The sequence below is a fragment of the Panthera leo genome, chromosome B3 (assembly GCF_018350215.1).
Source record: "Panthera leo isolate Ple1 chromosome B3, P.leo_Ple1_pat1.1, whole genome shotgun sequence".
NCBI lineage: Eukaryota > Metazoa > Chordata > Mammalia > Carnivora > Felidae > Panthera > Panthera leo.
The window spans coordinates 80,694,735-81,169,388 of record NC_056684.1 but is presented as its reverse complement, the minus strand read 5'-3'; the positions used below and the strand labels follow the sequence as shown (position 1 = coordinate 81,169,388).

General features: G+C 36.8%; 4 protein-coding genes, 3 long non-coding RNA genes, 1 other non-coding gene and 2 pseudogenes across 14 annotated transcripts; 8 read left to right on the top strand and 2 right to left on the bottom strand.

The window, feature by feature from the left end:
• Positions 1 to 1,940: 1,940 nt before the first annotated feature.
• Positions 1,941 to 239,219, bottom strand: NUBPL (nucleotide binding protein like). Of its 2 annotated transcripts, XM_042942933.1 has the most exons (11): positions 239,077 to 239,219; positions 238,376 to 238,523; positions 234,350 to 234,384; positions 191,971 to 192,061; positions 145,623 to 145,662; positions 145,442 to 145,532; positions 47,474 to 47,567; positions 30,893 to 30,978; positions 14,626 to 14,746; positions 11,337 to 11,419; positions 3,935 to 4,092 (listed from the first exon to the last, which is right to left on the bottom strand). In XM_042942933.1, exons 1-11 carry the CDS (start codon positions 239,182 to 239,184, stop codon positions 4,030 to 4,032), a joined length of 960 nt encoding a protein of 319 aa, XP_042798867.1. In that variant the 5' UTR covers positions 239,185 to 239,219; the 3' UTR covers positions 3,935 to 4,029. The 2 variants fall into 2 exon arrangements, with proteins under 2 accessions (XP_042798865.1, XP_042798867.1); XM_042942931.1 differs by lacking the exon at positions 11,337 to 11,419 and having other exon boundaries at positions 1,941 to 4,092.
• On the top strand, positions 52,533 to 65,664 carry LOC122221345 (annotated as a pseudogene).
• Positions 66,168 to 99,387, top strand: LOC122221344 (annotated as a pseudogene).
• Positions 239,220 to 239,272: 53 nt separating the features above from the next.
• Positions 239,273 to 246,443, top strand: LOC122222437. Its single transcript, XR_006203756.1, has 2 exons — positions 239,273 to 239,506; positions 246,116 to 246,443. It is a non-coding gene; the product is annotated as an uncharacterized LOC122222437 (long non-coding RNA).
• Positions 246,444 to 300,558: 54,115 nt separating this feature from the next.
• GPR33 (G protein-coupled receptor 33) lies at positions 300,559 to 301,578 on the top strand. The gene has a single exon (XM_042940616.1). The coding sequence runs from the start codon at positions 300,559 to 300,561 to the stop codon at positions 301,576 to 301,578; it is 1,020 nt and encodes a 339-aa protein (XP_042796550.1).
• Positions 301,579 to 315,621: 14,043 nt separating this feature from the next.
• DTD2 (D-aminoacyl-tRNA deacylase 2) lies at positions 315,622 to 323,899 on the top strand. Its single transcript, XM_042942930.1, has 3 exons — positions 315,622 to 315,861; positions 318,859 to 318,928; positions 323,231 to 323,899. The coding sequence occupies exons 1-3, from the start codon at positions 315,751 to 315,753 to the stop codon at positions 323,554 to 323,556; spliced, it is 507 nt and encodes a 168-aa protein (XP_042798864.1). The 5' UTR covers positions 315,622 to 315,750; the 3' UTR covers positions 323,557 to 323,899.
• A 16,912-nt stretch (positions 323,900 to 340,811) lies between these two features.
• LOC122221295 lies at positions 340,812 to 348,134 on the top strand. The gene is made up of 2 exons (XR_006203143.1): positions 340,812 to 341,227; positions 348,011 to 348,134. It is a non-coding gene; the product is annotated as an uncharacterized LOC122221295 (long non-coding RNA).
• Positions 348,135 to 349,072: 938 nt separating this feature from the next.
• On the top strand, positions 349,073 to 470,756 carry HEATR5A (HEAT repeat containing 5A). 4 transcript variants are annotated; one of them, XM_042942912.1, is made up of 37 exons: positions 349,073 to 349,196; positions 365,375 to 365,574; positions 366,801 to 367,012; positions 368,201 to 368,309; positions 371,006 to 371,155; positions 371,982 to 372,156; positions 377,905 to 378,065; positions 379,220 to 379,475; positions 380,091 to 380,246; positions 381,840 to 382,090; positions 384,244 to 384,355; positions 388,236 to 388,388; positions 389,378 to 389,477; positions 392,756 to 392,865; positions 397,432 to 397,595; positions 397,683 to 397,858; positions 406,435 to 406,540; positions 407,388 to 407,578; positions 419,164 to 419,323; positions 422,462 to 422,651; positions 423,732 to 423,901; positions 426,545 to 426,571; positions 428,827 to 428,965; positions 431,886 to 432,065; positions 436,164 to 436,403; positions 437,905 to 438,086; positions 439,497 to 439,565; positions 441,018 to 441,197; positions 443,572 to 443,794; positions 445,736 to 445,984; positions 448,195 to 448,322; positions 449,632 to 449,779; positions 450,958 to 451,230; positions 452,751 to 452,975; positions 457,514 to 457,665; positions 468,754 to 468,967; positions 469,288 to 470,756. In XM_042942912.1, the coding sequence occupies exons 2-37, from the start codon at positions 365,449 to 365,451 to the stop codon at positions 469,593 to 469,595; spliced, it is 6,165 nt and encodes a 2,054-aa protein (XP_042798846.1). In that variant the 5' UTR covers positions 349,073 to 349,196; positions 365,375 to 365,448; the 3' UTR covers positions 469,596 to 470,756. The 4 variants fall into 4 exon arrangements, with proteins under 4 accessions (XP_042798846.1, XP_042798845.1, XP_042798848.1 ...); XM_042942911.1 differs by having other exon boundaries at positions 457,511 to 457,665; XM_042942914.1 differs by lacking the exon at positions 426,545 to 426,571.
• Positions 438,745 to 438,817, top strand: TRNAE-CUC. The gene has a single exon. It is a non-coding gene; the product is annotated as a tRNA-Glu (tRNA).
• Positions 463,021 to 467,585, bottom strand: LOC122222434. Of its 3 annotated transcripts, none has more exons than XR_006203755.1 (3): positions 467,525 to 467,585; positions 465,930 to 465,967; positions 463,021 to 463,335 (listed from the first exon to the last, which is right to left on the bottom strand). It is a non-coding gene; the product is annotated as an uncharacterized LOC122222434 (long non-coding RNA). The 3 variants fall into 3 exon arrangements; XR_006203754.1 differs by having other exon boundaries at positions 467,300 to 467,556; XR_006203753.1 differs by lacking the exon at positions 467,525 to 467,585 and having other exon boundaries at positions 465,930 to 466,015.
• Positions 470,757 to 474,654: the final 3,898 nt, after the last annotated feature.

Genomic DNA, 474,654 nt, shown 5'->3' with positions numbered 1-474,654 from the left:
ATCTTCATGACCTTGAGGCATTGCACAAAAATCAATAATCATACAGGAAAATAATGAATTTGAATATGCTAAAATTAAGATCATTTGGTTAATCAAAACACACCATTAAAAGACTGAAAGACCAATCAGAGTGGGAAAGCTATCTGCAACACAGAACTGACAGAAATTCATAAAACACTCTAATACAATAGAAAAATAGGCAAGAGATTTGACTGGGCAGTATACAAAACAGGAAATCTAATCAGCCAATGGGTAAAGGTGCTCAATTTCATTTGTAATCAAGGAAATGCAAGTTAAAACCATAATGAGATACCACTAAACAACTACAATCCCACTTCCAGAAATAATACAACAGAAATTTAAGTACAGAACACCAAGAAAATATGTACACGAATGCTCATAACGGTACAATCTGTCAAACAGTGGGATCAACCCAAATATCCATCTACAGTGGAATGGGAGAGATGTGTATATTCAATGTAATATTCTACAGCAAATAATATGAATAGCAGCTATATGCAATAGCAGATATGGAACTCAGAAACAATACACAGCAAAAGCATTTAATATAGAGCAAAAAACTGTATAATCCCATTTAATATACATTTCAAAAACAGGTAAAACTATAATATTTAAGGGTATAAGCTTAGGTATATCAGTAGATGGTTAACTTTGTAAGGGACAGAGAGGGTAGTAATTGTGAGAGAAAATACTGAGGTTTCTGTGATGCTAGTGGTGATTTACCTCTTCATTTGGTTGGTAGTCACATAGGTGTCCATTTTGTAGACAATTAGCCTATATACTTTGTCTTCCATGCTTTACTATATATTTAGTATACTTCATTATAACCTCCCCATATATCTTCCAGAAAGTTTTTGGCCATTAGTGAACTTGTTGGGTTTTTTTTTTTTTTTTAAATTAGAGGTGTTTCATTTTTTTTTAAATCAGATTACTATTTTTTAAATTATTTTATTACTTTTTAAATTTTTTAAATGTTTACATATTTTTGAGAGACAGAGAGACAAAGCATGAGTGGGGAAGGGGCAGAGAGAGGGAGACATAGAATCCAAAGCAGGCTCCAGGCTCTGAGCTGTCAGCACAGAGCCTGACGTGGGACTCGAACTCACGAGCCGTGAGATCATGACCTGAGCCACAGTTAGACGCTTAAATGACTGAGCCATGTAGGTGCCCCATTTACTAGAGGTGTTTCAAATGCAGTGATGCAACTTTCTGATCCCTAGTATGCTCTTTGGTTCTATTTTCTAGGATTCAAGAAAATTTGTATGTTTTTTGGAGCATGGTGGGGGGGATTCTTCCCCTGTTTGGAACTGAGAGACACAAAATGCAGGTAAAAATAAAAATATATATATATTAGCTATACTAATGACAAAAAGCTGTACTAGTGGATATGTGACCATAGTGGGCTACCAAATACCCAACACCTAAATTAAATGGATCCAAGTCCAAGGCAGAGATGGACAGGTCTCCCTGCAGCCTGCCTCACAAAGCTCAGGATTTTGTTGAAATCAAAGAAATGCAGACAGGAAGAAATTTACCCATAAGATGTGTCACTCCTCCTTCCCTGGCATGGACTGAGTGGGGCACCCTGCCTTCGCCTCCTGGAGAGTGGAATGGAAATTCTCTCTGCTCTATGGAAATGTGAAGAACAGGAATAAGTATCACCCCTAACAACAGGCAGACTAGCTTCGCTTGACAGTCTATCTTTAAAGTCAGCTCTGAAGCTTAGCAGAGGCTGCCATAGGCTAAATTTTAGAACAAGCTTCATTCTTGCTCTTACAGCTCCTTTCTCTTCTTCCACTTATGAACCTGCATATATACTCCAACCACCATCTTTTTAGTGGCTTGCCTGGAAATATCTGCAGAGACTTGTAAGCAAGGGTAAAGGAGAAGAGAGCAGGTGATTATATGTGTAGCTCTTTTCTAAGTAATGTATTTATGAATAAAATGATCTTTCCCATTTCCCTGTGAGATGTATTAAATTGGCATACAACTTTAAGTGCCTCTGGAGCTTATTTAGATCATTCTTTCTCTAGGTAAAGTTAAGCCTGGTTCAGGTCTGCTTTTTGGTATTTAGAAGTATCCAATGATTATTTGTATCAGCCTTCTCTTAAAAGTCAATAAAAACACAAATATATATCTACAGCTTAAAGTCATTACCTCCTTTTCACAGTGATGAAGAATGATTACTGTGTGTTCATAAATACTTTTATTCATGATTTTAATTAGCATGGATAATTTGGCCCAAGATATTTCAGTTCAGACACAGCAACACGTGTTTATTTAATTAAAATTTTATTTTTACTTTGAGGTAATTGTAGATTCACGTGCAGAGATTCCATTGTGTCCTGTTACCCAATTTCCTCTAACAGTAACATCTTGCAAAACTATAGTACAATATCCCCCAAGATATTGGTATTGACACAGTCATAACAAAGAACATTTCCATCCTCATGATGATTCCTTATGTTGCCCATTGAGAGGCACACATAATTTTCTCCCTTGCAACCCTTTCCCCTTAAATTCCAGAAACCACTAATTTGTTCTCCCTTTCTATCATTTTGTCATTTCAAGAATGCTCCATAAATGGAACCATATGGTATAAAACCTTTTGGGATTGGCTCTCTCATTCAGCATAATGGTCTAGAATTCATCCAGGTTGTTGCAGGTATCCATAGTTTGTTCTTTTTCATTGGCGAGTAGTATTCCGTGGTTGGATAGATCACATTTTGTTTAACCATCTGCCCACTGAAAAGCTCTGTGTTGTTTTTGGCGACTACAAATAAAATTGCCATGAACAGTTTTTTATGTGAATACAAGTGTGTGAAAACATGTTTATAACAACATGTGACTCTCTAATTTTCTACCTGTTTAACTACAAAGCAGAAGATGTCAAGGTATTTGCCAAAAGTCATAGACCACTTCTTTGTAACTGAGGGTCAACTAATGATTCTTATCAGTACTTGCAGCTTTATAACTATTTTGCTTCCTGACCTTGGAAAGCTCCCCCAAATATCTTTGAGCCTCAACTAGATAAGATATATGCTTTTCAAAGTGTATCATTTGAAACACAAACTCCATGAAATGCTCCTAAAAGGGATAGGATAAGGCCTTCATGGTCAAGTAAGTTGGAGGAAATGCTGAATACCATATTTCTCTTTTGAAATAAACAAATGTTCTTTGGTATAAAAAAGGGAGGATCCAGTATCCCACTGTCCAAGTTCAAATTCCAGCTCTATCACTTGCTAGAACAGAAACCTTCGGCAAAACACTTAACACTCCCATATCTCAGTTTTCTCATCTATAGAATGAAGGTAACAACAGTACCCCACTCATACAAATGCAAGATTAACTCTATGGACACAAGGAAACACCTGATAGATGTTACCTATTATTATAACTATTGCCATCATAACCAGAATCATCAAAATCATTGTGATCTTGTTAAAAATATACATGTCCAGGCCCCACCCCTGCAGATTATATTCAGTAAGTTTAGGGTAGAGCCTGGTCCAGATGAAGCAGAAGTTATTTTACATTAAGAACGTGTCCAAGACTGTCCAAGACAAGATTGAAACTCAGACCAAACTGACTGATGGAGTTATCACACTTAGTACGCAGTTAATAAATCCTTTAAATGACTAACTCCATAGTCCCACAAAAAGAATACAGTTTTAACTCTCCTGAATTGAAGGTTGAGCTTATAATATAAACTCATGATTCCCCAAGGGGTAGTTCATTTAAAAAAATGCAGTTCTGTGCAGTTGGTACACACAGCACTCAAAAAAAAAAAAAAATTCCTAAATGTAGCAGTTACCATTGATATATAAAAATTTTACTTGTGAGTCATTGCTTAGCAAATCAAATCTGAAAATAAGACATTATTTCCTTAGAAATAAAAGAAAATAACCATGATTCTATTATTCCTGTAGGTTGCATCTCCACACTGCTGATTTCCAAAGGTCTTCTTATTGTTAAACACCAGGCAAATTTCCAGAACACTTGGGGAATTCACTTTAGAGGTGGTGGCAATCTTTTTACCACTTCTGCGGCAATCCTCAGGTAAGCTTTGGCCTGGAAAAGAACAGACTCATTTGTTCTACATTTCTCCCCAGCAGACATCAAATGACTCATGAACTGTTGGCCATAGCTGCCTGCTGAATTTAATAGTCAAAAGGCTGAGTGAGCTGAGGAAGTTCAGCAGTGAGAAGATGGTGTCATGTACACTGCAGGTGGGGGCAGGGAAGAGAGGGTTTTAGCATTTTTAGGGGGCAGCTACTTAGAAGGTGACTTTCTGAAAACAATACTTAATACCAGCAGTTACTGTTTTCAAACTCTAATTCCCATGTCATCAAACTAGCAACCCAGTCCAGTTGTAGAAAAATTGTATCTTCTTCTTGTGACAAATTGATATCGTGAGTTAGATGCTGCCCAAACTTCTTTGGAATAAGAGCTGTTAGTCATTTCAAATAGGACTGTTTATTACCACCCTATGGAGCATTTTCTATTCTCTCTGAGAATGGCATCCAATACCAGCAATGAGCACCTTAGGCTCCTTCACCTGGTGAAATTTGGGTACCAGGCAAGAATTCCTGGGTTAGGTTGTTACACTCTTCATCTTTGGGATCCCCAGAGCAGCCAAATACTAAGAGCAACTCCTAAGCCACTGTGGGTCACTGTGTTAGTCACAAACTATCCCAATGCCTACATGGTCCCGTCAGAACAATGGTCATGACATGTGCATTTTAAAAGTTTTGAATAATTAGGGGTACCTGGGTGGATCAGGTCATGATCTCGCCTAGAGTTTGAGCCCCACATCCAGCTCTGTGCTGACAGTTCAGAGTCTGGAGCCTGTTTCAGATTCTGTGTGTGTGTGTCTCTCTCTGCCCCTCCCCGGCTCGTGCTCTGTCTCTCTCAAAAATAAACCTTACAAAAATGTTTTTAAGCTCCGAATAATTGCAACGCAAATGTTATTTATTTCTCCTATCTTATCTATAAAAAGTAACTGTAAGACACAATAGTAAGGTCTTCTAAAACCATTAATTTATATGTTTATATACTTAGATTTATGAATATACCACCACTACAATACTATGGTTGATAATAGCTAAAATTTACTTGAGTACTTAGTATTTACCAAGTAATGTTTCATTTAAGCTGGCAGCTACTTTAAGGGATAAATTCTGTCACTAACCCTACTTTATAGATAAGGAAACCTAGACCCAGAAAGGTGAACAGTCTTTCTCGCCTGAAGCATTATAGCTAATACCAGATGAGCTGGTCTTTGAACCTAACCTGACTGCTCTCTGACTCTGCATGGTAAAAGAACTGTTTGAGGTCTGTTTACCCTGACTTACAGAAGTGTTTTAAGTGTGACACATTTTCATTTTTGAAAACTATGCTTGAGCCCTAACAGCTGACTTATGCTTTATTTTATCAGAAAAGTATTAAAATCTCACTTAAGAGTCCATTTTTTTAAAAAGAGAAGTTCTTGGGGCACCTGAGTGGCTGAGTCAGTTAAGCATGCAACTTCAAATAAGGTCATGGTCTTATAGTTCATGAGTTCAAGCCTTGCATTGGGCTGTGCTGTCAGCCCAGGGCCTGCTTTGGATTCTTTGTCTCCATCTCTCTCTGCCCCTTCCCTGCTCGCTCTTTCTCTCTCTCTCTCAAAAATAATATACATTAAATTAAAAAAAAAAAAAAAAAAAAAGAGGGACACCTGGGTGGCTCACTTAGGCGTCTGACTTCAGCTCAGGTTATGATCTCACAGTTCCTGAGTTTGAGCCCCGCGTCAGGCTCTCTGCTATCAGCATGGACCATGTTTTGGATCCTCTGTCCCCCTCTCTCTCAGCCCCACCTCTCTCTCTATCAAAAATAAATGTTAAAAAAAAATAGTTCTCAAAATATGAATAAAGGCTTAAATTTTTTTATTGAGTACCTACTACACCAAGTACTTTGCATAAGTAATCACACTTATGTAAAATAAGCATCATCAACTCAACTTGGATAAAGAAACAGTCACAAAGTCACTAAGCTGGAAAGTGTCAAACCTGGGTCCACCTAACTCCAAAGCCTAGATCCTTCTACTACATTACATATTAAATATTTCTTTTTTTTAACGTTTATTCACTTTTTGAGAGACAGAGACAGAGTGTGAACAGGGCAGGGGCAGAGAGAGAGGGAGACACAGAATCAGAAGCAGGCTGTCAGCACAGAGCCCAACACGGGGCTCAAACCCATGAACTGTGAGATCATGACCTGAGCTGAAGTCGGATGCTCAACCGACTGAGCCACCCAGGCTCCCCTACTACATTACATATTAAACAGTAAATCCAAAGTACAAGTAATTTTAGTCATAATGCTTTATCTAAAAATGGTTTCACTCTCTGCTATAGTTAAGAGAAACAAAAGTTTTGCTTAAAAATGGAAATGCCAGGGGGGCTCCTTGGTGGCTCAGTTGGTTAAGCGGCCGACTTCAGCTCAGGTCATGATCTCACAGTCTGTGAGTTTAAGCCCTGCATCGGGATCTGTGCTGACAGCTCAGAGCCTGGAGCTGCTTCCAATTCTGTGTCTCCCTCTCTCTCTGCCCCTCCCCTGCTTGCTCTCTCTCTCTCTCTCTCTCAAAACTAATAAACATTAAAAAAAAAAAAGTTAAAAAAAATAAAAATGGAAATGCCATGTACTTTGTAAAGAAATATTTTTCTTAAATCTAGTATGCTGATTTTCACCCATGCATCTCTGTAAATACCTTTTATCTCCTAGTAGCTTTTCCAAATATTTAGGCCTAATATTTCTGTGACGACAATTTAGAGTTCACTAAGGCAAGCTGAGAGAAAGCCATCATTCTATCATCTTTAAACTCTTACTTATGTTAAATTAGAGACATAAACCTATCAGACTACACAAAACACTGAACAATTCCAGAATAATCAAATTTGCTACATTTAACCTTTGCTTTTTAATGGACTATCTCCAAGCTTAAACTTTCAATATATCACACTCAAAGTAATGGTTAGGTTGTCATTTGCTGAGAAATCTCTAAAAGTGCTTAGTTTAACAGTTTCAATTTCTACAAAACTGTTGAATTTGAATTTTTTCAGCCAGTGCTGTATCATTTCAACAAATAATTTCTGGTTCTTATCATGTGCGAGTCACTGTTTTGGGAAATCTGTGGGATGTAATGATACAAAAGGAAGGCAGAATAGCTCACTTGTGAAGACCTGGAGCCTCTGCAGTTAGACAGGCCTGAGTTAAAATCTTAGCTCCATCACTTATTAGCTATGAGGCCTTGGGCAAGTTACTTAACTCTTCTAAGGCTCAGTTTCCACATCTCCAAAATATCTAAAACAACAGCAACTAGGGCGCCTGGGTGGCTCAGTGAGTTAAGCATCCGATTTCGGCTCAGGTCATGATCTCACCGTTTGTGGGTCTGAGCCCCGCATCGGGCTCTGTGCTGTCAGCTCAGAGCCTGCTTTGGATCCTCGGTCCCCCTCTCTCTGTGCCCCTCCCCCACTTGTACTCAGCTCTCTTTCTCTCTCTCTCAAAAATAAATAAACATTTTAAAAAATTAAAAAAAAATAACAACAGCAGCTATCTCAAAGGGTTTGGGGAATATTAAGTAAGAATAAGGTATGTGAAGTGCTGGCACAAAAGAATGAAATAAATATTAGTGGCTGCAATTATTACTATTATGTCCTCAAGTAATTTACAATCTCATTGAAGACCTCATATGAACATGTACTTGTGGGTACTTTTCCTGACTGAGGAACAAGCAAACTAAATCCCTGCCTTTTGTTTAACCATAACTAGCAAAAAGGCAATATACACATATCATATATTAAAAAATATGATTCTGATTTCTCAAACTATTAATATTCTCTTTTCTTATCACCTCAGTTATACATAAAATAACACTTCTATTCGAGATCTTTTATTGAGGCATCTACAAACACAGATAATATAGCTAGATGCTGTTTGTCTGCTCTATCATTAACAAGTTAAAGGAAATGGATGGCAAACAAAGTGCAATAAGTTTTACAGGGAACTTTTTTCCTTTGTTTTTGTTTTTAAGGATCTGAAGTCCTAATTTATCATACATAATCCTATTAAAATTATAAGGTTATAGTAAATTAGAAATTATAAGATAATAGTTTCCAGTTTGAAAGACTTTATCAGGAATACCTTACAGCACACCTTTCTGTATGTCAATATTAAGATTTTTACTTGATAAAAAGGATGAAAGCACAAAATATCAGTCCTTTATGCGTCCATTACTTGTTTCCTGGACGCAAGGAAAGGCAAAAAGTAGATAGAGTTGAATTAATCAATATAATCACACAAACAAGAGGCAATGCTATTGAACGTAAGAGTTCTGAATCCTAAGTGTCCACTTCCTCTCCATTCCTCTATGGCTTTCTCTGGCTATTTTATGCTACTTATATTTGGAGAGTCAACTATTCTCCTTTCCTCAGTAGTGCTCATTTCAGAAGGTTTTGCCTAATGACTGAGGAGGTAGCAGCTTGTTGGTACTTTTTAGTTGGTACTCTAACTCCTGCCAGCTGTCTGATAGTGCCTTAAATTCAGTACAAATCATATTTTAAGTTGATCAGTATCACTTAGGTATTCACTTCCTGTGAATGTTAGATGTTACTGGGAGAGTGAAGTAGCAAATAAGATAATGTATTTAATGCACATAAGTACTGTACTCTCTTAAAACAAATTAAAGAAATAATAGCTATTAGTATAGGACCCGAAAGGTATATGATAAAATGGAACTATTGAGTTGCAGGGAAAAGACTTGTCTGTTAATCATGTTTTATCACTTATTAGTTCTGAAACCTTGGGAAAACTATTTAAATTCCTTAAATCTCAGTTTCCTTATCTGCAAAATGGGGACTATTTATATATTGTATTAAGTTGTAAGCATAGAAATTATGTAACCAAAATGTCTGACAATGTTTGGTACACTGTAAGGCTACTATTAGGAGGATGCTTCATAATAATGAGTGTAATAATTTCCATGGAAACAGAATAAATACAAGGCACTAATTTCTTTTTTTCCTTTTCATGGCCATGTCTAAATCCTAAAATTGCTCAGAAATCTTCAATATTTAAGGTTGAAAGCCTGGTATGTGAAATTCTCACTGCTTTTGCCAAGACCTCACCAAATCAAATCTAGCACAAACCACAAAGGCTTAGGCTGTTCTCATTCTCATAAATGTCAGGCAGTAACAGTAAAACAATAGGTCTAACGTTTATGACAATGTAAATGAGATTTAAAAAAAAAACAACTCCAGAAAACTACATAAACACTGCTGTTTAGAGTTTTAAATCATATTATCTTTTGATGGCTGCTTTATGTTTTCTTTTGCATTACATTCCTTTAACTTGCTTGAAAGGTTCCTCGCTTTTGAGCAATCTCAAAGAAAACAGCAATAATGGATAGGTGGAGAAAATATTAAAAAGTTTAAACTTGTGGGATGCCTGGGTGGCTCAGTCAGTCATGATCTGACTTCGGCTCAGGCCATGATCTCGCAGTTCGTGAGTTTGAGCCCCGTGTCGGGCTCTGTGCTGACAGCATGGAGCCTGTAGCCTGCTTCAGATTCTGTGTCTCTGTCTCTCTCTGCTCCCCCTCCCACCCCCCCACCCCCCACTGCTTGTGCTCTCTCTCAAAAATAAACATTAAGAAAAATTTTTTTAAATCTAAATTTGTAATTGATATAATGTAGTAAGTAATTATTCTTAGTCATAAGAAATCACCTTAGAATGTCTTTAGTTTGTTCTTGGGAGGCATTTAAAAGTGTATAATTAAACTCAATTTTCATACAACTTTCATTCTGCGTAAAGTACACCTATGATAGTTGGGTTGGCAGACTTTAATTATGAGAGTAATAAAAGGTTATGGTTTTTGCTTATCTGAAAGATTTTTAAGAAAAGACTGAAAAAGAAATTTTACATTTACCACCTAAAAGGCAGGAAAATAGAAAAACAATGATAAGTGCAATACACTACACTCTATTTCCTCAGAGATCTTATCCCCAGCAACTCAATCACCTATACCATAGATACTGACTCTTAAGAAATGGAAAGGACCTTGGGCCGCTGAGAGAAAGAACTCAAAATCAATGTACTTTACATATCCAACATTCCTGACTGTCGAATTATTTACAGTTCTTACTTCATTCACGGTTCTAACCAAGCTCATCTCTTTTATTTTCTAGTTCGCATAAGATTGGAGAAAGCCAGGAATGAAAGGAGTAGTAGTTATAGATAGTCAAAAGAACAGTACTATAAAGCTATACCCGTTAGCTAAGGGAAAAACAAAAAAAGAATAGCTATTAGAAGACTGACTGGGGCTTTTCAGCAAAGGAATACAAAAACTACATCAAAACTGATGCACCAGGTGATAGGTCAGCTTCTAGCTTACACAACAAGTGCTACTTAGGACAGAAGAGATACATATGATTGATTGTATTTCCATCTAACAAAGAGAATAAAATAAAACATTTTATTCTTAAAGTCATAAAGCTTCAGCAATCTTGAAAACCTATCAACTGTATCTCCAATGATGCTGGCTAATGAAACATAACTAGTTTTCCATCTCATCTCCCCAATCATATTTATTAAAAATAAAGGCAATGAAAATCCCATCTCTAATGCAGTATAACAATTTCCCTATGTCCAACTTAGTATTTCCTTACATTATGTTCCCTTCTCAAAACAATGAGCTGAACTTATACAACTTAATACAAATACAATAATCTTGGGCAGTTAGATACTGCTAGGCAGCAGGATAAGAATTTTACAAATGCTCATTGTTAGTGTTCTTCATAAGAAAACTAGTAGGGTAATGTCTCTTTTTTTTTATTTAATTAAAAAACTTTTTTTTAATGTTTTATTTATTTTTGAGAGAGAGAGAAAGAGAGAGAGAGAGAGAGAGAGAGAGAGAGAGAGAGAGAGAGAGGACAGAGAATGTCAAGCAGGCTCCGTACTGACAGGAGAGAGTCTGATGCAGGGCTCAAACTCAGGAAGCATGAGATCATGACCTGAGCCACAGTCAGATGCTTAACCAACTGAGCCATGCAGGCACCCCAGGTGATGGCTTTGTAAGTGAACCTGTTCAGCTAATAATTCAGAGCCAGCAATGGTATGCTTACCATATAATATAGTTATTTAAAGATGCTTTGAATAAGTTAACTAATATTTAATATATGGACTGCAAATAGATAAACTTGATCTTCCCAACTTTCTTCCTAAATATCAAAAAGTATATATCCTGTAAAAAGATACTAAAATACATATTTAAGAACATCACTTACCTCATCACTTTCAGGCTGTGAAAACACAATCGGCTGGCCTGTATCTGAAGTTTCCCTTATATTAAGATGTAAGGGAATGTCCCCTAAAAGAGCCCACCAGACATCCATTAGCACTATAAAAGTTTATACAGGCATTTGGAATTTCACTATGTGAACTTCAGAAAAAAAACAAAATTTTTATTCAAGTCAACTTGAATTATGACTATCCTCATATTGCTAAATCTCTAAAAAAGGAATTTCAAATGAAAATTAGGGGCAACATATTCCATTTGAGGGTAGTTCAGACATTGTATATGAGTATATGAAAGCTATATGGTAGCCAATCAAGGGATAAGGACTCTGATTTATTCTTTGCTGTGGGTCTTCCAGCAAGAAATGGCTTAGAAGACATTTGTAAAATTATTTCTCCCTGTAATTTCTGATATAGACACATCGTACTAAATAACAAGAGGAAAATGAAGAGGGAAAGATGGGGAGACAAAGCCCCAAAAAAGAATAAATTATCTTCCTGAGGTTGGCAGATGAGTGAGCTAAGAGAACTGCCTGAAAGTAAGCCAGATCTGTTATCTCCGTGACCTGCCTCTTTATCATATCAAACTACTTTTCTTTATGTATTAATCTATATAGCGTTATATATAACTTGTGAGCTTGATGAGATCTCAGCAAGTATATAAGACCTCTACTACAGAGACTTGTCAGAAAGATTGTGTGTCTCTCCTGAGGATATGTTACTATTAGGTGGTAGAATTTAGGGCGAAAATGCTCTGATCCATAGTCCAGTTGACTCCACCATACCTTCACAAATGAAGCCTTTCAAAAGGCTGAGACTTAAAATGCTGTAAATGGAGTCTTAAGTAGAAGAGTTGACTCATCATGGTACTGAGCATTCTTAGAACAATTCCAAATCCATGCAAAGGTTACTGAAACCTGTGTGTATGTGAGCATGTTTATGCAAAATAAGGCATTCAGCACTATGCCAGGCTACTTAAATAAAGCAGAAGTATATGTTACAAAATTACAAACCTATTATAATTTATATTATGAAGTGCATAGAGGAACGGGTAATTCATGCTCCTCTTGTCAGCAAATTTGGGGATTTTAATCAACTCTTTAAATCTTTCCTAAATGTTCAATAGCCAAATGACAAAATACATGAATATTTCAGTAGTCATTTAAATTTGATGTCTATTCTATAGATCAACTTAAGCCTGTAAGAAACTGTCACAGGGGTAGGGGAAAATATGTTATATAAAATTCTTAGAAACCCATAAAGTTTTTTCTCTTGATTTATGCCATTATAGTAAGGAAACCTGAATGTTTTCATTTCTACTGCAATAATGGAAGAAAAAAGGCACAACCTTCTCCTTTATATAGGCACCTATCAATATAGTTTCTGACTTTCAGGGACTCATAATCCTATCTATAAGCACAGAAGAGTTGATCAAGAAAGAGGAAAACCTTTTAAGAAAATAGGTGGCACACCATAGTGAGAGTGGTAATGGGCTAACAGTTGCATAACAAAGGAGGAGAAAAAGGAGTAATGGTATGGAGAGTGGGTAAAATGCAGTCTGGCCTTGAAACGCACCTTTAAGGGGCTAGGTCTGAAAGAAGCAAGGGCATATTTCAGAGACACAACTGTTACAGAGAAAGTTCTGAGAGCCATTTTCCCAAATAATTATTTAGTGCAGCCCAATGGATGAAAATAAATTAAGAGGCAGCCCGGGAGTCAGTAAAGGAGATATTAGGGCCCCCGGGAAGTTCAACCAGCCAGGAGGCCATAGCTGGGAGAGGTCTTTCCCTGACTTCAGTTCCTTTTTCCTGACTACAACCTCTTTGTTATTGAAGCCCCTGCTCCAGATCATGGAAGTCTCACTGGGCCCCATGACTGCATTAAAAGGAAGAGATGTGTCCTGAGTTGGGATTCCAAATTAGTTTTCCCATAACACTGTTAGATACAGCCATCTATAAACACTATCCATTTTTCGTGATCAGTAATCAGTATTTCTGACACATTCTCAGGGTAACTACACATTTGTGAGCTCTTGGTTAAAATGTAACTTAGTGTGATTGCTTCTCTAAGAGATATATTTCAAATTCTAAATAAATGATTTACAATATCGTATATCATACCACCCATTTATAAATCAGGGAATTATAATGTTGTCAGCATAATTCAATAGCGCCATTATAATTACACATTTACTTTATTACATAAGTGTATGTCAATCTGTTGTTATTATGCAGATTTGGGAAATTGAACTTTCTAGGTTAGTCAAATAAAAAACAGTTGCAGAGTATAATTAGTGGCTATAATTAAAGCAACGTATCATAATATAACATTAGTATTCACCTGGTACTGTGGTGGCTGCTACAGTACAAATGCATAATAACAATAACACATTTAACATCAACTTTTAGAAGTTTAATTATAATAAACAATGTTGTGAAATTCCTTGATCTCTAAGGGATCTTAATTGTTAACTTCCTAAAACTAATAATTCACTCTATTCCTTCCTTATTCAGCATCTAACATCTGCCTTTGCCCAGAACAGAAACTCATTCATAACGAAAATTATCAACACATGTTTCATAAAATGTCCATTAAGTTGCTTGTAGATTTTCCAAAAATCATGTTTTATCTAAAATCTGTGTTTTGCTCACTTAACACATGAGTTCACTTCTCATAACACTAATTAATCCTTCAATTCAGTAATGTGAATGGTATGTACAATGTAAATTTCAGGTACTATATTTCACAGACATGGCAAACACATTATAAAAAGATTACAGAAAACAGAAAATATTATCTTTCTAGAGCAAAAGGACTGATAAATTCAGAACTTATCAGAAAGGCATTTTTTCATATGCACCAAGAACTGACACTTTCAAAGGTTGCTACAACACACTGACCAGGTATTTTCATATGCCTATCTGTTTATACTGAGAGATATGTTCTCAGCTTAGCAAACAAAGTGATGACCATTATTTAAAATAAGGACTTCAAATTATAAAACTCAGACCACAAAACTCTTCTCAAACTCAATTATAGGCAGTTCTTGCTTATGGTAAAAGTGATAATTGGCAGAACAAACCTCCTCTTCAAAAAGCCTCCCACTAACGAAATATATAAAGCCAAAGAAAGGTTAACAAACACATACGACTCCTTATACTTAATTTAAAACACAAAACTGAAGACAATTCATCATTTTCTGAGACACTCTTCATCATCATCTTATCCACACCTCCCCTTCTGCCATTTCCTCTGCAAAAGAATATCCTATGGTCTTACCTAGAACATCAAGATCAAGGGTCCGTGCTAGTCTTCTGGCACCATCAGCACCAAAAATATGAGTTTTATGTTTACATTTTGGACACTGGAAAACACTCATATTTTGGACAAGGCCCAGAACCTAGAATAACAAAAACCACTGAAATCAAAACAAAGTTAAACCAAACCTCAATCCATTATTTCAACAAGTTTTTACTGAGTGCCCACTGGGTTCTAGTGATACAATGATGAATAAGTTATTGTTTCTGCTCTAAAGGGAACTCACACGCTAGTGAGAGAGCAAGACACATGTAATTAACTTTAATAATGTGATAAATGTTAAAGAGATAAAAATAACAGGGATCAAAAAATTCTGTCTGGGAAGAATAAGAGGTATCTCTGAGCTGCCCACATTGCTTGGAATTGTTTCTTCAGGTTAAGGATGAGAATAAGGGTTGAGGCCTACAGCAGGAATTCTATGTGGAAAGAAGAACACAAGCCAAGTCAGGGGAATGTAGCCACAAATGGCCTATTTGGGCTACAAGCTAAGGGGGGGCAAAGGCAGAAGCTGGCTTGGTAAAGGGAGGTGAAGGTCAGATGGTTAACATGCTAGATGCCATTCACGTGTTTCAGACTTTCTTCTTGAGACAACAGAAAACCACAAAAGGTTTTTCAAGTTGGAAAGATGGCCCAACAAAGGGTTTTTCAAGTTGAAAGATGATCGAGGTAATGTTACAAAATCAGACCCATTTTTTAGAAATTTAGCCCTGATAGCAATACAGAAAAACTAAGCAGAAACACAGGAAAATAAATAATTAAGAGGTTATTGTGAACAAAGCGTCATAGTAAATAACACCTAACAAGTACTGAGTGCTTATTATATACCAGGCACTGGGGGTAAATGGTTTAGATGAACTATCTTATTTACTCATCTCAAAAACTTTATGAGATGAGTATTTTATCATCCTCATTCCATAACTGAAAAAAAGGACACTTCTAGCAAAAAACTCTTGGCTCTTATCAGAATGTTATTATTTGAAATAAAAATTTAAAGTCTTACAGAAAGTGTCCATCTCTTTCTGAATTTCCTAACTTCTGGCATAAAAGAGATACTTTATAAACATTTGTTAAATAGACAGGTTCTGCAAATATAATCCTTATTCATATTTCTTTTAATCCCACTCTTTTTAAAAAATATTTGTTTATTTATTGAGAGAGAGACAGAGATGGGGAGAGACAGAGAAATCCCAAGCAGGCTCCACATTTAGTATTTATTTATTTATTTATTTATTTATTTATTTATTTATTTAGGGGGAGAGACGGAAGGGGGAGAGGGAGGGAGAGAAAGAGATAAATCCCAAGCAGGCTCCCCACTTAGCATGGAGCCCGATGCAGGGCTTGATCCCATGACCACGAGATCATGACCTGAGCCAAAATCAAGAGTTGAATGCTTAAGTGACTGAGCCACCCAGGTGCCCCAATCCCATTTTCTCATTAATGGAAATTAAAGCAGTGCATCGCTTCTAAAATAAAAATAAGGAAACACAATTATCAGAGGCTTAGAGATAACATGTCTATATCATCCTATCAATTCCACCAAAAAGATCATCATTACAGGAGGTATCTCTATTAGAACATGTGCATTTTAAATGAAGGATAGCAGTGATAGTCTACAATGAAACATACAGATAAGGTGATCAAATTTATTCTTCTCTCTGAAAAGAGAAACAGAAAAGACTAAAGTTTTTCAGAACACATGCAAATGAAGACAAATTGTGAGGGACATACATTCGTAGCTAAGCATTTTCTAAGCATCGAATAGATGCCATTTTGCTGATGCAAAGTATTATAAAAAATAAATCACACTGTACTTCGGTAATTCAATACCATCTCCAAAAAGCCAGAAGAAAACACCGCTAATATCACACACCTTATTTCTTTATTCACTATGTCTATATAATATACCCATTGCTTGGGCAGTTTTACTGCCATTTATATTAAATGTGATATAGTCCCCTCACTGTAGAGCTTTCAACTTGAACATAAATATATCACTCAAGAAATGGGAGGGCAGTGCCTGGGTGGCTCAGTTGGTTAAGCATCTGACTCTTGATTTCGGCTCACGTCATGACCTCAGAGTTTGTGACTTGGAGTCCCACAGTGGGCTCCATGCTGACACTGCAGAGCTGGGTCAGGATTCTCTGTCGCCCTCTATGCCCCTTCTCTGCTGTCTCTCAATCTCTCTCAAAATAAATACATAAACGTAAAAAAAAAAAAAAAAAAAAAAAAAAAGAAAGAAAGAAAAGAAAAGAAATGGGAAAGGAAAAACAAATAATGTGAACACCTAGGTGAGGGTATACTGTAATTCAGAGAGAATGGAAAAAGCATCCCTACTCCACAATCTCTTAGACTCCCCAAAACAGAAAGGGATGGAGCAAGTATTTTCAATGTATATGATTAACGTATAAGTATCTTGTTACTGTTCTCTATGCCTCAGACATGTTCTCTATAAAGACCACAAAATGTCACAAACATAAAACTATAAGCAAACTCAATATTTAATGGGCTCCTATTATATGCCAGTTACCGGGCTAAGCGAAAGGGGTAGCATTCAGTGGTGAGCAAAACAGACTTGATCCTCACACTCCTGGATAGAGAAACAGACTAAACAAATATTGCAAAAATCCACTTAAAAACTGGAAGAGATTCTCTGGAAGCAAGTACAGTGTATTATGAGAGTGTAGAACACAGAGGACAACATACCCTGGGAGTCACAGAGGAGTTTCTTGAGGAAATATGTGACGCAGAAGTTAAAGAATAAAAAGGAGGAAAAACTCTCAAGATACAAGTAGGGAGAAGTCTCCTTCAAGGAATTGAAAAGCCAGCATGGTTGAGGAATGGTGTGAGTAGTGTGAGATTTTTCTAGCAGGACACAAAGCACTAAACATAAATAAAAAGTCATTTTGTTAAAGTGGTCATTAAAATTAATAACTAAATTGGAAGACACAAGAGAGAGTGCAAAGGCAAAGTATAAAGCAGGAGGTGGTATTTATAATACACATCCATGACACAGGGCTTTTATCTGGAATATATAAAGAACTCCACAAATCAATAAGAAAAAGTCAGAAATTAAAAAATGGGCAAGGCTTAACCAGCACTCCATAAAAGAGGATATGCAAAGACCAACAAATGTGAGAAAAAAGGGTTCAACTTCACTAATCATCAGAGAAATGCAAATTAGGACCACAATGAGATATCATGCATATAAGCTTTAAGACCTGATTAGAATAGATGAATGTCTATATGACTGTAACAACCACCAACACCAAATCTCCATGAGGACGGAGAGCAAGTAAAACTCATAGTTTCACCTGAGTGTAAACGGGTACGACCATTTTGGAAAACTGGCAGTTAATCTAAATAATTGATATATGTTTAGTTTCCACTATGGCATAGTAATTCTGCTCTCAGTTATACATTAACAGGAATGTGAACTTAACATTCAACAAAACACATGTACAAAAGTATTCACAAATAACACTAATTATTCCCAGATAGAAAATGACCAAATGGCCATCAACAGTAAAATGGACAAATAAATTGTGGCACAGTCACACAATGGAATGCAACATGGTAATGAAGTTTAAGCGAAATAAGCAACATGAAAGTATATACTTATTATTCCATTTACATAAAGTTTGCAAACAGGCAAAACTAATTTATGGTGTTATAATTTGGGTTCCACTTTGGGGAAACTATTATAAATAATGCTTCCATGAATGTTTTTATACATGTCTCCCCCTTTTTTTCTTTTTTTTGCTAAGTATTTAGGTTACGCATGTTTAACTTCAGCAAAAAATGCCAGGTTTTCCAATAAAGTTCTACCAATTTACACTCCTCCCAGTAATGTATGAGAATTCCAGGTGTGACACAGCTTCACCAACATATGGTATCATCAGTCTTCTTTATTTTAGCAAGTATGGTGAGTCCATTGTGCTGGACTGTTCAAACTGTCAATGTGTTTATAATAGGAACTATATTTCCTAGAATCTTCCTTCATATATATGGCTCCTGGTTAAAGTTCCCTGAAAGTGGAATGAAAACCCGGAGGTGGCAGTGAAGCCTTAGGCATCACACTCTACTTTCCTTTGGTTAGAGCTGGTGAAAGAAAGATGCAGGAGTGTACGTGTATTCCAGTTTGCTCTCTTTCTTCCTGATGCTGTGCCCAGCTCTCCTTTGCACTGTGGCTTTAATTTGTGTTGCCATAATTATTAATGAAGTTGAGCATATTTTTTAAGAATTTTCTAATGTTTATTTATTTTTGAGAGAGAGAGAGAGAGAGAGAGAGAGAGAGAGACAGAGCATGAACAGGGGAAGGCAGAGAAAGAGGGAGACACAGAATCCAAAGCAGGCTCCAGGCTCTGAGCTGTCAGCGCAGAGCCTGACACAGGGCACGAACTGCGAGATCATGAACCAAGCCAAAGTCGAACACTTAACCGACTGAGCCATCTAGGCACCCCGAGCACATTTTTACATGTTTAATGGTCATTGTATATTCTCCTCTGTGAAATGTCTGTTCAGGATTCTTGTCTTTTTTTTTTTTCTATTGATCATGTGTTGTTGTTGTTTTTCATTGAATTGTAAGTATTCCTAGTATTTTAAAATATAATTCCTTTGTTTTTTTTTTAATTTTTTTTAAACATTTATTATTGAGAGACAGAGAGAGACAGTGTGAGCATGGGAGGGGCCGAGAGACAGGGAGATACAGAATCTGAAGCAGGTTCCAGGCTCTGAGCTGTCAGCACGGAGCCTGTCGCGGGGCTTGAACTCACAAACCGAGAGATCATGACCTGAACCGAAGTCAGACGCTCAACCGACTGAGCCACACAGGCGCCCCGAAAATATAATTCCTTTGTTGATTGATTCTCAACTTTGATACTGATTTCATGCAGAAATTATAATATTTTTAATATACTGAGTTAAGTATGTTATTAAAATTAAGGTCAGCTGTTTTGTTTTGGTTTGTTTTCCTAATTTTAAAATATGGCTACTAAAGGGGCATCTGGGTGGCTTAGGCGGTAAAGCATCCAACTTTGGCTCGGATCAAAAATCTCATGGTTCGTGGTTTGAGCCCTGTGCTGGGATCTATGCTGGCAGCTTGGAGCCTGCTTCAGATTCTCTGTCTCCCTTTCTCTTTCTGCCCCTCCTCTGCTCCTGCTTTCTCTCACTCTCAAAAATAAATAAACATTAAAAATATATATACGGCAACTAACCATTTTTAAATCACATTTGTGGCTTGCATTACATTTCTGCTGGAAAGTACTGTTGTAGACAATTGAAGCATGACTACAGAATTTATTTTGGTAGTTCTCCTATTTAATGTTGCTTTAAGGTCCTAAAGATGCACAAAAACATTTATGAGGGCCAGTGATTTATGAATATTTTTAAAAATTGAAGAAAAATGAAACAGTTGCCTCCAAGACTATATAAGAAAGATAAACTGTCAAGTTTCTTTGCTTTTAGTTGAAATTATATCAACTGATTGTGATAACACACACATACATTTATTTGATTAATTAGAAAGAAAACATATTAAGATATGCAAAGTATGTAACAGACAACTTTTTCAAACCATGGGGTTAGTTGGAAGAAAACTTAAAAGAAAGCCTGGAGTGTTAAAAAGATTAGAAAACACTATGCTAGGTTTTAAAAAAGCAGTCCTCTATAATCAAAGAGTTTTGAACAGGGGCAGCTAATATAATAAGAAAGGACATCAGAACATCCAAATTACAATTTTGTTCATAAAAATTTTTCTTAAAAAGGAAAGATTTCATGTCCATGTGACAACTCTGTACTGTCTGCTCCCCCCCAAAAATGCCTTATATTGTGTGAATATTTCATGTATTGTTAGGCTGTTTGTTTATTATAGAGCTATTTTGTATAGCAGAAACATTAGAAAACAGATGCTTTGCCATAGCTTAATTTACATAATACCATTAAAATGCAGCTGCAAGCATGCTCAATCATTTTTTAATGTCTCATCAAAATATAACATGACTTTTTGTGTCAACTATACTCAAATAAAAAAATTTTAAAGAGAAAAAATGTATAAGATCCCGATCTCTTTTTACCTCAGCTAGTTTTACTGAAAGAAAGTAAATGCCACATGTCTGCTTAACATCAGCCACCACAAACCTTTTACACGTTACTTTTACGTTATTCCAATCCATCATTGGCTCAGAAGGGTACTTCTTTTATCAACTTAAAAAAAATTGACTCTCTTGAAATATCAACATTGCTTTGAAATATTGGATTTTTGTGTCCAACTGAATTGAATTAAGCAAGCTCAAAAGGCCTCAATTTTAATTTCTTCTTGGCATTTTAAATTCAGATTCAGGTAAGTAACAAGCAAGATTTTCAGGCTACTATGTAATCCAATTTCTCAAGGTTACAATCAGGTTAAATTCTTGCTGGTTGGAATTTGTCACAAGGATTACAAAATATGATTTAAGAAAAAAATGAGGAAGAGAAACTGTTAAATAGAAAATAAATAAAAATAACTGAAATAGATTAGATTCAGTTCTCCATTAGCCTTGAACCAGGTTTTAGTATATTCCTTGAAACAAGTGTACAAATATTATAATTTTTAAAAATGACATGGATGTTTTTGTTTTCTTTTTCAGAAGTAGTCTGGCATGGAAAGAACAATGAATGGGGAAATTCATGTTCTTCTCAGGACCAACTAAATAGCTGTGTGCCCATGAGGTGCAAACTCAACTTCTCTACATCTTGAATTCCAAAATGAGGGTTTATATTAAATGATGGTCTCTATAATAATGATCCCTAAAATCTACTACTAAAACAATAACATTCAGAGCCTCCCTTTATAGTGCCATGTATTAAGGTCTATGCTAAGTACTACATATATAATCTCATTTAACTGCCATTATAACCTATAAGATGGGTCACAAAACACTGAAGCTAAATTACTTGCTCAAGGTCAAACAGTTAGTAAATAACACAGCCAAAATTCAAACCAGCTGGGTCACTGCTTTGTATATGGAAGTCAATAAACAAGATGACAAGTAAATGGACTTGAGGATTTTGTTCATGGAACTAGGCGGTCTGAAACAATACTGAGCCAATATGGCCTGGGATAGTAATGAAGAGCACAGTTATAATGGAAGGCCTAATTTGAACCATTTTCACACTCACTGCTGCAATCCAACCTTAGATTTCATTTTCTTCTCCTGGTCATGGAATTCCCTTTCCCAAAAAACACCCTCATTATACCTCTCTTGACTCCTCCCCATTATTCAATCCACCCATTTCCTGCCCTTACTTGCCCACCTAGACAGTCAGAAACCCAATGGTAAGCAAATTTAATGGAGACCTCTCTTGCTCCCTGAAATTTCTAAGCTTGTGGTATTCTCCCATGTCCATATTACTACAGTTTGGATTACTCAATTTTGGATAATCCACAGAAAAAGCAGTTAAAAATGTGGGCTCTGGAAAGCATACTGTTTGGGATAGGAGCCCAGATGCCCACTAAACTGACAGGTAACCTTATGTGAGTTATTTAATCTTCTTACCACAGTTTCCACATCTGCAAAATGAGAGAAAAAAATGTTATCTGTATCACAGGGTTGTGAGAGTTATTATTACTTTAATTCATGTAAATCACATAGAACAGCATTCTCAATAAAAACATTCAGGGACTTGTGAGAGATCCTAAGGGAAGACACAAATGAGCATACAACTTTGGTCTCTGAGATGTAATAATGATCAAGATGCAGACTGCTACCCAGTTTTATAAAGGTTACCAAAAAAGAAAAGTCACTCTTCTAAAAGTGGAAAAATTAACCAATTGTGAAGAAGGAAGCCACATGTGATACATCATGTGCAAACTAGTTAGTGTGATCCTAGAAAGAATTCAAACGACACTTTGTAAAGCCTCTACAGCCAATAATGAAAGATTCTTCAAATACATCAAAGGTATGAAACTTCCCAGAGAACCAAATGAGACTATTTGATAATCACAGAGGAAAACATATTCAAGGAAGAAAGGAGAGAATAAATGTGTCACTTGCCTCTATTTTCACATAAGACTGCCTATTTCTAAATTGTTTTTTTATGGCAGGTCAGCTCGAGGTATTAAATATAATTGGACTTTTGGGGTCTAACAGACAAACAAGATAGATGCTAAAAAAAGCTCTAAGATGTGTTTCATGAATACATGAGTTTTGAAGACATTCATAGGTGAAGGTGTGGAACCCCAGGTCCAAACAATTAACCTACTACCATAACTGGCCACTCTGCCAGAAAAAATAATAAACCACAACTTTGATCCTCATTGTTGAGAACATTGTGTAGGGTCTGTGGTAATGAAAATGGAAAACAGTGGAAAATGGAAAGAAAACATTAATGGGAATCATCTAATTGAGGTTCTAAGATCACCTCATTTTTCTTAGAAGAAAATATAATCATTAACCCTTTCAAATAAATATTTAAAAGTTCCACACCACACTAGTATTTTTGGTTTCTCTGAATTTCTTGTTTTTAATCAGCAAGAAAAGTAAACCACAGGAAAAGCAAAATTCCTATCTCCCTTTTTAAAAATAAATAAATATTCTCAAGGCTGAAATAGTTATAGAATTTTCAGGACTACTTACAAGGGAAAAAAAGGTAAGTTCAGTGACCAGCATTAGGCTATAATCTGTATTTTATTTCCAGGTCATCTGTAGCAGAGACAGGTAGCTTTGACCAAACTCCATGGCCTCATCTTCATTGGCACATAACTAATCTAATTTTCTTGGGCTCCTTGAGAAATGTGACATATGATCACATGACTTTTAGTGAAGTGTGAGTAGAAATGTATGTATGTCTGGTCCATAAAAATCTCCATGTACACACTTCTGTTCCATTTCCCCCCCTGGCTGGCTCAAAAGAGGATGGCCCCAAAGGTGGGTTTAGAACTCACATGTGAAAATGGCAGAGGCTATAGCAGCTTAAATGACTTCCTGGAAGAAGACCACCCTGCTCACCTATTCATCTATGAGTACTGTTACATGAGCAAGAAATAAACTTCTATTGTATTTGCATCATTATATATTTTGAAGTTTATCTGTGACAGCAATTAACATGTATTAAATGATGCAAATTTAAATTAACACAGAATTTTAGACTCTATATAACTTTAGCAACTAATCTATATGAAAAGAATGGTTTAGGCTCAACTAAAGTACTCAAGGAATAAGGAAATCTCAAAGACACTATGCATCTAAGGTGTAAAAAATTTCTTGTTAAAATTCTTATTAGAAAATAAAGGACTAGTCAAAACACATAGGTCAAATACATAAATATCTATGAAATGTATCTGTTTCATGATAACATTCTGAAAGTAATTATAATAAGCAACATTAATCGACATTTTATATTTACATTATTGGTTGTTTCAGCTTGTGCTGAACACTGTACTAAGCTTTTTACACGCATTATCTCATTTATTTCTCTTCTCAATCCTCTGAGGGAAATGGTACTATAATTCTCATATTCTGAATTAAGTAACTTGCAGAGGTCATACAGCAACAAAGTGACAGACCTAGGATTTGAACTCTAGCATTCAGATTCCTGAGCTTACTCTCTTTACCACTATGCAAAAATGCCACTGTAAGTAGCACCCTATTGCCTAAAAAAATTATAATAAAATTTCTAAAGGAATTTAATTTGTAACCATAAAAGAAGTTATATACTTATTAAAGAATATAGCTCTCTCAGGGCTAAAAAATATCAATCTATGTATAAGAGGCTACAAATATACAGATTAATATATCTGTTTCTGTGAGGAGAAGGGATGGTCACATACATCATGTGATGTGAACAGTACTAAAAAGGCCAACACCAAATCATTTGCTCCACCAGTCTCTTCCTTGCCAAACAGTTTTAAATCACAACCCTCATAGAGAATAAGGGCAGGGATTTGTGACTGAGAATCTAATGTCTTATTTCTACCTCACTGTCATCTTGAGCAAAAAACTAGCTCCTGGTAGATTTATTAATATGGCAGCCTAACTCTCAAAATCCCTTAGATTTCTGCCATTTTTTTTTTCTAACCACCCTACCTCATGTAATCAATTGCCAAGCCTGGCAATTCTTCCTTCAAAACGTCCACCACATTTATTCCCCTTTCCATTTTCAATGCTGTTATACTACATCAGACCCTTACTTCCTATCACCTACAGTGGTATTTTTCCAAATTATTAAAACTATCTTACCATAAGAGAAATATTTTAAGTGTTAATCAATACAAATGTACACTTCTATGTATTGACAACTGAGACCAAATCTTTATGAAATAATACTTTCTCTTTTTAAGAGCAATTAACCCGGATATTGAAACCTTGGTTTCATCCCTCACAGTACTGGTTTCATGACTCATTGGTGGGTTACAACCTGCAGTTTGAGTAACTCTGACCATTGCAAATGCTTCCTTCATGCCTCCACACTCTCCTGGCTCCTGTCCTTTCTATTCATTTCCACCAAATTAAGTATTTTTAAAGTTCCTTTCAAATCAATTATTTCCTTTCCCACATTCTTTATGGACTCCTCTAAAAATCTCAAGAACAAAGTCTAAATCCTTAGCTCAGCTGTTAAAGCTCTACCAAACCTGGGCCTAGTATAACTGCCAAACATTACCTCAACTATAGAGAAACTGAACAACCCTGAACACAACTTGTGATTTCCTGATTCTTTTCAGACTCACTTCTGTCCCTCCAGTCCCCTGCGATAGCTATGAAAATCCTATTCCATTCATTTAATCTGTATATGTTTAGTAAGCAACAATATGTTCTTGGCACAGAGGGAGGTAAGGAGTCCCTTCACTCAGAGCTTATAGTCTGGCACTACAAATGTGAAAGTACTGACAAATATGAAAACAGTTAAAAAGGAGAAATAGAGTGTTACTAGATCATGCACTAGAAAGAATTCACCTAGTTAACAGGGACAGGGCAGTCTCCCAGAAAAAGAACCATTTAATCTAAGTACCGAAGGATAAAAAGGAGCTACTAAGTTAAAAAAAAAAATGAGTGTAAGTTAAAAAAAAAAAAAAATAATGGTTCTCACGTGGAGAAACAGCATGCTCAAGGCCATGAAGAAAGAAACTTTGTGGCAATCTAAAATACATGGAAGATGACCAGTTTCACTGTAGCAGAGAGAATGCAAGGCAGAGTGACCTGTGACTGGGGAATAAAGACAACAGCAGATTGTGGCTGGCGTTATATCCAAGGTCAAATGTCCATATAAGTATTTACCTTAGGCCTATCATACACTTGGTAATTGAATATTTAAGAATATTTAAGGCATGTTTTCTTGCCCTCCAGGAACTCACATTCTTCTGTGGAGACTGACAGGTAAACTGTAGTGGGATAAGAGTCAAACTAGGTATATGATACAGTAGTTCAGAGAAAGATTAACCTTTTCTGGGAATTTGGGAAAAGCTTTCCAGAGAAAGTAAATTTCCTGAGCAAGAATTTGAAACATGCATATGAGTTCCCAAGCTAACAATGGCTTATCAGGCAAGGGACTAGGATATGCAAAATAACAGGGGCATAGAAAAAATCATGACTTTTCCATGAAAGCCCTACTTAATAGCCAAGAGAAGAAAGTGTTCTCATGCTCCTCAGAATTCAGGGCACCTTCACCATAATGGAGCTAGTCCACAGGACCATAAGGAACTTAACAGAAAAGGCTTCATCCTTTTTTTTTTTTTTTTTTTTTTTAGTCACCAAGGGAACTTATCACAGTACTTTGCTTATGGAAAGCATTCAATATGAGTAAATACATATTTGTAGAATAAGCTATCTACTGAATTAAAATTAAGGGTTCATTACCTATAGAAAGAGTAAGAGAAGAAACATACTTTAATATAATTTTCAGGAGCTGGTAAAGAGACTGCCCAAGAAGGAAGGGCTGGAGAGTGAAATCCCTGTAACTCTAAAAGTTCAAATGGTAAGGGAAGGACTCTAAACTGAGGTGCCTGGACCTCCCTTGTACAAGAAGCAACAAAAATGTGTTAGAATGTCACAAGGCAAAAAGTACTCACTGTTAAAAATGTGTAAAGTTAAAAAATATTTTTTTAATTTATTTGTTTTGTGTGTGTATGCATGTGTGTGTGTGAGAGAGGGAGAGGGAGGGGTGGGGAGTGCTCATGCTCAGGGGAAAGGCAGAGAGAGAGGGAGAGAGGGAGCGAGAGAATCCCAAGCAGGCTCCACGCTGTTAGTGCAGAGCTGAACCCATGAGATCATGACCTGAGTCGAAATTAAGAGTCAGACAGATGCTTAACCAACTGAGCCACAGAGATGCCCCTGAAAAAAATTTATTGTTTAAAAAAAAACAGTCTACCTACAAACACTGAAATAATCAAGGATTTGGCAGAGTTGATATGATTTCAGGCAGAGAACGGAGAATTTAATAGTTCATTTCTTCTTCTCCTTCCCTTATCCAAGCCTTGAGTTTTAAGAAAGCATTTAAATTAACTTCAAAATGTTCTTGTAGACATTACTAAACTCTGTCCATACCAATGAATTCCAATGACATCATTGTTTCCATGGTAACTAATGCACTTCAAAAAGGAAAAAAAAAACAGAAAGCAAGACTAAAGACCAGGCAACAATGAAATAAAGTGGTATAAACAAAGCATAACAGTTCTTCTTTGCATTTATGGAACACGTTCTAATTTCAGATGCTTTATGATTACTTAGACGCCAAGGCTCTTAAATGCCAGAAGTATCTCAGAGGTCATCAAATCTACATCCCACACATAACCAGGATCCCCTTTACAATGTAGCTGCACCATGGTTGTCCCAGTGTTTACAGAGCTCATTGCTGCAAAGTTTTCACTCATTCACTTGCAAAGATTACTGAGCACCTTGTTCTGAGATGATTAACATATTTTACCTCCTTTAAAAATTTTTCTTGTTTAGGGGTGCCTGGGTGGCTCAATCAGTTAAGCATCTGACTCCTGATTTTGGCGCAGGTCATTATCTCACAGTTCATGAGTTTCAGTCCCACATTGGGCTCCACACCGCCAATGCAGAACCTGCTTGGGATTCTCTCTCTCCCACTCTCTCTGCCCCCACCCTGCGCGCTCTCTCTCTCTCTCTCTCTCTCTCTTTCTCTCTCTCCAAAAATAAATAAATTAACATTAAAAATTTTTCCCTCTTGTTTAGAGGGCAAATAATTGAAACATAGGGGTGAAAAAAAGAGGGCTATTATAAAGATACAGGATGATGTCAAAAAAGCTAACTTGGGATTATGCAGTTCCGATGACTTTTACATCTATTCCACTTCAGCCCCACACACCCATGACCAACCACATCTGGGACCTTGTCATTACCCAGAAGTGTTCCAACTCTGCACACATAAACTGCAACATTTACTTTCTGATCACAAACAGCTCTTTCACTCCCTAGCTAATCCTGCACTAGTCCTATGAGCTTTTTGCAGCCCAAGATCCTGCATGTGAAATATTTCCTCACTGTATTTCCTTGCTTCTATTCTTCAGTGGCACCCACCTAGAAATAGCCTAACCTGGACTTAGTGACCATCCCTCTTTCCCGCTGTTATGTTCCATAGGACTCTGCCTCACCCTTTCTTCCAGAGTCTAGAGAAAAATCTGTTGGAACAATTGAGATTGTTTGCCTCTTTACTTATAGGGCAATATATATCAAGTGCTGCAGGTAAGTGAAAATAACATAAAAGACTAAAAGATACATACACTGAATCTGTCATTAGATCCCATCAATTTGGTCATTAGACATCCAACTAGCAAAGTGCATGTAAAACCTGACCCATAGCCGAAGTCCCATCAAGTAACAGCATCAGCTGAAATAGGTGTATGCAATGATAATTTACAGGGTGGGAAATAAAAAGTGCTGGTTTCAGCTTTTTAAAAGACTTTTCCCTCAAGAACTGCATGATGCTTTTGAGTAGACTGTACATAGGTCTCTACCCTTATCTTACAGAATGAGAAGTTAAGCATTCCCTTACATGCTGATAGGATGACTATTATCCTAGTTGAAGTGGCAGTAACAGACCACTGGCCCTGTTACCTAATTTCTGCTAGAAAGATTACGGATAACTCGTTTTCAGTTTTCGGTAGATAGCCCTCTGTCTAACTTTTTGCTGATTTATATTTTTAAAATCCCATATAAGTATTCTTATTTAGTGGGGAGCCTGGGTGGCTCAGTCAGTTAAGCATCTGATTTCGGCTCAGGTCATGATCTCTCAGTTTCGTGGGTTCCAGCCCAGCATCGGGCTCTGTTCTGGCAGCGTGGAAGCTGCTTGGGATTGTCTCTCTCTCTCTCTCTCTCTCTCTCTCTCTCTTTCTCTCTCTGCGCCCCCCCCCCTCCCCGCTCTTGCTCTCTCTCTCTCTTAAAAGTAAATAATAAACATATTTTTTAAAGTATTCATATTTAGTTATCTGGGTGGGTGTTACTTATACCTAGTTTATCTTAGAGGGCATAATAGGAAGTCACATTGCTCAAACTATATGCTTTATTGAGACATTTTTCTGAGGTGTGCTGTTGGTTACCATTGCTTTAAAAATATTTCCAAGCTAAAATTCACAATGTAGGACATCATGGGGTGTTTAACACTCATTTATCCACATATAAAGGTGGCCTTAAAACACCTTACGATCACAATTTTATGCCTACTATGGAATACCCTCAGACCTCTTGGAAAGTAAGTATATAAGCATAATCCTTATCAGGCTCCTCAATTTTCATCAAACAATGTGAATCCAGTCCAGAGCTCCATGGCTTATTAATGCATACAGCTCTGTACTGACAAGGGGGAAGAGGTACTTGTCCAAGATGGTCATCTCAACTCCACTACTCTGCCATTTTATACATTTCAGAAGCTCCCCTGAGAAAAAAAAAACATTTATGAGAGTCCACTCATGCTACTACACCACTGGATCTTATACCATGTCACTGTTTCACTGAAGAATTCAATGAAAGTTATGAATTCTCTCCATACCAAAACAAACTCAAAGTGAACATACAATTTGGGGATGGGGAGGAGGGAAAGGAGAAAGAATCATGAGATCCATGAAGCTAACCCATGGGCTGAAGTCTAAAAAACTCTGTCCTGTAAGATTTATAATCTACTCCTGAATTAATCAAGGCCATCTGATAGCCAAGATGGAGGCATCATGTTGGCTTTGTACACAAATGCTTGCTCTAAACTGTATTCTGGCACAAGTCCACTTGCTTACGCCGATGCACACTTGGAGAAAAAACCTATTTATGTTTTTTGTTTGGTTAAATTTATTTATTTTGAGAGAAAGAGAGCACAAGCAACGGAGGAGTAGAGAGAGAATCCCAAGCAGGCTTCAAGGTGTCAGCGCAGAGCCCAGTTCGGGTCTCGAATTCATGAACTGTGAGATCATGACCTGAACCGACATCAAGAGCTGGATGCTTAACTGAGTGAGCCTCCCAGATGCCCCTATTTATGGTTTTTAAGAAAAGTAATGAGAGTGTGTTCATTATATAAAGGATTTCTTTTTTCTGAGAACCTGGGAGAGACTTATGCCTCTCTGGTCTCAGCTCTCTTTCCCTTGAACATCAAGCTCTTTCTAACCTCATGGAAATGGACAGTTTTATAAAAACTCTATGTGGCTGCTAGAAAATTCACGGCATACTTCTCATATGAATTTAAGTCCCTCAATGGCATGCAGTTTGTTTACAAATTCACTTCTAACCCTGATTTCAATAGTTCTTTGTCTTAATATTATATTAATTTGTTTTGTCATATTATATAGAAAATCTTCAGATACATTTTAGAAGACAGTGAGCTATGTATGAGTTAAACTGGAAACAAGGAAAAAAAGTCACTTTTTTCAACTGTCTCCCCACCAGAGCTCTATTCAAGTGTATCTACCTAAACACTCAGGTGGGGTTTTTTTGTTGTTGTTGTTGTTGTTGTTGTTGTTTTGTCAATAATAGCTTTCGGTATTTGGAAAGGTAGTATTTATTCACAAAACTCATACATGAAGGATGTTTTAGACTTCTTAAAAATATTTTAGTGCAATTAGAATCTCTCTTGACTAATATAATGTGCATACACATTTGCACCTATATGTGTGTTGTTAAAGTAACCATAAAGATAAAGTAGGGTTTTCGTATAGATTTCTGTAAAGAACTAAATTAAAATTTGGGCTGTATTTCTCAATGACTTGCTTCTTCAGTTAAGGGTGTCTCGTAACAGTGAAGCTATACATGCTTACAGGCACATGGACTTTTCGAAACATCTCAGCACCCTTGTGTGCGTCCATCAGTGCAATGTCCTGGGGCGTGGAGACAATCACAGCACCTAACCATTGAAAAAGCAAAGAGAAAGCAAGATGATGCCATCATTTAATGCTTTATGAAAAGACTGCTTCTAAAATTACGTTGCTTACAGGCTAACGGAGTCTACTACATTAAATAGGTAACCCTGTATAAATTTTACATACTTGAACAGGAAAGATGAAGAAATATCTTCTTCGCTCTTGCCTATTTTTCACTACTCACTTTTAAAATAACAACTGACTGGGGGGTGCCTGGGTGGCTCAGTTGATTGAGCATTCGACACTTGATTTTGGCTCAGGTCATGATCCCAGGATCATGGGATCAAGTCCCACGCTGGGCTCTGTGCTAAGTGTAAAGCCTGCTTAAGATTCTCTCTCTCTCTCTCTCTCTCTCTGTCTCTGTCTCTCTCTCTCTCTCTCTCTCCCTCTGCCCCTCTCCCATGCTCACACTTCCTCTAAAATAAACAAAAAACAAACAAACAAAAAACCCCAAATGACCAGTGATTCAAGATCACAGCTATACCATCAGAACTTTCTTTCCATTCAGACAATGTGCTAGTTAGAAGATGCACAAGGTAGGATGTACTTTAAAGAAGCTAATAGTCTACTTGGGAAACCAAAAAATTAAGGATTATAACACAATGTACTAAGCACTGTAATAGAGATATGTTTCCTCGATATTAAGGAATTATAAAGGAGAAATAAAGGAAAGATAACCAATTCAATCTAGGGGTCAGGATAGCGAAAAAGCAGAAGGTAAGGAGAAGCAGTAGGGAAAGGTTTCAGAAAGAGGTGACTCCCAAGCTGAGTCCTAAAAGTTTGTATTATAGAAAACTCACTAGTATGGAATGCACTGTGAAGAATAGTTTGGTAGGGGTAAAACTAGGGGCTGTGGTAGAAATTGAGATGCAAAATAGTGGTGGCCTAAATGAAGGTAGCACTGAAAGTAGGTGCAGATAGAGGCTTTCCTGGGTCTCTATTATTACCCTGAAGAAACCGGATAGTTCTATAGTATAGTGTTCTTAGAGAAAGTGCAATGTAATTTTGTCTTTAAGTGGAAACACCAGAGGCCTGGTTATGATTTGCAGTTTGTAATTTCTTAAATTTTATAGGTTCTTCTAGATGATAACCTGAAAAATAATTAACATAAACATATTCTACATTACCTGGATGACCATCATGTTATAACTAAATACATAGTGACATGACCTTTCAGAACCCCAAACCACCAAGTTGGCACCAAGGGGTTAGTAGTTCATCTCAACTAATGAAAACAGAGGTAGAATCAACAATAAATAATGGACTATACCAAATGAAGATCAAATGGTACAACAAAGTATTGTCTGAAGGGACATTTTGAAGAAGTCAAAATAAAGGCAAGTGGCAGGGAACCAAGTTATCACAAAGCACATGGCAATACAGGCATATCAAAGTCAAAAGAACTATGCTAGAGGAGTTAGCTACAAATTCATCTTGCAATCAATATTTTCATTCCAGCAAGAAAGAAAAAAGAAAAACACTTCCTCTTTTAAATTAATGTCTTTAATTTGAATTTTATTGATCTTTAAAGTTTTGCTTATATTTAACCTATAATATTTTTTAGTTTTGCTTATATTTAACCTATAATATTTTTTATTTAAAAAATTATATAAGCACTACAAGCTTAAGTAATTTATATTTATACTATATTTATACTTTGTTAAGTAGTCATATAATAAAAATAAGTCAATATGGGGTATGGGGCAGATTATTTTACCTTTAGAAGGAGGGCTTATTCATTATTCAAGTTTGAAAAACACTAGCTTTGGAATTCAAACAAAATTAGAATTCAAATTTTTATTCAATAGCCAACTTCCTGTGTAACTAGGGTAGTAACAATCTGAGATTTAGTTTCCTCATCTACAAAATGGCACAGTAATACTAGGTCACAGGATGAAATAATTAAACAAACTCATGTACCTAAGATGCCTGACATGATGTCTGGACAGAGGGTAAACATTCAGTAAAAGGAAGCTGCCGTTGTTGTTGCTTATAGTATCACCATTCTTATCTATATTACTGCTGTTAATAAAATGTCTTAGATGTTGCTGGGAAGGTCATTTTTATATGTGCCATAAGGCAGCTCATCCTGCTTTTCAAATTGCTCCATGGATTACTACATCCTTCTATTTTTATTTGCTCTACCCAAGGAACCAAAAACTAGTCGACCATTCTGTTTCTTGTCTTTCACAGATTGACGGAAATCACACCTCCGTAGAAATTATATTCTAACTCAATAGACCCAATATACGTCCACAATTTGCCACCTGCTAGGTCCTGTTATAAATCTATTTCATTGCTTTTTCATATCCAGGCATTTAGAAGAAATCTGATTCTAGTACTGTCCCTATCTATTGTGTGACTGACCTTTGGCAAGTAACTCAGCATCACTCTAGGTCTCAGTTTCCTTAGCTGTAAAATTAATGCAAGGACTAGATAGTCTCCAAGGTCTCAGCTACCTCTGATTAAATGTTTTAGCATTTCCTCTTAACTAAAGTTTCCAAAACCACTCCTGTTCAATCTGACTGCTCAATAAACCTATTTAAGTAAATGTGAAATGCTATCCTCCTCAAAGAATAATGGCCCCTCAATCTCAGAGCCATTCTCTTCACATGTAAATAAAAACTCCTTGGCTATTTCCTACAAATTCTCTCTTAATTATATACCAGTATATAGGGGGTTTTCTATTGCATTAGCCCTAAAAAGTACTTTTAACTTTCACATAATATAATCATTTTATTATTTTAAATAGCCTTTGTCTACTATTTGTATTACGACTATACAATATAATTTCATGGGTAGCTACGATTTTTTTTCATTTTCTATCAAACAAAACTGGTACAATACCTTGCACAAAACAGTCACTTAATGAAAAATAGGTCATTTAAACAATTTTCCTGTATTTTCAAATCATCTATCCTAGACTAATGCTGCATGAACTCTTAGTTGGTAACTCCTTGAACCAGGAGTCAAGAGCTCTGGATTCCAGTGGTGTTTACTATGTTTTTGTAACTATATATCCTTGGATAGCTCACTAAATCTCAATACATCTCAATAAACTCTTCTGTAAAATACACCTATTTCCATTGTTCTTATTTAACTTAAAGTTATGTTCCACTAAAAAAAAAAAAAGAATGTAAAAGTGTTATAAAAATGTTTGGTGGCATTATTTTGACAGCTATAAGATCCTACAGAGAAGGATTAAAGTGCCTTGGTTTTCTCTGTACTTGACCCTAACACAGTATCACAAATAAGCACCCACACCATCTGAGTTCCTTTGTAATCTAAATAGTACCATTCATACATCAATTAATAACTTTTTGACAAGGATAATGATCATCTTCTATGTCCCATAAAATGCTTACAAAACATAAACATTCCATTGGAACTACCAGCCACATTTATAAAAGAGGGTTTGGTGTAAGAGTTTTTTTGATGATGTACTTGTTCTTAAATAACTAAGTCCTTAATCACAATGCAATCAGTCTTTAGGACACTGCTGACAGAAAAATTTTCTAGCCTTCTTCAAAGAATACAAAAAATAACTGGCTCACACATAAATAGATGTGTGCCATTCTTGGGGTGCCTGGCTGGCTCAGTCGGAGGAGCACGTGACTCTTGATTTCAGGGTTGTGAGTTCCAGCCTTACGCTGGGTGTAGAGATTGCTTACTTACTCACATGCATACATAAAGATCACTATTTCTTTTGCTATACAAAATTTTAATATAGTAAAATTAAACTTAATCATTATTAATCAATCTGTGCATCACAACCCAGATTTTTAAATTTTAAAGGAATTATATTAATTTTTTTCATGTTGTCTCTTTTTTTAAACATGGTCTTCAAACCTGATATTACATTTTATCTTTATGATTCTTGAATGCCTAGCTAATAAATTTTCACTTTTCTCAGGGCTCTTGGAACATGAATCAATATGAACTAGCCCAAATTTTTTTCCCTTTAATACCTTCACTGATGATGTCATTTCACTCTTCTTTTTTTTTTTTTTTTTTTAAATTTTTTTTTTTTTTTTTTAACGTTTATTTATTTTTGGGACGGAGAGAGACAGAGCACGAACGGGGGAGGGGCAGAGAGAGAGGGAGACACAGAATTGGAAGCAGGCTCCAGGCTCTGAGCCATCAGCCCAGAGCCTGACGCGGGGCTCGAACTCACAGACCGCGAGATCGTGACCTGAGCTGAAGTCGGATGCTTAACCGACTGAGCCACCCAGGCGCCCCTGTCATTTCACTCTTCTGATGGAGGGTTTGTGCTCCCTGTACTGACCACGAGCAAGGTCAGCAGCAACAAAGAGAATGTTCAGTTTGCAATAAATGGAATTACTGGCCAGGAGGAAAATATAGTATAATAAAACCTCTTTCTCAAGAATTCCATGAAGAATTTTCTATCCATTTCCTAGAGTAAATATCCAAGTCCAAACAATTAAATAATATTTTTAAATGCTATTTTCCAAGTTACAATCTTTTTTTTTCTTTAACGTTTATTTTTGAGAGGCAGAGAGCAAGCAGGGGAGGGACACAGAGAGAGGGAGACACAGAATCGGAAGCAGACTCCAAGCTCTGAGCTGTCAGCACAGAGCCCAACATGGGGCTTGAACTCATGAACCGTGAGATCATGACCTGAGCCGAAGTCAGATGCTTAACCAACTGACCCACCCAGGCACCCGTGAGTTACAATCTTTTTAAAAGACTTTTTAACAGAGGAGATTTACTATAAAAGATGGTTTGACAGATTCTGGCAAATATGTAAACATCCTAAACAATAATTATTTAGAGTATTGTTTTAATTGCTAATTCTCTTGACTATCAAGAGGAAAATCTAGAACTGCCTATCTGAATTTGGATCAGAGTTCAGAGTAGTTAAACATTTAAAACGGATTATTCTAGATGTTAGGCTGATCATAATTACACCAGTGTGGAACTAGTCAACTATGCCATTATACGTCTCAGGGCATAAATTATATCTAATTCCCAAGCTTTTTTGAGAACTTCAGTGTTGAAATCTAACATGTACAACAAAAAACTGCTCATAATTATATTTAGATAATTCCATACCTTACAACTCTGTTGAATACATCAATATAAAGTCAACTAAGACTTAAAAGAACAAATTAACTGCTATTATTTTTTTCTTAATTTTTTTAATTAAGTTTATTTTGAGAGAGAGATAGAGTATGTGCATGTGCAAGGGGAACGGGCAGAGAGAGAGAGAGAGAGGCAGAGGGACAGAATTCCAAGCAGGCTCTATACTGTCAGCACAGAGTCCCATGTGGGGCTCCAACTCACAAACTGCAAGATCATGACCTGAGCCGAAATCAAGAGTCAGACGCTTAACTGACTGAGCCACCTAGGCACCCCCTAACTGCTACTCTTAATGTTCACAGTAATCTAATATTTACTGCTCTGATTCTCCTAGATTTATTTAAAGACACTTGTAGTAAAAGAAAATAATCATTCAAGTTCTGCTAGCTTAACATAAATAATACCAAATATATCACTATTTATTAACTATAACATAGATTCACTTTGGCATTTTTAACCACCCCCCCCCGTTTCTTCTCTGCAACCCCCAAATTTTCTTAATTATAAAAATTATTTGGGGGGTGCCTGGGTGGCTCAGTTCCTTGAAGCTTTGACTCTTGATTTCTGCTCAGGTCATGATCCCAGGGTCATGGGATCAAGCTCTGTGTTGAGCTCTGTGCTGAGCGTGGAGCCTGCTTGGGATTCTCTCTTTCTCCTCCTCTCTCCTCCTCCACTCACACATGCTCGCTCTCTCTGTACAAATATATATATATATATATATTGCTGTAAGATCAACGAATGTCCACTAATATTAGTATCTGATTAAGCAAAACATGATTAAAAGGCAAATCTACCTCAAATGTACCCTCAGACTGTGTTTCAACAGGAAATAGAAATAATTCTTTCATTAGTCACTGTTTTGGACCCTCTGCTCCATTCCAATAGAGTTGACTACAGTCACAAAGGGATATGTTTTATTAATTTTAAGATCAATCATGATTTTGCTCACTTTAGAAACAAGTTCTGAGAGATGCTTGGGTGGCTCAGTTAAGCGTCCGACATCAGCTCAGTCATGATCTTGCGGTTCATGGGTTTGAGCCCCACACCAGGCTCTGTGCTGAAAGCTCACAGGCTGGAGCCTGCTTCAGATTCTGTGTCTCCTTCTCTCTCTCTATCCACCCCCCTGTCACTCTCTCTCTCTCTCTCAAAAATAATCATTAAAAAGAAAAGAAATGGATTTTGATACAGGAAATTATGTTAATAGCTGCCAAAAAGAATTATAAAAACACAATAATTAGTGGAAACCACAGTAGTTCAAAATCACTGGTGAGAAAGAGAGTGTGCACTTTGGAACTTTAATAAGAATTCAAGTTCATCAAAGGAATCTGCATGTATGTCTGCTTTTAGGGACAAAGATTGGCTCTTCAATAATGGAATCAACAGGGAATGGGCTTCCAATCACCACATCTTAATGATGTTAATAAAGAATTCACCAGGGCAATCCAGACGGCTGGTCACTAAGGAACCACTCGGGACAAGTGAGATTTTCAGATTTTAAAGAGCTCAAGCTGGAAACAAACAACTCACACTCTTCACTCATGCTCGCTTGCTCTCTTACTCTCTTCTTCCCCTCACTTCTGATGTTTCCAGTAAAATTAAGATAAAATCGTTGCTTTTTTCCAGTCTTGACTCTATCTTTAATGCTTGTCAGTAAACACCTTGGGGAGCCTACTTGTACATACACATCTCTACAACTCAGAAAAAAAGCTCTTTTCCTCTTCTGTGAGTCTGTTCATGTTGCACTCTTAGATTTAATATTTTGCATTGCAAATTCTGTTAGATACATGTATAGCTTGGCATGTCCATGCCCACAGTGCACCACCACCTCAGGCTTTTTGTTTAATCATGAAGCATATCCCTTTTTATACATATTCTTTCTCTAATACAAATCTACAGAGAAGAATTATTACTCCCCAATTACCCTAACTTTATTTAACCAGGTATATTCGGGAAATAGAGACTAAGACTGCATATGGAAAAGCTTTGTTCCATCTCCAAATACTATTATATTTAAGATGTGAAGATATTCTTTAGACCTAAACTTCAGATTCTGATCAAATTTCTAAAATCTATGATCACGTGCAAAAATTTTTAAATGATAGACTATGGGGCTTGTAATTTTTCTTACATATAAATGCTTAATGAATTTAAAAGTAGTTTTTAATGTGAATCTGACTACCCATTGGTCATTATACTATTCATTGACCTTTAAGACATTAAGGAATTTTAGCTGTTAGGCATATATCATGAAGGAAGTGCCCAGAAATTTCCTTTTGAGGGAGAAACAGCATAAGCAGGGTGAGTGGCAGAGAGAGAACTAGACAGAATCCCAAGCAGGCTCCACACTGCCAACGCAGAGCCTGACGCGGGACTTGAACTCACAAACCATGAGATCCTGACCTAAGCCAAAACCAAGAGTCAGTTACTTAACCAACTGAACCACCAGGCGCCTGACAAGTGCCCAGGAATTCTTAAACAATGAAACTGAATGAACTGCCTCAGAAGCTTCTCTTCCAAACACAAGCTAAATGATCAAGGAATTCCAGCATTAGATAGGTTGGCCGACACAAAGTGATTCTGAAAGTTAATTACATAAGAATCATTTGAGGAAGGTTTTCTGGGTCTTTCCATGCCATAATTCAGAATTTCTTAATTCTCAAGCTATTTCTTTGAACTGTTAAGTGATACACTGTAACTTCAACTTATATGTTAATGTAAACACAAGAGCCTAAAAAACTGATTTTTTTGAAAATTAGATTGGAAACAGTGTAGTTCATAACCAATGATATTATATTTAATTTTATAATTTGATTCCCAATGTAATAGGACTGAGGTTTTGGACTGAGTACTAGGAATGCCCTAAATAATAAAACCCTGGAACACAGTCAAAACACTTGGCTATAATTTGTATAAAAACAAATATATTTTGAAAACAATTTTTATAATTTGATAAATAAAACAATAATTCTCTTCTACATCATGCAAGTCTTGACAAATATACATTAATTATAACTCTGCCCAATATTTGCATGGACACAGTACACATGGAAGAAGTCCAAAATTGATGGTCTCCTTCAAACTTCCATTCTGCAAATTGAAAACATAAATGAAGGTATAATATCTCTGACTACTAGAAACAGCCATGATCTCAGTCTTCCACCTTTAAAGTATAAGCATGTTTCTAGCTTTTTGGTTTGAGGTCATCATAAACTGTCAAACTACAGGGGAAGCAAAGCACTAAAATCCAAAATAGCCAAATGTTTTTCCTTGAATTTTCAAGGGTTTTCCAAAGGATTAGTACTGGATATTTAAAGAAGAATTATTTTAAATTTGAAAACAATTAACAAGGGAAAAAACAGTTATTTAAAAAAAATTAAAGATTTTATTTAGGTTACCTATTCCTTTCAGATAGTAAATACCAGATAAACAAGGAAACTATTTCAAGAGATGGCCTAAGGTAAGTCATTTATGTAACAATAGCAACAATAAGTTTCTGATCCTCCAAACCCCAGTAGGTTTTCATATTATCAAAACTACTGTCCAAATTAGCAACCAAAGAGTGTTATCATAAAAGACATCATTGATTAGACCAAATAAACTGCTGGTAGAGGGCAAAACACTAGTGTGGACTTGTCCAGCTTTTTCTCATGTGTCTTTGATAAGTGAATAGGAGTTCAGTTAGTGTAGCAATTGCCCAATGCCTTTCACAAGCAATAAATGACTTTCACTTTAAACAGTGAGTGAAATATTAAAGTGACTTAATTTAAAATTCCGACCTCATCTCATTTAAATGAGTGAGAGGCAGAAAAGCCTCTGGTCTTCCTTCTATCCATACGGTCCAGACAGAAAGGGCCCTAGACAGGAAGAAAGGGCATCACCTTATTTTTGTCATTTTTAGTCTGCCAGTGTAGCTTCTCTTGAGCTCAAACATAGTTAGCATATTATCTAGCTGACTACTCTGCCATATACAGTAACTCCCTCTCTAGGAGGGACCCATACCAGGACTATTTGGCTGCTTTCTGTGCCACTTCTGCCCTTCCCTGAAAGAAAAAGAAAGGGAACAAAGAAAGGACCATGATGGCTCCCCTCTCAACTGCTCAATCTTTGTCCCTTCTATTATAAAAACTGTTTCCAAAAGTTTCACTCCTACATCAATTTTTAATTAATAAAGTGAAGGGCAACTTTTGTTCATAGCTCTATCCTATCAAAATAAATTCTTCCATCTATTATTCCCCACTATACAAAATGTACTTCTATCATTGCTTATCTACAAATAAATATTCTGTTCATACACTTGATAACAGTAAAATTTTACCTTGTGATAGTATGGATTTTTACTACTTTGTACTACTAGTATTTGTACTGGCCTGCAGACTTTTAGAGGGCACAAATATTTGCTCTGCATTTCATCTCCTGCAAGCCACTAATGCACAATTATAAGGAGAATGACCAAGAGGAGATGGTGTTCTAGTTATTTTGCACTTGCTGCACTTCACTTCCTTCTCCTCACTAAGCTCTGCTTCATTCCCCACCCCTCTCTATCCTGATCAGTGCCTGGATAGCTGGTCTCTGTGGACTGTACCACCTGAGTTCCCTTACCCTCTGGCTTCCAATAGGGATCTGCCAGTAGGAGGTACCAGCAGGATATAAGACTCTGAGAGGAAAAAGAGATTGCAATATTTTTATCTACCTCATGCACTCTCTGCCTTGCAGTAGTTCTGGCCTTGGCTAAGTCCCTCTGTGGCCACAGCAGCCAACAGGCAGCCCCTCTTCCATGGCTCCAGCAGTCCCAAGGTTCTACCGACACAGTTCATTCCCAGGCCCCATTAGGCAGAGGAACAGCAATAACTTCCTACTGTCACTAGGCCCTGGGTACTTCACCTTCTCTTGCTGGTTTCCTTAATGCTGCCCACACCTCATTACCAGTCCCTTCATTAACTTCATTCTGTTAATTCCTTTTGAGGTATGTCATCTGTTTCCTGTCAGGACCCTGACTAATACAGCTATCATAATAGAAACAACTTACTAAAACTCTCCAGTCTCTTAGAAAATGTGCTTCACATACTTGATGTGAAGCATCCACTCTTCACTTAATTCTAAGAGCTCAAATCAAATTAAGATAGTCTTCATATAGTCATGCAAAGGACTTCAGTTAAAGCAAAGGAGGGGGAGAAAAAGCAAAGGAAAAAAGAAAAAATTAGGTAATATCCATCAGAATTCAAATACTAGCACAGTGCACGTATTTTCAAAATGTTCAAGGCACTTATAATGTTCCTCAAAGAAATATTAATCCTCTTCTATTATGGAAGAGCAGATAAGTGTTCAAAAATTCCTAAGAGCGCATGTCTTAAAAAACCCAGAAGTCAACCCTGGAATGCACCCAACTCAGTGTATGGCAACAACTAATTTACAAGCTAAACAAACAACAAGCAAAACCCCAGCAAACTGTATCACTTAAAAAAGAAAAATAAAAGGAGTAAGAAAAATAAAACCAGCACTGACAACTCTGCCTTTTTCCCATGGCAAGTTCAACAAGAGCAAATCCAAAGACTATAATTGGTTATTTCCCATCCTTTATTCTGTCTCTTTTCCCTCTAGCAGTTACTATAACTACTAGGTATTTGTAATGATTCAATAGCTCATGTAAGCTCAAATTTAAATCATTAGCCACTAATACTGCTGTCAACATATTTATTACTGTGTTGGTACACAATACTTTTAACACAAATAAGAGGAGGGCTTTTTTTTCCTTCAAGTTTCTTCTTATAGTGAGCTTGTCATCTATTTGATAGAACAAACAAAAAAGGGAACTCATACAAAGAATTGCTAATTAGCATTCAGAAAAAGGATCTTTTTGTTTATATAGGTCTGCCTCCATAAATTTTCCAAAAGGATGTCTCTTTCCAAATATAAAACATATCATTTCATTTCATTCTCAAGAATGGCTTAGACATATGCAAAGTTGATACAAAGGTTCTTTCTAATTCACAACATCTCACCACCACCATCCCACCAAAAAACTCTTTTAAAGCCTTCAAGTAGTTTCTAAAAATATATACATTTAGATAGAACTTCTACATTCTCTAATTTGACCCTTTTAAGTCTGTTGTGTAGGCAGATATTCCATAGGTAAGGATAAAGAGAGAGGCAGTTAGCACCTTACTAAGCATCCCTGGAAGTAAATGAGAGAATTTATTATTGTCTTAGAATGGAGCAATGCTAGTATTTCTCACTACTAATTTAATACAGAGCCTGCATGTAACCAAACAGCAAGTGTCCACATGAACACTATTTCCCAGATGCCAAAACAAATACTAAAAGGTATCATCTGACCACAAAGCTATTATATATAAAGAGGAAAAAGGACAGCAGAAATAAATCCTTAAAATGAAAGTATGTTTCTCCCAAAAGGAGAGTAAAATAAAATGCATGTTTTTAATAAATACTTTTTAAAACTTATACAAGAAAACACCTGGATAAGAGCAGTTGGGGTGGAGGAGATCACCGGAGTGAGTCAGCAGGATGGTAAGAACGATAAGGAGGTACAAATCTGTTTACATAAACAGTGATAGCTAGTCAAATAGCTTTGTTATTTATTCAATCACTATTAATTGCATAAGCTACTGCTCAAGGTACTGTAAGTCCTATGATGAATAGGAAGAAGTTCTTGCATTCAGGCAGCTTACATCCTATTTGAGAAGATAATACAGATACACAGATAAAACACTCATTTCCCAATTCAACATTTCCTGAGTGGTTACAGGAAGGAACAGAGTTTGGCACTGTGAAAAATACAAAGAAGAATGAAACAAATCCTTAGCCCCCCAGGGAGTAAATGGTCTGTTACAGAAGATAACACAGTTATGCGGGTTATGAATGGAGAACATGAGAAGTGCTACAGAAGTGGTCTAAATGAAATGCTATGTAAATTCCAAAGAGAGAGAAATGATTCCCAACTATGGATAGGACAAAGATGACAGGGAGTAGACATGTGAAATAAAGGGTATGCAGGATATGGATACCCACTGATTAGAAAGATAGTCTAAATGAGGGTCAAATGTATATAAAGACAGAGCCTTTGTAAGGGAGGAAAGAGGGGGCAGTAACTACATAAGGGTTTTGGGAAGGGATTCCAGATTATGTGAAGGAGTTTGGCAGGAGGAGAGGGAAGTCAAATCACAGAGGGGCTCAAATGGGAGTCTAAAAGGCTTATATGTTTTATAGGATATGGGACATAAGAAATGGTAGAACACAGTATCTTAAAAGAGTTCTAAAGTCAAAGATAAGAGAAAAGGAAAATTTGGTTCATAATTAGAGAAGAGATAATTCAGTTAGGCCTAGAAAGGCAGATATGAATCTGACAGGCTGTTCCAGATAATATAAACTGATGAAAGCCATGATTCAAGCCAGGCCAGCAACTCTCTGGTTGGTACACTTCCTGGGAGACGGCTCAGATTTGTTACCTATGAAATGATGCTGGCCTGAATTAAACCAAACCTCAGGAACTCATAAGCATTTAACACACACAAGTGTGCATGCACACACACACAGACACATACACACAATCACAATCACAATCACATGTATCCTCCCGCCTCCTACCCCAACCCCATTACATCCTTTTGGTAGGATACTTTTACTGCTGGATTTTTTTCGAAGTATAAAATTAAGATACAGTCAGTATAGAAAATCCAGCCTTTTCATTTTTGTTAACTTTAATATTGACATAATAATCCACAGTATCACAGCATAAATGTACTAACAACTGACCGCTACAACTCTGATAGCCAGCATGCCTGGAAACTAGCCAAATGATCTGCCCAAAGATGACAGTGGTCTTTCCAAGAATCATTTGGAGCTCTACTCCTACAGGCCAAAGGAAACTGCTTCTAGACTGTCTCCAGACCTTCCCTGGAATAGACAAGTTAAAGAGGCTCAAAGCAATCTCTCAGGAATTGAAACAGAAACAAAAGTGAACCTAGTAAACACTCATACAAACCGTTGGCTGTATATTTATCATATAGGATTGCACAGGTTTAGGCATATTCATGAACAAATTTATTTTTATCAGAGATCAATGAGAATAGAGTAATTTCTACTTAAGTGGGTTTGAATAGACTAGAACTAAACTCAGAAAATCAGTGAGTCAAACAGTGTTGGACTTTGTATTAGAACAGTTTTATGTAGAGGTTGAGAGCCTGGGCTTTACACTTTATCAGAACTGGCATGAGCCTCAGGTAGGATCCATTAACTGTATGATCTTCGGAAAGCTGCCTAACTCTTCAAATATTTAAGCAAATGAGAAAATATAATACCTAGGATAATTAAATATAAAACTTAATATATCAAAGACTGTCCTTAAATGGTAGTTTATTAATAACAGGCAATAATCATGGCACCAATTTATACAGAAATCTGTTCTTAAAGAATTACTGCTTTCTATTTACTTTTTAAAAATTTAGGGGCGCCTGGGTGGCTCAGTCGGTTAAGCGGCCGACTTTGGCTCAGGTCATGATCTCACGGTCCGTGAGTTCAAGCCCTGCGTCGGGCTCCGTGCTGACAGCTCAGAGCCTGGAGCCTGTTTCAGATTCTGTGTCTCCCTCTCTCTGACCCTCCCCCGTTCATGCTTTGTCTCTCTCTGTCTCAAAAATAAATAAACGTTAAAAAAAAAAATTTAAAAAAAAAATTTAAATATATACATGCTCATTAAAGAAAATTTAGAAAACACTGATAAACAATAATTTTACTTCCAATGTTCAGAAATAACTAAATTTATGAATTTTCAAAAGCAGCGTTAATACCTGGCCCTATTTATTTTTAATGGATCAGACTTGGGAAGTAAAAGGTATGTTACGTTTCTATAATAGAATTATAAACACCCGAAGTTTCATTTTCTGACTTCTTCCCTTTAGGCCAAGAAAAAGCAAAGCAAATAAGGTACGGTGCTATCTTGAATGCTCTACAATGTATTGTATTTATTCTTTAATGCTTATCTCCAGGGATGCCTGGGTGGCTCAGTCCATTAAGCATCCAACTCTTGAATTCTGCTCAGGTCATGATCTCACAGTTTTGAGTTTGTGCCCTGTGTGAGGTTCCACAGTGAGTGTGGAGCGTGCTTGGGATTCTCTCTCTCTCCCTCTTTCTCTGCCCCATCCCTGCACTCTCTCTCTCTCTCATAAAATAAATAAATAAACATTTAAAAAAATCTCATCTCCATTAAGTTTTACAATTCCCCTCAAATCCATGATCTCTTTGTCTTTTGATCCCCCATAGCACAGAGTTCAGATTTTTCATATAGCACTTTTTACACTCTGCATTGTAGTTCTTTTCAGAGTAGACACTTGTTCCCCCTGCCCTTCCCCTTGCTCTGTCTCCTAGAGCTGGGGCTTCTAACCTGAGAACTGTAAGCCTCCTAAAATGACACATTAAAATAGTGTTTCTGTAGGTACAAATACATCTTCCTGCAGAAAACCCACATATTAATCAAATCTCAAAGGTCTGAGTATCAAAAAAGGTACAGAACTATGCTCTAGGGAAAATGCTTGTGATTTAATAGTCTGTGGATCCTCCACAGGGCTTAGAATCTACCTTTATATGGATAAATATTTGTTGATTTAAAATTTTATTAACAAAGTATAAAGCCAATATTAGATATATCAATATTTATCTATCTTTAAAAATATATTTTCCTCATTCCCTCATCTTAACATAAAGAATACTGTTTCTGAAAGAATGGTGGCTACTAGGGTCTAGGGAGAGGAGGGAATTAATAGCTATTATTTAACAGATACAGAATTTCAGTTTGGGAAGATGAGAAAGTTCAGTAGTTGGATGGTGGTGATGGTTGCACAACAATATGAATATACTCAATACTACTGAACTATTATGTTTTACCACCACCACAACAAAAAAATACTACTTTTTATTATCATATGATATTAATGACCTACTTATTATAGGGCAGACTCTTCATCAAAGGAAGTGAATAAAGAAATATTACTGGTTAAATTTTAGCATATAAGAAAGAAATCTTCAAAGAAGGGAATCTTAACCTTAATCTACACACTGTTGGTTTTAGAATATAAGCATAAATTCTAGGAGTGATATTATCATAAATCCTGTCCAAAGAGAGAGGCTGTTATCTGAGTAAACAAAAGTAAATTTCTTAGGGCTATCAGTTTATCTGTGTGAAGTAAATTAAACTTTTTCAAGGTACCAAGTCCCAGTTCAGGGAACACATGATAATTTCGCCCAAGTGTATCAATATATTATCCACGTGAATGATGTAAGCATTTTGGGAGTCTGCAACAGGAATTTCAAGGTGCCAGGAAGCACATTTTATTCAATAAATATTTAGCGAGCATTCTTAAGATTTAGAAATATAAAATTCCCAAAACTACTTAAAAAAAGAAAAAGCAGACTATCTAGTATGCTGATTCTGAAAAAGGCACACTCAACTACTTTCCTCTATGACCTCACTTTACTCCCATCTCTTACTTTCTAGCTTGCCTCACTAAAGAAGAAATCTCAGACTCCAATAAAGTTACATATAAATTTAAATATCAAAAATATTCATTTTATTGTCCTTTGGGGCAGCCTTAAAAAAATTCATCTTAATGATGCTATATTGATATTTCTGACTAATGTGTATATCTTATAAAAAAATCTAGCTTCTAAAACTTTTGATGATTAAGCATCAGTAGTATTTCTTGGTTATTTATTGCCAATAGATAGCTGATTTGTAATGACATTTTAAAATTCCATTACTTTCCCAAAGTGCTTATAAATAAGAGAAATTTACAATTATTTCTCCACTGGAATTTAGGAAAATCCTTAGAAACAGATTCCACATAAAAGCTTACAACTGATATTTAAATTCCATATCATAGAAAAGACATCTATTACCAGAATGAAATATTGTGTAGTTGATGTAAGCAAGTATGTTTATTGCTCTCTTGACTTTAACATCAAATAATTAACTGAATATAAAACTTTCCCATACTCGTATTTACCAAAAAGCCAAATTTTCCTAATGTTCACTTGTATTCAGTATTTATTCAATGAATATTTACTGAGTGTCCACTACGTATCAGGCACTATGCTGTCACTGCATGACAGCTGTGAAGCAAACAGCAATGTTCTACCTAAACAATATTTGTTATTGTTTCTATAACACAGATTTATAACACCACCATGTTTTTGTAAATACATTCATTCTGCTAATATTTTGAAAAACTGAATTTATGAATCTGATCTGTAAAGACAAATTTATAAATGATTGTTTTTGAGACATAAAAATGTTTGCCTGTCATGGAGTCTGTTTCTCTGTATGGCAATAGCAAAATATCAAAGACAGCACAAATTAAAGTTTAAGATTACCTGAAATGGGAATATTCTGTGAGACTGATAACTGCACATCTCCAGTTCCGGGTGGCATGTCAACAACTAAATAGTCCAGATGACCCCAATCTACCTAAAAACCAAGATGACACAAATAACATCATTATATAACAACTGCAGTGAATTAGTGATGTAAACAAAAATAAACATATTAACAACAAATCTAAAACAACAGTTTTCACTTAAGCCATTACTAAGTGTAAGGGACTATGCTGAAGGCTAAGGATAAATGAATAAGTAAGGGGTGGCTCATTCCATTAGGTGGACTTTGGCTCAGGTCATGATCTCACAGTTCGTGAGTTAGAGCCCTGCATCCAGCTCTGCACTGACAGCTCAGAGCCTGGAGCCTGCTAAGGATTCTGTGTCTCCCTCTCTCTCTCTGCCCCTCCCCTTCTTATGTGCTCTCTCTCTCTTTCTCTCTCTCTCTCTCGTTCTCAAAAATAAATAAACATTTTTAAACAATGAATAAATAAGAGATGAGTTCCTGGGTCTAGCAGGCCCTCTACTAATGATACAGTAAAATTTCCAAATGACCCCTTCTCTCTTGCCCCCCGCCCCCAACACATACACACATACACTAAAGATGAACCCATTCCACAGTAGACTTCTATTCAGGACCAATAATTTATTTTCATTGGGAAAAGCCAATATTTTACCTAGGAAGGCCTTAGTTTTGTAACCTTGGGTTTTTAGGTACAGCATTTCCTATGACAGATCCTAATATAATTTTTTAAAGTTTACTATTCCTTCATAAAACACACTAATAATGATAACCAAAACTTAATCAAAAGAAAAATTTAGAAACAGAACTAGACTTCCAATACTATTAACATTTTGATTATTTCTTTCCAGGCATCTTTCTAAGTATCTATACCTAGAAAATTCAGCTATATTACCAAGTCCTTAAGGCTCAGCCTCAATTTATATAGGCCTTAAGGATTCCATAGGCTCTTTTCACCTTAGATGGCTTCTCCCTCTAAGTCCACAGTAGGATCTTCCCATTTGCCTAAGGTGGAAGCATGGAATCATACTTAACTTTTCCCTTTCCCTCACTGGCACTAGTCACTTATTCTGCCTTTTAAAAACCTCTCAAGTGTATTTACTTTTCTCTTAACCCCTTTCCGAGAACCCAATGGAGACAACAATCATCTTTCACTAAACCGTACCAACCAGTGTCTCTGCTTTGACATTGTCCATCAAGTCTGTTCCTACACCACTGAAAAATGGTCCATATAAAATGCAAATCGGTTAGTGCCACTTTTTGTTTAAAATTCTTCTATTTCAGGGTGTGTGGGTGGCTCAGTTGGTTAAGCATCTTGAGATCGGCTCAGGTCATGATCTTGTGGTCATGAGATCGAGCCCCGCATTGGTTCCTGGACTGAGTGTGGAGCCTGCTTGGAATTCTTTCTTTCTCTCTGCCCCTCCCCACTCGCATGTGTACACATGCGCACATGTGCTCTCTCTCTCTCTCTCTCTCTCAAAATAAATAAGTAAATGTTTTGGGTTTTTTTAAATAAAATCCTTCTACTACTTTGAGGATGAAGTCTGAGCTTAAGCTCCAGAACACTCTACCTAGCCTTCTTCACTTGCTAATTCATCCTCATTCTTCAGACCCCAACTTGAAATTCACTTCCCTTAACTTTCATTAGACATGGTGTTCCTACTATGTATGTCTCCTAAACATCCATTCATTCATTCATTCACTCCTTCAGCCATAGAAGGTTTCAGTCCCTACTACATATTAGGCATTGAGCTAGGTGTTGACGATTAAATGGTACCATGGTTTCTAGGCTGAAAGAATTTATAATATACGAGACAGATATTAAGCACATAATGAAATAACCTGTGCAAAGGAAAGAGGTTATAGGTTAGTGTGAGCAAGTGAAAGAAGATCAACATAGCTAGAAAGAATGAGTAAGGGGAAGGGTAACATTCATTTACTAGTGTTTCATGATTGGTATCATGAAACTGTAGCTGAGTTAGAATACCTAACACACAGACTAGACACTCAGCAGATGATTAGTGAGTTTTCTTTCAAGGAATGAATGAATGAACGCATGAAAAGACTTGAGATTTTTAAAACCTAAATGGCAATCATACTGTGTATATAATCCCGTACCTTGCTTCTTAAAACTTAATAATATGAGGGGCGCCTGGGTGGCGCAGTCGGTTAAGCGTCCGACTTCAGCCAGGTCACGATCTCACGGTCCGTGAGTTCGAGCCCCGCGTCAGGCTCTGGGCTGATGGCTCAGAGCCTGGAGCCTGTTTCCGATTCTGTGTCTCCCTCTCTCTCTGTCCCTCCCCCGTTCATGCTCTGTCTCTCTCTGTCCCAAAAATAAATAAACGTTGAAAAAAAAAATTTAAAAAAAAAAAAAAAAAAAAAAAAAAAAAAAAAAAACTTAATAATATGAAATAAGCCTTTTTCAAATATAAGCCTATATTTTTTAAAATTAAGATTTAGGGGCGCCTGGGTAGCTTGGTCGGTTAAACATCCGACTTCGGCTCAGGTCATGATCTCACGGTCCGTGAGTTCGAGCCCCGCGTCGGGCTCTGTGCTGACAGCTCAGAGCCCGGAGCCTGTTTCAGATTCTGTGTCTCCCTCTCTCTCTGCCCCTCCCCTGTTCATGCTCTGTCTCTCTCTGTCTCTAAAATAAATAAACGTTAAATAAAAATTTTAAATTAAGATTTAGATGACACAGGGTCAAATAGATTCATTCATGTATCAACACATATATTCAACACATATTTATTGAGAATTGATTAGGTGCCAGGCACTGTTCCAGGTGATAGGGATGCAGTAGTGGACAAAATAAAGTCCCAGCCATTCCCAGTCACTGTGGAACTAACAGTTTAGTGAGGAAGTCAGGCAGACAAACGCATATAAAGACAAATCAGTGGGTAAAAGTGCTATAAAGAAAATAAGTATCTCTTACTATACGAAATTATTTGGTTCCTAATTAAGATATCTAGATCAAACAAGAGATTGTTTTAAAAAAATCTCTTCAAGGGGTGCCTGGGTGGCTCAGTTGGTTAAGTATCTGACTCTCAATCTAATGGTTGTGAGTTCAAGCCCCACAATGGGCTCTGTGCTGGGCATGAAGCCTACTTAAAAAAAAATTTTTTTTAATAAAATAAAATAAAAATCTCTTCAATTCCTGAGTTTCAGAAAGCAAAGAGTAAGAGTTCAGATAGCCAAGGATTTATCAAAGAATTTATTTTAATCTCTTTGGTTCCCAAGCAAATGGTAAAGTATACTTGTAGAGCAGGGAAAAAGAACAGAATGGTGAATGGCACTACTTTAAACTGAGTGAAGTCAGGGGCGCCTGGGTGGCTTGGTCGGTTAAGCGTCCGACTTCGGCTCAGGTCATGATCTCACGGTCCGTGAGTTTGAGCCCCGCGTCAGGCTCTGTGCTGACCGCTCAGAGCCTGGAGCCTGTTTCAGATTCTGTGTCTCCCTCTCTCTCTGCCTGTCCCCTGTTCATGCTCTGTCTCTGTCTCAAAAATAAATAAACGTTAAAAAAAAAATTTTTTTTTAAATAATAAAAAAAATAAACTGAGTGAGGTCAGAAAATAACTGAAGCGGTCATCTGAAGAAAACAAAACATTCCAGGCAGAAGCAACAGCAAGTGCAGAAAAGGTTCTAATCAATGGGGATATGCTTGGCAAATTCAAGCAATAGCTAGAAGTCAGTACAGCATTTCTAAAACAGCACCCCCACCCCTAACCATCAATCTCCTTCTCTGACTTTGTCTTCAAAACATTTATCAGTACCTGATATTATATATTATCTTGTCTCTCAGGAATTTTATGATACTTCTCAAACACAAAGTATTTGATACTGATCAAATGACCCATTTTAAAAAGAATGATGAAATGATGAGCATAACAATTCATTTTCAATTTAAGGTTCCTTGGTTTGAAAAATAGTTACCCCAAACTTACCTATGGGCTTCATCTATGAAACTATCTACAGAAAAGATAAAGGATACTTTCCACTGTATATCCTCTTCACTGAAACCCCTAGCACTGGCAGAATGACAAGTCTCTTTGTTTCAGAAAACATCAAATGATTGGTGCCAACAATTTATCATTATTGTTTCCTGGCATTTAAGCATATTTATCACATCGGCTCCAATTTCTTATTTCTTTAAAGAGAACTACCACGAGGGTTCCAAGGAACTAAAAATACTTCACTGCTAAGACAATTTCAAATGAATCTTAAATTGCATTTAAACTAAAAAATGATTCTGGTCCAGTACCTTGATCACACACAGCAGGCATCCCACAATGGCTGGCTGACTTGAACTGAACTGAACTCAGTTGTCTGAGTTCCATTTTTACAGCATTCACTAATACAAACACTGAAATATACTGGCTACCAACAAGTTCCAGTTCTCTTGTAAAAGAGTCACCAAAGCACTGATTTTAGAGTGATGTGGGGATTCTCTAGATTCTAATTAGTGTTTGTTTACTCTTATAAATTGCATGTTACTAAATGTAGGTGGTTAAGTACTAGCAAAACATCCAGGTACCTCATTTAGTAAAAATCAGTGGCAGATCCTAATGGGATTTTGTGTGGCCTGCAGCATATACAATTTGGGTGATCCTTTCTAAGAATAAGAATACAAAATTATAAAGGCAAATTTAGGTACAAAAAGTAAAAATTTATTTAGAATGTGAAAAGAAATCACCCTAAAATGCTGGAGCTTTAGATATTCAACTTCCTTTCTCTAAGATCTCTTGAATAACATAAATGCTTACACAGAAATGCTTCCCAAATGCAACCTGCTTCCTCTCTCCACCTGGAACATTCTACAGCTCTCAGCATCTCAAGCATGGAATCCAGAGTTTAAACTTCATTAACCTCATGGTAACCTCACCTTTGGCAAAACCCTCTCAGACTCCAAAATAAAGGGATCTCATCAGGAAAGACTAAATCAGTCTAGAAGTAGAATTACCAAGGTAGTTCAGAGATGCCCTGTGGATAAAGAGGCAACACTACAACAGAGAATTCAGCAAGGTAGTTTGAGAGTCAAACATGTGCATTAATTTCGAAGGAGGACATAAACAGCATAATGGGAGGACCAAAAACAATGCCAGTAGCCGGAAGGATGGGATGAGATGCAGATCAGAGGTAAGACTTCAGACCTGAGTCTGCCAAGAGAGGCTCTGTGAAAGATGTTTCATATAACTTTTATTTCCCTCTAAAGTGTTTGAGATACAGAATTTTGGTATCCAAATATAATGTAGTCACTGAGCTTTTGTTCAAAGCCATTTAAATAACATTAGAACATTGCTTTCTCATCTGTCCTATAAATATATATGTATTTGTAATCGCTATAACGTCACCACTTAAGTTATTGCCTTTCTCGTATTGTTCTTTCACTTTGTTTGTTAAGATATCCAACACTTGAAAGTTATGCCACCAGGAATAATTACTAAATCTGTGTTACTTTTATTTCTTTTTTTATGGGCAACCTTAGGAAAGGAAACTATCCCCAACTAACACCGATTGGGGTGATTTTAAGTTGATATGGCTTCTCCAAACAATAGTTTCTATTTTATGTTCAAAATTATGCCCAATAATCTGAAAGTAATTCAAAACTGAAATAAGGGCAATCCCCTCTTTTCTGAGGAGATAAAAGTGTATCTTCTGTATGGGCAGATAAAGTAATTTATCTTTTTCAGGGCATTAGTTATGAAGAGGGTGGTGCTATGAACAGGAAAAGAACATGGCCCACTTTCCTCCAGAAGCCAACCAAAGCAGTAGCAATCAGGCCTACTGATTCCCAGGCCCTAGGGAACACTGGGACCACAAGTGCAGACAGGCTGAGCTATAAGTCTGAAAAGAAAGGGCCCATAGTTGCATTCCATTTTGGACTTCTCAGATAGCTCAAGCAGTTTACCACAGTCAGTCTCAAGGGTGGCAGTTTCCCTCACCATCACTAGACAGGCCACATGTAAGCATTATAGGGTCAACATATGCTGCTCCAAAGCAAAGGGAAAGTGTCCCTGAAATCTTAGGTCTTCTAGCAAGGCCAATATGATCCTGATAAAAAAACAGCAGCAGGGGTAGACCTTGGGCCTTGTGGGAACAGGGAGGAAAATCACTGCCAAGAAAGGGAGGCAAAGCTATAAGCCTGCTGGAGGCAAAGTGGAACCCAAGAAGAATTAAACTTCTAAGGGCAAGAAAAAGGTGTAACTAAAGAACGAACAGAGAAATCATAAAACAGGGAAATGGAACAAAATCTAGACTGAATAATTTAAAAGTGGGCTGTGTCCAGGCAGCCCATTTATATGGTGCTTGTTCCGTAAGCAGTAAGGCCAATCCTTAGAGGAACTTGAGCTGGGCCGGACACTACCTCTTTCCTTCTAGTCTGCGCTTGGTTACTGACTGAAGAGTTGTTTTTGACTCTTATGCCTACTTGACTCATAAATACTAGATCTCAAGGTAGTGTCCCTGTGTCTAATTCTGGCCTTCTATCTGTTGCAACTTCTTTCCTATGGCTAAGTTCTGCCATCTGTCCCTGATTTCCTGGTTCTCCAACTCTAGTTAGGCATAGTCCTAATGTAGCAAACAGAAAAGTACTTGTGCTTTGCTTGGAAGCCGACATGAAACCATGCCACTACTAGGATACAAGATGCAGCTAACCATGTCTCAGGCCCAGAGACAAATTTGTTAGGCCCAAGCTCTTAGGATTTTCGATTCAACTAACTTTCAGGTTTTTAATGGGTCTTCAAGTTCTAAAAATCCTAGAGTATGAATTTTTTTGTACGTAACTATCCCCCCCAACTTCAGTATAAGTTCCTTAAAAAAGAGACCCTTCTTTATTCATCTCTGATGAATAAATAGAAATAAATGATACAACAAAATATAATATAAATAAAATATAATAAGCTTATTCTTGAAGATTGTTTTGATGAGAGTTCACCCAGTTATAAAATGAGAACAAATTATTCAAGCTACAATGATATATTTTCCCTAATATTTTCATTTCTGTCAGATGATTAAGTTCTCTAATTCATTTTCAAACATGTTTCTTTCTATTGTAAGAGGTGTGGGGGGAGTATACTTGAATAAATCCCTCCAAAAGCACTACCAACCCAAGTGATAGCAGTAATGTTTGAGAGCGAAAAGAAGACAAACTTTACTCATTTGCTTTCCCTTTATCATCACCTCCCATTTCCTCAGTTGTTCCAGCAGAGCTATAGGGCAGACTGGCCATGCCAACCTGGAGACAGCATCAATTCACAGAAGACTTCTTCTCTAAAAGTTGATATATGGGTCAACTTTTGGTAACTCTATATCTAGCTTCTGAAATAATACTTAAAAGGTTATCCAATTCCTAGGCCAGCCCTCAGATGATCCCATGTAAACGCATGTGACAGCTGAAACAGTAAAACCTCACAACATGAAAATAATGACACAACCACCAAAGTAACAGCATTTTAGTGAGTTATGGGAACATCTCTCTAAATTCTCTAGAGTACTGCTAAAGCTGGCCTAAAGGCCAACTGCTTATATATACAGAACATCTCTCTAAATTCTCTAGAGTACTGCTAAAGCTGGCCTAAAGGCCAAATGCTTATATATACAGATGTTCATAATCTAGGAGCATATGTTAGTAAAGGACAGGACTGCTACCAAAAACCCTGAAATATTATAAACCTGACTGAGAATCAAGATATCTTCATTTTTAAAAAATTACTAAAAACATTTACAACTCTTTTTATATACTCAAAGGCTGAAGTTTCAGAATTTCTTTTTTTTTTTAAGTAGGAATAACAAATCCTTTTATTAACCTAATTTGGGACAGTTTATAAAATATATTTAGACAGGTAGTACTGTGTTTAATATGGAAAACTATAAAACTATAAATATTATTTAAAAGAATATCCCTAGAAAAAAATACTGTACTGGGGAGAAGTCAAAGTCCAAGCTGCCACAGAAGCTACACTGAGCCTCACTGAGAGAATCCATACACATTGTCCACGGGTTCTGATGTTCTTAAGGACATTATAGAACTTGAGAAGCACTTGCTCCAGGAGACCAGTCTACCCAGTGCTCTAGCCAGGAATGGTGTAAAGACCTGTCTCAGTCATGTTTATTTAGTTCTAGTTACCTGCCATCTGAAGTCCTACTTTTGAGACTTAGGTCCATTAGGTAGAATTGAACTGTGAAGGAAGAGACAGAGAGTGGGTCTGCAGGTAACAGGTAAAGGAGAGCAGAAGGAAAAGAATTGTTAGGGAGAGCCTATTATAAGTTAGGCACTAAATACTTTTAACATATCTGAATACCTAACATTGTAAAACAGGCATTATGACCTCTATTTTACAGATAAGAATACTGAGGACTGGAGAAGTTAAGCAAATTGTCCAAGGTCAGACTGCTGGTGAGTGGTGAGGCAGTGATATAAATCCTGGTCTGTGGGACTCAAGTCATGTTCCCAGTCTCCCACAGAATGCAGCACAGCATCACTATTCTTCAAGCCCCTGAAGTGTTTTGCTAGCAAACATATGAGCTTTACTGTATTACATTTTCATTGTAAAATAAAATAGACACATAAAAGAGTTTATAGACCCAGAGAAAATTATTTACTCAGATAATATAAGAAATAGAAGAATTCATTCGCTTTATTTTTTTTTTTCATTTTCTGGTTAATTATAATGTTTCTTCTACTTTTGAGAATTTTTTTATGGTATGTATAGTTAGTATTCCTTCCTTATATGATCCTTTAAGAGTCTTTTATATCATAGAGCAAGGGTTCTAATAACCATGGAAATGTTAACTGCAAATTTCCTGACTTTGTGCTGTTAAAGAATGTTTTAGCTTTCAATAATTTACCATTTAATTCTGGTTTTGTTTTAAATGAATAATCATAATTCTACCATTTATACAAAAGAATTATGTGAAATAATTGTTTAAATCAAAGTAAATAACCTTTTATAAAGATTAAGAACAGAAAATGAATACTTTAAAGATTTTTTAAAATACCTACAGCTTTTGAACATAATATTTTTGAAACTGGCTCAGATTTTATTCTAAAAATTTAAAGATCTAAATCATATCAAGTAGGAAACCAACTGTGAGAAACTGTAGCTCCATATGCCATTATATTTTAAGTGTGAGCTATTATAATGCAGCTTTTGGATTTTAAATTCTAAATCAAAAATTAATTACTCTCTCTCTCTCTCTCTCTCTATATATATATATATAGAGAGAGAGAGACAGAGACAGAGAGAGACAGAGACAGAGACAGAGATGGGGGGGGAGAGGAGAGAGACAGCACTGGAAAGGGGGAGTTTGGCAAAAAACTAGACAATGAATCTAACAGAATACAGACAAAAATCCAGATACCTACTCATCAAATAGAAGGGTTTTAGTTTGGGAAACTGGCATATCTAACTTCCAATCACTTTTGTCACTAATTGGCTAAATAACCATGGGTCAGAGAATTAATCTCACTGGACCTCAGTTTTCTCAACTGTAAAATGAAGTGTTTGGGATACAATCATCACTTCCAACTATGGAAGTGAAAACTGATATTTTATGGGAAAAAGTGAGTAAAAGCTATTTTATTAAAAAGCACCAAAATAACAAAATAAGCTCTTTTTTTCCCCAAAAAGGGAGTATTCTACACAAAAACAAAAAAATCTAAAAGCTGCCTGGTATACTGAACAAATTTTATAGAGTGATCATATTTCCTTTGGAAAAGTTAGCTGAATTATTCAAAGAACTCATACTCATATTTAAATTTATATTGAAGTACAATCTACTCTACCATCCTAAAATACTTCATCCTAGCTCAACTAGAAATTAATGTGTTATATCTATACAAAATGTCATAATTTATAAAATAAATGCAATCCTGAAAAGTTGTTGAAGGGATTGCCACTGAGGTAAGAAATGGGAGGGGATTCAATCACAAACCTTTAAAGGTTGTGAGGTCTAATCTAACTTTCCAACTAATAAAAAATGTCTCTCTGTAAACACTCATGCCAAGGATATATATACTCTGCCAACAACAACAAAAAAAGCTCAAATCATGGGGTGCCTGGGTGGCTCCGTCGGTTAAGCGTCTGAGTCTTGATTTCAGCTTGCGTCACCATCTCACCGTTCATGAGTTTGAGCTCCACGTTGGGTTCTGTGCTTAAAGCATAGAGACTGCTTGGGATTTGTCTCTCTCTCTGCCATTCCCCTGCTTGCCCTTGTGTGGGTGCTCTCTCTACTTCTCAAAAATAAATAAACATTCAAAAATAAAAACATAAAAAACAAACTTAAAAAAGAAAAGCTCAAATCATTCTGATGCTTACCACACACTCAAATACAAATTTTGGATCAATAAAAGAATGGAAGAAAATTGTCACTTAAGAATCTTTCCTGTTGCGGTGCCTGGACGGTTCAATCAGTGAAGTGTCAGACTTGGGCTCAGGTCATGATCTCAGGGTTCATGGGTTTGAGTCCTGCATCGGGCTCCGTGCTGACACCTCAGAGCCTGGAGGCTGCTTCAGATTGTGTGTCTCCCTCTCTCTGCCCCTGCCCCACGCACACTCTGTCTCTCCCTCTCAAAAATAAATAATTATTTATTTCTTAGACAGAGAAAGAGCATGAGTGGGGGAGGGGCAGAAAGAGAGGAAGACACAGAATCAGAAGCAGGCTCCAGGCTTTTGAGCTGTCAGCAAAGAGCCCGATGCAGGGCTCAAACTCACAAACCGTGAGATCATGACCTGAGCCGAAGTCGGTCGCTCAACCCACTGAGCCAGCCAGGCACCCCAAAAATATTTTTTAAAAAAAGAATCTTTCCTGTCCACTGATAGACAAACAGATAAAGAAGATGTGGTATGGGATGCAGTATTATGCAGCCAGGAAAAAAAATGATATCGTGCCATTTGAGAAAACATGGATGGACCTAGAAAGTATTATGCTAAGTGAAAAAAGTCAGACTAGGGGCGCCTGGGTGGCTCAGTCGGTTAAGTGGCCGACTTCGGCTCAGGTCATGATCTCACGGTCCGTGAGTTCAGCCCCGCGTCAGGCTCTGTGCTGACAGCTCGGAGCCTGGAGCCTGTTTCAGATTCTGTGTCTCCCTCTCTCTGATCCTCCCCTGTTCATGCTCTGTCTCTCCCTGTCTCAAAAATAAATAAAACGTTAAAAAAAAAAATAAAAAAAAAAAAAAAAAAGAAAAAAGTCAGACTAAGCATTACTAATACCAAATGGTTTCACTCAGATGTGGAATCCAATAATTAATTAATTAATTAATAATCAAACAAAAAACAGAAACAGACCTATAAACACAAAGAATAAATGGTTGCCAGAGGGGAGGAAGATGGACTGTTGTGCAAAAGAGGTGGAGCGGAGTGGGAGATACAGGCTTCCAATTACTTATTTCACTGAAATAAGTCGTGAAAATAAAAGGCACAGCACAAAGAATATAGTCAATGATACATAATAGTGATGCATTGGGGACAGATGGTAGCTACATTTGTGGTGAACACAGAATAACATATAAACTTGTTGAATCACTATGTTGTACACCTGAAAGTAATGTAACATCGCATGTCAACTATACTAAAAATTTTTTTAAAAGAACCTTTCCTATTTTTTTCTTTTGCTACAGGTGAGATTGGTTTACTTTGGACTTACTGTATTGCTCATACTACATAACTTCAGATATGCTTTCTTTTCTGGTATGTCTTTAGTTGCTATGGGAATTGATATTTATAAGACCTCCCCCTTTTAAAAATATGAATGATTTTTTACATTGGCATGTAAAAATGGTATAAACATTTTTTATGTTTTACATTTTACAATGTATAATTTTTTTATATTTGTATTTTACAATGGTATAAACAGAGAATTTTAGAGCTTGAAGGGACCTCAGAGATTATCTTGACCAATGTTCTTATTTTACAGATAAAGAAAGTGAATGAAACTCAGAAATCAAATGACTTGCCCAAAACTTAATCTGCAAAATAGGGATAATAAAAACCTTTGTCTGCTTTACAGAGGTTTTTATCCAAAGAGGAAATGAAATCATGGATTTAAAAAAAAAAAAAAAAAGCCACTAGATAATTAAGCAATTGTATTAACACTGGAAAAAAATCACTTTAAACAGAAGCTTGTCATATCATGTAAGTCAAAATTTAAATTTCTCTCAATGAGCATACAATGTTTATTCTTCTAACCAAATGCTAAGAAAATATTTGCCCATTTGTGAGGTCACCACATTCCAAAATGATCGAAACAAGTAACTTAAAAATATCTTCTCCATATGCCTAGATGACATAAGCAGATTTAAATGGCTTTTTGCAAATTAAAGGGAAATTTCTCACGAGTAAAACTAAGCATGAAAATATTCAGTCAAAATACAATTTAAAAATACTTAAATCACTAAAAATAAGGGCTGAGGAGTGAAGAAGCCATATCTGTTGTTTGAATATATTAATTAAATTTCTACATTTTAGTGACCTGTACCTTGTTCCGCTTAAGTAGACCTGATATCTACAAAGCTAAAAAGAAAATAATATAAGTGACTTCCTAAGGGGAACTAAATAATGCAGCAGGTTTTAGTTATAACTACTTTTAACACAAAGGATATTGAAAAAGATTAAGGAATACATCTATGAGAATACAAATGGATATGATACAGATAATAGATGGGAAGCAGGATTGAGGATGGGGGGAAAATAAACACATAAAACAATCTAATTCCCACCTCATCAACTTCAGCAATTTCCAACTTCCTAAACTACATAATTACTTCAGAAGTACCCAAAAGACATCTAAGAAACCTGAGATCACTAAATTGTAATGAAATAGGAAAATGGAATGAATTTTATGCATCTCATTAAAAGACCATTAAGTGAGCAGCTGTTCCTTCATTCTCACTTAAGCACACTGGTCATTATATCTAGGCTTGTTCACAATAATCTTATACCCTTATGAGCAAGTGAACGTGGCAATGTATCTAGAAGTTGTTCTTGCCTGAATATATAGGTATCTGGTGTGCTCATATTTATCTTAATATTATAGATTATACATTAATATACATTCTTAAAGTCAGAATACACCTAAGTAGGTACAGAGAATAATCAGTACAAAGTTTAACCCTGAGAAATTAAGAGCAACATTTACATGTGCCGACCACTGTTCTAGACACTGAGAATACAGCAGTGAGCAAGATATCTCAAGTTCCTGCCCTCATGAAACTGAGTACATCACCTATGATCTGGATGAAAGTTACCTTTCTAGACCTCACTTTGCTATCTATACAATGAAAAAACTAATATTACTTAGGTAAGTATCATCATAACCTTCTCAAACAAAAATTATGCCAAAAATTTATAAATCAATAGGACTTGTAATCTAATTTTCCCTGACATATCCCTGCCACCAGTGGCACATACAGAACAAAATACAGGCCAGAGTAGAAAGTATAAGCCATGTCATGAAAGAGAAGAAAAATAATTGGCTCATGGTAAGACTCAACACAAACTTGTATTCTGTATAGAAACCAGCTACTTAGTAAGCTATGTTTTCTCAAATAAAATAATATTGATATACACAGACCATTTGGAACATATTTTCGCAGCCTTAGTTTCAGTACCAATGTCCAGATAAGTTATTTTTATTCCATATTTCATGGCTATCAGTTTAAAAAATTTTTTTTTGCATTTTTTAATGTTTATTTATTTTTGAGACAGAGAGAGAAAGAGCATGAGTGGAAGAGGGGCAGAGAGAAATGGAGACACAGAATCCTTAGCAGGCTCTAGGCTCTCAGCTGTCAGCACAGAGCCTGACACGGGGCTCGAATCCATGAACCATGAGATCATGACTTGAGCTGAAGTTGGACGTGGAACTGACTGAGTCACCCAAGTGCCCCTAAAAATTTTTGGTACCGATCAGATTAATGTTAATCAGATTATGATTTTTAAGTCACATTTTAATTTGATAATCCTCCTCTCTTCCAGTTGAAGAAATAATTTTGATATGATGAATGTGTACTTTTGCAGAATTACATCAAAACAGGCATAGTCTGATGTTTGATTCTTGCATTTAAAATAGCAAATTAGGTATATATGAACAAACAAAACTAAAGGCTAAAGTTCTGACCAAGCTACTTTGGTATAGCAAGCAAGACCATCCGAATGTAAGGAATTAACTCTGTGAATCAAGTACACTCTCAGTAATTCTGAAATTCTCTCAGCATAAACTAAATTAGAGTAAAGAAATACATACACAATCCCAACATAAGATCTTTGGCCTAAATCAATCAATCAATCAATCAATCAATCAATCACTATCTCCCCCCTTTTTCTCAGTTCCCCAATCAACACATGAAAAAACAGACAGGGATTGGGGGATCACAAAAAAAATTTTACAATAGAAAAACTAAGGCTAAAACTTGGACACAAACAAAACAAAACTGAAAGAAATCATTTCTTAGCAATAAGGTCATACTAATATTTTACTATTAAATAGTGAATCTCTCTTTTAAGGGCAGAAGACAAGTCTTACTTTTGTACCTTAAGGCCAACCACAGTGCCAGGTATATATGGACTGAATAAGTGTCTTATTTTGTTGGAAAACACAGAGACAATCAAAAGAGACCCTTCACATCCTTCCACCACCAGAATTACTAACCTCTGGCACCACAGCCCATAGTCCGTCCATACAATATACTGCCTTTCAATGACAGTAACCTTCATCCTCACTGTCCCATTCCTCTTCCATCAACCTTCAAAAGAAGTAGAGATGTAGATGTTTCTTACACAGACTCTTCTGGATGAAAGTTCAGAGTATAAATTTCACAGTTTAGTGAAGGAGAGCTACACAACTGATTCATGAAGAAAACTCAAGAATAACCGGTTAAACATTACTCAGCTAGCTAGACTCTTTCAATCAGCCATCATCTTAGGCTTGTGACAGATATTTGGACAAGCATTATATATAAACTAAGCTCAGCAGCATTTATCTATAAATCAAAAAAACCATACGCTCTAAAATCAGATGCTCAAATGCAAAAATGTTTTGTGATAAAAATAAAATCCCAACTTACATTCTTGCCTTGGTGGAGGGCTATCCACACCCATTAGCAGTGTGAACCACAGAGGTTCCTATACACAGGATCAACATGTCTGTAAAAACTGGGTCTGGTTGCATTTAAATTACCAAATAATTGTGGCATCAAAGTTCTGCCCACAAAACTTCCATCAATACCCCAAATTTGTCCTCTTCTTTTCAAAACAACTGAAATCATTAAATTCTGTCATCTGACATATCACTCACATAAATATGAAGTGCCCAAAATCAATACTGACAGTTCTGGATGGTTTGCAGGCCCTGGGTTCCACATGAGGAAGTGCTATAGACATGACTGCCACAGGAAAAGACTTGTTTACTTCTGGCCATCAAACTGAAGGAAAGACCAATTACTCATGAAGCTAGAAGTAAAGTGTCTAGCTCTTTCAAGAACTAATTATTCTAAGTTATTTATACCCAATTTCGTAGGTCTTGTCACATTTTTTTAAAACATTTATTCATTTTTTGAGAGAGAGAGAGAGAGAGACAGAGCACAAGTGCGGGAGGGGCAGAAAGAGAGGGAAACAGAATCAGAAGCAGACTCCAGGCTCTGAGCTGTCAGCACAGAGCCCAACGTGGGGCTTGAACCCACGAGCTGTGAGATCATGACCTGAGCTGAAGTCAGACGCTCCACTGACTGAACCACCCAGGCGCCCCAGTCCTGCAACATCTTAAAGAATAGGAACCCCAGAATTGGACCCACAAATATATGGCCAACTAATCTTTGACAAAGCAGGAAACAGTATCCAATAGAAAAAAGACAGTCTCTTTAACAAATGGTGCTGGGAAAACTGGACGGCAACATGCAGAAGAATGAAACTAGACCACTTTCTTACACCATTCACAAAAATAAACTCAAAATGGATGAAGGACCTAAATGTGAGACAGGAAACCATCAAAACCCTAGAGGAGAAAGCAGGAGACAACCTCTCTAACCTCAGCCGCAGCAATTTCTTACTCGACACATCTCCAAAAGCAAGGGAATTAGAAGCTAAAATGAACTATTGGGACCTCATCAAGATAAAAAGCTTCTGCACTGCAAAGGAAACAATCAACAAAACTAAGTCAGCCGACGGAATGGGAAAAGATATTTGCAAATGACATATCGGATAAAGGGCTAGTATCCAAAACCTATAAAGAACTCACCAAACTCCATCCCGAAAAACAAAGAATCCAGCGAAGAAATGGGCAGAAGACATGAATAGACACTTTTCTAAAGAAGACATCCAGATGGCCAACAGAAACATGAAAAGATACTCAATGTCACTCATCATCAGGTAACTACAAGTCAAAACCACACTGAGATACCACCTCACTCTGGTCAGAGTGGCTAAAATGAACAAATCAGGAGACTATAGATGCTGGCAAGGATGTGGAGAAATGGGAACCTTCTTACACTGTTGGTGGGAATGCAAACTGGTGCAGCCACTCTGGAAAACAGTGTGGAGGTTCCTCAAGAAATTAAAAATAGATCTACCCTATAACCCAGCAATAGCACTGCTAGGAATTTATCCAAAGATACAGGAGTGCTGATTCATAGGGGCACATGTACCCCAGTGTTTATAGCAGCACTTTCAACAATAGCCAAATTACAGAAAGAGCCTAAATGTCCACCAACTGATGAATGGATAAAGAAGATGTGGCTTATATATACAATGGAATACTACTTGGCAATGAGAAAGAATGAAATCTGGCCATTTGTAGCAATGTGGGTGGAACTGGAAGGTATTATGCTAAGTGAAATAAGTCAGGCAGAGAAAGACAGATATCTTATGTTTTCACTCATGCGTGGATCTTGAGAAACTTAACAGAAGACCATGGAAGAAGGGATCAGGGGAAAAAAAAAGTTACAAACAGAGAGGGAGGGAGGCAAACCATAAGAGACTCTTAAATACAGAGAACAAACTGAGGGTTGACGGAGGGGTTGGGGAGAGTGGAAAATGGGTAGGGCACTGAGGAGGGCACTTGTTAGGATGTGCACTGGGTGTTGTATATAAGCGATGAACCACAGGAATCTACCCCAAAAACCAAGAGCACACTTTACACACTGTATGTTAGCCATTTTGACAGTAAATTGTATTTTTCAAAAAGAAAAATAAAATCAAATTTAAAAAAATAAATAAATTAAAATTAAATTAAATTTTAAAAAATGTCTCAAACAGCAATATCCTTTAATAAGTGAATGGTTAAATAAATTATCAACCAACAAATTGGAGTCGTTGGGCACACAAAGATAGAATCGGAGCCCAGCATCCTCTCCTCACTCAGGCTGGGCCCTGCCCCACTCCATTCCTGATTGAGATCGGCTCAGCCAGGAGCATCCCAGCCACTTCAGTGCAGCCTACACTGCACAAGCATCTGGCTAGAATGGCAGATCCTCAATCACTTAGTGCAGGCATCCTGTGCACTCCCATCCAGGTGCAAACCTCAGAGTTCAACCTACCCACAGAGGAGCAGCTGGAAGGTCCTATTCAGGCCCAGGACTCCGATCCCCACTCTCCTACCCATGGCATTGCATGGATACCTGTGAAGACGAGCAGTGGAGACCCCATAAGCCCAATGGTAAAAGAGTTGAGTGAAATATGTGAGATGAAAGCCCACAAATCAAATCTTCCCCCAGAGCCTGTTATGACCCCAGAGGCACTTTCATCTGAGTTGGATGTGCCTCTGAGACAACTCACCCACTTATCTCAGATGACACTTTGAAGCCAGACTGAGCTCCCTTTCAAGCAGGTGTTTTCCAAGGAGGAAACAGGACAGTTCACAGAAAACTCTAGGGCCTGCCAGGAGTTAAACATACTCTTGAGGGGTATCTGAGGCTCTCCAGTCTTCAGGTTCTAAGCACAACAGATAGAAACCAAATGCTAAGATACTAGAGAGATCTCACCTCACCATCCTGCAAGATGACAACTCCCTCAGGATCCTGATACAAGATGGTAAGCAGCCTTCTCCCCTAAGTGAAAATGTTACAGAACTAAAGGAAGGGGGCATTGTGGGAATTGGACAACTTCTAAAAACTGGAGACTGAGCAGGTGAGCAAGGCCAGGACCATGACAAGGAAAATACGCATCTTCCCTTGGTAGGGAACTAGGTCCTGTGAGACTCTATCACTGGGTTCATCAGGGGCCTAGTGACATTCTGTGTTTCTCACCCTTTCTTTCCCTGGGAGACTGAGGAAAGGCTCAGTTTCTCTGACCCTTCCTAAACTAAGACAAATATGTAGGCATGTGTGTAACAAAAATTCATTTTAAAGGCAATTCTAAAAGAGAAGTTCCAAAAGTAAAGCTACCAAAAGCAACATCCCTGGAATATTTTATGCTTTGTTCATCTCTATATAATTCCTTACAATCTCAAAGCTAGTGTTTTCCACATGACAAGCCACAATAAACCTGTATTGAATACAGAAATAAATGAAGAAATGAGAAAAAGAACAAACAGGCAAATCCGCTTAGAACAAAATATGTTTTGGCAAAGAGCCAAATCTGAAGAAGGTCCCAGATTTGTACCATTTAATAGGAGATGGTGAAGAAGAGAAACAGATGATGGCATGTTTCTGGTGGAAAGGCCATGATCTGAGACTCCCATATACCACACATGGAGGATGACGAGAGGAACCATCTCAGCCATGGCCCAAATGAGCCCAATTCTGCAGTCAATATCGTGCTGTGGACGGAAAGCTTCCTAAGGACACAAGAAGGGAATCCACCAGTCTGCACCATATATGTAACTCTAACAAATATTAGGGTAAAAATTATTTTGTCAGTGAAACATATCACTGTATTCAATAACTATTATGAACAACTTTCTTAGCAGTTATTCTGAATGACAATACTTACTTGGAAATATATAGATATAGATATGTAGATATAGATATATTGTTTATATATGTATGTATATATATTATATATTTGTTTTTAACAAATAGATTGTTTTCTATTCTAATAAAGAGAATATCTCATAATTTTACAGTCTCATTTCCTCTACTGCATTTATCTATAAAAGTATTTCCAAGTTTCCTTCTTGATGGAAGATATAGTTGTAAGTATTTCATTATTATTCACAAGATGAGAAATGTCTGCCAAATTTCCATATCACATATAAACACATAGCACAAAATTTAACCTCTACTTATGTAGATATGAAAAACAGCTCTTAGAAAAAATGTGACATTAATTATCCAAAATACAAATATTTTTAAATATATGCTAAGGAAAAATTGGACATTTTGTGAAATTTTTAAAATCTTTCTGAAGGTTTGCTACAAAGCTAATTCTGTTGCATATGAGCCTTTGAAAACATTAATAATGAAAATGCCAACTGAATTTTAAATACTTTCACTAGGCAATAAATGTATGTAATGTTGATATTCTAAAAGTAAAAGATTAATAATGTTCTTAGTGTTCAACAGCTTCATAAACATTTAATTGGTTCACTCAAAAAACATTTATTGAATGCCAATCATATTTGCCTTAGCAAAAATATTTGTCAGAAAAGTGCTGGAAATTTAAAAGTGAACAAGATAGTCAAGATCTTCCCACCATCCACATGTACTTTATACTCTAGTGGGTAGAATCAATAAACAAATAAATATAAAAGAAAATATGAATTCAGGATAAGTGCTCTGAGGAAAATAAAACTAGATGAGATGATTGTTACAGCTAGATGTTCTGGAGTGACATTAAAATGAGACCTGATCTCAGGGTCATGAGATCGAGCCCTACATTGGGCTCCATGCTGGGTGTGGAGCCTGCTTAGGAATTCACTCTCTCCCTCTCCCTCACCTTCTCCCCTCTGCTTGCTCTCTTCCTCAAATAAACAAACAAACCTAGAACTGAAAAATAATAAAAATGAAATGAGACCTGAATGCCAACAGAGGACAGACACTGTAGATCTAGGGGAAGAAGGTTCCTGATAGAACAACAAGTTCAAGGACCCCAAGGCAGGAATGAATTTGGGGTAACTGAGGAAAAGGAAAAAAACAAGTGTAATGTGAGAAAGGGTGAACACGCTTGATATGGGTTAAGTACAGTCAGATTGAGTAGACTCTGCTAAGATAAAAAGTTTGGACTATAGTCTAAGTGCAAAGGCTTTTGTTTGGATTTACATTTAATTATAGGAAGTTTCAATGTGTATGAATGACGAGAACGGAGCAAAATGGATCCACATATATTTATCCACCAGTATCAATAATTATCATTTCATGACCAGTCTTGCTTAATTTGTATCTTTACTCATTCCACATCTACCCCTCAGAAATCTATCATTTCATTTATACACATATTAATATATGTCACTAAAAGATAAGGATTCTTCTTACAAATATAACTTCTATCAATATTACTATAATTACATCATTATTTTCTTTTTTAATTGATTTTTATTATTTTTTTTAATGTTTTATTTGTTTTTGAGAGAGAGAGAGAGACAGAGCATGAGCAGAGAAGGGGCAGAGAGAGCAGGAGACACAGAATCTGAATTAGGCTCCAGGCTCTGAGCTGTCAACACATAGCTGGACACAGGGATCCAACTCGTGAACTGCAAGATCATGACCTGAGCTGAAGTCAAATGTTTAACTGACTGAGCCACCCAGGTGCCCCTACATCATTATTTTCAATAATAACTTATTAAAATTACTAACTATCTAGGCAGTGTCCAAATTTCCCTGTGTATCAATTTTTTCTAAAGCTCACTGGTTCAAATCAAATCCAAATAAGGTCCAGATATTGCTTTAACAAGTTTCTTGGTCTTTTAATCTATAGATGATGATTCTTTCACTTTTTTTTCCTTACAATTTACTTGATGGGAAAAAAAACTGGGTTACTTATTCTACAGGGTTTTCTACACTCTGGATTTCTGATGGCATCCTCATAGTGTCACTTAACATGTTCCTCTGTCTCCTGTATTTTCTATTAACTGGTAGTTAGATCTGAATGTTTAACCATATTCAGTTTCAATTTTCTAGCAAAACTACTCTATAGTTTACGTTATTTACTCCAATCAGGAGGCATATAATATGTTCTCTCTACATGCATATATTAACAGTAATAATTATTGCCTTAGATCTATTATATTACTTAATTAGGGCTTATAAAATATTGACACTACAATTGTATCATTCCTTCTTTATTTGTCAACTGAAATTCCTTAGTAAAGGAAAACTTCCTTCATCAACTATGTGCTTAATAGTGTAAGAAAAATTGGGGCGCCTGGGTGGCGCAGTCGGTTAAGCGTCCGACTTCAGCCAGGTCATGATCTCGCGGTCCGTGAGTTCGAGCCCCGCGTCAGGCTCTGGGCTGATGGCTCGGAGCCTGGAGCCTGTTTCCGATTCTGTGTCTCCCTCTCTCTCTGCCCCTCCCCCGTTCATGCTCTGTCTCTCTCTGTCCCAAAAATAAATAAAAAAAAAATGTTGGAAAAAAAAAAAATTAAAAAAAAAAAAAATAGTGTAAGAAAAATAGGACAAGTACTTGATTCTCTTTATTTTCAAGTTTTTTAAATAATAAACTGGCTGCTTAGCATTCTGGTTATTTGTAAGCAAAGATGTTAAAGATCATTTTGAGTACTATCAGGAGAGTAGAGTGGTATATAAGAAAGCAAGAGTGAAAGTAGAAACACAACTTAAGAGTATTCTAAATAAATGATGACAGGTTATACTAGGATGGTAGAGAAGATGAAGAGAAATAGACAAATTAAAGATATATTTGGAATATAAACTCCAGAGGACTTGCTGATAGGTTACATATACCTGGTAAAGGAAAGAAAAAAAATCAAGAATAAGTCCCAGAGTTTTGGCCTAAGCACCTTGGTTTATGAGAAACACTAAATAAAGAGTAGATTTAGGGGGAAAAACTCATCAGGTAATGACAGAGAAAATTAAATAAATATTAACAAAATCCTTATTACTGTTTTTTTTTTTTCTTTCTCCTGACTGAAGATAATTAAAAATTTCAGGAAACAGAAATAAAATACTCGTTACGGTATTTTTCAATAATAATGCTTTTTTTTCCTAGAATAAAAATAACACCAGATAAGATAAATTTCTACTTCTTTTCTTAGACAATTCATTTTCTCACCTTTCCTCCCATATATATTAACAAAGGATATGCTGGGTTAAAATTTTTAAGAAATATTGGGGCGCCTGGGTGGCTCAGTTGGTTAAGCATTTGACTTCGGCTCAGGTCATGGTCTCAAAGTTAGTGAGTTCGAGCCCTGCGTCGAGCTCTGTGCTGACAGCTTGGAGCCTGGAGCCTGCTTTGGATTCTGCATCTCTCTCTCTCTCTCTCTCTCTCTCTCTCTCTCTCTGCACCTCCCCTGCTCGTGCTCTGTTTCTCTCTCAAAAATAAATAAACATTAAAAAAATTTTAAGAGATATTAATAAATATTATTTTAACCCAGACTGACTAGCAATCTCTCCTATCAGCTAACAGACCACCAGAAATACAAGGGATACACAAACAGCCAGGATATAGAAATATAGAGAAACAGACCTCAAAAACATTAACCAATTAATTAGTATTAACCAATTAATCTTGGGGGAAGATGGGAACTCCAATTCATCTTTTAAAAGCTAATTTTCCATTCTCCCATTTCTAAGTGAGCATCAATAATTCAAATTGTCTGGTTGCGTCCCTTGGGAAAATATGGAAGGCTTAAGACAGAAGGAAGAGCCTAACCACAACATAATATTAATGGTAAAAATGGTTAATATTACTTTCTGAATGACAGGATTTCTAAAGATACATTACCTAAATTTTCATGCACAAAATGAATATCTGACTTGCCACAAATCATTTCTGCATATAAAAACTTTACAGGTACCTATTTTGATATTATACTTACAGAATGTCTGATTAACTGGTAAGATAAATATGACAAATTAATTGCTCCCACATAATGAATCATTCATGTATGTACTATACTTATGGGTAACAGCTAAACAAATGCTACTGATCTTCATTAGGTCTCATAACTATACTTATGTATAAATATAGCTACTTTAATAGTAACTGAGTTCCAGGATAGAATATACTTCTTTTAATATCAAATGATAGCTCTGGGTTACATTTCCCTACATCAACACTGCCCTTGTTAACTGGACTCTACTCAACTATTCAGAGTAAAAGAAACAGTTTTGTCAGGTAAAAAACAAACTACAAAGTAAGAAAATGAGATAAACACAAATATAATTCTAAAAATTACAAACACCTATCAAATACTTCAAAAATTAAATAGAGAGCTATCCTAAACCTACAGGAAACTGTTGAAAAGCAGTCTGAGTTCATTTGCAAATACTCTTATGTCTGAAGAATTAAAAAAAAAAAAGATTCCATAAGATCCCTAACATAATATATACATTAAAATATATAAAATTCTATTATCCTGTGTAGTTATAAAATATTTTGAATTTTGATAGAATTTTCTTTAAATACTACATTTTATCTTATTTTTTAAATGCTTTTCTTGACATTTATTTTAAAAGAAAGACAATTAACTGTTTTGTGCTTCTGTGTATTTTTACTGAGAATCATCATGAATGTTTTAATGCAAATCAGCTCCACCAAACATCTTCATAGATGACAAATTGTATTCTGAATATCAATTATTCAAAAATGCATAGTCAGAAGATTTCCAAACTGCTTGTTTAAACACAGAACGTACAAATATCAAATAAGATATTTATTAACATTCTCTGTAACACAAAATAGGCCCTTTATATTCATGTATATGACATAAGGCGGGCTGACTCTTACTTAGCCTTAAATTCTTCTGCTAATCTACATTTTCTATCTAAAAGAGCACATTTTTTCCCTCATTTCACTTTATTCTCACTGCCTTCCTCTACCCCTCAGTAAAATTTTCTTCCTTCTCGTTCTCCCTATCTAGATGCTACGCAATCCCCAAAATAAAGGACAGTAGTTTGTCTCTCCATCAATCTTCTAATATATTATCCTTAACCTGAATAAGGTGAGAAACAAGGTAATGGCCGAGCCTGACAATAGTAAAGCACATATTTTCATTCCCTTAACCTTTCTCATTGCTCTTTCTTTGACCTCCTCCCAAAAATGCTCTGTCTTAAACTCAACTGTAAAATTTAGTGTAATATAGTTTCTAAGGAGTTGGTTAAAACATCACCCTCAATACTTCAAATGAGTTAGAGATATGGAGACCCAGAATTTCAAGGATTATCTGCTTCTGGGGAAAATTGTTCTCACTGTTTTCGGTTGATTAGTACCATGACAACAATGTATTACCAAGAGGTATATACTTTCCAAGCAAATCAGACATTTCCATCAACAAATTAGTATATTCACTCATCAGAAGTCCTTCAGAATCTTAAATTGCATAGTAAATTCAAAATTGAAACAAAAGAGCTGATAGAGGATATCACCATAACCTATATTTAGAGTCACATGCTTATAAGAGCCACATAAAACATCTAACATTAGTTAAAAATTAATACATTTTTTCCCCACTTTATTCAGTATATTTTCACAATAGCTTACAATTTCCAAACACAGACCTTGAATTATGTCAATTATACTTTAAAGTAACACACTCTGGGGTGCCTGGGTGGCTCAGTCTGTTAAGGTCTTACTTTGGCTCAGGTCATGACTTCACAATTCTTGAGTTGGAGCCCCATGTCAAGCTCTGTGCTGACAGCGTGGAACCTGGACCCTGCTTCGGATTCTGTGTCTCCCTCTCTCTCTGCCCCTCCCCCCGTCATGCTCTGTCTCTTTCTCAAAAATAAACATAAAAATTTTTTTTAAATAATAAAGTAACAAATTCTATGGGGCACCTGGGTGGCTCCATCAGTTGACTGGCCAGCTTTGGCTCAGGTCACGATCTCGTGGTTGGTGAATTCGAGCCCCACATCAGGCTTGCTTCTGTCAGCCTGTGAGCACAGAGCCCACTTCAGATCCTCTGTCCCCCTCTTTCTACCCCTCCCCAACTTGTACTCTTCCAAAAATAAAAAAATAAAGTCACAAATTCTATATGACCCTTATAAAGACATTACCATATCAGTAAAATATGTGCAAATTAGATTTTAAGATAAGAAGGCATTCTATTCTGTATGCAGAAATTCTCAAGAATGTAGTCTTATTAAACTTAAGCTAATGGGGGGTGCCTGGGTGGCTCAGTTGATTAAGGTCCGACTCTTGATTTCGGCTCAGATCATGATCTCACAGTTCATGAATAGAGCCCTACATCAGGCTCCATACTGACAGTGCAGAGCCTGCTTGGGATTCTCTCTCTTTCTCTCTCTGTCCCTCCCCCACTTGCACACACACACACACACACTTTCTCTCTAAATAAATAAACTTTTAAGAAGTTGAGATAATGACTTTTCTTACTTTTCTTTCTCATACCTTTTCCCCCTTTTAAATGTCAAAGCAATGAAAGGAGGTTATCAAACACTGGAAGGTACTGGAGAAATCATGAAAATATGAAATTATGAAAATAAAAATTGAGCTTTGAATAAGATTAGGAACAAGGAATTGAGAACTGGTGCAGATATGTAGGCAAGTGTTGAAGGGGTAGGGGAAACTAGGAATTTTCGGGCATTCTCACTCTTGATACTCTGGACACCCTAAGGAATAGTATCACAGAGGCACTTGAGGAGTCTGGGTTCTTGCATTTGTTAACTACTGTGACACACCAAACAAGAGTTTCTACGTTCAGGAAATCTTATCCTTATTTCTATATGGACTCACAAAAAAATTCTTTCCAAGTTCCTTGAGGTGTTTTCTCTCTAAAATTTATAGGCCCAAGCAAAACAAAGCCTTTGGATTAGAAAAGATTAGAAAAGAGCAGCACTGTGGGTGCCTGGCTGGCTCAGTCAGTGGAGCATGTGACTCTTGATCTCAGGAATGTGGGTGGGCTCGAACCCCACATTGGGCATAGAGATTACTTAAAATCTTAAAAAAAGTAAAAAAAAAAAAAAAAAAAGAGCAGCATTAAGAGCCCAGATGAGAATGAGTACCATAGATACAAAATGGCAGCAATCTGGACAACATGTTTTTTCCTTCAGGTATATTCAGCAACCTGACCATGGAAGTGGAGAAAGTGAACTGCAATTCTGATGCAGGGATGGACAACTGAAAGACAAGGAGAAAATCATCTAAAGGGTGACAACAAACTTCAGGTCAGCAAAGAAGGAACTGATGAACTCAGAGAAAGTAAAGATGTCAAAATTTAAAGGTCTTCATGAGATTCAACAGAGAGCAAGGTCCATTAAGTAAGTAAGGGAGTAAGAAAGCTGGAAGGGTAAACTCAAAGTAAAGCACTGAAATATAATATTTAAAGGTAGGAAAGTTCTAATTGTAACAAAAGACTATAGGGAAGGACTGCTGAAAGAGAATGGAGTCAAAATAAAATTTATAGAAGTTGAAATGAAAGAATTAAAAGAGATGACCCAGGATGATGGCATAAGTCAATGTGGAAAGATTATAAGCCAAATTCCAAAGCTCTTGATCAGTATGAGGACTCTGGTCTAAATCTTTGGTGGTAGTTACCATGTGGTCCAATGATATCATCTCGGAACTTGTTAAGAATGCAGAATATAAGGTAACATCCAAGACCTACTGAATCAGTTTTAATAAAAACTCCAGGTGATTTATAGACAGTCAAGTTTGAGATCTTTATAGATCTTAATAAATATATAGCTAACAGATAATAGGAAAGACACAGGTAGGAAGTGGATGATACCATGGCATGATCTTTGAAAGAGAAGTGGGATTTCTTTATTCAATGGTTAAAGAACATTGGTTTCATAATGCCAATAGAGAATTAGGCAAATCCTAACAATATTTCTGGAGTTTGAGAATTCAGAGTAAATAAGGATCCCACGTCTATTCTTTTAATATTTTGATATGGTTTTCTCATCCCCTTTCTCTACATTTCTCCAGACTTATCTTTTGTCTTGTGCTTGGTGTTTGTTGTTTGTTTTCATGATTTTATTTTGGTTGCCTCCAATTTCTTTTGTATAAATATGGCATATTTTAGAAACCAATTCAAAAAAGTATTCACATACACATATACACACACTCTTGTGCATCCCTTTCCCTAAACTAATTTACTAACTTATTATTTTCAAAAACTATGTATGTCTATCCAATCTTGTTAACTTATCAGCTCCATAGAAATATTCTTTGCCTAACCTCCAAATTTTTGAAAATGAACATAAATGACCACATATTATATAAGAGAATAGTCCTCTACTTTCTTCCTGAAATTTTACTTTATGAGACCAAGAATGGATATCTACACAACAAAACACAATTCTGAAGAATATCTATTCATAAATCACTACAAAAAAATCCAAAGAGAGAAACTGGAAAGCTCAATTCAATTTGAGACATTTCTTCACACAGGAAATAAAATACCTTACTCCTAACCAACTAATCAACTAACAAATGGTTTAAGTAGTACCAAAAATATTAAAATTTGAAGGTAATTTCTCTCCTCAGACATTAGGTAACACACTCTTGCCTTTGACTGTCCAGATTATCATTACCTTCTTGGCAGAAAGAAAATACATAGAGAGATATTTAAATCTATTCCTCAAAGTACCTGGGAGCATACCAAATAACATAATATAAAGTAAAAAACAGGACGGGGAATACAAGGAACTGCTGAGGGCCCATCCTAATCATCTGAATCTGAGAATCAAACTCACAAAATTTAGTCTATAAGAAAGCAAAGGTCACATGACAAAATCATTTATCACACCTCTATAAGGTTGTAGCATCTGATGAAAAAAACTGTAACTGGTCATCTTTTAGCTCTCTAAATAATTTGATTTTCAATTTAATTTTTTCCTGAGTAACAGCTCCCAACGCTTTTGTGATATACACAGCCTGCAGGTAAAACAAATCACAGTAATGTATGTGAAACTAACCATATCAAATACCTTGTTCAGAATATGTGAGTTATGACATAAGTAGTGACAGTTACTTTTAAAGTTGGTACTGAAAACATAAAAGCACTCAAAATCTCAAGTGCTGTATTTAAATATAAAGGTAATCATGCAAAATGATAGGCCAGCAGTGAACCCTAACTGTTATTTAAGTAAAAAGTGAGAAAAATGAAAATGAAAAATGAAAAATCAAGACCAATTTCAAAGAAAAAATAAATAAATGAAACAAAAAAGTCAGAAATGGAAGGTTATGGGTTAAAACTGCACATACTCTTTTCTAGAAAGAAAAAAGAAGTAATTTAACTATTAAGTTCAACTAGCATGACCAGAAAATTTTAATTATTATAGTCCTCAACATATCCTAATAAAAAGATATAAAAGTAGGATGCTCATGGAGATTACTGTCAAATATTAGGGTAGTGATAACACATATGGTCACTTGATTTACAACTGAGGTGCCACTATAATTAAGTATTGGAACAACTAGATATTCATATGAAAATATAATTAACCTTTACCCTTATTTCACACCATTTTAAACATTAATTTGAGAGGAATCATAGGCTTAAATGTGAAAGCTGAAATCAAGCTTCTACAAGAAAATACAGGGGAATATTTTTGTGAGTAGGCTAGGAAAGATTTCTTAAATAATGCACATAAATCTACATGAAAAAAAAATTGATAAACTAAACTTTATCAAAACATTTTATATCAAAAGTCACCACTAAAAAAGTAAAGATACAAGCCACAGATTGAGAAGATAATTGCAATACATCTGAAAAGGGATCATGCAAAACATATAATGAATTCCTATAAATAAGAAAAAAAAATTTTTAAAGACAGAAAACACGAATAGACACTTCATAAAAAAAGAGATCCAAAGAGCCAATAAGCATTATTCAATGGGAAAATGAGTATTAAAACCACAGTGAGATACCACAACATACCCAGCAGAAGTGCAAAGACAGAGTAGTATTAATACAGCTCCCCTATATTAATGGTTGGAGATTAAGTTGGAACAACCACTCTATAAAACTCCTTGGCAGAAAAAAACTAAAATTTAACATACATTCACTCCAGAATCCAGCAATCTCACTTCTAGAAATATACCAAAACTGAAATAATGCATCTGTATGCCATAAAGCATGCACAAGAATGTTTAAAGCAGCATTACTCAAAATAGCCCCAAAGTATAAACATCCCAAACAGCAAAGAGAAAGGACATGTATGGAATACTATATAGCAACAAAAAAGAACAAAGAAACCAAGGGACAGAAATGGCAACAATGGAGGTCCTGGACTTCCCACCTCCCATAGACACACCAAGTGTATAGCAACACACAAAGCAATCTTAAGTGAAATCCAGAAAGCAGCTGGGCGATTCCTGTACATCAGGTAAATGAGAAATACCTACACAGCAAAAGGTAGAAAAGGCTGAGATACACTCTCACCATAAACTCTACCTACACCCCCCACCCAACAACACAGTGCCATGCAACTAAGAAAGAACTCCCAACTCCCAACTTCTCCCTGAAGAGCTAAGTGGACTTCACATCTAGCACCCAAGCTTTTGCAGTTGCTACTTAAGAATTGGGCCCCTAGACTGCTTGACTCTGATAACCAGTGGAACTTGAATTCACGTGTCACACAGGGCCATAACAAAGAACCAGTCCAGTTCTTACGGGCAGGCACATGAGCACTTGCAGCAGCTTTCCCCCACTCCTGCCCCCAGGAGCGGTGTGGAGGGAAGAGGCAAAAACACCCATCTCCCGATCTTTCACTGGAAAGGGTCTGGCTGCATACTTTATAAGTTGCTGCCTCGGGTCCAGCTACTAATTAGCACAGATCTAGGGGCTGGCTAAGATCTTACTCAGAAAGAGAGAGAGCCAATGCGTACTTACCCTGACTTTTCCCTCTGCCTCAATTAACGGTAAAATCAAGTTGCTTCCTCTCTGGAAGGAGCTTCTAAAGATGCCCCAGCTTTTATGGCTGCCACGTAAGGGAGAGGATCTCAAACTACCTACTTCTGATAGCTAACAAGGCTTGCATTTCACAACTCTCACAGGGGTGCTCCTTATAGTGAATAAACAATCTCAACAGGTTCAGAATTACCCCCACCATACTGTACAGCTATATGCACAGATGCAGCAAGGAGGGATGAAGCAGAAATGCCCAACTCTCAGCTTCTCCTTGGAAGGGGTTTAACTACATGCTTTCCCAGCTATTGCCTGAAGGTCTTGCTTCTAATCAGCCTCCATTCAGTACTGAGTGTGATCCTCTCCCCTGGGGGAGGGTCTTGGCACAACCTAAACAATTGGGAACCACTAAAAACAAAAATGGCAGTTTGGACAGTCACAAACATTTTAAATGAAACCAGGAGTTTAGGCCAGGGCTTACTGACAAGGTTCATCACCTACACAAGACCAATCTGTCAAAACTGGGAGATGTGGCCATTTTATCTAATGTGCAGAAACCAACAAAAAGAGTCAAAGAAAATGAAAAATGGGAATAACTTCCAAAAAAAAAAAAAAAAACAAGACAAATCTCCAGAAAATGATCATAAAAAAACAAAGAAGTGATTCACCCAAAGATAATTAAAAAGAATGATCATAAAGATGCTCACAATGGTCAGGAGAGCAATGCATGAAAATACAAAGAATTTTATTTATTTATTTAACATAATTTGTTGTCAAATTGGCTTCCATACAACATGCAGTGCTAATCCCAACAAGTGCCCTCCTCAATGCCCATCACCCATCACCCACTTTCCCCTCTCCCCCACCCACATCAACCCTCAGTTTGTTCTCTGTATTTAAGAGTCTCTTATGCTTTGCCTCCTTCCCTCTCTGTTTGTAACTTTTTCCACCTTCCCCTCCCCCATGGTATTCTGTTAACATTCTCAAGATCCACATATCAGTGAAAACATAAGATATATGTCTTTCTCTGACTGACTTATTTCACTTAGCATAATACCCTCCAGTTCCATGCACGTTGCTGCAAATGGCATGATTTCACTGTTTCTCATTGCCAAGTAGAATTCTATTGTATATATAAACCACATCTTCTTTATCCATTCATCAGTTGATGGATATTTAGGCTCTTTCCATAATTTGGCTATTGTTGAAAGTGCTGCTATAAACACTGGGGTACATGTGCCCCTATGAATCAGCACTCCTGTATCTTTGGATAAATTCCTAGCAGTGCTATTGCTGGGTCATAGGGTAGATCTATTTTTAATTTTTTGAGGAACCTCCACACTGTTTTCCAGAGTGGCTGCACCAGTTTGCATTCCCACCAACAGAGCAAGAGGGTTCCCATTTCTCCACATCCTTGCCAGCATATATAATCTCCTGATTTGTTCATTTTAGCCACTCTGACCAGAGTGAGGTGGTATCTCAGTGTGGTTTTGATTTGTATTTCCCTGATGATGAGTGACATTGAGTATCTTTTCATGTTTCTGTTGGCCATCTGGATGTCGTCTTTGGAAAAGTGTCTATTCATGTCTTCTGCCCATTTCTTCACTGGATTCTTTGTTTTTCGGGTGTGGAGTTTGGTGAGTTCTTCATAGATTTTGGATACTAGCCCTTTATCCAGTATGTCATTTGCAAATATCTTTTCCCATTCCGTCGGCTGCCTTTTAGTTTTGTTAATTGTTTCCTTTGCAGTGCAGAAGCTTTTTATCTTGATGAGGTCCCAATAGTTCATTTTTGCTTCTAATTCCCTTGCCTTTGGAGATGTGTCGAGTAAGAAATTGCTGCGGCTGAGGTCAGAGAGGTTGTTTCCTGTTTCTCCCCTAGGGTTTTGATGGTTTCCTGTCTCACATTAAGGTCCTTCATCCATTTTGAGTTTATTTTTGTGAATGGTGTAAGAAAGTGGTCTAATTTCATTCTTCTGCATGTTGCTGTCCAGTTTTCCCAGCACCATTTGTTAAAGAGACTGTCTTTTTTCCATTGGATACTGTTTCCTGCTTTGTCAAAGATTAGTTGGCCCTACATTTGTGGGTCCAATTCTGGAATCTCTATTCTATTCCATTGGTCTCTATGTCTGTTTTTGTGCCAATACCATACCGTTTTGATGATTACAGCTTTGTAGTAGAGGCTAAAGTCTGGGATTGTGATGCCTCCCACTTTGGTTTTCTTCCTCAGTATCTCTTTGGCTATTCGGGGTCTTTCGTGGTTCCATACAAATTTTAGGATTGTTTGTTCTAGCTTTGCAAAGAAAGCAATTTTGACTGGGATTGCATTGAACGTGTAGATTGCTTTGGGTAGTACTGACATTTTAACAATATTTATTCTTCCAATCCATGAGCATGGAATGTTTTTCCATTTCTTTGTGTCTTCTTCAATTTCCTTCATAGCTTTCTATAGTTTTCAGCATACAGATCTTTTACATCTTTGGTTAGGTTTATTCCTAGGTATTTTATGGTTCTTGATTTATTCCTTGGCATTTTATGGGATCAATTTCTTGACTTCTCTTTCTGTTGATTCATTATTGGTGTATAGAAATGCAACTGATATCTATACATTAATTTTGTACCCTATGACTTGTTGAATTCATGTATCAGTTCTAGCAGACCTTTGGTGGAGTCTTTTGGGGTTTTCCATGTAGAATATCATGTCATTTGAGAAAAGTGAAAGTTTGACTTCTTCTTTGCCAATTTTGATGCCTTTGATTTCATTTTGTTGTCTGATTGCCAATGCTAGAATTTCCAACACTATGTTAAACAAGAGCAGTGAGAGTGGACATCCCTGTTGTGTTCCTCATATTAGGCGGAAAGCTCTCAGTTTTTCCCCATTGAGGATGGTATCAACTGTGGGCTTTTCAGAAATGGCTTTTATGATGTTTAAGTATGTTTCTTCTCTCCCAACATTCTTGAGGGTTTTTATTAAGAAAGGATGCTGTATTTTATCAAATGCTTTTACTGCACCAATTGACAGGATCATATGGTTCTTTTCTTTTATTAATGTGATGTATCACATTGATTGATTTGCAAATATTGAGCCAGCCCTGCAGCCAGGAATGAATCCCACTAGATCATGGTGAATAATTCTAGGAATTCGATTTGCTAGGATCTTGTTGAGAACTTTTGCATCCATATTCATCAGGTATATTGGCCTGCAGTTCCCTTTTTTGTTGGATCTCTGGTTTGGGAATCAAAGTAATACTGGCTTCATAGAATGACCTGGGTTTTCCTTCCATTTCTATTTTTTGGAACAGCTTGAGAAGGATAGATATTAACTCTGCTTTAATAGTCTGGTAGAATTCCCCAGGAAAGCCATCTGGTCCTGGACTCTTCTTTGTTGGGAGATTTTTGATAACCAATTCAATTTCTTCACTAGTTATGGGTCTGTTCAAATTTTCTATTTCTTCCCTTTTGAGTTTTAGTAGTGTGTCGGTGTTTAGGAATTTGTCCATTCTCCAAGTTGTCCAGTGTTGGCATATAATTTTTCACAGTATTCCCTGATAATTGCTTGTATTTCTGAGGGGTTGGTTGTAATAAATCCATTTTCATTCATGATTTTATCTATTTGGGTCCTCTCTCTTTTCTTTTTGAGAAGTCTGGCTAGAGGTTTATCAATTTTGTTTATTTTTTTCAAAAAACCAACTCAGTTTCATTGATCTGTTCTACTGTTTTGTTTTTTTTTTTTTGTTTTGTTGGGGTTTTTTGTTTTTTGTTTTGTCTTTGGATCCTATATTGTTTATTTCTTCTCTGATCTTTATTATTTCTCTTCTTCTGCTGGGCTTGGGGTGTCTTTGCCGTTCTGCTTCTAGTTCCTTTAGGTGTGCTGTTAAATTTTGTATTTGGGATTTTTCTTATTTCTTGAGATAGACCTGGACTGCAATGTATTTTCCTCTTAGGACTGCCTTTGCTGCATCCCAAAGGGTTTGGATTGTTGTGTTTTCATTTTCATTTGTTTCCATATATTTTTTAATTTCTTCTCTAATTGCCTGGTTGACCCATTCATTCTTTAGTAGGATATTCTTTAACCTCCATGTTTTTATAGGTTTTCCAGACTTTTTACTGTGGTTGACTTCAATTTTCAGAGCATTGTGATCTGAAAGTGTGCATGGGATGATCTCAATTCTTTTATATTTATTGAGGGTTGTTTTGTGACCCAGCATGTGGTCTATCTTGGAGAATGTTCCATGTGCACTTGAGAAGAAAGTATATTCTGCTGCTTTAGGAGGTAGAGTTCTAAATATATCTGTCAAGTCCATCTGGTCCAGTGTCATTCAGGGCCACTGTTTCTTTATTGATTTTCTGTCTAGATGATCTATCCACTGTTGTAAGTGGAGTATTCAAGTCCCCTGCATTTACCACATTCTTACCAATAAGATTGCTTATGTATGTGATTGTTTTATATATTTGGGGGCTCCCGAATTCGGTGCATAGAAATTTATAATTGTTAGCTCTTCCTGATGGATAGACCCTATAATTATTATATAATGCCCTTCTTCATCTCTTGTTACAGCCTTTAATTTAAAGTCTACGTTGTCTGATAGAAGCATGGCTACTCTAGCTTTCTTTTGACTTCAAACAGCATGATAGATAGTTCTCTATCCCCTCACTTTCAATCTGAAGATGTCCTCAGATCTAAACTGAGTCTCTTGTAGACAGCAAATAGATGGGTCTTGTTTTTTTTTTTTTTTTTTTTTTATCCATTCTGATACCCTATGTCTTTTGGTTGGAACACTTAGTCCATTTACATTCAGTGTTATTGAAAGATATGGGTTTAGAGTCACTGTGATGTCTGTAGGTTTCATGCTTGTAGTGATGTTTCTGGTACTTTGTGGTCCTTGCAACATTTCACTCACAAAGTCCCCCTTAGCATCTCTTGCAGGGCTGATTTAGTGGTGATTAATTCCCTCAGTTTTTGTTTGTTTGGGAAAACCTTAATCTCTCCTTCTATTCTGAATGACAGAGTTGTTGGATAAAGGAATCTGGGCTGCATATTTTTTTTCTGTTCAGCACATTGAAGATTTCCTGCCATTCCTTTCTGGCCTGCCAAGTTTCAGTAGATGGGTCTGCAACTACCACCATGTGTCTATCTTTGTAAGTTAGGGCCTGTTTATCCCTAGGTGCTTTCAGAACTCTCTCTTTATCCATGTATTTTGCCAGTTTCACTATAATATGTCATGCAGAAGATCGATTCTGATTACATCTGAAGGGAGTTCTCTGTGTCTCTTGGATTTCAATGTCTGTTTCCTTCCCCAGATCGGGGAAGTTCTCAGCTATGATTGGTTCAAGTACATCTTCAGCCCTTTTCTCTCTCTTCTTCTTCTGGAACTCCTATGATATGGATATTGTTCTGTTTCATTGAGTCACTTAGTTCTCTAATTCTCCCCTTGTGATCCTGGATTTTTTTTAATCTTTTTCTCAGCTTCCTCTTTTTCCATAAATTTATCTTCTAATTCACCTATTCTCCCCTCTGCCTCTTCAATCCACACTGTGGCCGCCTCCATTTTATTTTGCATCTCATTTTTAGCATTTTTTAATTCATCATGACTATTTTTTAGTTCCCTCATCTCTACAGCAGTAGATTCTCTGCTGTCTTCTACGCTCTTTTCAAGCCCAGCAATTAATCTTATGACTATTATTCTAAATTCTTGTTCAGTTATATTGCCTATATCTGTTTTGATCAATTCTTTTCTGTCACTTCTTCCTGGAATTTCTTTTGAGGAGAATTCTTTCATTTCATCATTTTGGCTAGTTTTCTGTCCCTTATGAGTCTTAAAAGCTCATTATGTGCCCCGCACCTGCAAGCACTGCTATATTAAAGGGGGGTCATACACTGTCTAGGGCCTGGACCTTTAGGAGGTGTTTTTTGGAGAATGTTACTTGCTCTGTTGTTGTGACTCGGGTTATTTTATTTCCTTACTCGTAGGGATGTTTTGGACCCCCCATCAGGTGTGCTTTGACTTGTTCCTTGAAGTATCCCTGGAAAGGAAAACAAACAAACAAACAGGAAACAAAAGCATGCAAATACACAAACAAAAATCAAACAAATATACAAAAAAACCCAAAAACAATCCAAAAACAAAACCCCAGAAACACCAGCTACAAGTAAAGAATAACGTGGAGGCGGTGCTGATGGAAGAGCTCATACAAAGAGAGAAATGACAGGGGCAGGGAAAAAGAAAAAATAAACATTGACCAGGCAGAGAGATAAATGGCTTAGTCCAAAGAGAGAGAAAGGAAAATAAAGGAGGAGGCAGGGAAAAAGAAACAAAGATAAAGTTACCCAGACAGAGAAGCTATATGCTTTGATTAATCCAGAGAGAGAGAGAAAGGAAAGTAAAGAAGGAGGTGTAGAACATGTATCAAAAGAATGGATTAAATATGTCTGCTTAAACAAACCAACAACCAGAGTAACCAGCCTAGAGGAGGGAAGAGATAAGAAGGATAAAAGGAAGGAAGAATATATCTAAATAATAAGAATTGTCCGAGAATTAATCCAGGCAATGTGGCAGCAATGATCTGGAGGAGGGGGCCGTCTGTTCCTCAGCGTCTATCCTGCTCCAGTACACTGTTACCCAGTTTGGTGTAGGCGGTCCCACCTCCTCTGTGGACCCCATGGACCAATCCCTGAGGCCCCGCCTTGGTGGTGGTGGGGAGAAAAATGGCAAGCCCCAGTCTCTTCTCCATGACCTGGTGTCCCAAATAACTCCATTCATGCTGTCCTCACTGTGCCACAGGCACAGACAAGGCAGTCTGTCTCGCTCCAATGACTCCCCAGCCCCTGCGCTTGGCTGGGATTCAAACTCCCACTCAGTGCGGAACTGGGGAAGCACCTCTCCATGCCGCCTGATGTGTGGTCCCAGCGGGTTTTGTCCTATCCCGTAGCACTTCAGGGAGAGGACTGCTTTCTCCTACTGCGGACTGCACCCCTGACCTAGCCACCCAGCTGGAGGGTGGCTAACTACCCCCCCAGCCTAGGTGCACGAACCAGGAAGCCAGCCCCAGTCCGGAGAAAGCCCCACAGTTAGAGATGGGATCCCTCTCTGTCCTGTTCCGAGGTTTTTCTCTTGTCCAGATTCAGTCCTATGCTTCCCCAGCCTCTCTTTCCCTTCCCTTTGTCTCTATGCAGAAGGGGATCCCTCCACTCAGTGCCTATGTGGCCCACTTTATCTCCCTCAGTTCGCAATCACCCACATATGGCCCATCAGGTTGTCCGGGTGTCTCTCTGGTAGACTCAGTATTTTTTCTCCCAGACTCTTGCGTGCAAAGTCCTTTGGCTTCAACCCTTCTTTATTTGAGAGACGCAGGAAGTATGGATCCCCCTACTTCTCCACCAGGTTGGGCCCTCCTCAAGAATTTTAAAAAAGAGATAGAAAGTATCAAAAAGTACTAAACACAAGTCACAGACCTGTACAATACAATAACTGAACTAAAAAACTTAATACATGGTTTCAACAGAAGACTAAATCAAATTTGAAGAAAGGACAGTAGAATTCATTCAATCAGAGGGGCAAAAAGAAAAAAGAATGAAAAAATAAAGACAGGTTAAGTGACTTATAAGATACCATAAAATGGCCGATATATGCATTATAGGGATTCCAGGAAAAGAGAGGGAATGAGGCAGAAAGCTTATTCAAAGAAATAATGGCTGAAACTTCCCTAACCTGGAAAAATAGACATTCAGATCCAGGAACCTCAAAGAGTACCAAATAAGAATCCAAAGAGACCCAGACCAAAGTATTATGATTAATTTGTCAAAAGTTAAAGAAAGAAGCTTAAAGGCATCTAAAGAAAAGTAACTTATTACATACAAGGGAACCCCCAGGAGACTACTAAATATTTCAGACAAAACTTTATTGCCCAGAAAGGAGAGGGATGATATATTCAAAGTAGTAAAGAAATAAAATGCTGACCAAGAATACGCTATCTGGCAAAGTTGTCCTTCAGATATGAAATAGTTTTTCAGACGAACAAAAGCTGAAGGAGTTTATCACTACTAGATCAGCCTTATAATATATTATAAGGGAGCTCTTCAAGCTGAAACAAAAAGATGATTAATAACATGAAAAAATATAAAAGTATAAATTTCACTCATAAAAGTAAATATATAGTTAAATACAGACTACTCTAACATCATGATAGTGGTGGGTAAATCACTTATAGCTCTAGTATAAAAGTTAAGCCATGAAAGAATTGAAAAGTAACTATAACAACAACAACCTGCTAATGGATACACAATAAAAAATGTAAATTGTGACATCAAAAACATAAAAAGTGGGGGAGGATGTAAGAACATACAGCTTTTGGACATATTCAAAGTTAAGTTGTTATCTGCTTAAAATAAAATTATAACATACAGGCACCTGGGTCGCACAGTCAGTTAAGTGCTCAACTCTTGATTTTGGCTCTGTCCATGATCTCATGATTCATAAGTTTGAGCCCCTCATCAGGCTCTGAGCTGACAGTGTGGAGCCTGCTTGCGCTCTCTCTCTCTCTCTCTCTCTCTCTCTCTCTCTCTCTGCCCTTCTCCACTCATGCACATGCACATGCACACGCATTCTCTCTTTCAAGGTAAATAAAAATTAAAATAAAATTATAACATTTTTTTATGTAAACCTCATGGTAGCCACAAAGCAAAACCTAAATACACAAAAGGTAAGAAAGGAATCTAAGAATAACATTATAATCATCGAATCACAAAGGAAGAGAGCAAGAGAAGAGATAAAGGAATTACAAAACAGTCAGCAAACAATTAACAAAATGACAATATGTACACATCTATCAATAATTAGTTAAATGTAAATGGGCTAAATTCTCCAATCAAAAGACAAAGAATAATTGAATAGATTAAAAAACAAGACCCAACTATATGTTGCTGACAAGAGACTCACTTTAGCTTTCAGGACATGCAAAGACAGAGACAAGCAATGAGGAAGTGCAAACAGAAACCAGAAGAAAGCAGTGGTAGGTATATTTACATCAGACAAGAGAAACTTTAACCCAAAAAACCATAACATATACAATGATAAAGGGGTCAATTCATCAAGGTTGTAACAACTGTAAATATTCACACATCCAACAATGAAACAGCTAAATATATAAATCAAATATTAACAGATCTAAGGAGAGAAATAGCAATACAATACTAAAAAAAAATCAATATCTCACTTTCAACAATGGATAGACAGAAGATGTTAAGGAAACACTGGACTTAACCTACACATTAAACCCAATAAACCCGATACATACAAAATATACTACCTAAGAGCAGTAGAATACACTTTTTACTCTAGACTACATGGAACATTCTCCAGAACAAATCCTATGTTAGAGCACCAAACAAGTCTTCATAAACTTACAAAGACTGACATCATATCAAGTATCTTTTCCAACCCCTATGGAATGAAATTACAAATCAGTTATAAAAGGAAAACTGGAAAATTCACAAATACATGGAAAATAAACAATGTGATACTGAACCAATAGGTCAAAGAAATTAAAAGGGAACATAAAAATGTTTTGAAAAAAAAAATGAAAATGGAAACAAACATACCAAAACTGATGGGGTCAGGAAAAGCAGTTCTAAGAGGGAAATTTATAGTAATAAAAGATTAAATTAAGAAAAAAGAAAGTTTTCAAACAACCTAACTTTACATCTCAAGAAATTATAAAAAGAAGGAAAATCAAAGCCCGAAGATACTAGAAAGAAATAACAAGTATCAGAGCAGAAATAAATGAAATAGAGACTATAAAGACAAGAGAAAAGATTAATGAAACTAGGAGCTAGTTGTTTGAACAGATAAATAGAACTGGCTAAGAAAAAAAGAAAGGACTCAAACAAAATCAGAAATGAAGGAGACATTACAACTGATAACACAAATATAATAAGGATTGTAAGAAACTACCATGAATAATTATATACCAATTAGATAAACCAGAAGAAATGAATAAATTCTTAGAAACATACCAAGATTGAATCATGAAGAAAATAAAAATCTGAGCAGACCAATTATTATAAGAAGATTGAATCAGTAATCAAACTTCTCCCAACAAAGAAAAGTCCAGGACTAGATGGTTTCACTGGTGATGTCTACCAACATTTAACAAAGTTATTACCAATACTTCTCAAACTCCTCCAAAAAATAAAAGATGAGGAAATAATTCCAAAATTATCTAAACTTATCATGATACCAAAACCAGACAAAGACATGACAAAAAAAGAAAATTAAAAGCAAATATCCCTAATGAATGTAGATGCAAAACAAAATATTAGCAAACTAAATTCAACAGTATATTAAAAGTATCATGCACAATGATCAAGTGAGATTTACTCTTAGGATGCAAGGATGATTCAAGATGCAAACCAATCAATTTGATACACCACATTAATAAAATGAAGGATAAAAATCATGATCATCTTAAGAGATGCAAAAAAAAAAAAAAAAAGGATTTAACAAATGTCAACATCAATTCATGGTAAAAATTTTCAATGAACAAGATATAGAAGAAACATACCAGAACATAATATAGACCACAGCATATAAGCCCACAGGTAACATTATACTCAACAGCAAAAAGTTGAAACTTTTCCACTAAGATAAGGAATGAGGCAAAAATGCCCATTCCTGTCACTTTTATTTAATATAGTACTGGAAGACCTAGAAAGAGCAATTAGAAAAGAAAAAAAAAAAAAAGGCATCCAATTTGGTAAGGAAGAAGTAAAACTGTCTTTTTGCAGATGACATGATGTCACATATAGAAAACCCTGAAGATTCCACCAAAAACTGTAAGAACCAATATATGAATTAAATAAAGTTACAGAATACAAAATCAATATACAAAAAAATCAGTTGTGTATCTACACATGAACAACAAACTATTAGAAAGAAACATTAAGAAAACAGTTCCCTTTACAACAGCACCAAAAACTAAGAACAATAAAATACTTAGGAATAAATTTAACCAAGTAGGTAAAGAACTGCATAATAAAAACTTTAAAATTTTTTTCATGTTTTTAATTTTTTTATTATCGAAGTATAATTCACATACAATGTTATATTCGTTTTAGGTGTACAACATATTGATTCAATAATTCTATACCTTACTCAATGCTCACTGCAATTATTTATAGTCACCGTACATTATTACAATACTATTGACTATATTCCCTATGCTATACATTTCATCCTCAAGACTTTTAAATTTATTTTATAACTGGAAGTTTGTACCTATTAATCCCCTTTATTTATTTTGCCTATCCTCCTACCCATCTCTCCTCTGACAGCCACCAGTTTGTTCTCTGTATTTATGAGTGTTTGGTTGTTTGTGTGTTGTTTTTTAGATTTTAGATTTAAGTCAAATTATATGGTATCTGTCATTCTCTGCCTGACTTATTTCACTTAAAATAATACCCTCTAAGTCCATCCATGTTTGTCATAATTAGCAAGATTTCATGCCATACTGCTCATATTTGCTCAAGATATTGCTTTCATATCCTGGCTATTGTAAATAATGCTACACTAAACATGAATATGCATGTATCTTTCAAATTAATGTTTTACTTTCTTTGGATAAATACCCCATAGTGGAATTACTGAATACTATGGCATTTCTATTTTTCATTTTTGAGGAAATTCATACTGTTTTCTACAGTGGATCACCAATTTATATTCCCACCAACAGTGAAAAAGCATTCCCTTTTCTCCACATCGTTGCCAACACTTGTTATTTCTCATTTGTTTTTTGTTTCTGTGTGTGTGTGGTTTGTTTTGTTTTGTTTTGTTTTTTCTAAGAGAGAAAACACAAGTAGGGGAGAAAGAGAGAGAAGGGGAAGAGAATCTCAAGCAGGTTCCACACCAAGCATGGAGCCCATCTCAGGACTCCCATCTCACAAGCCTGAGATCATGACCTGAGCTGAAATCAAGAGGTGGACACTTAACCAACTGAGCCACCCAGACACCCCTGTACACTTTAAATATATACAATTCTATTTGTCATTTAATGAAAAATGAACATACATGTATGTATGTAGAAATAAATATCAATCAGTCAATCATATACTAGTTACCTCTGAAGTAAGCACTGACTGGGAAGGCACAAGAGGGAATGCCCTGGATATTAAAAGTGTTCTAGATCTTGATTTGGGTAGCAGTTATGCAGGTGTGTATAATACATAAAGACCAGTGCACCTTACACACTTCACTATTAAATAGTTTTAAAATGATAATTTTAAAGTTAGGTTGGTGGAAAAGGGCAAAAACAAGTGTTAAAAAAATCCGAAGGGAAGCACCTGGGTGCTCAGTTCAGCATCTGACCTCGGCTCAGGTCATGATCTCATAGTTCATGGGTTCGAGCCCCATGTTGGGCTCTGTGCCGAGAGCTTAGAGTCTGGAGCCTGCCAAGGATTCTGTATCTCCCTCTCTCTCTGCTCCTCCCCTACTCACACTCTGCCTCTCTCTCTCTCAAAAGTAAAATAAATATTAAAAAAAATTTTTTTAATCTGAAGGGAAAAGCAACATCACAAACAGCTGCCACTTTTCAGAAGGAATATAGCTTTGTACATGCATATATATATTTAAAAACCTTCCTGCAATACACAGAAAATATTTTTCATATAAATACTTATAAATGGGGAAGGTAAACAAAAACAATGAATTTCTAACAATGGGGAAAAACTGGGAAGATTTGAGTTATATATACTCACTCTGAAATATACAGCTATTGTAATGGTGTTACCATTTATTATTGAGAGGAGGTTTTATGTGCCACTACAGTGGTTTGTAGAGCAGGCTTCAGATATTCATCACACAAATGAAATATAAATAAGTGATGTTCTTTGTCTGACTGTCCAAGATTATGAATGTATATCTACCCTGATTTTTAAAATCAGAAAAGCAGTTATGCTTCTCAGTTAAAAGAATTAGTAAGAGACATCTAAATGACAGTCACAGAATAGAGAGGTACTGTTCTCCCAGAGTCTTCTGCTATTTGAACCATATATTCAAATGTTTTTAGTCCCTGGGTCAGATACCAGTTGTGAAAACAAACAAAGTAGAAGTGACAGTACATAATCCATAATATCCCTATGGCTTGAAATAGCGGCCTTTGCCTAATATATATTCATTTGCATGGAAAGCTACTAGCTCTACAAAAATAACAAAATGACACGAAGAAATTGACCTGAGTAGTAGTTCTAAACCAGGTACAATTTTGACCTCATCCCCGCTGCAAGACATTGGTAATGTCTAGAGAAAATTTTAATTATCACAAATGGGGCTGCTATGGACATTTAATGGATGTTAAGTCAGATATTCTACTAAATATCTTACAGTGCCCAAGATGGCACCCTTCTCCTCCCAACAAAAAATTATCCAGTCTAAAATGTCAATAGTGAAGTTGAGAAACTTGAACCAAGTGTTGGCTGGCAGAGACCATAAAATTTTATGTCATCAGATCATCCCTGACTTGTCTTCTTGACTATAATCTGGAAGTCAATGGCCAGATCTAGAAAGACAAGACAGCATTCACAGAAGATGGGAAGCTACCAGAAACCCTGAGTATGTAGAAAACCATTATCTGGAACCTTATCTGTGACTGAGGTACACAATATTTCCTGCTGCAACATTTCATATCCCTTATTATAAAAAATATGCAATATCTATTTAAAATGTGGTAGCCAAGGCAATAGCCAAAGGAATATTATAGTATATTTATGATTCATAATGAGATTCAACAAAAACTCAACTAAAAATTTAGAAAATAACAATAACCCTTGAGAAAATAGAAGAGGAAAGTAATTTAAAACAAGAAATTTATGGTATACAAAACCAAACACCTGAAGATTTATCCTTCACAATAAATCATTATAAAAATATATTTTAACAGAAAATTATGGACCAATATCCTTTATGAATACTGATAGAAAACCCTTAAAACATTAGAAAAAGAAATCCAGCAAAATATAAAAATGAAAAATATCATGACAAAGAAGGATTTAATCTTAGGAATACAAGGTTGGTTTAATTTATGAAAACCAACATGGTTTATCATATTAGCAGAATAAAGAAGAAAAACTATTTGATCATTTCAACAGATGCAGAAAAAGCATTAGACAAATTTCATATTCATTACTAATAACAACTGTCAGCAAAGTATGAGCAGACCTATCTGAAGCAGATGGATAGTACCTATAAAAAAGTACAGCTAACATTATACTTAATGGTGACATATGAAATGCTTTTTCCCAAAGAACAGGAACAAGTTGAAGAAATCCATTCTCACTACTTTTATTCTACATTGTACTGAAAATCTCATAGCAATATGACAAAAAAAAGGGGGGGGACACAAATATTGAATTTCTAACAATGGGGAAGTTTGTAGCAGTTTGTGAAGCATGCTTTCAGGTATGTATCACACAAATGAAAGATAAAGAAGTAATATGCTTTTCTGATCAAGATTCTTTATTTCTAGATGACATGATTACACATGCAGAAAACTCAATGAAATCTATAAAAATTACTAGATTAAATAATTTTAGTAATGTAGCAAGATACATGATCAATATATAAAATTCAATAGTTTCTATAAACTAATAATACACAAAATGAAATTTAAAACAAAGCAAAATAATAATTAAAAATAAGCCTAACAAAAGAAATGCAAGTTTACTAAACTCCAAATTACTAGCGAGAGAAATTTTTTAAAACCCCAAATATTTTAAAAACCTAAATAAATGGCAAGATACATAATGTTCACAGGTCAGAAGGCTCAATGTTGTTACTAGAGCAATTATCTCCAAATTGAGGTACAGATTCACACAATCCCTAGAAAAATTCTGGCAAACATTTTGAACAAATTGACAAGCTAATCCTAAAATTTCTATGGAAATGCACCTGATCTAAAATTCCCAAAACAATCTTTAAAAGGAAAACAAATCCAGGGGCACCTGGGGGGCTCAGTCAGTTGAGCATCCCACTCTTGATTTCAGCTAAGGTCATGATCTCACAGATCATGAGTTCGAGCCCCACATTGGGTTCTGTGCTGAGAGTGAAGAACTTGCTTGAGATTCTCTCTCTCTTCGCTATTTCTGTCCCTCTCTCTCACAATAAATAAACTTCTTATTTGCAAATCAATCAATGTGATACATCACATTAATAAAAGAAAAGATAAGAACCATATGATCCTGTCAATCAATGCAGAAAAAGCATTTGACAAAATTCAGCATCCTTTCTTAATAAAAACCCTCAAGAAAGTCAGAATAGAAGGAACATACTTAAACATCATAAAAGCCATTTATGAAAAGCCCGCAGATAATATCATCCTCAATGGGGAAAAACTGAGAGCTTTCCCCCTGAGATCAGGAACACGACAGGGATGTCCACTCTCACCGCTGTTGTTTAACATAGTGTTGGGAAGTTCTAGCATCAGCAATCAGACAAAAGGAAATCAAAGGCCTCATATGTGGCAAAGAAGAAGTCAACCTTTCATTTTTTGCAGATGACATGGTACAATACATGGAAAACCCGATATTCTCCACCAAAAGTCTGCTAGAACTGATATATGAATTCAGCAAAGTCGCAGGATACAAAATTAACGTACAGAAATCACTTGTATTCTTATAAACTAATAATGAAGCAACAGAAAGACAAATAAACTGATCCCATTCACAACTGTACCAAGAATCATGAAATACCTAGGAATAAACCTAACCAAAGATATAAAAGATCTGTATGCTGAAAACTATAGGAAGCTTATGAAGGAAACTGAAGAAGATACAAAGAAATGGAAAAACATTCCATGCTCATGGATTGGAAGAATAAATATTGTTAAAATGTCAATACTACCCAAAGCTACCTACACATTCAATGCAATCCCAATCAAAATTGCACCAGCATTCTTCCCGAAGCTAGAACAAGCAATCCTAAAATTTGTATGGAACCAAAAAAGGCACCGAATGGCCAAAGTAATTTTGAAGAAGACCAAAGTGGGAGGCATCACAATCCCAGACTTTAGCCTCTACTACAAAGCTGTAATCATCAAGACAGCATGGTATTGGCACAAAAACAGACATATAGACCAATGGGATAGAATAGAAACCCCAGAATTAGACCCACAAATGTATGGCCAACTAATCTTTGACAAAGCAGGAAACAGTATCCAATGGAAAAAAGACAGTCTCTTTAACAAATGGTGCTGGGAGAACTGGACAGCAACATGCAGAAGGATGAAACTAGACCACTTTCTTACACCATTCACAAAAACAAACTCAAAATGGATAAAGGATCTGACTGTAAGACAGGAAACCATCAAAACCCTAGAGGAGAAGCAGGAAAAAAATCTCTCTGACCTCAGCCGCAGCAAATTCTTACTTGACACATCCCCAAAGGCAAGGGAATTAGAAGCAAAAATGAACTACTGGGACCTCATCAAGATAAAAAGCTTCTGCACTGCAAAGGAAACAATCAACAAAACTAAAAGGCAGCCGACGGAATGGGAAAAGATATTTGCAAATGACATACTGGATAAAGGGCTAGTATCCAAAATCTATGAAGAACTCACCAAACTCCACACCCGAAAAACAAAGAATCCAGTGAAGAAATGGGCAGAAGACATGAATAGACACTCTTCCAAAGAAGACATCCAGATGGCCAACAGAAACATGAAAAGATGCTCAATGTCACTCCTCATCAGGGAAATACAAATCAAAACCACACTGAGATACCACCTCACTCTGGTCAGAGTGGCTAAAATGAACAAATCAGGAGACTATATATGCTGGCAAGGATGTGGAGAAATGGGAACCCTCTTGCACTGTTGTTGGGAATGCAAACTGGTACAGCCACTCTGGAAAACAGTGTGGAGGTTCCTCAAAATATTAAAAATAGATCTTCCCTATAACCCAGCAATAGCACTGCTAGGAATTTACTCAAAGGATACAGGAGTGCTGATTCACATGTACCCCAATGTTTATAGCAGCACTTTCAACAATAGCAAAATTATGGAAAGAGCCTAAATATCCATCAACTGACAAATGGATAAAGAAGATGTGGTTTATATATACAATGGAATGCCATTTGGCAATGAGAAAGAATGAAATCTGGCCATTTGTAGCAACGTGGATGGAACCAGAGAGTGTTATGTTAAGTGAAATAAGTCATACAGAGAAAGAAAGATACCATATGTTTTCACTCTTATGTGGATCCTGAGATATTCAACCGAAGTCCAGTGAGGAGGAGAAGGGGGAAAAAAAAAGTTACAGAGAGGGAAGGAGGCAAACCATAAGAGACTCTTAAATACTGAGAATAAACTGAGGGTTGATGGGGGATGGCGGGGAGGGGAAAGTGGGTGATGGGCATTGAGGAGAGCACCTGTTGGGATGAGCACTGGGTGTTGTACAGAAACCAATTTGACAATAAATTTCATAAGAAAGAAAGAAAGAAAGAAAGAAAGGGAAAAAGAAAAAAAATTAAGAAGAAAAAGAAAATAAATCCAGAAGCTTTACACCACAGTAGTCAAGAACACATACTATTGGTGTGAGGCAGATAAAAAATGAAGAATTCAGGGGCACCTGGGTGGCTCAGTCGGTTAAGCGTCCGACTTCAGCTCAGGTCCCGATCTCGCGGTAAGTGAGTTCGATCCCCGCGTCGGGCTCTGGGCTGATGGCTCAGAGCCTGGAGCCTGCTTCTGATTCTGTGTCTCCCTCTCCCTCTGCCCCTCCCCCGTTCATGCTCTGTCTCTCTCTGTCTCAAAAATAAATAAACTTTAAAAAAAAAAAAATGAAGAATTCAAAAACAGATCCTAGGGGCGCCTGGGTGGCTCAGTCGGTTGAGTGTCCGACTTCAGCTCAGGTCATGATCTCACAGTCCGTGAGTTCGAGCCTTGCGTCAGGCTCTGTGCTGACAGCTCAGAGCCTGGAGCCTGCTTTGGATTCTGTGTCTCCCTCTCTCTCTGCCCCTCCCCTGCTCGTGCTCTGTCTCTCTGTCTCTCAAAAATAAAGATTAAAAAATTTAAAAACAAAACAAAATAAAAACAGATCCTACCTACCACACATTCATACAGATATCTATCTATCTATCTATCTATCTATCTATCTATCTATCTATCTACCCATCCTTCCATCCATCCATCCATCCACACACATACACACAGTTGACCCTTGGACAATGTGGAGGTTAAGGGCAATGATCTGTTCTCCTGCACAGTCAAATTCCACATATAATTTGTGACTCCCCCCAGATTTAACTAATAGCTTACTATGTTCAGAAGCCTTACCAATAACATAATATATTGTATTATGTATGTATTGTATAATGTATTATATACTGATATACTATGTTCTTATAGTAAAGCTAAAGAAAAATTTTATTAAGAAAATCTTAAGGGAGAGAAAATAAATTCAATACTGTACTGTATTTGCCAAAAAAAATCCACATATAAGTGGACCCACACCATTCAAATCTATGTGGTTCAAGGGCCATTTGTAAATATATTAAATAAAAACTTTTAAATATATCCTATGGGTCTACTTCTCTGGCTGAAACCTGATACAGATTTTAAAAGATCTAAGAGACATACGAGCCAGGTGCACTGCATTTATTTGGGTACAGGCTTGAACAAAATGTTAAAAATCTTCATAAAACTACTGAGGAAATGTAAATACAGACTGGTTGCTTGACAATAGTAAGGAGCTTTTGCTAATTATTTTCAATGTAATAATGGTATTTTGGACATATTTTAAAAGTCTATTAAATGGAAATTTAAAATAAGACACTACTACACTCTTTACAGAATGACTAAAATAAAAAAGAATGACAGCACCAAATATTGACAAGAATGTAAAGCAAATGGAATTCTCACATACTGCTAATGGGGGTATAAAATGATATAACCACTTTGGAGAACTCTTAGGTCATTTTTATGATGTTAAATGTGTACCTATCCTACAATTGAGTCATCCTATCCCTAGGCATTAACCCAAAAGAAATGAAAAAGACTTGTACAGGAATGTTTATAAATAACAGCTTCATTCATAATAACCACATACAAAAAAAGAGGAAGACACAATTCAGCTTTCCATCAACAAGACAGTAAATAAATAAGTTGAGGAACATTCATATGATGAAATATTATTCAGCAATAAAAAAAGCAGATTGCTAATACTTGATAAATCTCACAACTTTTATACTGAGCAAAGACAAAACTAATCTATGATTTTAAAAATTCAGAAAATGATGGTCTCTAAGGATGGGGAGGGGAAAATTACTGAAAAGGAGCACAAGGGAAGTTCCCATTGTAACGGATTTTAAAAATTCAGAAAATGATGGTCTCTAAGGATGGGGAGGGAAAAATGACTGCAAAGGAGCACAAGGGAAGTTCCCATTGTAATGGAAATAAATGCTCTTTATCTAATTTTGGATGTTGAATACTTGGATATACTCAATATCCAAAACTCACCAAAATTTCACTTATCCTTACATCTTATTATGTATAAATTATACTTCAATAAAATAAACACAAATAACCTGTAAATTCAATCAATAAAACCAGAAGTTTTTTTCCCCAAAAAAGACCAGTAAAACAAAATAACACTTTGACAAGTCTCATTAAGAAAAACATTAGAAATAAGAAAAGGGATTTAACAACAGCTATGAAGGAATGTTTTAACATTATAAAAGAATAATAAGTACAACATCATACCAATAAAATTTTCAAACTACACAAAATGGATCATTTCCTAAGAAACTAAAAATTAATAAAATTGACACAAGAAGAAGTAGAAAACCTGAATAAATAAATAACAGAAGAAAATGGAAAACAAAGATGAACTCATAATCCTATAAAAGAAATAAAGAAAACCTTATTTAAAATAGAGCTGGGGGCACCTGGGTAGTTCAGTCAGTTAAACATCTGACTCTTGGTTTCAGCTCAGGTCATGATCTCATGGTTTGTGGGATTGAGCTCCATGTCAGGCTGTGCGCTGACAGAGCAGAGTCTGCTTGGGATTCTCTCCCTCTTTCTCTGCCTTTTCCCTGCTCATGCTCTCTCTCTCTCTCAAAATAAATAAACACGTAAAATACAAATAATAAAATAAAACAAAATAAAAGGAGTCGGGAAGCTCTGAAGGAAGAGCTCCTGTGCATGTACCACTACATAACCAGCAGGAAGAAGGAAGTTAGAATTATTTGAACAAGGAAGTATAGTTTTTGAACAACAATTTTATCTCCTGCCTTTAAGGAAGGAGGACCCCTCCCTGCCACAGCAACAACACACTAACCACTGATTGCAGCCAATGAAAAACTGTCACTACCTCAAACTCTTGTTTTCACCAATAAAGCTTTGGTCAAACAACTATCTCCAATTTTCTCTTAAAACCTAATAAAAGCTGACCTTTCCATTGCCTCTTTGGACGTGGCTATGGCTCACTATAATTTGCTTGTCCTGGATTGTAATTCCTCTGCTAATCTTGAATAAACTCATTTTTTACTTAAATAAAATTATTCTTTGCTCTGTTTAAAGTTAACTCCCCAAAAAAGGCATTTGTCCAGGGAATTTTGAGAGAGTTCTTCCAATAAGGAAATTAATACACTAAAAAGAAAAATTAGTATAATCCTACATTTAAAAACTGGTACACTTAATCCATCACTGCATTAAAGGAATATGATCCTATAAATGGAAAATTTGTTAACACCAAAAATCTATTAATTAAGTTCATTAAATTAAGCAATTAAAAAAATGTTTAAAAATCCTTACCATTAGTCCCCAAAAAATGAAGTGCTAAAATTCAACTCTCGTTCCTATTTTTTTAGATTTTGGTATATATACTTCACCCTTGAACAATGGGGGAACTAGGGACACCAATCCCCCACACAAAAACCCACAAATAACTTTTGACTTCTTAAAAATTTAACTACAAATAGCCTACTGCTGACTGGAAGTTTTACTGATAATATGAACAGTTGATTAACACATATTTTGTATACTGTATATATTATAGACTGCATGTTTACAATAAAGTAAGCTAGAGAAAAGAAAATGCTAAGAAAATCATTTGGAATCCTAGATTGGTGGAGCCTGAGCCAGCACGGTAGTTAGTGCCTGTGTAACCCAGTTGGTACCACAGAAGGGACAGTGGCCACGGCACAGGCTCCACAGGGTCAGGAGTCACCATGCTGAAGGCAGTGTGGCGGGGTTGAGGTGGCTTCAGACCCAGACAGTGGCCCAGGCTGCAATCCTTGAGCTGTGAGAGGGGTTAAGAAGATGTTCATGTCTCCCTCTGACCAGTGGTGTCTTCACCTCTAGAGGGGTCATCCTCCTGACCCTTTGCAGACATGCTATCCAGCAACCAGTCTAGCCTAGTCAAGATGATGATTCACCCCCTTCCACACTATTCAAAGACTACCAGAACATTCCTGGAAATGAGAAGGCTAATGATGTCATACAAAGACTTTTGTCTTTGGAAATGGCCTACCAGAAAAAGAAGCTAAAAATCAAGCAAGAGCAGTTGATGAACAAGATCATGGCAAACCATGAGGACACCAGTACCCTGGACACTCTAATGGTTGCCTTGACTGTCAAGATCTGCAGTTATAAAGAATATATGCATAAATATTGAAAGGACAAAGCCCACAAGTGCTATCTGCTGATAAGCAGCAATCAGAGGAAAAAGATGCTCAAAAACTTCCGTAAGACCAACTATAATGTCTTTGAAAAGATATGCAAGGAGTTGGGGACTGAGCATACCTTTCTCCTCTGTACTACTGAAAAGCTCACCACTGTGGTGACCAAGAAGGTTCTGTATATTCACGTTTTCCAGGAGGCACAAAAGCAATCAATCAATCAATAAGCAAGCCCTAAAAGCTGCAACAGCAACCTGGAAACTAAGTCAGAAGAATCCACAGAGTCCTTCCAAAGCTGGGGCAGAGGCAATCAAAGGAAACCACTAAATTTTATTAGATTTTCAAAATTTTTAAGGAAACGAAAATACATTTACAGTACTGCCTTTATCGAAAAACAATCCATGTATAATCAGACCCAGGCTGTTCAAACCATGTTGTTCAAGGGTCAAATGTCCTTTAATTCGTTTTTAAACACAGTGAAGCTTTGAGAGTATATAAAGAACGTGCTATCTCTGGTTTTGATAACAGGAATCTGAAACACAGAATAATTAAATGAGTTGTCCAGAACCTAATCCAACCAACTACTTCTGAAACAAAGTGAGTTCAATAAGGAATGAAGTAAAATCAGCTTAAGTAGTAACATAAATACAACTGTGTTCAGCTTCCTTTCAATACAAAGAACTAGAAATCTGGAGTTAGCCTGAATTCCAAGTCCCATCCTTAGGTTATACTATAAATCTGACTGAGCTGTAGATAAGATTCAGATTATCCATCAGTGATGCTCTTTTCTAAGAAAGGCTCAAAAAGGAGGTAGTGATATTCCTGAATGCCATTCACAACAGTGGATAGTTGCCACAGTGCTGAGTATTTGACTCTGAGTTTTCTGAGCACAGGGCATTTCCAGGAATCAGTTTTTCAGCTGTCCAGTTACAAAATGAGACTTGACAGTAGTCTTTGAGCTTCTCATAAGCAAAGTGTTCTTGTATCCGCTCCTAGCACCTACCTTAGGATTTGGCAGTTATTACTTAGTAAATGTTTCTATTAAACGATTGAATGCTAGAAAGGAGAATTACAACAACAACAACAAAAATTGAGCACTCTATGGACTAAGCTAGAGAAGTAAATATTGCATTAACATAATAGTACCCATTTTAGAAATGATGATAAAACCCAGAGTCACAAAAAAAGTAATGTGTCTAAGTCAGATTTATTTTACACACCTAAATAGGGAATTTGGAATTCAAGCTGAGTCTCAATTTCTAGTTCTTTCCTCTGAATGTCTATGTCTCTTACTCTTTTTTTCAGATTTTCTACTTTTTCACATTCTACATTTCACTGTGGACTGTTTCTTCTAACCAATCTTCTGGTTCACTAATTCTCTTTTCAGTTGTAACTAAGTCGATGTTAAACTTAATGAACAAATTTTAAATAGTATTGTTTAAGTTTTAGAATTATCTAGTTCCTTTTCAAACCTGCTAGATTTAATTTTTTCTAGTTTCCAGGTCCTTGTTAAATCTTCATTCTTGGATTTATTTCTTTGAACACAGCAAACTTAGTTGTTTATAGTCTATCTCTAATAATTCCAATACCTCATCTACACTGAGTCTATTTCTATTTTCTGTTATATCTGCTAGTTCTTATTCATAGTGCCTTTTGTCCTTTTACACATGATTATTTTTGGCTGCATGTTGGACAATGCAATTGAAAAAAAAATTATTTCAAAAAATAAACTGATGCATTGGATAATAGCATCCTCCCCAACAATAACTTTCATTTACTTCTTTTCTCTACAAATCCAAGACTACTGTAACCCAAGTTCTAGACTTAAAATTCCCTGATCTAGCAGATGTTGGCTAAATTAGCATCAGTTCTCTTTGACTCTGAGGGCCCAGTATTCTGTGGTTCCAGCTCAGAGTAAGGGCAGACTACTCCTGGCAGACTCCAGGTTTTATTTATACCCCAGAGTCTTGTGAAGCATCTGAAAGCAAAAATCAGTTTCATAGCTGCTAGGTAGGCTACAATCAACAAATATCCTTAGAACAAAGTAATTTTGAGGAAATTGGGTTATTTCTATCACTTTTATCCTCTCCCAGATTCTTCTAAGAATTTGTGATTCATATTTTACCCAGCTTCTTTAGTTGTCTTTAGCAGGAGAGTTAGTCCAAATTACCTAAATTGCCATTATATAATCAGAATCTTTTACTAAGTCAATTAAATCTATATAAGCTGAGAATAAAAGGAAATGTCTTTGTTAAAAGGAACATACAGCAAACATCACACCTAATAGTGAAAGAGGAGAAATACTGCCATCAATATCATATGTGAGACAAGGTAACTTCTGCCACTATTACTATTTAAAATTCAACTGGTGGGGCACCTGGGTGGCTCAGTTGGTTAAGCGTCCGACTTCAGCTCATGTCCTGATCTCACGGTTAGTGAGTTCGAGCCTGGCATCGTGCTCTGAGATGACAGGTCAGAGACTGGAGCTTGCTTCGGATTCTGTGTCTCCCCCTCTCTTTCTGTCCCTCCCCTGCTTGTGCTCTCCCTCTCTCTCTCAAAAACAAACAAATAAAAAAATTTTTTAAATAAAATTCAACTGGTGATTCTAGACAATGCAATAAGAAACAATTAAGAAATATAAGCATTATAGGGGCGCCTGGGTGGCACAGTCGGTTAAGCGTCCGACTTCAGCCAGGTCACGATCTCGCGGTCCGTGAGTTCGAGCCCCGCATCAGGCTCTGGGCTGATGGCTCGGAGCCTGGAGCCTGCTTCCGATTCTGTGTCTCCCTCTCTCTCTGCCCCTCCCCCGTTCATGCTCTGTCTCTCTCTGTCCCAAAAATAAATTAAAAACGTTGAGGGGGTTCCGGAAGATGGCGGCGTAGGAGGACGCGGGGCTCACAGCGTGTCCTGCCGATCACTTAGATTCCACCTACACCTGCCTAAAGAACCCAGAAAACCGCCAGAGGATTAGCAGAAGGGAGTCTCCGGAGTCAAGCGCAGACCAGAGGCCCACGGAAGAGGGTAGGAAGGGCGGCGAGGCGGTGCGCGCTCCACGGACTGGCGGGAGGGAGCCGGGGCGGAGGGGCGGCTCGCCGGCCAAGCAGAGCCCCCGAGTCTGGCTGGCAAAAGCGGAGGGGCCGGACGGACTGTGTTCCGACAGCAAGCGCGACTTAGCGTCTGGGAGGTCAGAAGTTAACAGCTCTGCTCGGAAAGCGGGAAGGCTGGAGGACAAAGGGAGGGAGAGCTGCTGAGCCCCCGGACGGCAGAGCTCAGCTTGGCGGGGAACAAAGGCGCTCACCAGCGCCATCTCCCCCGCCCATCCCCCAGCCAAAATCCCAAAGGGAACCAGTTCCTGCCAGGGAACTTGCTCACTCCGCGCAAACACCCAACTCTGTGCTTCTGCGGAGCCAAACCTCCGGCAGCGGATCTGACTCCCTCCCGCTGCCACAGGGCTCCTCCTGAAGTGGATCACCTAAGGAGAAGCGAGCTAAGCCTGCCCCTCCAGCCCCCGTGCACCTTGCCTACCCACCCCAGCTAATACGCCAGATCCCCAGCAACACAAGCCTGGCAGTGTGCAAGTAGCCCAGACGGGACACGCCACCCCACAGTGAATCCCGCCCCTAGGAGAGGGGAAGAGAAGGCACACACCAGTCTGACTGTGGCCCCAGCAGTGGGCTGGGGGCAGACATCGGGTCGGACTGCGGCCCCGCCCACTAAATCCAGTTATACACCACAGCACAGGGGAAGTGCCCTGCAGGTCCTCACCACGCCAGGGACTCTCCAAAATGACCAAACGGAAGAATTCCCCTCATAAGAATCTCCAGGAAATAACAACAGCTAATGAACTGATCAAAAAGGATTTAAATAATATAACAGAAAGTGAATTTAGAATAATAGTCATAAAATTAATCGCTGGGCTTGAAAACAGTATACAGGACAGCAGAGAATCTCTTGCCACAAAGATCGAGGGACTAAGGAACAGTCACGAGGAGTTGAAAAACGCTTTAAACGAATTGCAAAACAAAATGGAATCCGCGATGGCTCGGCTTGAAGAGGCAGAGGAGAGAATAGGTGAACTAGAAGATAAAGTTATGGAGAAAGAGGAAGCTGAAAGAAAGAGAGATAAAAAAATCCAGGAGCATGAGGGGAAAATTAGAGAACTAAGTGATACACTAAAAAAAAATAATATACGCATAATTGGTATCCCAGAGGAGGAAGAGAGAGGGAAGGGTGCTGAAGGGGTACTTGAACAAATTATAGCTGAGAACTTCCCTGAACTGGGGAAGGAAAAAGGCATTGAAATCCAAGAGGCACAGAGAACTCCCTTCAGACGTAACTTGAATCGATCTTCTGCACGACATATCATAGTGAAACTGGCAAAATACAAGGATAAAGAGAAAATTCTGAAAGCAGCAAGGGATAAACGTGCCCTCACATATAAAGGGAGACCTATAAGACTCGTGACTGATCTCTCCTTTGAAACTTGGCAGGCCAGAAAGGCTTGGCACGATATCTACAGTGTGCTAAACAGAAAAAATATGCAGCCGAGAATCCTTTATCCAGCAAGTCTGTCATTTAGAATAGAAGGAGAGATAAAGGTCTTCCCAAACAAACAAAAACTGAAGGAATTTGTCACCACAAAACCAGCCCTACAAGAGATCCTAAGGGGGATCCTGTGAGACAAAGTACCAGAGACATCACTACAAGCATAAAACATACAGACATCACAATGACTCTAAACCCATATCTTTCTATAATAACACTGAATGTAAATGGATTAAATGCGCCAACTAAAAGACATAGGGTATCAGAATGGATAAAAAAACAAGACCCATCTATTTGCTGTCTACAAGAGACTCATTTTAGATCTGAGGACACCTTTAGATTGAGAGTGAGGGGATGGAGAACTATTTATCATGCTCCTGGAAGCCAAAAGAAAGCTGGAGTAGCCATACTTATATCAGACAAACTAGACTTTAAATTAAAGGCTGTAACAAGAGATGAAGAAGGGCATTATATAATAATCACAGGGTCTATCCACCAGGAAGAGCTAACTATTATAAATGTCTATGCGCCAAATACCCGAGCCCCCAGATATATAAAACAATTACTCATAAACATAAGCAACCTTATTGATAAGAATGTGGTCATTGCAGGGGACTTTAACACCCCACTTACAGAAATGGATAGATCATCTAGACACACAGTCAATAAAGAAACAAGGGCCCTGAATGATACATTGGATCAGATGGACTTGACAGATATATTTAGAACTCTGCATCCCAAAGCAACAGAATATACTTTCTTCTCGAGTGCACATGGAACATTCTCCAAGATAGATCATATACTGGGTCACAAAACAGCCCTTCATAAGTTTACAAGAATTGAAATTATACCATGCATACTTTCAGACCACAATGCTATGAAGCTTGAAATCAACCACAGGAAAAAGTCTGGAAAACCTCCAAAAGCATGGAGGTTAAAGAACACCCTACTAACGAATGAGTGGGTCAACCAGGCAATTAGAGAAGAAATTAAAACATATATGGAAACAAACGAAAATGAAAATACAACAATCCAAACGCTTTGGGATGCAGCGAAGGCAGTCCTGAGAGGAAAATACATTGCAATCCAGGCCTATCTCAAGAAACAAGAAAAATCCCAAATACAAAATCTAACAGCACACCTAAAGGAAATAGAAGCAGAACAGCAAAGGCAGCCTAAACCCAGCAGAAGAAGAGAAATCATAAAGATCAGAGCAGAAATAAACAATATAGAATCTAAAAAAACTGTAGAGCAGATCACCGAAACCAAGAGTTGGTTTTTTGAAAAAATAAACAAAATTGACAAACCTCTAGCCAGGCTTCTCAAAAAGAAAAGGGAGATGACCCAAATAGATAAAATCATGAATGAAAATGGAATGATTACAACCAATCCCTCAGAGATACAAACAATTATCAGGGAATACTATGAAAAATTATATGCCAGCAAATTGGACAACCTGGAAGAAATGGACAAATTTCTAAACACCCACACTCTTCCAACACTCAATCAGGAGGAAATAGAAAGCTTGAACAGACCCATAACCAGCGAAGAAATTGAATCGGTTATCAAAAATCTCCCAACAAATAAGAGTCCAGGACCAGATGGCTTCCCAGGGGAGTTCTACCAGACATTTAAAGCAGAGATAATACCCATCCTTCTCAAGCTATTCCAAGAAATAGAAAGGGAAGGAAAACTTCCAGACTCATTCTATGAAGCCAGTATTACTTTGATTCCTAAACCAGACAGAGACCCAGTAAAAAAAGAGAACTACAGGCCAATATCCCTGATGAATATGGATGCAAAAATTCTTAATAAGATACTAGCAAATCGAATTCAACAGCATATAAAAAGAATTATTCACCATGATCAAGTGGGATTCATTCCTGGGATGCAGGGCTGGTTCAACATTCGCAAATCGATCAACGTGATACATCACATTAACAAAAAAAAAGAGAAGAACCATATGATCCTGTCAATCGATGCAGAAAAGGCCTTTGACAAAATCCAGCACCCTTTCTTAATAAAAACCCTTGAGAAAGTCGGGATAGAAGGAACATACTTAAAGATCATAAAGGCCATTTATGAAAAGCCCACAGCTAACATCATCCTCAACGGGGAAAAACTGAGAGCTTTTTCCCTGAGATCAGGAACACGACAGGGATGCCCACTGTCACCGCTGCTGTTTAATATAGTGCTGGAAGTTCTAGCATCAGCAATCAGACAACAAAAGGAAATCAAAGGCATCAAAATTGGCAAAGATGAAGTCAAGCTTTCGCTTTTTGCAGATGACATGATATTATACATGGAAAATCCGATAGACTCCACCAAAAGTCTGCTAGAACTGATACATGAATTCAGCAAAGTTGCAGGATACAAAATCAATGTGCAGAAATCAGTTGCATTCTTATACACTAACAATGAAGCAACAGAAAGACAAATGAAGAAACTGATCCCATTCACAATTGCACCAAGAAGCATAAAATACCTAGGAATAAATCTAACCAAAGATGTAAAAGATCTGTATGCTGAAAACTATAGAAAGCTTATGCAGGTAATTGAAGAAGATATAAAGAAATGGAAAGACATTCCCTGCTCATGGATTGGAAGAATAAATATTGTCAAAATGTCAATACTACCCAAAGCTATCTACACATTCAATGCAATCCCAATCAAAATTGCACCAGCATTCTTCTCGAAACTAGAACAAGCAATCCTAAAATTCATATGGAACCACAAAAGGCCCCGAATAGCCAAAGTAATTTTGAAGAAGAAGACCAAAGCAGGAGGCATCACAATCCCAGACTTTAGCCTCTACTACAAAGCTGTCATCATCAAGTCAGCATGGTATTGGCATAAAAACAGACACATAGACCAATGGAATAGAATAGAAACCCCAGAACTAGACCCACAAACGTATGGCCAACTTATCTTTGACAAAGCAGGAAAGAACATCCAATGGAAAAAAGACAGTCTCTTTAACACATGGTGCTGGGAGAACTGGACAGCAACATGCAGAAGGTTGAAACTAGACCACTTTCTCACACCATTCACAAAAATAAACTCAAAATGGATAAAGGACCTGAATGTGAGACAGGAAACCATCAAAACCTTAGAGGACAAAGCAGGAAAAGACCTCTCTGACCTCAGCCGTAGCAATCTCTTACTCGGCACATCCCCAAAGGCAAGGGAATTAAAAGCAAAAGTGAATTACTGGGACCTTATGAAGATAAAAAGCTTCTGCACAGCAAAGGAAACAACCAACAAAACTAAAAGGCAACCAACGGAATGGGAAAAGATATTTGCAAATGACACATCGGACAAAGGGCTAGTATCCAAAATCTATAAAGAGCTCATCAAACTCCACACCCGAAAAACAAATAACCCAGTGAAGAAATGGGCAGAAAACATGAATAGACACTTCTCTAAAGAAGACATCCGGATGGCCAACAGGCACATGAAAAGATGTTCAGCGTCGCTCCTTATCAGGGAAATACAAATCAAAACCACACTCAGATACCACCTCACGCCAGTCAGAGTGGCCAAAATGAAGAAATCAGGAGACTATAGATGCTGGAGAGGATGTGGAGAAACAGGAACCCTCTTGCACTGTTGGTGGGAATGCAGATTGGTGCAGCCGCTCTGGAAAGCAGTGTGGAGGTTCCTCAGAAAATTAAAAATAGACCTACCCTATGACCCAGCAATAGCACTGCTAGGAATTTATCCAAGGGATACAGGAGTACCGATGCATAGGGGCACCTGTACCCCAATGTTTATAGCGGCACTCTCAACAATAGCCAAATTATGGAAAGAGCCTAAATGTCCATCAACTGATGAATGGATAAAGAAATTGTGGTTTATATACACAATGGAATACTACGTGGCAATGAGAAAGAATGAAATATGGCCTTTTGTAGCAACATGGATGGAACTGGAGAGTGTGATGCTAAGTGAAATAAGCCATACAGAGAAAGACAGATACCATATGGTTTCACTCTTATGTGGATCCTGAGAAACATAACAGAAACCCATGGGGGAGGGGAAGGAAAAAAAAAAAAAAAAAAAGAGGTTAGAGTGGGAGAGAGCCAAAGCATAAGAGACTGTTAAAAACTGAGAACAAACTGAGGGTTGATGGGGGGTAGGAGGGAGGGCAGGGTGGGAGGGAGGGCAGGGTGGGTGATGGGTATTGAGGAGGGCACCTTTTGGGATGAGCACTGGGTGTTGTATGGAAACCAATTTGACAGTAAATTTCATATATTAAAAAATAAAAAAATAAAAAAAAAAAAAAAAAAAAAGTTGAAAAAAAAATTTATAAAAAAAAAAAAAAAAAAAAAAGAAATATAAGCATTACAAAAGAAAGGAGCACCTACCTAGAAATTCTACTGAAAAGCTATTAGAATAAATAATACTGTTTACATGGTCAAATACTAGAAAAACAAAAATCCATTTCCTAGACCATAGCAGTTACTAAAATATATAAGCAAAAAGATTTCATTAGTGTAGAAATAATAAGAGTTTAGGAATAACTTCAGTAATATGATGTTTTAATCTTTATGTTCCAGTGAACATAAAAAACTTGTATATTTAAATATAGGTGTCTCTATTATAGGATCATTTATAAAAAGGTAAGACTTTGGAATATAAAATGTGACTGAAATAAATTGGTGCTCTTTTACTTTTATTTCTTTACTTGCTTATTATCTAACTCCCTTACCAGATTATGTAAAAGGGCATGGATTGTGCCCGTTTTGCTCATTATTATATATTCTGCATATACTGTCTAGTACATAGGAGGTAAGATATACATATTTGTTGAAAAATTGTAAGTGAATAAACTCATCCAATTTTTGAGAAGCTTTTTAATGTTTTTTATTTTGTATGAAGTTTACATTAACTAAAGTTCACCTTTTATATAGGTGATCAGTTTAAGAGGATACTAAAATCTCAAGTTCAAAATCAGATAACAAATAAGTCATAACTTTGGCTTTCAAGTATTTAAAAGCAATTTGAAAGAATGATATCATAGAAACATATACTCATAGCATGTGACACCTCATTAAAAAAGATGGAGGGGCAGAAATCAACCAGGTTAGTGACTACAAAATAATACCACTTGAGGAGGGACAAGGAGAATAAGAATCCTACCTCTTGATCATTAAAAAGGTATTCACTTTTGGGGCACCTGGTGGCTCAGTCAGTTAAGCATCTGATTCTTAATTTTGGCTCAGGTCACGATCTCACAGTTCATGAGATCAAGCCCCACATAGGGATCTGTGTCGATAGTCCAGAGCCCACTCAGGATTCTCTTTTTCACTCTCTGCTCCTCCCCTACTCATGCTCACTTGTGTGTTCTCTCTCTCTCACTCAAAATAAATAAATAAACATAAAATTTTTTCAAAAAAGTTATTCACTTTTACAATCATAGAGCTATCTCAGAATCTCATTATAGTTGATGCTTTTGCAAGTTTCTCTGTTCCCAGTAAACCTAGATTTGATTTCTTATGCGCTTTACAAAGATACTTTCATGTTGTAAGGTGGTTCTAACAAAAAAACTTAATGTATCTACTCAAGTAAATACTTTTCAAATAAATCTTTCTAATATTTTATAGCACAACACAAGAAAAGAAACAACCCATTTAACTAAGATGTCAGTTTCCATTTCCTCACTTAGGTTAATGAGAAATAAATATCAAGTAAAAACCACCTGAATCCACTAAAAATATGAGTGTTTTAAATGCTGTGATGCAAAATAGTTGAAAACACTACCTTCAATTTTTCCCTTTGTAACAAAACTTGGATTTCAGCTGACAACTTCTATACTAGGTTTTAATCCAAAGCAATTTAGAAACAGACAAGTCAGAAACTCCTTAAAAATAAATTAGGGCTTATAATGAAAATGCTGACAGATGCTTTCTTTATAATAATGTCTAGTGAGACTACTGTATTTTAGCAATGACTACATCACAATATGTATGCAAGTGCTGAACATTAAAATGCAACAATGTCTAGCTTATAATTAAATCAAGACCATGAATAGTTCAGTAAAACATGTTGTAAAGAAAGTGTGATGTGACAAGAAAATACACTAAGTTAAAATATAATGCAACTAAGGATTTATTAGAACTTGCCTTTCAGAAGATTTAAATAAGAAGAAATATAAACATAAATACTAGCAAGAGAAGTAAAAAAGTAAAAATTCAGTAAAGGCTAAAAATAATTTATTTCCAATGTGAATGGTATGTACCATAATTACTTATGAAACTATATCCATCATGAGATGATCATACTTCTAGACTAAGGTCAAAACATAGATTTTTAAATATATATATATAGAACTTTAAAAAATGTTAGTATTCCTGCTTCTAGGATCTTTCATCAGCTGCTCAGCTTTCTGCTGCTGCTACCTTTTCTACTCACTCTTCATGCTGTCCTTGTCTTTGATTGTTACAAGCCACCATTTCCATCAACCACTACTTCTGAACTCTCCACACCTGTAATGCAACATATAATGGTTGTCAAAGCAATCTGGGGATAAAAACACAGCATAAACAATTCTACCACATTCAAATAAATACAGTAAGCCTTTTTTTACTGAGAGGCTATAACTAAAGAACCAACTTCATGTTTCAAAGCAAAGTAGAAACTCAGGAGCATTACACAAACAGCTTCTTTATTATAAAGCTATATATAGGCCTCAACATAAATATGATACCAGTGCATCGCTGATCTTAAAACAATTTGCAATGAGCTTTCTTAAATGACAAACACTATTTTCTCTAATTTCCTATAATAAAAATATTGGATTTGTCCTTTTTAACTTTGAAGATCTAACTGGCTTTATTAAACAAACAGGTAGCATCTCATCTAGACATAGAGGGGAGCTCCTTGGATTTCTCTTTTGCACAGGTATGTTCTAGTGGGTTATTCACTAACTCAGTGGTTCTCAACAAGGGACAATCTGCTCCCCAAGGGACATTTGGCAATGTCTGGAGACATTTTTCATTGTCACGAATGAGAGGAAGGGTGCTACTTGCATCTGATGAGTATTGAGAAGTCAGAGATGCTACTAAAAATCTTACAATATAAACGACAGACCTCCCACCAAATCACCTGACCCAATATATCAATAAAGCCACTGTCACTGTTGAGCAATCTTCTCCTAACTCCTTTGTTTTCTTACCAAGCAGCAATTTCCCATAGTTTCCCTCATCTTTAACCAAAAAAATATTCAAACCATCAACCAAAATCAGAACCAAACTTAAGAAAAATACAAGTGAAGTACATAAATGACTTCCACGAATAACTGACTCATTCATTCATTCAACAAACACATGAGGCACAGTACTAGGCATTGAAGATACTACGGTGGCCAAGAAAGACAAGATCTCTACTTGCATGCAGCTTATGTTCTAGTAATTCTCAAGTTGAAAAAAATCTTCAAACTAAGTAAAAAACCTTCAGTGCCTGACACATTCTGGCAAACTGATGCAGCTACGTGGAAACAGTTCCCACTGATAGAGCATTCTATTTTTGAAACTGTCCTTATTACAATAAGCCAAAATAATTTTCACCCTCTGATGACAGTTCTGTTCTCCCGAGTCATAAAAAACAAATCCTTGTTCCATAGGACGACCCTTTACAGATTTAAAGACAGCTATCCTGCATCTCTGAATTTTGTCTCCTAAAAGCTAAAATAATTCCATTAGAACCTCTAGCAGCCCTTATGTAGGGCTTAATACCCTTAAGACATGAGCCTTAAAATCAGAAGGAAATGAGCAAAAACACTAAAGTTTTATAAGAATTTAGGCTATTAGGAATTGCTAACTTTTTTTAACAATCTTGCCTGAACCCACAAAACTGATTTTAATAAGAATATAAATGTACTAACTCTTATGTACAAAGCAATATAGCTGACACGGCAGATATATTATCACATTTAATTATCACAATACTATCTTCACTTTAGATGGAGAAATAGGCTTAGAAAGATTAAAGAAATTTTTCCAAGATTATATCCTTGCCCTAAACCCATGCTCTTTTTGCTACAGCATATTACCCAAAAATTGTGTTGGTTTTTGTATTTTAATTCAATTACTGAGTTTTCATTATTTCCATCAATCAGTTTTACACTGATGCTAAATCTTGGAGTAGTTTATGCTTAAATAAAGAAGAAACTTGTTCTAATAAAAAAGCATTCTAACCTTGAGTGCCTTTTATTAAGAATATACACATTCTTTAAATTTTTTTTTTTTGATGTTTTTATTTATTTTTGAGACAGAGAGAGACAGAGCATGAACGGGGGAGGGTCACAGAGAGAAGGAGACACAGAATCTGAAACAGGCTCCAGGCTCTGAGCTGTCAGCACAGAGCCTGACGCGGGGCTTGAACCCATGAACCGTGAGATCATGACCTGAGCCGAAGCCGGACGCTTAACCGACTGAGCCACCCAGGCGCCCCAAGAATATACACATTCTTATACACTTACCATGATGATCACCAAATACTGTATACAGAATTGTTGACTCACTGTATTGTATACCTGAAACTAATATAATACTGTATGTTACCTATACTGGAATTAAAATAAAAACAAAAAATATACATATTCCTGTACTACCTACACAACTATCCATACAGACACACACAGGTAAGAGAGAGCTCTCAGCACTGACAGACAAATGATGGCTATCTGTTCTTCATTCATTCTGCTATGAGTAACAATTAAAGAATGTAATAGATTAGCGAATTCTATGCAACATATGCTTTCACAACTTGTTATATTAAGAAAACAATCTCATTAAGAAAGACAATATTCACTGGAAATCTACATACATATTAGCTATATTGGACTGACATACAATGACAAAAATGCTTAAAACTCATTCAGAGAAGTCAAGCAGTATAATATAATGGCAGAGATTACATAAAACAGACTAGAATTGTAGCACTGAACAGCCTCAAAATCTCTGGACCTCAATGTTCTAAACTAAAACTGCAGGAAATAATGGAACCTATCTCAGAGGGTTGTTAGAGTACTATAACTACTTCCATTCTTATCGCCCTTTTCTTCCCACTCCCCCTACTTCTATTCTCTACACACGCTGCCAAAGGTATCCTTTCAAAACCAAAACTAGATCATATCACTCCATTACCCAAAAATGTCCAAGGGTTTCCATCATATTTGGAATAAAATTCAAAATCCTCACTACAGCCTATAAGATCCTAGATGATCCTAGTCCCTGGCTTCCTTGCTCACTTTTACACTTGTTCTCTCCACTTTGAATGTTCCCCCAAATACTTTGGATGGCTCACTGTTTCCTTCCATTATGAGTCTGCTTTAAATATCACCTTCTCAGATAAGCTTTCCCTAATCAGTATCTATTTTTTTTCAATAGCATTGATCACTAACCAATACTATATTAAGTTTTTTGCTTATGTGCTTATTCCTGTCTCTCCCACCAAAAAGAATGATCCATGGGAGCAAGATCTTTGTTTTAACACTCTATCTCCAGCACCAAGCATGGTACCTAGCACACTGTAGATGTTCAACAGTCAATGAGTGAAGTGAAATAATGCAAGTGAAGAGCTTAGCACAATGCTTGGCAAACAGAAAACATCCAACAATGTTAGGTGCTATTACTACCAATTACTAGTATTTCTGTTATTTGTCACACATTCATTAAATAAACCATCACTGAACACTAACTTTGTATTGTGTAATTTTTTAAATGTTGATGTTGGGCTTTGCGAAGTGTTTTGAAAACTAGCTAGAGAGCCAGTGGCATAAGATGATAATTGCAATTCATAAAGTAATTAAATGCTTCCAAGAGGCTTCTGGAATTCTACTCCTGACAGAATTTATGGTTATTCCTTTAACCTCATCTGGTTAGATCCAATTAGCTCAAGCACAATATTAGGCCACAGAGTCATTCACAAAATGTTAACAGTAGGGCACTATAATTTCCTTTAGTACTGTTTTCAAGCTGTTGGTTTTTCTTAAAACTAGAAACCAAGAGACATACTCTGACCATGAACAATCAGAAAATATATAAATCATCAAAGTCACCCAGAGGCAGTGAATGTATTAACAGTTCAAATGAGAGGCAGCTGAGGTGTAATAAAAAGTCCCTTCACAGCTATATGTGACCTTATGCGAGCACGCAGTTTTTCTCTATGCTTGCTTCCTTATCTGCAAAACAGGAAAAAAAAAAAGAGTGCCTCATAAAAATATTACAAAAATGGAATAACATTAAGGAGGCGAGAATTCCAGACAGAAACTAAATGTCTGCTCTCTCAGCTCATGGAATATAAACCCAAGTAATAGTGCAGAATCTACTGGAAATACTTTACACTTTTATGTAAAGTCCAAAATATCTGGCATAGATTCAGTATATGTTGGCCTCATATTAAACTGCACAGGGGAAAATACCTAATTCCCCAGTGTTTTGATGGCAAAAGAATCAGAGAAACTGAGCATCTGTCTCAGGTTTTGTGAGGCACTAATGAAGTGAAAATGATAACAACGCATTTTACAAAAGGGAATCAGCATTTCTCTAGCTTGAAAGATCCCTAACATTCTCATTATTCATATGACTTCTGAAAATTCATGTCATTTTTTTTTTTTATTATTCATTTGTTCATACAGTCAACACATCTTGAAATTCAATTACAGGCCATGTACTATTCTAGATGCTAGAGATGAAAAGAACGAGGCTTGGTCCCTTCCTACCCATAGAGGAATTTAAGGGCTTTTTAAAATAGTTAATCTTAAAGGTTATAGAAGCTCTGAAGAGAAAATCAATTATTTTAGAAAAGGCTTTATAGCAGTGCTGTCCAATAGAAGTTTCTGCAATGAGGAAAATGTTCTTTAATATGTGCTGCCCAATACAATACCACTAGCTACATGTACCTATTGAACACTTGAAATGCAGCTAGTATGACTGAGTCTGTATATTTATTTTGGGAGAGACAGAGAGAGAGAGAGACAGAGACAGAGAGAGAGACAGAGAGAATCCCAAGCAGGCTCTGCACTGTCAGCACAGAACCCGATGCAGGGCTCGAACTCACCAAACGGTGAGATCATGACTTAACCCAAAACCAAGAGTCAGATGTTAACCGACTGAGACACCCAGGCACCCAAATTTTTAACTAATTTTAATAGCCACGTGTAGCTAGTAGTTACTGTATTGGACAGCAGAGCTTTACAGAATAGGTAATGTTTGAGCTTCAGTCTTAAAAGAAGGGAGTTAGGAATTACCAGGGGTGAGGGAAAGTCCACAGGAAATGGAAAGAGCACAAACTACATGAAGGCCTGTGAGAACCTTAATGTGTTCAGCTAAGGCTGCCTGCGATATGCAGACTGTGGAAAGGAGAAGAGAGAAATGAGGTTAAAGGGTTAGACAGGGTCAAAATATGAACGCTTTTTAATATCACACGAAGGAATTAAACTTTATTCAGCAGACAGTGGGGAAAACATCAAAGACTTTAAAGCCAGGTAATGTATGACCATACCTATGCTCTAGAAACACAATTTTGATCCTAAGATAGGTGATACATTGAAAGAAGAGACCAGAGGTAGAAAAGATCATATATGCGGCTACTACAATAGTCCAGGTTAGAGGCTTAAGACTCAACAACTGCAATCACAGTGAGAATGGAGATGAAAGAATGAATTCAAGAGACATTTTGAAGATAAAATTAGTAAGACTTAAAGAAGTCTGAGATATGGTGGGCAAGAATAAAACAAAGTTAAAACTTCTGAGGTACTAGCCAGGAAAAACAGATAATTTAGGCACTTTCTACATTGAATGAAGGGATACAAAAAGTTTACAGGCTCCTGCTCAGAGTTGTTTATAGGAGAACAATCTAAATATCCATTAATAGTTTAAAAGCTAAATAAATTATAGAATTACTTAAGATAGCATATATTTCTAAGAGTCATTTTTAAAGATTATAAAGATTATACGATACCAGGGTAAAATGTTCACGATGCGGTTAATGAAGTCAGTACACTACAAAGCAGCACATAAAGCATTGTCCCAATTTTGTTTTATATATTGGTAGAATTTTTTTTAAGTGAAAGAATGTGCCAAAAAGTCAGTAGAAGCTAACTTTGATAGCAGGGTAGTGGGCCATTATAATTTCTTTCTTGAACATTTTTTTTTATTATCTACAACAATTATAGAATATTTTTACTTAAAAATAAACTTTGGTTCTAAAGCACTGTACCTTAAACACTGGAGCCTGTGGTAAATTTACTAAATTTTGTAGCCATTTCACAAACAGAGGGAATCTGACATGACCAGATCCCAATTCTATGCAAGTTCATTATGGGAGACTAAATTCACAGCAAACTGAATAAAAGAGGTGTTTTTTTCCCTTTTGAAAAATTTACCACAATTACAGAGTATAAAATGGATTACTTTCCATCTAATTAATTAATAATGTCTTTTCACGTATGGTTTATGTCTGTACACATACAACTACAAGTGGGAATTTGGTATAAACCTGTATTTTATTCTGTGTAGTCATGCAAAAAAAAAAAAAAAAGACTTACCCTGCTCATAGTCAATATCAATTATTCAAGTTCATTTGACATAAAGCAGACACTATATGCTGAAGAAGTGGCTCAGCAATACTAATCTTTTTTATACGTAGATGGCAGTCCCTTTTTGCACTTAACAAAACCTGGCTTTCCAAGTTCTAAATTTAGATTTACAAGGAAATCCTGACCTGGCACAGATAAGCCTACTATAGAGGCATATGGCTGTGGCAAATCCTCCTACATCCTGGATGTGAATAAAATACAAATTAGATAAGCAATGTAATAACTTTCTTCATTAAATAGGAAATGAATAGATTTTTTTCAACTATAAACTTAATCACTTTACTTTGCCATAAGATAGGTTATATGTGTCGTGAGAAATGACATGTGCATTAAAAAGAGAATCTCAAACTAGTATTTCTAGCCGTGTGACAAGCCTTATTCTAACCATTTTACAGAAGTTGAAAATAGAGCTGGAATTAAAAGATTTTTCCATTTTATATGTCTAGAAACCTGGTTTTATTTCCTTAACTAAAATTAGTTGCATATCTTATTTGTATGTTTTCTATTAAAACACACTGGTAGAGAGGCAGTCTTTTCTCTAGGACATTTGTAAATAAGCCCCAGAGCTACATAGTAGAAACGGGCTCATTTAACAAATATAACAAAATTGACCAAGGTCAAACAGTGAGACAACAGCAGATCTAGGACCACAGCCAGATCTCCTGGCTTGAAATCTAGTGCTCTACTCTGACAAGATTACAGTTCTTAAATTAAAATATATTTTCTCTGAAAGCTGAAATAAGGAATACATTTGAGGATACTAGTTAGTGACACTTGGGAAACATCATCTGGCTCTCAAATCCAGAAACTGCCTTAGATGTTTTGGCTAACTACCACATACTGCATAGTGGGCAAGAGTCACTGAAATAATCACTTCACAAACAAAGAGAATTCAGAAATCTGCAACAGCAATTAGCCACCAGTATCTTACTATGTTTCTGTGATCTAATGTCCATTTCCATGGAAACAGAAAAAGAAGTAAGAGGCAGCCAAGAGAAGAGATGTCAGAACTTGTCAGGTTCAGTGGCTAGAGCTGAAAGCTGCAAATGCCATTTTTTTTTTTTTTCCAAACAGCATCAGCTGACTTCTGGCACATAATCGATTCTCAAGTTAGGCAATGTCAGCTTGTGTGGAGAAGCATAAAGCTAAAGAACAGACTTAGGTTTCTGTTTTGCTTTTAAGGGCTTAGATTAAGGGGGAAGGAGATACAAATTAAAAGAAAACTATTCAAATTTTTAAATTCCTAGGAATGTAATAGAATTGTTTCAGATTTCCCAAAACCAACAAAAGGATTTCTTAGCTGATGGGGAAAAATACAGGACTACCACAGAGCATTATCTGGAATGAACAACAACAGGGTGGAGACAGGGAAGAGACAGAGGCAGAGGAAGCCAAACTTACAAAGGCCCTGAGACAAGAGAGTGGGTGGCCCTTTCACAACGCACACAGATAAGAGCTCTTGGGGTGGGGGAAGGGTCATCATAGAAGGCTTTCTCAAAGGAGATGACATTTAAGCTAAGACCTGAAGGACAAGATGGAGTTATACAAAAGAGTATTCCAGCAAGAAAGAAGAGCATGAGGGAAGTCCTACAGGCAAGAAAGAACAAAATGAATCCAGGAATAGCAAATAATTAAGGACAGCTGGAGCAGAGAGTGGGCGTAGGGGAGTAAGCTATGATCAGATCAAGAAGGGCCTTATTTCCCAAATTAGATTTTGAACTTTTGTCCAGAAAACAACAAGTTGTCACCAGAGTCTAAATCAGGAAAGTTACATGAAGAGATCTGCATTTAAAAAGATTAGTCAGAATATCTCAGATTACACAGGGATATAGACTTTCAGTCTGTTACAGCTCGCCTTGTGGGGAGAGATAAAGTTGACTGCCCTAGAGGTGGAAGAACAGGACACAATGAATAAGAGCAGTGGGAGAAAAAGAAGAATGGGTCAAGATGATACCCAGGATTTGGGCCTTAAGAGCTACATGGATGACAGTGCTCATCACTGAGTCTCTGTCACATTAAGGAAGGAGTTTCACATATCTGTGGGACAGTGAAGAATTCTAATGTGGACTTGTAGACTTTGAAGTATCCATAAGACTGTCAAGCAGAGTTAACCAACAGGCAGTTGCACATGTATCTACAACTCAGGAGAAATTTGGGGGATGAACATATGTATTTGGGCTTCAGGAATGGATGACATTACTCAAGCAAAGCACAAAATCAGAAGAGATTCCAAGAGATTTTCAAATGTTGGCTGCACCATTTACTAATTATATGACCTAAGGTCAATCAGTCTCTAAGCCTGCAAAATTCAGACAGTTATACCTGTGCTGAGGGCTAATATTTTGAAAATGAATAGAGGATGAAGAAACTATAAAGTAGATTGAGAAAGAGAAGATAAAAAAGTACACAGCACAGAAGAATGCAGTATGATGGCAACTAATGGAGAAGAGTAATTCAAGATTAAGGTTAACTGATCAAATACTGCAGAGAGATCAATTAAAAGTACAGAACAGAAAAATACACAAAGCATCAAAAACAAAAACAAGAAAACAAAAAAACAAAAAAAACCTCTGGTGACCCTGGCAGTGACCAGTAAATGTGGCTGATGCGCAGTAAAGATGAATATAGACAGAAGTAGATGGTAGAAAAGAGAATAAGAGAGAGATTTAGAAAATTCTTTCAAGAAGCTTGGCTACAAGGGAGAAGGAAAATTAGACTATAGTGACTAATGGAGTCAAAATAGAGTTTTTTAGGGGTTTTTTTTAGGAAGAAACTTATGCATTGTAAGTTAAGATGCTTTCAGCTGCAAGTAACAGAAAATATAATAACAATGCCTAAACCAATGGACGTTTATTGTTTACTTAACAAAATGTCTGAAAGTAGATACCTCTAGGGTTTTGTCTGAATCTCAGTGATGTCATAAGATCAGGCTCTGCCACAAAATGGCTACCACTACCAGGCATCATGTCCATATAACATATTTCCAACAAAAAGAAAGGGGAATTACAAACCTTGGCCTTGTTAGAAAGTAGAATACCAATGGTAATTCTGAATGAAAAAAAAAGAGAGAGAGAGAAAGTAAAATACCTTACCCAGAGTCTCATGCCCCAATTAGACTATCCCTCAAATCTCATTGGTTAGAATTAAGTCACATGGCTGGCTACTCTTACCTATAAGAGAAGCTGAGAAACTATCTGACTTTCTAGACTCTATTTCAAGGCAGTAAGGAAGAGGAGGATAAAAATGACTTTTCATAGCCAGCCAATACTATCTACCGCACGCATGTTTAAATACTGATGTGAAAGAGTTAATAAAGTGAAAGAAGCCAAAGACACAAAATGAAAGAAGGCAAGAATGAGTTTAGATACAGATAAGTTTGTATGAGGGTGGGATGGGACTTGAAAAAGTTTGTAACACACAATTTAATTTTCTTTGTGAAGCAGAAAATCACATCATCCAATAAAAGTGAAGGGGGAGGTATAAGGAAGGACAGAGGTCTTCAGAAAAACAAAGCAGATTTTTAGATAGTTTCCATGAGGATAACAGGTTTCTAGGCAAGGCAAAGAAAAAAAGAATAAAAGAAAAAACTTCCTAGGGATTACGGTACAACAGAGAATTCAGTATCAGAAGTCATTAATTCAGAGTACGATTTATAAGGACTTCTTTAGCAGCACCCAGCAGCATGAGAGGAAGAAGAGGGAAAGGAGAATGCTGAATCACTCTAGACTGGAATTGAGGTAGGTGGTACAAGTAAAAGGCAGGGGTACAAAGGAGTTGAAGTTATCACCAAAGCAGTGAAATAATGGGTCATATATATCAATATTAGGAAAGAAAAGACAGGCAGAGTGGTACAGCCAAGGAACCTGAGGTGTAGTAGCCATTATAAGAGAGAAGAAAGGATAACAAGTTATGGTAAAATGAGGACAATAAATACTACCAGGGGACAAGGTTGAAGGTATACAATGAGAACAGATGGCTGAAGTACAACAAAGGCTGGTGGCACCCACACTAAGAAAATGAAGAAACTGAAAGGCTAGGATATTAAGTGGATTGTCTACACACACTCTGAAGTCCGATCCAAGATGGTGACTAGAACTGGAGTAAAAAGGAAGTGTCAATGTCTTTTTTTTTTTCAAGTTTTTAAATTTATTTTGAGAAAAAGAGAGAATGAACACATTCACGAGTCGGGGAGAGGCAGAGAGAGAGAATCCCAAGCAGGCTCTGTGCTGTCAGAGGTGATGTGGGGCTCAGCCTTGCAAACTGTGAGATCATAACCTGAGCTGAAATCAAGTCGGACGCTTAACCAACTGAGCCACTCAAGCTCAAAAGTGTCAAGGTCTTTAAGAAGTAAAAAACAGTGGCCAAAGAAGAGAAGAAGGTGATTATACTTTTAATAACCAAGATTATCAAAAAGAATATAATTGAGGAGTGTTAGAGCAGAAGCTTCCCTCAGAAACAAGGAACATGCCAAACCTCATCCCAAGCCCGTGGGTAAGTAAAAGAATGAGCTGCATCCACTTAAAAAGACTTCATGAAAAGCAGTGTCTACAAAGAACAGTAGTTTTCACTTAAAGCAAGAGAGGAGTTTTCAGTAAAGGTTGTTAAGGAGAATTCATTTAATACAAATTGGAGCTCAAAAAACACAAAACAAAAAATTTGGGAAGAAGAGGAAGGAAAGTTTAGGTTTAGGAGAAAGAAAGTCATCAATAGCATAAAAAAGAGAATTTTTCTTTTAATGACCAGAGAGGCATATATTTGGGTAATTAACAAGAGTGACAGGAATACAGGGTGTAAGAGAATTAGGAAGCCTTAAGTATCCAGAACAACTAGTCCCAGCAATCTCTCTGGCTAGAAAACTCCTCTGCCAAGACCAATGATACTTTCCAGTAATTCCCATTCTGAGTTACAATACTTAGAAATTCTCAGTACTATTTCCAAAATGCTAGATTAATATTCAAATTTAGCTTCAGGTGTAGATTCATTCTGGAAACCAGTGTTATTCACATTATATCTGTATGGGAATTTAACCTTGCCTAAAAAGGTACCCCAAAAAACTAGTCTATGACTTCAGCTTCTGGGAAGTAATCTCTAAGGTCTTTGTTTGCCTGGGGCCTTGGGCTAGCTGGATATTAATAATGTGATTTAGGGTGGGGGCTTGGGTCCTGCTCAGAGCGACTAGAGACTGAGATCAGCCACATCAGCCACGTAACCATGTCACTGAGTCCCAAGAAAAATTCTGAATACCAAGGCTCAAAGTGAGCCTCCTTAGCTAGCAATACTCCATGCACAGCATCTCACACCAATGCCAGGAGAGTAATGTGTCCTCCCACCACAGAAAGAAGACAACTGATGCTCTGCATTTGGTAATTACCCAGATGCTGCCCACTGTGCTTCTTCCCTTGACTAATTTTAATGTTTCCTTTCCCTGTAATAACCATACCTATGAGTGTAGAACTTTCAGTGAGTTCTGTGAATCCTTCTAGCAAATTAGTGAATCTAAGGGTGGTCTTGGGAACCCCTAAATTTGTAACTGGTATCAGAAGTGAGGGCAGTCTTGTGGGAACTATCCCCTCTAGCTTCATACTTGGTCTAAACTCTCTGCAGTATCTTTTCTCTCTAAATGAATTTGTTTGCAAGAGGAAAATATGATTTGAAAAGAACTTAATGCCTGAGTTTTCAATAGCTGAAAATGTCTAACTGAAATTACCAGCATAGTAATTAGTCTACTGAACTACTAATGACCATGTGTTTCCATAAATTCCTCTAAGCAGTGAAGAAGTCTCAATAATTAAACATTGAGAAAAGTATTGGTGACTTTAATTTGGATATAATAGATACATGCTATGTCACTGACAGAGAGAGTCATTTCCCTTTACTGAGTTACACCTTGTTCTAGATAACTCCTTAGGAAATGCCATTAGACCTCAGTGACATACAATCAAGTCCAAATAATGAATACCTGTAAAACAATTTTAATTCAATTTTTTAATTAAAAAAAAGCATTTTATAAATACTATAGTTTATAAATAAATTGTTATTATTGCAGTTAATGACATCATAACATAAAAGCATTTGTCAAACTTTTCACTGCCAAACACTACTAAAAAGACTTTATAACTCACCCCCACACACACATAAAACTGCAGCAGAAGAACATATTACCTAAATTTACAAAAATGCAATGAGGTAGAACGAAAAAGTGGCATTTAAATAATGAGTGTTGGAGTTAAGAGATTTACAAAGACATTCTCTCAGATATGCCCTATAGTGTTCAAAGTAAATAAAAAATCTGCAGCCAACAGCAAAAGGAAAACTCTTAATATATTAATATCAATTAACATTTCAATAATATTAAAGATAATATTAAAATGAAAACTTGAACCTTTTAAAACTTCAATTGTACAGTTTAAAACTTCAGCCTATGGAATCAGAGAAATTACTTGTGGGACCCTACCCAAGTTATTTGATCTCTTTATGCCTCAGTTTCTTCATGTGCAAAGTAACAATAGTGCTTATTATACCAGAATTGTATGGATTAAATGAGATAATACTGGTCAATAGTGCTTATACATAGTAAACACCCAATAATAGGTAGCTTTTTTTAAAAGTATGGAATTATCTAAGGATAATAACATTAATTATATGTTTTCTACATTCAAGTAATTAATACACCCGACTTAAGACTCTATCAAGACGGGGCTCCTGGGTGGCTCAGTCAGTTAAGTGTCCGACTTCTGCTCAAGTCATGATCTCACCATTTGTGAGTTTGTGAGTCCCATGTTGGGCTCTGGGGTGACAGCTCAGACAGCCTAGAGCCTGCTACGGTTTCTGTGTCTCCCTCTTTCTGCCCCTCCCCCACTCATGCTCTCTCTCTCTCTCTCTCTCTCTCTGTCTCTCTCAAGAATAAACATTAAAAATTTTTTGAAAAAAAAAAAAAAGACTATCAAGATAAACTAATCCAGCCTAACATATTTGTGTCTATAAATATTTTATAGGCTTGGCATAAACACAAAAAAGTTTTAAAAATGTTTTAATTCATCACAAGTTGTTTCTTTTTGTCAACATAAAATTAACTGATATTATGTACAACAAGTATCACACACAACCATCTATGAATGTAAATTAGTACAGCATTATTTTCAAACTATGATCATACAGCATCAGCAAATTAAAAAAAATCAGTAAGTGAAGGTTTACAGGAACAAAAAGAATCTATGATAACAGGTCTCATGACTTTCTTAATTACAATTTAAAATCTAACCATTGAAAGAATGAATTAAGTTAGAAGTTAAGTGGCTTTAATAAGTAAATAGAGGGGCGCCTGGGTGGGTCAGTCGGTTAAGCGTCCGACTTCGGCTCAGGTCATGATCTCGCAGTCTGTGAGTGCGAGCCCCGCGTCGGGTTCTGTGCTGACAGCTCAGAGCCTGGAGCCTGTTTCAGATTCTGTGTCTCCCTCTCTCTGACCCTCCCCTGTTCATGCTCTGTCTCTCTCTGTCTCAAAAATAAATAAACGTTAAAAAAAAAAATTAAAAATAAATAAATAAATAAGTAAATAGACACTGATAGTCTTTGAAATGATGGACATCCTGAGAGTTACATGTTAGGAAGAATAATCTGGCAGTCTCTGAGCAAGTAATGAGAGGGAGAATTAAGTTAGTGAAAGAGGAATCAAAGACAGTGAACAAGATTGCCAAAACTCTCACCAGAAGCTTAAAACTGTCTTAGGACAATAAAAGAAACCTGACCAAAATGAATGACATGAAATCACTTTGCAGTGATTGCAGAAAAGGAAAGAATACAATTCAATCAGCACTAAAGCAATCATAACAAAAATAATTACTGCATCTCATCAAATAGAAAATACCACAGATTATAAAATACACCATTATTTTATATACCACCAAAGAGAAAAAATTAATAATTAAACTGATAGGATACCAAGATATTACTGATTATAAAACATAGTCCAATTTCAGAGATATTAAAATTTGAAATATATGTATCATAAAATCAAGTAAATATAGTATCTGCCTAAATAACAAGGAGGGGTCACAATCCTATGAAATCCTCAATGGGTTCCATAATTCTCCCTCATAACCTGCTTGGGATCCGTTCAAACCTTCCTGGAACTTGAACAGTTCTGGCAGGCTTCTAACATCTAACTCTAACCCATGATTCCCCATCTGCCTCTGAGGAGATAGGGTAACCCTTGTCCAACTGTCAGGGGCCAAGAGCTCTAAGAATCTCTCCTAAAGGTCCAGTAAGCAACCTTATGTGACCTTTATTAAGGCCCTTTAATTATGACTATGGAAAACAAGGCCCTCCCTTTAGAATTACCCTTATCCTAGACTCTTCAAATCATTGTAGGTTATTCTTTAAAGTCTGTATCAATTAGACAAAACAGTGAAAAAGTTAGGAGTTCTGAAGTGTTCAAGGTAGAAATGGGATAGGGTTTGTCAAGTGACCTTTTAATTTATTCATTTTCTAAGGCATATTATTCTACTTTACTAGTTTTTGCTAATGAATTCTATCTGACATCATTCTGTTCCTCCTTGATCAATACATTTCACTTGCTTGGCACATTTCTCTATTAGTGCTTCCTTTTGCACTAATTTTGACTGCTGACTTGAATTAAATGAGGCACTCCATTTTATCAGTTCTCTTATAAACAAGTCAGCATTCTGCATGCTTCCCACTTGTGTCAGAGCTACAGTTAGAGCCCACTCTTACATGAAAGGACTATCCCCAGACCTCCATTACTTCCCTCTGGTAGATACTTCTCTCTGGTAGATACACAAAGAAGGAAATGAGAAAAGTTTTTCTGTGTTGTCACACACAAAAGAACACTCAAGTACTTTTGCTTTATCAATAAAGCATTGGCCTAGTTTAAATCACTATAATGACTTCAATTTCCTGGTACCTGTTTATCCTTTCTCTTTCTTGCTGCTTCCTTTTCTGCTCTCTTTTCAGATTCAGGCCTAGAACTAAACCCGATACTCTAGTTTTCTAATTGCCCTTACTTCTTTATTTAGATCCAGAACAATCATAAATGAAATCTGTTGTTATACTCCATTTAAAATCGAAGTCAAGTTGTGCCCCTCCCCCCACTTTATGTGCTGAAAGTAAGAAAGTAAGACTCCTGAATCTCTACTACTTTCAATGCTGAGAATGAAAATTAATACGAAGGGAGAAAATCAGGGCGAAGTTCCACCTCTTTCCTTAGGAAGCACTTGAGCCAGTGCCAGGTAAATAAAACTGGTAATCTGAGCCCATGGCTTCATTCTTAGAGGGAGGGTTAGCCTACAAATGAGCTGAGAACTTGTTTTTCATTCTATAAAAAGATCCATCCAAAGTAAACCAAGGCTTTGAGCAGGGGAGAAAGGAAAAGATCAGAGATGAGAAACCCAATACTATATTGAAAAGTTTTGGGTAAGAAGGAGATGTAACTAGATAGGTAAAGAAGCCTAACTTTGCCAAAGTGAGGGCTAGTGTGAAGAAATAGTTAATGATATACCAAATGGGAAAAGAGGAAGTGACATACTAGTTCTTGCACCATTCAGGAAAGAGCAAGATGTAACAGAAAGCCCAAAAACCTAAGGAAAAAATTCAAGGAATTTGTGGCCAAGAACAGTAAAGTACCTTCATCTTCCAAAGACACCAGGACAAGGGCTGATCGAAGGAGACCAATCACTGATGTAAAGCAAAAGATAGTCTGACTCAGCTATATATAATAAAAGGCAGGAGGCTTTCCCTGGGTGTCAGGTTAAAAAAGAAGCTCCAAGAGTCAGGGCCCTCCCAGCCTCACAAATTGCTCCAATCCAAAACTACACAGAGTAAGAGAGAAGAATATCAGTTATTTTTTTTTTGAATGTTTATTTATTTTTGAGAGAGACAGAAAGACAGAGTGCGAGCGGGGGAGGGGCTGAGAGAGAGGGAGACACAGAATCCCAAGCAGGCTCCAGGCTCTGAGCTGTCAGCACAGAGCCTGACGTGGGGCTCGAATTCATGAACTGCGAGACCATGACCTGAGCTGAAGTCAGATGCTCAACAGATTGAGCCACCCAGGCGCCCCAAGAATATCAGTAATTAACAATGGAGAACAACAACTCTTTTTATTTTTTAACACTTTCATTGCTTTGTTTTATTTCTACCATTTTCTTGGTAAAATTACCGATTTAAACGAAACCTTCAGGTCACTAAGTAGTTTTATCAGGTGAAAACTATCTCTGTACCTGTAGTAACAGGGACCAGAACAGAAGACTAAATTAGTAATGACACTGACCAGATCCACACTACCTCCTGAGAACTGTGCCACAAATGACATGGGGTCGGGGACTGGGGACAATTGGTGGCAGTCTAAAAAAACTATAATAGCTTTCTGTCTTAGATATGTACAACAGCAAGATGTAAAAAAAGAACACTGCAATATCAAAAGCTGTATGTCTAACAGTCTCTTTAACAAATGGTGCTGGGAGAACTGGACAGCAACATGCAGAAGGTTGAAACTAGACCACTTTCTCACACCATTCACAAAAATAAACTCAAAATGGATAAAGGACCTGAATGTGAGACAGGAAACCATCAAAACCTTAGAGGAGAAAGCAGGAAAAGACCTCTCTGACCTCAGCCGTAGCAGTCTCTTACTCGGCACATCCCCAAAGGCAAGGGAATTAAAAGCAAAAGTGAATTACTGGGACCTTATGAAGATAAAAAGCTTCTGCACAGCAAAGGAAACAACCAACAAAACTAAAAGGCAACCAACGGAATGGGAAAAGATATTTGCAAATGACACATCGGACAAAGGGCTAGTATCCAAAATCTATAAAGAGCTCATCAAACTCCACACCCGAAAAACAAATAACCCAGTGAAGAAATGGGCAGAAAACATGAATAGACACTTCTCTAAAGAAGACATCCGGATGGCCAACAGGCACATGAAAAGATGTTCAGCGTCGCTCCTTATCAGGGAAATACAAATCAAAACCACACTCAGATATCACCTCACGCCAGTCAGAGTGGCCAAAATGAAGAAATCAGGAGACTATAGATGCTGGAGAGGATGTGGAGAAACAGGAACCCTCTTGCACTGTTGGTGGGAATGCAGATTGGTGCAGCCGCTCTGGAAAGCAGTGTGGAGGTTCCTCAGAAAATTAAAAATAGACCTACCCTATGACGCAGCAATAGCACTGCTAGGAATTTATCCAAGGGATACAGGAGTACTGATGCATAGGGGCACCTGTACCCCAATGTTTATAGCGGCACTCTCAACAATAGCCAAATTATGGAAAGAGCCTAGATGTCCATCAACTGATGAATGGATAAAGAAATTGTGGTTTATATACACAATGGAGTACTACGTGGCAATGAGAAAAAATGAAATATGGCCTTTTGTAGCAACATGGATGGAACTGGAGAGTGTGATGCTAAGTGAAATAAGCCATACAGAGAAAGACAGATACCATATGGTTTCACTCTTATGTGGATCCTGAGAAACATAACAGAAACCCATGGGGGAGGGGAAGGAAAAAAAAAAAAAAAAGAGGTTAGAGTGAGAGAGAGCCAAAGCATAAAAGACTGTTAAAGACTGAGAACAAATTGAGGGTTGATGGGGGGTGGGAGGGAGGGCAGGGTGGGTGATGGGTATTGAGGAGGGCACCTTTTGGGATGAGCACTGGGTGTTGTATGGAAACCAATTTGACAGTAAATTTCATATATTAAAAAATAAAAAAAATAAAAAAATAAAAAAAAAGCTGTATGTCTAAGTACTCACTCATAAGAGTGATTTAGAGGTATTTATGTAAGTCATCTTTGATTACTGGAAAGAGAAGAGCATTTTAATAAGAGGAAATAACCAGCAATTAATATTCATAAGCTGTTTCTATTCCTCAGAACTTGTTCTCTTTCAATGCTAACCACATGATTCCTTTGATGGCATGGAACCTAAATGAATTTGAGTTTTGGATCCTCTAACAATACCACCAACTTGAATGGTCAACACTTTATAATACTGAGCCTTAATCTCGAAGTTCCAACTTTGCCTGAAATAAAACACTTTAAAACAGTATCTAAGAATCATCAAAATTTCTAACATATCTAAACATCTTGCATGTGACTACAAGTCAACAGTAGGTCTGTAACTAAAAGCTTTATTCTACAATTTTGAACTATGTCTTATACATCCTTATGTCTTCAGCATCTAACCAATGCTCCAAACGTAAGTAACTGTTAAATGTCTGCTGCTGAAGATGACAAAAAGTCCAATGACATCTGCAAAGTATAGCAATAATTATCTAATGCCAGCTCAATACATTGTTAAATGAATGAATGAATGAATGAATGGTGATCAAACAAAACTCCTGCTAGATTAATCAAACTGAACTATTTACTAGATAATATGGCCTCAGAAAAATATTTCAAAGAATTGGGCTTTAGTTATATTTCTATTTCCTTCTTCACTTCAATCTACAGTTCAAAGGGTAAAGGAAGAGAGGCTTAACGTACTAGACTCTTGGGGTGCCTGGGTGACTCAGCTGGTTAAGCATACAACTGTAGCTGAGGTCATAATCTCGTGGTCCATGGGTTCAAGCCCCATGTTGGGCTCTGTGCTGATAGCTCAGATCCTGGAGCCTGCTTCAGATTCTGTGTCTCCATCTTTCTCTGCCCCTCCCCCACTCATGGTCTGTCTATCTCTCTTAAAAATGGATAAATGTTAAAAAAAATTTTTTTTAACATACTTGACTCTTCAGCCTCAGATGAAAGTTCCAAAGAAATGTAAGAGTAATAACTGACTTATATAGAATTTTTACTTCAAGTTTAAAAGGGTTTTAAGAAAAAAAATTTAAGTCTGAGATGCCTAGAAAACTACTGTCCTGTCCAACTGAACTAATTAGTGGTCTTTATTTCTTAATGCTTCATGGAGGCCTAGTACAGTATTTTTATTTTTTTAGGTATTTTAAATATGAGACCTGCTAAGTATCTGATGATACAAAAATCATAGAGAGGAATGAATAAGAAGGTCAGATGCCCCAAACTGACAATGAAGACATTCATTAACTTCATCTATATAGTTCATAGTCTATGAACTTTCCATGCAAGGCAATAAATTTCTTTGGTATATTTAGATATGGTTAATTTAATTATCTTAAGAACATCATTTAATATTTTATCTCTTTGCCTAAGTGTCTGGGAACCTCTGAAACTTAATATATTATATTATATAATTCTGGATAAGAAAGCTACTTTATATTAGTTATGTAATGTCACAGGAAGAAAAATGGATAATTTCTTTAGAAATTGTTTAAACTATGAATGACTAAAAGAAAGTCACTTGAAGTAATTTTCTCATGCTTCCATTTATCTTAAGAGTCAGAAGATCTTGGGGAACCTGGGTGGCTCAGTCGGTTGAGCATCCGACTTCGGCTCAGGTCATGATCTCACAGTTCTTGGGTTCAAGCCCCATATGGGGCTCTGTGCTGACAGCTCAGAGCCTGGAGCCTGCTTCGGATTCTGTGTCTCCTTCTCTCTCTGCCCCTCCCCCACTTGTGCTCTGTCTCTCAAAGATGAATAAAAACTTAAAAAAAAAAAAGTCAGAAGATCTCTGGATCTAGTACCACTGCCAAGTAAGGATTTAAATGGGATTCAGTTAAGTATAGATGCCTTACAGCTACTAATATTTAAACACTGAACTGTTCAACAGCTTACTTTAAAATGAACTATAATGATAACAATTTTTTTATATAGAATACTGTTTGAAGTCAAGTGGGCAACAGATTAGAAAATATGATTTTGTTATAATGACTTTATATTGAAATGGTACTGGTAATAAAATTTCATAAGTACTTTTTCTAGAACACATCGGCCAATACTTAATAAGCCTTTGTTGCTTCAAACATCAAATATAGAAAAAAAAAATTGGTTGTTGATTACCCAGTTAAACACTGGGAAAAATACACCTATTATAGCTTCTTGTATAATCACTTGCCATTGAAAAATGATGTATCAAACTCCTTTGGCTCTTCCCATGAGAGGTGCTTAGAGGGCTCAAAAAAAAATTTTTTTTTTTCATTTTATACAGGATTAAGCAGAGCTTAGCCTACACTCAAAAGCAAAATTCTTTAGGAAACCAAAGGCTGAGAACATTCCTTGTTCAGAAGTGAAATTCCATTGTCAGGGAAATCACTAATGCCAACTATCAAGGGAAAATGTCTCATTCCTACTGCAGGATCAGCTAAAGTGAAACTGCTTCTTTAGTTGCTAGGAAACAACCAACTCATTATATGCCATTATCAGAACCCTAGAGAAGAAAACTGGCATCTGCATCACATTTGGGGTTAGTGGAGATTGAACTAAAAGCACTGAAACTGCCGCCAAAATCCCTGGTCTCTGGGGTTTACACTGTGACCACAGCAGGAGCTGACACCAGACTAGCCTTTGAAGTTCTCTTCCTAATAAGTAAAATTATTTTTCCCAATATCTCACATTATCAAACTCGAAGATTCTAAAGCAAGACTTCCTCATTCGAGTTAAACTAATGCTGTATTTATTGAGCACAACTTAGGAGAAAAATATTACTCAGTAACGTGAACATGTAACAAAAAAATTTTAAACGTTATTCACTGAATGAAATGTACTAGATGTCTATGCCTTTAATTATTTAAAGTCAAAATGGAAAATAAGAGGAAATTGTTTCAAAACTCAGAAGAATAAAAAGGAAGACATATTGATAAGTCCAGTACTCAAAATGACATTCTAATGTTTATCAGCCTAGTTATCCTAATTGATCATAAAGTTTAACTTCTATTTTTATAAACTGATATGCATTTTCACAGTGCAATCCAAAAAGCATTCATGCACATATACCGTATTTAATCATCAATCTCTTCACTTCCTTTTAGCAAATGAGGTTGAAAGGAGGTGGGGTAAAATTATGCAGATAAATTGGCATAAGACAATGGCAAGTTGAAGCCATGAGACTCTCTACATTACTGATTCTGTATGCAGGGGGGAAAAAAAGTTGTCTTTCAGAAGAAGCTCCAGATGTTGGTAAAAGAAGTTGACAAATCATCTTTCTTCATCAAATTACAAAGAATGAATCCAGTAGGGTTGCTCCAACCTAATTCTTTGCTCCACCTCCTATTCTAATGTGTACCTCTTTGAGTTACTCACACCTGCCACTCTCCACTAACTAATGTTCTCTTGACATCACTTCATACTTTGATTCTCAAACAACTAAGCTCCACTCCACCACCATGCCTACCTTCTCCCAACCTGACCCTTACACACCTTCCCCTGTGTTTTATGAAGCATCACTTCCACTTAGGGTTTCCAGATTTAGCAAATAAAAGTAGAGGACCCTCACTCAGTTAAGTTTGAATATCAGATACACAATGAATAACTTTTTAGTGTGAGTATGTCCCAACCAATATTTGGGACATAAACAATACCAAAAAAAGTATTCATTGTGTATCTGATATCCAAATTAATTGGGTATATCCTGCATTTTTATCTAGTAACACCATGAGATAACTTGATCCTTGGACATTTTTCTCACTTTAAAAGAAACCTGCCTTTCCTCAATAATACCTCGTTTCCCAATTCCATCTGAACAATAACAACAACAAAAAAAGCTTAACTTTTCTAATGTCCCTTTTCTGAACAAAATCAATTTATCTGTCACTTTTTACACCTGTTCTTTTCACAGTTACTGAATAACTTCTTCCCATCACAGGTGATTTTTTATTATTTAATTTCCTCCAATTTCACCCGGCCTCCTGATTCCTTCTTACTACTTGTCTGCCTGGAAATCACGCCTTGACTTCAATGTTTCCCTCATTAATGCCCTAGATAATTTTCCCCTTTGGACTTTCTGCCATGTCAATCCAGAATCCAACAAGTTTGCCCATGTCAGCTTTCAGTCTTCAGAGAGTTGGTGAAGTTACAAAAACTTAGCAAAACTAAAAAAATCATGGTATTTAGCATTCAGTGGGCCTTTACTGCTACCTAGGAATCCTATCACTCTTCTTTTCATCTCTCTCTCTCTCTCTCTCTCTTTTAAATTCTGAAACCAGTTAAAAAGCACTACACCTCTGGACTATTGCATGCCTAATCCCAATTTTAGAACCACCAGCATTAGTAAGTCACCTGGGATCATCTATTAAAAATGCAAACTCCTTGGCCCTTCCCTGGACTTACTGAAGGAAAATCTTCAAGTGGGGGAGTGGAACAGGGAAGCTATAAATCTGAATTTTCAACTAGCTCCCTAGATGATTTTTATGAATACTGAAACTTGTGGATCAAATCTGCTCTGTTAAGTAAACTATCTTTGTCCTTCCACTGATAAGATCAAGGAAATACAACTTTTGTCTTTTAGTGCCAGGTTTGACAGGGTTCCCTCATCTACTCTTTTTTCCATTTTACTCACCAAACTTGGAACTAGCCTTACTTTCCAAAAATAACTCATTTATATAAACTATTAATCCCATTCCCTTTGCCTCTTTCATAATATTCCTCTTCCAGTGATCTTATCATGTTCTAAAATCTTCAGTCTCTCTTCACTGTATCCTCTGCCTTGGAAAAGGTATATCTGCCCCTTTCTAAAACAATGAAAAGGGCTTTCATTTGATACCTTTTATTCCTCCTTAAGCTTTCATCCTATTTTCCTTTCCCCACGCCCCCATAATCCCCTGCATGGCCAATTCTATCTAACAAGCAGAATATACCTCTGCCATTGTATTGTTTATATATCCATACTTATGGTTAGTCCTATGACTTGCTTCATTTACTGTTCTACTAAAGGATTATAAATAACCATCTAACACCTATTATCTCCCTGAATGACAGTGAAATCACAACATTGGAGAATTTGCAGAATTCTAAGCAATGACTAAGGATAAATTTACAGCCAGAGCACCTGGGTGGCTCAGTCAGTTGAGTATCCAACTTCAGCTCAGGTCACGATCTCTCAGTTCATGAGTTCAAGCCCCACATCAGGCTTGTTGCTGTCTACACAGAGCCCACTTCAGATCCTCTGTCCCTCTCTCTCTGCACCTCCCCTGCTTCTCAAAAATAAATAACATATTTTAAATTTATACACACACACACACACACACACGTATGTTTACATTATATACATGTATGTTTATATATACGTATATATATATATCTCCATTATAAATTTCACAATACAGTGTTATCAGTTTATTTAATAGTTATCTTTTAAAGAAACTAAGAAAATAGTCTATCATAATTACCCATATTTGCTATATCTGTGCTTTTCATTTCTTTAGATCTGAGTTTCATCTGTCACTTTTCTTTATCCTGAAGAACTTTGTTTATTCTTTTTTGTTGTGTGGTCTACTGGTGAAAAATATTCTCAACCTTCATTTATTGCAAATGTGTTTTATTTTCTCTTCCTCCTTTCACTGCATAGAGAATTCTGTATTGGCATTTTTTTCTTCAGCTCTTTAAGGTGCTGTTCCATTGTCTTCTGCCTTTCATTATTTCCAGTGAGAAATCTGACATCACTTAAAAAAATTTTCCCTGTGATTATTGTCTTTTTTTCTTTCAGCTTGCATAATTTTCTTTATATCTTTGCAGTCTTTTTCTCTGTATACCACTTAAATATTGATGTTCTCCAGAAATATGCCCATAGCTCAGTAGCTAAGGGCATGGACTCCGGATCCACATCTGCCTGGATCCAATCTCAGTGACACATCTAATTAGCTATATGTCCTTGGGCAAAAACCTCTGTGAGCCATAGTTTCCTTATCTATAAAATGGGGCTTATGGTAGTTACATTGTTGTGAAGATTAAATGTGTTTAGTATGTATAAAATGCTTAGAAATCATATCAAGTAACTATAAGTGTGCCCTTTTTCTGTCGTATTTTATCATTCCAAATACAAATTAGTTTTTTTCCCCTATAATTTAACATTTCTCTAATCAGGATGCATCTTATAAGTGATGGCTTCTTAGAATTGCTTTATGCCTGGCTTTGTCAGATTCTTTCCCAGAGGTTTCGTATTGTTTCTCTAATAACTTGAGGCATTTTCAACCTGAAGAACTTTAAATTGACTTCTCTTTTAGAGGTTTTTGGGACCACTGGTGGTATGAATTCAGGTTGGAAAGCTACATGGGTAACAACTTGTGATTCATCTTCTTACAGAGGTATTTTTCTGCTTTATGTCAGTGCCCAAATTGATAGATGCACATTTCCTTGCAATTTATTTCTAAATTGCATTTCATTTCTAAATTTATTTCATTTGTCTTTCTCCTAAGAGAGAGTAGTCCTTTGGGGTCCCAGCTGTATATAGGATTCTTATATTAGATTCGTCCTCATCTTAGTTGTTTTTCTCCTCTTTTAGTGCTACATAAAATGATATATGGTATAGTTGGTGTGGTATTAGATTTGCTGATATTAGGTATCATCACTATTATTACCATTACTATAATCCTTTCTGAGACATCTCTTCTACTTTCATGGCTTTAGTTATGTTAATTATAGCTAGAGAAAAGTAATAGGTTGAAGACTTCTCTTTGATTGACATTCCTAGTTTGGGGTGGGTGATTTTGTGGGAGGAAAAGGAATTAGTAAAGAGGAAAAATTATCATGATACAAACCCTTAAAACAAAGTAGGTTTAGAGGGAACATACCTCAACAGTATAAACGCCATATATGAAAAACCCATAGCTAAAATCATACTCAATAGGGAAAACTGAGGGGCGCCTGGGTGGCTCAGTCGGTTGAGCGTCCAACTTCAGCTCAGGTCACGATCTCGCGGTCCGTGAGTTTGAGCTCCGCGTCGGGCTCTGGGCTGATGGCTCAGAGCCTGGAGCCTGCTTCCGATTCTGTGTCTCCCTCTCTCTCTGCCCCTCCCCCGTTCATGCTCTGTCTCTCTCTGTCTCAAAAATAAATAAATGTTAAAAAAAAAATTTAAAAAAAAATAGGGAAAACTGAGAGCTTTTCTCCTAATGACCTTAGGAACAAGATAAAAATGTCCATTCTCACAACTTTCATTCAGCACAGTACTGAAAGTCCTAGCCATAACAATCAGACACACAAAAAAATTCAAAGACATCCAGAATGGTAAGGAAGAAATAAAACTTTCACTACTGGCAGATGACCTGATACTCTATACAGAAAACCCCAAATACTCCACCAAAAAACTAGTAGAATTGATAAATGAATTCATTGAAGTTGCAGAATACAAAATCGATGTATAGAAATCTGTTGCATTTCCATACACTAATAATGAAGCAGGAGAAACAGAAATTAAGAAAGCAATCCCATTTACAACTGCACCAAAAATAATAAAATACCTAGGAATAAACTTAACCAAGGAGATAAGAGAGAGTATCCGACTCTGAAAACTACAAACATTGAAAACTCTGAAACTCTGAAACTCTGAACTCTGAAAACTACAAAACACTGATGAAAGAAATTGAAGACTACACAAATAAATGAAAAGATATTCCATGCTCACGGACTGGAAGAACAAGTATTGTTACAATGTTCATACTACTCAAAGCAATCTACAGATTTAATGTAATCTCTATCAAAATACCAACAGCATTTTTCACACAACTAGAACAAATAATCCTAAAATTTGTATGGAATCACAAAAGACCCGAATAGCCAAAGCAATCTTGAAAAACAAAGCTGGAGGTATCACAATTCCAAATTTCAAGTTATACTACAAAGCTGTAGTAATCAAAACAGTATGCCTCTGCCACAAAAACAGTCACATAGATCAACAGAACAGGATAGAAAGCCTAGAAATAAACCCACAATTTTATGGTCAATCTTCAACGAAGGAGGTAAGAATATGCAATGGGAAAAAGACAGTCTCTTCAAAGGGTGTTGGGAAAACTGGACAGCTACATGCAGAAGAATGAAACTGGACCACTTCCTTACACCATACACAAAAATAAATTCAAAATAGATTAAGGAACTAAACATGAGACCTGAAACCATAAAAATCTTAGAAGAAAGCACAGGCAGTAATTTCTCTGACATCGGCCATACCATTTTTTTTCTAGATAGGTCCCCTGAGGCAAGGGAAACAAAAGCAAAAACAAACTATTGAGATTACATCAATGTAGAAAGCCTCTACATGGCAATGGAAACAATCAAAAAAACCAAACAACATACTGAATGGGAGAAGATATTTGCAAATGACATATCTGATGAAGGGCCAGCATCCAAAATATATAAAGAAATTATACAACTCAACACCAATCATCATCACCATCATCATCATCATCATCATCATCATCACCATCATCCAGTGAAAAAACAGGCACAAACACAGACATTTCTCCAAAGGAGACATGCATTTGGCCAACAGACACATGAAAAGATGATTAACATCACTCATCATCAAGGAAATGCAAATCAGAACCACAATGAGATATCACCTCACAAATGTCGGAATGTCCACAATAAAAAACACAAAAACAACAAGTGCTGGCAAGGGTATGAGAATAAAAAAGCCTCATGCACTATTGATGTGAATGCAAACTGGTATAGCTACTGTGGAAAACATTATGGAGGCTCCTCAAAAAATTAAAAATAGAATTACCATTTGATTAGGTAATTGTGCTACTGGATATTTACCCAAAGAATATGAAAACACTGGTGGTTCAGTGGTGGTTCAGTTCGGCTCAGGTCATGATCTCCTAGTTTGTGACTTCAAGCCCCACATTGGTCTCAGAGCCTGCGTCAGATCCTCTGTCCTCCTCTCTCTGCCCTTCCCCCACATATGCTCTCTCTCTCTCTCTCTCAAAAATAAAAATTTAAAAATTTAAAAAAAAGAATATGAAAACACTAATTTCAAAAGGATACATGTACTCCTATTTTTATTGCAGCATTCTTTACAATAGCCAAATTGTGGAAGCAGTCAAATGTCCATCAATAGATGAATGGATAAAGAAATGTGGTGTGTGTGTATATATATATATATATATATATATATATACACACACACAAATAGAATGGAATATTAATCATAAAAAAGAATGAAATTTTGTCATTTGCAATAACATGGATGGAACTAGAGAGTAAAATGCTAAGCAAAATAAGTCAGAGACAGACAAATACTAGGATTTCACTCATATGTGGAATTTAAGAAACAAAACAAATGAACAAAGGGGAAACAGAGAAAAACCAAGAAACAGACTCTTAACTATAGAGAGAGAAAGGTGAGGGTTACCAGAGGGGAGGTGGGTGGGAGGATGGGTGAAATGGGTGAAGGAGATTAAGAGTACACTATCCTGATGAGCAATGAGTAGAGAGTTATTGAATCATTATATTTTATATCTGAAGTTAATATAATGTTGTATGTTAACCACACTGGAATCAAAATAAAAATTAAAATTAACAAAATACCTTCAAAAAATTTTACATGAAGTAGTACAATATAAACCTTAAGAAGAATGTGAAAAGTTAAGAAAGCTTATTATAATCCCTAAAGTAGCCACAAAATAATAATATATGAAGACATATGGATAAAAAGTCAAGAGAAGAATTCAAATAGAATTTTTTGAGTATTTCATTTATCCAAAAGATAATAGAAAAAAAAAAGGAAGAAAAAATAGATGAAAACTGAGAAAAAAGTTAAAACTGTATACTTAAAACCAACCATATCATTAATTACAGTAAGTAATCTTCTCTCAGTAGGTGACAAAGTTACTAGATAAGAAGTCAATAAAGATATTAAAGAGTTGACAATACTATCAACTTACCTCAATGCTATTTACAGAATATTATCACAACAGCTGAAAAATACAATTTCTTTCTAAAAGCATATGGAACAATCAGAAAGATGGACCATATGTTAGTCCATAAAGTCTCAAAAATTTTAAAAGATTGAAATTTTACAGAGTAAATTCTCTAACCCAAACAAAATTACACTAGAAATAAATACCATTAAGTTATTTAAAAGATCCCCAAATGTTAGGAAAATTAAACACATACAAAAATTTTAAAAGGAAATTAAAAATTATTTACTTTAAACTGAATGACAATGAAATCACAACACTGGAGAATTTGCAGAATTCTAAGCAATGACTAAAGATAAATTTACAGCCAGAGCACCTGGGTGGCTCAGTCAGTTGATCCGACTTCAGCTTAGGTCATGATCTCTCAGTTCATGAGTTCAAGCCCCACATCAGGCTTGTTGCCCTCTACACAGAGCCCACTTCAGATCCTCTGTCCCTCTCTCTCTGCCCCTCCCCTGCTTCTCAAAAATAAATAACATATTAAAAAAATATTTTTTAAGATAAATTTATAGTCATAACTACTTATACTAAAAAATGAGAGGGGCTCCTGGGTGGCTCAGTCAGTTAAGTATCTGACTTTGGTTCAAGTCATGATCTCACGGCTCATGAGTTCGAAGCCCACGTCAGGCTCTGTGCTGACAGCTCAGAGCCTGGAGGCTGCTTCAGATTCTGTGTCCTTCTCTCTGACCCTCTCCCACTCATGCTCTGTCTCTCTCTCTCTCAAGAATAAATAAATATTAAAAATTTTTAAAAATTAAATAAAATAGAAAGCGAGAAATGTTTAAAATCAATTATCTAACTTTCTAACTTAAGAAGGTTGAAAAAAAAAACAAATTAAGCCTGTAATTTAAAAAAGGAAGAGTATAATAACAGCGGAAAACAACAAAATAGGAAATAAACATAAAATAGAGAACATTTAAAAGGCCAAAATTTGATTCTTGGAAAAAATTAACAAAATTGATAAACCCAAGCAAAAAAAATCAAGAATAAAAGAGAGAAAAAACAAATTACCAATATTAGGAATAAAGAGCAAACACCACATCTCATATTCAATTTTAAAAGGTAGTAAGCAATATTATGAACAACCATATATATATATATATATATATATATATATATATATATATAACTCAGGTGAAATAATAAACTCTTATGAAACACAACAAAACTGAAAGAAGATGAACTTAAAAGGTGTGAACAGAATTAATCCTCAGAAACTTTCTCCCAACCAAGTAGGAAAAACAAAACAAAACAAAACATCCCAGCCCCATATTTCCTTGATAAATCCCATAAAATACAAACATTACACCAAAACTAATAATTTTACACCAACACGTTCACAAAATAGAAGAAGAGGAAAGTACTTCCAAACTCCTATTACAAAGCCAAGACAGCTCCCATACAATACCAGAAAAAGACATTACAGGAAAAACAAATTAGGAAATAATATTCGTCGCAAATACTGATCTAAAACTCCTTAATAAAATGTTAACAAATTTAATCCTGCAATATATTAGAAGTATTTATAATATTACTTTTTTTTTTTTAAGTAGGCTTCACACCCAGCACGAGCCAAATGCAGGGCTTGAACTCATGACCCTGAGATCAAGACCTGAGCTGAGATCAAAAGTCGGATGCTCAACCGACTGAGCCACCCAGGCACCCCCAATATTACTTATTATAATTAAAATATATCCCAAGAATTTATCCCAGGAATGCAAGGCTGGTCTAATACAGAAAATCAATGTAAATCACTACATTAATAAAATAAAAAACACATGATCATTTCCATAAATGGGGAGGAAAAAACATTTGAAAAAATTCAATGCCCTTTCACAATAAAACCTCTTAGCAAACAAAGAAATGGGAAGGACACAGGGCATCAGTGAAAATCTACCACTATCATTCTTAAAGATGAAATACTTATTGTTACCCTATCCTGCAAATCCAGATGAAGACAAGGATGTCTGCTCTCATCTTTTCTGTTTAATATTATACTTGTGGTCCTAGGCAGTGCAATAAGAAAATGAGAAAATAAGATGAAAGAACTAGATTGGAAAGGAAGCATTGAAGCTGTTTTACTTACAGACAACATAATCATGTGCATATAAAATACCAAGAAATCTACATAATGCCTACTTAAAAATAGAAATACAGTAAAATCACAGAACACAAGGTTGGTTAATATACAAAGCTAAATAGTGTATATTTTATGCCCTAATAGCAAACAATTTGAAATTAAATACAAAAGACAATTCCAATTCCAACGTCATCTAAGAACATAAAATATTTGGAATAAATCTTGTACTAAGAAGTACAAGACCCATACACTAAAAACTATATATCACTCCAAGAAATTAAAGAAAATCTAAATAAATGTAGGAATATACCATGCTCATGGATTAGAAGACTCAATATTGTCAGGATCTTGATTCACACAAAAAAATGATCTGTACATTCAACACCATCCTAATAAAATACTAACATGCTTTTCTGTACAAATTGACAAGGTGATTCTAAAATTTATAAACAAATGGAAAAGAACATACAGTAAGCAAAGCAATCTTGGAAAAAAACAAAGCTGGAAGACTCATACTTTGTGACTTTAAGCTTTCTACACAGCCACAATTATCAAGATAGTATGCTTTTACTGTAAGGATTAAACTAGACAGATGGAACATGAAACAGAGTGCCTAAAGATAAACCCATACACATACACTCAATTGATTTTCATTTACTGTTGTATCAAGTCACTTCAATAGGGAAAGGGAAATCTTTTAAACAAATGGTGCTAGAACAACTAGATAATCGATTATGTGTTTTCTAACTTTACCAAGCAATTAATTTGATTCTGACCCTATCTACACCAGGTACTGTACCTGGTGTAGACAGTGTCACAGCATCAGATCTCACAGGTTAAGGACTCAATCCTACCAGACTACTCCCACTTCAGACACCAATCACAGGTCTAGGTTGTTACCTGTGCTTCTGGACTGATGGGCTATAAATCAGAGGTTTTCATAACCCCTTCCCTTCAGGTGTGATTAATTTATAAGAGTGGCTCACAGAACTCAGAGAAACATTTACTTATGTTTACTAGTTTATTATAAAGGGTTTCAGAAAGAATATAAACAGCCCGATGAAGAGATACAAAGAGCAAGGTCCAAAAAGGCCCTCAGCATACGAGCTTCTGTCCCCACAGAACTAGGTATGCAGAACCCACGAGGATGTAAATACATTCACCAACGCAGAAGCTCATTGAAAGTTTTCATAGCTTACTTAATCTAAACCACACCATACTTCCCCTTCCCTTTCCCCTTCCCAGAGGTCAGTGGATGGGGCTGATAAAGTCCCAACCCTCTAAACACTTGGGTCTTTCTGGAGACCAGCCTCATCATGAGTCTATCCAGGGTCCCCACTGTAAGTCATCTTACTAGCATGAACTCAGGTGTGCTCAAAAAGGGATTCCTCATAAATGACAAAAGATACTCCTATTGATAACTCAGGAAATTCCAAGGGTTTTAGAAGATTTGTGCCAGGACCCAAGAGCAAAAACAAATATATTTACTATTATACCACAACTATGAAAAAATATAAACCTTTATCTCACTTCCCACACAAAATTTAAGATGTGCAAACCAGAACTATAAAGCTCTGAGACAATAATATATGAGAATATGTTTGTAACCTTGGATTGACAGGCAAAGATTTCTTAGAGAGGACACAAAAAGCATTCAGCATTAAAAAAAATTTTTTTGATAAAATGGATTTCATGAAAATTTAAAACATCAGTTAATCAAAAGGCAAGCCACATACTGGGAGAAATATTCCCAATACATATATCTGACAATGGACTCACAGCCAGAATATATTAAAACTCTTACAACTCAATTATAAGAAGAAAAATGAGCCAATAAAAAAATGAGTAGAAGACTTCACAGACACTTCATAAAGGAAGACACAGTGATATCTAATACACACATGAAAAGGGGCTAAACATCACTGAACATCAGGGAAGCACAAACTAAAATGATAAGAAGATACCATTTTACATCCACTAGTGAAGAGACTGACAACACCAAATGCTGACAAGATGCGAAGCAACTGAAACTCTTATGAACTCTGGTACAAGTATTTATAGCAGCATTATTCATAATAGCCAAAAACTGGAGTCTACCCAAAAGTCCATCAATAGAAGAACAAACAGTATTTGATTATATTCATGCAATGAATACTACTGAGCAATAAAAAGGGACTCATTTACTGATACAGGCAACAAAAGGATGATGTTCAAATGCATTAGGCTAAGAGAAAGAAACCAAATACAACTACATTCTGTAGGTTTCCATTTATATGAAGTGTGAGAACAAGCAGAACTCATTTATGATACTGGAAATCACAACTGTGATGGCCTATGAATGGGAGGGAGATTGAATAAAAGAATGTCCAATGAAACACTATGGGGGATGGAAATGTTCTCTGTCTTGATTGGGGTATGGTTACACAGATATACACACATGTATCAAAAATAACTAAACCATACTTATAAGATCTCTGCATCCCATAGTATGCATAAGTTTAACTCAATAAAATCTCACAAGGGAGAGGGAAAAAACTTTAAACCAGGCTTTCAGTTCAAGATGGTAGACTGACCATAAGTATTTATCTTCTTCCTCAAAAGAGTAACTATGAAGAGACATGAAAGGAACTTCTATATTCTATTTATCATGTCCTGAATAATTATATAGGTATTTTCACTTGGGGATAATCCATCTAACTGTGCACTTATGACTTGTACACTCTTCTGTATATATGTTATATGCAATTTTTTTTCTATTAGCCAATGAATCAGGTAGCCTCCACAGTTCACTGCTGTACAGAGCAGCTATCGAGCCACTAAATTTTCACAAAAGATGTTAAACTTACCAAGTGTTGGTGTGCTTTCCTAAAGCAAAACAAAAAACAAAAATAAAACACTCCCTAATTAGCAACTCAGATGATAAACACTGGTCACAGTATAGTCCAAAAATATCAACTTTTCACCCCCAATTAAAATGTGCAAATGATAAAAGTAACTTTTAAAAAGACTGTAAGGTGAATATACAGTGTAATGTCCTAATATCTTACAGAGTATCCCAATAAAATAAGCTATAGATCCATTTTCTCACCTCATCTTTCATCCTGATATTTTGCAGCACGTTTTGCTAAAAACGGACCTTCAGCATTTATGTGAGTAAACAGTAAATTTTTTTCTTAATTTTTTTAACACTTATTTTTGAGAGACAAAGACAGAGCACAAGCAGGGGAGGGGCAGAGAGAGAGGGAGACACAGAACCTGAAGCAGGCTCCAGGCTCTGGGCTGTCAGCACAGAGACAGATGCAGGGCTTGAACCCATGAACCGTGAGATCATGACCTGAGCCAAAGTCAGACGCTTAACTGACTGAGCCACCCAGGCTCCCCTAAACTGTGACTTTTATATGACTTATGTGTCAGGGAGCCAAATCTCCAAATCTCCAATAGGGCCTCTACCAGACTACCAAATTCCATAAATATTTCTTAAGCTTAGTATTTGATAACTGTTGAGAAGAACATGAATAATGTCAGATGACTGACATGATGGGAGTGTGGCTTGAATTCAGAAATCAAAAATGTATAATGCCAGCAATTAACATAATTATTCTATAACTCCAACAGTATTCAGCAGTAGATAAAAGAGGCTGGGTTATGGAAGGACATTGACTGATAATGTGGAATCAGGATCCTGCCCCTCCTCTCTTCCCTAACACCTCAGAATAAAAAAATAATAAATCTGGTTTCTTCTTTGATCTTTTACCTCTGGTTTCATAAGGTTTTCTTCATTTATAAAAGCAGGCACAAATTTTTTGCAGCCTAATTAATGTGTACTGTCAGGTTTACTTTCACTCCTCCATGGGAAACTCCCTTTGCCCCTCTCCTGAGGGTACGTGCATACTGGGTCTCTCTCATCTACCCTCAGGGGCTCTTTTGCCAGAGATGTTTTCATCACCTGTTGCAGTCTGAGGTTTAAATGGGTCTTAGTACTTAAAAAGGACACTTGGAGGCAGGATCCTGCTTCCCTTAGAGGACAGCACCAACACTTGGCTATATCTCTGTGTCTCTTATCACTGACTTGGATCTCCAAGACTCTGATCACTTTGAAAAATACAAGTATTTCCATTTTCTTGTGACCATCCATAAGGCTTAGGAAAAAATTTGATTCATTTCCTGTTGAGAATTATAACAGTAACATAGGAAGGGAAAATTAATATTTAGAATATTCTGATGACAAAATCAGAATTTTCCTCTTGGTGTTTCCAAATTCCCACTGACTCTAACTTTAATTATAACCTGAATAAAGACTGTTGTAGAATTTCCTTAAAAAAAAAAAGAGGCTGAGTTAATCCACACAAATAAAGGTTAAAGATCAAGGTCACAAAGGAATTGGTAAAGAAGGGGTGTTGTTGGGAATACAACTGAAATAGCCAACTATGGGATCTGAGTATAAAAGGGGAAGAAATGCAGCCACGAGACTTGAACGCACTAGGAAAGTAGCAGGACTCTGGGACCAGAGATCAAAAAGCACATTTATCAGAACTTAAGCAGCAGAAGGAAGACAAGATGTAACATTAAAAAAAAGAAGAGTTTCAGAGTTCAAGACATATTTCATTTACCAACTATTTCAACTAGAAATGAATATAGGAATATCTATGATTAGAATTGTCAACTTATCACGTAATTCCTGACCCAAAGTAAAATCTGAATAAATAAGGGATAATTGCTGTAAATGGATGGAGAAAATCCAAATTACTTATAATATTTATCTAGAACATAATTAACTACAAATTCACAGCTACTAGAAAAAAATTAAAATTATTTCTATAAATAACATATATCCCATCTGATATTTTTAGATTATCCAATCAACTGTTCTCTTTCTTAAGGATAAATTAAAGTTGATTGGGCAGATATTATATACATAAATAAAGAGCCAGATGTACTCAGTGTAAAAAAAAATTTTATTTTGTTCTAAAGCAATTTTAAAACGTGAGCATGATTTATATAACTTTTTTCTACATGCAAGAATGTCTACACTGCCCTTATAACTCAATATTGGCCACAATGAGATTAAACATAAATCTAAAGAAGGTAGATTACTTATAGATTTCATCATCTGACTGCAGACTCTGAACAAAGCAAAAGAACAATATAAAATAAGGCATTAAGATTTTCGGTAATCGTAAGCAATTGGTAAGATTAAATCACAGACCAGTGAAACTGGTCTTGGTGCCACATAATTCATTATACATCCAGTCGATTAGTTGGATTCCTTTGCAAAACATCTCAAGCCTGACTGCAAATATTAACCACTCTCCAATCAGCAAATGCATTAACAATAATGTGCCAATAATAAAATGACACTTAATTCAATTTTCTTACCTGCCTCAATAGTTTCTCAATAGCTGACATTACCATAAGGCCTCTCCAAACAACTGGTGCAGTCTCTTCAACCAGGAAGCCCATAGACATACTGCAAGAGTAAACCAAAAATATAGCTAATTTACATATATTAATCAATATTATTCTGAAAAGTAACATAAAGTAAAAAAGATAGACTTACCAAGCAATACCATAATTCAAAAGAGGCCTCATTAGGTTGTCTGAAGTTAAAAAATAAAAAATAAAAAACTCTCTTTTAGAATATACAAACATACTGACTTATTTTCTTATCAAAAAGTGTCAAATTAAAAATACAAATGGGCTATTCAAACTGCTGCTCTTTAACTTCCAACTTATTCACCTCAATAAACAACAGTTTAAACATTATACCAAGCACACAACCAATACTTACAATAGATACAACATCTAAAAATAGTTGGGATAAAGTTTTAAGAAACATATATAATTTTCAAGTGTTTCTAAAAAATAGCCTCTGTAAGTAATTGTATCCATCAATTTTATTCATATATATAAATATATAAATTACATACGTGTTTAGTATGTGTATACATGACAAGTACACATACAAGTACACATGCATGCATCTAATAAGTTCTCTATTTTGTATCGCAACATTAATAAAAATCATATATTAAAAACCACAGCAAACATCACAGTCAATGGTAAAAGACTGAAAGTTTTCCCCTAAGATCAGGAACAAGACAGGGATACTCTCACTTCTGTCATTTTTATTCAACATAATACTGAGAGAGCCAGAGCAATGAGGCAAGAAAGAGAAACAAACAGCACCCAAATTAGAAAGGAAAAAGTTTTCTCTGTTCGCAGATGATATGATTTTATTTATAGAAAATCCTTAAGATTCCACAAAAAGACTATTAAAGCTATTAATGAATTCAACTAAGTAGCAGGATACAAGTCAACACACAAATATCCACTGCATTTCTATAAACTAACAACAATCTGAAAAGAAAATTATGAAAACACTTCCATTTGTAACAACATCAAAAACAATCAAAAGAATTAACCTAACCAAGGAGATGAAAGATTTGTACAATGAAAACCTCAAACCATTGCTGAAAAAAATCAAAGACAACATAAATAAAAGGAAACACCTATCATGTTCATTGACTGGAAGACTTAATATTGCGAATACTGCCTAAAGCAATCTACAAATTCAACGGAACCCTATGTCAAATCCCAATGACATTTTTTGCAGAAACAGACAAAAAAACCCATCCTAAAATTCATATGGAATCTCAAGGGATCCCAAATAGACAAATCAATCTAGAAAAGAAGAACAAAGCTGAAGGATTCATAGCTCCTGGTTTCAAAACTTAACTGCAAAGCTGAAGTAAGCAAATCAGTGAGGTACCGGCATAAAGACAGATATAAAGACCAGTGGAATAGAATAGACAGCCTAGAAATAAACCATCACATATATAATCAAATCGTTTTTGACAGGAGGCCAAGATCATTCAATGGGGAAAGGACAGTCTTTTCCACAAATGGTGCTGAGAAAACTGGATATCCACAGGCAGAAGAATGAAGTCAGACCCTTACCTAACACCATATGCAAAAATTAACTCAAAATGGATCAAAGACCTAAATGTAAGAGCTAAAATTATAAAACTCTTAGAAACAAACATAGAGCAAAAGCTTCATGTCATTGGATTAGGCAATGATTTCTTGGATATGACAACAAAGGTACAGGCAACAAAAGAAATAATAAACATGGACTTAATGAGAATTTTTAAATGTTGTGCATCAAAGATAGTATCAACAAGTAAAATAGTAAGCCACAGAATGAGAGAAAACATTTATAAATCATGTATCTTATAAGGGATTCATATCCAGAGTATATTAAATCTTTTTGTTTCATTTTTTTAAATTTACATCTAAGTTAGTTAACAATACAATAATGACTTCAGGAATAGAATCCAGTGATTCATCACCTACATATAACACCCAATGCTCATCCCAACAAGTGTCCTCCTTAACACCCCTTGTCCAATTAGCCCATCCCCCCACCCATTATCTCTCCAGCAACCCTTTCCTGTATTTAAGAGTCTCTTATGGTTTGTCCCCATCCCTATTTTTATGTTATTTTTGCTCGCCTTCCCTCATGTTCATCTGTTTTGTATCTTAAATTCAACATGAGTGAAGTCATATGATATTTGTCTTTCTCTAATTTCACTTAGCACAATACTGTCTAGTTCCATCCATGTTATTGCAAATGGCAAGACTTCATTCTTTTTGATTGCCGAGTAACACAGAATATGTTAAATCTTAAAACTCAACAACAGCAGCAAAAAATGAAACATAATTCAAAAATGGGCAAAGGAAGTGAAGAAACATTTCCTCAAGGAAGATATACAAATAGCCAAAAAGCACATGGAAAAATATTCAACATCACTGATCATTAGGGAAATGTGAATCAAAATTACCATAAGATACCATCTCATACCTATTAGAATGGCTACCATTAAAAAAAAAAAGAACTGACAAACACAGAAAATAAGAAGTACTGGTAAGAATATGCAGAAGTTTGAAGAATACTTGTACACTACTGGTAGAAATATAAAAAGGTATAGCTGCTATGGAAAATAATACGGTGGCTCCTCAAAAACCTAAAAATAAATTACCATATGAACCAGGAACTCCACTTCTTAGTACATACAGAAAGGGAATGAAATGAGGGTCTCAGGGTCTTGAAGATATAGGTGTACACTCATGTTCATAGGGGAATTATTCACAATAACTACAATGTGTAAGTAACCCAAGTGTCCACTGACAGATGAATGGATAAGCCAAATGTGGTGTGTGTCTATGTGTGTATATATATGTATATATCCATATATATAGATACAGATATAGATATAGGTACATAATAGAATACTTTAAATTATTAAAGTCTTAAAGAGGAAGGAAATTCTGACATGCTATAACATGGATGAACCCTGAGGACATTATGCTAAGTGAAATAAGCCAGTCACAAAAGAGAAATACTGTATGATTCCCCTTACGTGAAATACGTAAAGTAGTAAAAATCATACAGACAAAAAGGAGAATGGCAGTTGCCAGCAGCATGGGAGGTGGCAGTGAGAGTTACTGTTTGAAAGGTATAAAGTTTCAGTTTTACAAGACAAGAAGAACTATGGAGATGGATAATGGTGATGGCTGCAAAACATTATGAATGTATTTAAAAGGCCAGTGAACGGTATACTTAAAAATGGTTAAGATGGTGGGGTGCCCAGGTGGATCAGTTGGTTAAGTGACTGACTCTTGAATTCAGCTCAGGTCATGATCTCACGTGATCTGACAATGCAGAGTCTGCTTGGGATTCTCTCTCTCCCCTTCTCTCTCTGCCCCTCCCCCCACGTGCATGCACTCTCTCTCTAAAATAAACAAATAAACTTTATTTTAAAAAAAGGTTAAGATGGGAGGTTCCGGAAGATGGCGGCGTAGGAGGACGCGGGGCTCACAGCGCGTCCTGCCGATCACTTAGATTCCACCTACACCTGCCTAAAGAACCCAGAAAACCGCCAGAGGATTAGCAGAAGGGAGTCTCCGGAGTCAAGCGCAGACTAGAGGCCCACGGAAGAGGGTAGGAAGGGCGGCGAGGCGGTGCGCGCTCCACGGACTGGCGGGAGGGAGCCGGGGCGGAGGGGCGGCTCGCCGGCCAAGCAGAGCCCCCGAGTCTGGCTGGCAAAAGCGGAGGGGCCGGACAGACGGTGTTCCGACAGCAAGCGCGACTTAGCGTCTGGGAGGTCATAAGTTAACAGCTCTGCTTGGAAAGCGGGAAGGCTGGAGGACAAAGGGAGGGAGAGCTGCTGAGCCCCCGGACGGCAGAGCTCAGCTTGGCGGGGAACAAAGGCGCCAGCGCCATCTCCCCCACCCATCCCCCAGCCAAAATCCCAAAGGGAACCAGTTCCTGCCAGGGAACTTGCTCGCGCAGCGCAAACACCCAACTCTGTGCTTCTGCGGAGCCAAACCTCCGGCAGCGGATCTGACTCCCTCCCGCTGCCACAGGGCTCCTCCTGAAGTGGATCACCTAAGGAGAAGCGAGCTAAGCCTGCCCCTCCAGCCCCCGTGCACCTTGCCTACCCACCCCAGCTAATACGCCAGATCCCCAGCAACATAAGCCTGGCAGTGTGCAAGTAGCCCAGACGGGACACGCCACCCCACAGTGAATCCCGCCCCTAGGAGAGGGGAAGAGAAGGCACACACCAGTCTGACTGTGGCCCCAGCAGTGGGCTGGGGGCAGACATCGGGTCGGACTGCAGCCCCGCCCACTAACTCCAGTTATACACCACAGCACAGGGGAAGTGCACTGCAGGTCCTCACCACGCCAGGGACTCTCCAAAATGACCAAACGGAAGAATTCCCCTCATAAGAATCTCCAGGAAATAACAACAGCTAATGAACTGATCAAAAAGGATTTAAATAATATAACAGAAAGTGAATTTAGAATAATAGTCATAAAATTAATCGCTGGGCTTGAAAACAGTATACAGGACAGCAGAGAATCTCTTGCCACAAAGATCGAGGGACTAAGGAACAGTCACGAGGAGTTGAAAAACGCTTTAAACGAATTGCAAAACAAAATGGAATCCACGATGGCTCGGCTTGAAGAGGCAGAGGAGAGAATAGGTGAACTAGAAGATAAAGTTATGGAGAAAGAGGAAGCTGAAAGAAAGAGAGATAAAAAAATCCAGGAGTATGAGGGGAAAATTAGAGAACTAAGTGATACACTAAAAAAAAATAATATACGCATAATTGGTATCCCAGAGGAGGAAGAGAGAGGGAAGGGTGCTGAAGGGGTACTTGAACAAATTATAGCTGAGAACTTCCCTGAACTGGGGAAGGAAAAAGGCATTGAAATCCAAGAGGCACAGAGAACTCCCTTCAGACGTAACTTGAATCGATCTTCTGCACGACATATCATAGTGAAACTGGCAAAATACAAGGATAAAGAGAAAATTCTGAAAGCAGCAAGGGATAAACGTGCCCTCACATATAAAGGGAGACCTATAAGACTCGTGACTGATCTCTCCTTTGAAACTTGGCAGGCCAGAAAGGCTTGGCACGATATCTACAGTGTGCTAAACAGAAAAAATATGCAGCCGAGAATCCTTTATCCAGCAAGTCTGTCATTTAGAATAGAAGGAGAGATAAAGGTCTTCCCAAACAAACAAAAACTGAAGGAATTTGTCACCACAAAACCAGCCCTACAAGAGATCCTAAGGGGGATCCTGTGAGACAAAGTACCAGAGACATCACTACAAGCATAAAACATACAGACATCACAATGACTCTAAACCCATATCTTTCTATAATAACACTGAATGTAAATGGATTAAATGCGCCAACTAAAAGACATAGGGTATCAGAATGGATAAAAAAACAAGACCCATCTATTTGCTGTCTACAAGAGACTCATTTTAGATCTGAGGACACCTTTAGATTGAGAGTGAGGGGATGGAGAACTATTTATCATGCTCCTGGAAGCCAAAAGAAAGCTGGAGTAGCCATACTTATATCAGACAAACTAGACTTTAAATTAAAGGCTGTAACAAGAGATGAAGAAGGGCATTATATAATAATCACAGGGTCTATCCACCAGGAAGAGCTAACTATTATAAATGTCTATGCGCCAAATACCCGAGCCCCCAGATATATAAAACAATTACTCATAAACATAAGCAACCTTATTGATAAGAATGTGGTCATTGCAGGGGACTTTAACACCCCACTTACAGAAATGGATAGATCATCTAGACACACAGTCAATAAAGAAACAAGGGCCCTGAATGATACATTGGATCAGATGGACTTGACAGATATATTTAGAACTCTGCATCCCAAAGCAACAGAATATACTTTCTTCTCGAGTGCACATGGAACATTCTCCAAGATAGATCATATACTGGGTCACAAAACAGCCCTTCATAAGTTTACAAGAATTGAAATTATACCATGCATACTTTCAGACCACAATGCTATGAAGCTTGAAATCAACCACAGGAAAAAGTCTGGAAAACCTCCAAAAGCATGGAGGTTAAAGAACACCCTACTAACGAATGAGTGGGTCAACCAGGCAATTAGAGAAGAAATTAAAACATATATGGAAACAAACGAAAATGAAAATACAACAATCCAAACGCTTTGGGACGCAGCGAAGGCAGTCCTGAGAGGAAAATACATTGCAATCCAGGCCTATCTCAAGAAACAAGAAAAATCCCATATACAAAATCTAACAGCACACCTAAAGGAAATAGAAGCAGAACAGCAAAGGCAGCCTAAACCCAGCAGAAGAAGAGAAATCATAAAGATCAGAGCAGAAATAAACAATATAGAATCTAAAAAAACTGTAGAGCAGATCAACGAAACCAAGAGTTGGTTTTTTGAAAAAATAAACAAAATTGACAAACCTCTAGCCAGGCTTCTCAAAAAGAAAAGGGAGATGACCCAAATAGATAAAATCATGAATGAAAATGGAATGATTACAACCAATCCCTCAGAGATACAAACAGTTATCAGGGAATACTATGAAAAATTATATGCCAGCAAATTGGACAACCTGGAAGAAATGGACAAATTTCTAAACACCCACACTCTTCCAAAACTCAATCAGGAGGAAATAGAAAGCTTGAACAGACCCATAACCAGCGAAGAAATTGAATCGGTTATCAAAAATCTCCCAACAAATAAGAGTCCAGGACCAGATGGCTTCCCAGGGGAGTTCTACCAGACATTTAAAGCAGAGATAATACCTATCCTTCTCAAGCTATTCCAAGAAATAGAAAGGGAAGGAAAACTTCCAGACTCATTCTATGAAGCCAGTATTACTTTGATTCCTAAACCAGACAGAGACCCAGTAAAAAAAGAGAACTACAGGCCAATATCCCTGATGAATATGGATGCAAAAATTCTTAATAAGATACTAGCAAATCGAATTCAACAGCATATAAAAAGAATTATTCACCATGATCAAGTGGGATTCATTCCTGGGATGCAGGGCTGGTTCAACATTCGCAAATCGATCAACGTGATACATCACATTAACAAAAAAAAAGAGAAGAACCATATGATCCTGTCAATCGATGCAGAAAAGGCCTTTGACAAAATCCAGCACCCTTTCTTAATAAAAACCCTTGAGAAAGTCGGGATAGAAGGAACATACTTAAAGATCATAAAGGCCATTTATGAAAAGCCCACAGCTAACATCATCCTCAACGGGGAAAAACTGAGAGCTTTTTCCCTGAGATCAGGAACACGACAGGGATGCCCACTGTCACCGCTGCTGTTCAATATAGTGCTGGAAGTTCTAGCATCAGCAATCAGACAACAAAAGGAAATCAAAGGCATCAAAATTGGCAAAGATGAAGTCAAGCTTTCGCTTTTTGCAGATGACATGATATTATACATGGAAAATCCGATAGACTCCACCAAAAGTCTGCTAGAACTGATACATGAATTCAGCAAAGTTGCAGGATACAAAATCAATGTGCAGAAATCAGTTGCATTCTTATACACTAACAATGAAGCAACAGAAAGACAAATGAAGAAACTGATCCCATTCACAATTGCACCAAGAAGCATAAAATACCTAGGAATAAATCTAACCAAAGATGTAAAAGATCTGTATGCTGAAAACTATAGAAAGCTTATGCAGGTAATTGAAGAAGATATAAAGAAATGGAAAGACATTCCCTGCTCATGGATTGGAAGAATAAATATTGTCAAAATGTCAATACTACCCAAAGCTATCTACACATTCAATGCAATCCCAATCAAAATTGCACCAGCATTCTTCTCGAAACTAGAACAAGCAATCCTAAAATTCATATGGAACCACAAAAGGCCCCGAATAGCCAAAGTAATTTTGAAGAAGAAGACCAAAGCAGGAGGCATCACAATCCCAGACTTTAGCCTCTACTACAAAGCTGTCATCATCAAGACAGCATGGTATTGGCATAAAAACAGACACATAGACCAATGGAATAGAATAGAAACCCCAGAACTAGACCCACAAACGTATGGCCAACTCATCTTTGACAAAGCAGGAAAGAACATCCAATGGAAAAAAGACAGTCTCTTTAACAAATGGTGCTGGGAGAACTGGACAGCAACATGCAGAAGGTTGAAACTAGACCACTTTCTCACACCATTCACAAAAATAAACTCAAAATGGATAAAGGACCTGAATGTGAGACAGGAAACCATCAAAACCTTAGAGGAGAAAGCAGGAAAAGACCTCTCTGACCTCAGCCGTAGCAATCTCTTACTCGGCACATCCCCAAAGGCAAGGGAATTAAAAGCAAAAGTGAATTACTGGGACCTTATGAAGATAAAAAGCTTCTGCACAGCAAAGGAAACAACCAACAAAACTAAAAGGCAACCAACGGAATGGGAAAAGATATTTGCAAATGACACATCGGACAAAGGGCTAGTATCCAAAATCTATAAAGAGCTCATCAAACTCCACACCCGAAAAACAAATAACCCAGTGAAGAAATGGGCAGAAAACATGAATAGACACTTCTCTAAAGAAGACATCCGGATGGCCAACAGGCACATGAAAAGATGTTCAACGTCGCTCCTTATCAGGGAAATACAAATCAAAACCACACTCAGATACCACCTCACGCCAGTCAGAGTGGCCAAAATGAAGAAATCAGGAGACTATAGATGCTGGAGAGGATGTGGAGAAACAGGAACCCTCTTGCACTGTTGGTGGGAATGCAAATTGGTGCAGCCGCTCTGGAAAGCAGTGTGGAGGTTCCTCAGAAAATTAAAAATAGACCTACCCTATGACGCAGCAATAGCACTGCTAGGAATTTATCCAAGGGATACAGGAGTACTGATGCATAGGGGCACCTGTACCCCAATGTTTATAGCGGCACTCTCAACAATAGCCAAATTATGGAAAGAGCCTAGATGTCCATCAACTGATGAATGGATAAAGAAATTGTGGTTTATATACACAATGGAATACTACGTGGCAATGAGAAAAAATGAAATATGGCCTTTTGTAGCAACATGGATGGAACTGGAGAGTGTGATGCTAAGTGAAATAAGCCATACAGAGAAAGACAGATACCATATGGTTTCACTCTTATGTGGATCCTGAGAAACATAACAGAAACCCATGGGGGAGGGGAAGGAAAAAAAAAAAAAAAGAGGTTAGAGTGGGAGAGAGCCAAAGCATTAGAGACTGTTAAAAACTGAGAACAAACTGAGGGTTGATGGGGGGTGGGAGGGAGGGCAGGGTGGGTGATGGGTATTGAGGAGGGCACCTTTTGGGATGAGCACTGGGTGTTGTATGGAAACCAATTTGACAGTAAATTTCATATATTAAAAAATAAAATAAAAAAAAAAAAAAAAAAGGTTAAGATGGTAAGCTTTATGTTATGTGTATTTTACCACAATAAAAAAATATATTTTAAACTCTCCTTTGTCATTGGAGACAAGAAGTTGCATTAATCTCGAGGGAAAAACAATCTACTGTTTATGACCAAGTACCTACAAAAAACAAAAAAAAAAAAAAACAAAACAAAAAAACAAAACAGGAAAAGAAATTACAGTTTACAGTCAACTAAAAAGTATATAAACTATAAAATAATTTATATTACTATAAAATATGGTTTCTTTTATCAAATGATCTGTGTAGCCACATTCTCATTCATTCTTGCTACTATAGTCTATTTCACCATAATAAGGTATAGAAAAAGCCCTCTAGATACTTTACGCAACTTGGACTAGTGTTGAGCTAAAAGTCTAGGACAGATCATAAAAACTAGTAGAATTCTGCAGTCAGATTTCATCAGTGTCTTTTGGCCTGTTTCTCCTTCTTAAAGAGACTGAAATTGAGAACTGTAGATAAAACATATAGGCATGGTTTATATGTCAGTTTTTCCCCAAAGCATCCAACAGTTTTTTTAAACTTTCAGAGTAACTTTTCACCATTGTGCTCTGTATTTTTTATACTTTGATTTTCTCCAGTTACATATGGATACAGATTAAAGAGTCAAGTTGTACTATAAAACTGTTACTGAAAGTCAATAATCTTACAACCCTCTTCCATTTCTTACTCCCCAGAGCCAACAACTCTCAACCCAAATGATTTTTTTAACTTCTCATTTTGAATTAATCTGAGGCTTATAGAAAGTTGCAAAAATAATACAGTCTTCATATGCCCTTTACCTAGCTTTCCTTAATGTTAACATCTTACATAACCATAGTACAATTATCACAACCAGGAAACTAACACTGATACAATATGATTAACTAATCTGTGAACCTTATTCAAATTTTCACAACTTTTAGTTGTCTCATAAAATTTTATAGGATTTAGTAATTTTTTCGTGAACACAGGCACACTTTTCAGGCACTCATCCTCTCTATGTAATTATATCACCATTTTAATTAGATAATCATGTAAATGCTATGAATAGCTGAGCAAGATGACATAAAATATGATTATTTTTCCTTTGTTCCCATGAATTGATGATAGGCAGATCTTGTGGTGCATGTGTTTCCTTCATTTTCTATGTATTTCCTAGTAATTTGCTCCTAAACTACCTTCCAGTTTTGTAAATATCAAATATGTTAATCAAATGCACTAGGCATTCATGTCCATTATCCTGAACAAGACTCTGCTTAACTGTTTATAGTGTCTTCTGAATAAAAGGTCTTTTTTATATAGATTTTTTCTTTTTAAGTAATCTTTACACCCATTGTGGGGCTCGAACTTACAACCCCAAAATCAAGAGGCACATGCTCTACCAAATGAGCCAGGCAGGCACCCCCAGAAGTTCTTACTTTTTATATAATCAAATACATTAATTTTTCCCTTTATGGTTTATCCTTTTCCTTTATGGTTTATCCTTTATGGTTTAAGAAATCCTTCCTTAAAATATTGTCAATGAGATATTCTCTTTTTTTAATTTTTTAAAATATTTATTCATTTTTGAGAGAGAGACAGAGTGAGAGCAGGGAGGGGAAGAGAGAGAGGAAGACATAGAATGTGAAGCAGGCTCCAGGCTCTGAGCTGTCAGCAGAGTCCTACAGACTGTGAGATCATGACCCGAGCTGAAATTGGATGCTTAACCAACCAGGCGCCCCGAGATATTCTCTTATAACCCTTTATAGTTCTGCATTTCACATTTAAGTACTTAAACTTATTATTTGGAATTAATTTCTGTGTGTGGTGTGAGAATCCATTTTATTTCCATGTGGATAATAACTTGTCCCACCATGAGTAATCTGCAATGACAGCTCTGTCATAAATCAGGTTTCCATATATGTATGAGTCTGTTTCTGGGCTCTCTATTCAGTTGTACTAGTTTGTCCAGCCTTGAGCCAATACTGAACAAGGTATAACTTTACATTAAGTTCTCCTACCTGCTAGAGTAAATCCCCTACCTGGTTCTCTCTTCAGGAGTGTCTTACCTATTCATGGCTCTTTGCTCATCTTTATAAATTGTATATTCAACTTGGTCATTTTCCACAAATAGAATTTTGATTGAATTTGTGAGACTATCAGAAACAACTGATATCTTTATAAAATTCTGTACTCCTATCCATGAACATCTGTTTCTCCATGTATCTACATCTGTAAAATCTTTCAATAAGGATTTAGAATTTTTTTCCCCACATAAGATTCATACGTTTGTTGTTAGATTTGTTCCCAGGTACCCTGTATTTTTTTAAGACATTTGTATCTTTTTTGAAATTGCATTTTCTAACTTATTATTGATATATAAAAATGTAATTTTCTTGTATTATTATATCTAGCCAACCTACTAAATTCCCTTCTTCATTTTAATAATTTGTCGAAAGTTTTTTGTTTTGTTTTGTTTTTTGAGAGAAAAGAGAGTGAGCATGCACATGAGTGGGTTAGGCGCAAAGGGAGAAAGAGAATCTTAAGCAGGCTCCATGCTCAGTGCAGAGCCCAACATAGGGATCAATTTCACAACCATTAGATCATGACCTGAGATGAAATAAAGTCAGATGCTTAACTGACTGACCCACCCAGGCATCCCGAAAGTTTTTTTAAATTTTCTATGTAAATAGTGATACTTTCTACAGATAATGACAGTTTGCTTCTTTTATTCAATTCCTAATTCATGAGGGTTAGTATGTGTCTGGGTTTATTTGCAGATTAGGAGTGCCTGTTCAATGTTAAATAAAAGGTGTGATACCAGGACTGCTTGTCTCATTCCGAATAGTAAATGAAATGCTTTTGGGGTGCCTAATTGGCTCAGTCAGCTAAGTGTCTGACTCTTGGATCTTGACTCAGGTCATGATTTCAGAGTTTGTGGGTCGAGTCCCACATCGGGCTCTGTGCTGATGGTGTAGAGCCTGCTTGGGATTCTATCTCTCCTTTTCTCTGCCCCTCCCCAACATGTGCTCATATGTGCATGTGCCCATGGTCTCTCACTCTCTCAGTGGGGGAGGACTTAAATGAAATGCTTTTAACAATTCACCAGTAAGTATAATGCTTGCTTTGTATTTTTATAAAAATACAAATACATTATTTAACATTATATCAGGATATCAGGTTAAATAAAATTCTCTTTTAGTTCTAGTTCAAGAAGAGTATTGATAAAAATGGTTTTTTTGGTTTTATAGAATGCCTGTTCAGCATCTTTCTGAATAACATACTTTTTCTCCTTTAACTTACAAAACTGTTAAGTTACGTTAAATTTTTTTCTAATGTCAAACCAACTTGCTCCCCTGGATTAAACGCCATTTAATCACAATATAGCTATTTTATACAATGCTAACAAGTTGCTAATATTTGCTTAAGACTTTTTATATATGTTAATTAGGGAGACTGGCCTATAATTCTCCCATTTCATTCTATCCCACTAAGGCTTTACTAGCCTCATAAACTAAATTGGGAAAATATTATATATTTTTCTACCCTATGAATGAGTTTATATAAGAATGGAATACTGGTTTGCTATTTTCATGGTAAGATTTTTAACTACTGATTCCATTTCTTTAGTAGGTATGGAATAAACTAGATGTTCTATTCCTTCCTCAATTTGGTTTAGTGATATACATTTTTCTAGAGATTGCCCATTTCAACAAAATTTTCAAATGTATCAGCATAAAACTGTCCAAATATCTCAGATTTTAAACCCATGGCTATATCTGTCAAGTCCCTTTTATTATTTCCAATATATTTACAGGTCTTTTTTTTTTTTAATTCTACGTTGCCAGGCATTTGTCTAATTTATTAGTCTTCAAAAAATAAATTTTTGGTTCTCTTGGTTCTCTACTATATCTCCATTTTCAAGTTCATTAATTTCTGCTCTTAATCACTTCTTTCCTTCCACCTTCTTTGGGTTTATTGCATTGCTCTCATTTCTTAAGTTAAACAGCTAATTTATTTTCAGCCTTTCTTCTTTCGTAAAGAGAAATACTTATGACTATCTCTGGATATATTTTAGCTTTATCTCGCAAGTTTCCATTTTCATTGTTTCTCCTTTCAACCATGCATTATTTAGAAATTGTTTTTAATTTCCAAATGTGTAGGTGTTTTTAGTTATCATTTTGTTATAAGCTTCTAAATTAACTGTGTGGTAGTTAGAAAAATGTAGTCCGAATAATACCAATCTTTGAAATTCACTGCAACTATCTTCATGGCCTATTCCATAACCAATTTTTATAAATGTTCCAGGTGTGCTTGAAAAGAATATTCTATTTATGGCCATTAGATCAAGCTTGTTTGAAGGTAGTAATTCTTCACATTCAGTAACACTTTTGCTTTAAAGTCTATCTTGTCTGACATTAACATAACTATACCCAGTTTCATTTCGCTCTATTTATGGTTTTTAATCCTTTAGCTTTTGCCCTATATATTTTTTTTTATTTAAAAAAAAAATTTTTTTTAACGTTTATTTATTTTTGAGACAGAAAAAGAGACAGAGCATGAACGGGGGAGGGGCAGAGAGAGGGGGAGACACAGAATCGGAAGCAGGCTCCAGGCTCTGAGCCATCAGCCCAGAGCTGACACAGGGCTCGAACTCACGGACCTGAGATCGTGACCTGAGCCGAAGTCGGATGCTTAACCGACTGAGCCCAGGCGCCCCTGCCCTATATATTTTTATGTTTTAGATAATATCTCTTATAAATAGATTTAACCTATCTGGATTTGGTTTTGTTTTATTTTTTGTTTTCTCCTGTCTTACAGTATTATTGTTTTAACTAGAAAGTTGTGTGATATTTAGATTTAATATTGCTGATATATTGGGGCACTGGGGTGGCTCAGTCAGTTGAACATCTGACTCCTGATTTTGACCCAGGTCATGATCACAGAGTTGCGGGATTGAGCCCCATGTCCAGCTCTGCGCTGTGTGTGGAGCCTTCTTGAGATTCTCTTTCTCTTTTTCTCTTTCTCTCTCTTTCTCTCTCTCTCTCTCTCTCTCTCTCCCACTTGCAATCTCTCTCTCTAAAATAAATAAATATATGTATTGCTGAAATATTTGTATTCATACTTACTATTAAATTTTGTACTTTTTCCTGGCCTCCCCCCCTTTTTTTAGTATTTTTACATTTTTGAGATTCTTCCCCCTCATTACATTTTTCCCTTTTTTACAATGGAAATCATACAGTTCATTTCTAGTCTTATAATGACTATCTAGTATTTTTTTAAAACATACTTAAAGTGTGAAGTTAAACAACACTTCTACCTCTCTTTTGAGAGAGAGCAAGAGAGCACACACACATAAATGCAAGGCAGGGGCAGAGAGAGAGGGAGAGGAAGAAAGAGAATCTTAACCAGGCTCCATACTCAGCACAGAGCCCAATGTGGGGCTTGATCTCACAACCATGAGATCATCACCTGAGCCAAAATCAAGAGTTGGACACTTAACCAATTGAGGCACCCCTACCTTCTTCCTCTTTGAATGTTTCAAATGAATCACTGTCCCTCCTAAGTCAATTTATATGCCATTGCTGTCCTGAATTTTAGTTTTATCTTGGAGAATTCTCAGCCATTATCTCCTTGAATATTGCCTCTGTTACAGTTTCTCCATTATCTCCTTCTAGAACAATGGTTAGTCCCATGTTGGATCTTCTCATGCTGCTTACCATGGCCCTCAAACTTGCATTTGTTTTCCAATTTTCCTCTATGTACTACATTCTGAGTATTTTCTTTTCACCTATATTCATTAATTAATTTTCTCTTTGGTTGTGCCTAATCTTTAATCTTCCCAGATTTTCCCACTCTACCCAGAGCCAAGAACAAATCCAGCACTTATTCCCAGTAATCACTAACGTATGGAAGGATTTATTTTATGATCACTTATTAAGGATATCACAATTAGTGTGTCCAGCTCTTATAAGGTGCATTGAACCTCCCTCCCTCCTTAGATGCCATATTTTGCCCCTATTCCTTCATAAATAATCCTGTAAAATACAGGCCCTAAGCCACCAAGATCAGCAGGTAATACCTGAGTAAATATCAATTCCAGTGCACAACTACACCAGTTGACTCACACTTTCCTGTTATTTCTGAGTTCTGAGAAATTCCCTTCCTTTCCCACTATCTCAGACGTACTGAAAAGTAGTTTTTGTTAATATTCCATGTAATATTTTAAGGTATGCTGTTATAGGAAGAGTTTTTCTGGACATCTAGTTTGCCACATCTAGAAGTAGAAAGCTGCTGATTTTTAGTGATCTTAGATTCCTTATGATATCTTACAGAACTCTATTTTTCAAATAATTTTCTGATTATTTCTTGTGAATTTCTAGATAAACAAACATACCACATGGAATTAATAACAATTCTGCCTTTTCCTTTCCACTATTAATAACCCTTACTTCTTTTTCTTGTTTTAGTGGATCAGTTAAAACCTGCAGTAGCAATGGCACTGCACTTGAAAAGATCATACCAAAAATTAAATAGGACAATATGGGTGTCATCTATTTACTTAATCCTCCAATTGAAATAGATGATCTAAGTAGTTTGAGCCTGTTCAAAACAGAACTTTAAGTTCAAACTGGAACTGGAAATGTAAACTAGATGTTATGGACTGAATGTTGTGTTCCCACCAAAATTCATATGCTGAAATCCTAACCCCCAATGTGATGGTATTAGGAGGGGGATTAGCTCATGAGGTAGAGCTCTCATGACTGGGCCTAGTACCCTTATAAAAGATACTCCAGAGGGCTCTCATGCCCTGTCTGCCATGAGAGGAAACAAATGACAAGACAGCTATCTATCAACTAGTAAGCAGGTCTTCACCAAATGTCAAAGCTGCTGGCACCTTGATTTTGGACTTCCCAGCCTCCAAAACTGTGAGAAATAAATGTTTGTGGTTTAAGCCACCCAGTCTATGGTATTTTTGTCACAGCAACCTGAACAAACTAAGACACTGGGACGGTCCAAAGCCTTTTCACAAAATTGGAAACCAAAATCTCTAACACTATATAAGAATAATCTTTAATCTTAATCTACTTCATCAATATGCTAAATCTCCATCCAGAGAAAATGTGTAGTTTAAATACTTCTTGTAGTTTGGTGAATAATAAATTGTAAACTGAAAGCAGCAATGTAAGCAGATTCATCATCATGTTAAATGCATTTGTTCAGAATTTAACAGGGAAAAATGTACACTGAGAGTCCTAAATATTACAACATATACATTAAAAAGAAAGTTAGAAGCACAGTCTTCTTTATCTTCTCCTGTATATTAGTAAACAAAATTAATACCACTTAGTAAACAAAATTAACACCACCTAAAAGCATTTTACTTTAATTAATAAAATCCTCAGATTTGAATGATGGCATAGGCTGAAACCATACTTTTAAATTAGTGGAGAAAGACTCTGAACAACAACTCATGATTATAGGTACAAATTAGTATATGTGCTAATTTTTAAATGTGCTTTTTATTTTTAAAAATGTGTACAGCAATTCCTACACATAAACTTAACAGAAAACCTAACAAAATACTATTGGTTGAAAGTTTATAGAGAAATTTTGGAATCTACTGTCCTGTAACAGCTTTTTGAAGAGACCACCATTAGCTGAAGCTATCATGACAGAGATCATTATTTCATACTTCCTCATATCTTCATGAAAGCTCATACATTGAAGCATAAAAGATTCTTACTCTAAGTCAAACCATTTCAATTGCCATAATGCCATTCATGACACTAAGCCACATCCTCCTTGCTCAATTACAACAAAGTTCTATCATTTCTAACAGGTATGAATTTAATTAATGGACTGTATGTTACCAGTGGATTTCGAACAGAGTTGGGAACTACTTTTATATTATAAATTAATTGTCAAGCTAGAAAAGACACTGTGACCAGGTCAAACTGAAGAGCTAGGTATAAAGGAAATAGGCATAAGAAAGACTGCTTTAAATCTTTCTATTATAGTTGAAATTGTTAAATGTTCCAAGGATAACACTCATCTAGAATCAGATTTTCTTTTTGTAGGGATCCCACCGTTCTTGAATCAGCTAAGTGGTAGACATTCCCATTTACTTGGTATTAGCAATAAAGCTGAAAAATCTCTGTAACTTCTACTCCCTGGCTCCAAAAATTAAGAGTTTTAAATGCATCTGAACACCAAGGTTCAGGAATGTATGCCTAAAAAAATTATAACTTAAAGTCATATAATAGAGACATTAAATCCATTTTTTAAAATGAGGACAGAGAATAACCTTAAAGAATATTTAAACATGCAGTAAATAAACAAAACCGTTTTATAAAAACAAGCTTTTATCCACATATTCATGACAAGACATTCAAAGACAAGAACCTTCAGAAAGGAAAAGAAAACCCAGGACAAAGTTTACAAAGTCACTTTCTCATCACCCACTTTCCTAATCCTTCTTTTGTGTCTAAAACCAAGATTCTTTTTTATGAGAAATCAGATGCAACAAAGAGGTTGCATCCACTGCTATTCTTTCAAGGAGAACTTCAAGTGGCTACATAAGACAAAGTAGTTCCACCAAGTTAGTACCCAGGAAAAGTTTATAATATCCTACTTGTTTACCTGGAAGAAAGAAGGATTTAGAGAGAAGGTGAGTAAAGATAGGAGAATGGAACCTATCAAAACCCAAATGCCAACTTGGACAACCTAAGGCAATATAATAATACTGTTATCTAGAAGTGAAAAGGAAAGGGATGTAGAACACAAGAAGGGAGCAGAAAGAATATTAAAAAATTCTTCTTTGCTTTTATAATTTTACATTTATCACTCTTTAATATTTAAATTTCAGTTATCTTTAGCATATTTTCCCTTTTTGTACCACCTTGGAAACTCACTCTCTCATCCCAGGTATCCACCCATCTCAAAGTTGAAAGCCATTCAAGTATCTTTCTTAAAAATCCAACCTCTTTCCCAAGTAAAGAAACTGCCCCTTTCTTTTCCAACTCATTCCTCCTTCCTTAATCAAAACTCTCATTTTCTCATGTGGGTGGTTTCCATTAGGAAAGGAACCTGAAACAAGTAAACCACACTGACAGCTTAAGCTGTGTAGAAGATACAAGTGTTTTTAAATGGAATCTGCTCAGTAGGATATAAATTGGAGACTATATATAAGGGATATTTCAGAGCAGGGGTGATACCTCAGATTCTTGTCTACTGTGGGGCTAAAATTTTCTTCACTTAGTTAATCACTCAGCAAATACTTACTAAGCGACTAGAAGTATAGAGATACACTTGGCATCCTCCCTCTGAAACCTTGATAACTTATATTGTAGAATTTAACAGGAAAAAATGAAAGGAAGGCTAGAGGAAAAAATAGGTGATAATGAAACTTTGGGTAAGGATAATAAATACTTGATTTATTTACTGTTACTCCCACAACCCATATACCACCATTCCTGGCCTCCAATCACTTGAGAGCTGCCTTGGCATAATTAAGTGATCATTAACTCATAAATGATCACATTCTTTCTTGCTGAAACTACGTACAGACTCAGAATTTCTTCCACATTATGTTCCAGATAACTAGTTGATATTTAAAATGAAAACTATGCATGATCTCTGAGTTAAAGGAGAAGGAAAACTTTAAAAGATGACAGAATGAACCACTTACATTCACTTGAGAATAGTAACACAAGATGAGTTACATTTTATGTCATGCAGTACTGCATAAGATACTTTACAGATACTGTACTTCATTGAATCCTTACAACAATCCTAGGAGGCAAGTACTATCTCCATTTTAGTTGAGAAAAGTAGAAGTCTATCCCCAGACTCCCCTCAGCTTATCTAAATCCCTTTCTTCTATGGCAGTCTCCAAACCAACTCTCCTTCTTCTGGTCTTCTCTAGGATCTAACACTTAATAAATGTTATCTTGTATGATTATTTACCTTTTTATTGCCTCTAACCTATCTTCCCAACTAAACACCATATTCCCCTTACTTAGTATGACTGATGCTCAAAACGTATGTTTATATAATAGCCAAAACAATTTCCTAAATAGCTAAACAGTCAAAAGTAAATATACCGAAGGAAAACTGCACACCCTGTATTTGGTCATCCAGGCTTTTGTAGTGCAGTAAAACATTATTTATTATAAGAAATTAGCCATTTATTAGCTGTGTCCTTGAATAAGTTGTTTTTATATGACATATACACTCTTCAAATGTCATACTTCATATGAAGTAGTTTAAGACCAGAAAACTAAAGTAATGTGCCCAAGGTTAAATAGCTAGCAGCAACCAAGCAGTAAGGATTTGAGACTGAACTTATTTCATTTTAAGTTCCATATTATTTTCACACACATATTCAAGAAGCAGGAGGCTTAAGATCATAGAAATACATATGAGATCAGAAGATAACACATAGCTGGAACATTAGCAAGTATAGATTTTCCTTCTACTGCTTGATGACAACCAGACAAGTTCCATGAAATGGTTGAACAATGCTCCAATAAATCAAGTTATTCTGTACCTAATGTAAATTGTCCTTTAAGTCAATTACAAGTTCATAGGATTATTAACAAAGTATTACAGTTGACTATTTTTAGTTATCTTGATATAACTTTTAACTACATCTCTATAATCCCTAATCTTTCTGTTTATTAGGTAATGTTTCCAGCTTTCTTATCTAATTTATTTGTCATATAAGACTGGTTTTCTTCTATTAACCCACCTAGCCTCTTAAAATCCCAAATTCATTTTTAAGCAGCAATAGTTCACTGCAAGCACAAAGGGTTTAAGAGCTGGGATTTGAAACATACAAACAATAAATGCCCACAGTGACATAAAAGACAGTGACAAAAGAAGCGGCAAGTTAGCAAAATAGAAGTGACACACTGGGAGTAGAAAATGGTATCTTAGTCATATGACGGGGCTTAACACAAAACTATACTTCTTATAGTAACTAAAATGCCTGTTGATATGTATGTTGTGAAGCAAAAACAGAAGTCTAAACACACACATACACACACACACAAAAAAAAGAAGACAAAATTCTGACTGCCATTATAAAAAGGCCCAGTTAAAAGATAAACAGAATATAACAGAGAAAATAAATAGATATACAACCAAAGGCAAAACACTGGCTTCAGTGTGGACTTTATACCAGTGTAGTTAAAAGAATTGTATAAACTTAATTTGTTGTAAGAGGAAAGGAAAAGTTACAAAGCACAGAAGTGAAAAACTATTTTAAGAAGACTACTGAAAAAACTGATCTACTATAACAAAAAAAAAAAAAAAATCATGTAATAAAAAGATACAACTGTGGAATATAAATAAACAAGTTACAATAAAAACATAAAAACTATAAAAGATAATACTTTTACAAATATGCAGGGAGTAACTCCCATAAATATTTTGTATATACAATAAAAGCCTTACTGCATTACCCATTTAGTTATACTAGAAGTTTGGGGGCTCATATGAATGGCCCATATACCAGAGTGTGTGTGTGTGTATATGAATGTGTGTGTATGTGTGTGTGTATATATATACATATATATATGAATGTATATATATAAGAATGTATATATATAAGAATGTACATATATATAAGAATGTATATATATAAGAAATCAGAAGAAGGAAGTAATAGCAAGTAGAATCACTGATGTCTGTGACCCCCACAGTAAATTGGACACTATCCAGAAAAGTAATGAAACAACTGAAGTGTCAGACAGTTTTGTGATTTGGATTATAAGGCACCATTAAATTATTTCTAGAATAGTAAGTGCTTTAAAAATTCCATTCTGGGGAGTAGTAAAAGGATCTTGGGCTGGGTTTGTCCCTCAAACACAGCTAGATCAATATCAAACCATTCTGAACACCTAGGAAATTGATTTGAGGATTAACAGAACAATCTGCATAATTTGAGGGAGAGAAGAGGGCAGGTAGGTGGTGTGGAGAGGTGAAGTGCAGAGGGGAGGCAGCCTTTTAAGGACAAAAAGCACTCACCCTGAAAGCAGCTAGAGAGAAAGGGTGAAAACACACACAGCGGACTGCACAAGAAAAATGTTCCCCAAAATCATTGATGTGAAAAAAGGAAAGCATTTCAAAATGGCCAGTTTTTTTATGAACGGTGAAGTAGAGAGTCTGAAGTTTCAGAGGTTAGCGCTTGGTGGTGCTCCAACAAGGAAGCAGGGTGGAGCCCCCCAGAATAGGCAGCTCTGTCTGAGGATCCCCTGGATCAAACAGGGCGAAGCAGTTCTCCTGCTTGGAGTGCACTTCATAGAAGTGATTCGGCCTCTCCACCCTCTGGCAAAAGATCCACCCAGTGGGAGCCATCAAGAGGCCAATTCACCGGTATAGGAACAAAGACCGCTGCTGAGGGCAGCAAACACTGACACCAGCTATGTGTTGCAATTTACCATTAACTCTAAGCTGCTGCAGCGGTGCAATCATGCAACCATTTCCTGGGACACGCCAGCACCAGCCACAGCACAGGGAGACCCTCCGCCAGGGGATCACTGAGGGTCCTAACTGCAGGGGTCTCTGAAGTGTAGGGATTTGAAACACAGCGGCACCTGAGATAAAACTCAGGAGACACGCGCTGCCCTAGTAGATGGACAGCGTGGACACAGACGGGGGGAAGGAGTTGACAGAAGCGAGAGACACAAAAGGGGTGACTGATCACACTTCTGTGAGGACAGATGAACTTCCTGGTCCAGGAGACCAGGAAGTGCAGCGAAGACATTTTCACAAGTAGCCTCAAACTGATCAACCCCAGTGAGCTAAAAGGGCTCCACCAAGTAGAGAGGAGAGCCCTTACGCCAAGACATTCTCCCTGAGTCTTCCCAGCACACCTCCACTAGGGCTAGTTGACCTGAAAATGAGAGTAACAGGCCCTTCACCCAGAAGACCACAAATCCCTTCCATGAGCTTAGTTTACTGACCATAAACTGCTGCAAAGTTTCAGCTACAGGGGAAAGTCCATCTAGCTTCATTTGGATTTTCTGTTTGTTCATTTTTTGTTGTTGCTTCTGTTTCTGTTGTTGTTCATTTTCTTTTCTTTTGTTTCTTGGATACAGATAAAGCAAAAATTTGTTTTTAATTTTTAATTTTGTTTCTCTTCTCTCTTTTCTATCAAGCTTCTCTTAACAAGCAGACCAAAACATACTTAGGATCTAGCTTCCTTTATGTGATTTCTTTTAATTTTTTAATTTTTATTTCATTCTATTATAGTTGTTGTTGTTCTTTTTTCCTCCAAAATGACAAGATGGAGGAAGTCACCCCAAAAGAAAGAAGAGGAAAAATGATGGCTAGGGATTTAATCAATGCAGATACAAGTAAGATGTCTGAACTAGAATTTAAAATGATTATAAGGATACTAGTTGGGCTTGGAAAAGGCATAATAGAAATCATCAGAGAATCCCTTTGTACAGACATAATAGAACTCAAATCTAGTCAGGCCAAAATTAAAAATGCTATATCTGAGATGCAAACCCAAAAGGAGGCCATAAAAATGAGGATGGACAGGGCAGAGGAGTGCATTAGCAATACAGAAGACAAAATTATGGAAAATAATGAAGCTGAAGAGAAAAACAAAAGTCAGGGACCACAAAAGCAGACTTAAGAAACTCAGCCATTTGTTAAAACATAGTAACATTCATATCATAGGAGTCCCCGAAGATGAATAGAGAGGAAAAGGGGCAGAAGGTTTATGTGAGCAAATTATACCTGAAAACTTTCCTAATCTGGGGAAGGACACAGACATCAAAATCCAAGAAGCACAGAGAACTCCCACTAGATTCAACAAAAACCAACCAATAGCAAGGCATATCATACTCAAATTCACAAAATCCGCAGAAAAGGAAAGAATCCTGAAAGGAGCAAGGGAAGACAGACCAGTTCACAGCAAATCTGTCCACAGAAACTTGGCAGGCAAGAAAGGAATGGCAAGATAAATTCAATGTGCTGAATGGGAAAAATATGCAGCCAAGAATACTCTATCCAGTAAGGCTGTCATTCAAAATAGAAGAAGAGACAGAGTTTCCCAAACAAAAACTAAGAAGGGAGTTCATGACCACTAAACCAGCCCTGCAAGAAATTTTAAGGGGGACTCTTTGAATGTAGGAACGAAAAAAAAAAAAAAAGCAACGAAGACTAGAAAGAACCAGAGAACATCACCAGAAACACCAACTCTAAAGGTAACACAAGGGCACTAAATTCATACCTTTCAATAATCATTCTTAATGTAAATGGACTAAATGCTCCAATCAAAACACACAGGAAGTCAGAATGGATAAAAAAACAAAATCCATCTATATGACACCTGCAGATTTAAAGTGAGGGGATGGAGAACCATCTGCCATAATGGAAGTCAAAAGAAAGCCAGAACAGCCATACTTATTATCAGACAAACTAGATTTTGAAACAAAGACTGTAACAAAAGATGAAGAAGGGCATTATATCTTAATTAAGGGGGCCTATCCACCAAGAAGATCTAACAATGGTAAATATTTATGCCCCCAAATTGGAAGCGAGCACCCAAATATAAATCAATTAATCACAAACATAGAGAAACTCACTGATACTAATATAATAATAGTAGGGGACTTTACCACCCCACTTACTGCAATGGACAAACCATCTAAGCAGAAAATCAACAAGGAAACAATGGCTTCAAATGACTCACTGGACCAGATGGACTTAACAGATATATTCAAAACATTTCATCCCAAAGCAGCAGAATACATATTCTTTTCAAGTGTACATAGAACATTCTCCAGAAGAGATCACATACTGGGTCACAAATCAGCCCTCAACAAGTAGGAAAAGGTCGAGATCATACCATGCATATTTTCAGGTCACAATGCTATGAAACTTGAAGTCAACAAAGAGAAAAAATTTGGAAATCCCTCAAATAGGTGGAGGTTAAAGAACATCCTGCTAAAGAATGAATGGGTTAACCAGGAAATTAAAGAAGAAATTTTTAAAAATAAATGAAAGCAAATGAAAACAAAAACCCAACAGTCCAAAACCCTTGGGATGCAGCAAAGTCATCCTAAGAGGGAAGTATATTGCAATTCGGGCCTATCTCAAGAAGCAAGAAAGGTCCCAAATATGCAGCCTAACCTTATACCTAAAGGAGTTAGAAAAGGAACAGCAAATAAAGCCTAAATCCAGCAGAAGAGAAAAAATAAAGATTAGAGCAGAAATAAATAATATAGAAACAAAAAAACAGTAGAACAGATTAATAAAACTAAGAGCTGGTACTTTGAAAGAATTAATAAAATTGATAACCCCCTAAAAAAATTGATAACCCCCTAGCAAGACTTATCAAAAAGAAAAGGTAGGGGTGCCTGGGTGGCTTAGTCAGTTAAGTGTCTGAATTTGGCTCAGGTCATGATCTCATGGTCTATGGGTTTGGGCTCTGCGTCAAGCTCTGTGCTGACAGCTTAGAGCCTGGAGCCTGCTTTGGATTCTGTGTCTCCCTCTCTATCTGCCTCTCCCCAGCTTGTGTTCTCTCTTTCTCTCAATAATAAATAAATAAAATTTTAAAAATTATTTTAAAAAAAGAGAAAGGACCCACACAGATAAAAATCATGAATGAAAGAGGAGAGCTCACAACCAACACTATAAAAATACAATTATAAGAGAATACTATGAAAAATTATATGCCAACAAACTGGGCAACTTGGAAGAAATGGACAAATTCCTAGAAACTCACAAACGACCAAAACTAAAACAGGAAGAAATAGAACATTTGCACAGACTCATAACCAGCAAAGAAATTAAATCAGCAATCAAAATTCTCCCAAAAAGACCCCTGGGCCAGATGGTTTCCCAAGGGAATTCTACCAGCCGTTTAAAGAAGTGTTAATACCTAGTCTTCTCAAACTATTCCAAAAAATACAAATGGCAGAAAAACTTCCAAACTCATTCTATGAAGCCAGCAGTAGCTTGATTCTAAAACCAGACAAAGACCCCACTAAAAATGAGAATTACAGACCAATATCCCTGATGAATAAGGACACAAAAATTCTGAACAAGACACTAGCAAACTGAATTCAACTATACATTAAAAGAATTATTCACCATGATCAAGTGGGATTTATTCCTGGGCTGCAGTGCTGGTTCAATATTTGTAAATCAATCAACGTGATACACCACATTAATAAAAGAAAGGATAAGAACCATATGATCCTGTCAACAGATGCAGAAACAGCATTTGACAAAATACAGTATCCACTCTTGATAAAAACCCTCAACAAAGTAGGGATAGATGGAACAAACCTCAACATCATAAAGGTCATATACAAAAGACCCACAGCTAATATCATCCGCAGTGGGGAAAAACTGAGAGCATTTCCCCTATGGTCAAGAATAAGACAAGGATGTCTACCCTCACCATTACTATTTAACATAGTACTGGAAGTCTTAGCCTCAGCAGTCAGACAACAAAAGAAAAAAAAGGCATCCAAACTAGCAAAGAAGTCAAACTTTTACTATTTTTAGATGACATGCTACTCTGAAGAAAACCCAAAAGATTCCACCAAAAAAATGCTACAATAAAGGAATTCAGCAAAGTTGCAGGATATAAAATCAAAGTGCAAAAATCTGTTGCATTTCTATACAACAATAATGAAGAAGCAGAAAAAGAAATCAAGGATTCAATCTCATTTGAAATTGCACCAAAAATAGTAAGATACCTAGTAATAAACATAACTAAAGAGGTAAAAGATCTGTACTCTGAAAACTACAGAACACTTATGAAAGAAACTTTAGAGGACACAAAGAAATGTTAAAGCATTCCATGCTCATGGATTGGAAGAGTAAACACTGTGAAAATATCTATACTACTCAAAGCAATCTACACACTTAATGCAATCCCTATCAAAATACCACCAACATTTTTTGCAGAGCTGGAAAAAATAATCCTAAAATTTGTATGGGACCACAAAAAGAAAAACCTGGATATCCAAAGCAATCCTGAAAAAGAAAAACAAAACTGGAGACATCACGATTCAGAATTTCAAGCTAAATTACAAAGCTGTAGGCATCAAGACTGTATGATCCTGGCATAAAAAATAGACACATAGATCGATGAAACAATGGAAAATCCAGAAATGGACCCCCCCCACACACACACACACAATCTTTGACAAAGCAAAAAAAGAATATCCAATGGAAAAAAGACAGTCTCTTTAACAAATAGTATTGGGGAAACTGGACAGCTACATGCAGAAGAATGAAACTGGACCACCTTCTTACACCATACACAAAAAGAAATTCAAAATGGATGAAAGGCCATAGCAATTTCTTAGTAGACACATCACCAAAGGTAAGGGAATCAAAAACAAACATGAACTATTGGGACTTCAGCAAGACAAAGAGCTTCAGCAGAGTAAAGGAGACAATCAACAAAACTAAGAGTCAGCCTACAGAGTGGGAGAAGATATTTGTGATGACATATCTGATAAAGGGTTACTATCCAAAATCTATGAAGAACTTATTAAACTCAATACCCAAAAAACAAAACCCAGTTAAGAAACAGGCAGAAGACATGAACAGACATTTTTCCAAAGAAGACATCCAGATAGTTAAGAGACATATCACATCACATCATCAGGGGAATACAAATCAAAGCCACAAAGAGATACTACCTCACACCTGTCAGAATAGCTAAAATTAACAACACAAGAAACAATAGATGTTGGTGAGGATGCAGAGAAAAGGAAAAGTTCTTGCACTGTTGGTGGGAATGCAAACTTGTGCAGCCACTCTGGAGAACAGTATAGAGGTTCCTCAAGAAACTAAAAATAGAATCCACCAATTGCACCATTAGGTATTTATCCAAAGGATACAAAAATACAGATTCAGAGGGGTACACACACCCCAGTGTTTATAGCAGCATTATCAATAAGAGCCAGACTGCGGAGAGAACCCAAATGCCCATTGACTGATGAATAGATAAAGATGTGGTATACATATATATGTGCATACACACACACACACACACACACACACACACACACACACACACACACAATGGAATATTACTCAGAGACCAAAAAGAATGAAATCTTGCCATTTGCAATGACGTGGATGGAGCCAGAATGTATTATGCTAAGCAAAATAAGTCAATCAGAGAAAGACAAATATCATATGATATCACTCATATGTCGAATTTAAGAAATAGAATAGATGAACTATGGGAAGTGGGGGAGAGAAGAGAGGGAAACAAACTACAAGAGACTCTTAATGATAGAGAACAAACTGTTGGTTAATAGAGGGAGCTAGGGGGGAGATGGACTAGATGAGTGATGGATATTAAAGAGGGCACTTGTGATGAGCACTGGGTATTATATGTAAGTGATGAATCACTGAATTCTACTCCTGAAACCAATATTGCACTGTATGTTAACTAAAATTTAAATTAAAAAAATAAATTAAACATATAAATAGTATTTTAATTTCATTCTGTGTCATTTAGGATTAAAGGTAACTTATATAATAGCTGGAACTATAAGAAATTATAATTCTATAAAGATGAATTTTATTTTCAATGATCAACAAACACTAATCACTTATGAGAAATCTAACCATTCATGCACAAATTCAACTATTTACTGAGCACCTACTATATACTTAATATACAGTATCCAACATTTCAAATTAAAATTGCAAAGCTAACGTGTCAGATTCTCTAGTATATTTGATTCTCTTAAAAATTTCAAGCACCTTTAAAAACAAATACACACATATATTATTACAATGATTATAAAACTTTTTCCTAAACAATATAAAAATGTTAATAGAACTGTATCATAAGTAAAGGTAGCATGTTTCCCAAGATACGGTTTAGGGATACTGATTTTCAGAGAGTCAAGAAAGGATCACAGGACTTAGGGGCGCCTTCCAGGAGAGTTGTATGTAAATTTCTTCTTGTATTACTAGAAATTTTCAAGCTCATAACTCTTCTTACACCCCAATATATCATACATTCCTTCCATTTTTTAAGCAACCTCCTAATACAACATTTAACTGTTTGTTTTATAAAAATAAACTCAAAATGGATAAGGGACCCAAATGTAAGACAGGAAACCATCGAAATCCTAGGGGAGAAAACAGGCAGCAATCTCTTTGATCTCAGCCACAGCAACTTCTTACTCAACGTATCTCCAGAGGCAAGGGAAACAAAAGCAAAAATGAACTATTGGGACTTCATCAAGATAAAAAGCTGCTGCACAGCAAAGGAAACAATCAACAAAACTAAAACGCAACTGACAGAATGGGAGAAGATATTTACAAATGGCATATCCAATAACAGGTTAGTATCCAAAATCTATAAAGAACTTAGCAAACTGGGTGGGGGAGAGGGGAAAATGGGTGATGGGCATTGAGGAGGGCACTTGTTGGGATGAACGCTGGGTGTTGGACGTAAGCAAGGAACCATGGGAATCTACTCCAAAAACCAAGAACACATTTTACACACTGTATGTTAGCCAATTTGACAATAAATTATATTTAAAAAATAAATTTAAAAAATATATATAGCTGGAAAAAGAAAGAAATACCAAATAAAAGCTGTGCTGTCTAGTTAACAACAGATTTACAACCTATTGGAAATATATACAACCCCCTTCCCCCCCACCACACACACACACACACACACACACACACACACACACACACACACAATGGAGTCCCAAACCCTTAGACCCTTCACTTCCTGGTTATTCTTGCCCTCTCCATTTTGCACACTCATAATTCACAAATTTTGCAATGACCATGCACCAAAGAAGTGAAGTCTCTGCATGAGCGCAAGGAAGGTACATTTTTTCCAATCAGACTTTTTCCTTACATAGGCATAGGCGACCTCTGGGTAAGGCTATAACCTCTGTAGTGCTCAGCCAATGAGAAATCAGGGGAGGGGCTTGCATGCTAGGAGATAAATTGTCTGCTGTAACCACCCCGAGTGTGCCTGACACCCACTCTTGCAAGAACGTTGATTAAAGCCTCATTTCACCGTGGGGGAAAAAAAAAAGAACTTAGCAAACTCAACACCCAAAAAACAAATAATTCAGTAAAGAAAAGGACAAAAGACATGAATAGACACTTTTTCAAAGAAGACATCCAGATGGCTAACAGACACATGAACAAATGGTCATCATTAGGGAAATACAAATCAAAACCACAATGAGATACCACCTCACACCTGTCAGAATGGCTAACATTAACAACTCAGAAAACAACAGACATTGGTGAGGATGCGGAGAAAGGGGAACACTTTTGTACTGCTGGTGGGAATGCAAACTGGTGCAGCCACTCTGGGAAACAGTATGGAGGTTCCTCAAAAAATAAAAAATAGAACTACCCTATAACCCAGAAATTGCACTACTAGGTATTTATCCAAAGGATACAAAAATACTGATTCAAAGGGTCACATGCACCCCAATGTTTATAACAGCAGTATCAACAATAGCCAAAATATGGAAAGAGGCCAAATGCCCATCAACTGATGCATGGATAAAGAAGATGTGGTGTATATACTCAATGGAATTACTACTCAGCGATGAAAAAGAATGAAATCTTGCCATTTGCAACGTGGATGGAACTGGAGTGTATTATGCTAAGCAGAGTAAATCAATCTGAGAAAGAGAAATATATGATTTCACTCATATGTGGAATTTAAGAAACAAAACAGATGACCATAGGGGAAAGGAAGGAAAAATAAGATAAAAACAGACAGGGAGGCAAACCACAAGAGACTCTTAAATACATGAACAAACTGAGGGTTGTTGGAGGGGTGGTGGGTGGGGGAATGGGCTAAATTAGTGATAGGCATTAAGGAGGGCACTTGTTGGAATGAACATTGGGTGTTATATGTAAGTAATGAATCATTAAATTCTACTTGTGAAACCATTACTACACTATATGTTAATTGGCTAGGATTTAGATAAAAAATTTTTAAATATAAATAAATAAATAAATAATTTCCTTGTGTTTGAGCCATAAAAAATAAAAAATTTGAAAATGAAAAATAGTAATTGGCTGCTTTAAGCTGGTCATATTCTGTACATTATACTCAAATGCAACTAATCTCTTTATTGACTGAATGGATTCTGCTTTTTCCTCTTATCTTTCTCATCTGACTCAATGCCACAATGCTGCATTCTTTTTATTGACAGGAAAAGATGCAACAAGAAATTAGTTTGTAATTTACTGCTTTACTTTTACAAAATGATAACCAACCATTAGGTATGATATAAATCATGGCTATAAAACAAAACCTGACATGCCCACCATTATTTATTACTTGACATTCATGGCTAACTACTAATACAGTCTTATTAACCATAAAACCCTAATCTTTTCAAAGGGTGATCAGATATCTTACTAAGGCCAAGAAATAGTCCATCTTTTCTATGGGTAGCAATAAACTAGATAGCAAAAAGGGAACATAAACATCACAATAGTCCAAGTATCAAAACTGTGAGGGCTTTTGAAAATGAGTAAGCCTAAATAAAGTTTCAGTGTGTAAATTCAAGTATCTCACATTGACTGTGGTTTGTCTATTCCATAGAGCTAAGGAACTTAGATGTTTTGGGGGGGGGGGGGGGGAATCACAGACAAGTAAAAGGGAAATAAGAGATTAAAAGAATCTGATGAACCCAGCTGTTTCCTTACTTACTTCCATAACCATGGGGGTTAAGTAAGCATAACCGCAAAGAAGTAGTATAAAGAACTAATTCTATCCCTTTTACTCTTTCATTGCATCGCTCACCATTTTGTATTTGGTAATTAAAAATGCATTCAGTACATCACTTCAGAATAGGCCAAGAAATAATATTCAAACTTGGGCAATTTTATATAGCAGCACACTGACAAAGTGAGCCATGGCCAGAAAAATAGCTAGAATGGTCAGCATACTCAAAACTGCATTAATATGAGCAAATGCTGAAGGCTAGAAACTGTATAGCTGAGAAAACACTTAAGGCTGCGATTATGGTGTACAAACATTTCACAGGTAATCAGAAGAAAATAGACTAGGTGGTTCTCATGAGGGCAGAACTAGTAAAAGGATGTCAAAGTTATAAAGAGGCAATTTTTTGTTCAAAATAACAACATCAAATTGACCCATCATGAAACAGCAAAATCTCCCTCACTGGAGGTGTTTGGGCAGAAGCCAGATCACCACTTATCACACATTTGTGGACTCTATAATTTTATAATACTACAAACTGAGATTTACACACACAGCTAAAGATAAAGAGCAGCAGCCATTTTAACTCATGTTTTAAATTTGTTGATAATTAAATTTTCTCAGTCTGTTTATAACAAGAAATGCCTCTTCTCCACCAAGGTTCTTCTTAATGACTTATAGAAAGACTGACTTAAACCTAAATTTACCTATCTATGTCTATAAATAAGTTAAAAATAGAAGAGGCATGTAACATACAACTGACATATAAACACATTTTACATATAAATAATTGCACTATTATGTTTCAGAGTTGAATAAACCACTTTGACAAAGATCAAGATTTTCTTCTCTTTTCCTCTGATAATTTTCTTATGCACAAATACATTGTGGGTTATGGAGTACCCAGATACTAGCCTATTACTCTGGGCAAACTATATTTTTATATTACCCTCCTTATCTATAACACAAATTTGCTGATGAATTTAATGGAATCTAGATAATGTAACATTATTTCTTCCTCACTGCTTTCATCAATTCTTCAGTGCATATCAGTGCATACACTATATACATACAGAAAGGCAAGCAGATGACAATCTGTAAGATGGATTTTTCTCTCATTTCAAATCCTAGGTTTGTGTCTTGAAATACCTCTGTTGCTGGAGAAAAAAAGGCGTGCGGGGGCAGGCAGCTACAATAACCCAGGTCCCACTCTTTGCTAATTATCTGTCATTTGCCCTTCCAGTGTGCCCTGTCCTCTCACCTGGGGATTCCTGTATGGACTGCATCAAAAGCAGATCAGAAAGAGGAAGGATAGGGAGGCCAGGGGTGTATTTCATTTCCTGGTTTTCTCTCTGTGCGGTGATCTTGGGCTGGCTGGGTCCCTCCACTGAGTGTCACTGCTCCTCCCAAGGCAGACTGTCTCCTTCTAGATCTGGATATGCTTCATCTGCTCACTTCTGTAGGCCTAGGGGTAGTAATTGCTCCACTGGTATTCAACAGTTATTCTATCTCATGTGCTTTCCTCATACTTCTTACACATCTTTATCAATAGTCCATCTCAAATAATCTTGATCATGCTATATCTTTTGTTGGAAAATGACCCAGGAAACAGATCCTCAGAATGAGACTGAGGTTATTCTACAAACAAAGGGATAATCTCTATACTGGAAAGAAATGGGACCACTGGAAATGCATTTCACATTATCAAGGTTCATGAATATACAAATTAGATGAAGAGCATGGCTGTGAGGTCCAGTAATGTGGTAGTTAATTTTGTCAATTTGACTGGGCCATGAGGTACCTAGATAACTGATTTAACATTATTCTGGGTATTCTTGTGAGGGTCTTTCTGGATGAGATTAACATTTGAAGCAAGACTTCATAAAGCAGACTATCCTCCCTGAAGTGGGTAGGCCCCATCCAATCCACTGAAGGCCAGAATAGAACAAAAAGGCAGAATAAGGCACAATTTGTTCACTCTGCCAGTCTTCAAGCTGAGACATCAGTCCTCCACTGCCTTCAAACTCAGAATGTAATTTATACCATTGGCTCTCCTGGTTTTCAAAGCCTTTGGATTCAGAGTAGAGCTATACAGATAGCTCTCCTGAGTCTCCAGCTTGCTGAGTGCAGGTCTTGGGACTTCTCAGTCTCCTTAACCATGTAAGCTAATTCCTTACATCTATCTATACCTCCTATTGGTTCTGGTTTTCCGAAGAACCCAGATTAATACAGCTGGCTATGGCTACTTAATTGCTATGAAAACAAAAGTGGTTGTAAAGATGGTAGACCCATCTGAATTTTTAACTACTTTATTTGTAAAGCAATCACTTCTACATCATTTTTTTAAAGGAAAGGGGAAAAAATGAGGCCAATAATTTCATGAAATCCATAATAAGAATTACTAAACCAGAAAACTAAGACTTCTAACTTCTGGTTGAAGACCTTCCATTAAATCAGCAGTTCTCCAAGTATGGTCACTGGACCTCTGGGGATCCCCAAGAAAGAACCCTTCAGATGATCCAAGAAGGTAAAACTATTTTCATAATAATACTAAGATATTATTGCCTTTTAACTGAGTTGACTTTTGCACTGGTGGTCCAAAAACAATAGTAGGTAAACTGCCAGCACCTTGGTACAAATCAAGGCAATGACACCAAACTGTATTTTAAAGTCATCATTTTTACCACCAAGCACAGAAATAAAAATAAACGCAAATTTCACTGAAGAATGTCCTGGATGAAGTAACGGCAATTATTTAATGTATTAAATCCTGACCCTAGAGTTCATGGCATTTTTAGAATTCTGTAGGATGAAACAAGAGGTACACAAAACACACCTCTGCTGTACGCTGCATTAGGAAGGCTGTTACAATGGCTGCCTCAAGGGAGTGCACCTGTGCAACTGAGCTGTAAGCTAAACAACATGTATGTTTTCATAGAACACCATTTTTACCTGAAAGACAAACAGACAAATGATGGCGCTTCAGATTTAGATGTTTAGCATACAAAATAAAGTGAGTCTGTCACTTCAAATCACACAACTGACAATATTTTTCTCTATGACTAACTGAAAGCTTTCAAGTAAAATTAGAATTTTTGAAAAACCTGTATATGGTCACCATGAGTTTTACAACTTCCTGATACCTAAAGAACTGTCTATTAAGACCATAATAATACATTATTAGTAAATGGATTTTTTTTATATTATATAATGAAATGTGTAAACATTTAGAAGACCAGCATAAATCAATGAACTAACATCTCTAAATGACAACACATGTTATAAAATCCAACTCAAAGCCTAAGATAGACCAAAGATTTAAATATAACAGACTATGAAAAGTTCACTGATAGCCTCAGATTCCATAGTGTAACTAATCTCTAAGAAGAAAACACTTGTCAAAATTGTGGTGTAGTATCAAAGAAGCAAATCCATTACTTTTTGAAATAACTATTAAAATATCCTTCCTTTCTCCACTACATGTCCATATGAGGCTGGATTTTCCTCATTTACTTCAGCCAAAACAACATATCACAACAGAGTGAATGCTAAAGTAGATATGAAAATCTAGCAGTCTTCTATCAGGTCAGACGTTAAAATAATTTACAAAAATGTAAAACAATACCACCAATCTCACTAATTTTTTACTTCAGGAAATAGTTATTTCTGTTAAAATGTTATTTATATTAACAAGTTTACAAGTTTGTAATTTTTAATGAATTAACAAATGTTTTTTTAATTTCTCAGCTTTAATTTCTATCTTGCTAAATATTGATAAATATAACCTACATTTGTGATCCTCAATATTTTTTAAGAGCATAAGAGGCTCCAGAGACCGAAAAAGTTTTGAGCACTACTACACTATATTAAGCTATAATGGAACACTCAGAAGTTGAAGATGAGTAGAATAAGAAAATTTACAATCTAAACTAGGAACCCTGAAAACATACAGATTTGTGAGAAAAAGTCCCACTCCCTACCTCAGGTCAAACATGGAATTAGATGGTAGACAGCTGTGGTTTGTTTTGGAGGAAGGAGATAAATAAGAGTATAATCCAACTCCAGGATAAACCTACAGATTCTCCAGAGAACTTTCAAATGTCCACAGTCCCCAGTTACTGCTACCATTTCTAGTCTCTGTTTGAGATTAAAAAGAAACAGAAGTCAGTAGAGAGGAAGTCGGAAGGTTACAGAGGAGACAAGACAAGCCTCAGGCAGTAAAGGTAAAGGACTATTTTGGGGTGCAAGTAGTAGAAGGTGGTAGATTATACCGTGATTTATAAATAAAACATCACACATACATATTTTGTTCATGACAGATGGAATATATCACCCATAGTTTGAATGTTCATTTTTTGTTTAATATCAAAATCTAAAAGATAAACATCTCTCTTTAAAAACAAATGACCAAGTCTCTTGCTCTTTTTTGTGACCTATGGTTGAAAGCTTTATCAGGGTCCAGGGTTGGCTGGACTGTATCACAGCAAGATCAGAAGTTTTTTTCTGTTTCTACAATCCTCTGTTACTTAGCGTGAGAACATTTTTCATCTCCCGAACTAGACTGTGAGCTCCTCAAGAGGAACAGAGTTTATATCGTATTCATCTTTATTCCCTAGAGCAAACAGAGTTTATATCGTATTCATCTTTATTCCCTTTATAGACTTGTTCAATAGCTGATTCCCAAATGATTGATTTGCCAAGGGTCAGAAATACTTACAAAATATGTTTCTTCAAGAAGCACAACACAAGTGTACTGAGATGTCTTCAAAACAGTAGTTGGAACATACTGTTAAATTTAAAATACAACTTTCAGGGTGCCTGGGTGGCTCAGTCTGTTAAGCATCTAGCTCTCGATTTCGGCTCAAGTCATTCGCTTCATGAATTTGAACCTGCATTAGGCTCTGAGCTTGACAGCACAGAACCTGCTTGGGATTCTCTCTCTCCCCTTCTCTCTGCACCAGCAACCCCCCCCCCCCCCACGTGTATGCTCTCTTTCTCTCAAAATAAATAAATACACTTTAAAAATACATATATAATTTTCAATTCTTACCTTATTTAGCTGCTCTGAAAATGTTTACCATTTTCTCCTAAAACTCCCTCTTGGCTTCTAAGGGGCAGTACTTTCCTTGTCTTCTGAGTCTCTAGTCAGCACTTCTCAGTCTTTCTCTGGCCCCTTTATGTTACTTCCCCCAATTCTATCCTCAGTCCTATACTTGACTCCCTCTAAAATTCTTCAGGGTTATCATATCTCAACCATGGCAGAACTGACATATTTTGGACCAGGTAATAATTTGTTGTAAAGGGATGCCTTGTGCATTGCAGGATATTTAGTAGCATCCCTGGCTTCTACCCACCAGATCCATCAATTGTGACAATTGAAAACCTGAAAATCTCTATTTACTGCCAAATGTCTCCTGAGAGAAAAATCACTCCTGGATGAAAATCAGTGATCTAAACTAACAACTTCAAGTATCATACATACACACACACACACATAACACACACACACACACACACACACACACACACACACACATAACACACACAGAGAAGGAGGAAGAGAGGCAGGGAGGGAGAGAGACAGAGAGCGTGAGCGAGCTAACTCCCAAATCTGTATCTTTAGTCCAAACCCTTCTCCTAAACTCAATACATTCCAAACACATGTTGATGAATTCTCTTTGGACATCAAATTCAATAAACCTTAACTCATTACTCTTCTCCTTAAATGTATTCCTTTCTCTTTGCTCTATCTTGATGAATGACCTAACTATCTACACAATCACTCAACCCAGAAATCCAGGAGCCATCCTAGAGACCTTTTTCTCATTCATATTCAATGAATTACCAAACCCTATTCATTCAATTTCTTTAATGTCTTTCAATTATTCTCTTCCTCTCCATTTCTACTGCTACAGACTTAAATCGGGCCTTATCACGTCTGACCTGCATCAGTATCATAGCAACCTAACTGCCCCAACCCCCCAAACTGGTCTTATTATCTTTCCTCCATGATGCTGCCAAAATGATCTTCCTAGATCACAGAACTGACAGTGTCACTCCCCTCCTTAAAATCCATGACAATTTTTCATAGCCTGTGAGTTACACTTCATTTCCTCAAATAAACACGAGAAGCCATTTATGATAAGACTGTCAGCTACCTTTCTGGACCCAGTCTTACTCTTGCAACTCACCCACAGAGATTCTTCACTTCTGGCATACCAAACAACTTGCACTCTGTAGGCTTTTAACACAGGACACTCTCTGCCTAGAATGTCCTCCTCACTTTCAATCCACAACCCCTTCTACTGTTTGTTTGTTTTGTTTTATTTTTATTTGAGAGACAGAACATAAGTAAGGGAGGGACAGGGGCGGGGGCGGGTAGGGAGAGAATCCCAAACAGGCTCCACACTGCCAGTGCAGAGCCCAATGTGGGGCTCGAACTCATGAACCATGAGATCATGACCTAGGCCAAAGTCAGACACTTAATTGACTGAGCCAACCAGGTGCCGCAATCCCCAACCCCTTCTCACAAGAAACTCCTGGCACATCCGTTTTTCAAAATTTAACTCAAAATTCACTCCTCCAAGACTTCTCTAAATTCCTGGTATGATTTAGAGTCCCCATCTCAGTTTGCAAAGAAGCATGCTTACACTTCTATTAAAGCATTTACTTAAGCTTAATATGCTTATGATCGTTGACTAGTGTATCTAGTATAAGCTCCAACAGAATGGGCATCAAACCTTATTTGATCTGACAGCCAAGGAACCAAATACTTCTTATGCCTACTAATTTCTAACTATAGAATATACCCAATAAATATTTGCTAAACAAATGGAAATAATGTCTTCAACACTTCACTTTTAATACAAAAGCAAATTTTAAAACTAGGTATAAAATAAGCCTAATTTATTTTAAAAAGCAACCACTTTCAAGTCAGTGCTAGTAAGGGTGCAAGTAACAGAATTTTAGAAGATGCTTTACTTAAATATATGTGTGTATGTACGTGTGTGTGTTTTCCCAGCCGCAGAATTTGGGATAAATTTATAAGTAAATTATAAGGGCATTTATAAGTAAGAAGCCCTAAACTGTTTCTCCACTGATTATGGCGACTACTAATATATCCAAACACAGCCATCTAAACTCATATTATCAAGACTGGTGTCTCAATTTTAGTTGCTATTCTTGCCCAAATCTCACAGTCAGAACAATTCTTGCTAACTGTGAGGCTTTGACCAAGTGTGCAACATGCAATACCAAATTGTGCAATCATTTGTTTGAAATAAGAAAGTGACTAATGAGATACCACCTCACACCTGTCAGAATGGCTAAAATCAACACAAGAAAAAACAGGTGTTGGTGAGGATGCGAAGAAAGGGAAACTCTCTTACACTGTTGGCGGGAATGCAAACTGGTGCAGCTACTCTAAAAGACAGTATAGAGGTTCCTCAAAAAGTTAAAAATAGAACTACCCTAGCACCCGGCAAGCGAAGGAAAAATAAAATATGATAAAAACAGAGAGAGAAGAAAATCATGAGTCTCTTAACTATAGAGCACAAACTGAGGGTTGTTGGAGGGGTGGTCGGTGGGGGAATGGGGGATGGGTATTAAGGAGAAAGGGCACTTGTAGGAATGAGCACGGGGTGTTACATGTTAAGTGATGAATCACTAAATTCTACTCCTGAAACCAATACAACACTATATGTTAACTAACTTGAATCTAAATAAAATCTTGGAAGGAAAAAAAAAAAAAGAAAAAAGAAAGTGGCTTACTGATGGACTCGTCTTTATCTCAACTTGGCCGGTACACTAGAGTACGAATCCCCACAATATTATTGTACTTAAAACTGATTAGCATTACATGTCCCCCCAAAACCTCAATCATAAAGAAGCCAATTATTTTTAATTTTTTTTAATGTTTTTATTTATTTTTGAGACAGAGAGAGACAGAGCATGAGCAGCGGAGGGGCAGAGAGAGAGGAAGACACAGAATCCAAAGCAGGCTCCAGGCTCCGAGCTGTCAGCACAGAGCCCGATGCGGGGCCTGAACTCATGGACTGTGAGATCATGACCTGAGCCGAAGTCGGAAGCCAAGTTTTCAGATTTGAAGTTTGATACTACCAAATTTTATATTTTAAAAATTAAAAATGTACGTGTCATGTACACATAATATACGACATAGTATGACTATAGAAAAAATACTGCACTGCATTTTTAAAAATCAAATATTACCAAGCTGAAAAAATAAATGAGTAAAAAATTATATATTTTATTTCCATATAAATCTTACAGAGGACAACTATGAAACTGAATTTCTATTACTCAAATATTCCTTTGAGGAGTGCACTCCCTTGGGAAATAAAACTCTGAAATGTATTAGTTTATTAGATTAGAGGGATCAATTCACATTCTCTTAAGAATTCAGGATATCAAAATTTGGAAAGAATCCTACACTTTCTTGGTTCCCTGTCATTATGTCCTAGCATCAGTCAATAAGGGATTCACTGAAATAGTTGTCTGGGTATAGAAGAGATCAGCTCCCCGCCTCCATCTGCATGCATCGAAGTCCCATGTGACTTCCCCACACTCTTTTAGCCTCATTCATCTCTCATTCCAGCCACAGCTCTGCATAGGCTCTGACCAGTGTCACACACACGGGCTATTTGAAAGTACCTCACTTCAAGCCTTCAAAGGCCTTTCACTTCCCACCCCAAAAATGTCCTACTTGATGCCAAAGCACAGGACGCCACAGGACTCCACTGGGACTCACTCACAGATCTTGGAAATATAGGTGAGTTCCCATCTACAGAGGTAAGTCTTTGGACAATGGGAAAAGGACCATTAAATAAATTCTTCCCCTTTCCAAGGTGCCTGGGTGGCTCAGTTGGTTAAGCATCTGACTCTTGATTTCAGCTCGGGTTATGATCTCACAGTTGTAGGACTGAGCCCTCTGTCAGGCTCTGAGTTCACAGCACAGAGCCTGCTTTGGATTCTCTCTTTCTCTCTCTTTCTCTCTCTCTCTCTCATTGTCAAAATAATAAACATTTTAAAAAAATTCTTCCCCTGGGGGTGCCTGGGTGGCTCAGTCGGTTAAGAGTCCGACTTCGGCTCAGGTCATGATCTCACGGTCTGTGGGTGTGAGCCCTGCATCGGGCTCTGTGCTGACAGCTCAGAGACTGGAGCCTCTGAGCCTTCAGATTCTGTGGCTCCCTCTCTCTCTCTGCCCCTCCATCACTCGCACTCTCTCTCTCACACACAAAATTAAATAAACATTAAAAAAAATTTTTTTTAATTCTTCCCCTTGCCTCCCATATACATAACCCCATGCAGTCAAGCAATCTGTCACATAAGTGACAGACAGCTTGACAGAAGTTGCACATTAGCTCTCCATCCTTGCCTCCTTCCTCAGTCTGGATTTCCACTTCCTAATAAATTAGCAGTGCATAGGGCTTTGCTTTCTGGGGAACCCAGTCCAAAAGAAAGTTTGTGGTTTATATCCTACAAAGGAAATCTCAAAGTCCATTAAAATGCAATCTGCTATTTCTGCTTTCTTTTCCTTAATTGGAAGACCACAGAGACAGCAGAATAAAATCAAAACCTTACCGTCACTGCTTCCTCACTCACCACTTCTCCTAACCCGTTACAATACCAATATCCAGAAAAAAAAAAAATCTCAAGTAAGATATTTGTTTTAGTGTTTATGAACTCTTTTAGCTTGGCAACGAGGAAGACAGTCAGAGGAAAGAGTGATGGTGTATACTTACTAGTTCCTTCTCTTTTTCCAGGTTGTTCATATTCCCAACACTGGGATTCTGAACACTGCCCTTTCCATCAGAGCTCAAATTCAGGCCTTACAAGACTCTACTGCTTATGAGTAAACACAGCAATATTCAACATTTCAAAGCTACCATATGAGGCAAGACTGGCACTGTCCTTTCATATTGAAACAACTGGAACAATCAACTTACTCCACATAATTCTCCAAAGCCAAGCCATACAGATCCTTTCTTTTCTCCTTTTTCTAAGAATGGGGGAAAATGTAGCATAAGACAACCATTCAGATATATCACAAAGATTAACAAAGATAATGTCTTCAAACTGCTTTTATTATTCATAAAAATGTATGTGTTTGCAAATTAAGTTGCTCATATACCCAAAACAGAAAATAGAGTATACAACTAACGTACAAGAAACCTGGCAGGAGTGATTATGTTCTTTATTCAACTAAGATTAATTGCATATCTACTATATACCAAGCATCAGAGAAACAAACCAGGCAAGAAAGCCTCTGCTCTGTGCACATAGTATCATAGTAGGGGAGATTTAAAAAATTAGATAACACAAAAACTCTATTCTGCAACTGAAATAAGGAGTCTGAGGAGTCAAAGAAGGAAAGCTTCCTGCAAGAAAACACATTAAAACTAAGACCTGAGGAGTAGAAACTGGAGGGGGACGGGGAGGGGGGAGAAGACAGTAAAGGTGGAAGGCATTTCAGGCAGAGAGAATGAAAATGGAGATACCTGAGCACAGAGGTTGGCATGTTAGAAATAGAGGTCAATGTGACTGGTGTTCACTGAATAACAAAGCAAGTTTGTTGGAATTGGGACTGTAGAGGTAGACAGAAGGTGGGGATCAGATCATACAGGGCTTTACAATACTGGTAATGTTACAAATGTTAATACTGGGGCACCTGGGTGGCTCAGCTGATTAAGCCTCCGACATCGGCTCAGGTCATTCTCTCAGGGTTCCATGAATTCGAGCCCCACATTGGGCTTTCTGCCATCAGCATGGAGCCTGCTTCAGATCCTTTTTCTCCCTCTCTCTGCCCTTCCCCTGCTCACATGTGTGCGCACTCTCTCAAAAATAAACATAAAAAAAAATTTTTAATGGTAATATTGGTAATGATAACATTAAAGATTTTAAATGTATTAAGTTCTCTGCCTTTCCGTGAGATGAAAATAAAATTTTAGATTACAATTTCTAAATTGTAGAGCAGTGAGCAGCTGAAACGTACAGAAGGCTTAGAACTAAATTACTAAATCTCCCAATGAAACTTCACTATTCTGTTTTCCTCCAGTAATGATAGCTCTTTTAGCAAATAGAATTACTGGGTCGATATTATAGACACTATTCAAGAAACTATGTATTCAAGACACTATTCAAGAAATAGAGCAAGTCTATTTAATATATTTTTCTAATTTTTTTCATTGTAGTAAAATATACATAACAAAATTTACATCTTAACCATTTTTAAGCCTACAGTTCAGTGGTATTAAATAGATTCCAAATGCTGTCCAACCATCACAACTATCCACCTTCAAAACTTTTTTCATCTCGTAAATACCGAAACTATTAAACAGTATCTATCCATTCTCCCCTCCTCACCAGATCGTGTCAATCATTATTCTACTTCTTATAATTCTGACTATTCCAAGTGCCTCATATAAGGGGAATCATACAGCATTTGTCTTTTTTGTGACTGGCTTACTTAGCAAGTCTTCATGATGCATCCATGTTGCAAAATATGTCAGACTTTCCTCGTTTTTTTATGTTTTTTTAACCATAATGAGATAGCATTTTATGCCCTATTTAAAGAGGATGTGGATCCATAATGTCTCTTATATACAATGAACAGAGCATAAGTTGATCCAAACATTTTGGAAAGTAATGCAAACATCACAAACCCATGGCCTGGATATTACAGTCCCAGGTTCATATCGAAAGGAAATTTCTCCTGATGTGCAACAGAAGACAATGCCTAGAATGTTCATAGCAGTCTTGTTCACAGTGGCAAGAACCTTGAGTAGAGGGAGATGGGGGGACAGAAGGGTGGTATGGTATGAAGAATGATGGTCTTCCAAAGATGTCCAAATTCTAGTCCCTGGAACTGTTATTACCAGCTTATTATAAAAGAATATCACTCAGATGATTGGTTGGTTCTCAGTGTTGTGGGCAGAGAAAAGAAGAGATGTGGGCAGTGTAAAATTAAATTAAATTAAAAGGATATAACTCAGAAATAGCGAGATGGATGAGACACATAGGACAAGATATGAGGAAGAGCAGAGAGCTTCCATGACCTCTCCAAGGACATATGCTCCCCAAATCATGTGTTCACCAACCGGGAAGCTCCTTCCTACCTTTTTAAGACTGAATAACGTCCATTGCACATACATACCACATTTTGCTTATCTATTCATGAACCGATAGAAATTGGGTAGCTTCCACATAATGAAATAATGAACAGTCAATTCCTAATAATAGTAGTAGTAGTAGTAATAGTGTATAATGCTGCTATGAACATGGGTGTACAAAATCTATCTAATTTTGACAAACAAAATCTCATTTCAATCCATTGCCCTGTATGGGTACATACATACCATATACACAAAATCTAGAGTTGAGGTCCAGAAGGTAAGTGAAAAAGATGACTTAATTCATTATTTTTTTCCTGTAGCATATCTAATTTCTTCTCTAAGTTAGCCTCACCAAATCTAGACTGTCAAAACTTTTCACGCCTTTTAGTATAGTGTTATTATTTATGGCTTTTTGCCTTTTCCTATAGAGTCTCCAACCCACATATGAATATTTCCTACATCTTCTACCTTCAAAACTCATTTTTCATCCTGCTTTCACCAAACTACTTTCCTAAATACTTTATTTTGTGTTAACATCAAAAGAGAAAGAAAGAGAAACAAAGAGAGAAAGAAATGGTGACATTTATGATATGTGAATTATATCTTAATCAAAAATAAAAATAAAGCGTCATTCTCATGTAAAAAAAGAAAAATAAAAAATAAATAAAAGTAATGTTTTGTTAAAGTCCCCCTCAAAGGTTTCTAAAGTACCCAGTAAATTATTAAAATAACTATGAATCAGCAATAATGAAGTCTATTTTAAAAAGCAAAAATTTGGGGCGCCTGGGTGGCTCAGTCGGCCGACTTCAGCTCAGGTCATGATCTTGCAGTCCGTGGGTTCGAGCTCCGTGTCGGGCTCTGTGCTGACAGCTTGGAGCCTAGAGCCTGCTTCAGATTCTGTGTCTCCCTCTCTCTGACCCTCCCCTGTTCATGCTCTGTGTCTCTCTGTCTCAAAAATAAATCAAACGTTAAAAAAGAAAGAAAGAAAGAAAGAAAGAAAGAAAGAAAGAAAGAAAGAAAGAAAGAAATATAAAAAGCAAAAATTTTACAAGGCCCATAAATAAACAGTATTAAAAATAAAATTGCAAGTTAATCCTTCCACTACCAACAATAGCAAGTTCTTTTAATTTTTTCTCATCTGAGAGAAGATACTGAAAACATGAAAATAATTTTGAGAAACACTGGGAATGATCAGAAGATTAGGAAATAAGAAAAAAAGTTATGTTTGTTTTTTTTTTTTTTTTTTAACTTGGAATTAGACTAGTACAGACCAATGTGAAGTACAAACAGCCCTAAAAAGATATGGCCACATTACAAATGTTCCACCCTACTAGTCTACATGTAATCATAAGGACAGCTCTCTGATCTAACTCAAAAAGTGAGAGGCATAGAACACCTATTTGTCTTGTGGCAGGTGCTAATCATAAACACAAAGATTTATGGCCTGTTGAAACAATTTCTTTGCTATTAATGAGATAATTTCTTATTGTATTGTGTTTTCTGCAGTAGAGAGTATAAGAGGATAAATTAACATGATAAAATATAGAAATGTCAAAATGATGCCAATTAGTATAATAGTGGCAGGTTTATCTAAGATTCAAAACATAATTTATAAGCTGGGGTTTAAGAATCCACATTCTTTTAAGTGAATGATGCCTTAATCGCTCAATTTATTTTTGGGGTGCCTTAAGATCAGCTTGTCAACACAAAAGAAGTGTTCTTTTAAGGCTTTCCAAGATTTCTAGTATCTCATCTTTACCAGAAAGCCTATTTAATGGCAGCCAATTTGCAAACATCAAATTTAAGATTACAGCTTCAGTAAAACAAGAAGAAAGAAATTAAAGTTCACTTCAAGTATTTATGTTGGCATAGACTGGACAGACTACTTAAGAAAAAACTGACACCAAGGGCTCCATTTCACCATTATTCATGTGCTGCACGCACCAGTTTTCACATTACTTTAATCAAGAGACAGACGTAATAAGTCTATCATTTAAAGTACACAAATTCATTACTCCCTCTTTGTGAAAGAAATTTGACATCTTGGCATATGTCACATATCTGCAAACCAAGTATGCATTCCACTAAAAGGACAAAGAACAAAGAAACTAGAATAACTTAGCTTTGTAAGTTATATAAAATAAAGCATTTTCATGAAACAAGAAAATAACTAAGTGGGTGCTTACAAAATAAGACTGCTGGGGTCAATTTTATCATCACTAGATATTCAAGTTTCCTACAATTCAGAATTTAACATTGTAATTGACTCCAGCAACTAAAGCACAAACAAACACATTCAACAATAGTAGACGATGTCTAATTAACATTTAATAATGAAATACAAAATACTTGTATTATTTACATAGATAATCCAATAAATACCTATGGTAAATATAATCATTGTGTCCTAGATCTATGGAAAATAAAAAAGCCCAATAAGAAATGAAAAGAAATTAGTCAATTATATACTTATTATAATTATAATTATATAATTATATACTTATTATAATTAGAAATAAATTTTAATAAACCAGTTTCCAATACTTTTTTTTTAAGTAGGCTCCATACCCAACGTGGGGCTTGATGCTCTACAAAATGAGCCAGACAGGCGCCCCTTTCCAAGACTTCATTTTCTCATCACAGCATTTCTTGTTCTTCATGCTTTATATTTGACAGCTTTGGAAGAAAGTGTAATACCAAGCACAGTAAATATTAAAGATTTACTCAAAAAAATTACTCTGTCCTATCGACAGCAGTGAAGGCTGGGAAAAGAAACTAATGTTTTCAGGGGTTTTTTAACTACTTTAAGACAAACATGACAAAAAACTGATTATAAAAAATAATTTTCATGTCTTCCAACACAAATACATACCTTCTATTCAAATACTCCCATACATCCACACATTTAACATAAAGAGATAATGATGATGACTGACCATGTGCCAGGCACTGTTTCAAATGCATTACACTGAACAGCAATTTCTGATTGAGTGATTTCTCACAGCAACTCTGGTAATTGCTCACCTGACTTTACATATGGGGCAGAGGTGAGGTACAAAGAGGTTAAACAATTCACCCAAAGCCACACAGTCAGTCAGTGACAGCTAGGATTCAAAGCTGGACAGTCAGGCTTCATGTCTGATTTCAGAATTACTATACTGCACTGTGTATAAGGTGCACATGGTTCATGGCACAATGCTTGACACTCAGGAGGTAATTTAAAAAGTCTAACTATTACCATACTATCTATCTCTTCTTCACTTACCCTGTGATAATTCTGGATTTCCTTTCAGATTCATCATCTTTGGAATTGAAGGGCCATACACATCCACATCTAGTAAACCAATGGCCTTTGACTGTAAGGAAACAGAATCTACTGTAAGATTATTTCCACTCTTCATCAAAGATAACATACATAGCAATAGTAAATCTGACTATAAAAAAAGAAAATTTACAAAAAAATTCCAAAATCCTAACCTAAATTTTCAAAGCAGCAGTAAGGTAAAAGCTTATCAACTACTTAGACAAATACTTTTTGTTGGTTTACTAATTTCTTCTAGAAAACTGACAAGAGAAACCCCCTACATACACTTTACACATTGTGGTTCAGATCTCCCATATAGTCTCAAGTAGACTAAAACCTTTTTGATCTGAAGACTAACAAATTACACACAATGTTAAAATAAGGACTTACAATGGCAAACAAAACCACAGGAAGATGGAGCATTAACCCTTAGAAAGCCCATCTAACACATCAAAGAATAACAAATGGAAAAAAAAAAATCATGAGAACAAGACTATAATAGTGCAAGTGAGAAATTCTGATGCAGATCCAGCATGGAAATGCTAACGAGGGTAGTGGCAGACGTAACGCGGAGACAACTCCTTACACACAAGTCACAGTTAAACATCCAAGCTCTTCTGGAGAATTCATAAACAACTAAAACTGTTTTTCTTTGATGACCCATCTAGCTACCCGAGGGCAGAATATTCTGACTGGTCTCTAGGTGCCAGTTCATCAGCAACACAGCCAAGTAAAGGTAAACAAAATTCACTATTCCCAAGTAGGTCTTTTTTTTTTCTCCCTCCACCTATTTCTCTTTTGATACATTAAATCAATCTGTTACTGGTTTTTCCATATATAAGCAAACAGAATGCTAATGCTAACTATACGTCCTTAAGTTAAGTTTCACCAAGACTCAGAACTCTCCTCCCTCTTTCCCTGTATCCTGGCAAGATAAAATTCTTAACTTCTCAAAAAAAAAAAAAAAAAAAAAAAAACCCTCATTTTTAATTAAATAATCCCCCATCTTCCATGTTATCTACCTATTTCCAGACACAAAATTACTTTTTAAACCTCGCTGTCTGGTTCCTATTAATACATAAAATAAGGTACATTCAACATTTATGTCCCTAACTTTATACTGACTCAAACTGCAGTTCTAAGAAAATCATTTAATGTCCCTGTATGACTCACAGAGCCTAGAGGACTAAGGATTAAAACCTGCCTCTACCAAAATCTCAGCTTACTGTAAAATAAATGAGAAAAGTATTAGCTTTAAAAAGGTAGGAACAGTCAATGAGAAATTCTGACCTGTTTTCAACTCCTTTTTAAACCACAAACAAATTAATTTAAACAAAACAGAATTAAATTTACTATAGATAAAAAGATTTTCAAACGAGAGAGACTAAAACCTTAAGAAATGTAGCTAATTGTCAATACTATTATTCAAGGGTCTGCTAATGCTATAACCATTGAGGTGAGGAAGCTGAAGGGATTCCATTTTAGAAAGACTCCATTTTTTGGCAAAAAAAAAAAACAAAAACAAAAACCAGACACTTAGAAAGACTCCATTTTTCTGATAGGCCCCATTTACTCATGATCCTTATTTGTCTCTGAATAAGCCAAAGAAGCTATGTCGCCACTTTAAGGGAGAAGCAAAAAAGTTAATCATTCTCTGAGTTTTGTCCTAGGCCCCAAACCGGATAACATTCAGAAGAGCTGGATCCCAAATATATTCCAGGACATTAGCTTTGAACAAACCTCAGCTGAAACTGGCATCAGTATTGCTACCTTCAGTAATTTATGAAATAACACCTATTGCTCACCTGACACTTGTCTTTGATTGGACCCTAAGCAGGATCCCCAAAGGAACACGTACCCTAGATCCCCTTCCCATATATAAACCCCTAACCCCAAGCAACAATGAGACTCATTCTCCTTTCCTTTCCTAATCTCCCAGACCGTCTGTTACTCTCTGTCACTCATGCCATTCAATAAACTCTGCTTTCACTTTCTCCAGCTCACATTTGATTTCTATCCTGTGCAAAGCCAAGGACCCTCTTAGCTGGTCTTATAGGGAAGTCCCCACTCTGGTCCTTGGACCCAGCCAGGCACCGCCTACATCAGTATCATCCTAGAATTTTACCTCTTTTCCATGTCTTTTCTCATGGTACGTACAAAACTAAAAACTACTACAAAATAATAAATGTCAATAAAAACAAAAAATAATCTAAGTGGTATTTTTTCCTCTCTTATTTAATGTTTAATGTTATTTATAAGTTTTATAAAAACTTGAAAAGGTTAGGTCCCAGGTTTCAAACTGATCTCCTAAAAGTAAAGTCAAGTAAAATAACTTAGTTTTTAAGTTTGGTTTCATTAGCTTGCAAACTAAGACTGCTGGGGTCAATTTTTTCATCACTAGATTTTCAAGTTTCCTTCAAAATGTTAAGGAGAATCAAATATTTGTCCTGTCTCCCAGAAGAAAACCATGCCTGTCTAAAAGTGAATCCTTGGTATCAAGGTTCAAGACAAAACTGAGGATCTGCCGTAATATTTACTATGGTAGAAACAGATTTCACGCATACCTAGATGGCTGTTAATATGGATAATCACATATGAATAAAGTGAGCAGGGGCACCTGGGTGGCTCAGTCAGTTGAGTTTTGGGCTCTGGATTTCAGCTCATGATCTCATGGTTCATGAGTTCAAGAACTACGTCAGACTCTAAGCATGGAGCCTGCCTAGGATTCTCTCCCTTTCTCTCTGCCCCTCCCTCTCCCCCCACCTCACTCTCTCAAAATAAATAAATAAACTTAAAAAAATAATAATAAGGGGCTGGTAGGGAGGGAGATTACAAGATTTTAGAGTTCCTCTGTTTCCGAGAAAATGGAATTAAGGATAACAGAGAATCTTCTAGGGGTGCCTGGGTGGCTCAGTCAGTTAAGCATCTGACTCTTGATTTCAGCCAGGTCATGATCTCCTTCATAGGACTGAACCCCACATCAGACTCTGAGCTGACAGCCTGCTTGGGATTCTCCCTCTCGCTCTCTCCCTGCCCCGCCCCCACTCGCACTCTCTCTCAAAATAAACATAAAAAAAAAAATCTATGTGTTAGGTTTTCTGCATACTCTCCCTAGGAATAGTTACTCACTGACCTAAATTTAGTACCAAAGTTGACATACATCAAAAAGGAAACAGAGGAGATGAAGGTATGAAGGTCAGAGAAAGAGAGGAAAGAGGAAGGATGAGAGGGACAGAGGCAGAGAAGGAGGGAGGGAGAAGAAGATTGAGGGAAATTAATCAGCAATTTTTATTAAGAACCTGGATAAACTAGGCCTCTACAGGCTAGTGGCTGTAGAATTAGAATTTAGAGTTCTATGGACAAATCAGAATTTAGAAATTTTAGAAAAATTTTAGAAGTCAAAAAAATAACAAAAAAAAAAGAAAATTTTTAGAAAGTATGCCATCCTAAATTACCCAAATAAACACCTAAACTTCCCCTAATTATACCTCCCCAATGCTTGAATTCCTTCTTGAAGCGAGGCATGCTAAACATTTTATTTACATTTCTCACTGACTCCTCACAGCAATCGTGCAAGGTGGTATTTTGCTCACTTAAAGATGAGAAACTATAACCAGAACTTTAACATTATCTGACTACAAAAGACTTAGCAGGGGACAACATACTTTTCCCTAAAGGGCCAAACAGTACTATTTTAGGCATTGTGAATCATATGATCCACAACTACTCAACACTACCACTGTAGCATCAAAGCACAGACAATATGTAATGAATGAGCATGGCTGTGTTCCAATAAAACTTTATTTACAAAAACAGAGAGAATTTAGTCCACAGGTCAGTTTGCCAAAATTGATTTAGAAAATAAGCTTTTTCATGACCAAGTTATTCAATCACCCAACAATCTAATTTGGGTTTTGCCAAGAGCAGGTAGGACATAGTCATCTCTTTTAGTGTCAGAGGAACTATCTCAGTAAAGATTTAGTTCCATATCCTTAATTGGGTAGTTTCTAAAAACAATAAAGAGCACACTTTTCACGCAGTCTCACTGGAACTAAGCATGTCTTGCTTAGACTTTATATATCATGAATGAAATTAGTGTCCATTAAACAAAAATGTCAAGGCTATACTAAGTAAAACATATCATTCTTAGAACTGGCATAGCTTCTGGACCAGTAAAATTACCACAGCTACAGAAATTAGCTTAAATTTTCAACTCTAGAATTCAATAATGTTCAACAGGTGCCAAATAAACTTTATTTGTTTTTCATAATTTACTCCATTATTTTTAAATAGGTTCCTATTATAGATGCATAGTCTTTCAATTTAAATTTTCAAAGACAGTTCTATATTGTAGAAACATAAATGAGCAAGATAGAAGGCTATAAATAGATATATGCTGCTGGGTGTCTAACTAGCTAAGTTTTATGAATCCTTTCCACCTCATTCCTCCTAAAATAATTACATTTAGTCAAGAAAGCTCCAATTAGGACTTCTCTTACATTTAATTTCACCAAGGCTTGAAAGAATAATCACTACAAAAGCCTCAGCACATACACAACACATAAAATGATCATTAACAAAAATAACTATAAAGTTACTACTGTAAAACATGATTACCCAATCTTTAATGTCACCATAAATGTATGCTGGTACCTAATATTATATTCTTTTTCTGATTATCCTGCAGTTCACAAACTCTTAGCAGATGCCGTAAAACAAGACAGATAGATTTTGGGATTTGTTTCTTTATAATTCATAATACCCTGTGAAAGCTAAAAGGTAGCAGACTTGCTAAGTGACTACACTGTTTCATTACTACTGCATGAAAGCCGCAATTTGAGAGCCTACAAGTCCCATTTTCCTTTTTTTTTTTTAATTTTTTTTTAACGTTTATTTATTTTTGAGACAGAGACAGGGCATGAACGGGGGAGGGTCAGAGAGAGGGAGACACAGAATCCGAAACAGGCTCCAGGCTCCGAGCTGTCAGCACAGAGCCCAACGCGGGGCTCGAACTCACGGACCGTGAGATCGTGACCTGAGCCGAAGTCGGCCGCTCAACCGACTGAGCCACCCAGGCGCCCCAACAAGTCCTATTTTCTTGTGTTGGGTTTCAAAGGCACCTGAACAACTGTTTTGATACTGCTTTGTTCTTTCAGTGGAGTTTATATTAAAGATCCTAAAACTTCATGACATGTTTCTTCTATCCATGTCATCTGCTAAGAGAACCCACCAAAACAACATTTTAGAAGGATCTCACCCAATTATTTCTAAGTAAACACTCATTTAAGACTACAACTTACCTAAAGTTTATCCTTCCCATTGAAGTATCCAGTTAAGAATCCTATGGTTCCCTGCACATTACATTCTACATAATCTTGGACTGGCATTTGGGATTTAGAGTTGAGTCAAGGTTCTTTCCTCTCTTTCTGCCTTGCTTTAAGTCAAACTGCCATTCATAAAAATTTCAATCTCTTGGTAGAGAAAAATATGTTTCTTAATTCTATTAGCTAAGATTAAATAAGAATTTGATTAACAGGCCAGAAAGGAGTGACAGGATATATTCAATATGCAGAATCAGAAAAATATGCAGCCAAGAATTCTTTTTCCAGGAAGGCTGTCCTTCAAAATAGAAGAAGAGATAGTTTCCCAGAAAAACAAAAATTAAAGGAGTTCATGACCACTAACCCAGCCCTGTACAAAATGTTAAGGGGGACTCTCTGAGGGGAGAAAAGATGAAAAAAAAAAACAAAAACAAAAAACAGACCAAAAGCAACAAAGACTAGAAAGGACCAGAGAGCACTACCAGAAACTCCCAACTCTACAGGCAACATAATGGCAATAAATTCATATCTTTCATTATTCACTCTAAATGTCAATGGACTAAACACTACAATCAAAAGGCAAAGGGTGACAGAATGAATAAGAAAACAAGACCCATCTATATGCTGTTTACAAAAGACCCATTTGAGACCTAAAGACACCTTCAGATTGGAAGTAAGGGGATGGAGAACCATCTATCACGCTAATGGTCACCAAAAGAAAGCCGGAGTAGCCATACTTATATGTGACAATCTAGATTTTAAAATAAAGACCGTAACAAGAGATGAAGAAGGGCATAATATCATAATTAAGAAGTCTATCCACCAAGAAGACCTAACAATTGTAAACATTTATGCTCCAAATGTGAAAGCACCCAAATATATAAATCAGTTAATCACAAACATACAGAAAGTCATTGATAATAATCCCATAATAGTAGGGGACTTCAACACTCCACTTACAACAATCGACAGATCATCTGAACAGAAAATCAACAAGGAAACAATGGCTATGAATTACACACTGGACCGGATGGACCTAACAGATATATTCAGAACATTTCATCCTAAAGTAGAATACACATTCTTCTCAAGCGCACATGGAACATTCTCCAGAATAGATCACATACTGGGACACAAATCAGCCCTCAACAAGTACAAAAAGATAGAGATCAGACCATGCATATTTTCAGACCACAATGCTATGAAACTCAAAATCAAAAAGAAAAAATTTAAAAAGACAACAAATACTTGGAGACTAAAGAACATCCTACTAAAGAATGAATGGGCTAACCAAGAAGTCAAAAAGGAAATTAAAAAGTACACAGAAGCCAAAGAAAATGATAACACCACAGCCCCAAACCTCTGGGATGCAGTAAAGGCAATCATAAGAGGGAAGTATATAGCAATCCAGGCCTTCCTAAAGAAGGAAGAAAGGTCTGATACACAACCTAACCTTACATCTTAAATAAAACTCAAAAACAGCAAAAGATGAGAAATAACAAAGATTAGAGCAGAAATAAATGCTATCAAAACAAAAACAAAAACAAAACAAACAAACAAACAAAAAACAGATCAATGAAACCAGGAGCTGGCTCTTTGAAAGAATTAACAAAATTGATGAGCCTCTAGCCAGTTTGATCAAAACAAAAAAGGAAAGGACCCAAATAAATAAAATCAAGAATGAAAGAGGAGAGATCACAACCAACACAGCAGAAATACAAACAATAATAAGAAAATATTATGAGCAATTATACATCAATAAATTGGGCAATCTGTAAGAAATAGACAAATTCCTAGAAACATACAAACTACCAAAACCGAAACAGGAAGAAATAGAAATTTTGAACAGACCATAACCAGTAAAGAAATCAAAATAGTAATCAAAAAGCTCCAAACAAACATGAGTACAGGGCCAAATGGCTTTCCAGTGGAATTCTATCAAACATTTAAAGAAGAGTAAACACCTACTCTTTTGAAGCTGTTCCAAAAAATAGAAATGGAAAGAAAACTTCCAAATTCATTCTATGAAGCCAGCATTACCTTGATTCCAAAACCAAACAAAGATCCCACTAAAAAGGGGAACTAAAGACCAATTTCCCTGAGGGACACAGATGCAAAATCCTCAACAAGATACTAGACAACTAGATCCAACAATACGTTAAAAAAAATTATCACCACGACCAAGTGGGATTGATACCTTGGATGCAGGGCTGGTTCAATATCTGCAAAACAATCAATGTGATTCATCACATCAGTAAAAGAAAGGACAAGAAACACACGATCCTCTCAATATGCAGAGAAAGCATTTGACAAAATATAGCTTTCTGTCTTGATAAAAACCCTCAAGAAAGTAGAGAGAGAAGGATCATACCTCAAGATCTTAAAAGACACACGTGACGGACCCACCACTAATATCCTCAATGGGGAAAAGATGCAGACAATGTACTGAGTATGGAAAGAGCCCAAATATCCACTGACTGATGAATGGATAAAGAGGAGGTGGTATATCTATACAATGGAGCATTACTCAGTGATAAAAAAGAATGAAATCTTGCCATTTGCAACTACATAGATGGAACTAGACAGTATACTACTAAGCAAAATTAGAGAAAGACAAATATTGTATGACTTCACTCATAAGTGGAATTTAAGATACAAAACAGATGAATATAAGGGAAGGGAAGCAAAAATAATATAAAAACAAGGAGGGGGACAAAACTTAAGAGACCCTTAAACAGAGAACTGAGGGTTTCTGGTGGGGGTGTGGGTGGGGAGATGGGTAAGGGACATTAAGGAAGACACTTGTTGGGATGAGTCCTGGGTATTATAGATAGGGGATGAATCACTGGAATCTACTCCTGAAATCATTTTTGCACTATATGCTAACTTGGATATAAATTTAAAAATAAATAAATAAAATTTTTTAAAACAATTAAAAAAAGAATTTGATTATAAGATCTAATAAGGTTAGATAAGAAAACAATTGCCTACTATTTACCAAAGGACGATCTAAATCTTCAAGTTCAGTTAAGAAAGAGGAACAAGGACAACATAAAGAAAAAAGTTCATCTGGCTGGATGGAGCATAAAAAGAGATAGGCTCGTGAAAAATACAAAAGAATCTCAAATTATTAACTACTTGCTTGCAAAAGAATTGGGAAAAAAAATTAGAGAAATAATAGATTTCAAATTAAAGAATTTTAAGGCAGCAAGAAACCTAAGAGATCATCTTAGTCTTATTCTTCTGTCCACTTTTTAGTGATGAAGAAACACACTGAGGGATAATGCCACAGCTGGGCCTAGGATCCAAATCTCTCTCCAACCACCATAAGCCTAAATGCTAACAATCACCAGCCATTCCCCTTTATCTCTCCCATCTCCTCTTCTACTCCTCCCCCTTTTCACTCCACTCCACATACTTCCCCTTTGCAGTGTCTTAACCACACCAGGTACGCACCTGCCTTTTGCAGCTGTTCCTTCAGCCTAGAATTCTGTTCACCCAAGTACCTCCCTGGTTCTCTCCATCACTTCCTTCAAACCTTAAATCAAACATCACCACACAGTGAGGTGTTCACTGACCACCCTATCTAAAAATGCAACTCCCTCATCATTATATTGGATACTTCCCATTCCCTTCCTGCTTTTTCTTTCTTCTCAACAGCTATACCAATATTTAATATACTGTATATTTACTTGTCTTGTTTATTATGTCTCCCCAGCAGAATGTTAGTTCCATTAGGGTAAGAATTTTTGTATGTTTTGTTCCTGTACCTAGTACCTAGAACAGTACACAGTCATGCAGATACCATGCTCCACCCCAAGAAATTCTGATTCAGAAGGTCTAGATTGGGGTCCAACAAACTGCATTTGTAACACTAAGGTATACGATGACTACAAAGTGAAAAACAGTAATATTGATAATACAGGAAAGACCAAGACAAAATTTTGTTGTAAGGGCCCAAGCCTTGGGACCAACAGGATTATGGTAATGGTAATTTACAGTAATCAACAGTAACATTGAAGAGTTTAAAAAAAAATACACACACACACACACACACACACACACACACATATACATACATACATACATACATACATACATACATACATACATATAAAACAGTGTTTAACATTCTGCCATATGGGTGAATAGTCACATATTGCATGGGACATATGTATATAAAAATCATTCGTTATTTATCTGAAATTCAAATTTAACTGAGTGGGTGTCCTATATTTTTATTTTCTAAATCTAGCAACCCTACCTTGGCATCTCTCCTCAACAGTGCAGTTGTAATGATTCAGATGAAACATACATACATTCATGCAGGCTCAAAACCCTCATTACGCCCCCAATCTCCCCTCATTTCACTCATGTAAAAACCAAAGTCCTTATAACAATTCACCAGACTCCATATAATCTAGCTGGTTCCCCACCCCCTATCTCCCAACCCTGCTAATTTTCATCACACTTTACTCCACTCCACTTCTTACTCCAAGAGCCAAGTATCTTTTTACTATTCTTTGAATAGAAAGCTAGACATGCTCCTACTCCCTAGCCCTTAAACTCGCTGTTCCTTTTGCCCAACATTCTCTTTCCTCATATAGTCATAAGTCCATTCTCTCATCTCCTTCAACTCTCTGCTGAAATATCATATCATCAGGGCTGCCGATCCTATTTTAAATTGAAATCCACCTTCACCCTCAAGCACCACTCCAACCCATATCACATTTATCAATTTCTAACTCTTTAGGTTACTTATGATGCTTATTATCTATTTACAGTAAACTCCATAAGGGTAGGGAAATCCCCAAGCATCTAAACCAGTAGACATTAAATAAATATTTGTTCAGTGAATGGATAGATGGATCAAGGAACTAATAAATGAATAAACAAACCTCCATTTGTTCCTCTGTAGGATATCAGGATGGTTACTATATGATCCCTAAGGTCCCTCTCAAGCTTTAATATTCTATGATTTCATGAAAGTCCCTCTTCTAATACTTCTATACAGACATTTTAAGTTACAAGATTTAAAATTAGATAACATACACGATGTTAAAAGTATTCTGGTGTTGGGGCGCCTGGGTGGCTCAGTCGGTTAAGCGGCCGACTTCGGCTCAGGTCATGATCTCATGGTCCGTGAGTTTGAGCCCCGCGTCGGGCTCTGTGCTGACAGCTGAGAGCCTGGAGCCTGTTTCAGATTCTGTGTCTCCCTCTCTCTCTGACCCTCCCCCGTTCATGCTCTCTCTCTGTCTCAAAAATAAGTAAACGTTAAAAAAAAAAAAAGTATTCTGGTGTTAAAGAAAGTGTCATAAATTTCCTTGCAACCTATTCCTAACCACCACTTTTCCTCATGAAAATCCATGTCATCTCCATTTTTCTATTGATCTCAACTCCAGAAAAACAGGACTTCCAGAAAGAAAATCTAATGCAAAAAATGGCTATGGCAGGCTACTATAAAAAAATATATGATAAAAGTACACCATGTAAATCTTTGAAAACGAAAGCCACACATGGTATGAAAGGGCTCGTTAAAAAGAGGGCAACTTTTAAACCTACAGACTAGCACGATTAGGTTCAGTAGGGTTTCAAATATAAAAGGGCTGCACTAGAATTTTGTTGTGCTTTTTTTCCTTTCCAGAGCAAGGTAAGTAACATATTCTTTAACAAGAAGCAATTCTCTTAAGTTCCACATTTTCATCTAGTAACAGAGGAAGTAAATCAGGGGTAAAACTAAGAATAAGAAAAGAAAAACCTTAAATCCTTGGCCTGTATGATTCAAGGGGGAAAAAAGTACTGGGGAACCTGGGTGGCTCAGTTCATTAAGCATCCAATTCGTAATTTTGGCTTAGGTCATGATCTCACAATTGTGAGATCAAGCCCCATTTTGGGCTCCACACTGGGCATGGAATCTGCTTAAGATTCATTCATTCATATTCTCTCCCTCTCTCTCTCTCTCTCTCTCTCTCTCTCCCTCCCTCCCTCTGTCCTCCCCCATGCTTGCAAGTTCTCTCTCTCTCTCTCTCTCTCTCTCTCAAAAATAAAGTACTGATACCCTTAGTAAAGGCTTCAAATACAGAAAAAAATTAGAAAGCCTTCTATCACCATGGTAATATATAAAATGCAGAAAAAGTTACTTCTAGACACTAACCCCCAAAAATAAGTCCTCTTATTTATGACATCAACCTGTTTTTTTGCCAAAATCCAAGCCTACAAACCTAGAAAACTAACCAAACAAGAACCTTCCCCAAACCAGATAAAGTACTGCAGCAAAAGCACTGAAAATCAACATCAATTCCTTTACAATGTTCTTAGCTAAACTGCAATGCAGGGAAAAGCATTTACAATTCTGAGGGCAACTCTTCCAAAGCAAAGCACAACAGCAATCACAAGAATTGGATGTGAACAGTGCACGTGACCCACTTTCCAGACTCAAAATTATAGGAGCCAAGTAGCTGGTTTTGAAACTCATTTCTTCATATATACTCTGCTTGCTTCCTCTTAGTGGCTCTTCCAATACTGCCCTGCTGAGGGTTAAGGGCCTTCTTATTCCTCAAGTAGATTGGATGGGGAAAATAATTTACTGAGAAAAAAAAATGAGAGAAGTAAAATGAATCGGTGAAAGCCAAGTTAGGGAGGAGGCAGGAGGATAATTAAGAAAAAAAGATTTTTCTGTGAGCAAAATCTGGATGACTTCTTATCGGACAGAATCAGATCCTGAAATTCAAAGGATGTGCAACAGTTTTGCCACCAATATGTTATACATGAAATCAAACTAAGGAAGAATATACCAAATGTAAAATTAGGGTAAGTGTTCTCTTTCTAACTCATAACCAAATTGAGTAAATTCCATGAACAAAGTGAGAGAATGAATTACTGGCAGCAAGCTGCATTTCCCAAAAGAAATTTAAAAGGTAGGCCAAAGGGTACTGAGGGGGAAACATCCAGCCAATAGCTTCTTTAGAGCTATTCAAAACAAAACTGCTACTGCTTCTAATTGGAAATCTCAAAGCATGGTGTGCATAAAGCTTCCTAAAACCATGCAGAAAATAGAGGAGAAAAGCAGTTTGAGGCTTTTTACCTATCTGAAGATTATTGTATAAAACAGCATTTTTATTTTATCGTTTTGGGTAAGGGTAGTGTGCTATGTCTGTTTGCTTATGGAAGAGGGGGAAGAGCAAGTAAGGAAAATTCCTGTTAGAGGAATGGCTTTAGGATCCAGTTTAACACTTCCACCCCTCTGTTACATAATTAATTTTTTAAAATTACCCTTTCATTTTAATACTTGATGCTAAGTTCCTCACTCAGTACTCTGAATTATTTTTTTTTTTTAATTTAAATCCAAGTTAGTTAACATATAGTGCAATAATGATTTCAGGAGAATTTAGTGATTCATCACCGACATGTAACACCCAGTGCCCATTCCAACAGCATCCTCCTTAATGCCCCTCACTCATTTAGCCCATCCCCCACCCAACACACCTTCAACAACCCTCAGTTTGTTCTCTGTATTTAAGAGTCTCTTATGGTTTACCTCTCTGTTTTTATATTATTTTTGTTTGCCTTCCCTTATGTTCATTTGTTTTATATCTTAAATTCCACATATGAGTGAAGCCATAGGATATTTGTCTTTCTCTGACTTATTTCATTTAGCATAATATACTCTAGTTCCACCCACGCTGTTCCATATGGCAAGATTTCATTCTGTGTTATCACCAAGTAATATTCCATTGCACATATATACCACCTCTTCTTTATCTATTCATCAGTCGATGGATATTTGGGCTCTTTCCATACTTTGGCTATCAGCAACAGTGTTGCTATAAACAGTGGGGTGCACATGCTCCTTCGAAACAACACTCCTGTATCCTTTGCATAAATACCTAGTAGTGCAATTGCTGGGTTGTAGGATAGTTCTATTTTTAATTTTTTGAGGAACCTCCATACTGTTATTCAGAAGTACTCTGAATTATTCTTATAAAAGATGCCACAGAGGTAGATGCACATGTCTCAATTCAATTAACACTATTAATATTCATTAGTGGTTATCCATCAGCAAACATAACTATTTATATTTTCTATAAGATGTATGAACCTTGAGGATTTAGATATTCAACTTAATCAAAGATAGCATCCAGATCATGAGTGAAAATGACAATTATGAAAAACCCCCAAGGTACCATTATGATCATCACCTATAAGATAATGTTATAAACTATACAGATATGTTATATACTTAAACATATAATATTATATATTTTAATTATATTTATATAGTATATAATATGTAAAACTTAAAAATTAATTTGAATTAAATAGCTATTGCAACATACAGTATATTTTTAAATATCTCAGTTACCCCTCGATACACTATTTAAAAAAATTTTTTTAATGTTTATTTATTTTTGAGAGTGAAAGACAGAGTGTGAGAGGAGGAGGGGCAGAGAGAGACACACACACACACAGAATCCAAAGCAGGCTCCAGGCTCTGAGCTATCAGCACAGAGCGCAACACGGGGCTCGAACTCACAGACCGTGAGATTACCACCTGAGCCGAAGTCGGACGCTTAACTGACTCAGCCACCCAGGTGCCCTTGATACACTATTTTAAAGATCGGTAACAGATTTTTTTCAAAATATTACCCTACTCAAAGTTTAAAAATAGTTAATTTGTTAATTCTATTGCCAAGTAGCAAAAATGTTTTTCTGATAAATGAAAATTAACAATACTTAATACCATATGAATCACATAAGTGATTACTATTCTTAGGATTTTTTTAAATAACTAATATATTAAAGTCACAGTAGAATGCATGAAGAAGTAATCTAGGATTTCAATCACTAAATAGATGGGTGATTACAGATAAGTTGCTAACCTCATCAAACTTCAGTTTATTACCTATAAAATAAAGATTAAAAAGATACCAACCTTACAGGAGTTTTATGAGATTATAGAACAATATGAACTCATGAAATTTAAAGAACAGCTAACAGTTATACAGTACTACAGGTCAAGCACTTTCTAGAAACTTAATGTATGTTAGCTTATTTAATCCTCACAACAACCTTTGAAGTAGGTGCATAATAATCCTCAATGAAGAAACCGAGGGAGAGAAAGGTTAGTAGTTTGCCGAAAGTCAGGTAGCATTAAGTGCAGAACTGGGACACAAACTCAGGCAGCATGCTTTCAGAGTGGACAGGTAGCACTACAACCTGCTGTTCTGTCCAATGAGACAAAGTAAGTTGTCAATGTTAGTGCCCTTCCTCCCTTCCACCAAGACCCCTTTATGCAATGAAACAGGAAAAATAAGCATTCATTCTCAGCAAGTAGTCATTTCCCACTCAAGACAACCATCCAAAATAGCATTCTAATTATTAACCCAGACAACTACACAAGCTTTGAGAATAACAAAATGATCCTTAATGTGTACTTATTACTTTCATCTGAACTGATACTGTTTTTTGTTTTGTAAGAGCAAGAACTATATTTAGTTTAAGGTTTTATATGAGATCACTGTGAAAAATAGCCTCTAATAATTATTGAGTAACATATTTCACAGAAATTGGACTTAGGTTTTGGGTATATGAACCGAATTTTAAGTTATACAGTTATATAGATTGTACAGAACAGACATAGCCAAAAATGCAGTTAAGAAAATAAACAAAGACTCATATGCTCAACCCTGGAAGATACCCGGCTGGGCCAAAAGGAAATCAGCTATTGGTAACAATGGATACTAAGCAACAAGAGAAGCAATTTATTATATTTTGCTTCTTAATTGCTTTTTGTTGTAGCTGTACAGAAATCTGTTTCTTTGCTAATTCAAATGTGCAGTACTTATCACAGGCTAAGACACACAAAAAATTGTGAGTTACTGAATCCTTACTATGTGCATTATTACACTAGACACATTACATGCATATCCCTTATTTTACAACAACTCTGTAAAGAAGCTATTAATGTTAGCAAGCCCTGTTGCTCAACTACCGACCCCAACAGTTAAAACCAGAAATAGACAAGACTGCTTTATTCATGCTCTAACTAAAAACCATTGTGCTCACTTCTTTTTTTTTTTTTTTTTTTTTTAATTTTTTTTTCAACGTTTTTTATTTATTTTTGGGACAGAGAGAGACAGAGCATGAACGGGGGAGGGTCAGAGAGAGAGGGAGACACAGAATCGGAAACAGGCTCCAGGCTCCGAGCCATCAGCCCAGAGCCTGACGCGGGGCTCGAACTCACGGACCGCGAGATCGTGACCTGGCTGAAGTCGGACGCTTAACCGACTGCGCCACCCAGGCGCCCCCATTGTGCTCACTTCTAATTGCACTTTCTCGTGGCATTGACAAGACATTTTGCAATGACTAGAACATTCCAACCATGAGACCAGAAGAGCCCTGATAGCAATGGGATGCCTAGACTACATCCCACACATGTTCTTCCCTGCCCATAATTGTGGACTGAACACATAAGGATGCCCACCCATAACCTTGTACTCCCTGCCTGCTCTCCTGCCATATGCCCCTGAATCTCTCCTATAAAACGCTAGATGTCCATCTTGAAGAAGTCAGTTGTTAAGACTGAGCCTGCCACAGCTTCTGGCTGCCAACATCTGAAATAAATTTCTCCAGTCATCTCTTGAATGACTGCCTTCTCTTATGACAAGTTTATCCAAGTTTCTTCAGCAACAGTGTTGGCAAATCTAGCGAGGAGCTATGCTTTCAACTTGTCTAGCCCCCTCGAAATTACCCAGGATGGAGCAGGTGGCCACAGCAGCACCAGGGCTCACCCATTCATTCCCGGAGTTGGTGACTGTGATACATCATTCAGTAACATTAATATTATTAATATTATCATTATTAATACATATTTCACAGATGAGGGGCCTGAACTCTTAGAAGTCAAGTGCCTTGTCCAAGTTCACACAGTTAACAAGTGTAGAGCTGGGACTCAAATTCAGGTTTGCCTGAAACCGAAGTCCATGCTTTTCCTATCAAATATATCCAAACCCAGCTGTGCATCAGAATTACCTAGGGATCTTGTTAACAAAATTGATGGTCAAATCCCCAAACTAAAAATATCAATTCCCAGAGATTCTGATTTAACAAGCTCCCCAGGTGATTCTTAAGCAGCAAGCTGGCACTGGTCCTAGGAGTAGGACCTAAAAACCCCCATGCTATTTCTACTGCCTCCTCCATGTTCCATTCCATTAGTGATTAGAAAGCAAGATTATAGGGTCCTAGGCATCAAGTTATGATCAATAAATGTTATTAATAGAGTAAGGATTCAATTCCATTTTAAATTGGGAAATACATTTTGGTAAATGACATCATCATCTTTTCATTCACCACCAAATCTAGAGTTGTCTTTAATCCCTCCTTCTTTTCTAATCTGTCTCCTAAATCTGTTTCTTCCTTTGCCTTTTTACTACTAACTAGAGGATATCAGCATCTGTGAACACTACTGGTTGCTACTCCCTGAAAACCCCTGCCCCGACTGTTTCTTGTCAGAGGCAGAGCTTACCTCCCACTATTAAGGTAGAAAATGTCAGATTACCCACTTTCCCTTGGAACTAAATCACAGTCATGAAATACAGTCCTGGTTAATAAAATTTCAGTGCCTGGTGAAAGTTTTCTTCCCTAACAACAACAAACCAGTAAAACAGCACACTCTTGTTCTTCCTCTTTGTGACTGAATGAGACAACCACCTTGAGACCATATGGATTAAGCCGGAAGAAATGCAGAAATGCTGCCTGATATAGTTGGGCTGCCTTTTAATCAACTCTAACTTCCACATTTCCTGTTATGTGAAATAATAAACCCCTATTTTTAAGTCAATTTTAGTTTATAAGTCAATTCTCACTCTGGCTATTGTGACAGCATCCTTTGCTTCCAACCTGTCTCTGTTCAGCATCACCATAAATCTTACCTCTGAAAAGCACAGATTTTATCATGTACTGTATACTAACAGCAAACTTCTTCATGTTTCCCACTGCTTATAGGATAAAATCCAAACTCTTTCACATATCATAAGCATCAGTCTATTTTCCAATGGATTCCCCACACGCCCTCTTGTCCAAATATACCATACACTATGGCTATACAGATTACTTCTCACTCCAAACACTTTATAATTACCTCTTACCATGACTTTGCTCACATAATTCCTTCAACCTAGAATTTTCTTCTTTTCTGCTATTTTTCTACCTGCCAACATTCTACTTAATTTTCAAAGTACTGTCTCTGCTTAAAAATGAAATTAAGTTCTCTCCACTTTGGTATTAACATACTCTGTTTATACCTACCAACTGCTGTGCTTGCCACATTCTTCCACATATGTAAATAAATATGTGTATATGTCTTCCCCACAAGGCTGGAAGCTTTGTAAAGGTACTACCCATGAATAAACACAGTGTCTGATACAAGATGGTCCTTGGATTGTTCAACTGAACTGGTCCATAATGACTTAGGCATTCTCAAATATGTTGTTTAGGAGACAAAAGGGATGGAGACTGTATTTTAAAGGGAAAGAAACACTGTAACAAAAATATTTGGGGTATTTAAAAAATTATCTTTGTGGAATCTCAAAACCATTTTGAACTTAGGTACAAAATAAAATGATTTAACTGTTAATTGCTAAATAACCAGAAAAAGAAAGTAAAGCCTTGGAAAATGCTTAAAATACTTACTCGTATATGCCAAGTCATCTCTACCCTCTTATGATTAAAATGACTTCTTAAATTCTGTTAGCCAGTAAACTGCCCGGCTTCAATATCATTACTATTTTGTGTTATCATTTAGTTTTAGAAAAACTACTAGGAAACACAATTCAAAGCCGAAATGGGAAAGCACTTCACACCCACAAGAATAACTATAATCAAAAAGAAAGAAAGTGGGGCACTTGGGTGGCTCAGTTGGTTAAGTGTCTGACTTCCACTCAGGTCATGATCTCACGGTTCATGAGTTTGAGCCCTGCATTGCGCTCTGTGCTAACAACTCAGAGCCTGAAGCTTGGAACCTGCTTCGGTTCTGTGTCTCCCTCTCTCTCTTCCCCTCCCCTGCTGCTCTCTCTCTCTCTCTCTCTCTCTCTCTCTCTCTCTCTCTCAAAAACAAACAAAAAAGACAGAAAGTAAGTATTGGCAAGGATGTTGAAAATTTGGACTCTTCATATACTGCTGGAAGGACTGTAAAGTGGTGAAAACACTTTGGAAACTGGCAATTCTTCAAATGGTTAAACATAGAGTTGTAATATGACCCAGAACTCCTCCATCAGGTGTTTACCCAAGAGAACAGAAAGTGTATGTCCATACAAAAACTTATATACAAATATTCACAGCAGCATTTTTCTTAATAGTCAAAAAGTAGAAAAAACCCAAATGAGTATCAACTGATGAAATGGATAAATAAAAAGTGGTATATCCATATAATGGACTATTACTCAGCAATACAAAGAAATGAAGGCCTAAAATATGCTACAACATGGATGAATCTTGAAAACATTATGCTAAGTGAAAGAATCCAGTCACAAAAGACCATTTATTGTGTTATTCCATTTATATGAAATGTCCAAATAGGTAAATCTACAAAGACAGAAAATAAATTATACGTTACCTAGAACTGAAGTACATAAGGAAACAGGGGCTACAGATACAAGGTTTCTTTTTGGGGTAATGAAACTGTTCTAAAATTGATGGTAATAGATGTACAATTCTATGAATATATTAAGATCCACTAAAGTGTACATTTATAACAGATGGATTATATGGTATATGAATTTTATCTCAATAAAACCGTTTAAAAAAACTTGTAGAAATGAAAACACAACTTCCCTTTTAAGAGGGAAGATAGCGAACATCAAAAAGCAAGAAAAATCTCAAACAATCTAACTTTATATCTAAAGGAGCTAGAAAAAGAAGAACAAACAAAACCCCAAACCAACAGAAGGAAGAAAGTAATAAAGATTAGAGCTGATATAATTGAAAAAGAAACTAAGAAAAAAAACAGGAAGAGAATAGATCCATGAAACCAGAACTTGGTTCTTTAAAAAGATCAACAAAATTGATAAATCTTTAGCCAGACTCATCAAAATATAAAATAAAATAGGACAGAGGACTCAAATAAACAAAATCAGAAATGCAAGAGAAGAAATAACAATGACACCACAGAAATACAATCATAAAAGAATATTATAAAAAAGTATATGCCAACAAACTAAACAACCCAGAAGAAATGAACAAATTCCTAGAAACATATAATCTTCCAAAACCAAATCAAGAAAAAATAGAAAATTTGAACAATTACCAGCAATGAAATTGAATCAGTAATCAAAAAACTCCCAACAAACAAAAGTCCAGGACCAGGTGGCTTCACAGGTGAATTTTATCAAACATCTAAAGAAGAGTTAATACTTATTCTTCTCAAACTATTCCAAAAACCAGAAGAGAAAGGAAAATTTCCAAATTCATTCTGAGGCCAGCATTACCCTAATACCAAAACCAGATAAAAGACACTACAAAAAAAGAGAACTACAACACAATATCTCTGAAGTTACATACAAAAATCTTCAACAAAATATTAGCAAACCAAGTCCAACAATACATTAGAAGAATCATTCACCACGGGGCGCCCGAGTGGCTCAGTATCTTAAGCGTCAGACTCTTGATTTTGGCTCAGGTCATGATCTCATGGACTGTGCTGTCAGCACAGAGCCTGTTCGGGATTCTCTGTCTCCCTCTCTGTCTGCTCCTCCCCTGCTCACACACACTCTCTCTCTCCCTCTCTCAAAATAAATAAACATTAAGAAAAAAAATTGTTCACCACATTCAAGTGGGATTTATTTCTGGAATGAAAGGTGGCTCAATATTGGTTAATCTATCAATGCGATGCATCATATCAATAAAAGAAAGGATAAAAGCTATATGATCATTTCAACAGATGCAGAAAAAGCATTTGACAAAGTACAATATCCATGCATGATAAAAACCCTCAAAAAAGTAGTAAAGGGAACATATATAAAAAACCATATATAAAAAACCCATAGTTAACATTATAGTCAAAGGTGAAAAACTGAGAGCTTTTCTCCTAAGATCAGGAACAAGATAAGGATGTCCACTTTCACCACTTTTATTCAGCATAGTACTGGAAGTCCTAGCCTCAGCAATCAGATAAACAAAAAAAAAAAAAAAGGCATCCAAATTTGTAAGAAACAAGAACTTTCACTATCTGCAAATTACATGATACTCTATATAAAAACCCCAAAAGACTCCACCAAAAAACTACTAGAAATTATAAATGAGTTGAGTAAGATTACAAGATACAAAATTTACTGCATTTCTAAACACTAATAATGACACAATAGAATGAGAAATTATGAAAGCAATCCCACTTACAATTGCACCAAAAATAGTAAAATACCTAGGAAAAAACTTAACCAAGGAGGTAAAAGACTTGTACTCTGAAAAGTATAGAACACTGATGAAAGAAATTGAATACAACACAAAGGGGAAGATACTCCATGCTCATGGATTGGAAGAACTAATATTGTTAAAATGTCCATACTACTGAAAGCAATCTAGAGATTTAATGCAATTTCTATCAAAATACCAACAGCATTTTTCACAGAACTAGAAAAAATAATTCTAAAATTTGTATGGAATCACATAAGACCTTGAATAGCCAAAATAATCTTGAAAAAGAAAAACAAAGCTGGAGGTATCACAATTCCAGATTTCAAGTTATACTACAAAGCTGTAGTAATCAAAACTGTATGATACTGGCACAAAAACAGACACATAGATCAACAGAACAGAAGAGAAAGCCCAGAAACAAACTCATGAATATATGGCCAATTAATCTTTGACAAAAGAGGCAAGAATATGCAATGGGAAAAATACAGTCTCTTCAACAAATGGTGCTGGGAAAACAGGACGGCTACATGCAAAAGAATGAAACTGGACAACTTTCTTATACCATACACAAAAATAAACTCAAAACAGGGTAAGGATCTAAATGTGAGACCTGAAACCATAAAAATCCTAGAAGAAAGCACAGACAGTAATTTGTCTGACATGCACCAAAGCAACTTTTTTCTAGATATGTCTCCTATGGCAAGGGAAATGAAAGCAAAAATAAACTACTAGAACTACATCAAAATAAAAAACTTCTGAATGGCAAAGGAAACAATCAACAAAACTAAAAGACAGCCTACTGAAGGGGAGAAGATAATTATAAATGACATATCCAATAAAAGGTTAGTATCCAAAATATATAAAGAACTTATGAAACTCAAGACCAAAAAATAAATAAGTAAATAAATAACCCAGTGAAAAAATGGGCAGAAGACACAGACATTACTCCAAAGAATTCATGCAGATGGCCAACAGACACATGAAAAGATGCTCAACATCACTCATCATCAGGAAAATCAGATACCATGTCACACCTGTCAGAATGGGTAAAATCAAAAACACAGGAAACAGTAAGTGTTGGTAGGACGTGGAGAATAAGGAACTTTCATGCAGTGTTGGTTCCAGGAATGTGAACTGGTATGGCCACTGTGGAAAACAGTGTGGAGGTTCCTCAAAAAATTAAAAACAGAACTACCCTACAAACCAGTAATCACATTACTGGGTATTTACTCAAAGAATACAAAAACACTAATTTGAAAGACTATATGCAGCCCTATGTTTATCGCAGCATTTATTTACAATAGCCAAATCATGGAAGCAGCTGAAGTTTCCATCAAGAAATAAATCAATAAAGAAAATGTGGCATATGTATGTGTGCATAGATATACATATATGTCTATGTACACACACATACATAAATACACACAATGGAATATTATTCAGCTATAAAAAAGAATGAAACCTTTTGCAACAACCATTTGAAATGAAACCATTTGCAAAAACATGGATGGAGCTAGAGTAAAATGCTAAGCAAAGTCAGTCAGAAAAAGACAAATACTGCATGATTTCACTCATATATGGAATTTAAGAAACAAAACAAAGGGAAAAAAAGAGACACAAAACAAGAAACAGACTCTTAACTATTTAAGAGAACACACTGATGGTTACCAAAGGGGAAAGGAGTAGGGAATGGGTGAAATAGGTAAAGGGGATTTGATGAGCACTGAGTAATGTATAGACTTACACATCACTATATTGTAGGCCTAAAATTAATATAACACTGTATTTTAACTACACTGGAATTAAAATTAAAAACTTACAAATTTAAAAAAAACTTAATAAGTGGTAGGACTCCATCCAATTATAACAATTAACAAACCTTAAGCAAGGATATAGATTACTTATTAATAGGTGAAATACTATAGACTAAAAATATTGTGCCCTCTATCTTGAACAAAAGTTGACTAGAAAAGTTCAACACATTTCCTGAGATTTCACAATCAGGGGCAATTCTACTGTATACCAAATCTCAAAGTATGTGTATTTTTCAAATGCATGGGAAAATGTACCTGATATCAATTCAGTTGTACGATCAAGAAACCTGGAGTGTACATCATCCCTGACTCCTTCCTGTCCTCTCCCGCATGCAGTCTTTCATCAAGACCTGATGGGATGCCTGGGTGGCTCAGTTGGCTAAGCATCTGACTTCAGCTCAGGTCATGATCTCAATCTCACAGTTCGTGAGTTCGAGCCCCACGATGGGTTCTCTGCTGTCAGCACGGAGCCCACTTTGGATCCTGTGTGTGTCTCTCTCTCTGCCCCTCCCCTCCTCTCAAAAATAAACAAACATCAGAAAAAGACCTACCAATTTTACCTCCTCTTCCATTTCTACCATCAACACCCTAATCTAAGACATCACAATGCTCTCCTGCTTAGGTTAGCATAATAGCCTAAACTGGTCTCCTGGACCCAGTCTAACATCCCCTCCATTTCTCCATGTGACAGTACTTTTAGACAAATCTGATCATGTCTATCCCCTGTTTAAAATTGTTTCCCATTATCATTAAAATAAATCTAAAATTCTTGACATGGTCGCTAAGGCTACTACTCTCCCTCTTACACTGATTCACAGTGACTACCTCATTGGCCTTCTTTCAGTTCCTCCACACCACTACCACCTCATGCTTCTTTCCACTCAGAGTTTCCTGGCACAAAGGTCCTTGCTCTCCAGGACTTTCATTCTAAGTGGGTGGAAAGGGAGGAGGAGGAGACATGGGAGGAGAAGATGAATAAAAATTACTTTGAAAAAAGTAAAACAGAATAATGTGACAGAGAGTAATGGTAGCTGCAGGAAGGCAGATATGATTAATATTATTCTCTCTGGGAAGTCTTCCCTCAACCCTCAAGTAAGGATCAGTATCCTGTTAAATGCTCCCGACAACAGGACTTCTCCTTTGCGGGACTTACCACAAATGTATATAAACAATTTGGACTGCTTTATTCACCACTCTATCCAAAATTCCTACCACAGTGTCAAACATACAGCAGATAGTTCATAAACATACTGTAAAGGAATGCCCTGTGTTCCCAGTTTCACAAACTGAGTCATATAACCACAGGCCATGAGATGTAATTAGCTAACCTACCCAACTTTGCCAGAGCCAAAACTAAGAGTCACCAGGATAGGTTCTCTCTCCCACTCCTTCTCCGTGAGCCTCAGCAATACCCTCTCTGCCACCTCTGATCTACTACTGCCTATGTCATGTTCCCTGCAATGTTTCATAAGACAACTTAAACAACAGCTGGCTTCCATCTTCCATACCTATCACGGATAAAAATAAAACATCATTTATATTATCACAATCATTTCCATGGCAAATATGAAAATATCAGAGCCCTAACTCAAAGACTACAAGGAGAAGTAGCAGCTTTACAGGGGATTTTGTCAAAGGCAGATGTTAGCTCAAGTTCCATTTATAGGGCTTGTTTCCAAGCAAATTTGTTCTTTCCTGACTCCAATTTTCTCCTATAAAAATGACATTTGATAGACTCTAGATTCTCAAATTTCCCTTTTTCTTTTGATTACTTATAACATCCTTTAGTAGCATGAAATCAAATCCCTTTTTTCTCCATTATAAAAACAATTTCTACTACCAGACTATTTTTGCAAAGATTTGATGCTCAAAACATGTATTATTGATAATGAGGAAAATTCTTTTAGAAGAATTGATATTCACAAGCTCTGTTGTGTGACCACTGTTGGAACAAAACTGAAAGCTAATTAAGCAGAGCAATTCTCATTAAATGAAGAAAACAAGTAATATTAAGATTTGGCTCTTAAGTACTTGGTCAAATGCCTATGAACCACGGTGCCTAGGGAAAGTTCTACCCCGGTATGTTGCAAACATCCTTCTTATTCCAAATATGTTCTCCACCCTGCCTCACCCCACCAAAGTGGTGTGATCCTTCTTTTGAAACCTAATCCTTTGGAAAAGAAAAGAGACAAGCAGTCTAACTAAAAAGCCTCTTTGCTGTTTAAAAAAAAAAAAACAAAAAAAACAAAAAAAAACAAGCACACAAATTTTCCCCAAAACGTCCTTCCCCTGGATGAGTGCCACCCTTAGTCGTGCACAGCTGGTGTTTGTTTACAAAAATGCTCCATTCATAAACAAGCCCCTCTATCCTATTATCACTGGCATCTATTAATTTTCAACTATTCCTACCATGATAAAATTTCTATGCTATATAGTTCTTGAAAATAACCATTCTCATCAGTACCCAAATCATCATGACACAATTTTATTGTTATTCCTCAGAGAACTCCTAAAAAATCAAAGCTTACCACTATTTTAAGACAAAGAAAGGGAAATGGCTAATAAAATAACAAGCAGACAACCCCTTAAAACCAATGTGCTATAGCAATTAGAACATTTTTTAAATGTCAACTTTTTAAACTCTCTTATAGTTGCTTAAACCAAAATCAAGAAACTAAAAGGAAATGAAATTGTGATACATGCTACAACATGGATGCATCTTGATAACAATGCTAAGTAAAACAAGCACACACAAAAGGACAAATACCATATGATTCCGCTTAGATGAGGTACGTAGAGCAGCCAAGTTCATAGAGTACAAAAGTAGAATGGTGGTTGCCATGGGCTGGGAATGGGAAATTGGGACTTTAATGGATACAGAACTGCAGTTTGGGATGATGAAATCGTTCTGGGGTTGGATAGTGGTGACAATTGTACAATAGCGTGAATGCATTTAATGCCACTGAACCATACATTTAAAAGCAGTCAAAACAGTAAATTATGTAAATTATTTTACTATACAAAAAAAAAAAAAAAATCATTTCCTTAACGATCCACATCCAGTTCATCAGCAAGTCCTCCTGTCTCTATATTCAAAATATTTTTATAAATGTTTTTATTTATTTTTGAGAGAAAGAGAGAACGTGCAAGCAGGGGAGGGGAAGAGAGAGAGAGAGAGAGAGAGAGAGAGAGAGAGAGAGAGAGGGAGGGAGACAGAGAATTCGAAGCAGGATGAGCTGTCAGCATAAAGCCCGACACGGGACTGGAACCCACAAATGGTGAGATCATGACTTAAATCGAAGTCAGACACTTAACCTACTGAGCCACCCAGGTGCCCCCAAAATATTTTTAGAAGCTAAATACTTATCACTACACCTCTGCCACCAAGGTAAATACAGTCCAAGCTATCGTCCTTAGCTTAAACTCCTGCATTAGGTACTAGGCAAGCCTCCCTGGTTCTATTCTTATTCCCTTGCATCTATGTCTATAATGCAGCCACATCCTTAATATCAAGGAGTAAGTTAAATCACGTCAGTGCCCTGGTCAAAAATCCCCCAGATCATGCTCAGAAAAAAAAGTCAGAAACGTCCACCATAGCTCATAAGGCTTTAACATGTCCCCTGCCTACCTCTCCAGGGGTCCACTCTAGTCACATCTGCTGTTCTTTAAAATAGGCCAAGTTGAGTCAACCTCAGGGCTTTTGCTTTTCCCTTGGCCCAATTTCTTAATTCATTTAGACCTCTGTTCAAACGTCTTCAGAGAGCAACTTCCTACAACCCTATCTGAAAGAGCATCTTCTGGGGTACCTGGGTCGCTCAGTTGGTTAAGTATCCAACTCTTGATTTCAGCTCAGGTCATGATCTCACAGTCATGAGAATGAGCTCCATATCAGGGTCCACACCCAGTGTGGAGATTCTATCTCTCCCTCTACCCCTTTCCTCTCTCTCTCCCTCTGTACCTGCTCATTTTCTCAACATCTCTCTCTCTGTCGCAAAAACAAATAAAAAAATAAAAAAAATAAAATAGCACCTTCCATCACTATCTCCTCACACTGTTTTATGATTTTTCATAAATTATTAATACCTCAGAGCATATGTTTATTATATCTCTTGCACTAGACTATAAACTCCTTAAAAACAGAAACTTAGACATTTTGACCACTCTTTCTCCAGGACCCAGGAAAGTGCCTAGCAAATGGTAAATACTCAGTAAATACTTAAACGAATGAATGAAAATATCTCTATCTGTAGAAGCACCAAGTATTATATCCTTCATTTTCATTTCATACAGAGAAATGTTATTCCACATTAAAGGAAATCATGTTATTTAAAATAACCAAGAGGGGGCGCCTGGGTGGCTCAGTCGGTTGAGCGTCTGACTTCAGCTCAGGTCACGATCACACGGTCTGCGAGTTCGAGCCCCGCGTCGGGCTCTGGGCTGATGGCTCAGAGCCTGGAGCCTGCTTCCGATTCTGTGTCTCCCTCTCTCTCTGCCCCTCCCCCGTTCATGCTGTGTCTCTGTCTCAAAAATAAATAAAACGTTAGAAAAAAAAAAATTTTAAATAACCAAGAGGAACCCACAATCACCCAATTTCCCATTTTGCCTTTTTAATCAGTCAGCCCTTGAACATGGAACAAACCCTTAAAAATGAAACAATGCTCTCAAACTCTTAGTCAATGTGAATTTTACCTCAATTTTTAAAATTAACTAATTAAAGGGATGCCTGGGTGGCTCAGTCAGTTAAGTGACCAACTCTTGATTTCAGCTCAGGTCATGATCTCATGGTTCGTGAGATCGAACCCATGTCTATAATATCTGAACACTTAGTTACTTTAATTGTTCACAGATGCCTTTAACTTTTATGTCTCTGAAGTCATCACTTAAATCACATTTCATTTGGTAATGGTATGATAAAATAATACACCATGCCTTAATTTCTATGACCAGTTCCTCTCCATCACTAAGGAGGTAATGGAAATTTAGCATTTGTTATTCTGTTGCATATATATAAGCACAAAGGCCAACAGACAAAATCACAAACCAAAGGAATTATGCCCATCCAAAATGAAAATTTTCAGTCATGTTTCTTGGCCAGAATACTATTCAACTGCATAGAATGTTTTAAATAGCCTAACAGAAATATGATACAGATATCCTCTTCTCCCTTAAGTAAGCTGTGTGTTTAATCATTTTTAAAGCAAATACATAAGAACAGGATTAGATAATGTTAGGTCATCTTTTATTTAAGGCAGCTCAAATAGCCCAAAGGATAGCTAGCACTATCTATCAAGATAGAGCCTTGATCAGTTTCCATGGTGACTGGCAAAGAGAACCATCACACTCCAGATAACATTCCAGCACAGATCTCAGAGCAAAGCCTATTCCAGAGTTTGTAGAAAACTTGTGTGTCTTATTCTATTCAGGAAAAATCTAAAGAAAGAGCAACCATATCTCCATGCAGGGGATCCAGAATGCCTTTAAAGACTACCTGAATACTTTTCCTACCTTAATGTAAGAATGTTACATTAAGAGCCACAGGTATAAACCAACTTGTCATTTATTGCCCTTAGAAAACCCTAGCTTGTTATCTGTCCTGACAGTAATAAAATCATCTTTTAAAGCAACAGTAAGCTAGAGTTCTTCCAACTCAGGAAAAAAAGGCAGTTGTACTTTATTGGTCACTGAAGTAGAACACGCTGCCTAATTTCTTTAAGTGACCATTTAAGATTTTTACGAAAGTACAAAGGAGACTTATGTTCTTTTGGAAGACAAGAGAGGAGAAAGGGCTTCTGAAGAAGCTTAAGAATAATAGCTAAAGAACAATTTAAAACAGTAATCCATTTTCTGCAAAATTGGTTGATGTGGTTAATTTGGCAAAGCATTTGAGACACAAAGGAGGAAGCAAGAAAATGGTGAGAGGTTCAAGTTTATAATTATTTTGCCTTATTACACCAACAATAAATAAAGACTCTCTAAAAGTCTTCCCCTTTCATCTGAACACTCAGTGACCCATTTCTGCCCAGCAGTGCTGACCCTAGCCCTTTCACACAGTGCAACTGCCAAAAACGAGCTATCACATGTTCCTGGCTAAAAGGAAATAGGCTGGAATGAAATCTGTAACATGAAATATTTCAAGGCCAAAATTAAAGCTTTAAAATGCCACAACTGAAAACAATACTGTTCTGATTTCAACTTCGTTCTCATGGCCTTCAATCTTATCAAAGCTTGTTTTAAATCTAATATTTGCCCATTTCCCTAAATGTTCTGGCACACAAGAATAATATTTCAAATAGAAGTATTTTGGGGTTTGTTGTCTATGTTTTAAATGAAATAAAATTGTTCAACCACAGAATGTAAACTCCTTTATTGAAAAACTTGAATAGGCATTTAATAAAGCCCAGGAACTCAAACCTTTGGAGAATTCCACCAAAGTGTTACCTGTTTTCAATTACCTAGCAAGCATTTACCAAGTATGTAATGATGGGCCAGGCAATAGTGGCAGATGATTTTAAGACGCAGTCCCTCACATCATGGAAGTTATGATCACTCTAATGGCAGGAGATAAACATATGAACCAATAGAGGAAGAAGTGACATTATTGAAGCCACTAGTAAGAGTTCACGTAGGAAGTGACAGCCAACATGAGACCTGAAGGGTGAAAGCAGCTGGGCAAGGAAGGCAAAGAGGACAGTCAATGCAAAGGCACAGTTAATGCAAAGTCAAGGGCAGAGAGGAAATTTAAGTAGAACAAACCTTTAAGAACTAAGCTAAGCAATCTGGACAAAGACCTATATGTAGGAAGAACTATCCTACAATCAATATGAGGAATTATTTAATTCAAGGTGGGAGAGATTATGTAGATCAAATAAGAGTTTATAAAAAACTCTTCAGTGAAAGGTGAAAGAATTCTTACCAAGGCTAATGATAATGGAGAAAAGGCCAGCACTTAGTGACTGATATACAAAAGCAGAGTGGGATCAGAGAAATGAAAGACAAGGATGATACCAAGGTTTCAAAGTAGGATACCAGGAGACCTGGTATAGGTAGTTTTAAAACATGGACACATATTTTTTGATACCCCTCCCATCATGAAGTTAAGTTTATGTCTCCTCCTCTTGAATCTGGGAAGACACATGAGTACTTCAACCCAGAATCTAGGCTGATTCCTCTCTTTCTTCTCTTAGCCAAAGAGAAGATTGAGGCCTTTCTCTTTAGTCAAAGAAGGCCAGAGAGCTTCCTTCTTATTCATTGGGTCACTAACTCTTAGAGCCCTGAGCCACTATGTAAGAAGTCAACCTACTACACTAAGGTCACCATGCAGTAAAGAAGTTCACATAACATTTGGAAAAGCCATGGAAATGCTTTTGAGATCAATGATCTCAACTGAGATCAGCCCTCAAATAATCGTCATCCAAGTACTAAGCATATGAGTGAAGAGCCTCCAGATAATTCCAGTCCCTAGCCAGGTCTTCCCTGGTGAAGTTTCAGTAGAACAGAGGCAAGCCATCCCTGCTATATTCTGTCTGAACTCCTGTCTCACAGAATCTGTGAACATAATGGCTATCGCTTTATGTCACAAACTTTAGGGTAGTTTGTTACACATCAATAGATAACTGAAATGGGTGATGGTAACATATACGTAAATTATTAAGGAACACAGGAACAGAAGTTTGTAGAGAAAGATAATCATGGCAGTTCCATATCACTTATTTAAATCTGACATATCTGTAGAACACCAAATGGAGATGTCGAGTAAACTAATGAAAATAAGGATTTTAAAAAAGAGACACTGACAAAGCAGTATATGAAAATAAAGGGAGGACATGTATGCATGAGGGAGAAAATAAGAAGGTATAGAAATGGAATGACATGAAAAGTCAGAGAGGAAACTGAAAAGGTCAGAGAAAGAAGAATCAAGACAGAATGATGCTGTAAAAGCCAAACAAATATTCTCTAAGGTGTCAGCACCTGTGGTCAGTAGAACCCAATGGAGTAGAAAATCAAGTAGAATTGAGAGAAAGGGAACAAATATTCATGGAAGATAGCTGGTGACTAGGAGAGGAAATTCAATAGTATGATAATAAGAAGTCAAATTATAGAAGTTGAGAAACAAATGAGAATTGGGTAAACTGACACAGCCAGTGTAGACTACGCTCTCCAGTATGAGTATGGCTGTAATGGGAATGTAACAGAGGGCAGAAGCTTGGGGAAAACAGGTAAAGAAGATATGCTGTTTTATTCACTCACCCAACAAATATACACATTTATATTTTTCAGTGTGTATGAGTAACATGAGTAGATCTATAGACCAAGAGGAAGGAATTAGCAAACAGAAACTAAAGATAACCAAAAGGAATTTATGAATCAAACTGCTAGAAAAGGCAGGAAATGAAGGACAAAGAGTCCAGATAGAGGTATGAGGTCTGATATCTCTTTCTCTGAGGCAGGAAGAGACAAGAGGTCATATGACTGTATAAAGATACACTCGACAGAGGAAGAAAATAGTAAGTACGTTACCAATGGAAAGTCCATGATTCATGTGGATTAGGAGGCAAGACCACATGCTAGGAGTAAAGTAAATAAAATGGGATAGAAGGCTTGAGAGTGGGAAAAGCCATCTGTGGTAAGTGAGAAAGGAAGAAGACTGGAGACAAGAATCAGCAAGTCATACAGTGATCCCTGCTCGGAATGGAAATGACACTCTCCCAGTCACTTGGGCAGCAAATTTACTAAGATGAGGACAGAGGCAGGGCTTTTTCAATTCTGCATCCCCCTGCTAAGCACAGCCCCTAGGAAACGACAGGCCTTCAATAAATGGTTGATAAATGAATAAACAAACCTATATATGAAGGAATAAGAAAAATTCATCAGAAATCTATTCATTCAATGATTATAAAGTTATAATCCCCACTCATGTATGTATGAATATGTGTAGCTATAATTATCAAATATTTGCAAGAAAAGTCATCAATTATTATGAATATTTCCATTTCCCATCCTGAAAGAAATTCTTAGTAAAGATTTTTGCTCTAATTGCAAATATATTTTCTGAGTCTCTTCCTTTTTGGTAAATGTCAAAATTCATGAATTTAAATGCACTTGTAAAACACATCTATCCACAAGAATTACCATTGAATTGAAGAACAAAAACAAGCAAAAAATAATCATTTTGCAATTGTTCCTTCTGGATCTCTTGCCCCAGTTTCCCTCTACCTTTAAAATAATTATACTTTAAACACTAATAGTGTACCCTTCCTCCAAAATAGCTAACCATAATATTGAGACAAAATATTTTTATAAGAAACTTATCTGTTGCATATACAACAAAATTACCATTTAAAAAAAAGACATTAATAACAAGTCAACTTAATATAGTGCAACACTAGCATTAAAAAAAAGATGAGCCATGGGGCGCCTGGGTGTCTCAGTCAGTTGAGCGTCTGACTTTGGCTCAGGTCATGATCTCACAGCTCCTGAGTTCAAGCCCTGCATCAGGCTCTGTACTGACAGCTCGGAGCCTGGAGCCTGCTTCAGATTCTGTGCCTCCCTCCCTCTGTGCCACAACCCACTTGCATTCTGTCTCTCTCTCTCAAAAATAAGTAAACATTTAAAAAAATTAAAAAAAAAAAAAGATGAGCCACAACCTTATGAACTTGAACTAAGCAGTATACATCAGGATTCCACATATGTAATTATGAGAAACACAGTCTCAACCATATTTAATCCAAATTCACATCATAACTAATATTCCAGATTATAATAACATGTTTGGGCTGGCATGTGGAATGTTATAACAGCTAATAAGAATAGCTCACATCAGCATTTATTGTGTGCCAGGCTCTGTGCTTAGTGCTTTATAAACATCATCTCCTTTAATACTCACAACCCTAAGAGGTACGTATAGGTGGGCACTGGGGTGGCTCAGTCAGTTAAGTGTCCAACTCTTCATTTCAACTCAGGACATGATCTCACAGCTCATGAGATCAAGCCCCACGTTGGGCTCTGTGCTGACAGTGCAGAACCTGCATGGGATTCTCTCTTTCCCTCTCTCCCTGCCCCTCCCATGCTTGCACTGCTTCTCTCTCTCTCTCAAAATAAATGAACATTAAAAAAAAAAAAAAAAGAGGTAGGTACAGGCAAAAGTCCCACAGTTTCCAAGAGGCAAAGCCAGAATCAAGCCCTGTTTTGTCTGACATCAACAAGCTAGACTAGTAACTACTATACATATAACTATTAATGAAGAAAATCAGTGCCTTAAGTGGTGGTACATAATATGTTCCAAGATCACTGAAAATTTCAAAATCCGAAACTTCAATCATGAACAAAAACTTCCTAATTTTTCCTAACATGAGCACAGAACTTCAAAAGCTTAAGAAAATCTTAATTACATTTAAAGAAACACTCATGATAATTTGTGAAAAGGAGAAGGACGTCTGGAAAGAATAAGTGTAGGGGTGCCTGGGTGGCTCAGTCGGTTCAGCATCCGACTTCAGTTCAGGTCATGATCTCAAAATCTGTGGGTTCGAGCCCCGCATCAGGCTCTGTGCTGACAGCTTAGAGCCTGGAGCCTGCTTCCAATCCTGTGCCTCCCTCTCTCTCTGCCCCTCCCCCACTCTCACTTTGTCTCACTCTGTCTCTCAAAAATAAATAAATGTAAAAAAAAAAAAAAATTAAAAGAAAAATAAGTGTAAAGACATTATGTGATCATGGGGAAAAAATATTTTGAGATATGAAAAAAAACCACAACTCTTTGAAGATAATACTGCTTCATTTTCCATGTGTAAGTCCAATTAAAATTCTAATGATTCATTCTAGCAATGGAAATTAAGCAAAAAGTTTACAAAAATAGTCAAATAAATAAAATGTGTATTAACTTTTATTTTGAAATATTACTTACATACTTTTATTTAGCTATCCATACTAAAAAGTGACTTAGAACTTACTATGTATCAGCCAGTGTGCTAAGCTCTCCACATATATTAACCCATTTAAGTTTTAATTATTTCATGTGCTCAGGGAAAAAAAGGCATCATTTATGGGAATGCAAGCTGGTGCAGCCACTATGGAAAACAGTATGGAGGTTCTTCAAAAAACTAAAAATAGAACTACCCTACGACCCAGCAATTGCACTACTAGGTATTTATCCAAAGGACACAGGTGTACTGTTTTGAAGGGACACAGGCACCCCCATGTTTATAGCAGTACTATCAACAATAGCCAAAGTATGGAAAGAGCCCAAATGTCCATCGATGGATGAATGGATAAAGAAGATGGGGTATATATATATACAATGGAGTATTACTCGGCAATCAAAGAGAATGAAATCTTGCCATCTGCAACTACATGGATGGAACTGAAGGGTATTATGCTAAGTGAAATTAGTCAGAGAAAGACAAATATCACATGACTTCACTCATATGAGGACTTTTAAGACAGAGAACAGATGAACACAAGGGAAGGGAAGCAAAAATAATATAAAAACAGGGAGGAGGACAAAACATAAAAGACTCTTTTTTTTTTTTTAACATTTATTTATTTTTGACATAGAGAGAGAGCATGACAGGGGAGGGTCACAGAAAGAGGGAGACACAGAATCTGAAACAGGCAACAGGCTCTGAGCTGTCAGCACAGAGCCCGACTCAGGACTTGAACCCACGGACCGCGAGATCATGACCTGATCCGAAGTCGCACGCTTAACCAACTGAGCCACCCAGGCGCCCCATAAGAGACTCTTAAATATGGAGAACAGAGGGTTACTGGAGGGGTTGTGAGAAGGGGGATGGGCTAAATGGGTAAGGGGCACTAAGGAATCTACTCCTGAAATCATTGTTGCACTATATGCTAACTAATTTGGATGTAAACTTTTTAAATAAATAAATAAATAAAATTAAGTAGAAGAAAAAAAGGCATCATTTAGCCTTTAATGGCCAAATTATAAACAACTTATCCAACGCTTAGAATTTGCCACAGAAATGAAATATACATGTATGTGTGTATATAAATTCACAATCATTCTTCACTTAATGTTCCACTGTTATTACCAACATTTACCAAGAACCTACCATACACCATCACTGAACTAGGCACTGAGGATTTAAAAAAAAAAGTAAGACCAAAATCATTGCCCCTAAAAGGTTCACAGACTAGCATAGGAGATAAACAAATAAACAAACTCTTTTAAAATAATATGGAAAGTGTTAATTCTTTCCTCAAAACATCATAGCAGAGAAAATAAAGAGCAGGGATCACCTCACAGAAGATACATAGTAAGAGTCTGAATAAGGCAGTGAATTAAGGACTAAAATGAGAGGACATAGTCTAGAGAACTTTAATGGGTAGAAGAAGCAGGAACGGGTGACTAATGACCCCACAGGACAAAGATGGTTATAGGAAAAGAGTTTGGTTTTATACATGCTGAGCTTGAATGTCTGTCATTCAAGTGGATGTCTTCAGAGACAACTAGAAAGGCAGGTCTGGTACCCAGCAAAGAAATCTGGGCTGGTGATACATTTGGAATCAAAGACACATGGGTAGTAACTGCAGCAGAGGGAGAAATGAGATTAGCAGATAAAGAGTACAAAATGAGAAGAGGGTTAAGCAAAATCATGGAATGCACAAGCTTTTAAGAAGCAGGAACAGAACAGTGTATAGCCTACTAAGCCACAAAAAGTCCTCTCATCCCACACCACTTCTCAAAAAAACAAAGAAAACTAAACAAAACTTTGCACTTAATATACTGTAAAACCATTCTATGTACTCAATTCATCCATGTGGCAAACATTTATTGTGTATTTCCTAAGTCATAAAGCACTGTGCTAGCTGCTAAGGGGTAGCCAAGGATAAAGACAACACAGTCTTCATTCATAAGAATCTAGCTAAGATAGGAATTGAGCAAGGAAGTTAAGAGCACAGGATCTAGGTTGGCATTCAAATCTTGGCTCTGCTATTTACTTCCTGAGTGATCCTAGGCAACATAGCCTCCAGGTACTTCTGCTTCCTTATCTATAACAGGGATCATAATAGTACCTATTCCCATATGGTTGCTATGAAACATAAATGACTTAAGAACCATGTCAGGAGGAATAGTGCTTGACATATAATAAGCACTCAATAAATGCTAGTAATATCATTTGTTATTATAAAAATTATCAGAATGGTTGCATGGGCATAATAATAATAATAACAACAACAACAACAACAATAATAATAAATAGTGCTACTGGATTTCCCAATACAGAAAAAGAGAGGAATTCAGGGAGCACTTCATTAAGCTGCCCCTGAGGGCAAAGATGGCTCATACAGTGCCTCTGTGTGAATTAGAATGCAGCTTGCAGGGGTGCCTGGCTGGCTAAGTAAGTACATTACATGACTCTTGATACTGGGGATCGTGCGTTCAAGCCCCACATTGGGCCTAGAGCTTACTTAAAAAATAATAAATAAACAAAACAAAAAATACTGCAGCCTCCGGTTACACAAGAAAAGGGTAGTTTGGATTTCTGTAATCACACAACCTCCCTGACAAGCACCCTTATGCAGGATATAACCAGCATAGCCGTAAATGGCAGCCTGAAAGATAGGGCATGTAAAGCTGAAAAAAGGTAAAGAGGACACTCCAGCAGTAAGGTACAAGAAAGGCTGTAAGCGAGCAAGAACATAGTATATCCAAGCCCAAATTGGCAACTTCAAGCAACCCAGATTGGTTAGAGCTACAACACAAGGACCATTTAGGAGAGCTGAAGACAAACCCACAAAGAAAGATGAAAGCCATATCACTGAGGATCTTGAATACCAATAAAGGCATTCAACAGTGATGCTGAGCAGGGGAGTGATGTAATTCCAATAGTGCTTTAGTAAGAGTAATCAGGTATTATGTCTGAATGGATTTGAACATGAGTAGGTAATGTATTTGATCACTGCAGTGGTCTACTAGTGTATGAGCTCCTCAAAGGCATGGACTGTGTGTCTCATTCACTTCTGTATCCTCCAAACAAAGTTCTTGGGATGTAGTAGGCACTCAATAACTGTTTCAAGTATAAATGAATAAATGAGCCAAACAGTAATGTGAGCCTTAGAGTAGAAATGGTGGCAACAGAAAAATACATCTTAAAAAAATATTGCAGAGAGAGAAATAAAGATATTTGCTGGCTGATGAAATGTGGCAAGGATCAGACAGAATCAATAAAGACTGTAAAACTGATAAATACTATGGCACTGCATTACACATTTCTGTGAGAACCAAATACAATTATGTTCATGAAAATGCTCTATGAAAAAAAAAAGTTGCTTTTCTCTGAAATAAAAGCTACTCATCCTGGATGGATACACTACTATATTTGACCTTGAATACAGCTCATGATTTTAAGACATTCATCTTCCTTTTGTCTCCACTAGATTATAAAACCGTTAAGATACACAATGCATCTACTGTTATGACGCACAATAAAACCTTAACTGTTATCTTAATTAACACTCTCTCACTCACAGAAGAAACTATTATTGAACCTAATTCATCTATATACCACCAAAATACACACACACAGATACATAGAAATATGTACACACTTATATAAGTACATACACACACACACACACACACACACACACACACACACACAACACTGTTTCATGAATGTAGCCTTGGCCGGCTGTGAACTCCCCCAACGCATTTATTTTTCTTTATATTCCCAGGGTGTCTGGCAATGAGTGTTACAGGTACTCAAATGTTATTTGGACTAAAATGAACTGAATTGACTTAGGAATCTCACAGAGCTTATGAATGGCTTCTGGTAGTCTTTATGTTTCCTTCTCCCAGGAGTGCTCTTCTCACTGTTTATTAAGTTATATTGTAGAAAAATGATATCCATAATATGGTTAAGATAGAAAGAGGACAAATAAAAAAATATGATAGTCAATATGTATGATCAGTGGTGTGCCAGTAAATGTTTAACAATTGGTTCAGGGTGGGGTGGGATGCAGTGTCTGATTTTCAATATTTGTTGATTTCCATGGTTTAAATACTCTCACTGTGGCCTATTGCATGGTAACAACAGGCTATCAACTAGTTCCCAAATTCCTGAAAATTTAACAATCAGCACTCTCAAACTAGCATGAGCCAGCTCCAAAAAACCACTGGAGGCAATATTTAGACACATGGCACACATGATCCCAAACTCTGCCCTGCAATACTACCTTCTACATTCCCAAAGGTAAGTACCAAAGACTAGGAAAAGGGAAAATCCATACCCTATTCCTGGAAGGCCTTTACTTCAATCTACAAAGCAGTCTTCTTTTAAACTGGGTCTATAACCCAACCCAGAAATTTCTTTTGCCGAAGCTAGTGACATCTGAACTTTTCTGATCATGAACTCCAATAAGTAAAAAAATGTTTGAGCATACATCCCTAATATATGTTAATATATTTGTTTATAAATTACATTAGAGCTACTGTATACACTATATATACTAATATAGTATAAATTCCAAAAAATACCAAAAAAACAAATTTTAAAAGATAAGATAAAATTTGGAGCGCCTGGTGGCTCAGTCAGTTGAGCGTCCAACTTCGGCTCGGGTCATGATCTCACAGCTCATGAGTTCAAGCCCGGCGTCAGGCTCTGTGCTGACAGCTCAGAGCCTGGAGCCTGCTTCGGATTCTGTGTCTCCCTCTCTCTCTGACCCTAACCCACTCGCATTCTGTCTCTGTCTCTCTCAAAAATAAAATAAATATTAAAAAAAAATTTTTTTTAAAAAAGATAAGATAAAATTTAATACAAATGGAAAAGAAAAATTTCCCTCCCACATCCCAATGGACTATCTTACACACACACCCAGTGTTTACAAAATCCAGTTTAGAGATTAAAGTCAACATGAAAAGTAAAATGAATATCTTCCTGGCCCTGTCTCCCTTTCCTGGATCTTCCCACTCCAATGCTGAAAAAAGGCAAGCACCAACCCATGGAAAAGAAAGGAAGTAAGAGGGGTGCCTGGGGAGCTCAGTCAGTTAAGATGACTCTTGATTTTGGCTCAGGCCATGATCTCATGGTTCAAGAGTTTGAGCCCTGCACAGGGCTCTGTGCTGACAGCACAGCCTGCTTAGGATTCTCTGTCTCCCTCTCTCTCTGCCCCTCCCCCGCTCATACCCTCCCCCACCCCCTCTCAAAATAAATAAACATTAGGAAGAAAGAAAGAAAAAAAGAAAGAAAGAAAGAAAGAAAGAAAGAAAGAAAGACCAACCAACCAAGGTCTTGAACAAAGTTGGCCTACAGAAAAGCAAATCAGAGACCCCTTTTAAAAACACTACAATACAATACAACTCTGTGGACAAGCTCCACCGAATTAACACTCCATGAAAATGAATCATTAAGAGAGGCTCTAAAAACACCATCCTTAATGGAGTTTTTAACCGCATAAAGTGATATACCCTGACCATCTATATCAACCCAGGCAAACAGAAGAGCTGAGAGGAACCTTGGGTTTCCCCTAAGGACCAAACATGTCCTCCAAACAATATTTTATAGTATTTTAATATTAATAAAATATTAAGTTGGAGGGTACCTAGGTGGCTCAGTCAGTTAAGCATCCAACTTTTGACTTCAGTTCAGGCCATGATATCATGGTTCAAGAGTTTGAGCCCCACGTTGGGCTCTGCACTGACAGTGCAGAGCATGCTTGGGATTCTCTCTCTCCCTCTCTCTCTTTCCCTCTCCTGCTGGTACGTGAGCACACAGCCCAAATGTGCACTCTCTCTCTTTCTCTCTCTCTCAAAGTAAATAAACTTTAAATAAATAAAATAAAGTAAAATAAAATAAAATCTTAAGTTGGGAAATACAGAGTACAAAACTATGCCATTGCCACGTAGTATTCCTAAGAAACTTAACAGAAGACAATGGGGGAGGGGAAGAAAAAAAAAAAAAGGTTAGAGAGGGAGGGAGCCAAAACATAAAGACTCTTAAAAACTGAGAACAAACTGAGGGTTGATGTGGGGTGGGAGGGAGAGGAGGGTGGGTGAGGGGTATTGAGGAGGGCACCTGTTGGGATGAGCACTGGGTGTTGTATGGAAACCAATTTGACAATAAATTTCGTATAAAAAAAATAATAATAAAATAAAATAAAATAAAAACTATGCCAGATGCATTTACATCATATAGAACAGATACAGCTTTTCTTTTCTATATGCGGGCTGTCCCTCTGGCAGGTCACAAACATGCTAGACTCTAATCAAAAATAGTAACTTTGCTAAAAAAAAAAAAAACAAACAAGAAATGAAAAACAAAAAAACACCTTCAACAGGATCATAGACAACGAAAGGAAGATTTTACAAACATGTTTAAAAACACTTGAGGATACTAAAGACTTCTGAAGAAATGAGCCAGGTAAAGTATTATTGCTTTTCCTTTCTTGTTGCCATTTCCCTATCATACATATAAAGCATTAAAGATGGATCTGCCCTCATCCTTGCTCCCTGAAAGAAGAAAAGAAAAACCACAAAAAAACAGAAGGGAAAAAAAAAAAAAAAACTTTCTGAGCTACCATCTCATCAAGACTGGCAATATTTAACATGAAGGAACCAACCCTTCTTTAACTATTCTTTTCATCATTTGCTCTCTTATTCCATTATTGCATCACACTGACTTAAGACTCAAAGCTTTGGCTAAAATGATAACCAAATTAAAAGATCCCCACACCTACAAATTTATCTACCTTCCCAACCACTGAATCTTCCCTGTTTCCTCCCTTCCTTAAGCAAGATGAGGACTCTTCTTCAGGGTAACTCAGTGCCCTAATAAAAATTATTTTTAAAAATTTATTACTGGTTCTTACTTTAATATGGTTACCTAAACTCTTCAAATTCCCACTGATACAACAAGAGAAAAAATAGTTTAAAACTAAATAAAAAAACATAACCACACTAGAAAACAAAAAGAACCACCAAGCTAAGTAAATAGAGATCACCTTGGTGGCTCAGTTGGTTGAGCATCTGACTTCAGCTAAGGTCATGATCTCATGGTTGCTGAGTTCAAGTCCCATATCAGGCTTACTGCTGTCAGCGCAGAGCCTGCTTCAAATCCTCTGTCCCCTTTTCTCTCTGCCCCTCCCCCAGCCTGTGCTCTCTCAAAAATAAATAAAACATTTTAAAAAGAAAAAAGAAAACAAAGAGGGTGACATTAGGAGGTAAGAGTTTTCACAAACTCTAGATCCAGGATTCTCAAAGATGAGCATGCCTCAAAATCATATAGATGGCTGGTTAAAACACAGATTCCAGCTAATATAACACTGTGTCAAATATACTTCAATAAAAAATTAAATTTAAAAATACAATGTATGGAAACACACACACACACACACACACACACAGATTGTGGGACTCCACCCTCATGGTTTCTAATTCAGATTTCGGTTCAGCTCAAGATTTTGTATGTCTAACAGTTTCTCAGGTGGTGCTGATTCTACTGGTCTGAGCACCACATTATAAGAACCACCAAGCTAAGTAAATACAGATCACTAAAAGGAACACTTTTTTATTAGTTCTAATTAGCATCCTCAGAGAGATTCAAATGAATGATACAGCCATTGTTTTTCTGGTATGTGTAAAATATGAAAGAGTTTTGGAAAACTAGAAAAAATACAATTTCTGAATTTAAAAATAAAACTCAGAAGGGCTAAATAACAACTAAAACCCAACAAAGCAGTGTGGAAAATAGTCTAAGATATCTTCCAAAACATATAGCAAACAAAAGACAAAGAAATGGAGAATATGAAAGACAAATTAACAAGCATAAAGAGTTAATACCTATCCAATAGGTACCTGGAGAGAGAACAAAGACACCACTTAGAGTAAACAAGGAAGAGGCACTTGGGTGGCTCAGTTGGTTAAGTGTTCAGCTCAGGTCATGATCTCACAGCTCGTGAGTTTGAGCCCAGTGTTGGGCTCTGTGAGGACAGCTCAGAACCTGGAGCCTGCTTCGGATTCTGTGTCTCCCTCTCTCTCTGCCCTTCCCCCTGCTCGCATTCTGTCTCTCTCTCTCTAAGATAAATAAACATTTTAAAAAATAATAAAAAATGAAGTGATCAAGGAAGAAATTTCCCTAAGCTGAAAAAGACTCAAACCTTGATACTGCTTGGCTAACTTCCAAGCAAGCAAAAAATTTTAAAGCCAAAAACTGGACACATATTTATGACATTTCTAAACTTAAAATACATAAAGAAAACCCTAAAAGCTTTGAGGGGAAAAACACAGGTTATTACAAAGCAATATGAATCCTATCAGCATCAGACATTTTATTAGCATGTGAGAAGAAAAAGGAATGTTGTTTACAAGGTTCAGAGATGCAATTATTTTGAACCTGGAAGTCTACATCTGGTCAAACTATCAAATACAAAGGCAAAATAAAGACATCTTTGGAAATTTAAGAACTAAGAAAACTGACTTCCTGTCCATATTTATTTCCTACTTCTACTGTGAGAAATTATCACGTAAGTCCAAAATGGATTTCAATGAGCTAAAATTAAGATGTTGACAGAGTTACATATATGTTTTGGAAGCTCTAAGAAAGAATCCATAAACTTGCCTTTTCTACCTTCTAGAGGCTGCCTGAATTCCTTGACCCCTTTCATTTTCATTATCATTAAATGTTATCAGTACTTATGGCCAGACTTTTTAGTTCCTTAAAGAAATACAAGTGACTACAGCTACACTACACAGACTCTGACAGAGTAAATGAAAAATATCAGTATGTTCTTTATCATTTCCCTAAAAAACATTTTAATCAATTAATATTCATAATAATAAACACCTACCGAATCATTCGCTGCTAGTGCAAGTGCAAGGTTCACTGTAAGAAACAAAAAAGTAATTAAATTTAGTTGTGTTCCTTCTACTAAAATTCAGTTTGCCTTTTAATATTTTCAATGTAATAACCAAAACATGAGAAATTTTTAATATATCTCCCACACTGGTATAAAACAAAGACAAAGAAAATACAGAAAGTAAAAAAAGACAAAAGAGACAGTAATATTCCAACAGCAATAGATGCCTGCCCTAAAATTAATATTTTAAATAATTCATTTTTATAATGTGATAATCTAAATAATCTACTTAGTTTTTTAAAAAAAACAGGGGCGCCTGGGTGGCTCAGTCGGTTAAGCGTCCGACTTCAGCTCAGGTCACGATCTTGCGGTCCGTGAGTTCGAGCCCCGCGTCGGGCTCTGGGCTGATGGCTCAGAGCCTGGAGCCTGCTTCCGATTCTGTGTCTCCCTCTCTCTCTGCCCCTCCCCCGTTCATGCTCTGTCTCTCTCTGTCTCAAAAATAAATAAACATTAAAAAAAAAATTTAAAAAAAAAAAAAAAACAATCTTGGGGCGCCTGGGTAGCTCAGTTGGTTAAACATCCGACTTCAGCCTAAGTCATGATCTCATGGTTTGTGAGTTCCAGCCCCGAGTCGGACTCTGTGCTGACGGCTCAGAGCCTAAGGCCTGTCTTCCTCTCTCTTTGCCCCTCTCCTGCTCATGCTCTGACTCCCAAAAATAGATAAATGTTATAAAAAAAAAAAATGTTAATGGTACATAGAGTTCAATTATTTTCAAAAACATTGTGCAGAAAAAGTATCTACCTTTTAATAAAAATGTATATGATCTTACTGCCTTTGAAAAATAAATGCTGGTAATGCAGGAATTCCAAATACCTAACTCACAAATACCCCTATATAAAAGGCTAGCTCATTTTGCAGAGGAAAGGGAAGAAGGTCAAAGGTAAGGCAGTAAAACATGTTCCCAAAACTGCCTATTGCTAGTGAATCCCAAAACATAAAGAAGGAAAATAGTCTCAAAGCTACTTTTAGCCCAGCAATAGAGATATGCTACATCTGAGATGAAGAGAGGTCTGAAGGTAAAACAGTTCCAAGACTGATAAATAAACAGAGTCTCATACTGTGAATCACATTTCCTTAACAGAACAATGTTATAAATCATGCTGAGATGGTTTCCTTAAAGTAGCTAAGAGCATAAATTTTCAAGGCAGACCTGGTTCAAATCCTAGTTCTACCATCTTCTATTACATAACCTGGAGTAGGATATTTTACCCCTAAATCTATTTCCTCCTGTATAAAATGAGGATAATTCCTATGTCATAACCATTATGAGAATTAAATGAAAAACTGATACGAAATAGTTAGACTAGGCCATGACACTTGACTAATTTTTATAAATTACAAAATAATTCTGAATTTCAAGTACATCATATGTTAAACATAAACTAACTATTAAGCAGAAAGTTTTAGAGAGTGATTCATCTAGTGTTAGGGTCTTCTCACATTCATACAATGGAATCACAAAGAATGTTTGTATTCATCATATGTCATCATTGTAATCAAAAATATCTCGGGTATACATTTTCAAATGGGAAGAATTTTGAGACAGTTTGGGACAAGAATAAATATATATAAGGGAAAGAAATATAATACCAACAGAGTTAAACAGAAACAACTTATTTCTAAGGTTTATGTATGTAGATAGAGCTGTCAGGAAAAAGTAAAGGCCAGCTCCCTGGGAGGAATGACATAATGCTAACAAAACAAAAAAAGCAAGGAAGGGGCATTCACTGAAACACTACTATGTGTCACAACTGTATATTTTCTCATTTATTTTCCTATTTAAATGCTGTGACAGGGGTGCCCCAGGTGGCTGAGTTGGTAAAGCGTTCAACTCTTGACCTTAGCTCAGGTCTTGATCTCACAGTTGTGAATTCAAGCCCCATGCTGGGCTCCACGATGGATGTAGAGCCAACTTAACAAACATAAAATGCTGTCACATTCCATGGCAACAGATGATCTGCTAACCAAAAACAAAACCATGTGCTAAGTACTAACCTAAAGACCCAACAAATTATATTGTATAAAACTCAAAAAACTTAGAGATATTATCATGAAAATACTTTCCACCTTTAATCACAGAGATGCAAAAGGATTCACATCACTGAAATCAAATAAATGTACTCTAAATTTTCAAAAAACAAGAAGAGATGGATGCTAGAACCAAAGTCTAAAAGCTTCTATATTTTAAAAATGAAACATTAAATAGATGGATTATAGGCCCTTAGAAAAGAAGGTAAAAATGTGTAGCTTATAGCATTAATTACGAACATCACTAATCATTTTAATAATAATACAGTACTATCAAATAGTAATATATTAGAGGCCTATTATTCCTATAATACTTGGTAAATTTTAGTTTCTTCAAAATATCTGAAAAACTCTTCCACAATTAACTTCAGGTAAAAATGAGAAAAAATTGAACTAATAACACTATCTAGTTGGATTTGTACCTGGTTTTAAAACTATAAAACTGCTATACTGGGAAATTACTAAATATGGTTTCAAGTGAAGACAAGATCTCTAGTGATAGTCACAGAACTCTGTACTAGCCCTTATTTCAAAAATGTCATTGATTTCAATGGAACTGAAGGATTTTAAGGTACAAATGTCCCCCAACTTTAAGTTCAATAGTCTGAAAAAAAAATGAAACTTAAAGGATCTTGCCAGTCTAGGGCTATACCAAAATCAACAAATAAACTATAATGAGGACAGTCATTTTCTAAATATCATCTGCAACAAATGGGGCTCCTAGATGGCTGAGTCAGTTAAGCATCTGACTCTTGATTTTGGCTCGGGTCAGGATCTCACAGTCATAAGATGGAGCCCAAAGCTGGCTCTGAGCTGGGCCAGGAGCCTGCTTAAGATTCTCTCTCCCTCTGCCCCTCCCCCCGCTCTTGCGGGCACATGCACAGGCAGTCTCTCTTCTCTCCTCTAAAAAAAAAAAAAAAGAGAGAGAGAAAAGAAAAAAAAATCGTCTGCAAAAAGATAGTGGGATAAAACCTGAACTAGCAGCCATTCCCACTGAAATGACTGAAAATTAAGTACAAGGAAACAATAAGATAAAGAGTGTTTTATGACTACAAATTAATAATACAAGTCACCTCTGTTGTGCAGGTTTGGAAGGAGGGAAGTCTTTACCCTTTTATATTACACTGGAATAATCTTTTTAGCAATAAAAAATTTCTTTTGAAAAACTTTGGGAATATCTGGCTATTAGTCGTGGATGGTAACTCTTATTTCTGGTGGTATTTCTCCTATGGATTCTGAAAGCAGCACTTCAGTCGTGATGAAATCTACAAATAAAAAGAGCCACCAAAAACAAATTCTCTGCTCCAAGACTATTAATATAAAAGATATAAAGATCAGATGATATTTTAAATAACTGAAACAATGTTAAACCTTTCCAAGCATTTTCAAATATTAGATCAATGGTGATTTTATAATATTATGTTAAATGAAAAATGACACAATAATGTAGAAATTCTCATTGCAACTGTGCAGCTATATGTACATTGATAGACCAGAAAAGAATATCAAAGAGTAGAAATAATTTGTATTAAAGTTACCAAATGTTTAAAAAATAGTAACATCAACCGAATACTGAGCATTTACTACTTAGAAGACACTGGGCCTAAGTGGTTAGCTTATTTAATTTACATAGCTACACTATGAAAAAGATTATCAGCATTGCCATTTGACACTTAACTGAACATCTGGGCAATCTGGTGGGCAACCGGACCAAGTTTTCCTCAATCAAGAAGTCAAACACGTGGCTATATACCTAGTTTTTTCTAAATGCAAATCTAAGGTCCTAATCACTACCAACTTCTGGTACTAGGGAATCAGCTATTAGGAATTTCACAAATAACTCTTTAAAAATCAAAACTGGAATTTTAATGCTGTGCGGTTGCCAGTTGGCATAAATTCCTAATCGAAATCAGAATATCCTACAATACCTGCTGTAGTAGATTTTCCAACTCCACCTTTTCCAGAAGCCACAACTATAACTTGCTTTACACCTTGTATTGGTTTCTGCTTTGGAAGTCCTCGGGACAGGATTTGTGATCTTCTTTGTTTTAGGGTCTCACTGTCACTGCCAGATAACTTAAAAAAAAAATTAAAATTAAAAAAAGTTTTAAAATGAGCCATCTCCATTATCACGCTGTTAAAGTAAAAATTCGGAGTTTGTAAGAGGGGTTTCTTTTCTAGGCTAATTCTAATTTCCATTAGTTCGGTTTTCTTCCTACCTATTGATATTGATCACAAAGGTACAAATATACTGTTCAAGTTGAAATTTACCTGCCAGGATATGCAGACGTAAAAAACGGAAAGTAAATAAACTGCCTCTGTGCAGAGTTAAGCTTTCTTCTTAAACTATTTTCTAAATAAACCAACGCAGAAAACAGTGTACAAGCCACACATCCATGTTTTAGGAATCTGTTGCATATCCCGCCTCGCCCCGGCCGGTTCTACTGGGGCCTGCTTATAAAGTGGGGACGTTCAGCCAACTGAGATCTCAGTCTGTCACCGAGTCAGTGGGGGCCCCGTTAAGGTCTGAGGAGGGTCGTCAGCAAGACGCTATGCCAGGGCACCTGCGGCCCTGCCGCCCTAGCATCTCCGTCCCTCCCGCTTCCCCCTGTCCTGCAGCATCACGGACCTGGCGCCGACAAACCAACAGTTGGCTTCGCCCAAGCGGGACACTGGTCCCACCGCCACCCCGAAGCGACACCCCACCAAACAAGAGCAAACGCTGCCAAGACCCCATAGCGCAGAACGCTGCTTTAAGCGCAGCCCGGAAACCGTCGCGGCCGGCGTGGAGTGATGACGTCGCGTAGTAACGCTCGGGTTCCTCCCCCTAGCGACTAGCCGCCTTTGAATTTCTTCAGCCCAAGAACGCAGATGTTAATACGAACATTTCGTAGCCAGGTACAAACATTTCACAGCAAATGTTTGTGAATGTCTTCACAGACCTCATCTATTTGGTCCTCACAGAAATTCTCGAGTAGGTAGATAGGAGACTCTTTACTAGCAGTAGCCTCTCTTCAGGGGTAAGAAATCAGACTGAGACCTGGCCCGACTGAAAAGAGGTAGGAAATGGTAAAACTTGAAAATGACTCCAGGTTTTCTCACTGCGCAGACTATGGTAACTTAAACATTGCCACTGTTAACTTTACCTTTCTTCCCCCTGCGTGATATACAGTAACAGTCTGTGTTCATGTTTCCTGCTGTGTTGCTGACAATTCTTTTAAACAGAAGTGTGGTGCTTTGCTGGGCTTGGAAAAGTTTAGCTAAATCAGAAAGCAGGTCTAATGAAGTAAGTTTGGCTCAAGAAGGAAGTGAGACAAGGCTTGAGGGAGAAGGTGGGATTTATTTTGGTATGAGGAATGAAGAATTCTTACATACAAAACTGATGGGAACTAAGGAAATGGCCGTAAGTGAGAAAGCCGACACAAAAACCCAGACCCAGCAAAAGGATCCTTTAGGGTGTAGGTTGGTTTACTCTCATAATATTTTCTAAAGTAAATTTTAATGTCTTTTTTTTTTTTTTTGCTTCTTATCTGTAGAGAATTTGTTGTATGATCATTCAGTTTATTTTTTTCTAATTTGACCTTTAATTTTTTTCTTTTTTTAAATTTACATCCAAATTAGTTAGCATATAGTGCAACAATGGCTTCAGGAGTAGATTCCTTGGTGCCCCTTACCCATTTAGCCCATCCCCCCTCCCACAACCCCTCCAGCAACCCTCTGTTTGTTCTCCATATTTATGAGTCTTTTCTGTTTTGTTCCCTCCCTGTTTTTATGTTATTTTTGTTTCCCTTCCCTTATATTCATCTGTTTTGGCTCTTAAAGTCCTCATATGAGTGAAGTCATATGATATTTGTCTTTCTCTGACTAATTTCACTTAGCATAATACCCTTCAGTTCCATCCACGTAGTTGCAAATGGCAAGATTTCATTCTTTTTGATTGCCGAGTAATACTCCATTGTATATATATACCCCATCTTCTTTATCCATTCATCCATCGATGGACATTTGGGCTCTTTCCATACTTTGGCTGTTGTTCATAGTGCTGCTGTAAACATTTGGGTGCACACGTCCCTTCGGAACCACACACCTGTATCCCATGGATAAATACCTAGTAGTGCAATTGCTGGGTCGTAGGGTAGTTCTATTTTTAGTTTTTTGAGGAACCTCCATACTGTTCTCCAGAGTGGCTGCACCAGCTTGCATTCCCATATTTTTCTTTATCTTTAATACAAGTGTCACACAGCAATCTCAAAGAATTATTGTAAGGATTAGGTAAGATATTACCAACAAAATACATTTAATTAAATAAACTCTGAAAATAAATCAGTTCCTTGCTTCTTCTCCCTCAATCTCACATTTTTGCTCCATTTGGCTTATCACTTTCTTATTTTGTGATATGTTTTCTCAGTTGATATTTATCCATTTTTATCTGTTCAGCTTTTATAACTTGTAAACAAAGTGACTAATTTCTTCTTTGTGCGCAGAGGAGCAGAAAAAGCCAATGCCAAGAGAGAAGAATAAAGCAGACCATAAGAGATCATGTGTGCACAGAGGGAAAGGAGAATAATTGCACTGATTCATAATAGCTTTCCAGTACCTGGTTCTAGTCCATAATGAGGTTCAGCCACACATCCTATTCATAGATCCATGAGATATACTTACAGCCATCCAATAAATTCTCTTTCTGCCTTGGCCTACTTTGGGTGTGTTTCTGTGTACTTATAACTATGGTAACATGTATATTTGTAATTTTTATCAAGACCCCCCTGCAATTCCTTGTACCTCATATAGCCCTTCCCCATTTTGATAAACTATGTGCCATCATTTTATGAGACATAAACATGTTAGAGAAAAGAGATTGTTTCTTTGCTTTTTGAATTTTGAAAATTGAGACCTCTAAGGAGAATGGAGACAGCTCTGGCAAAGGCAGTACATTTGGGAGAATTACATGGTATAAACACATGGTTTCTCACCTATATAAATTAGAATTACATTTGGCTGCAAGTAGCAGAAAACTCTACTTGCCTTAAATAAGTAGGGATATATTAGTCTCATATGAAAAGTTCACAGATAGTCTCTTCAGGTCTGATGTAGTGACTCCACTATGTTATAATGTCCCAAATTCATTCTTTTTGTTCCATCATCATGTTACCCTTATTTTGTCCCCTCACAGTCACAAGATGGTAGCTGCACTTCCAGGCATCAAGGATATGTTCCACACAGGAAAAGAGGGAAATGAAAAGATAAAAAGCTTTTTCTAGTGAGTCTTTTGTTTTTTGTTTTGTTTTGTTTTTAATTTGGGAGGAGAAGTCACATACACACGAGACTGCGTAGAACATGACCACCCATAAAAGCAAGAGAAGCTGAGAAATCAAGCGTTTACATATCTTTAACCTACAGAGTAGAGGGCAGTAATGGAGAAAATGATTGGAAATGGATATTGAATAAACCAACTCAATATCTGTCTTAGAAAGACTATATAAAAATTTCTGGGATTATGGGGAATCAAGATAGAAAAAAAGTGAGAACTTAAAACATTCACAAGTTCTTAAGCCCGATATTGGTGGTTGGATAACCCAAGAACATCCCCTCAACCCCCAATTCCTTTGCCACATTGAACTATAGAAGTTAGAAATCCAAATACTTTCCTAGTCTCACTTGCTAATTCTAGACATAGTTCCGGGCATGTATGGCATACTTCTGGACAATGTGATGTAAAGGAAATTTTCTGCCTTCTGAGAAAGCTTTTGCTTTTCTGATAAGATAGATCATAATTGGGGGAGCCTGGGTGGCTCAGTCTGTTAAGCATCCAACTCTTGATTTTGACTCAGGTCATGATCTCATGGCTCCTGAGTTCGAGCCTCGTGTCAGGCTCTGTGCTGACAACAAGGAGCCTCCTTGGGATTTTCCGTCTCCCTCTCTCTCTGACACTCCCCTACTCGCATTCTCCCTATCAAAATAAATAAGTAAATATTGAAATTTCTTTTTAAAAAATAGAACATAATTGGTGCTACTCCTTTTTCCCAACTTGACCATTGACGTGACACCTGGAGTGTGGTAGTCATCTTATAAACATAAGAAGCATAATGGTGGCAGATACAATGACAAAAGCCAACAGCTAAGGTAACTAAGTAGAAATATGTCAGAAGATGAATTCTTAGCTATATGGTTAAGCTGCTATGCCAGTCCTGACATGCATCTCTAGTCATCTTGTTGTGTGAGATAATTGCTTTAACTACTGTTGGTCAGGATTTTTGTTATTTGAAGTTAGAATAATCAGTGGCTATTATAGCTCCTAAGACAGAACCTGATATACTCTGACTACCTCTCTCCTGTTGAATCCCAGTAAGGAAGGGGAGCATAAGAACCTGAAATCAGTTTAAGGGATGTGAGAACAATAGAACCAATGCCCCCATTACCAGTTAGAACTCAATGTAGTATCAGGCCCACAGAATAAGAACAGTTGAATGTTGTGTGAAGGCAGACAGTCTGAGAGAACTTCATAGGGTTTGCCTCCTACAAGCAGCCACAGGAGTTGCTGAGGGAAAGCTGATCTTTAAGAGACCTTAAGGTCAAGAATAAGGGAAGACTTGGTAACAATCTGCTTGGTTAAGTATGTGGTATCTCAGTTGATGCTGGTATAAATAGATAAAAATCTTGAGGATTAAATTCACGTCACCATGTGGACATCTGGACACTACATGGGCACAATCCTGGTGTCTACCACTCAAAGAGAAATTTATAAATAAATATTGTTCAAAAAAAGAGGATTCTTTTGAATGTGTACTATAAATAGGGTAAGACTTCGTATTATTTTCTAGAAAGCATGTATTTATATCTGCTAGATTTTACACACACACACACCCGCCCAAATAAAAGATCCTCAGGTGACCATGGACTCACTGAACGTTCAGATTCCCACACAGAGGCAGTCAGCTTCATCCCCTGTCCATAAGCCACACTATCAGCTGAGAACATGCTTCATTCCTTTGCTCAACTCACAAAGGAAGAAGAGGGTGTTATGGACAGTTTCCTGTCTCTGTTGACAATACCAACTAAAGCTTAGAAACTAGTGCCTTCTTTTAAGATTATTGTCCCCAGCTGAACCTTTTATCCTGCCCAAAGTGTTCACTGAAAGGAAAACCTCACCCCATCAATGGACATGTAAATGACAACCCTATTAATTGATCCTACTTTGTCCCACAGCGTGATTTGCTTCCAAATCTCTATACTTATGATGAAACATGAAACTGTCTCTTACCTACATCTAACACAAATTTTCACACTGAAATATAAAGTATTTCTGCTTATGTAAATAGGTTCTCAATGAGTTGATCTCTCTGTAGGAAACCTGGCCTAGGAAGTTTTCCCAGATATCAAAGACTTTGCTAGCCTTTCACTACCTTAGCTAACATAAACTAAGGTGTTGTCAAAGAAACTCTCCACTCTTATTTTTTAAAATTACATAAAGCAAATGTATGTATACTCTTAGGCTGGATAGGCTTCTGAGAATAGAGCTCCAAATGCCTAAAAATCCACCTCTAGAATGAGACAGGATGGGTTTCTAAATGCAAATATTCAAAGCTGAAAAAATCATGGGTGATTTGACATTTGAATTTCTGATTTATGAGATTGAACTGAATCCTTGGACAAAGGTCACAGGGCTCAAGTTATAGCTGAATATATTCTCTGTTTACTGTTTAAAGCTTCAAAGAAGATCCTATCCTGAAATAGAAGCTACACAATCAGAATTTAGAAAAAGTATTGTCACACAGGCAAATACTTGCTATACCCAGGGCATTAGTATTCCCATGCGTTTGCTTTTTTATTTCATTTTCTCCAAGTACCAAACCTGTGTTCATTCAGCCAAGTCCTTCCTACCCTTCAAGTCTATCCTAAAGATTAGAAGACTTAAGTCTCTACAAGACTTTGACAAAAACTTGCTTCATTCTGTATTCAGAAGAGAATTTTCCTGTGCACTTTAGAGAACATACCAAGGACAATGACAAAGCAGAGCCCCATCAAGATACCAAACCTTCACGTCAGCTAATGTGAAATTCTATTTTCTTCAGGGAAAAGGAGATAATATAGATTTTTGTCTGTGGTACACTGCTGCCAAAATGTGAGGATGTCCTCTATAATCATGTGGCTTACATAATATCTTAGTCTACTTGATGTTCTGATAACCAAATCTTGTCGATTCATTTATTAACCTTTTCTACTTAGGGTTTATTAACCATATATACAGATATTATACATGATATGTTATAAATATTTCAGGCACGAAATTTGTTCAATCCATTTATAAAAGTGAAGTGCTCCTGCCAAATCACTCTAATTTCTCAAAATACATCTACATTCTCATTTAGAGCAATAACATGGAAATACCATCATCAAGAGTCATAATATCAATTTGATCCAGGACACACTGGCAAACTTCAAAATATGAAGTTTCTCTTTGTCTTCGGCCTTCCACACAGCTCTTAAGCTGCTTGAAATGCTCCAATTCATACCAACCAACCTTACAGGCAGTATTTGGGTCCATTTTCTGCTGCATCTTAAATAAAATAGGATTTTCCTAACCACCCACGATTCAGGCTAATGAACCTACTTTAAATCCTATTAGAGGCCATCTAGGAACCATAATTCAACAATCTAAACACTATTGAAGTGATAATCACTAATCTCCTCCATCTCAGGCTTTTCCAATCTTTGCTAGTCTTTAAAACACAGATACAAATGTTTTTGCATAGAAAACATTCATTTGGGGCATAATTATTCTAAGTAGTTTAAAAACTGGTATTTTGAGTTGATTAGGAATACAAAGAGTTCTTTTGATTATTGAATGAAGTTCTATCAATTACTCCAAGTCAAAGACTTTATTATATTAATGCCACATCGGATCTCTTTTGCGAATTTCTAGTCATGTGCAAGAATTATGGTTTTATTTATCCAAGTCTATTTATGTGGGGGAATATGCTGGCAATGTACTGTTGAGAATGCCATTTTTAATAGATACCAGTTACCACTATAACAAAATCAATACCATTTGCTGATGCAGTACACTGTTTGCTGATGAAATGTATATATAATTATATATTTCTCTAATGTTTTTCTGAAGTACAGAAATTCTATTAAGCCATTCCCACCAATTCCTTCTGGATTATAGAGAAAATTGAGAATGATCTCTTAATAGGCATCTCTCTCTTTGTAACTTATGTCATATGTCACATTAATCTTTTTCTTCCAACAGACTCTAAGATGGTCCAAGATGATCCTTGTCTCTTGGTGTTCACACCCTTTTATAATCTCCTTCCCTGGGGCGCCTGGGTGGCGCAGTCGGTTAAGCGTCCGACTTCAGCCAGGTCACGATCTCACGGTCCGTGAGTTCGAGCCCCGCGTCAGGCTCTGGGCTGATGGCTCGGAACCTGGAGCCTGTTTCCGATTCTGTGTCTCCCTCTCTCTCTGCCCCTCCCCCGTTCATGCTCTGTCTCTCTCTGTCCCAAAAATAAATAAAAAATGTTGAAAAAAAAAAAATTTTTATAATCTCCTTCCCTTACGTGTGACCAGGCCCTGTAAATTAGATCTAACCAACAAAATATAACAACAGGGATAGAACATCACTTCTGTGATTACAATACATAAAATTGTAACTTCTGGCTTTCTAGGAGACCTCCTGGCTGGCTCTGGCAAAGCAAGCTGCCATGTTATGAACTGCGTATAGACAAAGCCATGTGGCAAGGAAGAGCTGACAGCCAGTGAAGAACTGATGCCCTCAGTCCAACAGCCTGCAAGGAACTGAATTTTGCCAATAGCCACATGAGATTGGAAGTGGATCCTTCCCAGTTGAATTTTCAAATGAGAACCCAGCCCTGGATGATCTCTCGATTGCAGCTTTGTGAGAGATCATAAAGCAAAGGATTCAGTTAATTTGTACCCAGATTCCTGAGCCATAGAAACTATGAGATAATAAATGTGTGTTGTTTAAGCTGCCAAGTTTATGGTAATTGTTACACAGCAATAGATAACTAATACTCAGTAATCCAGATTTTAGTAATAATATAGTGAAAGTATAATTTCTCATGGGCAATTTTTTTTTTAATTTTTTTTTCAACGTTTTTAATTTATTTTTGGGACAGAGAGAGACAGAGCATGAACGGGGGAGGAGCAGAGAGAGAGGGAGACACAGAATCGGAAACAGGCTCCGAGCCATCAGCCCAGAGCCTGACGCGGGGCTCGAACTCACGGACCGCGAGATCGTGACCTGGCTGAAGTCGGACGCTTAACCGACTGCGCCACCCAGGCGCCCCGTCAATTTTTTTAAATTATTGAGATATAATTGGCATATAATGGCAATTCTTTTTTGCCATATAAAAATATGCATATTTTGTTAAGAAATTAATCCTTTGTGTATTTTGAACCTATGTTGAGAGTTTTATTATTGAGGATTAATAATTACTTGTTATATTAATTATCAAACCTCATAGTCTTTTAATATGAGATACACAGAATAGACACATGGAGGCAGTAAATTGAAGAGTGTCTTGGTCTCACAAATCAAGTTCCATTTTTCTTAGTAACAATTGAACTAGATTCCTAGTAAAAGAAAAATTAGTGTTACAGTTCTACTCTTTTCCTCTTCTCTAGATGATCAAATAGTCTCTCTTCAGTTAGGTAAGAAATTAGAACTGCAACTTCCTTCTTGATCTACATTATCATTCTTAAATAATTGCACTAGTCTAGATATAAGCAGAAAGAAATATAAAGAATATAATCTGGATACAAATATAAAGAAAGCAATTTTTTGTGGGAATGCAATCTGGTGTAGTCACTCTGGAGAACAGTATGGAGGTTCCTCAAAAAAGTAAAAATAGAACTACCCTACGACCCAGCAATTGCACTACTAGGTATTTATCCATGGGATACAGGTGTGTGGTTTCGAAGGGACACGTGCACCCAAATGTTTATAGCAGCACTATCAACAATAGCCAAAGTATGGAAAGAGCCCAAATGTCCATCGATGGATGAATGGATAAAGAAGATGTGGTATATATATATTTATATACAATGGAGTATTACTCGGCAATCAAAAAGAATGAAATCTTGCCATTTGCAACTACGTGGATGGAACTGAAGGGTATTATGCTAAGTGAAATTAGTCAGAGAAAGACAAATATATGACTTCACTCATATGAGGTCTTTAAGAGACAAAACAGATGAACATAAGGGAAGGGAAACAAAAATAATATAAAAACAGGGAGGGGGACAAAGCATAAGAGACTCATAAATATGGAGAACAAACAGAGGGTTGCTGGAGGGGTTGTGGGAGAAGGAATGGGCTAAATGGGTAAGGGGCACTAAGGAATCTGTTCCTGAAATCATCGTTGCACCATATGCTAACGAATTTGGATATAAATTTTTAAAAATAATTTTTTTTAAAAAATGAAAAAATAAAATCACCATGTAAAACACACAAATAAATAAATAAATAAATAGCAATTTTTTTTGTGTGCTTAACACATAAATAAAAAGTAATACAAGCAAGAATTTTCCAGTGATCTCTAAAAAACAGCTCACTGCAAAGTTGTAAATCAGCCCAGTTAATGAAAGTTGACTCAGTACATGTGAACCATTCAGTTAATCATGTTACACATATATCATACAGTTATCTACACCCCAAGAAAAATATAATAATGTCTATTAGAGTCTTTGGATACAAGCCAGGTTAATACTGCAGAGAATTCTGCAGAATTTATCCCTAAAAATATCTTCATAGATCTCCATTGAGCCATATCACTACAATTATTATTATTTACTGACTCTTATATCCAAAAGATTTTCAAAGCATTTTCACCCATATTATCCTGTTCAGGTTTCACGACTGCCTTGAGATTGGCAGAGAAGTTATTATTAGTCCCATTTCTAAGTGAGTGGGTATTGTATTCTAGAAATGTATTCTAGAAATGAGGTATCGGAGATGTTAATTTGTTTTAGGGAAAATTGTTGAAAGCAAAATAGAAATACACGTCTTTTATTACGTTTATAGGAATATTGTTTTTTGTTTAAAAATTCCAATTCATTGGGACCAGCTCTCATAAGAGAAGCACATGGGCAAAATAGCACCACTTCTGCAGGAAGAAATCTAGACACCTACTTGACTCCTAATTCAGTAGGCATTTCCACCTCTAAGCTTCTCGTACAAATTTAGGCTTCACTAGTTTAGTTAAAAGTAATTTATTTCAGAGACCCATAAACATATTTAATGGCCTTCTCTTGAACTGCATTGAAATCACATTTTAATTTATAAGGTATTCAAATTTTCATTAAAATATCGTTCATGTCCCATTTATAATAGTTTATAATCCCTTTGCCCTTTATAATTTTATCATTCCTGGAAATTCTTTCTCAAACCCTACTTCTTCCATAAAGCTTCCCTGATAATTTCATCAAGTATTAATCTTCACCTTCCTTAACAGTTGTTAACATTCTGTTTAACAGAGCATGAATTTAAGGTGCAATTTGATTGCTTTAATTTTATACATGTAAGTTAGCAAAGCTAGCCTATTTCAGGTCTCTCTTATACAATCTGCACACAATTACAGTTCATTATTGACATAACACAGCCAAGTTTATTTAAAATGAGGCATGATATTACTTGTATGTACATGCATAGAACTTTATCCTAAATTCTATCCAATTTGGAGCATTACTACATACTGCTTTTTACTATTCTAATTATGTGTTCTCTTACACAGGAATCTGTGGTATTTGAACTATATCATAATGGTAACTTATATCAACTATACAGAGCCTAGTGTCATGCATAGAATAAGGGTTTGGGAGTTACTGACTAGTTAGCTATTATGACAGCAATACATCAGTTACATCAGTGGAAACCAGTGGAGAAGAGGTTGGAGGGCATGGAATATTGTCAGAACTCTACTAATAATGAGCTATATAATCTTGGACAAATCATATAACTTTATATTCCTTCATTATACAACATGAAGAGATTAAACTAACAATCTGTAGATTTATTTTCCAAGCTCATACTGAAGAGAACAAGGTTGCGTAACTTCACTTTTCCTAAAATAATTTTGAGAAAAATCAAGGCAAAATAGTTTAGAGATGCTGCAGACCAGAAAAAGCACAAAGTTTATTGCCTTCCCTAAATAGGACATAAATCAAAGAGTTATATAGGGGTTTTTCACATTTAGAATCACTAGTTCATCTTGGAAATGGTTTCTATTCTGTTTCTTGGGACCTAGATTTTTTACTTTTCATGCTCCAGAGAGTCCGCAACTTTAACCCCAGATTCTGCCAAAGAAATTACTGTCCAATGATCCTTTCGAGTAAACAATACAAAATGAAAGAAACAGATTATTATAGGCTCTATTCTGGCCTATATCAAAGAAGACCAATCAGACCCTATTTTCCTTCTTGACAAATTATTAAAATGTATCAACCTATATAAATATCCATTTTCAAAATACCAAAATATCAAATGTTTCCTTCATAATATGTAAGCCATCAAAGTCCCAGTCATAATCCCAACAATTAACAAGCTGACTCTGAAGTGTATACGGAAATTCAAAGGACTAAAATGCTCAAAACAATCTTGAAAAAGGACAAAATCAGAGGACTCACACTCCTGACTTTAAGACTTATAATAAAACTATAGTAATCAAAACAGTGTTGTAATGGCCTGAGGCTCCACAAATAGATTAATGCAAGAGAATAGAGAAGACAGAAATGACCCATACTTACACAGTTGTTTTCTTCTTCAAAAAGGTGCAAAAGCATCCAGTCAGGAAAAGAAAGTCTTTTGAACAGTGTTATTCAAATAACCCTGATTCTCACTCTACACCATCAAGATGGATCATAAACCCACTGACTTAGGAATAATCAAAAGTTTCTTAGATGGGTCATTGAATACAGTAGCCATTAAAGAAAAAATTGAGGGGCACCTGGGTGGTTCAGTTAAGCATATGACTCTTGATTTATCATGGTTCATGAGATCGAGCCCCGCATTGGTCTCTGCACTGACAGCTCGGAGCCTGCTTGGGATTCTCTCTGTCCCTCTGTCTTTGGCCCTCCCCTGCTCATGCTCTCTCTCAAAATAATAGATAAATAAACTTTTTTTTTTTTTTTTTAAGGATAAGAGGGGCTCAGTCAGTTAAGTGTCAGACTTCGGCTCAGGTCATGATCTCACGGTCTGTGAGTTTGAGCCCCATGTCAGGCTCTGTGCTGACATTTCAGAGTTTGGAGCCCTCTTCGGATTCTGTGTTTCCCCCTCTCTCTTTCTCTCTCTGCCCATTCGTACTCTCTCTCTCTCCCTCAAAAATAAATAAACATTAAAAAAAATTTTTAATGATGAGAATAGAACATTTCACAATTTACTTTAAAAAAAAAAAAAAAAGCAAAGGCCATAATGGAAAGAAAGACAATGACTGAATAAAGTACATTTCTTCAAGAGTTTATTTTTTTCCCTCAAATTTTTACTGAATTGTTTGAAAATGAAGTCTTGGGACCTATAGCAATGTTTACAAACCAAAATTGATTTATAAGATATCCTACCACTTTTCAAAATTAATAATGGGTAGTAGTAATACTACATTATTTTGTTTAAACCAACTCAGAAAAATTACAAGACATTTTGAAAATAATTATATATAAATTAAATAAATTTACCTGTTCCTGGATATTTAGAAATTATACCTTTAGCCAACACTGTGCCTAGAAGCTTTGAAACTGAAATCCACACATCATAATTGGAATCTTCAAAGGACTTAAAACATAGTGTGGCCACACTATCCAGGTCTGTATTCCACATAAAGATGACCTCTTTCTGAAGTTCAAGAAGACACTATTTAATTGGAAAAACACATTAATTAAAGACAAAATGTAATTGTCAGGTTCAGATCTATATAAGTTGTAGAAACCATCAAGATCTAACAAAAGTAATATACAAATTCTAAGTATCTAAACAATGATTGGGGCGCTTGGGTGGCTCAGTCCGTTAGAAGTCCGACATCGGCTCAGATCATGATCTCGCAGTTTATGAGTTCAAGCCCCCCGTCGGGCTCTGTGCTGACAGCTCGGAGCCTGGAGCCTGCTTCAGATTCTGTGTCTCCCTCTCTCTCTGCCCCTTCCCTGCTCATGCTCTGTCTCTCTTTCTCTCTCAAAACTAAATAAACATTTTTTAAAAAAGTACCTAAACTGATAACAGGGACAAAAAAAATGAATATTTATTAAAAGTCATAAAAATTATACTATATAAAACAATGTGGGGGCTCAGTCAGTTAAGCATCTGACTCTTGATTTGAGCTCAGGACATGATCATGGTTTGTGGGTTCAAGCCCCACATAGGGCTCTGTGCTGATAGCTCAGAGGCTGAAGCCTGTTTCAAGTTTTGTGCCTCCCTCTCTCTCTGCCCCTCCCTTGCTCTCTGTCTCTATCTCTCTCTCTCTCAAAAATAAATAAACATTTAAAAAAATGTTTTAATTACTTTAATTTAATAAACATTTAAAAAATTTTAAATATACTTCCTCATTTAAAATGTGGCTAGTGAACATTTTACAATAAACATATAGGATTATGCAGAAAATTCCACTGGACAGCACTAACTATGAAGTACTGAATATAAAGAAATACCACAACTCACAATAAATAATCCAATAAAAAATACACAAAAGGCTTTTTAAAAAAAAAGTTTTGAAAAGATGTTTCAGGGCGCCTGGGTGGCTCAGTCAGTTAAGCGTACGACTCTTCATTTGTCTTAGGTCGTGATCTCATGGTTTGTGAGTTCAAGCCCTGCATTGGGCCCTGCGCTGACAGGGCAGAACATTCTTGGGATTCTCTCTCTCTCCCCTTCTGTCTCTGCCCCTCCCCTGTTCATTTGCATGTGCAGGTGTGGTCTCTCACTCTCTCTCTCTCTCAAAATAAATAAACTTTGAAAAAAAAAGGATGTTTCATAGAAGTACAATAAGCCAATAAGTACATGAGCAAAGTGCTGAACATCATTAATCAATAGGAAAGTGTGAATTAAAATCACAATGATATATCTGTCAGTACATATCCACTAGAATGTCTAGAATTTAAAGGAATGACAAAACCAAACATTGACAAGGCTGTGCGGTGACTGGAACTTCCTTATGTTACTGGTAGAGATTTTAAATAGTACAACCACTTTGAAAAAATAGTCTGGCATTATAAAACTTAAATATATACCTACCACATGGCTAGCAATTCTACTCCTGGGCATTTACCCAAGAGAAAGGAAAACATGTCCCACAAAGACTAGAATGCAAGTGTTCACAACAGCTTTATTCATAATAGCCTCAAATTGGAAATAGAAGAATAAAATTAAAATTTTGTGTATTTATAAATAAAAGTCAAAGAAAAGGAACAAATGTGCAACAACATAAATAAATCTCAAAAACATTATGCTAGTGAAAGAAATGTAAAACGGATGATATTATTTATATGAAATTCTAGAACAGATAAAACTAATCCATGGTGGAGAAAAAAATTAGACCAGTCATGGTCTCTGGAGGAGGTAGGGGCAGGGATTATTTGGAAAGGGGCTTGAGAGAACTTTATGGAGTGATGGTCATATTCCACATGGTCATGGTGATTTGCATTTATCCATGCATATGTGTCAAAACTCAGCAAATATACACATAAGATTTACATCATTTAGTTATTGATACACACACACTGAAGTATTTAGGGAGAAGTATACTGATGTCTGCAATTTTCTTTAAAATGCATCAAGAACGATGGATTGAAAAAAGGATGAATAGATAGACAGATATGTGGTAGAGCAAGTAGAGGTTAACAGTAAAATCTAGGTAATATGAATAGACTGCACTATAAAATTATTTCACTTTAAAATTCTTTCAACTTTGTTATATGTTTGAATTTTTCCTAAGAAAATGTTGGTGAGAAAAAAGATACCCAGGCCTTCCAGAGATAGAATTCCAGTATTACATTTCCAAAATATAAATTGAGACAAAAAATCATGAAGTCAAAATCAGGTTTTCTCCAGCTCTTTTCCATAGCTTCATCCTACAGTTCCCTGAGCTTCACTTCTCTATCTCATATGAGATAATTCCACCCCTCAGGGATTCTGAGTGTTATCAAAAAGGAAACACTTGGCGCCCTTACAACTGCAATTTTTACCTAAAGCTCTGCTTTTATCTCCTGTGCAAGAGAAAGACCAGGCTCTGATTTAGAGTTTCCAGATCTTTGTAATCTCATACAAATCAAAATGGGAATGAGCACTGGCTAGTAATATTATTTCCAAAAATAAAGTTAAAATACGGACTCTGGAGAAAAGAAAATGGTTTAAAAGTATGTAGGTAACACCATTCCCCAATAAAAAGGAACCAGTAATCCTTGGAGAAGTGGCTGATGCTAGGACTGATGCAGGAAATATACAAGATGAGCTTGGAGCATATTGTCGTGCCAGATTGTAAGGAAGTGCTTCTTAAAGAAAACAAAACCAAACCAAACCAAAACAAAACAAAACAAAAAAAACACACCAAAAATAACATAGTAATGGGGGTATGTCACAGGGATACAGGAACCATCTGAAAGAGCTCCCAATGGCCAGAGCTGAAAAAACTTCAGCACTAAAATAAATAAAGTACTGTTAGATTATAATTGAAAGTATAAAATATGTATAAAGTCAGACTGATGTAAATCATGAATAAATAAATAAATGTGGGGAAAGAGATGAATCTCCCTTGTCAAAGAATTCCAAATAATTTAATGTAGATACTTCCCTCTCAAAGAGGTTGAGCATAACTCCCCATACCTTAAGGTACATAGTGACTTTCTTCCACAGAGTACACTATGAAAAGAGTAGAGAGAAAGAAGATTTACAGTAAAGAAACCTGACAAACACTACCCCAGCCAGGTGATGAAAGGAAAAATAAATGTAATAAGTCATGTTGATAGTATATAACTATTGTGAAATAAAAAAATTGAATGGCTTTCTTCTTTGGTACCTGAGAGAGAAACTCTTAAATCCTTGGGATTTCCCAAGTACTAGTATCTTTTTCATCTTTAAACCCTTGGGACCACACCTGAGTTTATGCTCAGGACTTAAGACAGAAGTATTTAGGGAGAGACCAGAGAGAGACCAACCATGTGATTAGAGAGTTGGAGCTTTGGACCAGGTGTTATCAGCCCAGCCCAACCTCCTCCATGGAGGGGAGGTGTACTGGAGATTGAGTTCAATCACATAGCTAATGAGTCAATCAATTGTGCCTAAGTAATGAAACCCCAGTATAAAGTCTGAACACCAAAGCCCAGGCAGGCTTCCTGATTGGTGAACACATGCTGTGCCAGGAGAATGACACACCCTGACTCCATGGGGAAAGGGTATAAAAACTCTGTGTTTTGTGTCCTTTATAATAAAGCTGTAATTGTAAGTATAGCTCTTTCCTGAATTATGTGAGCCATTCTTGCTTGGAATTGTGCCCTTAATCTGGAGTCTATGCTAACTCCAGGTAGTTAGCATCAGAACTGTATTGCAATAATGTAGTACTCTTGATATGATGTGATAAAAATGGCACTCTTTCCACGGTCTTCCTACCAAGAAAGATAATCTAATGGTGAAAAGAACTTCACAGAAATTCCAGTTGAGGGACATTCTATAAAATAGATAATTAGTACTCCTTAAAATTGTCAAGGTCATCAAAAACAAGGAAAGTATGAGAAACTGTCACAGCCAAGAGGAGGCTCAGAAGACATAATGATTAAATGTAATGTGGTATCCTGGATAGGATCCTGGAACAGAAAAAGGATGTTAGGTAAAAACTTAGGAATCCTGCCTAAAGTATGGATTTTAAAAATAATATGTCAATATTGGTTAATTATTTATGAAAAATAATGCACAAAGGTGAGATATTTGTAATAAGGAAAAGTGGGGGTAAAGAATATGAAAATACTCTGCACAACTTTTCTATAAATCTAAAACTATTCTAAAATTTAAAATTTATTTTAGGGGCACCTGAATGGCTCAGTTAGCTGAGCATCTGACTTCGTCTCAGGTCATGATCTCACTATTGTGGGTTGAAGCCCTGCAGTTGGGCTGTGCACTGACAGCACAGAGCCTGCTTGAGATTCTCTGTCTCCCTCTCTCTCTGCCCTTCCCCTGCTCACTCACTCTCTCTCTCTCCCTCTCTCTCTCTCAAAAATAAATAAATAAACTTTAAAAATAATAATGATAATAAAATTTATTTTTAAAAAATAATGTAGAAGAAAAATCAAAGTGGATGTCTTATGGCCTGGAATACAATAATACATTAAATCATCAGTTAGTGAGGTCCTATTAATTGACAAAGTTTAGTTGCTACCACAGAATCTTAAGTCAATTCAGCAAATTTTAAATGTAATACTTATTGAGTTCTCCTTCCAATTAAAACAACCTAGGGGCACTTGGTTGGCTCAGTTGGTTAAGGATCTGACTCTTGGTTTCTGCTCAGGTCATGACTTCACCATTCATGAGATTAAGCCCCATTACTGGGCTCTGCACAGACAGTGCAGAGCCTGTTTGGGATTCTCTCTTTCCCTCTCTCTCTCTACCCCTCCCCACTCTCTCTCTCTGTCTCTCTCTCTCTCTGTCTCTCTCTCTGTCTGTCTCCTCAAAAATAAACTTAAAAAAAACTAATTGAACACACTTATTTATCTGCTCCCACAAAAAAAGGGGGAAGTAAATATAAAGTTGTAAACCCACAAGAACAAAGAAAATGGGAGAGAAGATAATAACAAGTTATGTCAACATCTTCTTAGAAGATGGGAAGCAGAAGGAACAGTAGCAACTGACCCAGGAAAGCAGAGCATCTGCTCACAAGCACTAGTAGAGAAGCTCATTTGGCTGGCAAAAGCCAAAGGGAGCTCAGGGCTTTGTGGCACCAGGTATCTCAAAAGGCAAGAGTTATGTATGGTGCTGAATATATTAGGATTCGTTGAAAGCTTATACAGCAAGCTGAAGATCCCTAGGTTAACTTACTCACAACTCATGCAATTAGGCCATCACTCTTTAACCTCCCCCACCCCCTTGCAGGATACCAGAACTATTCGTTCAGCAGAAAAATCAAAACTAGAGAGTTAGAAAAAACAGACACAGTGAAGTGGGCCTAGGACTGGAAACAGCAGTGATGCTCCAGAGCTAGTTTGTATCAGCTCACTAGAACTGATTGCTAAATATTCAGGAATTTTGCAAGCCAATTGTTAAACACAGTCATTTTTAACATTAAGTTATATAAGCTGACAAAAAACTAAATTGTATCAGATGGACATAATAGCTACTCAAAGCTCATAACTTCCTAATTATTTTTTACTATATTTTACTAAAATTTATTCTCTCAACATTATTTACATCTATTATATCTGTACAGTAGAAATACTATATAATGCTGAGCTACTGTGCATATCTTCCCAACTCTTAGTGATATCATGTTAGTAACTTGAAATTTGTAGTAAGAACATTTATACTTCAAACATTGGCAAGTGCTAAAATCACGGCTTTCTTTTTCTTTCTTTCTTTCTTTTTTCTTTCAGAGAGCTGGTTGCTAATATTTACCAGCACATCACTGAGAAGGATTAAGTGAAAGTCTAGGTAGTGAATTGTGGGGCCCACCATCACTTTCACCAGCACCAATACCAGCATCACCACCACCTCCTCTCCTACAATGATTGCCAGTATGCATACCTTTTTGATGATTCTTCTTTGAAGAAATTAAAATCCTAAAAGAAAATATTTACAAATACTTCTATTTTAGGATATCTTCAAAAAAAAAAAAAACATATTTGGTGCCCAGTCACCCTACAAAGAAGTCCACTCACATGCATAAAACTTCCAATCACCTTTTCAGGACCTTTTGCAAATATAAAAAGGCAACCTAATATTACCCTATAATTGAGGAAAGCCTCCAACCTAAAAGACAACAAACAGAAAACAGTAACTCAGAAGAAATAGAGACAATGCAGCTAGCAGAAGAAAACTTTTCAAAACAATAATTAACAGTCTCAGATTTACAAGAGAATGCTACATCCATGAAAACCAGACAAGATATATTTCTTCTATCAGAGAAGTCGTGGAAATTAAAAAATTAATAGCTGACGTTCACAATTCAGTAGAGTGGTTGAAAGCTAAAATTGAGGAAATTTCCTGGAAAATTAGAACACTGAAAAAAAGGATGGGGAAAAAGAGAGGGGAGATAAAAGGGTAAAAAAATTAATCCAGGAGCTCCAACTAATAGGAGTTCCAGAATGAGAATAGAGAAATTGAAGGGGGCAAACTTATCAATGACGTATGCGTTAGTTAGAAGTCATTTGGGAACAACTGGGTAGCTCAGTCAGTTAAGCCTTTGACTCTTGATTGTGGCTCAGGTCATGATCTCATGGTTCGTGAGACTGAACCCCATATCGGGCTCTGCATTGACAGTGTGGATTTATTTTCTCTCTCCTCTCTCACTCTGCCCCTCCCCTACTTACATCCTCTCTCTCTCTCTCTCTCTCTCTCTCTCTCTCTCTCTCTCAAAATAAATAAATAAATAAACAGGAAAAATTTTTAAATTGAAAAGAAAATTAAAAATTCAAATTAAAAAGAAGTCAGCTAACAAAATAACCAAACAAAAAGTGGCTAAGGTGGGGTGCCTGGGTGGTTCAGTTGACTAAGCATCTGACTCTTGATCTTAGCTCAGGTCTTGATCTCAGGGTTGTGAGTTCAAGACCTGCATGGACTCTATGTTGGGCGTGAAGCCTACTTAAAAGAGAAAAAAAAGTGGCTAAAAAATAAAATTTTTTATCTCATATAACAACAAGTCTGGAGAAAGGCTGTTCTAGGTTTGGTATTTTGACTCAATCAAGTCTCCCATATCTCAGTATTTTGGCATTTGGTCCTTAGGTTTGTTTCCTCTCAATAAAAAATATGGCTATCACAATTTTAAAATGACAACATGCCCTTTCATAATCACATCCAAAGCAGGAAAACAGAGACAATACAATGACCTCTTCCCATGCATCTGATTCATATCAGAAAATAAAACTATTTACTGAAGCTCTCACTCCCTCCAGCAGATTTATTTTATTTCCTCGACCAGAAAAGCATTACATGGCCACCATTAGTTACAAGGTAAAATGGAAAAACAAGCATGTATATGGCAAATAAGAATGGGATTACCATGACTGGCTTTAGCTATTATGGGCACATTGTTGCCTAAATAAAATCAGAACTCTGTTAGCAAGGAATGTGGGAAGAATGTTTATTGACCAGTCAGCTAAGAATGTCTTCTATAATAATACAAGAAAAATGTTAAGACTGAAGGACACATATCTTCAGACTGAAAGAGTATACCACAGTCAAAACATCAAAAGACCAAAACAAAGACACATCTCCTAAACACTTCTTAAAGTCACATTCAAAAGTTAGGAAATTACAATGACACTACTTCTCAACAGAAACACAAGAAATTAAAAGAATAAAGCAATGCCTTCTAAATTATGAGAGAAAAGCCATTTTTAACCAAGAATTTTATACCCAATCAAATTATCAAAGACTTCTTTAGATATTCAAAGCCTCTTAAAGTTTACCTCCTATGTATCATTTCTTGGGAAGCTACTAGAGGTACATGCTTCAGGAAAGCAAAAGAGTAAACCAGGAAAGAGAAATTCATAGGATTTTGGAGATACTGATAGCAGGTCCAGACAATTCCTAAACATGATTGAACAGAAAGATGGTAAGGCCCAGGAGGAAAGTTTCTATGAATAGATAGAATTTATAGAATGTCTGATTCAATGTCTTCCCAGGAGGTATTAGCAAAAATGACATAGAAAATGAGATAATGAGACAATAACCAACTTGTAGAAAAATAAAAGGCTATGCCAGGAAGAAAATATACTTAGAGAATACTAATGTTTGTAATGTCATAATATTATAAACAGTAAGTTCTGACTTAATCAAAAATTTTAATTTAACTGAATTGGGAGGATGGAAGGAGTGTATACCTGTCAGTCAGATCCTAACAGGAAGAAAATCAAATTGGGATAAGTCAGAAGAATATCTTTACAAAGGAATTATTCAGAAAGGTATGGGAAGAATGTAAAGAATTCACAGGGTTAGACTCCCTAGTCCCAAAAGTGGAAGGGAGGGAGCAGTTACTAAAACCCAAAGGAAGAACGTTGTGAGGAGAGACCACTTGGAAAAGAACAATGACCTTTGTTTGAGGGATACTGGGAGGGAGTTGGGTAATAAATACTCTTGCCTTTTTCTTTTCCCTTCTTCAGACCTCCTATCTGTTTCCCACTAACCAAACTCAACAGAAAGCCATAGAGTATGGGAGCCATATATGTGGTTCACACAGGTGAGACTCCTGGGAGAGAGGTGAACGGTGGAACTAGAGGGACAGACAAGAGACACCTGGCACAGAGGTGAAGTTTGATAGTGTAGAAGAGCTAAACCCTCATCTATCACAATAAGTCAATTTTTAAAACTTATGACTCAAAAGATTGTAGTATATGGATATTATTTACCTTTACAAAAGCAAATAACACAAGAAACAGCTGGTAGTGAATATTCCTGAAGTAGGTAATGGCATGAGAAAAGTACAGAGGTAGGAAAGTTCAAAGAGTATTCAAAGAACAAGTAGCCCAGTTTGTACCATAAAGAATCTGTAAAGGAAAAGTAGGAGATAAAACTGAAGCGACAGATTGGGGTCATATTGTGGCAGTTTCAAATGCCGGAATGAGGATTCTGTATTTAAACAGTGTCAAGTCTCAAGTAAGGGAGTGACATAATGAGAGCTGAGCTCCAAGTAAGATTGATCTGGCAGTGATATTTAAGATCAATTAGGGTAACAAAAACCTAGAGAACATGAGACTTAATAAATTTCTATTTCATAGTCCTAGTTACAGTTTTCAAGCATCTAACTTATACTAATGGTGACAAGGAGAATGGAAAATATGACATTAAGCTAAAATAGATTTGTAAACAACATTGAAAGGACTTGTTTACTAAATAGAAATAGGAGGGGCACCTGGGTGGCTCAGTCGGTTAAGCATCTGACTTCAGCTCAGGTCATGATCTTAGGGCTTGTGGGTTCAAGCCCCTCATCAGGCTCTGTGATGACAGCTCAGAGCCTGAAGCCTGCTTCAGATTCTGTGTCTCCCTCTCTCTCTGACCCTCCCCCACTTGTGCTCTCTCTCTCTCAAAAATAAATAAACATTAAATAAATAAATAAATAGATAGATAGATAGATATAGGAGGAGAATAGGGAAGAGTCAAGAATGACTATAAGGATTTGAGTCTGAATAAACTAGAAAACTATAGTGCTATGAACACGAGTAAGGGCATTAGTCCAGGAAAGGAGCAAGTCTGGTATAAAGATTCACTCAACAAATATCCACTTAATATTCACCTCACACCTAACCCTTTTGTAGGTAGTGGGAATACAACAGTTAACAAAACATACAAAAATTTCTTCCTTCATAGAATTTATATTCTGGTGGAGGAAGAGGACAATAGATAAGACAAATAAGTGCTATGAACGCTAGATGTCCTATGAAGAAATCCAAAGCAGGAATGCGGGACTAAGAGTTTGAGATGATTAATTTGCATTTAGAAATTAGTCTGAGATGGACCTGAGATATCCAGATGGAGGTGTCCAGATGACTGGAACTCAAGATAAGTTAGAGCTAGTGGTACAAAATAGAGATTTCAGAGTCAGAAACAAGAGAGCCAGACATGTTGTCTAAGGGGTCAGCTTACTGTTCACAGGGTGCTATGTCCTTGATGTAGTCACTACAATTGCCCAGTATGACCTCCAGTTTTTCAGGTCAAAGTAATTCTATTTTGTCAGTGTATGTAGAAATGATTGGGTTTGAGACAACTAACTCATGCTAAAACTACATGCTGATGTAAAGTCAGAATTTTAATGTTAAAATTAAAAACATAAACTACCAATTTAGTGGGAGAGCTCACCTTATTTAGTTAATACCTGTAGAAAAGTCTATGTAGTTAGGTAGAATATCTGACTCCTTCTTGCTTATCACAGAACCAGAGCCAGGAGAATGAACTGAACAATGTCAATGGTTGTGATTGCTTCATGCATTCCTTAAGCTACAAAGAATTTTGCCAAGGGACAGTAATGCTTCTTCCAGGTCAACTGTCTTCCCAGACAGAGGAAGAAACATGATATCAAAGTTTTACCCATTGATTCCTTTTCTTCTAGGCCCCTTACAGACTCTTCCTTGCATTCCTTTTTACTTACAACAATGTATAGTTCTTTTGGAACTGACCTATAGTTAAATAGTATTGTTATGACTTATGGAATTTTAAGGTTTGATGAAAATTAAGATACCAATAGCTTCATCTCTAAAGTATCTGCAGCCATCTAGGAACTTTTCCAGGGCTCATGACTGGATGCTATATGTCATATCCTGAGAGAACTCAAAAAACCACTCAGAACAAACATCTTCATCCACAATGAAGTTCTTCTCACCCACCCCCCTACTCATTTTGGCACGAAACTTAGTGTGGTATAAGAGAAGCAGAACTGAGAAGTAGCTGAAAATGTGTTGATGTTGAAGATGTGCCTGTCTTTACTTTTTTTTTTAGCACTTAATATGGGACAAGGCACTTTGCTAAATGCTAGGGATACAACAGGCAGTTCCTCATGGGGTTTGCAGTTTATTGAGGTAGGAAGTATAAACCATTGTCAAAGTTAATTCCTGTGAATCTGTCTTAGATATTACATCACATCCCTGACCTCTATAATCCCAGGACTCATCGTGAAAATGATAGTTTTCTAAGATTTTGCAAGCCAGGTTCTGTCTTTCTTGCTACCCCATGGTAGCCCATGGACATGAGCCCATGGATCCTGAGGGGGTATGGGTAGCCTAATCATGATAACATCTACTGACTACAGGGAATATATGCAGAAAGAAATCAAGTGAATTCATAAGCATGTAGGCAAGAAAAGAGAGCTAAGAACACAATAATGAAATATGTCTACACCTTGGGGACAAACAAGAAGAAATGGGGCCAGCAAAGGAAACAGGAATGGTTTGGGAAGTAGAAAAAACAGTTTGATACTTGCCACAGATATGCCAGCAGATATGCCACAGAAAGCAAAGAAGAATGCGGGAAAGGACCAGCAGTAGACACCAGTGAGTTATTGGATCTGGAGATAAGAAGTCACTGGTCATCTCTAAAAGGGCGATTTCAAACCCTAAGTGCTAGGGTTTGAAGCCAGAAGACAGGATAATGATGACTGACTATATGGTACAGACAGAGCAACAAAATCAATACTTTCTTTGTTTTCAAAAAGGAGAAATGAAATAAGCACTCAGATACAATAATGTACACTTCTTAAAATGAGTAAATATATGAAAAAGTAGGGAAAAGAGTATTTTAAGTATTTTTTGTTTTCAAGTCAGATGCCAAATTCTAGAACTTAGATGGATTTCTCCTTTAATTAAAATGCAGTGTAGTAATTATCTTGCTAGGAAAATCATAATGTATGTCCACATTTTGCATGAAATCCTGCTACTGATTACACAACAATTCTACAAAATAAGAAAGTATAATTCTTAATTTTATACAGATGAATAAATATTTCCTTTGAATGTGCAAAAGAGAATGTGTCAAGATTCAAATCTTTAGTCAGGATTCTAACAGTCTTTATAAGCTAAAATGCCATTGATTTCTGTGTAAAATGAGACTGTCTTTTCTATAAATGTATTATTCTCTGTCTCCAAATCAATTAAAGATACCTTGCTATATTCACAGGAGACTCCCTAACAAATCAATGCTAATTCCAAAAAATGTTTTAGAATTTTAAAATTTCATTCACTAATTTTAGTCACTAGATTGATTCATATTGAACAGGACTGGCATTCAAAAAAGAGTATATTACATAAAATTATTACTATATATACCTATTATTAACTGAGTGAAAAAAGACCTTATATAAAAGTGATTTCACAATTAATAATAGTACTGTGATTACAGTCAGTTCCCAATATCCATGAGGAAGAAATATAACTTGGTTTGTTTTCCTACAACTTAACTGAATTTCTATTTCAAACCCTAGTTCTGCCTACATGGATCATGCCATAGTCAGGCTTTGTTCTTGGACACCTCAAATAATCATGGGTACTACTCTCTCCGTAGGGCTTTGTCCAAAAGGAAGGGCAAAAGACCTTCAATATCAGATCCACCAACATCTATTTTTCCATTGCTTCCTTGCTATCTCTCCTCTTTCAAGGCACCCCTGATAAAGGGTATCCACAGTTAATCCACAGGGCATTAACTGTATATAAAACCCACAGTTAACATCATATTTAATAGTGAAAGGCAGAATGCTTTTTCCCTAAGATCAGGAGCAAGACAAAGATGTACACTTTAGCCACTTATATTCAACACTGTCCTGGAATTTCTAGCCAAGGCAAGTAGCCAAGAAAATGAAATAAAAATCATCCAGATTAGAAAGGAGAAAGTCAACCTTTTTCTATTCACAGATGGATGTGATCTCATATATAGAAAACCCTGATTAATCTATTGAAAACAATTAGAGATAATAAAACAGGATACAAAAATCAATTATATTTCTCTACACTAGCAATAAACAACCCAAACTGATATCAAGAAAACAATTCCATTTTCAATAGCATGAAAAGAGTAAAATATTTAGAAATAAATGCAATTAAAGAAGACAAAATGTATACTCTGAAAACTACAAAACACTGTTCAAAGAAATTAAAGATCTAAATAAATGGAAAGACATCCCATGTTCGTACATCATAAGACTAATTATTAAGATGTCTACGTGGATCCTGCTTGGGATTCTCTCTCTCCCTTCTCTCTACCGCCCTCCCCCCAACGAGATGAATAAATAAACATTAAAAAAAAACACAGAATGAGAAGAAAATTTGCAAATTATATACCTGATGAAAAGACAAATCAATTTTTAAATGGACAAAGGGAGGGATACCTGGGTGGCTCAGTCAGTTAAGTGTACTACTCTTAATTTTGGCTCAGGTCATGATCTCATGGTCGTGAGATGGAACACTGTATTGGGCTCTGTGTTGGGCATGGAGGCTACTTGAGATTCTCTCTCTCCCTCTCTCCCTCTCTCCTTCTGCCCCTACCCTGCCTCTAAAATGAAATACAATAAAACAAAAATAAAAATAAAATGGACAAAGGGAGAAACAGGACCTCTCATTCATTACTGATGGGAATGCAAAATGGTTCAGCCACTTTAGAAAACATCTTGGTAGTCTCTTAGAAAACCAAACATATTACCATGATCCATCAATTGTACTCCTTGGTATTTATCCAAATGACTTGAAACATATTGTCCATACACAAACTTGAACATGACTGTTTATAACTACTTTACTTATAATGGCCAAAACTTGGAAGAACCAAATATCCTTTAATAAATGAATAGATAAACTGTGGTGCATCCATACACTGAATATTTTCGGTGATAAAAAGAAATGAGTTATTAAGCCATGAATAGACATTAAAGAACCTTAAATGCATATTGCTAACTGAAAGAAGCCTACTTGTAAAGACTACATACAATATGATTCCAACTATATGAAATTTTGGAAAAGGCAAAACTATAGAGACAGTAAAAAGATGAGTGGAAGCCAGAAGAAGGGAGAAGGGGAGACAGGAAGGATGAATAGTGAAATGTGGGATTTTTAAAGCAGTGGAACTATTCTGTATGATACTATAATGGTGAACACATGTCATTATAAATTTGTCAAAACTCATAGAAACTACAATACAAAGAGTGAAACCCAATGTAAACTATGGACTTCAGTTAATAGTGTATCAATAGTGGTGCATCAATTATAACAAGTGTGCCACACTAATGCAAGATGTTAATAATAGGGAAACTGGGAGGGGGGAAGAGGGAGCTGTGGGAAAGGGAGTATATGGTAACTCTGTACTTTCTGCTCATTTTTTCTATAAATTACTCTTAAAATTTATTACTTTTTTAAACATGGGCAAAGAATCTAAATAGATAGTTCTCCAAAGAAGATATATCAATGGCCAATAAGTGCACAATAGGTGTTCAATTATCATTAGCCAACAGGAAAATGCAAACTAAAACTGTATTGAGCTACCACTTCACACCTATAGAATGACTACAACCAAGAAGACCAGGCTGGCTCAGGCGGTAGAACATACGACTCTTGCATCTAAGGGTTGTGAGTTCAAGACCCACATTGGGTGTGGAGCTTACATTATAAAAAAAAAAAAAAAAAAGACAGATGAGGATGTGGAGAAATTGAAATTGGTACCTTTACATACAGCTGGTGGGAATGCGAAACGTATAATTACTTTGGAAAACAGTCTGGCAGTTACTCAAAAGGTTAAATGTAGAGTTACCATGTGACCCAGTAATTCTACTCCTAGGTATATATCCAAGAGAATTAAAAACACGTCCACATAAAATTTGTACACAAATGTTCATAGCAACATTACTCATAATAGCCCAAATTGGAAACAACTCAAATGTCCATCAACTGATGAAATCGATAAATAAAATGCAGTATATCCATACAATGTAATATTATTCATTACAATAAAAAGCAATAAGAAGAAATGGTATACTGATAAATGCCGCGACACAGATGAACCTTGAAAACATAATGCCAAGTGAAAGAAAACCCATCATGAAAGACTACATATATTCCCACTTATATGAAGTATCCAGAACAGGTAAATACATAGAGACAGAAAGTAAATTAGTGGTTGCCTGTGTTTGGGGGTTTGGAGCATAAATGGGAAATGACTGCTAATGGTTATGAGGTTTCTTTCTGGAGTGATAAAAATATTCTAAAATTTATTGTGGTGATGGATGCATTATCCTGTGAATATACTAAAATCCACTGAATTACACAGTTTAAATTGGTGAATTGTATAATAAGGGAATTATGTCTCAGTAAAGCTATCGTCTTTAAAAAATAAGGAATTGATTGAAGATATCTGTGAAAACAAGAATCAGAGGTGATAGATTTAAAGCAACACTTTTTTTTAATTCTAAAAATTGTCAACATATTTGAATGTACAGGACCAAAAGTCTAAAAATCTAGAATATAATAACCAGATAACCACACACTTCATATGAGACGCTGATGGCTTAAGTTTCTTATACTGAAGGCATACTTTTCTTACATCAAGGCTTAAGTTTCTACTATAGGTTGATCTTACTGATTCAAAAGAGAAAAATTATTTACATTTTGACAGCTAGTTTATAAGATGTCTGCCATAATTCCAAACATTCCATCTTGAAATGGAAATGTCTAGCAGAAAAAGAGGGCACTTTGTCCTGTGTGTCTCTTTTTATGAGGAAGGAAATATTTTCCAGAAGCCTCCATTGCAAATTTCCCCTCTTGTCTCATTGGCCAGAACTGTGTCTCATGCCCCTTCCTAATCAGACTTTGTGTGGCTGCTGGGATGGTTGGGAGGAGTTTACCATCATTGACTTAGACTAATCAGGATTTACCTGTGTCGAGTGAGTGTGGGGTGGATACCAGAACAAAATTAGGACTCTACTGGCAAGGACAGGAGCAGGAATATTGGGTGGGCACTAGCTAAACCTGCTACATAAACAAAAAAGAAATATAAAATAAAAATTTTCCTGTACATCTTTCAGCTCAGAATGAAGTATGTCCCTTTCTTCTGTGCCAAATCAGAAATGAAGCAAGAGTTTTACAGCCTCCTAGAGCATTTGATTTTTCTGGGGATTTTCCCCCCCTCAAAAAACAACCATTACTTCCTGGAAAAGGTGTACCAGAGCACACATTCTAGGAGGTCATCAGAAACCTACTTCCAGGTCTTTGCTAGCACATCATTAGCATAAGCCATTATTCTCTACCAGTGGTCCTGCACCATACAATTTTGGATGTATGCTTACTTATAGAATGCCACCAATTTCTTACTACTCAAAATCAGTGTCATTCACTCACATAACAAATGTTTAAGCAGAACTAACTCTACTATATGAATGATGAGTAATACCTACTAAATGCTTACTGAATGCCAGGTACTATTTTAAGTGCTTTACATATGCTTGTTTATTTAATCCTGAAAGGAACTTTTATGAAGTAGGTATTACTACAATTTCTATTCTGCAGATGAATGAGTTATGAAAAGGATAAGTATCTTGCCAGAGAACACAAAGGTAAGTAAAGCATGAACCCTTATTTTACAAACAACAAAGGAAACTGAGACTGACAACAAGCCATTTGCCTGAGAATAAGCAACAGAGGATAGAAGCTGACAGGAGAGAACTCAAACCAGGCAGGCTAACTCCAAAATCAGAGCTAAGAAACTACTGCTCCGTACATTACAGGCTGTAAGTGTAATTCATGCAAGGCCATCTCACCCAGTTAGACAATGACTTTCCAAATAAGATTTTCAAAAACTCATATTGGTTTTTGTAAAATAACTTCAAGAGAATGTCTTGATTATTCTAGACACCATTTAAGATTCAACTTTCCATCTCGGAGTTCTGCTGCGAAGCTTGCTGTTCTCAGCCACTTATTTATAACACAGTTTACCATATTTGTTTCTCTCAATGAGTACAAATCTGTGCACCAGTTAGGGTTATTGGATTTAAACATGAAAACTCTGCCTGATCTGGAACCATTACAATTTAACTCCCTCAAGCAGGTGGTCAAGTTAAAAGGATGGTGAAATCCATTAAGGAAAATCTGAATCAGATGACAATTGTGTGTCAGAAAGATTAACCAGTTTAACTAACCAGATTTCTCAACCCTCACCAAATCGCTCTAGACTCCAATAATAGGAGGCTGCCCTGTCTAATTATCAGTGGTACTCTGAATTCCATTCCACCTGCTGACATCTTGTCACAGCCTCCTTCCTTCAGTTTCCACTCATTAGAGCTCAATGGTATTAAAGCTATTTGTTATTGTTTTCTTCTTTTTGTGGGCTGAATTGTGTCTCTCCAAAATTTATATGTTGAAGCCCTAAAGCCCAGTACCTTAGAATATGACTATATGGAGATAGGACATTTTACAAAGTGATTAAGTTAAAATGAGGTCTTTAGGGTGGGCCCTAATCCAATCTGACTGGTGTCCTTATAAGAAGAGGAAATTTGTACACACGAAGAGACACCAGCAATGTGCATGCACAGATGAAAAACCACGTGAGGACATAGGGAGAAGGCCACTATTTGCAAGGCAAAGAGAAAGACCTCTGAGGAAACCAACCCTGCCAGCACCTTAATAGACTCCTAGTCTTCTGAACTATAAGAAAAGAAATTATTTTGTTTGAGCCACCCAGTCTGTGGTATTTTGTTATGATATCCAACACACTAATAAACGTCCATTGTTTATATGAGCCTCTCCAAAGAACAGTCTTTGACATATTCACCTTTGTATCCTTTACAAATACTTGAACATTAAAGGCACTCTTTCCATGTTTATCTTGTTATTATTACTGTTTCAATATTCACTTCAAATATCTTTAACCAGATATAGGTGATAAGGCCCTACAAGACCAAAAAACAACAGCAACATATTCAATTTTTAAAATGTTATGTAATATCTGCCATGTGCTAGGTGTTTAATATACAAAGAGGAAGAAGACTATCCCTACCCTTAAGATATTTATTTCCAGTCATCTAGAAAGGCATATAAATTAATAACTACAATTTTGCTGGATTAATTCTGATGATGGGTTTGGGGAGTGGAGAAATCACACCTTATCAGATATTTGAAGGCCACTTTGCTATCATAGAACTGTCTTTGCTCATTTATTTCAGGAGAGCAGCTTGTATCTTACCCTAAGTGTAACATGGGTCAGCAGTAGCACAACAGCCTGTTCTGCTGTAGAACCTGTGATTCCAGGTTGACTTGACAACAACACTTTCACTAAGAACAGTCCCTCTACAACCACCAGGAAACAACTGTTTGGACCATGTTTCATGAGGATGAGAATAATTCTTTTTGGCTACCACACCATTCAAGTGGAGTCACCAAATGTCTCTACATCCACCCTTATAACACAGAGGCAAGCTCAATTAAAAAAAGACAACCGCCTTGCTGGTTAAGATTTTCTTAGCTCAGCATGAGGGGATATTATCAATGCCAGAGAACTCTGAGGTTGCTTTCGTTCTTTCTGCGTTGCAGCATGTGCGTGTTGCAGTTTTTGGTGAAGGAATTATTAGGTCAAAGTAGTTGTAGTCCCAGTAGGGAAGCATTGTTGAAAATGTTGGTTTTGCTGCTACCTAAATAGCACATTTTAGTCATCTATAAAATGAGAGGGTTGAACAAAATCATCTCAAAGGTCCCTTTTTGTTCTCAAATTCTATGATTCTGTAATCAATAGCTCAACTTTTTAAAATGTAAACAAGCCTCAAGAAATCTTTAAGCTTCTAGCTTGTTTATGCACATTTACAATTTATTCATTGGGGATTATGTTACATAACAGTAGTAGTTATACATGTTCCTAAAAATGAATTCATTTTATTTCTGTTGCCCTTTGAATACTTTTGATGTTGCATTTTAAAGTTCCTCAGGGTATAGTCTAATATATTATACTACATTAGTCTCAATATCTAAGTACGCCACTGAAAATTTTATTTTTTTATTGATTCCCAAAATGATGCTTCTATAGAAAAATACTCGATTTTAAGAGGAACATTTCCTGGGGTGGGGGGGGGGAGGAAATGTTTTGGTCTCTGCTATAAAATAATTTACTTTGAAAACTAAAAATAGAGGTTCTTTTAAATGTTAAAACTTCCTTCTTTAATGAGAATTACTATGCACTGTTCATTTCATTTATAAAAAAAGATCAGCTGAATTTCTTAATACCAAATGAGCTTCTCCTGGTGTTTCAACTCTCACTGAAACTAAGGCCCTTATATCTGAGTGGAAATCTCACTAATTTCAGGAAAAAAATTATATATAATTCAAATGAACAGTACTAGTTTCAAAATGGAAATCAAGGTATATGGTTTACATTCATGGATCTCCTCTGTGCGATCTGACATTAATGTGTCCCTTAATTCCTTCTTTTATTCTTCTAACCTTCACTGTCCTCTCTCCAGCTATCCTTTTACTTCTCCTTCCTTTCACAGATCCTTACTAAACAAATAAAAAATTTATGTATCTCTTGCCCATATAGTTCTATCCCAGAATGGTGATTTCAAAAGAACACAATCCAAGAACAAAAAGGCCTTTTAAAAAACTCAAATACCAAGAAGAGAATACACAATTCACTTCAACACTTCTTAAAATCCCCTGTATTCTCTCCCATCCACTGTCCTCACACATACCAGGTAGTCTTTTCCTGCTTTTGCACCTGCCCCCAGAAAACTTTTCACCCAACTCTAGCCCTCTGGTTCTTTGCTTCACACCTTTTTTGGTCTCAATTCTTATTTTTAAAAAGTCCAAAAGAACCAGGACAGAAGAAAAGCTGGTAGTTCGTATATTTGTAATTTGTGTTCAATTACCCTTCCCAAGCGGTTTAAAGGTATATGAAGAAACACAGACTCTACCTTTAAAATCCTATAATCAATGGAGGATATTCAACACTTGTTGGACATCTAAATACATCAAATGCTATGCCAAGCACTATGGATATAAAGATGAATAGGCAAGAGTCTCTGCCTTAAGGAAGTTGACAGCACAAGGTGCAGGTGGCCATGTGGACAGACAACTAGAATGCATTGTGATAAATGCTAAAGTAAACTTTACACAGAAAATGCTATGGAAACTTGACGGAACTTTAAAAATGACTCACTATCCAGTACTCTTAATGGTATTTCTCTTTGTTACAGGAACTCCAATCTTGAATTGAAAATAATTCATCACTATTTTGTCACTGTCTCTGCCTCTCTGCCTAACTTGTCCCCTGAGTTTTGCAGCTTCATATCTATTTCTAATAATATCCTCCAAATATGTGGTAAACTGGAGTGGTGATGGTGAGGGAGAGGGGGGAAAAAAACAAAAAACAACAATAAAAGAAAGCCTGGCCCTTATCTCCCAAAGGAAAGAAATTTTGAAAATGTCAGAAATGTGACTGAGTTGTCAGAAGGACATGGATTCAGCATTATGAACTTTGAAACATATGATCTGTGTTTTTGTTATTTGGAGTTTATTTTCTACAATAGCACTATGATCATCACAAAAATTTCATGAAGATTAAAAAACAAAAGCCCACTCTGCCCAAGCAATCTGTGTCTTTCCTAATATTTTTAATCACATTCTTCCAATGCCCTTAGCATCATATTCAACTTCTGGAACGTCTTCCTAAGTGGGCTCTGCCCCAATTTCTCCCAATTAAAGTATATCTAATCTGCTTCCAGATTAATTATCCTAAATAATATTTATGTCACTCCCTTTTAAAAGCTGCAATAGTTCCCAATGTCTATAGGATAAATCTCAAACTCTTTAGCTTCACATAAAGATTCTTGAAATTTTGGTACCCCAGACCATCTTTACAACCTTATTTCTTACTCCTAACTCAACCATATGCTCCAGTGAACTCAAATGCTCAGCCTCTTCAAGAAACACTTGCTGATTGATTTGCCTAGAAATGCTTTTTCTGAAAACTGCTCCTCCTTCCTTCCAACAACATGGTTATAGTTACCTTGCAAAGTAACTCTGATTACCATTGGTGATTGATCCAAGAGTGACACCTGACCCAAACTGATCCAATGAGGAATTTTAAATGGAAACTGGAATAGTCCAGGCTCAGTCTGGTTGTCATTTTCTGCCACGTCATTTTCTGGTTGTCATTTTCTGCCATTTTCTGGGACCGAGAAAGAAGAGCTGATATGAAGTAAGGAATGAAGCAGATATGTAGACGGGAGCAAAGACAAGACACAGAAAGAAAAGGACTGTAGTCTTCATCTATTGTGTTCATCTGACCCAGCTGTATTCTGCCTTTGGGGCCTAACAGACACTGTGTAGTCATAATAATAAATTACCTCCTTTGCTTAGGTTATTTTAAATGAATTCTGTTACTTGCATCCCAAAAGAGTTGTAATTAGTCTAATGATATTTGCCTTTTAGAGAATTCTCTCTGTGCACAATGTGGAAAGAAGATGGGCTAATAAGGGAAGAGAACAGAGGCAATGAGACCAGACAGGAGGCCACTGGAAGCATCCAGGAACAGGACTTAGTGATGATTGGATGTGGGAGGTTAGCAAGGGTGGTGGGGACTATGAATGACCTGAAGGCTGGATGACTGGTTGGAGAGTGGGAAAGAGAATACTAAAGAATTTAAGGTATGATGATGAACTCTGCTCTACATGAGATAACTCATGTTATACATGAGATAGCACAATTCCTAGGCCATAGTAGGTACTCCACACATGTCAGTGTCCACATCCCCCAACTCCATTTACATTTGTCTCCCTTGTTAGGCCATGTGTAAGCTCCTAGAAAGCACAGATTATACACTATTCCATAGCCCTCACAGTGACTACTCAGGTCCTGGTATACCGTAGACATTCAGTAAATATTTGTTGATTTCATTTTATTTTTATGCTAGACAGCTTTGTTTTGATTGCTTATAATAATATATCTTCTCAAAGTGAACACTCAGAATATATTGTATAGACTTGCTTTTTTAGACAAAGAATCAAAAGAATGCTTTCCTCACTATAATCTTGTTTGATTTTGCAGTGGTCTTGAAAAAGTCTGAATTCTAATAAAGGGTCATTTTATTTTTGATTGGTAAAAAATAAGTAAGATCCAGACACAAAAAGAATAAATAAATAAGCTTTTCATTTATAAATATGTGTGAATCTAAAAGTTCTCAGTAAACATCAATGCACAATACTTAAAAATAAACCTGAAAGCTGAATACAGAGCCTGACTCCTAATATAAACACAAACTAATCAAACCCAAGAATTTAGAATTTGAAACAGCTCTTGTTGTTGAATCTCAATCTCTATTTCACATATAACTATAAGGCTTTTTGGAAATTAATTCTTTTCTAGTTCTCTATAAAAAAAGATTATTCTTACTATTTAATATATATTATCTATATATAGATCTAATATAATAATTGTATGGAATATATAATTACATAATAAATTTGTATTAAAATTCTAATATGTATTATTTATAGAGAGAAAAAGAGTGCAAATGTGGCAAACATATTTAAAGATTTAAAAATTCATCTTGGGGGGCACCTGGGTGGCTCAGTCGGTTGAGCGTCTGACTTTGGCTCAGGTCATGATCTCTCAGTCTGTGATTTCAAGCCCCGCATTGGGCTCTGTGCTGACAGCCCAGAGCCTGGAACCTGCTTTGGATTCTGTGTCTCCCTCTCTCTCTGCCCCTCCCCCGCTCATGCTCTGTCTCTCTCTCTCTCTCTCTCTGTCAAAAATAAACATTAATTTTTTTTTTAATAATAATAAATAAATAAATAAATAAATAAATAAATAAATAAAAATTCATCTTGGGGCATGTGGATGGCTCAGTCGCTTAAGCGTTTGACTCTTGATTTCCACCCGGGTCATGATCTCACAGTTCGTGAGTTTGGGCTCCACATCAGGCCCTGTGCTGACAGCTTGGAGCCTGCTTGGGATTCTCTTTCTCTTTCTCTCTCTACCCCTCCCCTACTCGTGCTGTCTCTCTCTCAAAAAAAAAAAAAATGAAAAGAAAAAAACTCATCTTAACAAATTATATTGCCATAGACATTTACAATCAATCCGAGAAAATCATGACTAGGTAGTTAATTTACTAGCCATAACTGAAGAGGAGAGATGAGCCATGATTCATGCATAGCTGCTATACGTGGCCAATATACCTCTGCAGATTCCTGGGCATTGAGGGAAGCAGATACAACCTGAGAAAGAATTCTCTAATGTGGGAAATCTAGGTCACCCAATATAAAATGTGATCTGAGAGGCAGTGAACTGCCCACCAGTGGAGCATTCTTTTGAGTTAAGGAGATTATCTCTAGGAGACTTCTGTTACAATGCATATATTAAGGAAAACTGATAAAGCATTGACCTGCTCATATCTATAAACACATTGTTGGGCTTTGTTCGTTTTAGTAACTCCCTATCACCTAAAAGAGAACCATGGTTTGGCCCTTTGGCCCTACCTACCTTCTTAAGCTCATTTCTTGTCATTCTTTCCTTCCCAGCAGACCCTCTTCTCCCTCTCCATAACTGGTGCCTTCTCAGTGCTTCAGGTTTCAAATTAAATGAGATCTCTCAGGTATTCTAAGTTCCTTGAACAAGACTTTATTGTGCAAGTCCTGATGTAATTAATATTATGTAAAAATTTCCCAGGAGCATCTGAGACCAGTATGTCTCAGATATTTTTACCTATTATTTTTTTATACTCTAAAAGATTTTAAAAAATGCTCTATCTCAGCACAAATGCATACCAGGGTACATGACTGCAGGTGGCAGCTGGTCTGGAGCAGCCAGACATAGCAGCAGATATGAAGGGCACAGAAAAGAATCTTTCATTTGTATCACCAGCCCTTTTTCTGGAAGGAAGAGAGGAATCAGGCTGATTTAATATACTGGGTATATGGTACAATCAATGCAGCACTCATGTTTATGTCATGATCATTCCTCATTTGAAGGGTATTGCAATTCAGTTGGGTGGGGTGGAGGTGGATGGGTGAAACAGTAAAAGGGACTAAGGGTATACTTCGTGATGAGCACTGAGTAACGTATAGAATTGTTGAATCATTATACTGTACATCTGACAATAATATAACACTGTGCGTTAATTATACTTGAATAAATAAATAATAAATTCAGTTTGGGGGGATTACATGAGCAAAGCTGTACATAGCGGTGACTAAGTTTCTCAGTCCTTTGTCTCATGCAATACCCTAGAGTTACCCTTACATCAAAGCCTGGAAATAAAGAATTAGAGAATCTGCAGCCACTGCCTCTGTTCTCAAGAATCATAAGATCCCATGTGAACCATAACAAAATATGAAATGACTACCATAGACACCAACTGAATGAATATTTAGTAAATTTAAAAAGTAATAAAATATTTATAGTTTACCAAAAGATCGTCTAGACTACTTGAAAGGAAAAAATGTGCTTTACTTTTCGGCCTTAATCTAAAACTTAAATCATGAATGTGCTTTTAACTCTTATTTTGAATAATTCCGAGTTTGGGGGAACAACCCATTATGCCACTATGCCAGTGTAATAGCTAAAGAAGCATTCTTACAAAGTAATATATTAAAATCAATTCAGTTAGCTTCAAAAAGGGAAATCTGCTATATTTTTTAACTCTCCATACTTAACATATTACATGACTCAAGTATACCTATTGATTAAATAACTGTCTAGAACTATTGCCACTGTTCTCACTATATTTGGTGCCTTTAGAATATGTCTACATAAACATCATAAAAAATATATTGTTCTAACTAAACAAATGATACAACACATTAAGTAAACTAGGAGCTGGTTCTTTGAAAAAATCAACAAAATTGATAAACATTTGGTCAAACTCATCAGAGAGAGAGAGAGAGAAAGAGGAAATTCAAACAAACAAAATCAGAAATGAAACAAGAGAAGTAACAACCAAGACCACAGAAATACACAGGATTATAAGAGAATATTACAGGGGCTCCTGGGTGGCTCAGTCAGTTGAGCAACCAACTTCAGCTTAGGTCATGATCTTACGGTTTGTGAGTTCTAGCCCCGCATCAGGCTCTGTGCTGACAGCACAGAGCCTGGAGCCTGCTTCTGATTCTGTGTCTCCCTTTCTCTCTGCCCCTCCCCCACTCATGCTCTGTCTCAGAAATAAATAAACATAAATTTTTTTTTTTTTTAAATAAGAGAATAACATAAAAAAAAAAAATTACATGCTGGGGCACCTGGCTGGCTCAGTCAGTTAAGCATCCAACTTCGGCTCAGGTCATGATCTCGCAATTTGTGAGTTTGAGACCCCACATTGGGCTTGCTGCTGTCAACACAGAGCCTGCTTCAGATCTTCTGTCCCTCTTTCTCTCTCTGTCCCATCCCCATTTCCACACGAGCTCTCCTTCTCAAAAATAAATAAAACATTTAAAAAATTACATGCTAACAAATTGGATAACCTAGAAGAAATGGATAATTTCTAGATACATATAACCTCCCAAAACTGAATCAGGAAGGAATCCAAAATTTGAACATACCAATTACCAGTAATGAAATTGAATCGGTAATCAAAAGCTCCCAAAAAACAAAAGTTCAGGACTAGGTGGCTTCACAGGTAAATTTTATCAAGTATCTAAAGAAGAGTTAGTACCTATTCTTCTCAAACTATTCCAAAAAATAGAAGAGGAAGGAAAGTTTCCAGATTCATTCTACGAGGCTAAAATTACCCTAATACAAAAACCAGATGAAGACATTACAATCTCTGATCTATCTCTGATGAAGACAGACGCAGAAACCCTCAACAAAATATTAGCAAACTGAATCCAACAATATATTTTAAAAAATCATTCACCACAGTCAAGTGAGATTTATTCCCAGGATGCAAGGGTTATTAAACATTTGCAAATCAATCAAAGGATATAGCACATCAACAAGAGAAAGGATAAAAACTATACAATCATTTCAATAGATTTAGGAAAAGCACTTGACAAAGTACAGTTTCCATTCATGATAAAAAAAAACTTCAACAAAGTAGGTTTAGAGGGAATATACCTCAACATAATGAGGTCCATATACGAAAAAACCACAGCTAACATTATATTCAAAGGTAAAAAAACTGAGAGCTTTTCTCCTAAAATCAGGAACAAGAAAAGAATGTCCACTGTCACCACTTTTATTCAACATAATACTGGAAGTCCTACCAGAGCAATCAGACAAGAAAAGGAAATAAAAGTCATTCAAACTGATAAGGAAGAAATCAAACTTTCACTATTTGCACATGACATAATACTATATATAAAAAACCCTAAAGACTCCACCAAAAACTACTAGAACTGATAAATGAGTTCAGTAAGATGGCAGGATACAAAATCAATATAAAGAAATCCATTGCATTTCTACACAATAATGATGAAGTAGCAGAGAAATTAGAAAACAGTACCATTTATAGTTGCACCAAAAATAAAATAATTAGGAATAAAGTTAATCACAAGGGTGGAAATCCTATCCTCTAAAACCTATAAAACATTGAAGAGGAGAGTTCTTGGAGAAGATGGTAGAGTAGTAGGACCCTAAGCTCACCTCGTCCCAAAGATACAACTAGATAATACCCACATTAGTGTAAATAATCCATAAAACAACCTAAACACTAGCAGAACAAACTCTTTACAAATATATGTAGAGAAGAGGCCATTTTGAAGAGTGTAGGAAGGTAGTTGGGAGCTAAAAGGAACTGCAGGACTGTCTATGGGAGGAAGGGATGCTGAGGGCACAGAGAAGGGAAAGAAACAGATTTTCACACCAAGTAGCTCACATAGAGAATCCCCATAACATTTGGCTTTGAAAATCAGAGGGGCTAAATTTCATGCGTTCTTACAATCAACAGTGATTAACACCTGGAACTTTAAAAATCAATAGCTCAGGGCGCCTGGGTGCCTCAGTTGGTTAACATCTGACTTCGGCTCAGGTCATGATCTCACAGTTTGTGAGTTTGAGCTTCGCGTCAGGCTCTTTGCTGACAGCTAGGAGCCTGGAGCCTACTTTGGATTCTGTGTCTCCCTCTTTCTCTGCCCCTCCCCAGCTTGTGCTCTCTCAGTCGCTTGGCTCTCTCTCTCTCTCTCTCTCTCCCTCAAAAGTAGATAAACATTAACTTTTTTTTTTTTTAATCAGCAGCTCAGCTCTGGAAGAACCAGAGGGTGAGAGGAAACTGAGCCCCACCCTTAAAGAGACAACACAATAAACAGCCCCAGGATATACAACATAGAAGCAGCAGGGTTTGTTTGTTTGTTTTTTATGTTTTTTAATTTATTTTGAGAAAGGGGTGGGGGAGAGAGAGAACAAGCAGGGGAGGAGCAGAGAAAGAGGGGGACAGAGGATCTGAAGCAGGCTCTGTGCTGACAGCAGAGAGCTCCATGTAGAGCTCAAGCTCATGAGCCGTGAGATCATGACCTAAGCCAAAGTCAGATGCTTGACTGACTGAGCCACCCAGCACCCCCCTTTTTTTAAAGTTTTTAAATTTATTTTGAGAGAAAGAGAGGGAGAAAATGAGCAGGGGAGGGAGGCAGCAGTTTGAAAGACACCTGGGGTATACAGGAGGGAGATTTGTTTAGTAATCTCAGGGCATGTGCTGGAGGGACAGGGATCATCAGGAGAACTTCTCTAGGAACAAAGGACCTGGCAGGAGCCATTTCCCTCCCCCAGCCACCTCAACCTAGACACAAGGACACCTGCAGGAACCAGCCAGAACCAACACTTAGCACCTAACTTGCTAACTGTGCCCAGTCCCTATGCAGACACACACCTCCAGCCAGGCCTCTGCTCTAGGCCCCTGAAGTACCCAGTTCTGGTGAATAGAGGACATGGCACTGCAGGGCACTACAGATCCTACTCTTCATAAGGCCACTACTTTCAAGAGTGGGAGACAGAGCTGAATTTTCTAACACATAGAAACAGATACAGGGAGTTAGACAAAATGAGAAGACAGGGGAATATGACCCAAATGAAAGAATGAGACAAAATCACAGCAAGAGAGCTGAACAAAACAGAGGTAAGTAATAAACCTGATAGAAAATTCTAAGTAATGGTCATAAAAATACTCACTGGATTTGAGAAAGAGTGGACAATCTCAGTGAAACTCTTAACAAAGAAATATAAAACGTAAAAAAGAATCAATCAGATAAAGAACTTAATAACTAAAATTAAAATTACACTAGATGGAATAAATTGTGGAGTAGAGAAAGAAAAGGATGGAGTGGAAACCAATTTGACAATAAATTTCATAAAAAATAAATAAATAAATAACTTATATTAAAAAAAAAAAGGATGGAGAAAATTTATGTGAAGAAATAATAGCTGAAAACTTCCTGAATCTGCGGAAGGAAACAAACCCAGATCCAGAAGGTATAGAAAGCCTCCAAGAAAATCAACCCAAGGAGGTCAACACCCAGGCACATGGCAATTAAAATGGCAAAAAGTAGTTACAGAGAGAATTTTAAAAGCATCAAGATAAAAGAAAACAGTTACATAAAAAAGAAACCCCATAGGGCGATCAGCTGATTTTTCAGCAGAAACTGCAGACCAGAAGCGGGTGGCATGATATATTCAAAGTGCTGAAAGAAAAAGACCTGCAGTCAAGAGTACTACACCCAGCAAGGCTATCATTCAGAATAGAGAGATAAAGAGTTTCCCAGATAAGCAAAAGTTAAAGAAATTCATCATCACTAAACCAATGCTACAAGGAAAAACCATAAGTAGAAATTAAAAAAAAAAAAAAAGGGGGGGGGAAGCACAAAAGCAATAAAAACAAGTGTATCTATAAAAACAAGTCAAAGGATTCACAAAATAAAAGAATGTCAGGGCACCTGGGTGGCTCAGTCAGCTGAGCATCTGAATCTTGATTATGGCCCAGGTCATTACCCCAGGGTCATGGAATTGAGCCCCATGTCAGGCTTCACGAAGTGTGGAGACTGCTTAAGATTCTCTCCCTCTTGCACTCTGCCCCTCTCTCCCCACTCATGCTCTCTCTCTTGAAAATAAAAAAAAAAAAAATTAAAGAGGTAAAGTATGTCACAATATACCTAAAACATGGGGTGGGGGAGAGGAGTAAAGAATGGCTTCAAACTTACACGACCACCAACTTAATATAGACTGCTATATGCAGAAGATGTTATATACAAACCTAAAGGTAACCACAAATCAAAAACCAGTAATAGATATGCAAAAAATAAAGAGAAAGGAATCCAAGTGTACCAAAGAAAGCCAACAAACAATGAGAGAAGAGAGCAAGAGGAAGAAAGGAATAAGAAGAACTACTAAAACAACTATAAAACAAACAACAAAATGGCAATAAGTATATACCTATCAATAATTAGCTTGCATGTAAATGTATTAAATATTCTAATCAAAAGACACAGGGTGATAGAATGGATAAAAAAGCAAGACCCATCTATATGCTGTCTACAAAAGACTCATTTCAGAGCTAAAAACACATGCAGATTGAAAGTGAAGGGATAGAAAAGTACTCAGCATGCAAGTGGAAGTGAAAAGAAAATTGGGGTAGCAATACTTATATCAGACAAAATAGACTTTAAAATAAAGACTATGAGGCTCCTGGATGGTTCAGTCAGTTAAGCATCTGACTTCGGCTCAGGTCATGGTCTCATGGTTCATGAGTTTGAGTCCTGCTTCAGGTGAGCTCGAGCCCCACCTTGGCTGAACACAAGCCCTGCTTCAGGTGAATATGAGCCCTGCTTCAGGTAAAAACAGGATCCCTGCTTCGGGTGAGCCCCACTTCTCTCTCTCTCCCTCTCTCTGCCCCTCACTCACTATGCCCTCTCTCTAAAAATATAAAAATAAAAATAAAAAAATAATAAAACAAAGACTGTAACAAGAGACAAAGGACACTATATAATCATAAAGGCAATACTCCAACAAGAAGATATAACAATTATAAATATTTATGTGCCCAGCATGGGAGCATCCAAATAAATAAAGCAGCTAATAACAAAAATAAAGGAAGTAATCAATAGTAATATAATAATAGTAGGGGACTTTAACACTCCACTTACATCAATGCGTAGATCATCCAATAACAAAAAATCAACAAGGAAACAGTGACTTTGAATGATACATTGGACCAAATGGATCTCACATATATTCAGAACATTGCATCCTAAAACAGCAGAATACACATTCTTTTCAAGTACATGTGAAACATTCTCCAGAATAGATAACATATTAGGCCATAAAACAAGTCTCAACAAATTCAAAAAGATCGAAGTCATACCATGCATCTTTTCTGACCACAACACTATGTAACTAGGAATTAACCACAAGAAAAAATCTGAAAAGAACACAAATACATGGAGGTTAAGGAATGGGTCATCTAAAAAAATCAAAGAGAAAATAAAAACATACATAGAGACTAATGAAAATAAAAACACAACAGTCCAAGGGCACCTGAGTGGCTCAGTCGGTTGAGTGTCTGACTTCGGCTCAGGTCATGATCACATGGTTTGTGAGTTCAAGCCCCACATTGGGCTCACTGCTTTCAACGCAGAACCTGCTTCAGTTCCTCTGTCCCCCTTTCGCTGCCCCTCCCCCACTTGTGTGCACACTCTTTCTCTCTCTCTTTCAAAAATAAATAAACATCAAAACACACACACGCACACACACGCACACACACACACACACACACACACAAAAGTCCAAAATCTTGGGATGTAGCAAAAGCCATTCTAAGAGAGAAGCTTCTAGCAATGCAGGCCTACCTTAGAAGCAAGAAAATTCCTTTTTTTTTTTAAGTTTGTTTATTTATCTTGAGATAGAACACACAAGCAGGTGAGGGGCAGAGAGAAGGAGAGACAGAAACCAAGCAGGCTCCATGCCTTCGGCACAGAGCCCAACAAGGGGCTCGAATCCACGAACTGTGAGATCATGACCTGAGTCAAGATGAAGAGTTGGATGCCTAAATGACTGAGCCACTTAGTTGCCCAAGAAGCAAGAAAAGTCTTAAATAAATCACTCAGGAAAGAAACTGAAGATGACACAAATGGAAAGATATACCACACTCATATAATGGGAGGACAAATATTGTTAAAATGTCCATACTGACCAAAGCAATCTACAGATTTAATGCAACCCCTATCAAAATACCAATAGCATTTTTCACAGAACTAGAACAATCCTAAAATTTGTTTGGAACTACAAAAGATTCTGAATAGCCAAAGCATTCTTGAAAACGAAGAACAAAACTGGAGGTATCACAATTTCCAGTTTCAAAATGTACTACAAAGTTGTAGTAATCCAGACCATATGGTACTGGTACAAAAACAGACACATAGATCAACAGAATAGAATAGAAAGCGCAGAAATAAACCCACGATTATATGGTCAATTAACGGAACCAAGAATATGCAATGGAGCAAAAAGAGTCTCTTCAGCAAATGGTGTTGGGAAAACAGGACAACTACAGGCAAAAGAATGAAACTGGACCACTTTCTTACACCATACACAATAATAAACTCAAAATGTATTGAAGATCTAAATGTGAGACCTGAAACCATAAAAATCCTAGAAAAGAACACAGGCAATAATCTCTGTAACATCAGCTATAGCAACGTTTTTCTACCTATGTCTTCTGAGGCAAGGGAAACAAAAGCAAAAACTATTGGGACCACATCAAAATAAAAAGCTTCTGCACAGCAATGGAAACAATCAACAACAGTAAAAGACAACCTACTGAATGAGGGAAGATATTTGCAAATGACATATCCAAAAAAATGTTAGTATCCAAAATATATAAATAACTTATACAACTCAACACCAAAAAACCCCACAAATAATTCAATTAAAAATGGCAGAAGACATGAAAAGATACTTCTCCAAAGACAATATATAGATGGCCAACAGACATGAAAAGATGCTCAACCTCACACATCATCAGGGAAATGTAAATCAGAACCACAATGCGAAATCACTTCGTACCTGTCAGAATGGCTACAATCAAAAACACAAAAAATAACAAGTGTTGGTGAGGACGTGGAGAATAAGGAACTGTCATGCACTATTAGTGAGAATGCAAACCAGTTCAGCCATTGTGGAAAATGGTATGGAGATTCCTCAAAAAAACTAAAAATAGAATTACCATATGATCCAGTAATTCCACTAATAGGTATTTGCACAAAAACTAATTCAAAAACATATATGCAGCCCTATGTTTACTGCAGCATTATTTACAATAGCCAAATTATGGAAGCAGCCTAAGTGTCCATTGACAGATAAATGGATAAAGAAGAAAAAATATATATATTTATATTATATATAAGTATATACAATGAAAATTATTCAGCCATAAAAAAGAATGAAATCTTGCCATTTGTAACAATATGGGTGGATCTAGAGGGTTTAATGCTAAGTGAAATAAGTCAGTCAGAGAAAGACAAATGCCATATGATGTCATTCACTTGTGGAATTTAAGAAACAAAACAAACGAACAACAGGAAAAAAGAAACAAATCAAAAAACATACTCTTAACTATAGAGAACAAGTTGATGGTTACCAGAGGGGATGTGTGGGGGCATAGAATGAGTGATAAGTGAAGGGGATTAAGAGTACACTCATCATGATGAGCAGTGAGTAATCTATAAAACTGTTGAATCACTATATGCCTGAAACTAATATAATACACTGTAAGTCAATTATACTGAAATTAAAATTACATATATTATTAATATATATTAATTTGATATAATTAATATAATATACATTATTTCAGAATAATTTACATACAGTGTTTTATATTAGTTTCAGATAAGTTTCAGATATATATATATATATATATATACATATATATGTGTATACATATATATCTCCATCCTTTGAGGATGGCATTTCCAGACACAGAGTATTGTATTACAAGCACAAAATGAGCATCATGCTCAAAATAAAAAGAATATTCAACTGCCTCATTTGTCAGGTATAAACTTATTCTGACTGTCAATGAACAATCAATGTCTTAAAAGAGGAATTTTCAAAAAAGAAAATAAAATTAATGAAAAGACAAAATTTTCAACTTCAAAAAAGGTAAATCAGAATAACAATAAAGAACATTTTATTAATAAAAGATAGTTATTGGTGACAGGTTGTTTTAGCCTTTCTGCTATGTTATGTCAACACACAACTTTTTCTTTGAAGAACTGTCCCTTCCCTATTCCAGTGATCTTGGTAAGATTGACAGTCACAGTTGTCCTTTGACCCTCCATCCTTGGATGAGCATGTGATATGGGTTGGATCAGCCAGAGTCCTTCCCTAGCACTGACATTTGAAAAAAGTGAAAATGCTCTCTTCCCATATTTTTCAATGACATTGAAGAAACATAGGCCTGGAGATGCTTACTGGCCAACCTCTCCAGTTGTATGAAAGAATTCATTTCAGTAGAATAGAAGAGGCCAAGTAGGGCAATGCACAGGAGAGATAGTATAAAGGAGAGAGAAGGAAAAAGGAGAAGGAAGAAAGAGATCTAACCTCAGAATATCATTGATGCTGCTTAGTAAATTCTGAAGCTTAGTTCAACTCCTGTTTTTCCCTTGGTATATGAACCAGTAAATTCCCTTTTATTGTTTAAACTAGTTTAGGTTAGTTTTTGTTATTTGTAATCAAGAGTATTAATACAGTGCCCTCCCCCCAATTTGAGTGACAATACCCATTATTTTGGAGAAATAATTATGCACAAATATTATTAGATTTTCCTTTGGTTTTATGTAACAGAAATATGACTACAGTTTCTTAACTAAATATGGATTAATTTAACCACATAAACAAAAATTCCAGAGGAAGGAGTCCAGAGCTGGTGCAGGAATTCAAGAAAGTCACAAGCTCCTAGCTTCCTGTTCTACAAATTTTAACTTGTAGCTTTCATCCTCAAATTTTCAAGAAGTCTGCTCTAATTTTAGTCAGGAAGAAGAAAGGAAGAATAAAGAAGAAAAGGTGTGTGCCAACTGGTGCCTTTTAATTAGTAAAACAAAAATATTTCTAGCTCAGTGAAGCAATCTTAATACACCAGAACACAGTCATAGGAACATACCTATCTGCAAGGGAGTCTGAAAAGTGAGGTTTTATAACAGTACAGATTCAGATTCCTACCAAAGAAAGTCTTTTATTAATAAAAATGAGACTCAGTATTGAATAGGTACAAGTATGATTTATATCAGAGGCCTTATAAGTTGATACAGCATTTGTGGAAAGCAATTTAGACTAACTGTAAAAATATTCATACCTGCTGATCTATACTACCACTTATGGAAATTTATTCTGAAATAATTCAAAATATTAAAAAGCTTTAATTACAAAGATACTTATACTGATGATTTTAAAAATTGGAGAAAAATCTGAATAACAATCTCAATATTCAAAAATAAAGCCATGATTGCAAAAATTACAGTAAGTTTGCAAATTACATATTGAAAAGGCATTAAAAATTATAGTTCTTAAAATTATGAAGTAATATAGGGAAATATTTATGACATAATGTTAAGGAAGAAAATTGACTACATGATTTTAGATGCATTAAAATTTATATATACTATAAAAATTATTGAAAAAATACATCAAAATGCTAACAGTGGTTGTATCAGATGGGCTATTGGGGTTATAATTTAGTTTTCTTACCTCCAAGTTAAAATTTTAATTGTTTCTTTTACTTTAATAAATAAATAAAGTAGAACATTAGTTTCTAAATCTATTAGTTTTATCAGCTATATAACTACCCTTTTTGAAGTGACTCTCAGTTTTATAAGAATTCTCTGCAAATTGATGCTATTCTAGTACTTCTCCCATTGTTCAGGATAATATTAGGATCAAAATGGTACCAAACAGATATTTGTTCATAGATTATTAGATGTTTGTTCTTAGACAGTATTAACAGTGTATAGGCAGAGGTCTCCAGGGAAAGAGAACCAATAGGATATATCTATAGAAAGAGAAAGAGATTTAGTATAAGGAATTGGCTCATACAGTTATGGAGGCTGGCAAATCCAAAATCTCCAGGGCTGATGCCCCAGTTCTAGTCAAAAGCTATCAGACAGAATGCTCTCTTACTCGAGGGAGGGTCAGCCTTTTGTTCTAGTCACACCTTCAACTGATTGGCTGAGACCCACCCACATTATGGACAGCAATCTGCTTTACTCAGTCTACTGATTTAGCTGTTAAATCAGTTAGAATCTCTTTCAGAAACACCTCATAGAAACTTGCAGACTATTTGACTGAATATCTGGGCACCCCCTGACCAAATCAAGTTGATAAATAAAATCAACTATCAGGTATAGTCTAAACCAATCATATTTCACATGTTGGACTAGATTTATGCCTTTTTAGATTATCTGTCCTTTTCTCTGTTTTATGTTTGTGTGTTTATACATTTTGCATTTGTTCAGCAAGACTTTACCTCCATACCTTTGTTCATTCTGCTCTCTGCACCTAGAATGCTTTTCCTATAATTGCCACATTTCTAAATTCTAAATATCTTCAGGTCCTGCTCGAATGCCACATCTTTCAGAAAGCCTCCACTGATTCCTTCTGTCTGACCACCCCCCACTGACACATCAAACTAGGAGTAACTTTTCTTTCCCAACACCCATAGTGCCCTGATTCTGCTCCTCTAATGGCATGTCCAACACCTACATTATTTTATAGATTTTATGTACAGGTTTTGTAGACTATAAATTTCTTGAGAAAAGAATTCATGTCCAAGTCAGTCTTGAATCTCCTGATTACCATACATGGAGTAGATGTTCAACATTTATTAAATTAATAGATTTTTTATTATTTTCTGTGCAGTAAGAGTCCATAATTTCTTGGACAACAAATAATTCAAAGACATTTTCTAATGAAGTAAGTTGTCTCTTGATAAATCTACATATTGATTAGTTTGAGATAACCACACCTTTAGCTGATTAGATTTTCACTTTATAACAGCTATGTTCTTCTTCATATTTAAGTGTAATTTTAAGTATTAATTGTCAAATTCACTTAATGTAAAGTATAGAGAAATTGCTTTGGTTATAATAGTATTTTTCCTTTACTGCCACTTTTCTCCCCTGTGAAGCCTGAAGCTAATCCTTTTATCATTCATCCTTAAATATGTTTCTTTATTGCACTTACTCTTTCAGTTTAAAGGCACAAATTGAACAAAACTGTAATTTAGCTGATCAACCACAGAATATGTAGTTCATCATGCTTTAAAGAAGCCACATGATCTTTCTGTTACCTTATTTCTATAGGATCCCATAGAATTTGCAGATCTCCAACAACCAACAGTATCTGTTAATGCCTTCCTTGAATCCTTGTTCGCTACAATTAGCACATTTTACTACTGACATCTAACTAATCTCTCAGATTTATCAAAATTTTCAAAGCTTTTCTTGTTTCTCCCTCTAGTGGTCAATAACATTCATTGAAATGGAAACCCAGACTAGGGTGATCTTAAAGATGGGTGAAAGGCGGAAATGAATATTCAATTCTGTTGTAAACAAATGTGAAATGTATTCAAATCTATGTCTCATAATCTGAAAAGAGGTTTATTTGAGATACAATCTCTTTAGATACCACTGATACTCTCTATATTTATTCTTTGAATAATATATATCTATTTCATACTAATAATTTTTAGACATTCTGTATAATTAATTTCTTTTTCATAAAATGTGATTTTCATCTGATTTCTGAAGTCATTTGATTTCACCAAATTATCTGATAAATTTGAGTAAAAAGCACATCATTAATTTTAATTTTTTTCTTTAATAAGATAATCCTTTTCCCTCTTCCCTTGCTTAATTGTCATTGACTCTCTGCTAGTATGTATCTTCTTCCTTTCAAATTCTAATTTCTTGCTTATAACATGTTATGAAAATTTTGATTAGAAATAAATTTTAAAATTCATGATACTTTTCTGAAATAATGAGATGGTAGAATATGAGGTAAAGAGAATATATGTGTTTAATAACCTCTGATTTGAGAGATGGAACTATGGTCAAGTACTTCTAAACAGGAAAGCTTATTTTTTGAAATTTAATTTAATAAGATTAGTAAATAGTAAATCATCTTAAAAGGAACACTGTCAAACATAATGATATAAAAATTGGCCTGTTTTGCCAAGGTTCACAAAACCATACTCTTAAGAATGAGAAAGACCATTTTATTAAAGATAGTGTGACCACACAAGTTATCATTCAAATCAGCATGCTTTTGAGACTGAAAAGAACACTATTAATAACATGAGACAACAGGCATAAACCAGGATCATCCCAGGCAAACTAGAATTAGGTCACTCTAATGATCTCCAATTTATTAAAAACATAAATTACTTGATTTATTAAAAATGTGAAGGAAATTGTAGTAGTCCTTCTACTAAGAAGGTTATGATGAGTGAGTCACACAGTTTTATTTGCTTTAGATTAAGGGTTTTTTTCTTCTAAGACCACTTAAGGACCCAGGATCCCAGTTCTATTCAAATCTTTATAGGGTAGCCAACTCAGAAGTTTCCCCAGGACTTTCCTAGTTTTAGAAGTGAAAGTACCTCGGGGCACCTGGGTGGTTCAGGCAGTTAGCCGTCTGACTCCGGCTCAGGTCATGATCTCACCATTCGTGGGTTCGAGCCCCACAACAGGTTCTGTACTGACAGCTTGGATCCTGGAGTCTGCTTCAGATTCTGTGTCTCCCTCTCTCTCTCTCTCTGCCCCTCCCCCACTCACACTCTGTCTCTTACTCTCCAAAATAAAGAAACATTTTAAAAAATAATAATAAATAAAGAACTGAATGTTCCTCACCTTGGAAACCTGTCTGACCAAGGCAAACGAGGCAGATTAGTCACCCTAAATCCTTACAGCTGCCTTTTAGCAAGGCTGTATCTCCTCTTTAGCCCTTGAACTAATGTGGGGAAGAGCACTCAAGAAAATCTTCTATTACCAGGACTCACCCAGCTCTTTCCTGATCTCTGACTTAGCTCCAGCCTGCTTCCAGCTGCCCCAAAGTTCAGCCTTCATTTCAAGGATACCACTAACTGTGACCATGTTGCCAAAGCTCACTGCCTCTTGACACTGCCTTTCTGTTCCCCATCTACCACTAACACACCCTTGCTCCCACTGAGGGGCCACCAAGTCCCCACAAAGCTGTACTGCCTGGGACTCTATGTTGCCACTAAAAAGGCTCTCTGTTCTACCATCTACATCAGAGTTTTACAGACTTCATTTTTAGTGCAAGACTTCATCCTTTCCTAAGTTCTGGCATGCAGGAAGGAAATGAAAAGATTTGTTTTATCCTCAAGAAGAGGCTATAAACATTAGGCAATTTCCTTAAGCATGTTAAGTCACAAGTCAAACTAAGAAAAATTGTTAAAAGAAATATTCCACAATATTGACTATAAGAAGCTACCAAACCCTAGTCTAGCAAACTTTGAGAATAAATTTCTAAGGATGTCAAGAGCACATTTTTGAAGAAGGCTACAGACTTTTCCTTAGAAAGTAAATTAAGGGCCAGGTAAGAGCAACTTTGTCTATTATAGACGTTTGTATATATGATAATCAGCTCTGCCCGTTACAAAGGCTGATTCCTTCTCCAGTAAACAATCTACTCATTACCTCCACCTGATGACTGACAGGCACCTCAAATTCAACATGAGAAGAACGAAACCCATCCTCTTCCCCAGAAACCACTGTTCTATTTCTCCACTGTTCTTTATCTAAATAAAGTGAATCACTATCTAGCCAGATGCAAAAACCAGAAACGTAGGAGACATCTTTGACTCCTCCCTCTCTCTGACCTTCACTCAGATCTCATCAATCCCCCACCAAAATGCTTCTCAGACCTGTTGCCCTTGCTTTATCTTCACAACACACACCCTCATCAGGCCACCATCGTTTTTCTCAATAGACTCCTATGGGTATTCACTATTGCCCTTCACCAATCTATTTTCCACAATACAGGCACATTAATAGTGACACAATAGGGCTGAATTGTGTCCCCCCAAGATTCACATGTTGAAGTCCAAACACCTCAGAATGTAACTGCATTTGGAGATAAGGCCTTTAAAGAGGCAATTCAGTTAAAATGTGGCTATATGGAAGGCCCTAATCCAATCTGGTGGTATTCTTATAAGAAGTGGAAATTTCTATACATAAAGAGACCCTGGGGGCATACACACACAAAGGAATATCATATAAAGAGGCAGCAAACGGGCAAAGACCATCTGCAAGCTAAAGAGGGAGGCCTTAGAGAAACTGATTCTTACAGCACCTTGATCTTGGACTTCCATCCTCAAGGACTGTGAGAAATAAATTTCTGTTGTTTAAGCCATCCAGTCTGTGGTATTTTGCTATTGTAGCCCTAACAAACTCATACATATGGTATCTTCCCTCTTCCCACTACCCTTAAATAAAATGCAGTGTAATATGCATGGCCTATGTAGCCCTATATGATTTGGCTCTATGTATATCTCCTGCCTCATCTCTCTCCCTAGCTCTTAGCCCTCTAGCCTTACTGCACTTTTCTCAGTTCTTTTTTTGTTAGGTTTCTTTATTTATTTTGAGAGAGAGAGATTCACAGAGAAGAGAAGAGGAGAGAGAATCCCAAGCAGGCTTCGTACTATCAGCAGTATGGAGCCCAAAGCAGGGCTCAAAACTACCAACCAGGAGATCATGACACAAGTCAAAACAAGAGTCAGACATTTAACCAACTGAGCCACCCAAAGTGTCTCTTTTCTCGATTCTCAAACACACCTGGGACTTCTCACAAGATGTTTCCTTTGCTGGAAGTGCCAGTCCCCCACCCTCATTACCCATCTAAACTCAAGTCTCAGTTCAAATGTCACTTCCTCAGGGAAATCTCCTTGAATTCTGGTCTAGGTCAAGTTTCCCTAAACACAGTTGCCATTATTTGCTTCATATCACCTGTTTTTTCCACTCATTCAGAAGGTCCACAAGAACTGAACTATTCCCATTTGTTTACTTCTCTATCTATGGTGCCAGCACAGCACCTGACAAATAGGAGGCCTTCAATAAATATTAGTTAACCATATAACAGGTTCTCTCTTTAAATATTCACAACCACCTCTGTTGAGGAATTGAGACATCAGCTAGCTTAGTTGGAGAAGCCATTGAGACAGCACCATAAGATGTCAATATGCAGCCCATCTTCCCAGCAGTCTCTATTTTCACCAGCAGTCATAGCTCAGAGTATCCTCCTCGAGAGACGTAATATATAGGAGGAACAGCTAGCAATAGACCTCAGAGTTCTTCTCGTAGATCCAGCCCTATGTGACTTAGGAGACATCATGGAGCTCAGCCCATAGGATCTGTGTCAGTCCCAGAGCATCTGAGACTACTTCTATAAAATGGTACTCAGAGGAGGACTATGAACTTGTCTGGCGAATGTTACATACAGTGTTATGAATTGCAGCCAAGATCATTTACAAAAATAATTCTTGGAATGTTAAAGAGAGAATTTTAAAACTAGAAATGTAGTAGGAGGAACACACATTTTCAAATAGAAACCTGAAGTGTTCCTCATGTTCTGATAATCTTCCTTAAGGGGAAGGTCATTAACTGAGTTTTGTTCCACAAGGAAGGGAACAAATACTTCCAGGGTGCTGGAAATAAAGGACTTCACAGAAATGAAAATTAACTTTCTGTTCTGAGAAATGATCTCTGAGAAAACCTCTGAGGGTCTGCTGGCATTCCAGGTCTAGAACCAGTTATAATACATATTTTTGTTCTCCAAAAAGCATCAATATTATTCCATTATCTACCATCAGACATACAAATATCTCTTATGCAGGTCCCTGAACTACCTTCGTTCTGATGCCTATGGTGATGTCTGAAACACATGAATCCTGGTCCTGACATAGGAAGCAATTCTGTGTGGAGGTATTGCTTTAAGGGGGCTGGAGACCACCTGCACTATGGTGGCTGGCTAGCAAATGTCAATCACCAGGCTAATTATATGAAATCTGAATTTCAATAACAATTTATATCCTGCAGTTGCTTTTAAACTATTATATGACAGTTATATGCACATATTTTATCACATTTAAACCTCAAAATCATTTGAAATGGAATATTACATGATGATACAGATGTATATTTATTAACATAGTAGTTTATTCATATGGCAAACATTTATAACATATTATTAAATGGGAACACAGCAACAAATCTAGTGAGTTATATACTTGATTTTTATTTTTTATTTATTTATTTATTTATTTATTTATTTATTTATTTATTTTTTGAGAGAGAGATAGCATGCACAGGAGGGGGGTTGGGGGCAGAGGCAGAGAAAAGTATAGGAGAGAAAAGGGAGGGGCAGAGAGAAAGGGGAAAGGGCAGAGAGGCTGGGAAGGGCAGAAAGGCTGGGAGGGGCAGGGGATCTTAAGCAGGCTCTGCACTGACAGCAGAGAACCCAATGTGGGCCTCAAACTCATGAACCATGAGATCATGGCCTGAGCTGAAGTCAGACACTTAACTGACTGAGCCACCCAGGCACCCCTGAATTATACACTTTTTTAAAAGCTCTTTAAGATAAACAGGGGACATCTCAAACTTAGAGAATCTAAGTAATAATACTGAAGCCATATCTTATAAAAAGTAAAGCCAGGATTTGAATCCAGGTGTATCTGAAGCCAAAGATCCAAAGCTTTTTTTAATGCTTTCTTAGGTTACTTCCTTGGTCACCCTTTGTTTATTTTATTTTAATTAATTAATTAATTTATTTATTTATTTATTTATTTTATTTTATTTTATTTTTGAGAGAGACAGAGATGGTACGTACGAGTGGGGAAGGGGCAGAGAGAGAGGGAGAGAGAGAACCCCAGGCAGGCTATGTGCTACCAGCACAGAGCCCAATGCAGGGCTCAAATCCATGAAGCTATGTGATCAAGACCTGAGCCAAAATCAAGAGTCAGAGACTTAACCAACCCAGGTGCCACCAGCCACCCTTTAAGTGGTGGCCCAGGCTTTTCAGGGGAATCCTTCATTTATAAAACAAGGACGTCTATTCCATACTCCCTAAAGAGTTCATAAAAATGAGATTTTGGTAGTTAGTAAACTTATCATCTCCAAATTGGGTATGGCTTATGTTGATTAAGCTACCATAGGCCCGAGTTGCCTTAGTTTTTATACTGTCTACATGTACAAATTGGGAGAAAAACATAAATGAGCCACATTTGACCTTGGCTTTCATAAAAGTATCTTAAAGGATGCAATTATGTAAGTGTAAGTACATTAAAATATTTAATTCCTTGGGGTGCCTAGGTGGCCCAGTCGGTTGAGCTCAGGTCATGATCTCACGGTTCATGATTTCAAGCTCCAAGGTGGGCTCTGCACAGGCAGCAAGCCATAAACCATGGAGAAAAGTTGAAAAATCATGAGCCAAAGATTCCAATAAATGGAGATACACAATTAGAAGAGCAAGAGCAGATAAGAAATAGAACGGAGCCAATATGGAACTGACAGACATGGGCAAGACATAAAGTAGGTCCAAGGTAATGCTCTTCATCTTTTGTGGGGGGGTGAGGGGGGGCAGAGGGAGTTAGATGGTAATTTTTTTTAATTTTAATTCCAGTTAGTTAAAATACAGTTTCATATTAGTTTTGGGTATACAATACAGTGACTCAACAATTCCATATTATCACCCAGTGCTCATCACAACAAGTGCACTCCTTAATCCCCATCACCTATCTCACCCATCCCCCCACTCTCACCCCTCTGCTAACCACCAGTTTGTTCTCTTTAGTTAAGAGTCTGTTTCTTGGTTTGTTCCCCCCCCCCCACTTCTCTTTTTTCCCCATTGCTCATTTATTTCTTAAATTTCACATATGAGTGAAATCATATGGTAATTGTCTTTCTCTAACTGACTTATTTTGCACAGCATTATACTCTCTAGCTCCATCCATGTTGTTGCAAGATTTCATTCTTTTTATGGCTGAATAATATTCTGTATTCATAGATAGACAGATAGAAAGATAGATGTCACACCTTCTTTATCCATTCATCAATAGATGGACACTTAGGCTGTTTCCATATCTTGATTACTATAAATAATGTTGCTATAAACATGGGAGTGCATGAATCCCTTTGAATTAGTGTTGTTATATTTCTTAGAATGGTAAATTTTTAATGCTTTTTGATGGTTCAACATTTGAAGCCAAGAATCAAATACATTAAGTATTTGACAAATACTAGATAAATGAATTAAGTTTCAGGCATACTCTGCATTTTCTTTAAAGACCTCCAAGTGATTCTGACATCAGCCAGAATGGAAACCACTGGGCTAATACCTACACTGTTGCTCCCCTTTACTGTCCCTTTACTGGGACATAAAGGGTGGTGAGAAATGATCTTGAAAAATGTAAAACCAGGCCAACAAATGAAGATTGTTCTCTTTTGCTAAGCCTTTTACCACACTTGTTCCAAAGCCTAGCGTTTGTTTTCCTCAACATTCCTAAGCTAGTCAGTTCAGGAATAATCTTTTTAATAACTATAAACACTGAAGACAATTATTTTGAATTATTTACTTTGTGTCCCAGTCTCAAACACTTTGGCATGTATTAGATACTCAATAAATATTCTTTTATTTTTAAAGTTTATATATTTATTTTGAGACAGGAAGAGACACAGCGTGAGAGAAGAAGAGAAGGAGAGAAAGAGAATCCCAAGCAGGCTCCACACTATTTGCCCAGAGCCTGATGCAGGGCTCAAACTCAGGAACCGTGAGATCATGACCTGAGCCAAAATCAAGAATCCGGTGTTTAATCGACTGAGCCACCCAGGCGTCCCCTCAATAAATATTTCTTGAATTGCACTGCTCAGAGATTTTTCTTCAGCCCGATGGGCTTGCTACAACTTACATATTAATACTAGTTATCATTTATTTGATACTTACCATTTGCCAGGAACTGTGCCAAGCCCTTACCTATAATATCTCATTTACTCCTCAAAAGAATACTTCAAAAGAGAGGTGCTTTCTTTCTTTTTTTTTTTTTTTTTTTTTTCACATTTACAAATGAGAAAACAGAGGCAGAGAGGTTATACATATGTAAGTAGCAGAGTTATATCTAGGAGGGTTTTTTTTTCTATCCTATCCTTTATTGTGTAGTCATATACACATCAGTATTTTTAGTGTACATTATTTCTGCCTCAACTCATTTATTAACTAATAATGAGATCTAGGACAAGCTCTCGAATACCTCTATGGGTCTTAGTCTCTTCACCTATAGGATCAGGAATTAGATGAAATTAACCTCTTGGACTATTCCAGCTCTAAAAATTAGATGCAAACATGAGTTCCTAGACTTTTGAGCATTTGATTTTGCAACACTATCTGCTTCTGCATTTCTATATATTTCATACTGTGATTATATCAAATCCGCATAAAACAGTTTCCATTTCCCTGAGTTTCCCTGGTTTCTTGAAACCACCTCACTTAATTTGAAATATGAAAAGTAAAATGAATGCAGCCACATCAACAAAGCCACAAAAGAGAAAATACTTCCTCAAAAGCAGTGTGCATATTGCCCAAAGGAGTTAACGTCATTGGTTTAATTACCTATTTGAAGAAAATGCTCACTAATGAGAGTATTTCTGAGAACAGTTAAGGAAGAGTCAAATTTTAGGCTATCTAATGGTGGTACTAGTCCTTGTGCATTTGGTGAGAGGGGTTTTAAACACTCGTCCTTGATATATTTGTTATTTATGAATTTTACTAATTGTAAAATTTAAAAATACAGAGTGAAAGGAAGAGGAACAAGAACCTAATCCACACACATCCCCCTTTTTTAATTAATGAAATAGCAAAGGACAGTGGAAAGAGCTCTCTCATTCTTTTGTTGCTGAAAACCTCTTCTGAGTCACTTAACTCTGCATCTCAGTTTGCTAATCTTCAAAATTAGCAGGTTTGAACTGAATAGTAGCTCAGGTTGCTTCTAGATGTGTGAATTAACCCAAAGGGCATGAAAACCTAGCAAGAAGTCACTCTTAAAATGCAGTAGCAAGTTTGAAAACTTATCCTGAAGCAAAGATCAGTTCTTAGGTTGAAGGTCACAGTCCCAAAGAATTAAGAACTAAATTTAAGCCTATTTCTAATAAGTTTACAGTAGCGATGAAAGCTTTAAAATTCTAACACAAACTGGATAACTGATTCCCAAGCTTTAGCACTGAAGCCACACACAGGTTTTGATGTATTTTTCTCTACTGGCAGTGCAGAGATCAAGAAGAAACCAAGCAGGAAAGAAATCAGGACACTGAGGTCGGCACAGAAGCTGATCCTAAAAAATGTCAGATATGGACTGGAGAGAGGCAAATAGAAAATGTAAGATTCAGTTTGTAAATACATGATCTGTGTTCAGGATTTTCTTATAATGAGATCGTTTTCCAGGATATGGTACCCAACTCTGTGTTCTTTCCAACCATTCTCAACAATTGTACAGATGTAAATGAAAGATAAAAGTCTTCATCTTCCCAAACTAAATAATATTAATCTTTGGCCTGTACTCATACATTTCATTTTAATGTGAAACTCAGTGTTTGCTTTTCTTCCTGACCATCTTCACTCTAAGGGGATTAGATTGCTAATTTCCAGATTCAGTTTTTTCTAAGCTTGGTATTTACCCAGTCTCTCTATGTACCCAACAGCATGCTCCATATGCTAATGAATGTGCTACACTCGAGGCAGAGTGGGTGCCTAGTGGGATGACCATATACAGAAGATAATTTTTAATCAGCATTTTAACACCTGAAATGAGCTTATCAACCTTAAATAGAATGGCTTTGTTTATGGAATTTTTTAAATCTCCTCTTAAAATGGAGAAATGATTTGAAGAAGTACTTAATTTTCTATCTCCACCTCTTTATCATACATTACACAGAAAAAGGAACTGGAAAAGAGCAAGAAGACCTCACAGAATATTTAAATAGTAGCTTCAAAGTTGGGGAATACCATCGGCCAGAAGAAAGGCAGATGAAATGAAGTCAAAGTGTCACTGATTTTTGCCTGTCCATGGAGAGAAGATTGCTGATTTAGAGTCACTCTGGCCTACCTAAGACTATCTGACATGGGAATATAACTCCAAGGTAAGGATCCCTGAGCCAGCAGGTTTATCCTGGTGCTATTATCTGAATAAACCCTCCAGGCATGCTCCACAGCAGCTTTCCAACCCCAGAAACTACACAGGTGGCATCTCTTAATGATTCACTGAACCACATGAATCACTTGATGATTAAAACTGAATCACTTGCTGTAAGGAAATTTGGGGGAATGAGTGTGCAGCTTTCTAGTCCCCGTAGCGGGCAGTGAGGAGGAGATTGTTGCCTGTGCTATTTGCCAGGGAACAGTGCCCGCCAGAGCAAGTAACTGAACAGAAAATTCAGATGTACGGCCTAGAGACCCTGCGACCTCCAACATGTATCAAAAACCTCCAGAAGTGAGCATCCTAAAGGAAAAGTATCATTTGGGGGAAGGCCAGTGCTTTATGTTTTAGTTAAATGCTGTTACATTATATGGGACAGGCCATTGCTTAATGATGAACAAACTGTTGAGGGAATATCACATGAATCTGTTTAATTCTGGGGAAAGTTTTTAGAGCTTTAGTGGAAAGGTTAGAAAAGAACATAAAATTAATGTTACTTCTCTGCTACTACATTACAGTAAAGTATCTAAATTAACACAGATCAGTTTCTGGAGGTTCTCATGCCTACCCCCCCCCCCCCATAGAAGCACAGTGTTCCTAAGCAAAGGTGGCATCTATCTGAAAGCCACTATGCCAAAGGTGTCACTACAGCAAGGCCTCAAAATAACTCCAAATCTGAGAACTTCTGTCCCAATATATGAACACTTAGATTTTTTTAGACATCACTGGTAGTACTCTAGAATTCAATAGGGAGGCTTTGAGGAGGAAGGAATGTGGACTGCAGTATTAAAAGGGGAAAAGGAAGTACTTGCTAGCCTTAATATAACAAGTTGAGCAAAATAATAGGTAAAAAGTTACTGAGTGCTTAATATGTGCCATGAATGGAGCTAAATTATGTCATTTCATCCTCATAGAAGTTCATTGGGGTTTAGAAGGTGAAAGGGGCTCAGAGTTAAGAGTCCACAGAGCTGGTAAGTGGTACAAATAGAATGGAAATCCAGTTCTGTGGGATGCCAGAGCCCAAGTTCTGCCCCACTAATTTATACTCATGTACTTTAAAACCATGCATGGAAAAAGATCTTTAAGAATGAAGAAATCTAAAAACAAAGGAGAAGAAGAAGAAATCCCCTGGTTATATGCAATAAATCAAGGTTCCTAGGAAACTTAATATGCTATTCAGAACCACTACCCATGTTGATTTTGCTCAAGTCCCACATTACTTTCAGATGCCCTTCCAGAGCTCAACCACACAATTGTTTAAAAAACCTCCCTAGGGGCGCCTGAGTGGCTCAGTTGGTTGAGCGTCAGACTTCGGCTCAGGTCATGATCTCGCAGCCAGTGAGCTCGAGCCCCGCATCGGGCTCTGTGCTGACAGCTCAGAGCCTGGAGCCTGTTTCAGATTCTGTGTCTCCCTCTCTCTCTGACCCTCCCCCGTTCGTACTCTGTCTCTCTCTCTGTCTCAAAAATAAATAAACGTTAAAAAAATCTAAAAAAATAAAATAATAAAATAAAAAAATAAAATAAAATAAAAAACCTCCCTATAGGGGCGCCTGGTGGCTCAGTCTGTTAAGCGACCTACTCTTGATTTCGGGACACTACACCACGTCAAAGCATAGCACATGGATTAAAACTGAATATTAGAAATTCCTCATTTTAAACCCTCTCTGTCATTTCTGCTTTTCAAAATATCTCATTGAATTTTTCTCCTCTTCAAGCCTCCTAACCTCCTGCCATGTCTTTCCTGTGCCCTCCTCTCTGAAGACCATCCTCACTCTTCCTTCTTCTCATGGTCCCAGGACCCTCCCACAGCATCTTTCCCAGGTTCCCACTCTGTCATTCGCCATTGCCTCTCCATTCAATGTCCTTAGGCTCCACTTTTTATTCAAAGCAGACTAGTAAGGCATTTTCCTGAAGAGAGCCATTTTTCTACTTTGGAGAAAAAGTTTGCAACTCCCTTAGAAGGCAGAATTAACTTAAGGAAATTGTGGTCTTGATATAGCAATTATTTTATTTATTCTCTCTCTATATTCTTAGAATGTTTTTGCTTAGTGGAAAAAAATCATTAGTAATTTCTACTGCTATATCCAATTTATCAAAAACCAATTTGTTGATATGACTGTTATATATATTAGCTATTTCCAAAACATTCTCAGGTTCATATTTTCAATACTCTAGGAATCATTATCCAAGAAGTGAGATGTTTTGGATTATCAAATATTCTGATTCATGGAGCATTATCAAAACACTACACATGAATTACCAATTCTCAAAGAAGTAACACAACCACTGGTAGGGTTCCCCACCTGCCACAACGAGGGCATGGTGGGAAATGCTGATAAATAAGAAATTTAACTCTTGCAAGCCTCACTTTCTCTTCTGTTTAAATATTTGTTTTGTGAGAAAAAAAGAAGTTACTTTTACAGAAAGCTATTGGCATATAAAAAGTATTAGATAAATATCAATTCCTTGACTTCTCTGCCTCTTTTCCTTTCCCAGATAAGAAAGAACTACCACTATATTCAACAATTCATGTTCCCCTTTGATGATTGTGAAGGCACCTCACAATCATACAGTGCCTTAGCCTAGGGTTCCCAAATGAATATTGGTTCTTATTACATGCTGACTTTAATACTAGATAACAGCATTTACTGTATATAATTAGCTCATGGGAGAAATCTAATTATAGCTCCAAATTATTATTGATTTGCAGCAGTTGCTATTTTTGTTACTCAATTTCATTAGCAACATTTGCTCTGATCAAGTCTTAGTCAAGCAAAACTGATCCTACAATGCCTTATTCAAGAAGTTATGACCATCAAGGAAGGTCAGACTTATGGCTCATGTCTAAATAGAAGATTTTTAGCTACCTAAATTAATACTTAAAGTCAAAATATTTCAAACTTCATTTCTCTTTCACATTAATTTCATCTGTAGTATTTCCATTTTTGATGCTCAAGTTAATCTGATCTTAATTCTTCATACCAAATAAAAATATGGACCTTAGGAAAATATCTGATTTGCATTTATCGTGGAAATATTATGCTTGCCATTTTACAATTTTCTTTTCTTTAAGTAGGCTCCATGCCCAATGTAGGTCTTGAACTCAAGACCCTGAACTCAAGTGTCGCATGTCCTACTGAATGAGCCAGCCAGGTGGCCCTGATGTTTGCCATTTTTAAAATAGTGTCATTTTGACTTTTACTATGCACAAATTACTGTTCAAATTTCTATATTTAACCTTTTTTTTTTTTTTTGCTTCTTTTTTGTGATTATTTTCAGTTTCTCTCTCCACAGGTAATTATGGATCTGATCAACTTCACCAATTCGCTCAATGTCTCCACTCTAGTAAGAAACAGCACTCACTTTCCAGCTCCTGCCTCAAACGTGATCATTGCCCTTCTTCTGTACTTGTCAGTTATAATTGGTACCATCACCAACGGGCTCTACCTATGGGTGCTCTTTTTCAAGATGAAAAAGACTGTCAATACGCTCTTATTTTTTCATCTCATTTTCTCATATTTTATTTCAATATTGATTCTACCATTTATAGCTGCCTCCTACCTTCAGGACAATCACTGGAGCTTTGGAACTGCCATGTGCAAGGTCTTCAATGCCACTTTGTCTACAGGGATGTTCGCCTCTATTTTCTTCCTCTCAGCCATCAGTGTTGACCGTTACCTTCTCACTCTTCACCCAGTGTGGTCACAGCTGCACCGAACCCCACGCTGGGCTTCCAGGATCATCCTGGGAATCTGGATCTCTGCCACAGCCCTCGGCATGCCTTATTTGGTTTTCAGAGAGACACAAGATGACCATAAAGGAAGAGTGACCTGCCAAAATAACTATGCTGTGTCTACCAACTGGGAAAGCAAAAAGATGCAAACATTCAGGAAATGGATTCATGTAGCCTGTTTCATTGGCCGCTTTTTGCTAGGCTTCCTTCTGCCTTTCTTTATCATCACCCTTTGCTACACAAGAGTAGCCAACAAGATGAAAGAGAGGGGCCTGTCTAGGTCCAATAAGCCCTTCAAAGTCATGATGACTGCCATTATCTCTTTCTTTGTGTGCTGGATGCCCTACCATGTGCACCAGGGCTTAATCCTCACTAAGAACCAATCAGTACTCTTACAGTTGACTCTGATACTTACAGTGATAACCATTTCTTTCAACGCTATTTTTTCTCCTACACTCTACTTGTTTACTGGGGAGAACTTCAAAAATGTTTTCAAGAAGTCCATTCTTGCTCTGTTTGAGTCAACGTTCAGTGAGGACTCTTTGATAGAAAGGATACAAAACCTAAATTCAGAAGCCTACATTTAAATTTTGGATCCCAGAGCAAACAATGGACTCTTAATCAATTATACCACCAGAGATGTCCCCTCTGCTTTTATATAATATAGTCCCTATATTAGAGAGACATCTAAACTATACTATAGTTAGATCTATGAATATTAAAAGGGTTGTAAGAAACCAAGCAATGGGTGGTGTTCCAAAAGCAATTATTTTTACTTTGTTTTTATTGTGGTAAACTGTATATAACATTAGATTTGCAATTTTCACCATTTTAAAATGTACATTTCAGTAGCATTAACTACATTCACAGGGCTTTGCAACCACCACTATCTATTTCTAAAAGTTTGTACTACCCCAAAGAGAAACTCTGCACTGAGTAAGTAATAACTCCTCATTTCATCCTCCCTGCAACCCCTCATAACTTCCTATCTACTTTCTGTCTCTATGAATTTGTTATCCTAACTATTCCATGTAAGTGGAATCATACAACATTTCTTATTTTATGTCTGGCCTATGTCACTTAGCATAATGTTTTCAAGGTTCCTCCATGTTGTCAAATGTATCCGAACTTTACCCTCTGTGGCTAAAATAATATTTCATTGTATGTTTATTCCCTTGTGTGTTTTGTTTATCCATTCTTCTGTTAAGGGACATTTGGATTGTTTCTACCTTTGGCTATTGTGAACAATGCTACCATGAACACTGATATACAAGTATCTTTGGAGTCCTTGTTTCCAATTGTTTTTAATTATTTTGAATTGCTGGGTCATATCGCAATTTTGTGTTTAACTTTTTTTTTTAATTTTTTTAATGTTTATTTATTTTTGAGACAGAGAGAGACAGAGCAATGGGGGGAGGGGCAGAGAGAGAGGAAGACACAGAATCGGAAGCAGGCTCCAGGCTCTGGGCCATTAGCCCAGAGCCTGACGCGGGGCTTGAACTCATGAACCGTGAGATCGTGACCTGAGCTGAAGTCGGACGCTCAACCGACTGAGCCACCCAGGTGCCCCTGTGTTTAACTTTTTCAGGAACCGCCATACTTTCCCACCACAGCTGTACTATGTTACATTCCCACCAGCAAGGTGCAAAATGTCCACTTTCTTCATACCCTTCATACCCATCCTTATTATTTTCCTTTTTTTTTCAATTATACCCATCCTAATTGGTATGAAATGATGCAAATGTGATTCTTAATCTTTGACTTTTGAGACTTTAGGAATATCAATTTCTAAATACCAATAGTGTCTATTGATCTGAATTTTCTGTCACAGAGTCTTCTGGCAAACAGACATTTGGACCAACATCCCTCTTAATTTACACAGCATCTAAATAATTTAATTGGTATAGACCCAATTTAACATGTGGATGACAAGGCACTAATCTTCTCATATCTATGTTAAAATAATTTATGCTTTAACGTTTTCAGTGTAAAAAAGATATCTTAAATGTCTCTTTTCAATGCCCATAGATTAAACTATCTCAGAAATATGTGACTAAGATAATTATAAATATTTAAGAATCTGACCAGGTAATGTCATAATGTACTTGATTTTAGAATAGCCATAACAATATTAACTTATCTTCCCTGGTTTTCAAGTTTTACTTTAAATTTTTGCAATACCGGGGCGCCTGGGTGGCTCAGTCGGTTGAGCGTCCGACTTCGGCTCAGGTCACGATCTCGCGGTCCGTGAGTTCCAGCCCCGCGTCGGGCTCTGTGCTGACAGCTCAGAGCCTGGAGCCTATTTCAGATTCTGTGTCTCCCTCTCTCTCTGACCCTCCCCCGTTCATGCTCTGTCTCTCTCTGTCTCAAAAATAAATAAACGTTAAAAAAAAAAAATTTAAAAAAAAATAAATTTTTGCAATACCTTATAGCACCAAAATTATGTAGGACCACATAGTATAGCTGACCTATTACCTTTTATATATTTAATTGATTAGTTCTATCTATCACCCAATAAATATCATTCGGTACATAGTTCTATCTATCTAGTTCAATTGATGCAGAATGCAGACATTTAGGCCACATCACACACAGTCCCTAAATATTCCAGCTAGCTTTGCACAAACTATTCCAAGCCACAGACATATATCCTACTCAGAAATCCCCAGAATGGATGATATTAATTACAAGGGGTTACAGAAATGAAGGGAAATTAACCTTCATTACTAACTTTTTTTTAGAAGGGAAATAATAGTAGTTTGATGCCCTAGAAATGCTGCTAATTGACTTGGCATCACTGCCTCCCTGGGCATTTAGGGGCTTAGTCTCTCTCTCTGTCTTTGAGTATGAGGAACAAAAAGCTTTGGGTAGATGAAAACTTTCATTGTTGGCCCCTATTACAAGCTTTTGGAGCTGGAACAGTCTTCCCAGAGCAGGAGGAATAGAATCGATGACTAGGCTGTGGCTCCAAGTGTCCCTGCAGCAAGTAAGGGCCAGTGCCTCTTCCCTCCCCACACTCCTCTGTCCTGACAAGCCCGCTGAAGTGTATAAGGCAGGACTTAAGAAAGTTATTAGATGGAACATATGATTCTTTGAAATGAGAAGAGCATTAGGGGCAACTGGGTGACTCAGGAGGTTAAGTGTCCAACTCTTGATTTCAGCTCAGATCATGATCTTATGGTTTGTGAATTCGAGCCCCACATCAGGCTCTGTGCATCAGGCTCAGGAAGCCTGCTTGGGATTCTCCCTCTCCCTTGCTCTCTGCTCCTCCACTTACAGGCATGTGTTCTCTGTTTCACTCTCTCTCTCAAAATAAATAAATACACTTAAAAAAAAAAAAAAAAAAAAGAATACCTTTGGATACCTAGAAGCTACAGAGAGAGACTTTCGTCTCCCTCCTCAAACCTGCTACAATAATAAACGAGAATGTGCTTTGCTGGTTTTTCAAAAATATTTTGTTCATCTCTGTATAGATTGTGAACTCCTCAAGAACAGAAAGAAGCCTATCAGTCACACTATTTCTTTTCTCTGCTATTATACACAATTGTTGTTCAATAAAAGATACTCAATGAAAATTGTATATGGGTAATCACAATTGTATGTGATTTGCAAAATGACCTTAGGTATAAAATGATAAGATTGAACCAGAGTTTTATTTAACAAATATTTACATCACACTTATCTTGTGTGCAGGCATGATTCTGTATGCTTTATAAATAGTAACTCACTGGGGCACCTGGGTGGCTCAGTCGGTTAGGCGTCTGACTCTTGGTTTCATCTCAGGTCATGATCGCACAATTTGTGGGTTCAAACCCCGTGTCAGGATCTGTGCTGGCAGTGCAGAGCCTGCTTGGGATTCTCTCTCTCTCTGCCCTCTTTGCCCCTCCCCCGCTCGTACTCTTTCTCTCTCAAAATAAATAAATAAACATTAAAAACAAAAGCAAATAGTAACTCGCTTAATCCTACAACAATTCTATGAATTAGGTCCCATTTATTACCCCTATGTAACAGACTATGAAACTGAAACACTTGTTCAAGGCCATATAGTAAGCAACTGGAAGAACCAGTACTGTAAGCCCAGGGAGTCTGGTGCCAGAATCCATGTTCTTTACCATTATGCTTACTGCCTGACATCACTGCTAGGGGGCAGTCAGGCTGGGCTTTAAGCCCAGATCCACCTAGGCTATTTATTTCAACAAAAAGCACCTTCTTGGCTATAAAAATGCTAAGTGAAATTAGTCAGTCAGAGAAAGACAAATATCATATGGCTTCACTCATATGAGGACTTTAAGAAACAAAACAGATGAACATAAGGGAAGGGAAACAAAAATAATATAAAAACAGGGAGGGGGACAAAACATAAGAGATTCATAAATATGGAGAACAAACAGAGGGTTACTGGAGGGCTTGTGGGAGGGGGGATGGGCAAAGTGGGTAAGGGGCATTAAGGAATCTACTCCTGAAATCATTGTTGCACTATGTGCTAACTAATTTGGATGTAAATTTTAAAAAAATAAATAAATTAAGTTAAAAATAAAAAAATCAAATAGAAATGCCTAGACAATGTCAGGATCCACACACAAAGTAAAAACCGAAAAATAGCATTGAACTTATAATCAGATTTGGGTAGTGGTCTGGCTTTGCCTCTAGCTTGGTGTTTTATATGAGGCAGTTATACAAATTTTCTGGGCCTTATCTTCCTCATCTATAATATGGGGACGTCTCTTAATGAGATTGTGGATATGAAGCTACTTCTAAAATGTAAAACACTATATAAATGTACTCTTAAAAGGGTTTTTTTTAATTTGTCAATTTACATTTTAAGAAAATGGGATGTAAACTTAAGAAAATTCTCCCAAACTGTATTTTTTAACTTTCCATAAAAGAATCATTAATTTTTAGAAAACCTATTTGTTATAGTTGTATTGATCTCATCCACGTTCTCACTATTGTGAATTCTCGGGGGCCCCCTTTATAAACAAAGAATTAGTGGCTTCGCTTTTGGAACTGGTGCTTGGAGACAATCTTACAAAACAATGTGCCTATTAGCATCCAATTATATAAACCTGCTTCATTATATCAGGATCAAACTGGCTCAAGAAAAGACTATAGAGATGACTAGAGATATTTTTCAAATGCCAGCTTGAGTTCTTTCCTCAAGAAATGGCTCCTTGCTTTAATGAGATGATTGGGCTGCTCAGCGGATGACATGTGGGAGGCAGGGTGGGGTGTAAGGTAGGACTGTGTGCACACAAGAAGTCAAATCCATAGCCCTGAGACTAGGGCAACAACGATTTACTACCAGAGTTTATGTACCTGGCATGTGAGAATCTGAGCTCTGAGAATACAACAGTGAAAAGACACAATCCCTGTCTTCAAGGAGCTTAAAGTGTCATGTGCAGGATTTGAATGTGGCTTCACATAATAATCATCTCGAACACCTTCTTAAAATGCCAGTGTCCAAGCCTTACTCAAATCGAGTAAACCACAATCTCTCAGGGCGCCCCCGTGGCTCAGTCCGTTAAGACCCTGACTTTAGCTCAGGTCATGATCTCACAGTTCATGTGTAGCCTCTCCTAGGGCTCTGTGCTGACAGCTCAGAGCCTGGAGTCGGCTTCGGATTCTGTGTCTCCCTCTCTCTCTCTGCCCCTCCCCCGCTCACACTCTGCCTCTGTCTTTCAAAAATAATAAGTATTAACAATTTAAAAAGAATCTCTAGTGACAGGACCCAGGAATCTGTCCTTTTTTAAAATTCTTGGGCTGACTCTAAAGTAGAACCAGAACAGAAAAGCCCTGTTTAGTGGGAAAGAAAAAGAAGTTAAAAGGTCATTATGGTACAAAGAATAAGTGCCGTGTTTGGGGAAACAAATGAAAGCCCCAGCCCAGGTTTCACCAGTTTTCCCAGATGAATCCTGGAGAACAGAGTTAAACATATTAAGAAAGGGAAGGGTAGTACAACAGAGGAAGCCAAGGTGTAAAAGCCCAAGGGAAAGAGAGCACAGGGCCACAAAGCAGCACTTTCCAAACGTAAATATGCATGCGAATCCCATAATCATCTTGTTAAAATGCTGATTCTGTTTCACCAGTACAGAGTAGGGCTGAGATTCTGCATTTCTAACAGGATCCCAGGGGATCCATTACTGCTGGTTCAGAGCAAGAGAAGAGTAAAAGTGGAGTATAGATGTGAGAAGCAAGATGAGTGGGAAGGGTCAACCTGAACTTGATCCTGAATGCCCCTGCTAAGGAGTTTGGATTTGATCCTAGACTTTATCCTGAGGGCGTTAGGGAGCTGCTACCAGATCATAAGCCAAACAGCAATAGAATTCTATTTTCATTTTATTTTTGTTTATGTTTTTTAAATGTTTACTTATTTTGAGGGAGAGGGAGGGACAGAGAGAGAGGAGAAGGGGAATCCCAGGCAGGCTCCAAGCTGTCAGCACAGAGCCCGATACGGGGCTCGAACCCACAAAACCATGAGATCATGACCTGAGCTGAGACACGTAACCAACTGAGCCACCCAGGTGCCACTCTATTTTCATTTTAGAAAGATCATTCTGGCTACTCTGATGAAGAGGTCAAAACTGGAGGTGAGGGGCGCCTGAGTGGCTCAGTCAGTTGAGCGTCCGACTTCGGCTCAGGCATGATCTCACAGCTCATGAGTTCGAGCCCCGTGTCAGGCTCTGTGCTGACAGCTCAGAGCCTGGAGCCTGATTCGGATTCTGTGTCTCCCTCTCTCTCTGTCCCTAACCCATTCGCATTCTGTCTCTGTCTCTCTCAAAAATAAATAAACATTAAAAAAAAATTTTTTTTAATAAAAAACTGGGGGTGAGCAGTCAAACTGGACAGTGTTGGAGTAATCCAGGGAACAGATGATTGGCGTGAACTAAGATAGTGGGAGTAGGGATGGAGAAAACCAGAGAGTCTTGTCCGGTAAATTCTGCTGGTTGCAAAGCCAAACCAGAGGGCAAAAGTTGAAGGTGATGCCTGTATCAATTACTTGCAAACAGTAGATTTCATTCTGCTGGTTTGACCACAAACTGATTTATTAAAGGATATTAAGTAGCTCATAGAACTATTGGGGTGGCTGGGGAAACATTCAAGGCTAAGCTCCCAGGAACAGTGCCCAAAACTCGACCACAGAACCACCCAGATCAGGAACCTGTCACTGGTGTTCTCTATTTCACTAAATAGTGCCAGCTTCTGCCACTGCTGCCACTGAGCCCCAAATACCAGCACTTGGTTTTATTACAACTGCTACTGACATCAATGCTGCATCTGCATCAAATCTTGAACTGTCCTGTGCCTAAAAGCTCTGCCAACACCGCCATCAGGTACATGGAAGCCCCATGCAGACAGAGCCTGTTTTATTCACATTGCTCATTTCCAAATATAATCTTGCATGAAGGTATCTAATTGGCGTGCCTGCATCCTAGCTGCAAAGGAGGCTGGGAGCTGAGTTCTGCTTTCCACCTGGGAGGGAAAAGGATGCTTGTAATGTAGGAATTTCCCTAAACATAAAAGCTACTCGAAAGACAATGACGTCCATTGAATTTAACCTAAAAAGCTTTTTGAAATGATTAGCTTCAGAAAGAGACAAAATTGCACCATGCTGAGGAGTGTCTGAGAGGTGAGAATCCAGAGCCTTCCGAGAGGAGCAACTTTTTTAAAGTTGGAGAATTAAGGAGTAATTCCACCTCCTGTTTCCCACAAAAAGTAATTCTCACACATTCTACCAATTAGAGATTAATTTGTGCTAAGGGACTGCTATTAAAATGCAAATATACCTTTTAAGAAGGTTAAGTTTCATTCACAAGTTAATGGGAATTACTTTAATCAGCTTCACACCCAGCAGAGTGTACCTAAACACAGTACTTAGAATATTAGACTTTGGATTGTGGCCTAAAGGAAGGAAAACTTTTGAGTTGAAGGTTAAGACTGGAGTGAACTTTGGAGACCCTGAAGACCGCATAATTCATGTATAGGGAAGTGCTATAAAAGAGAAAGAAGACAGAAAGGTATTCCTAAGAGAGAGTCAGTGGTGACTAAGAAGTTGCCTAGGTATGATAAAGCCCTGGGGTGCCTGGGTAGCTCAGTCAGTAAGGGACCAACCCTTGATTTTGGCTGTGGACATGATCTCATGGTTGTGAGATCAAGCTCCAGGTCAGGCTTCTCGCTGAGCATGTTATCTGCTTGGTAGTCTCTCTCTCTGCCCCTCCCCCACTCAGGTTCTTTCTCTCTCCCTCTCTCTCTCTCAAAAATAAATAAATAAACATTAAAAAAGTGGTTCACTATTTTTTGTATATAAAATCAAATCTGGTCCTGAGTCCCTTCCCTCACAATCCAAAGGATTCCATGAAAGCTCTAAGGACTTTGGTCTTTTTTCTTTTTTCTTTTTAAAAAAATGTTTATTTATTTTTGAGAGAGAGACAGAGTGTGAGTGGGAGAGGGACAGAGACAGAGGGAGACACAGAATCCAAAGCAGGTTCCAGGCTCTGAATTGTCAGCACAGAGCCTGATGTGGGGCTCAAACCCACAAACCGTGAGATCATGACCTGAGCCGAAGTTGGACACTTAACTGACTGAGCCACACAGGTGCCCCAGGACACTGAGGTCTTTCATGGCCCCCTCTAACATGCCTTTTTTTTTTTTTTTAATTTTTTTTTAAAGTTTATTTATTTTTGAGACAGAGAGAGACAGAGCATGAACGGGGGAGGGTCAGAGAGAGAGGGGACACAGAATCTGAAACAGGCTTCAGGCTCTGAGCTGTCAGCACAAAGCCTGACGTGGCTTGAACTCACAAACGGTGAGATCATGACCTGAGCCGAAGCCGGAAGCTTAACCGACTGAGCCACCCAGGCGCCCCTAACATGCTTTTTATTCAATTCTGCAACACCCCTTGGAGGCAGCAGCTCCATCTCTTCTCTTGGCATTTTCACCAAGGCTAAGATCCCAGCAACCTTTCTTTTCTGATGTCTTAGCCATACCTCCAATGGCAGAAAAAAGAGGGTGGTGGTGCAAGGACCTTGACTCATGTTATGCTGATAACTCACAGAGTCTAACTTCACCTCTCTCAACTCTTAGAGAAATTAAGGATTTCCATTAGAGATGTTAACTGCAGCTATCTCTGTCTCCCCAGCTGTTACCTTCCAACAAAAAGATGTTGGCCTTTAAAACCCCTTCAGTCCGTGTGCTTGGTGTCTTACTTGCCTTCCAGATTCACATTCAAGCATTCTCCACCCTGCCTTTGCCCTGGAGCCTGGGAGAGCAGCAGGTCCCTTGCTTGCTAGCTTCTGGTAGGGTTTTGCCAATGAGGACCTCTGGCAGGAAATACAAGGAAGATAGAGTATGGGGCCAGGTATTTATTTCCTTAGCTCCCTCCCTAAAGGGTCAACTGGAGTTGGATGTGCTTCTTGACAGAATGTCAACTCCTTCTCTTAAGGGTCTACATAAGTCTCTACCTCTGGATTCCAGACTCCCTCCCTTTTTCCTTTCATCCCAAGGGGCTGGTTACATATCAGCTGCTACTATGCCCTGAGATACTACACTACTCCTATAGTTCTCCTACACCCACAACTTTGTGAATAGTCCCTTTGTAAATAACACTTTCTCAGGTTATTCTATTTAGAACATATTTGATTGCTGATAGGACCCTGACTGATACAGTCAGTATGATAAAATAATTTATGTATTTTTTGACTATAAATAATTTTCAGTATCTTCTTTCCAAAAATAATATATTTGTACATGGCATTTACTCATGGATGTCAAAGAACTGTATAAATGATAATTCCCACAACATTTCTTGGTAGGAGGATATGAGAGGATAATTTTTAAAAGAGTAAAATCACAACTGTCATACAAATATAAAATAGACATGTGTCAAAGATTTTCATTTCATTCATATTTAACTCAGTAAGGAAGAAACCAGTAATATATTACAACCAGTTCAAAAGACAGCTCAAATGTCCTGTATGCAGAATTCCAAATAATTTATGCAGATACTCCCCACTTAAAAAGGTGGACAGTAACACCACCCCTTGAATTTGGGCTGTGTTTAGTGATTTGCTTCCAAAGAGAACATTGTGGAAGGGAGAAGAACGTGTAACTTAATACTGGAGAAACTTGGCAAACTCCACCTTAGCCAGGAGATCAAGGTTAATATCATCAGCAAAAAGACATGTTGTCAGCATGTATCCTTGATATGATGTAATAAGAATGTCACTTCACTTCTGTGATGCTCATTCAAAAACCCATAACCTTGGTCCAATCATGAGAAAAATATAAAATTCAATATAGGAACATCTTACACTGTAGGTGACCAGTATTCCTCAAAACTGCCGAGGTTATCAAAAACAAGGAAAATCTGAGAAACAGCCACAGCCTGAAGAAACATCATGACTAAATGTAACATGGTATCCTGGATGGATTCCAGAAAAAGGATTTAGTAAAAAGCATGGAGTTTAATTAATGTACCAGTGCTGGTTCCTTTAGTTGTAACAAACATACCATAGTCATTTGAGATGTTGATAAAAGGGGAAATTGGGTGAGGGGCTTTATAAGAATTCTGTACTATTCCTGCATCTTTTCTATAAATCTAAATCTATTGTAAAATTTAAAGTTTATTTTCAAAAGAGAGAAAATTCAAGGTGCTATACATTTATAGTCAGATAAAGAATGCTAAAATGGATTTACAAGAGGATGCAAAACTGACAAAATCAGTCAATATCCATAGAGTAATAATCAAATTTTACATTTTTATGGACAGGAATGATTTATTTACTATTCATGTTTAACAAATCAACTCTATCTCTAAAGAGTTGTAAGACAGCCTAGACTAAGACAAATCGAAAATAGCCCGATAGGACCAAAGTAATCCCCAGAGGCTCCAGCATTCCTTTAAAAGGATATCTAGGAATCTCCTCTGCCCATTCAAAATCTTTGGTTTTTTTTTTTTCCTACAAAGAATGTAGGTGTCCAAATTATAAAAAGCCCTTACAACAGCCAGGCATGACTTGACAAAATGACTAAGAGAAGTATACAAATATTCAAAAGGTTATACAATGCTTTGCTAAGTTATCACATCACTACAGACTGAAAAATAACCCAAAGATCAAGATAATTTATTAGCCTACCAGGGGTAAACCCTACAGACTGCCAGATATACATCACTGCCTTAGAGTTAAAAGCACTTGCAATATTAAGTTTCCTAGGCAACATACCAGCAAATGGTGCAGTAATAAAATAAGAATTTAAAAAAGCAAATTGAACAAAGAAACAATCAATACCAGGTTCCAAATTCCACCCCCTACCTGGCTATACAAACTACTCATGTTAAAGATAGACTCAGCTTTTAGGTGGGGAACTATCATTTTCCCAGGCCTCATATTTCCATATAGAGGAGCTTCAACTAGATTAACACTCCTGGCCTCAGTTTCTGCCTGTGTAAGAAGAGGCTCCATGACAAAATATATGGTTGCAGTTTGGAGCGTTTGCCTTTGGCCTTTTTGTTTCAGGCACTACTTAAACATGTTTGTTTCCTCTTTCCTCACAGTCTTAATGCATGTGGCAAGTGTCTTAAAGCCAGAATCCACATGGGTCTTTCAAACCTCGGTTTCCCATGCCCTGGTAGAAGAGTGACTATCTCTCATAGTAAATTAATAAAGAGACTTTTGAATATAACCTAGTATAAATGCTTGAACAAAAGGGAAAATGTGTTGATCATGCCCTATGTGAGAATTTCCAGTCTATGTCACAGCAATATTTCTTATTATAAATGAATAAGTAAGTATTCTAGTTCTACCCCAATTCATGTGCATTTATTTTTGTATGAACCAATTTCTCAGAACTTGATCACCTCCCTAGCTACTGAAAAAAATAAATCCCTGAACTTTCAAGTGGTGGGGGGCTAGATTTCTTCCAGCCTCTGTGAGATTAAAACACCTACCTCTTTCAGTTGCACTTCTACTGATGAACATATGCCTAGGTAAAGAGGTAAGGGGCTCAGGTAAGAGGCTCATTCTAAAGCTGAATCTTAGGGAAAGCTCTGCTTATTTTGAGAACTATGAAACAGGTTACAGTTCCTCTCTCTTTCCTTTCCTCTTTAACATCAAGAAGCTTAGCATCAACTATAAAGGATCTTTGAGAACTAGTTCTCAAATTTTTCATGTTTGTGAAATACTTTTGAATTTGGGGCAGCCAACGTGAATGAATCAAACAACTTAAAAAACTCTAAATCAATTCTTGTCACATCTCAGAGGGCCTAGAATGCATTCCTACATAACCCACTAACCATACAGTCCCCTTTTAGCACTACAACAGTTTGAGAACTATTCCTGCTCAGACAGTGATTTCTTGCATACTCACAGGCAAAGCTCTCTTACGTTCCTATTCAACCACCATCCTCCTCTAGAGCCACCTTAATACCGCACTTCATCTTTTACTTCTAACCTCAAGGAAATCGTAAATGTGCTCTGCCTCAACATTACATATGATAGTGTGAAAGAAAATTCCAAAGTTAAATAAACATTGCTAAGAGAGTCGTTCAAAAATAGGGTCAGGAGGATACTGGAGAAGCAAGGCCCATAGACCTCGGTTTCAATTTTTGGAACACCTTGGACTTTTGACTTTTGTCAATTGCACTTTCACTACCTTCCAGAATGCCTCCTTCTACTTTGGATTAAAATAGAGATAATGTAACATGTATCAGCTAAATAGCCAATTGTTTATTAGATAGTTTAACTGTCAGCACCAATCCTAATTCAATCAAAGAAGTCATATAACCTTATGGGCTTTGCCTTTGTGAGCCTGTGCTTTCCACTTACAGTTCCGAACACGCTTTCAATTTCAGTCCACTCTGTCCCCAAGACTGTAATCCCTAATACCCCAAAATAAATGCTTTGGCTGCTTTACAGCTTCTTCTTCTTGATTGACAATGGATATAATTGTTTTACTACAAAAAGTAATGTAGCTGTGAAAACTTTGTTGCTTACTGTATACTCTCAGCACTCTAGGCAAGGACCAGTGTATTTACCTATTTGTTTTCAATTTCCCCTACTGGGACTTACTGATAAAAGTCTATTTTCCTTCCTCCCAGTGCTTTATGTTTATTCACATTTTACTATTTTATTGCATGTATGTCTTGCCTTCTTGAATTCTTTGTAGAATGAGACTAGATGCTGAAAAACATTAATAAAATACAGAAAGGAATAGTTTAGTGCCTACTCTCTACTGCCCTCTGCAGGTGTAAGGAGAGAATAAGGGAGTCACAACCTATTACTACCTGCAGCAGTGTCCAAGAGATTCTCACCTAACAGAAGGCTTAAAGCAACTGGTGATTCTTGAAAGGATAACCATTACCAACCAGACTCCACCTATTCACAGGAAGGATTTACCAATTTGCTAAAGTCCCTTCACCGTGAAAAGATCTCTGGGAGCCACATATCCTATTTTCAAGGGAACTTGCTATCTCCCATACTTACATACAAATCAACATCTTAGTCCTCTCTTACTCTGGGTCATGACTAAAGGCCTTTATGTTAAAGTTCCTTACAGTCCTGTAAAACTTGAGTCTGGGAGTGAAGAAAAAAGAGATTCAATAGTTATAACGACATAAAGGCAAAAACAATGCAACTTGTCTGTGCTTTGCAGACAAATGTCAACAAACACAGGAACCCCTGCAATGCAGCAGAGATCATGAGAGTTTTTGCAAAAAGTGTAAAGCAGCCTGCTTTAGATAACCGGCAAACAGGCAGCTTCCATTTTGTGTAGAAAAGACCATTGATTATGCATGGATTATTTTCTTCAGTCATACTACTTTATATGGGTAGCAACACTGTCAGTGATGTCATCTTCTAAGACAACAGACCCGAATGTATAGGCATATTGTGCCAACTGAGCCCAAATCAATGACCTGAGTAATGCAATCATGGTGACACTATTATTCCTCATCTAAACCCTCCAAGCCCATAGAAAAATAATGCTAATCTGATGCATGTTCAAGAAATACGTTGTGTGGGAAAGAAGATCAAGCCTTTGTTTAATTTTATTTACATTCTAATTTGTACTTAGAGGAAACCCCCCAAAATTATCATTATGTGCATCGGACTATGTTGTTTTCTTTTTCAGGTTAAAATATTTATTAACAATGACACACTTTCTTGGATAAGAATAGTTTTAGCGAGGATATTTTCCAAAAACTTGAACTCCAAATGTGCATTCGCATAGCATACCAACATCTTTCCATAACTACTGGATCAGAATGATTTACAGCATTCCTGATAAAGGAGACATCGTTAGAATACGGGAAAATTTTAAAGACATGGCTTGTAGTTTCATCTCTGGTTGTTTTGTGATTCAATTGATTCACTCAGTTTACCTACCTTTATAATGGGCATAACATAGACTTAAGCAGATTTAAAATTTCTCAGTGTCTGAAAACGTAAACTCTTTGAACTGAAAAATGTGTCTTTAAATGGTGCGTAGGGAAGAGAGCCTGTGAGTCTTCTCACACGTTTAAAGCATACACTGGGCGCTTTCTGCAAAGTTGGAGAGGCTCAGCGTAGGAGTCAGGTCTTTGTCTTTGAAAGCAGCACATCCGGGTCACCCTAGAGCCAGGCAGAGGCCCCGCCCCTCCAGGGGTGGCTCCACGGGCGATAAGGACGTCCCTCAGCCTCGATGCGCCACGTCCTCCCCGCGCGCTGGAGGAGGGGCTTGAGCGGCTCGGTGCCTGAACCTGTTGGACTGCCACGAGGGTTCGAACCATGGCTGACAGCGGCCGGATTCCTCAGGCCCGGGCACTTCTGCAGCAGTGCCTGCACGCCCGCCTGCAAATACGCCCAGCCGAGGGGGACACCGAGACTCAATGGGTGGAGGTAACGCCAGCCCCGCCACTTCCGTTACATTCCGGCGCGCAGGGGCGGTACTTCCCCCGTTTTCTTGGTGATCTGTCCCCGCTCTCTACGTTTCCTAGCGCGGGCGGTACGTGGCCCTGGCACGTGCTGTAGGCGGTGCCGATTTCCGCTCGGCCCGCCCATCTTTTCTCTCAGCAGCCTGCCAGGCTCCGTCTGTCTCCTTGGTTCTGTTCCACGGACCCTGGAGCTTTCTGCCTTAGACCGTTCGGCCAGCGTAAGAGTGTGTCCCCTGTTCAGGACCGCGAGAATTTGAACTTCCTCTCACCTTCTGCCTCCCTGAGCTCGGTGCACTTGAGGCCTAATTGTATCAGATCTCTTGCTTCCAAAGAGCCAGGGCCTTGGCATGCCCTTCGCATTGGTCGGGCTACTGTTGGCTAGTGCTGGTCTGGTTGGAGCTTGTAGATTAGATTATTTGCAGACTTTCAAGTCACTTGTGCTCCAGTTCCCGTGGAATAACATTTTATGTTGCCTGCAGCTAGGCCTCAGCATAGAAATAAGATTTCCCATGAAACAATTCTTTTTTCAGGAGACTTAAAATTTTGACTTATTTCCAACTAGAAACAAAGACTACTACTGCTAATGTAATGTGTTATTGAACACTGTTCCTCCAAAGAATTTAAACCATTTACACTGATAGGATTTCCTTTTACTTGAATATTTGCCTTTAAAAGATTTATAAGCATATATATTCCTGTATTTCCCCTTTCCCCATTTCTTTCTCAAAAATTTATGTTTCTTATTTTTGTTACCCCCCCCCTTTTGACGTCTTGATTTCTCTGTGGAATTTTGTTCTTTTCATGTTTTCATATTTGCCAGCCTATCCAAATTGCTTTTTTTTTATGGCTAACTCCTGGGACTATAAATCCCAAACTGTTAATCATTTAGCTTTCTTCCATCTATTTTATCTTTTTATATCTTCATGCCACATCTCCTTATGCAAAATCAGATATTTTATTGCAGCCTTCCAAACTACCAGTTGTGTTGATAAACTTTTAAAGCTATTACAAAGCTTTCCCTCCCACTCCCACACACAGCTAAATACTAGGAAGAGCTGACAGGTAATTAGATAGTGAGAAAGTAATTTTTTTCCTTTCTCGAGCATCCCCTTTTCCTATTCTATTAAAAGTTACAATTTAAAGAAAATACTGTTTTAATTGTCAAAAGATTTGAAGATTAGTGTTCTCACTTTTATTCATTTAGACCTTTGCTGTCACAGGCTGATGTTCTTCTTCCTGAGAGCTGAACTTTTTAAAACTATGTTGAGAATTAACCTGTCATTTCCTACATATTTAAAATGTTTTATACCACGGGATGTCTGGGTGGCTCAGTTGGTTGCACCTCAGACTTTGGCTCAGGTTCCGATTTCAAGGTTCACAAGTTCAAGCCCCATGCCAGGCTCTGTGCTGATAGCTCAGAGCCTAGAGCCTTCTTCAGATTCTGTGTCCCCCTCTCTTTCTGCCCCTCCCCCTCTCACACTCAGTCTCTCTCTCTCTCTCTCAAAAATAAACAAACATTTAAAAAGTTTTATACCAAAAGAAACTACAAGAAAAGTGGTTTCTGACTTGAAATGGGGATTTTGTAGGTCACAACTTAAAATCTATTTTTGGAATAAACTAAAAGAAAATACCTTAATGAGATAATGTGGTGTCTATTTCTGCATATAATTAGATACTTAATAGAACTGGTGTCTATTTTTGTATGTACTTAGATACTTAATTCTGACATCGGGAGTGTCCAAATATGAATATGCCTGAGATTTTGTCTGGTACTAAAATAATCCCAGTGGAGAGACCTCTGACAGTGATACAAGTATCTGTATCATTCATCCTGTCTGCTCCTAATTGTGGGTGTGCTTTGGAGACCTTTGCTTGTTCCAGAAGCACATTTGCACTTAAAAATTGCTTATTTTCCAGGAAATCAGGTGTGAGTGCAAGCTGCATTTATGTTTATATAGAAGGCTATTTAGGTAACACAGAGCCTGTAAGATACAATTGAACTTAAATGCAAACAACAGATAAAGAGTCCCTATCGTGTACAAAATAGTCTGTAAAATGCTTTGGGAATTAAAATGTGAAATAAATTGTGCTTTAGCCCTTAAATTTATTTTTACTTACTCATTCAATAAACATTCATTTAGTTCTTACTGTGAAGTAGGCACCGTTTTAAGCACCTTACAAATATTAATTAATTTAGTCTTTATAATAGCTCTTGGAGTCAGCAAGGTTAAACTACAAAATAAACAATTTGATGATTCAGCGGCAAAATCAGGATCATTTATCAATTCTATTTTCTGCAATTGTAAGAGCTAATAAAGAAATATCCAAGTATTTATATAAAATTAAATTTTTAATATTCCTGATAACAGTCAGGACTTAATATCATAAATGCAGTTTCCAGTGCTTAATCACTGTGTTGATTTAAAGCATTAACAAAAAATAGTTGGACAGTTTCTTGGTAGTTTAATGAAGTAGATTGAGATCCTCATTTTTATTATCTGCAGGTAAATGGATTAGGAAGAAAAAAGAGTGATGACGTCAAAAGATATCAGTCATGCTGTTTATAAATCAGCCATATCTAATGTGAATTCATTTGTTGAATAAATGGGGCCCTGCAAACTAAACATTTCTAAGTGTCCCAACCTTAAGGGAGAGGAGACTGGGTCATAGTCATAATGACTTTGATTAGAAGTAAATGTTTGAGGGTACAACTTTTGGTCTTCACTGCTCTTGGATATATTTTTTAAACTTAATTTTTGAAAGAAATGATGATTGAGGTGATTGAATATTGGAAAAGATTTTGTTTTATCACACTTAAGAAATCAAATCTGTTGTAAAAACTTATTTCTCTTTCTTTGGGTTTAATCTCTATATAGCAGTTTTGAAATTTTATTCACTTACCTTTGTATCTCTGTATAGAAGTTTTTTTCTAATCTAAGTTTTCTCTGCTGATTTTTCATAGGTTCAGAGGGGATTAGTGATCTATGTGTGTTTTTTCAAGGGAGCTAATAAAGAACTTCTTCCCAAAATGGGTACGTATTTGATGTTTGTTTTTTAAGAGTGAAAATGAATAATGATAGATGAGCCAGAAGGGGCAAAAAACACAACCTTAAATTGTACTGGTAAGTTATAAATGAGTTGACTCTATGGTTGTTGGTTTTTTTTTTTTTTGCCTTTATTATTAGGTTATTTTTGCCTTTTCCAAAGTTTAAAGTAAGAAAATGTGGTGGAATTTTTTAAAAACCTCAGCACCATTTCACATGGCTTATAGTTTGGTTTGGAAGAGTGTACATACACACACACACACACACACACACACAGACAATACACTTGAGTTTCAGCCAGGGATACAAAAACTTGTTAAAAGCAGGGTGGCCACATAGGAAGAAGCAGATGCTTATTTCTTTTTTTTTTTTTTTTTTTTTTTTTTTTTTATTTATTTTTGGGACAGAGAGAGACAGAGCATGAACGGGGGAGGGACAGAGAAAGAGGGAGACACAGAATCGGAAACAGGCTCCAGGCTCTGAGCCATCAGCCCAGAGCCCGACGCGGGGCTCGAACTCACGGACCGTGAGATCGTGACCTGGCTGAAGTCGGCCGCTCAACCGACTGCGCCACCCAGGCGCCCCAACAGATGCTTATTTCTTAACAGTTTCCTGATCTCCCAGAGTCCCTGACAGGGGCATGTAGGTGACACTGTATGTGTAAGATGTGGTTCCCATCAAATCTGGACAGGTAGGACTTGCATCATTCTTATGGAAAAATTTAAATTAACCATTTATGTACTTTTTTTATAAAAAATGTATATAAATGTAAGGTTTTTCTGATCTTGAACAAAGCTCAGTGTCATCACAACCACACCTCCTCCAGGGACAGGAAAGCAAGGTCAGTGTTCAGGTACCTCTGAACAGGTATTTACCTGCCTGCAGTTTTCCAGTGTCCTGGATAGCCCATAGCACTGGACATTCCTTGTGATAATTACATAGGTTCAGATACATCACATCAAATCTTAAGACAGTATTTGATAAAATAATAACGTACCCAAAAAAGCCTGAACTAATGAAGCTATCCCTAAGGTCGGGGACAGGTTATATTCTCTTCATTAGTAAAGGACAGTACCCAGTTTGGATTAATAAGAAATATAGAGTATACAAATGGAAGTTGCAGCATGCAGAAATTAACCTGGAAGAGCTTCAAGTAGTGAAACTCAAGAGTAAATAGCCCAGTGAGGAACAGCTTAGGCAAAAGGCTGAAAGTTCCTAGAGGTAATTTTATACTGAGACATCAAACATGTTTGACAACTTTGTCAGAGGGTGAAAACTAGACTTAAAGTGAGGATGGAAAGCCAATAACTGATAGTTTGAAATTTGAATCTGGAAGATAATAGGGAGCTTTGCAGGGGTTAAAGAAAATGCAGGGTATCTGGCTTAGTCAGTCAGTGGAGCATGCAACTCTTGATCTCGGGGTGGTGAGTTCGAGGCTCATGTTGGATATAGAGATTACCTTAAAAAAAAGAGAGAGAGAGAGAGAGAGAAAATGAATTGAGGGCTCCTGTTACAGAGTAATTTTCTAGGACCTATTGCATGGGTATTGGACATGCTGTCCATTTTCCTAAGTTAATATATTGCCTGGAATTAAATCTTTATTAACTATAAGGAGTATAGTAGAAATATGTAAAAACAGCAAAAGAATTTTTGTCATTGTAACTTAAGATTGACTCCTAAAGTTGTTTCATACTTTCTTAAGTGACTCTTAATCATAATAAGATGAAATGAACCAACCAAATCCAAGCACATTTTGGTTTTTTGTGTTGTTTTTTTTTAAATGTTTATTTATTTTTGAGAGAGAGTGTGCACACAAGCAGGGGAGGGGTGGGGGTGGGCGGGGGCAGAGGATCTGAAACCGGTTCTGTGCTGACAGCAGCAAGCCTGATGCAGAGGTCGAACCCACAAACTGTGAGATCACGACCTGAGCCAAAGTTGTATGCTTAACCAACTGAGCCACACAGGAAACCCACATTCTGTTTTATAGTCAGTAAATCCTGTGTGCTTCCATATACCTCTGAGTTCTCTCTGAATACATGCATAAGGTTGTAGTAAATTAAAAACACTGAGGGAGGTCCACCTTAACTCTTTTAGTGGACAGTCTAAAACAAAACTTCATATATCATGATTCTCAGTAAAGAACTGTGAATCTAAGAATCACATTCTGCTGGTGTGAGTGATGAGCAAAAAGAGTCCATCTATTATTGATAGCATTAGCCTGTACTTCCCTCTATTCCAGGAGGCAAAGTAAGCCAATGTGATGGGATTCTCTTAAACCCCACCTCATACTTACTACATGGATTCAGATCTTTCTAATCAAATCATGTACCCCTTGGGAACATAACCAGTTATATCCACAGATTCTGAAATAACGTGGCTAACATAGAGATGTGCAGAATCTTTCTCAATTCATCTTCAGTATAATTGAACTGAGATCCAGGGACCTGTCAAAGCTTAACTTCCCATATACATCGTTAGAGATACTTGATTGATAACCTGTCTTCGGATCTTAGAGTTTCCAACATGCCATTAATTCATTGTCTCATTTTAATTCTACATACTGACATTCGTATTTGCATTATAATTACTTGTACTTACTGATATTTGTATACCAACAGCATTAATTGAATTCTTAGTTTTCGCCAGTAGAGGGAGGTGTGTGGAAGTATAATAAATTGTACTTAACCTCTCTGGCCTGTTATTCCAAAATTGTCTACTTAGTCTATCAGTAGCCTGAGGCCTGGATGACTGGGTAGAGATTTCCCTTGGAATGAAGTGCTCTGAAGAGTTAGTTTCCTTAGAAGCAATCAATAACGACCACTGTCCGTAGAGCAAAGTCCTATTGATAATAGAGAAAATTAGATGTATTTTAAAATAGATGTTAGTTGAAAATTGATAGTGCTTCTTGCATAGCTTAGGAATTCATTTGGGTATTCATCTTGGCAGGATTCTACCAGGTTAATTCCCTAATTCGTAGAGTGGGGCAACCATTCTGAATCCTTACTGATACTTACTACAAACCCTCCAAGACTTGAAACCATGGATACCCTATTAGAAAGCATACCTTTTCAAGCCTAATTACTGGGCAGGACTGTGAGATTTATATAGTTTCTTTTACCGCTCATCGTTTCTTTTACCGTTTATCCTCTGAGAAAGATTCTTTTTTTTTTTTAAATGTTTATTTTTTGAGAGAGAGCAAGTAAGAGAGGGGCAGAGAGAGAGGGAGTCAGAGAATCCCAAGCAGGCTTCTCCAGGGTCAACACAGAGCCTCGTGTGGGAATCGAGCTCACAAGCCGTGAGATCATGACCTGAGCTGAAATGAAGAGTCAGACGCTTAACCAACAGAACCACTCACGCACCCCAGGAATATTCTTTATAAGCAGAAGTTATTTATACCTTTTATAGAGTCAAGGAGACCCTTAGGCTATTTCTATTAGATATTTCTTTTATTTATTGTTTTGAGAATGGCTAATGTTGAGATGAAAAGGTTTTCTAAGATTAGATTTTTAGCTACTTATAGATATTTATGGCGTTTTTTTGGCAGTTCTTATTCACTATAAGAAGAATATAGTTTCATAATGCCATAAAAATAATACCATGTTTTCTTGTGTATGTATGAACTTAATGCCAATATACCTTTTGATTTACTTTTTCAATTGTGATAGTGAATTCCTGATGATTCTTGCCTTCACCTTTATGGGTGGTTACATGGGTTACATTTGTCAAATGATTAGACATGATAATAGTGCCTTGGAGGTTATGAAACTGCAAAATTATCTGGTTTATGATGAGAATAAACTGGAACCTTTGTCTCAGCTTAGAACTCTAGGCAATTAAGTTACACTAAGATTTCTATTTAATATTATTTGTTGTAAAGCAGAATTTTATGTGAGGAGGATTTATCATGACCTTTTCCAATGAGATTTACTTATGGAATATAAAGGAACAAAAAGGTAAAATCTGCTCATGTATCCCCCCGGGGCAACAATGTTTAAGGTTTCAGTATACAGTTAATTTTTAGTCTTTTCTGCCTGAATTTATCATTTAGATCTTGACTGCCCAGTTGGATTTAGAACATCATGCCATTTTTTGCTTGAAATTTGCCTTGTTTTTCATGCTTAGATCATTTAGCTTAGGGAAGCAGTTTTTTAAATCTGGATAGAGACTTTGGGTAAAAAGCATGAGCCGGCAAACTGGGTTTTAAACATGAGATGTGCTGACTGGATGATTGTTGGTTTTCTTCATGTTTGTTTCTCACTTCAAGATGTTTTCCCTTTCTTCCCCACCCAGTTAATACTCTGTTAAATGTGAAATTAAGTGAAACAGAAAATGGCAAGCACGTGTCTATATTGGATCTACCTGGCAATGTTCTTATCATCCCTCAAGCCACTCTTGGAGGGAGAGTAAAAGGAAGAAACATGCAGTATCACTCTAACTCTGGAAAAGAAGAAGGGTTAGAACTTTATTCCCAATTTGTGACTCTGTGTGAGAAAGAATTAGCTGCTAACAGCAAGTGTGCTGAAGCTGGGGTTGTGGTGGAACATGGTACTTACGGGAACAGGCAGGTGTTAAAGCTGGATACCAATGGACCATACACACACCTAATTGAATTTTGAAAAATTAAAAGTCAGTTTCTCCAGTTGTTTTCTAGTATAAAATGATTTTGACTGTATTTAGATTTTCTTCCTCTTCTTGAATACACAATCTGCAGCATTTTTAGACAAGAAAATCCTGGTTCCCACTCATAACTATGCAGCCTGATAATGGAACGACCTTGCCAAGTCACAAACTCGATCTCAGTCACCTTTCATTCTGCTTTCCCCTACACTTCCACTTGAAACTTGAAAAATGCTTTCTATTCATTTCATAGTCATTGTGGAAATGTTCTTAGAGAGCTGTATTTAAAAGTATTTTGTGGGGCGCCTGGGTGGCGCAGTCGGTTAAGCGTCCGACTTCAGCCAGGTCACGATCTCGCGGTCCGTGAGTTCGAGCCCCGCGTCAGGCTCTGGGCTGATGGCTCGGAGCCTGGAGCCTGTTTCCGATTCTGTGTCTCCCTCTCTCTCTGCTCCTCCCCCGTTCATGCTCTGTCTCTCTCTGTCCCAAAAATAAAAAACGTTGAAAAAAAAAAAAAAATTAAAAAAAAAATAAAAAAAGTATTTTGTAGTGAAGAATATTGTGTAATCTAGTAAGATATATTTCTTGTACCTTTAAATGTATGTAGTGTGTAATAAAAATAATTATTTTTATTAAAATTAGGTGAAATCCCACACAAACTAATTACAATTTTGTCAGTTAGGTTTTACTATTTCAGTTTTCCATATTTTGAATGGAACAATATGCCATTGACTATTCCTTTTAATAATATCTATGAAAGTGTAATATAGAAATGTTATTGTGCATTATGTTACTTTCTAAGGACATCTAAGTGCTTTAAATCATTTTAAGGCTCTTTAGTTGATACAAGAAAGTGTGAGGTTTAAAAATTGTTTTTATTTAATATACATATGGGTTAATACTTCAGTTTCTCAGTTTTTTACCAAAATAATGTATGTCTTATTTTCTGTCTTTGGTTTTTAAAAGTTACTGCTTTGTGAAATTAACGTTCATAAGAAGTCCTTTCTTATTTAATTATATTGCTGTAAAAGGAAGAAGAAGAAAAAGGGAAGCTTTCTACTGGAATTATTTGGAAACAAGTCAACTTGTTCCTTTCCATATTACTTACCTGACGATTTGGAGGCACTGTCATTTTTTCTGTTAGTGAATGTTTGTGCCCATCACCCCCCATTCATATGTTGAAGTCCCCCAACATGATGGTTTTGAAGATGGGGCTTTGGGAAGTAATTAGGGTTAATAGAGAAAATAAATTTCTGTTATTCAAGCCACTCAGTCTATGGTATTTTGTTAGGACATGAGCTGACAAAGACAGTGATAAAAGATAGACAGGTAATAAGGTAGATTTTTCAGTCAAGAGAGGAAGATATATAAGAAACTCAAAGAATAAATGGATCAGTAAAATATAATATTCAGGTTTTTCAAATGCCTCTGACTTGACTTAAAAAGGTATTTTAAAGAGCAAACATCAAATAATATTTCTAATTACCAAAAGATGAAATTAACTTGAATAAACATCTTAAGTAGCTTCTGAAGATCCCTTTATGTCATAATTTCTTTAGGTCTACCTTCCTAAAATACTTAAAGTTTTTGTTATCACAAAAAAACCTATTTCTCTATATCCTTCCTGTACTATTCTATTTTGGAACTTAAGAATCAATAATTGGCTTGGTAATGAGCTCATTGTCCTTAACTTTTGCTTTATTGATTCATGATACACTTATTAAAATGTAATAAACTATTCATAAACTTTCGAACTCCAATTTTCTCAGAGTTTCTCCAAGGAGGTGTATATGTCTTTTGAAAAATTATGTGTTACCTATTTTAAATCATTTTGATTTTGTGTGTAGGTGAAATGCTGACTCATAGCTCTAGATTGCTGTTTTATAGTTCAGGCAGTTTTGATTTTTTTTTTTTTTTTTAATTTGCTTGAGGTACTTGTGGAAAAGAGCAAATTCAACTACATGAAGGGTTATTAACCAAAAAGTGATGACCAACTTTCATTTCCAAGGAGGCTAGAACCAGAGAGTAAAGGCAGAAGAAATAGTGGATTTAAAAGTAACTATACCTTGGCTTTCTGTAGCTCTTCTGGCCCAGGGTGTTCAAAGAACCTTCAATAGGTACCTCTTTTTATCTTCCCAGTATATAACGACGATAGTGCTATAGAAAATAAGACAGTGCTTAAATAATTTACCCAAGATCACACAATAAGGGGGAATAATTTCCATCTTCCTAACTTCCTGTAGTGAGAATTATTTAAAAACTGAAATTGATAAAGGATTAGCATCTTCCACTGTGGATCATTTGAGAAAGAATAGCCAGTAAATTGGTTTACTTACTAAATTTGATGGTGGTAGGTTTGCACCTAATTTATATGCCTTCTGCCTGTTTTTTGAAGATTCTAGAATGTCTCAGAATGTCATTTCTAAGTGTTATTTTGTGTGCATTTAGAAACGTCATCGGTTCAGTTATAGAAAATACTGTATATAAGACACAGATGATCAATGAATGTGGTTTTAATATCTTAAATATACAAAGTAAAATCAAGCACACTTACTCAAGTAAAAAAAAGACATGCCATTTATGAATCATATCTGTATTGATGATGATTTATTGACTCCGTAACGAAAGAGCTGAATTTAACAAATATAAGGATCAAATATAGTAGAGTCCTATGCCACTTGTTTTGGAGAATAAGAATTCACATTGGTGTTTTAAGACAACAGTGACCTCTTGGCACAAAAACAGACACTCCAATCAATGAAACAGAAGAGAACCCAGAAATGGACCCACAAACATATGGCCAACTAATCTTTGACAAAGCAGGAAAGAATATCTAATGGAATAAAGACAGTCTCTTCAGCAAATGGTGCTGGGAAAACTGGACAGCAACATGCAGAAAAATGAACCTGGACCACTTTCTTAGACCATACACAAAAATAAATGGATGAAAATGGATGAAAAACCTAAATGTAAGACCGGAAACCATCAAAATCCTTGAGAAAGCAGGCAAAAATCTCTTTGACTTTGGCTGCAGCAACTTTTTTTTTTGTTGTTGTTTATTTATTTTTGAGAGACAGAGTACAAGTGGGGGAGAGCAGAGAGAGAGGGAGGGAGAGAGAGACAGAATCCAAAGCAGGCTCCAGGCTCTGAGCTGTCAGCACAGAGCCCGATGTGCGGCTTGAACTCACGAACAGTGAGATTATGACCTGAGCCGAAGTCGGATTGTTAACTGACTGAGCCAACCAGGCGCCCCTGGCCACAGCAACTTCTTACTCAACACGTCTCCCGAGGCAAGGGAAGCAAAAGCAAAAATGAACTATTGGGACCTTATCAAAGTAAACCTTCTGCACAGGGAAGGAAACCATCAGCAAAACTAAAAGGCAACCAACAGAAAGGGAGAAGATACTTGCTAACAATGTATCAGATAAAGGGTTAGTATCTAAGATTTATAGAGAACTTACCGAACTCAACACCCAAAAAACAAATAATCCCGTGAAGAAATGAGCAAAAGACATGAACAGACACTTCTCCAAAGAAGACATCCAGATGGTCAACAGGCACATGAAAAAATACTCAACATCACTCATCATCTGGGAAATACAAATCAAAACCACAATGAGATACCACCTTACACCTGTCAGAATGGCTAACATTAACAACTCAGGCAACAACAGATGTTGGTGAGGATGCTTTTTTTGCACTGCTGGTGGGAATGCAAACTGATGCAGCTACTTTGGAAAACAGTATGGAGGTTCCTCAAAAAATTAAAAATAGAACTACCCTATAACCCAGCAATTGCACTACTAGGTATTTATCCAAGGGATACAGGTATGCTGTTTCGAAGGGGCACATGCACCCGAATGTTTATAGCAACACTGTCGACAATAGCCAAAGTGTAGAAAGAGCCCAAATGTCCGTTGATGGATGAATGGATAAAGAAGGTGTGTTATATATATCCAGTGGAGTATTATTTGGCAATCAAAAAGAGTGAAATCTTGCCATTTGCAACTACGTGGATGGAACTGGAGGGCATTATGTTAAGCGAAATTAGTCAATCAGAGAGAGACAAATATCCTATGACTTCACTCATATGAGGACTTTAAGTTAGAAAACAGATGAACCTAAGGGAAGGGAAGCAAAAATAATATAACAACAGGGAAGGGGACAAAACAGAAGAGACTCTTAAATATAGAGAACAAACAGAGGGTTGCTGGAGGGATTGTGGGAGGGGGGATGGGCTAAATGGGTAAGGGGCATTGAGGAATCTAATCCTGAAATCATGGTGGCACCATATGCTAACTAACTTGGATGTAAATTAAAAAGTAAATAAACTATTTAAAAAAAAAAAAAGAACAGAGAAGAATAGTAATGAACCAGAAACATTTCCTGCCTTCAAAAGGATATGTGCCCACAAATAGGTAAAGGGGAAAAAAAAAAAAAAGACAACAGTGACCTGGGGCACCTGGTGGCTCAGTTGGTTAAGCATCTGACTTCGGCTCAGGCAGGTCATGCTCTCATGGTTCTCAAGTTTGAGCCCTGCATCAGGCTCTCTGCTGTCAGCAGAGTCTACTTCAGATGCCCCACCCCCCTCTCTCTGCCCCTTTCTGCTCACCCCCTGCTTGTGCACGCGCCAACACACAATCTCTCTCAAAAATAAACAAACATTAAAAAAAAAACATGACCTGTCCTCTTTTTACTATGTATGGTTAACATTACAGAAAGCTTGACTTGTTATACTTAAATGTATCTATTAGTAAGTTTACATTCCCCAACTTACTGAAATTAAAAAAAACAACAACTAGAAATGTCTTACATATTCATTTATTGAAATACTAGTTTCTGAAAGGAAAGATCCACGAGAAAAGTAACCTTTTCATCTGGAAGCCACACCTTGGTGACAACTTTAAATGTTTGATAGTCTCCTAGTTTTTCTCCCTTCTTCCTATTTCTCCTATTTCTAATCCTTGTTTGCAGACCATCTCCCAAGTTGATGATCCTAGAGCATTCTTTTCTCCATGATATTCCACAGTTCAGAAACTTTTTTTTTTAATAAAATTTATTTAATGTTTATTTTTGAGAGAGAGAGAGAGAGAGAGAGAGAGAGACAGTGTGAGCAGGGAAGGGTCAGAGAGAGAGGGAGACACAGAATCTGAAGCAGGCTCCAGGCTCCAAGCTGTCAGCACAGAGCCTGACATGGGGCTTGAACTCACGAACTGTGAGACCATGACCTGAGTTGAGTCAACACTTAACCAACTGAGCCACCCAGGCACCCCAGAAACTTTTTTATTGTTTATTTTAACCCCAGAATAGTTAACATACAATGTTATATTACCATTCAGGAACTTTTATAACCTTTTATCTACAGATCAAAGTCTAAACTTCTGGAGCGGGAATGTTCTCCATACTTGAAAGGGGCGAATGAAATCAGGCAAGGAGAACTGTAGAGAGGACCAATGTCGGAATCTTGGGGAAACATAAAGAGCAAACAAATGAGAGGCTAGAGGACACTATAGAGGTCAGAAATGCAGAGGGAACCCCAAAGATGTTAATAGAAGATAATTTTCAAGATGTAAACAGTGGCAAAGTCAGTACTACATACTAAGAAAGTGGATAATGTAAAGACTGAGGAAAGACCTCTAGGCCTAGCAGTTAGGTGTTTTCAACCTTCTGGGAAATTGGAGTAAATCTTACAAGAGTTAGTAGAAATAGAAAAAGATTCTTAAACTTTTTTCTTGGGCAGAGTATCTCAAAGTGTACCAGTGTTCCAGGAATCACCTGGAGCCTATGATTTTAACAAAATGCAGTTTTCTAGGACCATGCCAAACATCCTGAGTTAGAGGAGTTAGAATCTATCTACTCACCAGTACCCCCCAGGGGATTCTTGTGTACCCTGGTATCCCAGAACCACCATTGCTCAGAGTGAAGCCCAGACTTCCAAGGCTGCTTTCACAGATTTGTACTCTGGCTCCCTTTCTCCCACGACTCCTGACAGAAATTTTCCAGTTAACTCTGTATTTTTCTTAGATCATGCCTGTACCTAAGTTGCTCTCTGCTCTCCTAAATCCGTCATCGTTCAATATTTAGTTGAAGGCAATCTCTTCTGACCCCAGAGTAATTTGCCCTGCCTCTACCTTCCTCAGCATTCATTTGTGGTTGTCTCGTTCTTGACATTCGTGATGTGTCTTAAGAGACTGAGTACTTTGGCCTTAAATTTTTTATATTTCATGTGTTTTAACGGCAAGAATATAAATAACATTGGGCAGAGACAATATAATAGTGAGCACACATAATATAGTATAATTTTTTTAATCTCCCACAGTATTTCCAAAGCACTGTGTATGTTGTCCATGATCATAATTCTCAGTAAATATTATATAAATTAACATGAAGATATGTCAGTAGCCAGAATACCCTTGATTTTGGATCAGTAATACCAGTACATCAGACATAGATTTCTTTGCTACTGAGGAATAAAAAGAGGTTGGAATGTACAGGAAGTGAGTTTAATATAGCTACGCCTTGCTTCAATACAATAGATAACACCATTAGAAAAGGTAGAGACAAGGTGAAACAGACTGAGATTCAATACAATTGTGAGAATTGCTGTTTCTATTGTATTACTTTATTACATCAGAGCAGTCACTTTATGTTTTCTTAAGGTTCTCTATAGATAGTGTAACTATTTACATAATAGCCCTGTATCTAAAAAACGTGTGCAAAAATCAAGCCTGTCTAAAAACACAGAAGGGAACAACTATTTCATTTAGGAAAACCAGTATCTGAGTCCTTCGTAAAACAAATTTCTTGTGAAGCAAAAAAATATCTTTACTTATAAATATGAATTTCGAAGCATCAAGCTGTATTAAAACCCTTCTATATTACAAAATAAAGCAGTTCTGTGGGATGCATCACAAATAGCCAACTTCGTGATAAATATGACCCTAATTCTTTTTACTGGACTTTTCCATAGGAATGAATTCTTTTGCACTGGGTTAGCCGCATTTTTTCTCTTAAGCTTAATAAAGTTTGACCTATTACATCAGCTTTTCTTCCAAATGTGAGAAGAATTTATGTAGAGAATTCACCACACCCTATGTAACAGTGTCTGAGAACCATTAGCTATAAACAGTGGGGTTGGCAAAGAAATTGTGGACTTTTTTAAAGGGGAGGAGGAATTAGAGTTTTTTAGGGAACATCTGACCATGCTAGCAAAAATGCCATCCTTGGCTCCAACTTAGATTATTTACTTAGCTTTGTTCTCCCATAGATAAACTAAAGTACACTTTCTTTTTCTTTTTCTTTTTAAAATTTGTTTATTTTGAGAGAGACGGAGAGCACAAGATGGGGAGAGGCAGAGAGAGAGGGAGAATCCCAAGCACGTTCCACACCCGAACCGTCAGTGCACAGAGCGTGACTTCGGGGGTCAAACTCAAGGAACCATGAGGTTGCAACCTGAGCCGAAATCAAGAGTCAGATGCTTTACTGACTGAGCCATCCAGGCTCCCCAAGTACATTTTCTACTCAAGGCATTCTTTTAATTCACTTTGCAGCCAAGGTAAGTATCCTTATGAGTGGATATGATTATCTTCAAAGTTTAGTTTGCTCAGTGCCTGGATTAATTTATTTCCTCATTACATTCAAGTGTTCCTCATGGCTTTGATTTCTTTTCATAGTGTGCATACTTGCCTTTTTGAAGCCAGCCGTTGAAAAGTTTCTGTTAACATTTGCTTAATTAATATTGCATCATGGTTAGTTGCTCTCTACTTAAAGGTTGTATTCTTTAGAATCTGTGGACCAGTAGTTGAGCTGAGAGCTGTGTGAAATATAAATTGTTTAAGATATGACCCTTAATACCAAGGAATTTACCACATAGTAAGGGACATGATAAACACAGATATACTCAGATATAAACACATGATACACACAGATATGTGATCAGTGATATCTGGACGATGCTATCTATGAACTGTGGAATGCCAGCAGATAGAGGAGAAACTTCTGGCTGGAGTGGTGAATCTCTGTTGTTAAAAAAGGCATGGCAACTTGAGCTATCCCTTGAAGAATGGGTAGAATTTCTATAGGCACAAGGGGTGGAGGAGTGAGCATTTCAAACTCTGTCCAGACTAAAAGATAATAAACTTCCATTGGAGGCTTTTAAAGAGGAGTGACATAATTAAAAAAATTCTTAATTTTTTTTAGGTTTATATATTTATTCTGGGAGAGAGAGCATCTGAGCAGAGGAGAGACAGAGACAGAGAGAGAGAGAGAGAGAGAATCCCAAGAAGGCTCTGCACTGACAGTGCATAGCCCAATGCGGGACTCAAGCTCACAACCCCATGAGATCATGACCTGAGTTGAGATCAAGAGTCAGACACTCTACCGACTGAGCCACCCAGGTGCCCCCATAATTAAAACAATTTTAAGGAAGATAAACCTGGCAGTGGTACATAAGGATTTCAAAGAGAAGAAAATTTGGTGGCAGAAAGACTTTTTTTTTTTTTAGTAAGGAGACAGGAGATTAGGGCTCACTTATAACACGATAGTGGCTGTAAATGTGGAAATAAACATAACTGGAGATATTGAAAGGTGTTTGAAAACAAACACATTTCAAGGCAGCTGACTAGTCATGGCAGGGCTAAAGAGAGGAATCAAAAATTACTCTAAAATCTCATGTGTGAATTACTAGAGAATATGAATTCGGATTTTGATATGTTGAGTTTGGGACACCTGAAGTTTATCCAAGTGGAAATGCCAAACAGATTTCTTTCTTAGGGCAGAGAGAGTACAGATTTGGAAGTCTTATTTATGAAAGTGATAGTTGAAGCCCCAGAAATAGACAAAATTTAATCATCCAATATTCACTGAGTGCCTACTCTGGTAAGTATAAGAAGTACATTAAAACAGAAAAGGGTAATTTCAATCCTTATGGAGATTATAACAACTGGTGTGTTAAGATAGTTCACTGGAACACAGAGGAACTGGAGGTGCTAAAAGAGAGAGATAAAAACAGTACTGTGAAAGTTTGGAGATGGAAGAGATTTCATCTAGTTAGGGGAGCACTAACATTTCAGTGTAATTTCTCAAGATTAAGAGATATGAGAGTGAGGATGTAGAGAATAACCAACAACCTGAGTTTCAACCAGAATTAGGGCAACAGATGGAAAAGGAAAAATTGACAAAGGAAAGAAAGATCAGACTGCTATAGGTAGGTGTACAAAGTGGGAAATATAAGTGGAAACACCAGTATCCTGGAAGTTAAGGTTTCAAGAATTGGGGAAGTGGGTACAAACATATGGAAAGTTTAAAGTATTATATAATTAACACCCATATTCCCACCACCTAGATTCTGCAGTTAGCATCTTGCTATGTTAGCTTTAATACCTATCTATCCATACATCCTTTTTTTTTTTTTTTTGCCAAGGGTTTATTTCTTTTCTTTCCTCGCTTTTTGCCTCTACTGGTTAGCTTCTCCCCTCAGAAGCCCAGGTTGAGTGTGAGCCTGCTATATGCCTAAATTCACTATACTTACTTTATGGCAAAACCTCTTCTGTCTTTAAAGAAAGATCCCAAATGATGGTTCATGGGAGAAATTATATTCCCACCCTTCAAGTTAGTTTAGCTAAATATCCCTGGAAGTCCTCCTGAGAATAGAGTAGCTATTTCTAAATGACTCCAGGATTTGTCTAGCTTTCTAGCAGTTTATCAAAAAAATGGTTTGAGGAAGACCTTAATTAGAATTGCTAGGAAAACTTGTTAAAAATGAAAATTCCTGCATCTCACCTTGGAACTACTGAACCAGGATTTCTAATATGAGGCCTGGGAATCTGCATTTTAACAGTCACTTTGACCCACCTGTGACTCTTATACAGACTAGCACCGGAGAATTTTTTAGTGGTAATATCTCCAAACCAAGAGCCAAGAGGCTTTTCCGTTGCAGTCTCAGCTTTCCCACGGACTGTATGTGTTACACTACCCTAGGGTAACTCAATCCCTCTAGGACTTATCATGAAAGGGAAGGAATTGTTCTTGATCTAAGATTCTTGATCTCTTGATCCTAAGATTCTGTTCAGCACTACCATTTTGTGGAACTCTTAAAACTGAATCTTGTAAATTAGAAGCTGTTGGTGAAACTTTAATCGGATGAACCGGAAAAAAAAATGTTCAGATTTATATTCATTTGAGCCATCGTTGTTTCTTTAATTCAAAGTATGTGAGTTACTCACCAAAATAACTAAATTCTTCTTGCACCTCATGAGTTTTCATTTGGTTTTTAAAAGCTGAGCCATGTAATGAACTTCAAGCGTTTCAGGAAACATAGCTCCATGTTTCCTTGGTGATTCCAGTGTTCATAGTCTGCCAGGTCCACTCTGAACTGTTGCCACTCTGCATTCCTTTTACATTGTTGATAGTAACCTTCTTCCCCTTTCATGAAGAAAGTGACTTACTTTCTCAGGGTCCTGAATTGGCTGAAGTTAATGCAAGTTTTAAAGCTGTATTTAGTAGAGAAAGAGAAAATGTCTGATTGTCTTAAGCAACAATTAAATTTTGTGCCCTCAATCACCCTCGTGTTGGGTAGGATTTTTTTTTTCCATTATACATCTGGACCGAATTTTAGTTTCAAGATGATTTCAGAATATTAATTTAAATGTTACCCAGTGTTCCTGCTATCGTCTCATAAATAATAATGGTGAGTGTCCATACCCTCCAACAATGTTTTAAAAAACTTAAAAAAAAAATATTTTTCTTTTCAGTGGTATTACAAATTTACTCTTTGCTAAACTTTTCCAAAAATCTTATTGGCAGATTCTTATTTACTGAGATCATGTAACCAGAATAAAGTCCAGCCAGTATATAGCCCACATTACGTTTACCCTAATATATTTGTAGGAGTTGAGTAATGGCATATTAATTCCCATATTTTCTCCTCTTTTTTTCTTGATATCTTTATTTAGAAATAAGAAATTATGCAAGTATTTTAATACTGAGCCACTATTCTCAGTTTGATTAATATTTGAGATTATTTAATTAACCAGATACTACTTAGTATGTGAAAAGCAGTGGTAGACATAAGTGTACCGATACGTGTATTGCAAGATACCTAACCATTAAGTTTACAACAGTGATTCATCCTGAATTACATAGTAATCAGTAGAAAGAATATTGGACTTTAGTTCTCCTAGGAGTTCTTCATTAGATACGCTCAGAATTCAAAAGGCATAGTCTTTTAAATGTTTATTTATTTTTGAGAGAGAGAGAGCAAACAGGGAGGGGCAGAGAGAGAGGGAGACAGGAGACAGAATCTCAAGCAGGCTCCACACTGTCAGCACAGAGTGCAATGTGGGGCTTGAACTCGGCAAGATCATGACCTGAGCCAAAATCAAAAGTCAGATGCTTAACCAACTGAGCCACCCAGGCGCCCCAAAAGGCATAGTCTTTTAAATAAGAATTTAGTTAGACTTGCTACGTACACAGTTTTGGGTAACAAATATAAAATTTGAGTATACTTAAACCACTGAACTATAAACTTTAAAAAAATTCACTGAAATGGAGGACATTGTCTAAGAGTGTGTACAAAAGATGTCAAGAGGGCACCTGGGTGGCTCAGTCTGTTAAGCATCTGACTTCAGCTTAGGTCATGATCTCATGGTTTGTGAATTCGAGTCCCGCTTTGGGTGAGCCCTGCTTCCTCTCTCTCTCTCTCTCTCTCTCTCTCGCTCGCTCTCTCTAGCCCTCGTGGGATTCTCTGTCTCCCTCTTTCTCCACCCTGGCTCACTTGTGCCCTCTCTCTCTCTAAAAAAAAAAAAAAAAAAAGAAAAGAAAAAAAAATATGTCAAGAAATAGTAGTAAGCTGTATATTTAAGTAACAGGCAGATTAAGATGCCACCAAGAGGCTAACAAAGGGTGCGAAGAAAGGAAGCAGAAAAATTAAGAGTATAATATCATGGAATCCATGAGAAGGAAGAAGTTCTATTCAAGTAGGTTGTAGTAAACAATATCCAATCCAGAAGTGAGGACAAATAGGAAAAAACTTTTAAAAAGCTGTTGGAATTGACAATTAAGAGGTTAGTGAACATTACTGAATACAGATTCCTTGGAATTATGTAAACCAAATATCTGGAGGATTGAATAGGAATTTGGAAAATAAAAGTATAGACAACTCTTTCAAGGAAGTTACGGATAAAAGAAATCAGAACTATAGTTTTGTATGAAGACAGTATTAAGGGATTTTTTTAAGACGCAGAAAATCTGAGCATGTTTTTTGAGGAAGTAGGAAGAGAAATTGAAGGAAAAAAGGGAGGCTTATGGAGCAAAATCCCATATCAAAAGCATAGGTAGAAAGATGTTTTTGGAAAACTTCATATATCCTCTGAGGTAAGAGGAAAAATCTGTGGAGTGGAGGAGTTCTAATCATGCCCTCTACTTTTGCTATAAAATATAAGGCTGATTATCTGGGAGAGAGGAAGATGGTATGGGGTAGTGGCTGAAGAACCGCAGTGAGTGTTTGACATAGCCACTTTAGGAATTGGGTAAGTGAGCCAACTAGTTGAGCCTAGAAATCATAAATAATGCAGCAAATTAGAAAGCAGAGTTATATAACTCTTGTGGCAGTCCAAGAGCAGATTGGAAAAAGCAGATGGTTGGGTTGACCCTCATTTAGGGATTGGCAGGAGAGATACAGTGTATTATGGTCATGGAGAGGAAGGAATTGGGAGTGCAAGTAGGAAAATAGTTGAAACAACTGACCTCATAAACCAAAGAGCACACGGAAAAGATTAAATAATAATAATAAAATCAGCAAGGAGTTAACAGATTAGATGAGGGAAGAGGTCAAGAAGACTAGAAGGGAAAGAAATTAGCAGGGGAAGTTCAAAGAGAGTTAGGGAGATGTGGAAGGATTAGACACTGGTCACAGCATGAGACCTTTGAGGTAGAGCCATTATGAGTCAAAAAAGATCTGGGATGAGACCATGGGAATGTGTAGTTGCAGTGGAGGTGTCAAGGAATTTAAAAGGTAGTATATTGGATGACTACCTCGTCTGGACAATAAAGGTAACCAGAATGTTAAAACTCAGAACAGAGAGAAATGCCCTTAACCCTGTGCCCAAATCTTTAATCACTGTGAGAGTGTAATGTGAAGGTCAGCAAAAGACAGAGCTGAGTATGGGGAAAGAGTAATGTTTCAAAAGAATGTGAACTTCACAGGAAGAGCATAGGAGAACTAGTCTGAACACCCTGATACAGCCAGGGAAATGTCAGCTCCATTTTCTGGTCTTGAAATAGGAATCACTTTCACTTAAAAGGAGCTGTGTGGTCCAGAGGAAGTTGGGTTTCCATTATGGCAAAGAAATCACAACATTGTTAGGGACAGGTTAACAGTCCAGAAAAGTTTATTAGCAATTAGGATGGTACTTTAGAAGATAAAGTGGGATCAATAGGGGCATAAGCAAGCTAAGTTGTATGGGAAAGAGAGCAGATAAAAGGAAAGTGGCTAGAGGGACTCACATAATGAAGGGACAGGGCATTGGGAAGTACACAAGAGTTGCAGGGAGGTGAGAGAAGAAATGACATTGGAATTATAGTGCTAATTTTTCGCTGAATATTTTGTCAGAGATAAAGCAAAAGAAATGGAGAGAGGGAAGGGATGTTAATACAACAAAAACACTAATTGTGCCTCAATATTGTCCAGGAGAGATGAAGCAAAATGGAGATGATCTAGAAGCACTATTTACTATTAGTGTAGCATCTCCTTTAAAGTTTTAGATTTCAGGGACACCTGGGTGGCTCAGTCGGTTAAGCTTCGGGCTTTGGCTCAGGTCATGATCTCAGGTCATGAGTTCGAGCCCCTGGTTGGGCTCTGTTCTGACAGCCCAGAGCCTGGAACCTGCTCCAAATTCTGTGTCTCCCTCTCTCTCTGCCCCTCCCCACTTGTGATCTGCCTCTCTCTCTCTCTCTCAAAAATGAACATTAAAAAAATAATAAGATAAAAATATTTTTTAAAAAAAGTTTTAGATTTCAAGTTTAAACATTTTGTTTTGGGGAAAAAACATTTAGGCATCTTCTCCAACCCCAACTTTTTCCAAGTATTTATTTATCTTTCAGGATTGGAAATACATTGAATGCCTGATCTGCAATGAGCATAATTCAATTCCAGTTCACCCCATTATCCTAGCCTGATTATTTGTTTGTTTGTTTATGTATGTATTTATTACTGATATATAACTCACATGCTATAAAACTCACCACTTTAAAGTATCTATTCAATGGGTTTTAGAATATTCACAATTTTGTTCAATATTGCATATTGCAATAGTTGTATATCATCACTATCTAATTCCAGAATATTTTAATTTTTTTAAAAGTTTATCTATTTAAGTAATCTCTACATCCAACATGGGGTTCAAACCCACAACCTTAGATCAAGAGTCGCATGCTCTTCTGACTGAGCCAGCCAGGTGGCCCCCAGAATATCTTCATTTTAAAAAGATGTTTTGTACCCATTAAATTCACTCCCCATTTCCACTCTACCACAAACCCTTGGCAAACACCAACTGCTTTTAGTCTCTATGGATTTGCCTATTCTTGAAATTTCTTATAAATGGAATCATAATATTTCACCTATTATGTCTGGTGTCTTTCACTAAGCATAATGTTTTCAAGGTTCATCCATGTTGCAGCATGTATCAGAACTTCATTCCTTTCTATGACTAAATAATGTTCCATTGTATGGGTATACCACATTTTTGTTTATCCATTTACCCAATGGGTAGCCATTTGCCTTGTTCTACTTCTTAGCTATCATGAGTAATGCTGCTATAAACACTGAAGTACAAGTTTTTGTGTGGACATATATTTTCAATCATCTTGATTATATACCTAGGTGTGGAATTGCTGAATCATACAGTAACTATATCTTTTTGAGAAACTGCCTGTTTTCCAAAGCAGCTGCACAATGACCAATTTTGAGTGTATTTATAGGTGCTGATTCCTCTTTTGTATATCATCTTTGGAGAGATGCCCATTCAAATTATTTTTCCACATTTTAGTTGGGTTGTCTTTTTATTGTTGATTACAAGAGTTCTTTATATATTCTGGATAGTAGACCTTAATCAGTAAATGATTTGCAAACATTTTTTCCCATTTTCTGGATTGTCTTTTTATTTCCTTGATAATGTCCTTTGAATAACAAAGGTTTTTAATTTTGATGAAGTCCAATTTATCTTTTTCTTTGCTTGCTTGTATTTTAGGTGCCATGTATAAGAACCCAGTGTATTTATAAATAGCTATGCTTTTCACTCTCAAAAGTGTCCTGGTAGACAACAAATTATATGGACAATCTACAAATGACAACCTCAAGGATAGGTAATTAGAAGCCCCTGAGCAGGTGGTTGAGTAAATACTGATTTATTTTATGCTTACCTCAACATATCCAGTGCCATCATTTGGCATCTCTTAAAGGAAATATGCCAGCAATTGTAGTTGCCATTTTGTATACTTACCCATCTAATGTATGTTGAGCACATAATATGTGTCAGGTACTTTTCAAAGGGGGAAAGTAGCAACAGGAAATTACAAAGAGAAAACTTTCAAAAAATGCTTTTCTTGGGGCACGTTGGTGGCACAGTCAGTTAAGCGTCTGACTTTGGCTCAGGTCATGATCTTGCAGTTCCTGAGTTTGAGTCCCGCATTTGGGCTCTGTGCTGACAGCTCGGAGCCTGGAGCCTGCTTCGGATTCTGTCTCCCTCTGTCTCTGCCCCTCCCCTGCTTGTGCTCTGTCTCTTTCTCAAAAATAAATAAAAAATATTTTTTAAAAAATGCTTTTCTTTCCTTCTTTCTTTCTTTCTTTTTTTGTAAAAGCAAAATAAGCAATTACAAATATTGAAGAGATAAAAAGCCCTGTAATCTCATTGTTCAAATACACTAATTTAATTTTTATTTGTTCTCTTATAATCTTTGTTCATAACCAGACACATATTTTAACATGGTTCAGTTATAAAGGGCTTTTATATTTTGCTTTTGCTTTTTTTAAGGCTTAACATTTTATCATAAATATATAAGAAATTGTTTTTTTATTTTGATCTCAGGGAGTGTAAGGGAGAGGAAGCAGACAAAAGGAGAAAATGTGTAAGTCAATAAAATATTATTAAGATGAGCAAGTATAGTCTATAAATGGATTTGTGCTCTGGTCTGTGAATGCCGGTAGGTTGGCAAATTGAGTTCAAGAGTATATAATTGTATTCCGTATTATTAACATTTTTCTTTTTCTTCCTGATCTATGACTCTGGCTCCACTGATTACCATAATCATATTATATGGTTAATTTAATTTTGAGTTATTGTTCATACTGGTCAGTTAAATATTTGCATCTAGATAATGTTCTCTCTTCTAAGTTTATAGCTAAACAAGAAGTTTGACATATAAACTAATTTTTATTAGAAGTTATTTCAAGAATAAGGTGTCCCAAAGAAGTTAGTAATAGACTTGTATTCATAAACACAGTAACTGATATGAACTTTCATAAGTATGTTTTATAATATTGTATATAGTTTTTCCTCATATATGATAATTCAGTAAGAATACTGTTAATCAACCAGGTGGAGTTTTGTCCTTTTACTGGGTAGGTTCAATTTCTTGAGTTACACAAATAATCTTAGATTATGAATTTTACAACAACTCTTTGGATCTTAATATTATCATGTTATCTTTTATGATTATTCCAATATATTTCATTGTTAAGTAGATAATTATCCATCATGAGTTCTTACATTCATATGCCTCTAATTTATGAATAAGGTTTTGGTGGGATGCCTTCTATGCTATTTATATAGGCTGAAATCTCCCTAAATTAAAGGACTTAAGGGACCCCTGGGTGGCTCAGTCCGTTAAGCCTCTGACTCCTGACTTCAGCTCAGGTCATGATCTCACAGTTTGTTAGTTCAAGTGCTGAGTCCAGCTCTGCACTGATAGTGCAGAGCCTGCTTCGGATTCTTCCTCTTTCTCTGCCCCTCCCCAGCTCATGTACTCGCATTCTCTCTCTCTCTCTCGCTCTCTCTCTCTCTCTGTCTCTCAAAATGAATAAATAAACTTTAAAAAATTAAAGCACTAAATTCTCTTAAGGTACATATCTATAGGTAAACAGTTTACTTGACTAAAGTGCTTGCAGCTGAAGTCTATAGTTTATGTAATATTTAGTATAATAGCCCTCCTTTCAGTCCTAGCTCTGGCTTGACCTATCCAATTCCTTGGGTTTTGGCTCATTTTTAGAACCAAGCTGCTAATGACATTAAATTTTGTTCCTTCACCTTGATAGATTAACTTCATGATTAATTTGGCTTATGATGGTGCTTCCTGTGGTTCCCATCAGGAACTTTCTGGCAGGGAAAAATTGACAAGCTGACCAAAAACTCTCATCTAATTCCTCTCAGCCCCATTTTTATTGATTCCCCACAGACACCTCCTCCCCTCTTCCTGGAATCTGCTCTAGATCCCATCATCCAGAACCTTCCTTCCCTGGCTACTGTAGGTTTGTTGCTGCCCAATACTCCCCCTCACCATAGAAACCTTCCTGTCCCGATGCTCATTCCTTCAGGGTCACAGTCTCCCCATGTTCCAAGGTGAAACTGTATTAAAGGAATATGCCAGAAGAGATCTCCAGGATTCTCTCTCCCAACCCAGGTAAGAGCATGTTAACCTTGACTTCCTGAAGTCTCCTTCCTTATGTTCTGAAAACCAGAAGAATGATTCTAATCATGAGATTCTAAAGCCAGAAACGAGGGAAAAGGAGTATAATAGCAAACTACAGAGTCATTTTGGGCCCTCTTCACTCCTTGCCAATTACACCTACCTACAAGTAGGAGATGGTAGTTTTTCCCTCTCCTCTCAGGTCCATGTGACTAAATGCTAGCAATGTTATAACCAGGAACTGATGTTTATATGGCCATTAGTAATGAAATGACTATGAATACAAATTCGATGTTCCATATGATATGGCTTTGCTTAGACATGTGAGTAACCAAATAAATGAAAACCAAATAAATGAAAATGACTCTCATGTGGAGGTAGTGGGGTTATGTTTTTGTTTCCTTGAGTTTTAAAAGTCATATTTTTAAGCTAATATTTAATGATGTTAATAATAATATTTTAAAATAAATATGACTACATATGTGTAAAAGAAAAACTTTTAAAAGTGCTGTTAATTTGATATATTTTGTACAATTCTGAATATGTGTGGTACGGTGATAATATGAAAAAGATATCAAAGATCCAGAAGGCCTGGCATTTATTTAATTAAGTTTATTTATTTATTTTGAGAGAGAGAGAGAGAGAACACCAGAGCTTGAGCAGGGGAATGGCAGAGAGAAAGGGAGAGAGAGAATCCCAAGCAGGTTCCATGCTGCTGTAAGCACAAACTGTGAGCCAAAATTAAGAGTTGGAGCCAAGGGGCGCCTGAATGGTTCAGTCAGTTAAGAGTCTGATGTCAGTGCAGGTTATGATCTCGTGGTTTGTGAGTTCAAGCCCTGTGTTGGGCTCTGTTCTGACAGCTTGGAGCCTGGAGCCTGCTTTGGATTCTCTGTCTCCCTCTCTCTTTATGTCTCTCCCTCACTCATGCTCTGTCTCTCAAGAATAAATAAACACTAAAAAAAAAGAGGAGTTGGAGCCAAAATTAAGAGTTGGACACTTAACCAACTGAGCCACGCAGATGCCCAGAAGGCCTAGTTTTAAAATCTTATTTCTAGGGGCACCTGGGTGGCTCATTCGGTTAAGTGTCCAACTCTCAGTTTTGGCTTAGGTGATGATCTCACAATGGGATCGAGCCCTGAGTCTTCCCCCATGCTGTCAGAATGGAGCCTGCTTAGGATTCTCTCTTTCTTCCTCTTTCTCTCTCTCTCTCTCTCTCTCTCTGCCCCTCCCTCCTCTCACGCTTGTATGCTCTCTCTCAAAATAAATAAATAAACTTAAAAAATAAAATAAAATAAAACCTTACTTCTGGAATCTTGTTCCAAACATGGACAAATTACCTAACTATTCTGGGCTTTGGTTTCTACTCCTTCCAAATAATAGCTATTCTATTTACCTTGAAGGGGTTTTTGTAAAAATAACAGAATATTTGAATTTTAAAACTGGAAGAGATCTGAGAGACTTTATAATATACATGCTCATTTTCCAGAGGGGGGAATTAATGCCCAAAGAGATTAAATGGCTTGCTTATAAAATATATGGCAGCAACATTGGAACAAAACCATAAAATGTATGCACATGTAAAACACAGTATTTCTTAATCTAATCAGAGAATGAGGAATTGGAAGGGACTTTAGGTGTCCTAGTCAAGTATGAGCATAATTGCAAGTAGTTTCTTGTATAAAGTATTATTGAATGCATAGTTACAAATCTACATTTGCTCAATATTCCTGCTTAGAAGCACTAGTCCTGAGTTTAACTGCTTCTTTCAAGGTTAGATGGTTTACTATTATTCACTTGCGATCATAGATCAAGGTCTATGCTATGTTGTAAGTAGCACTTCTTGGCTGAATATTTATAGTAGTAGTTTGCCTACTGAAGAAAATCCTACCTACGGCCAAAAGTTCTTATTGGAAATTTAGTGCTAGAAGCTGTCACGGATTACAGCAAGCTCAGCATTACATTGACAAATAATGCTTGATAGACCAAAAATAGAAAGCTGTATCACAAAGAACCCACAGATCTTTTGTTGGAGTGGAATATCAGTGTCGTTTCAGGCTTCTGAGCATGTTGAAATTGACAGAGAGGAAGCTGCACCCAACCCATGAGTTTTGTGACATGAGCTTGCCACATGTACACTCCAGTCTGCTCATTTCCTGGTTTCATCAACACTGAGCAACCTGACATGACTGAGTGGATCACTAATAACAAATTTCCAGAGCTGTATTTCCCAAAGTCTGCTCCAAAGAAACACTAATTCTCAAAGATACTATTAAGCATTCATTAAAAAAATATAATCTATTCCATTGCCAAGTAAGCTTGGGAAACATTACATGAAAAGCAGCATAGTAATATGTATGATGCCTCTCTAGGAGATGGCTATATTAACATATAATTTTTCTTAAATTTACTTAAGAATGTGTCTTTAGGAACGCCTGGGTGGCTCAGTCAGTTGAATGTCTGCCTCTTGGTTTTGGCTCATGAGGTCCTGATCTCGTGATTCATGGGATCAAGCCCCTCATTGGGCTCTGCACTGATAACATGGAGCCAGCTTGGGATTCTCTCTCTCTCTGTCTCTCTCTCCTCCCTTGCTCATGCTCTCTGTCTCTCAAAATAAATGTTTGTTTGTTTGTTTGTTTTTTAAGAATGCCTATTTAAAAGAATACCTATTAACCTCTTGAGGAGTACAACTTAGAGCAGTTCCCTAGAGTTCCATGGGTGCACTGGAGTCCACTGTTTAGATATGCTGTTCTAACACTAACATCATTGAATTTTATAATTTCAGGGGTAGAGGCCATCTTTTTGGCACAAGAACGAGAAGGGCAGAGAGAGAGAGAGAGAGAGAGAGCGAGCGAGAGAGAGGATCCAAAGTGGGCTCTATGCTGACAGCAGAGAGCCTAATTTGGGACTCATACTCACAAACTGTAAGATCATGACCTTAGCCGAAGTTCGCCACTTAACCGACTAAGCCACCCAGGTGCCCCGGTAGAGGCAATCTTAGGTAATCTATCATTTTTAATTTCCCAAATGTGTGCTGGTTGGAACCTAGAGTCATTTGTATCAGATGTGTTTGAACAGTAAATTAAACCAAGATATCACATAGCTAGGCAAATGGGTAACTACTGATTTACTTCATAATTTTTACATACATCATTAAATACCAACAATTCTATTTATAAGAATGCATCATTTATTGAAGTGATTCATTTATAAAAAGCCAAGAAGATATAATATAGTGCATTATAGTGATGAGTATTAAAAAAATAGAAAATATATACAGTTCTGATTTCTTCAACAAATACCAGATGGGAGGCTTCTTTGTGCCAGACAGTGACACCAACTGAGTTAACAAGCTGGAATAAGTTGGGACAGAGAAATGAGGTAAATGCCTGATAATGCTAGCTATCATTCGACAATGGACAGCATGCTAGTTATTTCTATTGTGTCTTGAATCTTCAGCACACCTCAGAAAGGAGACATTCTCATTTTAAAGGGAGGAAACTGATGGGGTGCCTGGGTGGCTCAGTCGGTTAAGCGTCTGACTTCAGCTCAGGTCACGATCTCGTGGTCCATGAGTTCGAGCCCCGCGTCAGGCTCTGGGCTGATGGCTCAGAGCCTGGAGCCTGCTTCCAATTCTGTGTCTCCCTCTCTCTCTGCCCCTCCCCCGTTCACGCTCTGTCTCTCTCTGTCTCAAAAATAAATAAATGTTAAAAAAAATAAAGGGAGGAAACTGAGCTTTAAAGATATAAAGAGGTGATAGGTCATGCCTACTAAGTGGTGGAACTAGGATTTGAACACGAGACACCTAATTCCAAAGCTGTGTTCTTTCTGCTGATTATAACACAGCTTCCTCTTTATTGTGACTCAAAATCTCAACATGAGATTGAACAAAGTAAAATAGAAGTTGAAAGGTGAAACACATTTCTATTTGATTAAAAACAAACTTGTTTTTCAGCGTTCTAGATTTCTTGTTTTCTCTCTTTATTTTCTCTTTCACTGTGTCAGCCGTCAGCTCCTTATGGAAAAGTCCTGAACTAGATCTCTGGTTCTGACCCCTCTTCAAAGCTGTAGTCCTACATTTCTTCTTAAATGCTCTATTCAAATGTGACATGTTTACAATTAAATGCATTATTTACCCTTTCAAACTGACTCCTCCCTCTGAGTTAATTCTCTTAATCATTGAAGCTGTAAATTCTGAATCATCTTTTAATCCTCTGTAAAACTAGTCGTTGGACTCAATGATACATAATATCCCTTCCAGCTCTAAAATTCTAGTGTTATTTTTGTACCACATACTCAGTTGAAATGAATTACTTTCTCTGCTTTAGGCTCAAATTATTTTCCAGGATTTTTTCCATACATTTTACTCATTCATTCTTATGCATCCTTCAAAGCCCATTAAAGAAAATTTCTTTAGGGACACTTGGGTGGCTCAGTTGGTTAAGTGCCCAACTTTGACTCAGGTCATGATCTCGCAGTCTGTGAGTTCCAGCCCTGCATCAGGCTCAGTGCTGACAACTCAGCCTGGAGCCTGCTTCAGATTCTGTGTCTCCCTTACTCTCTGCCCCTCCCCCACTCACACTCTGTCTCTCTCTATCTCTCAGAATGAGTAATGTTGAAAAAGATTTTAAAAAGATTTTTTTAAAGTTTATTTATTTGGGGGAGGAGCAGAGAGAGGGGGAGAGAGAGAGAATCCCAATCAGTCTCCACACTGTCAGCACAGAACCTGATGTGGGGCTTAAACCCACAAACCATGAGATCATGACCTGAGCCAAAATCAAGAGTTGGTCACTTAACCAACTGAGCCACCCAGGCATTCCATAGCCCATTTTAAATGACATCTTTTTCTTTAAACCCTTCATGAGCCTCCTAACTGGACTTCATAGTAATTACTCTCTCCTTTAGGATCTATAATACTTTTGTAACTTTCTCAGGATAATTTACAGTACCCAGTACCCAGAATGTGTGTGTGTGTGTGTGTGTGTGTGTGTGTGTGTGTGTGTGTGTGTGTCTATATGTATCAAGTGAATGGAAAAGGATGCCTAGGGGAATGCTTGGCAAGGAGTAGAGCCTGAGCGGAGTGGTGAGGGCTTATGGACTGGGCACTGGCACAGGGTTTAAGAGCAGGGGTAAGGAAAAGAGAAAGTAGGGGGGCTTGCAGTGGCTAATTCAGGAGTTTCAGAATCATAGTGGGGTAAGGGCAGCATCCTCCAAAGGGGGAGATGGCAGCTATGGGTGATTGCTTAAATATAGAGGAGGTATTCAAACAAGTAAATATCTCAAGGATAATAGGATCCAGGTCTCTCTCTGTAGGAGAAAGGAGTTACAAATGTGAGAGAAAACTGGAATAAACTGTGTGATGCTGAATTGGAGGTATTACTGTGAACATATGGTTTTTCAAAATATATTGTTAGTCAAAGATATATAGCTATAAATGAGTGTGAGTATACATATATAGATACATATATAGATGGACTGTAGGAATGTATAAACATTCCCTAGCTGCATCCATGAAGACAGCCTAAGCAGTGATACCCCAAGAGCAGTGAGCACACCTAGTGCTTCTAAATACCATTGTCCACTAAAAGGAGCCAGGACTCCTCGATAAATGGCTGCATCCAGGGTTGGGGCAAAAAGAGCCTAGAACAGCTTATTGTGCCAGAAAATAAGGGAGCGCTCAAAGAATAATAGGTGCAGAATAGTAAAATATTAATGTAGAATATGGTTGGTGGGTATATGGGTATATAAAACTCTTTGAAATTTTCTGCATTTTAAAAATATTTTACAATAAAATATTGCAAAAGAATTTAAAATACACAAAGACATAGAAGCCAGCATGAATGGGGCTCCCCCTGACCAAACTTGGGACAATTTGAACATCAAAATAAATAATGATAGAAACATTTTATAACCCATTTAATAGGAAACTCTGAATCTACAGTGATAAAAATAAATTAAAATTTTGATGAGAAAATATATAATTTCAAAGAATCTCCACCCCCAAATACTTATTAATTACAAAGAGGAAAAAAAATAACTTTGTAGTGGAGAAACCTGGAAGATACTGCTTTATTAAAATAAACATCAATAATGTGACTAATTAAAATATGCCGCTTGATAGGATGCAACATTACCAAACTCAAATTTGTGTGTTCACCTGATTTGCAGTAAGCCAATGTCTTGGACACTAGTTTTTTTTTTTTTTTAATTTAATTTTAATTTTAATTTTAATTTAATCTCTACACCCAACGTGGGACTCAATCTTCCAACCCCAAGATCAAGAGTCCCATGCTTTTCCAACTGAGCCAGCCTGGTGCCACTAGACACCAGTTTGGAAGCAAAGAAAGCTTTACTATCAGAAGGCAGCCCAAGGAGAAGGCAGAGGATTAATCCCAATGTTGCTGTGTCCTGTTTAGCTTAGAGACAGTTTATATATGTTTGGGGAAGCAGGTGAATACATGAGAGGAGGGTGAAGGATTTCTTGACACCTTGAAGGGAGGGGAGCTTGAAACAATCTGGACATATGCATTCTTCTGGACAATGGGCGCCATTTGAGACCTGGTAAGATCTGGTATGTCAGATAATTTCAAGACAAATGTTATTGTTGAGTCCCCATTAGGTTTCTACAGTCAGTGGGTAAACAGGCAATAGGAGTGGAAAAGCCAAAATTAATGATTGATAAGAGGTACATAAAACATAAATAGGAAACAAAACAGTATGTGCAGCTAAGTTAATAATGCAACTAATACAACTATAGTTCTGCTTATGCTTTCAAAACAGGGTGAGGAACCAAGCATCCGACCATACAATGAGAAGAACAGAGTGTTACTTCTGTGACAGTCCTGTCAAAGACATTTACCCTGATTTTAATCATAAATAAACATCAGACGGATGAAAAGTGAAAGCCATTGTATAAGATCATTGGCCAGGAATCTTCAAAAGTGTCAAGGACATGAAAGTCAAGGAAAAACTGAGGAAGTTTTCCATATTGAAGTTAACTAAAGATACGTGACAAGTAAACACAGTGCTTGATTCTAAACTGAATACTTTTACCATAAAGAAAATTACTGGGACAATTGGCCAAACAATGTATCCTATAAGTGTTTTGATTATGATAGATTGTGATTGTGTAGTTGAGGGTGCTTATTAAGACATACACACTGAAGTATTTAGTATTTAGCATCATGTCAGCAACTTAAATCCCAAATGGTTCAGGACAAAATATTCTTTGTCCCATACTTGCAACATTATTGTAAGCTTGAGACTTGTTTCAAAATAAAAACTGAAAATTATATTCAAAACGCTGAGTATACTGGAAAAACCGCACTTGACTTGGAGCCAGGTAGCTGTCAGTCCCAATTCCGCCACTGACTCGGGTTGTGACCTTGAGTAAGACGCTTTGTCAGGCCCCAGAGTCTCAGGTTATAAAAGCAGGAGTAGGACTACAAGGCTCCGTAAGGTCTCTTCCATGTCTAACACAACACCATCCACACCCACAGTACTCTCCTTCCTGAATTTCTGCAGGCTCCAGTGTCTTACCCTTCAGATGCCCCAGTGCCACCCTTAGGGATTCTGGCTGGCGATAACAACAGACAAAAATACTTGTGGCCCAAATCTCCCGACTGCAAAGCTACTGCCCTGGCCTCAACTTGGGCAGCACCCACCCCGCCTCCCCATCGCTCTTTCGGCGGTGGAGCAGTCACGCTTGCCAAAGTGGGCGTTCGATGGCTCGGCAGTCGGCTGATGGGGCCTAGGATCAGCGGCGCGGCGCAGGGCGCGCTCCCAATCGCTGGCTCCGGCCGTGCTCGCGGATCCGAGCTTTCCGGCTCCGCCCCGCGCGCGCCCGTCCCGCCGCACTGTCTCGCAGTCGCCGCCGCCGGCGAGTCCCGGCGCTGTCCTGCTGCGCTGTGGAGCCGGTAACGTGGCAGGACTGGGACGGGCGCTGAGTCGTGGGGGAGCCCCGAAGGTGAGCTGCCCGGGATTCTGCGAGTGGAGGCGCTGCAGACGCGAGGGGGCGGTGCCCGGGCTGCCTGCCCACTGGGAGGGATATCACACCCGGGCCTGCACTGGGAGTTGAGAGGCTTGGGGGTCCCCGGGGTGGTCGCGGCTGCCAAGTGGTGACGGAAGCCGGGACCCTGGGCGTGGGCATGGGTGGGGGGATTCGGTGTCGTGGCTGACGGGGCCGGAGCCCGCCGAGGAGGGACTGGAGTGGGGCGCCAGGACGGCTGAATGGCCAGTGCGGTCTGTCCTCTCCCCCGGCTCCGGGAAAGTCTGGTTTTATCCGAGCACAACAGGTAGGCGTGGACTCCGCCCGCCGGCGGGAGCCCGAGACTCCGGGCGTGCGGGGAAGGTCGGAAGGTCGGAGCCCGCCGGGCCGGACCCGCCCAAGTGGCGCGCCTGCTGCGCCCCAGGTCGGTTAGCAGCGGGGCCCCAAGCCGGGCTTTGGGCGAGGTCCTCCGAGCACCCGCGCCTCGCCCTCAAGGCGGGTTTCCAGAAGCGTAGTCGAGAGGGATCCCCTTCTACGCGAGAACTTTTTCCAGTCCTTCTCGCGAGGAAAGACTGTCTTTGCTGGGGTAGCATTTGTATCGTGTGAGGAGACGTTTCTTCTTACCGTACTCTTCGGCCCGCTAAACGTCATTTCAAGTGATTACAAAAGTGTTTAGAAACTTCATTAAGTACTTTACGGTGCTGACTAATGACGATAAATGTACCTCTGGCTGTTAAGATGATTTTCGTAACTTTCAAGTCCTGTAATAGGAGTCCAGTGATCGGAGCTCCTTCATTAAAGATCATAATTATACCTTATTTTTATGTACGTTCATTTATTCAAATATTCAGCATCTTTTATGTGTAGGCTTGGCACCCTGCAGGAACCCACAGCCTGGAGGAGACGCTGGGGGTGGGGGGGGGTGGGGGGGGGGAGATGTGCCCACAAGTTCTGTTCAGGACTTTTGGGGAAGATAAGCTAGCGAGGTTAAAGTGCAAGGAGAGCAGAAATCTACTTAGAGCTGAGCATTAGGTGGGTGGGGAGAGAATTATCTTGTTTCATTTTCTAAATGTTTTAGAAAGCGTTTCTTTGACAAAGTGATTTTAGATGTAAGACGCATTTTAATGCCATCGATTTTCTTTTCTTTAATGGGGAAGCAGGCAGGGTTTATAACATAGGAACAGTGACCTTTGGAAAAAAGTATGGGAGGTTGGATTTGTCTTAGAATGCAGTTATTTTATATAGTTAACTATAATATAGGAAAAGACTTCTGACCTGAAAGGATACCTGAATTTAGGTTAAGCTCCTCCACTACAATTTGTGGGTCTTAGGTCACTTTTCTCTTCCTTTCTCTTTGTGTATCATTGCATCTGCCTTTAATGAGAGGAAATACATACTCCAGAGTACCTTAACATTTTTAAAAATTATGCAACTAATGAGTACATTCTCAAAGGAAAAAAATTTAAGGACTTTTATTTTAAGCAGTGTATCTGCTTTCCATCCCACTTTACTTCAGAAAGGGGATTGAGACCATTTATAACTTTTATGAGCCTTTCTTAATTATCTTATGAATAGAATAAAGATTAAACTGGATTTGTTTAGGCCTCTTACTGTTCTAAAATTCTTTTATTCTAAATCCTGGAAAACTAGTTTAATGATCTCTGCATTTCAAAACAAAACAATGCTTTTTAGGATCATCTATCATGAGTCATGAATGCTTGGGCTTTTTTTTTTTTTTTTTTTTTTAAGATTTTATTTTTTATTATTATTTTTTTTTTTCAACGTTTATTTATTTTTGGGACAGAGAGAGACAGAGCATGAACGGGGGAGGGGCAGAGAGAGAGGGAGACACAGAATCGGAAACAGGCTCCAGGCTCTGAGCCATCAGCCCAGAGCCTGACGCAGGGCTCGAACTCACGGACCGTGAGATCGTGACCTGAGCTGAAGTTGGACGCTTAACCGACTGCGCCACCCAGGCGCCCCTAAGATTTTATTTTTAAGTAATCTCAATTTGTGGAGCTCAAATTTAAAATCCCAAGATCAAGAGTCATATGCTCTACCCACTGAGCCAGCCAGGGGTCCCCGTCCTCTTTTTTAAAAATAGTAACAAAATGATTATTTCTAGAAAAGTAGAATAAAGTAGCATTATTAAAGCCCTATGTTTATGATACCTGCCTCAGAAATTGGAGCCATGTATGTGACATGGAGGAGGGAAAACTTATACAGGGTGATAATTCTAAATATTTGAAGCTGAGCATACACTTTCACTAATCTTAAAACTGTAGTATGGCTCTAATTTCAATAAATAAAATGTTTTATGTATGTACTTTTTCAGTAACATAGTTGTACTTACTGCCCAGATAATGCTTCTTTGTGGGTAAATATACAACAGCATCTATTTATATCCTTTTCTCTTGTGTTTGTAGGTATCTATATGATGAACATATGCATGTTTTTGTGTATATATGCAAAATATTCCTCACTTTTCCACAACATTTTTTATTTAAGTAAAATTATCAGAAAGTTGATTACCTATGAAACATCAGAAACAAAATTATTTGAAATATTTTAGGAGGAGATCTGAAAAGAAAAAAAAAAAAAAGAAAAACATACATGTACAAAATCTTAATTCCAGTGTCTAAAAGGCTCTGGAAAGTTTTTTTCTTAACTCATTTGGCAGCAAAATATAACATTACTTTGTATTTAACATTATTAAATACAGTCATTATTTAATCCCACCTTGTGTGGGTATGTTTTTATCTTTTGCTGCACAAATATCAGTGAGTTTGATTGATGGAGTGCTGCCCCAAACTCTCTTGGGGAATTAGAGGTAATAGTATGTTCACTATATTACTTGGGTGGGGCCATGAGGATAGCAGTCAGAAGGCAGAGTAATAATGGAGTTGTTCCAGGGAGATGTACTTGTAAAGTTAAGAGCTTAGCTGAGCATCTGGCATGGGGTAAGAAGCAGTGTCTGCCAATAAAATCCCTCCAGTAAGGCTCCAAGAAGTTCTGAAATGTAGCTAAATTCTAGGCTGGGTATTCTATAAGCTATGTTGTGAATTAGAAGTGGGGAGCCATGAGGAAAAGCCAAGGTATCAGACCATAGTGTGGATTAAGGGTGATTCTGTGAATGCGAACTTTGATGTGAGAGCCACAAACAGTTTGCAGAGGGGAAACAGGGGACTCTAAGGCAGGCAGGGTCTAATGGCTAAACCCAAGAAGTCCTAGGTGACGGATTGCATGAGCAGTAAATAAAAGGATAGGGTTTTTTGGAAAATTGGTCAAGGATTCCTGGCCTCAACTGAGCTAGAGAAATAATGAATGGCATCTTGCACACACTTTGCTCTTGTACTTAGTAGTCTCGTGTTGCCCTGCTTTTTAAAATGTCTATACTTTATCACATAGTATTTTGGTCACTTCCATCACTGTTAGCAGTCTGTTTTGACTTCTTCCTGATCTCAATGACTTTGCTTCTTTACTTTTAATATGGTGCTCTATTCCAGCCTAGCTAGAATCCAGATAAGTCATGTCTAAACTGAAATGAGTAAGCTGTGAGGGACCAAGAGACTTTGGTCAGTAAAGTTCATGATCTTTGAAACAATTATTTACTGTATATCCTTTAAACACACACACATACACACAAAACTTTGTTTTCTTGTTACTCGAATCTCAGTGAGGTACCATGTAGTGGAATTGTTTAGATAGTTATTTTCAGATGAGTGAGGTGGGAGATAAGAATAAGTTTTGTACCTTAAAATCTACCATGTGTCACTCCTCAGTGTCCAGAATGGAATCTGTCTTCCCAGGGGGAGATGGAAGAGTTGGTCTGTGGAACAAAGTGATAAAAATTGTCAAGAATATCCAAAGACTAAACTAACACTGTTGGTACTTATTGATTTACATCTAGATGAGAAGAGCCCTTTTAAAGTTGATGTCTGTAGAAGACCTCACACTTTAACATAAAGCCTCAAAGTACTAAAGACGTAAGAGGAGAACGAAGTGATAAAAAAAGAGCAACAAAGTTGTAATGATTAGATGCTTGAGTTGGTATGGCAGTAACTGTCAGTAATAGCGATTAGAGAGACTTTATGCAGCGGCTGTATGAAGTAGTTGAAGGAACATGGACACTGAAATCAGACAGGTGTAGGCATTATCTTATTCCACTTAAATAACGTCTTGACCTTGGACACATTTCTTGTTACCACCATCTGTAAAATGAGGATAATAATATCTAAGTTTCAGCGTTATGAGGATTAAAAGTTTCTAGTAAGTAAATTGTCAAAAAATGTTAGTTCCTTTTCCATTCACTGTCTTAGAGTTGGTCCCTCCTGCTCAGTTCCCCCCTCCCTCCCCCACAATACTTCCTTTATCCTTTAAGGGTTTCTCTTTTGTAATCTGGAGGCAGAGTTGCCAGAGCCAGCAGTACTTCTTCAGTAAGGCCCCCATTGGCAATCTCCCTCACTGAATTCAGTTTCTGTCGTTGTTCTCATCCCGAACAGTAGTAATCTGCAGCACTTCAGAAAAATAGAGGAGGAAAGCAAAGTATGCCTCATCCCCACTTGTGGCACCCCTTATGCCAGTTTATACATTCCCTGTAACTCCTGTGTCTTTCCTCTGTCATCCTAACTGCTCTATCTCATAGGATGTGTTCTCCATTGGTTCCTGGAGCTGCATGTATCTGCCATTCTTGTTGGCTTGTAGTATGCAGCAATAGCAGCATTCTCCTCATTCCTAGCCAGTTTGCAGGAAACACTCTTGGAATCTTGCTATGCTTGATGTATTTTCATTATATATTAAAACAAGATAGTGCTGTGAATGGGCATGTTACAAGTTAGCCTTTTGTGATATGGCAAGAAACATGGATTAAGTTTTTATGAGAATTTATATTCAGAATTCCAAAAAAAAAAAAAAAAAAAAATTCATGGGGCAGCAAACCATCTTCAGCTTGGAAGGAGTGTGATGTGAAACTTAATTATAAATATGAGTAACATACATTTTTATGTGAATTAATATACTAGGTTAATTAAAAGTATCTTTTCTCCCTTTATTCATAATCCAGAAGTAGATAAGAGTCTATTTATATTTAGAATATGTAATGTTAGATACTTCAAAATATTAATCAGAAATGGCCACTTTTGGGGTGCCTGGGTGGCTCAGTCAGTTAAGCGTCCAACTTGATTTTGGCTCAGCTCATGATCTCGCAGTTCGTGAGGTAGAGTCCTGCATCCTGCTCTGTGCTGACCGCTCAAGCCTGCTTGGGATTCTCTCTCTCCTTCTCTTCCTGCCACCACCCAGCTAGCACTCTCTCTTTTTCTCTCTCAAAATAAATACATAAACATTAAAAAAAAAAAAAAAAAAAAGAAATGGCCACTTTTAAGTAGGTGTGACATTGACTTGTTATATAGTTTTCTAATAAAAATCCTATCATACAAAGGAATGATTTAGGAACACAAAGGAATATTTAAATTTCTTGCTTTATAGTATTTAATGATTAGTGTTTCAAAGATTGTGTTCTATAGAATACTAGTTTCACAACATTCCCAGCTGGGGCCAAAAAAAAAGAGAAAGAGGTAGTCTGGGGAGAGGTCTGTAATTAAAATATCAAATGCTATGTATGTATGCCCTCCTGGCAGTATATAGTACATATTACCATATTACACCTATGGAGACTCTCTGTCGGAAAGAAAAGTGCCAATGTGGCATTTCCCAAAAGAATTTAGTTTTTGGACCCCCCCGCCCCCAGACACACAACACTTAGCCTCATCCTTTGGCGTTACTGTTCTACAGAACACTTTAGGAAACATTGCTTTACCTCTTGGACCCTCTCTTAATGTGTAAGCTTCTATACTTGTAGTTTTCATAATTATAATTTTTTTAAAGTAAATATTGCCCCCAACATGGGGCTCGAACTCATGACCCCAAGATCAAGAGTCGCGTGATCTTGACTGAGCCATCTTGACTGGGCTCAGTTGGTTGAGCATCCACCTTCAGCCCAGGTCATGATCTCACAGTCGTGGATTTGAGCCGCAAGTCGGGCTCTGTGCTGACAGCTCAGAACCTGGAGCCTGCTTCAGATTCTGTGTCTCCCTCTCTCTGCCCTTCCCCTGCTCACATTCTATGTCTCTCAAAATTGAACAAACCTTAAGAAAAATTAATAAAATAAAATAAAATCCTCCTTATTGTAATCTAGCCTCAGTATTCTTATCTGTAAATTAGTAGTGCTAGTAGATATTTTATGGTGGCAGTTAAATGAAAAATCCATTTATTACAGCACCCCAGCCTTTAGAGATTCTGATTCATTTGTTTTAGGCTTGGGTTTTGTTTTGTTTTGTTAAGTGTATTTATTTATTTTTGAGAAAGAACATAAGCATGGGAGAGGCAGAGAGAGATGGGGAGAGAGAGGATCCCAAGCAGGCCCTGCACTGTCAGCCCAGAGCCTGAAGCGGGGCTCAAACTCACCAGCCGTGAGATCATGATCTGAGCTGAAATCAAGAGTCAGATGCTTTACTCACTGAGCGACCCAGGCTCCCAGTTTTGGTATTTTCTTTAAAGCAGTTAGAGTCATGAACCACTAGTCTGCATTATTATAGGTCTGCTATTCTGACATGCTTAGTTGCCTTTAATTTTAACAATTTACCTATCTCCTCCTATATCCCCCCCTTGCTATTTTCCCAACACTCCCTTTTTTAATTGTTTGGACCCCTTATCCTTGGAGGAAGTAGGAGATGAAACTGATTTTGTGATTTACTGAAAGATGTAAGGGGAAATAGGTGGAGGAGTCCAAATGTGAAGTAATGATCTTGCCCCGTCCCCCTGCCATTTGTTCTGCACATTTTCTTTCTTACATCTTCGTGTAAAAACACTGTTTTTCCTTCCCCCCTCCCCCCCCCCCCCCCCCCCCCCCCCCGTGGAAAGGCTTCCTGGCATTGAGGAAAGAGAATGAGCTTTGTTGCCAAACAGACCTGGGTTTATTCTCTCAGTTCTATTTACTGACATCTTAATAATTTCTTTATCCATAAAATGGGGACCAATAATACCTTCCTTGCTTTCTTCCTTGTGGTGATTAGAGATGGTGTAAATTAAGCACTTAAAAAGTTGCTAGCTCAATGAATAATAGCTATCATTGTCATTTTTTGATTTGGGAGTCTCTTAGGAAGATGAAAGACATAGCCAGGAACTACAACAGCAGGCTTATGCATGTGTCCTCCTCATTTGTGACAGTACCAAGATGATGCTAACAAGTAGTATTGTGAATTTTAAAAGTTAGTAATCTATAACAGAAATTTAGTTTATTTATTGGTTATTAAGAATTTCAATTAAAAAGTTTTAAAATCTCTAAAAATTTGGAAATAGAGAACATTATCCATAATGCTACTGATCTAGTAATTATGGTTAAGATTTTTGGATCATGATTTGGAAAAACACCAGAAGAATCTTGCCATCTAAGTGATAGTTGCAGAAGCCAAATATATTTTAAGAACCATAAATATAATGGAAAAAGTGCTATACTGAGAGGAAGCAGTAAAAGAATAGGAGAATTAATCATTAAAGGTTTCCTAAGGAAATGATTTTTTTTTTTGAAAGAGGTCCAGTTTTTATTTCTTTAAAGGAGAAATACTTTTTTTATTTTTTATTTTTTTAAATTTTTTTTTTTAACATTTATTTATTATTGAGAGATAGAGAGACACAGAGTGTGAACAGGGGAGGGGTAGAGAGAGGTAGAATCCAAAGCAGGCTCCAGGCTCTGAGCTGTCAGCACAGAGCTCGACACGGGGCTCAAACTCACAAACCATGAGATCATGACCTGAGCCGAAGTCAGTCACCCAACCAACTGAGCCACCCAGGCGCCCCAAAAGGAGAAATACTTTTTTTAAAAAAATACTGTGTTTTTTTTTTTTTTTAATTTACATCCAAGTTAGTTAGCATATAGTGCAACCATGATTTCAGGAATAGACTCTTTAATGCCCCTTACCCATTTAGCCCATACTCATATTTAAGAGTCTCTTATGTTTTGTCCCCCTCCCTGTTGTTATATTATTTTTGCTTCCCTTCACTTGTGTTCATCTGTTCTGTGTCTTAAAGTCCTCATATGAATGAAATCATATGATATTTGTCTTTCTCTGACTAATTCCACTTAGCATAATACCCTCTAGTTCCATCCATGTAGTTGCAAATGGAAACATTTTATTCTTTTTGATTGCCAAGTAATACTCCATAGTATATGTATACCACATCTTCTTTATCCATTCATCCATCGATGGACACTTGGGCTCATTCCATACTTTGGCCGTTGTTGATAGTGCTGCTATAAACATCGGGGTGCGTGTGCCCCTTTGAAACAGCATACCTGTATCCCTTGGATAAATACCTAGTAGTGCACTTGCTGGGTTATAGGGTAGTTCTATTTTTAATTTTTTGAAGAACCTCCATACTGTTTTCCAGAGTGGCTGCACCAGTTTGCATTCCCACCAGCAGTGCAAAAAAGCATCCTCACCAACATCTGTTGTTGCCTGAGTTGTTCATGTTAGCCATTCTGACAGGTGTGAGGTGGTATCTCATTGTGGTTTTGATTTGTATTTCCCGGATAATGAGTGATGTTGAGCATTTTTTATGTGTCTGTTGACCATCTGGATGTCTTCTTTGGAGAAGTATCTATTCTTGTCTTTTGCCCATTTCTTCCCTGGATTATTTGTTTTTTGGGTGTTGAGTTTGATAAATTCTTTATAGATTTTGGATACTAACCCTTTATCTGATGTGTTGTTTGCAAATATCTTTTCCCATACCATTGGTTGCCTTTTAGTTTTGCTGATTGTTTCCTTTGCTGTGCAGAAGCTTTTTATTTTGATGAGGTCCCAATCGTTCATTTTTGCTTTTGTTTCCCTTGCCTCTGGAGACATGTTGAGTAAGAAGTTTTTGCTACCAAGGTCAAAGAGGTTTTTGCCTGCCTTCTCCTCGAGGATTTTGATGGCTTCTTACATTTAGGTCTTTCATCCATTTTGAGTTTATTTTTGTGTATGGTGCAAGAAATGGTCCAGGTTCATTTTTCTGCATGTTGTTTTCCAGTTTCCCAGCACCACTTGCAGAAGAGACTGTCTTTATTCCATTGGATATTCTTTCCTGCTTTGTCAAAGATTAGTTGGCCATACGTCAGTGGGTCCATATTCTGTTCCATTAATCTGAGTATCTGTCTTTGTGCCAGTACCATACTGTCTTGATGATTACAGCTTTGTAATGCAGCTTGAAGTCTGGAAGAGATTTTTGTTTTAAGCTGAATTTTAAAATACTGAGTTTATTTAGAAAGAAGCAAAGTATTTCATTCAAAGATGGAATAAATACAAGATTTAAAAATAATGAAGATAAAACTGTATTAAAGAACTCTAAAATTACAAAAGATTTTCTTCAGTATCCATTTTAGCCTAAAACCAGTGAAGTGCAGTGGTTCATTGTGTCAGCAAACTAACTTTAGGACTACGCCTAGAGATATTTAAAGTAGGATTACAAAAAGACCTCCATTTTTCTTTACCAGCCTCCCTCTGGCAACATTGTAAGCATGCTCTGTAACTTGTGAGTTGCTATTTTGTGACCTATAATTTTGCAAAGCCAGAATCACAGGTTAAAGAGAATCTTAATTTAGGTCAGAATAGAATGAGCCACCTTCTTTCTAGAGTAATGCTAATTACTGTTTTGCTTTGTGTTTTTTGGAAAAGTTTGGGTTTTAAGATTTATGTATGTTTCCTAAATTGTGGGAGATTCTGGAGGTTTTTTTTTTGGCTTACTTTTTGCTTTTTGGACAAAACTGAGAAACTAAAGACTGGAAGCTGTGTTGAAGCTGTTGTGGTATCTTTTGGAGAAGTGAAAATTGAAGGAAGGACAGTAACTGAAAGTGAAGTATGATATATTTCAAAACTTAAGGCCTGATATATTCTGGAATTAGTTTCATTTACTGAGTAGTGGCTTGTTGGTTTTGTAAATTGGTCTTTTCATCCTCAGGGGGAAAAAAAAAACTAGCAAACCCAACAGATGTATCTTATTTTGTTTGTTGTTGTCTCTGACTATTTGTGATCTTTCCACTTTTCCCTTTTCAAAATGATATAATGAATCTTTTTAAGAAACAAAAGGACCAAAAAGATTAAGAAGATTCTTTTTCCCTGTAAATTTTAACCATGATTTTAAATATGTTCCCATCCCTACCAAAACAGATCTTTAAACCCTAGATAGAGAAAATCATGTTAATGCTACATGTTTTGTTTTGTTTTGTGTTATCCTAAAAATTGTTGAAGGTGCTTAAACTTTTTTGCCTGTGTAAATTTGACATTAACTCATTTTCAGATGGAAAATTAGCCCTTCATGATAAGACTATTAACTTCTCTTGGAAATGGCTTTGGAGTAAGTTACTCTAGCAAACCGGGGCCTTGGAGATTTGGCCTCCTGTGGTTTCTCTTTCTGTCAGCAGTTAACAATATTTATACATATGTATTACTCTAGAGCAATAAAGTCATTGGCTTGAGAACACTAGACAGATTATAGACATTAGACTTTCCTACACTAAGTCAAATCTTTGAAGACTGAATATGTTATTTAAATCGAATCATATGGGGGCGCCTGGGTGGCTCAGTCAGTTGAGCATCCGACTTCGGCTCAGGTCATGATCTCGCAGTCTGTGAGTTCGAGCCCTGCGTCGGGCTCTTGTACTGAGAGCTCGGAGCCTGGAGCCTGCTTCAGATTCTGTGTCTCCTTCTCTCTCTGCCCCTCCTCTGCTCATGCTCTGTCTCTCTGTCTGTCAAAAATAAATAAACATTAAGAAAAATTTTTAAAAAATCGTATCATATGAATTTGCTGATATTCAGCCATTTCTTGACCTATAAAAATGGCAGTTCATATAATTCAAGTTAATAGCTTAGTTGTTCTTAAACTTTTCCATTAAACTAGTATTCTTCCCAGTAGAAAGGAGTGACTTTCTTTAAAAGAAGCCTAGAAAGGTTTGTCATGCTTAGAATTTCTCTGAAGTTTCATGTTTTATCTTGAAACACTATTAATTTTGCCTTCTAGTGCATATTGAATGCATATTTATTTTAGTATAAAATGATGTGTTAAGTTAATATCGGGGGAAATGGTTAAGTAAAATTTTATCCTCTAATACAATTCTGTTGACATTCTACTGGGGTTTTCCCACTTGGAGAGCCACAGTGCCTTAGAATGGTAGGACTGTACCTTAGGGCCATAGGTCTAGTACACAGTGCCTGCTTTTCTCAGTATAGACTTGAGGGATGAAAATTATGACTGAGTCACTGGGAGTATCTGGCATACATAAAAGACAAACAGTTATCACAACGGAAGTAAACAGTGCCTCAGAGAAATGTACGGTCTAAAAAGCATTGAAGGGTATTTGTAAGCTTAGTTCAACTCTTGGTTTTATGTTAGCATATATAATATTTGACGGTAAAGTAATATTCATGTGTATATTTTTAAAATACAGAGTAAGTGGCCATAACAGGTACATGTTACTGTTTCTCCATGAGACAGCTTACTTAGGTCTGGAAATTACCATTGTGCTGTATTTTGATTAATACTTTAGACTGCATTTTATTCATTGAGATTAATAGTACACACTAATCTTTATTAGATATCCTGAGAAATCTTTTGGGTAACTTTTATTCCTAGATTCTCAAACTTATTAAAGTAAGGAATTTGGTGCTCAGTTTTTAGGGAACAGTACGATGGTCTTTTGTTCCATGCTATCCACAAATTGTCTACAGGTTCTAAGCTTTTTAAAAATTTGATTTGAAGGCATCTGAGGGGCTTGATTGAATGCTTGAGTGGCAGGATAGTATGTAGTTACCTACATACTTTAGATGAGGAAAGTTACCAGTTTCCTCATCTAAAAATAGCTAGCTGCCTCATGAACAGTTCTGTGAATTATTCAAGAAAATGTAAAAGCACTTATAGTAAGTTGCCAATAAATGTAAGCTTCTGTCAAAAATAATGGCAAACATTACAGTGGGAGCTGTAGTTTTACGAATTTTTTTTAAGTAGCATAATTGTTGTTTGAAAAATATATTGTAATATATGTTCACTTTTAATAAACTAATTACTTTGTGATTGCAACAGAAACATAAAAATGGGAAATAAGGGAAAATTAGAAAAATAAGCAGACTCCACATACATGTAGTTCTAGGGTGTGATTATATTAAAACTTGTAGTAGATTGACTGCATTTGTATTCGTCTACCTAAAGTGAAACTTCAGGTAGTGATAGGAACATCTGTTATTTGCAGAAAGCATTTGCTTATCCCATTGATAGTGCATATGTGGAGATCACAGGTGCATTTTAGACTTTGGTGTTTAGATGTGGGATTACTTGGATGAATTTTTTACTTTTAGGAGTAATTTATGAGAGGAATGTATTGAAGACATTGGAGATAACTCTGTGCCCTGCTTATGGTCTCAAGCTTTTTACTGAATTATTTATTATTGCATTGTGTTAGCTATTTTGCTTCTTGATAGATCATTTTACACCACAATATTGCTGCTGCCTAAGGAAAAAAAAGTCTCTGCAGCAGTCCTAATGACCTCTAAAAAGGGTAATTTGATTCTTAAGATAGAATTTTGACTTGCAGTGGTGGTTATAAGAAATTTTCTCTATGATATTGAGGTAATATTTTTTCCTCATACAATCATAGATATTGAGTGCAAACTTGCCTTTCATCTTCTGTATACTTAGAAGTTGTCTTCCAGAAATTGTTTCTCTAGTATTTATTAACTTTATAATTATTTGTGTGTATTTTGGTCAGGTGGCTTCGATAATTTAAGGAGGGTTTAAAAATTTTTTTTTATTAAGTTTATTTATTTTTGAGAGAGAGCACAGGGGAGGGGCAGATAGAGAGGGGGGATAGAGGATCCAAAGCAGGCTCCTTGCTGACAGCAGGTAGCCTGATGCGGAGCTTGAACCCATGAACCGCGACATCATAACCTGAGCCAAAGTCAGACACTTAACCAGCCAAGCCACCCAGGCTCCCCAAGGAGGGTTTTTAAGGCAAGAATCTAAAACTTCATGTCTCTGTAAAAGTGAATTTGTTAGCACCATTGTTTATATTGTTCTTGTTCTTTAAAATTGACATTTCCAAAAATAACCTAATATTTACTTTTTTTTCCTTTTTTTTGAGGACTGTCAGTACAGGTTATGGGTGGTATCCAGTAGGCAGGCAGGACTCACTGGGAGGGGACAACCGAGATGGCTAAAAGCAGCACACTGGGTTGGTGGGTATGGATTGGTAAAAGCTGTCTTTTGGGCTCTGGGGCAGCATCATAGTCAGAATCTAGAATATTAGCCCAAACCAGAGGGACACAAGCAAGATAAAGAGTAGGAGTTAAAAACTTAACATACCTGGGAGCACCTGGGTGGCTCAGTTGATTGAGCGTCCGACTTCAGCTCAGGTCGTGATCTCACAGTTTGTGAGTTTGAGCCCCGCATCAGGCTCTGTGCTGACATCTCAGAGCCTGGAGCCTATATCGGATTCTGTGTCCCTCTCTCTCTGCCCCTAACCCACTGGCGTTCTGTCTCTGTCTCTCTCAAAAATAAATAAACGTTAAAAAAAATATATTAAAAAAAAAACCTGAAGAAGTCGGCAAGTAATGTAAGTGAATGTGGCAGCTGTGGCCTGCTGGAGAGTCCCTCTCTTAAATTCAGCCATTTGTTGCTGTATGGGGATAGGGACCCAGGTTTTTGTGTAGAATCTAAAATTTAAATGTTAGTAAGTCATTTTTTCCACCGATAAGTTACAAGCTAAATTTGGCCAACAGGGTACCAGTTTGTGACTACTGTCTCTTAAGGGGGCTTTTTTCAGGTTTATAATAATTTTGATGATCTGAAACTATAGATAATTTTATATCAGTAAACTCTCTGGGAGTAAAAAATGAATAAAGGAAAGAAAAGCCTTCCCCATGTCTCCCATCTGATTTTCTAATACATCTTTACTTCTCTCTAATACATCTTTGGCTTCTCTATAAAAGATTGAGATTTATTTGGGGGAATATTAGCTATGTATTAATATCTCTTAGTTTAATTACCTGTAGCATTCTGACTGTATTTCCATGCAATTCTAATTATCTGTTTCTACTTAGCTGGGAGTTTTATATAATACATCAAATTTATTTTTGATACATTATTGAACAGGTGCCTTCCCTATTTAGTGTTCTTGATGATAGTTGTCTTTCCTGTAAGTAGTAGTGATGATTTTTTTTTTTAGTGTTTACTTATGTATTTATTTATTTTATTTATTTTTAAAAAAATTTTTTTTAACGTTTATTTATTTTTGAGACAGAGAGAGACAGAGCATGAACGGGGGAGGGGCAGAGAGAGAGGGAGACACAGAATCGGAAGCAGGCTCCAGGCTCCGAGCCATCAGCCCCGAGCCCGACGCGGAGCTCAAACCCATGGACCGCGAGATCGTGACCTGAGCTGAAGTCGGACGCCCAACAGACTGAGCCACCCAGGCGCCCCAATGTGTTTATTTATTTTTGAGAGAGAGAAAGAATGCGTGTGAGCAGGGGAGAAGCAGAGAGACAGGGAGACAGAGTATCCAAAGCAGGCTTTGTGCTAGCCATAGAGAGCCTATCATGGGGCTCGAACTCACGAACCGTGAGACCATGACCTGAGTCGAAGTCAGACGCTGAACTGACTGAGCCACCCAGTGCCCTGATGATTATTTTTTAAAAACCAGCTTGTGTATTTTTTCTTCAACTTTTCCCTTTAAAAAAAAATTTAAAGTAAACTCTGCCTTCAAAGTGTGACTCGAACTCAGGACCCCAACATTAAGAGTCTCATGCTCTACCACTTAGCCAGCCCGGCATCCTGCCTTGTGTGTTTCTTCATTTCTTAACTAATTCTTCCAACTTTCTATTGTGATCTTTTTAAAAATACAGAAAAAAATGAAGAATAGTGAAATAACTGTTCACATACCCACTATCTACATAAAGCTGCTTAACATTTTGGGGTGTTGGGTGGTTCATTCGGTTAAGTGTATGACTTCCGCTCAGGTCATGATCTCGTGGTCTGTGAGTTCAAGCCCCATGTTGGGCTCTGATGACAGCTCAGAGCCTGGAACCTGTTTTGGAATCTGTCTGTCTGTCTGCCCCCCCCTCCCTCTCCCTCTCCCCCTCCCCAACTCGTGCTCTCTTTTGCTTTCAAAAAAAAATTTTTTAAAAAAGCTGTTAGCATTTACTATATTTTATGGCTAATTGATTTACTTATTCAAAAATGAGTTGCAGACACGCTGCTTTACTGCTATAAATTTGACCATGCTCCTAAAAATAAAAGATTCTGTAATCAGAATGTCATCTTACAAGTGTGTGTGTGTACACTTACATGTTATTTATGTTCTGGAAAGTGTATGCCCAGGACATGCTCATGAATTCAAACAAACAAACAACAAAATCTTCTCTTTTTTAATTTGCTACAACAGGAGTGAAGGCTACTTTGGATCTGGGTCATAGCAGATATGATCTTTATTGCTACAATCCCTGGGCACCATCCATCCAAGTACCTTCAGTAATAGGACTTTGCTTTCACAAGGTTCACGGAAATAAGGAGACTATTCTGATAGAGATGCGACTTTTTCCTAAAACTCCTCGCTTCAAGCTACACAGAATATTAGGCTAGGGGAACAGATGCTGATAGGAATAAGTCCTTTTAAATTGCTAGGTAAAGGACAGAATATATGCCCAGGGAGATATATTATAGAATTTTAGTAGGAGGTCTGGATATTTGGTCATTTGTTGATATGTACTCATGACTCATTTTATTTTAGTGAAAGGGTATTTATCCTACAAAGAAAATGGAAAACTAATACTTGAATAGCCCAACCTAAAAATTTTCAGGATTTTAATGAAATTTCTCTTCTGTTTAGCAAGTTTTTGTATCTGTATATGAATAATGCCTGAATGTCTGTTTTGTCTGCTCTCTAAAAAAGGAGTCAAAGGTGGAATTTGTGTCATTGTTAAGAGTTTGGGATTGGTATTTCCCAGTTTCACCCCAGAGCTATTAGAAAAAATATTGCCACTTTAATTATGCTTTTGTGCTTTCTGTGGAAGATTCAGTATTATGATTGCCTTCCTTTTTACTCTCCTTTTAAAATATGTTCTTTTCCTCTATTACAGATTTTTTTCTTAGGTGTATCAACTGAAGTTTAATGAGAAGAATTGTGACCAGCTAGGAGAATTTTCTGCAAGGAATGGAATTAGCTCATAGCTTATTGCTGAATGAAGAAGCATATAATCAACTAGGTGAAGTTCAGAGGGCAGAGTTTATTTTTGATTGGTTGAGATATTTGGAGAAGCTCTTGCTGGCAACCAGCAGGGTGGGTAAAATTGCAAAAACTGTTTTTGTGTGTGTTTTTTTTAAATGCTGGATAATGTTTAGTTCTTTTGGTTTGCTTTTCTAGTTCTGCCCAGAATAACCTAAATTAGCTTTCAAATGGTATACCTTATTGAGAGTTTATAATGAAATATTACAAGAAGTTCTTTCAAAAAGCAGGAAGAAGTCAGCCAATATTTTTTATATTACTTAAAATATGTATAAAAATATAAACTATGAACCACATTTTATTAGATTTCATTTTCATTATCTTGTTCACCTTCATATGCATGAAGCCCTTGTGTAAGATATTGCTAAATATTGTAATGGGAGTTTTAAAAAGTTGTGAGGTCTTTAAGGAGAATGTAATTGGAAAAGTCTTTTAGTAAACATATTCACTTTTAAGCTTATGAAATAAGTACCAAAAAAAAAAGACACGCTCATATTTTCACCTGTATCCAGCATTTGTTAACGTTTTGCCATATTTGACTGATTTACCAAGCCATGTGAGGTGGTTTTACACCTAAATACTTCTGCATACATCTACTAAAAATGAGGATATTCTCACAATATCATATGCAATGCAAAAGCGGTGCAAAGACACTACTCATGGAAACATTTGGAATTTAATAAGGCAAAAATCCATACACTGACAAATACTTCATTGTAGAAGCTTAGACCTTAGTGATCACCTGAGTACCGTTACTACTGTAATGATACTCTGTACTCCTTTTTCAGAGAGCAGACAAGTAAAATGGAGTAACATTACTGGCATTAAATGCATAAGTTTGCAAAAAGAAAATTGCACTAAACTTAGAAAAAGATCTAAGTAAAACAAATAATCATTCATGACAAGGTCAGCTTTAGTGATCGATTATACATTGCTCATGTACATATACATATGGCAGAGGCTTAATAGTTATAATACAACTTTGCTCTACCTTTCACTAGAAAAAGATTTAGAAGAAATAGAGCCCTTGTCTTTCTTTACAGAGACTCCAGTGTATATTGGCCCAGAAATTATTTTTTAGAGATATCCTCAGGGCAACGAACTACCTGTTCGTGTGGTGTAGATGACTACATCACCAACTGATCTGTAATTTTTAGTCAAAATAATTTTGCGTTTTTCTAGAGTTTTTAATTCTTAAATATATGAAAGAAAAATCGTATTAGAAGATTACATGTAATTATGTTGACTTTGAATTGTCTTTTTGTTACCTTCCTTTCTAGAGTGATGTAAGGGAGAAACAGAAGACTCTGGTAGAACAGCTCCTATCTTTGTTGAACAGCTCTCCAGGGCCTCCTACCCGCAAACTGCTGGCTAAAAATCTCGGAATTCTTTATAGTATTGGAGACACGTTCTCTGTTTATGAGACAATCGATAAATGTAATGATCTTATTCGTAGCAAAGATGATTCTCCAAGTTATCTTCCCACTAAACTGTAAGTTAAATATTAAAATTGAACATAAAACAAAATAGTGCTTCCTTGTGGTATCATTTCTCTAAAGAACCCAAACTACTTGTACCCAAACTGAATACAAATTATTTCACTCATGTTTTTAAATTTAACTTTTAAAAACATCTAACATTTTTCCACTGACTGTTCTAAAAAATATTTTAGGCATTTTTGAAGTCTTGATTTGGGAATCAGAACTCTCACTAAAAATTTAGCAGTTGAAGACTCATAAATATAGAACACAAACTGGTGGTTGCCAGAAGTAGGGGATAGTGGGGGGACAGGTGGAATAGGTGAAGGGGATTAAGAGGTACAAACTTACAGTTATAAAAATAAATAAGTCATGGGGATGAAAAGCACACCATAGGGAATATAGTCCATAATATTCTAATAGTTTTGTATGGTGACGGATAGTGACTGCATTTATTGTAGTGAGCATTTTGTAATGTTTATAATTGTCGAATCACTGTGTTGTACACCTGAAGCTAATATATGTCAACTATTTAAAAAAAAGTGTTTAAAGATACATACAAAAAATCTTAGCAGTTGAGTGTTTAAGAAAAAGAGATTTTAAATTCTCCACATCTTGGGTGTTCTTTAAATTTGTTAGTTCTTATTAGTAAAAATTAATGGTAACTACAATATAGAAAAATACTCTTCTGAGCTGAAAAAAACAGCTTAGAATTTTTCAACGTATTATTCAGTTCATTTTTTCATCTGTTATTTTAGAGAAGGCAGTTTGCCATGTATGGTTCCACAGTAGTTATTTTACAGAAATTTTTGTTGATCTTTTAGCTTATAACAGGATATATCTTCCCATACAGGTTTCAGACTTCAGACTTGATAAGAACATTATTTCCTATTTTACTTATCTTTTATCTTTAAGATTATCTTTGATTATCTAATAATATATGTAGGTCAATTGTATGAAAAATTACTTCATAAAATTTGAGGGAATGGAATCTTTGGGCTGAGGTTTAGATTATTTGAAGATACATCTTTTTAAAATATTTGATACTCATGCAAGTGTTATGCCTTAGGATTTAACTGTGGAGTCGATTCTGGGCAATTTTGTCCTTTAAAGGTAAAATTAAATAGTCACCTTTAATAGTCTAAGTTTTTTTTTCCTTTTTTTTCCCTTGTGACTGATTTCTAATTTAAATGTTGTTTCAGTGCTGCTGTGGTATGTTTGGGTTCCTTGTACAAGAAGTTGGGGAGAATCCTGGTTAACACCTTTACTGATACAGTGGGGAATATTCTTAAAGCTATGAAGAGTGCAGAGGTGAGTGCAAGTTCAACCAAAGAATAAAAAGGTAGTATTATATAGGTTTTATGATTTCTTGAACCAATAAAATTTCTTTATATATGATAAGCATATGTAGGTATGTATATAAATTTATCCATAAAAATATTTCTGGGCGATGCACATAGGTACTTGGTATATTGAATCTTTATTAGAAAACCCATAATATGCGATTATAGATAAATTCAGATAGGCAAAAACTAAGGTATTTCTCTGGCAGACCCATCCCTGCTTCTTCCTCTCACATCACCTTTCCCCAGTACTGCTTACTAGTACTACAGCAAGTGCTTGTCAATAAGGACAAGCTGCTCCTCCTCCACTTACTTGCTATCTCTCTTTCAAAATAAATAAAAATAAACTTTATTTTTTAAATGTTTATTTATTTTGAGAGAGAGAGAGTGTGTGAACAGGGGAGGGGCAGAGAAAGAGGGAGACCCAGAATCCGAAGTAAGTTCCATGCTTTGAGCTGTCAGCACAGAACCTGACGCAGGGCTTGAACCCATGGAACATGAGATCATTACCTGAGCCAAAGTGGACGCTCACCTGACTGAGCCACCCAGGGGCCCCTAAAAATAAACAAAAAAAAAAATGTTTTTAATATAAAAATGTCATACCAGTTCTTGTTCTAACCTTACCTAGAAAAGAAGTCTAGAAAACAGCTCTGAAATAACTTAGAAAAATGCTGTCTGGTTAAACACATTTTTTTTTAATGCACCAAGATACAACATTGGAAAGTTCAAATGTAAAATATGCTAAATTTTGAGAAGAACATAGCTGATTTGGGGTGCCTGCCTGTCTCAGTAGCACATGCAACTTGCAATCTCAGTGTTGTGAGTTCAAACCCCATGTTAGGTGTAGATGTTACTTAAAAAAAATAAAATCTTGGGGCGCCTGGGTGGCGCAGTCGGTTAAGCGTCCGACTTCAGCCAGGTCACGATCTCGCGGTCCGTGAGTTCGAGCCCCGCGTCAGGCTCTGGGCTGATGGCTCGGAGCCTGGAGCCTGTTTCCGATTCTGTGTCTCCCTCTCTCTCTGCCCCTCCCCCGTTCATGCTCTGTCTCTCTCTGTCCCAAAAATAAAAAAAAAAAAAAAAAATAAAATAAAAAAAACGAAAAAAAAATAAATAAATAAAATCTTAAAAAAAAAAACAAAAAAAAAACATAGCTGATTCAAGAAGTGATGCCCATAATATAAAACTGGTGATAGAATCTACTCAGGAATTCACTTCTGAGCAGTGGTGTGATGAAAGATTAAAGAAAGTGATTTAGCAGAAGAGATTGTTCGCGTCTTTAATCTTTTGTTTTAAGAGGAAATGTTTTATCTAGTGAGGAATGACCACTTTAAACTTTTTTTCTGACTTCACTCCTGTTAGTTAAGCTGTCTTCCTTTCAGGCCCTATAGTTAACAGAGAATTGCTGTATAGGTTTCTGAAATTGTAAAGTTATTGCTAAGGATTTTATTTCTTCTTATTTTTGCCTTTATGATTTAGTTGATCAGGTACCACAACATGTTGGATATATCAAAAGGGTTCCCACCTTTGATCCACACCTTTCAGTAATAGACAACATAAAGTTGGGATAGAAAGAAATTCAAAAGTTTCACCTTAGGACCCATTTTGTTACGTCCACCTGTAATTATTCATTATTGTGCTCCTTTGAACAAAGATATTCAAAAATGAATATATAAATTAAAAACATCAGGGGCACCTGGGGTGGCTCAGTTGGTTAAGTGTCATACTCTTAATTTTGGCTCAGGTCATGACAAAGATGAACAAAGATGTTCATATATCTTTAAACAGATAAAATAATATTCCTATGAAAAGGGTACTTGATGTTGATCTTGTCTTCTCTCAACTTTAGTTATCTTTAGTGGTCTTAACTTCCTGGGATATAGAAATCATTTGGGGCATTTAGTAAAACATCAGTAACATGAGGAGCTACTATTTTTGTGTGTGTTTACTATGTGCCTGGCACTGTGGTGAATGTTTTCCCCACAAGGGTTTATTTACTTCTCATACTGGCTCTATGGGGTTCATCTTATCCTCATCTTATAGATGGAGAAATAAGTAGGAACAACTTAAAGCCACACAGGTACTAAGGGTCAGAGCCAAGATTCAGACCCAGGTCTTTTTAAGTCTGAAGCCCAGACTTGTCCTCAGAGTTAAACTACTCGACTCATTAAATGATGTTTAAAGCTATGAAATCTACTGAGCATGTACTATAGGTCAGGTACTATTCTAAGTACTTTACCTGTAGTAACTTGTTTGATCTCCACAATAGCCTTTGAGGTGGATACGTCCATTTAACAGATGAAGAAACAGTTTTGTCCAAGGTCACCCACCTGCTAGGTGGCAGACCCTACACTCTTACCATATTGCCTCATTAACAGCAACCATTTATTTAATGCTTAGCAACATGCAAGCTTTATGCTAGGTACTTTTCATATAATTTCATTTAATCTTCACATCAACCCTTTGTATTGTGTTGAAATGTAATATAGACAACACTTTTCAAATGGTAAACAGTACATAAAATAACAGCTGTTAATGTTGGGTGGGTTGGTTACTGTACACAGATAGGTAAGTGTTTCACTAATGTAGGAGGTAAATTTTGATGCTAAATGCTGCTTTTCACAGTGAATTTCTTTTCTTACTATTAAAATTTCTTCTTTTTGGTAGTCTCAAGGTCGATATGAGATTATGCTGAGTCTACAAAATATATTAAATGGACTAGGAGCTGCTGCTATACCTTGCCACAGGGATGTTTATAAAGCTGCTAAATCCTGCCTAACAGATAGATCCATGGCTGTTCGTTGTGCTGCTGCAAAGGTAAATGGTCTAATAAGCAGAATTTCTCAAAATAAATATAAAGAAAATTAAATTAGTTTATCCCTGTGAAAACACTAATAACAGCCACATGATCCTAAAGCTACAACCTTGGCAATCAGCTGAGACTAATCTTATGTTAGCATATGAGGAAACTGAGGCCCAGAGAATTCTATGGATTTCCCAAGATTCTTCAATAGTTCACAGCACATTGTTGGAGGGTGGGGAATTCATGTTACCAGACTCTAAGTATTCCTTTCAGTCTACCATGCTTCTTCTCTGTAATTTTGTAAACTAAATTTTACATGTAAAGTTTACGTTATTTGAAGGAGATCTGTTCTTATCATGCCTTTTTTTTTAAGTCTAGGATTTAGATTTTGACATTTTAATTTCTTTTGAATATGTCACTTTTTGCAAGCTAGGAACAGAATCAAACTAAGGCAGTCTAGTCTTCTAAGGATCCAGGCCAAGTCTTGAGATCCTGTGCAGAATTATCATGCCTTCTTAATGTAGTTGGTTAGATAGTATGGTAAAGTTGGTGTAATCATAGTCACAATTTCTCATAGATGACAAATTTCTTCTAAAGACATTTTTCCTAGCCTATTGAGTCAGAATGGATTTTCCTCCCACCCTCTGTGGGCACATTGTTTTATATAACTTTTATGACTTTTAATAAGTACTCATTTTTTGTCCCTGCAGTCATTGTTTACATACTTTAAATTTGTATATCATTTTTGTTAGAACTTGATAGTTTCTACAACTTATATAGCTCTGAACCTAACAGTTAACATTTTGTTGTTCATTAATGTCTCTTTTTCCAATTAAATAGTGTCTCCTTGAACTTCAGAAAGAGGCCATCTTTATGTGGAGTACGGACCTGGATAGTGTGGCCACACTATGTTTTAAGTCCTTTGAAGGTTCCAATTATGATGTGAGGATTTCAGTTTCAAAGCTACTAGGCACGGTGTTGGCTAAAGCTATAATTTCTAAACATCCAGGAGCAGGTAAATTTATATAATTATTTTCATAATGTCTAATAATTTTTTCCCAGTTGGTTTATACAAACATAAGGGAGTATTACTACTATCCAATATTAATTCTGAAGAGCTGCAGGATATCTTAGAGATCAATTTTAGTTTATAAACATTGCTAAAGGTCCCAAGATTTCATTTTTAAACAGTTCAGTAAAAATTTGAGGGAAAAAAATGAACTCTTGAAGAAATACACTTTATTTAGTCATTGTCTTTCTTTATATATGGTCTTCGCTTTTTTTTTAAAAGTAAATTGTGAAATGTTATCTAATAATAGATATGATCTGTATCTTAGTTCTTTTTTTAAGCAACATGCATTTGATTCCCTATTTTTGGCTTGCCATTTTCTAGGTCGGTATAAGGGAACAATGGTAAAAACAATTGGTAAATAATTCCAAACAACAGATATTTGAAATTCACCATACTTGGACAATTTGCTTTTGTTACTTTTTATTCCCTATTCCTACACTTATAGGCAATGAGCACGGATGGGATATTTTTGAAAACAAGAATTTGCCTGGATCTAATCAGTGTATGTAAAACATTGATGAGTAATTGAAAATTTGCTTTATCATTCTGTCTCCAAAAAATAAACAATCTCACACAAATGAAAATGTGATTGTTCTGTAGAACCTTGCTTCTCAAACGTTTGCAGACCTGTAGTATCAGCATCACCTCAAAGCTTGTAAGAAATGCAGAAACCCAGGCCCCACACAATTTACTAAATCAAAATTCTCATTTGAACAAGATCTCCAGATAATTCATAATGCACATTAAAATTAGAGAGGCGTTGCTTAGGAAATCATTATCATTATATAAAGGGAAATTGTTTTTTCTAAAGCCAGTGTTTCTTAACCAGGGATGGGAGAGGACAGTAAGCACAGCATATCACAGTCACATGGGGAACATTAATAAACTACAGTCCCCTCATTCTGAGATTATAAGTAAAATTTATAATAAATTTTTATTTTTATTACAGTTTCTCTAATCTTACAATTCATTAAGACTTTCTTACTTATTGGGTGGTGAGGAAAGGGTGAATAGGAACAGGAAGAAGCCACACACAAAAAAACCCAAACCATAAAAAAAGTTGTTCAGGACAGTTAGGAGTTTAAATCTTAAGCCACCTAAAAAATTAAAGTTAGAAAACATGTTTAATGTCTTTTGAATTAATCCTTTTGAAAATGTGGATTGCTCATTTCTATAAATGTATCATTAGCGCTGGCACACAGTTGCAGTAAAAAAAGCAAAATGTAGAAATGCATAAGAAATGTGAATAAATAAGTGTATATGCTTTGATGGTAGCACTAAACTAATGCTAGTGTTTTTGTAATCAGATTGAGCAAAGTGAAGAATCAGCTTCATCCACACTAAGAAATCTTTAGGATTTAGCCTAATCTTTTGTTAGAAATTCTGTCATCTTGCATCAATAAATTCTAGCCTGCAAATAATCGAGTTATATTTGTACCACTAAGAAGTGATCTAGGTATCATAATAGAGTTTTTAAAGGTGGGGACTAGTAGCAACATAGCGCTGAATAATTTAGAAAACCAATGCATTGGAGGTTTATATACTCAACCATAATACACAAAGGTTATGAAGTACAGAACTGAAATGATTTTCCTAGTAAAATTAACAGGCTTCATTCAAACAGGTGGTATGTTACTCCAAGGCACTTAAAAAGCAGGGATTGAGTATGACATTTTCCTATCATTGGAACGAGTTGTAGGAATTGGTGTGATCTTTTAATATCTAATTTAATATTGTAAAACCTTCATTTGTAAGCATAATTCGTTCCGGAAGCATGCTTGTAATCCAAAGCACTTGTATATCAAAGCAAATTTCAAGAACCGTTGGCTCAGTTGTGATCACGTGATATTTAGCATCATGTACTACTCGTATTGCAAGACATCACTCATTTATCAAGTTAAAATTTGTTAGAAATGTTTGCTTGTCTTGCAGAACACTTGCTGAACAAGTTACTTGCAAGCCAAGGTTTTACTCTATCATTCTCTTACCTGCTCAAGGACATTGCCCTAGGAAGTCTCTCCTCTCTTATATCAGCTTTTCCCTCTCTATTGGATTATTACCTACAGAAACATGATTTTGTTTCTCCCATCTTTAAAAAATAATAATATATCCTTTTCTGTCTCATTTCCCAGTGAGCTGGAAGTCCATTTCTCTTCCTTTTGCAGCAAAGTTCCTCCGAAGAGTTCTTGATACTGTCTTTAGTTTCTCTCCTGCCATATTTTTCAAACCCACTTCAGTTAGGATTCTCCTCTTTCACTCCTTCAAAACTGCTTTTTTTGTTAAGGTCACCAAAGACCTCCATGTTCATTCATTCATTCATTCAGTAAATATTTGTTGAGTGTTTATACTTGGCCAGTATCTTTTCTGAGTACATGGGTTATGTCATTGAACAAAACAAATCAAAAGTGCCTATTTTGAGCTTATATTCTAATACTCCGCCATGCCAACATCAGTGGGCAGTTCTCAGTTGTCTCACTTGACCTTTCAGCAGTATTTAACTTGGCGGATCCTTTTCCTCCTCTTTTTTTCACTTGCCTATGGGACTTCATTCTCTCTTGGTTTTCCTTCTTCCCCACTAGAAATTCCTGTTCCATCTTTGATGATTCCTTATCTATTTACAGAAGAAGCCCCTTACCTAGTACTTGGTCTTCTGCAGTGTATGTATGTGCATCCTCTTGGTGATCTTACCCAGTTTCGTGGCTTAAATACCATCTTTCAGGGATTCTTGGATTTGTATCTTTAGCCTGGGCACCCAACTCTCATATCTAGCTGTTCCTTTCACATCTCTTTGAAAGTTTGATGTTTCAAGTGAACTTGCCCTAAAGCGAATGCCTGATCTCACCTCCCCTAGAAAATATACATACCTGTTCTACTTACAGGCTTGCTAATCTCAGTTGATGCCAATTCTGTCCTTCCTTCCAGATGTTCAAATAAAAATTTGGAAAGTCACCCTTGACCCTTATCTCTCACACTCAATAGCTTTTCTACCAGACAATCTTCAAATGTACCTAGAATTGAGACACCTTTAGGATTGGCTAATGATGAGGCTGACGCAGGAATTACCTGAAGATGAGCTTGGAACTTATTGTGCCAGAAAAATAATGTGCTTCCACTGGCCAGCTCCTTGAAGACAGACCCACTGGTGAAATCCAGGACTGTTAGGCAAAATTAATAATGACAGAAATTTATTATAACTATTAAATAAAAAAGAAATCTATGAGTGCCTACTGAGAATAAATAAAAGAGAAAGTTCTTTTCTACAGTAAATGCTAACTAATAAATATTGAAGGAATGATTGTTAGATAATGACCTTTTGCAGTCATTATAGTAATAATTTATGCAGGTAGGAATCCTCTGTACATAGTTGGATGAAAGTTTGATGGGTTATAGCATATTTATACTGTCTTAAAGGATCACCACACAGGTTGCATAGTAATTACGAAAGGAAAGTTGATATTTTACAGTGGACAGACCTGGCAGACAAATCTCATTCATGTGTTCAAAGATCATAACACCAATGTAGGGACAGACTAACAGTGCCTTTTAATGTTATACATTGAAAAGGATTATGGCATTACTTAACGTGGTTCTCCTGCCAAAAATTCTGAGGAAATACTAGACAAACTCAGATTGAGTGCTGTTCTATAAATGTTTTCTTCAAGAATGACAAAGTGATAAGGAAAATATGGTAACTCTCAGTGAAGGGGACACGGGAGTTAATCTTACAATTCTTGCAGCTTTTATAACATACTTTTGAAAAGTTTTGAAATAAAAACTTAAAAATACATACGTATGTATATCCAACTTCACTCTTCTGCAACCACTTTGATCTAAGCCATCATCGTCTCTTGCTTGCATTACTGAGTTGCTTCTAGTGGGTTTTCTTGTCTCAGCACAGAAGCAAAGTGACAGATTATATCACTGCTCTGCTTAAGGTCCATCATTAGACCCACTCACTTCACTCACATCCTTATAATAATGATCTACGAGATTCAATGTCTTCTCTCTCCCCATCCTTATACTCTGGCCTGTCTCATACTAGATTCCTCCACTGCTCTGTTCATATAACTCTACTTGAACTCATTGGGCATCATATCCTTCTGAAAGGCCTTTTTGCCCTACCTATTTGCTCTGCCTAGAACACTTTTTCTCCATATATCTGCATACCTGATTCCCTCACTGTCCTCAAACAATGTTTAGATGTCACCTTTCCAATGAATTCCTACCTTGACTACCCTATTTATTTTTTTAAATTTTTTAAAATGTTTTTATTTTTGAGACAGAGACAGAGCATGAGCAGGGGAGGGGCAGAGAGAGAGGGAGACACAGAATCTGAAGCAGCCTCCAGGCTCTGTGCTGTCAGAACAGAGCCTGAGGCAGGGCTTGAACTCACAGACTGTGAGATCATGACCTGAGCTGAAGTCAGACGCCTAACCGACTGAGCCAGCCAGGCACCCCTTGACTGCCCTATTTAAAACTCACAAGCATTTGGGGCACCTGGGTGGCTCAGTCATTTAAGTGACCGACTCTTGATTTTGGCTCAGGTTGTAATCTCATGTTTGTTCAAGTCCCACATTGGGCTTTGTGCTGACAATGCAGAGCCAGCTTGGGATTCTTTCTCTCCCTCTCTGCTTCTCCCACATGTTCGTTCTCTCCCTCTCTCTCTGTCTGTCTCTCTCTCTCCTCTTTCTCAAAATAAATAAAACAAACAAAAACCAAAGCACACACTTCCCCCCAGTGTTCCTGAGCTGCTCTATTTTTTTGCATGGCTTTAATTACTGCCCAGTATACTATATATTTGGTCATTTATTATGTTCATTATTCTTTCCTTCCTAGGATTTATGATCCATGAGGACATGGATTTTATACTGTTCACTAATGTTTTTCTCCCAAATGCCAATATAGATTTCCATTTGTTTCAGATAGTTACTTCCTCCTTAGCCTAAGGAGTAGATTTTTTGTTCATAACTTTGATTAATGGAAGTTTATTTCCCCACTGTGTATGACTTGAGCCAATAATGGTGTCAGAGCTCATGACCATCGTTATTCAGAAGAATGAAAGGGAGAAAATGGGTTCTTTTTTTTTTTTTTTCTGAGAGCTCTTATTCCCTAGATATTCACAGGTAGAAATTCACCTATGTCAAACTGCAGACAAACTTGAAAGTAAACATTCTGCCTTAATTAATCTCTTAATTACTATAGCCTAAGGGCCAACTGAGCAAATTAGTAATATTTAGCTTTGATTTCTCTACAGACTGAGGATAAAAAAGTTGTGCCTGCAGTTGAAAATTTTTAAAAAATAGGACATGTTGGTTAACATGTAACATTTAACATGTAACATTTCAAAAGAATTTTTGGAAAATGAGGGGAGTTTATGTTTTTTATTATAGAGGATGGTTAGCCTTTTAACTTCTTTGTGGAAAAGAGGGTAGTAGGGCATAATCTCAAAGTGGCTTAGTGTTTAAGATGTCATTGACATGATACTTCAGAATCTGTTATGATTTGACCTCTGAACCCTTGTATAACTTTGTGTGTTAACGCATGTAATGTCCTGTCAGTTCTGCATTTTGTTTGGATTTTTAGTTTATTTTTGTTACAGTTAACATGTTAACCAAGATCATACAAATCAGGGTCATGCATTAAAATTTTAGTCTGTAAAGTACGAATCACATGTTTTATTCTTTGTTATAGCAGCCTCACGTCAAAGCATGCGCAGAGTATCTCTGGAGGAAGTTCTGGAATTACTAGGAACAGGGTTTCTCCGTGGGAGTTCAGGATTTCTTCGAGCCAGTGGAGATATGCTGAAAGGAACCAGTTCAGTCAGTAGGGATGTTCGAGTTGGAGTTACTCAGGTTAGAGTCACATATCAATTATCTACGTGTAATGCTCACTGGCCTCTCTAATGAAGATATTAGTATCTGCATATTCCAGGCATAAATGATACTGTGCAGGGTCATCACTTATGCTCTCATAGTTATAAAATAGACATGGTAAGGCTACAACACTCTTTAAAAGCTACATTACAAGTAAGAGAACCGTAGTTACCTAAAAGCCAATGAAATAGGCTATTACTCACAATGTGTCTTTAGTTCCTAATAGAAATTTTTATTTCCTTTGAAATACAAACAACATTTGTTTGTTTGTAGGCCTTATGCTTTCATGTGTCTTGTAGTTTAACATGTTTTCCATTGTGCTTTTGTGTGCTTTTACATTTCAGATATAAGGTACACGTTAGGTATGTATCACTCAGTATGGGTAATAATTGTATTTCCATTTTATGTGGTTTCAACTCCTAAGTAAAAATCATAGCATATAATCTAAATTAAACCTAGGAAAAGTATCTTAGAATAAAACAACACAGAGGTCTCTGAATTATCTTGTGTTCTAAATGCCCTTATGGTTCAAAGTGAATGTTGTTAATTCACATATGTTCTCATTGTTTTATACTGTATACAGATGTTAGAGTTCTTGAGAATGTAAGGTATCCCAGTATAATTGTAAACTGAGTATTTCTAAAAGAACAGATTACATAAGAAATCTACTGTCTTTGTATCTCTGGAGTAAGACCAGCCATTAACATTCATGCAAGTAAAGAGCAGTGATTCATCACTGTAAAGTTTCCTTTCACATTTCTGGACCTAAATTCCCTTAGAGTTAGGGTGTTGGAATATATTTAATTCTTATAATGTGTTCATGTTTGATTTGGCTTTTCTTGTTCAGAATCTTAAAGAGCTTGAATTTGTTCAGAGTAGCCAGAGGCACATCCTGCGTATTGGCTGGCTCTGCTCACTATTCTGCAACTTTGCACAGTCTGACCAAATAAAAATGCAGCATAAATGAAATCCCAGTTGAAAGACTGTGTACTTCATATTTGGCTTAATAAATAAACAAAAAATGTGGAAAGAGTAAAAAGAAACAATAACTTATGTATATTTAGTAGAAGAGAAAATATTAATATAGAATTGAAATTATTTTATTTTGAAGATAAAACTCTTTTCTTTTTTAGGCTTATGTGGTATTTGTTTCAACACTAGGAGGAACATGGCTAGAGAAAAATTTTGCTGCCTTTCTTTCCCATATTCTAAGTCTTGTGTCACAGTCGCACCCTAAAGCCACCCAAACTCAGACTGACGCTGTCTGCGGTCGCCGTTGTGTTTCATTTATCCTCCGAGCTACTATAGGAGGCCTTCTTGGAGAAAAAGCTCAAATTGCTGCTGCCAAGGATATTTGCCAGGCTATCTGGAAGTTAAAGAAAGTTATGGGTATGGATCTACTACAACATTCTGTTTTAACAGCTCTAAAGGAATTGTCCTTTCAGAAAAGCTAGACTGGCTACATTAATACAAAAAACACTTTTGTAATAGAAGTCATTTGTTTTAGGGCAAAGTTGTCAATACACAGATGAGGTATAAAGTATCTCACTTGGTAAGAACTGTCATATATATGTTAAGTCTTAAAGGCTGGTGGTAATAGTTCCTCAGAATTCATAGTCTTCCCCTAGAAGTTGATAACAGTGTTTTGAAACAATCCATGTCAGTTCCTGTACTATTTTAAGTCCACTCTGTTTATCTCGTATACCAATAAAATTGGAATATTTTTTAGTTTTCCATGAATTCTCCCTTTCAGTGCGACTTGCTGTAAGAGTAATTAAGGGCTGATGGTCAGGTTGCTTGAACTAAATTGGTTATATCGGTTCATTTCTTTCTCAATTAATGCATGTCTCCATTTTAGTATTTCAGTTAACTGCCTTAAGGGTTTCATATATGAAGAGTGGAAGTATTCATTTTTACCTTTATATTTTGTGCTCCTAACACCCACCCCCTACAATATATTTTAATAAAACATTGATGCATAGTTAGTTCTTCTGCTTCTGTCAGATGCTGTGATGAGTGACAGTAATGTGGAGACCCGGCTTGGCTCCACAGATGTAACAGCCAGCCAGCATATGCTGGTGTGTGCTCTACAAGAACTTGGAAATCTCACATACAGTCTTGGCACCACAGCTGCACCTTTGCTGCAAGATTCAAGTTCAGGTACGTGTTGTTTGTGACTCATCTGTATACCTTGTGTTTACTTTTACTCTAGACAACTTTTTTCCAGGGAAGAGAGTCTCCCTCATATAGCTCATTTATTATAGATTCTATTATAGATTTGTTAGAGATGTTTTATGAAGTGTATATAATCAAAATTAAAAAAAATAAGTACATACTTCAGCTTTTTCTTTTATAATTAAAGGTTTTTCTCTAACTCACCCCCTTAGTTTCCCTTTCTGGAGATACTTAAAATAACATGGAAAAAAGAAGCAAACCTCAATTCTTGTCTCTCATCTACAGTGAAAACTTGTATGATACAAGTAATTCACTTCCTCAAAGTTCCTTTCAAGCAGTCTCCATTTTCTTACTCTCTTGGAAAACTAATCACTTTGAGGGGCACCTGGGTGGCTCAGTCGTTAAGCGTCCTACTTCAGCTCAGGTCATGATCTTGTGGTTCATAAGTTTGAGCCCCGCATTGGGCTCTGTGCTGACAGCTCAGAGCCTGGAGCCTGCTTCAGATTCTGTGTCTCCCTCTCTTTCTGCCCTCAACCCCACTAGTGTTCTGTCTCTCAAAAATGAATAAAAACGCCAAAAAAAATTTTTTTAAGAAAATTAATCACTTTGAGAGATAATTCACATACCAAAATTTCACCCTTTTGAAGTATACAATTCAGTGGTTTTGGTATATTCACAGAGTTGTATAACTACCACCACTAATTTCTGAATGTTTTCATCACGCTAAGAAGTCCTATACCCATTAGCAGTCCCTCCCCATTTCCCTTCTCCCAGCCCCTGATAAGCACTAATCTACCTCCTATCTCTATGGATTTGCCTATTCTGGACATTTCATATAAATGAAATCATAAGAATATGTGGTCTTTTATTTAATCATTTTTAAAACTCACTTTGGATGGCTTTTGTCCTTTGACTGTGATATGTTTTTCCTGCTGACTGAAGTTTACATTATGTTTAGTTTGTAAGCTCTTATCCCATATTATTGAAGTAGTAGTCAACGTGAATTGTTACATGTTTCAGTGAAGTTGTATGTTGAATTACAGCAAATACAGACTTTTATTCTTAACTAGTAGTGGTACTCCACTGTCTTCATAATTGGTTACTAGACTACTGAGGACCTAGCAAAGCCTGTTTTATTTAACATTTTATTCTCAGGTAAGAGTGATATGGCATATAGGAAGTGTACTAATTATGTAGATAAATGTGCCAAAAGAGATTTTTTAAAACAAGGAGGATGGAGCATAATGTGACATTTCTTTTCAAGGTGTTTTTGTTATTTATTGATAATTTTTATTCCAATACCAAATGAATAGTGATCTCAAGATCAAAAAGCAGAACATTGGCTTATTTAGGAAATAAAATTTTTATTTTGTGTTTTAATTTAAACCAGTTTTCATGAGACATAGTAGTAGAAGTAATTACAAATAAAAATTATAACTATGTTGTCTTTTTTCTATTCTGGTTTGACTTTTGATAAAGGTAATATATTTTATATCCATGTGGCTGCTTATTCTTTTGACTTTTTTTGGCTAAGTGAGTTTATCTGTAGAGCTAAGTCTTTTTTTCCTGTCCTTCCAGGCATTCTTGACAGTGTCATTTCAGTTATTGTGCATCCTAGCATTTCTGTTCGACTAGCGGCAGCTTGGTGTTTACACTGCATTGCTGTGGCATTACCTTCTTACCTAACACCTCTTTTAGACCGTTGCCTGGAACGGCTTACTGTACTTAAGTCTTCACCTGAAGCAGTGACTGGCTTTAGTTTTGCTGTGGCAGCTTTGTTGGGAGCAGTGAAACATTGTCCTTTAGGAATTCCTCATGGAAAGGGCAAGGTAATGGTTTCATTCTCCACATATGATAATGACGTTGCCAGTTTTTGCTAAAAACATCATCGTCTTGTGTATCACCCAGTCAAAGCCATGTAGGACAAATTTCTGAGCAGTCAGCTAACCTACTTAATTTTTAAATATTATCGAATAATTGCTGTGAAAAATGAAGGGATAGTAAAAAATATTTTACCCACTCTTAAACAGGAGTGCTTTCTGTGCTTTTTATTGGAAATATCTTCCTTTAGTAACAGAATTTGTTCCTGAAGGCTTTGTTTTGCTATATATTTAGCTCTGCCATAGAAGTGCATTTAAGATTGCATGTAAAAAATATAATAAAATAAAATCGCATTGTAAAGGACAAATCTTAAACTTTTTAAAGTAATTTTGTAGGCTATAGTTATAGTATTGTTGGTAATAGTATTTTAAAATTAGTAGTATTTTGAAAATAGTTAATGTTCTTAGGAATCAAGATTTTCCATATTTAAAAAAAGAGAGTTGCAGCTGTAAAATCAAGGAAGTAAAAGCCCCCTATGTTAAATTTGAATGGAAAATATTACTGTTCCCTGATAATTTTTTTCTTTTCAAAAATACTTAAATCTTCACTCTGTCCAGTGACAGGACCTAAAAGCATTGACAACCTGGTAGCAAGAAAAACCCCCAGTGCTCAGATTATGGCTCAAAACCCATTTTAGCAAAAAAGAATCAGGGCTACATGAAGGAACGGCTTGTTCCAGATCTGGGGTAGGAAATGCACAATATAAACCTCAAATATCTTGTCATGCCAGAGAACAAGGAAGTCATCAAAGACTACTGTGTTCATTTTAAAAGAATATAGAAGGTAACTTAAGGGTCTCCTGCTGACCTAAGATGGGATAATGTGTGCACAGTAACAGTGGTTTGAATAACTAGGAATTATAAGTTATCAGAGAATGTTGTTTGACAGTGAAAGCCTTTTTAATCTAGGGCTTACACACGTATGAGTATTTTTTTAGAAATAAATCACCATTGTTGCTTGCTTTCTCACTGTCACTCTTATGTCATTATTAGTATTATATTTGCCGTTTAGGCTTTACAAAAGAACATACCGTTACTTCAGAGGTTCTAAAACTATTTTGAGGATTGCCAGTACCATTTGAGTATGGTGATTGGCAACTTTGGGACGTGATATTCATTTAAATTCATTCTTTTATTATTTTAGTTATATTTGAAACTAACATATGTATCTTACTAAGCAAAGAATTGCCATTGCATGTATTTAATTAAATTTAATATCCTCAGATTTTACTAGTTTAGGCAGAAAGGATTGGTTCATTCTTGTTCTTATTGAGTGTTACCCATTGGTTATATAGGCTGCAAGTAGTCCTAAGTTAGTAGTAAGTTGATGGGTTGCTTTATTTATATTTTTATTCTTTTGGTTAGTTTTAAAATATACTAGCCTTCCTGTTTATAAAATTTATATGCCAGCTCATAATACTTGCTGCTTTTCTAGAGGTGTTTGGTAACAGAGATGTTTTCTCAGATAATAGATGCCTCAACATTGGCCTTTGTACTATATAAGTATGCATTATCCATAAATATGAAATATCTGGGTTTTCCTCCTTTGTTTTACAGTACTGCCAATTTCATAGACTTTTAAAATAAAACATTTTTATGAATCCCACTCTACTGTGAAACTCACTTCAATGCGAGACTATTTTGAGTACTTTTAACCTCTGTAGTATATTGCCTCTGGAAAGATTTTCAGCCACTCAGATATCAAAATAGTATGCAAATTTTTAAAAAGACAGATGCCTATGATGAAACTTTTTCTGGTAATTACAGATTTAAGGTAATTGCTTAAAACTAAAATTAACACAAATTCTAATATACCTTAACTTGAACAGTTGTACAATGTCATCATATGTGCTCTACAAAGAATTATAGGGTTGCTGTATACAACCTAATATGCCAGTATTTAACCTTAAAATTTAACAGTTTTTATAGTTTTCTCTATGATGTTGTCCTGTGGTATAGTCTACATGATTGACAGTACTTTTTCACTTTCATTTGTCATGAAGGGTTAATTTTTCAAGAGATTGTTAGTTGCTGTCATTTGTCATTAACCTATAAATTGATATGCTTTTTTTTTTTTACCTTGTTCTTCTCCATGTAAATAGATTATTATGACATTAGCAGAGGATTTGCTGTGTTCAGCTGCTCAAAACAGTCGTCTTTCAGCCCAGCGCACACAGGCTGGATGGTTGTTGATTGCTGCTCTGATGACATTAGGTAATGACAGTCTTGTGGAAGGTTTACATAATTATGACGTACTCTGTGTTTTCTGAATGTAAAGTATTGTATGATTTGAGGAGACTAATTTTTAATATATGCCAGAATTTAAGTATCTACACAAACATTTTTCTTCTGGCAGTCACCTTAGGAAGCCATGTATTTATTCCATTCCTCAAAATGTTTTCAGATCTCCTTATTTGAAATTCTCTTCAAGACCAATTTATGAGCCTTGTTAGGATAAGTCAGTTCAGGCTTAACTCTGAATGACTCTGACTTTTCCAAAAATCATTCACATCCATCTTCAGGGGAAAAAAATTTCCACAATGTAAGGGTTGGCAAGAGACCATACCATAGCCTGTAAATCCAATTCTGTAATTGTTTTGAGAATTGGTAACACTAATAAGATAATTGAAGGGGATAGGGTTCATTATATTTATTAAAAATCAGCAAGTATTTTATGGTCATGACTTTTGTATTTGCATCCTATAACTTTGAAAATCAATTTTATTACTTTTTTAAAGTTGCATTTTAAATCTCTCTTTTATAATATCATTTGTTGCCAAGATATAAAACTGGCTGGATTTAACCAATAAATCATTTTGACATCTCTGAAGTAATAAGATCTAAAAGGAGCTTAAATTAGAGTACCTGGATAGCTCAGTCGGTTGTATCTGACTCTTGGTTTCAGGTCTGGTCATCATCTCATGGATTCATGAGTTTGAGCCATGTGTCAGGCTCTAAGCTCTCAGCACGGGGCTTGTTTGGGATTCTTTCTCTCTTTTTCTGTCTCTCAAAATAAATGAATAAACCTAAAAAAAAAAAAAAAAAGGAATACTCCCTAAAAAAATTTTACTTTAATTTAATTTAAATTAAATTAAATTAAGCAATCATAATTGACGAACCATTTTAAATAATGTTCTTGATGATTAAAGAGATTTATTGGACTGTATCAGGGTTCAGCCTATGGGCCAAATTTGACTTGCCCTCTGTTTTATACAACCTGCGAGCTAAGAAGAGTTTTTACGTTTTTAATGGTTAAAAAAAATATTTTGTGATCATGAGAATTACATGAAAGTCAGTTTTCAGTGTACATAAAGTTTTATTAGAGCGCAACCATTATCGTATATATTGTCTGTGGCCTTTAAGCACTACAGTAGCTGAATTAAGTTATTGCCAGAGACTACGTGGTTTGCAAAGCCAAAAATGTTTACTGTCTAACCCATTACAGAAAATTAGGCCCCTGGCATAAGTCATCATTTCACCACGTGATGGGGATAATGTGGTCAAACTTTTATTTGCTTTTTACTGGGTGTTTCTTGCCTGCCATATTGATGATTTTGGTTAATTAAAGGAGAAAATAAACTACTTAATAAGTGCAATATTTCAATGAACAAAACTTTTCAGAACAAAGTAATTCCATTGGAAGACGACTACAAGAAATCCCTTCTCTTTTAAAGAGATTAGTACATCATATTTTACTGCATAATCATAGTCAACATACAAAAAAGGATTAAAATTTTAAATTGATATTTTTAATTACTGTGTTTTCTTGGGCTTTAATCTCTTGTTTTATGTATTATTATTTACCTTTATTATCAATTTTTAGAATATATTGCTAATAACCTAGCAGCTGTCAAAGGTGTCAGTGAGGTTTTTACTCTTAAGTATCATTATGAACTCATAGATTTTTATATATGTGTTTCAATCCATTGCAGTCATTATTCCTTTTGATCCTCAAATTGTCAGTGAAAGCCCCTTCAAGCTGGTTCATGTATCCTTTTGACATGAACCTGGTATTCTTTGATAACATGTTTACATTTGGCATAACAAGATGTCCCAGCTTTTACATTACATTTTCTGCTCCAGGCTTGCAACCAGTCATTTTCCAAGGAGTGTTGATTCTTTTTTGTGGGAAATGGTATGTAGACCATCTGAGTGCTTCATTAATTTTTGCCTTGAAGTTTTAACACCTTTTTTACATTTTCAGCATTTCCTTTACCATTAACAGTTTCCATCACTGTAAATATATTCACTATTCTGAACTAATGTAAGCTCAAATAGACCACATTCAAATCGGTTCCTCAGATGTAAACTACAGCATTTTTAAAACTTTTTTTGTTACACTTCCCACTTTATCTGATACCACCTGAAATAACTTGGATTCACCTGTAGACATCTACATGGCTTATAGATCTGTGAATGATAAAGTGTGTAGTTTTTGCTAGGTACATTATTCTTGGTGTGAATAAACTCACTCTTGTTTATGTATTCTCTTTGTAATTACTATGTACTCATTTTTATTAAGTTAATTCATATATGTCTCTGAAATGACATTGTAGGAAAGAGGCACTGTTCACTACTGAATTAGTGAGATATCTTAAGGATGTAATGACAAATATATATGAAACTTGTCAACTGTGGGTATTTTCATTGACTCTACACTTTTTTTTTGTATCTGACTAAATTTTCCCTTCAGAATTTCCTCTTTTCTCACAGCCTAGTATATGTGAATGTGTGTGTGCACATACATGTATTCACACACAAAAACCTTATGGTTACTTACTCTTAATGGCCTTATTCTGATTTCCTTTTTTATTACAATGCTTGGGGTTTTTTTTAGTACTACTTCATCAAAGAAAGCAATGAGCAGAGTAAAGAATTATGCTTGTTTTGAATTACGCTGTAGAAGTTAGCATATGGCTTCTTCCCAAAAAGATCAGAAGAAAAATGAAGAAATTAATTCTATTTTAATCTATTATAAATCAAAAGCATAAAAAAAGATTGGCTTGCAGTTGCCCTGTCATTTTGCCTTTAGCTCATCTCTTCATATGTAAATTTTGAATGATAATTGCTTAATGTCAAACATCATATAAATGGTTATCATGAGTCAAACACTATTTGATATATAAGCTCATATAAGCCTCAGAAAGGGTCCAGTGAAATAAATGCAATTATTACTCCATTTATAGATGAGGAAATTGAGGCACAAAAAGGTTAACTTACCCAAGTTTACACAGCTAGTAAGTTGGATGGACCAGGGTATTAACCTGGTGGTTTTCTAGAGCCCATTGTTACTAGTTCTAGGTTATGCTGCCTTACTACAGAGGAAAAACATACAGTGCACAACATGGGAATAATAAAAAAGGAATACTTATAAGATACTTTAAGATAACTCGTAATTTTAAAGAAAATAACTTTGGGAGAAAAACTGTGAGTTTGTTTTTTTGTACTAACTAGTTTTTCTTTTTTCTTAATTTGACGCTATCAAGTAAGATGATATCATTGTACGTTGCCTTTCATGACTGAGTTTATTTATGATCTCTCATTTCATAAATGTTACTGACCTGAAGTTTTTTGTTGTTTTTTTTTTTAAAGTCCTATCAGATATATCACGTCTGATTTTTGGCCTGGAACAAGTTGCTTTCAAAAATTAGCATTACTCTCAGTATACACTGTTATTTGTTACCCAGACAGTAGCACCTTGGATTTACACAATACAGTACAGTTCTTCAAAGTACTGTGAAGTGTGCTCTATCATTTAGATCTGACAAACCCTCGGAGACAAGTAATGTAGGTAGTGTTACCTTCATTTCATAGTTAAAAAACCAAATCTACAGGTCACAGCACTAGTAAAAGAGCTGACCATAGAGCCCATACTCTACTGTTCCTTGTTTCTTCTCTTTGTAATCCACAGTACTTTAGATAGCAATTCTTTCAGAAGTAGCACATTTATTGGAAACAGAAGTTAAGAAAAGGGGCAAATTGCAGTAGTGGATTAAAATACATTTATTTGAAGAGAGAAGTGCCTGCTTATTAATTGAATTTAAAGATTAACGCTTTGGGTTTTTTTATAAGTGACAAGTTAAATAAATTACAGGTCCTGCAGTTGTCAGTCATCACCTTGCTCGAGTTCTGCTGTTGTGGAAGTGTGTCTTTCCAGTGTCTCCTAAAGATCTAGAAACAGAAAAGAGCCGAGGAGATTCATTTACATGGCAGGTAACCTTGGAAGGACGAGCTGGTGCGCTCTGTGGTAGGTCAAGTTTGGTTTGCTTTCTCCCTTTCCTTTGGCTTTTTCCCACTCTTTAACTTTTCATGTGTTTATATCTTTAATGGTGGAAATATCTACTTAGGATATTTTTGTAATTGTATATAATTAGTGATTATAACAAATGTACGATAAACCAAAGTTAGAGCTCTGATCCTTAGGATAATGCATGTTTTCTTAGATGTAATCCAACTGAGGACTGTCAAGATTGCTTTGTCTTTAGTAGGCATTCATTCCTCTTTTTAGAAATACTAGGATTGGATTTAATTAAGTACAGTTTCCATTTAGTTTTTTGTATATGAAAGTTGTACCCTCCCATGGTATATGAACCATTTAAAAATAGCATCTACCATGAATATTTGAACTAAGGAAGAAAGTATTTCTGGAAAGACATGGAAACATTGATTTTGGTTTTGTTTGTTTATTCATGGCATTTTTACCCTTAAAAAATGAAGACCGTTTTGAAATTCATCTTGAAACTCAGTCTAACTTTAAAATATTCATTTTATTCTACATATGAAGTAACTCCTTCTGAAAACTTGTGTTTCAGGTAACACCTATTAGAACCCAGTACTGTTGACTCAAATGTCATCATAGTTTTGCAGAATTAGTGTAGAACTGGCAAACTTGAGGTTCTAAGCTAATTTAGCTCAGAAGCTGAGTAAACCCCAGGAAAGCAGCATTTTGTTAACTTGGTTTTTGGTCTCCTTCAGTGATTCTAGGAACTGTTTTGTTTGTTTGTTTGTTTTTGTTTTTTGGCTTTTGGGTTTTTTTTGTTTTTTGGTTTTTTTTTTCCAGCTTGATTAGAGGTAAAAGACTCTAGCTTCCTCTTTGTACTAGAGTTTCAAGAATTTTTTGTTTTTAGCACATTTCTTTATTCCTCTAATAAAAATTCAGAATACTGTACCATAATTGAATGCTTTTTTTCATGGTTCATTACATTCTGCCAAATAAAAATCTGTTCTATTTTTCAGCTGTCAAGAGTTTTGTTTCCCACTGTGGTGATCTCCTTACTGGGGAAGTAATTCAGCGTCTTCTTCCACCACTTCCTTGTGCTGTGGATTTGCTAACTCAGTAAGGATCTGCTATTTAGATATGATAAAATTTTTTAATAGCAGTCAGTTACTGTGGGATTGTGTTAATAGCTGTTTAGTACATTAATAAGGCCAAGTTTATATGGTTGGTGAATGATTTTCCTTTTGCAGTGGAAGGCAAACATTTAGTTACGTGATTTTTTTTTTTTAGGCTAGGATCTTGAAAGAAAAATACATATTAAAAGGGAAGGAAAGTTACTTGGTGGATATTGTATCTTCCAAACAGTAAGATTTAACCAAGAAATTAAATATTAAGCCTGTTAACCTTTTCAGGTATGCATTTTATTGGTTTGTTAGTGCTATTCTGTGTTCATAAGAACCAGATGCTTGTTAACAGTTTTAGTTTTTTGTTGTTTTTATTTTTCATACATTCGACTTAAACATATAAGAAAACATAAAGAAAATCCAATATATGTCAAGAGCACTTGTAATTTCCAAATTAATATAATGTATAGTTTAAAGAAAGTTTTTCCAGAAAGTATTTAATGATATAAAATTTAGTGTATTACACAAAAATACATTTAAGGTCTGGCTTACAAAGCATAATGATAAAATGAACACTGTGAATCCAGCACAACCTGAGGAAGGATTAGCAAATGTTTGCTGTAAAGGGCCAGATTATAAACATTATAGGCTTTGCAGGCCATACAGTCTCTGTTGCATCTACTCAACCCTGTTGTAGCTCAAAAGCTGTCCTAGATAACCTATAAATGAGTGAATGTGGCTGTGTTCCAGTAAAACTTAATTTACAAAAGCAGATGATGGGCCAGTGTTAGCTACACTTAAACTGGAACATTAGCAATACTATTGAAGTTATCTGTGACTTCCTTTCTAACACCATTCTTTACTCTTTACTTTAGAGATAATCACTATCCTGAATTTTATAATTGTCATTCCTTTGCACTTTCAGAAAGTATGTCACATATATATGCTTCCCTAAACAGTGTTTAGTTTAGTTTTGCTTGGTTTTGATCAGGCATATAGTATACTGTTTCTGAGACTTAACTTTTTTTACTCATCATGTTTCTCAACTTCGTCTATGAGTAAGTTTGTTCATTCATTTTGATTGTTATATAATATTTAATTGTGTGAGTATATAACTTATCCTAATTCTGTCAGTGAAATATCCAAATTACATATTTTCCAGAATTCTTGTATATTTATGCCAATAGTATATGTGAGTATCCTTTGCTCCAGTTCTTCACTAACATTTACTCAGACATCATTTCTAGCTTTCCAGTAGATATAAGTTGGTATCTCATTATGATTTTAATTTCTATATCTGGTTCCTAATTATTTGTCATTTTATATATTTATTATTCCTTAGTATGTCCCCTTCTAGGAAATCTGTATTCATGCATGTCTTTTATTTTTAGGTAAAATAGTTTTTTGATGAACAGACATTAACTGTCAGATTTATCAATCTTTTACTTTTTGGTTAGTACTTTCTGTCTTTTGGTTTAAAAAAATCTTCAGATTTATAAAATTACTTTCTTATATTTCTAAAATATTTAAGGTTTTGTCTTTCACATTTCATTTAAGTCTTTAATCCATGTGGAATTGATTTTTGTGTTTGGAGTGAGGTAGGGATCCAATTTCATTTTACTTTTTAATATGGATAACAGATGGTCCCATTCTTTACTAAAGAATCCACACTAGCTCCAGCAGTTGCCATTCATCTGTCATGTATTGTATTCCTGTATACATGGTCTGTTTCCATGTTCTCTGTTTTGTTCCACTGGTGTGTTTGCCCTTTTCTGAGCCAATACCACATTATCTAGTAAATTTTAGTATCTGTTAAAGCAAGCTTGTTGGCCTTATTCATCTTTAGGCATAATTTGACCCTTCTTAACACTTCTGATGGTAGCCTGTTGAAATTTAATTGGAATTACATTGAGTCTATTGACAAATTTGAAGATAATTGGTATTTTTACAATAATCAAACACATTTCCTATTATTGAGGTCCTCTACAAATTATAATTGTTTTCTATGAAAGTCTTATATGTCTTTTTGCTTGTTTGTTTTAGTAAGTAAGTAAGCAAGCAAGCTCTACACCCAACGTGGGGCTTGAACTCACGACCCCAAGATCAACAGTCACATGTTCTAAAGCCAACCAGGCACCCCAAGAATTTTTTTAAAATAGTATTTTATTAGGTGGTAAAATATAGTAAGTTTTTTTGTTGCATAAATGATTGCTTCCTCTCTTAAGTTAAAACATACAAACCCCTTTTGTTATTTTTCTTAAACAAATTGAGAAAGTACTTAGGTCTGTATATTTCCTCTACTTCACTAATTTACAAATAGTCTTTTTAAAAATTTATTCCCAGATACTTTATATTTTTCATTGCAGTTATCAATTAAGTATGTGGTAGTGGGAGAGTGTATGTATGTATAATTTCTTTATTGCTATTATATAAAAATGTAATTAAGATTATATCCAGCCACCTTGCTAAACTCTCCTGTATTAAACATTTATTTTTAGATTCTTCTGGATTTTTCCATTTATAATACTTATTTATAGTCTCTCTTTCCCCACATGTGTTAACTAGATTACTACCATTTAAAGCTAAATAAGGGGCAACTGGGTGGCTCAGTCAGTGAAGTGTCTGACTCCTAGTATCAACTCAGGTCATGATCTGACAATTCATGAGTTCAAACCCCACATCAGGCTCTGCACTGGGTGGCTTGGAGCCTGCTGGAAATTCTCTCTGTCTGTCTCCCTCCCTCTCTCCCTCCCTCTCTCCCTCCCTCTCTCCCTCCCTCTCTCCCTCCCTCTCTCCCTCCCTCTCTCCCTCCCTCTCTCCCTCCCTCTCTCCCTCCCTCTCTCCCTCCCTCTCTCCCTCCCTCTCTCCCTCCCTCTCTCCCTCCCTCTCTCCCTCCCTCTCTCCCTCCCTCTCTCCCTCCCTCTCCCTCCCTCTCTCCCTCTCTCCCTCCCTCTCTCCCTCTCTCCCTCCCTCTCTCCCTCTCTCCCTCTCTCCCTCCCTCCCTCTCTCCCTCCCTCTCTCCCTCCCTCCCTCCCTCCCTCTCTCCCTCCCTCTCTCCCTCTCTCTCCCTTCCCCCCCTCCCCCTCCCTTGTGTGTGCTCTCTCTCTCTCTCTCAAAATAAACTTAAAAAAAAAGGAAAGAAAGAAACATAAAAGGAGCACTCGTGTTTACTAATAATATGTGTAGCTATTTTGCATTTATATGTCAGCCTGTTCGGTGTTTATATGTTGTATAACTTATGTACTTAAAATACACTTTTTCTTTTACTTTAAGGCTTTCTTCAGTGCTAAAAGCATATGGAAGTCCTTTGAAAACACCATCATTAGTTTATAGACAGAGGCTTTATGAATTATTGATTTTATTACCTCCTGAAACCTATGAAGGTATGTGCTTTAAACCAAAATGTTTTGTTTGTGGCCAGGACAGTGCTTGGAAAGTAATACCTGAATGAATGAATGAATGAATGAATGATATGGCATTTATTTAGTGTCTTACTTCTAGGAGGTTTAGGGAGTTCAATCTTAGCCATTGTGTTCACCATTATATAGTAAATAAAAAAAAAATTTTTTAAGCCTATTTTTTAATCTCTTTCTTTTCTCCTCTGGGAAAAAAAGACCCTAGTTCCACTGTGTGGAAGAGAATGAGTCACAAAGATTGGTCTTGATTCTACTCTGGTCTTTGGTACAGAATATATAATGTAAGTCTACTAGACATTTGGCCATTCCTAGTTTCCTTCTATAGTGATTTTCTGCTGTACATATTATGTTCCACTATTCTATTCTTCACTCTGCCCAGATAGAAATTTAATACTCAACTACCAAGGGACACCTGGGTGGCTCAGTGGTTAAGCATCCAACTTTGTCTTAGGTCATGAACTCGTGCTTTCCAAGTTCGAGCCCCAGATCCAGCTCGCTGCTGTCCGCACAGAGCCCACTTGTAGAAGACAGATTCTCTGTCTCCCTCTCTCTGTGCCCCTGCCCCACTTGTGCTCTCTCTCAAAAATGAATAAACATTTACAAAAATACTGAACTACGAAGATATGATTGATTTTATAATGTTTAGGGTATAGGTTTTGCCTTTATTGGGTTCAAATACAACTTTAGATTACTGGCATACTATGATTCATAAAATAAACTTGCCCCTATTTTAAAATAGTCCTAAAAGCTTTCTTGTAAATCTAAAGCACAGTTTTAAGAAAATATATTGCTACTGCAAAATACTCAAGATGCTTGTTTTAAGAGTCTGAATAATTAAGTTGATTATGACTTCAAATCTGCTTCCTGTAAAAATACTTTTATTGGCTTATATCCTTATTCTGCAAATAAATGCAGTATAATAGATACCACATTAGTTCAAACCTATAACTTGCAATTTCTGTTTTGGCCTTTATTATTGTGTGAATGGTATTGTTCCCACTGCCTCTCTTCCTGGTTCACAAATGTACCTAGCAAAATATTTGATGATAAAGTAATCATTTAGTATAAGAAGAACTGGAAAAAGATGGGTACATTGTCATTTCCCAAGGACTGTATCAAAAGAATCATTTCTGTAGGGCAGACACTGTGGTAGAGATTGTATATATTATTTACTTCATTTATCTTAGCATAATACAATGAGCTAGTTACATTTTCCTCATTAGACAGATAAAGTTACAGCAAGTTTATAAAAAAACCAACTCAAGAACATATATGCAGTAAATAATGGAATCAGGATTATAGATATGCTTCATGCTGTGCTGTATACTGTTTATAAGTAACCTACAAAAGACTTAACAGTCAAGGCTTAATGATAAGTCTGTCTCATTGTGTGCTATCTCTTACTACATAAAAGTATTTACCTCCTAGATATCTAATAAAAGCCCTAGGGATAATTTCTATGTTCCATACCAGATAGTTGTCAACTTCTGGCAAAAGCAATTCCCTTTAGACATATCAATTTTACCATATTTTGGAGTTTAGTTTCAAACTACAGATGACAGAAATTGACTTATTTTTCAGTCTTGATTAAATATCTGTGAATACCAAAATATCAATTTAAGATCTGCAGTGTATCTTCTAATGATGATAATATAAGTCTGCCCTATAAGGACTTAAAGAGAAGAACAGTCTTGTGCTTTTTTCTCAGAATTGGAGTTTGAGAATGCAGTCAGAATTCCTAAAGAAATAACAGATATACACATGTATAGATTTTAAATTAGTTACAGAGTGTTCATAGGAAGACAAAGTTGGAAATTACTCTAAACTTCTTGAAAAATAGAATCTGAATTTACCCTCTTTATCAGTTTCAAGTGTATCTATTTTTCTAACATGACTTAAAGAAGAAATTAGTTAATAGAAAAATGAAAATATGGTGGTATTAATAGTTTTATGTTTCAACCAAAAATAGTAATTTGCCATTTCTTCGCTATCTTTTTTCTATCTTTAAAATTATAGAAATAAAATTAAGAATTTTTTCCTTAAAGACTTTTTTTTTTTAAATGGTACTCTTTTTAATAGATAAATGTGCATGGAGCATAACAATCAGAACTTTACCATTAAAATATCAATTGACACTTAAAATAATGGCTCATCATACAATAATAACCTATAGTAATTTCTAAATATTTAACACAAGAGGAAGTAGTAGTCTTTAAAGTATATATCTAATTATCTCAGAAAATATAGCAAGAAACAAAACAGAAGTTTATTGTGTTAAGATTTTATTTATTTTGAGAGACAGAGCATGAGCAGGGGAGGAGCAGAGAGAGAAAGGGGCAGAGAGAGAATCCCAAACAGACTGCACAGTGCCCAGTGTAGAGCTCCTAGGAACTGCGAGATCGTGACCTGAGCTGAGATCAAGAGCATTTGCTTAACCAACTGAGCCACCTGGTCGCCCCACAAAACAGAAGCTTAAAGTTCTAATGATATCACTTGGTACAGTGGGTTGTCAGAAGGTAAGTTTACAAGACATAGTAGGAAATTGTTTTTGTTACATGGGACTTATTTAAGAATTTATATGACTTTTCTTTGTGGTTGTTCAGCAGATGCAGATTTTTCTCACGAGAGTGACTTAGTTTTCTGAGGCTTGTCTAGTAAAAATTGGGTTCTTAGTTTTTATTTCCTATTTAGTATTGTTATGGATCCCCTTTCAAGTATTTTAATATTCTCTACACTAGATATTGCTCCTCATTAGCATCACAAAGTCAGTGATGTATGTCTATTAAAAAAGCATATCCGCATTTTAAAATGGAATCATCCTTGGGGTGCCTGGGTAGTTCAGTTGGTTAAGTGTCTGACTCTTGATCTCTACTCAGGTAATGATCTCATGGTTGTGAGATCGAGCCCCACATCTGTCTCTGTGCTGATAGCCCAGAGCCTGCTTGGGATTCTCTTGCATGCTCGCTCGCTCTCTCTCTCTCTCTCTCTCTCTTTCTCTCGCTCTCTCTCGCTGTCTCTCGCTCTCTCTCTCTGCCCCTCTCTCCAACTTGAGTGCTCTCTATCTCTCTCTCTCTTCAAAATAAATAAAAATAAACTTTGAAAAAAATATAAAAGAAAATGGAATCATCCTTAAGTGTACTTTGTTTAGGGACCTTTAGGTGAGCTGTCACTTTAAATGAGAAATGGAGGGGGCTGGCTGGCTCAGTCCATGGAGTGTGTGACTCTTGATCTCTAGATTCTAAGTTTGACTTTGATGTTTGGTGTAGAGATTACTTAAAAATAAAAAAATCTTTAAAAACATAAGTGAGAAATAGAGAAACTATTTCCACATTTAGTTGTAAATACGTTTGAAATGGTAATTAGGTTAATGTGATAATGGACAAATTTATCAAAATGTACATATAGGAGAGACAACCATATACTGTCTCATGTCTTAGAGAAGATTGCAATGCCACCTGTGAACTAGGTTGACCCCCAAAACACAAATAAAATGAATCCTTTCTGGATTCAAGTTCCAAATTATTAATTTACAAAACAATACAGACAATATAGGAACACATTAAGCTGCACTGGGGGGCATAATCACAAAAACTCAGACTGTAGAAACTTGTTCAGAACAAATAACCTCATTTCTTCAAATAAATTACGGGGGTTGGGGAAGGGAGAGAGAAAACCTTTAGATTGAATGAGACTTAAGGTGTATCAATTAGTTAAAACATATAGGCTTTACTTGGACCTTGATTCAAACAAAAGCAAACAAAAACAGGCATTTATGACAATTGAAAATTTGAATACTGAGTGAATATTTGATGTTTAGTGGTTTTTAAAACATTAAAAAGAACTATGATATTATAATAGGATTGTTTAAAATGTCCTTAACTTTCAGTGATATACAAGGAAATATTTATAGATGAAATGAAATCCTTTTAGGATTTGCTTCAGAATAATATGAGAGGTGGTGAGATAGTAGATGGAGGTATAGGTGAAGCAAAATTGATCCAGCTGGTCAAGATGCTGAGGTGGTGGGGAGGGGTATCCTAATACTATTATGTCTGCTTTTGTATATGTTTGAAATTTTCCATAATGAAAATGTGTCTAATGTTCATAAATTTTTTTTAGGCTGTGTTTTTTTTTTTAAACAAATGTAATTTATCTGCTTTTTAGGCTGTTTTTTTTTTAAACAAATGTAATTTATCTGCTTTTATATTCATCTTTTTTAATTCTATTTTTGTACTTCATGTCACTTTATTTAAAATGATGGTAGTATTTATTCAGCATCACAAGGTATATACACACATACTTTGAGATGTCTTTTCAGTATGTATTCTTAGCCTTGTGACCAGTAACACATAGTTGAGCCATTTGTTTGTAGGGCATTTTTCAAGGATGATATACGTCATCTTTGGCTATGATAGATTAAAGTTGGCTGATGTATAGATTAAAGTTCTGCTTGTTTTTTTTTTTTAACCCTGTACTCTAATTGGTTAACTGCTTTTACTAAATTGCTAATTGCTGATTTCTCTAACTCAACAGGAAACCTTTGTGCCATCCTCAAAGAGCTGGCTGCTGACTTGACTGCCTCTGATATACAGGTGGCAGCATCTGCATTTTTACTTCCACCCCTCTGTCATAGGGATGATCTTGTGATATTAAGTCCTTTGCTACAAGAAACTGACCATAGATTTATTGAAGAACAGGTATAGTGATTTTCCATTGACTCTTGGGTTGATTCATTCTGTGAACAGTCATTTTAATTTTTTATATATATTTTTGTTTGTTTTTAGCTGCTGCTTGGTAATGGTATTGCTTGTGGAAGTTTGGAGTATGACCCTTATGCTATTTATGAGAAAGATGTATTGGGAGATTCAGTGCCTAAGCCCCTACCTCCAGTACTATCAGTTATTAGCTCTGCAGTCAAGCTCTTTGGAGTTGTATGTGCTCATGTGGGAGAAGCTCAAAGGTAAACCATCTTTAGTAGTTCACTTATCCTGAATTAAATTGTTCCCTTACCCTGAAATATAATATTTAAGAGTTGGTAATTGGTTCAGTGAATGTGTAACAGAACTGGTGCGTAAGAAAAATATTGTCAGAAGTTCTCATTAGTATAAAAGATTTTTTTTAATGTTTGTGAAAGAGAGTCATGCATGTGCATGTACCTGTGACCAGGGGAGGGGCAGAGAGAGAAGGAGAGAGAGAGAGAGAGAGAGAGAATCCTATACAGGTTCTGTGCTGCCAGAGCAGAGCGGGACACAGGGCTCAATACCATGAACTGTGAGATCATGACGTGAGCCAAAATCAAGAGTCTGACATTTAACCACTGAGCCACCCAGGCACCCCACTGTAAAAGATTTCTTATAAATGACAAGTAAAAGTGAGATAAAGGCTCTTGTTTAATGATTCACCTGGCTAATACCTAATAAGTATTAAGTCAATAAATTAAATTCAATTAAACTGAAAACTGCTAAGCTCTGTTGTGATATAATACTTCACCCACAATACAAATGAAAATACAAATTAAAAAACTCATTGATACCAGAATTTTGATTTAGGGGCACTTGGGTGGCTCATTTGATTAAGTGTCTGACTCTTGGTTTTGGCTTGGTTCATGATCACATGGTTCATGAGATTGAGCCCTGCATGGTGCTATCTGCATGGAGCCTGTTTTGGATTCTTCCTCTCACTCTCTCTCTGCCCCTTCCCTGCTCATGTGTGCTCTCTCCCTCTCAAAAATAAATAAATAAACTTTAAAAGGTTTTTTTTATTTAAAAAAATAAAAAAAGTTTTGATTTATGAGTTATTGTTACAAAAAAGAACACTGATTTTCTGCTTAGATTAGGTCTCATAGGCTTTCTTACCTTGGAGGTTTTCTGGAGCCATTATAGTTTTGTGGATTTCAAAAATTAGATTAAAATTGATTAGTCTTCAGTTTGGTAGATTTCTGTCCACTCAAAGTAAACTTCAGTTTTGAAATACCACAGGCTAATAAATGGTTTCTTATTGAGAATGACAGTTTCTTTTGATAACTGAAGTAATACCTTTCATGGAGATCAAAAAACACTACTTGGGGGCGCCTGGGTGGCTCAGTCGGTTAAGCGTCCGACTTCAGCCAGGTCATGATCTCGCGGTCCGTGAGTTCGAGCCCCGCGTCGGGCTCTGGGCTGATGGCTCGGAGCCTGGAGCCTGTTTCTGATTCTGTGTCTCCCTCTCTCTCTGACCCTCCCCCGTTCATGCTCTGTCTCTCTCTGTCCCAAAAATAAAATAAAAAACGTTGAAAAAAAAAAAAAAAAAAAACAAAAAAAAAAAAAAAAAACACTACTTGTATCTAGTATTCAGGAAATTCTGTGAGATACTAAATGTGATGTGAATTTCTCCTATAGGCTATGCTGTTTAACAATTTACAAATTAATAAGTATCCTCATTTATTCATATTCTCTCCTTCCTTCCCTTTGCTCTCTTTCTCTCTCCCTCTCTCCCTCACTCCACTGCCTCTCACCCTCTCTTTCTTCCTCTCTGCTTCTGGCATGCTAAACTAAAAATAATACATGTAACTAGATCATAGCTTTTGTATCATTTTTATCTAGTTATGTCTTCCAGAGAATACCAATTAGGTAGAGAATTTACTCTCTTTGACGAACATTCACAAAAATATTTGAGTCTTATCAGCAACACATTTTTGGGTTTTGTTTGTTTGTTTTCTTTTTAAAGTAAGCTTTAGGCCCAATATGGGGCTTGAACTCATGACCCCAAGATCAAGAGTCACATGTTCTACAAACTATGTGACCCTGACAACACATTTTTGAAACAGGTCTTTAGATACTTTACTTTCAGGGGATTGAAAAGTGAATAAACTTTATGTTCAGTTTTAATAGTCTCATGTCATTTTATTGAAAATGATGGTGGTATTTCCTCAGTATCATAAGATAGACACACACACACTTTGAGATGTCTTTCCAGAACTTAAATTTCAAAACATGGTGTTTTTCCCAAATTTATTTATAGCCTATAGCTCCCTGTATATACTGTAACCATAAACTTATGGTATTTAGACAACTTAATGACTAAATTATAAATGAATGTCATAGCACTAAAAGATGAGAGGAAAATCACAGTAGTCTGGAATATTCAAAAAGTTGATAGAGAGGATGGGAGTTGAACTAGTCTGTATCTGTACCGTGTTATAGAGCGTACAATTTAAAATAATTAATTTGGGTTATTACAGTAGTAATTGCAGTGATGAAACTTGTAGGTAAAATATTTAAATTAAGCATGTTCTTAAATGGCTCCACTAACTCTTTTTGATAGATCTAAGACAAAAAGTAAAAAAGAAAAGAATATACATCTTCCAAACTTTCCTTTTAAAAAATTGATTTTATAGGGTGCATGGTTGCTCCCCACCAAGCTCAGTCATGTGGCTCAGTTAGTTAAGCATCTGACTTCAGCCCAGGTCATGATCTTGTGGTTCGTGAGTTCGAGCCCCACATCAGGCTCTGTGCTGACAGCTCAGAGCCTGGAGCCTGCTTCTGATTCTGTGTCTCCCTCTCTCTGCTCCAACCCCCCCCCCCCCCCCCCCCCGCCAAGAATAAATAAACATTTAAAAAAAAATTTTAACAAAAGTAAAAAATTGATTATATTACTCTCAGAGAAGTTGTTTTTTGGGTTTTGGGTTTGTTTTTTGTTTTTTTTTTTAAGAGTTATTGCCCATTTGCAGTTTAGGAAAATGGCTTTTCACTTCTGTTTAAAATTTAATTAACTTTACACTAAGTTTCTTTAACCTCACCTGGACTAAAATAGTATATAGAATGAATATATATTTAATGAGGGGAGGTTTTGTTTAATAAAAATATTGAGACCTGGTAAAAGCAAAACATACTGTGTTTAGAGTCTAACTGAATAAAAATAGTAGGCAGGGTTGCCTGGGTGACTCAGTTGGTTAAGCATCCGACTTCAGCTCAGGTCATGATCTCACAGTTCATAAGTTTGAGCCCTGCATTAGGCTCTCTGCTGTCAGCACAGAGCCTGCTTCAGATCCTCTGTCTCCCTCTCTCTCTCTTCATCTCTCTCTCTCTCTCTCTCTCTCTCTCTCTCTCAAAATAAATAAACATCAAAAAAAAAAAAAATAGGAGGCAGTACTTTGGAGATTTTTAAAGGAAGTGGTCTAGCAGGATCCCAGATATAAAAAGTGGGTCATAAGCATCCATTAGCAGTCACCATTGGGTGTCATTAGAGGACCAGAGGAGAGAAACTACTTAAATAAGAAAGTTAAGTTTCTAATTTCCTGTTGTCCAGATAGGACACTTGTTAAAAATGCGCACCCTTTTTCTTTTGGCTGTATATTTACATTTCTAGAGAAAAAAAATGTTTTTAATCAAAGTACTACTATATTTGACAACCAACAGCTGAATATTTCAAAGCATTTTGTTGTCATTGAGGTTAGCTTTGTGTTTAAACAGCTTAAAAGAAATTCTTTTATAACAAGAGATTGCCCTAAGATTAGAAATACATTTTTCATATTCTATTTATGCATGTAGAAATTAAGTTGTCTTTAAGTCAGTTGGTTTTCTCTATTTTGACTATAGGATTTTAAAAGTAAGAAAACTTTGCATTGGTAATTTTAAATGACTAAAATGTTTAAATTTCTAGAGTGTTAAGATAATTTTATATAGAAAAAAACTGTGATTGTTCTTGTGCTTGTGTTGTTTGTAGTTACTTTCAAACATTTTGCACCTACATCCAAAGAATGAATTACTTAATTCACCTGAAGATTGTTCTGACCTTGACAATACGTTGCAGTCATATGGACAACTTTTTAAATTGTAGATTCTGATTTAATAGTATGGTATGTGGGGCACCTGATGGCTCAGTCCCTTAAGCTTCTGACTCTTGGTTTCACTCAGGTCACAATCTCACGGTTCATTAAGATTGAGCCCTGCATCAAGGCTCTGCACTAACAGTGTGGAGCCTGCTTGGGATTCTCTCTCTCTCTCTCTCTCTCTCTCTCTCTCTTTATATCACTCTCTTTTTCAAAATAAATAAAAATAATAGTATGGTATGCATATATGTTAGGTATTGAAAATTTAAAAACTCCTTAGGTGATTCTGACATGCAGCCAGGGTGAGAACCACTGCTATATAAATGCTGTAAAATGTTATAGATTGTGAGTTGATGGAGAAAGAGAAAAAGCATAGTTCTAGTTCACAATACTAGAAATTTTCACCATAGACACCTTCCCTGAAAGCATATTAAATCATCATTTTCAGATGTTATGTCTTGCTGTTTAGTCAGTTGGTGGTGTATTTTTAATTTCTCTAGATCCAAAACTTTGTTTCAGCATCTAATTTCATTCCAAACTAATAATTGTATGTTATAATCAATACTACTTAAGCATATTAATTCAGTATTACTAAAAACAAGTCACCTCCATCTTCCTGAAGATTCAGAATGTTTTGTTGAGATCTCCATCAGCATTTGGGGATACAGGGTGGAGAAAAAATAGAGGGCTCTGGAAGTCCCCTGTACAGGTCAAATTTTATTACAATATAACAAACTTCTCAAGCTATAACCTTAGGTATTTTTAGTAATTTCAGCATGATATAGTTCCATTGATAAAAGATGAGGATATGATCTAATAATGACATTTTAGGCTTTTAAATTTGTGAGTCTGACCATGTGGTTATCCTTAATTTCTTTGTTGTCTTGTTTACATAACCTCTCCATAGTCTTCTCTACAGGCAATTTAGACATAAATACGTTCTTGAAACAAAATGCCTTTAATATGGTCTTAAAACACAGGCGAAGAAGTTTTATATATAGTATATTTGTCATATTGTTTATAATGAAAATTAGAAGTAGCCTAAATGTCCAAACTAGGAAATTGGTTAAATAAACTATTATATTGCCAGACTATATTTTACTAATAGGTGTTTAAAATTATTTCAATGTAGTAGTTAACAAGATGGGAATGATGTTTGGGAGGAAAAAATATTTTAACAAAGTATACACTGTGATCCTAATTTTCTAAAAACGATACTCCTCTGTCTTTGTGGGGAAGACTAAAACAAATATGCCAAAATGGTAACAGTGGCTCTTTCTAGATGGTGGGATAAGGGATGAATTTCTTTTTCTTTCATTTGCCTTTATCACTTTTTCAAATTAATTGTGATGAACAAAATTAACCTTGAAATAAGGAAATATTTAAATAAATCAAGTACTTAAGGTTACTGTGGTTTTCCCAAAATATCTAGTGCTCTACTATGTTTATTACATTCTGTGAATTGGTTTTATATATACTCCTTTCCCCAACTCATGAAATCCACAGACTCCTACCTTCCTTCCTTTTTTTCTAACTTCTTCCACAGTTGGATTTCTTAAAAGTACAGTGCCCATATCTATGCAGTCTTTTTTAGTGCCATTTGGAGAACTTGACTTAGGCTTTGTTGCCTCCATAGAATGATAGAGGGGCAGAGACAGAGGGAGACACCAGGCTCTGAGCTGTCAGCACAGAGCCCAATGTGAGGCTTGAACCACGAACTGTAAGATCATGACCTGAACCAAAGTTAGATGCTTAACCAACTGAGCCACCCAGGTGCCCCAGAGGCAGTGTTTTTTTTGTTGTTGTTGTTGGTTTGTTTTCATATTAAATATAATTTATTGTCAAATTGGTTTGCATACAACACCCAGTGCTCATCCCAACAGGTGCCCTCCTCAATGCCCATCACCCACTTTCCCCTCTTGCCCGCCTCCCATCAACACTCAGTTTGTTCTCAGTATTTAAGAGTCTCTTATGGTTTGCCTCCTTTCCTCTCTGTTACTTTTAGGAGCAATGTTTTTAAAACCTTGGAGATAATAGTGTAAAATTGGGGTGGTTTATTTTATGCTTACCTATCTTTAATCTCATCATAAGGATTTAAAAGCCCTGTGCTGCTTATATGTGGAATCTAAAAAACAAAACAAACAAATAGAACAAAACAGAAACACATTCATAAATACTGAGAACAGGAGCACCTGGGTGATTCAGTTAAGCATCCGACTCTTGATTTTGGCTCAAGTCATGATCTCTCGGATTGTAGGATTGAGCCCCGCATCCTGCTTGGGTCTCTCTCTCTCTCTCTCTTTCTTTCTTTCTTTCTTTCTTTCTTTCTTTCTTTCTCTCTCTCTCTCTCTCTCTCTCTCTCTCTTCTCTCTTCTCTCTTTCTGCCTTTCTCCTGTTGTGTTCTCTCTCTCTTTAAATAAATAAATGAACTTCAAATACATACATACATACTGAGGACAAACTGATGATTGCTACAAGGGAGGGGGATGGCACAGGATGGGCAAAATAGGTGAAGGGGATTAAGAGGTCTGAACTTAAAGTTATAAAATAAATAAAGCATGGAGATGAAAATAAAGCATAGGGAATATAGTCAATAATATTGTAATAATTTTGTATGGTGACAGATGGTAACCAGACTTAATGGTGATAATCACTTCATAATGCATATGAATGTCAAATCCCTTTGTTATACACTGAAATTAATACATCCTTTTTTAAAAAATTTTTTTAAATTTTATTTTTTATTTTTTTAAATTTACATCCAAATTAGTTAGCATATAGTGCAACAATGATTTCAGGAGTAGATTCCTTAATGCCCCTTTTCCATTGAGCCCATCCCCCTTCTCACACCCCCTCCAGTAACCCTCAGTTTGTTCTCCATATTTATGAGTCTCTTCTGTTTTGTCCCCCTCCCTGTTTTTATATTATTTTTGTTTCCCTTCCCTTATGCTCATCTGTTTTGTCTCTTAAAGTCCTCGTATGAGTGAAGTCATATGATTTTTGTCTTTCTCTGACTAATTTCACTTAGTATAACACCCTCCAATTCCATCCATGTAGTTGCAAATGGCAAGATTTCATTTTTTTGATTGCCGAGTAATACTCCATTGTATATATATATACCACATCTTCTTTATCCATTCATCCATCGATGGACATTTGGGCTCTTTCCATACTTTGGGTATTGGTGACAGTGCTGCTATAAACATGGGGGTTCGAAACAACACACTTGTATCCCATGGATAAATACCTAGTAGTGCAATTGCTGGGTTGCAGGATAGTTCTATTTTTAGTTTTTTGAGGAACCTCCATACTGTTTTCCAGAGTGACTGCACCAGCTTGCATTCCCATGAAATTAATACATCCTATGTCAACTGAACTTTCAATTAAAAAATAGCAAATAAAATAATTAAATAAAAGCCCTGTGTTGTAAGGGAATGTAAAACAATTCACAGAAGCTACATAAATAGCTAATGGACACATTCAACCCCAGACCAAAAATAATGTATATATCCATCATAGTTAGAATTGTGAAAACTGGAAAATTGCTGTCTCCATCAGGAGAATGATTGAACAAATTGTAATGCATGTGCATAGTAAAATTTGACTTCGTGAAAGTTACCAAAGAATAAGAATGATTTGACAGGTGCTAAGGAGGTAATGTTAAATGAGAAATACAGGAGTTAAAATTATGTTAATATATAGTATGATACCAAGTACATTTTTAAAGTATAGTTGGGGGCTGAAAGGGCTGTGTTAATTGTCATTACCTATGGATGACATAAGTGGGTGCTGCCTTTGAAATGAATCAATGTATTTGAATCCAGTTAAGTCCTATTAAGAACAAAATGGTTACTGCAAGTTAACTTTTTTGAGAGAGAGCACGCACTTGAGCTGGGGAGAGGAGCCAGGGAGAGAGAGAGATCGCAAGCATGAGAATGAATCTTAAGCAGGCTCCACACTCAGCGCAGAGTTGATCTGGTCACAGAGCTCCATCCCAGACCCTGGGACCATGACCTGAGCTGAAATTAAGAGTCAGATGCTCAACTGACTGAGCCACCCAGGCTCCCCAGCTGCAAGTGACTTTTAAGATACGTGTTATTTAGGGACACCTAGCTGCCTTGATCAGTAGAGCATGCAACTCTTGATCTTGGGATTGTGGGTTTGAGCCCCATGTTGGGCATAGAGTTTACTTTAAAAGGAAAAAAAAGATTATCCTTTGTTTAGAAAATAGTGAGATAGCAGAATTTGCCCAGTAAATATTTATTAAGTGATACTTTTGTTAAAATTCTCCCCCCTGGGGCACCTGGGTGGCTCAATTGATTAAGCATCTGACTTCCCCTCAGGTCAGGACCTTGCAGTTTGTGAGTTTGGGCTCTCAGCACAGAGCCTGCCTCAGATCCTCTGTCCCCTCTCTCTCTCTGCCCCTTCCCCACTAGCACACTCTGCTGCACATGCTCCCTATCTCTCTCTCTCAAAAATAAACAAAAATAATAATAATACTTCTCCACCACTGTCAGAATGACACATAACCAAAATATTTTTGTATTTTTTATATTTTCTTAAAATGTTTTAGAATATTCAGCAATAGTTTATCTCATTTTAGCAGTTGCCACAAAATAACGCAACAAAACAAATTAGCAATAGATACTCAGAAATGTCCTTTCACTTACTTAATTAACAAACCCAATGTCACACTATTTGCTGTTAAATCTTGTTTCTGATTTTAGGCTTCTTATACTGGAACAACTTTTGGACAGTATAAAGCACACAAAAGGAGCTCGTCAACAAGTAGTTCAGTTACATGTTGTTTCTTCACTCTCTAGCTTCTTGAAGGTAATTCTGTTTTTAAATTCAGATGTTTGCTTGATTTTTTTTTCTAAGTATGGTTAAATAGGTTGAGGAGGGTGTCTTGAAAGAACTGTTGCTTTTTTTTTCCTCCCTTTTTTCTTAGTCGCCTGATGAAAATGTTTCAGGATTTATAATCCCCCTTTTACTTTTTCTCTGTGTAAAAGTTGTTGGTCAGAAATTAAACCTAGAATCTTGGCTTAGAACCATGCTTTAACCTACTCAGCCTAATATCCTGTATCAGGGATTGGCAGACTGTGGCCTCTGGGCCAAATCTGGCTTGTTGCATTTATGACTTAAATGTTTCTAACTAAAATATAATATGCTTCATTGGTTATATTATGGAAATTCCTATTAATGTTCTTCTGAATACATACATACTGTAGTGACAATTGCTTGCCTAGAGGTTTAAAATTCTTAACTTTTTGAGGCGCCTGGGTGGCTCAGTTGGTTACGCATCTGACTTTGGCTCAGGTCACAAGTTCATGGGTTTGAGCCCTGCGTCAGGCTCTGTGCTGACAGCTCTGAGCCTGGAGCCTGCTTCAGATTCTGTGTCTCCCTCTCTCTCTCCCCCGTCCCCTCTCATGCTCGCTCTCTCTCTCTCTCTCTCTCTCTCTCTCAAGAATAAATAAACATTAAAAACAATTTTTTTAATTCTGAAGAACTTTGTGAAAAATCAAATTTGTGTGTGTGTGTGTGTGTGTGTGTGTGTGTATGTTTATGTTTAAATAGTAATCCAAGTATGAACATCTTTAGTCAACCAGAATATATATTCCAAACTGGATTGGAAAATTTATTACAGTTATAAGTTTAGATTGTTCTTTACGTATTTCAGTACTTAGCTGGCTCCAAGGGAAACTTGGGTCCAGAAGAAATGAGAAGACTTGCCGTGGCATTGGTGATGGGAGCCCTAGAAAGTCCCAACCCCCTCTTGAGATGTGCAGCTGCAGAGGCATGGGCTAGATTAGCCCAAGTGGTTGATGATGGAGCTTTTACTGCTGCGTTAGCTCAAGTTAGCTTTGACAAGTAAGTGAATTTCTTTAATATGCAGAGACTATCTGTCAAAACTGGGTATAGATTGTTGATTTTTTGGAACTAGTGAAACTCCATTCTGGGAATTAATTCAGAAAAAAATTGATAAACATGGATACTTTATATGAAGGCTAGCCTCCCCTTTGTCTGCTCATCTTGGAATATAGAACTATTATTACTTTGGCTTTAGTTTTTATTTAATAAGAGAAACATCACTATATGAGTAGTATAATTGGCCATCCCTGGAATGGACGATGGGACTAAGAAATTTAGGGAATTTTATCATGTAAAATATAGATAATAGGTAGTAATAACAATGTACTGGAAAGAGTAAAGTCTAGGTTTTCATCATCAGGAAACAAACTATGTTTTCATTTTTGCTAGCTCTGAGATCATGAGTAGAGAGCAAACCCCACAGCTCGTTTTCCTCTATTTCAAATAGAAGGTTGTCAGTACTACGCCGCCTGCTTGAGAATGTTAAGATAAATGAGATAATAAATATAGCACTTTCACCTTCCAGTCTACTGAATATATGTGTCTGATTTGGTCAACAGTTTGAAGTTTAAAGTTAGATTACTAACTTAGTTCAAATCCCAATCTTCATGTAATGGTTACTTAGTAAGAGTTACTTTGGATATCATTCTGTTCTCATCTGTAAAAAGTAACTGATAATAGTGTAAATCTCAAAGTTGTTGGGAGGATTAAAGGACTAAATGTAGGGGCATCTGGGTGGCTCAGTTGATTAAGCATCTGACTCTTGATTTCAGCTCTGGTCATGATCCCAGAGTTGTGGGATCGAGCCCCACGTCGTGCTCTAAACAGATAGCACACCTCCCCTGCTTGTGCACAGGGGTGCACGCTCTTTCTCTCTCTCTTTCAAAAATAAATAAATAAAAATTTTTTTAAAAAAGGACTGAACATAGGGGCGGCTGGCTGGCTCATTCAGAGGAGCATGTGACTCTTGATCTCAGAGTTGTGAGTTCAAGCCCCACATTGGGTGTAGAGATTACTTAAATAAATAAATATTTTTTAAAATAAATAAATAAAGGACTAAATGGAAAACACTTAAATTAGCACAGAATGCATAATAAAACTAGTAAACATTGATTTTTCTTGCTGTATTTAATTTTAAAATCAAAGTTCTTTTTTTTTTTTAATGTTTATTTTGAGAGAGACAGGACACATGCAGGAGAAGAGCAGAGAGAGCGCGGAAGAGAGAGAATCCTAAGCAGGCTCCATGCTGTCAGCACAGAGCCCAACACAGGGATATATCTCCCAAATCATGAGATAGTGACTTCAGCCGAAATAAAGAATCAGAGGCTTAACTGACTGAGCCACCCATGTACCCCCAAAGTCTCTTTGTATGGAAATAAAGTGTCTCAGCAATGTGCATTTTTAAAATGCAACTTAATAATGCTCTCAACAAAGTGGGTATGGAAAGAACATACCTCAGCATTACAGCTAACACTCAACAGTGAAAAGCTAAAAGCTTTTGCTGTAAGATTAGGAACAAAACAAGGACGCCCACTCTCTCCACTGTTATTCACCTTAGTTTTGGAAGTCTTAGCCACACAATTAGACAAGAAAAAGAAATAAAAGCCATCCAGATTGGAAAGGAAGAAGGAAAACTGTCATTGTTTGCAGATGACATGATGCTGTATATAGAAAACCCTAAAGACTCCACCAAAAACCATTAGAATTAAATGAATTCAATAAACTCACAGGATACAAAATTAACATGCAGAAATCAGTTTCTTTGCATTAATAACAAGTTACCAGAAAGAGATTAAGGAAACAATCTCAATTAGTATTGTCAGTAAGAATAAAATACCTAAGAATAAATTTAGCCAAAGAACTGAATGACCTGTACCCTGAAAACTGTAAGACATTGATGAAAGAAATTGAAGATGACACAAATAAATGAAAAGATATACCATACTCCCCATGGACGATATGCAAATTCACGAAGCATCCCATATATGTGCGTTTATGCATACACACATACACACGCTGTGCTCATGGATTGTAAGATTTAATTTGTTAAGATAGCCATACTACCCAAAGCACTCTACAGATTCAGTGTAATCCCTGTCAAAATACCAATGACATTTTTCATAGTGCTAGAACAAAAAATCCTGAAATTTGTGTGGAGCCACAAAAGATCCCAAATAGCCAAAGCAGTCTTGAAAAAGAAGAACAAAGCTGGAGATGTGCTCCCTGATTCAAACTGTACTACAAACCTGGAGTAATTAAAATAGTATGTTACTGGCACAAAACAAACACACAGATCAGCATGATGGAATAGAGAGCCCAGAAATAAATACAAGCATATATAGTCAATTAGGACTATAAGGAAATAAGGAAAGACAGTCTGTTTAATAAATGGTGTTGAGAAAAGAAGATAACTACATGCAAAAGATTGAAACTGGACCACTATCTTACATTGTTTACAAAAATAAATTCAAAGTGGATGAAAGACTTGAAGTAAGACCTAAAATCATAAAACTCCTAGAAGAAAACATTAGTCTTAACAATATTTTGAGGGAAGGAGGTCAGTTTCCTCAGGCAATCCCAATAAAAGCAAAAATAAACAAATGGAATTACATCATACTGAAAAGTTTTTGTACAATGAATGAAAACATCAACAAAAAAAAGGAAACCTAAGGGAACCTACTGAATGGAGGAAGATATTTGCAAATCATATATTTGATAAGAGGTTAATATCCAAAATATATAAAGAACTTCTATTTCATGTCAAAAAAAACCCTGATTTAAAAATGGGCAGGGGACTAGATGGCAGAATAGCATGGAAGTTTTTTTTGCATTTCTTGTCCATGAAATACAGCCAGATCAACACTAAACCATCCTGCGCACCTAGAAAACTGACTTGAGTATTAAAACAACAATCTGCACCACCTGAACCACAGAACATAGCAGGTATGCAGCACAGACAGGTGAACTGGGATAGAGAGAAGCTGCGGAGGGCAAGGAGCTGTTTTTGCTTGCGGAGAGAGGACGGAGATGAGGGGTGGGGAGAGGAGGAGAGTACGGGAAGAGCACTCCCCTCCCCCAAAAGCAGCTGGAGAGAAAGTGGAAAAGTGTAAACAGCCACTGGGACTGAACAAAAAAGAGAGAAAGGAGAGGGTTTAAATTCCATTAAGACTCTGTAAACAGGAGGAGCACAGAATCGGAAACTCCACAGCTTGATACCTGGAGGAGCTCTGGGGGGGTAGGGCAAATCCCCAGGAGCAGAGAGTGAAGTCTGAGGGATCCTTGGGTCACATGGGGAGAGGTGGTTCCCCTGCTAAGAAGACATTTGGTAGAGGCTCTGTGGCCACCCCGCAGGCAAAGATGCCAGCAGACCCCAGAGATTCACTGGTGCTAGAACAGGATGTTAAGGGGAAACCTGGTGCCAGATGTGTGTTGTGATTTACCAAAATCCCTGAAACACTGCTACATGTTCGCATGAACTTTTTCTGGAGCAGGCTTGCACCCAGCTGCAGTCTCTGGTCATCAGCAGCAGCACGGTCCCACGAACGTTTCTGGGGGTGGGTGGGCACCTGGCCATTTCTCTAAGAGACTCTCCCCCAGAGGATCAGAATGGGCCAAAGCCGCAGTCCCTCAGAAGTGAGGGGTTGGGAAACACAGCCACATCTGAGATAAAACTCAAGAGGGAGTTGCCACCGGGCAACCTGATGGCTTGGTCACGGACTGTATAAGTGGGGTGTAGAAGGAAGCCACAGACAAAAGGACGGGTGTGTGATTGATGGTTGAGGAGAACAGAATTCTGATACTAGAGACTGGGTAGCTGGGTGATGCCTTTTTCACGCCTCCCGTGCATGTGTGGATACACCTGCAAGCACCACAGCAATCCACCCCAGTAAGATAAGCAGTGCCATCTAGTGGAGAATGGAGCTGTTACACTAAGCTCCACCCACCCATCTAGGCCAACCTCGCTCTTCAGGAACACAAGTCTTTCTGCCTGCTTAGTTTACAGACTATAAAGTGCTTCGTAGTTTGTCTTCTAGGGGAAACTGATGTAATTTTTATCGTATTTCAGTCTTTTCACTGGTCCATCTATTCAATTTTTTTTAATTTTTCTTATTCAGTACAGAAAGAAAAAAATTATTTTTATTTTCAATTTTTGTTAAAAATATTGTTTCATTGTATTCACTTTTTCAAATTTCAAACGTTTTCCATTTTTTTTCTTTTCTTATCTTTCCCTTTTTTCTCTAATCAATCTCCTTTCAACAACCAGACCAAAACACACCTACAATCTAGCATTATTTACTTGATTTTTTTGTGTGTTGTTTTTAATTTTTTAATTTTAATTTTCTTTTACCTAATTAATTCTTTTTCTTCCTTTAAAATGATGAAATGAAGGGATTCACCCCAAAAGAAAGAGCAAGAAGAAACGACAACCAGGGACTTAACACAGATACAAGCAAGTTGTGTGAAACAGAATTTAGAATCAGAATAATAAGAATACAAGCTGGGGTTGAAAATAGATTCGAATCCCTTTCTGTGGATAAAAGAAGTAAAAGCTAGTCTGGATAAAATAAAAAATGCTATAACTGAGCTGCAATCTCGAATGGATGCCACAGCAGCAAGGATGGATGAGGCAGAGCAGTGAATCAGCGATATAGAGGACAAACTCATGGAGAATAATGAAGCAGAAAAAAAGAAGGAGACTAAGGCAAAAGAACACGATTTGAGAATTAGGAAAATCAGGGGCTCCTGAGTGGCTCAGTTGGTTGAGTGTCCAACTTTGGCTCGGGTCATGATCTCCCAGTTCGTGAGTTCAAGCCCCGTGTCAGGCTAAGGGCCTGGAGCCTGCTTCAGATTCTTTGTCTCCCTCTCTCTCTGCCCCTTCGCTGCTCATACTGTCTCTGTCTCAAAAATAAACATTAAAAATTAGAAAAAGAATTAGGAAAATCAGTGACTTATTAAAAAGGAATCAGAATCATAGGGGTCCCAGAAGATAGAAAAAGGAGTAGAAGGGTTATGTGAGCAAATCATAGCAGAAAACTTTCCTAACCTGGGGAAAGACACAGACATCAAAATCCAGGAAGTAGAGGACTCCCATTAGATTCAACAAAAACCAACCATCAACAAGGCATATCATATTCAAATTCACAAAGTACTTAGAAAAGGACAGAATCATGAAAGCAGGAAGGGAAAAAAAGTCTTTAATCTACGAGGGAAGACAGATCAGGTTTGCAGCAGACCTATCCACAGAAATTTGGCAGGCCAGAAAGGAGTGTCAGGATATGTTCAATGTGCTGAATTGGAAAAATATGCAGCCAAGAATTATTTATCCAGCAAGGGTATCATTCAGAATAGAAGGAGAGATTAAAAGTTTCCCAAACAAAAATTAAAGGAGTTCATGACCACTAAACCAGCCCTGCAAGAAATTTTAAGGGGGACTCTCTGAGGGCAGAAAAGACAGGGGAGAGAAAAAAAAAAAAAGACCACAAGCAAGAAAGACTAGAAAGGACCAGAGAACACCAGAAACTCCCAACTCTACAGGCAACATAAAGGCAATAAATTCATATCTTTCAGTACTCACCCTAAATGTCCATGGACTAAATGCTCCAATCAAAAGACATAGGGCAACAGAATGGATAAGAAAATAGGATCCATCTATATGCTGTTTACAAGAGACCCACTTTAGACCTAAAGACACCTTCAAATTGAAAGTAAGGGGATGGAGAACCATCTATCATGCTAATGGTACCAAAAGAAAGCCGGAATAGCCACATTTATATCAGACAGTCTAGACTTTAAAATAAAGACTGTAACAAGAGATGAAGAAAGGCATTATATCGTAATTAAGGGGTCTGTCCACCAAGAAGACCTAACAATTGTAAGCATTTATGCTCCAAATGTGGAAGAACCCAAATATATAAATCAATCACAAACAGAAAGAAACTCTTTGATAATAATCCATAATAGTAGGGGACTGCAACCCCCTCCCCCTTACAGCAATCAACAGATCGTCTAAACAGAAAATCAACAATGAAACAATGGCTTTGAATCACATGCTGGACCAAATGGACTTAACAGATACATTCAGAACATTTCATCCTAAAGCAGCAGAATACACATTCTTCTCCAATGCACATGGAACCTTCTCCAGAATAGATCACATACTGGGACACATATCAGCGCTCAACAAGTTCAAAAAGATTGAGATCATACCATGCATATTTTCAGACCATATTTTCAATGCTATGAAACTCACAATCAACCACAAGAAAAAATGTTGAAAGATAACAAATACTTGGAGACTAAAGAACATCCTACTAAAGAATGAATGGGCTAACCAAGAAGTTAAAGAGGAAATTAAAAAATACATTGACGCCAATGAAAATGATAACACCACAGCCCAAAACCTCTGTGACGCAGTAAAGACAATCATAAGAGGGAAGTATATAGCGATCTAGGCCTTCCTAAAGAAGGAAGAAAGGTCTCAGATACACAACCTAACCTTACACCTTAAAGAGCTGGAAAAAGAACAGCAAGTAAAATGCAAAACTAGCAGAAGTCAGGAAATAATAAAGATTAGAGCAGAAATCAATGCTATCGAAACAAAAACAAACAAAACAAAAACAGAACAGATAAATGAAACCAGAAGCTGATTCTTTGAAAGAATTAACAAAATTGATAAACCCCTGGCCAGTTTAATCAAAAAGAAAAAGGAAAGGACCCAAATAAATAAAATCAAGAATGAAAGAGGAGAGATCACAACCAACACAGCAAAATACAAACAATAATAAGAGAATATTATGAGCAATTATATACTAATGAAATAGGCAATCTGGAAGAAATGGGCAAATTCCTAGAAACATATAAACTACCAAAACTGAAACAAGAAGAAAAGGAGAATTTGAACAGACACATAACCAATAAATAAATCGAATTGCTAATCAAAAATCTTCCAAAAAACAAGAGTCCAGGACCCCATGGCTTGCCAGGGGAATTCTACCAAACATTTAAAGAAGAATTAACACCTATTCTCTTGAAGCTGTCCCAAAAAAATAGAAATGGAAGGAAGACTTCCAAACTCTTTCTATGAAGACAGCATTACCTTGATTCCAAAACCAGACAGAGACCCCACTAAAAAGGAGAACTATAGACGAATTTCCCTGATGAACATGGATGCAAAAATCCTCAACAAGATATTAGCCGACTGGATCCAACAATACATTAAAAAAATTATTCACCACAACTAAGTAGGATTTATAACTGGGATGCTGGGCTGGTTCAATATCCACAAAACAATCAATGTGATTCATCATGTCAAAAGAAAGGACAAGAAGCACATGATCCTCTCCATAGATGCAGAGAAAACATTTGACAAAAACAGCATCCTTTCTTGATAAGAAACTCCCCAAGAAAGTAGGGTAGAAGGATCATACCACAAGATCATAAAAGCCATATATGAAAGACCCACCACTAACATCATCCTCGGGGAAAAACAGAGCTTTCCCCCTAAGGTCAGGAAGAAGACAGGGATGTCCACTCTTGCCCCTGTTATTCAACATAGTATTGGAAGTCTTAGCCTCAGCAATCAGACAACACAAAGAAATAAAAAGCCTTCACATCTGCCAGGAGGAGGTCAAACTTTCACTCTTCGCAGATGACATGATACTGTATATGAAAGACCCAAAAGATTCCACCAAAAAACTGCTAGAACTGATCCATGAATTCAGCAAAGTCACAGCATATAAAATCAATGCACAGAAGTTGGTTGCATTCCTATACACCAACAATGAAGCAACAGAAAGAGAAATCAAGGAACCTATCCCATTTACAATTACCCCAAAAACCATAAAATACCTAGGAATAAACCTAACCAAAGAGGTAAAAAATCTATATACTGAAAACTATAGAAAGCTTATGAAAGAAATTGAAGAAGACACACACACACAAAAATGCGAAAATATTCCATGCTCCTGGATAGAACAAATATTGTTAAAATGTCAATACTACCCAAAGCAATCTACATATTCAATGCAGTACCTATCAAAATAACACCAGCATCCTTCACAGAGCTAGAACAAACAATCCTAAAATTTGTATGGAACTACAAAAACCCGAATAGTCAAAGCAATCTTGAAAAAGAAAACCAAAGCAGGAGTCATCACAATCCCGGACTTCAAGCTGTATTACAAAGCTGTAATCATCAAGACATCATGATACTGGCACAAGAACAGACACTCAGATCAATGGAACCGAATAGAGAACCCAGAAATGGACCCACAAACATACGGCCAACTAATCTTTGACAAAGCAGGAAAGAATATCCAATGGAATAAAGACAGTCTCTTCAGCAAATGGTGCTGGGGAAACTGGAAAACAACATGCAGAAAAATGAACCTGGGCCATTTTCTTACACCATGCACAAAATTAAGCTCAAAATGGATGAAAAACCTAAATATAAGACAGGAATCCATCAAAATCCTTGAGAAAGCAAGCAAAAATCTCTTTGACTTTGACCACAGCAACTTCTTACTCAACACGTCTCCAGTGGCAAGAGAAACAAAAGCAAAAATGAACTATTGGGACCTCATCAAAGTAAAAAGCTTCTGCACCAAAGGAAACAATCAGCAAAACTAAAGGCAACTGACAGAATGGGAGAAGATATTTGCAAACGACATATCAGATAAAGGGTTATTATCCAAGATCTGTAAAGAACTTACCAAACTCAACACCCAAAAAACAAATAATCCAGGGAAGAAATGGGCAAAAGACAAGAATAGATACTTCTCCAAAGAAGACATCCAGATGGCCAACTGATGCATGAAAAATGCTCAATGTCACTCATCATCAGGGAAATACAAATCAAAACCACAATGAGATACCACCTCACACCTGTCAGAATGGCTAACATGAACAACTCAGGCAACAACAGAAGTTGGTGAGGATGTGTAGAGAGAGGATCTCTTTTGCACTGTTGGTGGGAATGCAAACTGGTGCAGCCACTCTGAAATACAGTAGGGAGGTTCCTTAAAAAGTTAAAAATATAAATCCTTAAAAGTTAAAAATAGAACTACTCTATGACCCAGCAATTGCACTACTAGGTATTTATCTAATGGATACAGGTATGCTGTTTAGAAGGGGCACATGCACCCCCATGTTTATAGCAGCACTATCAACAATAACCAAAGTATGGAAAGAGCCCAAATGTCCGTCAGTGGATGAATGGATAAAGAAGATGTGGTGTGTGTGTGTGTGTGTGTATAAATCTACCTATATATATATAAATCTATATATATGTGTGTATATATATATAATCTAAATCTATATGTAAATCTATATATATGTATACACACACAATGGAGTATTATTCGGCAATCAAAAAGAATGAAATCTTACCTTTTACAACTCCGTGGATGGAAGTAGAGAGTTTTAACCTAAGCGAAATTAGTCCGAGAAAGACAAATATATGACTTCACTCATATGAGGACTTTAAGATACAAAACAGATGAACCTAAGGGAAGGGAAGCAAATATAATATAAAAACCGGGGGGGAGGGGACAAAACATAAGAGACTCTTAAATACAGAGAACAAACAGAGGGATGCTGGTGGGGTTGAAGAAGGAAGGAAGGGCTAAATGGGTAAGGGGCATTAATCCTGAAATCATTGTTGCAGTATATGCTAACTTGCATGGAAATTAAAAAATAAATAAATTTAAAAATAATAAAAAAATAAAAATAAACTTAAAAAAAATAGGCAGACGATGTGATTAAATTTTTTCCCAAAGAAGGCATACAGATGGCCAACAAGCACATTAACAGATTCTCAACATCATTAATCATCAGGGACATGCAAATCAAAACCACCATGAGATATCAGCTCACACTCGTCTAATTGGTTTGTATCCAAAAGATAGTACAAGTGTTGAGGATGTGCAGAAAAGGGAACCTTCATGCACTGTGGGAATATAATTGGTACAACCACTATGGAAAACAGTGTAGAGGTTCTTAAAAAAATTAAAAATAGAAATACCATTTGATCCAGCAATTCCACTTCTATTTATTCAAAGGAAATGAAAACATCAATTCAGAGAACTATCTGCAGGAGTGCCTGGACGGCTCAGTTGGTTGAGCATCCGACTTCAGCTCAGGTCATGATCTCTCAGTCCATGGGTTCGAGCCCTACATCAGGCTTTGTGCTGACAGCTCAGAGCCTGGAGCCTGCTTCCGATTCTGTGTCTCCGTCTCTCTCTCTCTGCCCGTCTGCCTCTCATGTTCTCTCTCTCTCTCTCTCTCTCTCTCTCTCTCAAAAATAAATAAACGCTTAAAAAAAAAAAAAATCATGCTGTGGGGCACCTGGGTGGCTCAGTCAGTTAAGCATCTAACTTCGGTTCGGGTCATGATCTCATGGTTTGTGAGTTCGAGCCCTCATCAGGCTCTGTGCTGACAGCTCAGAGCCTGGAGCCTGTTTCACACTCTGTATATCCCTCTCTGCCTCTCCTCTGCTCATGTTCTGTCTCTCAAAAATAAACATTAAAAAAAAAATTTTTTTAGGTCATGCTATGCAAAGAGCTATATGCACCCTTGTGTTCATTGCTACATTATTTACAGTAGCCAAAATATGGAAGCAACCTGTGTTTATTAATAAATGAATGGAGGGGCGCCTGGGTGGCTCAGTCGGTTGGGCGGCCGACTTCACCTCAGGTCATGATCTCACACTCCGTGAGTTCAAGCCCCGCGTCAGGCTCTGTGCTGACAGCTCAGAGCCTAGAGCCTGTTTCAGATTCTGTGTCTCCCTCTCTCTGACCCTCCCCCATTCATGCTCTGTCTCTCTCTGTCTCAAAAATAAATAAATGTTAAAAAATAAATAAATGAGTGGATAAAGAAGATGGGTGTGTGTGTAATACTACTCAGCCATAAAAAAGGAAATCATGCCATTTGCAACAACATGGATGGACCTAGAGTGTATTATGCTCAGTAAAATAAGACCGAGAAAGACCAGTACCATGTAATTTCACTTACTTGTGAAAAGAAATGAATGAACAAAGAAAATAAGTCATAGATGCAAGAAATAAACTGTTGGTTACAGGAAGCAGGGGAAGAGGGACAAAATAGGTGAAGGGAATAAATGAGTCATGGGAAGCTCATGTATAACATGTGGAATATAGTCAATAAAATTGATGAAAATTTGTATGGTAATAGATGGTAACTAGACTTATTGTCGGGATCTTTTGATAATGTATCAGAATGTCAAATCACTACACTGTATGCCTGAAACTAATAGCATATTGTGTGTTGGTTATACTTGAACTTTTAAAGAGTGACTTAACAGTAAAGTAATAATGCTTGTTTTATAAATTTAGTGTGTGCATCTCTGAAAAACATTGAAATTGTTCATACTTAAATCTTTAAAAATGTGAAGATGTTTTTATTTAAAATGTTTTTCTTTTTAAGATACCTTTCAGGTTATTTCAAAATGTTTTTATCAGTAACATATTTTTGAATTTTGCAGCTATTCATACAAAAGGTTTTGCCTAAGTGACAGTGTGCATGCATTAGTTTTTTTCAGTAACTATTGTTTATTTCCATAATTACAGACTGAAATCAGCAAGGGATGTGGTTACCAGAACAGGATACTCATTGGCTTTGGGATCCCTACATAGATATTTAGGAGGGATAAGTTCTTCTCAGCATTTGAATTCTTGTGTCGGAATCCTTTATACTTTGTCTCAGGACAGTACTTCTCCTGATGTGCAGGTAAGTACTCCATGTGATACTTTTCTTGAAATTCATGATTTGTAGATAATGCAGATTATGTTTTTATCGGCCACTAGTAACTTGTAAATAACACACACACACACACACACACCCCGCCCAGTAAATGTCTAAGCCATTGTTAACCTGGACGGATTTTTGAAATTCAAGTCTTAGTCAAATCTTGCTATCCTTACTTCACACTCAGGAGTTTCTAAAGTCAAATTTAGTATTTTTTTTCTGAAATCGATCTTCCTTCCATCTTAATAATAACATTTACCATTTTGGAGAACTTAATAGGTACCAAGCTTTGTATCACATTCTTCTAACAACATATTAACATGTGTAAGCCTCACAGTAATCTAGGGTGTATATTCCCCTTATACAAAAAGAAAACTGGGGCTTACAGAAGCTAAGTAACTTGCTCACAGCCAGCTGAAAGCTAAAAAATCATCTAATCAGTTCAATAACACAAGTCACGGGCTCCAAACCCATGCTCTTAACCATTTTACCATATTATTGTACACATCTTACCCATGTCAGTTAAAATCATCATTTTCTTGATATTTTAATCAAATCTTGATTGATTGTTATTCTTCCTGTTCTTTTACTCTCCTTATCTTATCTCTTTCCCCCTCGTGTGTTCCTAATTATTATAGTAGTGTTTTTAGGTTCTTTTCAACTCTCCCTAGATATGAAGCCACATTTGTTTTCCTGAAAGGCTTTCACCTTGCAACTTTCCTGTCAAAAAGCTGGGAAACTGCTTATTGCTTCCTAAATCTCCTTCTCATTCAAGTCCTATCAGCTGACCCAGGAACCTTATCTATCATTACCCCAGAGTACTGACTTCTCTCATAGGCAGTCTGCCTGTTCTCATTCCACTCATGCCATTCTCATGTCTGCACTTATATTTTCCTGTTGTTCTTTTCCCTTCCTGGTCCTGTCTGATCATCCAAATTTTCTAGCGTTCTGAAATCCAGTTTAACCACCTTCTTGTCAAATTTCAACATCCCTAATCCACAGTTAGCTTTCCTTCTTTGAATTACTACCATATTACTAATAGTCTCTTCATCATCATTATCCAGTAGTTGATTGAGTTAACTTATAAGGTGTTCCATTCTTTCATCCTCCTTTGCTTCTATTTATTATATTTCTCTTCTCCCCCTTCAAGAAGTCTATTGTGAATGCACATACATTTACATCGAATACTTTTTCAGTTGATTAATTTAAATGCTTTTAGTGGCTTCCACTGTCATTAAATCTGACTCTTCTTGATTACTGCTGTCTCTGACTTAACAGTTTATTTTTGTAGAATGTTTAGTACTCTAAGCTTTCTTATACATTCATTGATAAGAGGGATAAAGCTTTCTGAATTTCCTAAAGGGAGGAATTTTTATGTCCTTCAAATGTATATAGAAGTAGATAGAGTGTACACTATAAGGAATCTATTATACCCATCATCTGCCTGACTGCTTGGTTGTCAGTATATGGCCAGTCTTCTTTCTTTCCTTCTTTCTCTCTCTCTCTCTTTCTTTCTTTCTTTTCTTTCTTTCTTTCTTTCTTTCTTTCTTTCTTTCATTTATTCGTTCATTCATTCATTCATTCACTGGTTGGCTTAAATAGCAGAAATTTGTTTTCTCATGGTTCTGTAGGCGAGAAGTCCTAGATCAAAGTGTCAGCCAGTTTGGTTTCTTCTGAGCCCTCTTTCCTTGGCTTGCAGTTGGTCACCTTCTCATTGTATCTTCACATGGTTTTTCCTTTGTGCATGTGCATCTCTAGCATTACTCTGTCCAAATTTTATCTTCTTAGAAGGACACTAGTCACATTGGATTAGGGCTTGCTCTAATAGCCTCATTTTAACTTCATTAAAGGCCCTGTCTCCAAAGACAACCTCATTCTGAGGTACTGGTAGAGTCTTGTTTCATTTAAACCAGAGTTGACCAACTTATTATTTTAAGAGCCATATGGTAAATTATGTACACTTTACATGCCATACACTCTCTGTCAGCTGCTCAGTTCTGCCATTGTAACAGTAGCAGTCATAAATAGTATGTAAATGAATGAGCACGACTGTGTTTCAGTGAAGCTTTATTTATAAAACCATGTGGCAGGGCAGATTTGTCTCAAAGGCAAATCTGTTTGTTTACTATATTATATATATTTATATATATAATGTATACACTTATTTAATACATGTATATTTATTTTTATATGTTTGTAAAAGTGCACTTATCATAAGTGTGCGTCTCTGTGAGTAAAGTATACAAACTAAATACACCATGTAACCAGCACCTAGATCAAGAAATAGAACATTATCAATACCCCAAACGCTCTCCTCATGTTCTCTTCTAGTTACTACCTGTCCTACCAAGGATAACCACTATCCTGATTTGCAGCATCATATGTTAGTTTTGCCTGCTTTTATACTTTATATCATTGGAATCATATGGTACATACTCTTTTATGTCTGGCTTTCTTCAACATTACGTTCAAGAGATTTGTCCATATTACTGCATGTAATTGTAAATATTGTTGAGTCTTTTAAAAACTTGAATTTTCTCCACATAGATTGAACAAAAAACAGTTTACGGTAAACTAGATTTAGTTCAAGCTATTAGTTAAAGAACCAAACATTATCTTGGAATTCTTTTTTATTTTTAATTTTTTTTTTTTAATGTTTATTTATTTTTGAGAGAGATGGAGACAGAATGGGAGTTGTTTAGGGGCAGAGAGAGAGGGAGACACAGAATCCAAAGCAGGCCCAGGCTCTGAGTTGTCAGCACAGAGCCCGACGCGGGGCTCGAACTCACGAGCTGTGAGATCATGACCTGAGCCGAAGTCGGACGCTCAACTGACTGAGCCACCCAGGCACCCCAATCTTGGAATTCTTAGTACTGATATAGATTTAAGTTTAGCATTTGAAATTAGATGATTGTCAGGGTTTTTTACTGGATATTTGAGAGAAATTTTTTCTTAAACTTTGTATGTTCTCTGTTTCTCTTTCCAGGTTAGTTATAATAGCACACAAGTACTATAATGTGTCGTTAATTTATCACTTCCTTCAACAAAGAACAATTCATTGTGTTTCATGTTTCTTAATGCTGCTGTAGCATTTTAAATTGTTTTTCTCTGTCTTCACAGACCTGGGCACTACATTCGCTATCACTGATTATTGATTCTGCTGGCCCACTGTACCATATGCATGTGGAACCCACCCTTTCTCTTATTATAATGTTATTGTTAAATGTGCCTCCTACTCATGCTGAAGTTCAACAAAGTCTTGGTCGCTGTTTGAATGCCCTTATTACTACTTTGGGTCCAGAACTACAGGGTATGCATAGCTCATTTTGTGATGTTTTAAATTAAAAATACACATGTGAAAATGAATTCACTTATTACTGACTCAAATACTTGTCAGTGAAGTGAAGTTTAGCACAGTGTTCTATGCAAATACATGAGCAGAATATTGAGAGTCATCTCAGGAAGAAGATTTTGACTCCTGCATGTTGACATAATAGAAAATAACAGAGAAAGTAGGAAACTTAATGTAAGCTCCACCACTTTTTTTTTTTTTTTTTAAGTTTATTTATTTATTTTTGCGAAAGAGAACGAGAAAACCCCAAGCAGGCTCCGTGCTGTCAGTGCAAAACTCAACACAGGGCACAGTCTCACAAACCATGAGATCATGACCTGGGCCCAAATCAGGAGTCGGATGTTTAACCAACTGTGCCAGCGAGATGCCCCACTCCACCACCAGTTAATTGGATGACCTTTGGAAAATCTTTGTCTTTGGTCTTTGGTTTCCTTTTCTATTAAATGAGGGAAAAGTTGAAAAGCCTTTATGATTGGCACATAGTAGGTGATCAGTATATTTTGTGAAATGCCATCTAGTCTGATTTCTTTTACCTTGAAAAGATAAGGAGTGTCGTATTTAGAAAGATTAGATATATTTTTAATATGCTTTTCTTAACAATTGAAGTGAAAAATTCAAGTAGAATAGTGTAAAGAGCTTCTCTCTTCTAAGAAATAAATGACTAAGTCCCAAAACTCAGATAATCTGATCTTTTCAAATGTAAAGTCCATGAATGATTTTAATATTTGAAAGAAACTCAACTAATATAAGCAGGGCTAAGTTCATTAGCCATTCTAATTCCACTTTTCATGAAATTTTGGTGTAGCCTTCAGATAGGCTGAGGTTCTTATTTGCCTAGTGATTTGTATTGACAAATTTTTCAGACTAGGAGTAACTAACATAACCCAAAAATCTGTCACCTGGCTTTCTTTTGTAGAAGAAATTTACTTCACAGATCCTTAGTTTAAAATTGGTTAAAATTAATAAACTCAATAATATGAGTTTAAAGAGGAATGATTTCATAGACGAATTATTCAAAGATTTGTGCTTTCATTTTAGGTAATAGTACTTCCATTTCCACCTTAAGGACTTCCTGTCTTTTGGGTTGTGCGGTGATGCAGGATAACCCAGACTGCCTTGTTCAAGCTCAGGCCATCTCTTGCCTTCAGCAGCTTCATATGTTTGCTCCAAGACATGTCAACCTGTCTAGCTTGGTCAGCTGCCTCTGTGTGAGTATAAAATTTTAAGTGACTCCTTAGTTTTTTTTCATTGGAAACTTAGATTTATTTTTAATAATTCTCTAGTCTGTGTACAATAGCTGTTTCCTCTCGTTTCTGGTTTTTTTAGCGGGTAGGGCCAAATTTCATGTAATCGCATCTCAAACCTCTCATATATTGATTCAGTTTTGTTCTATTAATTTTGAACTTACCATTTGGAATGTTTATTCATTAATCAGTAAACATGTATTGGATGCTCAAATGTCCTGGGTACTGTATAAATGCTATAGGACATGGAAAAAATGTATGTGACATTATTTCAAATAATTATATATAAAGTTCTCTCCACCTCAGATGGGAAAATAACATTTTTCCTTAATATTCTAGTGGCATATGCATCAATATCTGGGTTCTAATAATATGTTTAATCAATAATGCAAGCTAAATGCTAAAAGTTCTGGTAAATGGTTCATAATCATCAGTGGTTTTAAGATTTACCTTGAGTATCACCACTTTCTATCTAAATTTGCCTCAAAAATTGGGTTACATTTGGAGTTAAAACTTGACACCATTGCTTTTAAACTATTTCTGCCCCTAGAATGTTTACAACACATTCCCATTAGTAACATGACAGTTGAGAATTATTACTTTAGACAGACCTTTCATTCACAAGCTGAAGGCAGGATATACAGCATTTCAGACCTTGAAAGAACTTCAAATATCATTAAAACTAACCTTCCCCCCCGCCAAAAAAAAAAAAAAAAAAACCAAAACCAAGCACCAAAAAAGTCAAATAATTTGTCCAAGGTAACATATCTAGAAGTAGTGGTAGCTCTAAGTCTATAATCCAGGTTTCTTTTTTTTTTTTTTTTAATTTTTTTATGTTTTTTAATTTAGAGAGAGACAGAGTATGAGCAGGGAAGGGACAGAGAGAGAGGGAGACACGGAATCTGAAGCAGGCTTCAGGCTCCAAGCTGTCAACACAGAGCCCAATGAGGGGCTCGAACTCACGGACTGCAAGATCATGACCTGAGCCCAAGCCGGACGCTCAGCCGACTGAGCCACCCAGGCACCCCTAGAATCCAGTTTCTGAACTCCTTGTTAAGTTCCCATTTCTTTATTTCTTACTGACTTTGTAGTTTTGATTAGCTCTTAACCTCATCTCTACCACCTCCTAGCTTTGTGGCCTTAGAGAAGTCCCATAACCTCTTCCAGCCTCAGCTATCTTGTCTATAAAACAAAGATTGCATGAGATACCACCCATTAAGGCACATGTCCTAGGCACTTAATAACCACTCAATATGTAGTAGTTTTTATTTTCTAACATATAACTTAAACAGACATTATGTTAATGTTAATAGTGATTTTTATGGTCAAAGTTATGTAAGACTCTTAAAAAGAGGATGTGACTGACTTTTCTGATAGAAACTTGGTTCCTCTCTAGGTTAAACACATATTAGAGAAAATAGCACTTACTGGAAAAGGGTTTTTTTTTTTACCTTTACTACTCAATGACTTTTCCCTAGGAATATTATTCTCTAATTCAAAGAACCATCCCCAAAACCAATTATTGAAAAATAGCCACTCCTTTGTAAGTTGGTCAGACTTTCACTCTCCATTATATTTATTGAGAAATAAAAAGCAAAACTTACTACTAATTCTTAGTGAATTAGAACTGATTAAATTTGTTACTTTTTTTTTCCCAGACTGAGAAAGTTTACATATAAAGAATAGAGATTACTATTGGATGTTTCTCTTGGAATATTAAGAGCAGTTGCGAAAATCAAAATTAACAATTAACAAATATTATTTATGTTACTCATAATATTTAAGCCGTAAAATGATTTTTTCTTATTCAAAAGTCATTCAAAAATTGCTATCACTATAGTTTGTTAATTTCATGTCTTAATTTTTTAGTAAGCTTTTATTCTAAATTTATTAGATTGAATTTATTATATTTTAGAGTATTTCCTATAGTAAGAAAATTGCTTTTGCTTTCCTGTTTAACAACTTTATAATCAGATTTTCTTTTCTACAAAGAATTTAATTATTTAGCATGAAGTGTTTTCATTTTAATTGAAACTCCCTGAAGATTCAGAATATATTTCATCATTAGGAAAGAATCTTACAGAAAGGGTTTTCTTCTAACTGCATGCTGTTTAACTTCCATTCTGAACTTGGTCTTAGCTACACTAGCAATTCTGAGTATTCTAAGTTGGCTTCCAAGAGTAAAAAATTTATAATTAACTTGTGATGAAGTAAACCATTAACTTTGTCCCTTGCTGGACACCTGTTCATTTGAATGCAATCTAGATCACTCTTTTAACACTCATGTCTATTTGATCTGGCTTTGTTACTGAGGCTTAATGAGAGTTTCCAAAGGAAAATCTAATTACATAAATGTACATTTTTAAGTTATTGTATATTTTATATCTTTACATCTTGAGTTGACTGTTTCCAAGATCTTAGTTCAACTCCTATTTTAAGTTGGAAAATGAAATATTCATGGCATAGTTTTAAAGTCGAAGCTAAGCCAGTTTGAATGATAGCTCTATCAACATTTATATTTTAATGCTTAGCTGACTGTTGTCAAAATCATCCTAGTATTTATCTTTTGGTTTTGTCATGACCAGTCTGTCATTTGTTTTTGTGCAGGAGATCTTGTTGGATAATTCTGTGTTGGTAGGTCCCTCACCCTCAATTCCTAACTTTTTTTTGAGGTTTGCAGTGCTGTTTCTTTGTGTCGTTATTTTGGTTGTAGATGTTCTTGTTTTCCCCTGCATCTCTTTGTTTAAGCTAACCATTAATGCAAAGTCCAGTATGTGTAGCATGTTACATGGTGATTATTTAATACCAGTGTAAACAAATCCTCCCTAACCTTCTCCAGCCAGTGCACTCACTCCTTGCACTTAATTTTGCATCATTTTGATTTAATATATTCATTTCAGAAAGGAATTATAATTACAGTTTGACCTAATTTCTGTATTTTGCCTGCTTGGTTTGTTTGCCTTAATTCACTCTGTTCCTCTTCCCAATATAAATGCTGGAGAATGACGTGGAGATAATAAATGTTCCGTTTTGCTTTGTGTGACTGCCTTCAATTTTTTTTCTACCAAACAAGTAAAGAGTACTTTTATAAGCATGCTGTCTCTAAAAGATTGTTTGACCAGCCTGAATAAATGCTGCGCCTGCCTTGTATTATATGTTTGTAAAACTCCAGTGAGATAACTAGTAGATTCATTAACTTTTCTTTAAAATTGCCTTGTAGAATGCTTTTTTGTTTTTGTTGTAAAATACAGCCATAATCTTGGGCATGAATAAACTTAATCTTTTTACATTTTAACTCCCTTGTTATCCTATATACTAGTTTCTAACAGTGGTTCTTTAACATGATTGGAATGACATTAATTTTAGACTTTGTGAACGGCATTCCTCTTTCGACTTTTCAGTTCATGATATGTCTTGAGGGTATAATAAAATATATTTATAAAGCAGTTCCCATCCATATGTTTCACTGATGATATATTCACAAACCTGTTCTGTCTTTGGCTTCTGATAAAATTTAGTTTCACTCCCTTTGCATTTTTTTTTTTATGTGTTAAAAACCAGCTGTCACCACCTACTCTTTTTCTCAGAATTTATCCTCTGCTCTTTTCAACAAACTCACCTACTTCAGTTCTGTTTTTTCTCACATACACCATATCTAAATAAAGATCACTATACAAAGTATGCCCTTCTTTCTCAAATTTGCTTGGAAAATCAATAGTATAAGACACATATTCATTGACATAAGCCACACTTTTACTGGTCTTTGCTTTCATTGTTAGAAAAAAATAAATTGCAAAAACGTGACTTTATTCTACTTATGAATCACTTAGAAGAAATTTGTATCCAGAAACTTTTGGCTTTTTTAATTGTTCATTTAAGGTATATCGCAGTCATACCATTTACCTTCAGTAGACACAATCTATTGAGATTTACATTGTTCAAACACTTCTAAGAAAAATATGTGGAAGGAGTCTGTCATTCTAGCAGAAATATTCTTTATCTCTGATATGTAACATCTATGTACATACATGTATATCCATTATATACAAGTAGATATACATACATATAAAACCTGTTGTCTGTAATGTGTGTCTCTAGAGTGTTTTTGGTGAATATGTTTTCTGAGTAAAACTCTTTTCTGTCTTTATTTGAAAATGCGTTTACTTACTCTGGCATCTGAATAAAATACTAGTGATAGACTGTTAATAATAGTTAATAACTAACATTTATTGAGCACTTACTGTGTGCCAGAAACTATGCTAAGCCCTTTTGCATGTTTCTCTGAATTAACTTTGCAACAGCCCTATAAGATGGGGTAGTGTTATTTCCATTTTACAAATAAGGAAACTAAGGCACAGAGAGGTTAAATAATTTGCCCAAGGTCACACAGCTAGTAAATGGTGGATCTAGGACTCAAAGTGAGGCAGTTTGACTCCAGAGCCTCCCTTTTAACCAGTATGTTATATTGCTTATATGGATCTATATAAATTTCTACTTAGAGGATGGTAAAACATTATAATATTTTTGCATGAGCACAGTTGTATAAGCTACAAATAAAGTCTTTCTCAGTTGTATTTCTTTTATCTCAAAACTGTTTTATTCATGTAAATTTTGTGTCTTCTAACACTGTCCAGAGGCTTCTGCTTGGATGTGTTTATGAATATTTCATAATCAAGTACATGTACTACTCCTTAAGCTATTTATTTCTAAATTGTAATAAAAAATATGTACTAGAATAGTTTGTAGAAGTTTCTGTGTATTTAACAAATTGAATCTAGCCTAGTGATGAGCTGGACAGAATCAGGAGGGATCCAGTGTATGTCTATTAGACTTATTATGAATGCCACCAAGAATTTCAGCTCTTTCATTTCCCAATTGGTATTTTTCAGGTGAATCTTTGTAGTCCCTATTTGTTACTGAGAAGAGCAGTACTGGCTTGTTTACGTCAGCTTGTACAGAGAGAAGCAGCTGAAGTTTCAGAACATGCTGTTATGCTTGCTAAGGATAGCAGAGAAGAGTTGACTCTAGGTAATTCTTTTTGTCAACGTTATCTCCAGCTCAAATGATTTTTTTAATAAAATTTTTAAGTTCTTTTATTTATTTTGAGAGGGAGGGCTCCTGAGTGGGGAAGGGGCAGAGAGAGAGGGAAAGAGAGAATGAGAAGCAGGCCCCACACCAACACAGAGCCCGACATGAGGCTCATTTTCACAAACTGGAAGATAACAACCTGAGCCGAAATCAAGAGTCAGGTGCTCAAGGGTCAGACACTCAACTGACTGAGCCCCCCAGGCACCCCAGATAGTTTTTTTTAGTGTTTATTTATTTTTGAGAGAGAGAGCACAAGCAGGGGGTGGATGGTGCACAGAGAGAAGTCAGGGGTGGGGGGGGAGTGGACAGAGGATCTGAACCAGGCTCTGCACTGACCAGCAAGTGCGACACTGGGTTCAAGGTCATGAACCATGAGATCATGACCTGAGCCATAGCTGAATGCTCAACCAACAGAGTCACCCAGTCGTATCTCAAATGATTGTTTTAATTTTAAGTCTTCATTTAAACATGAATTTTTAAAATGAAATTTAAAAGTTAATATATAATGTCTTAAACCTGCTACAAGAGACAGTTACTAACAATTACTGCCATTCCCAACCAGTGATGTTACTGGTTTAGAAAAATTGTTTTCAAACTTAGGTCCCCAAACTAGCAATATCCACCTCACCAAGAACTTGTTAGAAATGCAAATTATCGGGCCCCATCCAAAATCTGCTTAACCAGAAATCTGGGAGTAAAGCCCAGCAATCTGTTTTCTATGTTTTTGCAATCCCTGTTAATGCATATTGAAATTTGAGAGCCACTCAAATTTTAGAGCAAGTTTTTTCACAACAATCCATTGAAGTTGGATTTAGCCCTTAAATAATTTACCATATGTGCCTTTCTTCCTCCAAAATCTCATTTAATAAAATTTATCATAGATAAGTCTTCTTTAGGTGGAAGGGTTTTTAGCCCCTTCTTTATTTTAGAACTGAATTAAAGGATTTCTTAGTTGGTTAGATTTAAGTCTGTATGTCTTTATTTTAAAATTATGTGAGTAACCCAAATATACATATAAATTCATACAACCTCCAAAAATAGTAATGGTAATATCTTACTCTTTTATGCATATAGTTTCCAGAGTGCTGTCACACTTTGAGAAAGTCTCAGGCTTCACAAAGCTTTCCAATATCTAAAGCTCTCAGATCAGTGTGTTTTACTGTCATGCTGTGCTCCTTAGTTTGTTATTAGACTGACTTTAACTGTTTGACTTGAGTTCATCAACATTGCTGAACTAGTATGGTAGCCACCCAAACAGGTGGCAGACCTCATTTGAAAACAATTGGTTACTTACCTTAACCAGAGAAATTTTAATCTTCTAACCATGTGAGATATTCTGCCTAAGTGACCTTCAGTTTATATTTACCACTGAAATTATCTGCATCTTTTGCTTTAGGCTTTTATTGCATAAATATGCTTGTATATGTTCCCAGAATTCTTGAATTAGCTATAGGAGTAAAATACAGTAAAGAACTCATTATATATTTCCTTTTTAAAATTTTGTGATTTTGGGGGCGCCTGGGTGGCTCAGTCGGTTAAGCGGTCGACTTCAGCTCGGGTCATGATTTCGCGGTCCGCGAGTTTGAGCCCCGCGTCGGGCTCTGCACTGACAGCTCAGAGCCTGGTGTCTGTTTCAGATTCTGTGTCTCCCTCTCTCTGACCCTCCTTCATTCCTGCTCTGTCTCTCTCTGTCTCAAAAATAAATAAACGTTAAAAAAAAATTTTTTTTTAAGTTTTGTGATTTTTCAAATGGAAAAAGTTCAAAGAAATGTGCAGTGAACACATATATTCACCTACTTAGCATCTTTATGGCATTCATTTTATATAACTTTCTCTCTTTCCATACTTACACAGATGCATATCTTTTGCCAGACCGTCTGAAAGCAGACTGCAGACATCATGACAGCTCACTCCTAATACATACATTTTCCTTCATGACCACACATCATTTCTGTACTTAATAAAATTAACATTGATAAAGTAGCCATCATAGAATATGCAGTTCTCACACAAATTTCCCCAGTTATCCAAAAAATGTTCTTTATGACTCCTTACTACCCTCCCTTACCACCACCCAAATTTAGGATCCAGCCATGATTCACATATTACATTGTTTGTTCTGTGTCTTTAGACTCCTAATCTGAAACATTCCTACTGATTCCTGCTGAAGTATAGTTGACACACAGTGTTAATTTGTTTCAAATGTACAGCATTGTGTTCCCACAAGTTTCAGTAAACATTATGCTATGTTCACAAGTGTAGCTACCATCTGTCACCATACCACACTATTATAGTACCACTGACTTATATTCCCTATGCTATACCTTTTATTCCTCTGATGTCTCCCTCTAGTCTTTAAAAGATAATTTCTCTTACAAAATAGTATAATAGTAGCATTATCTTTAGAATCTAAATGCTTTCATAAATTCTAGATAAGTTCAGGTTGCCTGGGTGGCTCAGTTGGTCAAGCGTCTGACTCTTGATTTCAGTTCAGGTCATGATCTCACAGTTCATGGAATTGAGCCCCATGTCAGTCAGCACAGATCCTGCTTGGGATTCTTCTCTCCCTCTCTCAACTGTAAAATAAATAAATGAATAAATAAATAAATACATACATACATACATACATAAATACATGCTAGATAAGTTAAATCTTCAAGAGAAAATTTATTCTTTTGGCATTTCCAGAATTAGAGGAAATGGATGCTAGACGAGGCTTATGTTTCTCCTTTGAGGTGCTTTATTACTTTGCAGTGAGAATATTTGCATGTAGTATTTTAATAACTCCAGAATGTGTGTACTTCTCATATGGCAGTTTTGTTTTCTGTATTACTTAGATCATCGATTTTCTTCTTGTCAGATGCTAACATCAGAGAAGTGGGCCTTGAAGGGGCATTATTGACCTTACTAGACAAAGAGACAGATCAGAAGTTATGCAATGATATCAAAGAGACTTTAAATCATATGCTTACATCTATGGCAGTGGATAAGCTCTCCTTCTGGTTAAAGCTTTGTAAAGATGTACTTGCTGCATCTGCTGGTGAGTATTGGTGGTTACCAGTTGAAATAAAATTGAAAGTGAAAATGTTCTATAAAATTGTTTGCCACTGACAATTTTGTCTGAGTATTTGGATTGTAATTGCTTGTTGCATTTTTCAAGTGAAAATTCTAGTGTTTAACAAACTGAGGGTTGATGGGGGGGTGGGAGGGAGGGGATGGTGGGTGATGGGTATTGAGGAGGACACCTTTTGGGATGAGCACTGGGTGTTGTATGGAAACCAATTTGACAATAAATTTCATATATTGAAAAAAAAAAGAAAATTCTAGTGTTTAAGTCTAACACTTAGGCCTGTGGGTTTTAGTATTCTTCTGATTGTCGTTTATGACTTCCCTGTCTAAAACAAACTAAAAAGTAGGGTTATTTGTACTATACAATGGATGACCTGACTTACAGTAGCCCCATCGTTTGTTTTCATGCATATAATAGTTGAGGGATTGCATCAAATCAACTTAATAGAAAAATCATCAAAAGTTACAACATTCTGAGCAAGCAAGTTTCTCTATACTTAATAATGTTGATTTCAAACAGGGTTAAAAAATACTGTTATTTACCTAATGTATTTGTGAGTATAAGATAATGGTTAATGAGAATGTGTATTAGAGTCTTTCAAATTTGTATCTTTGGAGTAAGAGAGAAAATAAATGAAAGGAAGAAAAGAGACAAATCAGTTCTCTTCCAGGTACTGTACATACTTTATCTGATTTAATCCTTTAACCATCCAGTGAGTAGGAAGTTAATATTCCATTTTGCACAAGAGAAAACAAGGTTTGGAAAGGTTAGGGAATATGTCCAAAGACATACACAGGTAGATTCAGACTTTACCCTGCATGACTTTAAAATCCAGCTTTCCATGGGGCACCTGGGTGGCTCACTCGGTTAAGCATCTGACTTAGGCTGAGGTCATGATCTCACAGTTCGTGGGTTCGAGCCCCACATTGGGCTCTGTGCTCACAGCTCAGAACCTGGAGCCTGCTTTGGATTCTTTGTCTCCCTCTCTTTCTGCTTCTACTTATGCTCTGCTCTCAAAAACCTTCCTAAACAAAAGCAAAATGAACTATTGGGACTTCATCAAGACAAAAACTTCTGCACAGCCAAGGGAACAATCAACAAAACTAAAAGGCAACCTATGGAATGAGAGATATTCGCAAATGACATATCTGATAAAGGATTAGTATCCAAAATCTATAAGAGTTTTTAAAACTCACGATCCAAAAAACAAATAATCCAGTGAAAAAAAAGGGCAGAAAACATGAATAGACATTTTTCCAAGAAGACATACAGAGGGCTTACAGACACATGAAAAGATGCTCAACGTCACTCATCCTCAGGGAAATACAAATCAAAACTATGTTGAAATACCACCTCACACCTGTCAGAAGGGCTAAAATTAACACCACAGGAAACAACCGATGTTGGCAAAGATGCAGAGAAAGGGGGAACCCTCTTACACTGTTGGTGGGAATGCAAACTGATACAGTCACTCTGGAAAACAGTATGGAGATTCCTCAGAAAATTAAAAATAGAGCTGTCCTACCATCCAGCAATTGCACTAATAGGTATTTATCCAAAAGATAGAAAAATACTGATTCAAAGGGGCACATGCACCCCAATGTTTATAGCAGCACTATCAACAATAGCCAAATTATGGAAAGAGCCCAAATATCCATGAATGGATAAAAAAGATGTGGTGTATGTACACAGTGGAATATTACTCAGCCATCAAAAAGAATGAAATCTTGGGGCACATGGGTGGCTCAGTCAGTTAAGTGTCTAACTTTTGATTTTGGCTCAGGTCATAGTCTCATGTGAGTTTGAGCCCCATGTCAGGCTCTGTGCTGACAATGCGAAACCTGCTTGGGATTCTCCTTCTCTCCCTCTGTTTCTGCCCCTCCCCCACTCGTGCTCTCTCTGTCTCAAAAAAAAAAAAAAAAAAAAAGAATGAAATCTTGCCATTTGCGGTGACATGGATGGAACTAGACTGTTAAACTAAGTGAAATAAGTCAGTCAGAGAAAGACCAGTACCTTATGATTTCAGTCATATGTGGAATTTAAGGAACAAAAAGAGGGAAATAAACCATGAGACTCTTAACTATGGAGAACAAACTGAGGATTAATGGAGGGAGGTGTGGGGGAGATGGGCTAGGTGGGTGATGGGTAGTAAGGAATGCACTTGTGAGGAGTACTAAGTGTCGTGTGTAAGTGATGAATCCCTGAATTCTCCTCCTGAAACCAATGTTACACTATATGTTAAACTAGAATTTAAATAAAAACTTTAAAAAAATAATAGTAAAATTCAGCTTCCTACTATATTTCAGTAGCTCTTAAACTCAGTTACTCAAGCTTTATAATTTAATGTATTATCTGAATTATGTTGAAGAAAGGCATCATTTTTTAAACTTTGTTTTACATTCTCCACTGTCTCCCTTGATTCTTATTGCTCCTCTTCTCTTCCATTGATTTATATCTGTTCTTTCAGTTACTATGCTTTATATGTTTCCCTTTGTTGAGGCTCTTCTATCCCACCACTTGAGAACTTACAAGAACTTCTCCTTTGGAAGAAAATCTGTATGTGCGTAGATAAACAGGTTGATTACACTTTTCTGGTATCTCACCTATTTCTGGTATCTCCCAGAGCTTTGTGCTCGGTTTTCTTTTACCATTTGTTCTTTATCCTTTGTAGTTTGGCTTTATCCTTTCTTATTAAGAAAACACATAGGGCGCCTGGGTGGTTCCGTAGATTGGGCATCTGACTTCGGCTCAGATCATGATCTCACAGTTCATGGGTTCATGCGCCATATTAGGTTAGGTGCTGATGGTTAGGAGCATGGAGCCTGCTTCAGATTCTGTGTCTCCCTCTCTCTCTGCCCCTCCCTCACTTGTGTGCTGTCTCTGTCTCAAAAATAAACATTAAAAAAAATTTTTTTTAAACAAAAAATGAAAACACACATTTCAGTCTGTTGACTTATTACCTTAGTCTTAAGACAGGACTTTGCTATAATTTTGTGACATCTTTGCTTTCATAACACACTCAAGAAATGTTGACATACAAGATAATTTAAGGGGCCCTGGGTGGCTTAGTCGGTTAAGCATCTGACCCTTGATTTCGGCTCAGGTCATGATCTCACAGTCAGGAGATCAAGCTCCTTGTCAGGCTCTATGCTGGCTGTGGAGCCTGCTTAAGATTCTCTCCCTCTGTCTCCCACTGTCCCTTTCCTGCTTGCATGTGCACTCTTTCTCAAAAAATAAAAACAATTTATTTAAAAAAAATTTTTTTTAACATTTATTTTTGAGAGACAGGCACAAGTGGGGGAGGGGCAGAAAGCGAGAGAAGGAGACACGGAATTCAAAGTAGTCTCTAGGCTCCGAGCTGTGAGCCCGACACGGGGTTTGAACCCACGAACCATGACATCATGACCTGAGCTGAAGTCGGACACTTAACCAAGTGAGCCACCCAAGCGCCCCAAAAAGTAAAAAAAAGTTTAAAGAAGATATTTTAAGGGAAAAAAGGTTGGTCTCTTTTATAGCCTAGTTCAATTTGAAGTTGAGTTAAACAGAGTTAATAAGTTAACAGTTAATATAAGGAAGAAATAATTCATTCCTCACTGCTCAGGCCATTGGGAAAATATGAGACTATAAATGACAGAAATGAGCCTATCTTAAGAAAAATATTTTCAGATGTGTTTAGTAGGTTCAGGAACCTTCTTAAATCTGTTCAAAGCCCTAGTGTTAAAACAGTCTCCCTAGTGCAATCCCTCATACTCTGGATATGAGAGAATTTTGAGCCTCCTTAAGCATAACTGTCTACATACAGGGGACTGATGATTATCCTAGTATTTAGTATCATGTCTATAGTATCACGTTTAGTTTGTTAACTTTCAATATAATTGGAACAACTTTGTCATTTTGACCTGGAACAGTTCTTACAGCATTTCTTTGGATACCACTGCTGCCTGTAGTTACTAGATATGATTATATTACACTGTTGAAGGTTTATAAGCAACAATTCTAGTCTCAATTTGAAGTCATAAATATGTCTTCCATTTGATTGTAATTACATGTATTCTCCCTTGATAAAAGATTTTACAACTGTAACTTGTGTGGATACAATGCAAGAAGAGGAAGGAGATAAAGGGGATGATGCCTCAGTTCTGACCACCAGAAATGATGACAAATCCTATCCCTTTACCAATCCCCGATGGGCCACTAGAGTCTTTGCTGCCGAATGTGTCTGTAGGATAATTAACCAGTGTGAGAATGCACACAGCGCACATTTTGACATTGCTTTAGCACAAGAAATGAAAAAAAGGGATTCAAGAAGTAAGTGACATAATAATGAAGAGACCAAAGCATATACATAGAAATGTTGTCTGCCTATGTTTTTAATATTAATTTAAGAAGTAAAACTAGAAAGAAAGTAGTTTGTATTGTTCCAAATCAGTTATGAAACTGACTATAATATTTATATAAGCTAAAAGTTAAGCATAGTTCTAATGTTTTAACACATTTTTAATGATTAAGCTTCTTAAATAGTCATTTACTTATGTTTAATGGGCATGTGCATGAGTTAAGTTTATAATCATGTTCTTGGAAAGTAGTTTGTGCACTATTAGCTAGCTCCGAAAATTTATTTTCTGAATTATAACCTATAGTAATTTTGCTTATAGATTATTTTGGTTTCATAAATATTACCCAGAAAACGTTTGAGCGTATCACATTGTAAAGTAAACCTGCTTGCAAGATCATTTCCCCCTTTTTTTGTTCAGTTTTATTGTCTGTACCTAAAGGGATCTGTGTGTGTATTATGGTTTGGTGTCTAATTTTCAAAATTCACTTAAGCACATTATGTTCAAAGACACAGTGCACATATCTAAAAGCCATGGATATATTTTTTACCAGACAAAAGAATTATATAGCAAAATGTTGCTATTGTCAGTGTGGGAGTACGAATTAGGTATCTGTGTTTTAATGATTTTTCAAGCAAGCATTTATTGAGTGATAAGCACCATGCTAGACCAATAGGTATAAAATTAGTATATCAGAGATGTTTTTAGTAATTCCTTTGTTCCCAATTAAAATTGTAATTGGCACTTGCTAAGATGAGTTGGTTTCTTTATTGTGACCCATAACATTCTTAAAATTAGTCCCAGATATATTTTAGGTAGAATTTAGTTGTACCCCTGAACATTTTATTGTTGGAATATTATTAAAGGATTGTCCTGTGTCCTGTAGAATTATTATACTGAAGAATGTATTGTAGGAATGAAAGGAATTCTCATTTATAATTTTATAGCTACAAATATTTTTTAATATTCCCGTTATTTGTATGTGTGCCAAGACATAGAAAAATAAGATAATCTAGTCCAAATAAAGAACCACATAAAACTGTTTTTCAAAAGAAATGTTAAGTCTTTTAGCTTCAACTTGGCACAAAGAGAAAAATTAGCTGCCTAATTCGTCAACACCCAAAGTTTCCTAAATATCTTCTAAAATGCTTTTATTGAAAAGTCCGAACAAAGTTTTTATTGATAGTACTACTAATACTCTTTTAAAGGATGCTAATTTTGCCTTTGGTTTTTGAATAGCTGTGTAATTGTTTGCTTTGGGAGTTTATTGCTGTGATTGTTTGCAGGAGCCTAGTAACTCCATCTTTAAAGTCTATGTTTAACAAACAGTAAAACAAAACAGTAAATCAAATCAGAGGTATTTAAAAGAAAGTCTAGAAAAGTCTGTGCAATCAAAGGGAGAAGAAATGATTACTTAACATAAATCTTAGTTCCAGCATATGCTTTTTCTTGATAAGACTTTTTTAATCTTGTAGATGACTTTTTGGTGCTACATCTTGCCGACTTAATTCGCATGGCCTTTATGGCTGCCACAGATCATAGTGACCAGCTCCGTCTTTCTGGCCTTGAAACACTGTTAGTTGTTATTCGGCGATTTGCAGCTATTCCAGAACCAGAGTTTCCAGGTCATGTGATCCTGGAACAGTATCAAGCCAATGTAAGCACTTTCTGTTAGAGAATTTTATTTTTTAACACCTTGGATAAAAAGTCTGTGAAAGTAATTACTACTTTTTTTTTACATAATGAGTATATGTCTCTGCTAATATGTCACCAATATATAATCAGCATATAGAAAATGTGTATGTTTGAAGAAGAAATCTCCGAAGTAAAAGCAAAGTGGTACATAAACAGGTCTTTTATAACAGTAAAGGTTAATAGTCAAAACCTGCTAGGTAATGTGGGGGAATAAAGTACTCTGCTAATTAAATTCTTTACAAAATACCTGAATATTCCTAAGATATGCTAAATCATTACTAAATATTCCATTTAGGCTACATGCTTGTCACTCCTGGAATAGATGAGTGTTCTGTCACACACATTACATGTAATCCTCCAGCAACATTTATCCTTCCCTACCTCTCATGATTCAGAGACAGCTTTTGTGGATTAGCATTTAGGGAGCCAGGAACAGTTTACCAGTTGACTAGCTGTCTCCATCACATCTTCCTAGCAGGAAATGCCCATGTATGTTCCAGGAGAAAGCAAAAGGAAGGGACTCGAGTTATATAGAACTGTCATATTAGAATGAAATATTACAATTCACTGTAAGGGGAGCTCTGTTATATTCTTAGCCCTCAAAATTGCAAATGAGTGGCACCTGGCTGGCTCAATGGGTAGAGCATGGGACTCTCAATCTCAGGGTCATGAGTTCGAGCCCCATGTTGGGCATAGAGCTTGTTTTAAAAAATTGCAATGATAGAAATATAATTACAGCTCACTTAAACTGAAGAGGAAAATTATTTTCAAGAATCGCAGTTGGCTCTGTTGTCTTGTACACCAGCTTTATTCTCAAGTTTGCTCTCTCCAAGTTGTATCAAAATGGCTCTCTCTTAGCACCCAGTCTTTTTTTTTTTTTCTTAAATTTATTTATTTTGAGAGAGTCAGAGTGCAGATGGGGGAGGGGCAGAGAGAGAAGGAGACAGAATCCCAAGTAGGCCCTACACTGCCAGCACATAGCCTGACTCAGGGCTCCACGACCTGAGCTGAAACCAAGAGTCAGACGCTTAACTGACTGAGCCGTCCAGGTGCTCCACGCACCCATTCTTAAAAAGAGACCATGCTTCTGTCCCAGTATTCCCAGCAAACGTCTTCAAGGAGAGCTTTCATTACCCCTGGTTGGATCCCTGGAGTCACCAGTGCTCTCATCTCCATAGCAACAACAGGAGATAAGAGAAGGTTACTCGAAGGAAAATTGAGGTGCTTTTATCTAAAAATAGATATAGTGGACAGGCAGAAAGAAACAGGTGTCCAGAATACCTATTGTAAACAATTTAAAAATATTAAAGAGATGAAGAGTTTGCGCTATCTTACTTATTGATGCTTGGTATTTCCTATCATTTGTTGCCAGGTAGGAGCGGCACTTAGGCCAGCCTTCGCCTCAGAGACACCACCTGATGTCACTGCCAAAGCATGTCAGGTAAATGGTTAAAAAGACAGAACTTAAAAAGTAAAAACCTCTCTTAGCACAGGGTATCTTAGAATACTTTAGATTTGTATTTCAAGTGAGATCGAACATTTTTTCATGTATCTAAGAGCCATTATAATCTACAGTTTTAAAGTTGCTTTTCTGGGAGTGATTGTCAGACTTTCAATATCCAGCCCTAAAGCAGAACTGACTTGAATTATTTCTAAACATAATGGAATAAACTAACTTTAGTCCATTCTTTCAACTTTCTTTTTTTTTTTTTTTTTTTTTTAATTTTTTTTTTAACGTTTATTTATTTTTGAGACAGAGAGAGACACAGCATGAATGGGGGAGGGGCAGAGAGAGAGGGAGACACAGAATCGGAAGCAGGCTCCAGGCTCTGAGCCATCAGCCCAGAGCCCGACGCGGGGCTCGAACTCACGGACCGTGAGATCGTGACCTGGGCTGAAGTCGGACGCTTAACCGACTGAGCCACCCAGGCGCCCCACAACTTTCTTTTATTCACTTGTATTCACTTGTATTTGAGTACCTTGAATATTCAGAGAACTGTATTAAATGTTGTATGAGGTCTCTATTATCACTTCATTGTATTCTTGCTGTAAGTCATTAAAATCTTTTGTTAAATGAGACAGGAAGTAAATAAATAGATGGAAGGGGAAAAATTAGTTTTTTCTAGAAAAAGAAAAATACTGTGATCCAGGAAAACCTCTGATAATTGAGCAAATTGTTTGCATTGGAGAATTATTAATGATGTTTTGTTTTAAAACATTTTTAGTATCTCATTTTCAAAATAACCAAAATTTTCATTGGGGTTTTAAATGTTAAGTTCTTTATCTTTCAGCAGTTATCTTAATTAACCACACAATCTCTGCTTTTAAAAGAGTAAGAAGAAATAATCAAGATTGAATTTTTTTTTAATGTTTTATTTATTTTTGAGAGAGAGAGAGAGAGAGAGAGAGACAGAGTGAGCAGGGGAGGGGCAGAGGAAGAGAGAGAGGAACAGAGGATCCCAAGCAGGCTCTGCATAGAGAGTGCAGATGTGGGGCTCAAACCATGAATCACGAGATCATGACCCAGGCTGAAGTTGAACGTTCAACCAACTGAGCCACCCAGGTGCTCCAATCAAGATTGAAGATTTAATTCAAATGTTAATCCAAACATTTATTAAAGTGGTACCTTTTGTGTCTGCATTTCTCCATATTAATAACACCTGAAACTCTCTGATTTATATACTAACCAGCACTGGTTTCCTTGCTTCAACCTTAGACTTCATTCCCTTTTACAATGCTGGCTTTTGACTTGCATTATCAGCCACATCCTTTGGGTTTCCTGATAGCAAGATGATTTCATTGTCTAGATTCCTGAGATATAGGTGAGCTCTGCTGAACTTACAAGGGAGGTATTTATAATTTTTAAATGTAACTTAATTTTCTTAAAAACCAGGTTTGCAGTGCCTGGATAGCAAGTGGAGTTGTGAGTGACCTTAATGATCTCCGAAGAGTTCATCAGTTGCTTGTTTCATCATTAACAAAAATACAGGCTGGAAAAGAAGCTCTGAGTCACTTATATAATGAAAGTGCTTCTACCATGGAGATCTTAGCTGTGCTGAAAGCCTGGGCAGAGGTTAGTGTGCTTCTCCATTTATAACTGGAATTTTAGAAGTTGTTAATAAACACCGTAGGCTATAAATTGAAATTGACTGTTTAAAACACAATAAGTCCATTTTTAAGGTTAAGAAAAGATGTTCAACATGAGATTTTTTTATATATTAATTGACTTTTTAGCCAAGCATTCTAAAATATCTTTTATTGCCTGTTATCTGCTACTTTAGGCAGGGGCAGCCATGAGCTGCAAGGACTTTATAATAACCAGTGGAAATCAACTTTTATTGACATCTGAATTTTGGAAGTGTGGGTTTGCTTGTATGTTATATCAATTCTGTACATACTTCACTGTTTTTTTAGAGCTCTTTCACAGAATAGCTTTTAATTATTAAATAACAGTCATTTTCTTTTCCAAAATTAGTGAAATCTTATAGGAAAATGTTTAACTTTATTTACTGTTCTAATCAGGAAGAAAGATAAATAATTTTTAGGTTTACTACGAAAATGAGCACATATGAAAGTAGATGGAATAATATAATGCGCTCATGTATACACATCATTGGGGTTTCAGCAGTTCCCAAGCTTGGCCAGCCTCAGTTCATATATCATCTTAATGAAGGTATATAGTCTCAGATTGCAACTGAGAGAATTAACCAATATGTAAAAAAACATTTCCTCCATTAGAGCAAATTAAAACCTGAAGATTGGAGTCCATGTATTTTTGTCATTATTTGGGTTTGACAAACCTTATTTAGGAAGTAGTTCTGCCTAGAACTAATGATCTTTAACAGTAAACTCTGTATGCTTTTAAACATTTGCTGTTAGTAGAGCAAACAGAAATTTTCTCTTCTCTCTAACCTATTTTTATAAATAATTCTCTACTTATGTAGTGTTCTTTATGATAATTTTAATCTCTGGGCTCTTGCTTAAGCCCCTTATCTCCCATTCTCTCCTCAGTAAAAATAATGACTGACGAACAGATTCTGTACAACCAAGGTCCATAATCTCCTATCTAAAATCCTTGGAGCCAGATACATTTGGAATTCAGAATTTGGGGAATTTTTGAAAAGTAATACAGTACATATTCCATGTATCTCTCCAAAAAATTGAAGCAATACCATAGAATCTATAATCAAGCACATTGATATAGTTGTAGTAAAATGTTTGAATATTCACACTATGTTGAATGGAGACTATAAATCGTCTCAAATAAATTCAGTCAATTTTGCCACCAAATTAAGTATTTTTCAGTGCTTTTTAGATGTCGGAATTGTAGATAAAGGGGTAGAACATGTTATATCCTGTGTTGAATACTTTCACATTCTTGTTTTTTTGTTTTTTTGTTTTTTTGTTTTTGGTCTTCGAATCTGTAAACATTTCTCACTTGTATGTGCCCTGAGGTCATCTAGAAACTATTGTTATGGTAGCTTCCAATGTAGTAACACTGCAATTGTGCTTTCAAAATGTAAATGCAGGCTCATGTGTAACTTAACATGCTTTGTCTGTTACAAATCTATCTTTAGGAAATTCTTAGATATCAAAATCAAATTTATTCCATTACCAGCAGACCCTGAAAAACATTCATAAACTCAAGACCATAAAAAAAAACAGATTTCAGACTTAGCTCTTTTACCATGAAATGAAAATAAAGTATCTTCTTTGCATGTTACTTCTGGAATAATGTCTAAAACATATATAGGCCTCTCTTTTTTTTTTTTTTATCTTTATTTATTTTGAGAGAGAGTGAGCGAGCACGCACAAGAGTGGGGGAGGAGCAGGGAGAGGGAGAGAGAGAATTCTAAGCAGGCTCCACGCTGTTAGCACAGAGCCCGAAGTGGGCTCTAACTCACAAACTGAGATCATGACTTGAGCCGAAACCAAGAGCCAGATGCTTAACTGACTGAGCCACTGGGGCTCCCCTACTTTCGCATTTTACAGTCCTATGAACAGTCCATCTTCATTCTATTTATGTAAACTTTTTATGGTGATTTAGAAGTAACTTTGAAAGAATATTTTCAGTATTTCAGCTTATTGCCACTCAGAAATGGCCATCTGAAGCCATTTATTGAGGTAGATTATAGGGCTATAACTAGACTCAGTGAGAAAGAGTGTTGTGATCATTTAGTTGGAGCTTTCAGGGATGTCAAAGTGCAGAATGGTGGCATAGTTGTCAAGCATTTGCTATCCCTAGTTGCATCCCATTAAAGAGAATATTTTTAGATCTTTCTGTCCCAGTTTGTGTGTGTGGCTACATGTGTATACCTTGGTATCAGAGTGCATTTGAAGTACAGCATGCTTAAAAGTAAGGTTGGTCTCCTCAGCAAGATAAAAATATTTTAGCACCTTTTTAATGGGTATAAGAGCTTCCTAATTACAAATTAACCCATTAACAGGTCTACATAATTGCTGTAGAAAGACATAAAAGCCACAGACAACCTTTGAAGACTACCACCTGTTCAGAAGAGAGTGTCAGAAATGGGTCATATTCATCAGATGGACTGCTTGACTTGGTTCACACAGACCTGGGCACGCTGAGTAGGCTCTGGCTTGCTGCGCTTCAGGATTTTGCTCTCTTAACTTTGCCTTCAGAATTTGCTTCCCAACTTCCGGTTGAAGGTAAGGGGTTTGTAATAGATGTACATAATTCCTAGAGTGACAGTAACTTTTCAGAATTTATCCCTTAGCAAGTAATATTTATCTGAAACATTTTCTGTAGAATAATTTCCATTTATAGACTAAGCATGTGAGTGTTGCTTGAGGCTAGATACCCTGAAGTTGACCTTCTAGATAATAAGGCATGCACATCTTACCTCACAAGATACTGCCATATTGCTCTCCAAAGCAGTTATAACAATTTTTTTTAAGTTTATTTATTTATTTTGAGAGAGACAGAGACCATGCAAGTGAGGAAGGGGTGGGGGGCGGGGGGGTTGCGGTGTAGAATCCTAAGCAGGCTCCATGTTGCCAGCACAGATGCCATTGAGGGGCTTGAACTCAAAAAACCATGAGATAATGATCCTTGCCAAAACGAAGAGGCAGATGCATAACCAACTGAGCCACTCAGGGGCCCTAGCAGTTAAAACAATTCATATGCCCACCAACAGCATGTTTCTGTTTCACTACATCTTCTATCATTATGTGTTGTCATACTTGATCATTTCTGCCATTAGGTGGGTATGAAATAGTTTTTCATTGTTTTATTTTGTTTTTTCATTGATTGAAAACCTTTTTTTATAGTTTTATGGGCTAAGTTTCTTCTTCCATCAATCACCTAGTCATAGGCCTTGTCCATTTTCTACTTGGTATTTGTCATGATTTTACTGACTTGTTAATCTCTTATATAACTTTGGTATCATTCCTTTATGAATGCATGCTTCCCAAGTCTATAGCTTATTCTTTCTTTATTTTTCTAAAACTAATGTAATCAGTCATTTATGGTTTATGGTTTTGTGTAACACCTGATAGATTTTTTTTATTTAAGATCATAAAGACTAGAAGCATTACAGTTTTGCTTTTTACATTTTGGGCTTTAGTGCAGCTAGATTTATTTTGTGTGTATGGAATGGGGATAACATCTAATTTTTTAGTCAGTGATTAATACTGCATTTTATGGATTGGATATTTGGTAGCCACTTTTATTCTTCATGTTATTCCAAAATGTTGTGTGTGGGGGTTTGTTTGTGTTTTGGTTTTTTGTTTTGTTTTGTTTTTACTCTTTGATAAATTCTAAATCAGCCTGCCAACTCCTATTAGAATTTTACCTGGAATTATACACAAAGAGATAGGAGTGGTTTTTGTACTTTTCAGTAGCATCAAAATGTAAATAAACTGATTTATTGGCATAGTTGTCAGCCACTAGTGAATGACAGGCATGAATCAACATAAGTAAATCTCAAAAACATAAAGTTAGGTGAAAAAAAGCAAGTTCAAAAAGGTTACATATGGGGCACCTGGGTGGCTCTGTCTGACTTCAGCTCAGGTCATGATCTCACAGTTTGTGAGTTCAAGCCCTGAGTCGGGCTCTGTGCTGACAGCTCAGAGCCTGGAGCCTGTTTCAGATTTTATGTCTCCCTCTCTCTCTGCCCCTCCCCTGCTTGTGCTCTGTCTCTCTCTCTCTGTCTCTCTCTGTCTCTCTCTCTGTCTCAAAAATAAAAAAAAGGTTACATACAATATGGGGTCTTTTAAGTAAAGTTAAACACAAAATAATAGCACATATTATTTATGAATACAAACATCTATTGTGGGAGTGATTTCACACTGACTTGAAGAGAATGGTTATAGAAGAGGGATAAAAATTAGTGGTATAACTAAGTTCTAGGTTTTTTTTTTCTTTTTCTTTTTTATAAGTAATGATTTAAGAAAGGCAAAATGTTTATATTAATCTTGTAAGTAAGTAAATGGGCAGCAATGTTTGTTTCAAATACACACCACATATAAGTTCCTTAAAGAAACTTGGGATGATAGGAATGATTTGTTATCTTACAACAAAGAAGACAAAAGATGTAGTAGGAGCTAATCTCTTTTATTCCTCCTTAAACTGCTTCCGCTTTTTTGTAGGTGGTGCTTTCTACACAGCAGAGACTAGTGAAAATGCAAAATTGCATTATTACAATTCCTGGGCACTTATCCTGCATGCTACAGCATTGTGGCTTACCAGCACAGGCTTTGTGGTTGCTGACCCAGATGAAGGAGTATCTCATCTTTCAAGACCTGTAACACCTACTTCTATGTGTCAAGGTTCATCATCTGGGGCTACAGTAAAGTCACCTGAGGATGTCTGCACTGATAGATTCCATCTTATTTTAGGTCAGTAAAAGAACTAACAATCTTCTAACCCTACAAAGTTTTTCTTGAATTGTGCCTCACTGTCTATTAACTCTTGGTGGTGATTACCTCATCTTTGTTAGGTGTTAGTGATAACCTTGATATAAATGAGTGAACTTATATACATTTTACAAAATTGCAGATGTCATTAAGTCTAGAATCCCATTTACAGGCTGGCTTCAGCATCATGTTGAATGAATGATAGAAATTATAAGACAATCCTAGTTCTTTGTACATAATTTTTAAAAGATCCATGTAGATCTATACATTTTTGGGGGGCGCCGGGGTGGCTTAGTTAAGCATCCAACTTTGTAAGCTCCAGTCATGATGTCACAGTTCATGAGTTCAAGCCCCACATCAGGCTCTGTGCTGACAACTCAGAACCTGGAATCTGCTTCAGATTCTGTGTCTCCCTATCTCCCTGCCCCTACCCCACTCATGCTCGCTCACTCACTCTCTCTCTCTCTCTCTTTCTTTCTCAAAAATAAACATTTTTTTAATTATAAAATTTTTAAATTTCTCTGTATATATTAAAAATATCAATATACTGAGGCAGTCTACCTGTCCCCACTGTGGGCTCCTATCTGCATTCTTAAGGATTACAAGGTTCAAGTATACTCAAAGGTACAAAAGTGCAAGCAAATATTTAAGGTCAAAGATAAATGAGATTTTTTTAGATTATGAAGTTTAATCCATTCTTTGGCTTTCCTGGAACTTCACTTTTGTAAAGTTTATTTATTTATTTTGAGAGAAAGAGAGCCCCTATGTGAGGAGGTGGGGGGAGCAAAAAGAGAGAGAGAGGGAGGGAGAGAGAGAATCCCAGGCACATTCTGTACTCACAGCACAGAGCCCAACTCATGGCTTGAACCCACGAACTATGAGATCACGGCCTGAGCTGAAATCCAGAGTGGGACGCTTAACCAACTGAGTCATCCAGGCACCCTGAGGAACTTCATTTTTAAAGTGAAATAATCTTTCTAAGATACAGTGAGTCTCTAGAATAAATGAAAGAAATGTTTCGTATTTTACCTAGTTCTTAGAAAACAACACATTAGCTCATTACCTATAAAGAAATTATTGATTAAATAAAATATAAGGGTTACAAATATAAATGATTAAATAAACTTTATGGTTCAGAAAACTTCTATTATTATTCCTTCTCAGGCCAGACATGATCAGATTTCCTATATCCTTGGGTATATTAAACTTTATTTCCGTTTGCCTTGAGATAAGAGCTTTTTAAAAACAAACTTCAGAATGAAGAAGGGCAGTTACTATGAGCATAAGCTATGCAGTTTGACTACCTCAGTTCAAATTCTTCATGTACCACATTGTAACTGACCTTGAGCCAATTAAATAACTTAAGCTCTGTGTGTTCATCTCTCTATCAAAAAGAGTGTTAGTACCTGGGGTGCCCAGCTGGCAGTAGAGCATGAGACTCTTGATATCCTGGTTGTGAGTCCAAGGCCCATGTTAGGTGTGGAGATTACTTAAAAATCTTAACAAAGAAAAATAGTACCTACTTCGTCAGCTATGATGAGAATGAAATGAAATGGTAGATGTAAAGATCCAGTGATCCATGATAATCACTCACTTTTAGTAAGGTTAAGGTTATACAACTGCATGTTGGGGTGCCTGGCTGGCTCAGTTGGTAGAGCATGCAACTCTTGATCTTGGGGTCATGAATTCAGGACCCACATTGGTATGTGGACCTATTTAAAAAAAAAAAACAACAAACTACATGTTAAGTTCTCTAGTATAATTTTTTTATAATTTTGCATCTTTGAACTATTTCATAGCAACTATGCAGTAGTACACAAGCCTAATTGAGATTATTCTACATGTACCTGTGGATAAAAACAACTAACAAAGAAGACTTGCTTTATCACTTAATTGTTTAGTCTTTTTTTGTTTTGTTTTGTCTTGTTTTGTTTTTTTAAAGTCGGCTCATGCCAAGTGTGGAGCCCACCCGGGGGCTTGAACTCATGACCTTGAGAATAAGAGTCGGATGCTTAACTGACTGAGCTACATAGGCACCCCTTAATTGCTTACTCTTAAATTCATTGTGGTTTGTTTATATTACCTTTTTGCTAAGCTTATTTATATATCTTATCAAAATATAAAATGAGTTCCTTAACTTCATAAACTAAGGATCTCAAAGAAGCCTCCTTCTCTTTTTCGGTTTTCTACAGGAATCAGTGTGGAATTTCTGTGTTCCTTACGCTCGGATGCAACCATGGAAAGCATTACTGCTTGCTTACATGCATTACAGGCTCTTCTAGATGTTCCTTGGCCCAGATCTAAAATTGGCAGTGATCAGGTGATTTCTTGTTTTTTGTTAGGCTTCTGTAGATTTCAAGGAACAGGAATCAAACATGTTCAGGTTACCACAGCAAACAGAAAATGAACACAGAGAAGTAAAAAGAAAACTAAACTTCTGTCCAACTAGGTCTCAGAACTGGAATACTGTCAGTGACTGTACTGAGCCAGGAGCAGTCATGCCTCTGACGTCACTTTCTGTCCCTGCTTCTTCTGTGCTGATTTCTGCTGCCACCAGTTAACCACTCATTATAGCAGCTCTTCAGTTGAACTTAAGCGATCATGATGAGAAGAAGCTATGTTCTAATGGCCAGTATAGTAGCCACTAGCTCCGTGTGGCGTTCCCTCTTTGTATTTTTCTGCTTTGGTGCACCCTGTTCTTTATATACATCTGTATCTTCTATTCCCTTTCCCCAAGAGAGAATCTACTTGGTTCATGTAGTTACGTCTGTTACAGAATATTCCCATTGCCTGAGTTCTCCTTCCTGGTTGTTAAAGAGACTACTGGATAGCCTGTAGGTGGAGTCAGACACTAATATCTGACCCAGTTGTGAGCATGATAATAGGACCACTGTAAAAGTATGGCATTTCCTTTAACTTACTTCCCAAGAGCAACTATTATTTTTCTATGTAGACTGTAAGTTAACCTATTAACACTGTTGTTTATTAGGTTTATATTATTAATCAGCTTCCTACATGACTTGGATTGTACTTAAATAAATTCTGAACTTTTTGTTCTTGCTTATTCTGTATGTTAAAACAAGTATAATAATGACAGATTTATTCTGTTATTTTCAAAGATGAAAGAAAGCCAACAGAGTAAGCACTAGAAGAGAAAAGTGGAAAATGAGAGAATATTTGTCCAGTGTATTTTATTCTTTAGAAAGATGTCCATTGTATGCTTATTAACTTATCACTTTTAATGTCATCCTTCTCCATCATTCTTTGTTGCTATTACTAGAAAATCTCAGTATAGGTCTGGAAATCTAGATGGCAGTGCTTGAATTCTTTTAGTCACATTTCTCATCTTGTTTTGAAAGTTTCCCTTTCCATGTTCCCACTTTAGGACCTGTGTAAAAATGATCTTTTGTCATAGTGCCATGTCCTGCAAGATTGGACAAAAACCAATCTGGAGTTGGTTTAAAGTAGAACAAGTATTACTTAACTTTATTGTACCTACACCTTTATTCTTTGTGAACAATTTGTTATATTCTCTTTTTCAATTTTTTCATGGCATTTAACATTGGTATTTTTAAAAAAGTAAGTATGTGATTTCCACTACAGTTTCCCCTAAATGTTTTCTGTGATAGGACTTGGGCATCGAGTTGTTGAATGTACTACATCGAGTAATTTTGACCCGAGAATCACCTTCTATTCAGTTGGCTTCACTTGAAGTGGTAAGACAGATTATCTGTGCAGCTCAAGAACATGTCAAGGAGAAAAGACGAAGTGCAGAAGGTGAATGTTAACCCATAATGCCAGATTAACCATATTACTATAATCAAATCAGCATTATGTCTTAAAGTCTTCTTAAGTCTGTGTTGTTCTGGTAATATGTTGTGTGTAGTACAAGTAAAACCTCTCTAGGTATAACTTTATGTCCTTTCATTCACCTCTACATGTTAGCTTGGGTATTGTCAGTAGCCAAACCACTATTCCTGGGGAAAATGAGAATTTTAACAAAATACTGGAAGGGGAGAAAATATCCCTTATATTAAGTACTTACTTCAGCTGTGTTTACCAATGTACACAGAAGAACTACTGACAATTTTTTTTAATGTTTATTTCTTTGAAAGAGAGAGTGTGTGAGAGCATGAGCAGAGGAGGTAGAGAGAGAGAGAGAGAGAGAGAGAGAGAGAAAGAGAGAGAGAGAGAGAGAAAGAATCCCAAGCAGGCTCTGCACTGTTAGTGCAGCACCTGACATGGGGCTCTGTCTCAAGAACCGTGAGGTCATGACCTGAGCCAAAATCAAGTCATATGCTTAACCGACTAAGCCACCCTGGTGCCCGTGACAATTTTTTTTTTTTTAAGTTACTTATTTAAGTAATGTCTACACCCAGCATTGGGGCTCAAACTCACGACCCCAAGATCAAGAGTCACTTGTTCTTCCTCTTGAGCCAGCCAGGTGCCCCGTAACTACTGACAATTTTTTAATGACTGACTTTTTGCAAAGTAATTAAATTGTTTGTTTATAAGTCTAATTTGGTATTGATGAGTTTATCATTTAATATTACATTTGACTACATGAAACAGGAAACTCAATCTAAGAGTGGATTTAAAACACAAGGACTTATTCTGTCATTCAGAAGGAGCCCCAGAGTCAGGCAGTCCTGGGCTGGTCGGCACTGGAGCTGGACCTGGACCTGGACCTGTCAGGTTCACATTCTTAACAGCAAGGTGTTAACCAGACAATGTTTTAAGGCTGAGAGGGTTACACAGAATTTTTTTGATCCTCTGCAGTAAGAAGCCATAATAAAGACAACTCCTTTTACCTCTGTAACCTTCTCTTTCAGTCTTTAACACCCAAGACTTTAGCCATTTAAATGTTTTACCTACAGCAGAAATGAAATTGCCATCAACCCAAAGCAAAGCAAACACAGAGTGATTATTCAACACTTGTTTTTTCTGTGTTTTAGTTGATGATGGGGCTGCTGAAAAGGAAACCCTGCCAGAATTTGGAGAGGGAAAGGACACAGGAGGACTTGTGCCTGGGAAATCTTTGGTTTTTGCAACCCTGGAATTGTGTGTATGCATTCTAGTTAGACAGCTTCCAGAATTAAATCCTAAATTAACAGGTAGCCCAGGAGTAAAAGCTACCAAGCCACAGGTGCTGTCAGAAGATGGAAGCAGACTGGTGTCAGCGGCATTAGTTATCCTCTCGGAACTCCCTGCAGTGTGCTCTCCTGAAGGTATGCTGTGGGATGTGATTGCTTTTTTTGACCTGGAAGGAGAGAAATGGTATTAATAAATAAAGGAGATAATGGTCGCCAGTCCTTTTCTCATTAAACAAATGCCGACCCAAAGGTTTGGTTGGTAATGTTTTTAATCCTCTAAGATTAACAATGCATTCTCATAATTTGTTTTACTAAAAGGGTGAAGGTAAATATAGAGATAGCATGGACTTTAGACAGGTAATGCTCTTCTTTGGTTGACAATATTTTTAACCTGTGAGTGGCAATGATTAGCTCTTAGGCTTTTTTTTTTTGGTAAAAAATACATAACAGATTTTCCTGTCTCAATGACAGAAATTTGTCATCAGTTCAAAATCAAGTCCATACTTTTAATGTAGCATTTAAGGCTCCATAGGGCTCTGCTGAATCATTGTCTCTTCCTGATTCCTTCATGCTCATTGCTGTTGTGCTATTGTCCATGATCTGAAGAGGCCCATCCCTTCTCCCCTTTTTTATAATTTGCCTTCCTTTGAAGTTCATTTCCAGGCCTATGTCACCTGTAAATGCTTCCTTAAAAACTCCAGCTCGTAATGAGTTTTGCATTTTCATACATGTATATGTGTGTGTACAATGTTGCTTCTGTATGTAGATAGGTTTTATGTATCATATAGACATTATATATAATTGGTTATTACATATAAAGAAAAACTTATATACAAACAAATATGTTTTGCTTCCAATGAAATACTGTATCCTTCAGGAAATTTAGTACATAATACATACTTAGTACTTAATAGATTTCTTAATTGGTAAGCATTTTTTTTGCTTAAACATGTCTTGATCAATTTATGTGCTATCGTATTTTTAGTTTCAATTTGAATTAAAACCTATATTCCTTATTCTCACATACTACTTTGCCCCAAGAGTGGCAGCAAAAGTGACTAATAGAAGATATGGGATAAAAATACACCATAAGAGTTCTGTTGAGTAGCCTCTAGAAACATAAAATTTACCATTCTAATTTTAATCTCATTTTAAACATAACTAACTGTTTAACTCTTTAGTGACCATGAAATGTTAATAATTTGTACTGAGTTGATTGCTACAAATTCCTTAAAAAAAAGAGTTTAATATAAAATAAATTCAGGTGGATACTAGCGGTGGTTGCACAACATTGTGAATGTACTTCATGCCACTGAATTGTACACTTTAAAATGGTTAAAATTATAAATTTTATGTTATCTGTATTTTATCACACTAAAAAATAAAAATAAATTCACCATTTGTCAACCACCAAGTTAGACAGCAAAAGATGATGAAACTGTGACACAATTTAAATAACATTTTCAATTACAACCAAAATGTAATCCGGTCTTAAAAATCTTAACCCTACCTAAATTATCTTAACAGTTTTAATCCTTTATGAAAAATGTCTTAAAGGCTAGAAATCTTTGACAGTGCCTTACTCATTGATGATTTCTTTTTAGGAACTGTATATATAGACTGAAACACAGTGTTTTTAAAAATGTATCTTACAGGAAGCATCTCAATTCTCCCTACTATATTGTACCTTACAATTGGGGTCCTCAGAGAAACTGCTGTGAAGTTACCTGGGGGCCAGGTATCTTCAACTGTTGCAGCTTCCCTACAGGCTCTGAAAGGAATAGTGTCCTCTCCCATGGCCAGAGCAGAAAAGAGTCACACTGCTTGGACTGATCTTCTCCGTAGCGCTTTAACCACAGTACTTGACTGTTGGGATCCAGGTAATTAAGGCTATTTGGAAGTAGTTGTTCAGTTTGCTTTAAAAAGCAAGTGGAATGTGTTTTTTGGTTTTGTTTTTTTTGTTTTGTTTTTTTTTTTGTTTTTTTTTTTTTTGAGAATAAGCTGTTTAACTGATGGTGTTTGGCATTCTCACCTAGAGGAGACCACATATTCACTGTATAATGTGTTCAGAGAATAAGTATAAGCAAAAACATCTGTATTCTCATTTTAGTATCGTTACTCTTTAATGCTGTTAAATGACTGGCTTCTTGTATATTAAGTTAATAGTGAGAGACCTTCAAATGTAATAATTAATTTACAGATACAGTATGATCCATAACTAGCTGGCAAAGTGCGTAAGTACACATTGTAAATCTAAAATAAAACTAATCAGGTTTATATCCTCACTCCACCACTTACTGGCTAACTGACTAGCCAAGTTACTCAACTTCTCTGAGCTGTAGTTTTCTCATTAACAGAATAAGGGTATTGTGTTGCAGGAAATTGTTAGAGCAGTAACATAATACATGGAAAGCATCTTGCTTATTATCTGACATATATCAATAAATGATAGTATTATGTTCAGTATCTGTAAAATTTGGTTCACCCATGTTATTGTTGTGCAGTTTTCATTTTCAACATGACATCATGGTGATTGTAAAAAGTCCTTAGACATATTACAGATTGTCCCTGCCTTCCTTGTTCTGTTTACAAAATGTCACAATTCACCGTACTCTATTTTATATGGTATAAAAGTTTCAGTTGAGGTCAGCATTTATTGACCACCTACTTTGTGCCCAAAGTTGGGAGTCTCGTGGAGTCTAGTTCCTACAAATTGTCATATGATTAACATGTATGATTACTACCACAAAGTACTCCTTGAAGGCAACAGTAATATCTTAATTATCACTGCATTTCTAAGTACAGTAAAAAAGAGACTGATAAAAACTTAGAGTAATCAGCTCTATGTGAGTGAATCAGGCAGAGTGTAACAGGTAGGGTTCTCTGGAAGCTCAGGCTGAGATGGAGTTTGGGAAGCAAGAGGTTTATTAAGGAACAACATCTGTAGATAGGTGTGAAAGGAGTAGGGGAAGGCAACATTGGGCAAAGAAGTCTGACTCCAGTGCAAGCCCCCAACAAAGCTCAGCAGATTTGTTGGGAGCTCTACAGGTTGCCTGCCCATTTGAGTGTCTCACATAGGACAGAAATGGCCTGTACTTTATCCTCAGATGTGGGCTATCCCAGGAAGGATGTGATCTCAGTCAAGGCAACTCTAGCTTGAGGCCAACCCTGAAGGAGCTAGCTGACCATACTCCCCATGGCTGGGCAGCACCTTCCGCCATGAAGGGGATCTCAGTGGTACACCTGTATATCTACCAAGAGACTTCTCAGGCAATTTCTTACAGGATTAGAAAGCATTTTCCACATGGACATCATAGAAACGGGCTCCAGGCACAACATTTTTATCTGTAGTCCTAAATAGTATGGTACGTTTGGGGACAGCAGGTATAGAGTAAAGAAAGAATGTGGGGTTATGGGAAAAGAGGAGGGTGATGAATAGTGATTAGTAAAGAGATGAGGCTGAAGGGTACATGGGGCCAGTTTTATGGAGGGTTTGCATGGGTTGTAATTTGGGCTGATTTTAATATGCATGTAGAATCCCTAAAGGGTTTTAAGGAGGAGAGTAAAGTGTTAAGATTTGCATTTCTGAAGAATCACTGTGGCAGCTATAGAAAACAAAGCAAGATACTTGGAGGTAAGATAGCAGCAGTAAGGATAAAGAGAATAATGAAAAATGAAACGTTAAGCATGTATTAACAGAATTTACTGATAATTTGATTCAGGAATTGAAAGGGTGGGTTGACTGAGCATTAACAGAAATTCCAAAGTGAACACTTTCAGGGGAATGTAGCGAATTGAGTTTGAAATACCTATCGGATAATCCAGGGAAACAAAATATGTAGAGGTCTGGAGTTCGAGAAAGTTATTTGAGCTAGAGATGATTTAGACTATGTGTATTTCATTTGAGAGTTGTCAGTGCAACCTACGGAATGGATAAAATCACCCAAATTGAGTGTATGGAGCAAAATGGGAAGAGATTCAGGGGACAATGCAGTCACAGAAGCCAGAGAAAAGAGTTTTAATGGTGAGAGAGTGGTCAACAGTATAAATATGGTGTAAACGGGAGGTAAGAAAAGGGGAAGGATTGAGTATAGACTTCTCTTGACAAGAAGAGAAAGCTGAAGGACAAGGACAATACAAGATCAAGGAATTTTTTTTTTAAGATGAAACTCTAGCATGAATTTGTGCATATGTGGGAGAAAAGAAGGTAGAGATGGGATTGGAGTTAGAAATATTAGGGAAGGAAGCCATGTTCCTTTCTAAGCAGGAAGAAATAAAATTCATAGCACATTTAGAAGGATTAACCTTTACCAATTGAGGAAAGAAAACGAGGTATAGATAGGAAGTAATAGGTATAAGTTTTTATGTTGAGAGTTAACAATGAGCTTGCCTCTTCCATCACACACACACACACACACACACACACACACACAAATACGTTTTTTTGTTTTTTATCAGAGAATGCAGTTAGGACCGTGAGGATTTAGACTATCTACTGAGAGAAATTAAAGCAGGAACTGATGATCACAGGTTAACCATTTTCTGTGTAAGGAATTGCCCAAAAATTGTGGCTTAAAACATTTATTATCTGATAATTTATAGGTCAGGAATTTGAAGCAGCATAGGGGCGTGGTTCTCTCTCATGAGGTTACTGTTAAGATGTTGGCCAGGGCTGTAGCTAGAGGATCCATTTCCAAGATGATTCACTCATGGCTCTTGGAAAGAGTCTTCAGCCTCTTGCTGGCTATTAGCAGGAAGCCTTGCTTCTGTACCACAAAGGCCTCTCCATGGGGCTGATGCTAAGGGAATCTTGTGTTTATTCTAGGTAAAAGAGGGTGAGAATAAGGGAATTTGGGCAGGGGTGGGGGAATAAAGGAATTTAGAAGAAATGGGAAGAGGAACCCAGGAGAACTTTATCTCACTGAAAATAAAAAGACATTTTTACCAAACAGACTAGTTTACTACTGTTGAAACTACTGTTGTAGTTTCAAGTTGCCATGAATGACTGAAAGTACCAACTCTATGGGAAGCAGTATAGCATCATGATTAACAGTATGCTCTCTGGAATCAGACCTTCTGCCTTACTAATTGTGTGGCTTGGGCAAATGACTAATTTCTGTTCCTCAGGCTCTCATCCATAAAATGGGAGAAATAAGAATACCCACCTCATGGTGCTGTTGTGTGGATTAAACATTTAATATATATGAAGTACTTATAATGATGCTGTCATAATTTTAAGTGTTGACCCATGTACTTTTTTACCTTGATATTACTCAAATTATTTTTATAAAATAAATCCCAGTCATCCATAATATTTTGCTTTCATTGCTACTGTCTCTCAAGTGTTAGCTCAGATATTAATCTCCTCAAGGCTCTCTCTGACCACCCAATGTAGCAACTCCCGGGTTGCTTTCTTTTATCTTTTAATGAATTTTTTATATTCATAGACTTTGTGATGAACTGAAATTAAATTCTTCATTTACTTTCTGGTACACAGTATATCTACTCTGTGAATTGTATTCTCAGTGCCAGAAAGAGTCCTGGCACATAGTGAATGTTTCTTAACTACTGAATGAATGTTAGCAAAGCTATTATCTCTATCTCTGTATATCATTTCTTCATAAGTAGCAATCCATTCTTACACAATTTAGTGACTCGAATTTGCTACACCTTTTCCTTTTCAAATAACATTGAGTTTTCACAGCAGGCTCATTAAAATTATTGAATGAGAATATGAAGGTAAATATGGAGGGAAATGAAGGAAAATTACATCTACTAGAAAATTTCCTCAAATGAATGTGGCCCATGCAATAATTTTAGGTTTTTCTGTACTGTTAAGAAATTATATATATATAGCAAAGCACGAGGTAGTTAAACTTGACATTTGTATTATGAAAATATGAATACCTTATTCTTAACCAAGAAAAATCAGTTGTACATTCATTTCTCATCTGCTTCACAACAAAAATGATAATAGCTAACACATGTTGAGCATATGTGTAACATGCTATTCTAAATGATTTACTTGAATAATTCCTCATAACTTTATAAGATGTAAGTACTGTTAATACTCCCATTTTACAAGTGAGAAAACGACAAATGGGGTTAGATATCCAAGGTCACACAACTAATAAATGTATATTCCTGGTAAATCTACACATTTACAGATGTCTACCTGTGAAGAATATAATCACTTTCGTAAATTTTGGCTCTAGAATTACTTACAATGCACATTTTGAAACCTATGACATTTTCCAGGATTCTTAAAATCATTCCATCAGTGTTTGTCTGTAACTGTTGTGTACACAAAAGAAATTGTTGGCTGTCAAACTAGATGCATCTTCACAGATATATAGAACAACAAATATGTCAATTGTCAATGTTGGGATGTTTCTGATAGATCATTTCTCTTTAGTAGATGGAACACATCAAGAACTTGATGAAATCAGTCTCCTTACTGCTATCACAGTATTTATTTTGTCTACCAGTCCAGAAGTTACTACCATCCCATGCCTTCAGAAGCGTTGTATTGAGAAATTTAAGGCTACTCTTGAGATAAAAGATCCTGTGGTAAGTCTCTTTAGTAGAAAGATGTTTGTAATAGGAATGTATTTAGGCTTTTGCAGAACTTTGTGATTTTGTTGGCTCCAACAAGAAGTACCAGGCTAATTTTTTTTATTTGTAGGTGTGGAGTAATTCCTTATTCTTGGGGTGACAAAGCCAAATAATAATGGTCTTATTATTTGGCCCCAAGGATACAGTGTAGTTGGAGAAAGATAAAGGAAATGTTTTTTTTAAAAATTAATTTGAAATAGAGGCATCTTAAAGTTGATATATCTTTAGAAATTATAAGGGACATCTTACAAAGTAAGATACTTTGTAGCTTATTATAGTGGATTTCCTAAAAAAGAAAGACTTCACATACCTTCAAGAACATGAAGTATTCTTTATATGAAGTATGAGACCCTCCCCAAAGCAGTACGCTCAAGTTAATCTCATTCTTTTATGACCCCTTCATTTGCTACATTAACTTCCTATTCCTTTATGCACTGTAAAATGAGTTTGTGGCACAAATTCATTGACTCCTGAAATACAAGAACCAAATTTTCTCTCAGGAAAAAATAATCATTCAAATACTGTCATAGCGAATTGGGTAAAGTATGATTTACATATTTGATGTATAGTCATCTTTTTTTTTATAAAATTTTTTTAATGTTTATTCATTTTTGAGAGAGAAACAGAGCATGAGTGGGGGGAGGGGCAGAGAGAGAGGGAGACACAGAATCTGACTTCAGACTTCGAGCTGCCAGCACAGAGCCCAACATGGGGCTCAAAGTCACAGACTATGAGATCCCAACCTGAGCCAAAGTCAGTCATTTACCCAACTGAGGCACCCAGGTACCCCAGTGTATAGTCATCTTTTGTTCTGTCCTATTTGTTGCTCTCAGCTTCATAGGAGCTTTATGTTGCAGTCTCAAAGGGTGGTTCCGCTGTGTGATGACACAAAGTTAATATGGTCCAGACATGGTTCCTTAAAACTTTAAGATCATGCCATTTGAACATTTAGATATATGTGATTTTTACCTAGAACGTTTTCTGAAATCCCCAAAATAGTTGTCACATTTGTGTCTGTGTTTGGTTCTGTTTTTTTCTTATATCACAGAGGGGCATATGAGAAGGAAAATGGGAAGTAGAGAAGAAAAAAAAAAGTTAGCCACTCATAGTTATGCTATACTGTGTAACCCATATGCCTCTTTTCTCACTCCAAACTGTCATAGCCCTTGTTAGCATGCAAATTTGAATGCCTGTGTTAAAAAAACAAAATTCAACTGAAGAAATAGTAAAGATCTTTATTGTTTTATTCAACATTTCATAAATTGGGCAGCATCCCATTTGGCAGATACAAAAGAGCTCTGAAGAGCCATACAAAATGAAAGACTTACAGACAGGAGGCAGTTAGGACAAGGAAGTTACTAGCAAAGTATGGATTGTTTCAGGCAAAGTCACCTTCCTTTGGGAGACAGCAGGGGTCTGTCAAGCAGATTACCTCACTAGTGCTGACCAGGTAATTCCAGATTGAGTGTAACTAAGTTAAGTATTAAGTCTTGGTTTGGTCACATGAGCTTTAGCACAAGTGACTCCATTTTGGGCCTGTTGTCTCCTTTTTTTTAACAATCTTCCCCCTTTTGATCATACTCTCGACTTAACTGAGAGACGGGATCCAAGTTGAAAGCATTAGCAGCCCTCCCAGCTACCACTGAAGTTCTTGCAGGGTTTGCTGATCCTCTGTGTGGTATTCACAAGTCACAACTTCAGGTTCACATTTTTTAACTTGGTCATTCTTTGTGTTCCTTTTCCGATATTTTGCACATCATTTGCATGGTGGTTAGCAGCTATGAGCATGCATTTAAAACCTTTGAGGAAAAACAGGACCAGGAAGATTTTTTTTTTTTTTTGATGTTTATTTATTGGGGGAGAGAGAGAGTGCGAGCTGAGGAGGGGCAAAAAAGAGAAGGGGAGAGAGAGAGAGAGAGAGAGAGAGAGAGAGAGAGAGAGAGAATTCCAAGCAGGCTCCATGCTGTCAGCACAGAGCCTGACGTGGGGCTTAATCTCACAGATCATGACATCATGACCTGAGTCAAAATCAAGAGTCAGACACTTAACCAGTTGAGCCACCCATGAGCCCCCAGGGAGATTATTTATTTTTTTATTTTTATTTATTTTTTTCTTAATTTTTTTTTTTTAACGTTTATTTATTTTTGAGACAGAGAGAGACAGAGCATGAACGGGGGAGGGGCAGAGAGAGAGGGAGACACAGAATCGGAAGCATGCTCCAGGCTCTGAGCCATCAGCCCAGAGCCCGACTCGGGGCTCGAACTCACGGACCGTGAGATCGTGACCTGAGCTGAAGTCGGACGCTTAACCGACTGAGCCACCCAGGCGCCCCACCCAGGGAGATTATTATAATGATTACTATCAGCAGGATATTTCCCAGCGTCTGGAGTGCACTTTGCAGCCACAGTCCCCAAGACCCAAACCAATTAAAATCCATTAAATCAAAGAAGACCCCATTGCAGGAGTCAGTTTCTTAAGTTGTGTGGCTTGTTCACAAATCTTATGTAGCTGAGTTTCAACTTCCCCAGAAGCATAGTCATGGTACAGCAAGTGGTATTGACCACAACACAGATACCTTGTTCAGCTAAAAAATAATAAAGGGCTATCCTATTATCAAGAACGACCTTCTTCTGAATTATTACTGCCTCCTTGTAGGTCTAACTCAACGTTGTAAATTCCGGGGAGTTGAGCAGTGAGGTGTCTCAGCTTGCTTATAAATAATCATATAGCGTAAGAGACATTTCCTAGGTATTGCCAGCCATCTAGACATTTGCAGGCCCAAGGAGAATGATAACCACCACAGACCAAGATAAATCATATTGGGAGCATAAACCACTCTCACCAAGGTGGCACTATTAATGGTTTCATTTGCAGGGATTATTGCATTTTCTGTATAAGCCAGGGGTCACTTAGGTTTTCCATAAATCTAGTTTGAAATAAAGAGTTGTTCTAAATGCCTTGCACAGATGAGTACTGTTGGTGAGATCTTTTCATAATTGGGGGCAGATGTGATTTAGGTAATCATAAGAACATGGGTATAAATATACTACAGTTTGCATAGGCATTTGTGTCTAATTGGGCGAGTATAGTGATAATCAGAGAAGAGTAAAAACAAGGCAGTGGATGTTCTGGCCATAAAGTCAGACTCAGTAAGTAACTTCTAAGGAGATCTATTGTAGTTTATTAAGAATGGCCTGGGAGGTACAGATGATGGCATTATCTTTCCCCAGACTAGTACCAAAGTAAAGGAAGAAAGAGAAGAGAGAATTTCATGTTTAGTTATAGTGAGAAGTCTTGATCTGACATCTTGAATAGAAGCAATCTACCTTGATGTCTGCTACTTCTCTTCCTAGTCAATTTGATTTCAAGGTCTCCAGTATTTGCACAGGACCAGATGTCCATAGGAACCGTCTTAAGTTGTGAAATACACACCCAAAGTTCAACATCTTGTACTCTGCATTGGCATCAGTTGTTGGTAGGGTCTTTTCCATGAGTCCCACATTTGCAAAAGCATCGAGTAAAACAGTAATTGTACATGATAGAAGACTTAAAAATGTCCATGGTTAAAGCTCTGATGACAGTTCATTATAAATGCAGCTGACATGAAAATTGGTTATGACACAATATTTTAAGGTAATAATGGGAATTATGACTAATAACATAATATTAGGACATGTCAGATTTCCAGGAGTTTCATTTTTTCTGTAACATTTATAACCTATACCTACATAAATACAACATAAAGAAGACTTAGTATTATTTCCTTTTGAGAATGCTTCCCACATAATTTAATATCAAATAGCCTAATCAGTTTAACAGCTTTGTTTTTATAAGGAGCAAGAACACTTCTTTTGTGATTTTCTAGGAGCCATATGAAAAATCCCGGAGTTGGTTCCAAATCAAAAGATTTCATTTAGGGGCGCCTGGGTGGCTCAGTCGGTTAAGCGTCCGACTTCAGCTCGGGTCACGATCTCACTGTCCGTGAGTTCAAGCCCCGCGTCGGGCTCTGGGCTGATGGCTCAGAGCCTAGAGCCTGCTTCCGGTTCTGTGTCTCCCTCTCTCTCTGCCCCTCCCCCGTTCATGCTCTGTCTCTCTCTGTCTCAAAAATAAATAAACGTTAAAAAAATAAAAAATAAAAAAAAAAAGATTTCATTTAGAATTAGATTTTGGAGAAGTTTACTAATAATATCAAAAGGTTTTAAAATATTTGGTCAAATAGTAGGACTATAGGTCACTGGGAAACATTACTTGGTTATCCATTTAACCAGAAAGACAGTTAAAGATTTCACAGGCAATACAGAAAGTTACATACTTGTCTTAAAAAAAACAAAAAAAACAAAAACTTAGTTCTTTTACTAGGAAAGATTGTTTTCTTAAGGAATCAAACACTTGATGGGGCGCCTGGGTGGCTCAGTCGGTTAAGCATCTGACGTCGGCTCAGGTCATGATCTCGAGGTTCGTGAGTTCAAGCCCCGCGTCAGGCTCTGTGCTGATGGCTCAGAGCGTGAAGCCTGTTTCAGATTCTGTGTCTTCCTCTCTCTCTGACCCTCCCCCGTTCATGCTCTGTCTCTCTCTGTCTCAAAAATAAATAAATGTTAAAAAAATTTTTTCAAAAAAAAGGAATCAAAGACTTGATAAAGAAAATATGAAACACGGAATTATTTTGATAAAGAATCTTTGTTTTCTAGGCAGATTATTTTAAAAGCCAAAGAAAAACCTTTATAATCTCTTATCAAGAGCAGACCAGTAATCCAAGAAAACTGTGTCCTTTTAATAGAGAGAAAACCAAATTCTAATTTTGTACCAGTGTATTTTTAATATTAAAGCTCATTTCCTTTTTTTATTTAAACAAATTTATTCCAATCTTAGGCAGCTTGACCATGCATAAAATTCCTTTCCCAAGATCCCTTATCACAAATTTTCTACAACTTTATTTTGTACCTTTGGATTTTATTCTCTGATTTTCCTCTTTCCCATTCTGAAATCACCAGCCTCACTTTAGGACAGAATTACTTTCTCTTCCCTCAACAAAATTGCATCTGCATTTCTCATGGTTTCTTTTACTGAAAACCCACATCCTACTTTCCTAGTATACAAAGATGATTCTATTATTGATTGATGCATCACAGCCACTAACTCAGGAAACAAATGGGTAAGCCCTGTGAGCTGCCTCAGCAAACTGCTCCATTCCTGGGAGTCCCAAGGCAGTTGGACACATTGAAAGCATAGCTCCTGTCTGGGTTTGCCAACACTGTTCCCAAACTCAGATAAACTAGTTGCAAGAGAAGCCAATCACTCAAGAGACAACGGTTTGGAAAAGAGAAAGGCAGAACTTTATTTTGGGTGCTGGCAGCCAGGGGAGGTGGCTCAAGCCTTAACAACTACCTCTCTGCCAACAAAATGGACACCTGGAGTTTTATAGGGGAAGAATGGGGAGATACATGCAGGAGGGCAGGCAGCACAGGATCATGGGTGGGGGTTGGTATATGTTCAGCATATGATCGTGGGCAGGGAAGGGACTGAAATGTGGTCTTCTAGGCATGCAGTTGCTATCAGGGCTTTTCTGGCCTGGCAGTCGTGTTCAGATCATTGCAAAATGTCTCTCATCAATGCATCAAGAAAATACTAAAAGAAATAAGAACAATGGGTTTCAGTTAGCATATGAGTTAAGCAATCTTGTCTATTTCTGGTCTTAACTATTGGGGTCTATAGAGGGCTTGCTGACAATTATTTCTAGTAGTTTAATTACATATATTAAAATTTTTAACCCTCGGAAACCTTAATTTTTAATGGAAAACTAAGTGAATAACTATGAACTGTTACACCAACATTCTTCAGATTGACAAATTTATGAATACATTTTGTAATTGCTCAAAAGATACTCTTCCTCATAGTAAATTTTTCCATGGAGAACCAAACATTTGGATTTTTTTAAATGTTTATTTTCTCATTTTGAGAGAGAGAGCACAAGCAGGGAAGAAGCAGAGGGATAGGGAGAGGGAGAGAATCTCAAGCAGGCTCCGTGCTGCCAGTGCAGAGCCCAGTGCAGGGCTCAAACCCACAAACCATGAGATCATGACCCGAGTCGAAACCAAGAGTCAGATGCTTAACCGACTGAGCCGCTCAGGTGCCCTGGGAACCAAACATGTTTATTAATAGACCCACCTATCTTAAGTTTCTTTGTAATAAGCCAAAAATAGATGAAACTATGTTTAGTAATTGTTTCAGTTTTTTATTTTATTTGGAAATGATCTAGATATTCAGTGATCTCTCTTTCAACTTATCTCAGTATAATTTTTAAGGTTTCAAGTTACCAAAAAGATTTTTATTTTTATTATTTATTTAATATTGTTAATGTTTATTTTTGAGAGAGAGAGAGAGAGAGCGAGTTGGGGAGGAGCAGAGAGACAGAGAGAGACAGAATCTGAAGCAGGCTCCAAGCTGTCAGCACGGGGTCAACACGGGGCTGAACTCACAAACTGTGAGATCATGACCTGAGCTGAAGTCAGTCACTTAACCAACTGAGCCACCCAGGCACCCCACCAAAAAGATTTTTAGAAACTATTTTTAAGTAGACTGATGTCAGCAGGCAAAGTCAGAGGACCCAAAGGGGTGCCACAGGGCCCGCAAAGAGGGTACTTGGCTTTGCGCATAGTGGAAATAAAACACAAGCCTAAAGGAAGCAAGAGAATTTATTGAAGACAGAGCAGATACAAACCATCTGGGGAGACTCAGAAAGAAAAAGGAACATGACTCTCATCTTTGCTAGGAAGTCTGGAGTTTTACTGAGGATGGTGGTCTGGTGTATATGTCCTCTCAGGCATCCAGGAACTGGTCAAACAAGGACTGAGTGCTCAGGTGTCTTAAATAAGTTCCTTATGCCCTGGAGCCAGGGGTCCTGGCGTCAAGGTGTTTGGAATCAGTAATAGTGGAGAACTGATAGCCCTGCCTGGTCACTCCTTAAATGTTCCCAAGTAAACAGCTTTCATTTAAAATGTTAGCCATGAGTTGGGTATGATGATGCAAACTCACTAGTTGATTAAAGAGCAGTTGGATCCAAGGGGCACCTGGGTGGCTCAGTCGGTTAAGCATTGGACTTCAGCTCAGGTTGTGATCTCTGCGGTTCATGGGTTCAAGACCCACATTGGGTTCTGTGCTGACAGCCTGGAGCCTGCTTCAGATTCCGTGTCTCCCCCTTCCCCCGCCCCCCCCCCCCCCCCCCCCCCCCGCCACACATACACTCACCCTCTTGTGTTGCCTGTCTCTTCCTCTCTCTCAATAATAAATAAACATTTTTAAAAAATTTTTTAAAAAGAGCAGTTGGGTCCACATTGTGTTTCTGCCTGCTGAGATAAGGTTATCTGCTCAAATGGCTAAAGTTTTCTTTACTAATATTTGTAGAAAAGACATTTAAGATTTGTCTTGACAGATAATCTTATGGAAGCTGTGGACTAGATTTGTGGCATGGGATTTTCTATAGCAGCTTATATATTTTTTTAAGTTTTTATTTAAATTCCAGTATAGTTAACATACAATGTTATATTAGTTTCAGGTGAAAGGTATAGCAACTCGATTCTTACTCAGTGCTCACCATGATGAGTGCACTCCTTAATCCCCATCATTTATTTTGCCCTTCCCCCACCCACCTTACCTCTGGTAACCATCAGTTTGTTCTCTAGACTTAAGAGTTGGTTTCTTGGTTTGCCCCCTCTTTTATTTTGCCCTTTGCTTGTATTTCTTAAATTCACATGAGTGAAATCATATTTGTCTTTCTCTAACTTGTTTTGCTCAGCATAATACTCTCTAGCTCCATCCACATCATTGCAGATAGCAAGATTTCATTTTTTTGATGGCTAATATTCCATTGTATAGCAGTTTATATTTTTTAAAAGCCTTTCTCCCTTTTTATTCCTTCAGTCCTAGGAATTGGGGATGGTCTAGGTAACAGTTCCCAAAGAATACCTGATAAACTATTTACATCTCAAAGGCACTGCAAAGAATGCAAGTTCTTCCAGAAAGGACTTTTGTTCCCTTTGGCCTGAATTTTTACAATACTTATAAAAGGGAAGGTTTTTAGATTGATAAAAAGGATGGGTAGATTTTGAATTGTTTCTGGAGCTTCATTTCTAGTTTTGCAAAGGTTTGTAAAGTAAGGATGGTTGCTTTTAATTCCTCAAAGAATTGATTTGCAACTTAAAAGACTTCATAGCTTGACCCACCTGTGCAGCCACATTATCTTCAGTTTGCTTTCTTATATCTGGAAGATATTCAAAGAGATGGAAATCAAAAGATGCCTGTGTTTTAGATTTAGAGTTGTGTGTTTTTGGAATGTTTTAGTGGGCACATAGTTTCATTTTAGCTTAGGGAAGGAATCCTTAAATGTTCTCATTAGGCTCTGAAAATCAGCTTCCGGTTTGGCCAACTTCTAATCATAGAGTTACTTTTTTAAAAAGTTATTTCAAATACTATGTAAGGTTTTAGCTAGGACAAATAGTAAATATTCCTGGCCATATCGAACAACCCCTTGAATTCAAAAGGCATCCTCAAAGAGGGTGCAAAAGATGTTTTATATTCCTCTCTCTCCTGGTTACTACAGAGATGTGGGAGAGTGGATTCTGGTAAGGATTATCCTCCTTAGTTGGCTTCTACCAGTTTGGCCAGGATCCCATGTGCAGGCCGTGAATGGGATTTACCTAGACAGTGTAGCTTCAGTATCTACCAGGATGTGGTGAGGTTTCCATCAATTTTAATTTTTTTTGACAATTTTCCTTGTCTATTTAAAGAATAACATAGCAGTGTACCAGAAATTCCCTCAATCTCGTCAGCTCTGGGAGGGGCCCATATGGGGCCCATATGGGGACATTCAAATTAGTATTGAAGGATTTGCACAAAACTGTTAAGAACAATCTTTTTTCCAGTATTGCAGTTAATTAATTAGAAACGAGACCTCAATTTCTGTGCCAGGGTTTTGATCACGGGCACCCAGGGGGCTGCAGTGCAGGAGGTGTTGTTTTACATACCTTTTGTGTCTTTAATTGTTTATTTGCTTTTTGCAATGAAACTTTCAGTGAAGCTATTTTGGAATCTTGAAGGCTTCTGGAAGCTTCTGCATAACAGTTAAAATTGGTATCCCATCCTTTTTGAATTTGGGAACCCTTGCTTTTAAGTGCATGTCTTACATAAATGACCTTGTCTAATTGGCACTTTCTCCATAATGGCCATTGTAATTCTAGGTTGCCTTTGGTAAGATTTTCCCATTTTTGTAGGTCTTTATGGCTACAGAGACAATAGTTGTTAGACATAAGCAGGTGCCAGAAGGTGCAGTGCTTAACTTTTTGGAATTTAAGGATCCCATTTCTTTGAAGTCTTTGGGTCTCTCGGAGCCAAACTAATACCTATGAAGGATGTGCTGCTGAGTTGGGGATTGTGTGGTGTTTTACAGTGTACTTTGCTGCAAAGAAATTTTCTTGAGGTTGGTGGGTAACCTGTGTCTGTCTAACCCACTCCATGATCAGTTTATCCTACACAGGAGTCTTAGAGTCACGTAGCAAACACTCTGACAACTTTTATGTACTCCACCTGTGCCTACCAATTTTGCAGTTTTTTGGCTTCCTAGATTTCCATCTGCAGTAGCCTTTACTTCATGTGCACATTAACACACCAGGAGTAACAAAACTGATGTTACTGCGGACTGGCCAGTAGAAGCCCTTGCGTGCACCACCAGCAATTCCCAGTGTGGAAATGAGGGCTGGGGAAGGAGCGGAACCAGAAGACCCCAACAAATGGTGACTGCAGACTGAACCACCAGTCCAACCTGTGTTTCTCCTTATCCCTGAAACCTTCGAAGTTTCCTTGGCACCACATTGCCCCAAATCTGTCAAGAAACAAAATTCAACTCAGTAAATTTTTTCAAATGTTTGTTTATTTTTGGGAGAGAGCATGAGCAGGGGAGGTACAGAAAAAGAGGGGGACAGAGGATGCGAAGCAGGCACCACACAGAGAACAGAGAGCCCAGTGTGGGGCTCGAACCCACAAACTGTGAGATGATGACCTGAGCCAAAGTCGGATGGTTAACTGAGCCACCCAGGTGCCCCTCAGTTGAGTAAATTTTAAAGATCTTACTGGCTTTATTCAACGATTCATGAAATGAATCCAAATTGAAAAGAGCTTTGAAGAGCTGGACAAAATCAAAGATTTCTAGACAGAATGGGGAGGGATGAGGAAGTTAATAGCAAAGAGTGGATTGTTTTAGGCAAAGCCACCTTCCTTGGGTGAGGGCGATATCCGGGGTCTGTCAGGCAGTTTACTTCACTAGTGCTGACCAGGTAATTATGGATTGACTGGTTTAAGATTCCAATACTGGGAGAGGTTGAAACTATAAGTTAGGCACTGAGTCTTGGTTTGGTGACATGGGACTTCTCCCAGGTGACTCCATTTTGGGCCTGTTCTCCCACTTATAATACCTGTTAGCACTTGGACTTCCAAAATTAAAGATAAATTAAGAAATAAATTTTGGGGCAACTGGGTGGCTCAGTCGGTGAGCATCCAACTTCGGCTCAGGTCATCATCTCGCGGTTCGTGAGTTCGAGCCCCGTGTCAGGCTCTGTGCTGACAGCTCAGAGCCTAGAGCCTGCTTTGGATTTTGTGTCTCCCTCTCGCTCTACTCCTCCCCCACTCACACTCTGTCTCTCTCTCAAAAATAAACCAACATTAAAAAAATAATTAAAAAAAAAAAGAAATTTCACTGGGAGTGCCTGATTTCAACTCAGGCTCTGCACTGACAGCACAGGGCCTGCTTGGGATTCTCTCTCCCTCCCTCTCTGCCTCTCCCCCACTCATCTGCATGGGCTCTTTCGCCTCTCAAAATAAATACATAAACTTAACAAGAAATTTAAACGCCTTTTTTAAGAGATTTATCTAAAAAAGTTTTTAATTCACAGTTTTTAATTCTCTTTTTATAAAAATTACATTACAATCTGCATGTTAATATAAACGTAAATTTATATTTACAGTTTATATTATTTTTGTCTCTTCCCTGATTAGGTACAAATCAAGACCTATCAGCTCCTACTTTCTATTTTCCAATATCCAAATCCAGCTGTTGCCTACCCATATATTTACTCTTTAGTATCCTCGATTGTGGAAAAATTGCAAGAAATAGACCAGAGAAAGCCAGAAGACACTACTGAGCTTCAGATCTTTCAAGAAGGCATAAAGGTCTTGGAAGCACTTGTAGCCATTGCTGAAGAACAGCACCGTAAGTGTCATCACTAAATTCATACTAAATAAAAACCTGTCCCAAATCAGAAACTTAATGTTATTTTAAATGTAAAACATTCCGTTGGTCACTTAACATTATTTTTCCACATTAAAGGTCAGTGGTTAATTCCCAGTATTGATATTATTGACCCAGTATTGATATTATTGAGTGTTAATTTGAGAGATTAGAAGGATTTTTCTTCCCCCTTCAGTGGGGAAAAACGTGTACAGATCAACAGATCAAGTGAGTTTACAACTTTGTATAACGAACATTTACACCCTTCAACCCAGAACTTATATCATTTATTTACTTGCCAGGTTCTCAGCTGGTGGCCTGTCTTCTGCCCATCCTCATTTCCTTCCTTTTGGATGATAATACTCTGGGATCAGCAACTTCCATAATGAAAAGTTTACATGACTTTGCTTTGCAACATCTCATGCAGATTGGGCCTCAGTATTCTTCAGTTTTTAAAAATGTAATGGCTTCTTCTCCAGCCCTGAAAGCCCGCCTTGAGGCTGCTATCAAGGGCAATCAGGAAAGTGTCAAAGTCAAGATACCAACATCTAAACATACCAAGAACCCTGGAAAGAATGCAAGCATCCAATTAAAGACCAATTTCCTCTGATTTTTTTTTTGTTTTAATAGTAAACACCTTAATAAAATAGTTGATTACTTCTCTTTGGGGACAAAAGTGACATTTTAGACACAAGTGCACTTGGAGGTCTGGTTGATTGTCTTAAATAGCTGTGACTTTTCAAAGTAATGTCAAACTTAACATTTTTTGTGGGTTTTTTGTTTTTCAGTTTAGTAAAACCACAGAGCTCTCACCAGGAATTTCAAGAAAGTGCTAAAAAATTGAACGTACTAAACAGCCCACTGCTTTAAAAATGAGTTGGTTTTCTTCTGACAGTCCATACACATTATGGTATACTTAATATTTTGACAGATACAGATTAGACTCTAGTATAAATTATCTGCATTTATAGTGTATCCCAATTGCTGATTGAAAATTCTGCCTTATTCAGTAATTATATTAAACTTTCTTGAATTTCTCAAACAACATAAATGATTGGAAAACTATTTAGGAAACTTGGTTTAGAATTATACAATATGTAGTAGTACAAGTTAACTACAGCCCTACAGTGTAACTTAAGATCTGGTGTCTATAAATATCATGGCTTTTCATCACCTTTTGGTTTGGCTTATATTGGGTTCAAGAAATGGAAATTTTACTTAATAGGAGGCATCTCCACTTAATTTCTCAGAGGATTTTCTGTTGCCTCTCTTCCTGACAATTTTGTTCATTTTCATTTATGACAGACATTCATATCAATGAGTTTAATATAGATTCACATCTGTATTTAGGTCAACTATGGGTTTATGTAAAACAACAAATTTAGATCATCAACAAATGCAAGTATGTTTTTTTATGAAACATATTTTAATATAGAAAAAAACCTAATGATAGAGTCATATTGGTTGAAAAAATATTTTTTAACTCTTAATGATCATTGACTCTCCTTCCACTTCAGTGTTATATGTATGAATCAAGCACTATGTCACAACATAGCATTTCCCTGTTAAAAGTTACAAACTGGAGTGATAGGGGCATGTTCAGAATTGAGAAAAAATACTTTGAGTCAAGAAAGAACAATGTGATGTACTCTATTTTATTATGTTTGTATATAAATACTCTTGTAAATTGTTCAGAATGAAAACACTTGACAAAATCTAACACTACAATCAGTTTTTTAATTTACATAAATAAAGCTAATTTTCTTTATCATTCTTGTATTTGAGATTATTTTGCCTACAAAAGATGACTGATTCATCTCACAGATTCCAGAAAATCAATTCTCTGGAGCAAATAATATACCTTCTCTGAAACTTGATATTTTTATCAGAGGAGCCCTTTCTTTGAAGCATTCTTAGCAATGGTTTGGATTCTCTATCTTCCTAATTGTGCAAATTTGAGTATACACTTACTCTTTCCTTCACCTGAATGCCCTTCTCTCTGTTGTATCTGGCAGATTCCCATTCCTTCTAGGCTTGGTTTAAATGCCACTTCCCCTTGTTAACTATCCTTAACACTTCTTACCCCCCTCTTACACCAAGCAGATTTAACGGCTTCCTCGCCTGTGTTCCTGTAATATTTTACATGTTCTTCTGTGCATGGAACATCGCATTGCATTTTAATATCTCCCTTTTAGACCACCTTCTCAAGGGAGGAATTGTGTTTTGTAATTGCCTTTGTGGCATCAAGTAGATACTTAATCACTGTTGAACTGTACTGATACAAGATGGATTTCAGCTCAGAAATCTACTTCTTTGTCAAGGCAAATGCTAGACTGGGTTGTTCTCAGGATACAACTCACTAATTTGATTTTTGAGTTCTTTTGTCTGTTTCATTTAGTTCTTTTTTTTTTTTTTTTTTTAATGTTTACTTATTTAGAGAAAGAGAGCATGAGTGAGGAAGGGGCAGAGAGAGAGGGAGACAGGATCTTAAGCAGAGCACAGAGCCTGATGCAGAGCTCAGACTCAGAAACTGTGACATCATGACTGAGCCAAAGTGGGATGGTTAATCAACTGAGCCACCCTGGCATCCCATTTAGTTTGTTCTTAAACATTAAGATTTCCTAGCAGTACCTATCAAAATAACACCACCATTCTTCACAGAGCTAGAACAAACAATTCTAAATTTTGTATGGAACCACAAAAGATGCAGAATAGCCAAAGTAATGTTGAAAAAGAAAACCAGGGGTGCCTGGGTGGCGCAGTTGGTTGAGCATCTGACTTCGGCTCAGGTCATGATCTCACTGCTCGTGAGTTCAAGACCCGCGTCGGGCTCTGTGCTGACAGTTCAGAGCCTGGAGCCTGCTTCCGATTCTGTGTCTCCCTCTCTCTCTGCTCCTCCTATGCTCATTCTTTGTCTCTCTGTGTCTCTCAATAATAAATAAATGTTTAAAAAAAAAAAAAGAAAAAGAAAACCAAAGCTGGAGGTATCACAATTCTGGACTTAAAGCTATACTACAAAGCTGTAATCATCAAGACAGTATGGTACTGGCACAAGAACACTCAGATCAATGGAACAGAATAGAGAACCCAGTAATGGACCCACAAATGTATGGCCAACTAATCTTTGACAAAGAAGGAAAGAATATCCAATGGAATAAAGACAGTCTCTTCAGCAAATGTGCTGGGAAAACTGGGCAATGATATGCAGAAGAATGAGCCTGGACTACTTTCTTATACCATTTACAAAAATAAACTCAAAATGGATGAAAGACCTAAATGTAAGGCAGGAAGCCATCAAAATTCTACAGGATAAAACAGGCAACAACCTCTCTGACTTTGGCTATAGCAACTACTTTCCACATACGATGCCAGAGGCAAGGGAAACAAAAGCAAAAATGAACTATTAGGACCTCATCAAGATAAAAAATCTTCTGCACAGCAAAGAAAACAATCAACAAAACTAAAAGGCAACCAACTGAATAGGAGAAGATATTCACAAGTGATCTATCGGATAAAGGGCTAGTATCCAAAATCTATAAAGAACTTAGCAAACTCAACACTCACAAAACAATCCAGTGAAGAAATGGGCAAAACATGAATGGACTGCTCAACATCACTCATCATCAGGGAAATACAAATACAAATCAAAACCACGTTGAAATACCGCCTCACACCTGGCAGAAGGGCTAAAATTAACACCACAGGAAACAACAGATGTTGGCAAAGATGCACAAAAAAGGGAACCCTTTTACACTACTGGTGGGAATGCAAACTACTGTAGCCACTCTGGAGAAAGGTATGGAGGTTCCTAAAAAAATCAAAAACAGAGATACCTTACAACCCAGGAATTGCACTACTAGGTATTTATCCAAAGAATACAAAAATGCTGATTCAAAGGGGCACATGCACCCCAATGTTTATAGCAGCACTTTCAACAATAGCCAAATTATGGAAAGAGCCCAAATGTCCATTGACAAATGGATAAAGAAGATGTGGTGTGTGTATATATACACACACACACACAATGGAATATTATTTGTGATCAAAAAGGATGAAATCTTGCCATTTGCAAAAAGGTGGATGGAACTAGAATGTATCATGCTAAGTGAAATAAGTCACTACTAGAAAGACAAATATGATTTCACATGTGGAATTAAAGAAACAAAATTGATAACCATAGGGGAAGGGAAGGAAAAGTAAGATAAATACAGAGAGGGAGGCAAACCATAAGAGGCTCTTAAATACAAGAATAAACTGAGGGTTCCTGGAGGGGTTGTGGGTGGGGGTTAGGCGATAGGCCTTAAGGAGGACACTTGGGATGAGCACTGGGTGTTAAATATAAGTGATGAATCATTAAATTCTACTCCTGAAACCATTACTACACTCTGTTAACTAACTTGGATTTAATAAAAGCACTGTGAACCTATGCTCCCCCAGAAATACTAAGACTTCTACTTATCATTTAATGATATAGTTTTCTGAATTGTTTGGGTAAAGGTGTTACATGAATATCAGTAGTTATGAAAATATATGTCAAGTATCATGGAATTAGGAACTTTGATTTAGGCACTATTCTATAGGTTTTTTTTTTTTTTTTTTTAATGTAACACCTTGTTAATACAACACTGAATATATCCTTAGTGTATCCTTAGTGATAAGGAAATTAAGGCTTCACACCTGGGATTTGAACCCATCTTTTGGATCCAAGGTCCATGCTGGAGACAAAACAAGTGCTCTGGCAGTCAAAGGGTAGCTTTTCTCTTTTCAAGGGCTCCACATTCCCTCAGCCTTCCTCACTCCTTGCTGAAGGTGTTTGCAGGTGTATTTCTCTAAGTTGCGACCAGAAGCTTTCTAGTCAATAGGAAAACGTTTTGTTTTTTAATTGTGTCCTCCACAGTTTGCATGGGAACAGTTTATATGATTAGATATTGACGTAAGTTTTGATTTGTTTAAAGGTGAATAGTTTAATCTGAAAAATACATAAAAAATTGTTTATTTCTGTTTTTATTTTAAAAAGTCTCCAGTTGTGATAGTTAGCTTAGTAACTCTTCATAATGAAATATATTGATTAGTAACTTGGCTGAATCAAAGTGGTATATTTGTCTTGAGCTTTTATTTTTCTAAGAGAAGAAATAGAGCTAAATTTACCAGTGGAATCCAGTTCTATTTAAGCCACTGTTTCCAAGCTTATCATGGAAAGACTAAGAAAATAACATTGGATTTCTGTTAATAGAGCATTGAAGTAAAATATTACTTCTCTAAGAGAGAACTTCAACATCAACCTTAAAGGGAACATTATGGCACTTATATCAATACAGTAAGTCCTGTAAGTGTTATAAGCATAGGAGTGCCTAGCTGTTTCAGTTGGAAGAGCATGTGACTCTTGATCTCGGGATCGTGAGTCCAAGCCCCCCATTGAGTGTAGGGTACTTAAATAAAAAAATAAACATGGGGCGCCTGGGTGGCTCAGTCAGTTAAGCATCCGACTTCAGCTCAGGTCATGATCTCACAGTTTGTGGGTTCGAATCCCTGCATCCCGTGTCACACTCTCGGCTGATAGCTCAGAGCCTGGAGCCTGCTTCAGATTCTGTGTCTCCCTCTCTCTCTGCCCCTCTCCACTCGTTCTCTCGTTCTCTCGTTCTCTCTCTCTCTCTCTCTGTCTCTGTCTC

Bases quoted from the DNA above. Each gene is read 5' to 3' on its own strand.
- HEATR5A (XM_042942911.1), top strand. From the start codon at position 365,449: ATGGAATTAGCTCATAGCTTATTGCTGAATGAAGAAGCATATAATCAA. The intron at 422,652-423,731 runs GTATGCATAGCT...CTTTCATTTTAG, and splicing joins TTTGGGTCCAGAACTACAGG to GTAATAGTACTTCCATTTCC. The intron at 439,566-441,017 runs GTAAATGGTTAA...CTTAAAAACCAG, and splicing joins TCACTGCCAAAGCATGTCAG to GTTTGCAGTGCCTGGATAGC.
- DTD2 (XM_042942930.1), top strand. From the start codon at position 315,751: ATGGCTGACAGCGGCCGGATTCCTCAGGCCCGGGCACTTCTGCAGCAG. The intron at 315,862-318,858 runs GTAACGCCAGCC...GATTTTTCATAG, and splicing joins CCGAGACTCAATGGGTGGAG to GTTCAGAGGGGATTAGTGAT. The intron at 318,929-323,230 runs GTACGTATTTGA...TTCCCCACCCAG, and splicing joins AGAACTTCTTCCCAAAATGG to TTAATACTCTGTTAAATGTG.
- NUBPL (XM_042942931.1), bottom strand. From the start codon at position 239,184: ATGGGGTCTTGGCAGCGTTTGCTCTTGTTTGGTGGGGTGTCGCTTCGG. The intron at 192,062-234,349 runs GTAGGTGTTTAT...GTTTCCTTACAG, and splicing joins CACTAGCAGCGAATGATTCG to TCAAAGGCCATTGGTTTACT. The intron at 14,747-30,892 runs GTAAGCATGTAT...TTGTTATTCTAG, and splicing joins TTCGAAAAGTCCATGTGCCT to GTTCTGGGCCTTGTCCAAAA.
- GPR33 (XM_042940616.1), top strand. From the start codon at position 300,559: ATGGATCTGATCAACTTCACCAATTCGCTCAATGTCTCCACTCTAGTA.